Source organism: Halictus rubicundus, chromosome 13 (assembly GCF_050948215.1).
Source record: "Halictus rubicundus isolate RS-2024b chromosome 13, iyHalRubi1_principal, whole genome shotgun sequence".
Taxonomy (NCBI): domain Eukaryota; kingdom Metazoa; phylum Arthropoda; class Insecta; order Hymenoptera; family Halictidae; genus Halictus; species Halictus rubicundus.
Window position 1 is genome coordinate 10,429,698 of NC_135161.1, and position 576,716 is coordinate 11,006,413.

General features: G+C 42.8%; 17 protein-coding genes and 2 long non-coding RNA genes across 29 annotated transcripts; 5 read left to right on the forward strand and 14 right to left on the reverse strand.

Annotated features, from left to right (window-relative positions):
* The first annotated feature begins 924 nt into the window (after positions 1-924).
* On the forward strand, positions 925-3,553 carry LOC143360509 (tubulin beta-1 chain-like). Its single transcript, XM_076799442.1, has 5 exons — positions 925-981; positions 1,035-1,148; positions 1,190-1,436; positions 2,007-2,584; positions 3,239-3,553. The coding sequence occupies exons 1-5, from the start codon at positions 925-927 to the stop codon at positions 3,551-3,553; spliced, it is 1,311 nt and encodes a 436-aa protein (XP_076655557.1).
* Positions 3,554-4,246: 693 nt separating this feature from the next.
* Positions 4,247-12,285, reverse strand: LOC143360186 (tubulin beta-3 chain). Its single transcript, XM_076798797.1, has 3 exons — positions 11,682-12,285; positions 6,895-7,003; positions 4,247-6,053 (listed from the first exon to the last, which is right to left on the reverse strand). The coding sequence occupies exons 1-3, from the start codon at positions 11,736-11,738 to the stop codon at positions 4,852-4,854; spliced, it is 1,368 nt and encodes a 455-aa protein (XP_076654912.1). The 5' UTR covers positions 11,739-12,285; the 3' UTR covers positions 4,247-4,851.
* A 4,133-nt stretch (positions 12,286-16,418) lies between these two features.
* On the reverse strand, positions 16,419-23,142 carry LOC143360579 (tubulin beta-1 chain). Its single transcript, XM_076799570.1, has 2 exons — positions 22,954-23,142; positions 16,419-18,111 (listed from the first exon to the last, which is right to left on the reverse strand). The coding sequence occupies exons 1-2, from the start codon at positions 23,008-23,010 to the stop codon at positions 16,825-16,827; spliced, it is 1,344 nt and encodes a 447-aa protein (XP_076655685.1). The 5' UTR covers positions 23,011-23,142; the 3' UTR covers positions 16,419-16,824.
* A 5,898-nt stretch (positions 23,143-29,040) lies between these two features.
* LOC143360512 (serine hydrolase BPHL-like) lies at positions 29,041-31,100 on the reverse strand. The gene is made up of 5 exons (XM_076799443.1): positions 30,981-31,100; positions 30,825-30,915; positions 29,765-30,085; positions 29,419-29,674; positions 29,041-29,159 (listed from the first exon to the last, which is right to left on the reverse strand). The coding sequence occupies exons 1-5, from the start codon at positions 31,098-31,100 to the stop codon at positions 29,069-29,071; spliced, it is 879 nt and encodes a 292-aa protein (XP_076655558.1). The 3' UTR covers positions 29,041-29,068.
* A 4,844-nt stretch (positions 31,101-35,944) lies between these two features.
* Positions 35,945-38,670, reverse strand: LOC143360232 (serine hydrolase BPHL-like). Its single transcript, XM_076798894.1, has 6 exons — positions 38,457-38,670; positions 38,301-38,391; positions 36,997-37,317; positions 36,659-36,914; positions 36,307-36,393; positions 35,945-36,222 (listed from the first exon to the last, which is right to left on the reverse strand). Exons 1-6 carry the CDS (start codon positions 38,580-38,582, stop codon positions 36,195-36,197), a joined length of 909 nt encoding a protein of 302 aa, XP_076655009.1. The 5' UTR covers positions 38,583-38,670; the 3' UTR covers positions 35,945-36,194.
* Positions 38,671-40,721: 2,051 nt separating this feature from the next.
* Positions 40,722-42,733, reverse strand: Vih (ubiquitin conjugating enzyme vih). 2 transcript variants are annotated; one of them, XM_076798899.1, is made up of 5 exons: positions 42,609-42,733; positions 42,198-42,430; positions 41,701-41,815; positions 41,416-41,620; positions 40,722-41,330 (listed from the first exon to the last, which is right to left on the reverse strand). In XM_076798899.1, exons 2-5 carry the CDS (start codon positions 42,299-42,301, stop codon positions 41,203-41,205), a joined length of 552 nt encoding a protein of 183 aa, XP_076655014.1. In that variant the 5' UTR covers positions 42,302-42,430; positions 42,609-42,733; the 3' UTR covers positions 40,722-41,202. The 2 variants fall into 2 exon arrangements, with proteins under 2 accessions (XP_076655014.1, XP_076655015.1); XM_076798900.1 differs by having other exon boundaries at positions 42,198-42,427; positions 42,609-42,724.
* Positions 42,734-43,012: 279 nt separating this feature from the next.
* Positions 43,013-45,235, forward strand: LOC143360235 (kxDL motif-containing protein CG10681). Of its 2 annotated transcripts, XM_076798898.1 has the most exons (5): positions 43,013-43,106; positions 43,194-43,431; positions 43,504-43,703; positions 43,779-43,913; positions 44,844-45,235. In XM_076798898.1, the coding sequence occupies exons 2-5, from the start codon at positions 43,283-43,285 to the stop codon at positions 44,972-44,974; spliced, it is 615 nt and encodes a 204-aa protein (XP_076655013.1). In that variant the 5' UTR covers positions 43,013-43,106; positions 43,194-43,282; the 3' UTR covers positions 44,975-45,235. The 2 variants fall into 2 exon arrangements, with proteins under 2 accessions (XP_076655013.1, XP_076655012.1); XM_076798897.1 differs by having other exon boundaries at positions 43,028-43,431.
* Positions 45,236-47,606: 2,371 nt separating this feature from the next.
* Positions 47,607-51,215, reverse strand: LOC143360238 (uncharacterized). Its single transcript, XR_013083235.1, has 4 exons — positions 51,115-51,215; positions 50,915-51,021; positions 50,733-50,821; positions 47,607-47,637 (listed from the first exon to the last, which is right to left on the reverse strand). It is a non-coding gene; the product is annotated as an uncharacterized LOC143360238 (long non-coding RNA).
* A 412-nt stretch (positions 51,216-51,627) lies between these two features.
* Positions 51,628-78,537, forward strand: Nvy (CBFA2/RUNX1 partner transcriptional co-repressor nervy). The gene is made up of 8 exons (XM_076798885.1): positions 51,628-51,813; positions 61,640-62,041; positions 70,585-71,051; positions 71,924-72,070; positions 74,393-74,646; positions 76,224-76,873; positions 77,110-77,390; positions 77,589-78,537. The coding sequence occupies exons 2-8, from the start codon at positions 61,660-61,662 to the stop codon at positions 77,841-77,843; spliced, it is 2,436 nt and encodes an 811-aa protein (XP_076655000.1). The 5' UTR covers positions 51,628-51,813; positions 61,640-61,659; the 3' UTR covers positions 77,844-78,537.
* On the reverse strand, positions 61,927-66,597 carry LOC143360237 (uncharacterized). Its single transcript, XR_013083234.1, has 3 exons — positions 66,552-66,597; positions 63,087-63,216; positions 61,927-62,022 (listed from the first exon to the last, which is right to left on the reverse strand). It is a non-coding gene; the product is annotated as an uncharacterized LOC143360237 (long non-coding RNA).
* Positions 78,538-78,863: 326 nt separating the features above from the next.
* LOC143360420 (nucleolar protein 9) lies at positions 78,864-82,945 on the reverse strand. The gene is made up of 2 exons (XM_076799230.1): positions 82,557-82,945; positions 78,864-82,437 (listed from the first exon to the last, which is right to left on the reverse strand). The coding sequence occupies exon 2, from the start codon at positions 82,355-82,357 to the stop codon at positions 80,558-80,560; it is 1,800 nt and encodes a 599-aa protein (XP_076655345.1). The 5' UTR covers positions 82,358-82,437; positions 82,557-82,945; the 3' UTR covers positions 78,864-80,557.
* Positions 82,946-83,081: 136 nt separating this feature from the next.
* On the reverse strand, positions 83,082-98,358 carry LOC143360421 (anaphase-promoting complex subunit 11-like). 4 transcript variants are annotated; one of them, XM_076799233.1, is made up of 4 exons: positions 98,172-98,351; positions 97,875-97,994; positions 96,219-96,382; positions 86,962-87,100 (listed from the first exon to the last, which is right to left on the reverse strand). In XM_076799233.1, the coding sequence occupies exons 1-3, from the start codon at positions 98,188-98,190 to the stop codon at positions 96,267-96,269; spliced, it is 255 nt and encodes an 84-aa protein (XP_076655348.1). In that variant the 5' UTR covers positions 98,191-98,351; the 3' UTR covers positions 86,962-87,100; positions 96,219-96,266. The 4 variants fall into 4 exon arrangements, with proteins under 4 accessions (XP_076655347.1, XP_076655346.1, XP_076655348.1 ...); XM_076799234.1 differs by lacking the exon at positions 86,962-87,100 and adding an exon at positions 92,084-93,617 and having other exon boundaries at positions 98,172-98,358; XM_076799232.1 differs by lacking the exons at positions 97,875-97,994; positions 98,172-98,351 and adding an exon at positions 83,082-84,463 and having other exon boundaries at positions 86,851-87,100; positions 96,219-96,714.
* Positions 98,359-98,679: 321 nt separating this feature from the next.
* Mnn1 (menin 1) lies at positions 98,680-110,922 on the forward strand. Of its 3 annotated transcripts, none has more exons than XM_076799226.1 (5): positions 98,680-98,815; positions 100,202-101,097; positions 101,452-101,762; positions 101,821-101,960; positions 102,226-110,922. In XM_076799226.1, exons 2-5 carry the CDS (start codon positions 100,533-100,535, stop codon positions 103,028-103,030), a joined length of 1,821 nt encoding a protein of 606 aa, XP_076655341.1. In that variant the 5' UTR covers positions 98,680-98,815; positions 100,202-100,532; the 3' UTR covers positions 103,031-110,922. The 3 variants fall into 3 exon arrangements, with proteins under 3 accessions (XP_076655341.1, XP_076655340.1, XP_076655342.1); XM_076799225.1 differs by having other exon boundaries at positions 98,711-98,815; positions 100,135-101,097; XM_076799227.1 differs by lacking the exon at positions 98,680-98,815 and adding an exon at positions 99,383-99,585 and having other exon boundaries at positions 100,182-101,097.
* A 969-nt stretch (positions 110,923-111,891) lies between these two features.
* Positions 111,892-160,772, reverse strand: LOC143360138 (signal-induced proliferation-associated 1-like protein 2). Of its 2 annotated transcripts, XM_076798706.1 has the most exons (14): positions 160,056-160,772; positions 120,833-121,010; positions 119,888-120,361; positions 119,553-119,801; positions 119,071-119,469; positions 118,620-118,831; positions 117,751-117,992; positions 117,559-117,665; positions 116,967-117,201; positions 116,444-116,818; positions 116,081-116,353; positions 114,507-115,997; positions 114,065-114,262; positions 111,892-113,360 (listed from the first exon to the last, which is right to left on the reverse strand). In XM_076798706.1, exons 2-14 carry the CDS (start codon positions 120,999-121,001, stop codon positions 113,159-113,161), a joined length of 4,626 nt encoding a protein of 1,541 aa, XP_076654821.1. In that variant the 5' UTR covers positions 121,002-121,010; positions 160,056-160,772; the 3' UTR covers positions 111,892-113,158. The 2 variants fall into 2 exon arrangements, with proteins under 2 accessions (XP_076654821.1, XP_076654822.1); XM_076798707.1 differs by lacking the exon at positions 114,065-114,262.
* Positions 160,773-163,053: 2,281 nt separating this feature from the next.
* Positions 163,054-165,503, reverse strand: Dbp21e2 (putative ATP-dependent RNA helicase Dbp21E2). Its single transcript, XM_076798888.1, has 7 exons — positions 165,352-165,503; positions 165,049-165,270; positions 164,671-164,979; positions 164,264-164,521; positions 164,085-164,195; positions 163,634-164,025; positions 163,054-163,353 (listed from the first exon to the last, which is right to left on the reverse strand). Exons 1-7 carry the CDS (start codon positions 165,421-165,423, stop codon positions 163,107-163,109), a joined length of 1,611 nt encoding a protein of 536 aa, XP_076655003.1. The 5' UTR covers positions 165,424-165,503; the 3' UTR covers positions 163,054-163,106.
* Positions 165,504-167,467: 1,964 nt separating this feature from the next.
* Timeout (circadian regulator timeout) lies at positions 167,468-452,235 on the reverse strand. 3 transcript variants are annotated; one of them, XM_076798881.1, is made up of 26 exons: positions 452,102-452,235; positions 451,671-451,852; positions 451,400-451,553; positions 451,064-451,244; positions 450,755-450,886; positions 450,591-450,686; positions 450,277-450,440; positions 447,879-447,996; positions 446,270-446,529; positions 445,233-445,365; positions 444,982-445,136; positions 442,401-442,534; positions 442,171-442,321; positions 441,686-441,766; positions 431,899-431,996; positions 190,427-190,498; positions 190,258-190,345; positions 189,639-189,837; positions 188,441-188,678; positions 186,409-186,506; positions 175,324-175,423; positions 173,929-174,063; positions 169,656-169,865; positions 168,519-168,803; positions 167,976-168,087; positions 167,468-167,623 (listed from the first exon to the last, which is right to left on the reverse strand). In XM_076798881.1, the coding sequence occupies exons 2-26, from the start codon at positions 451,762-451,764 to the stop codon at positions 167,584-167,586; spliced, it is 3,528 nt and encodes a 1,175-aa protein (XP_076654996.1). In that variant the 5' UTR covers positions 451,765-451,852; positions 452,102-452,235; the 3' UTR covers positions 167,468-167,583. The 3 variants fall into 3 exon arrangements, with proteins under 3 accessions (XP_076654996.1, XP_076654998.1, XP_076654997.1); XM_076798882.1 differs by lacking the exons at positions 167,468-167,623; positions 167,976-168,087 and having other exon boundaries at positions 168,725-168,792; positions 169,644-169,865; XM_076798883.1 differs by lacking the exons at positions 450,591-450,686; positions 450,755-450,886; positions 451,064-451,244; positions 451,400-451,553; positions 451,671-451,852.
* Positions 373,312-376,048, forward strand: LOC143360223 (uncharacterized). The gene has a single exon (XM_076798884.1). The coding sequence runs from the start codon at positions 373,358-373,360 to the stop codon at positions 376,037-376,039; it is 2,682 nt and encodes an 893-aa protein (XP_076654999.1). The 5' UTR covers positions 373,312-373,357; the 3' UTR covers positions 376,040-376,048.
* A 44,843-nt stretch (positions 452,236-497,078) lies between the features above and the next one.
* On the reverse strand, positions 497,079-508,749 carry LOC143360513 (mitochondrial sodium/calcium exchanger protein). The gene is made up of 11 exons (XM_076799444.1): positions 508,698-508,749; positions 508,464-508,482; positions 507,880-508,045; positions 507,764-507,793; positions 507,364-507,577; positions 505,209-505,550; positions 502,234-502,314; positions 500,001-500,120; positions 499,092-499,421; positions 497,959-498,077; positions 497,079-497,240 (listed from the first exon to the last, which is right to left on the reverse strand). Exons 1-11 carry the CDS (start codon positions 508,747-508,749, stop codon positions 497,079-497,081), a joined length of 1,635 nt encoding a protein of 544 aa, XP_076655559.1.
* A 1,412-nt stretch (positions 508,750-510,161) lies between these two features.
* LOC143360580 (UDP-glucosyltransferase 2) lies at positions 510,162-518,537 on the reverse strand. The gene is made up of 4 exons (XM_076799571.1): positions 517,769-518,537; positions 516,150-516,580; positions 513,137-513,356; positions 510,162-511,133 (listed from the first exon to the last, which is right to left on the reverse strand). The coding sequence occupies exons 1-4, from the start codon at positions 518,392-518,394 to the stop codon at positions 510,740-510,742; spliced, it is 1,671 nt and encodes a 556-aa protein (XP_076655686.1). The 5' UTR covers positions 518,395-518,537; the 3' UTR covers positions 510,162-510,739.
* Positions 518,538-576,716: the final 58,179 nt, after the last annotated feature.

Here is a 576,716-nt window from a genome sequence, read left to right on the forward strand (position 1 = left end):
AGCGGACCGTACTCAAGAGGTTAAAGATCAGTCAAAAACAATGTCCACACCGAGCCAACAACATTAAAAAGCAACAACTATTTAAAAAAGTCGCCGCTTTTACCGAATAAAAGAAAAAGGCACCAAAGAGTGTCAAAAAGTCGCCGACGTTTCAGTATGGCCATAAGAAATTTTGCGCACCCTCTACTGAAAGCTATACCAAAGAACGCTTTACAAATTAACGAAAATGATGCTGCGACTGAAAGAGCGAGAGTTGAGAAGCCTGTAGAATTCGCGCGAGACGATTACGGTGATTTCTCTATATACGTCGTCAAGACCCGTGCGATAAATGTCGCGGAATTATCCCCGGGGTATAACACAGCTCGGGCACGTCTCCTGGACGATACATGTCGCTGGTAAGACCCGTGTCGATGACATGTATCGAAAATTCACTGTATATTGACGAGAGTAGGCGAGTTTCCTCGAGCGCAGAAATGTCGTGCGAGCATGTGTCGCGTGCCGCGTCATCGAACTCATGCTCTCGTCCTTCTGGTCAACTGGGGGATTGATGAAGCCAAGACCTTGGTAAAAATTGGCGATCACGTATTATCTCATCGGTGCCCCGAGGACAAACACTTTATTATTGCGTGCCGTTGCGAATCGCTCGGAATGAACGTTAATGCGGGCTCCGTGGCCGCGTCGATCGTTCATTCCGTATCGTTCGTTTATTTTTTTTTTTTTTCTTCTTTTTTCTTCAACCAAACACCACCCCCGAACGTGATCCTTCAACCAAAAAAAATCGAAGCAGACCAAGAGATCTCCAGAAGGAGATCCTCCTCGCTTCTGTCCCCGAAGCATCGCCATGAAGTCGACGCGAGAGATCCCATAATTTTTCCAGGACAAGTTTCTAAATTCTAGTCTTCGGCGGCACGGTATTCTAGAAGAATGAGGGAGATCGTGCACGTGCAGCTGGGTCAGTGCGGGAACAATGTCGGCCGAAAGGTAGTCCAGGTGTCTGTCAGTTTTCTTTCCGGTTCGAAAATTCTCGTTTCCAGTTTTGGGAGTTGATCACGGACGAGCACGGTTTGGACAAAGATGGCGTCTACCGCGGGGAGTCTGACATGCAGTTGAATAACATGGAAGTTTATTTCAACGAAGGGCCAGGTACTGTGAGAAGGGCTGGAACTATAATTTTTAGCCGATCGAAAAGCGACACGCTATCCTCAAAGCCTGTAGGTTCGTTCCGAGAGCGGTGTTGATCGATCTCGATCCTTGCACCTTGCCCCCCGCGCTGTCCACGAACTGCGGAGGACTGTTCAATCCTGAAAACTTCGTGATCGGATGCAAAAGTGCCGGGAACAATTGGGCGAAGGGTTATTACAGCGAGGGCGCGGAGTTGGTGGAAAATGCCCTGGAGATCATCCGCAGGGAAGCCGAAGTCTGCGACATGTTGCAAGGTGACGAAGGATAAAGAGTTCTTTAAAACACGTTGTCCTTGAAAAGCAGAGAAACATTCGTTCAGATCAGACATGGCCGGAGCCCTGGCTCGTTTAGAGAGCAAGACAGCCACGCCCACTCAAGGTTTCCCACGTGGAGCTAGGCTTCTATGGTCTCTGAAACTAGATTTTTCAGGTCTTCAAAGCTATATTTTTAGGAGATGCAAAATAGAAAAGCTAGTCAGAATATCGTTAAAACCGAGAGCAACGAAGCCACGCCCATTCGGAGCAGTAGAATCCCGGCTGGGCGGAGCTTTGTTGAAATTGAGAGCATCGAGGACACGCCCACTCAAAACATTCTATACGCAGTTTTTAGGATCTTTAGAGTTAAATGTCCAGGGGATACAACATCTAGAGTAGGCAGGATTGAAATCAATGGCAGCAAAGCCACGCCCACTAAGAGTAATCTTGTCAAGCCTTTTAAGGTCTTCAGAGCTAAATTTTTCAGGGATATAGAATCTAGACTAAATATAAGAAAGCTGTCGATAATTGGTTAAACAATCTAAGTTTTGGGAGTCTCTATGGACACAGGTATCCAGATGGTCCGCTCCCTGGGCGGTGGTACGGGGTCAGGGGTCGGCGCACTGCTGATGACCAAGCTGAGGGACGAGTATCCCGACAGGATCGTGAAATGCTACAGCGTGATGCCCTCCTCAAAGATGTCGGACGTCGTGGTCGAACCCTACAACGCTGTTCTAGGTCTCTGCACTTCGATCGACTGCGCGAACCTAAGTTTCTGCATGGACAACCACGCGCTGCATCGAATCTGCACAAGGCTTTTGCGAATCACCACGCCTAATTACGCCGACACGAATCACCTGATCTCCGCCTGCATGTCCGGCGTCACCTGCTGCTTCAGGTTCCCCGGACAGCCGACCACCGATCTGCGAAAGATGCACGTCAACCTGGTCCCGTTCCCCAGGTTGCACTTCTTCGTCGCAGGATACGCTCCCCTCACCTCGAGGAGCGCGGCCCAGTACAAAGTCGCGTCCGTGGTCGACTTATCGAGACAGCTGTTCGATCCGAAAAACGCGTTTTTCGATTACGATCCGATGCTGGGGAAAATGATCGCCGTTGCCGCTATCTTCCGCGGCGAGGCGTCCAGCAAGGTTCGGAAACCGCAGTTCTGCTAACACAGCTTTTGAAGTCGAAAATAGTCTTTTAAAGTTGAAAACGCCGTAATCTAAAAATTTTGTTTGGGATTATTATATGAAAGATTTCTTCCCGGTAGATAAAGTGTTGAGTAGACTCCTCATAGTACGCGTCCCGTAAGCAGACGCCTCATTAGTGCGCGCCTTATAAGTGCGCGCCTCATAAGTGCGCGCTTTATAAGTATGCGCCTCATATGTGCACGCCTTATAAGTATGCGTCTCATAAGTGCGCGCTTTATAAGTACGCGCCTCATATGTGCACGCCTTATAAGTATGCGCCTCATAAATGCGCGCCTCTTAAGTACGCGCCTCATAAGTGCGCGCTTTATAAGTATGCGCCTCATAAGTGCGCGCCTCGTAAGTATGCGCCTCATAAGTGCGCGCCCCGTAAGCAGACGCCTCATAAGTAGGCGGTGGATTTTATGCATTCGTGGGAAAAACGAATTCGCGAAATATAAAACGGTGTGAAGATTAAAAGAATTTGGAAGAATATAAAAATACAGTATTTTTGTTCAGCCCCCGTTTCTCGCAATAAATGCAGAAAATGTTGATCTTGCAAAAAATCCACAATCTACTGGAGGATGCCTCGCTGAAAAGATCGTTTCGTTCCAGCGCGTGGAGGAGCAAATGAGCAATCTACGGAGCAGGGACAGCTCGAGTTTCGTCGAGTGGATCGCGAATAACGTGCAAACTGCGATCTGCAAGGTTTCTCCGCGCGGAGCCTCGATGAACGCCACCCTGATATCGAACACGACAGCGTTTCAAGAGCCTCTCAAGAGGCTGATGTCCGGGTTCGACGAAATGCTGAAGAAGAAGGCTTACACCCATTGGTACACGGCGGAGGGGATGGACGAGGCGGAGTTCGAGGAGGCGCGGGGGAAAATGCGCGACCTGATCGCCGAGTACCAACAGCAAGCTAATCGTTAAACGGCTGATCTGTCTGCGAAACAATGCGTCGATCACAGGGAACGAAACACAAAATACTTTTTAATGAAAGTTGCGCTAACATATTCGCGACACTTTTCCGATTAAAATGAGTCCAAACACGACACAATTCAGTGCGCGTGTACTTGTTTGATTCGCGATAAAGTGGAACCTCTATTATCCGAACTGATAATAGAAGTTGCAGTGCTGGAGCAACCTAGCTACACTGCTGGATTAAACCTTTAGTGATTTAATATTGTATCTGGATCGACTGAACCGTTTATGTATTTTAACAATTAAATAATTTCTAAATCTAATAGTCAATTAAATGAACAAATATGATCCGAATGGTGTCGTGTTTGGTCTCATTTCAAAAGGAGCAACGCCACCAATGTGCGAGTACGAGTTTCACGAGAGGATAATTAAAAACAGATTAGTTACACGTCTCGAGTACCGAGCTTCCGGGTTCTCGGGTACGCACATCTCTTTCACACTCGACGAGACTAGACTGCGGATCTATATGCAAAATTGTGCAAGATTTTTCAGGAACTGGAGCTAAGTGAAAATATAGTTATCTTGCAACGATATTAACAAGCCGTACATTTTTCTATTTCAGCAATTCCCTGTTCTCCTAAGTGCACAAAATCCGCAGTCTAATTACCCCACCAGTTTTCCAGTTAAACGCACGCAAAAACCGAGGTTCAAGGATCGTTCGGAACTGGTGTACTCGAAAAAATTCTTATATTTTCGTTAAGGAACAAACTTGCGCTACCGTAAAACGCGTGCCACGATTAATACGCTTATATATGAATAATGTTGCGGGTATAACAGAGAAGGCAGATTTTTGGTTGCGGTGCTTTGGCGTTTGGTCATCAAGGATTGTCTCTTTGTCTACCCGCGTCCTCTCTATCCTCCTCCGGGTCCCAAACACGTTTCCGAAGGCCAGCCAGTAGTCTTGAAAAACCTTCGTCAAGCGGAAAAAGACGCTCTACCGCGTATAAAAGTACAAAAAAGCGAACTACAGTGATTTCTCCATATATGTCGCCAGGACCTGGATGATAAATATCGCGGAATTATCCCCACTACCGCGGGATATACCCGGTGAGGGGCTACGAAGCTCGAGAGGTCTCGGACACCAAGCAGTGTGAATACAACACAGGGCGTGTCTCCTGAACGATACATGACATTGACATATATCGAGAATTCACTGTAGCTGGGCCTCGGTACCGAACCACTTCTAAAATACAGAAAAGAGAGACGGAGAGGGTTGATTGCCCGACGTCCGGACGGTACCGGCTGGTCTACTCCGGGTCGCAGGTCTCGAAGTCGTCCGCGCACTCCTCGGCTTCGAAGTCCTCTTCAGCGGTGGCCTCCTGGTACTGCTGGTACTCGGACACCAGGTCGTTCATGTTCGATTCCGCCTCGGTGAACTCCATCTCGTCCATACCCTCGCCGGTGTACCAGTGCAGGAACGCCTTCCTTCTGAACATGGCGGTGAACTGTTCGGAGATCCTCTTGAACAGCTCCTGGATGGCGGTGGTGTTCCCGATGAACGTCGAGGACATCTTCAGCCCCTTCGGCGGGATGTCGCAGACGGCGGTCTTCACGTTGTTCGGGATCCATTCGACGAAGTACGAGCTGTTCTTGTTCTGCACGCTCAGCATCTGCTCGTCGACCTCCTTCATCGACATTCTGCCGCGGAAGACGGCGGCCACCGTCAGGTACCTGCCGTGTCTAGGGTCGCACGCGGCCATCATGTTCTTCGCGTCGAACATCTGCTGGGTCAGCTCCGGCACGGACAGCGCGGAGTACTGTTGCATGGACCTGGAGGTCAGAGGAGCGAACCCGGGCATGAAGAAGTGGAGACGCGGGAACGGGACCATGTTCACCGCGAGCTTCCTCAGGTCGGCGTTCAGTTGCCCGGGGAACCTGAGGCAGGTGGTCACTCCGGACATGGTCAGCGAGACCAGGTGGTTCAGGTCCCCGTAGCTGGGGTTCGACACCTTCAGCGTGCGGAAACAGATATCGTAGAGGGCCTCGTTGTCGATGCAGTACGTCTCGTCCGTGTTCTCGACCAGCTGGTGAACCGACAAGGTAGCGTTGTACGGTTCGACCACGGTGTCCGACACCTTCGGCGACGGCATCACCGAGTAGGTGTTCATGATCCTGTCGGGATACTCTTCGCGGATCTTCGAAATCAACAAGGTTCCCATTCCCGACCCGGTGCCGCCGCCCAGGGAGTGAGTCAGCTGGAAACCTTGAAGACAGTCGCAGTTCTCGCATTCTTTTCGCACCACGTCCAGCACGGAGTCGACCAGCTCAGCGCCCTCGGTGTAATGGCCCTTCGCCCAGTTGTTGCCCGCTCCCGATTGACCGAACACGAAGTTGTCGGGCCTGAACAGCTTCCCATAGTCCCCGGAACGTACCGCGTCCATGGTCCCGGGCTCCAGGTCCAGTAGGATCGCTCTGGGCACATACTTGCCCCCGTTCGTCGACGTGGCGACTGCAACAACGGTACAATGTGAGATCCACCAAAATAGCTAGCAATGTCATTTACTGGATAGGGATTAGGGCAGCTGGTACACAGCCTGGCTAGCAAGGTCTCGTCTATCTGTTTCGAGGCTCCGGAAAGACGATAGTTGTCGCGTGGTTGCGGTGTGGCCGTAAAAATTAGGAAATTAGGGGACGACCGAGGGTTACAAACGACTGGAAAGAAGGCACGCGCTGGTCTCGGCTTGCCCATATTAATCGGGTTTCGGAGCTATTGTCATTCCGGCTGAAAACTCGCCGCGACAATGGGCTACGCGCCGACGGAAACGCGTGTCTTATACGGCTTCGGGTGACGCGCGTTCCCGGCGCGGCGTGTGCCTGTACGGCTTGCAAATTAGCTGCTGGCTGGCCAATTTCGTTTCGGAAACCGGCGAGACGCCGAAACCGTGCAAAATCGTCGCGCGAACGGGGACACACGAGGCACCGGGCGAAAACCGGACGGATTCGCGTCGTCCATCGGCCGCGCTCGGATGAAAGCCAGGGGTGAACACCGCCGTTGCTATTTCCAGCCTAAACGCGGTCCTTGCTGTCGCTCGATTTGCTCCTTTTTCCTGGCGTTCCTCCTATCGCGACGGGGACCACGGAGAAAGAGAAACACTCTCGGAGAAGGAGAGAGAGAGAGACCGAGAGTGAAAGAGAGAGAGAGAGAGAGAGTTAGCAAGCTTCTATTTTGGAGCGCGAGAGGAATTCGCGAGAGAGCGCTCGACGACAAACGCTCCATGATAAAGTCGACGAACCTCCGCAGCAGCTCGTCTCGCGTTTTTCGAACGTTCTCGAGAATCTCGTTCGCTTACCGGAAGCCTCGTTGTAGTAGACCGAGATCCGTTCCAATTGTAGATCGCTGTCCCCGTGATAGATCCCGGACTGATCGATCCCGTGCTCCTCGGAGATCACCTCCCAGAACTGCAATCAAACGAGAAACGTTCGAAATGATCTCTCGACAGCTTAAAATAGCAACTTATTGTTCGCCGATCCGAAAGGATAAAAAGGAAGTACAGAGGAGAAGGGGAGAAAGAGAGAGAGAGAGAGGGGGGGATAAGGCGATGAAGCTAAAAATAGAGCTGCACGAAATTAACGCGGCCTCTGCCCCCTGGCTTGAGGAGACCACCCTCTCTCTACCTCGACCTGTGTGTCGTTCGTCTTCCACATTCGTCGCGCTTTCACTATTTTCTCGGACGCTATTAATAGCCCGTGTCGGTGTTCGAGACGGTTCTGGATTGCCCCCTCGTTCGAGGACCTCTCGGGACCTCCGGGAACCTCTGCTAACCTCCAGGAACCTCCAGGAAACTCTGGGAGCTTGTGGGGACCTCTTGAGTACTCTTGAGAACTCTTGAGAATTTTTGAGAATTTTTGAGAGCTCTTGAAAACTCTCGAGAACTCTTGAGAATTTTTGCGAGCTCTTAGGGAACTCTTGGGAACTCTTGGGAACTCTTGGGGACTCTTGGGAACTCTTGGGAACTCTTGGGAACTCTTGGGAACTCTTGAGAACTCTTGGGAACTCTTGGGAACTCTTGGGAACTCTTGGGAACTTTTGAGAGCTCTTAAGGACATCTAGGCACTTTTAGGGACCTCTTAAGGACTTCTAGGAGCTCTTAGGAACTCTGAGGAATTATGAGAAACCGCTAGGAACTCTTGGGAATTCTTAGGAATTCTAAGGAACTGTGAGGAAATCTGAAGAACGCTGAGGAACTCTGAGGAACTCTGAGGAACTCTGAGGAACTCTGAGGAACTCTAACGAACTCTAAGGAACTCTAACGAACTCTAAGGAACTGTAAGAAAGTTCTCCGCAGCTCTCGGGACTCTTGGGAACTCTTGGGACATCTAGGAATCTCTATAGACCTCTATAAGTGCTTCTAGAAACTCTTAGGAACTCTTACGAACTCTTTGGAATTCTTTGGAACTTTTTGGAACTCTTTGCAACTGTAAGGAATTCTTAAGAGCGCCTACGAACTCCTAAGAACTCTGGGGAGCTCTGAAAAACTGTATAGACGCCCTAGAAACTCTTTGGAACTCTGAGGATCTCTTAAGAAGTCCTAGGAACTCTCAGAAACTCTGAAGAACTCTTCCGGTGGACATCCGATCATGAATAAACTGTCGATTTCAGTATAAAATCGAGAAGTTTCAAGTGAACTTTAAGCTAAAAATATGACCCCTGAATTAATAAAATGGGGCTCCCCGTAAACCTATAGCCGAGACCTCGTAAAAATTGTTCATACAACTATTCCATGTACTGCACGTTCACATTGATTCATAGTCCTCGAAGTTAATTAATTTTATCTTTGTTTTCTATCACCCTTTCACTAGGTTCGTCAATCACCTGTAAAATGATGTACGGCTATAGAAAACGAAGAATACTTTCATACCTCAACTACGTTTTCATTGTGTGCAGATGAACCGACACACAAAGACGAGACCGCGAATTAATTCGTACGCCTAGCATCCCGGACAACAAATAGAATAGCCCAATTAAACAGCCGAAAGAACTAATCAGCAGATGCTGAATACGGTGCTCGACTATCCTACATCGATACAGATCTGCTCCACAATGCAGAAACCGCGCGCGGCAATCCTCCGTGGACTATCTCTCGCAAGTAGAAGAGGATCCTTCGCTTCGGCAGATTTCGAAATTCACAAACAATCGGAGCGTCGCCAGAGTAATTACTCGTTCTCTCTCCCGGGGTCCAATTAGCCGGAGGGTCCACCAATCCGTTCTTCCCCGAAGAAAACCGGGGGCCCCCTTTGTGTTCGATTCACGCTCGGCTGGATCGGCCGGTCGTTTTCCGCATGGCAGAGCTTCGGGATCGGTAACATCAGGAACCGATCGCGTAGAGTCTGCGAGAGAATCCGGCCGCGGTATCTTGATCGCGATTCGCGAAAAATCGGCGAGCGTTCCTCTTGTTGCGTGATGCCGTCGCCGCCACCATCGTCGTCGCCACCCCGCGCCGTGCATGATTCACGAGCTGGTTCCGAAAGCAGCCGCGCGAAACGACGAGAACAATGACTGGCTTCCCTTTACGACCGGCGCGCGTTTTACTTTCGTACGAATTTCCGTCCGGCGACAGAGACTCTCTCTCTCTCTCTCTCTCTCTCTCTCTCTCTCTCTTTATCTCTGACCGCATGCGAATATTCCGCGGCGTTAAGTGGAGAAAATTCCCGATAGCGATCGCGAATAATTTCCCCGGCTCGCGAGCCGACATTAACGATGGCGACGATCGACCGGACACGCGGCAGCCTCTCTCTCTCCTCTCTCTCTCTTCAAATTGCTCCTCATTGCCGAGCACCGTCTTATCTTTAATTCGATTAGGAGCTCGAATTCTTCAGAGACTATCGCTCCATCTCGGCCCACGAAACTACGGCTTTCCTAAAGCTGTGTACACACTGGAGCAACCGATTGCCTTCTTCTTCTTCTTCTTTTATTAAAAGAAGCTTCAGATATGCTTTAGAGACGCTTCAACTCTCGCTGATCCTCGGATAATGTTACTCGGGTCTGTCCTGACCCTTCCGGCTGGCAATTCCATCTTCCATTTCTGGTAATTATTAGACTGGGGAGCTTCAGGCTATCTTCTAATTTTATGGCTTATTTTTAATAAAATTTGAAACATTATCTCGCTGATTATGAAATTGTAGCATAACTACGCTAAAAATGTTGTTTAGTTTCTTGTAATGCAAGTGCAATATTTCCAACAGACTAGTAATTATTGCAGCGAAGTGGTTCGACTAAGTACTACAATAGAATTCGATTTCTTTTTTGTCAAGAAACATTTTTTTACCACGCTCGAATTTTTAGTACAGCTTTGATTAGGATCAACGAGGTGTCAGAATGTTGCAAAAGTGATTGCTAATCTAATGGCTAAATTTTTGAAACAGTAGACATTTGAGGAACTTAAAAACACTTTTGCGTTATTATCGACTCCTCAAAATTATTGATATAAGAACTGCGTGTGGCTTTAATATCTTGGAATTAAACAATTTTTATTTTAATAATTGCAATTTGCAATTAACGTCCGCATAATAATTGCAATTTGCACTGTAGTATAGTATTCGTTTGAAGCCATCGGGTGTAAGTTCTTTTAACATTGTTACTGCAAAAATTTCGCGAGCATCGCAGCCTGGTATCGGTGACAGTATCAGTGTCTATCTTCTGACCCCTGAAGAAGCTGACCCCTAGCCACAATGCTCGCGAAACGTCGGAAAAACAATTGCAAAAGAACACGGAACTGCAGCACCCGAAAGGCTCGACGGTATAGTTCGAGTTAAAAGAGGGCGAGCTACCCCTTATCGACTAGAACCGATGCTCCCATAAAAATTTCAAAACCCCATTGAACTATCCTCCACGGAACGCGGTGGGTCGAGTCTGTATCTTACCAGGAACCGTTTTACGCAAAACAGCAACAATTTTATAGGAAAAGCTCAGAATTTTTACAATAAATGTCAACGAAAAATACTTTCTATCAGTTCACTGGAAGATTGAAAGACCTACAGTGAAAAGAAGCTGACACGTTCGCTGTCCTGTGCAGCATACGTGATTGACAATTACAATAAGTATTAAATAACGTCAATAACCGGGTACTAGAGTACTTTCAATTTCTTTAACCCTCAGCACTCGAAGGCGTCGCCAAAAATTGCCGTATCATTACTCAAAATATCTTTCACATTACTAAATTGGTAATTTAATAAATTACTAAACATTTCAGTATTGTTACAGTAAATTTCACCATTTTCGTGTGTATAACTCGAAAAAAAGTATATACAAGGTTCTAGGTCGGAAGAAATGTTTCGTTTTGGAGTTAAAATAATTTTCGAAAAATTATTTTAGACTCCTACATTCTTGGATGATCGCTAGACTGCGGATCTTATGCATTTGTGACAGAAATGAGTACGTATCATTCGGAACAGTAAACAGATTAAAAGAGTTTAACAATGTCGATATACTACTTTTAACATATAAAAATGATTAATGATCGAAATCAATTTTTACTTAGCTCTTATAGATTGCAATTGACGTATAAAAATTTCATTTCGCATAAAGATCCACAGTCTAACGTGTAATTAAACACCGTAGAAAATGTTGATTATTGCCACAAGGGTTGAGGCAGAAAAGGGTTAAAGCAGACGTAATAAGCAAAACCGTACAGTCGATAAATAAATGTGCAAAGGGAGAATGGCGACAAAGAATAATCAAGAAAAGTGGACACTTAAACCGAGCGTTTGGAAGCTGCATGGGATGCTAAGAGGACAGAGAACAGCCCAGAATTTGTTAACACTAGGTTTACGGGACCCGTCAAAATGACGGGTTCTAATACTTTTAATTTACAATTATTAATATTCTAAAGATACATCCACGAGGAATGATTCAACAAATTTATTTCTTTGGGTATATGTTATTTTTTAAAAATGGCTAAAAATTTGGCCAGCACATGTTCTTGTTATTTTTATTAAGTAATGTAAAATAGTCACTTTCAGTGCTCCGTAAACCTAGTGTTAAAGGACCTAACACGCAAGCTATTCCACATCGAATCTCCCATAAAAATTGACAACCCCCGAAGAAACTATTGTCAATAAAAGTGCAAGCAGGGCCTACCTTGGCGCCGATTTGGTTCCCGCATTGTCCAGCCTGCAGATGCACAATCTCCCTCATCCTGGTGTCCTAGTGCCTCCTGCGAGCCGAGAAATAAACAGCTGATCCCTGGATGGTGTCCGGTTAGGCGAGAGGCGCGGGTAGAGAAGCGGCGGGTAGCGAAGCAGCGGGTAGAGTGCAGCGAAGCGGGTGCTACTGTCGTGTCGCGCAGGAGTGGACTGAAGCGGAGCGGTGTTGAGCCTGCGGAGCAATGCTGACGAGCTGAACCACGCTCGTGTCGGTGTCCTCAGGGCGACTCTCGTCTCGTCTCGACTCGACTCGACTCGTTCCGTTTCGTATCGTCCCGCCTCGATTATCCCGTGAAAGCAGAGGGGAGAGGACTACGACTCCGACACGTCGGCTCAGGAAAGCACACAACGAGACTCTTTCGAGGCACTATCATCCTCGACCACCGGATACATCGGTACCGGGAAAGGAAAATTCGACGAACACATTCTTTCCCGAACCACCACACTCGCCTGACTGCCGCTCCTTGTTTTCGAAGAGCCAGCGCCCCTCCGATGCCACCCCCAAAAATACTGATTTTTGCATTGCACGTTTCTTTAACCGGTAGCATTCGGACCATTTACAAACTTCCATGTAAACATACCGATTGCCTGTGTTGACCCACAGGTTGATTTATCTGGGTCCCCCGAAGGGACCGACCGACCCCGTGCATGGTTCCTTTTACCGTGCATATGCCAAGTCGTAAACGGAAATAAAAACTGTTTAGCCATGTAATACAATAGCCATTTAGACGGTATTGAAGACGGGAAACTTATTCCTTGGAACATATGTTATGGCAAAAACCGCTAAAACTCTGATTAAATGTGTTCTTATCATTTTTGTAAAATAATTCAAAACAGCCAGCTTTAGCGCTCCGTAAACCTATTCTTACCAAGTTGAAAATAATACATTCTTAAATTCTTTCAATCCTTCTCCTTACATATAAATTATTATTCATTTCCTCAACAATATTTAAGTTAAAATAGCTCCTAAAGTTAAACTTTTTGGTGAGAGCAATACACGATGCCCGACCAAAATGTATCAACTAATTAGCACACACTCTTCGTCGATGACAAAGAAAACTATAAAATGGACACGGTAATCTTCTAAAGGAAGAACGTGAAGAAATTCCATTTTAACTTCCAATTCATTGAGAGAATACTTTTAATTACATGCTTGCTTTGATCCGAAAGTTTGTTTAACGTTACACCGTTAAAACAATCGGACATTTCATCAGGCAACCTAACAAAATCTTGTCATTTACAAGACATGCCAACCACTCGTAGGCATAGTGTTAACTTCGCTGTAACAAAAAGGAAATGCCAACAGGATTTCCTGTTCGATGGACTCGAGGAGCACTCGACGGAAGTGCCACTCGAGCATGAACGTCTTTCGGGACGACCTTGCGGTTCCAGAAATCGTTCAGTCGATCTGCGAGGAACAGTTCTACGGATTCCTGTATGCTCTGCGAGCTGTTCGAAACAGGTCTGGCGCCTGTGTCGCGGCTGACTCATTTCTGGACGATAACCGAGACGAAGTTTCGTCTCCAGCTGCGCGGCCACGATCCCCTGCCGCTGTAAAAACCCTTCTTCTATTATTGTAAACCCGTCCCTATCTCTCGGCCACCCCCGTTACTCTTTCCGACCGGGTGCTTCTCGTTTTCCTCGCCAGAAAACGAGTATCGCGACTAACGGCAGTTTTGTTATCATCCGCCCGCATTTCTTCTAATCCTGGTGTGCATTGCCGTTTCCATGACAAGCGTTCGTGTTGCACTTTGTCTAGACACGAGCCGAGCACCTTTCGCAGCCATCAATTAACTTCAGGTTCGAAGCCGCGGGCAACGAAGGGTAATTAACCCTGTTGCGTGCTCCTGGTCCTTCTGATTCATCGAGATTTCCATTTTCCTCGACCTAGCATTACAAGTATAACGATTAGGGTACGTTATCTTACAATGTTGAGAAGATTGAGCACATTTAGACTTCTTACGGTTTTTATTATGATGCCTATGCTTCGCTAACTCCTCTTACTCGTAATTGATGGACATCATTTTCAGTTTGCATGAAGACCCGCAGTCTGGTAATTAAGCGCAGCCTAGTTTGGACCAGCATCTAGGTTGAACCATCTGTAAAAAAAAAAGGTGGCGATGTTAGTAAAGTGGTTTTAATTGATTACGAATCTTTGAGACATTCTTTTCGATTTGTGAATTTGTAGATTTGTAAATTTGTAAATTTCTAGATTAGGAAATTTGGAGATTTGGAAATTTATAGATTTGGAAATTTGGAAATTTGGAAATTTCTAGATTAGGAAATTTGTAGATTTGGAAATTTATAGATTTGGAAATTTGTAGATTTGGAAATTTGTAAATTTCTAGATTAGGAAATTTGGAGATTTGGAAATTTGTAAATTTGTAGATTTGGAAATTTGGAAATTTGGAAATTTCTAGATTAGGAAATTTGTAGATTTGTAAATTTATAGATTTGGAAATTTATAGATTTGGAAATTTGTAGATTTGGAAATTTGTAAATTTCTAGATTAGGAAATTTGGAGATTTGGAAATTTGTAAATTTGTAGATTTGGAAATTTGGAAATTTGGAAATTTCTAGATTAGGAAATTTATAGATTTGGAAATTTGTAGATTTGGAAATTTGTAAATTTGTAGATTTGGAAATTTGGAAATTTGTAGCTCTGTAAATTTGTAAATTTGTAAATTGGTAAATTTTTCCGCTCTCTCCAATTTTAAATTAAAACGTGGCAAAATTGTTGCTGAGATATTCGCTCTGTTTTTGTGGACAATGAAATGTATAGTTGTGCCGAGGACCAGTTTAATGGGAGGTCTGACGCGCCTCAAAGTACAATACACTTTGCAATTAGTATGTGGCGTCTCGGAGTGGATCGAATTTGCGGAGCGAGACGACGAGCCGCACGCAGCCACGTATAGCCGGACGATGAGTCATGCTGATGACTCCTTGTCCGAGACTTTGTCAAACAGAAACCGCCCCAACTCATTCCATTTATTTATCCAGCGATTTATTTATCCAACGAGACATCTAGAACACGCGGCTCACGAACTTTTCCGTATCGCAGTCAGACAGGATTTAATCACAATCTTAATTACAATTCTGTGTAATCTGAGTTCTAATCTTGCTATGAGTTTCGTCTTATTCCACCCCATTGTTTATTGCAATTTTTTTTTCTTCATTAAATACGCTTTTTGAAGCATGTTCTCAACATGTATGAATTTAAATGCCATGGAAAAACATTAGAACATTCTTTCACTGCTTCGAACAACAGGGGTTGGTTTTAGGGGTGGTTCAACCCTCGAATCGATTTCGAGATTTCTCGTACCGTGCCTTCTATACAACGACTATAGTCGCTTTTGATATACCATACGCAGCTTTCTCTCTGCTCTTACCGTTAATGAAAATATTCTCCACGTAATATACACGATTAATTGCATTAACTTCGTTTGGTTACTTTTTAGGGTTGTATTAAATTGGCTAAAATGCTCGTTACGGGGAATTCTAAAATGGGAAGGAATTTGAGAAAGTAATTAGGTTAATGTAAGTAATTTCATCGAGGCAGTTGCTACCCCGATTGTTATCTGCTCTGGGGTTAAAAAGCTAATCTTGAGAGGTTAATCATGCTTTTAGATTAATGATAATTAGACTACAGATTTTACACCTGTATAATCGAAATTGGTAGCTCAAACGTAGAATAGAAGAAACATTTAATGAACTCAGAAATGCTGTTGTATTATTTTCATCTGATTATATAATTATTAAGAGAAGAAATAAATCTCTATGCAACTTTTTGCAATTCATGCAGACAATTTTTGTTTCGCATAAAAATCAAAAAATACAGATATTTAGTATTCGATAAGTTTTCTTGCTGTATCAAAGAGTACGCGTTTTTGCGGATGTCTTCTATAGAGAGACTTTAAAACGGAGGAAGTTTTTATTAAAGGAACAATAAGGATGCTTGGAAGGGATTGTCAGCCATTCTAATTTGCGGATCGGCGAGCGACTTTGTCCATCCAAATCGATGCCACGGACTTAACTGTACCACATTAGTCCGTTATTTGGTCAACTGATAGGCTGCGGTTTAAATTCCAACGAAACCTCTAAACATCGTGCAATCTACGCTAAACCGCAAACATGCATCCGTTTGCATCCTGCTGCAAGTGTTCCGACTTTGAAACGAGATAGTCTTATCATCGGATACTTCGACAACTACAATATGCACGCGAGTTCGATTTACCATAATGTAGCGTGTAATTGAAAAAGCCAATGGTTTTTTGCAATGGTCAATAAACCCGGTATCTACAGAAAATTCGTACCCGTAAAGCGGATAATTTATTAACTGTTCGACAGATGGCGACACGATCCAAATTGCATTAACAATTCTCTTGCTGGGACTCTACACGAACTATCCCGTTATTTTCAAAATATTCTAGGTTACCCTTTGCAAGCTCCCGACTCGATTGTTTAAATAATTCCGTGATTGTCAAGTCTGAACGATCCTCCTCTAATAGCAACCGAGAGACCAGACACAGAACAACGTTTCAATGGCATTCGTGGTATTGAATGATCCAGTTTATTCAGATCTACAATGGTACTTTCATAAATACAAAACCAATCGTCTGATGCGTTCACTTATAAGGCTAGTATAAATTGGGGGTTCTTATAAAACATACGCTTATATCATAATAATTTATTTATAAACGGTGGTGACCGCGAACAGCGGTTATACACTGGATACAGAGAAGACGCACCTCGCAAACAGTAAACTCGAAAGAGAAACATAGAAAGTGACCAAAAAAGGGGGGGGAGTTTGAGGACACGAGGGGGGCTGCATAGAACGACAATAATTAATCTCTCCAATTGTTCAGCGAGCACTGAAAGTAATCGATCGGGGTAGAGGTATAAGGTGCGCCTTGAAATTGCCTTATAGTGGAAAGAACAGTCTGTAAAAAAGAAATAAAAAATACTGGGGAGGGGGGAGGGCTCGGGTAAAACGCAGAGTTAAGAAGCAGCATGAGTGTAGAGAGAGAAGATAACGAGGGGGGGCGGTGGCAGCAAGTCGTTTCGAATCTTAGGTCTGTTTAGTTCTCGTCGACCTCGGCTTCCTGTTCCTCGTCGAACTCTGCGTCCTCGTCCGCGGTGGCTTCCTGGTATTGCTGGTATTCGGAGACCAGATCGTTCATGTTGGATTCGGCCTCGGTGAATTCCATCTCGTCCATGCCCTCGCCGGTGTACCAATGGAGGAAAGCCTTTCTCCTGAACATGGCGGTGAACTGCTCGGAGATTCGCTTGAACAGTTCCTGGATGGCGGTCGAGTTGCCGATGAACGTCGCGGACATCTTCAAACCGCGTGGTGGAATGTCGCAGACGGCTGTCTTCACGTTGTTCGGGATCCACTCGACGAAGTACGAGCTGTTCTTGTTCTGGATGTTGAGCATCTGCTCGTCGACCTCCTTCATCGACATCCTGCCGCGGAAGATTGCGGCGACGGTGAGGTACCTTCCGTGTCTGGGGTCGCAGGCGGCCATCATGTTCTTCGCGTCGAACATTTGTTGGGTGAGCTCGGGTACAGAGAGGGCTCTGTATTGTTGGCTGCCGCGGGACGTCAGAGGAGCGAATCCTGGCATGAAGAAGTGGAGACGGGGGAACGGTACCATGTTGACGGCGAGTTTCCTCAAGTCAGCGTTCAGCTGACCGGGGAACCTGAGGCAGGTGGTCACGCCGGACATTGTGAGGGATACGAGATGGTTCAGGTCGCCGTAGGTGGGTGTCGACAGTTTCAGAGTGCGGAAGCAAATATCGTAGAGGGCCTCGTTGTCAATGCAGTAGGTTTCGTCCGTGTTCTCGACGAGCTGGTGAACGGAGAGGGTGGCGTTGTACGGTTCGACGACGGTGTCCGATACTTTTGGAGACGGGACGACCGAGTATGTGTTCATGATTCTGTCGGGGTATTCCTCGCGGATCTTCGAGATCAGCAGGGTACCCATACCGGACCCGGTACCACCGCCAAGGGAGTGGGTCAGCTGGAATCCTTGCAGACAGTCGCAGCTCTCCGCCTCCTTTCTCACCACGTCGAGCACGGAATCGACCAATTCCGCGCCCTCGGTGTAGTGACCCTTTGCCCAGTTGTTGCCAGCGCCGGACTGGCCGAACACGAAGTTGTCGGGTCTGAAGATCTGTCCGAAAGGTCCCGATCGAACAGAGTCCATGGTGCCTGGCTCCAAGTCGACGAGGATGGCGCGTGGCACGTATTTGCCGCCGGAGGCCTCATTGTAGTACACGTTGATGCGCTCCAATTGCAGGTCCGAGTCACCGTGGTAGGTGCCGGTCGGGTCGATGCCATGCTCGTCGCTGATTATTTCCCAAAACTGCAAAACAATTTCATCATTAATATCATAGAACTCGAAAAAAGCATACTATATTAACGCTTCGAGTGTGCTCGGGTGGGGGAATATATTGATTTCAAACTACTAATAGGAAAATCAAAGGCTATCAGCTATGCAAATTGATTCTCGAATCGATGTTTGCACATTGTCGGATAAGCGAATGACATCAGGTTGGAAGGAATGATTCTGGTTGACCCTGTGGAGCCCCACCCGTGCACCGGAGTGTTAATGATAATTACCCATGGGAGGAGCGAGGCAACGATCCTCGCAAAGTGTCCATTTTATAACGGTAGCGGGCCACGGGATAATTCAGTTGGCATTGGGATCGGGAACGTGCAGGGAAGAAGAACGATGGATATGATGATTCCCGTGTGTCGACGCGACGCTTTCTCTTCGCGATTATCCTCGCATCCGTTTCCAGTCTTCCGTGGTATCGACCGAGGAACGCGGTTCGTCGACCTCGCGCATTGAATAGCTCGCGTGTAATTACTCGTAATACGCGCACGTTCATTAAGACCTCTCTACCTCGCGCGCGCGCACGCGGCTACGAACAAGAGAGCCTGTTCCTTCCTCTTTCCTGACCAGGTTTTGCGTTTAGTCGGCATTCTTTCTCTGTGATGCGCGAGACGGCGGCGACCATGCTCGAACGAAAATTAATTATATCAAACACGCGCGCGTTTCGTTTCACCACGGTACACCTCCTCCCGCGTGGTTTATATTTCGACGCGAACGAATGCATAGCACGAAAATGCAGCGAAGCAGCGCGATGCACCGAGACAGCGCGCTGGTCTTCTCCGTTCTGCCTAGAGTATACTCTCTTCCCTATAGTTCAAAGACCCGTCCCGCCGTGTATTTCTGGATATCGCGCCGACGAATGCCGCGTACATGCACAGCCCTATCAGCCAGGTAGCCGCCTAAGCGCGCGCGAGCGAGCGCTCAGGCTCGTTCACGCTTAATTATTTTTATTCGGAGAACCACGGCCGTTGCGAGATTTGATTAAACGGAAGAGACCGAACAGCTGTTAGTTAAGTTCGCATCCGGCTCAATTATTTTTAGTCGGGGAACCGGCCGAGACGGATCCGATTGAATGCAAGCTGGATCCTCTGTCTTCTAGTTAGCCTGCTAATTGCGGATCCGAATTAATTAATTCTGTACTGCCCGGCGAATTTTACCGAATGTAACGTCCCCGGTTGGTTGTACTTGGCGAACTAGTTCGCGAAGGATTTAATTAGATGTCTCATCTATTTCCGACTCGGGTAGCTAACTATGCACTGGGTCCAATTATTCGGAGGATCTGATTGATCGCAAGGTCTCGAACAGCTGGATCTGATCTTTCATCCAGGCAGCCTAAGTGCTCGTTAATTATTTTCAGGAAACAGCCGAGTCTGTTCGGAACAGCTGGAACTGTTATCTAATTACATCTTGATTACTCAACGAGCGCGACGTTATCATAGGTCGAAACGTCGACAAGCGTTGAAACGGTCTGTTATCGAGCGACAGACGACAGCATCGGCCGAGGCGACATATTCTACTGGCTCGACGACTATCGTTGGGTAATTACTCGATCCAGTGAATTTGGCCGAACGCGATCGCGATCGCGAACGCCTACGTGATCCACCGCGACGTCCTACATGGAAACGACGCCTGTATCGAGCGGTGTGACCATATATGAATATCGTTAGTGGGAAGCTAAGATCGCCCAGCCCTGTTACCTCCCACCAGTCCCCCTACCTGTACACGCAATGTACATGTATTGCTGTAGCGAGATATGAGTCACCAATGTCATCGCTATATATAGAAGTGAGGACTGTAACACACCGAACCCGGCGCAATTAGCATAACACAATTTGGACCGATTCATGCGCTTTCCTGCCCTTGTTTACCACCGGGAGAAATTGCACATCTTGGACACTTATTCGGTTGTTCCCTTTCGAAGTGATCAGAAATTTTGGAACGTATCGAAACGATGCGTTAGAAAGAAATAGCTAATAATTTGGAGGGACTATTATTTTCATAGAGTGATCGGAATAGTCAGTTTTAGTGCCCGGTAAATCTGGTGTCGATGCGTTAGAAAGAGATAGCTAATAATTTGGATAGACTATTATTTTCATAGAGTGATCGGAATAGTCAGTTTTAGTGCCCGGTAAATCTGGTGTCGATGCGTTAGAAAGAAATAGCTAATAATTTGGATAGACTATTATTTTCATAGAGTGATCGGAATAGTCAGTTTTAGTACCCGGTAAATCTGGTGTCGATGCGTTAGAAAGAAATAGCTAATAATTTGGATAGACTATTATTTTCATAAAGTGATCGGAATAGTCAGTTTTAGTGCCCGGTAAATCTGGTGTCGATGCGTTAGAAAGAAATAGCTAAAAATTAGGATAGACTATTATTTTCATAAGTACTTTGAAAAAATGATACTGCAATTTTGAAAAAGAGAGAGAAATTGAGAATTAGTGTGCCCTGGCACCGCGGCGCATAGCGACGTTGGGCGACGACGAGCAGGACGAATCTTCTGGAAAAGCAACAAAATGGCGGCGCCGCTAGTTAGTAACGGAACTACAATTTGCTTTCCCCCTAGCAGCTGCTCTACGACTCTTTTCTTTGCGACCCTCCGGAACGATCTATCTGGCAGATGGCTCTCCGAACAGATGGACGCTACACGACCATCTATAAGACACCGTCGACATATATATATATTGCATGAATCTTCGGAACGCAGAGCAATGTTCGCGACCAATTCGAAAACTCTAGCAACTGCAACGCGATCGATACCCTGAATCAGGCCGAAAGGGAAGAGAGACGAAGAGGATATATCGGATTTCTTTATTTGGATGCGTTTCTCGCTGTGCCACGCAAGACCCGATGTCCTTGGACCCCAGGATCCCTGAATGGACAGAGCTGTAATCGTTACACAACTCGAGCTCTCTTTCCAGACCTGACGCCAATGGACAGAGATCAGAGTACAGGCTCGTGAGAAATATTTCGCCTCGGATTGAAAATCGATATCGCGACAATAGACGGAGAAGCAGCCAGCCAGAGAAGCGGACGTTGACTCAATGAAGCAACCTTGAAAACTACGAGAGCGTGACTGCAGACGGTAGATCGTACCCCAATCTCCCGAGCCAGTTCCCGTGATAATTGTCTATATTATATAATATCGCGGTATGACCACGAGCTGGAAGATACTAGTGCATACTGCAATAAGTACTGCAATGGTGCACCGGACACGCGAATTTACAGCATTTTCTCCGAGCTAAAATATTTCAAACGGTCGAATTTTAGAAGATTTTTTCAATCCCAACAGGGAGAACAATTTTCATTAACCCCCTGTACCCAAATTTATTTGAAGACAATGCCTAGGTATACAATTTTTCGGAATTTTACAGACCCGAAGAGTAAATTGAAATTTAGCCTACCCGGTAGTTAGCCTTAATAACGGTCGAATTTTAGAAAATTTTTTCAACCCCAATTTCACAATTTTCTAGCACCCAATTTTGATTTCCCCCCTGTACTGCGATTTATTTGAAGACAATGTCTAGGTATACAATTTTTCAGAATTTTACAGACCCGAAGAGTAAATTGAAATTTAGCCTACCCGGTAGTTAGCCTTGGTGCTCGGCAGCTGCTTAAAATTAATAAAAAATCAATCAACTCCTGTAGTTTTATGACCTCGCAGAAAAACTTCAGAAAATGTATTAATAATAACAACATCGCTCAAGATGGCCGACTACAGGCCTCAAATGGCCGCCGACTGGACCAATTAATCTATATAATTACAATTTAATTACGATTACTCCTCCATCGATCGCCGACGACCATTTCTATTTGAACATTGCGATCTAGAAAACTATTTCTGCTATTTTCAGAAGCGAATAGAAAGAATGCACCGTTGATGATTCATCGACTGTAATATCATTTTTCCATCATGCCGAGCCATTCGTAAACGTCAATCTCCGTCGGGAAAACAAGAAAAAAACGGTCGTTTCGAATAGCGAGTGAATAATGGCGCATGTCTGCGAGTCTCGGCAAGAAAAACGCAGAATGACGGGAGCGACCGAAAGAGAGGACAAGAGATCGGGCCTGCGAGAGAAAGAGAGAGAGAGAAAGAGAGAGAAGAGCACCGAATGCGCGCGCAGTCGTTCGATTCCAGTGCCGCATCAACCCGGTGTATTTCGACGCCCGGAGACAGCCACACCCAGCAGTCGCGGATCGCTCGATGAAAATAATTTTCCGGATTTTCCCATGGAAACGCGCCGCGGAACGTTCTCGTTCGAATTTCGAAAAAAAAATTCGAACGAGCAGGACGGAAACAAGGGCGCAACGTACGCTTGACGACAACGCCACGTCCGTGTATACGGCGCCTCACCGGAAAAAACCGTTAGCATGTATACTCGCCGGCCGGCGTAGTTCTGTCGCCATGACAGGTCTTCGACCGTACACGACTTTTTTTTCCCGGTGCCGACTCGATCCTCGAGCTCTTTGTGTCGCGATCCCACACCCCTTTCCCTCCGGCGAACCCTACAGTCTCGCGAGATAACAAACGTCCGCTAAACGTTCTCGGGAAGGTCTCGTTCGAACGGTTCGGAAAGATGGCGTACCCGCGATCCAACAATATCTCCCGATATTTCTCGACCACCCCCCTCCGGCCCCTTTGTTCTCTAAACACGTTAATCGACAGACTCTCGGACGGAACGTTGGGAATAAATGGAATTATCACCGGTACGAGGAACATGGTTGCGAGGGGTATCTCGTGGAAATTGTCGTTCAGGTTACACGAGGTCTCGGGGGCGACGTAGGTCTTTCGGATGATTTCGCACTCACCTTTGCGCCAATTTGGTTTCCGCACTGGCCGGCTTGGATGTGGACAATTTCCCTCATGTTGCTGTTGTCGGTTTGACGGGGGGGACCGTTTCTCGAAAAACTCGTTGGTGAATGTACTGAACGAACAACGGGACGCACGCTAACTCGTCACGAGAGCCCAGAAACGAATATGCCTCGGCAACGGCGTCCGTTACAGATTTTCAAGCTTCGACCGGAGCACGGCGACCCGTGGAGGGGAGAGGACACCGAGGAATCCGATTGGCCGAGACACCACCACCGTTCCGTCGGGCCGGCGCGTCGCGGCGCCCGCAGCGTTGCCAACTGCTCCGACGGTGCCCCGGCCAATCGACAATGGTGATATCGTTGAAAATTTTCGATTCGCCAAAAGCCCGAGAGGACCGCCGGTCCTCGGCCCACGAACGCCGACCTCTTTTTTTTCGGCACCATGTAACCGGGCACGACGAAAACATTGATTTAAACGGCCCGGCCGGCATCGGCACCGTTGCTTCGCATGATCGTTTCAGCGAATATGTACACGCCGCGATGCCCGAATAATTAAGATTCTACCGACAGTCTATTGTTGCTGGACTAGTAGGAGCAAACCGTAGGCGAACGGTCATCGATTTCCGGGCGTGGTTGCACCGGCGACTTTTTAGTACCCTGTTTGCGGAAGAAATCATCGCTGGCTGGAGCGGTTTCGGAATCTCGATGATTCCGGAGGTGTGGCGACGATGCTGCCGAGAAATCGATGCGACTGGGTTTTGCTGCTGAGACTGCGGAACCTTTGTTACACAGTAGCCAATGAATTCCTCTGGAAGCGGTCCTAGCAGTTTGGGATTATGTTGCTAGGGCAAATTCGGACTATAACGAGTAGCAGCATTCTTGGAAATAAATTGCTTGAATATGAGAGATGTATGCTAACTCATGTAGATTTGAACGAGTAAAATGGTTAGGTTATTCCTCGCTTCCAATTGTGTAGCTTATTCGTGCGTCCATATTAGACATTTGGAAAATAGTGTATTACTAATAGCAATAAGATGACTGAAATGGCTAAGTACTGGAATAACGACTGGACTGGATTTTATGCATTTATGACAAAAATGAAATGAAATGAAAATAGATGAATTTAATATTACTGGTACAGTATTTAGAGCTTATTAGAATTATTGAGAGAAGAAATCAATTTTGATGTAACCCCCCTTTCGTGTAATCGATGCAGACAATTTTTGTTTTGCATCAAAATCCGCAGTCTAGTGATTACCCTAGATTGAGAACTTCGGGGCATTTGTATTGGAAAAGGGTGGATGGAATTCTATTTTTCCAGTTAAATAGATCAATTGAGCTAACAGCATGGAAAATTGGTGGAGGAAACGTGGCAAATGCGCGTGTCCGGTGTCTACGCGAGGGTTAACAACACATTAATGACTATTTTACGTATTCGAGTCGAGAACGAGAATAAAACGATTAAGAGGCATGTTTAATGTTTCTCTCTGAAATTAAGGATTTAATGTTTTGCAAACATTTTGTAGGATTACAAAAAGGGCAGTACGATTGGGGTTCGCGAAATATTTGCGACTTGCGTGCGTTGTACGAATGGTTACCTCATTGCGGTCTTTTCCTCCCTTACCTATGGCTCGCCTTAAACCCACCCCCGCCTATCCCTACCTGTCCGGAAGAAAAGTCGATACGTGAGTCACTGTCGTACACGCCCACCCAAATATTGCGGCTTTAATCGAGAGCATCTTACAGCAGACGAGACACGAACTTCTTTGCGAAACCAACCCTCGTCTTATAAATTTACAAACTACATAAATAAAAATAGCCAAATAAATTCAGACTTATATAAAATAACGTGTACTAGTTACATTTTGTATTAGTGCCAATAAACGGGGGGTGTTCTGCACTCGAGTTTCCATTTTCCAAAATTTTTTCTGGACAATCAGAGCAAGTGTAGTATGCAGATCTTTTTCTGGGAATTAAATTACACTTTTAACAATCTTTATACATTTTTTCATGTCACGATGGAAGCTCGTTTAACAGAGACTTTAACCAACATTAAACCATAACAATTTTACATTGCTTTCAACGGAACAAAAATTATTCCATTTTCGATCAGTGACTATTTAACAAAGAAAGGAGGCCTTGATCAAACCACTGAAGAAACGGTTGCGCAAAGCTATCGACTAAAACAATTGCCCAACTTCGTCGATTATTTAACACTAAACCTACCACGGTCAAAATGGCCGGTTTTCTGTTTTACAATTACTGAAACTGTACAAATTTATTTATGGAAAATAGTGGTATGTCGAAGCATCTATTGTATTAAAAATTACAGACAATAAATTTAGGGTTGCCATTTTTATAAGGCAATGTTATACCGTTAATGCTTGTTATGTTTAGTGTTAGTACCATGGTTAAATAGGAGATTTCGGGGTCAGGTGGTTTAAAAACCACAGGATTTCCCGTGGCCAGTGATCTGGCTGCGAAACTGCACTTATGTTAACCGGCAGTCGGGACGGATACAGATGCAGCCTGTGCGCAGAGAGGTGTGTGCATGCATGCGGTTGAACACGAGCCTCGCAGGACGTGTTCGGGCAAGCGAGCGAGTCGGGGACAAGAGTGCACAGGTAGGGTGGATTACGGATTGCAACGTGTAAGCCAGTCTTCTCGCCGTTACCATGTATGGATCACTCACTCTTCGTCCCGAAAAGAAAAAAACCGACACACGAGGAAAAAGAAAAAAAAAAGAGCCGGTCGCGATCGTGTGCGACGACGCCCGCGCGCTCATCTACGCTTATGGTCGCGCACCTACACACACAGGCGAGCACCAGTCTCGGGCTGATAGACACAAGGTAGGTGCACCGGGTAACGGGCCCGCCGTAACCGGGGATCAGGATTATTATCGACATGAATTACATTTCAGAGAAGAACAGAGAGTACTCGGCCCGGAGGTGAACACTCCCGGTCAGTCCCGCGATCGAATAGTATGCGGCTGTTTCGCTCGCTATACACCGGAACCGGCTCGCATTCTTTTGGGGACACCGTGCCCCATTTTCTTCTCCAAGTACACTCACACTGTACTCTACTGAATTTTTGGTAGAACCGTTGTCGCTGAAACTTCTGCGAGAGATATGCATTTTTGAGGATCCTCGGAGATTTTCAACCTTTTCAACGTGGTTGCCTTGTCCGAAAAATCTGGGACTGTCATAATAATACGAACGTGGTCATCTGAAGAATACAAAATCAACTGTTTTAACGCGAGACGTATGTGTGACCGGGTCTCGATTTTGCAATGTCACATGAGGAAATGAATTAATTTTACTCGTGTCATTATTTATAATTCTAACGCATGGTATGACGTTCCGAGAACTTGTAACTTCTCTGTGACAATATCTTCTTGCATAGAAGTCACCGCTCTGACGGCTGCTGCTGTCAGCAGCATTTCTAAAAAATTTGTTAAAAATCGATTTTGCGGTCGAAAATTCGGAAAAAATTCACAGTCGTGTGTGCCATTGGGTAGAATATTCGTGAATTTTTTCGTAATTTTACATTGAGCAGAACGGGAGAAATAATTCATTAAATCGTTCTCACCCTATGCTACCCTCGTGGTAGGGATAGCGACTTGAAACTTGTCACGGAGGGTTTTGAGTGGTGCGAAGAAAGATCAATTAGGTTTGAGGGCACGTTTGACCAGCTTACCCGGTGGCTTTGACGGCATTACTAGCTGTATCTGTGAATTTTCATCGAGCAGCGGATAATCCTTTCGAGTCCTTGATGTTTCAAACGAATCTATTTGTGTTTGATAATATTACAACAGAGGCTGCACGGTCAACGCCGTATTTCAAGTTTGCCGTGGTTCGCGGCCCATGCGGATCGGTTTCAACGACGAATGAAGGATAGAGGCCTCTACGTGGCACGGTATCGATTCAAGAGGACACGCTCGACTAGATTAGCTCTACTCTCATTGTCCTTCGTTGGCAGTGCCATTAAACGACTCCGCGAGTGTATAAACGCTCGGTGACATCACGGCCAATTTAGACGGAGACGTCGAGCGTGTACCTAAAGAAAAAAAGAGGCACGTCTCGTTGTCATCTAGCACGATTCTGATCGACGATCGATCTAGAATTCTACGGGATCGTTAGATGATCGTTAGACTGCCGATCTGCGAAATTTCTTTCCCACTGTAATAACTTTGCATTTATGTCAAAAATGGTCAAACACGAAACAGCAGAGATATTAGAATAATTACATAACACCGTCGTAGATGGCTTAATTAGAATTATTAAATTACATTTTCGTTTAACTTCTGTTTAGGAAAGTTCGGTTGGCCGATTTTTATTTTGCATGCAAAAATCTTTCTATTCTTTCCAATTCCGCCCACTCATTTTTACCATAAATGCATAAATTCCGCTTTCTAGTGATCGTGAAAGTACCCTAGATCTTTAAACAGTCGGCTGTATCAGAATTTCCAGTGAGAAATTGATGCAAATGGCACTGTACGCTGGATCGCGATATTCGCTCTGGACAAATAACGTGAATCATTCCAGTGGGATTCGAGATTAGGTGGTTATCGATCAGAGTACCTTGTAAATCGGAGATCTACACAGTGGGACTCTTTGAAGTGCTATTCTTTCCGTCGTAGCATCGCCACGGTGCATATCAGTTTTGTTGTCCCTCGCAACCGATAAAAATCAATTTTGAATTAACACTAGGTTCACGGAGCACTGAAAGCGACTGTTTTGCATTAAAAATAGTAAAGAAATAAATTTGCTAAATAATTCCTCACGAATGCATCTTTACAATCTCAATATTCGTAGATTAAAAATATTGGATTCCGCCATTTTGACGGGTCCCGTGAATCTATTGTTAATCGTCTGTTTCCTAATAATGCTGTGCCAAGAAGAAGTTTGAATATTCTTGAACATTCCTAAATTAAATTATCAACGTTATCGAGGCTGAGTTGTTACGATTAAAGTTCAAGGATCTATGAAAAAGTCCTAGCTCATAGACTTGTCAAAATTACCGGAATCATCGCCGGTGGACGATGCGTTAATCTTTCGGTATAACAACAAACGAGGAAATTCCTGCGATCGCCTACCGGGAAATTGAATAACGTCGTCGGCACCGCGGCGGTATCTTGTAAATCGTTCGCTATCAGCGTTGTTGTAGCGATAAGGGTGAGTGTCGTCGTGACCGATCGAATTTCTGCAGCTCTATAGCCGCACTCGAGGATTCCGCTGGCGTCGACGCGGCTCGGCACGTCGACGTCGACGTCGACGTCGACGTCGACGGACAGGGGGAATATTTAACATCGTCTTCGTGCTTCCGATACGGAATTCGCGACACCCTGTCAATTACCGCGATCGACGGTGGGCGTTGGCCGCACCGGAAACAAACGCAACATAGTCTACGCATGTCAGCACGGGGTGGCAAAGTCGCGATGCTATCGACCTTCACGAGGAACACGGTGATTTTCGACGAGCCGAATCGCGCGTCGGACACGATCGGGAAACCCGGACGTTTACACCGCTGTGAAACCGCGTCCGATCGTCGTTCGCAGGGTAAATCGGGGGATCGATACGGAGAATCCGACTGGGGGGGAAACGTTCCCGGTGCGAGGCGGTCCCCGTTGAATCGATCGCGCGCGCGTATCGATCGCGAGGGCGAAGGAAAGTGGTGTGTGTGTGTGCAGATCGTTCGAGCGTTTTGAAGCTGGCCAACGCAACGTCAACGTCGAGCCGGGAGAACCGAGTCGGAACGACGAGCCAGGCCTTGCCCCGCCTCAACTTTTATTGATCCCGGGGATGTCGTGCCGGCCGGATACGTCTAAATATTTTCGCGAGCGTGTGTACACCGTCTCGACGGCGGAAACCTGGCCCCGAGACGGCTGGTCCCACGCGATCAGCTTTCCTGTGCCCATTTAATGGCACACTCAATGCCAGTCGAAAAATCGAAGACGTACGTCGAATGCGTGCTAATATTTTTGTGCCAGTGTGGCTCTATGTATAGTGTAACGGATTAAGAGTAAATTCATCTTGTATACATGTATCTCGGTGAGATCAATAATTGACTACTCCTAAAACCCCCTATATATACATTTCTCGTAGATCAATGATTACTCGGTTAAAAATTCGGCGACGAAATCGTTGAACTCCTTGGGATAACGCAGGTGCAAATTGTGCGCTCCTTTCTCGAAGATCTTCAACCTGGAAACAAATAATAATAATACTGGAAATAATTATACTGTAGTAAAAGAAAGCTCAGCAATCATCTTCTGTATAATCTCAAACGATTAGATCACGTTACTAAGTTGTTGTTCGCGATTGGAATTGCTGTTTCTGTTTGAGGATCTTCTAAAAAAATTCTCAGCCATGGATCATAGACTTTAAAAAATTACAGAACGATTGCCGGCAGATTATGCGTTACGTGATCGATCAGATTAGGTAGGGATGATAAAGCACGTACTTTGCACCGGCGATGTGCTCCTTCAGGTAAAGAGGATGCTCCGCGGGAACCACCGAGTCCTTGCTCCCATGAACGATCAAGGTAGGGCATCGAATTTTGGGGAGCAGGTCCTTGCACAAATCGCCATTTTGTTTCTTCGCGATTCTGACGACTGCGTCCACGCAGCCAGTCCATATCTTCCGGAAATAGTCCACGCCATAAATTTCTATGAATGACTCCCGCATCCTCTCCGACCAAGCATTGATGTCCCGGATGTCTGTAAAACATTTTTCGGTTTAGATGCAATTTTTATTTGGCATAGAGCACTGCAATCGAGTGACCAGGCTAGCAAGCAAAGGATCTTTACTGTTGTAACTCTCGATGTCCTGCGACGTCATGTAGGAGTTCGCCGCGACGGACACCAATTTTCGAACATTCTCGGGGAACGTCCCGGCGAGGATCAACGACATTAAGCCACCGTTGCTCCATCCCACTAACGAGAACTTCGGGAATCCGAGGACCTTCATCAAGTTGCGAGCATGGACCGCGTCGCGTTTGAGATAGTCATCGGGGTAGGTTCTGTCCGGAGGTCTCGATCTCCCAGAGCCCGCCGGGTCGTATGCCACTACGGTGAACTTCTTCCGGTCGAGACCCTCCACCTGGGGCCTCATGTGGGTCCAGATCGAACCTGCGACACCATAACTTCCATATTTATCTCGGAACTTGCGTTCATCTCGGTTGCTCACAATCTCTCCGGAAGCTACAATTAGACTGTGGATGTCTATACAGAATAAAAATTTGTTGCCCCAATTGCAAGGTACCGGAACCACATAAACATTAACCCTTCGCACTCGGCGCTATATTCATTCTAAAACTAAATTTTTCTTCCGTCTTAGAATATTTTCATTTTATTCATACGAAACTGATCCGACTTCCACATATAACATTTGAATATTTAGTAATCTATTAAATACAAATTTTGTAATGTAACAAACATTTTGTAAAATTTCTCGTAATTTCTTTGAAATAATCCCACAATAATTTCTAGTGGTGCTTCAGAGTCACCACTCGAGTGCAAAGGGTTAATTCCTTCCTGCGATAATTTTAATAAGTTCATGGTTCATGGTAACCTTTCAATGTTCTAACATTATTCTAATTCTGCAATTGTAATCAATTTTCCCTGAACAGTTTCATCATAAATGCTAAAAACCCGCGGTCTACTTAGGATTAATATCAATATCGAAGTCTAATTACTGTGACAAAAATAGAACGATTAGAGTATTTATAGAGTAGTTTTACGCATACTCTAGTTGAACATGATTCTGTTTATCATCAACCTAGACGGTCGAATGATAACGTGAGGTCGAGCCCCGTCGTTCGACCGCACGTGGCCGATGTTTCCGGCCCTGTTTCGCGATTTATCTCACCTGCTCCACCAGGTACAAGTAAAACGGGATGATCACCGGTTCCAACCTTTAGATAATTGGTATCGACACCGTCAACGTTGACCTTCCGCTCCTGTTGGACAGTATACAGGTTTCTGTAGTGTCTGTTAGTCTCGCCACCCGATATATGATACGTACCTGTTCATTTCGACCACCGGACATCGACGACAATCGTTTCCGTCCGTTCAAGGATGCTGCGAGAGGATCAACGGGTCGAAGGATCGATACCCTCTGCGTGCTGCACAGTTTCGCTAACATGACTGACGGCTTTCTTTCCAATGCATTACTGGCAACGACTTAAACCCCTTCCTGTCTTCCGGTAGTGGGATTACCATATATATAAAAGTTACCATGTACAAAGTTTCTGATAGCAACGCAGTTGAGTAATCGAACCTGCAGGGTCATTTAAACAATTCTTGATGCGTATTTGCATGATGCGAACAGAACTGATGTCGAGGGTGCCACGCGCGTTGGATGCGAGCAAATATTTTTGCAAGCGCGTGTACGTCCTTGTTGACGTGTCTTAATTGCGGAGAACTGGAGCCAGCACACAAGCCTGCACGCTGGTCCAATCTGTCAGGATTTAATGGCCACCCCTGCAGTATACTGTATACATATAGGGGCTATTGTGTGCTGAACACATGGCTAAACGATGCTGAATTCGGACCACAAGCCGGGTCTTCTTGTTCTGCAATGATTCCTCTTGTTCTAGATACCTGAGGCCACACTCCTCTTCTTGTATGACCACTGAGACTGCAGTTCTCTTGGTCTATGACGACTCGGGAAGAATTCTCTTCTTCTATGACGACTGAGGATAGGGTACTCTTCTTCTATAATGACTGAGGATACGGTACTCTTGTTCTATAATGACTGAGGCTAGACTCCTCTTCTTCTATGACGACTGAGACTACAGTTTTCTTTTTCTATGACGACTCGGGAAGAATTCTCTTCTTCTATGGCAACTGAGGCTAGGGTCCTCTTCTTCCATGATGACTGCGGCTAGAGTCCTCTTCTTCTATGATGACTGAGGCTAGGGTCTTCTCGTTCTTTGACGACTGAGACTAGGATCCCTTTGTTCTACGACGACTCAGATACAATTCTCTTGTTCTATGGAAGAATTCTCTTCTTCTATGACGACTGAGGATAGGGCACTCTTCTTCTATAATGACTGAGGATAGGGTACTCTTGTTCTATAATGACTGAGGCTAGACTCCTCTTCTTCTATGACGACTGAGACTACAGTTTTCTTTTTCTATGACGACTCGGGAAGAATTCTCTTCTTCTATGGCAACTGAGGCTAGGGTCCTCTTCTTCCATGATGACTGAGGCTAGGATCCTCTTGTTCTATGACGTCTGAGACTAGGATCCCTTTGTTCTACGACGACTCAGATACAATTCTCTTCTTCTATGGAAGAATTCTCTTCTTCTATGACGACTGAGGATAGGGTACTCTTCTTCTATAATGACTGAGGATACGGTACTCTTGTTCTATAATGACTGAGGCTAGACTCCTCTTCTTCTATGACGACTGAGACTACAGTTTTCTGTCTCTATGACGACTCGGGAAGAATTCTCTTCTTCTATGGCAACTGAGGCTAGGGTCCTCTTCTTCCATGATGACTGCGGCTAGAGTCCTCTTGTTCTATGACGTCTGAGACTAGGATCCCTTTGTTCTACGACGACTCAGATACAATTCTCTTCTTCTATGACGACTGAGGATAGGGCACTCTTCTTCTATAATGACTGAGGATACGGTACTCTTGTTCTATAATGACTGAGGCCACACTCCTCTTCTTCTATGACGACTGAGACTACAGTTTTCTTTCTCTATGACGACTCGGGAAGAATTCTCTTCTTCTATGGCAACTGAGGCTAGGGTCCTCTTCTTCCATGATGACTGCGGCTAGAGTCCTCTTTTTCTATGACGTCTGAGGCTAGGATCCTCTTGTTCTGTGACGTCTGAGACCAGAACCATCTTCTTCTATGACGATCAAGGCCACAATCTTGTCCCCTAACCACCAAGGTTAGAATTCTCTTCTGCTACGAGATTCGCAACTAGAATCCTCTAGTTCTGCGACGACTAAACGGTAGAATCCGCTTGTTCCACGACGATTGGCGCTACGATCCCCTTGTTCCGCAACGTAATGCGCTTTAGGGGATCCGGACGACCGGCTCTCGCTCTCCGGCGAGCAAGGGCTGTGGTATCGAGGCCAAGATTTTGACGCGCGTCCACTTTCTCGAACGATCTCGGGCGATACAGAATCGAAAACGATCAACAACGGTGGCCGCAAGCTACCGTAAATGGTGTCGTTTTCTACTCGAGAGGACAACGGGCGGGATACGTCGTCGCCGTCGCCGAGCCGTGGCCAAAGAGGATCGAGTCGATAACGGTTGGCTCGAAATCTGATTGTGACTCATCGCGCTCCTTCTTCTCCTCTGGTTCTCGATCGTTCTCCGTGCTTCTTCTATCGATCCTCGATCATCTGAACAAAATAATACAAATCTTTGATGATTTCAGAAAACGAGAGAACGGTCGCCTCGACGAATTTCGCAGTCTCGATATTAAGTAACGTCTCGGGAATGATGTCATCGCGCACACGGGCCTCGTGCAGCTCCATAACGGGACGAGCATTTGCATACCGGTGTCGCGTTTGACCGAAAGAAAATCCGCGGATCGCTGGTTACGGGAGGACGACGACGACGACGACGGCGTAAGTTTGTTTGGGGAAATTGTCCGCGTAGGCCCCCGATGGTACTGGTACTGGGTCAGCCGATGATGGAGAAAGGATCCTCGTCCTCTTCGCCGAGGGTACGCACGCTTGTCACGTACGATCGCGTATGTGGGTACACGTATATAAATATGTATTTCTTCGATGGCGGCTTTCGCGTCGCTCCGGATTTTCGATCCGCCTCATTGAACGCGGTCGCGATGCTCTTGTTTCTCGAACAATTCGTCGTCGGCTTTCTACAGGGACTCTCCTGCAGGGATAAAGGTTACCCGGTGTCGCAAAACGGCTCCGGACGCATCCCGCGGTACGAGAAAGCGAAAGAGCCGACGCTATCGTGGAAAGAACGGAAAGAATAAGGACAGGTTTACGCGATCGAATCGCGAAGTAGTCTGGCCATATTTGGCCACACCCGACGCATTATATACGTTATCCTTCTTTCTCAGTCTCGGGCCGTTCGCGACGGATGTATTAGCCAATTCCCCGTAAAATTTCGCAGATATCCTCTCTCTCTCTCTGTCCGCAGACAATTCGGAACTGATAACGCCAGCGGGACGGACCGGTTCCTTATTTGCGCAACTATCCGTCGTTATCTGACAGAGACACGCGTCCCGAGGGTTAGACGGGGTTACACAGGCTGTCGCAGTTTATTCTACGTTTCGTCGATGACGCAATCTCGCTCGGTTCGCATTCGAAACGATGATCTCGTACCGAGAACCCGAGGAACGCTCGCTGTACCGCTCGGAGATTTAAAGATGCTCGCATAACAAGTGGCACAAGACAACTTTCTATCTGCTAACGTCTCCGTGCGGGCTCTCGCTCCTTTCGTCGGCGTATTCCTTACACGTTCACCCTCGGCACGCCGGTATTGATCCGACCGATTCATCCCGTACTAATTCGAAACCGGCGCTGCTATCTCGGTGCCCCTTTAGTTAGCGTCTCACCAAAAGTTACACTTTAGAGACTAAAGTGGCCGACTGTTCGACTGTGTAGAAAGCTGTAAATCGCTTTTCCTCTCGTCACGTATTTAAGTTAACCCTTCGCGGACGAGAATGACCTCTACCGTGCTTTTCAAAAATAATAAATGGAAACAATGAAAATATGAAGGAATGGAAAAAGAGGTGTTTTAGAGAAATTTGTATGGTATTATTTAAGGATAATCTCCATTTTAAAGACCTTCCGAGTGGACACCAATTCATTCTGATCTCACTTGGAAGAGTACAGCCTCCTCTTTAATGTACAATAAAGATTTGCTGCTACTGAGATAATTACAGCGATTTCTTATTATTATTTCTATATGTGTGTCTATATGTGTGACAAACAAATCTTAGCGACTATTATACGTCAGTAAGGTCATAAATATATGCCCCAACAGTCAACAGTCAATTTCCGCTACTATTTTTCAGCCACTTCCGATAATCTAGCAAAACAATTTTTCGGACGAAACTTAATCAGTATTGAGACGATTACAAACTCTGTCTAGCGTCAGCGCGTCTTTTTAGAAGATGTTTAAACTCCGTATCTGTCTTGATTCTTTAACACGATGCTACCGACTGTTCGAAATATTAAAATGGAGCCAATTAAACAGCGATACGTCGACGTTTTTCGAATCGATTTACAGTTTTCGAAGAGCTGTCTCGTCTGGAGGTTTACGAGCGAAATATATAGGGTTTTATTGCGCGTTCTTTCGTGTCCTGGCAAAGCTCTCGGGGCGTAGCCGGCGCCGGGGCAGAGGATCGATTTTCGTTCGAAGCGCATTGCGGATATTTCGGATGGGCGGTCCTTGACGTCCGCGTAGATCGCGCTATTTCACAGCCGAGTCGCCGTTTCCCCTAATCAGCCTGAAACAGGACTATCCGCATCGGCGTGGCCAGTTTCCCGGACGCACTCCGTGTAGAATCAGTGTGACCGCTGTGTGTCGAGGAAGAACGCATGCGTTTATTGCCGAGTTGGAACATTTTCGGAAGAGGTGTCGCCGAGCAAAGCGAAGAGACTCGATCTCGCCCACGTGGCTCCTTTCTCCGGCTTGATTCCGGTATCTTTAGCCCACGTGTGTCCTCCACGCTGCGTCATGCATTCTTGCAAACATGGAACGCTTGTTGTTTTCCTGACGGAGAATCCTACAGCTGTCTCTTACCCCGGTTTACGAAACGAACGCGCAGTACCAGCGAATTTATTTCATATTTATTTCTCGTAGATCAACGATTATACGGCGAAGAGACCGTTGAACTCCTCATGGTAGCGCAAATGTGACTTTTCCCAAGGAAAATCCTCGGCTGATTAATCGTTAACCCGTTCCACTACGATTTATTTTACGGTTCCAGTGAGTAGAACTTCTTTATCGTTCATAATCTCGTAGAAGAAAAAGAAAGCTTATGGTTATTGTATGCGTGTGTATTCTTCAATTGTTGCGTACATATCGACGATAACAAAATGGAATTTTATTCCAGTTTAAAGGAAATTAAACATATTTATCGCATTCTGTTTGAAAAGCAAGTGTGGCTCTATCTTATAGTGTAACGGATTAAGTTAATCCCGTATACAAATATCTCCGTGAGATCAATAATTGTATTCTTATATACTAATATAGTATATATACAAGTGTATTCTTCATACTGCAGTATTCTTACAAACGAGCTCTGCTTGGACTTCTCCTAAAATCCCCAGTTGATTAATCGTTACGAGCAAATTAACCCCATATACATATATACATATATTTCTCGTAGATCAATGATTACTCGGTTAAAAATTCGGTGACGAGATCGTTGAACTCCTTGGGGTAACGCAGGTGCAAATTGTGCGCTCCGTTCTCGAAGATCTTCAACCTGGAAACAAATAATAATAATACTGTAAATAATACTGGAAATAATTATGCTGCAGTAAAAGGAAGCTCAGCAATCATCTTCTATATAATCTCAAACGATTAGATTACGTTACTAAGTTGTTGTTCGCGATTGGAATTGCTGTTTCCGTTTGAGAATCTTCTAAAAAATTCTCAGCCATGGATCATAGACTTTAAAAAATTACAGAACGATTGCCGGTTGCCGTTACGTGATCGATCAGATTAGATAGGGATGATAAAGCACGTACTTTGCACCGGAGATGTGCTCCTTCAGGTAAAGAGGATGCTCCGGGAGAACCATTGGGTCCTTGCTCCCTTGAATGATCAAGGTAGGGCATCGAATTTTGGGGAGCAGGTCCTTGCACAAATCGCCATTTTGTTTCTTCGCGATTCTGACGATTGCGTCCACCCAGCCAGTCCATATCTCTCGGAAATAGTCCACACCGTAAATTTCTATCAATGGCGCCCGCATCTTCTCCGACCAACTATCGATGTCCCGGAACTCTGTAAAATATTTCTCGGTTTAGATACAATTTTTATTCGGAATAGAGCACTGCAATCAGGCTAACGAGCAAAGGATCTTTACTGTTGTAAATCTCGACTTCCTGCGGCGTCACGTAGGCGTTCGCCGCGACCGACACCAACTTTCGAACATCCTCGGGGAACGTCCCGGCGATGATCAACGAAATTATGCCACCGTCGCTCCATCCCACTAACGAGAACTTCGGGAATCCGAGGACCTTCATCAAGTTGCGAGCATGGACCGCGTCGCGTTTGAAAAAGTCATCTGGGAAGGTTCTGTGCGGGGGTCTCGATTTCCCATAGCCCGCCGGGTCGCATGCCACTACGGTGAACTTTTTTCGGTCGAGACCCTCTATCTGGGGCTTGAAGTCGGTCCAGACCGAACCTGCGAAACCATAACTCACATATTTATTTCGGAATTTGCGTTCATCCTGGTTGCTCATAATTTTTCCGAAAGCTACAATTAGACCGTGGATTTCTATGCAGAATAAAAATTTGTTGCCTCAATTGCAAGGTACCGGAACCACATAAACATTAACCCTTCGCACTCGGCGCTATATTCATTCTAAAACTAAATTTTTCTTCCGTCTTAGAATATTTTCATTTTATTCGTACGAAACTGATCCGATTTCCACATATAATATTTGAATATTTAGTAATCTATTAACCCTTAGCACTCGAATGGCGACTGTAAGGCGCCACTAAAAATTGCTGTATCATTATTCAAAATATTTTTTACATTATTAAATTTGTTTGTAGTTAATAAATTACTAAACACTTCAATATTGTACGAGTAAATTGCACCATTTTCGTATGTATAACATGAAAGAATATATATAGAAGGAAAATATTCTAGGTCGGAAGAAATGTTTCATTTTGTAGTTAAAATAGCTTCGAGTGCAAAGGGTTAAATACAAATTTTGTAATGTAACAAATATTTTGCAAAATTTCTCGTAATTTCTTTGAAATAATCCCACAATAATTTCTAGTGGTGCTTCAGAGTCACCACTCGAGTGCAAAGTGTTAATTCCCTCCTGTGATAATTTTAATAAGTTCATGGTTCATGGTAACCTTTCGATGTTCCAACATTATTCTAATTCTGTAATTGTAATCAATTTTCCCTAAACAGTTTCACCATAAATGCTAAAAACCCGTAGTCTACTTAGAATTAATATCAATATCAAAGTCTAATTACTGTGGCAAGTATAAAACGATTGGAATATTCGTATATTAATTGTACGCATATTCTAGCTGAACATGATTCTGTTTATCATCAACCTAGACGGTCGAATGATAACGTGAGGTCGAGTCTCGTCGTTCGACCGCACGTGGCCGATGTTTCCGGCCCTGTTTCGCGATTTGTCTCACCTGCTGCACCAGGTAGAAGTAAAACGGGGTGATCACCGGCTCCAACCTTTACATAATTGATATCGACGCCGTCAACGTTGACCTTCCGCTCCTGTTGGACAGTATACAGGTTTCTGTAGTGTCTGTTAGTCTCGCCACCCGATATATGATACGTACCTGTTCATTTCGATCACCGGACATCGACGACAATCGTTTCCGTCCGTTCAAGGATGCTGCGAGAGGATCAACGGGTCGAATGATCGATACCTTCTGCGTGAAATTTCTGCACAGTTTCGCTAGCATGGCTGACGGCTTTCTTACCAATACAATACTGGCAACGACTTATCCCCCCTCCTGTCTTGCGATAGCGGATTACCAGATGTGCACGGATGCAGTATCGCGAAATTATTCGAATTGCTTTCAAAGTTCCCGATAGCAACGCGGTTGAATAATCGAAACGGCACGGTAATTATTTAAACAATTGCTGATGCTTATTTGCACGATGCCTAGCGTGGCTCTGAAGCGTCTATATGTATCGCGTGCACTTTATTTCTCGCGAGACTTTGATCGCACGTCACGGGAGCTTCTTTCGGACTAAATGTTTAACGGTCTCTCTCTTGCCTTCGGGTTTACGGAGCTTTTAATCTAATCCCCGAATCGTCCTGATTGGCCGGGGCTGAATTAGCCTGTTTAGCCAATCGGGCACTTCTTCGGGGACTCTTGCGCCCTTGGCGCGCTTTCCCTAAAAGGGGGGCGGTATCGTAAATTTGGTTTTCCTACGGGCCCACGGTGCATGACGTGGCCGGCTGGGGCCTACCTGCCTATAGTAACGAGCAAAACTGAGTCTGCACTATTTGAAGCAACATAACTTTTTAAAAATTAGATCAAATGACTTGAATTTTATTGAGAAGTTAGAAGGATTAGTTTATTAGGCGAGGTGTAAAAAATTTGAATTGGTCGGAATCGCAAAAGAAATAGTAAAAGTTGCATTGAAAAGTTGTATTGAAAATTTAAAGAATGTATTTTATTCGCTCGAATGAATTATATCCGTGCTGAACATTTCACCGATACTGGTTAATTCGTTTACGAGTTATAAACGATTAGAAGTGCGATTATAAGTCGAAAATCGTGAAAAACGGCAATTTTTCCACTTTTAAGCGTTTACAACTCGTAAATGAATTAACCAGTATCAGTGAAATTTTCAGCATGGATATAATTTATTCAAGCGAATAAGAAAGCTAAAAAAACCAACTTTTACTATTTCTTTTGCGATTCCGAGCAATTCAAACCTTTTTCAAACATTTTCTACACCTCGTCTAATAAACTAATCCTTCTAACTTCTCGATAAAATTCAAGTCGTTTGATCTAATTTTTAAAAAGTTATGTTGCTTCAAATAGTGTAGACTCAGTTTTGCTCGTTACGCTAAGCTTCCGGGTCCCTTCGGAAAACCCGAGGTTTATGGTAGCCGAACGAGCTGTTGAGGCCGAAGGTAAGAATCTAATGGCCAATACCTGCCATAATAAAAACTATTAAGACGAGTAACGGCTTTCTCAAAAACAGCTGTGGGACAACGGATTCCATAAACTCGATCGACCATTTGCACGCCAAATGTTGGTGATTGTAAGTGCCGATGGCCGCTACAGCTCGTACAGGTAACCCTCCTATAACAGGGTATATAGGTTCCTAAGAAAATGCCGTGTTGCATGAGACCCAGAGCCAGTACAAAAAGGGGGGTTACGTACAGGTATCGAAACCGTGTTGTATGAGGGTTACCTGTACTTAATTTTAACAATTTTCAGATACCTAGCGGATAACATTGATAAATCGTTGAAAGAGTGAATTAGGGGGAGAACGAATTTTTCAGCATTCTACAATTGTATTAAAACCTTGGGAATTGATTTAGTAAGCTAGAAATGCGCGTGGATTTTTAAAAAGACAGTTACATTTTAATATGTCAATGAATTTGCATATTTCTGATAACAAAATATGCTAATACATCGATAACAAAGGTGAGGTAAAAAATAGTTGTTCGAATAATTACGAGCGATACCGTACAGTGAGAGTTCAATGTAAACGCGAATTCAATAAACATCGATGACTCTGCTGTCCATGAACCTTGAATTAATCATCTGTTTGTACGCTTTTACTTTATAAGATAGCTATCGCACATTGTCGAGATACTAGAAGATTAATCGATGGAAGAAAAAGCACCGTGTTCAACTTATCGGGTAAATTCTATCGTTAATTTGGCAACGAATGATTTGGTCTGATTTCGCTTTGTTATAATGATGAGATGGCGGTATTAAATTTGCCAACTCGATGCGAATACTGACTAGTTACGGCGAACGGTATGGCATTTAAAATAAAGGAGCTTTTCGTGGTGGTTGAGACCGACTAACAGGGACGAATCGAACATTTCGATAATTGAATGTAGGAGCGTGAATGTTTAAAATATTTATTTTCGAATTATACAATAATGATAAATGACGCAATATCGAGTGTAGCTAATACGTATGAAATACTCTAAAATGTATAGAAAAGTCAAAATATATTACTAAAAGTAAATAATAAATAAAAGTTTCTGATACAAATTGATGATGTAAAAGTGTTTAATCCGCATATACAGTCTTAAAATCATGATACAAATTTCTAACCGCCCGCCGGACGATCCTAATGAAACCAAGCAACAAAAGAGAATGGCGTATAATGAACGATATAAAAATGGTTTTAGTCCCTCACTTTGCGCGATACAATCACATCGACGTGAAAACAAAAGGAGAAAAGGAAATAAAAGACTGAACTGTTTTATAATATAAGTTCATAAGTTTGGTGCAGCAGGTCATTGTATGCCTTAAACCTAATAATAACGCTGACGGAAATCGAAATGTTAACTCAGCCAAGATGATTATAAGATTGGACTTATCATGAGTCTTGTTGGTCACGAATCAAAGCTCTACTGTTGTACTCTTCCGTCAAGTGTTTCTTGTACTTTGTCTGATCGCTCCACAGCTTGGCTGCTTGGGAATTAAGTGGGCTTTCATTGTTAGGTTCTATAAAAGGAGAAACAACCGATGTTTTCAGAAGCTCATCGACACCTTCAGATACAAAACTAAAATCTCTTAGAATTTTGCTTACCGCTAAGAAGAGACTGTATAGATAACAATATTGTACGAACATCGTATAAAGCGCTCCATTTATCTTTCAGTATGTCCAAACAAATGTTACCTACTGCGTCTACGTTTGGATGAAAACATGGTGTTGCGAAACGCACTATCGGAGCACTGTACGGATAACTGTGAGGAAATTCCAATGTCAACTTGTATGTAAGGCCTGCGTAAACCTACAACAACAGAGATACAGTGACCAAAGAATCCCTGAAATATTCGTCGATACTCCAATTACGCAAGAAGAAGATATTACTGTGTCCCTTGGTCCTGTGATTGTTCCAATCCATTTGAACAAATTTTCTCCGTCAGGAAAAGCTGAGACCCCTTTCTCCGTACACATCATCAAAACCATGAGTTCCTTCTGCAGCCTGGGGCAGGGAGCAAAGATTATATTTCAAGTAATCCTACGTATTAAAGCATCTGCGAATACAGTCGAACCTTGGTAACTCGAGTCTAAAAGTCTGAGAGGTTTTGTCAGCCAAAATACGAATTACAGGGGCTTTGTACAATGCTCAACACGAATAAACAGCATTGTTATTTCGTGGAGGTACGACTGTATCTGCTAGGGACGATCCAATTTCACAATTTTCGCCCAAAACGGTAGGTTATAGTCGAGGGATGTGATGTTTGGAAAATACTCATCACACGACGTCGTAACGAAAGGATCCGATAGGAACGAAAAGCAGCGTTCATGCGGGACTGGATTCGCTTAATAATTGCAACGGCAAACCGTGGATAGAGTTTACGTACCGTTTACTAACTGCATGGTTATCTTTCGGTATACTCTGTTTTTCCTCGGTCGCTTTGTTCGGCGCGTTCTGAGACGAATAAAACGGATTTATGTTCTGCGCCATTCTGGCCTGGAAAACTATGCTCGCTGGGCCCTCGGGGTTTCCTTTTCCTCACGCGAAATTTTCAAAGCTTCGTCTCGAGGCACAACAGTCACTGTAGAAATTTGAATGCTGGTACTGCTATAAACCCTGCTGAAAACATTCGACTTCAAACAGCTGTTGAAGGTGAAGCTGTGCTTGTTTATTCGAGCGGACCGCGGGCAAAGTATGAACCCGACTTCAATGTCGAGTAAATAACAGGAAGAAACGTTACGGTTGCAGGTTGCAAAACATTTTCGTGTTTGACATTACACACGCTCGACAGCCTTACCATTGATTTAGGATCGTGTAGCCCCACCGGCGAGCAAATCGTCGGTAACTGACAGTTGCGTCACGAGAAACGGGAACAGATCCGCCATCTTGTGCGCTTTCCTATCTCCGACTTCTGCGTTATCAACCGACTGTAAAATGGTCGAATGTCAACTTTCAGAATTATTATTTCTACAAACGATGGGAAAATCCAGTACTCTCCAGAACTCCAGTCCAGAGAGAATAAATTCGGGTATTTTATGCGACTGTTCAGAACAATTCGAGGATATATTCTCGTCGACATCACGACAAATGATTTTAATCTTCGGAATTGCACAAATTTTATGTTTCAAGGTGCTGTAATTAATTCTAGAATTTCAGATCGGTAAAGCAGTTGACAATGCCGCGAAGATTGTAGAGCGCACGATCTATGCTTGTACTTCGTGGCAATGTTTGGTTTGCTCGGTTTTATGGATTGGATTCTGCTCGACGGTTGATGTTAATTTTATTATGACGTCGCGTTAGTATAAGTGTCGTTTATTGATGATCAGTACCATGCTCGTGATGAACGTAACGAATGCTTATCGGAAAATTGTGGTCACTTTAGAATGGAGGACAATGATAGAAGCTGACAACAATGACATCACGCGAGGATAAGTAATTGTTAAATCACGAGGGTAATCAAGATTTAAGAGAATGGCAACCGCACAAGGCACACCGGAATCGGATACGGGGAGCTTCGAATGTTTCCAAAATTATACTGCACCGGAAGTATTTATACAGGGTTTGGCTGGTATCGTCGATCAACAGGATGTAGAATCCATGATTAGAGCTCAGAAGCAGATGTAAGAATATTTTATTATTCGTTAATTCTTTAATCAATTAACTTGTTCATTTCTTTTTTAATTAAACTACAGGCTGCAGAGATTCGAAAAGACCAACGAGATGCTGACCAACTGCAACCAGTTGTCCATAAACAGACTAAAGACCGCTGGATTGGAGTTTAAAAAGCACACAGCCCTGTTGGTCGAGATGAAGAAGGATCTGGATTATATTTTCAAAAGGATTCGCATCGTGAAGAACAAACTGAGTCAGCAGTATCCTCAAGCATTCAACGGTAGATAAATAAATATCTCTTGTTGTTGGTATAGTAACACTGTTGGTTTATATGTATTTTATGGTTCGCGCGCAGAGGCTGTAAGAAGCAGCTTGGCAGAAGAAGTAATAGTCGAGGACGTGGACTGCCCTGTAAAACCGCTGGAACCCGAAATAGTTCCATTACCGACCACACCTCAAAACGTAACCGATCGAGATCCAGATTCTGATGGTAACCAAACTTGATCTACAAGTAATCGTACTACCATACGATAAACGTGCTTGAATCGCGGACAGATCGTTCGTCGTTGAACTATTCACGTTTCTTTAACTGCCTCTACCGTTACCGATTGTTCCGTTGTTCCGAGAACCATTTTACAAATAGGATCGTTTTGTCGAGCATAACGAGATGTTACTGAGATTTCTATATTTTTATAGTAACGGGTTTTTCTCCTCCTTGTTTAACTGAAGTACCTGCTGATGTAATTACGAACGGACCGAGTGGTTGTTAATAGTCAATTTCTCTCTCTATCTATCTCTCTTTCTCGAGTCTACTTATTTCTCACGCGCAAGCTGACGAGGAGCCTTTCTTTCACCGTAAGAAACAATGATAAATATAAACACGGTTGTGCGTACCGCGCAGCGTTGATCGAGAATCATGTACAGAGATCTTAGCCCAGCTCAGAAGCGAGCGCCAGAAGAGTTTTAAGAAACTGTTATGACAACGATGATCCGTTCGATACGCTTGCGTATCGCCCGAGAGAGAGCAGAGCTATAGTTACGTTGCTGCGCGTCGTTTTACGTTAGAAACTAAGAGTAACCTCATGTACATGTTACAGCCATGGTACGCGATCCGATAGAGATCCATCAGATTCAGACTGTCGTACAGTACGGTTCACCTACCGTGGCTGGAACGTAAGGAGTCACACTGTAATGGAATGAAAAAAAAAACAAGCTTCGGTACAGCTCAATGAAATATAGATGTTTATCGTTCTGATCCCGCTAGACGCAGTTGCTTCGTTTTATTTCTCGATCGTTTCGGGAGATGCGATCGTCCCCTGTCCCCCCTTTACCCCCCCCCCCAGAAATCGAAACGAACAAACAAAAAACCGATGCATTAGGTGAGAAAAAACTAATGACCACTTCAATTGTTGGTATACAGTGCCGGTCGAGGAGTTTCAGTTTGCAAAGCTGCGGAAGCGACGAATAAAGAGCAACGATAGTTCGTCGACGGAGAGCAACAACGATCACAGTAACGGCGAAACGTCCTCCTGCACGTCCGACACCGGTTAGAGTACTCGATCTCCCGGGACGTACTGAAAATCTGAGATCAACGAAGAAAACGGGGGAGATCGTCGAAGAAAGTCTGAGTAATCGATGCTTTGATACCGCCGCGAGTATAATAATCGTTAACGATGTTCCTCTCGTTCGGACGACCCCCGAAAGTCCAAAGCCAGAGCAAAACGAGCTGTAATCGTATTGCGCTGTACACACCGCGAGCCTGTGAATGATATCATTGTCGAATAACGAATAAAGCTGTTTATACACCACGTAGAGCAGAGTTGATCATTCCGTAGCGGTAAGTACGGTCGGATGGATCGCGCTAGATCGTTCCGCGAGTAAGACTGATCGTCAGAGGGTGGAGCTAGAATTTTCATACATGAAAGATCGATTCGAGCGCGAGGCATACGTTCAATCTATCAAGTCCCCGTCAAATTTCAAATATTCTTCGGCGAGGAGCGCGAGAATTTAAATTTAAAATCACAGCTGGGAGGAACCTCCAACGCCATCTAGCGGAGTATCGACGAAGAGTAGCAGCGCCTGACGGTATGCAACCAACTTGCTTTTCTGTTGAGAGTGTTACTGCTTGGTCTATAAATCTAATAAATATAAACGTCTAGAGGACTACAATAATATTAATTTGAGGCTGCAATCGTTCTAGGCATGGTGGTTAACTTAAACTGAGGAAAAGACTCATTTAGACTAATGGGATGCCTCGTTTAGACTAGGATGCCTTTCATTTAGACTCAAGATCGATAGTTTTCGCCTTAGATGGTGCTATTAATATTGTTTAATATTCTGAATGTAGTAATCAGTGACAAATTAAGTCACAATTAATTCATTAATTTGTGTCTCTTCTGGATGCAGATGACAAGAACCCTCATGGTCATGCGGAGGAGTGGGAACTTGAAATATCGCCTGAAGGTATGCAACCCCGAAGCTTCCGTGTTCACCGTGTTGCTGGCTAGCAGTTCATCCGGCTGCATATCATTTGCAGATAGAGCGGAAATCGTTGAAATCATTTGAATCGATTTCCAAGCCTTCCAGTCCGATCGATTGATGCGAAATTGAAGTATGCGGTCACTTCGACTAGCATGATCGCGTGTCCAGATACTATTGGACATCGGAAAGCACGCGGGTAGCGTTTCAACGGAGTTTCTCGGCGCGCTGCAAGCGGTCCGGGAGGATTCGTCCGTCGCGTTTGTTATTCTCTCTCTTCTAAAAACGTTTTTTAAGAATCGATCTCGATTCTGCTTTCTACCACGGGCTGTACTGTACACACACGTCAGCTGCGCGCATGTATACACGTGTCCCGCGTGGAAGACGCCAGCCGTCGCGGTGCCAGAAACCAGCTGCGCCTCAGCTGTTTTCTATCCGTTCCATCCTGTTCGGCGTTCCTTCGCCTCCGGGAGATAAAGTTTCGAAATAAAACCGTGGATCAACTGCGAATCGTCTTCTTCTGGCTGTGATTTCACCGATCCGAAGATCTCAGGCGTCCGTGGCGCGTTCGGGCCGGGAGTAGTTTAGCCTAACCGTAAACGTTCGCGCGGATACGCTCCGAGGAGAATCGTTCCGGGAGGATTTCAGGAAGACCCGCGACAATACCGGAAGCGACGGCTAAACCGGACTCACGGTAACACGCGGAAACAGCTGTTTAATCTTATCCGGCTCACCTGTTCTATTCGATGGGCAGTCGTATGGTTGTTTTGCGGCTGCACTTGCGGTCGTACGATAGGCTGCACGATCCTCGAACAACGAATTCTTTTGTCGCGCACAAGAGAAACCAGTTCCCGACCAACCGCAGCTCTCGCTTGCTGCATTAGCCCTCGTTCAGGAAATTGGGACACTTCGAGGATCACCCTGGATCACAGACTGGATCGGTCGGCGCTCGATTCTGGAAAAGATCAAGCTCTTAGCATGTTCACTGTAGAATCATAATCCTAAAAATCGCCCTCAGAATCAATATAATTTAATTAACACTGGAACTACCGAACCAGTCAAAATGACTGGCGGATGATTGATTCTTTCACGATTAGTGAAACTATGAAAACGTTTTCACGAGAAATTTTTTGGAGTACATGTTACCATAAAAATCGTATGAAACCGGAGTAAATTCAATATTACTGTTATCATAAAGAGATAAGTCTAGGTCACGTTTAGGGCTCGGTAGTTCTAGTGTTAATCAAACCGAAACTGAAAAGAGTAAATTTATCATACTCCTTTAACACGTTCGTCGCCGCGTCACTCATATGTGGGTGACGGAATTATTTGTGCAGGTTTTAAAATGAATTTTTACGTTGGTATATTCATTGTACTAAACCTGATTAGGAACTGTAACATGCACGAAAGTTGGAGGATTAGTCGGTATCATACATTGAATTTTTGGCAATTTTTATTTCATTAAATAACTTACTTTGATTTTACGGAATTTTTCGGGTTTCTAGTTGGGCGTTCAAAGTGTTAACTCTTTGATATCTGTACCACGATAAAAATTAATTTGTTTGACTCGGTCAAAGCATAGTGTCGCCCATATATGACCGAAGTATTTTATACAGGGTGTTTAAAATTTTCAGCGCGTGAGTCGCAACGAGCAATTGTCGTTCGATATGCACCTGCGTGTTGTACAACATGTACAGCATCTTTCGGTCCAACTTCCGAGGAACTCATCGTGGTCGCTGGAAAAAATTCGAGTACATTCTCCGCGCGTTGGTCAACAAACGCCCAAAGTTTGGGAACGACGGTGCTCGAGGAGGTTTTTCAAAAAATTTCGGAACGGTCGTTCGGCCCGGTAAGAGGAAGGAAATGATAAAACGGTGGCCGCGCGCTCGAGTAATCCAGCAATATGAAACGTTGCGAGAGAAGGTTTCTGGCGAACGGTAACGTTCTCGCGATCCCGCAGGGGTCCAGGATCGATGGCGTGTGCGTTTTCGCGAGCGTTGATCGCGGGCGCTCGCTCGAAAAAGCATTGATCGAGGGGAAAGGGTGTTTCGCGTTTTTCCAGGTCGGTCTCGCGGGAGAGAGCGCTGTAAAATCGGCTGACGCGGTTTCTCCCTTGCGAGAGGAGTGACTTCGTGCTATTGACATCCGCTCCTCGTGGTATCGACATCCCGGTACAAGCCAGCCCACGCCGAGAGCACGATTTTGCGTCGCTTCCACACAGCGGGGCGAGAGCGGAGAGGATAAAGAGGACAGAGGATGGGTTGATAGAGAAAGAGCGAGGGTACGAAGGCGAGAGGGTGGAGGACGATGGGAAGGAGAGACCGCCGAGTCTCTCACTCTCTCTCTCTCTTTCTCTTGTTGGACGAGGAGAGACGGAATTTCGTTGGACGAGCACGGGCCGCGTCGGTATAATTTTCACAAGCGCGAAAATTACCCCGAGAGCATGGGCCGATAAGTCGTAAATTACGAGTGCGCGCGAAAGTACGCGCCGCTCTATCATCGCCGTGTAAAACGTGCCATCGGATCTCGTCTGCCGGTGACGCATGACGGCGTCATCCGTCGGAGCTGGTCCTCCCGCGAGCTCCCCCTCCCCACCGTCGAATTTCGCGTGCGAATAATTACGGGATCCTCTGACATTATTTTCTGGACAAACAATGCCGGACTGAATCCTTTGAGGACGAATATCGACGTACTGACGACGCGTGTACAATTACCGTATAATTGAATTATCTACCCAACAAAGGGCATTTCACCTGAAATAAAATTTTTCCCATTATTAAACGCTTTTCGCAAAAGTGTCTCAATGAAAATCCGAGGGGTTTGCGATGAAAGCGGTTCTGGGAGGCGACGTGGCTGATTTCCGGAGGGTCCAGAGTGACCCATCGATGCGCAGACGGCCGTGTCTTGATCACCGAAGAATCGAAGGCGGATTATCGGGGAATCCCGGAACGTGGATGCGCTTGCCAACACACAGAGAGGAGTGTGCGTGGCGTTGACAGGCCCGTGACGGAGTGCTAATAATACCTATAATAGGCCGGTGGGCCGGCTCGCGTGCGTTCGCGTGGTCGCCCGTGAATTTGTGCCAATAAGCAGAGACACTGCGAAAACGGAGGCGAGGGGAGGAGGATAGACGGGTAACTAGAACAGAGCGGAGAAATTCCCGCGTGTTTCGGCACCTCGTGTTCTCGATGACGGAAGAGCTATCGCCGCGTTTCCGTCGACTCGGCTCGCTACGGTCCGAGAAACTATTGTTAGCGCGTGCGAGGACCTAGATGCTGCGTGCATCCTCCGATGAATCGATACAGAACTTCGAACCGGTTAGCATCCCTCTGCTCGCTTGGAACGAGCGCACTTTGCTTTGGGGACGCTTGGATTCCACTTGGTAGCAAATTCTGTTGGAGAAAGATGGGATTCTTGGTCGTGTGACAGAGGAGTACCTTGGCGTTTTCATCCGGGGGCGTTTCTGTTCCGAGTAGGCGTGGCTTCGGTGCTCCGGATTCTGTCCCAAAGAAGCAATCTCTGTCCCTTAACAATTTAATTCTGGAGACCACAATGACCCTCTACTTTAAGGGGGCCGGCAGGCATTTGGCCTTGACTGTCACGCTATGTTATCCTGTGCCTTTTTTCTAGACATTTTACGTCTTAAATAAGTAAGTAATCAATTAAAAATGCATACCACCGTGTTTGTACATGTCTTCGCTATGTCTGTATAGAGCCCTTTTTTCGATACGAACACTAAATCTCGCGAAATTAAGAGAATCTCTCAGCGGCAGCCATCTTGTGACGTCATACTTGCTTCAGAATTCGAATTTTCTGCCGAATATTGTTAATTACTCCGCGATGAGGTAGAAATTCGAAATTTGGGCTCTATACAGACATAAATTGGACTTTTAGGAAACACAAGTGACCACTTTTAAACTGCTCATTGCAATATTGAAGCGATAGTTTGAAAAGGTTTTGACCCATGCATAAGCATATGGATTTCAAACCCTGCCGGCCCCCTTAAGTTCCGGATCTATGGTGAAGACTAGCTGCCCTGTGCGTGGAGTGCTCCGAGTAGGCGTGGCTTCGGTGCTCTGATCGCTGTCTCACGGAGCAATCTCTGTCCCTTAAGAATTTAATTCTGGAGACCACAATGACCCTCTACTTTAAGTTCCGGATCTATGGTGAAGACTAGCTGCCCTGTGCGTGGAGTGCTCCGCGTAGGCGTGGCTTCGATGCACCGAACGCTAAGTAGGCGTGGCTTCCTGGCCCCAGGCGCCGCTGCCTGACCTAGACACCGCGAAACTGTGTCGTCCGTCCGCGTTTTCCAGTCATCTTTCTCCCGAAATCAACTCGAACTAGTCCATTCCTGCGAGCAACGATCCCCACAGTCTGGGAATTCGAAATCGTTTGGAGGGACAAGGCCGCGCGGGTTGTACACGTCGCGGGGCCGAGAGAGGAGGGTACAGGATTGGTGGGTAAAAGGTGGCAAGCTATTTCTCAGCTTCAGCGGCAGAGGCTTTCTTCGCGGGAATATATCGACGCGTCAAAAGCACACCGGCCCGTTTACAATATCCCCGCAGAGCCCGGCGCGTCCGCGTTTGTCTATATTTCGGCCTTGTCGCGTTTCGTTGACGCGCGAATCCTTGCCGGGTCCATCCTACCGACATCCATCGTTCAGATCCTCCAGCAGGATCACGCTGGAGGATCCTGGAAATCCTTGGGATTCCAGTCTCTTCGATTTCCTATCGATTCGTATAATTTCGCGACTATCTTTACTAAAAAAAATCTGCCATTTCTAGAAACGATTGAACTTCTTCAAAATGCTATGATACACTTTGGATGGTACCTTCCAGTTTCAGTAATGGCCGCCGTCCATCGATGTACCAGGCAGTTTCAATAACAGCGAGTAACTCTGCCATTCTTTGATATTTTGTTCTGGAAAAAATTGAGAATACAGTTAAGAGATATGTAAATATAACTGTAAAAGAGCGGAATTTTTCAGTTATCAGTTATCCTGAAAAAAATTACCGTGAAGAGCACATTTTCAGATAATCTGTCTATCTAGTCCATCGATGCGCCGACGAAAGGCCGTTCCAAAAACTACGAATAACTCTGCCATCGTTTGATATTTTGTTCTGGAAAAAATTGAGATTACAGCCAACAACTATGTTAATATCACTGTAAAAAACCGGAATTTTTTACTTAGTAGTTGTCGCTAAAAAAATTACCTTCAAGAGCACATTTTCAGATATAGTCAATTTGTCTATCTAGTCCATCGATGCGCCGACGGAAAGCCGTTCCAAAAACAGCGAATAACTCAGCCATTTTTCAACATTTTGTTCTGTAAAAAATTGAGAATACAGTTAAGAGTTGTGTAAATATCGGTGTAAAAGACCGGAATTATTCAGTTATTATTTCTCGTTAAAAAAATTTCCGAAAAGAGCACGTTTCGAGATAATCAAGGTGTCGTACCCTCTCGATCCGATTCGAAATAAACGGTATGCAAGAACGGTGCGGGTCGCGAAGCTAGGGTTGCGTGGTGGAGGTTGCGAACCACCACCTCCCGTCCTCATCCTCCACCGGCTGATATCGTTCTTCCCATTCTCCGGCGAGACGTTCAGTCGGCTGCCGACAGCCGTCCGTGCCACGCGGTTGTTCGTGTCGCTCGGCCCGAGTCAGTCAGTACATCGTCGGCTCTTCTTGGATCTGTTCCCCACGGTCCCTTATCCCCGGATACGTACTCTTCGTGATCCATCCGCTTCGATCCTCGGATCCGAGATCGCGTTTCCCGCGCAGGGGCATCGAGCGTGTTCTCGCGAGTGAATCATGAGACGCGTCGTCCAGAAACAGTTCCCGTAGGATCGTCCAGCAGCTTTGGATTTTTCTCGCTTGGGAGATTGAATCGCCGAGGATTCGTCGAGTAGGAGGTAGGAGATCGATCTTCGATCATTCAAATAAAAAAAAAAATCTCTGCGCTGTCCCCTTGTTTGGATTGAAAAATTGGGGAGACTCGAGTTAGTATACAGGGAAACACGATGGTTTCCCAAGAGCGATTTTGGTTTGGTTTGATTGAGCAGTGGGTCGTTCTTCAGGTCTCAATGCGGGGTTTGAATTCGCTTCGCCCGTAGCACTTGTTAGGTTCAATTATACTTGGTAACTTTCTAGATGGGATACGTGTTCTGGGACACTAGGTAGTCCTACTGTTAACTGACGGGAAATACTGCTGGGTCTGTTGAATTGGGTCTATCTGAAAGAATTCTCCCAGTTATTTGGATGTTCAAGGTGCCTACATTCTATCAGGTGCAAGAAGAAACAATAATACCTTTCCTGTGACACTCTAACACTCTGATGATAGTCCACGCTAGACTCCAAATTGGAGTATAAAAATAGGTAGCCCGTTAGCAGAAGCGGCACAACCGGTACCAGTTAACCATGCACTCGCTGCGTCGAACCCTAATGAGAAAGCAAAGGAAAATTTGCTTCACGTTCCGAAAAAATTCCCAAAGGATGCCCAATTCGCGATGAGTGCTGCATCATAGACGAACCGACTGCTAGATCTAATAACAAAATCAAATGGTAGATTCGATGGTGGCCCTCTACTGAATGAAACACTGTTAAATCGCGTTCCTTTCGGATCCGTAACGATCGAGGTGCTTTGATCGAGGCGATTGACGTTCGCGAACGCACGTGTGCCGAACGCGAGCGAAAAGCAGCGCGAAAACGACTGAACAACCGCTCGTCGGAAACCAGTTGTGTTTTGAGATGTCGGGAAAAATGAACCCTTCAACGCAGAACAAGATAGCTATAGGTAACAATAGCTTTGCATTAGGCATTGTCTCTTTCTCTGTTAACTTGCACCGGGGCTTTTCATCCAAGATGAAGAGCAGTTTGCTCATGACTATGTAGACATACAGGCATATAGGTGTGCGGCGAATTTAAGCTTCTTTGGAATTTGAGTACACTCTGATTCGGATCAACCCTTCAGGAGAAACCAAAAGAGGTAGCTCCTTGTTGGACAGTACAGTCTCTTTCTCTGTTAATTTGCATTGAAGCGTTACATCAAAGGTGCAGCTCAATTCTCTTATAATTAGTGCATAAGGATGCGTTTCGAATTTGTCTCTTTCCCTGTTAATTTGCTCTGTACTCGTAATACACATAATACGTAATGCACGTGACAGAACAGAGAACGTGCTACTGTAGAATTTAAATGCGCTATCAGTTCAGTATCATCTCAGTATTGTTCAGTAGTCGATTAAAGATTGAATCCTTATCTGAGCAACCAGCAGCCACTTCGCTGTGGACGCTTAAAAAGAGTTTACTGTCCACGTCTGACACATAGAAGAGTTGTTCTAAAATTCGAGTAGATCCTCTTTTAGCTTGAGGGGATTCCCTCCGACTCAATATTTTTATTTCCTCATCATGATTGTGTAATATTTTTCTAACTAGTCTACCTATGTAAATAATTTTATTAGGCCAGTGTAAAAGTTCGTGTCCAAATCCTTGTACTTCACTGACTGTTCTATTGTCCACAATCTATTGTAGATAATTCCACGAGAATTGTAGCCCACGTACTCGGTCCCGCGATAACTTGAATAGCTCGATGCATAGCTGGACCAGGTTTGAGTACGGTACTTTTCGACATGCGAACAGCGCGATCGGCACTCGAACGGTTAAGGAGCAGAGCACGGAAAACCGTCAGGTGTTCTATTTCGCACGGTATTCGCCGATAACCTTGTTCCCTGGAAAGATGGGCCCCCATTCGCGATTAGCCATCGGCTTCTTCCTCTTCTGCTTCTTTCTCTCCTCCGTTGGTCGCCGTTTAATCGATCTCCCGTTGTAACGAGATTCCGGGTTCGAGTGCTCGCTGTCCGCTGATTTTCGCGATCGAACGATCGCAGATCGGCGCGGCCCGGCTTCGTTTACATCGAACGGCGCGTACGCAAATATTAGTCCGACAGCTAACCGGCGCAAATATTGGCTCGCCGATGCTCGAAAACTCTGGACGAGGCTCCGAGGGAGTGTGAGAAAACAGCAGGTGGCACCAGACGAGGATGAAATAATGCCTTTCTACGAACCCGCTGTTCTTTCCTCGCGGAAATCGCGGCTGGTGACGCAGAACGTTCGCGAATCACGCGGCCCTCCGAACTGACCCGGTCATCGTTGTCCAACGATTCATCCTCTGAATCCATGATTCTTGTATAATACATTTTTTCGCTCCATTTGTTCATGAAACGTTTTCAAAATTCTCTGCACTTCAGAGCGCGAAGGACAAAGCTACAGACAGCGGGATCATGGTTAGTGAGAAGGAAAAATCATTGAACAACGCAGGAGCACGCAATAGTGATCGCCAGGACCGCGTCGACCGCGTGCCAGTTCTTGCGGTGTTATGCGAACGCATCCAACGAGTATGCGTGCATGCACGCCGCCACCGTTGCTTCGCTCAATCCGAGTATTATATCGATTAACTGTTGGCAACAGAAGAGTTCCAGAGCATAGCTGGTCGGAGGGTAGCGCGGCTTCGGCTTTCCTATATTATTAATCTTTCTATCTCTCCTCCGCCCGATTTCCATCCGTCTTCGTCTCCTCCCGTTCTCTTCAGCTCGTTAGCCCTCGGAGCTGAGGGTTAACAGACGCGGGTTCGTCGCTCGTTGTCTCCTCGATCGTCGAAAACAGTGACGAAGATCGAGAACGATCGCGAGAAGCCTGTGCACAGCTGACACATGGCCACGGTCGTTGTTCTTCAGGATAATTCGTCCAAATGCTCGACTATCCAATCTTCAAATCGTTCGATGACCTCCCCGCTGTTAATTGCTAATATCCTCTTGCCTAATTGTTTCTTTTCGACGATTTTTCTGCTCCTCGGGTTGCTTTGTCGAAACACCAAGGTCATCCAGTTGACCCAGAGAACGAAGACGGTCATATTCCACTGCTCAGGTTCTGAGGGACTGCGGATCTGCAAAAATTGTCTGCATTAACGTCAAAGCAATCTTGAAATAATACAAGTACAATGTTTACTTCGTACAGGGCGTTAAATACCATTCAATATTTATATGGTATATAGAACACATTATGCTGAGTAAGAGGTCAACCGTTTCTGAGATATAAACATTTTTGTTTGTCGAGGTTTTTCTTTGTGAGATCGCGTGGATCAAGGAATAATATCTCCTCGCCGATACATGTCCGTGGTTAGACCCGTGTTTCGGACGTATATCGAGTAAACGCAGTACATATTAAAATTCTGCAAAAGTTTTTGCGGTCTTGTATTTGACTGCATTTTTGTTATGAAGTCTACGGTCTACTGATAAATAATCGCCAGCTGTTCTACCGATTCTAATAGAAAGACTGACTAGGGGATGGCGTTGGAATGGCCGGTAAATGATCACGAGAAATATCAAGTACGCAGCTACGGGATTAGTCCTCCATCCGAGGATCAGGATCAAGGAAGATCGGACGCTAACAGCTCGGATGGAAGCTGGCCACGTGGACGCTTAGCGACACAAATCGCACAGAGGACGAGCACACCTGCATTCGGTGTCTCGGGCCAGATTGACCGCCGATCGATTGGCTGGAAAGTCGAAACATGGTGAACGCGAGAGATTATCGAGCGGATAGGTAGCTAAGCTACCGATAAAGTTTTCCCAGTGTGTTCGAGTGTCGCGATCGAGTCGAGATTTTCCGCGGCGAGTAGAGGAGGATCGAGGGGACAGAGAAAGAGAAAAAGAGAGAGAGAGAGAGAGAGAGAGAGAGAGAGAGAGAGAGAGAGAGAGAGAGAGAGACAAAGAGAGGGCGGTCGCGTCGTCAAAGGCCGGTGCGAGCAAGAAGACACACACGGTGGCTGTGCGTGACATTTTTGTAATGAAAGCAAGCTAAACGTACGTCGCGCTCTCTCGCCAGTCAGTACGGCAGACATCTGGTCCGGCTTGCCTGGTTGGCTTGCCTGGCTTGCTGCCTCTCTCGCCTGGCCGTTCTAATATTGGAAATTGCGTCTCCACCCGCGCAACCTCCTGTCCGACAGGCACCGTACCATGTGCAGGACATATGTATAAACATAAGCTCACAGTCTGGCACGATGGCGAAGCCGTTTCCTTCGAAACGTGCCCGCGATCGATCCATACGTTGCTCGAGGCTTTTTTGTCCTCGCGCGGTTCGTTCGCACCGTTCCCTTCGCCCGTACGATCGCGAATCTGATCCCATCCGATCCAGAAATCCTCTGAAAGGTCACGAGTTCGACGCGTTCCCGCCCTCGACCCTTCCCGTACGAACGGCGAGCGCTACCCTCGCGGAACAACCTAAATCGCCTGACGCAGGCAACCTGCTCAGTTTGCCCCGGAGCCCCTGGGAGCTCGCCCCCCCCCCCCGGGCCAAACGTAGTTACAGACCGAGTTCACGATGTCACGACGGGATGTTTAGTTTGCTGTAGTTTTGTTACTTTCTTCCCGTTTTGATCCCTTGGTTGTCCGTGTGTTGCGAGCAGGTGAGTGGGTAGTGCTCCCTGGGGCAAACTTTGCTCCAGGCTCTGTAGCCTTTAAAAATCTAGCCATGCAGATCATTATGATTCCGAATTCGTTCGGAGGCAGAAGACTGTCTTGATGTATATTTTAAAGAGTAGGCGTGGCTTCTCTGGATTCTGACGGCGCCTGGGCACTGCCCCATAGGGCAACCCATGTCTACAGTTCATCTAGATTCTGTGTTCCCTAAAAATCTAGTTCTGGAGCTCCAAATTCGTACTAGGTAATGCCACCAAAGTCGAACTCTCAAAACAGCTGATAGTAGGCGTGGCTTCTCTCGATTCTGACGGATCCAGGGCACTGCCCCATAGGGCAACCCATGTCTACAGTTCATCTAGATTATGTGTTCCCTAAAAATCTAGTCCTGGAGCTCCAAATTCGTACTAAGTAGCGCCAGCAAATTTAAACTTTCAAAGCTACTGAAAGTAGGCGTGGCTTCTCTCGATACTGACGGCGCCTGGGCACTGCCCCATAGGGCAACCCATGTCTACAGTTCATCTAGATTTTGTGTTCCCTAAAAATCTAGTCCTGGAGCTCCAAATTCGTACTAAGTAGCGCCAGCAAATTCAAACTTTCAAAGCTACTGAAAGTAGGCGTGGCTTCTCTCGATACTGACGGCGCCAGGGCACTGCCCCATAGGGCAACCCATGTCTACAGTTCATCTAGTTATGTATTCCCTAAAAATCTAGTTCTGGACCTCCAAATTCGTACTAAGGAACGCCACCAAAGTCGAACTCTCAAAACAGCTGCTAGTAGGCGTGGCTTCTCTCGATTCTGACGGCACCAGGGCACTGCCCCATAGGGCAACCCAAGTCTACAGTTGACCTAGATTATGTATTCCCCAAATTCTAGTTCTGGACCTCCAAATTCGTACTAAGTAACGCCAGCAAATTCAAACTTTCAAAGCTACTGAAAGTAGGCGTGGCTTCTCTCGATACTGACGGCGCCAGGGTACTGCCCCATAGGGCAACCCAAGTCTACAGTTCATCTAGATTATGTATTCCCCAAAAATCTAGTTCTGGACTTCCAAACTCGCACTAAGTGACACCGCCAAATTCAAACTTTCAAAGCTACTGAAAGTAGGCGTGGCTTCTCTCGATACTGACGGCGCCAGGGCACTGCCCTATAGGGCAACCCAAGTCTACAGTTGACCTAGATTATGTATTCCCCAAAAATCTAGTTCTGGACCTCCAAATTCGTACTAAGTCACACCGCCAAATTCAAACTTTCAAAGCTACTGAAAGTAGGCGTGGCGTGGTCGCTCCGGAGAGCGGCCCGCGGAGCAATCCTCGCCGTTCTATCCGCCGCGTGATCCAAAAAAAAGGCGCGCGTGAGCTCGCGTTTATATCCGTGCGCGTTTCACAGCTGCGCGCAATTACCGGCTCGAGAGCCGTGGATTTTCTGCCGTGGCACGTATTATATCGTTTGCCAACAACTCCGCTCTTGTTTGCTTAACTAAGCATCTTAACGAATTGCCGCGGACGCGCGTCTGCCGCCCCCACCCGGCTCCCCGACCGAATCGATCCTGAAGAGCGTGGAAGTCGCGTTCGCTGTCGCTTCACACAATCAACACGCGACGTTCAATCATCTTTCCTGGCTGTCGTAACGGTCAGAAACGTACATACATATTGTCCAACGAATCGAGTCGGTGTGCGAGTTACATTTCTCAGTCAACACGTTTACTACCGCTGTGTACACCTGTTGGCAGAGCTTATTTTCTCAGAGGGACCACGGTGGTCGCGCGGATTTCGTTTATCTATTCTAAAAATGAGTGAGCACGATTCCAACCAGTGGACAAATTAAAATAATCGAAGACCATCGATACTTTCAACTCGATCAAATAATTAACCCTCTGACCACGGCGGACGTCGTTGTGCTCATTGACCAATATGCACATTTCGCATAGGTGCGCAATAACGTTCACGAAGGAAATATTAGTGCAAAATTCCTGCCCGATTCCTCGTCGCATTTTAATACGGAAACGCAGACAACTCTCGCGCGCGCTGTGAACGGTGCTGGGGAATGTTGCTGTTCCGTTTATCTGTCGCGACTCGCCTCGTCGGGCGCGTACAGAGCCACGTCGTCGCACTTGCGAGACAAACTGGGTCGCGCGAATTCCAGACATGTGTAACAACGCGGCCAGAAGAAAACGAGGCGGGTGACGGCAATTAAAACGATCGCGGGCATCCGTTATAATAAAACGCGGCCGGTGGTCCGCCGGTGTCGCTCGCAAACCCGTGTAAACCTGACGTTTTTATCGCTCCGCGTCGAGATTCGGCGAGGGGATTGATCGATGGCCGATCATCGTTGCGCACGGAGAGCGATGGGAACTGACGTGCCTGACCGGCAGGAATTGTTTCAACGTGTCCCCTCTCGCGACAAGAGAGAGCGAGAGAGGGAGAGAGAGAGAGAGAGAGAGAGAGAGGAGAGAGAGTTCGCAGTGTACAGGTTGACGGGCCGCTCTAATTGGAAATTCGTTTCCGAAGGAGCACCCGGTTCGGGTTTAGGACTGGCTGCGGTATCTACAATTATCCGCGCGTAAAGCTGTACACGGGGCCCGCCTCGTTCCCATTAACGCAAATTAATCCGGATAATTGGTTTCCTTGGACGTCTGGCAAGTCGGGAACCCGCCTAGCTCGCTCCCTCCCTCTCTCTCTCCCTCCCTCTCGTCGTCCGCGTTAATTCCGATGAAATTATGTGTCGTTAAAGCCGCGCTCGCCGGGGGCAATCGACGACGGATTCCTATAATTTATCGAGCCGTCCACGGGGCTCGCTTTGTTCAACGCGGACCAGGTAAATATACCGTTTTTACAGTGGCACCGTAAGAGCGGGGGCGAGCGCGCGACGTTACTGTACACGTTTATCGGGGCCGTTAAAATACGACGGCGTTTGGCGATGCAATTTTGCAGTAAAAATTATGGCGAGACCGTCCGTCGACGTTCGCCGTTTCTTGGACGAAACGAAGGGCTCGTTTGCATTTCACGTTAATAACGAGACCATGTGGCACCCCGAGGAGAGGCGGAGAGGCCGGCACGGCGACGGCGACGGCGGCGGCTGCGCGTCAATAAAATAAAATTCTGCCAGCAGAAGCTGTGCGCGCCACGTGGATCTCGAAGATTACTTCCCGCTTTCGTTCCATTTAATTCTCTTTCCAGTGGCGCGACGCGCCCCCGCGCCACGATATTGCCTGTTTCCAATGTTTTCCGACAACCGAGATCCAGAAGGAGAAGCGGGACTCGATCGAACGCTCGTTCCCAGAAATCTCGAGATTCCGTGGACGCTCGATCAACTGATTACCCGCTCGGTTACCCCCTGTACCCGCCTCTCTCTCTCTCTCTCTCACTCTTTTAGGATCGTTCGCTAACAATGTTTTCGACGCTCGTTTCGCCTAATAACACTGTGCCCAGCACTGGACTGCGGATGTTTATGCGAATTAAAAATTGTCTTCAAGTAGAAATGTCCTTCTTGAATAACTTCAGTGAGTCGGAGGAGATTAATTTTTGTGTTTAACTCCTCTGATCTTTCTACTGTTTCAGATTTGATCTACCAATTTTTATTACAAACGCATAAAACTCCGCAGTGTATTTATCACGGTCAAGCGACCGGCGTTTTACTTTACAATCGATACGGTGTTATAATCTTGCAAGGTGTTGCTCCCTCGCGTCCCGTATAAATACTGAAGAGGCACACGAGGCAGCGGCGAGGCAGCATTAACACTATGTTTACGGGCCGCGTCAAAATGACGTGTTCTAGTATTTTTAATTTACAATTATTAATATTCTAAAGATACATCCGTGAGGAATTATTCAACAAATTTATTTCTTTGGGTATATGTTATTTTAAAAAATGGCTAAACATTTGGGCAGCACATGTTCTTGTTATTTTTATAAAGTAATGTAAAATAGTCACTTTCAGTGCTCCGTAAACCTACTGTTAACACTATGTTTACGGGCCGCGTCAAAATGACGTGTTCTAATATTTTCAAGTTACGAGACATCCGCGAGAAGTTACTAGACAAATTTATTTCTTCGCGTGTATATTGTAAACAAACTCTCGTTACTTTCATAAACTAATGCATGTCAGCTTCAGCGCTCCGTAAAGCGTTAAAGAATATGACTCGCAAAGTTTGAACATAGCTTGAGAAAATTCTGTTCGATTGGGAGCGGCTCGTTCGTTTCGCTGATCAATCGGCGAGGCTGGTCGCGGCGCGGACATTATTCGAAACCGTTCGGTTATTTACGTATTCGAAGCGAGTAGTCGAACCACCGAGACGCGTCCTTGTTGGTTTGTAAAATTGCCGCAGGCTCGTCCCATTAAAATCAGTCATCGGTATGCACGCCGGGATGCTGCACGCCGAGCACGTAGACGAAACGCAGGAGCCGCGGTGCAATACCGCGAACTGCAATCCGTCGCGATCGAATCGATCAAACGAGGGAACGATAACGCGCACGCAGGACGCCGCTGTTAACCCTCCGTCAACGCCGCCAATAGTCGATTTCCCGGGGAACGTGGACGTGTTTGAGAAAAACGTGCCTTCTGCTCGCTGCAATCTAATTAATCTCATTAGCAGACCGCGCGTTCGTTTCATTTCGGACGCGTTGAAATTATTCAGAGTCAATTTTTATGCACAGCGGAACTTCGGCTATCCGAGCCTCCTGTATCTGAATTCTTTATTATCCAAACATGTTCAAAGGATCTTCCAAGATCTACGCACAACACGATCACTACACTGCGGATTTTTGAATAAACATTTTCTGCCTTAATAAAAAGACACAGAATCGTACAATACAACAGTATTTTTGAATTTTTTAAATGTGTTTGCATTTGATCCGATTATTTCTATCGCGAATGCATAAAATCCGCAGCTTATTTATTATGGAATCATGGACCCCTTATTTTATGATTAGAACTTAGATGCCTATAATCCACTAGGAAAAATAGAAAATTTATATTTATTGTACAACCACGTGTTCTGCAATGGCGAAATATTGACTACGATAAAATAGCTTTTAAAGGGAATTAATAATTATTTAGAAAATTCTGTTGGAACTCTTCATCTCGACTCGGTATTATAGTACAAGGGGTTAATGATTTGATATTGTTTTACTATTCGAACGTCTAGAGTCTAGTTTGGATAATCGAGGCTCCACTGTGTCCTCTATTTCTAGGACCTCCCTTACCAGCCATTCATTCTTAGCTGTACGTTTACGATGCAACTCTGAAACGATGGAAATCTGTTGAACAGGGAAGAAGTGGTAGCCGAGCATGAAAGTGGAGGGCGGAGTGGCGACCACGACGATCCTCCACAAGGTCAAGGTGAAGGAAGAGGCGAAGGAATGCTGCGGTTATCAGCAGTTGTCGTCGGCGACGTCGACGCCGACGGTCACCGCGACCGTCGCAACGGCGGCGACTGCACCGAGCACGAGCATCGTGACCACCGTCGACGGGAACGCCAGCAACAATGTCAATGCCAACGGCAACGGGAATGGTGTCCCGGTCTCGACCACCGCTCCATCCACGAATGATAGCCCCGCAACCGCCGCTATTATCTGCCATCCGTCGACCCCAGCATCCTCCGTCACCGTCACCGTCACCGCGAACGCCGAGCCCTTCCCCGTCGATCTCGACCTGAAAGCCAAGGCAAAGGGTGCGTTCAATTTTTCTCACTGTCATTCTTTCTCGATCCCGCTTGATTCGATCGCACGCTCCGCCGTTTGCTCGCAGAAACTCACAGAATTCAATTTTCTTCTACACTGATAAATGCTGTTCGAGTTTCTTGAATATTAGACGGTTGCAAAAATTAGAATACAAGCTTCGTTGATCGGACATAGTCGTTACCACTTCCGATAATCGTCTCTCAATGTTTTGTAATCTTCTTCAAAGGTCTCTTCAGGGCTTTGAAAATCGCGCAGGAACTGTTGCAAGCATGCTATATCGGTTGCTGAGACATGGGCCACCGATTGAGCGCAGATTTGATGGACTCTGTATTACATTCATTCGTTGACACAAGTGCATGAAATCCTCCTGGATTGATAATCACTAGACCGCGGATCTTGACGCGTAAAGAAGATTTCCTGCTTCAAGTGCATTCTTAACACTAGGTTTACGGGACCCGTCAAAACGACGGGTTCTAATATTTTTAATTTACGATTATTGAGATTGTGAAGACCCATCTACGTGGAATTACTGAACAAACTTACTTCCTTAGGTATATATTATTTAAAAAATGGCTGAAAACTTGGATAGACACATTCTTCGTATTTTTATAAAGTAATGTAAAATATTCACTTTTCATGCTCCGTAAACCTAGTGTTAAATGACTCTGACCTCTCTGTTTTAAATTTCGCTGGCTTAATTGTGCGACGAATGCGTAAGCTCCTCAGTCTGATAATTATCAATCCTACCCATTTTTGAGAATACCGGGACCTCGTTCGGGTTCCACAGAATCAAAATGCCGTGTAATTGCGGGCGTTTTTGAGGGAGGGGAGGGAGGAAGAAAAGTTTCCACGTGAAAAGAAGAGTGTTCCCGAGTCGTGAACGGTGCGGCGGGTTCGGCTGTGGGCACGTCGCGCATTAGTTTGGAATATTGCATAGGGGTACCCGTATAACCATCGCGCGGGTACGCTCTCTCGTCCGAAACGTACATTTAGACCTCTCCCCGGTTATCTAGACGGGCAGGAGCCCGCAGCTACCTTGGAAATGGCTCAGGAAAAAAGACCGTCTCTCTCGTCAAAGCCCCGTCATCGTGTCCGAGCGGCGCACCAACGTTTCTCGTCCGATCGATTGGTTTTCGTTAACGCGACGCCGCACAGCGCTCCGAACCTGGAAAAAACAATTTTTTTTTCAAATTTTATATCGCATCCCACCATCGCGATTTCATACGGGAATAGTCAAAGACCGATCAATCGTCATGGACAATAACAATTTTCCGTGAAAACCTGTTAACCCTTTGTTAAAACCTCCGACCTAGAATATTTTCATTCTGTACGATTCTTTTTTTTTTGGTCATTTTACGTTGTTTTTAACTTTTAGTGGCGACTCGAAATCGGATGTCAGCTGCTGGTATCTAAAACATTAAACAAACGTATAATTTTGTAGTTTAATTGTGTTCAGAATGGACAATTATTTGGCAAGGAAAAGTTAACGCCAACATCATTCGTTTCGGTGGACAAGTTAAACGAACGCATGCTCTCTGAAGTGGAACATGCTGAATCGCTCGATTGTTCGCACGGTAGATGAAAATATTCTTTTCCTTAATTCCCTCGGATTTTCAGGACCGTAGACATTTCGAAATTGCGCAGGTCGAACCGGTGGGCTTGTCGGTAAATTCCCCGATGAGAATTGTCGCGGAGAATAGCGTTTCTCGCGCGGATTACGCTCTCCCGCGACGACTTTCGAGCTGCGCCGTGAGCGAGAACGGTTTTTATCGGTTCGGACGGGGTTTGGGAAATTTAGCCAAAGGCTCGTAAAAAATTTACGCGGGCTGCTCGCGAGCAGAGGTTCCCGTGGACAGATGGCTGGGCCATCAGAGACACGCGGCTTTCTTTCAAAGTCCCTCGTAAGTCGCCTTATCGCGCGGCGCGCGCTCTATCCGGCGTGTCCCGTTTCGATGCGTACACGCGATTATTACACCGAAGTATCAAAATTCCCAAGAAATCTTTACGATCAGCTCGAAGAGCGAAGAAAACAGTTCGTTTTGCCATTAGAGCCATCCCTCTAGCTTGTACGGTCTCCGAGATATTCCAATAAATATAATTGGTATCTCAATCGGTTCGGATAATCGAGGTTCTACTGTATCGCGAAATTAAACGAGTATACATGATTCGAAGTGGGTCGTGTTTGGTATCGTTTCAATCGGAAAAATGTCGCGGATATACCGGGGAACGTTTCACGAAGAAATAATGAAAATTGAAACAGTTTTATCGTTAAATAAGTATCGTCTTATCGATATGTCAAGGTTCGAGGCACCTGAAAGTGCGCGTTCCGAGGAAATGAAGCTGAATATCAGCTGGACTATCCATCGGGATCTTAAATAATCAATCAGAGGTTGAAGGGATCTCCGCTGGTTGGAGAAGTAATCGTTTAAATCGCGTACACACAGTGGCCGGCGATCTGTTTCGTTCCAAGGGACCCCGGGCCGGGGAAAATGGAAAGAGACTAGGACATGGGGGAGATGGGGAGGGAAAGTGCATAGTGCACGGGTACACACGGGTACCCGGGCACCCGTTAGCAGGAAACGCGTTCGCGGAACGTTCTCTCCATGGGCGGAGGGGAGGGATGGGGCGAGTGAAACTCCTGCGAGCAGTCAGTCAAGCTGGTTGGTTGGCCTCGGTTCTGTGTTGGTTAGGTCGGTTCGTGCTCTGGCTGACTGCCTGGACCAGACGCGATAAGGCACGTCCAACGCTTCCACCGGGATTCTGCTCGAGGCTGATATCATATCCGGTACACCGTCGGCATCCCCGACGTTGCCGTTCGAGGTATTTTGCGATAGTCGCGTCCGTGTTGCTCGCTCGCTCGCTCTCCGCTCTTCGCCCGCTTGCTCTCGCGCACATGCACTACCCACCTTCTTCTCAGGATATGCTTACGACGTAGAACGGGAATGAGCTCGACGGGAAACACCATCCGTCCTCCTTTCCGTCGCGGCCGCCTCCAATTTAACCGCGGCCGAGTTTTAAACGCCCCCGATCCCTTGAAAGGTGGGCCCCGACCACCCCGAAACTTTATTAGGATCACCGCCGACTGCAATTCCAAGGAATGGGTCTTAGACCGACGACGCGACGGGATATTAAACCGCCCCGACCGCAAATCCCACCGAATCGCGCGGTATCTGCGGTTCGACTGCGTGCGGCTGATATTTTACACGTTCGCCGAGGGCCACTGGCTGGGAAAAAGCTGCCGTAAAATTGGCAAATCGTGTCGCGGACATTCCGAACGCTTCCCAGTCGTTAGAAAAGCCTCTGAAATATCCATTTTCTTTTCAATCGAGATGCGCACAGGGCTGTTGTGCACGATAGTGGTCCAACTGCACGCGCGAGGACGTCTTCTTTTGCAGTCAAATCGAATCCTCCTCTGCTGTAACCGAGATTTTACATTCAGAAGGCGGACAGTTCAGCCGATTATACAGATAGAAATGTTTAACTCGATTTACAACATATTTTCGATGGTACTTTACCCAGATCCAGATCTTCTTATTGGATCAACTTTCAATCGAGAGTGCCGAGCAGTCAGATCCTGAAATGCTGGGTCAGAATAGACCCGGCCCTCGTCGTCCAAGTGCTGAGCGTTCTCTGTAGCGGAAGAAACGTCGTTCGGAGAAGGTTAATTGACTCTCGTTCAAGAGCCACCACCGGCCACGGTTCGATCGCGGAAGCTATACGCAACGCGACATGTGTTTCTACATTTGTGCCATTAAACCGTGCTGAATAGGCAAGCTGAACTTTTATAGTGCGTCGCACGTGCGAGTACAATGTTCCTTACCGTAGGCTGCCCCGTTATGCATACATGGCTCTCAAGCATGCTCCCGGGGGAGGGGACGAGGACGAAAACACTTCTCGAAATGACAATTTCTGACGGGACCGAAGCTGCAAAGTAAGCAGAACTGTTGATTTTCAACGATTTTTTAAATAAAACTTGCGCCGACACATTCGTGACATTCTCCCGATTAGAACGAGTACAAACACGACATAGTTCGGAGGTAATCGGTGGCGGGCGTTCGGATAACAGAGGTTTTACTTAATCGTGGATAAAACAAATACACGTGCTGCGAATCGTGTCATGTTTGGGCTCATCTTCATCGGAAAAAGATCAGGAATATTTCGCGGAAGGTTTCGTCCATAAACCGCGACGTTCGCTCGAGGGGGCATCGAGAATCGACCGGAAGCTGTCCAATCAGAAATCGTGGAGGAGTCGGCGAAGGTTGAATAAAAAATGATCGTGACATCGCGCGACGAAGAGGGATGAAAGGAGGAGACGGCAGCGGGAAGAAGAAGTACGCTGAAGAGAGAGAGAGAGAGAGGGAGAACCGTGGAGAAGGGCGAAGAGTGGAGAGAAAGGAAACGAAGGGAGGAAGAGGATGGCTGGGAAGGGATTGCGATCAAAGCCATCTGTTGCATTGTCCCGGCAATTAGGAGGCGACAGCTGAGTCCCAGCGTACTTACTTCCACCCAGGGACTCTCAGCCGAGTGGAGCACGTGCGCTTTATCGATCTCTGTTCGCGCTCGGTGGAACGTCGTCTACGAGGACAACGAGCCGCTTCTACGTTGCTCCTGGTGTGCTCCAGGTGCGCGTCAAAACCACCGGCGCAGCATCGCGATTCACGGACCCGGATCTCTCTCTCTCTCTTTCCCTCTCTCTCTCTGTGTGTGTCGCTCGCTCTCGGAAATTCGCCGAGGCAACGGCCGGGGCCGCAGCTAATCGAGTTCCCGTCGAATATTTCCTGCCGGCGAACTAATCGTTTTTCAATCTCGCCGGGCTCGCCGCTCCCCCCGATCCGCGAGCCGATCCAGCGTTCCCTCCTTAACGTCGCGACGCTCGCGAAACGGGTCCGCGAGACGCGCTTAATACCTTCAAAAAATTTTGAAATTCAATTTTTCTGCCACTCAATAATTCCATTAAATGAAAAATATTTCCGCCACTACTGTACCAGCGGAAAGTATCAATCTTTCCGTTCTCGTGTCTTCTAAATAATCGTCCCATCCAGCTGGACATCAAAATTGCAAATGACGACTGGGCTGATCAGGAAGAGCGAAGAATGCAGGTCATTTTGCCGCGAGAATCATCTCTCTAGCTCGCACGGTTCCCGAGATATTCGATGAAACGTGAGATCCATCTGAAACAGTTCGGATAAGCGATATAAGTCACTTGCGCGGTTCTGGCCGGTGACATTTAGACGAAACCTGTGGTTCTCGCCGAACGTTGCATTTGAAATACACAGTGCACACTGGAAATGTAAAAGTCACTATCCGTGGTGGTGTGGGTAGTTCCAGTGACCATTAAACGCGAGCATCATCTCTCTAGCCCGTACAGTTCCCGAGATATTCGATGAAACGTGAGATCCATCTGAAACAGTTCGGATAAGCGATATAAGTCACTTGCGCGGTTCTGGCCGGTGACATTTAGACGAAACCTGTGGTTCTCGCCGAACGTTGCATTTGAAATACACAGTGCACACTGGAAATGTAAAAGTCACTATCCGTGGTGATGTGGGTAGTTCCAGTGACCGTTAAACGCGAGGCTCGCAGTGACTTATATCGGGAATTCGCTGTATACATGATCGTGAACTGGGTCGTGTTTGGTATCGTTTTAATCGGAAAAATGTCGCGGATATATCGGCGAACGTTTCACGAAGAGACGATTAAAATTGAAACTGTTCTGCCGTTGAATTAGCATTGACATTTGTCGAAGAATGAAACGCGTTAAAGGAATTACAGCAATCGGGCGCCAAGATGAGCTCCAAACGAGAGATGCTTGATCGAGAGGTTGAGAATCGTGGTCCGCGATGACAGGAGCAACAACGCTTGCCAGCAGTGCTCGATCAGGCAGTCGCCAGGCGACGAGTAGATTCGCTGAAAAAGCGCGAACGTCTGTTCGCGCGGAGATAAATCGCGGCCGATTCGACGCGCGTTTCTTCGCGGGTCCGTGTGAAAAAGGCTTGATAACGAGGTTGCTGGGCGGGGCAGCGCGCGGCGAACTTGATTCTCAATCGGAGCGCGAGCTGGGGAGCGTAAGTTGCGTTCAAGGTAGTTTAGTTTGCCGAGAGTTCAGGTACAGGTAATTACCTCTTGGCTACCGGCGTCAGGTGGCAGTGACACGGCAGCGCCGACCCTGCCTCCTCCGCCTCCACCTCATGCTGCTGCTGCTGCCGCTGCCGCCGTTGCCTCTCGGCTCCTTCTATGCCCAGCTATGTTGCGAATTTAACGCGCCATCTCGCGAAAACACTCGTTCCCACGAGCCTGTCCGATCGACTCCTCCTCGTTTTCTTCCCGCTCCGAATCGACGATCCCCTATCTCGATCCACTGCTCGATGACAGGACCTGGAAGGATGATTGAGTTAGTATTTCTGATAAACCTTTCACGACGATACGCCACAAAGGTTACGCCTTGAACTGTTTTGAATAGTGCACATCTCGATGAGGGAAACCGTGTTATGAAGACAATAAAATTCTGAACATAGACGAAGAGTTGTGTCACTCATGTGTGACTCGATTTGGAGAGTTACTGTAACAATTGAACGGTGCCTAACAGTGGAATTCCTCGACAAATGCTTCTGAACCTGAATGATGCAGTAAAACAAAACGGTGATCCTTCAAGAGCAATAGTAATTTCAATCGAGAATCAATTACCGAAGTATAACTACCGTGGAGTGTTAGCATAGCGGAAGCGGAGGGAATAAAAATGTCGCATCGCTCGCCACCGAAAAGCTGAAGAGACTGGGGCGAATAGGAGAGACGAGACGCATGATTAATCGGGACCGGTGGCACGTGAAAGGAACGAGACGAAACTTGTCGTCTGTCGGCGGGCTCGCGGACGAATCGCGGCGTGTAACGTTTCGTTATCGACACACACATACTCCCATGACGTCGTTTCGCCACGCACGCCATCGCGCTGGAGGCATTCCGCGAGATAACGCGCGGAACACACAGAACGGGAACAAGACAAGGTGGATGACACGGCCCGTAATTGCATGTTATCCGCTGCACCCACGCACCCGGAGTACACGGCCGACGCGCATCCGTGTGCTCGTGTGCCTTTATCAGCGTGTTTGTAAACGAGTGGCCGATTCGCCTGCCCGTTTCACGTGCCCCGTGGTTGACGGCTCCCCGGATGTGCCGAGCACAAAGGACGTTTGCGGCGACGTTGTCCTTTGTGCGTTGTGAAACGCTCTTTCGACTCTTGCCGAGATAAATCGTATATTTTTACATTGACGCGTATCTCGGCTTCAATGTTGTTCGCTCCTGTCGCTTCCGGAACAACGGGAAGCGTGTCGGTTTCCCCCCGTAACGTCGCGGCCATCGAAGGTCAGATCCAGTAGAACCATACGTCTCAACATCAAACCTGAAAACCGTATGGTCGTTTATATCGTACATTCACACTATTCCTAGACCTCTTACTGATAGCGTCGCTGATAGCTCACATCCTCTCGATGAGATAATGTTAACCCAGTGACTCAACTTATTTGTCCATAATTATTTCGTTGCAGAACCTTTCGCATCGTGTTCGTGACATTTTTCTGCTTGAAACGAGTACAAACATGACATAATTCCGAGCACATTTACGCGTTTCATTCATGTTACAACAGAATCTCGGACTACTCAGTAGTGACTGTTCGCATAATAGAGGTTTGAATATGTCGTGGATTAAACGTGTAACTACGGTCCGAATGGTGTCGTGTTCGGGCTCGTTTTAATCAGAGAATTGCCACGAGCATGTTGGTAATAGTTTTACGAATTAACTAATCGATGGAACACGATCCGAACAGGATACAAACTACGTCATGTTTGGACTCATTTCAATCAGAAAAATGTCGCGAATGCGTTTGCAAAAACCTGCTCAGGGAGGTGTACCCGCACTTAGGCGAACAATGTACACTGTCCTTAACCCATTTGCATCATTCGCGTATATATACGCTCAACTTTGTTGGTCGCTATCATTATTCGTTAGCCAAAAAATAGAAATGAACGGTGTTGTTGGAGATGAAAGTAGTAATTCTGATTTTTCCTTATAATGCTAAAACATGAAGTTCTTTTACTTGTAGTCAGTTTCGTACTTAACCCCTTGACATACAAATAAAATGCGCGTCGACGCGTCCGTAGGATACCATTTAAAATTTAATTTGGCTCAATTCTGAACACAGTTCGAAGACAGTTCTTGACGTCTCGGAGACGTCAAAGTCTCCAATGACACATGAAATGAATGACATCTCCGAGACGTCACTGTATGTCAAGGGGTTAAATATAATAGAAAGGAGTTTGGTGATAAAGGCCTTCTTTTCATACTTCCTTATGATGCAAATGGGTTAATAGTCAGCAACTAGATCCAATCGATCCTACGTTTCTCCCAAGTTCCCAGAAGAAGCGATTGGACGAGCAACGAGTCTTCTGGCGTGCCTCTACAGCAGCCTATCCTCTCCCCAGACGTTGCGCGGGCAGCTAACCCTAGAAACGAAAAGAAAAGTGTGTAATTTGATTGCAGTGGGCTCGGCAACGCGGGAGAAGTCTTCGCGGGAAGACGGCCAGCCGGAGGTGCACTCGCCGAGCTCTCATCATCAAAGGGTCTCGGTGCCGGCCGGTCAACAAAAGCAGAGCAATGGTCCGCGAGCCGAGTACAAAGGGGCAACCGGTTGCTCTGGATCTTCGGACAACGACAGTCCTTTATCCTCGCTCATCCTGAAGCCGGAATTCGAGGATGGAATTGGTTCTGGCGGAGGTGGTAGCGGCGGTAGCGGTGGCGGCAGCGGTCCAGCTCCTGCCAACTGCAGAACGGAAGAGCAGAACGATGCACCCCCGTTGTCGAATGGCACCGCCGGCACCAGATGCATCGCCGGTGTTTTCGCCGGCCACGGCATGTTCAAGAGGCTGCTCGGCACTCTCGTGCAATTCGCTACGGACATCTCCCCGGACACCGGTGACACCGTGCGAACGCTGGTCCTGGCGCTTCTGGTAAATCCGTCATGTTACATTTTTCTCTTGCTCCTTTCTCTTCTCGCTGGCTCTCTCGTTAGTGGCCCGGCCCAGCCCGGCGCGACGCTAACCAGGCAGGCTGCATGCTAGCTTGATCTTAGAGTCACACTCGTCCACGCGGTCGAAGCATTTTACTGGATACCTAGGGTGTACGAGGCCAGGCCGCCCGTTGTCATGCTTACACGTTCAAACTAGCCGATCCCTAATTTCCTGGGTTTTCCCAAGATTCGGTGCGAGCCTGGCTCTCGTAGGTTCCCACATCTGGTGGCCAGATTCGCGCGGCCCCGGCAGTTTTCCTTCGGCAAAAACGGAACTTTTTCCGTGCCCGTTTTCCCCCCTTCCGGGACGTTCTCTGTGTCTCTCCTTCTAAGGCCCTATATATAGCCTTTAGAAAATAGTGGCCGGTTTCTTTACCTTTCTGTCCAGCGACTTGACGACTCGTCAGTCGTCTTCGCGCACCTTCGGTGTACGATTGCTGGCGGAGTCGATTCGTGTTCCCGTTTGTATATGACGTGTATGCAAACAGGGCAGGATCAGTGCCGGGCCGATTAACGAAGAATTTCGCGTGTTGAAGTATTCGAGTTACGTCGTCGCGCGTGCACCGACGTTGCATGCGTCCCGTGACATCTGGCAGCCGCCGTTAACCGTAAAACGATCGCGGCACGTGACAGAGAACCGAGATCGAGTTCTCGCGCACGCGTTCGCCTGACCGTTCCCGAAGGGGGTCGAAACCGAATCCGTCCGGAGTTATCTCCGGTGACTTTCCGCCAGGCACAAAGAGGTAACCGGGACAGGTAGGAACCGAATGCCGTGCCGTTAATCGAGCGGAATCCTCTCGTTTGTCGTTGCAGAGCGGGAGCATGGCCGCGGAGGAGTTCCACCAGGCGCTGCAGGAAGCTACCAACTACCGTCTCCGTGGTTTCGTGTTACCGTACCTGAAGCACACGCTGCCGTCCCTGCAGAGGGACCTGAGCAACGCCGCCAGAGCGAACAACCAGGTGAGATCCCCGGATACGATCGATCGGAGTCCCGGCCCCCGATGGAGATCGGCGAACAACGACTATCGAGGAAAGAAAACAATCGTGTCCAGGGGTTGGGGGGTGAGGGGGTTAACGAGTAAAATCAACAGAGGTTCAACTGGACCGGCTGCCGGTTTGTTTTAATTTCCCAGGCTACTTCGCGATCGTGGGCGAGAGCGCGACAGACAGGCGGTTCAGGAATTAATCGAATCGCAGAAGCTTCTTCGACAACGCGGACAACGTTTTACCCTAAACGGCTTTCCCCGGGAATCATTCTGTTTTTTAACCTTTTAACGGTCGCACCTCGACGTATGTATTCCCTTCTCCGTTCCAACGTGGCGACGAATCTTGCTGTCTCTCTTCCGGCTACCAGCATCCTCACGTCCTCGAGATGCTGGTCCGTGGATCCGAGAAACGGAGCTAGGGAACACGAAGAAGAATTAGAAACTCATTGTCTACTTGCTTAACACTAGGTTTACGGGAACCGTCAAAATGACGGGTTCTAATATTTTTAATTTACGATTATTGAGATTTTGAAGATCCATCTTACATGGAATTACTCAACGAACTTATTTCCTCAGGTATAAATTACTTGAAAAATGACTGAAAACTTGGATGGACACATTCCTATTATTTTGACAAAGTAATGTAAAATACTGACTTTTAATGCTCCGTAAACCTAGTGTTAATATAAAGACGCTACATTTTTTAATAGAATCACCAGTGGGCTCCAGAAAATTTCAGCTTCCTACGTGAAGCGCACAGTTCCGTACAAAGATTTTAGTATCTTTTCCGTTGTGTTAAATGTTATCGATAATGTCATGTGGGAATAGGGGGTGCGCAGTGCAGTACGCGAGCCGCCACTGGGAATGACACCAAGGTCGTGCAAGGTCAACTGCACGTGAACCACGAGACCGATATAATCGTGCCTCGATTGATCATTTAGAATAGGGAGTATGGACCGGGGAGAAGGTTCGAGGATTGTCGCGTCGAGAGCGTTGATCATCGGGGCAACGGTGTCTGTCGTCGGGGAATTCGTAATGGCGTCGAGAACGAACAAAGTCGTAGCTCCCGGAATTAATAGAGACTTTCCGGTTACGACACAGCTTCCAGCTGCCGCCGCCTGTCTCGGAAAAGAACGGGAAGGAAGACAGACGAAAGAACGGGCCCCCGGAACCGACGAGGAGCGCGAGACCTAGGAAAGGCAAACGCAGGAAAAGCAGAAAGTAGAGAGCGAGAGAGAGAGAGAGAGAGAGAGAGTGAGACAAAGAGGTGGAGGGGCGAGGAGGGGGAGGAGCCGGGCGACGGAAGCGAATTGCAAATTAATTGCAACGATTTACATTTCTCGAGGCAGCCAACGGCGGTACGATCGGCGTAGAGAAAGAGAGGGCGGAAATTCTTTCTGTTTCGTTCTTATTCGAATTCAGAGGCGAAAGACGAATTCTTCGCACCGGTGAAACGGAATGAATGAGAGAGGGAGAGAATCGATCGGAGGTGGTACGCGTACACGCCTGACCCGCCGATCGATGAGATCGTTAATTGGGAATTGCGAGCGCGGTAAGGCGTGAAAACGTTGCCAACCGCGGCGAAACGAAGACGGGGAGGGGAAGGGAGGGAGAGAGATCCCGATATTGAATTAGAAGCGATAAATCCCACTCTGCCAAGCAGACTGCGGCAGCCGAGGGGTATGAGTTCGAAAGTTTCGTCGAAAGGTGGCCCGGCCGTAAAGAAGCCGACGTGCGAATATTAAAAATCGAAGCTGATTGGGAGCTGTCGGGCTGACCTGACCCGCGGGACTGCCTGCCTCGCGCTAACTGTACGACCTTCCTCGAGAAACGAGACGCTACGGGGGCGTGGGAGAGAATTTGAGAACTGTTTTGCCTGGGGGATGCTCGCGATCGAGACAACGGAAGCTCCTTCGAGCGCATCATTCTCTGGTTCCGCGATCAAGTAACTACAGATACATCCGTAAGATACATCGTGGCGCTGTATCCGACTCGCTAATAAATCCCGAAGATAACCAGAAAATCATCGGAGAGGCAGGCCAAATAAACTCTCCAAACCAGACGCTTGAGAGATAAAGATACGGATAAATGCTTCATCCGACTTCGAATAAAAGACAAAAGATACAGATAAATGCTTCATCCGACTTCGAATAAAAGGCAAAAGATACAGTGCACCTTATCTAAAACTTATTTGATTAATTTTTTGTTTCGATACTGCCTATCTCCGGTCCGTGGAGACCATCCCCCTGTACGGTACGCCACTATAGTGATATGTGGTAATGTTTGAATTCGACAGAGTGCGGCGCAGTTCTTGCGATCGAACGAGACAGCGGTCTTAGAGGCTGTAGGCTTGGTGTCCTCGGGCGAACCAGTGGAAATCTTCGGGGAGCAAGCTGGCAACGGATCAGGAGGCTCCGCTCATTATGGCATGCGGTCCAATTCGAATCCCAGCGTTGGGGGCATTCAGCACACGGGCAACGCCACGGCCGGTCTGCATCATTACTCCAGGAACGAGGCGCACGCACCGAAACGGCGCGCATCCGACACCCCGTAAGTGAACATACGCTTTGGAACATCCGCCTTGCATTGTCTACCTTTCGACATTTTGCTCTAGCTGAAAATGTCAGTCAGGAGAGTCAATTAACTCCATAACGTCGACTCATTAATTTAAAAAATTAATTTTCCCGACTTTAAACCCGATGAAAAAACAGTGTCACCTAATGCTAATCGTTTCAATTTGGAAGAACCATTGTCCCAAGTCTAATAACTTTCCCTGTTTCTTCCGACCGCGACTGCGTATAAATTGCGGACAAGGGGCGGATTCTTCCTTGATAATAATTCAAGCAACGAGAGCCACGCACCTGCGAGTACACGCCGTGTATAGTACATTTGCCAAGCCGCAAATGCGGCCGCATCGTCGTTGCGGAAAAATTCTTGACCGCAGGCCCTCGCGTCTCTCGACATTTATCGTGATCTACGGTTCTAGTTCGACACTATGCGAATTAAAAGATTACTCAGGACGAGCTTGACATATTAAAAAATCGTGTTCAACTCTTGGTTCAACTCTAAGAACAGTCGATGACCTGGTTTAACCTCATCGCTCGAATTCCAACTAGTGGAAGACGATAGATAGCCAGAGAGACGAATTGAAACGAAGACGAAATGATCCAGATTGGCGACATGCGCGTGCACGTGGAACGCGAAGGGGCGCCGAAGCGGATTCGAAGGCGACGAAACGAGGCGGTCGTGCGCGCGCGCGCGTTGCCAATGCTGGCGATGCTGGCAGGTCAGGCCTCCTCTCGATATGTCTGCCGGTGACGTTTCCATATATCATCGGGGTACCACCTTTCCCGAACACCCCTGACCGTTCTTCCACCCCCGGGACCCCTCCGCTCTGAACCCTCTACCCTCCCAGTAAACTTGCCTCGAGTGCCTATCGGTATCCCGCCGCTAGGGATTGCGTGCATTCCGCCCTCGAGGGACGGAACTGGCCCGGATCGCGAAATTCCTCTCTCGATCCCACCACGTCGTGGCGAACTAACCAGTTCGTGGGATTCGTAGGATTTGTGGGACAGTTCTTTGTCGAGCGCGGTATCGATGATACTGTCTCTCTGCTGGAATCGTTGGATCCTCAACGTTGAAATTGCCGTTGAGCTTTGAGCGCGACGGACGTAGGGTAGCGGCGGCCCTGTTCTCTGATAAGTCGAAACGTGGACTCGTTCGTCCCTTATTTGTACAGCTTGAGCCTCGGAAGGGGCCCATTTTGGAACTCCATTTTTCTCCATGAGTAGAAACGTGTCCCACCTAACTTATAATTTTCTATTAGCCCAATGTGGACTCGTTCATACCCCATTTTTGCAGCTTGAGCCTCAAACGTGGTCCATTTTGGTCTACGAGTTCAAACGTTTCATTTAAATTCTGCATATACTGTTCAATGAGGAGATCAATTTTAGGAGATTAATCTCGTAGAAGTAGACTCAGAAATATGATACCTGTTTTAAGTCGTTATATCATTGAGATGATTGTTACCCTTGGGAGAAGCCAGTGGCCCCCAACACTGCTCTAAATGGCAAATGGTACCAACTCGTTACAGCTCTCACATAAAGCCATTCTTCCTGCATCCGCAGGTACTACGAGAACGGTGTTCTGTTCGACGACATGCCGGTATACGGGAAGAGATTATCAACCCCGTGGAGCCATCACCATGCGCAACAACAGCAGCAACAGACGTCCACCGATAGCTCAGGCTCTTATTGCTGGTATCATCCTCTTCATTCGTCGAACGGATCGATGCAAGGCCACGGGCATCGTCACGGTCATGGTCCCAGTCCAGTTCCGCCTAGTCTCGTGCAGATTAATCAGATCAACGCGTTCTCCGGAACGCATCATCTGACTCAGCAGCAGCAGCAACAGCAACAGCCGCCCAGTCACGCGCAGATGCAGAATGGCAGTCTGGACGACGAGTGGAAGAACATCCACGTGATGCTGAACTGCATTTTAGGCATGGTCGAGAAGACGAAGAGGGCTTTGGCCATTCTTCAGACTCGCGGATGCTCGAGCCCAGCCGCGGCGCCTCCGTTGGCAACGACGTCGACTGCCACGCAAAATGGCAATGGGAACAGCGTTGTCAGCAACAATCCCTCGTCGACGAACGGTTCCCAAGTGGAATCCTCTACCGGGGATCGAGAGGGTAGCTTGAAACGGTTGTCCGGCGAGATCGTTGCTCAGACTATCAAGGCCACCGAGGACAAGGTCGCCGAGGTGAAACGGAAGGCTGGTCAGTACAGCAGTTGTTCGTAGTCTGTTAGATTATGCGAAATAAGAATTGTCTGCATCATTTTCAAGCTACAGTAGCTACATAGTCATTTGTGCCGGTGATTCCAAACGAATTAATCGTTTTGCATATTATCGGCGCGTTTGTTTCTTTTCTCAATAACAGTAAAAATCTGCAGTCTGTACACGGTGCACCTCTCTTCAGCGTCTCGCTATAAACTCTTGGAATGTTCGTTGCAGAGGAAGCAGTACTTGAAGTGAAAAGAGCGGCCGTTGCCGAAGTGCAGCGAGCGGTTGCAGCTGCGGTGGCTGAATCTAGAGCCAGCGAACGCCTCCGGGTGCATCGAATGCTGGACCTTCCGATGTCACAGAGGAGCCACGTCCGGCAGGGGCCGTTTCTTCGGGTTCATGGCAACCCGAACGACACCAATGGCAGAACGGTGCCGACCACCACGTCGAGCTGTACGCCGTCGACCACCGAGGAAGAGAAAGACTCGCATGTGCAGACGGTCTCGGGATCGGTGAGCACTTCTTTTCCTTTTAGCCCTTCGAGGACGAACGTCGACGTATCCGACATCGGGGCCGTGCGTTCAATTCCTGAAGTTACAAACAATTTAGTTAATATTCAAGACTTTCGATGCATGATCTCGTACTCCAAAGAAATTATTCTTAATCCCCTAGCGTCATCTTCCTCGGTACTTCGAATTCCTGATTTTCAGAGCTGTTGGAACTGCGGTAGACCCGCCTTGGAGACCTGCGGCGGCTGCGGAATCGCTCGATATTGCGGATCCTTCTGCCAGCATCGGGACTGGGAGGCTGGAGGACACCATGCTACCTGCAACAACCCTCCAACTCGAGAAACCAGCAGATCGACATCGCGCAGCCCTCCGAGGATCGTTTCCGGAAGCCTCGCGACGAACGAAGCGGAAGTAACCGCGCCGGCGACGGTCACCACCCCCGCGAAAGGGAAGTGACGTCACGATGTAAAATACAATCATACCCGACGATTCGCTAAACCGATCCACTACGATCCGCGTTGATCGTGCACGCGATCTACGGTAATGCCTCGGTCACGCAACAACTTCTGTTCTCAGAGAGCTACAGGGTGTTTCAGTGACATTTATTTTGGACCAACTATTGAAGCTGAGACGGCCAATTGGATTACTATGCTTGTCGTTCAAAGACCTATTACAGAATCCTCAGCCATGACACTTTAGAAAATGGAGAAATAGTTACCGGTATATAACGTGTTAATGGAGAATTCAGACAGATCGGTTCGGATAATCGAGGTTCCACTAAATCGTCCATTGCACGAGCACCTATGCTTCGAATCGTATCATGTTTGGTCTCGTTTTAATCGGAAAAATGTTGCGAATATACACGGTGTCCCAAAAATGTATTTCCTTGGAGGGGGTGACTACACGATTTGTAATAACTTTTTCTCCGCGGCACTGTTCAGGAGTTGTTAGCGAAAAACACAGACCAATCAGAGCGCGGATACAGCAGGCGGATTCTGACTCAGCCAATCCCAACGCCACGCTCCCTCTGCTATAGCTACCCTCTGATGGGTCCGTCTTTTTCGTTAATAACTCCTTGACAAAGCCCCGGAGAACATTTTCGCAAAGGAGAAAAAAGTTGCTTCGAATGATCTCAAGATTTATCCTTTCGAGAAAATACAATATTTTTGGGGCTCCCTGTATAAATTTTAAACTGGAAGCAAAACAGTTGTGTCAACGGATCGGTATTGTCTTCACAGACGAGGTATAAAGATAGACCTATCATCTTATGGGACTTCATGCCTCATGTTCTGAAATATCGACTGTTCAAAAAATCAGAGCTTCTTCGAATTATTCGTTTATTTTCTTGTATTCGCGAGACTGCAATGACTATATATAGCTATTCTTGATTTTAATTCACTGAGGATGCTGTCAGCAAATTCTAGTTCCAATTGTATACAAGATGTGACACGAAAATGGTAACGGGGTTACGTGACCACAAAAATACATTGGATGATAGGTCTATCCTATACCTCGTCTGTGTTGTCTTACCGACACTTTCAGCTCCGTGGCTCCTCAAGTTGTGCCATTTTTCGCAAAAATCGTGCACATCTTTGCAGCACCCACCGAGGCGTTACTGTACACCCTCTCGTTTCTCAAGTCATACATCTTCTGCGTACTTAGTCCCGAGTTTCGTTCCGTTCAACTTCCTCGGAGTCCCGCGACCGACAGAGCAAGCCCGAAAATCGTTCCCGTTTTCGCGGGAGAAAATGGGTGGTAAAGTTTGCACAGCGAAGAAATCGTCTGCCCTCTATCATCGCGTCGTTCGTCCAATTTCTGCCTAGCGTAGTATACGATGTATATAAGTCACGACACTCTGTTCTTGCTGGTAACGAAACCGTAGAGAACTACTCGATATCTCTGTCTATCTCTCTCTCTGTTATGGTGCACATAACTTGCACCATTTCGTGCGTCTCTGGATCGCAGGGGGGGGGGGGGGGGGAGAGGTCGAATCAGCAATAAACGCGGCTAAACAGAACGATTACACGTCCTCTTGTTGTCGTCGTCTCTTCGCATAATAACGATGCATAATGCTTCCTACGCGTTTCATGCAAATTTCAAGTCCTCCGCAATCGTCGCTACGCAAACGAAACTCCTGCCGGATTTCTGGCGAAAGACGTCATCCAATATTAATCACACCGTCCTTGGATTTTTAACATTTTGCGTTTCGATAACCAGCACGCTGTACGAACAATTCTGCAGACTCTTGATATAGTATATTAAAGTGAGACGCTTTTAAACATTGTTCAAATATTCATATATCATCGGGAGAGTCTACAGAATCGAGTAAATTCGTGTAGCTTTCGCGGTCGAAGCAGACGAAATGTTTGAAGTTGGAAATTTTATTGTTTCCTCATACTTGAATGTCCCCGGATGTAATACGAGAGTCGTCTGTCGGTTATCGAGACGGAAAATTGGACAGTGTTATCGCAGCCGGTTACTTTGCCAGATTTCTTCGTTTCAGCGTGTTCGAGATACCGCGAACGGTGTTGAGTTTGTGCTGCCGTGTAGGAAAGCACGGTACGTCGACGTTTTCCTAGTCAATTGATAGATTTAACGATTGCAACGAGAGCCGCCTACAACTTTTTACTTTGTACGCGTCGAAACGTAATCATCGTATAAATTTGTAAGTCTAGTCACCGTCGAAGGAGGAGGAGGAGGAGGAGGAGGTAATACGAATTTATCGATCGTACGCATTAGGAACACTTTGCTCAAGTATAGATTACGAATCGTTATATGTTTTCCTAGCTGCATTCTGTTGCAGGGATGTATGATGGATTCTAAAAAATTGTATTTACAAATTCACGAAATACATCATTATTCTATGTCATAACGCATTGGGAATCGTCCCCTCCCTGGAACATTTATTTACAGCAACATTTTATAAAACATTACTTAACAGTAGTCCCTGAAATATTTTACAGACTCTAATCACTGGACTGCGGATCTTGGATTTGAGAGAAGTACTGAGTCTGGGTAGAAAGTGTGCTACGATTTTTCTCTTATTCTAAAGCTACGTCCACACTGCAGCAACATCCAACAACATTTTGTCGCCCCTTTTGTTTACTGAAAGAAATAGCGCGACTCGATGTTTATAGAAGTCTATGGAGATGTGACCAACAGTCCAGTAATTATTTATTTTTGCGCGCTGATCCACCGAGGATGTCCGCGAACAGCGTCTTAGTCTTGTCTTCCTTGCCCAACGCTTCAGTCCAGTCGTTCCTGTTCCTCGCAAACAGGGGAACGTTCAATTTACTGGAAATGATCTGCCCTGATTTCGTGGACCTCAGAGATTCCCCAACGGCCGCCAACTCCTCCATGATCATAGTCCTCTGATTCATACCCGCCCACTGCCATACTTGCTCCAGACTCCTCGAGCCGTGCGTGCTGGTCGCCAATTGCGCCCAGCAACCTCTCAGCTTCTTCGCAAGCTTTTCCCTGCTTTTCTCCCCGATATATTTGCTGCTCATGAAAGCGTCCACTATGCGACTGCCTTTCGGATCGCTGAATAAATTCAACAGGTCCTCCCCGTTCGTTTCCAGCAAGGAATTGACGAGCTTGATCGGTTTGTTGAAATTGAGAACAGCCTGCACGGTCAAGCTTCCGTGCAAATTGATAAAAAGCTTTGGGGTATTTTGCTTCTGCAAATCGTTCAGTTGCTCCCACGTTTTCAGAGACGCTATGCATAAGACAACTTTTTGTTGTCTCTCGTTTGTTTCGCAATGGAGTGCTTTTAACAGAGCAGTGACGAACGCGCCTTGTTTAGTTTGCAACCTCAAGCAAGCGTTCGCTAGGCTAGCGAGAACGCCGTTGTAACCTTTGCTGAGAATCTCAGGAACGCAAGCTGAGATCTCTTCGAATACCCCCTCGAAAACTTCCTTCGAGCTGCAGTGGTCGAGCAGCCTCTGCACACTGAAGTTCGTACTCTCTGTCAAGGACAGTTCCTTTAAGTTTTTAGAGAAGTATTGTTCGTAGATTTCATCGAACGAATTCGTATCTGCTACCGCGAGGCAAGCCTCCAGTAACCTGGAGGAGCATTCCGCGTCGAAGACATTGGATCGCTGACCCTCTCCTGGTTTGAAGCATTCGTTTGTGATCTTTTTTATATAAGCCTCGAGCAGTGCAGGATAGGTGTCTTTCAGAGAGTACAGAATACTTTGCACCAATCCAGAAGTCAGTTCGTCTCTGCCGAACTCTAAAAACTGGGGCCATTGCTGCAGCCTACTGCAAGCCTGAAACAGCAGATTCTTGTACTCTGGAATTACCTTGCGCCTGGAACCGTACGTCATTTTCTTTCTGTCATTGCTCTCGGTCTTGTCTATCAAACCAGCCAGGCATTCCACGACGGTTCTCAACAAGTGATTTGCATACGTATCGGAAACAAATTCCTCTATGTTGTTTATGAGGTATTTACTCAGTTTGAATACAATATCGTTGTACAGTTTTGCCTCCGATTCGTCAACCTGTATAGCAGAATCTGCACTCGAATCGGCAGTTTGCTGCTTGGATGGATCCTTGTTTCCCCTGTCAGCGCATACGATTATGATCTTCTGGAGCACGTGGCTGGCGAACCTGTCGCTGCTGAGCGGTCGCAACGAGGACCCAAAAGCCTCGACTAACCTCTGAATCGTGCTCAGATTCGCGTAATTCAGAAGCGAGTCCATCACCCGCGATCCAATCTGATTTTGTGCGTACTCGACCTCGTGGCCAACGGTTTGCTCGTACACATTATTTACGAATATTAATTTCTCCTCGAACGTTGGGAACTCACCTCGCATTAGCTCCAGAATTCGCACCATGTACTGGTAAGTGTCTGAGTCAATGTCGGACCCGTGGTTCCTCCGTCTCGCGAACTTCTTTGCCATCTGCATTTGCGACCGCTTCTTCTTCCTCTTTTTACCCTTTTCGCTCGTCTCGTGTTCATTTGCCATTTCGTCTCTCGAATAATTCCTTCGCGTTTGGTGTACAAACAACAGTCGACACAACGACCATAACCTCTCGACAGCGACTTCTACAATCAACACAAGAGGGCCGATCAAACGGATATCTTTTTCGTAATTCATTGCAGGAAGATGTTTTTAAATACAAAATTAATATACTAAATGTTAAAGCGTTTAGTACGAGATTTACCTTAGAAATATACGCTGACGAGTTCAACAGCAGACTTCCCCTTCCGAAGAACGAAACTCCTTTCCCGCCGAAAATTTGAGACGAAACACCCGCCATTTTGGCGCGATGGTCGCTTCGATAATATTCGCGGAAAAACTACGAAAAATAAATTGAAACATTACCGCAAGAATTAAAAATTTAATTGTAACGGTGTTCTGGGCAGGTCTGCTTTCTATACTTGCTACTGGGTTGAATTATTGAAGCAGGAATAAAATTCTTCGTTTCCCGCTGAATATTTGAAATGAAAAGCCCGCCATATTACCGTGACAGTAATTTCTACAATTACGAGGGAATGACTAAACATTAATGAATTATATACCGCAAAAATAAAAAATTCAAATATGCTGGCATTTAAGGCAAGATCTGTTTTCTATTCTTGCTAATCAGTTGAATTAACTGGGTCAGAACGAAGCGTTTCCTTTCCCGCCAAATCCGCCATATTGGTAATTTGAAAGTAAGGATTTCAAAAAAGAAAATATAATAGCGTTTAGAACAGGATCTACTCTAGTTGATAAAATAAATTCAAATGAACCACACTAACCCCATCCAATAACGAAAGTAAGAATTTCTCTGGCGAAACAGAAAATCTTGTAAACATAACTTGCGCTTCCTCGAAAACAGAATAGGAACGAGCAGTTCAGGCGCAGTGCAACCAACTCGCCTTTCATCTTACAGCTCGTTTATTTGTACCTCACGTCCTATCCTTTATTTTACACACTCGAATTAATCTACAGAACTCGTCGGCGACGTTGTACAGCTCGACGACACCTTGTTGATTTGTATCAGCGCGTTTCTATTCGTATTTAACAAAGAAAGAAATCTCTGCAATGGACGTTAATGGAACAGCGGTGAAAAACGTGGAAGAGAGACAGAGAGAGAAAGAGAGGGAGAAACAGAAGGACTTTCGAACGCAGTTCTTTGGAACTCACTAGCAGTTTGTCGACTCGCAGGCTCGGATCCGTGGCTTGGTCATCGTTCAACAAATCGTCACGGGAATGCTCAGGTTCGCACAAACTTGTAGTCTCTATCAATAATTAATTAAAGGCCCCTTCGACTGCTATCACAAATAGAGGAAAGAGCACGCGTGCAACTAAAGTAACAACCCCTATCGAGAATAAATCCTTCCTCACCAATTACAGTACGAATTATGCACAAAGAAAGAGGGAGAGTGTCGTTGTATCATATTTGGGTCGACATCGTCATCTTTTTGGTTGAACCGAACGTTTTAAGTTCTACGTGGTTAAGGATCAAACACAATCATCTCGCAGGGACTCGGCTGATCAAAAGAACACCAACGAAACTAAACGAACAAATATTGCGATGGCTCTGTCGTGGAATTTGTTCTCACAGGTACCTTCGAACAGCAACAGCAAGCTCCTCGTACTAATACAATTCGACGCGTTTCATCGCATCGTTCACCGATCCGTTAAGGACGTCATCGATTTACCCTAACTGTCCAATTTTTTCCTAAACGTTAGACAAGTCGCGTGGTCATTTCAGGTTCGTTGAAACTGTGATATATTCCGGCATGCGAACGCTTCTGTGTTCAACAGCTCGAGGCGGTGCTCGAGGGTCTAGAAGGTTCAAACGGCTCCGTATTCTTCGCTGGACGGTGAATCGTCGCTGGGAGGTGGCCTCGCGGGTCTCGGTGGTCTAGGTGGTCTGTGATGGTGAGCAACGGGTGCCGCTCTTCTTGGAGGTGGCGGAGGATGGGTCCCGTAAGAGGTGTCGTCCCCTTCTTCGCTGCTCGGCGACGGCGATGGCGCTCGGTCCTCTTGCTCCTGCAGAAGCTGACGGAATTCCTGGATAGACTCGTTCAGGGACCATAGTTGGGAGAGCAGCGAGAGGTCCAGCTGCCGGAGTCCGAACTGCAAAAGAATGATAAAAATAAAATAACTACTTTGTTAAAAACAAACCTAGGTCGATAACCAGCCAACTTTTGGGGTATGTACACTGGATCGAACATGTTGCAACATATTTTTGGACTATAAAGTTTCAAGCTGTAAAATATCCTGCGCTGTACGCCCGTTGTTTCACTTTGCAGAGTGTACAGGCTCAAAGTGTACAAAGACTAATGTGTCCACAAGAAGTACCGCCGAAGGTATGTTTAAAAAGAATAGTTCTAAGCATCGTCAATTATAAGATTGTAAAAATGGTGCGCCGTCCAAGGGTCAGAAGCCTCCTGATTTGATACCAAGAGAACGATCGAGGCCTCACACGAGTCAACCGTTCATACAGCGTTTGTCCCCGTTGAAAGGAGGGTATTGAGTGTTAACGTCTCCCCGAATGAGAGAAGCGTTACATCGTTTTGTTTAGGCGAATGTTGATCCGAGGTTTACGGGCTGAGACGATGTTATTTCCACGCAAGCAAACAGGTAAGCAACTGCTCGGAGTCCGTGGGAACGAAGAAAGGGGGAGTTGCATAGGAGGCGTAAAATGAGAATGGAAATGAGAGGTGTCGGCGTACACCGGTGTGCCGAGAAGGAAGGTGAAGAAGACGAAGAAGTGGAGGAGGAGGAGGAGTAGGAGGAGGAGGAGGAAGGACAGCGTAGAGGTAGAAGCAACGAAGGTGAAAGAGAACGGCCAGAAAAAGGTGGCAAAGGGGGGAGTCACGCCTGAGGGAATGCAGCGTGGGAGCGGCTGTGCCAGTTCGCTTCGTGTCTGGATTGACTATTAAACTATTAGCCCCGCTAGCAGCCGAACCATGCATGTTTCTCTCTCTCTCTCTCTCTCTGTCCATCGATCGATATATATCACATGCTTTTCGAGTGCTCGTCATACGCTCGGAACTCCCCCTTCCCGTCGCACAGTGGGCCGTGTATAAGATCGATGGAATTGAAAAATTTTCATGTCACCTCTATTCACTTAAAATTCGCCAATACATCAGTTGCATAAAATCACTGTAGTAAATAATACCAGAGATTCTGGTATTACCGGAGATGGAAAACCCCCCCGAAACCGTTCTGTTTGTAATTAATAATGTATAATTAACAGAGACACGAATTTTATCGAGCTTACTGCGATGCTGGCCGACCGTGCGTCGGCTCTAATGAAAAAGGTAACGCGTCGACCGAACGGGTGATGATATAAACGCTTATACCTGCCGTTTCTTCCGCATATTATCCCACGCTACGAATACATATTCATCGTGATTCGTAGTTTACCCACGCGCTCGGCTGGCCCCGAGATAGCGGATCGGTTCGGTTCGGTTCGGATCGGCGAGAAAAGCGAGAGAACAGTTGAAAACGAATTGAGGACGCCACGGTTGAAACACACTCGAGACAGAATTTTTTTCCCCCGATAAGGAAGATCTTGAGTGAATCTTATCAACGAGACGATTCCCGATAACGTTCACCAGTATCTCCGAGTCGGACGGGTATCACAAAACTCGTGGAATTATGTGGTAACGGTGCTTAACGCGACTAATATCTGGCTGGAGGAAAATTTCGAATTTCTTCTTCGACGATGACCATCCTTCGCTACCGCGTCCGAACGGTCGAAAGCGTTTTACGTAACGCGAAGGAGAAAATTGTTGTTTCCACCGCGCATAGCTGTGTCGTAACAAGGCAATCACCGGATTCCAGGGAAAAACGTAATCGTTTCCTAATATCGATCGGTGTTCCGCGATCCAGTGATCGCGGGGACATTTACCAGACGACAAGACGATCTATGGCGGTTCACATTGAACAACAGACCACTACTCTAAAATGCTATTCTCTGTAACTGCAGCTCCGTAGTTGACATTAGAATTTAGACGGGACGTTTATAACTCTGAAATGGACACAACTCCCGCTGTCCTAGAGATAAATGCAAAAATAAACTATCATATTTTAACGTTTCAATAAGCATGTTCATAGTGGACGTAGGGCAGTCCCGAGCAACATGAATTTAGTGCCAACGGAGCCTAACAAATGCCATAAAGTCAAAGTAATGCTTCCAACCATATTGCATTCAGCAGACCTTAAGAAAATTTGCTGCACTCGATGCAGTAAAACTGAAAAATATTTCTTTCCCCCATTTCTGGGAGATGCGGCACTAAATGCGTTATCGAGAACGAAGCTTTCATAAAATTCTGACTGAATCAGTTGCAGGTTTCGAGGTAGCAATGAACGATTTAAATGAAATGCCACTCGGTGTAACAGACGAAGAGCGGTCTCCTGGTCAGCGAGTATTTTGGAAAAGTGGAATGGAGTGGACAGGTGAGTTTGAGTCTCCCCTTTTGAAAGACAGGGTGCAACAAGGTATCGGCAATCACCATTTCCCTTCTGAGTATGGCCAGCTGGGTGTCCAGAGTGGTCAGCTGCCTGGCAGGTGGCGACGGCCTCGAGGACGATTGAATCGAGGCTTTGCCGCCCCTCTGAGTTTTGCTGGACGATCTCGTAGGCGGGGGTGGCGGTTCACAACCCTCGCCTCTGCCACCGCCGCCGCTTAGGTTGAAGCCGCTGAGACTCCTCGGTAATGGTGGTAAACCTTGCAGGGAAGACATCGCGATCCTCTCTTGTAGACTGTAACAGGAAAAGCATTCGTCAGACAAACGAGTCCCGGAGGCGAGCGTTTCTCGAAACGGTGAAGAAAACGACTGTTCAAAAATCGAGCAATGACCCAGTCCCAAGGAACGGAACAAGACAATTACAAATGTAGAAAAATTGCACCTTCCGTGCCAGTAATCGTACAGTCTTTTTGAACAGTGGTTTTGAAAATCTGCAGTTTACATAAAATAACGTGAAATGAAATGTATCATTTTCCTCCGAATAAAAATATATTGCCTGGAAAATCTATAAGAATCAACTCTCATGGGTTGAGACATATTTTACATTCTGAAAACTATCGAGCAACCGAAGCTAACATTGGAAAGATGGAACAAAGTGACGGGGGTCCTCGCGAGGATACTGAACGAGTATAATAGACAGGGAGGAAGAAAGGCATTGAACGCATCCGGTAGCCAGCGTTTTGACACCTAATTAATCACGCGGAGTATCTGTCTCGATTGCATCGTGTTACTTGAGAAAGTCGACCGACGAACCCAAGTGCATTCCGATATCTATCTTCTAATTGGTTCACACCTAACCGCGATGTTCGTATCCTATCGGTATCAGGATATCACGATTATGTTTCGCGCGCACGGACACGCGAGGCTACTTCGACCACTAGAACAGATTTTTCCTCGTTCTTCATACTCGAAATAATAGCGAGTGCACGAAACGGGGTCCTAATTTCTTAAAAAAAAAAAAAGGAAAAATACTCTAAATACCGTACTCCAGATACTAGATCAGAATACCGCTTCGATCATTATCTTTGATATAACATATTGATCTGTATTTTATTCTCTTTCTGAGATTTTCTCCTTCACAATTCGTGAAGTTATAGAAACTTTTTATTATTACTATACAGTAGTAGTTTCAGTGTTAACCCTTAGGACTCGAGTGGCGGCTCCGAGGCGTAAAAATTACTATATCAAAAAATATTTTTTGACATGAATGAATGAAATAAAGTTATCTAGGTAGGTAGAGATGTACGGTTTCCGAGTGCAAAATGCAGAGAATCTTCAATAAAAATCCGTAGTCTAATAGCAAAGATCCAGGCTATACGGGGTGACACCGAACAAAAAGTCGTAATGAATCTCTAAGAGCTCGTTAACGGCGCAAAGGGGGCTGGGTGGTTACCTCATGAGATTAAGGTCACCGATTTTCTCGTTTTCGCAGCGATCGAGCCCGTTGACTCGGTCACTGTCGTCGCCGCCGGACAGCGTGATTTGCGTGGACGAGTATTGGACACCGGCGTCCAGCCAATCTTGCCGATGAATGTTGTCGTTCTCGTTCTCGTTCTCGTTCTCATTCGCGGTCCCATTCTGCTCGTCCACGTCACCGACGACGGCGTCCGACGCAGCTTTACGCTCTGGTTCGTCGATAACGACTATCGTGGCACGGTCAACGTTCGAGGCGGGCTCGATGTTATCATTCACGCTCGGCCCGTCCTCGCGCGGGTTCGCGTTCGTCGTGGGTTTCCTCGGTGGATCGCGATTTTTCGCCAGACAAGATCTCCGCGTGGGAGTCGGACGACCCTCGGCGTCGCTCTTCTCCGATCCAGCGATCCTCTCCTTCGCTCTATCGATCCTCGACTCGGCCGATCCGAAGCGGCCCTCGTCGTTACACTTGGCGAGCACCGTCGGCTTGTACGAGACCGCGGGCTCGCTCCTCTCGTGGTTCTCCAGCCATTTGTTGTTCCTCTCGACAGGGGATCTTCGACTTTGATCGGCATTTTGATCCTTCGATTCCCGAGGCTTGATCTTCTTCGAGTCCGGATCTTCGTTGTTCTCGCGACCGTGAGCTCGAACTTGACGATCGGCCGCGTTCTCGCAGCTCTTCGAGCCGTATTGTTGTTCGATGGACCTTCCAGGATGCTCCCTGTCGACCGGACGGTACTTCTCCGGCGGGTTTCGATGTTGACGATGTTGTTGCTCCTCCTTCTCCTCCTTCTCCTCCTCCTCCACCTCCTCCTCGGCGTTCCTTTCACTCGCGTTTCGAGCAGCTACGCTGCCTCGATCCTTGTCGGTGACCCGAGCAACCGCCTCGGTAGTCTCTTGCTGATCTTTGCTCGATTCCTTGCTCGTCGACTCGTAAACGACCGTTCGGCCAGCGTTGCTGCTCCCGCACACCTGTTGCTGGCCCGTCGGTTGCTGGATCGACTGTTGTTGTTGTTGTTGTTGTTGTTCCTGGTCCGATCTCCAGGGTTTGGTATTCGGAGGCGGCGGGGCCTGTCTGGTCGGACAGGGCGGCCTTGGGGATCTTTTAAGGGCCTCTGCCACCACCTGCCGGCTCGGTCGCGGCGGGACCGGCGGTGGGTGAGGTCTCTGCGTCGCCGCCAGCTGCATTCTTCGAGATCGCGATCCTTATCTCGATCCGTTATGCTCTAGCCGAACGGGTCCCGCGAGCATGTCCCCTGGAGGGGTCTCGGACGCTGATCGAAGTCGTCCGTGATAGCCAAGAAAATCGTAGGCTTCCACGCTGAATCTTGTAAGATCCTAGATCGATTCCGGTGAACGCTCCATGCTAGTCCTGGACTAGGCTTGAAGTAATTCGCGATGACCTGGGAAAATGCAAGCTTATGAAGGTCTCAAGTATTTTTCAGATGGGTGCTTGTTGCAGGAAGAAGAAGAAGCGCCGTGAGGATACTTCGGAGGTGGCATAAACTGGCCTTGGCGCGGCTCTGTTCAACATCATCCGCTACAGCCAAGACAATCGCAGGTTTCCGAAGATACCCAGGCTTTTCGAAGATAGATCCTTGCTGCGGGAAAAGGAAAAACCGATGTGGTCCCTCGGCGGTGTCACGAACTACCCCCGGACGCGGCTCTGGTCAAAATCGTTCAAGGGAAATGCAAGCTACCGAACGTCCCAGAATTTTCCCTAGGTCCAGCTCACAGGTCCTTGCCGCTGGAGAAAGAGATCGTGGTAAACCAGTCCTGGACCAGGTTCCGGAAGATGTCCAGGCTTTTCCCAAGATAGATCCTTGTTGCAGAAAGGAGAAAAACCGATATGGACACTGGGGACGTGTCGAAAACTCGTCCTTGACGCGGTTCCGATCGAAGTGATCCGCAACGTAGGGTAGCCAGGCTTTTCTAAGATGGATCCTGGATAGATCCCAGTCGCTGAGGGAAGAGAAAGCGACGTGGACACTCGGAGCGGCAATAAACTAGCCCTTCCCGATGCAGCGTCGACCCAGCGGGGACTGTCCTGCGAGGACCGCGCGGGAAACAGGCATGGCCCGCATCGTCGTTGTTTATAAATAAAACTGTTTACTCATTTCCGTTTCACTGGAGAAACGATCGTCGTCGATCGTCGTCGTCGGTGCTCCCACTTGCACGATTATTTATCGGCGGCGTTGAGTCACACAGCCTCGGGAGCGTGAGCGCGCGCGCGCGAGCGCGAGCTGATCGACAATAGTACCGTTTCACCAGGCTCTCGCGATTCCAGCAGCCAGTTCTGCGGCGCGGCGCGCGTTTTTACCGCGACTTCCGGCAACGCGCGCGGACCAGGTTTGTTCACTTCGTTCACTCGCGATCAGGAAAGGAACGAGCCGAGGTCCCAGAACACGCGAGCGATACGCTCTCGCGTTTTTCCCGAGTTTCAGCCGCTTTATCATTCGGTTTCCCCTCCGGGAGCCTACTTTCTCGCTTTTAACGCGCTTCGGTATCGCTCGCAGAGCAGAGAGGATTCTTCGTGACCGGGAATCCACCGAAAATAACCGATGATCGAGCAGAGATGACCGCACGGAAACGTAAGCTGTCGCTACGCGGGGAACGCGCGTTCCATCGACGAGGACACGCTCGTTATCCTCGATCCACTGCCGCCTTCTATCCTCTCTATCCACGTATCTCCCCCCTCTTGTCTCTATTCCTGTTTGTCCCTGTTCCTGTCCCGCTGGTCCACCAGGTCCGTGTATCTTCCTCCTCCTCCTCCTCCTCCTCCTCCTCCTCTTCGTCTTCTTCCACTTCCTTCTCCTTCTTTTTCACCTTGACGTCTCGCGAACAACGTTTCTCTCTCTCTGTTGCCCGCCGAGCGAACCGTCGCGAACTGACTTCGCGATCCCACAAACATCCTTCGCGTTCGAGAGACCACGTGACTGCCTCGAGAGCCCGAGTTCTCGTGGCATCAGGTAGGCAGTAGACGCGGTACGTAGAGGCTTTGTGCCTACCTCTCTTCGTGGACGAGGTGTCTGTCCGTGTGCGTGTACGCGGGACCGATTGCACGCGATTGTGTGCGAGGGAGTAAGAGAACGCGAAGAGGGGCACGGTCAGAGAAAGAGAGAGAAAGAGAAAGAGAGAGAGAGGGGGGGACTGTTGGAAAAGAGAGGGAGAGATAGAATGGAATGGATAACGAAGAGGGCCGACAGCCGAGGAACCGAGCGAGCGGGCACAACATAGGCGTACCGAGCGAAGATGATCCTCTCCTATCGCGGGTCCCCTGATAAATCCGCCGTGTCGCTAATTACCGGGCGAATAGAGCCGGATAAATGGCCCTCGCGTGTTACAAGCCGGAGAAAACAGCGTGAAAAGGAGGCCGGGAGCGGGCAAACGCGAGGCCCGCTGCGACCCGCTGAATGAGAAGAAAGATCGTGGCGAAATGAATGCGCGCTAAGAGAAACGGAGCGGCAGGTCGGGGGGGTACAAGCGGGGACCAGAAATCGGATGATAATGCAGTAGCGCTCGGATATGTGTAACAGTAAACCTACCCGAGCACTGAAAGTAGTATGCCGCGTGGAAAACGCGCGATTCGATTTTCTTTGATACCGTACGATCTTTGGTATAGTATTGCAGTCCGCTAGGCGATCGATGGCACTCGCTTCACGGAATTATTTTTAATAAATTGACGAGCTCTTCTGCCAAGCTAGGTGGATCAGTTTGCTGAAAAAATAGAAGTCGTAAATTACACGTAAACTGTGATACAGAAAGATATGGAAAAATGGTTGAAACGGAAGTTGTACAGCACGCAATGTAGTAATTAGTTTCCTTTTTTCTAGTTAGCTTCTCTACCGAGATATAAGAGTCGCTTTGAGTTTCCTTATTGTAAATTTTAATTTTGTGCTTGAAGAGAGAATTGAACCCTGACTAGAAAAGCATACTCGATAGAAAATTAATAGTTACCGAAATGTTCTGATTTTTAAGCAAGGCGACCTCCAAGTATATAGAAAGAGCGTAAAGAAGGGAAACTAAAATGTTCTGTTCGCGAGAATCGAACTGCTGATGGAAATTTAACCAAGCACTACTGTTGCAGAGAGATTTTTAGGGCCGGCAAGTAATTCTGGGAGCGTATCGTCGTGATATCGCGTGAGAGAGTAACCCAGGGACGACCGAGTACATAATGCGGAACAGAGAAGAAGAAGAAGGAGAAGAAGAAAGAACTCGGCGAGAAGGAGAAGGAGGAAAAAGGGAAGGGGCCCATTAGGTCTCCCTGTCTTCGTTCAGCGCGAACTGCATCGGCCGAGGAGCGCTCGAATCCGCTCGAATCCGCTCGCTATGCGCTCGTGCCCGCTTCCCAGCACTCGAAACCTTTCCTGACCCGTACCATTTATCTCCGCCACGCAACGCGTGCTCGCGAAAAACCCGGCGATCCTATAAAATGCACCTCGATGCACCAGAAACGCAACGACAACGCGTACGGAATAGAAAACGATCTCGAACTTTGATAGAACGCTGACAAATTAATTTTATACAGTTCGTTGCTTCGAGTCAAATTAATTTTATACAGTCCGTTCTTTCAAGTCAAATTGATTTTATACAGTCCGTTCTTTCAAGTCAAATTAATTTTATACAGTCCGTTCTTTCAAGTCAAATTGATTTTATACAGTCCGTTCTTTCAAGTCAAATTGATTTTATACAGTCCGTTCTTTCAAGTCAAATTAATTTCATACAGTCCGTTCTTTCAAGTAAAATTCATTTTATACAGTTCGTTGTTTCGAGTCAAATTAATTCTATACAGTCCGTTCTTTCAAGTCAAATTGATTTTATACAGTCCGTTCTTTCAAGTCAAAGTAATTTTATACAGTCGGTTCTTTCAAGTCAAATTGATTTTATACAGTCCGTTCTTTCAAGTCAAATTAATTCTATACAGTTCGCTGTTTCAAGTGATAGTACACAGCACAGTATTCTCAGAGAATTTGTAACTTTCTATCCCTAAATAATTCTGATCTTTTTTAAAGGAGGCACCTTGCATTTGATTTACATTTTCACAATTTTAATCATTTTTCTAAAAATCAATTTGTGTGAAAGCGACAATTGCATTTGTTGGTCAGCAAATTTTTGGAATTAATATAACGTATTTTGAGATTATTGTCCAAAAGAAAATTATCGAGCCTCTGTTGCATACATTTCAGAGATTTCAGTGACAGTCTTCCAGTAGACCAAAGGTCACACCAAAGCTGAGGAATGAAACAAGTGGTGGTAGCTAGCGTGTTAACGACCCTCGTTCATCCCTCCTTCCGTTGAAATCGTGCAAAACAACTCGTACGCAGTGTGTTAGTGAATCCCTTATGAAACATAAAACGAGAGTTTAATCTTCCATCTAGGGACGGCGAGTTAGCCCGTCGTTCGAGCTCGCTGTACATCTTTCTGTTCTTTCTTATATTTTCTAATAAACCGTGACCTCATCTCTCGTTAATATTCATGGATTATTTTAATCCGCGCCGATATAAGAAAACTAGAGTCATTTATTTACGGTAAGACGCAAATGACGAATATGCTAATGTTGATCGCCCAGTGGTCGGTTAGTGCCGGTGAAATGATTAATTCTAATCGTGTAGTCGGATACGTGTTAACTTGACGAATAAATCTTTCACCTCGTTGTGTCACTGTCTCCACATTGGCATAAACAACTTGATTATTACAAGAATTTTTTTGCTTGTCCCTCGTTACGTCTTCACGAGTAAACTGCATATCTCTGTGCTACATAAAAATTCTATAAATTGTACAAAACGGGAGTCAAATGAAAATTTGACATAAACTGACTCACTGATCGTGACGTACGAGGGTTAAAGAATCGGGCTGCAACGCTTTTACGAAGGAATGCTGAGAGAGTCTCCAAAGGTCCATCGGAGGCTCAGACTCTAAGCTGACCACGCTACAGAAAATGGCCAAAAATGGCCTCCGCTGAGCTCGCACAACTATCGAGCACCCCGAACCCTCTGAACAGGGGCTCGTCTATGCTCCCTCGAGTGTTTCGTGCTCTCTCCTCGTTTCTAGCGCTCGAATTCTCGCGTTATCTTACGCTCGATCGCTTTTCCAACGCGACAATTTTCCGGTGGGACGAGCGGCCCCGGAAAAATTGGGAACTCGTTCCCCCCGATGACGATCGAACGGATGAATCGGGGTGAAAGTAGAACAACCGGCGTCGGGAAATAGAGTGTGAATGAAACTCGAACGAAATAGTCGTGCGATATGACCCAACGAGAGCCGAGGCTTGGAACGAGCTGCTCTTCGCGGCTGGGAAGATGTCACCTGGAAGCAATGAGTACATCACTTTGCTGTTCGTCGAAACAACAATCGCACTCTTAATAGGCAGTTTCCCCCTGTCCCTGGGACTTCTCAAAGAAAATTTCTATCCAGCCACACACGTTGTGAACATCTTACAAACTGTATGAACACTTTGATCGCCAAACTAGAAACCCCAAAAATTCCATACAATCAAATTAAGTCATTTAATGAAATAAAAATTGAAAAAAATTAAATGTATGATACTGAGTAGTCCCCCAACTTTCTTGCATGTTACAGATCCTAATCAAGTTCGGTACAATGAATATATAAACGTAAAAATTCATTTGAAAACCTGCACAAATAATTCCGTCACCCACATGTGGGTGACGTGGCATTCAACGTGTTAAACCTACCGAGTATCTGGTAAATGTTGCCTCATGAAAATGGCAACACTAATTTGGACAAGGAAATTCCCTTATCTTCCATAAACGAATTTTCATAATTTCAACAGTCGGCGAATATCAAAACGGTCGTTTGTGCGAAATAAAAATTGTCCAAGTCAATTGCGTCAGTGTCTGCGAGTCTATCGCCGTCTCCTTTTGCGACACGCGTCGACGCAAGAACCGGTGAATCGGTTGCAAGTCGTTTCGTCCCCTATTTTGTTGTCTCCGGTTCTCAGCAGCGTCGGCGTCGGCGTCGCCCCACGCGAAGACAGTGCAGAAAAGTTGCGTCAGATAAACGGATTCCTCGATGTAGGAAGCGGGCCCCGGTGAAAATGGTGTTGGATAACGCACACCCGACGAGCTCCGTTCACGGCATCGCGCTCCCGCGATGAACAAAACCGTCGAGGAAACACGTTACGTAAGCTGGCGAGCGATCGCTGCCAATACTCGCATGAATCACAGAGCGTCGAGGGGAATGAGCACCGCGACGGCGAAAAACAATTGGATGCCTCGCGTGTTTTTCAAGTGCAGCGTGGAATCGCCGCTTGAAATAGCTGTTTAACGCATTATCTACCGGCGATTATTTCCTAATTTTTGAAAGCTTATCGTCCTTCAACGGCAACTTCAATCGTGAGCGTACAACTCACCCCCAGCTACGTGATCTAATAGTTTCTGTTAGAATGATCATTGGACAGTGCAATTTTGCTTCCAATGCCCTTTGGAAGCTACAAGCATCTTCCAGCGACTCTACTTGAATCATTTCTGATCTTTCCGAATCGTCAACAGCTCCCTCGCGTTTAATATTATCTACACCGTCTTCGTCCTTTCGGAGGATCGCTCGACTCGGTATACAGCCGGGGATCTAGAAAATTTAACAAGATAACTGAAGTTCCAATCGCGCTAAGGAGCCTCCGGTGAATTTCCTTAGCTAATTTCTCGAGTAGCAGCCGCAGTTTCCAACGATTTCTCTTGGAATTGCGTATCGCGTAATACGAGCCGATTTATCTGTAAAGAAAAACGTGGGCCCGCCGGTCGAAACGCCATAAGGGTTTCCCCGGTCCATGGGGAAAGCGATTGAAGACAACGGTGGCGGTCTTCGAAGTGTGCGAGAGTGCACGGTCGCGCGCCAAAGCTGCAACTTTGTGCATCGAGGGTATTCGGTGGAAGGACAATGGGGCATTGTCGCCGGTGGGCAGGTGGTGCGTTTACCTTTACCTGATTATTCGTTGCGTGCTGACACCTGCGGGACCATCGTGAAACCAGTTACTCCTTGAACTTCCATTCCTGACGGCACATCGGGCATAGGTGACTGGTTTGCTGGGAGTGCAGCCACTTCATGATGCAGTGTATGTGGAAGCAATGCGAGCATTGTCCCCAAACTGGAACAACATCGGGGAACGTGTTTTAGAGTTTCGTTCGTTCGTTCGTTCCGTCACGGACCGCACGCGCGCCTCTCCGTTCTCTGGCTCTCTCGCGACCACTGTGTGTTGTTTCCCGACCGGCGTACGTTACACGTTTACATCGGCACGACACGCGAGAGTACGCGTGTGCCACCCGAACACGCTACGTATTGCGTGGCCCTCTCTGTTTCGAGTGGTGTGTGCGAGGGATCCGGCTCGCTCCCCGTGCCAACACCGATCGATATTTGCCACCCGCAACTGCGCAGACATCGCGGCGGCAATTTTCGAGCGATCCCCGTGCCCCACAATCCTCGAAACAGAGCCTTCCCGCTGGCACAAAGCTGCTCCTCGTGCCGCCGAGCTGAATGACTGCCATACGTTCGTTCGACACGGGGTAAACAGAAATCAACATCTGTTCGACGCTCGAAAGTATTCCGCGTCCCGCCTAGCTTCTGCCCTCTACTGTAATTGGTAGACTGCTTTGTGCAGAAATAAAAATTGTCCGCGTCGATCACAGTGAACAGCCACACAGAACATTGTTTCCTCCTTTAACAATTCAGTGGAATTTTTTTTTCTATTTTTAATAACTTCCATTAATACCGTGACCTTCGGTTGACCTTGGGTGCGAAACACTCGTAACAGTAAGGTAATGATAATAATGATAATACTGAAGCAGTAACTGTGATTACAAGGTTCCCGAAGAGAAAGTTTTGTTATTGTAATAAATATTAACGTAATGTGCTCGCTGATGTTGGCGCAAGCAGTTCTGATATGTTCTTCCAATTTTTACGGGAATTTATGTCATAAATCGATTACGGAAATGTATTTGAGTTAATGCAAGCGAATCTGCATTTAAAAATAAGCTGAAAGCGTGGAATACAATTTTGTTGTTCGCGGTTTCGTTTTCGAGATAATCGAGTTTGAAGAACGCGTGATACCGAATAGGAAACGGCTGGCACGTCTGACCACTACCCGCTGAATCTACTTCGTGCAATACTATATTACATAATATCTTCGCTACAATTGTACGGTTATTAATATCGTAGATCATTAATAGAAGCTAGCAAAAACCAACTAAATATCTTTATTAGGAATAAAGCACATAGTTGAATTTACAATCGCAAATCAAATGAAAACCAAGTGACAAATTGCCGGTAAAATTATGACGATTCGCCGGTACAGCGCATGAAAGACAGTAACATTACCGTGGCGATAGTCAAAGGCAGTCATCCGTTGTCATCAGTCGACTTAAATTGTAATTAATTCCAACGCGAAATCGAGATCAACATTGTTTTGCTTTCAATGTTTGTTGATTTCTATCGTAGAACCGAAAGTACAAGTGTAATCTTCGCGCGTAAAGTAAGAAAAATGGCGGACGAGAACGTTCGGCTTAACTTCGCTAACGAGAGGCGTAACGATTGTTTCTCGACGAAAACTGGTAATTAAATGAAAGGAATTATGTATTACATACCTAAAGGGCAATCGTCTCCTGGGATTTTGCAATCAGGGCAACTGGCATCGAAGGGCATTCTGCATATGCCGCAATTGTCATCGTTCGCTATCCAGCGCCAGGTGGCAACACCGGTCCAACCTAAAAAACATATTTTTGTTAATTACATATTTACAAGAAAATGTGAGCGTGCGAGCGTACGGGAGAATAATGCGTTAGCAACTGCAGACGAATGGTCATTGAAGTCACTTTCTTTCTTCAAATCATCGAACGAAAACAGTAACCATAAACAAACAGTAACTCCGTTAGCATACTTACTCTTTATCGTAACTTTCATGTTGTATTCGTCACTGTACGATGGAATAATGTGCACGGTATTAAACGACAACGTTATTCAACAAATGTATACTGATCCCGCGTGAATTGTGCGAATAATAATACTTTCGAGCTGATGAAAACAGTGGACCGACGTCCAAATAAATATGATTCGTACCTGCGCCTAAAGCGCCATCTTGATCTTTTCAAATGGTAAACCGCCCATTCAAAACATTTTTTTATCGCAAACTCGTGAAGGTCTAGTACCTAATTACCATTTTTCTTATGGATAATTAATTCTCTACGAACCGTGAATATTTTTTGCCGTTTTGAATGGTGTCCAGATTTTTTCTTATTTCAATGTGCGTCGAGCCAGAGTAATTTGAACTTAAGGCGACATCTACGGTAAAATTGCAAACCACGACTACGAAGTATTATCGTTAGGTGGCGCAACAATTTCCTCTAATGTCGCAATTTCGTTTAAATTAGAAATTTCGAAGAGAAGGAAGCGGCTCATTTGCGTATCTGACTCACTAAGTGACCAATATTCGAATCAATGAATGATTAAGCATTTATGAAGTCGGAAATCGTTGTCAAGAAAGGATGTACAGGGTCATCTTCCGATGGTCTTGAATTAAGAAGTTCAGGTGAGATTATGAAGTTTATTGTTTTCCGAATATTATTATTATCCACAATTTTCATTTTTTTACTATCGTTTAGACAGTCTTAGTCTAGTTTCCAATATACAGATCGATTCAAATCGTTTTCCACCTTTTAATCGTCAATTCCGAATCGAAGGTCATCTGAATCATACTTCGTAAGTTAGCATCATAACTGCATGGCTAAGAAGATTTAGGAAAATGTACTGAACACGTACGTCATTCTAAACTGCAATAAAGTTCTATTTCTTTGCTATCGATAGTCAGCCATTAGCAAAATTATAAACGCCAAAAAAGATGTAATCGTTATAAGTTCAAAAATATATAATAACTGCAAAGGTTCTAACTCTAATTTTCTATGAGACAGATGCGTCAAAATAACGCGTCCCAATATTTTTAATAATTTAAAATTATCGAGATCGTAAAGATGCATCCACGAGGAATTATTCAAAAAATTGATTTCTTTTATTACAAAAAAAAAATGGCTAAAAATTTGGACAGACACCTACAGTAAATTAACTTGCAATTGGTGGACATACTTATTTAGAATATAAGCTGCATGAATAAAACATAATCGAGTTCCCGTATGAATGGAGAATTACAGAAATGACGAAACTGTCTGCGAGGAGCGGTTGAATAATTCGATCGAATTAAAAAAATATTAATCGATTAATGCGCATCTCCGCGATAGCTGTGGAAAATTCTGGAACGTAAAACGGTGACGCGCGCGCGCGCGCGCGAGTGTCATGTCGAGCTTGGTTGGTTGGTTGGTTTATTCTTTACTCTATTATACATAGAGGTGGCGTTGGAGAGCCGGAGCTCTATTTGCCCAATACAAAAAACGGTCCTTACATATTATTGTTAATCTAATTACTTACATATTATAAATGTAAATACATGTACAATATATTCTTTTCACCTTATTTTATCCATTATATAATCAATATTCAACACTAATAAACTGCGCATCTACCTAAACATATATAAAATCTATAGAGATATAACAAATGCTCTGAACTAAGAAATAATACTTGTACTCCAATTTTCGTCTTCCTTCTCTAGAGGTACGTTTAGATTGATCTGTCTATTTGTATTGAAAATACTGCTATTGCCCTCAAAATGGAATCGTCTTTCTTTTTTAATATACTGATAACTTCCTCTTCTAGTTCTATATCCTTTTTAGCAAAGGTTCTCGTTAACTTTCCTCTTTTCCCTGTGTAAATAAGGACAACTCCATATGATATGATCTATATCTTCATTATCGTGGCCACATTCACATGTTGTTTAATTTATATAATTTTTTCTAGCTAGAAAACTTGCCAAGTTGTAATGATTGGGTCTGATCCTGTGCGAGCTTAATGTGGTCGTTCACAGGGAAACGCGCCTTCTGGTTGCGTCGGGCCGAGTGCGACGTTACGGAGCCGAGCTTAATGGAAATACGGTCCTAGTGGCGGCGCGCCGCTAGATGAGTTACGGCGGTTGTGATACATTTTATGGTGCGGAAATGTGATAGTTCCGCGTCCGCCAGCGAGGGAATCAACGTTGTCTAGGATGCGACGTTAGTCGCTCGAGAGGATACCGAACTGGTCGCGGTGCCTCGCCGAGGGTTTCTGTCAAGATTAACAGAACGCAGGATGACACTCGTGGCTTCAGAGTGACGACGGTCGAGGCTCGATCTCGTGCGTGCTAGCCTGCCGTTCGCGACATGGCGGGTTTTCGGGACGAGGACAAGGCTCTCTTTCCGATACGGAGCATCTCGTCGATCGTCCAGATCTTCCAGAACCAGCTGGAAAACAGCTCGGAGCCGGACCTGGCGTTGCTCTCGATCCTCGTCGGCGCCGTCGAGAATTCCCTAACCTGCAACCGTACGTTCGCGTCGCAGGAGGCCACTGTTTACGATGAGACGAAGCTGCCGGCGGTCGAGTTCCACATCGCCGAGGCTCTCTACACCAAGTTCCACGCGGTGATCAAGGGGGCGGTCGACCTGACGGTATACGACACCAAATACGCGACCAGGGAGCTCGTCAAGAAGGTCTCCGACGTGATATGGAACTCCCTGACCAGAAGCTACTACAAGGATCGCGCGCATCTGCAGAGTCTATACAGCTACCTCACGGCGAACAAACTCGACTGTTTCGGAGTGGCATTCGCGGTCGTGGCCGGTTGCCAGGTCTTAGGGTTCAAGGATGTACACCTGGCCATGTCCGAGGATCACGCTTGGGTCGTCTACGGAGAGAACGGCACTGATACGGCTGAGGTCACATGGCACGGTACGCACATCCTTTCTAAGTACTTCGCCAAAATGTCTTGGGTTTTTCTTAACGTAAACATTCAACTCGTTGCATGAAAATAGGACTGAAATTTCTCTTATAACTCCCTTGTTATTGGAGCGAAGCTGCAGTCAATGCGTACATGTAACAATATAAGAAACAGTTGTAACGCAACTCGCAACAACTCCGCTAAATTACTATTTTCACTAAGCTACTGTACTCTTAAGTCATAAGTTGCATAACTGGAAGCTAGTTGTGCCGATACTTCTGCTAACAACCGAACATAGTCCCGGTATATCGATCAAGATGTAATTGTTGTTTACTCTACCTACAATAATGTTTGTATGCTTTCAGGAAAAGGAAACGAGGACAAGCGTGGTCAGCCGGTGGAGCCCGGGGTAGCCTCTAGGTCGTGGCTGTACGTAAACGGCCAGGCTGTGGTATGCTCGAGAGCAATGGAGGTAGCCACCATAGTTTCGGCTATAAATCCGAGTCTAAGCGCAACGGCGGACGCAGCGGAAGTGGCACTGCTGCAGCAGGAGTTGTTGTGGCTGCTGTACGATCTAGGCCACTTGGCAAAGTATCCTATGGCTTTGGGGAATCTGGGGGACTTGGAAGAAGCGGCGTCGACGCCCGGCAGACCGCCAGCCATAGACCTGTTTCAGGTACGTATAGGGTGTTTTGTTAGTTTGCTTCCAATGGACGATGTCCCACCTCTTTCAGGAAGCCATACGGTCCGCGAGAAAGTATTATGGAAATGCTCATGTGTATCCGTACACCTATCAAGGTGGCTATTTGTACAGACACGGGCTACACGCGAATGCTCTAGCGTCGTGGGCAGACGCAGCGGATGTTCTGAGGAAGTAAGTAGACCATGGTGGCAGTAGTAGCAATCGTGGCTGATGAAAATATTAGATTGCTACATATGAAATGTTCTAAATCTTTCTAAACAAATCTTGCTCGCCAAAGCAAGCAAATGCTTCGTAGCATTTGCATTCTAAAACCAGACATTTCATACGTAACAATACAATAAGCGACTACTGCTATATAAACAGTGATCCCTTATTTTCGTCAACCACTGTGCATCGGTGAGCCGGTGTTCATTATGTTGTTGAATGTGAACGGCAGATACGACTACTCGAGGGACGACGGTGAGATCTACAAGGAGCTGTTGGAGATAGCGAACGAGCTGATACCGCACACGGTGCGCGCGGACGAGCGTCTGCTGCGGCAGCCACGATGTTTCGCGTACCTGCTGAGGTTCTACGACGGCATATGCCAGTGGGAGGAGGGCGCGAACACGCCGGTGCTGCACATCGGCTGGGCACGGCCTCTGGTGAACACGATCTCGAAGTTCGACGCCGGTATCCGTGCCCAGGTGATCATCGACTGCTACGACGCGGAGGCGAAGCAGGAGGAGGAACGGGCGCAGAAGCGCGAGACCAGCCCGGAGGAGACGTTGAACAACAACAACAACAACTACTGCAAGACGAAGGAGAGGGGCAACGCGGCACGCGATCTGATCAAATCGTTGGAGTCGAAGGTGCCGTCGAACCCGGCTCCGATGCACCCGAGCATCCAAGCTTTAACGGCGGCGTGCAGCGAGAAAATACTTAACAGAGATTACCTCTTGCAAGGCGGCGGTGAGCCGTTCGTCGCCCCACCGGACGGCGCTCTACCACCAGCGCCTTCCACCTCTCAGGAGAGCCTCGACCCCGAGGTAGAGACTGACTCGGAGAACGAGAAACCGAGGATAACGTTGTACAGTCAAAAGATGAAGGGTCTGAAAGACCTGCTGTTGGCCGAGAAGTTGAACACTCACGCGATCTCGTTGCAGTTAACCGCACAGAGTCAGGTACAAATCGGTAAAAAGTCGCGCGGCACCGACGAGGTCGGGGTCAATCAACGCCCGAAAAGGACGCGTCGGGAATAGTACAGGTTTCTCGACCGCCGTTTCGGCATCGTAAAGTATTGACACAGTGTGCCACTAGATTCGTTTCTGTCGTTTTGGGAAATAGGTCCGGTGGCGGGAGGAGCACAGGAAAAATATAAAAGAGCGTACACACGGAGGAGTGAAGGATGTGTGTACGGTGCGCGCGCGCGCACGCGCCTCCGTGCTCTGTCGCGTTCGTTAGAATCTCAAGTCTTCGCTCACGGTCTCGTTTTTTGTTTCCGATTGAGTTTCCCGGTTCGAGGTTCTCGCGGCCTGAAACGATCGAGGGCGACCGCTCTCTCGATGGTGATACATTTTGTGCCGTTTCGTTCAAGTCCTTCGCATCGCCCAAACGGCGTGCTCGCGCGCTGTTCTCGAATTCGCAGTTGAAAAAGAGAGAGAATAAGAAAAAGAAAGAGACGCGCCCGAGATTTTCTGGGGACGACCCCGCGTCACGTAGGACGTAGGGTAATATAGAGTTTGACGAGCGAGAGTTTGTAGAAGAGTACAAAAAAAAAAAACGGAAAAGTTGACTCGATTTTTAAGTTTAGATATCGGGGGTATCGTGAGTGCTTGCGTTTTTCGTATATATTTCGCGATGGGAGAAATACACGTATCGCGCGTGTAGAACGTCTTCTTTCTTCCACAGCGTAGAAAGCTGTGACTGAACAAGGGATGGGGGGTTGGGTCTTCGGGGATGGTTAATCGTGGGTTGGTCGGGGAGGGGGTGTGTTTTGTGCGTGTGTGTGTGAAGACGCGAAGAAAGAAAGAGAGAAAGAGAGAGAGAGAGAGTGAAAGATGATTAATCGAACAATTATTATACCGGGGTAATCTTCGCGGAGATATACCAGAATTTTCTCAGCACAGTTATTTATTACTGCGAGTACCGGCGATCTAATCGATGGGTCGATCGATATCGATCCCGTCCTTTTATCCTATTTCTAATCTCTTGTTGCACTCTTATTTATTGAACCACGTGTTTTATTTTTTTTTTCTTTTATTATTATATTTTTTTTTTTTTAATTATTGAACTCTGTCGCACTACGAGTAATTAACGTGTAAAGATATATAGGCGAAGTTGTCGTTGGATGTTTTTTACACGGTAGTTGAAACGATTTTGTTAGAATTACGCTTTTTACGATCTAGTATAATAGAGAGACCACACATTCCACTCCGTAATGTGGTGCAAATTAATTAAGTTTTTTACCTAAGGTATTTTAAGCATAAAATGCTCGCTTATTTTTGTAACTATTTATTTTCAGAGTAATTATAAGTGTCTATTTCTAGAACTCATTTTTTCGCTGACTTTACAGATAGATCGGAACGAAAACGTAGACAGTCCGCCAAAAGCTAGTAGACGCGAACCATTGAACACGTTGTTACGATGCGTCGACCCATTAACCAGCTAGTCCTAGAGGGCCTACGTACGGGGGGGTTTACAAGATGAACGTTAACGATCATCGTGGACAGGAGGGACCACCGTGAGCTATATCACCGAGAACGTTCTTCGAACGAGTGAATCCTGAAAACGCGTCGAAACGGTCTGCGAAGCTCGAGTCACTTTAACCTGGTTTCTCGTCTCCACCAAACCGAGACCGTTCATTCAACGGACACCGATTCACCCGTTGTACTTAACAGGATAATCTCGAGTTCGACCCTTCTGTCCGCGGCTCGTCTAAAACCGGGTCTATCGAAGGTTGTGTCTTTCAAAGACTTCAGTTCCTCCTTTGAATCCACGTTAATTAGCATCGAGCTCGAGTGAGAGGAAAAAAGGGGACAGTGTTTAATCGGTTTCTATCAGATATTTATTAACCTCGTTTACTGGTCGGCCTCCTGTGTCTAAATCAGCGCCTGAAAGCCGGTTGCGAAACAGTAGACTGCGGATTTTATGCATCTACGACAATACTGAGCAGATACAATTCAAAGGAGTACATACGACCAAACCGTTTTTACTAATCTCGAAAATCAATTTTTGATACAATCTATCAAGTAAACCTTAATTTTATTAGGATCTACGAGATCTTACAAAAAAATCATTACGATGAATTTTATCTATTCTATTCTTGTAAATAAGAATAAGTTGTTCGAATTTTCTGCGATTTTTGTATTGTTCACGGGTTAAAACAGTTCGATGCACTAGCTAATTAAAATTATAAAAGGACGACGCGAATCAGGCGCTTCTGTTTGTTGCAAACGATGCAAATAATTTTTGTTTTGCATACAGATTCGCAGTCGAATTGCCAGCGATAATTAAAGTGACTTTCTAAACTTCATTTTAGAAGAAGACTCTCGTTGTTCTCGTTCTTGGAAGAAGCGTTTTAATCGGAGGCTTTGTGTAACTGTTCCGAGTGATTGTTTCAAGCCCTGGTCTAGACAGAGGGAGAGCGAGACGACTCGTTTCCGAACCTATCGTACAAATAGTTTCTTCCCTTCGAGCGTTCCGCTCGTGTTGTTGCTCGTTCGAGAGTCTCATACCGGAGGACTATCGGTGATACTTTTTCTCCGTTTCGTTCGCGGGCTCTGCGCGTCCGTTTTCTCGTTTGATTCGCGTTCGCACATTGCTATACTGCTGCGAGCAGCCCAACGGGGATGTCGTCGGTATCATAACGAGCGCCTGTGTCGAGCCCTCGTGTTATCGATCGTTTGTTACGGATAATCTGTGCCCGGCGCGCGGCATATCGTTTTATCGTACGGTTCTCGTTTCCACCGACTCCGTTTCTGGTTGATTTGCGTCTACGAACACGATAATACCAATCATGCGTGTTCGATGGCATCCGACGTCGGCATGACATTATTCGACGATGTTCAGACGTGTTGTTAGTACAGTATGTTGTTGAGAGAGAGAGAGAAAGCGAAAAAGAGAGAGAGAGAAAGGAATGAATATAAAAATGGTCCGAGCTGATCGACGATCACTTAATAATGAAGGGCGCTATCTTACTGTGATGCTGAATATATTTAAAGAAAAAAGGAAAGAAAACGACAAGAAGAAAACAAAAAACACAAAATATATAAACTATACAATTAATAATCGTAGCGAATAAACGAAGGGCCGGGAGTCTCTGCTCCCGTGTGCCCGTTTACAATTAAATCGAACGATCACGCAAACGAAAGGAAAGAGAAAGCAAAGAATGGAAGAATCCGGAGAATCGGCGACAAAATGGCGAGGGGAAAAACTGTAGCAAACTTGGCCCGTGTCGTTCGCATATCATGACTGGTATACTCTTTGAGATTTCCGCGGAAAATGGTGTTCTCTCTCTCTCTCTCTCTGTCTCACCTTCGTCTTTCATTCCGATTATCGTCGAAGGAGAGACAGAGAGAGAGAGTGAGAGAAAGAGAAAGAGAGGACACACCGCGCGCCGTCGAACGAGTATACGTAATCTTTCGCACGACATTTGACACGCGCACGCGGTGCACTCGAGAGCGATTTCCTGGTTTCATTTTCGTTGAAGCATCGTTCTCAAACCGATTAGGATCGACGGAGAATAGAAAAAAGAAAAAGCGAAACACAAGAAGAGAAACCGAACGAAAAAGAGAGGAAAAACAAATGGAACATTCTCGATCGAGAAAAAGGAACGAGATCCGGTGAATTTTCTCGACACTCCTCGTTCAGTATTTTTCTTTCCTCCTTTCCTCGACAGGCGATCGAAGGAGCGTTTTAAAAAAGAACTACAGGGATTATTATGCATAATGATACTAGGGATAGTAGAAAGAGATATGGTGCAACAGAACAGTATTTTTGTATTAGCTATCGGCGCGGAGGGTAGTATTCCCTCCGCTAATTAATTATTATTCGTACTATTCGAGCATTTAGGGATCAAGGTTCGCAGTGTCATGTTTCAGTCTCACGATGTCGGTGATCGCGTGCTCGAAAACAGGGAAACGAGTGAATATAGAGTGGTTCAGACGAAACGTGATCCCGAGGGGATCCCAGAATATGGCGCAGGAACGCGCAGGAAACGGTCGAGAGAGAGAGAGAAAGAGAGAGAGAGAGAGAGCGCTGAATCAGCGTCGGAGGGCGTGGCCTCGCGCGGTAGGCGTGGCCTCGTGGCCCCGGCGAGACGGTTCACACACTCCGGGCCTCGCGTTCGCTCGCTTGCTTTCCGATTCTGCGCTGGTTGCGTTAGTCCTCTTCGAGGTGTCCTTTCCCCTTTCCTCTTCTTTCGAGCCCGAGAGGCTTCTTCCCCGTCGTTTCCTCGAGGTCACAGGTTCTCCAGCGAGAAGACTATGCGCGCTAGATTCGACGACGAGCTCCAGGGGTTCTCATTCGGTTCGCGGAGAGTCGAGATTCGAATTGCCAAGGCAATCGCAGCTTTATTCTTCTCAAGAGCGACGTGTACGGTCGCTTCCCGTGCCATAATATCTCGGTTGGTTTCGATACGCCGCGATCTACGCCGACCTAAAACAGCTGATCGTCGCTTAAACAGCGGCCTCCTCCTCTTCGTGGCTTCGCCTTGTGCTCGAACCCGTTTTCACTGGCCCGCGGAACGAACGTCTCTTCCGGTTTCTTTTCGCCGTCCGATCCAGCGCCGATTCGTTCAACATACCACACGTTGTTGCATACGAAATGTACGATTTTCACATGCAAATTGTTACTGAGCGTCTCGAGAAATAATCTCGTGGGTTTATGATGCCCCGGTCAAAAATCCCAAATTGCTAATTTTAACAATTACTTTCAAGCGAAATTGTCTGCACAAACTGCATGGCACAAGAGCTACATACGTATTTCTCTTACGTAATAATTTTTATGTAATCCTTGATAACCCAACGGTATTTTTAAATTTGTTAAATATGTTCGTTTTGTTCAGAAATGCTTAGCAATCTAAATGATACTTTTACAGAACAGAAATAATTGCGATCAGAGGCGGAAAGGATTATTTAAAGTAACAAATTGTCATGTGTCAGGGGCGTCTGATATTCTATGCTTCACTATACTGTCAATAATAATCATTTCATATGCACCAACCTGATACGAGTTACACAGGCAGCACGAAAACCTGTGTTTCGATCAGAGGGCGCTGTTTCGCGTGCTTTGACCCCTTGCCCTACAATTTCGTTCACACCTGCGCCCATCGGGCCCCCTTTATCGCCTAACCCTTCCGAGCGTTTTGTTTCTCGGAACGTGGTAAAATATGTAATTCCTTTTATCAAAATTTGCTAAAATTGCCGAGGATAAAACGGGACGAATAAATTGCTCGGCAAAATTCGGAAATCGCGCTGACAGGCGAGAAGGAGTCGGACCGGAGACGTTCGCGTTAATTTTTCGTTTGCAGATCGCACGCTGTCTGTTCGCATCCGGTAACGTTAACCTGGGATCGGTTTCCGGTTCCGAATCTGAGATCCGAGCGAATCTTTTTTCGCGACGAAGGAGAAAGAGAAACGTAGAGGGTACAGCGTCGTGGATCGCGTTCGCTCGAACGAGGCGAAATCAGGGGGAACCGTAACGGATTGGAACGAATCTTCGATGATTTACTATTGTTGTACGGGTTTTGCAAAAGGGATTGGCGAGGGGTGCCGTTTACCGTCGAGCCGCGACAAAATCGGAGCGACGATGAGAGAGGATTATGCTCCGTTGTTTTAGAGTGGAGGCGTTTGCATAGGTGACTGATTGTTGTTTTCGATTATTTCTCTACGAAACCTTTACCATTGCGTTCGTCGCGTTTTTCTGATTTATAGGACCCCGAACACGACACCGTTTGGATCTACTCCTCCGCGACATGCTGCAACCTCGATTATCCGAGTGTTCGGATAACAGAGAAGATTCTTAACCTGGTGAAACGTACACCAACGTAACCGTGACATTTTTCCGATTGAAATGAGTCCAAACATGACACTGTTCGGAGCTTATTTGCCCGAGCCTCCATTATCCGAACTGTTAGATGGCGCACGAGCGTCTGGACAAGTGACAGGTATTAAACTGGTAAATGCGATCCGAATGGTGTCGTGTTTGGGCTCGTTCCAATCAGCAAAATGCGACGAATGGGCCGGTAAAGGTTTCATAGAGAAATGATTGAAATTTTTGTCATTGCGACGTTGATTTGCAAATTGATTGAACGAAGCTGTATTATAAGAGCGTATTGACATATTTTGGAGGTCTCTTATCGCCGCTTTTCCGAGGCTTCCGTCGCAGCGGCAACGTGGACAGCAACCCTAACTCGCGCGGGATCGTTTTTCAAGAAGATCTATCTTCCACAGGGCATATTTCATTAGACAAGTAACGCGAGAGAGAAAGAGAGAGAGAGAGAGAGTGAGAGAGAGTTGGAGAGAGCACGCTACGTTACTAACCGTGAACTTACATCGAATCGTAAGAACACGATACGCTCCTACAATCGATAATTCTATAGATTCACATGTACTTAAGGAACGAGGCCGACGACAATCGGCCTCGGAATCTCGCGATCTCGGCGATTAGGCGAAACGCGAAACGAGCGTCGTTTCCGCGGCGAATCGCGTGCCGCAGCTCCGCATTCCTTCCGTTCCTGCATTGGTTAAAAAGGAGACGCAAAGGAGCAAAGAAGCTTTTGTCGCATTCTGGCCGAAAATAAAATTAGAAAAATATTGATATATCGGTACAGTGTTTACTCGATACATGTCCAAAACACGGGTCCAGCCACGGACATATATCGTCCAGGAGATACTATTCTTTGATCCACGCGACCTTACACTCCTCGGCGAGTCTATACACAGGGCATACCCCGCGGCAGTGGGGATAGTTTCGGGGCTTTTATACTCTAAGCATTTGCGACATATATAGAGTAAACACTGTAGACTGCGGATATTCATGCAAGACAAAACGTTACGTGACGCAGGAGCCACACAGACGACTTCTTTTCTTGATTTCGAATGTTTTCACTATTCTGCATTAATAATTTCTGACGCATGAGATCCGCAGTCTATACGTTAGCATGTGACTTCAACGTTACACTGAGCTATAGAGGGTCAGAATAGTTGTCATCCACCGTAGGAAATATCGAATATTATTCAACGAATAGGAGAGTATCGAACGGATGCAATGTGCTGTTGCAACATTTCTTGCAACGCCTTCGGTTGTTAATCTTTAGACAAGGCGTTGAATTCTGTTAGTAGCGAGTAAAGTGCAACTGTACGAAGTTCTATAGTGATTCTCAGTGTTCCTCTGAAGGCTTCCGGGGCTGTCGAAGGTTCGCCAATCGGCGCGAGCGATTCGCGAATGGAAACGATGCTCGGGATGATGAAAAAATGATCGGGTTCGTGACTCGTATTGTCAGAGATCGTACGAGCTTCGTATACGGGACGGAGTGCTTTGCGGGCGTTGTTCCACGGTCATGGGGCGCAACGATGATCCGGATGATCCTGACGATCGCTGACCGACGATCATCGTTCGCGCCTCGACGTCGTGGCCGGTGTGGTATTGTGTGAGAGCGGTTCCAGGTTTTTCCGTTCAGACGGGTATTCCGATATACATAATTCATATACATATAACATATACATATACATAAAAAAAAAAATATATATTGTATATATATATTTATTTATATATCTATCGGTGCGCACGCGCCAGCGCGGGCACGGATAGATACATAAATACAGAATCTGTTACGCGCTATTTAAAAAGCGGATTATCGTAAAGAAATAACAAAAAAAAAAATAAATAAATAAATAAAAGGAAGAAACTTTCTTTCGTAGTCTAACATGATCGAGTATACACTGTATTGCTCACCTCGACGTTCTGACATAAACACGAATTCGTTGGTCTTGAACAGGAAGAGAGAGAATGATAGAGAGAGACGATGTAATCACAGCTATTGTTAACCGACACACACACACACACAAACACAAACACAGCGGCGAGTCTTCGGACGTCATGGAAATGTCTTGTTTTTTTTCTGTGGATTATAATAAACTATTTTATTCTACGCGTTGCTAATTGCCGCAGCCGTTGCCTCCGACGTCCGCATCCTGTCCGCATTCCCCGCAGCACTCTGTCATACTTTGGCAATCAATTTAGCATAATTCCAGAAAATGTTGTTTACCTCTTCCGTTGATTCTTCTGCCAGTCGTGGTTGTTCAAACTCTCTGACCTCGAAATTGGAAATTTACAGTAGAGTATAACGCGATCGAAAGATTGTTCACGAAGACTGTATTTTATTATGTGCATTTACCGCTACATGGAATACACACACGCAGTCTTTTTAAATTAAATGTTTGGTCGCGTTACGCGGGAGCGCACTGTACTTGCAAATGGCGCGGACAATTTTTATTCTGAGAGGCCCACGGTCTAATGTTCTATCATCGGTAATTGAAAACATTTCGATCACTATCACTAGACCGCGTTTGTGACAAAACTGAATCGATAAGATGCGGAACTCTGAAAACAGGAATTAAAGAATTTATTCATTTAATTAATCCCTCGCAATCGGCTTAGGAGATTGTTCGTTAGCACTCTAGTTCGCAGTGTATCCCTAACGAACCTAACGAATGAAAGTGAAAACGGCCGTTCTCATGTGTGCATTTCTTCTCTCTTTATTTTTCAGGCTACAGAGCTTCTCTTCGACGGACAACGTCTTCGTACTTGCTAGCGTAAATCGCGACCGGGATCGCGTCGGGGACTTCAAACCGCGAACATAACAGAGTTTCCGTGCCGCGACGGCCCGGCGGACGATTATACAAAAAGTTTGTAATAAATTACAGTCGAACCCGAAGTGACTCTTACGCAACTAGTAATAATATTTGGTCGTTTCGAAGTGTAGACGGCATATTTATATATATATATTTATATTTATATATATATATTTATAGATTCTATTTAACGTGCACTCGTCGACGGAGCGAGGTACCATCAGCTGAAAACCATCGTCCGTCGAACACAGGTATCTCGGTTACCATTTTTCTTCTGAACATATTCGAACGGAACACGGCAAGGTGGTAACTTCCATTGTACGCTAAACGATCCCAGGACCGATTCCCCTTTCTCTGGGCCCTTCAAAGGGTACGACAACCAGGAGAAGGTCGGCTCGCGCACATCTTTCGGCGGGCTCGCGAGAATCGTTCGCTGTTACGTTAAATTACCTTTGATTCGTGACTTAATCCCTAGGCGGACGATTTTCGAGGAAACGCGCGAAACTAATACTGCTCTTATTACAACACGATCGTGCAACTTTGATCGGGAAACGAAGCCGCACACTGTGGCCCGGAACAACGGCCGTACACCCGAGTCGAATTTATTTATTTATTTAATCGTTCAAAGCTCTTTTTGAATCCTTCAGACCAGTCCCGTTCAGCTATCGCCCGTGCGGGCAGAGAATTTGGTTCCCCGGGCATCGGCGACTCGGCGGGCAACTAACCACGCCCCCTTTCGACGGTTCTGCCTACGACAATATTTTTCCCGCTGACGTCACGCTGCCCTCAGCTATGCCCGCGGGCATCGGCGGGCGCCCTTGCCCGCCGTAATGCTTGCTGAACGGGACTGCTTTCGACTGTCTTCTTTTCGCCATTTTCTATGCCACACAGCAAGTTCCGAAATTAAAAGAAAACTGTTTGAACAGCGAAAGGTAAAGCTCCCACAAACCCTCAATTATCAAATTAAAGACTGCGGATCTTTGCGCAGTTATTAACTTTTGCTATCCAATTTTTCGAGACTAGAGTAACATAGTTCTCTGTTCGAGGTAAAATAAAATTGGTGGATAAACCGAATATTATTTTACAGCAAGTTCTAGGCAATCGTGGTTGCCACAACTGCGTAAAGTCCACAGTCTGTTTATGTCAATATCCTATACATACAATATGAAAACCATAGAATACCTATAATTGAAGGGTCTCGAATCTCTGATCAGTAGATTGCGGATTTTAGGCAATATTTTATACAATATTTTATGGAACGCAAAACAGGTGACGCGTTAGAGGAATTTAATATTACATTATTTACAACCTATTGAAATGATTGAAATCAATTTTCACGTAACTCCTTCCGTTCGCGATCGATGCAATTTCTATTTCGCACAATGATACGCAATCTACTGATCTCCGGTAGCTAAAATTGTTCTTCGAACGATCACGAGAAATAAATTCGGCTCTGCTGTTCGATCGTCTGGACCGGTGTATGTAGTACGAATCGATGTGGAATCAAAATGAAAGATCGAACAAGGGTGCAGGTCACTGATGATCTATCGTTTGGAAGAACCACTCGGTGAATCGTCGAAGCTGTTGAGCAGCTGCGTGGCTCTCATCCTGCAGTCGACGGTTTTCCCCTCTCAAACGACGAACCTCATCTTCTAACGAGAGCCTGCGTCTGGTCTCTCTGGCTACCCTAAGTTCCAGGGTGGACAGATGCGACTGCAGGTCCGTCACCGAGTTTCTGAAAAGAAGAATCGAATTGTCATTAGTCGAATTGTCTTTTGCAGATCGAGCGAGCTATTCTCGATATATGTCAGCAACACGGGTCTCGATGTCGTTTATCCTCCAGGAGTGGAGGATTCGAACGTAGGAAAAGACAGCGAGAAGTGCAAACTCATTCGTCCTATATTTTATATGTCAAAGTCACTGTCCACGAGATTCTACTATTCTTTGAGGCAATGCCGAAACATAGTACGGGTTAGGTATATCGGTGTGAGACTAGGAGACCACCACTAATCCAATAACAAATCTTCTTTATTATTAATTAATTTTTTTAGGAGACGTCCACCAATATTTTCTGATTAAAATGATTCCAAACACGATGTTACACTCCTCGGCGACCGAGGTCTCTCGAGGTTCTTGCGATTCCGCGACACTTATCATCCAGGCCTCGGCGACATATATCGAGAATGCTGTGTACACGCATTTTAAAAATCTGAGCTGGGGAAACAGAAAGGTGTTAGAAGCATCTAAGAATATTATTACCGTTTTCAACTCATTAAAATAAAAATGAGTCCAGAAAATGTTTCTTTCGCATTCGAAACGAGGATCAAAAGAATCGGGACGTGTATAAATTGTTAAAGAAGGCAGGACTCCTAAGCAGCTGCTGCGATGCAGGCAATTTTCATTTTGCATAAAGATCCGCAGTCCGTCGATCAAACTTACGCGATCGCGCCGCATCTGTCGATCAGCCTCTCGTCGGGCCAATCTTGCGGATGTTGCGAGATCGATCTGGAGTCCACATGGTGGCTCTTCCAGCAGTCGATGTCCGCGTCGTTCAGGCTCTTCGGGTCCTTCATCGACGTCAAATTGTTCGGCGACTTCGACATCGCGTGGGAGGGCTTCGTGACTCGCGGCGACAGTCTGAAAATCATTCGGAACGTTAGGCGACTCGAAATGTTCATCGAACTGGTTTCTGAAGGAAGAGGGTCCGCTTCATCGCGCGGCTGGATAGAATTTTTCGAGGATAAATTTGTGCGAATGTCTGGGACGATGTGACATTTTGGGGGCGTCTAATCATTCTCATCGGTCGACTGCGACTCTTTATGCAAAATAAAAAGAGCGAAGTATGGTGTCGAAAATCAACGTGAACGAAAAACAATCGTACCTCTCCTCCTTGGACAGTTTATTCTCGCTAGGCGCAGGGCTGGAGGCAGTGCTGGCGTTCGAGATCACTGTAGCCGGTCTGGCCATGGTCAGAATCACCTCGGACCCGTTCCCATTCTGACCGCCATTGGCATTCCCATTGGTGTTCCCACCTCCGTTCCCATTCCCATTCCCGTTCTCCTGTCCGTTCGCCGGCAGAACGGTCAAAGTGGTCGCGCTGTTCCCGCACAAGTTCTCCCTGGACCTGCATTTATTCTGAAACTCCAGCATGTTGTTGTTCAAGGTCTTCGCGCCGGGGTTCTGAGCCATCAGCGCGTTCACGTTGTTGTTGGTCAGCTGGCTGTCGTCGGAAATGTAATCCGGATTGATCAGCTTCATCAGATCCTCTTGCAGAGTGCTGGAGGTCAGGTTCGCCGAGTTCCTGTGGGAATTCCTGATCCCTGGTTTCGGTCGGGGACTTTGATTCCTGGAGCTGCCGCTGGAGGGAGTGAGATTGCCAGCCCGGTGTTTGCTGGCTCTCCTCAGTCTGGGCGAGAGGCTTCCGGAACCAGTGGACAACTCGTCCTCGCTCTGCAAGGTGCTGGCGTCGGGACAGTTAGGGTCCGCGATGCGAACCTCCGGTGGGAGACTTGCAGCGAAGTCCTTGGTCTGCCGGTACTCCACGTTGATCTTATGGGGGACCGGTCGCTCGGACATGGTGGTCTTCAGACAGGTAACCTTCTCGCCCACCTTGAACTCGTGCGGGATCTCGTACCTGATCGAGTCGCAGCTGTCTCTTTGCTCTTCCAGGTGCTTCCTCTCGCTGTTGCTGTGCTGGCACTCGATCATGTCGTACTTGCCGCCGGCCAGGTCGATGTCGTACTTGCTGTTCCGCCTCTCGTAAACGTCCTCGTACTTCCTGGTCTCCTCCTGCGTCTCGTACTTCGAACACCGGTCCCCCAGCTTGCCCTCGTACTCGAACTTGCCGGGTTGCTCGTAATCGCCGTACCTGCCGAGGTTGTTGTTGCTGCTCGACTTCGGTAGACTGTAAGTGGCGTTCTGCGCCAACGGCAGCGAGTTCGAGGCGCTCAGCTTCTGGTGGGGCACTCGATGATGAGCCTCGTTCTTGTGCAACTCCCTCTGCGAGGCGTACAGGTTCTCCTGCTTGATCTCGTACTTCTCCTTTTGCAGTTTCACGTAGTTCGAGGGGACGTGGTGATGCTCCTGACCACGGTGAGCATGGTCCAACTGTTTCTGATAGGTCTCGTGCCTCAGGCTTTCCTGCAGAGCCCTCGTCGACGCGTAGTTCCCTTCCTTCGAGTAGCCCTCCAGACCATGGTGTTTTTGGGTCTCCGAGAACTGCTTGGTGCTGGCGTACAGTGACTCTTTCTCCCTTTTTTGAGCTGATTTCCCTGCCACTACTTGGTAGTTCTGTCGAGCTGGCAGAGGAGGGGGTGGAGTCCCGTCCGTTCGGAGACCGTTCTCCTGATCCTGCGGCTCTAGGAGCTCGTACCTGCGGAAGGACAGAAAGGTCAGAGGTTGGAAGGTGATTCTGATGAACTGGGAAAGGAATTTCGTTGAGTAAGGGAATCGTACCATCGGTCGTCGGTGCTACTGTGCCCACTGCTGCTGCTGGTCATCGTTCCCTCCAATGGGAACCTGGGATCGTTGAACGACCTCGAGCTGGACCCAGTCCCGTAGCCAGAACTGTTGCTAGACCTTGGCGGGCTGAACGAACGCGGCTCGTACCGCCTCTGATGAGCAGACATGGCTGTCTGCTGAGTAGGCGTGTTGTCCGGGCTGGTCACGTTCTCGTAATCTCCTTCATAGTTGCTCGACAGGTATTGGCAGTTCTGCAGCGAGCAACCTCTGCGATCAAGAAACAAGTTAACTTCCTCTAACTAAAGGGTGGACGATCCTAATTAATCCTGGGGTCCTATCTAAACCCTGTTGGCTCACCTTCTGGGATTGCCATCATTGTTGGCTGGTATCACGGTGACAGTGACCTGCGCGCTGGTCTTCAGCAGGTCCACCATCTGATCATGGCTCAATGTAGAGACAGCTACCTTGCAGATTTCCACAAGCCTCGAGCCCTGTCTCAATCCCGCCTGCCACGAGAGTCCCATGCTCTCCACCTGTGTCACCACCCCGTCGGGTTGCACGTGAAAACCCAGCTGACCCAGACTGTTTCTCTTCAGGGACAGCTCAGTAGCTGGTGCACCTTGAGTCACAGCCCTCAGTCGTGCCACTATCTCCATCAACTCGTCCCTTTCGCCATAATCGCCGCGCACGTGGATGGTGATACACTCTCCCTGATGATAGTAGAGTCTCAAGCTGCGAACAACAGAACTGGTTAGAGAAACGACCGTATTAAATTTTATTACCGCGGATACGCTCATTAATTCACGAAGTGACTGCGAATTTTATGCGGTTGATGAATCCTTGATTTTTAGACGTTCAGCGTTAATCATTGGTCTCGTACCTGTTGGTTTGCGCGTGCCAGCCGAGCACACTCGCGCACGGCGCGACGAACACGACCTGCCTGGAATGTTCTTCGATCAGGACGATGGTGTCTACGCTTATACCCAGGTAGCAATCGGTGTTCTGATTGCTATCCTCCAATATCACCTGCCAGCAGATCGCCCCGCGTTGCGAAGCGTCGCAGGACAGTCTCGGCCTCACCGCTGCCTTCTTCTTGCTGCTGAACGACAGCATTGCTGTTCCCAATCGAACAATTTCATCAGTATCAAGAGGAATTATTTATTCGCAAGCTCAGGACTTGGACACGCGATCCTGATAAGGCTAACAAGTCGATAGTCACTCTCAAAAGATCAAATAATTATTATAAACCCGTATGGGTCTGAAGACGAAAACGAAAAAGGACAGGTAAAGAGAGCTCAACAATTTCAAAATTTCTAGGCTCATAAAATTGATGGCACACACTTGAAAGTTTACTAGATGTGCAACGAAAATTCTGGAACAATTGCTTATACGTGTATACATGTTACAGTGTTCCTCAAGGAGTCGAGCAATTATCCAAATGGGCTCGTTTAATGGCAAAAGAGGATACTCACAGAACTTCTGTCCAGTGTCGACGACCGTCGTGGAGGAGTAATTGGTCGCGAGGTCCTTCAGGTACTCCTGCCTCGTCCTGGTGGCCATTGTGGCGAATTTCTCCGACCTACGGCAGAACCATGACAGTCCGTTGTACTCTACCATTATCTTTCACCGGAAACAAAAGGGGGAGTCGGTTCGGGGCGACTAACCTGTGCGCCGCGTTTTCAGCGTTGATCACTTTCGCCAGTATGAAATCGGCGAACACTTTTCCTTTGGGGAAGGTGGCACCAGTCGGCACCGGGGGTCCGAAAATTGGCACTTCCTTGCTCCTGGAAACGGCCACGCTGTACTGCGTGTTCTCGGAGCACGGATTGATGGCCTTCACGATGATGAACACGTGCTGGAACTGCGAGCGTATCCTGCGCGGGCTGAAAGGCAGCGCACCCGGTTCCTGCGAAGTTGAACACAGAGTTGCAATCTTTGGAAAAGAAAGAAACCAGCAGATCAGGCCGGATAAGGTGGTCAAATGTGCCCTCAAACCAAATTGATCTTTCTTTGCTAGCATTCAGGAGACCCTCTGCGGCAAGTACAGTGATTTCTCTATATATGTCGCCAAGGCCTGGATGTATAAACATAACACGGCTCGGGTTATGTCTCCTGGACGATATACGTCGGCGGCAGGACCCGTGTTGTTGACATATATCGAGAATCCACTGTATTAAGTCGGTACCCCTACCACAAGGGTAATTATACAGCTAGGAGGACGGTTTAATGAATTATGTTCTATTTCTTCCGGTCTGCTTGATAAAAAATGACGGCAAAATGCATGCAGGTTGTACCTAATAACAGCTCACACGACTTTTTCAAATTTTTCACTGGAAAATCAACAATTCCAGAAATTTAGAATTGCTGATTTGGTACCGAAGTGATCCACGTTTATATTGTTATGTTAGTTGATCGGATACCGTTGCAAGCAAAATTGACAGTTTCTTTTTGATGGTGGCATCGTATATCGGAATCGAGGAAACGGGTAGCCGGACCGTGACTGAAATCATCGCGTGCCCCATTGTCCGCTTACCTGGAACACAATCGTGACGATGTCGTTTCCGATGTGCCTCTTCCTGAGCAGCTGTTGCCTGTTATTCGGCGTGAACGGTAACATAGTGGACACGTGGAACGTCACTTCCGCTCCTCGATGGGTTGCAGCGACCGCGTGCGTGCCCGTCGAGTCCGTTCTCGTGTCCAAACCAGCCTTGTACCCCTCGAACCCTCGCAGTCTTATTCTTTGGCCTGTGGTGGGATCCGCTCGTTAGACTCTTACAACCAACCTCGCGAGAGATTTATTCAAACAACGTTGCAATCACAGGCAATCCACTCGCCGAACAATTTTCTTTACGTACGTGCTGAACGTTGCTGAACATTTCACTATTTAATTTTACTATTTCAGCTGAGAAGGTGAAGAGGTCTTAGGTAGAGAGTGAATCGAAGCACGTGGATTGCCAGTGTTGTCGAGGGTTGTGGAGGCTCACCGATAGCGTCGAGGAACTCGAGGAAAGCAGGACCAGCGTGTTGGTTGTTGTACATCTCCTCCTCCGTTCTCTGGCCAGACCTGCAGTACAACACTCCGACTTTGTACCTGCTGGACAGCCCCTGCTCGTCCAATCTGGCGACAGGCTCTTCAGCAACGGTGGTGCCCAGCCTCAAACAGCCTAATTGCACTTCCGGTGCGACCAGCTCCAGAAGCTCCCTGGTTGGCAACCGATTTCCCTGAGGCCTGATTCCCAGAGCCTCCTCTGGCACAGAACCCCGGAGCGTCAACAACTCCGACGTGCGAACGATTATCCTATACTGATTCACGTCCTTCCGGATGCTGATAGCCACTGGACCCAGCTGCTCGTCCATTCCGAACCAGTTCTGGTGCTCCCGACCTGCGATCGAACGAATTCGAAATTGATTGGCGGGGACTGGCTACCGCATTTTCGTACAGTCTTTGCAGAAAGCGACAGCTTACCCAGAAAGTATCTTCGGTAGTAATGAGCTCCCTCGTCGACGCTCTCGATGGGCAACGGCCTTTTCTGCAGGGGGCAAGAGTGTTTCCATAACGTCTCCCCGGACGGTGGCTCCAAAACCGCGATGCCATAAGAGAGGGGCGGTCTATGGACCCCATTGCCCAGCGAGCAACGCGTCAGACTCACTTCTCGTTCACCCTCGCCGCCGATCTCATTCCGGAAGAAGGGACACGACTCCAGAAGGTCGTTACCTGCGATCAAACGAAACGTCTCCAATATACCACTAAAACTAATAACTGATAACTAATTTTTTTCAATTTTAGAAACGGCACAGTACCTTTCCCATCGCCAGCGTCCTCTTCAGGTGTCTCGTCAGGGGTGGACGCCCTGAAGGAGCTCGCAGCGGAAGCTCCGGTCGCAGTGTTCCTCCTGCGAGCTAGCAGAATGCCCCTGAGCTTGGCCGCGTAGCCGAGGTTCGCTGTCAACGATTGGCAGTCGTAGTGAGCGAACGCCCGCCTCCTGTGCCTCTCTTCAACGTCCGCGGAGACCACCGGGCTGGTGCAGGTCTCCTCCATGGCTCTCGGCGGTTTCGCGCCCCACAATCTGTTCAACTTGAGCCGCAACTTCGGGCTGGAGCCGCCGGTCGGCCCGCAGACCTCGTCAGCGTCCATCGTCTGTCCATCCGGCACGCGTCTCAAATAGTCCACGCCGACGGAGTTCCGCTGATCCGACGAGGACGGTCTCAGCTCCTGCAGCATCGCGAACAGGTTCTCGCCGACCGTCACGGACTGGGCCACTGCGTCGATGCTGCCTGCGAAACGTCCAAGAAAAATGCGCCATTAACTATCAAGAAACTTGGGTATCGCTGCTGTTAGTAATTTATATCTTGCATAAGGGTCCGCATGATTATTAGAAATCCCATTAATAGGCCTCCGGTAGATGAAGTGCTAACATCTGTTCTGCGAGAACCTTTCACTAGCTTTAGAACCGATTTCCGGTTTGGAAATCATCGGAACAATTAAAAATATATTAATTCTGCGAACCAGGCGCCCCATATATGGTACAGTGGTCTCATGTATATTCAAAAGTTGAGCGGGCACGTCGATAAATTTTTTTAACGATGTGTACCGTACGTACGGTTTGTTCAAATGGGTTGAGCAAATTGCACGGCAACATGAATGAAAGCTTAGGAAATGATCAAACGCTGGCAGAACGATAATTGGCCTAGTTGTGTGGCTATAAAATCGTGTGCTGTGCCGCGTCGTTTGTGCGTTTCACTTACCGTGCGATCCATACTCCCTTCTCAGGGGTGCTTCTGCCACTCGAGATCCAGGATCAGGACTATGCGGAAGTTCCAGGCTGGAGTTCGACCTGTGAAGGGCCAGTCCGCGACCTACGCGGCTGCTCGGCCCGCCGCTGGCGCCACTGTGTATCGGCAGGCTCGCGATCATCTCTTCATTCTGCAACGGAAATCAGAAAATACTTTCTTTACTGGCTGTGCAGATGTCTGCTGCCACGCGATCCAGCTCCGATTGCCCCCTGGAGCACTTTAGCTCCGCCCCGAGCAACGAAACCACGCCCACTGCGGTAACTAGCCAATGACTTCTCACTAGAATCTGTTCTGACGAAAAGAGAAAATTCAAATGGGTTTCAGAGCCAGGTTGTTACGGGATATAGAACTTAGGTTTTGCATCTGGTCATACATCGCACCCGGCTCCGTCGAAAGTAAGCCACGCCTACTCGGGAAACAAAATTGATACCCTTCTATTTCACACTCTTTCTCCCTCTGACGTCGTTTGCACAGAACGTTGCCCCCAGGGCAATCCCGGCGCTCCCAGGGCAACGAGCGTGTGTCGTCCAAGCTGGCTGTACAGTGTCTACGTAGTTAGCGGCTAGACTAATCGTTCGCACCGCATGATAAGTAGAAACGAACTCACGCCGACACATGGGCGCGAAGTAGGGCATCTAATTAGAATCACGCAGCCCTTCCCAGTCGAATGTACAGGGTGGCCCCACACAAACGTAACCGAACAAACACCCCCTCGGTTGTATTAATACAAACAATAGTTTGCCTGCAATGTATTAGAAACGAACTATTTGGAGCAACGGTACGAAAAATTAATTCGTCTATGGAAATAATAAAAATTGCACTCGAGTGGCTACTCTCCGGTGCCATTAAAAATGTCATTATTCAAAATATTTTTCTCATTATTAAACTCGTTCGTGTTTAATAAATTACTGAACATTTAATTGCATACGCATAAAATGAAAATATAAATAGTTTCAAGTTAGATTAAAATAGTTCCGACTGTAAAGATTAATCGTCCTAATATAGGTTTGTTAACTTATGCAAGTGTCACCGAAAATTTCCTGGCCCAGAGATACCGTTCAAGATTACTACTAAAATATTTTTATCACGACCGAAGGACACGCTCCGGTCGGTTTCGAGTGGACCACCCTGTACGTTATCTTGGTTCGCGATCACACACCTACGCAGGCAGCACGCGTCCCCGGGGCTTTGGCAGCCCGCCGCTTGTTCATTCATTTGACAGAGTGACTCTCGTCGTCGCGACGACGACGACGACGACGATGACGACGCTCTCGCTTTTCCCGCACGCGCGCGTCCGACCAGCGCGAGACGAAAACACTGTTGTTTTCGCGATTTTAGCCAGTCCACTCGGCGAGCGGTGTCTTTCGCGAGCACGCACGGCTCTCGAGGAGCGCAGGCTCTGCCAATTAACTCGGCCGCGATCCAGCTCGCGAAACACGAAGCGTTTATTGTTGTTTGAAACGCGATACGCGTGCCGAGGCGCGCGTACTCTCGCCTCGACGACGAAACCGGGACAGGCGCTACGCACCTGCCTGCCTTACCTGACTGCCTTTGCGATTGACCGACCGGCACTTAGGCTACCCTCACATCGCCTGGTCCTGCGCCCCAAATCGGAGAATCGCGAGTCGAGCGAATCCTAATCGCGGTTCTCGCGATTTAGAACGGTGAAACGTAACGTTACCGGAGAAGAGGCTCCATTTTTGGAAATTCTGGCCAAAATAATGGCACTGCATTTAAAAGAACGGCAATTGTATGGAAGAGCTTGTGAAGATGAATCGGAACACAAAAATGTTGCAATTGAAATTGCATTTTCAATAACATATTCGAACTCAGCAGCCTCAAAAACGTAAGAATACCAATTTCCGCGAAAATCGTACGAATTTTATCGTGCGCATGAACGCGTCACGCCCCATGGGCGGAGCCAAGCGTGCGCACTGGCCGCCAGACGCCGAAGGGCGGGGCTAAAGCGCGCCGCTAACGAGGGAAAACTGATATCGCGGAATAATCGACGAGCAGAATCGGTGTTCATGTTCTACGTCGGCCGATCAGGATAACATCGAGCGAGTGCACCGATGACTACCACTGCTCGGCGTGGATCGGCCTTTAACGTTGTACCGTTGCCCGATCCTCGAAATGTGCCCGGTGAATGGGCGATTCCATTGTTAACTCGGAACCGGTATTCGCGTTCGCATACTGGCCGGAGGATCGAGCCGGGTTCCGAGATTAATTAGCAGTCCACGTAATCCCAGCCGCGTGATTTCAGCGAGAAACGATCTCGAGTCCCCGGCAAAGAAAAAAATAAATAAAACAAAAATTTGCTGGCGCAAATGTGCCGCTCACTTTGGAAAAAAAATTCGTACACGACCTACTCTCCTGAGAAAAATGTGTCGAGCATGCGTCGATGAAGCTTTTGCAAATAAACGGTTGAAGGCAACAAACGTTTTGTCAATTTTCTATGTTCGATGACAGTTTTCTCCATTTTTGCAGCTACGGACGCAGACTAGTAGAAATGTCGAGCGTTTCGCGTATTTTCGGCGGCGACGAGCCTCGAATGCCGAGCCAGCGAAGACGGACGATCGGAAGGATCCAACAACGAAGGTATTTGGCACGATCGACGGCTCACCATGCCCACGGGACCCCGTTGCATTCCACGCGTTCCACGCGTCACTTTGCAGCTTCTACGCGACGAGGAGGACACGACTCCTCGGCTGCTGGGCCAGCTATTCTATTAGGCACTTATCCTCCACGATTTTACCAAATGAGCCCCCCGCATAACCCTTAGGGTTACCGACATCCACCGTTAGATCACAATAGACTAATCAATAAATAAATGCATACAAATGCATACAACCCATGTAGTGATCTCTGTATAATACGTAATTTCTTAGTACAGTACATTATATTAAGTTTATAGTATTGTATAGTACTCTGATATAGTATATTACTGTATGGTATAGCATAGTACAGTATAGTACATTATAGTACAGTATAGTACAGTGTAGCACAGTGTAGTACAGTACAGCACAGTATAGTACAGTATAGTACAGTATAGTACAGTCTAGCACAGTATAGCACAGTATAGTACAGTGTAGCACAGTATAGCACAATATAGTACAGTATAGTACAGTATAGTACAGTATAGTACAGTGTAGCACGGTATAGTACAGTATAGTACAGTGTAGTACAGTGTAGTACAGTACAGCACAGTATAGTACAGTATAGTACAGTATAGTACAGTATAGTACAGTATAGTATAGTACAGTATAGTACAGTATAGTACAGCATACTATAGCATACTACAGCATAGTACAGTATATTATATTAACACGTTCACTGTCACGTCAGTCACATACGACTGACAGTGATTTTTGACTAAGTTTAGACATTCATTTTTACTGTGACATATCCAGATAAACCGAATTTTATTAAGATCATTAAAATTCAAAAGGGTTAAAAGAGCATCGCCCATGATACATTTAAAATTTCTAGTTTCGCTTTCATTAATTAAATTACTCTGATTTTGTAAGAATCTCTGGAAATGACACGTGGCAGTTAACTTGTTAAGAGTTTAATGTATTGAATAACGTACAATTTCCGAAGAAATGCCAAGGAAAAATTCTCTCGAGACCATTGTCCAAGCGTTCGCCTGGACACATCACAAGCAGAAGCTCCGTCTCTAACGAGTGCTGTCTGTTTCAGGGAAGAAGAAGAAGAAGAAGCACCAGCCCGCGGGAGATACCGACGAGAGAAGAAGAAGACATTGTCCGCGGCGTTCCGCGGATTTTTCTCAATAACGGTGCGCGTCCTTGCGTTTACACCGTCGATTTACGTAACGACCAGCGAACCGTTCAAGCAAGCAGGAAATCCGGGCTAATTAACGAATCCAATTAAAGCGTTCGGCCGATCGCCGAGACGTTCGGCCGTTCGATAAAGCCACCTCGAGGTATCGTCGCGGGACAGCGACCGGTCGAATCGCCCGTGTGTTTCCACCACGGTGAGCCATGGTAAAAGTGATCATTTTAATAGCCGATACACGTTCTCGGGGAATGCAAATGGTTCCTTTGTAAACGGGAATACTTTATTCTAGAACGAGAACGTTCCGCGGCCGAGCTGACCCCGAGTTGAAGAAGCAGTCGTCCAGTTACGACAGTCATCAACGGATGCTATGACTCTTACAGTCTTTCTCTCTTCGGGAAGATAACAGGCCACCCTCGAAGTACCGAGAAGCTTTCAGTGTCCCGATAAGTGGCCGCTGCACGCCGACGCGACGCAACCGAGGTGAACTCTACGAAATCCGAATTCTTTCGAAATCTTCTACACACAGCGAATTCTCGATATATGTCAACAACACGGCTCTTGTCAGCGTCGCGTATCGTCCAGGAGCCACACCGACACCCCTGGGTATACCCCGCGGTAGTGGGGATAATTCCGCGACGTTTATCATACAGACCTTGTCGACATATATGGAGAAATCACTGTATCGTCATAGATTTTATCTGACGAAAAATCGTCTAAGAAAGAGAGTCCCAGTTGGCTCCCGAGCCTTGCAACAGTTGCAAACAATTTTTATTTTCCATAAAGATCTATATTATCCTTCTAAATAGGTTTCTAAAGGGTTTCAGCTTGCAAGTGACGCCCGTCGAGGGTCTGGTCACTGCCAAAAAGCGATAGTCCTGGTAATTTTTCGCGCAAGGCCGAGAGGATGGCACTGCGGTCACATCGTGGATGCCCAGAGGGGGACACGTTTTCTCGCGTACATTCTTCGGTGTCCAGTGTATCGGGTTCTCCGATCCCCGATCGGCGAGCGTGTCGTCGCGTAGCTCCGGGCCTCTGCTAACTCGCACGACGACTTTTCCAATAGGTTCCCGGTCGCGTATTGTGGGAACGCTCGAGGTGCGTGCAACCGCAGATCCATCTCGTTCCCTCTCTCTCTCTCTCTCTCTCTCTCTCTCTCTCTCTCTTCCTTTCTGGAACCGACAGAGAGTCGGCAGATGGATCCATCAACGGTCGTGCGCCACGGAATCGGTACACGGCTTTCGAAATGTTCTGGTCTAGCCGCGAACACACCGTGCGAACGTTGCGCGAGCAGAAAATCGCGCAGCGTTCGAGGATCCGCGGAGATCTGCTTCGATAAGTTTCACGGATGGCCTGTTGCGCGCGTGTGGGTCGTCGTTGCCGTCAACGGGAGAGTTCGCCGACTGCCTTTTGTTCGCCTGCGTTCGAATCATTGTACTACTACTCCTCTCACAGAGTCGTTCTGTCCGGGCGAAATCAGTCGCGACCCTCTCTGTTAATCGTTACTTCGTTTCTAACTAAAATCTCCAGACTGGCGATATGTACTCCAAGAAATCAGAAAATCGTGTAACAGTATGGTACGATAACGTCAAGTGGAAGAATTGGTGGTTGAAAGCTGACGAAGGGCACCGATGACGAATTAACTCGTCCTTTTCAGTCCTTCGAATTCGTCTAATCGGACTCAATATAAATAGCTAATCATTTAAACCCGTTGCCGAAAGATTAGAACTCAAAAGCTTACAACTAGACTGCAGATTTTGCGCGTTCGAATGATTTTTGCATGTAATTCAAAAGATAAGAGCGCAGCTCATGCTCCCTAGAACGTGGGAGCCCATAGCCCCGCCCACTCTGGGCAGTCCCTACGCGGTAGGCGTGGCCGCGTCGCTCTTCGGCCGCTCTGGCGCCGCCTGGCCTGGTAGGCGTGGTCTCCTTGCTCTCGAATTGAACTGGAACGGTGCCCCAGAGGGCAATCGGTGCCCCTGGTCTAGATTACGTTGCCCCGCGATTTCACACCGTCCGCATCGACTCTGTAACGCGTTTGTACAACGTGGAACGCTGTAAAACACCGATCATCCGAACTAGTTATGTAAATGCCTTTGCATTCTCGACGCGATCTACGAGCGTATCGCGGCGTTGTTGCGCGTCGATTCTTTCCACGTCCTCTTCTTTCTCGCATTCCTCTTGTCGGCGCTATTCTTTCAGCAGAACGCGCCGAGAAAAATCTCGACGCGGCCCGGATTTTCACCGCGAACGTGGAATTCCTCCGCTGGATCGTTCCTGGATCTGTTCTATCACCGTGAAGGTCTCAACTGGGCGAATTCGATCGAATGAAAGATCAGTGTCGCGTGACCGTGGCCTTTTCTGGAAATTCAATATTTTTCAGATCGAAAATCTAATCGAGTCGGACTCGTGATCCAACGACTTCCAACAGGTATATTCGTTCTTTTAAAAAAAGATTCGATTCTTTCGAATTACGATGAATATCAGAGAAGTGATGGTGGACAAACAGTAAATACGAATTGTCTGTTTCTCTTAGGAAATTAGTGAGGACGTGCCGACATCGTTCAGTCGTGAAAACCTGGGAGATCGCACGACGCGCAATACCAGCCAAAGCGATTCCTTCGGCGATGGCGGCCACGATTCCGATCGAGGATACTTTTCGCCGAGTATTTTAGTCTTATTTTAATTGCACGGCGGATTGTTCAAGTCTCCCCCGCCGCGATATCTTCCGGCAGGTTGGTTCGCGCGTCGGAAAATGTTAATTAACGGCGTAGTTGTAAGAATATTTAACCGAGAGCTGCGTGCATGCGCGCTCGCGCTTTGACGGTGTTTCTCTCCTCTGGGAACTAAGCGCGCGCAGGAGAACAATTCCTTTTTGCCACGGCGATTACCATTCAGCGAGTTTTCCGGCGCCGCGTGGTAGGGGAGCGCGCATTTTTTCTCTTTTTTTTCGCGGGGATCCCTCGAGCGTGAACCCGTTGCCATATAAAGCCACACAGGCGCAGATAGAGAATATTATTTCGCCCCTTTCTGGGATCGTAAACGAGGCTCGCCTCGTGCAAAAGAGATCGTAATAGCATCGAGCGGAGCATTTATCGTGGTAAAAATTCCGACGCGTTCTTTTTTTCTCCTTCTCTCTCTCTCTCTCTCTCTCTCTCTCTCTCTCTCTCTCTCTCTACCGGCTTCCGTTGATCGCGGCCACGATCCACGGATCCCGCTCTAACTTCTACGCAACGAACGTACGATTATCTTTTAATTGCGCGAATTCAACGGCGAAAAGAAAGTCCCGCGAACCAGATTGCGAGCTCCCGTTTCCTGCTACGGGGCCCGAGGCTTTTCCCGCCGTGGAAAATCGTTCACGAAACAGCGACTTTACGACTGGTAAAGAGACTGACCCTTTTCGTTAGAACGTTTCGTGAATCGGCGAAGCTGTTCGTCGACGGTGACGCCCCCTGGGCGGAGCCAGTGCGCGGTGGTGGGGATAGAGCGCGACAATAACGGGGAAATCGTTCAGAAAACGTCGATGAAAGACGGATCTTCCTTGTCTATGCGATTGACGAAACGGCGCAGTATTATTAGCAAACGCTGCTTTCTGTAGTCGCGCCCCCTGGGCGGAGCCAGTGCGCGGTGGTGGGGATAGAGCGCGACAATAACGGGGAAATCGTTCAGAAAACGTCGATGAAAGACGGATCTTCCTTGTCTATGCGATTGACGAAACGGCGCAGTATTATTAGCAAACGCTGTTTTCTGTAGTCGCGCCCCCTGGGCGGAGCCAGTGCGCGGTGGTGGGGATAGAGCGCGACAATAACGGGGAAATCGTTCAGAAAACGTCGATGAAAGACGGTTCTTCCTTGTCAATGCGATTGACGAATCGGCGCAGTATTATTAGCAAACGCTGCTTTCTGTAGTCACGCCTTCTGGGCGGAGTCAACGTTGGATAGTGAAGATAAAGAGGCAACACCAACGAGGAAATCGTCCATCGAACACAGATAACAGGCAATTCTCCCTCGTCAACGCGTCTCAGAAAACAGGACGACGCTATGGAATAGTGACCTCCACTTTCCATAGTCGGTAACGCCTTGTGGGCGGAGCCACGGTAAAATGGGAGGGGACAAGAACGCTGACCAGAGAATTGATCGGCAAACATCGACTTCCCGACCGATAAAGCACAATTCTACCTCAGAAGACAATGCGACGCTATCAAATAGCAAATGGTGTTTTCTATCGACAAGGGGTTAACAAGGAACCTAAGGCATCTTCCCTCCACCGAGGTCACCGACTACAACCTGCACCCTTCGTCAGTTTACCATGCTCAGCTATTCTCGAGACGCCTGGGAACCGAGCGCGAGCGATCATTGTCGATTGTTGTCGAGCCCGGTTCGCTCATAATCGGCCAGGTAAATAATTGCCGAGCAATTAGCGGGGTCGACGATACGGCTTCGAAAGGCTGAAGAAACCGCGGCGTTCGACAAGGGAAATGTGCTTGGTCGAAGGCGGGGGCGAGGATCTCCTTTTGCTTGCGCGACGGAGGTCCGACGTATCTCTCCAACCGCGCGAATCGTCTTCTCTTTTTTGCAACGCTCGAACACGCTGCTATCCTCGGCAGAGGAGAAGGAGGAGGAGAAGAGGAGAGACAGCGGAACACACGGAGAGTAGTATAGCTACCGTGCGCGCATGGTAGCCACATGTTGCTGCTGCGAATTCGCGCACGAGGATCGTTAAGTCGAGGGAAAAGGGCCGTCTCACGCGGCGCGGATGCGAAATATTGGCGCCGTGCCCGCACTCCGCAAGGCAGTCCGGCCACGATCAATTCTATCGGCGATATTATTACCGGCGATAAGCGTCGCCTTGGCAGCTTCGCGGCTCGCCAATTTATTGCCGCGAGCCGGTATCGCGATCAGCCTGAAATATCATTTCAAATAGGCAGCCGTGAACGCTCGATCTTCGTTCAACGCCGAGCACGATCGACCGGCAAAAATCGTCCGGATCTTCTACAGTTAACCGCTCGACTGCAAAAGTTCACCCTGGATAACCGAATCTTTCGTAAAGAATTCGATCTTCGTATTTCACTTCACGTATCGCTTCTCTCTTCATCAGGTAAAATATTTTTGTCGCTCAATAGAAACCGTGTGACTCTATTCGCGACTAGTTCTCTGGAGTTGACAATTTTATCGAGCGGATTTTCCGAGGTATCTTTTCGATTGATCCTAGCGGAGCGAATGCCAGTGAAAATTGGTATGATTTACTAGAAACTAGTAAAATTGCCGGGTCGGGACGGATCCAAGCTCCGCTGTCCAAGGGTTAGACGACACCTTTACAACACTTTTACCTTACATCTCTTGTCAACAATATCTAATTTAATCGATTCAGAAAATTGTTGTAGTCTTCGGAGCTCGATTTTCAGAGAGATTGCTCCCCAGGGCATTGTAGGCGTGGCCAAGGACCCGAACGCCCCGCCCACGGGGAAAATTGTCTACAGAGTGAAACAACGCGGTTAGTAATTAATTGACCAGATCATCCTGCGTCTGGAAAAATATATTTCGTTGCGAAGAAGAAAGAGAGAGAGAGAGAGAGGAGAGAGAGAGACGACGAAAACTGCTCGCTCGGCTGTCGTATACTGGTAAGCTTTCAGGAATGTGTTCCCTCAAATTGGGACAATTGAAGAGGAATGCGGGTCCCGGCCGACCGGCCAGTTGGATGGGATAGACGATCAGCCGAGCAGAGAGTCGGCCAGCATCGAGAGAGTCTTTCTTTTCCATCCTCGAGACCTCCTACGGGCATGCACCATACCTAAACGTTTACCCATCCGCAAAGTCGAGTCCCATGGTGATCTCGACGCACCGTGCTCTTCTCGGGAGCTCGCTGGAAACTCATTTTTTCATCCAACTGGCGACGGCGATCAGAATTTGTGCCATCTTTATTTTTCGCACTTCGAACCACCAAGGTTTATTAAATTTGTCCGAACGCAAATTATCCTCTCAGAAAATAGGAGGAGATTAATTGACTCGGGAAATTGTCATCGGACTTTGTAACATTTGATTAAGTGCAAAGCAACCACTTAGAAAATGCAAATTATCCTCTCAGAAAGTAGGAGGAGATTAATTGACTCGGGAAATTGTCATCGGACTTTGTAATATTTGATTAAGTGCAAAACAACCTCTTAGAAGATACGAGAAAATTAATTGTGTCGGGAAAAATTGATTTTTAGAAAAGCAGTGGGTGAGACCGGAAAACGTTGGGAACGTTAGAGGAGTTTAAGGAGACTGGTGCATTATGGTCAATTTATCAAAATTATCGAAAATGGAAGCGACTCTGTGTAACTCTTCTTTATAGATTTTTCGAAATCTTAAAAATTGTTTTTACAGACGCATACTGATGTCAGCTTATTCAAATTATTGACACTAGAACTGCCAAACAGTAAAATTGCTGGATTCTGATTCCTCCTTTTACAATCGTTAAAATTATAAAAATAATTTCACCAGAAGTTTTTGAATGAATTTCTCTATTGAAACACGCCTATTATAATAACATTTATAAAAAATCTGCATAAATGCAATCTTTTCCTTATAAAACAATATTACAATAAAAATTGTACATAATCTAAATACAGCAATATTTGGAATAATCGCCGCGGCATAAAGGAATCAATCAGAAGTCACTGGAAGCGAGTATAAATTAGTTCCTTCCTCCAATAATTTTAACAAATTGAATTTAATAAATTCCTGTTATCCTCCCACTGTTTCACGTTCCTCCTACTAATTTTTCTCATAAATGCATAAAATCCGCAGTTTACTTATCAGTGGAGCGTACTCCACAGTTCTAGTGTTAAAGCACAAAGTGTTAATTCTAGTGTCAAACGTCAAAATTCGTTGCATAAAGTTTGCCCAAAGATTCGCAGTCTGGTGAGAATTAATTGAAAAAGAAAGACACAAATTTGCGCACCAGGAAAATCATTCTAGCGCGGCAATAAATTGAATTCGCAGAAAATCTTGCGAGAAAACCTGGAAATTTTAAACGATTAGCGTACCTGTTGGCAGCTGGAGGAACTTCGTCGTCTATGCGCTGTTTTCACAGGTGTCCCCCCGACGGATTTCCTAGTTTCTTTCAATTTCGCACATTTGTTCTTGTGTTTCCGCGGGGAGGGTGTGAGACGTTTCACAACGTCCAGAAGATCGCCGACCACCTTCATCGACATCGATATTCGCGGGTTCGCTATTCGCACGACACTACGCGAGCTCCGTCACTCTGTGACTGATCGAGACGACGGCAAACAAGAGAACATCTACCGGTTGACAATAGCGAAATTGCGAACGAGCTGGTAGCCGGTACGTGCCTGTTCCGACACGTTTCCAGCCAGCTACCCTAACAGGGTAGCGAACTGCCATATATGCGGACTACCCGTTCCTTCGCTTCGAGGGGGAAGATGAAGATGCGCGCTCGGATCTATTGTAGATAGGCACGGGATGCTCGCCGGTGCTTATCTCCGGACGATTTCACCGACAATTTACAATAGATTTGCAATAGATTTGCAATAGATTTGCAATAGATTTGCACAGTACACTGAATCTACCACCGCCGGTCAAAATGACCGGTTCCAGATTTTGATTTCACAGTTACCGAAGCTATGAAGAAGCTTCCGTGGGAAATAATGAAATAGAATATATTTAGCAGAGCATATATTATAATACGAACTGTACAAGATTAAAATAAATTCAATCTCGTCATTTTTATCAGAAGAACGACTTTGCAAAATTATTTCAGTTATAATTAAACTGCGGATTTTCATGGAAAATAACAATGGAATTAATTGCAAGGTACAGGGGGCTAGGCAAGCGTCTACTCAACAATTTTAATAGCAGTAATGCAACAGTGTCTTTAAACGTTTTAAATATTTTCTCTGTGTTGTGTTTGATCTACTCACTTTTATCACAAGTGGTAGTGCAAAACTATTGTTTTTCGAAAGGTTCTATTCGAACCTTTACGTTTTTTTTAAGGAGGTATATTCTTATGGAACTTGTATGGAGAAGGTGAGGAAGTTCTCCGAACAGTGATCTTATGGGACAGTTATTTTAGAATCTGTATAATAAGAGCTCCATGCGAATGAGCTATTTTAGATCGCTTATTAATACGTTGAGCGCCCCATTATCCATAAAAATCACACGAGATCAAAACAACTTGTCTAATAATATATTATATATTTGTCTAAGAATAACAAAGACCAAATTTATCGCAACAATGATTTTTGTGACGTTGTTCACGCCCCGTAAATAATGTTCGATTTTCTTGGTGGATTGTAAGTTGATTTTCAAGTTTGGTGAAAAGGTTAAATTGATGTTCAAGTTTGGTAGAAAGGTCAAATTGATTTTCAAGTTTGGTAGAAAGGTCAAATTGATTTTCAAGTTTGGTAGAAAGGTCAAATTGATTTTCAAGTTTGGTAGAAAGGTCAAATTGACTTTCAAGTTTGGCAGAAAGGTCAAATTGATTTTCAAGTTTGGTAGAAAGGTCAAATTGATTTTCAAGTTTGGTAGAAAGGTCAAATTGATTTTCAAGTTTGGTAGAAAGGTCAAATTGACTTTCAAGTTTGGCAGAAAGGTCAAATTGATTTTCAAGTTTGGCAGAAAGGTCAAATTGATTTTCAAGATTGGTAGAAAAATCGTTTTTTGAAATTACTGAAGAAACTTTTACGTGGCTTCTGTTCCTCGCAAGGCAATTTTTATTTCACCTATGAGGACGTTGTTTAAAAAAGTTCTGCGGCCGGTTAAAACCTATTATTTAAGAACAGAAGAATGGGACCCGTTCGAACGTTGTTTTCTAATAGAAAAATGTCCTGAATCTTTCCTAGAGCTACCTAATGCCCGATCGTGAATAACACCGTTGTGCGGCCGAGTAAGATCCAATCGATTTTCTCGACAGTCGTGCGATTCAAGAGGAATCGGAGCTGGCGGGTCTCGTTCCATCGGTAAATATTTAATAGGCAGAGCACAGCGATAAGCCGTGATCATTTCTCGATCCGGTCGTCGTTTATCGTTTGAAACCCTTTCGACGTACGCGGCGATCGTTCACAACACACGTCCACCATTTAACAATCTATTGGGCGCACAACTTAACCCTTAGCCCTCGAATTAACACTAAAAATTACTATATCATTCAAAATATTTTTCACGTTATTAAATTTGTTCGTAGTTAATAAATTACTAAACTTTTCAGTATTGTACGAGCAAATTCCACGATTTCCATATGCATAACATGAAAAGAAAAAGAAGTGAAATTTTATAGTTTTATAGTTAAAATAGCTTCGAGTGCAAAGGGTTAATGGCTAATTAATAGCACAACGTGGCCACTAGACTGTGAATATTTATAACAAAAATTTAGAACACTGGACAGACTAAAATAACTGTAGAATATCAAAGAGATTTGTATCTGCCTCCTGGTTTTTCCTATTAACTCAAACAATTTTTATTTTACATAAAGACCTGTTAAATGTTCACGAGACGACTTGCACACCTAATATTTATTACAAGAACAACAATTCGTCTAGTTTCCACTATTGTCAATATGGTCAACTTGCTCTTTCTCAGAAAATCTCAGAAAACTTTCTCTTTCGCGAAAATGTTGTGGGCGTGAAAATTTTATTCAAAGGATTTTGTAAATCGGTTCGTTTCATTGCAGTTGGGACCGTCGAGCTCGACACAGCGTGTGCACCAGCTCCAGGCAGAAGGGTCACGAGTTTCTCCGGTTGCTCGAGCTCCTGGGAGATCGAGATCCTAAGCCAACTCGACGATTCGCCTCCTGCCACGTTCCACGGACCGAAACGAGGCCGGGCAACGATAACGTTAATGGAATTCCGAACGCGTCCCCTCGCCATTATCCGAAGCCTCGTTTTTCGTAATCGATTCGTCGCGTATGCACCCGCGATGCGCTCGCCGCGGTTTCCCTCGACTGGCGACAAAACGAAGCTAGACGCTCCGATTTCTCCGGATCGAGAGGTTCGCTGGATCGTCGATCAGGCACGAGGGATCTCTAATTTTTAGGTAATCCCTCCGCGTCCCCGTTTATCGTTCGACCGAACTTCTTTGTCCCGATACGCGTACATGCGATTAGCTTACGGGTCACGTGTGTAAAACGCTTGTTACGCAAGACCGACGTATCGGGTCAACGACTTCCTTTTTCTTCGTGTTCGACCCGGAGAAGAGAAACGGAGCAATTAATCGACTGACGCGTTAACCCTTCGGGGATGACACTGTACCGACTCTGAGGAGGCGTCCCAAATTAATCCCACGAGGCCAAATCGTTCGGTGCAGTATTTCATCCATTGTTTGCTTCCTCAAACTGTAAACGTGGGTCCTTAGCACACTTCGAACGTCCCAGATTGAGATTATCACAATGATTTTGACGAATAGTTTGCTGTACGAAGCAAAATACAGCGATTTCTCGATATATGTCGCCAACGCCTGGACGATAAACGTCGCTGAATTGTCCCTACTACCGCGGAGTATACCTGCGTCGATACCGACGCTGGCAGGGCCCGTATTGTCGACATATATCGAGAATTCACTGTATGTGAATTTTATTTTAAATTAAAATTTTATTTTAATTTTAGTTTAAAAACAGTCTAATTAATCGACGCATTATGGTAACAAAACACGTGCCTGAAGAGTTAACACTAGGTTTACGGAGCATTGAAAGTAAGTGTACTTTATAAAAATAAGAAGAATGTGTCTATCCAAGTTTTCAGCCATTTTTTAAATAATATATACCTAAGGAAATAAGTTTGTTGAGTAATTCCACGTAGATGGATCTTCACAATCTCAATAATCGTAAATTAAATATATTAGAACCCGTCATTTTGACGGGTCCCGTAAACCTAGTGTTAAATGTCTCATACCAGAATCTTCAAACTAAAGTCTTCGAGCTAAAGTCTTCGAACGAGATGAAATTCTACTTTATCATTGAAGTTTCTTCGTCGAAGAAATTACGAACGACAAAGAGAAATTGTGATCTCAGTAAAATAAATCGCAGCGGTTGAATGTGTTGCGAGCGACGATCGTGACGTTGCAGGGGGCCCTGTGTTCACGTGTCCGCCTCACAGACGAGCCGAAAACGTTTCTTCCTCGAGCGTCTTGGAAGAGGAAGTCGGTTCGAGAGGGCTGTCGAAAGTGGAGTGGGCGAAGATAACGAATAAACAGCCGTCTTGTTCGTTATCTGCTCGCGTTTCCCGAATTTTGCCGGTCGAAACACCGATCGAGATAGATCGCGGCGCAAACATCGACAGGTCCTGGGCCGGAACTCCGCAGATTATCGCGGAAGATTGCCGAAACAGGTGGCCACCGATCGCGCAAAACAACATTTCAACAGTGAAATTCGCTGGACCGAGTTACCTTGCGACAAATGATTACAGTACCACCACGAGTTGTTAGAGGTTCTGGAACTTGCATAATGAATAGCTTAGGGCAGAGCTGTTCAGCGTCTGCCCGTACGGGCCAGTTTCGCCAGATGAGGGGAGGAAGCAAAAACCAAGGAGAAAAAGTTACTCCCTCTCTGCCAGTATCGGAGTATCCGCGACAAGCCACGCCTCTACGGGCACGGAGCCACGCCCTAGTAGGAACGAAGCCACGCCCCTGTGGGCACAAAGCCACGCCCATGTGGGCACGAAGCCACACCCCTGCGTACGCAGTTACGAGTAAAACGAGGAGATAAAATTTAAAACGCTGATGAGAATATTTTAGGAATATTGCTTTCGACTGACCAAGATTATTAAAAGGCAGAAAAAATTTTTTTGGCTGCAGTATCTTGCAACAAACGCAGACAGGTTTTACATTGCACACAGATCCTATTAATCGCACTGAAGCCGCCTAGACTTTCTTTAGGATCCAGAAGGGTGGTCGAGGATCATGAAAATAGAGAAACGAGCTGCGTGTCGCTAATCATCGATGAGATTTCGATAATTGGTCGCGATGACGCGGTCGCACCAGAAGAAACTCGCGTGGTCGCCTAACAAACGGCAGAATGGAAGCCAGAGAGACAAAAGACCTCGAAAATCGACGGTCTCGCAGCATCTGTTGCCGGGCCCTTTTGTGAAGAGAAAGAAAGGGGTGGGGGGGGGGGGGAGAAAGGCGAGGAGTACATATGCATCGCCGGATCGACATATGCTCTCTCGTTCGCAGTTGTTTGATTAACAAGCGCTGCTATGCTAATCGCGGCGGAGTGTTAATCGTTCCTCGTGGCTCGTCGGAACGGTAAAAGGGAATTTGTCGGCGCTGGAATCGGTCGCGTTGGTGCGCGCTCGCAAGATAAGCGAGATCCCGGATAAAAGATACGGGAGGTAACGCGAGCGCACCTCATCCAAACAACGATACGCGATAACACACTTCCGCCGAGAAACGTCCTCGGCTATTGTCGCGTTTCAGATTAGCCGTGGTGTTTTATCTCTCTCTCGTTCAGCCGAGAATCACGCCCGGATTCTAATTAATCCGTAACAGCCCGAGGAGCCTCCCACGCGCGGGCTAACTGTTCTTTCGGAACGGTGAAGCGCGCGCGAAAAGCTCTGTGAGAATCCTCCGTTCGAACCGGTTCATTTTGAACCATTCGACGCCGAAACGCCTCGCAGAAACCGAACAAATATTTGTTTAACCCGTTGCCGTATTATGTTGTTCGCAGCCACGATGATTAGAGGCGGAGTCGCCGAATCAGGGGAAAAAGTTATCCCCTCTCCGCCACTACCGGATTAGTCACGTGACGGCGTGGCACACGCGCGACAGAGACGAAACGCGTCACGTGACTGGAGGCGTGGGGGTATAGCGTCGTGGAAGGGGAAGAGGAAGGCAGAGTGGGGAGGTAAGTCTCGATCTGGCAACTGTGATTAGAAGCACGGTAGAGTCTCGCTCGTTGCACAAAACAGGGCCGAAAATGAGAGGAAAAATCGAGGTCGTGTGACGAAAGAGATAGCCGATCACAGTGATCTATAGTGATCGTACAATCCCCACCACGAGCTCCAGAATTTCTAACAACTCGTGGTGGGGATCGCTAATGTGCAACGAGCGAGGTTCTACTGTACTTCGTCCTTGAGTCATCAAGTATATTTCGTCTGAAATACAGTGTTTACTCGATATATGTCCAAAACACGGGTCTAGCCAGAGACAAATATCGGCCAGGAGATACTATTCTTCGATTTCATGGCCACTCACGGGATATGCCCCACGGCGATGAGGATAGTTCTGGGACTTTTATCGACTAGGCATTCGGGACATATACAGAGTGAACAGTGCAGTAAGCATTTTCGGAATCCACTTTACAATACTGATCGCGCAGAGCTAATATTTCCCCGTGAACTGTATGGCGACCCATTTCCGACAGGAATCTTTCGATGACGAAGCTCGCGGCTCCGAGGGCGTTTATTTCGAGAAAAGATTAAGAGTCCGGTCGAACCCGTGCCCCCGTACCCGAGCCCGTACCCGTATCGGCGACCCTGTTTTGTTCGCGGCCACCGCCGCGACTCGGTTACGCAGTTTTTAACGGTCCAACTATAAATACTTTCGAACTCGAGCACCATGCTCGCTCCAACGACGCGAGAACCCGTACAGAAACCCTCGACGATGGTTTCACAGTTGTCACTATCAATTTATTAAACGGGGCCGAGAGCGCATTAGACACGCGGGAAAAAAACAATGTTGAACGCTCCGTCCGAATGACTGTGGCGATCGACGTGGCTATGAATCGAACCGTCATACTTCGGTACTATGCGATACGTGGCCAGATTTAGTGTTGACCCTAAACCTACCGAGCAGTAAAAGCAACCGTTGCCTCATAAAAATGACACAGTTGAACTCATTTTATTACTGCGATCTTTATTATGACATATACCGTGATTTCTGTATATATGTCGCCAAGGCCTGGATGATAAACGTCGCGGAATTATCCCTACTAAGCTCGAGAGACCTCGGACGCCGAGGAGTGTACACATAACACGGCTCAGGTATGTCTCCTGGACGATATATGTCGCTGGCCGTGTTGTTGACAGATATCGAGAATTCACTGTAGTTGAGAAATGTGCGTACTCATCTCCAGTGGAAGCATATTTATAATTTAATAATTGAAAAATGAAAAATTTGGGAACGGATATCTGACCGGAGGCGCGTAGTGCTGAAGAAGATGCATAATCGATTCGAAGAAACTGTGGATAGCGGATCGTGAGGTCTTCAGCTAGCAGCAGCTAGCCAACGTTATCGCTTCGGGGTCGCTCTCCCCGAAATCGGTCCGCCCGCGCAACATGGCCGCCATTGTATTCTGGTTGCAAAAGTTGGAAAACGAAGACTGACACAGCCGACTCCATTATTACGGAGACCGTGAGACTCAAGGTTCCCTTGTGCACCCACGGCAACCTTCCCTGAACGATTTTCTTTTCTCGCGTCACTCGATGCGCGCTCGTTCCTCGAAGAGCCTCATCGAAATGCTCCGAAGAAGCCTGTGCAATTTTTGTCTGAAGACACTAGGTCTTGTAGTTCACGACAATCTTCCTCTGGATATACTCTGTGTTCCTGAAGATCTAGAGTTGTAGTAGATAAAGACATATGAACTCGACACCCCCTAAAAATTTAGCTCCCTAAAATCTTAGACTCGATACCCCCTAGAAATTTAGCTCCCTAAAATCTTAGACTCGATACTCCCTAAAATCTTAGACTCTAAACCCTCTAGAAATTTAGCTCCCTAAAATCTTAAACTCTAAACCCCCTAAAAATTTAGCTCCCCAAAATCTTAGACTAGATACCCCCTAGAAATTTAGCTCCCTAAAATCTTAGACTCGATACCCCCTAGAAATTTAGCTCCCTAAAATCTTAGACTCTAAACCCCCTAAAACTTTAGCTCTCCAAAATCTTGGACTCTAAACCCCCTAGAAATTTAGCTCCCTAAAATCTTGGACTCTAAACCCCCTAGAAATTTAGCTCCCAAAAATCTTAGACTAGATACCCCTAGAATTTTAGCTCCCTAAAATCTTAGACTCGATACCCCCTAAAATCTTAGACTCTAAACCCTCTAGAAATTTAGCTCCCTAAAATCTTAGACTCTAAACCCCTAGAAATTTAGCTCTCCAAAATCTTGGACTCTAAACCCCCTAAAAATTTAGCTCCCTATAATTTTAGACTAGATACCTCCTAGAAATTTAGCTCCCTAAAATCTTAGACTCTAAACCCCTAGAAATTTAGCTCTCCAAAATCTTGGACTCTAAACCCCCTAAAAATTTAGCTCCCTATAATTTTAGACTAGATACCTCCTAGAAATTTAGCTCCCTAAAATCTTAGACTCTAAACCCCTAGAAATTTAGCTCTCCAAAATCTTGGACTCTAAACCCCCTAAGAATTTAGCTCCCTATAAGTTTAGACTAGATACCTCCTAGAAATTTAGCTCCCTAAAATCTTAGACTCTAAACCCCTAGAAATTTAGCTCTCCAAAATCTTGGACTCTAAACCCCCTAAAAATTTAGCTCCCTATAATTTTAGACTAGATACCTCCTAGAAATTTAGCTCCCTAAAATCTTAGACTCTAAACTCCCTAAAAATTTAGCTCTCCAAAATCTTGCACTCCAAACCCCCTAGAAATTTAGCTCCCTAAAATCTTAGACTCGATACCCCCTAAAATCTTAGACTCTAAACCCTCTAGAAATTTAGCTCCCTAAAATCTTAGACTCTAAACCCCTAGAAATTTAGCTCTCCAAAATCTTGGACTCTAAACCCCCTAAAAATTTAGCTCCCTATAAGTTTAGACTAGATACCTCCTAGAAATTTAGCTCCCTAAAATCTTAGACTCTAAACCCCTAGAAATTTAGCTCTCCAAAATCTTGGACTCTAAACCCCCTAAAAATTTAGCTCCCTATAATTTTAGACTAGATACCTCCTAGAAATTTAGCTCCCTAAAATCTTAGACTCTAAACTCCCTAAAAATTTAGCTCTCCAAAATCTTGCACTCTAAACCCCCTAGAAATTTAGCTCCCTAAAATCTTAGACTCGATACCCCCTAAAAATTTAGCTCCTTAAAATCTTGGACTCGATACCCCCCAAACATTTAGCACTGAAAGCACTAGGCTCTACATTGCCTAAAACTCCAGCCCTCTGAGGGTCCCACAGCTTTGCATTGTCCAAGAATCTAGCTCTGAAAGATCCCACATTCTACATCCCCTAAAACCTCTAGCTGTGAAAAAAGTCTGAAATTCTACATCCCCCAAAAATTCCACATCCCCCGAAACTCAAATTCCACGAACCCTAAAACTATCTCCAAAAAATGCATCAGCAGCTCCAGGAAGACAGCAGCTGCTAACTACCAAATGGCAGTACACGCACAGTGAACGCAGATCAGCCATGTGTGCAACATGTCTGTGCAAACGACACCAGTTAAAGCAAGTCCTCGCCAACTAGCTTATCTATCTGACTGCGCCGAGATTGCGGTGAGTAGGCGTGGCCTGGTTGCTCTCGATTTCGACGGAGTCGGGCCAGTGCCCCACAGGGCAATCCTTGCGCACCGCGCAGAAGAAGAAGAAGAGGTACAAGAAGAACAAGAAGAGGAGGAGGAAGAAGAAGAAGAAGAAGAAGAAGAAGAAGAAGAAGAAGAAAGGAAACATTCTCGACAGGAATCGTCCGATCGGTTTCCCTGCTCGCGACGAAACGAAACGAAACACAGCGGCGACGCATTCGATCGTTGACCCTTTCGCGATGGGATCGAGGATCGCTCGGAGAAGAGTTGGCAGCCGTCCACGGCAACGAGCCGAGCCGAGCCGAGCTGAGCCGGGAGCAGCAGAGTGCACCGAGTATGTTACTCGACTGTGAACACTGCTACGGTCGGTCGTTACCCTCGTTTCGCCGGTTGATCATTTTTTTCTCTCCGTGCCATGCTCGTGGAAACCACCATGTGCATCTTCCGGCGCGTGTAGCATACGCGATTCCGCGCGCGCGCGCGCGCTCGTGTCCCTGGGTCGCGAACCAGTTTCCAAACACAGAGATACACGCCGATAAGATCGCTTACGGTAAACGATGAATGAACGTCCAGAGAGATTCGACCGCTTTTCTGCGTGTACACGACCGCCATTCGCGAATCGGCCGAGGCGAATGTCGGTGAACCGGGACAAACACGGTGCCCGCCGGCGACGGGAAACGACGACCAACGGATACGATTAAATCCAAGAGAAAATAAATGGAAAGCACCGGCGATGCGCTCCCGCCTCTCTCTCTCTCTCTCTCTCTCTCTCTCTCTCTCTCTCTCTCTCTCTTCGTTTCTCGGCTCCTCTTCATTCCCCTCGACGAACGCAGAGGAGGGTTTGCTGGCTCCCGCTGGGAACTAAGATGCCCTCCTCGCCGTGCAACCGACCATCGTTGCGCGCCTCGTTTCGACGCCGTTCAAGTTATTTTGATATCGTTCCTCGTCCGATCGGAACCATCCCGTCCGACACTCTCTCTTCCTTCCTCCTTCTCTGTTTTTGTTCCGACGCAATCGCCCGATCTCGCTCGACCTCTTCCACGCTAATGAGACCACTCCAACTCCGATAATCTTCTCAAAAAAGAAAAACGACAGTTGACAGTTTCCTGTCAAGCCTTTACCAACGCATTTGTCACGTTCCTCTGATTAGAATGAGTCCAAACACGACGTAGTTTGGATCCTGTTTCATGATTCCAATGGAAGCTCGATTACTGATCGCGTTCCATCGTTTAGTTTCTTCACGAAGCTATTACCGACATGTTCGTGGCAATTTTCTGATTAAAACGAGCCCAAACACGACACCATTCGGACCGTACTCGCCAGTTTAATCACGGTTACTAATTCGGACACTTATGCTCCACCGGACAGTTCGGATAACGGGGGTGCCACTCTATCGTGGATTACAGGAGCAGATCAGCTCCGAACCATGTCGTGTTTGGACTCGTTTTAATCGGGAGAATGTCACGAATACGCTGGTATATGTTCACAAGAAAATAATCAACCCAGCCTGCAATTTAATTAACAATGGCTAATCAACAATGGTTGGAAATAATTCTCGGATGCTTATCGAAGTCTCCGATTGAATGTGCTAGTGATATCTCAACCTTTCTGCAATAAACATTTGCTTCGGCTGAAACAAGAGGGTTTCGTCACTCTGACGTGCAGCGGGGAGCAACGTCTCGATGCACGTGTGACATACGCATAATTTCACGGTGAAGATGAAAGACGAGGCGCGACGCATCTTTCATGAAACGCAAGAACCTGTTCAAATCGAAGAAATTGATTTTTTTTTCGTTCTAGCCACTTGTGCGGCGCGCACTCGTCGCTCCCCAGGAAGATCGGAGGATCCTTTGTGTTGCCCGGAGAAAGGGAGTCGAGGGCTACGGCCCTGAGCACCGGAAGTCCTGCCCCTTGCCCCGCGCACGTCCCTCGCCGGTCTCTTCTCTTCTATCTATCGCACGTAACCCCCTCGCTTAATCGACGGTGCATCCAGTCGGGTTCGATTTTCGTTTCGAGCCAAGATTTCCATACAAAAAAAAACACACCGGAAACAAAAGATCCACGACCGGCTGTAATTAGGGGAAAAAGAGACGGTCGCTGCTCGAGGATAGGCCTCGGGGCCCTCGGATCGTGATATGTCGGCGCTTTTCAACCGCAATTGATGCTCTAGATGCTGGGAAATTACGCACGCACACGCACGCCCGGCACACGTTTACACGCATTCATAGTTTACTAGTTACACGACCGGTCCCCGCTGTCCGAGGGTTAATCTGTCCCACGGAACAGCGAAAAAAAGAAATTAAAAACCGTGGAAAGATAAATAATTTCGTGATCTTCCCACTGAGACGACAGCGCATCTCGGCGATTTTTTATTTCTCGCGTCTTCCCACGCACTGCGCATTGCGACGCAAGGCTTCGCCGGTCTTCCTTTCCCATGGGACGCGCGCAGGGAGCAGGAAGAACGGACCACGGATCACGGCCATTCGATACGGGATCCTCGAGAATTTCGGAGCGTAAGATTTCACGTGTGTGCGATCTCGCGCGATTTGCAAGACCAGTGGCTCGCGTTTCCGCGACAGGACGATCGAATCCAGCGAGCAGGAAACCAAAGACAGGATGATCGAGAGAGGGAGAGAGAGAGACTCGCTCGATCCGATCGACGAGGAACACAGTCCCGGAAAAAATGGAGGAAGACGCGCGCGCGTGTGCGTGAGCGAGTATGTGGATGGTTGTTGCGCAAGGAAAACGACTTCGAAGGCGTTCCGGTGGCAGCGTTCCCGCTTGTTCGTTATCGGCTCGCAACGATCTTCCGGAGCACCGCTGGAACGACGAAAGGTTCGACGTAACGATTCGTGTCCGGTGCTACTCGACGCAATAAAGATCGCATAACATCCTCCCGTTTCGTGCAATTTGTAGCAAGGCACGCCGCCGGCTTTCGGAATCTTTCCGATCGGCTAGCCGCTCCACAATATCGTCGCGACTCGCTGAGCCTTTCCCGACTTTCTATCCCGATCGTTACCGAAATCGATCGGGCCACTTTTACGATCGCGGAGTGCCCGGCTCTTCCGGTTTCGAACGATACGCGGTTCGCCGAATTCTCGGTTTAACGCGCTCCCCGCGATGCTCTCCGTCCCTCCTGAATTCAGAGTTGCTTGCAATCGTGTCTTTATGGAACTTTTGCCGAGAAATTCCGGACAATTTTCTGTTTGAAACGAGCCCAAACACGGTACAGTTCGAATCACTATTACCTATTTAATACACGATACAGTGGGGCCTCTATTATCCGAACTGCCGCAGCGATCCGTGTACAACACGATTCGTTGCACAAATCAGTGAAGATCTAACGCTGCAACGAAAAAACTGTAACCCATTATCCGAAGGATCGTAGTACAGTTTTGCGTTATTTATCACGTCTTCAATTAATAACTGATAAACAATTAATTATTTCTTTAGGGGACTTGCACCGGTATATTCGTGACAATTTTCTGATTAAAACGAGTCCAAACACGACACCATTCGGACCGTATTCGACAGTTTAATCCCGGGTATTAATTCGGACACTCATGCGCCACCGGTCAGTTCGGATAATGGAGGTTCCACTCTATCGTGGATTACAGGAGCAAATCAGCTCCGAACCATGTCATGTTTGGACTCATTTTAATCAGGAAAATGTGACGCAGCTGCCAGTAGATGTTTCATAAGTGTGTCATTGCGTGTATCCTCTTCAGCATTTCGGTGGCGAGGTTTTAGCATCGTATCGAGATATTACTGTGTTCCTTTCTGCGAAGAAGGGTGCACACCTGCACGGGCGGACTGCTGAATCTCTCGAAATAGAGCGGCATTATGCCCGCGCGGCCAGCTGTGCGCGTTTTTCGCAGAGCGCAGCGTTTCGCCGTCTTTCCTGCCCCGTTCGTTCGGTCACGTACGGGGAGGAACAAAGCGAAACGCAAAATTGTTTTGCCGTTGACTCACCCGGCGAACCATCGATTATGGTAGCGGACACACAGTCGCTGCGACCCTAACGCGACGAATCGCTGCCATCGGCTGGACCCTTTGTCACGATTCTTGTTGTTTCCCGTAGAAAAAGGACAGCCGAAGTTTCGTTACGCTGTCATTCCGTTCTTCGGGAATTAATTTCCAGAAAACGATCGAACCTAGCGAGCCGAAATTTTGCAGGTGTGTTTGCAGAGGCTTCGAGCAGTAGCAGGAATTTTGACACCAGATTTTGTTAAAAATTGTGGGAGTTATTAACAAAAGTGCCGGTCTCAAAAGCTGACGAATTACGTAGGGTTTAATAACTCTTACAATTTCGAGTAGAACTCGCTATAAAAATTTGTATTGTTGCTCGAAGCATGTATAAATATGCGTGGCAAATGTGAGCTTGGTGGGTTCGATCATTTACCTGATATTAATTCTGAAAATAATTTTCTTTATCGTTGTTGTTGTTACCGACGCTGCGAATACGGTAAATATAAGATAATAGGGGTAACGTAAGAAAATAAGAAACGCAAGATAACGATGCGTACGGGGAAAGAAAAATAAGAAGTGTCGAGAGACACGACCATAAAGTGCAAGTTGATTAACGATAAGATAAAGCGGTTAGGGCTAGAAAAGGGAGAAGAGTAAATAACCTTGGGATAGACACAATGGGGAGGGAATAATGAAAATAAATGAGATGCACATGCGAAGTAAAGGCACTAAGAGCGCATATCTAAATTAGAACTGGAGTTCGAGTTGCCATGGAATTAATGATGCTACGTTTAGCTTACAATGTGCAATATTTCACAATGTGTACTGTAATACGCGACTACTATTGAATCACACTACTCGAGACGTGAAGTAAATCCTTACAATTTAACGAACAATCAGGCCACTCTAAAAGATTATTCAGTTTCAACCGTAAATGGAAAATCCAAAGTGATTTTCCGAAATTGCTACAGCAACGTGACGCAAGTGTTTGAAAGAGTTGTTGCACCCGAAAAGCGATTGTTTCCGGGGCATAAAATTGAAAGTGTCTTCTCGTAAGAAAGAAACAAATTGGCAATTGTTCCAACAGAGATTCGTGCGAAAATCAGCACCGTGTCGGTTTTCGCAGACGCAAGGTGCGAAATCTCGATCTCGTTCGAACGATTACCAGCGCTATCTTCGACGCGTCCTACACGATTAATTTTTTCGCCGGTAATTACTCGGGGAGATAACGATCGAGAGCGACACGGTCGAACGTACTGTGCATTGAGTCACGATCGTTCGATATTAATCGCGAGATAAGGCAGCGGCGATAACGTAATCGCTCGGAATCGGCGAACAATAACGCGTCCGTTGGTAGCTCGTCGGATCGGTGCGCGATTTTCATGGAACCGGTGAAAGTGGGAAAGGGGTACCGATTACGGGGCCTGGCAGCAACGTCAACTATGGAAAGTTGGGATTGTTCACGTTTCCACGACCCTCTTTCGCCGCATTCTACAACGATCGACGCTCGTCGCTCGACGAGTTTTCTTTTTCGCAAAACGTCGCTCGCTCGGAGACAGAACAGGCTGTTGCTTTCCAATTTTTCTTAATGAAACTCCTATCGACATGTTCGCGAGATTTTTCCGATTAAAATGAGTCCAAACACGACGTGGTTCGGAGCTCATTTGCTTCTGTAATCCACGATCTAGCGGAACCTCCATTATCCGAACTAGTCGGTGTAATCGCTAGTAAACGTGCATTAAACTGCTAAAGAGAATCCGAATGGTGTCGTGTTTGGATTCATTTTAATCAGAAAATTGTCGTCGACACGTTGCCGAATGTTTCACAAAGAAATAATGCAAAACAACCATGTTTCGTTGTTGGATCGACATTGCCTCGCATAGGAGAGCCGGTGAACGATCAGCTTTGATTTCGGTGTTCGGTTTTCGAGCCTGTGGACGAACAGGAAGCGGAACACGGGAGGAGAGAATGATAGAAAGCCGCGATTCCACGAGAGGAACGCGTAAGGCCGAGTCGGAAGGCTCCGTGACCCAGAAAATCGAAGCGCGAGGCGAAACAGGCCGCAAACGTTTCTACGACTTCATCGGTGCCGGGAGATTTCGAGCGACGGATTGGGATCGCCGCGGAACCAACCGCGTAATTGTCGCGACTATACAGCTTCCCTGGAGAAAATTGTCCGAGGGCCAATGGGCGCTGCCCTACTCCCGTCCAAAATCCCATCAACACCTGGGCAAGGTCGGTCCTTCGATCTACTTCGGAAAACATCGACGAAAACCGTATCGAATCGACACAGGGGCGGGTTAACCGTGCAGCGAGCCGAGTGGGCGTGGCTTGGTGGCCCCCGATGCGCAGCCGAGTGCCCCAGAGAGGAGGCTGTACAATTTCGAATTTATACTGTTTTCACTTCGTTTTGAGTCGTTGGAAGAACTGTATCAAATTTATAAAAGGGTTAACGAATCGTGGAGGGGATTAACCCTTTGCACTCGAAGCCATTTTAACTTTAAAACGAAACATTTCTTCCGACCTAGAATATTTCCCTATATATTTTTTCATGCTATACGTACGAAATGTTGTACATTACTGAAATGTTTAGTAATTTATTAAATACAAACAAATTTAATAATGTAAAATATATTTTGAATAATGATACAGGAATTTTTAGTGGCGCCTTACAGTCGCCATTCGAGTGCTAAGGGTTAAGTGGGCGTGACTTGGTGGCCCCGACGTACAGCCCAGTGCCCCAGAGGGCAAGCTTCGCGCAGTATCGTGGGTGCATGTCGGTAGAATCTCGGAGCGTATGCACCGGTGTACCTGGCGCGCACACCCGCATTGCATATGCAATGAACACGGAGAAAGAGGAGGAGTATCTGTTGTCTGCCGAGAGAGCTCGACACGGCGCGACCAAGTGTACCGGGGAAATGAGTTCGAGGCAGTCGAAGGGGCCCGACGGGGCCAGAAGGGGGCCCGAGATGCCGTTATACTCCGGAGAGTCACTCGGGGCAAGCCTAACCCAACCAAGGAGGCCCCGAGAAGAGAAAGAGAGAGAGAGAGAGAGAGAGAGAGAGGTAGCTGGATTCTTTGTATTATCGTCGTTCCTCTTTTTTTCGACGAGGTGACCACCCGAATATGCTACTGACCCAATGCGGGGGCCTCTGGCCCGCGACCTGATCCTAGAACGATCGAACCCGAGCCCTCGTTGGAAAACAAACATCGAAACGTGAGAACGAGTCCCACCGCCACTGGGCCCGCTTTAACGGCCCACCGGGACTGCGTTTTCTCGCCAGTTCGGTCGCCGATGATCTGTCCTCGCTAGCTGCGTGAACCTAATTTTTTCGGGGCCCGTTCTGCACATGGAAACTCGAGGACATTGATAGATGGTTCTTTCAGGGGGTACTCTGGTTCTCGAGGCTGGTCTTTAGGAATTTTTTTTAGGAAAATTATAGAACCTTTTGCGTTGGGATTTTACACACGTATTCATTGGTATTTGAACTGCGTGTATGATTTTTCTCAAGTAAAAATAATCAAAGTTACACGAGTTATGTATTCTTTTATAGAGTATGTTCTGGAACACATGGATCGGCTTTAGGAATTATTTTCAGAAAAAGTGTCGAACCTTTGGGGGGTTGGGATTTTACACACATATTCACCGGTATTTGAAGTAGACGTGTGATTTTTTTCAAGTAAGAATAACCAAAATTACACTAGTTACATATTTTTCAAGACCCACCAGTTATTAAAATTCCATCCTTCCTGATTCCATTAAATTGCTACCAGTATTAAATTGTTCCGAAAGTACATTCCGTTTTCAATCGATGCAATCGATGCGAAATTCATGCTATTCTTGTAAAAAAGCCGAACGGCATGGCCAGGTAAGAAGTTCGGAAAAAATAAAACATCAACACACCCATGACCAAGTTTTTCGTACGTACTCGTGTTATGAAACAATATTAAACGGACACGTTGCGAAAGACACTTCGGGGACAATCCGATACGTCGAATACACGCCGAGAGTGCCATCGTTCCAATTCGTTCGAATTCAATTAGGTGTCGGAAAATCGTAAAAGTACAAGGTTCCTCCTCTCAGTTGTACCACTTCACCCAATTCAATTTGGAATCGGAGAACACAAGAGACTATACATACATAGAGCGTGTCGTTAGGCTCTGTCGGAACATTACGCGCCTCCGTAAAAGCGCAGGCAAAACGCTCGCTTGCCATTCGATTTTCGCAACGAGCCGTCTCGCGAGAAATGCAACAGCCGCGCCGCGTCGCGTCGCGTCGCGTCGCGTCGTGCCGCGCCGCGGCGCTTGTCCCTGGGAACGACGAACGCTTTGCGAAACCGAACGAGGCAAACGGATGCGTAACACGCGATCCCGAGCTTGTTGCTCTCTCCAGGAATACTCTGACGCCCTCATGGTGTCTCATCGTTCGATCATGCTGATCGAGCCCGACCGACCACCGCTTGCGCGAGCACGCGCGAAATTGAAACAAACTTCCGCGCAGGCTGTCTCGACAACCGAGCGTCCCCGCTGCGACACGTAAGACTACCTAAAAGACTTTAAACAGTACATTCTCGATATATGTCGCCGAGGCATGGCCGACAAATGTCGCGGAATTATCCCCACTACCTCGCTGTTTATGCGAGTGCATCACCTGGAGAGTCGCACGTTACGATAAGCACGACGCGACGTTATAACAGTTGTAGCAAGCCTTCTCGATTTTAACAGTCGTAAAGAGCACAGTGAATTCTCGATATATGTCAACAGCACGAGTCTTGACAGCGTCGTGTGTATCGTCCAGGAGACATAACCGTGTTATGTTTACACTCCTCGGTACATACGGTGTATACCCCGCGGTAGTGGGGATAATCCCGCGACGTTTATCATCCAGGCCTTGGCGACATATGCAGAGAAATCACTGTACTCGGGTGTCAGGGTGCTGATGTAAAGACATAAATTGACAACACTTTAACACTAGAACTTCCTAATTTTTTCTTTCACGATTATTGAAATTATAAAAATGTTTTCATCAGAACTTCTTTGTTGAAGCAGACGTTAGAATGAAAATGGTATGAGGTTTGACTAGATACAGTCTTGTCATTATTTCAAAGCAATACATATCAGTCGTATTTATTACTCGGTGGTTCTAGTCTTAACGTCATCAATAGACTGTGGATGTTTATGCAATTTGCAATTTTTGCAGACGAATTTGAAGAAAGTGGAATCTAGAAAGTGGAAAAGAAATTGGGAATGGTAGTAGTTCTTGCATGTCTGAAATAAATAAAAATTTTGTCAAATTTCATACTCAACAATTTTTTTTAAATTTTCAGAAAATGCGCAAAGATCCAGTCACCAGACAAGCGCGGCAAGGTGTTCGTAAAAGGAGAACTCTCGCAAGGTGAAAATGAGGACTCGACGAGTTTCATTGCTGATGGAACGCCGTCCGACGTCGTTCGGGCTGCCCAAAATCATTGTCAGGCCTAACAGCATCGCCTAATTAATCGTATTCTTCGGACGCAGCAGCTAGTTTCGGTTTGCGGCTCGCAGTAGCCGTTCGCACATCCAGTCGGCCGAAGAGGATGTTTTTACAGTTAGCGTACAGGCTGCGCCGTAACAGTACCTCTGTATTCGCGAGCTCTCTCTCGAGGTAGGTCTAGCGATTCGTGTAATCGAGCACTCCGCGTTCCGATTCTTCCGGATCCACCTTGATCCATGGATCCTTCCCCCGAGAATCGGGGAATCACTCGAGACCCGGCGTCGTCCTGCAATTCCGGGCGCAACGCAGAGTTTACGCGAAGCGATGGATCCCGTAATCTTACGGCACAAGCTGTCGGGAGGTTCCCTAATCGGTCGCGACCTGCTTGCATTTTTAACTGGCTGGATCACTCTTATTTTTACAAGCGTTAAAGCGTGAAAGTAAATAAACACGGTTTATTTACGCGGCACGTCCGAGCGAGCGGAACAAACGCGTGGATTGTTGCTCCCCGTTGTTGACAATTAACATCGCGTCGCTCGTTTTCGAGGGCGAGACGGAGTAACGAGGAACACGGCGAACACACGAAACGGACACACGAAACGGACACACGAAAGGGCTAATCCCCCAAGCGGCCGGGACCCTGACGAACTTATGCCAGAGGTCAATCAACGCATCCGGCCCTAATTAATTGACTTTCCTAGCATTTAAAGAACCTGTATCCTGCCAACCCGACGCCGCCAATCATCGCCACCAATAATTCCATGACACGGGGAAGGGTTATCGCCGCAGGAAATAGTCTAGTCGATCGACCATGCGCTCTCGACTCCGTGCCTAAACAGAAACGAGGAAACGAGTTCACTGGAGAAACCCGATCCGTCGGCGTCTACCTTCTCTTTTGTCGAGCCGAAGGTCTCTCGACACTGCTCCCCGAAAACCTAGTCTCGGTAACTATAGTCTTCCGAGAATCTAGCTCCGAGGTGTCTTTCGATTCAGCATTACTTCAAAATCTAGTTCCACACTCTGTTGTCACCACGTCATTCCGGTGTAGAGGTTCTCGACTCTATAAGCTCACAAAAATCTAGTTTACTTCTAGTGATATCTCTATATATGTCGCCAAGACCTGGATGATAAATGTCGCGGGATATACCCCGTGAGGAGCCAGGGAGCTCGAGACGCCGAGGACGACGAGGAGTGTAAACATAACACGGCTCCTGGACGATACATGACGCTGGCAAGACCCGTGTACTTGACATGTATCGAGAAGTCACTGTATCCCCTAACAGTTCAACTGTGTGGGTCCTACGTATGTACAAAAAGATAGTTCTAAAGGTCGATCTTTCGAAGTCTAGTGTCGGAAGTCCTAGAGTCTATATTCCCCCAAAAATCTAGTTCTGGAAGACCCAGAACTTATGATCCCCCAAAAATCTAGTTTGGAAGGTCCTATAGGCCCTATATCCCCCAGAAATCTAGCTTTGCAGGTCCCAAATCTTCAAAGTCCTAGTCCTGAAGGTCCCCCACTCCAAACTATCCCAAACAACTAATTCTGAATGTCTCAAATTCTAGATACCCAAAAATCGAGCTCGGAGGACCACAATAAATCAGAATAATCAAATTCCGGTCTCCAATGCTGCTCCCTTGAACGAATGATCCATCCAGACCACCGTAAATCAACCACAAGTAAGAACAAGCGCTCTTCGTTCAATTTCCGCGCGGGTGGGCGTGGCTTGTGTGCCCCGGGGCCAGAGCAGTGGCCCGCGGAGCAATCCTTGCCAGACTCTGACTCGAGGGTAACATTCTAAACTATCGTAGGATATCGTATAGTCGTTCAGGACGGTTTCTAGAAGCGTCTGGCAGGTCTCGAATCGACAAGTGGTACTTTTTTAATATGCGTGGCATAGCGTTTAAGCGGAACTCGGCGTGTCTCGCAGCCGAGAACGAGGGAGGAGGGTTCTCTGCGTCGAGGAGGAGGCACCCAGGCAAATTAATTCCGCGACAACGACGCGGTCCCGACCCGGGGCTGTTCTCTCGAAAACCGTGGAAAAGTGTGCACTTCGGTTGCACTCGCGGCCCCCGAGAGCAGAGAAGAGCCGCTCGATCCGTTTACAGTTTACAGCGATCCGTCGCAGACAAGGGAAACGTTTCGAACACAACGCGCAGATTTCACGAGTCATTCCGGGCCGACTCGGGCCCCGAGCGCTGCACCGATGGAGGCACAGTTGTCCGACAAACAAAACGACCACGGTTCGACCATATGCTCCCGTCTACAATACGGCCTTTCTAGCCATTAGGCCGCTTGAAACTCTATCGCGCCAGCGAGAGGATTAGCTGTATCGACTATTCATACCGCTACTCGTGTCACGCTGCCCTATTCGCGACGCTATAGTCTGTTCCTCGAAAGGGGGGACACTACGATTACTCTAGATCGCGCATTCGATCGCTTGGATCTTATGTGCAGGGAGAAAAGTTGCTCTGCGGGATACTGTTTTTGCTGTGGTGTGGAGAGCGACGAAGCCACGCCCACTCGGAGCACTCTCTATCGATAATTCGTGTCGCCATAGTCCGTTCCTCGAAAGAGGGGAATTACTTATTAGATTTTGTTGGTATGGGACCTTAAATTGGTATAGTATTGGTCTAGTTTCACAACGGGGAGCAACGAAGCCACGCCCACTCAGACCACTCTGTATGAGTAATTCGTGTCGCCGTAGTCTGTTCCTCGAAAGGGGGGAATTTACCTCTTAGGGTTAAATTAATTAGGTATTACACCTTAAGTACAGGGAGAAATTGCCCTGGGGGCATTGGTACACGGAGAACAACGGAAGCCACGCCTACTCGGAGCACTCTGTATCTGCTTTTCGAAAAAGGAGGCTCGATTCCACTATACAGAAGCTTCAAACTCAACCCCAGCTATTCCAAACAGCATGCTAACGGTTTTAAAAATTAAATACACGAAGGGATTGCCCCATGGAGCACTGGTCTAGCTCCACAACGCAGAGCAACGAAGCCACGCCTACTTAGAACAATATATCAATAATCTATAATGTTCCTCGAAAGAGAGGAGCACAATTACTCCAGACAGTACATTGTATTTCTTCGACGTTAATTACAGGGAGAGGTTGCTCTATGGGGCAGTGCACTGGCTCCGTAGAAATTCAAAGAAGCCACGCCTACTTCTCAGACATAGAGTGGCTGTCAGAAAATAAAATGACGAACGAAGTGTGAACACTAAGGTAACACTTGCTTAACCTATTTTCCATTTCTTGTTCAAACTTGTTGAATATTTTCGTTGTCAAACAGCAAAATTATTGTAAATTAATTCACAATTCGCGACCGTAGAAAAATTCGTTGGACCTGCAACGTCAATGAATGTCGTAGAAAATGTTGTCTGTCGATACGAGAGGCACACGAGCGAGCTCGAGGGAAGAAAATGAAAAGAGAAATTGCTTGTTTAGTGGAAGCAGAGTTTAGGCGGACGCTTCTCGCAGAAAATCGCGATTTCGCGGGAAGATCGGCGGTCCGCTGACAAGAATATTGCCGGGTGACAACATCGAATTTGAAAGGAGAGTCACGGCGGAGACGAGTGGGCCGAGTAAAGTCAAGCCGAGTCGAGCGAATCCTGGTCGAGTTTACGAGCGGTCTTTTCTGTAGACCTGGGGCTGGTCTGTGGAGACGGGTATCGCTTAGGTATGCGCCTGCAGCTGTTCAAAAATTCCAGCCGGGCTGGCATGGCGCGCGGTCCCATCCACGGTATTTTCGAGTATCGGGTCTCTCGCCTACCCGAACGATACCCGTGATCTCACTTTCTGGAATCACGAGATCCATCAACGGAGAGCTAGTTCCGTTAATAAATATCGCGATTACAGTTACGCGTGCGCGTGCTCCGTTTCTGCTGGTCGACGAAACCGTTGTCATTGCACCAGAGTCGAAAACAATCTAAATACACAGCCATGAACAGTTCCAACGAAACCGCAAACGTTATCGGATTTTTATGCGGTAGGAAAATTATCTGTATTTAATTCCAAGACGAGCAAGCTACGCAGGCCTTGAATAATAATCGGAATAATTCCTCCACAAAAAAAGAAGAAGTAAAAGAATTCTTCCTTAAAAAGAGGGGAATAAAAAATAATTCCTTCTCAAAAAAGAAGGAATAAAAAATAAATCCTTCTCAAAAAAGGAGGAATAAAACAATTCCTCAAAAAGGGGGGAATAAAATAATTCCTCCTCACAAGGAGGGAAATAAAATAATTCCTCCTCACACGGAGGGAAATAAAATAATTTCTCAAAAAAGAAAGGAACAAAATAATTCCTCCTTAAAAAAGGGGAGAATACTTAAAATTCCTCCACAAAAAAGGCGAAATAAAATAATTCCTCCTCAAAAAAGGAGGAAAAAAATAATTCCTCCACAAAAAAGGAGAAATAAAATAATTCTTCCTCAAAAGGAGGGAAATAAAATAATTCCTCCTTAAAAAAGGAAGGAATAAAATAATTCCTCCTTAAAAAAGAAAGGAATAAAATAATTCCTCCTTAAAAAAGGGGAGAATAAAATAATTCCTCCACAAAAAAGGCGAAATAAAATAATTCCTCCTCAAAAAAGGAGGAATAAAATAATTCCTTCACAAAGAAGGAGAAATAAAATAATTCCTTCTCAAAAAAGGAGGAATAATTCCTCCTCTTCATCCCCTTAATTCCTCCTTTCTGGATAATTGCAATCAGACGAGAACGATACAGCTGCATTTTTAAGTAATGTTTCCTCTACCATGCAGTTGATTTCATTTCGATCATAAATGCTTAATAGTCATCGCATCGGGGACAGTCGCCGTCAAAGGGTTAACTAATTCCGAAAGGACATTGCACTCAAAGACTCGAGAACCGCATAATTGAGAGCCTCGAAGTGACCCCGTGATATTCGACGAATTTCCTCTGGCGAAGTGTGTCGGTGCACTATAGTTTTCCGAACGATTAGGTCTCCGACAAGAAATTCGTCCGGAAAATCGGGCCTCGAGGTGCTCCGAGCCTCGTGTTGAGCCTCGAAGAGAGACGATCCGGCAACCGGAAGTAGGCGTAATAACGAACTCCCATTGCCTATACGTGCCCGGAATACAATAACATTGTACGCGAGACACAAAGGCTTGTCCCTCTCCTTTTCTCTTTCTCTCCCTCTCCCCCTTTCTCTCTCCTTGTAACGGTCAGTCTTGGGATACCCAGAAATTCCTAGTAGCTTCTTTCAAACGAGAGGGACCATCGTCGACGGCCATTCTTTTTTAAAGACCGTTCGGAAAATCCCAACTGCGTCCGCGGCTGGCGTCAATAACTATTTACGAAATCGAGTCAATAACCGAAATATGTATATGTATGTATATGTATATCTATATATATATATATATATATATAGACACGCACGCATATATTATCGCACGTTATTGCCCAAGGGCAACGGAGCTTCGACGAGTACGCTGAAGTCGTTTGAAAATGGTGCGAGTCAAAACAATGAATCGGTGGACAATGAAACAGTCTAACTTTTGAATAGAAGTTTCATAATGGCTAAGGACGTTTTCTTATACAGGTCACGCTAAAAAATTGTATGCCATAGGCGCATAAAATCCACAATGTCCAACCACTAGACCGCGGATCTTGCAAAATAAAAAATGTTTGCACCGATTGCAAGACGCAGGAGCGATATAAAAATTTATTCCTTATTTTAATTATTTTGTTACGTTCAAACCGGTACGCTGATATCCTTAAATCTTTTTAATATGTCCACTGCTTAATATTGTGATGACCAATGTTTCTCATAAACGCATAAAATCCCCAATATCTAATTACTAGACTGCGGATCTCGCAAAATAAAAAATGTTTGCACCGATTGCAAGACGCAGGAGCGATATAAAAATTTATTCCTTATTTTAATTATTTTGTTACGTTGAAACCGGTACGCTGATATCCTTAAATCTTTTTAATATGTCCACTGCTTAATATTGTGATGACCAATTTTTCTCAATAAATTCATAAAATCCACAATGTCTAATTGTGATAGTGTCGCACGGAAAACACAGCCACGGTGCATCGAGTGCATCGAGTGCATCCCTCCGCGAGACGAGCGTCGTCCGAGGCCTTTGTTGGTCGGCGAGTATTATTATGTGGGTGGTAGGAATTCGCAGCCCACGCGGCCGCTTATCGGAAATTACGAGCGAACGTAATTGCGAATTAGTTGAGAGCCACGAAACGTTGAATTACATCGTGTCAACCGGACAGAAGACGAGCCCGACGGGCGATTTCAACGATTCGAGGTTCCCCCACGTGTGAAAAGGTGATCGCGCGCGATCTGCGCAGCTCCGAAAGGATTAAAAGGCTGTTCGATCGCGAATAGATCGCGGGAAAGGTCAATCGACGAGACTCGCGCATTACGGGAAGCCAGAAGAAACTTGGCTCGGTTAATCTGCACGGTACCAGGAAACTCCGAAAAAATATATTTCTCTTTATTACGCACGTCATTGGCCGCATTCTTTGTGAACATTTTGAAAAAAGTTTCGTTCGAATATTCGCATAATTGCGGAAATTGTACGACTTCTTGTGACTCGGGTCGTTATTTCGAAGTTTAGCTACGACTTTAATTAATAACTGATAAACAATTAATTATTTCTTTAGGGGACTTTCACCGGCATATTCGTGACAATTTTCCGATTAAAACGAGCCCAAACATGGCACCATTCGGATCATTGCTCCCTGTTTAATACACGATACAACGGAACCTCGATTATGCGAACGAATCAAGAGACCTGCGGGTCTTCGTGTATTAAACGGGGAAACGTGCTCCGAATTGTGCCGTGTTTGGACTCGTTTTAATCGGAAAATTGTCAGGAATGTGCTGGTAAACTTTTCGCAAAGAAATAATCTGAAACAAGAAAAAAAGTAATTTTGCTATTTTCAAAAATCAAAGAACGACATAAGTGACATTTCGGTTTTCAATATCGCAAGCGTTGTCGCACTCGTTTCGAGTTCCGACAGCTTTCGATTACCCGCGCTCGTCTCGAGTCGCGAGTAATTGTAGGTAATTGGCGCGCGGTTCGGTTAACAGCTGGAAACTCCGAGTCGAATCGTGCGGCGGTAATACGCGTACAGAAACGCGGATTATGTGTACAAACATAAGCGAGAATCCGGCTTTTAACCGTCTCGTGGAAGCGGCCAGAGAAGAAACGAAACGTAACGGACCGTGACGCGTTGCGAAGGTGATCGTAACGCGAGTACTAGGACGAGGATTCTCTTGCCTCTGCCATAACGCCGTGGCGTCGTATATGTACAGTGGCCCACAAAAGCGTTCGCATACAGGTCCACTGATTCATCCCACTCTTACAGCGCTCTCCGCGCAAGATGCGCAATTAAAACAGGGACACCGCGAAATCTCGCAAAAGTGCACTCTCAATTTTCGAATCAGCTTGCTGCGAAACTCAAAATCAATTTTACCCCATCCGCAGCGATATTAACCCTTAGCACTCGAATGGCGACTGTACACTAAGAATTGCTGTACCATTATTCAAAATATTTTTTACATTATCAAATTAGTTAAAAAAATATATATAGAAGGGAAATATTCTAGATTTCGTTTTGGAGTTAAAATAGCTCCGAGTGGAGCTCGACAAAATTATTATCTTAGAATTAATTCTGTACAAATTTATCCTCCATAGATGTCCACAACACGATTCTGGCGAGCGTCATATATCGGATAGGAGAAACTATTCTTTGATTCGAAAAGGAAGCTCCAGAGGCCTCCGGTTGCCCAGGAAGTGTCGAATTTTATGTACAAATTTGTTCGATATTTCTGCACACTGGAAAACGTTTATTGTGAAAACTGACAAAACGCTATAAGGTAGAAGCTTGATGCATGACTATCGATGGTTCAGGAAGGCGCAAGTTTCTGTGTCAACGAAGTTATTGCACTCGGCGGCGCGTCCCATTGAACGTAACTGCATGTAACGCATGATTCACCTTTGACTCACCCGTAGGAATCGACGATAATCTTAATCTTTGCGATTGTGTGGTTATCGATCGTAATAACACGAAGCCGGGAAACGTATTCTCGAGGAGATCGCGTCGACGTTGTTCGAGTGAACTGAACGAGTTGGACGCCGTCGAGCGAACTCGTTGACGGACGTTGAAAATGCAAGCGTTGCAACTCCGTCAATTCTCGAGACGGAACAACAATGCAATTTACAGGGTATCCGCAGAAGGAACGTGGAATCTGCGGACCAGCAAGGGTCTGAACGCCCTGACGGTTCCGCACCCTTTCTCGCAGTCAATAGCACAATGCACGCAGTTCTCGATCGTCAAAGAGCACAATGAAACACAATGTCTCTCTTCAGCAGCGAAAACGAATTTTTCTACGCCGTGCCCCGCATCCAATATTTCGCAACATGTTTTCGCTCGGTTCCGATCAATCTTATTTCCCTAACGAAAAATATTTCACCGGGCACTGAACGCGCAGCGATTTTCCCTGTCGATTGAAATTTTCCAAGCTCGTGCGACACGATCGTAATTACCGTCGCAGCGAAAGTTGTAATTACCAGAAATCCCCGGGGGCTCCGGGACTTTCAGAATTCTCCTTGCGAGCACAGTTTTGCTCGTTACAAGTTCGCGAAATGGTTTACAACCCCTGGGACAAACACGGGACCCGTTCGGTTCCCATCGGGTCGAAATAAAATGTACGCGTTCCTCCGTCTTCGACTGTTTAACCTTCGCAGGCTGACAAAAGAGCTAACGAGGGGCTCGCCGCTCCACTTTAATTGCGTGTAACCGTGCCGCATGAAAGTGCCATTAACCCTGCACGAACGGAGTACGGTCCGTGGGATCCAGAAAATCGTTGCTACTCTCCTTAATCGCTGCCCCTTTAACCTTTGATTAGCCAGCCTTCCGGCAGTGTCGCCTCTTACCTGGCCAGCAACAGTTTGGCGCATGTTCGTGGACATTAACATTAACTCTACTTATTTCCGAGGGGTAGAGATATTCATTGTTTAACACCAGTTCCAGATTTTCTATTTTACGATTACCGAAATAATAGAGACGCTTTGAAATGATTGAATGGATATATTCAGTAATCAAAAGTTTTATTTTCTTAGATCGAAATATGCCCGAGAAGGGTAGTTTTATGGCCGGACACGAAACAGGTATAAACTATTGTTTATACACCCAAAGCGTCTGACCTAGTGTAATCTGACCCTTACGAAGGACAATGTCTCGAAAGCAAATAATAGTAGGATTAGACAGTACGACCCTAAAAACCGTTTCAGGGTGTGATTAACATAAGCAGAAATGTTGCCCGGGGATTTAGCGATTCCGCATTGTCTCGCGTGCATAGTAAACGTGTTCTGAATGAACGCATCGGTGACCTTCGGCTATCGGTATTCCTCGGTAGAGGAGGGGAGGTTTCGTAGCGTGCCGGATCGGTCGTAAAACGATAATATCGATAGATCAATTCGGAGCACTTACATTTTCCGGCTGCGACGATCGCCTCTGCCTCGGTACACAGAAGAGCGGCACGCCGCTTTCCCGCTTCCTCTCCAATATAACGGCTTCCGGTCCCCTCTGGCCACCACTAAATAAACCGAATCGGCGAGTAGCACCACTCGTGGACACCGTGCATTCCTTCGTCGATCTCGTCTCGCCGCGATCTCTCTTCCCACAACCGCACTGGACACGCGAGATCTATGGCGCGCGATCTATGAATCACCGGGGCCCGACGCACTCGTGTTTCCTCGGCTGCAGCTCGGATCGCGGGCAACCGCATAAGATCCACAACTCCGCCGGACGCGTTTTCTGTTCTCTCGATCCTCTCGGTCTCGGTCTCGGCTCGATCGCACCACCCGTGGATCCTTCCCCCCGCAGATCGATCCTCCTTCCGCTAGAGGCGTAACGCGATTTCCGCTCGCTCTTCACCTCCCCCTCGAGACCACTGGATCCTCCTGGATCGCTCTGGATCTATCCCTGGATCGATCGAGCCACCTCTCCGAGCGAACGCGTTCTTCTCTCTGGTAACCGGAGCACTTCCACGAGGATCCCGACGATAGATCCTGTCAGACGGATCACTATGACGCAGCTGAACCGACGACGGGAAAAGTCGACGACAAGCGGGACCCGAGACGGGACACGATGAAACGACGCTAACAGGTTGCGCGCCGCCACTATACTGAGTTCCCTTCTACCAGCCCGGTCCTCGGATCCCCTCCAGCATGATGCAAAGCGCGTGCCTTTCGGAACTATAGCTGACTATAGCCGTTCTACCGGCTGTTCCACGGATGATGGTCGGATGGATCGTGGTGGGGATGATTCCACCCGGGGACAAATACCAAAGGATAATTCGCGCACGGTGATTATCGATATAGTGTAAGTCATGCATATTTTGTTCATAGATATTTCGCATTCGAATGTATTGGTACATATATTTTTGCATTATGCAGGAAAATGTTTCACCAGTCATTTTCGAATGTGACTCACGACGAACAAAAATAATGCTTCTGGTTCGGCAAACAAGTTATGTAAAAGCAAACAGATTTATTTACTTGTGTTGCTATTTCGTGTAAATGTAATTATTCAGTTTTTAAAGTGTACTTTTAAGGCTACTGTTTTTTTGTATTTTTCGTTACATTTCCGAATGCTATTCATTTAGTTTAATTGCCAGCAGGCGGGTGCGTAAATCGGTATGATTAGACTGCGGGTATCGTGCGTTTATGACAAAACTGAATATGTCAAACACAAAAATGGAAAAGTATTAGATGCATTTAAGGATATATTTGTTATATTGCCTTTTTAAGAAGATTGACAATTTTTATTTTGAATGAAAATCCACAGTCTACTTATGATACTTTCTTTATGATTACTTTTTTTGAAATAAGAGAAATATTCATTTTGTTCGCAGACCTGGAGTGATCGTGATAGAAACTGCTTCTGGATGCTGATGGGAATCACTTCTGCGTTTGAAGATTCAGGTAATTGTCATTTTCAAATTCTAAGAATCGTGATTGGTCTATATTTTAGTAAAAAAATTGAAAAGGTTTCAAAATTTTCGAAACGCAATGTTCCCCTAATTGGGAATCTCGATTGCCGACAGTTTCCGCTGGAAATGGCATGGCCGTTTGCACGAGCACTCGATCGTACAGCTCTTTTCGACCGAAAGTTCATCGGTACTCGTACTTGACACGATTTAACCTCTTACAATGGATGCTCTGATCCGATTCTCTTTGTTCGTGATTCGATCAATTCATTTTCTTCGGTATACTGGTCGCGTGTGTCCGACATCATCGTCGAATCTCCCGTTACCCCATTAATAAAAGGGGACCTCATAAAATATCAGAAACACTCTTTATATTGAATTTATAAAAAAGATTTATTTGAGAGAAAATTTTTGAATTTTTATAGTACAAATTATTAGGGAGATTTTTATTCATAGAAAATTTTAAAGTCTCGAATATAATAAGGCGAAAGAGAAAAATCTGTGCCAATCGATTATCTATCTTGAAGATGAGGTTCGAATGAGATCCTTATAGAAAACGGACAATAGAAAACATTTTTATAATTTAAGGAGAAAAATATTAGGAACCGGTCATTTTGACTGGTCCGGTAGTTCTAGTGTTAAATACATAGAGCAGTGCATGCGTTTATAACACGTGTGTGTGTGTGTGTGTGGGTCACTGTCTCTGGCCTATCCCTTTCTCCAAAGTTAGTCTTTCGATCTACCGCGTATGAACAGTCAAGGATGACATCTAGAGTTTCATTGTAAAGAAATGTTGGCCGCGCAAACAATGATTAAATTGTCACGAATTATACCGTGCTCCAGAGGACTCGGGCGTAGAGTCGTCGACACGCCCTAATCAAGGGAGCACGAAATGTTTCATTCGTGCGTTTCATTTCGCTAAAACACAATGCGATTAATAAACTGGTCTAGACGCACGGTCTGCCTTCAGGCAGTTCTATTTGCTAGGCGTAGGCGGCGAGCGTGGGAGTGTCGCCGGACATGACGGAACATTGGATCGACGGATGTACGTGTGGGTCGTGATCGTTTCCTTCCTCCAAACCATAACTTTGAAATTCGAAAATCCTCAATCTTTAAATCGCAGCTCTCAAACTACTTCTTTGAGATCGACGCAGACCACTTTTCCATAAAGACCCACCGGTATAAGAAGAAAATTAGGACTGGACTAGCTAATGGGAAAGTGGAAGGTGGCAAGGTCTTCTCTCAGCTCGCTTCGTCTCTCAAGAAGCATCGAAGTACTGTCCACGTGAAATTAGGGGAACCCCGAGAAGGATAGCGATGAAACGCAACTGGCAGATTGGGTTTTCGTGGAAACGGCTAGAAGGGCAACGACACTCGGTCGATTCTTTGATCCCATCGGGGGTCACTCCAAAGGTTTCATCCAAGACGTCTTTTTTCTCGAGTGACTTCGAACACGCTCGACGAAGACACTGGGAGGGGGCTAACGAAGATCAGCGATCAATCGCGACGATTCTTTCCTTTATTCAAAGCATACAAGAGCCCTACACGCTTCAATATGGAAAATCCTGCGCATTGTCCAAGCTTTCGATTATTCGTTCTTCGTATTCTTCATCTGGTAGCGTCTCCTCTTCCGCGGCTGGTCGTTCCTCTGGATGCTGAAGATCGACAATGGGTATCGGCTTCATCCTCCTGGTGGCCCATTCGATCTTCTGGGTTAGAACGATTTCCGATGGTCTGCATATGAAATTCGTCACACGGCAATCACCAATTGTGCCTACTCGGCCTGTTCTGCCACATCTGTGTGAAATATTATACTTTAATTTGGTGTACAACACCCGGCGAGTTCCAGAAATTAATTAGATCTGTTCCATTGATCCGTGTTTACTTTCACGGTGTAAACAGATACCACCCTAAATTTCTTATTGGTTAACACTTTGTGTGCCAGTTCATTAACCTCAAAGATTCCATAAAATGAAAGTAATTTATTCGATGAAATAAGGATAAGAAAGTTAAGTATTCTTTTCTCTGTCATTAAAATCAAGCGAGATATTTAGAGTGGTCAAGTTAGGACACCTACCTGTGAATGTACGAAGCCGTGTCCAACGGGAAATCGTAATTCAGAATGTGATTGACCATCACCGTGTCCAGACCTCTGGATCCCGCGTTCGTCGTTGATAAAACGTGCGTATGACCGTTAATGAACTCTCCGTATTTCCCTATCCGCACTTTCAAAGACATACTGCCGTGCAAAGTGGTAGTGGGCACGCCGCATTCGTCTAGGAACAGCTTCATCCAGTAAGAAGTGGTGTTAGAATTGCTAAATACAATGACGGACTCTCTTCTCGCGACTTTCGGCTTTATATACTTTAAGAGCAGGACTGGTTTCTCGCTGGGCATCGTCCGAACGAATTTCTGCGGGACCAGTATCCTGTGCAGCTTCCCCGTGGTGACGTGGTCCAACGAGTCCACCTACGTATCGTCAATCATTAAAACCCTGTATCATATCTTCCAAATCCTGCTTCGCTTACGTTTATAATATTGCCTAAAACATTCTCCATGCGCGAGGGAATCGTGGCAGAAGCTAGAATGAGTTGCACAGTCTCCGGGAACTCTTCGTCCGAGTACTGATGGTATCCTATCTGCATAAACGAAGGCTCGTTGTAACATCTGTTTTGTTAAAATATCTTTTCTGATCGTGATTACACACAGGCAGTTTTCGTAGGAATACTTTCAGCGACTCCTCGAAGGTATAGTGGAACAAGGCATCCACTTCGTCCAGAACCACGCATCGTATTAATTCCCTATTGTAGACGCCAACCGTGAACAATTTACTGATAACACCGTAACTACCGACTAGTACATCAACTCTGTCAACTGGAGGATCCAACATTTTTTTTTTCGTCCTTCCACCAGTAAGCAGCTTTACATTAATACCCAACGGTTTGCACCATTTGATTGATTCTATCTGAAAAATAGAAATGACATTGCGTCATACGGTAATAGAAGACTTTGATGCAGAAACCTGCCAATTTCTTGATGCAAGAGCAGTCTCCAATATCTGGATTCACCCAGTTTTTGCACCAAGGTGTACAATACTAATTATTGAATACCTACTCCGATTTGTACTGCCAGCTCTCTAGTAGGAGTCACAATTACGACAAAGGGACTGTTCATAGGATTTATCTGGACTATTTTCCATTGTAATATCCGGGACATCAGTGGCAACAGGTAAGCCAATGTTTTGCCACAGCCTGTTTCCGCTGTTAACAATGTATGGTGGCCAGAGAGTACTTTTGGGATTCCTAGTTGTTGAATTTCTAAGGGTTCCTTGATGTTGAATTTTTCTAATTGATTATGTACAGCAAGATTTAGATTAAGATCATCGAATGTAGGAGACTCTTCGTTGGATTCTTCTATATTGTCCTGAAAAAAGCAGAATGAAGTGAGTTATAATTTCATAACAAAATTGTATGGTAATGGATAACAAGGTACCTCGTAGAAAGGATATATAGTGAAGTAGTCGCCTTTAGATTTTCGGTGGTTCCATTTCTGGCTAGCTAATGGTATAATTTCTTTCTTTTTATAAGCCATACCCTTATAAAAATTGAAAGTCTTACGTTTACATTCTATTATCTTAATCTTCCCCTTCTCTTTTTCCGGCGAGACATCGGGCAATAGTTCTTCATTTTTACTTGCTTTAGCGGCTGCTTTTGCCTAAACAAAAATTTTACAGAGTTAACCCAATCTAATAACCTAATCTAAGATATATAACTTAAGAAATAAAAAATCATTTACATAATGCCTTGAAAATTTCACGAATGGCGAGTCCGCACTCTTGTAGCATAGGTTGCAAAATCGGAATAACATTTTCTACGTGAACCGAATTTGTGTATGTCTCGTGAGCCGCAAAACAGACATACAACCTTTTTACGCCGCCATTTTGGTACACGTGTGGCGACCTCATCAGCAAACAAAGGAACCCAACATTGTCCATCAGGTAATGCAGAAAATGATTCTTTCTTTCGTCGGCACATAAATTGGCTCCCTCTGCAGTGTTCTTCAAGTATTCAAATCTTTATTTTAAATTTAGGGGTTTTGGCACCATGGGTTACTCGGTGTCATGGGTTACTTCGATTCAATTTTAGGATATATTCCCGTGAAAATTTTCGAACATTTGAAAGCTCGAATTAAAGCTGAGAGAATGTACTTTATGATAGGCCCATGTCAGTTTCTAGAAAAAAATCTAGATCCCGACGAAAAATCGATAAATCCCATCCGATAGCCCTGTCGGTAATGTTTGTCTAACAGTTTGAGCGCATTTCCGCTACAAAGAATGGCGCTGAATTCATATTTTATGCCACTTGTTATTTTATTATATATATTACTGTGTTTAATCTTCTTCTTCTAATCTTCAAAAAGACCCTGTGTTATCTAATGGACACCAGCTTTTATTGCAAAATTTAATTTCCCCGATGCAAAAGTAAGCTCTCATCATCATTAATTGTATCCCTAAGAAACACAGCATAAAACTCTGAAGAAAAACTAATAACACAGTTATTATTATAGAAAATTGTTTATTTATCAAAGGAGTACATAAGGATAATTAAGCGTCACACGAAAATAGATTAAAAAATGCTCTGTTAAGAAAATAATGGCATATAAAATGGGTTTGAAGAGGGGCAACGGTCGCCGGCTTTCGTTAATCGTCGTCGTCGCTAATAATTGCCCGAGATGAGCTTGGTTGATCACGTTGTTTTTCGCCCGTTTCATCCTCGTCGTCGCTAATTATCAACCTAGCGTGTTTCACCTTGGCGTTCTGAGACATTAATGGGTCGTCTTCCTCCTCGCTGTCCAGTAGACGACGTTTTTTCGTTGTTCCACGTTCGTCCACCGAACTGTGCGGCCGATTTCTTTTCCCGTCGTCTAACAGAAATGTTCGTTTAATGAGCAAGAACAAAATAGTGTCGCTTCTTCTATGCTAGTTCGCTCGTTTGACTCTAGTCTCTTTACCTGTGTTCTCGGCGTCTGCACCGTGATCCTCCAGCTCCGAATCGGAAGAGTCTGCCAGAAACATTACCGGTCTCCCTCTTCTTTTTATTACTGGCTTCTCCGCAGATTCTGGTAATTAATCGATTCAAATTTACTTATACAAATCCCAGAAGCACCTTGGGAATTCTTAACACGCTCACTGGTTCGTTGACTGTCGCAATACCAAGATCAAAGGTTAAACTTCACCTTGGCAACCCAGAAATTTTGAATTTTTTACTATACAGTCCTGTTCATCTTGGCGAGAAAATGCCTGAAATTGAAGTTTCAAGGCGAGGAATTCACTGGTTCACAAATTATGCGTGTTTAATCTCGAGTGATTACACTTTGTTCTGGAACAAGCTATCCTCGAACAGTAATTAAAATACAGAGAATCCTATACGGGATCACGAGTCCAAGGTGAAGTTAAGCCAGATCAAATGCACAACATTTTTATTTTGCAATATAGATCCGCAGTCTACTGGTAATTGCCAACCTTTCAGTGCCTATCTTTCTGTGATTTTATACAATTTTTTGGGGGGTTTTAATTCGACAGTCAACGCGTTAAGCAGTTAATAAACAGCATCACCGAGGCGGTGAAGCTGTTTTTCTAGAATAGTTTGATACATACCGAGTGTCTGAGGGGTTGCAACCCTTTCTTCATCGCTTACTACGATCACCTTTTTCCTCGATTTTGCTGGCAACTTGGAGCTCTTAGGTGGTTTTGATTTCTTGTTCATTTCGACGTCGGAATCGGAGTCAAGAGGTATAGATGCCATTACTTCTGCCTTCGGCACTGTTGCAAAGTATAAAAACAATTGAACAATGAGAAATCTTTTTTTTTCTTTAGAAGCGTACCCGTTCCTAGAACAATACATACCGATTGTCTCAGTGGTAGATACACTTTCTTCATCGCTTTCTATGACCATCCTTTTCTTTGATTTTGCAGGCATCTTGGACCTTTTTGTTGGCTTTGGTTTTTCCTTCACTTCGACATCGGAATCAGAATCCAGAGGAATAGGTGGCCCTGCTTCTTCTTGTTCTGTTGCAAAATATGCAATAAACTAATTGGTTAAACTTTACCTCAGGAAACCACGAATTTTTAACTTTTTTTTCATGTAGTCCTGTAGATTTTGGCGAGAAAATGCCGAAAATCCAAGTTTTAATGTTAGGAACCCACTGGTGCCTGACCCCGTCAAAAACGCTGGAAATCGCACATCTTTACACACGCATAACTTTCGATCTACTGATCTCCTATGATTAAAACTTGGATTTTCAGCATTCACCCGCCGAAATCGACTGGGTTCCATAAAAAGAAGTTAAAAATTTCTGGTTTCCTGAAGTAGAGTTCAGCCAACTAATTTTGTAGACGGCTGATTCGGAAAATTAGGAACGTACCTTTCGAGGCAAAGTATTTTTTAATGGTCTCCAATGCGTCAACTTCGTCCTCACTTTCGCTGGCTCTGGCCATTTCGGATTTGGTCTTGCGTGGGGATGGTACTGGTTCTGTTCAAGTCGATTAAAAAATTGAATGGTTTCACAAATTTCAAGTTCAACAAGATTGAAAAATTCGTATTATTCGGCTTGAAATAGTTCGAGGAACAAAATTCCTACGGATTCGATAATTGTTGTGACATCTGGCCAGCTTTTTACTTATTTACAAATCATTACATTCAGTTACAAATCATATAAATGCATCACGTTAAGTAAGAGTTGAATGAAATCTATGAAAACTTTCGGTAACTCTTCCAACTTCCCGATTCACTTTATCATTCTGTCACCATTGATTTTATGTTATTGCAGCAATTCGACACCGAGGGAAAAACTAAGTTGCGAGAACGAGGAGCGAAAGGAGAACAGCTTAAGAACGGCATTGAGAATCATTTGTAGGAACAAGTTGAGAAACAGCGTGAGAAATACAAAGGGGACTTATATACCTTCAGCAACGAAATTCCCGGCCAATGCGGCGCCGATAAGATTGCAACGCTTTTGAATGGTGGTCGTAAGCATATTAGCCGGTATACGCCAATAAGATTCCTGTTCATCAAACGGAGGCGTGAATCCCATAGACCGAAGAAGCTTTTGAAAGCTCGGCGAATCCATCGCGGCCGACGAATAATCTGTCAGCGGGACTAAGGGAATACCTTCGGTGCTTTCCTCGTCTCGATCGTCCAGGATATCCTGCAGGGATTCCTTGATCCATTCCAAAGCCTCGCTCATATCTGATTTACGGGGGAGAAAAAAAAATTTGTTATTACATCTCCCGGAAAAATTACATTGATCCAGGGTTTACCATATTTTTGCCAAAATTCGCAACAAGGCGACCTTGGTACTCTTGCCCTCGGCTCTTAGATCAGCTAATTTTTAAATTTCTTTTTCAAGCTCCGCTTAGAATTCCGTCGAGCAATTTTTCGCATAAATAGACGAGCCGAGGAATCCATCAAAACATTTCCCGGACGAAACTATGTCATACCCTAAATTTCACCGCCCACGCGCCCGGAATTCGCAATTCCGTGCGTTAGTTAATATTGGCGAAGGAGCGTGCGGCATCGTTCTCGAAAAAAAAAAAAAAAATAGGAAACTACCATGTCCATGACGCGGCGAAACCGAATTTCAAGAACACTCTGGGAGAGAACGCGCGTTCCCTCTTTGACACGTTAGCGCCGGGACCAAAGGATCTTCCTTCTGATAGGTGACAAGCGCATTGGCTTGACACAAAGGGGGTGCGGAGATCGTTTTTTAAGGATATCCTTTTGAAAATCCGTTCGGGGGATGAACTCACCCCAGCGCGAGGCTACATTTGTACCGCAACCAGGAGTCTGACATGTCATTACTTTTTCCGGTTGGGTTTTTCTTTTTGTTCAAAATGATCGCTATTGGCCTCTCCCGTTTTCCATCGCGGTCCTATCCTATGTATCTCTGTCTTTCTAAAAGGACATTTGTCCTCCACGCAAGAAGGGACTGCGCGCAATATTCGAAGTTGTTGCCGGGAATTTTCTTCCCATAAATCACCGGGCGCTGCTCCGGGAAAGCTGACAAAAGTAAAGGGAAAGGGGACACACGGTGTTACTCACTTTTTTCGATGACGTCCCTCAAGAGTCCAGATAATTGTGCATCCGTGTAGACTACCGCCGGCTCTTTCTTCTTCCTGCTCGTCTTCGTTTTCCTGTTTGCCGGTTTATTGGGAGCCTGGCTGCCGCGTCTCGAGGATTTTCCAGCTTCTTCGTCGCTGCTTTCATTCTCGTCTGAATTACTAACAGACCGTGTTTCCCACGACGATTTCCCTTTTTGCAGAGCACGTGGAAATGGATATAAATTTCGCCGGGTATCGCTTCTTTCGATATCAGCCAAGCCGCACCGGTGCACACCGAATTCCGGGGAAATGTTCTCGCGAATATCTCGATCGTACGGCTCTCGAAATTTCTAATTATCGGACCGCGTTTATGTTAAAAATCATGGCACAGATCATGCCTCTCAAGTGATTCGCGAAAATTAGTTCGAAAAGTCGATATTGGTGATACTGTTGTCCTAAACTTTTGATCCAGTGAATTCCTCGTTTTGAAACTTCGATTTTTCACATTTTCTCGCCAAGATGTACAGGTTTATATAGAGAAAAAATTAAAAATTTCTGGGTTGCCAAGGTGAAGTTTAACCATCCGCTGGATTACGTGAAAATATCTTAGAAGAGAATGGAGGAACAGAGCCGAAATTTATTCGACTTTTTCTAGAATTGGAAGTTTTTGTGTTGAAATAGTTTCGAGATCCGCCGTTGGTTGGTCGAGGCAGCGGAAATTTCGCGTCGCGAAACCGCATTCCGGCCACGAGCAGGAACGCGCGTGGAAACGTTATTTCAATACGGCACGTAAGCCGAGACAAAGCTTCGCCTTTTATACTTCATCTCTTAACCTTGTATATATTGTGCAGGGGCACAATGCGATCTATCGTAACGTATTGAATGAAAATAAGTCGACGGTGAACGCCGGGGATGGTACGCGCGGGTAGGAGTACACAGAAGGACAATGCGACCATAATAAATATGGAATTCGTGGAACCGCGCGCGTAATAGCGTAGCGGGGGAGGGGATCAGTCGTATCGGTACCCGGGCCTTGAAAACTACGAGCAGAATTCGAGTCCTCCGATATTAAATAACCAAATTTGTATTCCGTGACGAGATCCGACCGAGACGGGGCTCCCGTTCGTGCGCAATGTCGAGCTAGAAATGCAAACGTTATTTCAATAGTGTTGTCTATATTCATAACATTCGATGCGCTGCACAATGTTACTGGCAATCCAGCTGGACCGATACCAAAATGAACGACTCTGCCGCATTCATTAACTGATATCGCGTTCCGAATATGTGAGTCATACTTTTGTCGAAATTAATCTGTTTTTGATAATCGAACGATTTATTTGAAGCTATTCGTAATTGAATGTACAGTCAGTCTCTTAATCGACGGCACACGCTTTAAATCAGAGTCACTTTTCTGACGAATAGAAAAATTGCGTTTTGTCGAAATTACGAAAAAAATAGTAAAGTTCGATTTTTGGAACTTCCTCATTTCAGCTTGCAACGAAAATTTAAAAAATGCGGTTCGTAGACTCGCGTAGATGTCGAAAATTTTATTGTAATTTGTCGATCGATTTACGAGTTATAAACGATTAAAAACTGTAAATGTCACCAATTGTTTATGACGCATAAAACAATTAATCAATTTCGATGAAAGCCATTTCTTAAATTTTTATTACAGACTCGTATAAAAAAGTTGGGAAGTCAGTAAATTAAATCAGTCGATTACAATTTTTTGTGAAATTTTCTTTACACATAATGTAGTAAACTAATTCTTCCAAAATGTTGGCGAAGCTCGAGTCATGTGGTCCCCTTTTAAAAAAAGTAATGATTTCAAAGGTTGTAGGGAGATTTTTCGATTGACTGTACGTAGTGTGTATTCGTTGTATACACTTTTCCGAGGGTAAATAATTGAAAATAAGGGAAGGACTTTGGGCGATTCAATAACTCAGTATAATGAAACGCGATAACAGAAGTAAACACAACGTTGAACCGAGAGCGGGAGTCGTGTCCGCGATTCTACCTGGAGAATGGGTTATTGTCGAAATAATAATGCAATCTAAGGACAGTTCAGTTGTTGTGCGAACGTTAACCGGCACGTGTTGGATCTCGTTTAGTCGCGACAGTGTGGGTGAAATGGTCTGCGAAAGTGCTGGTTTTTCTTGGACGGCGAGTGTGTTTGAGGTTTTATCGAAGTGGAGGAGTTTCTTACGAACGGACAACTATGGCGGTGTAATTTTCGTGCTGTTATGCGATGGAGACGATGCGGCGAGAATATCGAATGGGATCATTGCGATATTGTAAGTTGACAGCAGATTGATTTAACACTGAACGAGACTATTGGTGTATAGAAATATTAGGATTTGTTAAATTATTAAAACTTCTTTTTACACAGTGAAAATGATTAAAAACTATGACATACCTTTGTGATAAATTAGTAAATGAATTACAGATGTTAGAATCTCCTTTTACGCAGTGGGAAGCATTAGAAACGATATTATATCATTAAAATATTTAAACTTAATTATGGATAAATAAAAGCGTTTAGCTGCCACTCTTTCTTGTAAAAATATTAGGTTCTCTTTTTACAAGGTTAAAGAACGCGTTAAAAAACCGCGCAAAAGTGCGCAAACTACTTACAAAAAACCCGCGTGAAAGTAAACAGAGGATCTTAAAGGACTGTAAAAATAAACAAAACGCGTTACGAAAGCTGAGCGAAAGTTAGTTGCGTAAAAACGTGCAATGTAAAAAGAGACTCAGGTGCGCTAAGACTGCATCTATTCAGGTGTTGCGCGGTTCTTGTTACGCTACACGCTTCAGTAAATAAATTTATTCAGCAGTTTCGCGGACAAACATGACATCCCGTCATCTTGTCTTATTCGATATTTCCAGACATAAACAATTTCAACCGTCATTTGATAGCCCTTAAAAATCTTTGACTCGCCATTATGATATTCCTTCACAAAATTGTTCAGTTGTCATAACAGTTTCAATAGCGAACCGCTTAATACAATTAACCTAAACAAAAACTCTAACAATCAATTTTTAATACAAAATACAAAGCAGTAATGCAATGACATAAAGAGTTCATAAATACTGTTGATTCAGTTCTGACTGATTAAAATGACCGGGAAACGAAATAACGGTTAAACTTCACCTTGGCAACCCAGAAATTTTCAACTTTTCACTAATACAATTCTGTACGTCTCGACGAGAAAATGCGAAAAATCGAAGTTTCAATGCGAGGAATTCACCGGTTCAAAAGTTACGCGTAATTCTCTGCCTAATTCGTTTCGGCTTAACTTCACCTTGGGAACCGAGAAATTACCATTTCTCGTCCACATCCGCAAACACGCGACGTCACGTTTAAAAGCGAATATCCGCAAATGTTCTCAAACGAAAATTCCCAAAAATCCCGTCGTTTTCTAAATCGTTATCCCAGCGGTGTCCCCACGAATTGCATGCTGTGTAACAATTTCGCGCAAATAAACTGCGAGGGGGTTGGTTGGAGTCGTTCGATCATACGCGTGACGTTACGGTACGTCGAAGCGGGAGAAATTGGATGAACAAAATGGAGTATTAACGCTCAAGCATTTCCGTGTGGCACAGTCATCGACGACAACACCGAGCACCGGCATTTTTCTATTAAATTATCTCCGGGGGTCGATCTCCTGGGTATACCCAATTAATTCGGCCGATTGTGTGTGCTCGATCGTGGGACAGAGGGCCGAGGAGAAAACAAAGTCTATATAACCTGATCTCTGACGATATAGGCGAAACGTTTTTTTTTTTCCTCCTGGCCTGGATCATAAAGAACGAGGTAGGAGGGTTCTACAAGAAGATTCGGTACAAATTGATCTCCCCTTTCATTTCCTCCCCGGGGCCAGAGATTTCTTCCCATCTCTCTCTCTCTCTCTCTGTCTCTCCCACTCTCTCTCTCCGCCGATGCTTTTATTCCCCTCCGGTCTATGCAGTCGCTGGCAATCGTATTAGCAGAAGACTGATCGAATGGGAATAGTCGCAGAATCTGAGGATAGTAAGAAAGACAGATGCGAATGGAATGGGATAGGATTGGGCAGAACAAGGAGTGCTTCAGAGCCGCTTCAGACCCGGGGAGAAAGGGCTGGGAAAAGAGAGAGGAGTAAAGAGAGCCAAACGGCCATAGATTGAGAAGACTGTCGGCAGATGCGGGGGGGGGGGAAAGGCGAAGGGGTGGATTTCCAGAGGGGAACGGGGTGGTGCGGCGAATGAAAGACAGAAAGGGAGAGTGGAACACTTACCTTGGTTGCTTTTGCTGGACCGCTTCTTGCGCAGCGCCTTCGGATCCGCGGCCAATCCTAATTCCAAAAGCTTCTCCTTGATCTTTGGCTTCGACCGCTTTATTGTGAGCCCATTGAAGATCATATCCACCGGATCTGTGTTGTATACAACCGTAAAATCGTATCGGCATTAATTCGACGGCGAACGGAACGAAACGTTGATTCAATCCGATCCATCCCCTCCCGCCCCCCCCAACCCCACCAGGGGCGTTCTCGGTGTAATAAGCAGCGCCCACCCGGAATTAAATTAGTGAAAAGAGGAAATCCATTTTCTGATAAGCGGCGGGGGACGAGCTTTGCTCCTGACGGCCGATTCGCATCGGGCTACGACAACACAGAGGGAACTCGTCTCCTTTCTCAATTAAAAAATTATGATGGGTGAAAGACGCTTCTTTCAGAGGTCACTCTCTTCGAATCTGTTTCTCTTTCGCACCGGTGTGTGTGTGTGTGTGTGTGTGTGTCTAGACCGCGGATTTTTGCGCATTCGCTGATGCACACATTCGTAGAACCATGGTTATTAAAGGATCGAGTTAAACTTCACCTTGAAAACCCAGAAAATTTTCAATTTTTACTATACCGTCCTGCACATCTTGAAGAGAACATGCCGAAAATCGAAGTTTCAAGGCGAGGAATTTATTGGTTCAAAAGTTATGCGAAGTTGTGTGCGATTGTACTTTGTTCTGCGGCAAGCTGTCACAGAGATTAAGGTATAGGGAATCGACAAAACCAGAATCGAATACTATTTTACCCTCGGGGGTTGCCTTCATATATTTTTTTTCCAAAAGTTTATGTCACTCGGCAAGAACACGAAATAATTTTTTCGAAATGATTTTCTCCAGAAGGTCTAACGTTAACAGTAGCCCTCTTCTTACAATGTAATGTCTAATACAGCGAATTTGCGCAAAAATCTGCAGTCTAGTTAACTCGCCGAATGATTCTCTGCTATTTGTTTATAACAACAGTCGGCTCAAAGGAGAATTAAAATGTGGAATAGAAGAGCTAGCGAACACGTTCGCGGAACTTTCGCGGGGTCAACGAGAAAACGATTTGCAAGGGGCGCGACCCCCGCGCGGAAATGAAGCAAGTTTTACAAGACCCCTGAACAATTCGATCGGCAAACGGTATTATTCTTCGTTCGTTTCGACCGGGTCCGAATTATTGCTATAAGATGCCAAGCCAGCCGTTACCCGATGCCCGGGGCGCTTAATTAAATCTCGTGAATCGGTCGCGGGCGCTAATGAATTCCCCGGGCGAGCAAATTCGTAAAATTCCTCGACTGATTCAAGGCACGGTCATGCTAGCCCTGGAAGATGTTCATCGCTTGTGGGACTCGTCTGATTAAAGTTCAAAAATTACCGTCATCATCTTTACGTAGCTCCCAGAGCTCCGCGAGCTGAGCAACCTCCTCCTCGGACCACTCTTTAGGGAGCCTCTTCTGTATGTCGCCTCGTACCGCCTGCAACAATTTTCGTGGAGTTTAACAGAACAATAACGCATAACCGCGTTGTTCGTCGTGAGACTGTAATTCTCAACAGGTTGCACAATCTCTCTTTTTTCGCATTCTCACCTGCCAATTTTTATTTGCGTATATCTGATTTTAAAAAGTTTTTGAAATTTGATATTTTTATTAACCCATTTGCATCATCAGGAAATGTGAAAAGAAGGCATTCATCGCCAAACTTTTTTCCTTTAATTATATTCGAGTACAAAAATTACTACAAGTAAAAGCATATTTCAGCATTATAAGAAAAAATAAATTGAGCGTATATATACGCTGCGGTTATAGTGACTGGGACGTCTAATATGACAATTAAATGACAATCAAATGAAAATTCGTATTAGAATTAAAATTGCTTAATTTGTAGAGTAGTAGTGTTTACTCGATATATGTCCAAAACGCTGGTCCAGTCAGTGACATATATCGGGCAGGAGATATTCTTTGACAGCGAAGCTCCAGAGGTTCATGGCCGCTCACGGTATACACCCCGCGGCAGTGGGGATAGTTCTGGGACTCTTATCCTCTAGGCATTTGCGTCATATATAGAGTGAACACTGTACTACCATAACTAGACAGAAGATGTTTGCGTACTTACGGTGCATAAAAGTTCTCGTTAAAATGTGTTTCGCGGGCAATTTCATTCGAACCCGCGTGTTCGTCCGGAAAATAAAATGTCGCCTCTATTGACCGTAAAAATTGAATTCCCCACGAAAGTCCGTAATCAACGCCTTCGCATTATGATCAACATCGAATTCTAATTACACGGGGGTCGCAATTATAAATTTGCAGCACGCGGAAGTGCTAACAAACGCGTCGCGAGACGGAAAAGTTTAATGGCACCCACCGGCGTGCCCGACCGGTCGAAATTTTTAATTTCTCGTTATATTATAAATCCCGGCGAGCCGCAATTTCTTGTCCACAAGCTGCATGCTGCAATTAAATTCATCCCTTTCTGAAGTGCCTTGCAGCTTGCGTGTTCTACGCATTCAGCAACAACCCCCTAGTTAAGGGTCGGGGGTGTGGGGGGGGGGGGTCTGACAGCAATTTATTGCGCAAATAAGTCTCGCGTGGGGAGGGGGAAAAGCAAGAAAAAGGAAAACAGTAGAAGAGTGTAAAATCTAATTCCCACAGGTTTGGAGCCCTCGTTTCTCCTAATAGAGATAGGGGAAGGGGGAAAAAATAAGACGCTTGTTTTCCGATGATTACGTTTCAACCTACCCCGAGAGGATTTCGCTCGGTTGTCCTAAATGGCTGTCGCGTAGCGTCGCGCGACTTCACCGACTAAATGAATGTCGAATGAACACCCCTCATCCCCCACCACCCCCGGCCAAGGGTAGACTCTCTCTCCGGCGGCATTCAGTTTAGAGGAATGAAAGGTACCCACGCATGAAATTATTTAAATGAAACGCTTCCGCCGACTAAGACCCAGTTTCATGGATTTTCCCTCGGCGAATCGATAATACTTATCCCCTTTCTCGCTTTCCTCGTCTTCTTCTTCTTCTTCTTCTCTTGTCTCTCTCTCTCACTCTCTCTTTCTCTCTGTCTCTCGGTCGCTCGCTTTATCCGTGTGTTCCGTGCCGTTCATTTGCGTAGCTAAATCTTTAGACGACCGGGAGGAGCTATTCCATCCCTTCACGGTTCAATAGATTTTCCCCGAGCATTGTCAAACCCGACAGACTTAGGGCATCGGGCGCAAACACAGCTTAGAAGTTTGTTCCATTGTTTCTCGAGCTGCGCAAACAGACGTCGGGTCACCAATAGTCCGGGGCGAACTGTTTTATCCTGCGAGCGGAATTTCGAGAGCGACCCCTGAAGAACTCGACTAGGCGAGCTAGGGGCGATATAAAATTACACCCCTCGAAATGTGCACCCTTTACTTTTTAATTAACTGTGATTTCATCTTGTCCCTAGATTATTTCCACTCGTTTCCGCTCGAAGAAGCTTGAAGTATTTTTCTGTTTTTCACTTCTTCGTATCGTCATTATGGTTTTGGGAGGGGAGCTTGATGGGGGTGATGAGGTGTAAAATGGTTTATTACAGAAGAAAAAGAATTGCGGGGGTTGATGAAAATAATTTAGAACAAACTCATATTTTGAATCCGTGAATTCCTCACAACTTTCGAACTCGTGAATTCCTCGCCTTAAAACTTCGATTTTTGGCACACTCTGGTCAAGATGTACAGGATTGTATGGAGAAAAAATAAAAAATTTCCGGGTTGCCAAGGTGAAGTTTAGCTCGGAAATATTCAGAGCAACCATAGTGCCCCATTACTTCATACCGTCATTACAGATTCGGGTATTAAAAGCTTCTTCTTCGCTCCAAATATTCGAGATTCGGCAAACACGCTGTGAAATTTGAAGCAATTATGGTTCAAATAACCTCTCGCAAGATGTTTTATTATCCCAGCTGCTTTAACGAGATAAGCGTTAATCCTTTAAGTCTTGTACGAGGATTATTCGGAACCGTGAAACTTAAATACCCGGTGGGTTAACATTTCTCTTCTGGGGGGGGGGGGGGGGTTCAAATATTTTCGCAAGCCATTGTAGTAAGAAGAGTCACGAAAGAAAGGGTAAAGAGACGTAACTCTGTTTCCCGGTGACGCAGTTTTCGTTAAGTACCGTGGAAAACGCGTCGCGAGTACACCTCGAACGAAAAATCGAGTTCGTCCATTGTGTTCGCAAACGGGGGGTTTGAATGCTTGCGGTTGGTATAAGTGAACGGGTGCGCATCGGTTCGTTTCCAAGTGTCCCGACAATGAGCGCAGAAAAGATTATTACGGGCGGAAAGGTTGCCAGAGAATTAACGCAGCGGTTGGCGCGCACGGTAACCGAGAATCCAACGAGTTTTGTTGCGCTGATACTTGTTCCCCTCTTTCCGCTTGTCCGACTAGCTTTTGAATAATCCTTTATGCGACAACTTTCGAAACAAAACCTTTCGAAACAAGTGACTGTGTCGCGTTCCATGTATTATGTATTACATAGCTCTCGGAAAACCAGAATTCACCGAGACCCAAAAAGTGCGAAATGCCCGGCGACGGAACTTCGAGGAACATTTACATGAAAATGCACGCCGAAATGAGATCGACCATTTGCATACGCGCGTTCAATCCGTCCGCGTTACAGCCTCGGGAACGTGTCACTTGTTAATTAATCGAAAGACGGCCGGGAAACGATTTTGCACCGCTGCTCGAAACGCTGTGGCGCTACCATTTTTTTCTTCTAATTTTTCCCGGAAGCAAAATCATTTGTAGACTTTTTTAAATTGATAATTCGCGAAAACAATGATTTTCTGGGACTTCTGTTAAGGGGGGCCATCTTAACCTCACTTTTCCAGTCCAAAAACCTTCAAATTAAGGATTTTGGGAAATTATTCCCTGGGAAATTATAAAACGTGAATGTTGGGAAATTATTCCCAACGAAATTATTTTTCTTTTACCCTTTTATCGCGTGGTAACATCCTTGGTGGACTGCGCATCTTTATTACAGTATTTACTCGATATTTGTCCAAAACACGGGTCTAGCCAGTGACATATATCGGCCAGGAGGTATTATTCTTTGACCATGTTCATGGCCCATCACGGTATATACCCCGCGGCGGTGGGAAGAGTTCTGGGACTTTTATCCTCTAGGCATTTGCGACATATATAGAGTGAACACTGTAGTTCGATTGGAACCAATCCATATGCTTCGCGATTCATTCCACAACAGGGATTCTGAAAGGATGTTGTACTTGCAGCATCTCACGGGGTATACCCAGTGGGGATAATTCAGGGACTTTCATCGGGTAGGCATTTGCGACATATATAGAGTAAACACTGTATCTTATTCAGATGAAGTACACTGGTGTCCCAAAATCTTTTTGATACGTCCACTGCTTTGTACATCGGTCCAGGGTACGGTTATGGTAATGGCGCTGACTGGAGGGGGGCACTGGGCGCTGTGGTGGGGATGGTTTCGTCTCAATTGAGGCACTCGTACCCCGGCACTGGTTTGCATCATAAGATTCTACTTATTAGTTTATCTTCATTTGAAGCAAAAATTCGAATGAACACGAAAGAAATATAAAACTGGGCGCCCCCCGTAACCTCTAATTTGCATAATTCTGTTAACAAGGTTCATTGGAGCAGCAGCGATTGAAGACGACGGTGGCTGCAGTGCCTGGGAAACGGATTGTTTCACGAAACTGAGCAATCGGAATGGTTGTTGGAACGGGTAGGCGTTTATTAGTCGATGCATCATGCCAGCCAGCGGAACATTCGCTTAGATCCCCGAAAGGGTTGGAGATTCGGGGGTGTAAGAATCCGTCAAGGAATCAATAACACGGGGTAACAGCCGACTTCGCCCCTCGAATCAGTGGTGTGAGAGCAATCAGCTCCCTTTCCTGGGCGGGCGCAGCGGGTGCACACCTATGATTAATCGTCAATTTCGAAGTGGGGTAATACCGTTTTAACGGTAGTCAGATATATCGTCGCCTTACCCCCCCTCCCCATCCATCCCTCTTACTTTCCCTCTATTTCTCTTTGGCGCGCACGTGCTCACAGCCACCCTAGCCGCCTTAGACCAGGTAATGTCTCAAGATTATCGTTACAAGGTGTCCCACCACGATGTTGTCCGACCGGGTTTTCGACAAACGGGAAGGAAGGACGCCTCGCTAGAGGGATAGAGTTAAATTGCCTAGATTCCACGGCCCGACGAAGATAACCATGAATCTCGCCGCCATCGACGTTGCTGATTTTCGTCAGCGAAATTTTTAAACCCCCTGACTTATGGCACCGCCTCGTAGAACACGCCGGGGAAGGCTATTCGGTAAGTCGGTCGTATTTTTTAATCCTTCAGCGGCCGCATCTTCGGGATTTCATAATTCTACGGTTGGGCGCCCGGAGTCCGGGTCCGTTTAGACCCGGTATTTCATCGCCTGGCCGTTAGTTTCCTGGTGATCGATTTCAATCGAATGTGCAATTGGGTGCAATCGGGACACCGATGGCTCTAAATAAAATATTATTAAAAATATATGGTAAAGAATTGACGAACGATTGGCAGATACTTTTAATGGCTGGCAGGTTTTGTGTCGTGGGAGGGCTTTTGTAATTTCAACGAATACGAAATTATAATCCTGAATTTAATCCTGAATTTTTAGCGGCTATAACTTTTGAACGAGGGAACTCCGCGCTTTGAAACTTACATTTTTGGAATTGTCTCGACAAAATCTACAGACGATTGTGTAAGGAGAAGTGCAAAATTTTTGGTCCCAGAAGGTGAAGTTCAGCCGATTATAGAATGAAAAGTATTAAAGGTCGCTGATCGTAGGATAATTTATTTGTGATTGTTATAGAAGGACGTTAAAGCGAAAGATAGGGGAACGAAAGCAACGATTTTTCCACGGAATTGTCGGGAAGTGTGTGATCGAATACGGAGGGAGTGTCTGTGTGTTTATTTGAGCGACTGATTTGTCTCGTAGCGTCGCGTTCCTTCGGGGAGCTTCAATGGGAGAAAAAATGAGGGAAATTATTTCCCGACTGGTGTACATTTTCACATTCTTACAGCCGGGGCTCTGCCTTTGTACGGTTTCGAGAGAGAGAGAAAGGGTGAGAGGGTGAGGGAGAGGGTAGGAGAGACCGGTTAAGCTCGCCCGGCGCGTACCGCTCTTTACTTTCACGCTCGATACAAATGTTTATACGTGTTTCGTAGGGCAAGAGGCAAACAAAGCGATAGCTTCTCAGAGCTTGTGAAAAGGAGGAGGTGCGGGAAGAGAAATAACGCGCTCAAGCGAATAAGCCGGCCTGGAAACTCGTGAACGGAAATTTTAATATTACCGCCACGATTCCAGGTGAGCACCGAAGGAAATGTATCGTTGCGTTTTTAAAACGCCAAACGGGCGCGTTCGCGTCTCGCCAATGAACAGCCCGACGCGCGTTTCTCTCTTTGCACCAGCCTTGTCACCGGAATTTATTCCAACAATCTATAACAAACACGTTCAGTCGTAAACATGCAATCAGCCAAAACTGAAAAAGTGGACCTCGCGAGGAGGTTCTTCAACAATTTAGAAGAGTTAACTAAACGATGTGAAAGAAATTGTGATCACAAGTGGACCTTCATTTTACCTTCGATTTTATGGAAAAGAATAATACAAAGAAAACAGTGGATCTCGCGAGGAGTTTCTTCAACAATTTAGAAGAGTTAACTAAACGATGTGAAAGAAATTGTGATCACAAGTGGACCTTCATTTTACCTTCGATTTTATGGAAAAGAATAATACAAAGAAAACAGTGGATCTCGCGAGGAGTTTCTTCAACAATTTAGAAGAATTAACTAAACGATGTGAAAGAAATTGTGATCACAAGTGGACCTTCATTTTACCTTCGATTTTATGGAAAAGAATAATACAAAGAAAACAGTGGATCTCGCGAGGAGTTTCTTCAACAATTTAGAAGAATTAACTAAAAGATGTGAAAGAAATTGTGATCACAAGAGGACCTTCATTTTACCTTCGATTTTATGGAAAAGAATAATACAAAGAAAAAGGTGGAACTCGCGAGGAGTTTCTTCAACAATTTAGAAGAGTTAACTAAACGATGTGAAAGAAATTGTGATCACAAGTGGACCTTCATTTTACCTTCGATTTTATGGAAAAGAATAATACAAAGAAAACAGTGGATCTCGCGAGGAGTTTCTTCAACAATTTAGAAGAGTTAACTAAACGATGTGAAAGAAATTGTGATCACAAGTGGACCTTCATTTTACCTTCGATTTTATGGAAAAGAATAATACAAAGAAAACAGTGGATCTCGCGAGGAGTTTCTTCAACAATTTAGAAGAGTTAACTAAACGATGTGAAAGAAATTGTGATCACAAGTGGACCTTCATTTTACCTTCGATTTTATGGAAAAGAATAATACAAAGAAAACAGTGGATCTCGCGAGGAGTTTCTTCAACAATTTAGAAGAGTTAACTAAACGATGTGAAAGAAATTGTGATCACAAGTGGACCTTCATTTTACCTTCGATTTTATGGAAAAGAATAATACAAAGAAAACAGTGGATCTCGCGAGGAGTTTCTTCAACAATTTAGAAGAGTTAACTAAACGATGTGAAAGAAATTGTGATCACAAGTGGACCTTCATTTTACCTTCGATTTTATGGAAAAGAATAATACAAAGAAAACAGTGGATCTCGCGAGGAGTTTCTTCAACAATTTAGAAGAATTAACTAAACGATGTGAAAGAAATTGTGATCACAAGTGGACCTTCATTTTACCTTCGATTTTATGGAAAAGAATAATACAAAGAAAACAGTGGATCTCGCGAGGAGTTTCTTCAACAATTTAGAAGAGTTAACTAAACGATGTGAAAGAAATTGTGATCACAAGTGGACCTTCATTTTACCTTCGATTTTATGGAAAAGATTAATACAAAGAAAACAGTGGATCTCGCGAGGAGTTTCTTCAACAATTTAGAGGAATTAACCCATTTGCATCATAAGGAAATATGAAAAGGAGGCCTTTATCACAAAACTTTTTTTAAATTATATTTAAGTACAAAAATGACTACAAGTAAAAGAACTTCATATTTCAGCATTGTATTGTAAGAAACATGTCGAGAAAATTAATAATTGCGACCATTAGCTCGCGGGCATTTGATTCAATTTTTGGGGGGACATTTAACCTGACTTTGGAATGTGTTCCCGTTGAAATTTTTTAACTTTTCACGGCTTAAATTAAAGCTGGAAGATTGTACTATAGGATAGGGTTAGTTAGGTGCAAAGGAAAATTCGGTAACATGTCGAGAAAATTACTAACTGCGACCATTAACTCGAGGAAAATTAATACAATTTTTGGGGGACATTGTAAGAAAAAATCAGAATTACTACTTTCATCTCCAAGGACACCCCCTTCATTTTTATTTTTTAACTAACGAATAGTGATAGTGACTAGGAAAATCGAGCGTACATTTACGGCTCTGGTGATAGTGACCAGGAAAATTGAGCGTATGTGTACGCTAATGTTGCAAATGGGTTAACTAAACGATGTGAAAAGAAAAAAAGAATGGACGTGCATTTCGTTTTCGATAATATGGAAAACAATAATACAGAGAATAGACAATTGGAACCGAACGCTGAAATTACAGCTGACTGTAAATAAAATCGCCACGAATAACTAGAATAACTAAAATCGAATTGAATAAACCGAACTCCCCCCACCCCCGTCTGGTAATCGAATATTTCACGTACGACTGTGCGAACAATCCACAGCTCGTCGATTTTTGTCACGGTTCCAATAACTGAGAAATCGAAAGGTCGATGACAGACAATCGCAGCGCGCACACGCGCGAGCGCGCGCGCGCGCACGAACGCATATCCGCGTGTATGGAAAACCGAGGACGTCTAGCTTCCTGTCCAAAATCTTCATACGCTCTCCTTTGAAAGGAAAACGCAAACAAAGCGATAGCGTTCCACGGGGGGTCGGAGGGGCGTCCGGAAAGGAACACTTGACAGGAGAAAATCTTGAGATACTTTCATCCCTGCGCGAACCAGAAGCGGCAGAAGCAGAAGCAGAAGCAGAAGCAAAAGAGGGACGAACTCTTGCTGGCACAGCGGAAGTCGTGATCCACGCAGGGACACAGACCTCCGTCTCTCTCGAAACTTTTTCTCTCTCTCTCTCTCTCTCTCTCTCTCTCTCTTTCTCTGTGTAGGTATAGGAGAGCACACGCTACAGAAAGCACCTCCAGAAATTGTCTCTCGAGAATTTACAGTTCCTACAGCAATTCTCTGGCTACGGTTTTCTTTCTTTTTTGCATACGTTCATCCCGTCAGTGACGCCAATCCGAAACCTTATTTTTGGGGGCTGCCGCCGCTCGCGCACCCTCCGCGTTTCTCGCGCTTCCTCTAAATCATTGATTCCCTCATGGTTTCGGTGACGGTAGGCCAGAGCTGGTTCTAGGGGATGCTCCGATGTACAGGGTGAGCCTCGTAACACCACGACTTCAAAGAACTCGTGAGCTAACTCGTTGCACGAAACAATTTTTCCAACAATTGTCATTTGCTCTTCGGACACTTTTCTTTTTATCGAGACATATTAGGGTCACTTTCAGTTTTTCGGAAAAGAAAAATAAAAATAAAATTAAAGTAAAGAATTTCGGCGACTACTGAGGAATGAATTATTTTTTCCCCCCCTGAAATCGGCGAGCTAAAATTTGGAAAAAATTGGGCGAAGTAGAGTCGAGGTGCAGTTATTATTTGCTTTTGGATTCGTTCGAATCTCTCGAACGGTCAGCGAGAAACACGCTTTTGAAGTTGGGGGTTGCAAATTTTGATTCTCAAGGAACTAGTTGCTAGATGTTAAAATAAATTATGTTCTTTCTGTCTTAAAAGAGTGGGCCAAAATTTTTTAAATAATTACACAAACTAGACTTTTTGGGAATGAAGTCTGGAATAAAAAATTTGGTGTGTTTCATACTTAATTTCGCATATGTAATTATCCACTCGAACTCTATATTGCATTCTACCTCTGGTCAATTTATTTCTCCAGTATCGAGTACTTCAATTTCAGTATTGATCGGGGATTTTAGGTACACCCTGTACATCTGAAAACGCAAATGGTGGCTGCGCGACTCGCGATTTGGTTGATCGCTGATAAAAGAATGAAATCTCGTGTCACATTTTGCTGGCACGAATTGCTCGATGAAGTGTTCGGGCATCATATTTATTGCGGAGTAACTTTATGAAACAGAAAATTTATCGTTCATCGAGAGAATTTCTGTTTCGGCAAAATTCGAACTGCTTTAAATAGAATAATATTTCGTGTATTCTGATTTACTCGAGCAATCGATAACAGTCGAAAAATTCACTGAAAAATAATTCGAAATGAATCGGGATGCGTGTTATGTGGAACTTTGAAAAAAAATTAAGAAAACTAGTTTAATGTTTGTTTTGGGAACGTTCGAATTAGAACTTAAGATAGAAAAAAGCAATCTCGCGTTTGTCGGTTATAAATAATTTATATCATCTTTGATATACTACAAGGTTCGCAAAAACAGGAAATTTAATAAATACAGTCATATCTCTTAGAAGACTCGGGTATTACACAGTCTCGGGGTGTGTCAGCTTCAGACGCCACATAGATCAGGGCAGGGAATAATCTTGAGCAGATATAGTTACTATATTTTCCTAGGTTCACATTCTTGCCTGACTCCACAATTTCCGGCCATTTTCCAGGCTAATTCAAATAAATATACGACACAGGCTATATCGCGAGAGGGAACACGTACACAAAATGAATAAAATATTAACTGTATGTAGAATATCCGACCTGTCTATTTAGTACGATTAATATTCTCGCAGAGTATTAATAATGAAACCTCCACCAACATTTGATTCACCTTTAAAATGTATTTACATATTTATAGAATTTTTTAGCTCGCTATAATGGAATTTGAATATTGTATTTAGGAAATTGGATTCGTTCTTACCAATCCTCGGAGCATAGTGTTCACAAATTTTCAAAATTTGTTTCTTTAATATACTAGCTAGTAAAACGAATTCGAACAAACACATCAAGCGCTATTATAACTATTATAATTGCTATTCACCACCAATACTACTACTATAATTATTTCTGTATTTGATATGGAAATTATTTCCATTAATGACAAGCTCTAATATAACTACTATAATTACTATTCACTACCATTACTATCTATTATTATCACTATTATAATTATTTCTGTGTTTGATGTAGAAAATATTTCCATTAATGACAAGCACCAATATAATTTGTCATATCGAGAAGATATTGTTAATTCTTCTAGCATATTTATTTAATATTTTATTGCTTTTCAACAAGCATATTCACGATTTTTATCGAGTATATTTCCAGGGGTAGCAGTTTCGAGTAATAAATTAAAAGAATTAATTTTTGGGTTAAAATGTATATAATAAAAAATGTACTAACCTTGGAGTTGACAATTAGGCACAAATCTTTCAGTTTCTTGATGACACCACGTCGAGTTCTCTCTTGATTAATATTTTCCAATATCCAATCGACAAGATCTGAAAAGATAGAATGTCAAATTTGTTAATAACAATTTCCACTTCAATTAAATATAACTTCACGGGATTCGTATCAGCAGAGATTCAAACGTACATCATTCTTATGCATCATAATAAGAGACACATAGATCTCTGAATACTTTTAAGAGCAAAGAAGTAATTGTTTGTTTATTTTGATCGGTGGTGTGAAGCGCTTTGTTGCTAATTGGAAGTGCAAGTCGGAAATCTCAGCCATTTGTTTCTCCATTAATGTAAATGGGATTCGAATGGGATGGTGGTTCGGGGTTAATAGTGTTTGTACTATTTATAGTCAATCAATATTGTCCGTGAATTGATTCGAAGAAGGGGTGGCCTAACCGGATCATCGCTGGGGTACGTGATTCGGTTAGGCGATAAACGAAGACGTTGTTATCAGTAACCTAATATTATCGGTAACTGCTCAGCAGCATCTAACAATCTTGATGTTAAGGATTTCTCGGCTACAAATAATAAGATCCCTATCGACGAGCCAAAACTCATTATCGAAACTCTTATCACAGGATACCTTCTTCGCCATCCCATTGTTACAAAATTTTCCATCACCCGTCAATCCCTACGAAATTGATTCCTACAAATATTCTTACAAATGGCTGGATACTCAAAACCAGAAACGTAAAATTTCTCATCGAAATAATCAAAAGTCATAATAATTCCACACAATAAATAAAGAAACAAAATTGAACACCTCCTCGATACAATTACTATATCAATTTCTAATTTCCAATCATCGTGGGAATAAAAAGCAAATTAGTTCGTCCGAGTTCTCGTAAAATCGAAGTACCACCACGGGGAAACTTTTTAATTGGAACATTATCAAACTATTTGGATTCGATTATAATTGGGTAGCCTGCAGCAACAAAACGAAACGCGTTCACCGTCTGTTTTAATTTAATTATGCCAGCCGGGAATTTTTTCTCGATTATTATTTCTCTTCAAACATTTCCCATCGATTGTCATTAACGAGTGTAATGCACGTACAGGGTGTTGCCGAAATCGCGGAGCTAGTGACCCGAGCAGTACAGTCTTCACTCGATATATGTCCAGAACACGTCAGGGACATATATCGGACAGGAGATATACTACTCTTTGGTCCACACCGAACAGAAAAGCCGAGTAGAAAAGGGCAGGGGGACTTTTATCGGTAGCTTGGACTTTTATTGGCTAGGCATTTGAGACTTTTATTGGCTCGGAATTTGGGACTTTCATCGGCTCGGCATTTGAGACTTTTATCGGCTCGGTATTTGGGAGTTTTATCGGCTAGGAATTTGGGACTTTTACCGGGTAGGCATTTGGGAGTTTTATCGGCTATGAATTTGGGACTTTTATCGGCTCGGAATTTGGGACTTTTACCGGCTAGGCATTTGGGACTTTTATCGGCTCGGAATTTGGGACTTCTATCGGACAGGTATTTGGGACTTTTATTGGCTCGGCATTTGGGACTTTTACCGGCTAGGAATTTGGGACTTTTATCGGCTCGGCATTTGGGACTTTTACCGGCTATGCATTTGGGACTTTTATCGGCTCGGCATTTGGGACTTTTCTCGTCATTGGGACTTTTACTGGCTAGGCATTTGGGACTCTTATCGGCTAGGCATTAGGGGCATACGTAGAGTAAACACGGTATCTTGTAAAAATAATTGAACAAAAATAACAACCTTTTGTTTGACATCTCCCTTCTCAAGAAAGAGTCGAACGGATATTACATCTAATTTAATTGAACCATAGGATTTTTCAAGTGCATTCTCAGGATCCCACTTAGGGGTTTGAAGAGAAGGGCACGCGAGCGAAACGCGAGGGAGCCAGCGGCCCCTGGAAAAAAGAAAATTATCCGGGGATAGCTACCCCGTTGAAGAAGACTCGTAAATCATAGGATTTTGCGAACACGAGGAACGTACCCTGGGAATACTTGTTAGTCTGATGTTCCATAAAGAGCGTGCGTAACTCGTCCTCTTGGGCCTCGGTCCAGAGGCTGCGCGAAACTTTCTTGTTATCCGTTTCCGCGTTGTAACCCTCGACGACCTCGGTCGCGTCACGAGTGGTCTTCCAGAAGAGCAGCTCCATGTATGCCTTCCGGTTCTTCTGCGCGACTTCGATGAAACGACGGATTATGAAGACGGCGAACTTTTGAAGTTCCTGCAACGCAACCAGAGGGGAAGGGCGGAAGGGGGGTGTAAGAGACTCGGTTTTCATGCCTCGGAGAAAAGAGAGAGAGAGAGAGAGAGAGAGAGAGAGACCGCACTTCCGGCAGCCATTAAGCGGACTGCAGAAATGTAAATTCCTCGCTAAAGTACCCGAAGTTAATAGAAAAACAGAGAGTACACAGGGACGACGCGGGGGCCAGACTTATTCCCGCGCAACCGAGGGCGAAGATAAACATTTTCAGAATGTTAATAGTGTCTAAACGAACGGTTACGCCCGTCCGCTTTATCAAATCATACGGATTTCGCGGGCCATAATCGCTGCGAAGTGGGCAATAAGCTCCGCGTTTTGTTTCGGTTGTTGTGGGCTTGCTATCTCCGGAGAAAAGCATTTGTTGTTAAGCGAAATTGTTGCACTATTACAGTATTAATTTTTGGAAATTGTTGCAATGACCAACCGATGTTGTTACATTGTGATAGTACATACCGTTATTATTATTGATATAGATATACTGGGGATCTTTATAGAAAATATACTAATAACACAAGAAATAAAAAAAGAAGGATAGATATACAGTTTTAAATTGTTTTAATCTGTTTACTGTTTCAAATTTTGCCTACTTATTTTTGTCATAAATGTATAAAATTTTCCCAGCCTAATTGTAAGTTATTATGGTGTGTTAATTGACACGATGGCAGCTACACATTGGTAAATTATTTAATTATTGTAGTTAGTATGTATTCAGTGATGTAATCACGATGGTTATAATTTGTTACTGGATATTACTAAAATAAAATTGGTGTATTTCGCAAAAATTGAAACTACACGGAAATTTGTCTGTGGCACTGTAATGAAAAATTTTATGAAATTTTCGAACTTCCGAAAGAACTTTTTTGACAAAATTAATTGAGAAATAACTGAAATAGTTGGTAAATTGGCTCGTATAGAAATTACCTTGTGACCAGGATAGTTGGAGTGGAGAATTCTTTGGAAAACTCTGAACATGGACGCCTGGAACATCATTCCGGGCATTTTGCACTCCCACGCTATCCGATGCAACATCTTGTTAACGTAATGATTCACTTCATCCGTATTCTTATCGAATTGACGTAGTAGAATCGCCATCGTTTTCACAACTTTCACATTGGCGAATCTTTCAAAGAAACAACCAAAAATTTGTTGATCATTTTCCCAATACGGTAAAGTTAATATTTTTCTAATTTATACTTGCGCAAACTTCAATTTTTATAATTGGCACTCTAAAAATTAAAAGCGGGGAAAAAATTTCATTTGTCGAGTAAAAGATTGCTTGTGGTAAAAATTGCAAAAATATTAATATGTTTTTACATTTCTTATTATTTTCAAAACTTGCACTTGTCATAAGTTTATAAGAATCCATGGTTCATTAGTTCTGTCAAATTTTAATTATTACGAAATTTGATCTAATATTATGTTAACATTTTGGTTCTCAGAAGCCTAATAGCAACCTTTTTGATTACTATATAAATGATAGTAAACAAAGTATTAATAGGTAGGTAAATTAATATCAAAGAATTTACGGTTCCTCTCATACCTGTGGATAAAATCAGAAAAATTGAAATCAGATTCAATCTTCGCCGTTCTCTCTTCGGCTTCCTCCTCCTCGTCTTCCTCCTCATCTTCTGAAACAATATTTTTTCGCGTAACATGTTTAATGAATTTTCTTTTTCATTGTACACCCGATATTCTGTTTTATAACTTACCTTTTTCATTAAAAGCATTCTCTGCATTTTCAGCTTGGTTCGTTTGGCTTTGTGTAACGGGATCGTCTTCGACTGTAACAAACAAACAAACAAATAATTTATTATTTTCTTTTATTCCCTTCACGGGGTACTGGTATTAACGATCAACAATTTCACATTTTTGAAACAGTGAAAATACTCGCATATTTAATCATTAAATCTTAATATTAATTATCAATCAGTTGTAATATTTTATCAATCAATCTTCCATTTATAGCAATATTTTAAAATGTAATATCAAAGGGTGCAGCCGGATAAGGAGATGAAGAGCTTATCCAAAGAAAATGCTTCATACAAAATTCCAACCCCATATGTCGACATGGGGGGTAGTAATGGGGTGACGAAGAAAATCAGGTTTTTCCGTAATTTCTCTTATCCTCGTCAACTGAAAATTCTGAAAAAAATCAGGCATATTTTTGCTATTAAAATGCACATCTACGATTTTTTTCAGAATTTTCAATTGAAGGGGATAGGAGAAATTCCCGGAAAACCTGATTTTCTTTGTCACCCCGTTACTACCCCCCATGTGGACATAGGGGGTTGAAAATTGGCACAAAGTATTTTCTTTGGATAATCTATCGAACAGCCTATTGCAAATTCGCTTTCGACTGTCGTAAATGTCGCGTAATCAACTATGGCATCGCAATTTGAAAACCGAATTATTCTCCACCGAAAAACACGGTAAAAATCGCAAGGATCGAGCGATTCGAACAAAAAACGCTGGAATAAAATGGAGAATCTGTCGACTGCAAGAATGCGTTTCTAATTCTTCGTTCGGCGGTCGACAAAAGCCCGGGGAACGACGCAGACGAAATATCGGGAATGCTCGTCACCGTTCCTTCGTCGGCCGAATACGAAAATGCCTGCAAACAATCGCAAGGCTCGTTTCAATGCAGAAAACGAATTCGAGGGAATACAAGCACTCCATTGAAATCCGGTTAGGGAAGAGAATCAATGAATCTCGACTGTCGGTTTGGTGCATCGTCGGGCCACGGCGAAATCGTACGTCGGAGGTCCGGTCTCTCCCTCTCCCTTCCTCTCACCACCGCATTTTCTCCCTCTCTCTCTCTCTCTCTCGATTCGGATTCGGAATCGGCGACCTCCGAAAATCGCTCGTTGAAATCCGCCGCCTACGCTGCGAAAAACCGGGCCACCGGTAAAAAAGATCGCGGTCGGATTAATTTGCGAATTTCCGGAAATCGGCGACGCCCGATGGAGATCCGCGCGCGTACACTATCCGTCAAAAATATCTCGACGTTCGCCGATCGAATCGTTCAATGGATCACTGCGAGGACACCAAATCGTAATTCGAGCCATTCGATTTTTCTCCAAATTAACGCCTTAACGCTTCGAACGCCAAACTAGAAACCCCAAAAATTCCATAAAATCAAAGTAAGTTATCGAATGAAATAAAAATTGTAAAAAATTAAATGTACGATACTGAGCAATCCTCCAACTTTCTTGCATGTTACAGATCCTAATTAAGTTCAGTACAATGAATGTATCAACGTAGAAATTCATTTTAAAACCTGCACGAATAATTCCGTCAGCCACGTATGGCTGACGTGGCGTTCAACGTGTTAAAACGTAGAGTCGAGAAAATGGACGAAATGATGGTAAACAATCATTCTTAACAGTTTTTGAAATTTTTTTTATTGCGTGTGTAAGATCACGTGCAGCTAACAAGGTTATTCCGAATAACTCTCAGCTTAGAACGTGTTTATAATTACTGAGGATTGCACATTTTCAATTTTTATTTCATTAAATAGATTATTTTGATTTCACGAACTTCGTGCAGCTGCTGTTTCGACAGTCGCGGGATTAAATGGCGACATTCGTCCTCGAAGGGTTAACAAACCGCGTCGGGAAAGTCGGAGGGGGGAAAAATGTCGTGCATAAGTTTGAAAAGGCTGGGAAAGGGGGATCGCGGAAAAGGGATAGGTTTCGAAGCCTTAGAAAATGTGCGGCCGTAACGAGGCTTTGTGCCGATCCAATCGCCGGGTTCCGGCGGGCGCAATTTTTCTCTGGCCATCGGCCCCCTCTGTGTGCCACCCCCTCCCACCCCTCTCGTCCACACACGTCGAAAATGTAATCGTCTTTCCACGGCCGCTTAATTCGCTGCTCGTCGGATCGTCCGTCCGCGAGCCGCAGAGAAAAAAAAAACAACGGTAACGCGAAACCTACGGAATCGAATTCGATCGGATTCGACGCTGCCGAGCGTGCGCGCGTACACTGCGATCCATAAGTATCGGGTCGCTGCGAAACTTTTCACGAAAACCCCAATTTTCTTTTTTAATACTTTGTCGTAGCCGCGAAATCGGCTGCTAGGTTCGGACGAAATTTATTGGGCACTTGTATCATAAGTTTTCGGCCATTTTGTCGGTAAGTAGAAGCGCAGTGTTTTCTCGCCAGACGAGGGGAATTGACTCGAATCGGGGGGGGGGGGGATGTTACCCCCTCTCTGACAGTACCGGATTAGTCACGTGACGCGTCACGTGATCGGCCCGTGGCGGAAGCGTGGGGGAAAGCGTCGTGGAAGGGGAAGGTAGAGTGGGGGAAAGCGTCGCAGAAGGGGAAGGTAGAGTGGGGAGGCAAGTCTTAGTTTGAATAGAAAAATAGGGAATATTTTATTCAAAGTACTTTCCATCGTAATAGAATAAATTCGTAAAAGGCAATCATAACTGAACTGTGTATCTGTGTGCAAAATAAACATTGTTTGCATGAATTTTAAGATACTAGAATCAAATAAATATTTGTTTCTTCCTCTAAAAATTTTCATATATTGATGTTAACATGATGTTTCACTTACTGATGTTTATCGTACATGCATAAAATCCGCAGTCTAGTTATATTTTTTCCTTAAAATAATTGTTGAGCGTTCGTCAAATAATTTTATAAGTTGAATGTATATGTATATTTTTTTTTTGGTGCTTGCGCGAGAACTCCATCGAAATATCAGCACGCTGTAGGACTAAACGTCCTTTAAAAGTAGCCGGGCAAAGTATTTTAAATCATCACATAAAGTTCCGTTTTAAACCGCTGTGTTGCTACGACCAAAGAAAACTTTCCCCGCTGTCCGAGGAATCCAGTTTGCCCAAGTGACGTTGACGACGATACTATTTCAACTGAAAGTTTTAATTGTTCCTTTCCGCGGTCCCCTGAACTCGCCGCGAAACTTTCAGATAAAACAGAGAGCGCGCTGAAAGATCCGACGTTTCTTAAATTTCCGAATTTCACCGGCACCGAAATTCCTCGAATCAGCCGGAACCGTTGAAGCAACTGTCGTGCTATTGCGCGAACTTTCGTCGACGTCAGAAAAATTTGCGGAACATTTATAAACGAAACAAGCATTGCGAGCCATAATAATTTCTAACGATAAATTCCTTCGGAAAAAATTTTAATAATTTTATTCTAAATATTTTGCAGTACGGTTGAAAACACGAAAAATTATTTCCAATATTTCTTTCGTTAAATAGTAGCCAAAAAAATATGCTTCAGAGATATAAGCTACTTTTTCTTCTTATACTCTTCAACGTTTTCTCAATTATTTACTATAATTACATTCATAATATTTCTGTCGTTGTTCTCGCTGGATGACCTAAAAATGTCGTTAAAATTCGCGTATCTGAAATTTTATATTCGAAGCGCGCTTCGCTAATTGAATCATTTATTATTCCAATTATAATTACATTTTTAATATTCCGCGCGCTCATGACGAATTGTTATTATGATTACAATATACAATTTCCACGAAACTGTCGAATTTCGAACACAATTTTCTACGTCCATTTTCGTCGTTACGATTGATTATTATTATCAAAACAAAACAGTTGTAGTTTCGCGGCTAACAGATCCCGAAAATGTCTGTAACGTCAAAGTTAACAAACCCGGGGTCTTTCGAAGCGAAACTTGATTCATTGTCGTGCAAATTGTCAAACAAATTTTGCGGAAAATTACAACGAGTGTTTTCATCGCAAAGGCATTAGCCATCTTGTTCCCGCAATCGGGTCAAGCATTAATTACGAACTGCATTCATTAGATTACTCGCAGAACCGTGAACTTAATAAACTCCCTTCGCCTCTCCCGGATTTCATTTCCGAGAAAGCTCTCCGGTTCGTTCGAAATTAATGATGTACACAGAGGCAACGCGCTGAAAAATGTATTCGAATCGAACATGTACGGATCCGCCCGTACGTTAAACGCGATTTCTATTACGCGAACATTTGCTCGCGAGGATTAGCCCCGGCGCGGCGCGGACTGAATTAGCTCGGTTTCCCGAGCCCTCCGTGTGATTTACGCAAACGTTGCTCCGTAGGTTCGAGTTCGGGAATTAATACCTTAAAAAATTGATCGGTTCCGTTTCCCAGCGACTTTACGACTTTACGAAGCGCGAGGTCCAGTCGATTAAAAAATGGAACACAAGCATTATTTAAAAAGTGTAGCCGGAAGCTCAAAAGAAGCTCAAAAGTGCCCCCAAACCAAAGTGTAACTGGAAGCTCAAAAGAAGGTCAAAAGTGTCCCCAAACCAAAGTGCATCCAAACCAAAGTATAACTGGAAGCTCAAAAGAAGCTCAAAAGTGCCCCCAAATCAAAGTGCCCCCAAATCAAAGTGCCCCCAAACCAAAGTCTAGCTGGAAGCTCAAAAGTGCCCCCAAACCAAAGTGCCCCCAAACCAAAGTGTAGTTGGAAGCTCAAAAGAAGCTCAAAAGTGCCCCCAAATCAAAGTGCCCCAAACCAAAGTCTAGCTGGAAGCTCAAAAGTGCCCCCAAACCAAAGTGCCCCCAAACCAAAGTGCCCCCAAACCAAAGTGCCCCCAAACCAAATTGTAGTTGGGAGCTCAAAAGTGCCCCCAAACCAAAGTGTAGTTGGAAGCTCAAAAGAAGCTCAAAAGTGCCCCCAAACCAAAGTGTAGTTGGAAGCTCAAAACGAGCTCAAAAGTGCCCCCAAACCAAATTAAATTAGCAATAGGCCATTCGATAGCATATCCAAAAAAAAAATACAGTGATTCTCTACATATGTCGCCAAGGCCAGTAGGAACTTGTTTTGCACGTAAGCGGAAATAAATGTTGTTTGACAAATTTTTCCTGGGCCATGTAGCACGTGAATTTTATAATGTTTATAAATATCATCGGAACATAATGTAGTTAGTTTTCTATAGTTACCCGATGTAAATTGATGAATGGGGACGCGTTAAGATCGATGGGAAACTGATAACAGCTTGGCATAGTCTGCAGCCCGGTCGTAAGTAGAACTAGTAAGCGATGGTCAGACAAGTTAGCTCGGTATAATAGACAGCACATATGTTACACAACGTCCAAATTTGATTTTCTCTAACACGTAATATCGTTCAAAAGTAACTTTTATGCGATATAGTTTGTTGACACTACCGTATTATTATTAAAATTATTAAATTTATTTGAACATATTTTAGTTGTATCAGTTTCTTTTTATATTGAATTCTTTCGTGTTCAACTGAAATAATAGCGATGCACCGCTCTGTACACGTGTACGCAGCTGCCATAAACGTTTCTGTATGTGGACAGCCATTATTTTATTCACTTTAGGTAAACATTTCTCGGATGGTCCTCCAGATCGATGATAGGTAAACATTTAGGATTGCTTTCCTGTTTTCGTTCGATCTTACCAAATACTGTTTCGCATATGCAAAGCCAACACAGAATAATAGATTCTCCTTTCGTTTAAATAATATTTAAATAATATAGTATTGGCATAGTGCAATTTTTACTGTACAAATATCCATAACCACGAGAAAGATTGAGCTCAATATCCATTTTTCATAATACATGTATTCTGTACATTCTAATTGTATAACAAAAAATAGTAATATAAACAAAAAATTATACCGAAAGTAATAATAAACATATGAAAAATGTATCGACTGTACAAAATGTATTTAGTTCATTCAATTTATTATTCGGAGGACATACTTAAAAGAAAAGCTGTCAAGAGAATATTAACATGTTATTTTTAATAATGTACGAATTTAATTAATATTCGGATGTGCCGGTACATTTGTGCTTCTATTAAAAGCTGAAAATATATATTTTTGTTATTACTTTCGATACAATTTGATGAATACACAATGCATGTTAGACTGTGTAAGATACGCCCATTTTAAAAAATGAATATTTAATCCAATGTTTCTCGTACTAATGAATATTTATAATGTGAAAATAACATTAAGCCAATAATTTTGTCCATCACTCCGCGTTAATGTATTAACATCGAGCGTATCGAGGAATCGGAAAATTGTTAAGTAACCTCAACGTCATTAACAGGGACGATATAATTAGTAGATTACGTGGAAAATGAAATTAATTTTCATTTATCAGGGCGACGCGAAAATATCATACAACTTTTCGTGTGATTTTCAAATTGATGAAACATATTTGCTGCATTGTCGACTAAATTTTCCAGTTTCAGTGAATTTATTTATAAACCACTCCCACGATATTCTTAAATGTAATGTAAACAGGGCATTGTTTAAGCGTTGAATATTAACAAAACGGGTACGGGAGTTTAATATTTATTGCCAATCATTACAGACCGTACAACCATATTTTACGGGGTTTGTACGTACACGATATAGTACGATTTTGTTAAATGAGAAAAATAATTATTCGAAATTAATCTACAATGTGTGACTGCATCGTTATTTACTGCTTCTTCCCTTTTTTTGTCATAATCTTTGATTCTCACACTCGAAAAACTTCATAATTTCTTATTTAAAAACTTGACTCGAGAATCCATATATGTTTAAACATTTATCGCTTTATTATTTTTTTTTTATAAAATCGCTGTCAACGTATTTGTGACATTTTTGCGATTAAAATGAGTCCGAACATGACATAATTCGGTGCATATTCACTTGTTTAATTCACGATGCAGTGGGACCTCGATTATCCGAACTGATGTATATATTCACCATTATCTGAATATAAGTAATTCAATGTAAAGAGATCTCTATACTCCATGATTCATTGCACAAACCAGTAAAGATTTAATCCAATCTTCAATCTTATCCAAAAATACTCGTGATCACTGATTCGTTCGGATAATCGAGGTTCTACTTTATCGCGTATTAAACACGTAAATATAATCGGAACTGTATCGTGTTTGGTATCATTTTAATCAGAAAAGTGTCGCGGATATGCCAGCAAAACTTTCGTATAGCTACGATTGGAGGCAGAAAAGTTATGTCACCGAATCAGTATAGTCTCGCGTGAGAGATCAAAGAATTAACGTCTGCACACGATATAAATGATATTTCGGACCCGAAATTTGCACAACGCAACTATATATGGAAAATTGAAAAACCACACAGCAGTTTATGGGTTTAATAAAACATTTTACGGCCAGGTCCCGTGATCTCCTACTCCGTTCGATTTCAATCCCGAATTTAGAGATGTAATTTGTTAACGTCTAATAGCTCGGTTTGCGATTCTCTTAAGGGAGCTGTTGTACCATCAGATATAATCCCGGAAATGTAATCTTGTCAAGGAACGGGCGAGATATAACGTAATTCGTAGATACCGGGAAACTGTAAGGCCCTTGAACTGTATCCTGGGATTGCGTATCTATACCGAAGTTTCGGAACCGGGCGTGATCGAAGATGTTCTATCAAAGCTTTTAGACATGTTCGAGCTAAGGTACAGACTTCGAATTCAGATTCTCCTCCTGCACACCGACTAAACCAATAAACATTACTGCCCGAACATAGTTTCAAGAATTGTTGATTGCAAACTCGATCAATGTTAATTAACATGTCCACCCCTTCCCCCCTGACGAATTTTGCACGCTGTTCGCCGGATCCTTCGAACTAACTAAAAATGCTTTTGCCTAATTTAAAAAAGAAATTTTTATCCCAGAGATTTGCGATTTAAGAAGAAAGTAAAAGAAAATTTTTTTTTGGTAATTGAAGGAAATATTGAGCATAAAGAATTGCAATTTAGAGAGAGAAAAAGAACGTTTTTGAAAATTGTAGTTGCATAAAATATGTGTATTATGTTAATTCCATATTTTTTATTGTCGTTTAGTAATGATTAAATTACGAAGGAGAAGGAAAAAGGTACAACCTACAAAATTCTATAATGAAATGAATGCGATTAACTGCGTAATACTCGTAAATATATTAAATTACAATGTAAAATGAACGAACGAACATCATTATCTTTATCCGATTAATTCGACCGAATAGAAATTAATTTACGCCTCGCGCACACTTCATTTTCTGTTTCGAAACACTACGGAACATTTAATTTCTCTCCGCCCGTGCACTTTGAAGTATTCGCTTAAAGTATGCTGCACCGAATAATGTACAATTATTAAATCACATCCTTAAAGGGACAATGCCACGCGAGGATTTACAGTATTGTTGTGAAATAATGAACCATTAGAGTCCGGAAAACAAAACACGGGATTGAAAATATGTGGTCTCAATTAACATTCGGACACTCTACAATAAAATAACTTTTTTAAAATCGAACCGAACGACTCGAGTTCGTTTTAGGAGTTAGAAGGATTAGCGTAGTAGATGACATACTAAAGAAATTTGGACAAAAATCGTAATTTCTCAGAATCGTGAAAAAAATAGTAACGGTTGCCTTTTACAAGTTTCTGGCCGGGACTTATATTGAAAATTTAAAACATCCAATCGTTAGATTTGTGTCGGTTATATATATTTTGAAAATTTTATTGATTAAACTTTGGAGGAAAACCTTCCTGAGGTCATTTGAAGTAACTGTTTCCTTAGCAAAAATTTCCGCCTCGGCTTCGTTTTCGAGTTATTAACGAAAAACGTGGACCAATCAGAGCAACACCACGCCCAGCGGTCCACGCCCTCTTGTCACGCGCTCCTGGTAGCCGCGCTCTGATTGGTCGGTGTTTTTCGCGAATAACTCGTTAACAAAGTCACGGAGAAAATTTTCGCAAAGGAAAAAGTTACGTCAAATCACCCCAGGAACCAGCCCTTTTAAGCTTTTCCGAGATTTTCGCGACACCCTGAAATAGTCACTTTCAGTGAGTTACCCCCTACTGTAAGGGGTGTCGCGAATATTACTTCCGGCCGATGTAGCTGCGGGACGACGTTTTGTATTTTATTATAGAGGTAATTTGTTACGTACACGCCGTTTCCATGGAACAAGGAATATTGCTCCGCAGCGTAGAAGCATTACGTTACCAAAGCTCGGTTCATCTAATGGATTAACCACTTATGTACATGGTACGTAGGTAGGTTCTCTCGGATCAACGATTACCAACGGTGCACGGCCAAAGTCTCCCGATAACTCAGGTTATGTCACATTACAGGCTTATCGATCGACTCTAGAACTCTATGGCGACATATAATAGCACACCTGCGTGTGCACAGGTGTGTGTGGGCACGCTGATACACGTGTACCGGCGATACAAAGGCGATTTGCACGCGATCACAGTGTCGCTCCTAACACGTTCATGGTTATAGGGTTTCAACGCTTGATTGGTTTACCTATGTAGACAGCTAATTTTCTTTCGGTCCGTTTCCAATGTGCTGCAGAGTGTCACATCACGTTACAAATTGACTACGTCGTGAACCGCTCTACCATCCTAATTGTTATTAACAGTATATCGTACAGCGGGGGCCCAAATTATTTTCAAAAAATCTTTTGTGCAGAAATTTATATCATTCCCCAAAAAGGGGAATGATCTCTGTTCAAGTACGAGGAGGTGAACAATTTGTGATAAACTATATGTTATACAGGGTGTTCCAGAAAGGGTGTTCTCTTCCCTTCGAAGGGAAGATTCCTCGGATCATTTGAAGCAACTATTTCCTTTGCGAAAATGTCCTCCGAGGCTTCGTTAAGAAGCTATCAACGAAAAACACGGACCAATCAGAGCACAGGAGGGCGTGTCAGGTGGGCGTGGAGCGCTGAGCGTGGCGTTGCTCTGATTGGTCCACGTTTTTCGTTAATAACTCGTTAACAAAGCCGCGGAGAACGTTTTCACAAAGGAAAAAGTTGCTTCAAATGATCCGAGGAATCTTCCCAATCAAGGAAGCACATTTTCGGGACAACCAATTTTGTTATCTAATATCAGAAGTGTCTACTAAATTTTCACAAGGGTAAAAGAAATGCCATTGGCACCGCGCTGAATCAGACGAAAGGGAGGGCCATTTGTCTTGGCGCAATCGGAAATTATCGCATGCATTTACAAAGGGAACTCTACGAGGTGCCATCGCGAGGATATTACGTCCCCTTAAGGTTCATTTATACACGAGTGAAACGCGCACGCGATGATATTTTTCCCAGCTCGCCGCGCGGTCGTTATGGGCTTGTCATGAGCCCGACACGGTCCCGTGGCGTCTTACGTATAAATGGGGCCATTATGGTTCCGCAAATGCGTTCCCGTTGCAGCGTGTTGGTTCGAACAAAATTATGTCCAATCCCGCGTGGACATTTTGGCGTCACCGATACGTTGCACGGTTCACACTTTCGAGAAAAAGGACGATCGTTGTTTTGCATTGTTTCGCAAGGGGGTGGGGGAGGGTGAGGGGGTGGCAAGCGGGCTGCAATTAACACGTGCACGGGCGCGCTTCGATCCACTGTAAGTCACGTCAGGACTCGTGGAACAATTCTGTCATGATTCCAGACGCCTGCGAGACAGGGTCAGCAATCAACGGGGATTATGCTTGAATTGTTTAAGCGCAGATGATCGCACACAGGATTGCACGTCAGGACCGTGTCGAGTTCGCAATCTCATATATTTCATGCTCGTGACGAATTATTATTAAAGTACTTCTCGCGTGTTTTCGGGTTCTATTTGTTGCGACTGTTGGACCTGTGGACCGTGATGCGAGGTAAAAATTGCATTCGTTAACTGTAACATGCCAGGGTCTTTGGGCAGTTGATAAACAATGTTTTTTTATTAACTATGTTAATTGGCGTTAAATAACGGAATGCATCGGAATGCATGGAATGCATGGAATGCATGGAACGCACGCGGAAATCGTATAGAAATTAGTTGATATTTAAATTGTTGTAACTTTGAGACTATTGGCGCTATTTTAGTAAAAATTGCGCTGTTAGGGAGCACGAAGCCGGCGCTTTAAAACGGTTTTTGTTGCATTCGGACATGTCATTTGGTTTCCGAGATAAAATTTGTTAGTATCTCTGTGATGAAAAACGAGAAAAGTTAATTTATAATACTGCGTCGCTAAAGTTTTACAGTTGGATGCTGTTTCAGGTATTATTATATTTGTTCACGGTGAAAATAATATTGTTGTTGTATGCATTCAAAATTATTGTCAAAGCACGCAGTACCGTTAATATTTTCATATTTTACTCTCTGCCATTTTGGCATTTTTCACTGTTACAACAATTACTACATGCTTGCTGCTTTGTTCGTGGTAAAAAAAATTACTGTTGTCGCTGTACGCATTAAAATTGCTACGTACAGTGCCGTTAAAATTTTATATTTCGAGCGCGCAGTTAGCTGCTTGAATTTTTATTATCTTAATCATCATTACATTTTTAATATATTGCTTCTGGCCGGTAGATTACTATCAATCCTGTTTGCGTTGTAACAGTTATCAAAACGGTACTATATCGTTAAAACTTGACATCTGAAACATATTTCTCTGCTTCAATTATTTCTACAATAATTATTATTCCAATGTCCTGTGTATAAAAAAAAATGTTATTTCTACACGTATTCGAACTGTTGTCACGGTGTACGATAAAGGTTAAACAATTTGGGATTCAATTTTCTATTTCAGTTTTCATATGTTTCATATTATAATTATCATTATGAATAATACAACCTGTTCTTTTAATTACCATGCAGTTACTGTGTCATGACAATAACGGAATCATGTTTTCGGTGAAATAGTTATCGCATTTGTGGACCGCTTTATTCGATCTGAAATTAAAATATGCATTCAAAATCATTGCTCAGGTTGTGTAATAAGAACGCATCTACAATAATAGTGAGCATACTATAATAATGGGTGAGCATACTATTTTATCAGAAATATATGTATTGTAGAAAATGTTGTGAACGTGTCCTTCTAATATAGAAAATGTTATAGAAAATATTATAAATGATATAAATATATTTCTATGATACAGGAAATATCATAAATATATTTCTATAATATTGAAGACATTATAGATAATATTATAAATATATTTCTGTGTACATACAATGTTTATTTTATCAGGAGTTAATTAATATTCAAATAATGGAATAATAATGTTTCAAAAATATTATTTATCATTCGTTTCATTTTATACTATGATTGCATATATCGTGCTCAATTTTGACGAGCGATTCGCTCGGCTTTGTACGTTTTCAATCGTTTCCAAACATTCGCAATTAGGACCGGAGCAATAAAAGTGATGTTGCCCAGAGGAACGCGGGGTGGTAACCACTAAAATGTATTACGAATAAAATTTCGCAACAAGGGTTTCCAGAATGCGTGCTATATCTGAGAAAGTAAGCTAATTTATACAACGCACGGGCAGATGCGCAACACAGGCACAATCTGTAACTTCGCCCCCGAGAATTATTACGCAAATTAAATATACTGCGCCGCTCTGTGTGTCTGTGTGGTTTACGGGCGAAGCAGAAATTGTGCGAATCGTTTTTCACGTGCAACTAGAGGAGTATTACAGAATTTAAAACGGCACGCGTGTTTCATTTAAAGTTTTTCTCTTTGACGTGCCGAACAACCGCCGCGTGCAATTATTATTAATTGGAAAAGATCGTCGAACACTTTTTCATCCCACCGAGATCGCGATTAATTGCTATGCATGAGCGATGTACGGTTTGCCTTTTATTGTAGTTCGGTAAACGGTAAAGAACTTCTACCTCGATTAACATCAATTAACATGTACTTTGTAAACGGAATGCTTCGTATTCTGTTTGCTACACATCGCAAGATTCTGTTTGAACTGGTGTAGTTTCCCTTCAAATGAATTATGCAAATTGTAAAAATGATGTTGGGAGAAGGAATTATGTAGAAGAGAAGATTATTTACAAAATTTGCTTTAAATGACGAGGGAGGTCTTTCGGGGAGACTGAAGTTTTAATTAGCTTTTTAAATTTTTAATTTGTAGGAAGATTAAATCAGTCTGACCTCGGATTAGTAAAAATAAAGATCCTTAAAGGGAGATAATGAGCGTTGATAAGACGAATTTAAACGATCCCATTTGCACTGTATCTCGGAAGTACGAGAAGTAAGCTTAAAATATGATCGCGAAGTAATTCGGTAAATCCGTCCCCCCTTTAATAGCATTAGTTTTATATAATGGGATTTCATTATTTAATTTTAACAATTGCCGTGTAAGCTGCATTACATCGTCTACCACACAGTCCTAAAATTACGTTATATTTCATTCACTCTACAGAAAGATCTTCAATTAACAAATTAAACAGAAACTTAAAATGTCTCAATTCCAATAAAAATTGTGTATACTTATTATAAATAATATTTATGGTATTACTCGTACGAGATATTAATTTTATGACGTTGGAAGCAATTATTTGAATTTCACAAAAAAAAAAAAAAAATGAAGTTACTTTTACTTCTGGTCATTTATAAATTAAGAATAATAATAAATTGGTCGAAGTAATCCGTTACCAGAAATTGTTCTTTCACATTTAAATGGTAAACGCAAAGCATAAAAGCGGTTTGACGTTCAAATGAAATTCCTTCAAATGTTTCGACACTTAATAGAACGGGCAACAGTAATTGAAATGTAAAGCGTTCGCGGAAGTTTCGTTTCCTTCGAAAACATGTTTTATAAATACGTTTTGAAAATGTATGGAACAGTTTGCGGGCTGCACAGTTTCTCCCGCGGTTGCGGCCGCGCATCAATACCTACCGCGAAAATTTAAATTTTAATGCGCGTCCTCCGACATTTCTTTTCATTTTATCGCCGATAAATCTCGACAACGCAATCTGCTCTAATGGCTGTGAAAATATTCAAGAGAATACAGGACAAGCATTCGCCGGAAATTCGGTCGCGATTTAAAACTAATACGGAAATGGAAAACGGATTTAAACGTAACGGTAAATTTTAGAGTCCAGTCGCCGCGCACGGACTCCGTTAAATTCTAAACAGAAGTCTCAACGAAAAATACTGTTAGTCGATGAATATTCGTTACCGGTTACTGTCCATTGTTAAACAACGAAAGTCGAAACATTGTTCACGATTAAACTATTCAGACACTTTCTATAGGGGGCGGTTCTGGAAATATTTACATTATTTTTAAAACAAAGCGTTCTTTACTCTCGTAGCAAAAATTATTCTAGAACACAATTTTAATAACAACACTATGAATATCCGGTTAATATATTCACATTCAAATAATTCAGATACTTTTTGATACGTGTGCAGTGTAAAAGGCATTTAGTAAATTATTTTTAAAACGGACAGAGCATTCTTTACATTCACAATAAAATGACGTACTTTCTAAGAACATAATTTTAACAATAACAAAATGGAAATCTGGTTGATATAGTCAAAATTATAAAATTTGACAGCCTCGAGAGTTCCATAAAAATCAAAGTGACTTTTTCAATAGAATAAAAATTGGAACAATGAGTACTTTCAACTCAAATAATAAAGAATAATATTTCCTGGTCGATACATGTCTCTGACCAGACCTGTGTTTCGGACACGTATCGAGTAGACGCTGTACCTAACTTGTGTTTCGTCGATTCAACCAGTCTTGAAGAGTGTGAGATATTCGTACCCCTGTCGAAAAACAACGGCAGGATCTTTTAACATGTTTAATAGACGACGACAGGGCCCCGGCGCAATAATACATTCTAATTAGCATACCGGTTGCTGCTACGGCAGTATCCGATACGAATCTCTGGTTACGCTGGCAATCTTGATCCCCGAAACGGTAAATTAACCGGTATCGCGAGCGCGAACACGAGGGTGGCATTATGCGATTACGTTACTCGGGTAATAAGTGTTGTCTAACGAGTATACAGTGGCTAGGTAAATAGGCTCGGCAGAGAGTGCAGCCTATCAGAATTTCCGCGCTCCGAAAATAAGAGACGCGGAACGAGGGGACGAGTGGGTGGGGGGTGGGGACGAGGGGTGGGGGATAGGCGAGGGTGAAAATAGATGGGGGAGGACACGAAAACTCTGGTGTAATTTGTGAGGAGATAATAACCGGAGTCTATGGACACCGGTATCGAGAGAGAGAGAGAGAGAGAGAGAGAGAGAGAGAGAGAGAGAGAGAGAGAGAGAGGGAGGGAGAGGGAGAGAGAGAGGGAGAGACACGGCAAAGCCTCCCTCGCTCGTCTTTTTTATTCGCGCCATGTATTGCATTTAAAGCAGGCAATCTCTGAAATAATTTTTGCCCGCGCAGCCCGGCCGTTTTGCGTTTTTTCCCCGCGATACCGTGATGTAACGCGGTTTCGGCAAGTAACAGGAGATTTAAAAAAACAAAAAATACAAAAAAGAAGAGAGTCTCGGTTCGGCCTCCTGCAACGGCCAAAAAAAAAAAAAACAGGCGAGAACGTAACCGCGCGCGCGGTCTCGCGAGCAATACCGTACCGCGAAACGGCCCGAGCTCTTTTTTGCAGTTCTCCATTTTACTTTCTCTTTTTAATTTCCTGTTACCGATCGATTGAGCTATCGGTAATGGTCGACGAATCCGCGGGAGCACACGAGCAACGATGCATCTTGGTACAGGTGATTTCGGAGAAGGTTGTGACTTTTGTTCAGGGTTGGGGGATTTTTTCGGAAATTAATTATTTTTTTACGACCGTCTCGCTGGTGGTGCATTCGCGACATTCTTCTCGGGAAAATGACACCAAACACGATACGATTCGCATTATCTTTGCTCGTTTAATCCACGATTTAGTGCGACCTCGATTATCCGAACTGTACTAATATATTAACGTCTAATATGGCAATGTACACCGGAAACGATACAGTGGTCAATGGACTTCATGCGTGACATTTGAAACAGTAGAAAAATTAAAAAGAATTTAATACTCAGTCATATAAATACAGTGATTATTCTGTATATGTCCCAAATGCTTAGCCGATAAAAGTCGCAGAACTGCCGCGGGGTATACCCTCTGAGGGGCCGCGAACCTCTAGAGCTTCGCTGTCAGAGAACAGTATCTCCTGCCCGATATATGTCCCTGGCCAGACCCGTGTTTTGGACATATATCGAGTATGTATTTAGAGTTTTCAAGCACTCACTATAGAAGTCTGTACGGTATTGTCAGGCTGAATAACAGTGGAGGTTTCGCATGTTCCTCGGCGGGAGGCGTGTTTCTTTCTCGGAACCGCGTAATACGTTTCTATCCTCCGTTGAAGGGAACTTATCCTCATTATTATAATGGTAACGTCGTATCTGGTCGGGCACAGTTAACCAGCTTATTAACGTAATTAACGCGGAGAGGAGGGCCCTCGAAAGGGTGGCTCCCCGGCCTCGTTGGACGGAAGAAAAGAGGCTTCGCGCCGCCCTGGCAATTTGATCCGCGCCACAAAGCGGCCGAGCAAGATGACATCCTCGGTGTACATCTTCCACGAGACGTCCTCGGAGGCCTTTTAAAAATCTGCTCTGCCCGTCGCTGCTCTGCCTCTTTGTCTGCGCGACGCGAGGGTTACAGTTGAAAAAAAAAGGGCTTCGATGTTCACTGTCCGCCGACCTTTAAATGGAACACCCCCCACCCCCGCTCCCCGAAGCTTATTCATAACGATCAAACACGTGATACGAACCACTTTCGGATTTCTTCAGAATGCTAGATGCATTTTTAATGCACTGGGTAAAAGTTAAATGAGACGTGGGTACATTTTGAGATAAAGGCGAAAAATTATATTGTATTACACAGGGTGTGGCCGGACGGGTGGTACAACCGGTAGGGGATGAGTCTACATGTAAAAATAAGTCGGCAAAAAGGAATAACAATTTTTCGTACGACGCCTCGTTTTTGAGAAAACCGATATTGAAAATGCAGCAAATACGCATGCTATTAGTTAGGAGTCGTCTGACGCGTCTGACCATGGCTAAACAATTCTACTTGCTTACATCTTTAAACTCGATTTTCTCGAAAACCAGGCGTCAAACGAAAAAATGTTATTCCTTTCTTTCGACTTAGTTTTAGGTGTAGAATCATCCCCTGCCCGGTTGTACCACCCGTCCGGCCCCGTATAATTAATAGACAGCGGATCTTTATTCGAAATAAAAATTTTCTATCTAAATTGTAACAGTCTCATCAGACTTCGTCACATCTGCATACCATTTCAACAGTTTTCTTAAGTCCCTCGAAACACTCTAGCGGCTGGTGATTTCATCAGCCTGATAACAGCTGAAGAATCGCCAGTAATTTCGCTGCGAAATTTTTAACCATCCACTCTAAAGTCCTGATCTCGCACCCCGAGATTATCACCTTCTTCTGCATTTAAAATAATGACTTGCATAGCGTAGCTTCGGGAATGGCAAAGAATCGGGGAAAGACGTTATCGGATAATTTAAACCACAGGCAGGGTAGAATTCTATTCTAATCGAAAAATTCTAAAATTCAATTTTAGAAATTTTAAAATACTATTCTAAAAATACTGTACACATGCAAAAATTGTTTACGCCTTGTGCATTTTATTTTTATTTTTAAATGGACGTTATATAGAAAGATATAGGTCATTATTTAAGATTAATGAGAATAATAAAACCTCATTCTGGTATATTAATGTCTCCGGATATTTTTATGACAATGTGTATCTGAACGAATAAATTTATTCAATAAATACTTATAGGGAGTACCTTCATTATTTCGATAATTGTAAAACAGAAAGGATCACCGAAAGGACTGAGAAATGTTGCGAATTATTTATATAATGATCGCACGAGAATGTATAATTTATATCAGGCTTTGTAACAAACGCATTGCATCGGTGCCCTGTATTGTTATTTGTATTATTGTCCTTTATTATGACGTGCCATTTATATAATGTTATTTTCAGAAAATCAAAATTATTACTGAAAGAAAGAATGCAATTTAATTTAACTTTGCAATTTAGAAAATTTTTATGTTACACAAAGTTTTACAGTCTGAAGTACATTAATTCGAATACCCTAAAAAAACAATACAATATATTCAATCATGTATTTTGTTGGTACAACACCGCACGAAACCGAATGAAATTAGTATTCCGTTGATGCAACAATTTTTTCCCCCCTTCCAATTGCCAAAAACAAACACGGTGCGTTGTTGATATTTTCCGAACAATTTTTACTTCGACCTTTTAATGAACGTTGCCGCGAGAAATATTCATGCAGATGGAAAAAAATTGAATCTCTCAGGTGTCAGCAACCGATTTTGATGAAGTACGAGATTGAACTACCGGGCGACAAACCATTAAACAAATAAAATAATTTTCCGGTAAACGCGCATACAGAATAAATCGTGACAAGTTCTCGAAATCATGGAAAACATATTTTACCGAACATACTTGAAAAATTAACAGATCAAATATTTAAACATTCATGATCGAATAATCAAATTTGAAATATTTATATCAAGAGGTAACATTTTTCGCAAAATGTTCGACCAATCTCGCGAAATGTTATAGTCGCAATGAATCAGATTAATGATACTCCATAATGTAATAAAATAATGGTTACATGATGGCAATTCGTTTCAATTTGTTTTTCCGTGCAGTCAATCTTCGTTGACAATTCAACGAGAGGTACAGTAAAAAATCAAACAAATAATCATCGTCCGTCTAATCCCAATTAATAATCATTGATCATTCTATCAATCGTAATAATATATTGCAATCTTATAATGTCACTTTCGTGTCACATTGATGCAGAAATAATTAATATTACAACAAAAGTAAAAAGTTGGTAATATTTTAAAATACGAAAGTTGTACTAAACTTTACAGAACATAAGTTGGGACATATATAGAGTAATAAAAAACTGGAATAAAAAAAAAGGTACAATACAGATAAGTGCAAAGAATCATCATTAAAACAAGATTAAAACAGTTGAAAAATGTCTCCATATTATTCCGTATTGGGAATACTAATGGAAGAAATTTTCGCTCCCAATATTGATTAACACGTAAATGTGTTGTTTCGGGTAAAAATTCGCAATCTAATAACGGTAAATCACGACAGCCAATCAAACGAAACACATGGTGCGATCGTTAGCGAGCTAACAACCCCGGAATCGGCATGGGATAAATAAATTAAAAAGAAGCGACCGGCCGGCGATTGCGGTATAATCGCTCGTCGAGATTTTATTCGAATAACTTATCGGGGTTCTGGGGCTCGATAACAAAAGCTGGCACAGAAAACGTGACGTGTGGGTAACCAGTATCGGAGCGGTTATCCGTTCGAAAAACCGTCGACCGACCCGCATGTGAAAATCGTGTACTCTGCACTTTTGGCGCTCTTTCATCGTGTCCATTCCCGAAAACGACGGTCGGCGAATAATCGATTCGACCCCGGTATTAACCAACAATGGGGTTTCATCGAAAACTCGATAACGACGACTTCTTCTGCTCCGGCGATGAAGCGGCTACGTGAGGGTTTAACACGCCGCTGGATAAGATCAGCCTGCTTTAATCCGGCCTCGGCAGTTCACCGAAGATCGCAAAGGGATCAAAGCCACCTGCAGAACCTTTTGTGATTCCAGAAATTGTTACGAAATCGATCAATTTTAAAGCGAATTTATTTTAACTGGAAAACCCCCCAACCCCTCCGCGCGTCGCACCCCGCTGCCAATCACGTCCGCTTTATCTGCTGCGAGTTTTCTATTAAAACTGGCCTTTGCGATACCGTGACCTTATTACCCTTTTCACGTAATCAATTAATTTGTGGATGATTGCGTTTTGCTTCGTGCTTTGTTCTACCTATTCAAGACTTTTTTGTCCCATACGAAAATTGTCAGTATCGATTGCAAGGTGTATTATGCAATTTTCAGTTTGTTAATAATTTTTAGTGAAATCCAATTTCGAGTGGAAGCTTCATTCTCCTTCAGTCCTCTACACGGATGATTTTTTAAAGATGTATTAGATATTTTTTGTAATTTATTTGTAATTAGATTTTTGTGCAAAAGAAAAATTGTCAATTGTTAAAGCTTCTCGCAAAAAATTGTGACTTCGGAATTTAACTTTAAGTATTTTCTACTTTGCTGATTACTGCGAGTGGACAATTTCAGAATGGAAATTCAGTGGTGTCACTGTTTGCGGACAAATAATACGAAACAAAGTCTTGTAAATGCATAAATTTTTCATGTCGTGAATTGAAAATGTGAACAGAGTGTTCCGAACGTCTTAAACTAAATAAACGGAATAGGTTCTTTTATCTGGCAAGTCGAAACTTCGGCGATTTGTGAACCCCGAGACATCATAGAAACGGTGCAAGTAGTACAAACTGTCATATGTCAGACGTCATGTAATTTACGAACGTGTTGGACGGTGTCTTAAAAATTTCTACCTTTCACAATCGGCTCATTTTGTCATCGGAAGCCTCATTTCTCTATGTTGGAGGTAAAAACATTTTTGTGAATAAATTTTCACATAATGTGCTAAAATTGTTCAAACTCCCGAGAACGAAATAATTCTTCTGATACAGACATGCGTTTAAGAGAACCGGTGTGTGTTTCCTCGCAGAACAATTTAATATATCGTTAATGTTTATAAAAAATAATCAATTAACCGATACCCTTAAGCTTATTAAATGCTCTAAGTGATGTATTGATACTAATTAGGTTAATTAATACTAATTATTCTGATACACAGAGCATACCAAAGTACTGTACGCGCCTAATGAAATACCTCTATTATGATTAAATCGTTTAATTGCTTCGAAATGACCAAATTATCACTTGAAAGAAGAATATCAATTAAACAAAGTCCTCCCGGGAAATTCTAGAAATTTGTGATTTAGTATTTTCAGAATTATTTAGCACTCGAACTCGACTGTGCTTCTTTATTTTCAGTTTTAAAAAATTTAGAGGGATACTAGAAATTGTAGAAATTTGTGATTCAATATTTTTAGAATTCTGTAGCGCTCAAACTCGACTTTGCTTCTTAATATCAGTTTTAAAAAATTTAGAGGAATACCAGAAATTTCTGATTCAATATTTTTAGAATTCGCAAAACTGTAACAATATGAACTGGCTCGCGTAATGCTTAGCAGTTGCAACATTTCCAAAATCTTCTTTGCACGCCACTTTGCTGCCAATTACATTAACCCTCGCACATCGTACAGTCGCGCCAGGCACTCAAGAACACAACAGCCTAACAAACCCCCCCCCAAAGTCTCGCATAAACCATAAAACGCGATCCAACGTTCACGGGAGATTTCGCCTTCTCGAGATGACTATAGACTCCTGTCTTAGCTTAGCTGCCATGGGTGTTCGAGCGTTGACGATGTTTGCGGACGGTTGTTTGACGGTGCACGGGTCAACAAAAAGACATTGGGCGGACAGGGTGGACGACCGGTTAAGGGTCGAAAACGCTTTATAACCTCGGGGCTGCATACGAGATAAAGCGGAAAAAGAGAGGGGGGCTCTTCTGGGGAGCAGGGCGACGCTGAAGAAAGACCAGAGGTGTTTATGGCCGTTTGACTCGCTGCGAGCAGTCGTCGAGGCCGAGGGCGTGGGAGGCCGTTCGTTTTCCCTCAGGACTCTACCCCCCCTCTCTCTCTCTCTCTCTCTCTCTCTGGTTGGGAACAATCTGCTCATTCCGCGGCGAGCTGAAAATTCGGTATTCAACGGGCGTCGCGGTCCGGCACTACTATTAGACCGGTAACTACTTATTCAAACCGGATCGCTGGAAACGTCCCCCTTTCTCGGGGGTGCTAGTTGTCAACGCGAGCACGTTCCCGTTGCCCAGGGTCCCCACACTACCTTTTCACCAAGACCAGATGCGGTACTTCCACTGGCATCTCCGCTATCGCCGCTGCCACAGGTATCAGTACAGTCAGGATTACACAGTCCCTCTTCCTCTCGCTATCGTTATCGAAGCAAGGAGCGAGGGGGTTGAGGGGCAACTGGCTGGCTAACAATAAGACTAATGTGACTAACGTAACCCCCGACCGACGCTAACGACATCATTATCGAACTATCGTTGCGGGCATTGTTGACGCTAAGTTTATTAGCGTGTCGCGGAGAACGGTCGCGCGCGTTTCCCAAGGATCGTCGACGACGACGGGATTATACTAACCGATCGCAGGAGATTATCTTCGGGGCATTCTGTACCCCGTGAAAAATAAGGGGTGTTGCGGAATTTGTTTCGGAGGCCGAAGTTAGGGTTCTTCGGGAGAGCTATGCGTGTGCTATGCTCGAGTTGCGATCGAGGAAACATTGGGGCTCGGTAAATTCTACTGGGAGCTACTTCTTCCGTGAACGTGGTGAATATTATCGATGTTCGAGCTGTTACAAGTTAGTGAAATTATGCTTGTTTGGATATGGACAATGTCCATGGATACAGGAAATTGAAATTTTAACAATGACAGTGTAACGGATGTGTAAGTTGGACTAAAAATAATAGATTTTCACCATCAAATTTTTCCTATCACAGTAGGGGTACGGGGTGAAAAAGGTGGTACTTGTGCTTTCTTGGCCTTTCAGTAATTTTTGAATCAGGCTGCTACATACGTGTACCGCTCGGGACGAAAGGGTTAAACACGCACGACCTTCGAACCAGTGAACTCCTCGCCGTGAAACTTCGATTTTCGGCAGTCCCTCGTCAAGATGTACAGGATTCTATACTAAAAAGTTAAAAATTTCTGGGTTGACAAGGTGAAGTTTAACCTACGTTTCTTCCATTTTGTACACGAAATCTCCGCAGTCTCCCGATGATCATCGCCGTTGAAGAGACACATTTGCGAGGTTCGGTATCGCGTTCGTGCGAGCATCGACGCCGATAGAACCGGAATTATGCGAGTGTCCGGCCCACCGGGTCTCTAATCTTAACATGGCTCGTTACCGTGGCGATCATAGAACGGAATATTATCAAAAACATCTGTGACCGGCGCGGTTATTATCGCGACGATGAACTCTCGCGATGCTATCGGCGTCGCTGCCACCGCCGCCGCGGCTATAGCAATCCCCGGTACTATCACCAGCCAAGACCCTCCCCACGGAGCGCACCGGTGTCCCGCCGGCTACGAGAACTGTTACTGTCATTGGCGCAACTACCATTGTCACGGCGACCACACCTGACCTAGCCTTCCGTAGCAACGACGGCAGCTTCGACGTCCTTGTTCCCGAGTTTCTTCGTTCTCTCTCGTCCTCGACCGTTCTTTCCTCTTCTTGCCTCCGACCCCGTTGTTTAGGTGCAGTTTTATTGCCCTGGCCCGGAGTCTCCCGGTGCATCCTCGCCGCAGCGCAGGATGCACGACGTACTTCGGGCAATTCCTCTGGCCGAGGAATGGACAACGAGATCGCAAACATGACTTCGGTCCACGTGTCCCCAGCGGGTATCGGACGGAGGACCGTACACGTTATTTCTCCTCGTTTGCTCAACTACCGGATTCGACGGATACGAGATGCAGCTCGGGAGATCAGAATTCGGCTCCATCCCACGCCTGCATTTCCCTGCGATGTACAAAAGCCCGTTTTCTCGAGAAAATTCCATTACTCGGAAATTAGACGAAAAATGTCTCGGACGGAAGTTGTGGGTGCGTATGAAACAATTTTGTAAAGCGCTTTTATCAATAAATACTATTATTATAATCTACAGGTTTGTATAGGGTTTACCGAAAATGTACTTCCTCGAAAGGCCTGATTCCTGAGGTGATTTGAAGCAACTTTTTCCTTTGCGAAAATCCTCTACGAGGCTTCGTTAAGGAGTTATTAAGGAAAAACGCGGACCAATCAGAGCGCGGCTACCAGGTGGGCGTGACAGGTGGGCGTGGAGTACTGAGCGCGCGGTGTTGCCGTTGGCCGAGCCAGAGTCCGTCCGCTGTAGCCGCGCTCTGGTTGGTCCGTGTTTTTCGTTGATAACTCCTTAACGGAGTTAAGGAGAAGATTTTCGTAAAGGAAAAAGTTGCTTCAAATGACCCCGGGAATCATCCCCTCCAAGGTATTACATTTTTGGAATACTTGGGAGTCCTCCAGCTTTTCTTTATTTTTACTGTTTACAAGTTTGCTTCTGAATTAAGTTTATCTCAACATCAGTCCTACATGATCGTTCTATTACTGTTTGCCATTATTGAGATAACTTATCATTAGACTGCGGATGTTTATGCAAAATAAAAATTTTCTAAATTGCAACAAACTGCAGTGAAATAATTTTCTTTCTTAAAACATTATTTACCGGCGATTATTTCATAGTTTTTGAAAGTCTATGGTCCATGACTAAAGATTTGTTTTGTAAACTAACACGCCAACCTAAATAACGTAGTGTAATTATTTCGTTCGAGATTATTACGTAAGAGATGATATTTAAACTTCCTTTTAGTACAGCACAATTATTGAAAGCTATTATCGAAATGCCTATTAATAGGCTTCCGGTAGATATAGTGTTAATATGTTTACCAGGTAGGGAATAATATAACAGTATTTTAAAATTCTTTCAATGTTTTTACTGTCGTAAACTATACCTACTCAATTTTTGCAATAATTGCATAAAATCCGCAGTCTACTTTATCACGCTATTGAACAACCCTATGAATATATATTTTATCGTTGAATTTTAATTTAGAAACTCTACGTACCTTCGTTGCAATCCAAAATAGAATAATGCGTCCAGAGTGCAGCAATTAGTAATTAAAGAAGTGTTTCTCCCGGTAAACAGTAAACTTTTAGAATTGTTTAATCCGATGGGTTCGAGGACCGTTCAGATATTCGACGTGCTTGGGAAAATGGCGTGGACCGGTCGCGTCTCGAATTTCCGCGACAGGAAAGAATTCCATTGTCGAAAGTTTCCCCGCGGGAAAATGGGATTACGATATAATTGCTTCGTGGCAGCTGACAATTCAATTCTAATTGTTCCAGTCCGCCACGAAATACGAGATATTAAAGCCGCTGGGATTCATCTTGTCGCCGAGACCGCTCGCCGGAAGATAAAGTCCTCTTATCCGCTAACTCGATTCGAAGACGTCTCGTGGCCGCTGCGAAATGGTCGCGAAATCTCGCGAGCGTAATTTTGCATGCCGCGCGAATGCACACCGCGGCTCGAGTCCGACGGATTACGCGAGTTTTTCGCTTTTCCTCCCCCTGCCACACCCCTCCCCCACCCCTCTGCTCCGATGTTCACCGTGGCTCATTGACAGTGACCGGTCGGGGAAATTTACGATTTCTAGAAAACATTCGTAAGTTAATAAAACTTTTCCCATTTGAACTCCGTTGCCACTCCGACGGGGAATTAGTAATTTCGTTCGACTTCAATTTAAACTTGAACCCATTGCTTCCGATGCGCCGGTATTAATTAATCGATTGTTTATACCGTCGGATTTGTTCGTTTCATATTTCCTTCGTTGGTTACTTTTTCAATGTTTTATTACCGGCTCGTCTTTCGGACGATAAAAATCATTATAGGCGACCTGCTGTTCGTTTGTATACAGAACCCGTGCGCAGTAGTTGTAAATTATTTTAGTGTAAATATTTATCGGTGCAAATATCCTGCGGCGAATTATTTTTTGCAATAGGCACTGCAAACAGCGTTTCGTAGAAACGGTTTTGGAAAAATGGCTGCCACGGCCTTCCGGTTCAAGATAATGAACTCAAATTTTTTGCAAAATACTTTTTAAACATCGCATAATAAAATGTATATATTGATTTTTCGAACAAACATAATTTTATATACGAAAAAAATTGTTCAATTTCTCCAATCTGTTACTACAAATTCTTTGACGAAATGACTCTAGGAAAATGGCTGCCACATCCTTCCGGTTCAAGATAGTGAACTCAATTTTTTTGCAAATAGTATTTAAACATCGCATAATAAAATGTGTATATTGATTTTTCGAACGAACACAATTTCATATATTTAAAAAATTGTTGAACTTTTCCAATCTGTTACTACAAATGGTCTTCTGGAGAAATGGCCCTAGGAAAATGGGTGCCACATCCTTCCGGTTCAAGATAACGAACTCAAATCTTTTGCAAAATACTATTTAAACATCACGTAACAAGACGTACATATTGATTTTTCGACCAAACATAATTTCATATATTAAAAAAATTGTTGAATTTCTCCAATCTGCTACCACAAAAATGGTCTTCTGGAGAAATGGCTGCCACGTCCTTGAAGTTCAAGATAGTGATCTGAATTTTTCAGTAAATACTGATTAAACGTCAACAACACGTATACATTGATTTTTCGTACCAACATAATTTTACATATAAAAGAATTGTTCAATTTCTCAGATTGCTTGTTTTCGTGAAACATGATTACGAGCAAATTGGACGAAGGAGGGTAGGGGGTAGGGGGTGGAGGGGTGTTTTGAGATGGTCTCGTTAGGCTTCCAGGCGATGTCAGGAGACCGAGGGTATCGATAGTCAAGCGGGCGATCCGTTCTTAACAGCGGTGAGTTTCGGTTACCGCGATCGATTCGCCGTTATTGGCACATAGTTCGTGGTTGTCGGAGTCCCTAACGCAGTAATTAGCGCGTGCATCCGGAAGATATTATGGATGGTATCGTATCGTCCCCGATACGCGTTGATCAAGGATTCCATGGTTTATACTTTTAAATCCTGGATATTAACTAGCGCCGATCGTGCGCGGGAAGAGCCGCACGCATACAACGCGCGCGAGCTATACCGATCCGTCCCCGTATGTTTTCGACATCTAATTAGGTAATGAATAGGCAATTCCGCTTATAATACAGCGCGAGAGCGATGACCGTGTTTCGCTGACAGTAATTATCGACGTGCAAAATTTATAACGAATTACACGTTGCCCTACGATCGCCACCGTCGACGCGCGCGCGCCCATTGAAATTTCATGAAGCGGCGCAAAGCCATAAGTTCCACAATCTCGCTGAATTATTGTGCATTAACGTCGGTGTTTTTCAAACAATGCGATCCATTCGTGTCGCGGCTGCCGGGGAATTTCCGATTCCCCGGAAACAACAGCGAAATTCGCAGTGTTTCAATTATTTCGGATTGTTGAAGACCTCGCCGGGAGCAATTATTCGTAATTGTGCCGCAAAATCAATGATAGGAATCCGTGGTGCTTGAGGAATAGTTGATTGGACGAAAAAACGAAAAAGAATAACGCGTGTTCTTCCGGTTTTTATCAACTGTAGTTGCTTCTTTGTTTCCGCAGCTCACTGTGAATATTGGGGAACTACAAAGCACCATTCTGCATTTTTTAACATTAGTTTAAATAAAAATGAATACATACTTTTTACAAGCTTACTGGAAATAATTTTTCGACAACAAAACTCCGGCTTTCGAATATTTAAAGTCCCTCGAGTGTGTTCGTAAAAAGTTATACATTCAACTTGTTTACCCCTTTGCAATATATTTCGTGGTTAAACTTTACCTCCGGAAACCAGAAATTTTTAACCTTTTTTTAATGTAATCCTGTGGATTTTAGCGAGACAATTCCGAAAATCCGTATCAGTATCAATATCGGTATTTGATCAGTTTTTGACAGGTAAGGGCGACGCCCTTGCTTTGCCCTTCTTCGCGGAAAGATATTATATTTGTTTGTTGTTTAAATTGTATAGAGAACTCGAAATTTTGTGTTAAATTGATCTAAATACATCACCCTTCGAAACCCTTTGAAAATAGTAACAATTCGATTGCTTTGGATGTGGTTATCGGATCGAGAGACACTGCACGGACTTTGTTAAACTACTTTCTTTCTTTTTTCAAGGTAATACCGAACAATATTAGCCGAGCAGAGCTGCAAACCCTTTCTTTCGTGCAACTCATTCTGCATACGGATTGCGGTCAACATTTACACTTGCGGTCATGCTTCGCGCGGTCCAGGGAAAAAGACGAAAAGGAATATTAGGGAAAAGGAGAACAACTGAAATTCTGAATTCATGAAAAACTGTATCGCGGAGGATTTAATTACTACGTGCACCGCGTGTTTTAAAGTGGACGCATTAATTGGAAATTCGACGCGCAATTTCCAAATATTATTCCTGGTAAGAATTTTTCTTGATTTTTTGGGTACATTTTTACATTTATTGGTTCAATCTGGCAACAAAAAAATTGGTATTTTCATTTCCAAAAACTTTAGTTTTATTATTTTTATGCGTGTGTCTACATTTCAACAAATTGGAGAACAATTTTCAAAATAATTTAAGACGAAATTATTAGCTTTGCAAAAGAAATGATTGTTTGACCATTTGTAAGAAATGAGGAAGTAAATTATTTTAAGAATCATTGTTAAAAATAATTTTATAACGCATAAGTGGTGTAAGTGCATAGACATGTTTACGAATATAATATTCATATTTTTAGCTTGAGGGGGGAGCTATTAATAATTTCTCTCCATTCGCAGTGTGGCATCAAGAATCTCATGTAAGCTAAAATTAATTACCTCCGCGTAATTACCAGACGTTATTCCCATAGGAAGCCAGTACTTTATGAACCCCTTGGAGTTCATTCATAGGATACCAAGGGATCTATAGATCCGAGGTTGTTGAAAGCCTCTCCGGTGATCCAGCACATTTCCTCGAGGACTAGCAAAAACGGTACGAAAGCTATGACATAAAATATCGCCCGGAATATAATAGTGTCTCTCTCTCTCTATTTCCTGGCAGTCTACACATCTAATATTTTTTAAAAATTATCGGCAAAAGCAAAGTTTGCAATCACCTATTTTCTAAAGTAATATATCACTTCCTTCATTCATAAAAATGCAACACGTGTGCCTTTTTCATTTGCGATATTGTCAATTTTCTTTTATACATTCTCGTATATTTTATTCTTTGATGTTCACAAAATTTAATAATGTAGACTACACTTTACAATATATATTTTAGTGTGTGTAATTTATTCGTTACAGTACTGCAGACTACACTTCGAAGTGGAAAGCGAAGCTTTAAAGGCCTCGGTTCCTGACAGGCACCATGTAAGAATGGAAATAGACATAATTTTTAAATTAAAAAGATTTTGTACAAGATTTGTCATTACTTTAATTATAGGAAGGTCCTGCTAGTAAATTCTATCTGGAAGCCTTCGAGGAATCGCCAGTAACACCCGAGGGGCCCCAGACTGCGTCGTTTTTAAAACGAAAAAGCTCGTTTTTAAATTAACATTATACACGTTATATTCACTATGTTTCTGTATGACATCTTCATCTTTGTAATAAACTTTTCTACAACAATTATTGCGTAGTAAAAATATTATTTTCCCTTCCTCATCCCCGAGTTGTACTTCTGCTTTGAAATAGCGAAAACTTCGAAAAATTTTCGGTCGTCTGACTTTTCGTTGAGTTGTACTACTGAAATTCGTGCCACCTCCTTTGCTATCATATTCTCCTAATACAAAATTAAATTTTCGAGATTTCCGAAAAATTCCCGAAATTTTCGACCGGCTGACTTGCCGTTGACTTGTACTACTGAAATCCGTGCCACCTCCTTCGACCTTATGTTCCCCTAATAGAAATCGAAAATTTCTAAAACTTCGGAAATTTTGCGAAAATTTAATTTTGTATTAGGAGAATATGATAGTGAAGGAGGTGGCACAAATTTCAGTAGTACAACTCAACGACAAGTCAGACGGTCGAAAATTTCGGAAATTTTTCGAAAATCTCGAAAATTAGATTTTGTATTAGGAGAACATGATAGTGAAGGAGGTGGCACAAATTTCAGTAGTACAACTCAACGACAAGTCAGACGGTCGAAAAATTCGGAAATTTTTCGAAAATCTCGAAAATTTTATTTTGTATTAGGAGAACATGATGGTGAAGGAGGTGGCACAAATTTCAGTAGTACAACTCAACGACAAGTCAGACGGTCGAAAATTTCTGAGATTTTTCGGTGTTTTCCGTAATTCTTCGAATATTACTAATTTAATTCTAATATCGAATATTCATAGACAGGGTGGAAAGAAAGAACGCATTATCTATTGTAATAAATATTCTTTATTTCTCATCAAATACATTACAATATTAAACGTATAAATATACAAAATATAATAAAATAGAACCAAACTCCGAGTGGCAGTGTCAGGTGATAGTAGCTGATAGACATCCTTGTTGATAGTAGTTGTAGTAGTAGTAGTAGTAGTATCTTGGCAAAAATGATGTTGTAATTTTTGCTGCATTTTCGTTCCCACGAATTTTCCTGTGAAAATATTATATCTCAGACCCAATTGTAAAAATTGCAATTTCCTTTTTCAACGAAAACCGATTTTGTTGATGTATTTAGTCGATGAACGGGCCCCCGATCGCGATGATAGATTTCCGTCGCTACGAATTTGCGCGTATATTCGTTTTCTCGGCGTGACACGCAATTAACATTACCGTGCCGGTGCGAATTTAACAGTGCAGAAAATTGAAATAGCTAGGAAGTACACAGTACGCGTAGGATCGGACGTGCCTATTAATTATTTATAGTAATGTGATATTGATCCGTCTGGCTACCTTCCACCGGGCTGACCGCCCCGTAAACCCCATGCGTATAATTCCACCATCTCTGAAATACATGTATGAATCGCCGTCATTAGTACCGCTCCGTTACGTTGGGTCATTCGTCGTTAAATTGCACCAGCCCCCGTCCGATGGATACTGCAATTTTTCCGGGGCCTATCAAATATTTCGGTGCACAACCATAATAGCAACACCGTCCCATAAGTTTCTCGAACTTCGAACACGAAATATTAAATACTTCGTACTTTTAATTCACTCTTTATTATTGAAGAATTAACCAATTTATGAAATCCACTTTTAAGCAATCTCTGACGTTTCAATTTTAAAAATTCTCTTGCCTCCATTGGTGCTCTTACTCCTTCGTTACATTTTTCATATTTTTTTACACATTCAGAGTTACTGTTAATTAAGTCCAACTGTCAGTCTAAATTAATTAACGTTTGCTGTATTTATTATATTATTTTATTCTATTATTATGTCTGTATTGTTATTAGCTTTCTCTTTATTAAAATATGGATTTGATTAACTGAAATGTACACATTGTATCGTTATCGTAAATTTTGTTCTAATTATAAAAGTCCAATGAATCGAAAAGCAAAATGAAACTACACGCAACGAAATACAATAAAATTAATGATAAAAATACAGCGGACAAAATATTTTCCGAGCTCGGTCGAAAATTATCAACAGGCATAATTATGGAAATAATTGGCGATAATTACCCTCTTCCAGCTGAGAAGATCAAAAGGGATTTAAAGTCGTTAGGGACGCGTGATACGTAGCAGAATATGATCTATTGTTCCACACGCAGGCGTAACGATGTATTGGGTTGTGCAACATTTAATTGCTCGTTATTATTAAATAAAGATAATTGACATGACGCACAACGAAACCGCGGAATTAAACGGCCGATAATATGCGAAACTGATAGCCGCGCGCGTGTTGAACTATCAACGGGCTTGCGAACCTTTCGGCAAAACACATTCCGCGCGAACACATTTCCAAATTCATTAATTCGGTGTCATCGGAGTTATATAAACGTTAGTTCGATTCGAAACGTTTCTGAACGGCTTAATGAATTAAATGCGCGCGACGGTTGTGCCGATTCTGTCGAAACTTCCGGCCAGCTTCCGAGGCGAACATTGTCAAAACATGAATGAGAAAGTTATTAAAAGTACTCGCAAGGTGTCAACTACCAATAAGGGTTGCGTGCCAAAAGTCACGCGAGAATAAGTTCAACAATTTGCTTCTAGGCAGTTTCGGTTTAACGGACATATTGGGATCTTTCAAGTCCAATATTTTAATATTTTATTATGACAAAAATTTATAGGAAAATTGTCAAAATTGTCAGCTGCGACAAAACTGTCGACATTATCTAAATTATCAGCTATGACAAACTGTCAATTGCAACAAAATTGCCATTTATGACAAACTGTCAATTTAAAGCAGTAAACAGTTTAAAAGAATTTGAAAATACGTGTTAGTTAGAACGGATAAAGATTATTAAATTGTTATTTTGCACGTAGATCAGCAGTTTAATTGTGCCGGTAATTTTGCAACTACGTCTCACAGTGAGACTGGGTCTGTGACGTTTATAGTAAATTGAGTAAGTCACACAGTATTTTCTCGATGGTGGAACTTTCAGTGGAGCTTCGCCATAAGAAGCGGATAATAAATTATAAATAAAGGAGAACAGGAGTGATGAAAATTTATCGAGCTTTCCCCGAGATCAATGGCTCGGGGAAAAAATAGCTGAAAATTAGAGCGAGTGATTTTTGCTAGACCGCGGTCGGTGTTTTATCACGGCCGAACTATAAGTTGCGTTTTATCGTCGCGTCGCGTTTTGCTTTTATCTGAAATTAAAACGTCGTCCTATGTGTCACAAGCCCAACGCGGCCGAGCTCAATATCTCTGATCTTCATGACGGTTTTCACCCGTTACCACGCGAGATATTCGGCCGAAAATGAACGGCGGCCAAAGCACGGGAAAAATGAACAAATGAATACAATCGTTTCTTGGATTTCATTTCCTATCCTTTTTCAGTACACTGCCGAACTGTTTCGCTTCACGAAATTACAATAATTTCTAGAAATTATATCAATGTCGCGTGGACAACACAGTTGTGCATAATTTATGACAAATACTGTTTAACACTAGAACTACCGGACCAGTCAAAATGACTGGTTCCTAATTTATTCTTTTACAATTACTGAAATTGTAAAAATGTTACAATAAAAGTTGCATGAAGTCTGAATGGGCACAGTCTTGTCACTGTTACAAAGCAATATACGTCATTTATTGCTGGGTAGTTCTAGTGTTAACTAAGAAAACTTTATTGAAACAGCCACTCTATTATAATTCCGTATTTTAATAAATCACTCTTATACAATTTTTCTTGTAGACTATTACAATTATTCTTCTTCAAACTTTCACATATTTATAATAAACTCCCACCCTTGCATCGCCGAACGTAGTATTTCTACAAAACTCGAACGCGTCATTTAAAAATTTCATAAAATTAAAAAAAAAAAAATATCGGTAACAATAAAAAGGCGGCAGCAATAAATGCGCCGATAAAATATTCTATTTCAGCCGTTGTTTCCCATCCCCCCTCTTCGTCGATTGCGCAGCAAGCCGCGCTACTTGCAGTTTATTGCGCGGCGGCCGTCCGTTCAAAATATAAAATATTAAAAAATGACAACATCGAAACCGGTCGCTATCAGTGGCGATTCGAAAAACGGACAGGGGGAGGAGGAGGAGTCATATGTGACAATTTGCTTTCGCGTTGCCGGCCGGTGGGGGATCGTACAGCTTTATCTGTCCGCGGGGAGTTATTTCACTTTTATCTAAAATTAAAACGTCGGTTCGAAATTTTCGAGGGGCGGGGGAAGGGGGCTCGGAATTATCTGCGATCTACGCGGGGCGGGTTTTGCCCATTAGCAGAACGGTACCATAAGCGCCCGAAAACTAGCCAAAAAAATGACACCGCCCCCAATGGGGAAATCAGAGTTAAACGCGTGGCGGGAACTCGATTGCTCGGGCTAATTACCCGACGAACTAATTCCGGCGATTTCATACGCAACAAGTAATTTCGGACACTTTCGTTCGAAGCGATCGTATTCCGGAATCAATTGGGTGGGGGCTCGTTTAATCGATTCTTTTGCATCAGGTTTATTAATACAATCGCTACGTACCCGCTGCGGATTTTTATGCGCTCGGGGAATCCCGTCACTCTCCGAACGAACGAGCATAACGCGTTCGACGCTGGTTCATTAACGTTCCCAACCATGTTTGTACTGTGGGAGACCTTTTCAATTAGAGGAATCAATTTTGTCTGTGCTTTCGAGTCTTGCGAAACATGGGAATTTGCATTAAGACTCTCATTTTCCCAAAAATTGCTATATAAAAAAAAAAGAATTATTAAATTTCTTTCACGACTAATCGTCGAATAAAACAGTATCAAAATTTTGCGATAACATTCTCGGGACTGTTATCCGGTGCTCTCAACATACTATTTTTTTTTTTGTCAACAGGAAGAGTTAAGAAAAAAGTAAATTGAAAATGACTGTGGAACCGGCTGGTATTTCGGAAAAAATTTGTTCTTTTCGAGGGCGCACCCGGTGATCGAACGAAAAAAAGCTTGACTTTTCGCTCGAGAAAAGCCGAGGCGCGATCTAATATTTTCGCGAGCCGGTTTGTCTGAATTAAATGGAATCCTGTATTATCATGAATCAGGCCGAGCCGTTCTACGCTGAAGGAAAATCTGCAGGGTTCGAACTCTGCTCGAGATGTTCATCTTGAGCCGGGCTGCTCGAAGAATTTCGACTGAACAGTTATCGGAAATGAGATAACAGGCGAGCGAGTTTCCCTACGGGCGCGTCCCAAAGGGAAATGAAAGTAGTTTGAGAGTCGGGCCGCGCTCGGGGCACAGATCAACGCAGGAAATCTGCGAACGCGTTCCTTTCCGATCTACACGTCGCCGCAGACGTTGTCCGGGACCTGTTCTCAGCGTGCTGAGGCTCTCTGTACACGGTTCCCAAGTTTCACGGCGAATGCCGCAACGTTCACCCCCTTGTCCGTCGATTGTGGAACAGTTGATATTCAAATTATCATAACTTCGTGGAAAACAATCCTACCACAATCTAATTTGGCTTGTTTTGAAGCGTGAAATCTCTACTTTCTGATACTATTTTTTGTATTTTTTTACAATATTTGTGCATCGCGCGATAGGGGGGAGAAAGAGTATGATTCACCGAAAGTTTCGAAAATTCAAACGATCGCACACCACCGGACACTTGACATTCAAATAATTATAACTTCGTGAAAAACAATCCTACCACAATCTAATTAGGCTTGTTTTGAAGCGCGAAACCTCTACTTTCACACAATATTTTTTGTATTTTTTTACAATAGTTGTGCATCGCGCGACAGAGGGGAGAAAGAGTATGCTGCATCGAAAGTTTCGAAAATCCAAACATCCACGCATCACCGGACACTTGACATTCAAATAATTATAACTTCGTGACAAACAATCCTACAACGATCTAATTTGGCTTGTTTTAAAGCGCGAAACATCTACTTTCAGACACTATTTTTTGTATTTTTTTACAATATTTGTGCATCGCGCGATAGGGGGGAGAAAGAGTATGCTTCATCGAATGTTTCGAAAATCCAAACATCCACACACTACCGGACACTTGACATACAAATTATTATAACTTCGTGAAAAACAATCCTACCACAATCTAATTAGGCTTGTTTTGAAGCGCGAAACCTCTACTTTCACACAATATTTTTTGTATTTTTTTACAATATTTGTGCATCGCGCGATAGGGGGGAGAAAGAGTATGATTCACCGAAAGCTTCGGAAATCCAAACATCCACGCATCACCGGACACTTGACATTCAAATAATTATAACTTCGTGACAAACAATCCTACAACGATCTAATTTGGCTCATTTTGAAGCGCGAAAGCTCTACTTTCTGATACTATTTTTTTTATTTTTGTGTAACGCCTGTACGTTACGTAGAAAAATGGAGAAGGGGCACAGGTATTTTTCGTAGAGAAAAACTTACGAAAAATCGGTAGTGTGTAGTTCTCGTGAAGCCTAGGTGCGCGCAAGGTTTTTTTGAGGGTGTGTAGGAGGCTTAAGATCGAAACGAAATACAAGGCACCAAGCAGCTCGTCTGTTTTTCCTGGTTCCGTTGGCGCACCGTAAAGGAGCCAGTTATCGGGAGGAAACGATTCCATTTTTCCTGCCGCATCAGTTCCGATCGGCCGACCTTTGCCGCCTTCTACTGCACGCCGTCTCTCTGTCTCAAAGGAACACCTCTAAATTTCCTAAATTGGACAACCGGCGGTTTCCACGAGCGAACTTATTGTTAGTTGCTTTGAGAGACGCGTACGTCCAACCGTCGACCCAATCGGGTTGCCGGATTGCTACACGAGACTTGGATTTCGCTGTGTGCGCTTGTTGTCGTTGCATTTGCCGTCCCGGGACTACCGACGAGATTTCTGCCATTAACCTCGAACTGAACTTCTTTTTCGTTGCCGATTTTATTGGAGATTCCGGAAATAATTCTCTACTGCGACCCTCGGTTCTGGTATTTACATTCCCGACAAATTTTGAGAATAAACGTGACTCAAGATTTGTGAAAAGAAAGCTGCGATAATAAAATATTTTGTAATTTCGTTTCGTAAAAAAAAAATTAGAAGGTAATAAAAGAATTTCGGATTTCAGACTAAAGTGCCTTTCAGACGCTTTACGACGAGGTCAGTTTTAATTTTTTCTGTGCACAAAAATTTGTGGATACGTTTGAAATATTAATAGGAATGTGAATGAGAGTTTAATTAGTATAGGTTTTATAGTTTCGATGCAGAAAAATTGCAAAATGAATCTAAAACACCCGGCTTTACAGTCGCTTGCAATAATTTTGATTTCTGATCTGCTGAAAAATTTATGGGTACTCTTCAAACTCGACTGAAACTACTAATCAACTAATTTTCGTTAATTTTGAAATGAATTTTTGAGCATGAAAGAACCTTAAAGTAGAGAAAATAATGATTGAGTTTCAGTGATCCGATCTCGTCGTGTTTCGAGGAGCAAAAGCTAAAGAGAGGTCACGAACCGACGGAACTTTATGTGTACGCGGAAAGAGACGTAAATCGAATCTATCAAGATGCGACAACCTGCGACTTCAATCTGTTTCGGTCGGCGAGCTTTCCTTCCCCGCGGAAAAGAATTCATTTCGCGTAGCTTGTAACACGCTTAGAGGATGTCGACTACAGGGGGTAATTAATTCTCCAATTTAAGCTCTCGTGATTTATATTAGCCCGTTTTATCTGTCCGGGACGCATTCCTCTTCTCGTAAATCACAAGCGCGCCTTGGACGGTAACAGACATTTCCGAAGGAATAGTTATCTCGCCCGAAAACGCCGAATCTCTTGCGAGAAGCCTGCGACACCTGCACTCTCCTAGCAAGTCCGTTCCTCGTGGCAGAAAATATTCGATCACTGTAGTCACCGTGACCAGTGACCATTCGACACACACTTTACTCGTAAACTTTCGTTTAAAGGACGAGCGAAATTTTTGAAACTTGCGATATTACGTCGAATGTTTCAATTAATGACCTCAAACATTTTTAATATTGGGCCATACGACTTAATTATCTTTTTTAGGAGTTGTAACAATTAGTTTACCACTTTTTTGTTAGGAAAAAAGAAATTTTGAAGAAATTGCACAGGAAATAGTAAGTCGTTTACAATTTTTTTTAGGAGTTACAGCAATTAGTTTACCACGTGTTACGAAAAAGAAATTTTGAAGAAATTGCAGAGGAAATACTAAGAGTCGTTTACCATTTTTTTTACGTGGGCCCAGTTTGTGAATTTTCAAAATACTTTTTGTAGACCTCGATTATATAAATTCTGAAAATATCGATATTAATTACTCAAAAGAAAGAGAGAGACTAGCAAGATAATTACCAGTAAAGTAAATGCGTTGAATTGTGTTGAACCTTTTTTTGGTAGTTTCTGTTAACAACAATTTCCCAGAATAGAACGGTGTCTTTATTCGCGGTTCGAACGGGACGTCCATTGTCCGGCAGCAAATCGCATAGTAACGCCGTTAATTGTCGTAAAGATTATCCGTGTAGCAAGTGGTACGTGTTTTGGTCGAATGCATACCTCTGCTTGCTTTGCATGCGTGCCAGCCTGAAATTCAGCTTGTGTGTCCTGTCCACCTGAAGATATGTGCTGTCAATTAGTAACTGATGGAAGCTGGACGTTCCCGCTGTACCTAGACACATCTACAGCCATTCTTGATGCACGCCCCCTTTCACGGTATCGCCAAACGAATCGGATTTCGCATGATGGTGCCAGCGAATGATCCTCCTCCATTGCTCCAGTCAGGAATGTTTACCTCATTACTCACAATCAGACGAAAATCCATTTAGCGGGTCATTGACATTCGCAGACGCCGATTTCAGACGGTTCACGCGATAGCGTGTATTTCGGATTATTATTAGACTGCTGCGTGTTTAGGTAATTTTCGACTTCCGGAAACTGCTTTTTTGCGACTGCAATTTTAAAATGATCTCGGCTGATGATAAGAAGATTCGTTATAGGCAAAATTAGATTAGACTGCTTATTTTAGACTGCAATTTTTGAATTTTGGAAATTGCCTTTCTGGGATTGTAATTTTGGAATAATAAAGGAATAAAATTCTCACTACTTTGAGAATCATTTAAATAAAATTCTCACTACTTTGATACTCCTTCAAGCACAATTCTTACTACTTTGAGAATCCTCCAAACAAAATTCTTACTACTTTGAGAATCCCTCAAATACAATTCTCACTATTTTAAGAATTCTCCAAATTAAGTTCTTACTACTTTGAGAATCCTTCAAATAAAATTCTAACTATTTTGAGAATCCTCAAACAAAATCCACACTCCTTTGAGAATCCTCCAAATAAAGGTCTTGCTACTTTGAGAATCCTTCAAATAAAATTGTTACTACTTTGAGAATCCTCCAAATAAAGGTCTTACTACTTTGAGAATCCTTCAAATAAAATTCTCATTATTTTGAGAATCCCTCAAATACAATTCTCACTACTTTGATACTCCTCCAAGCACAATTCTTACTACTTTGAGAATCCTCCAAACAAAATTCTTACTAATTTGAGAATCCCTCAAATACAATTCTCACTATTTTAAGAATTCTCCAAATTAAGTTCTTACTACTTTGAGAATCCTCCAAATAAAATTCTTATAATTTTGAGAATCCCTCAAATACAATTCTCACTACTCTGAGAGTCCCTTAAGTACATTTCTCAAATACAGTTCTCACTACTTTGAGAATCCTTCAAATAGAATTCTCATTATTTTGAGCACCCTTCAAACACAATTCTCACTACTTTGAGAGTCTGTCAAGTACAATTCTTACTCTACTTTGACAATCCTTTATTTGGAGAATTCTCACTACTTTGAGAATTTTCCAAATAAATTTCTCACTACTTTGAGAATGCTTCAAATATCATTCTCATTATTTTGGGAATCCCTGAAACAAAATTCTCACTACTTTGAGAGTCCCTTGAGTATAATTCTCAAATACAGTTCTCACTACTTTGAGAACCCTCCAAATAAAATACTCACTACTTTGACAATCCTTAAAATAAAGTTCTCACTACTTTGAGAATCCGTCAAACAAAATTCTCACTACTTTGCGCACCCTCCCAATAAAACACCGCTTAAAACCTTTCCAACGAACAAAATATTTGATCTTCCAAAGTGCAAGTACAATTTCAAATAAAATCGAGCATCCACTATTTTCCACTAGAAACAGTACTATACCCAGCCCTAACTAATACTCCCCGGATCGCAATGCAAAATTGATTACCGCCGTTCGAACTGCAGCGTGCTTGCTAGAAAAGGGATCACGGTTGGCGTACGAATCGAGACATCGATCGAGGCTAGTATTCAGATGAAACGTATTTCGAGCACAAGTCCATAGGCAGGATCGAACGGTTGTTATCAGTCCTGGTGTACCTGTGTGCAGACAGAACTTTCGCATTATGAGCTCTGAGAATGGGTGCAATATTTCCCGCGAGTGGTCGGCGTGCTCGCGGAAACCGTGAAAGAGAGAAAAAGAGAGAGAGAGAGAGAGAGAGAGAGAGAACAAGGGGGCGAGATCATTACGTAGTCGGCCGTGTTAAAAAATGCTTATTCAACCATGTTCTTTTTGCGATTGCAGCGGGTCGGAACGGCTGCAAAACCTCGGCAGCCGGCCGAGTTCGAATAAACAGCCATAAATCACGGCGGAGCCGGTAAACAGGAACGTTCTCGCGCATTCCCCGTCGCAAAAATGGCGACGTTTCGACGATGGGTGTTGGACGAAAAGAAAGAAACAAAAAGGAAAAAGGTAGGAAGAAGAGAAAAGCGAAACGAAATAGACGCGGGACGGACGCGGCCGCGCCCGAAAAATTCGTGTCGTCGTTCGCGATACTCCAAAAGTATCGGGGGGACTCCGGCGGATACACGTAGCAGAATCGGGCGCTCGCGCGACTCGGAATCCGCGAATGGAATGCGGAGAAAACGGCGAAAATTTTTGGTTTCAACGCCGTTCGCGGGATCCAGGTCAAACGTATAAAAAGATAGTAAGCTCTCGGGCCGATGCCGCGTTCCCGAATAGACCGGCGGAATTGTCGCTGGGATAGTCGTAATTTACATCAACCGTCTGAAACTCCGAACTGGGTCGCTGGCGAAGCACACATACAAAAAAAAAAAAAAAAAAAAGAAAAGAAAAGAAAGAAAAAAATAAAAGAAAGCACCCCGAGACAAAGGGAATCGGTGTTAATGGGTATTTGTTGAAAGCGAACCGAAGCGTTTCCGGCGAACGTGAAATTCCGCGGGAGAACACTCTCCCTGCTTGCCCCCACCCTCCTCCACACCCACGGAATTCAAATTTTTCAGACGAATTTAGCATTCGAGTTTCTGACAACACAAAGAACGACCTTGGACACAAAGCGCTTTCTCGACCATTTCAAGTCACACTAATTCTCGTGCCAAATGGACAGTTTATGCCCACATGAGAATCCTGTAAATTTGCAAGTCGAGTTGACAAATTAATCTCCGAGGTATAATATAGCAGAGGTTAAAGTGAAAATTTTGAATTTTAAGGAAAAATAATTTTCCCTCGATATTTGTACCATTTTAAATTTAATTTTTTCTTGTACAAATGCGCGCAAAGTCCGCCATCTAAAAGTATTTGCATCTATGGTGACAAAGGAAAATATGCAGAAGCTGAGGTACACCCTTAGAAAACAGTAGGACATTGATTATTCTCTTCGGAGAATCATGTATCACTTATCACAGACTTGACTACTGCGAAAAATGAAAAGTGTGTATAATTGTGATGTCATTGGAAGCTGGACACACAGTTCTGATATCATATCGACAAATATAACAATAATATACTATAATACTTTATCAATTACAATTACTCCGATTTTCGTACATTTTAAAAAATTTTATCATATTTTTTACCTCGTAAACGCACAAATCACAGAGCGTTGTTTCCTCAAAAATTAAATCTATGCCGTAGCATCCGGATTTGCAATATCGCGTTAATTTCGCCGTGAAACGCACGCGTACGAGAATATCAGCAAGATTGCAGTCGGATTGCGAAACAGTATTTACAAGAGAGCATAAAACGTATGAAAGTACTTAGCGGGGCGTGTCAACGGTACGGGGGCGATCGCGGAATTATCGGAAGCGATCGAAAGGGATTCCGAGAATTGCGAAATGCAGAAGGAAAAGAGCGAGAGGGCGGGAGAGGTTAATTGCAGAAAAATTCATTAAGAACGACAAGTCTCGAACGGTTAGAAATGCGTTCACGAGCCGTCCGGTGTGAAGGGAGACCCGCGTAAATTTCATTAAATCGAACGGTTGCTTTCGTTATTAAACTATACTCACCTTTCATTTCTGCGAAGTGTCTTACGGGCGTTGCTCTAATTCGCGACACCGTTCGGGACATTGTGAGCAGCGTGCTCCGCTATTGGCGAGCTTGTACTTTTACTCGGGCGTCCCATATTCGGAGCATGGATGTTTCAGCTCCATTTCCATTTAAAACATTGCGTCGGCGGAGCCCTACGATATCTTGCCGCCATTCAGACTTCTTCGCGCGAAAGCGCGCTCTTATCTGCCTGTAGTTCCGAAACCCCGGTAAGTGACTTTTCATTTAAGGAGTATTCTAGGTACGGACCGTGATACCTTTTAGTACTTTTGCGACCTCCTTACAAGCAACTGTAAAATCTTTTTCTTATTAGACTATTGTCCGAGTTTCTTGTTACGGTTTCAAGAATGTTCACCGAACTTTTCGACAAACGGAGAATAAAAATTCAAATCCCCCCCCCCCCCGTAAGCGATTAAAGCGCAAAGAGAACGCTGTTCTCTTTCATACGTTTGTGATCTTGCAGATACAAAATTTTTCGTCGTTGCACTTTCCTCTACGCTTTTATTTACATTTCAAGAATACTCGCAAATTTTTCAACACACGAAAAATCAAAATTCAGCTTTCCGTTAACGTGTAAAAGCTATTGTCACAGATCTCGAATTCTTGATCGACTTTGCAAATTTTTTACGGCGGAACTAGAAAATATTTTGTTATAGGATATTTTTAGAAATTTTTAGTCATATTTCAAGAACATTTCCAAATTTTTGTAACGAGAAAAAATGAAGATTGAGTTTGTTATAAATTATTAGAGACTCAAGTCGAAGGTATTGTAGTCTCAAACCTGATACATGTATTAATTTTGCAATTTTTTTGCAACGAAACTAGAGAAAATTTTGATACAGGACATTTTTCTATATTTTGGCTCATATTTCAAGAACATTTCCAAATTTTTGTACCGAGAAAAAATGAAGATTGAGCTTGTTACAAATTATTAGAGAGTGAAGTCAAAGGTATTGTAGTCTCAAACCAGATGTATATATTAATTTTGCAATTTTTTGCAACGAAACTAGAGAAAATTTTGATACAGGACATTTTTCTAAATTTTGACTCATATTTCAAGAACATTTCCAAATTTTTGTACCGAGAAAAAATGAAGATTGAGCTTGTCATAAATTATTAGAGACTGAAGTCAAAGGTATTGGTAGTCTCAAACCTGATATATATTAATTTTGCCATTTTTTGCAATGAAATTGGGGAACATTTTGTTACAGGACCTTTTTTCTAAATTTTGACTCATATTTCAAGAACATTTCCAAATTTTTGTACCGAGAAAAAATGAAGATTGAGCTTGTTCTAAATTATTAGAGACTGAAGTCAAAGGTATTGTAGTCTCAAACCATATGTATATATTAATTTTGCAATTTTTTGCACCGAAACTAGACAAAATTTTGATACAGGATATTTTTCTAAATTTTGACTCGTATTTCAAGACTATTTTCAAATTTTTATACCAAGAAAAAACGAAGGCCGAGATTGTTATAAATTATTAGAGACTCAAGTCGAAGGTATTGTAGTCTCAAACCATATGTATATATTAATTTTGCAATTTTTTTGCACCGAAACTAGACAAAATTTTGATACAGGACATTTTTCTATATTTTGGCTCATATTTCAAGAACATTTCCAAATTTTTGTACCAAGAAAAAACGAATACCGTGCTTGCCATAAATTATTAGAGAAGTATAGTTCCATATGTCCAACAGGTCAGACAAAAATTTCGTAAAAATTGCACAAAATCTCCAGACGAGTCTCGGCAAATACATTGACAAATACCTTTGCATTTCCAACGGAGACAAACTCGTAAACAAATTCGCTTGTGGAAAGGGTTAAACCGGCTTTGCGAAGGACACGGAGGATTCCATGGCAGCTAATGGATTCGGCGCGGGCAGATCGGAGGCGGAAGAAAACTGTAGCCGGTCGGGAAAGCCGGTTGGGTCCTGGGTTTCTTCGATCACTCGCGATCGTAGGGTCGCCGAAATTCGGACGTACCCCTCGTGTTCAGCATAATCCCCGGCAAATCCTGGTACTCTATGCCCGAGAGCGCAAAAGGGGTCTCTGCGGTGTCGCGGTTCCGGGGGCGAGGGGTGCGTGGGCGTGCGCGGGGGATGAAATTGACCGCCGTCGTTGCCACTTGAGGACCAGCCGGCAATTACGAGGTATCCCCATGGCCCATTGCCATTGCCGGTTGGCAGCTTGGATATCACTGGTTGGCCGAACAGTCGGCCGGTTGTCTGCCTCTGGATATACATACCACTCAGCATTGTTCCTGCCGGGAACGCGCATTTACCCGTTTCGTCCTGGCCGTTTCTGCTGCCGACCGGTGTGTGTCCTGCCTCTCTGTACGAGGAAACCCCCTTCTGGCTTCTCCATCCTCCTCCCTCCCCGTACCCCCTCCCCTCCCCCGGCTGTCCTACGTCCAAGTTCTAAATCACGACTATCTCCCGGCTTAACCAACAACAATGTAGCCGACGCGACGCCCGCCGTCTCTCCGTCCCCTCTCTCCCTGGTCTTTCGTCCTTATTATCGCCTCGCTTTGTTTCAGCTGCGACGCCTAAACCCTCTTCACCCCCCACCCGTTAATAAAAGATTGCTCGTTGCGCTCTCTCTCTCTCTCTTTGCCACCCCTGTCGACGAACACCTTGCCCGCGATCAAGTTCACCTGCTATTGAACGCGACTTCCTGCTACTTCTTTCCTCCACAGTCACGGAAACACAGACAGGACTTTCTCCCCCGAGTGTCCTTTTTGTGTTCTTTTTTTCCCTCCGACGACAATGTACATTCCAGTGAATCGAAGTCAATTTTCTCGGAGCTGGGAAAAAATTGTTGAACGTTTAGAGAGTAGGTTCTGCGTGTTTTATGGAAAGCGAGGATTTACCGTAACAATCCGCGGTACGGTTGTACTTACAGTGCGCGCATGCGTAGCTTCGCGAACCTCGACGAACATTGCACAGACAGAATTTAAATAGAGAACTGCTCTACCTTATATCTCGGCGTTTTTTAACCTGTTGAAACCATTAACATAAGACAAACATTCCACTTCACGGCGATTCGTGCTGCTTCACTATAAAAATGTAGATTTGCATAAACATATCCACGCTCCGTGCGGGCGGCTATTAATTTTTTTGCTGGCTGCGTAATGCTTCGTTGAAGCTTGTTGTGTGCTGCACGGTGCGTTCGTATTTTAGCAATTTAACGGGGCAAAATTGTTGCATTATGGGAACACGAATATCTGCCGACAAATGGTATTCAATTTAACGCTGACGTTGTTGCGCGCGATTCAAGTCGCTGCTCGAAACATAGGAGCAAAATCGTTGTAAATCATTTTTATTCGCTTTTTAAAACACTGACAATCGACGTGCCATTTAACCTCTATTTTAAACTGTAATTATTGTAATAGCAAAACGTATTATTATCCTGCAATTTTATCACATTTTTGCCACTCGAGGTCACCCGTAGGTCACGACTTAAGTATCTTTTCAGGTGCTACAAGATGGAAGAAAAAAAAAATATAAATATTTCTGATAAGAAAAATGATGATTACTTCGGGAAAAACTATGAAAAAATAACCGGACAAAAAAGTTTTTCTTCCATGGTATTCGTTCTTCGATAAATGATGCCATAAATATTTTTTGTGCCATCAAAAATGAAGGAGACATTTAGGTGGTACATCCTTCAGCTGGGACATCCTGTATATAGCATTGCAAATCGTGGAAAATCATTTGCCACAATGTGCAAACTAAAAATTGTCCCGATTGATGAAAATGTCTTTTCTTCAAAAACTCTAATAAACTGGCGACAATATATTAACATTCTTATCTCTGATACAGTCTTTACTCGATATATGTCCCAAACATCTAGCCGATAAAAGTCCCAGAACTATCCCCGCACGATGTACCAAAGAATAATATCTTCTAGCCGATATATGCCCCTGGGTCGAGTTGCGGACATGTATCGAGAAAACGTATTTCAAATTTCGTTGACTCAGTTTTGTCGTCAACGGATAAAATCAACCGTCTAATAAATAAATCACGTTCGTACGTACACAGTTAATTATTGAAATTCAATATATCACCCGGCAGCAGTGTGTTGCAAAAATGTTACCGGATGCACGTCGGAGACAGACACGACCATGAAGAACTAAATCCCGGATCTGTGCATACGTTTTTACATTCGTCGGCGTTATCGTTTTACGAGGATCCTCTTAAATATTCTAGCCCGGGAGCGTGTAGTAGTACGGCCGGGCCGATGTGCCGTGTATTTACGGATTACGACATCTGGTTTTTCGTAAAAATTCGCGCGACGCGAATCAAGATGGACGCCTTCTACGTGAGACATGTACATATCGCGCCGTCAGGATTTGCGAAGGATTACCAGCGACACCGTAAGTCTCGTTTTCTACGGTATCCCCGATCGATCGGACACGAACAACGGCCAGGCCAGGCCAGACCCACCTACTTTCCTCGTGGCAAGGACTACCGGGAAACCAGACGTTCAAAGTTCAAGGACGTGCCTACTTAGTCCGTTAAATCTTGATTGATGGCCGAGTCTTTAACGTGGTGCCGCTTTCTTCGCCCAGAGACCGTCGCCTCGGCTTCCCTTGCCAAGAAGACCGGACCAACCACCGTTCTCTCTCATCAGCTTACACTAGACTCGGAAATTAGCTTCCAGACAACATTGGAACACAGGGCGAACACCACGAAACAAAAAAAAATTTCTCTTCGTAACTGTCGAAACGACCTCTACCGTAACTGTCGACGTTTCATCCCCACCTCCCCATTCTGGGGAGACCCCCTCCGAGCCAGTCGAGCGGTGAACACGCTCGAGCGAGTAGCGATCATTATATTTTCCTAGTATGAAAATATAACAAAGAGGTAGGTGTCCTCTTTCCCTTTAGAGAAACCAAGGTGACCTTGAATACTCCAGAAAAATATTTACACCGCAAAGTATTTTCTGCTCTACGCAATGCGAGCTCCGCGTGTATCATTCTGTTCATTTAGTATTAAAAGTAAGAATCTTATTATTAACCCTTTGCACTCGAAGCTATTTCAACCCCAAAACAAAACATTTCTTTCGACCTAGAATATTTCCCTTCTATATATTTTTTTTCATGTTATACATACGAGAATGGTGCAATTTACTCGTACAATACTACAATGTTTAGTAACTTATTAGATACAAACAAATTTAATAACAGTCACCATTCGAGTGGTAAGGGAAGTGAAAGAAGTGAAAAGTTCACTCGAATATTAACTCTTTCGTATTCGGTTGAAATGTTGAGAAGAAATTATACGATCTAATTGGAAGGGTGCTGGGGTATTGACGTGCAAGGGTTTAAATAAACATTGAAGTCTCGGAAAGAGAAGGTAGTAATAAGACCGAGCTCATAGGGAATATTCGATTTCCAAGTCGAAGGGGCCACGAAGAACAAGATTTGACCTCGGGATGTGCTTCAGCCTCGGAGAGGAGAGGGTAATTAATGCAATGAAAACCGTGTTCATGGTTTTTGCGGGCTCGCGAGAGTCAAGTGAATCGTGTCCCGGTAATGTTTCCGCGGCGGCATTATGCGTTACGAAGGTAATTTCATCGGGCGACACTCATCCTGACCGGTTTTGGAGCGTTTCCAACGGGGAGGGACGGGCCAGGGCCGATAATATCGCTTTAGTGACACAAAATGTCCCCATTATCATGCGAAATGAACTTCGGGCCGATTCCAAATGGTATAATAAAGAGGCGGAACTTTGGCACGGCTCGTTTTTTACTCCTTCACCCTAGAGCGAGCATCTCTTCATCCAGAAGCCGGGCACCCTCGCCTCGCCTCGCCTTGCCTCGCCTTGCCTCGCCTCGCCTCGCGGAGAGACCGAGCGAAAGTGGACTTTCGAGAGAGACCGCCCACGCCGAGCCAACGATTTCACCGTAGCCGTCGCCACCGAGCAGAAAATTGCGGAAAGTGCGCAACTCTGTGGACTATAGGCGACGACATAACCGTACAATTTAGGGGTCAAGCGAACATGCTTGCATCATCGCTGTTGAACAAACTGCGCGCGGTCCCCTTTCTTTTTCCCTTTATCCAACCCCAGACCATGTTTGCGCCATTTTCTGGTGACCCTCCTGGCCGAGATGATAGCTCCCCCGTAAGTTTCTAATGGAAATGACGGACCATTTCGGAGAATATTCAGCGAGCGTAATCTATTAGGTTGCTGCGGGAACAATTGAAGCTTTGGAACGGCAATTTTAACCCTTGTTTCCTACTGCTTCACTCCTACACCCCATACATAACAATAAACAACATTCGCAAATAATGTAGCACCTTAAGGGATCCATTGAACGAGTACAATTTCAGTTTTTATAATCCCATTTTTTCTGTGATATCAAGGTGACCTTGAGAGTTTTCCGAGGTCAACTTAAAGTGATCACAAGTCTCTGAATTCTTTCTCCCGTCGTCGACCACAACGCGGTATTGAAAATGGGGTATTGACCTTGAAAAAACTCAAGGTCTCTGCAAGGTCACCTTTTAGAAGAAACGAAACTTCTCAGAAAAATCCTGCAATATTAAAAGAGCCGTATGCTTCTTAACCTTTAAGTGCATAGGTAAACTAAATATTAGGAACATGAATGCATACATGGGGTCAATTGAGGACCTCACTTACCTAATTGCTTGCTAACTTTGATTACAGCGACAATTTATTTCTGTAAACTTTCTGTAAAACTGTAAAATGTCTGTGAACTAAAAATGGCGCGGCTAAAAATGTTAACACAAAATCCAACACTGGGGTCCTTTGCGGACCCCACTCATGCATTTAAGGGTTAAGAGTGTTCGAATATTGATAAGAGTAACGGGTTATAAATAAGTGACTTTTTGACCTTGAACGACCGAAGCTATTTTCGCGTATCGACGAACGATATTTTTAAGCTCGCCCAGCAGCAAGATGGCCTAACGGCGGCGGGTTTAATTATTCAGTCGGACCGATATCCGTGTTCGTGGGGGGGGGGGGCGTTTGCGAGTTGCAAGTGTTTTAATGCACCTGTTACGGGTGAAAGTCTAATTACACGGTTCCGGTTGCACGTCGTATTGCGGGCCGTAAATCTTCGGCTAATAGAGAAAAATGATGGGAACACGGAGCGGGTTAATCTGCGACGGCGTTGTCGGCCATTGGCTGGTGTCGTTGACATCATAGTAAACGCGCCGAAAAAAGTCGTAAACAGGCTTCCAGAAAATACGTACGACGTACGACAAACGCCTGCCATAATGGACCTAAAACGGGCCCGTATGAGATTAAAATGGTTTGACTTAAATATCTCTTCTTTTATATCTGATTTTTATTATTTTATTATTAGATCTTGAATATTAGAAGAAATTTTTATACTCGAGGTTTTGTTTGTTGAGAAAATTTCCACTGTTATTATTATTATTATATATTTATAAAGGACATTGGCACTGTGTCAAATTTGTTAATAAAATATAGTACAACACTTGGTGCTCACGCCTAACACTAGCCAGCGTTTTTCGTGCAAATAGTAAACACTAGGAAAAAATGATAGAGAAAAAGTAATGTTTCTTAATCTGCATTATTTTTGTGGAAATGAAGGTGACACCTTCAATTGTTTAGATGGAATACTATGTATTTTTGTTATATCATAAGAAAGCGCGCGTCAAAGCGAATAATGACCGTCAAGGTCACACAAGGTCAGAAGAAATGTATACCTGGACTGCTTTTGCTATCTGTCGTTAATTCTATTGCGAAACACGACTGTAAATATAACAAATTTACTACACTAGAAAATTAAAATATTTCTCGCAACAACATTGTTATAAATTATAACTTATCCGCAGCACTTAAATGACACATAAATCGACCTCTCGTTAAACTGGAAACGGTCGAACCGGGTTTATCAAGTAAGATCAATTCGGTTTGGCAAAACTGCGAGCAATTATGCGACCGATAAAACGATTAAACATTTCTTATCGACCGATCGGACGCGCAGTCGAGAGATAATAAGCGTTCGCGAATTTATGAGCGAACGAGGGAAATTATCATTCGACGGCGATGGATTCTACAGGTGTCGGATCGTTCTCAATTAATTAATTAACTAATTAACACGTTCGGATCGGCGAAATCGTATCGCGCCGAGCCAGCCAGCGAAATTCATTCTCACCGTTCGAACGCGTGCGAACTTTTTTCCTGCGAATCGGAAAGACGGACCCGATTACGTTTATTATGCGGACCGCGCGGAGCTAAGCACTTGATCTGCGGAATGACTGTTCTCGATCGGCGGAATGACTATTCGATCGGCGGAGCCATCCCATTTTATAGGAAGTCATTATAACTATTGGCTCCGAGGAGGGTTGACGATCTAATAACGTGAATAATATAAGTGTCGTGTAATTTTATTAAAATGTAATCCTATTACGGTCGAGTATGTTTCCATTTTTCGTTCCTAATCGAGGTGGGAGAATCGCTATGGGTCGAACATTATAGCTGGCATATAATGTCTATCGGATTCCATACACCCTGCGTTAAAAAAGTATTGCCTGTATGATAATTTTTATATCAATTTTACAGAAAGAAAGCAGCACGTTGAGAGACTCTAAATAATTTATTTGCGGCTCAGGAAAAGAAAATATGTAGTAAAAGAATTATTTATGTCGGACAATGTTTCTTTTTGCCTATATCAATGTGCCTATATTAATTATACTTATTTTTAGGACATAATGCATATTAAAGAAGAGATATTCAATCTTTTTCTTTAAAATCTTCGTTAAAATTTTCTTTAAAATATATCTTATATATCTCTTTTTCGGCTTTAAAAATAAGAAAATAATCGGTACCCCCACAGTAATTGGGGACTGAACTAGTGGACTGAACTCGGAGAAAATCAATTTTACTCGGCAATCGCGGAATTCCTTGGAGCAATATCGAATGCGTGGCTCGATATCCGCGCGGACTCGTAAATGTAATCCTAAATTTCACGGGAAAATCTAAAAAGCGTAATTCAACACCTGACTTGATATTACCTGCTGGGATTTCGCGCCAACGGATTTCGATATGGAGACCCGTTACATATATATATGTTATAGATGCATATATAACGCAGGATTATCGAATAGCTTCAGCGAATCATCAGTATACGTGGTAGGTAAATGATCGCAGAAAGATATGAAAATCGTACCTATGAATCCGAACATTACCGTGGATCTGCTGGCGTTCCATAAGTAGTGGAATATCAACTGCTAACACCCCCAGTAATAGCTTAAATCGTGGCAGACATTTTCCAATATGCATTCACGAAGTTACATACCTTTTCTAACAAATTCAACAATTTTTTTATATGTCAAAGTATTTTTCGCTAAAACGTCAAGATATGTGTGTTGTTTAAATAGTATTTACCAAACCAAATTAAATTTTCAATAGGCCGTTCGATAGCTTGTTCAAACAAAATACTCTGTGCCAATTTTCAACCCTGTATGTCGACAGGGGGGTAGTAATGGGGTGATTTCTCCTATCCTCTTCAACTGAAAATTATGAAAAAAATCAGGCATATTTTAGCTATTGGAGTGCACATCTACGAATTTTTTCAGAATTTTCACCTTCGAAACCGAATTTTAAAAAATAAAAGCATTTTGAAATGCCGATTTTCCTTACTAGATGGACTAGGTGGTAATGGGGTGACAAAGAAAATCATTTCACGTGTCCTCTTCAACTGAAAATTATGAAAAAATCAGGCATATTTTAGCGATTGGAGTGCACATCTACGAATTTTTTCAGAATTTTCACCTTCGAAACCGAATATTAAAAAATAAAAGCATTTTGAAATGCCGATTTTCCTTACTAGATGGACTAGGTGGCAATGGGGTGACAAAGAAAATCATTTCACGTGTCCTCTTCAACTGAAAATTATGAAAAAAATCAGGCATATTTTAGCGATTGGAGTGCACATCTACGAATTTTTTCAGAATTTTTACCTTCGAAACCGAATTTTAAAAAATAAAAGCATTTTGAAATGCCGATTTTCCTTACTAGGTGGACTAGGTGGTAATGGGGTGACAAAGAAAATCATTTCACCTGTCCTCTTCAACTGAAAATTATGAAAAAAATCAGGCATATTTTAGCTATTGGAGTGCACATCTACGAATTTTTTCAGAATTTTTACCTTCGAAACCGAATTTTAAAAAATAAAAGCATTTTGAAATGCCGATTTTCCTTACTAGATGGACTAGGTGGTAATGGGGTGACAAAGAAAATCATTTCACGTGTCCTCTTCAACTGAAAATTATGAAAAAAATCAGGCATATTTTAGCTATTGGAGTGCACATCTACGAATTTTTTCAGAATTTTTACCTTCGAAACCGAATTGTCAAAAATAAAGAAAATGTTGAAATGCCGATTTCTTGTAGAAGTTCTGAGATACTAAGTTCATGTTTTTACAGTTGTAGCATCTCGTTATGTTTCTTAACATATAATTTTTCAACATTTCCAGAGAAATATGTTTATAATTTTAATTAGCTATCTGCTGCTTCAATGATGAATCCAGCAGTTGTAGTTATCAATAAAAATACTGAAAAGTGTAGAATTGCTGTTTTAAAGTACCACGAGCGGCTAATATGCATTAACAAGTTCCGCTAATTCGGATGAAGAACTCGCGAGGAAATTTCCCAAGACATTTGAAATTCAAAGTTTGTTTTTCCCGCAGTCGGAGAAATGTGACCTGCATCATCGCTCTGGTCCCAGGTGTCCCACACAATGCAGAGGCGCCCGAAGAAGCCCGGTGAACCTCTGCAACACGAACATTAGCGAAAATCCCGTCGAAAATCGGATTTAGGTCGTGAATGACCCACGTCAAGACCCTGCGGTGAGAACAAATAACGACGATTCCATCTTCTCGAGCTCGAGTCAAGCGAGGTTTACCGTGTCAGTAAATGGCTGATGGATAAGACTACTTAGGCCGGCATCATACATCAGGAAGACATTTCGAAGTGGGACCTGGATAAAAGGTTCGAGATCAACGATTCAGACATTGGTCACCTCCGCCTTTGACAAAAGCCCGTTTTCGACGCTTCGATTCGTCCCGGACACCATTTTCACAAATTCCCTTTCGAAATCTCGGCCGAGTTCTACGTGCCACGGTGACGAATGGCGATCGCATCGTTTCCGGTTACGCTCGCTAACCGAAAATTCTGTTAGACTCGCAGCTCTCGCGTCTAAACTTTATTTCGTCCTCTAATTTACTTGTCCTTGCGTTCGTCTCTACTCAATTCATTTCTTATGTATTTTTCTCTAATTAATACAACACGCCTGGCAAGTAAATAAATAAATATCAGATCGGAATTATATCATATTTGGTACCATTTTCATTAGAAAAATTCCACGAATATGTTGGTGAAAGTCCGATAAAAAAATAATGAAAAATAAAGAAGTTTCGTCGTTGGATTAGTAGTGGTCTCACACCGACACACTCGAATTGTGTTCACACTCCTCGGAGGCCTCGAGATCGGCAGTGGATCAAAGAAAAGTATCTTCTACACGATAATTGTCTCTGGCCAGACCCGTGTTTTGGACAATTATCGAGTAGACTACTGTATTACATAGCAAATGTGTATTTAATACAGATAGTTATGTACATGCATGTAGATTTGTCCAAAATGTTGTCTACAAGTGACCTAAATTCTTGTTATTTATTTGTGCGTATAGAAACATCGTACGGACAATATTTAATAACGGAAAATATTTTTTCGCTGGTTCGATACGAAAATTGTGAAGCTGTTCCTGCTCTCACTTTTCTAACTAAAGAGAGTCTCTAACAAAAAAGTTTCTAACTAAAGAGAGTTGTAATACGAGAGAATAATGTTGGTGGTAAAACAAAAATTCGTCCGGAGAAGTCAATCGTTCTCAAATGCGATAAAAGACAACGAGTTTCGAAGTACTAACAGCGCGGAAGATAAAACTAAAATTTTACAATCCGTTTTTACGGTAGCGAATGAAAACAGCGTATTCCGTCATACGGAAATTTCGGAAAAAACACGAATGGTACAAACTGATAACTTAAACCGGGCCATACTCTTCGTATCTGCTGCGCCATACTTCAATTCCATGAAATTCCGTGACGTCGCGTCCCCAAAAAGTGATTCATTCGACGTGGAATTTTCTGTGGAATCTTACATTTGGATGAAACTGTCGGTGACAATTTATTGGTACCGTTATATTCTTTGAACTACACCGAACAGTCATTTGCTATAATAATAATCTGCGACGTGAAATCATTTTCAATATGTGTCAATTAAATATTTATCGCAGGGGAGATTCATCTTCATAAATCGAAACGAGAATGGCCAGGGTTAAACGAGCTCGCCAGAAACTTTGCTCGTATCAATTAAAATCTCATTGGCCCGCAACAGTAGTAAAAAGATCACGCTTCTGGCAATTTTTACGATGGAAACTTTAGCTTCTCATTTTGTCTTATAGCGAGCTCAAAGTCCGTACATCAGGACACCGGAGCCGAGCAAATTTCGTCGATGAGAAAATGTTCTCATAACCTTGCTTTGTACGCGGACAACTTTTCCTAGATCCACCGTGGTCGCGGCAATTAATTTGAAAAATTTCAAGTTTTTATTCGAGAAAGAGGCGAACGTGCAACCGTTAAATTCTATCATTAAAATTATTTCTGTTCGTTATACATTTCTTCCCTTTCGTATTTTCTGAATCGAAACGTGTACCCATTAATTCATATTAATAATTACAAGAATATTACCATTTTTACGTTCCCTTACTAACTACGAATTTTTCAAATAGAAAATTCTAAAAACAAAATGTAAGATTGGTTATACTATTTTCGACTTTTCAAGATGACGAAAAAGGAAAAATAAACTTTTCAAAAATTTCAAATAAATTAATTTTTATCCATGGAATCATCTTGGAAAATTGACTTAAATATGTGAGGAACTGAAAATTTGCAAATATTTTACCGGGCTGCACCAACGGACGCTATTAATTAATAAATTATTGTGGGCGACCAGCTGTGATGGATGAAATGAACAAAAACGGGGCCAACCATGATTTTCAGCTGTGCCGGTTTGAATTCCGCTTCTGCTAGCCCGGATTCAAACGAATCGCTATTAATTGTCACGATTGATCGGCGACGAACCGCAGCGGCCGACACGTCACGCAAACGTAACGAACTATCGATATTCCACAATAGGTAATGGGCTTCGAGGTTATCGTTACTTTTTATAGTGTCCTGAGCTGCGACACACGGTTACACGGCCGACCCATTTCCCGCCACAAAATTGATTCCTCCATCTTCCTCCTTTCTGTCCAAATTCTGAAACAATCGGAAACTCCGCTCTCGCCGCCGCAAATTTTCTAATCACTGTGCAAATTGATCGAAACAGAGCTCTGCAAGATAAACAATATTGCAAGCAGAAAATGGGCATCAAATATAAAACAGTGAAAATATTTAAAAAATATAAAGATCTCGTATTATTTTTAATTGATGATGAAAATTCTATCTTTGCCATTTGACTTCGTGAATTTTAAGTATAGTCTCTACTCGATATATGTCACCAATATCTAGCCTATAATTGTCCCAGAAGTATCCCCACTACCGTGGAGTGAGTGGCCTCTCGAGCTTCGAAAAGAATAGTGTCTCCTGGTCGATATATGTCCTTGGCAAGACCCATGTTTTGGACATGTATCGAGTGAACACTGTACTCAGTTCGAAAAATGAAATAATTTACTGTCGGAAAAGTTCTGAATCTTTTGAAGAATAGAAGTGGAATATCTTCTAGCCGATTATTGTCCCGGGCCAGACCCGTGCCCTGGACAATTATCGAGTAGACCCTGTGCTCGCCATTTAAAATTATAAGATGACAGCATTCGTCTGCACCGAATGATCCAAACGTTATCCCATCAACGCTGACGATAAGAACTTCGAATGTGATAACAGAAAATATGCTGCGTTCGGTTCGAGAACCTCTCGAAATTGCATGGTACCAGGAACGAAGCGTGTTATTCGCGGAACACAAATAGAAGGGAATATCTCAGGCAGAGAAGTTTTAGTTTTCCCGGTGCTAAAGTTTTATGAGAAAGGGATCATAAAAAATAGAAAAGCTGTAAGTGAAAAAGATTACGGGTGAAACGTCGCATCTTTAAACTTTCATGCTGCATCGTCTGTTTATCACTGTACCGAAAGAACTTTTCCCAGGGTGCCATGGGAATAAATATTTCTCATACACAATTCTCACGGAGTCTGAGCCGCGCAACAAAACTTTTCGCAAGGACGCGGATATAGTCCTGGACATAATCATCCTGGCGTAACTATACCGATTGTTTTATTACCAATTTTTAAAAAATTATTTCCTTACACAACTGTGTGCACGCGACAATGTCCTTAATTAATTTCCACTTCGGCTTTAACAGAATATCAGGCTTCACATTTTCATTAGTTTTTCACATTAACAATTATTCAAACAGGTTTCTGTGCTCGTGTGACAATATCCAACACCATGCAAATAGGATGTACGAATTGATTAAAAAAAAAACATAATTTTATATTTTTAAAGAGTGGTTAAATTTCTCCTATCTGCAATCACAGTGTTTTCGGAAAAATGGCCTTGGGAAAATGGCTGCCACGTTCGCCTAATTCAAGATAACTATCTGAAATTTTCAGTGAGTACTATTTAAACATCATGCAACAGGATGTACGAATTGATTTTTCAAACAGATATAATTTTCCATCTGGAAAAAATTGTTGAATATACTTTCCGTACCATTAAACGTCACAAAATCACTTTGCGATGAAAAAATGTCTGTCTATAATAATCTCTGACGATGATGTCGCCTCGCCCTACATTCCCGTGCGTAATGGAGTGTTCTGATAAATAGAGGTACCCAGCAATCCCGCAAAAGATGATAAATAACGGTACGGATCTAAAGTTGCTATTTTGCATCGGTCCCGGTTGGCAACCTTCGGAAAAGTGTGCCAATAAATTTTTATTGCTGCTTTACGATGATAACGTTGCTACCAGCGAGCCGATCCGTTGTCGTATAATGGCGTCATAAATCACATTGCGCGATAACTATGCCGTATTATCGGAGGCCGCGTCCCCCACCTCTCCACCCCCTCCCCCCGATGTAACTGAGAATCTAGCGTTGATAAATTTTTCGCTAAAACCATTTCCTTAAACCGTCCTTAATCGAAATCGTGAAAACCCCGCCGCCATAATCTATAACAGCATCCTAACGCCCGTTTACGAGACGTAATTGCTAGACACGGAATCACCGGGAAAAGTGAAATAACGAGATCAGAACTTCCCTGCCGATTTTAATCTTTGTTCATCCCCCTCCCAACGTTGCTCCTTTCAAGTTTCCGAACGAACATAACTTCCTCTTGCAAGTTACAAGATGTTTACGTTGTTGCTTCACGCGGGGAGAGTCCGGGCAGGAAATTTGCGGAAATGGATTTTGCGAAACGAGGCGATTTTGTTGATTCGAAAGTCACTGATTCTCCCGAATGGGAAATGATATTTTCAGAAAGAAAAATTCGATGTCTTTGCATTTTATAAATTAATACGTTTGTTGCAGTTTAAATAAATATTGACCCGTGTTTAAACATTTAGCGGGTCCAAAAATGACTCGGACAATTTTTCTGTATCGACAAATTGTCGATACTTAAACCGTGATCATTTTTTAAACCGAAATACAGAGTCTACTCGATAATTGTCCAAAAACACGGACCTGTCCAGGGACAATTATCGTCTAGAAGATACTAGTATTATGTGAACTTCGTGCCCCTCACGTATACCCCGTATGGTATACCCCGCGGTAGTGGGGATGGTTCTGCGACAATTATAGTCTAGATATTTGTGACATTTATCGAGCAGAGACTGTGGTACATAAGCGTGGGCTCGTTTGAAAGCTTGAAGCCTCTACTATCACATCCGTTGGTTCATTTGTAATGTTTCACTGTTTGCGGACACATTATTAAACATTGTTTCGCGCGGACACTTGCCGAATTACAACATTCGCGCCAGTGCAACAATTTTTGACGCTAAAAAAATTAGGAAATTACTCGGCGCACCTAGCTTCGAAATTTCCGGGGTCTCGAGGGAAATTCTGAGCGGAAAATGGAGGAAAAGTGTGGCGGTAATTTCCACGGATATGAAAATCATGCGGAACGCCGGTGCAAAGGACGGCCAGATAAGCGAAATAGTCCGCGAATTAAAGAAAGTGTTTAGAAGGCTGGCCTCGCCCCCTACTCCCATTCCCGTTCCGCGATTATGGTTTCCACCTTCATTTTCTACAGGTTTCCAGGGTAATTAGCAGCTACGGATCCACAGCCCTCCCGAGACGAATTTTCCAACGTCTGCTGTTGAAGGCGAGGAGCCATAGGTAACGCTCCAAGGGGCAAAGGGATACCTGCTACATTCAAATGTAAAACTTGTAATTAACGGGTGAAATTAGTCGAACCACGGAATGATCAAACTTCGTTGGATCGACTTGGTTACATGTCGGAATAACCGGTTTCCTCGTTGCTCCCGTGAATTATGTAACTCCGATCCCGATGGCGGCGACCAACAACCATTCGCCCACTTATGCAAACCCCCTGCCACCACGTGACCGTATTTTAACTAATTCTTGAATCTTCCGAATATTTTATGTTCAATATTATTCTGATTAAAAACTGGCATTTATTATAAAGTTAATAGAATAGGAGTTGGTTTATGTACCATATTATTATTAAAAACTGTTTTACTAATGAAATGTGGGGATTTTATTAAAGTTACCACAGATGATGATTCATTAATAAATAAATTCTCAGAGTTTGAAAATGTTAGGAAAAAGTTATCATTAGTACTAAAAATTCAGGAACGTAAAATATGAGACGACAAATAATTAATTTTTAATCTTATTTTCTTTTAATTTTAATTGTTTTTCTAGTTATATTTCTGTTCCAGTTTTCTGCAACCAGGAACTTAAAACTTGCTACAGTCACCCTAGGTAGACCCTTGGTGACCCTTGGTGACCCTTAGTTAGAGAACCTAATTCTTTCGAATTCGAATGAACTTTTATTTACGTTATAATAAAAAATTTACCATTGTAGATAAACGAAAAATCGTAAACACGGTCTATCGACGTGTTAATTCATTTCCAGAATTTCGAGGACCGCAAGAAAAATTATTAGAATGTTTTTCTCGTGTAACCAGCTTGATTGTGACGTCACTGAATTGATTAAAATATCGTTAGAGCAAGAAATGTAATTAAAAGCGAAGGTTCGGTGTTTGCTGAAACCCGGCAGAACGTTGAGCAATGGTTAACAGTTGAAGAAAATTGCGGGTAAATTATTTCTCACGCTGTTGCGTATAGAACCGGGCGGGTATCAATTTATCAAATGAAGCAATTAGTACTTGTACATTCGCGTTATCTCGCAAAGTTTGTTCAACTAGATTCCTCAGCGCGCGGAAGCTGTTTTTATTACCTTTTCCCCGTGTAACGATAGGAAGTTCCGACATTTTACCGCGGAAGTTTCTACGGGGCACTGCCTAAGCTACTCGTTCTTTTTTTCTTTTTTTTTTTTATCAGAAAGCGGTACGGCGAATAGTTGTAAATATTCACGTTATCCAATATTAGTATTACAAACTCACCTGCGCAACGCTGTTCCGCTTGTTATTTAATTTTCGCGAATGCTAACACCGGAGATAACGAGGGAGATTAGCCATTGGAAAATTACCCGTTCGTCGAACGTCCTCGTATGGTCGGATCAAATTTTAATAGTCATTCAAACCATGTGGAATATAACCTTGTATAGTCAAATTTCAAGTTTAGTCGCGGTACATTGGAGAAAATTTAAAATTCACGCGACAGGACAATATTTACAAAAATTGTGCTCATTTATTCGAATTTTTAATGTCATTTTTATAATCAACTTAATGGGATTGTCGAATTGATTTTTGCATACGAGACAACAACATTGCAGCTTCGTTTCGACACGCGAAGATTGTCCCTCAGGAAATTTTTAAACTTTATCTCACGATGTAATATTCCCAAAAAAAGATCTTCTCTATTGAAATTTTAAAAAAGAAAATATTTTATTTGCAGTGTATTCCGCCATGGGCCGGTCACGTGACGCGTTCCGTCATGCGTGCGTCACGACGTCACGTGACTAACCGGTGCCGCCAGAGAGGGGGTAACTCTATTTCCCCTCGATCCGAGTCAATTCCCCTGATGCGGCGATTCCGCGTGCGTCATCTCACTATAATTTTTGTTTCGCAAGATAATTAGTGTCGCGACGGTTTCCCAGTGGCGTGGGGAGGGATTACAGCATCTCCCAGGAGCAACGGAAACTTGTAACAGCAAAGGAACGAAGCTGTCGGGAACAGGAATCGGATCTTCGCGTGAATGCAGAAAATGCTATGTTCGTTGATCATGGTCGGCAGATTATTGGGGCAGACGGAAGATCACGGGGCAACAACCTCGGTTACCGGAAACTCTCTTGGAGCACTCTGGAAGCACGCTGGAACAGACAGAAGCTGATCCCAGGAATAGACGGGGGAGCGAACTGAAGTTTCAAGGATACACGGAAAATGTTGTGTCTATTAATTATTGTTAGAAAATTCCTATCGAGGATCGGCGAGCGGGAAGCCTTTCGCGAAAAGCCATAGCTCTTAGAAGCTTCCGGGAGTATCCTGGAGGATTGTCAAGCACCCTGGAGCGGATAGGGGGATTCGGAGAGTAGACGACGAGAGTTTCGAGGATATGTGCGAAATTGTGTACGCGTTAGTTATTGTTGGGAAAATCGTGAATTAAGGGGTTACTCGTTGCACAGGATGCTGAAGCATGTGGCGGTTTTTCGAAGCGGATAGAATCACAAATTCTAAGCAAAGACGAAAAATTCCAGAGATAGACGACTGGGACTTCTAAAAATGGCCCTTTCAATAATAGAAAGGGACAGGACATTCCAATAATAGACAGTTACCTCTGTAAAATAGACAGGACCTCTCAATAATACACGGATCCTTCTACAAAATAGACAGAAACGTCTAAGAGTAGACAGAACCTTCTAAAAGTAGATAAAAGCTTCGAAAAGTAGGAGGAAACTTTTCAAGGTAGACGAGCTTCCTAAAAGTGCACCGGAGCTTGCGAAAGAAAGCACTATCTTATGAAACTGCACAGGAAAGTAGATTACAATAACAATCCCAAGTAATGATCAGCTAATCTAATTGAACATAATAATTTATTCTATCATTTTGGAATTATTTGAAACGAGTCAATTCATCGCAAAACCCGATCCCACAGACACATGCACCCTTCTCCCCTCTGTGTCCGGAGCTCTCTCGAAAAATTCTGGCCAACCTACGACAACTCGCACGCGAAAATGTGGCCCGAACGTTTAGGCGTGTATACCTTAAATATTGACTTTGAACGAGGTTGAAAATTCGACTTTTTTTTTTGTTCGTTGCCGCGTTTCGACCGCCGCGCAGCTCGCGAAAGGATACCAGACGGGATTCGAATCGCCGCACGCGTGGAATTGCTGCGAAATAAATTCCATCCTGGCCAACGCCCGCGCTCGGCTTAACTTTATTGGGAAATACGTCGATGCGCCATGATTGCCTGGATTATTTTAAAATTCGCGTCCTACCCGCCGAATTGAAAAACGCAGAACGCGAACGACGCACGACACAGAAATTACACGGCCTACTGTGTCCGCCCTTCCCCCTCCCTCTCCCCTCATCCCACCACTGTAATATTTGCCATTAGTTTAACGGCACCCGGCCTCTGTCCTAGAGCAATTATTCAACAAGTAACGAGATTATCGGCAGTTTCCACGGGGGATTTACAAGTGGTTACTTGTAAATGGAAATAAAACGATCGACGCTGTTCTCCTCTCGATCCGGCGCGAAATTCCCCTGGGATTTTTTTTTTTTTGCCCCCTCCGAAAAACCGTGCGCCATTTTGTACACTATTTTCGGAGAATTTTTGAACGTCGCACGGTAATCGGGTGGAAATTGATGACAAAAGAAGTACAGTCTTCTCTCGATATATGTCGGGAATACCTGGGTGACGAAAGTCGCACATCTCCTGGACGATCTATGTCGCTGGCAAGACCCGTGTTGCTGACAAGTATCGGGAAACCACTGTAGTCCACGGACGTTTATGGCAAAAATGGATGCAACTTGAAAGAATACGATTAATTAGGAGAGTTCACAGTTATTAGAGGAAAGAACTTGGCACTTTATTATTATAACTTTATTATTTTGCACAGGGGTACCGACCGGGCCTACCGATTTTTGAATTCTGAGATCAGAACACGCTCAGAAAAATTCTGGGCAACCTATGGACACTTATCCGTAGCCGAAATGCCGAAATGCAGTCCGAACATTTAGAAACGCATACAATAAATATTGACTTTGAGCGAAATTGAACATTTTACTATTTTCTTTTTTTTTTTCTATTCGCGTTCCAACGATTTCGGAGCACCGTGGACACAGCGCGGCGCATCGAGCATGATGCACCGGTGCAGTCTCGTGACGGCTGTTTCGATATTTGTAATCGGGAGGCGGCAAAGTGTGCGCGGCCGCCGATCTTTTTCAATCCAATTTGTTTACGATATCGCCGTTGCGAGGGACTTTGACTGTCATCCTCTCTATTTTCCCGTGCCAGTTAACCCGACCGGCCTCCACGGTGGATCTCTCTCTCTTGATCCTTTTTTCTTTGTTTGTTTTTTCGGGGTTTGTTTTTTATTGACCGAACCCGGGGGAAAATAAAAACGCCGAGAACATTAAAAAAGTATTTAAACCGCGAAAGAGAAGCGCGAGCACGCGCCCCACCGCGCCGGTATATCGCCGAACGATTTTTCCGTTACAATGAAGCGGATTTACACGACGACGAGCAAACCTTCCCGCTGATTTATTCAGATAACAGCCGTGGGTAATCAGTTTTTGTTCCGAGCGCCGCGCGCCGCCGGAACAATACGCCGCGGTTATTTACTTTCATCAACCTTTTCGGAAGTTTTTCACCGCGAAAAAAGAGCGGACACAACGCACGCGCGCGCGCGCGCACCGTGTCGAACCTCATTCTTCGCGCACCTGCGGGAATTAGATTTTATTTAGAAACAATGGAGCGTGCATGTGCGCGATCCGTTTGTAACCGGTCGATCGATTCCCGGACCGTTCCAGAGATGAGAATAAAATCGCGGCGATATTGTTTTATTTGCTCACGGTGATCTGATTATCGGCGGTTAAACGACCGCTCGCGGATTTTTTTTATTTCGCGCGAAATGGAACAGGTACGTCTATTTATATTGTAATTAGAAAATAAAAATTTTATTTCTACTCTTAATAATTGTAATAGATTCTTGAATAACGTACCAGTAGGCTTAACGTCACCCTGGCGACTTTACTATATATGATTCTGTGCACCTTTAACACAAGGTTTACGGAGCATTAAAAGTGAGTATTTTGCATTACTTTATAAATATAAGAAGAATGTGTCTACCCAAGTTTTCAGCCATTTTTTAAATGATATGTACCTAAGGAAATAAGTTTGTTGAGTAATTCCACGTAGATGGATCTTCATAATCTCAATAATCGTAAATTAAAAATATTAAAACCCGTCATTTTGACGGGTCCCGTAAACCTAGTGTTAAACACGCCTAACTTGTGAACCAGTGAATTCCTCGCCCTAAAACTTCGATTTTTGGCATTTTCTCGTCGAGACGTACAGGATTGTGTAGTAGAGTGTTAAAAAATTTCTGGGTTCCCAAGGTGAAGTTTAGCCTACCAGTAATATCTGTGCGAAAATGTCCATTTCGAAACAATTCAAAGCTTCTAACTCTCTCGTATCCGATTGCACTACTGTGCATTCTTTGGACAACAGGTAGGACTCGCGAACTTTGCCAACATTCGACGCTTTAATACCAATATTGATTGGCAGCCTGTTATTTTCTTTAAACAGATTATACAAGCCGCGCAAACAAAGTTTGACAGCGTGCGCCGCGACGCGCCGGACGTCGGTTCCCGATAAATGAAGTGCACACATTTTATCAATATTTCATGACTGTTGAACTGAGAAGCAACATGCTCGTTAACGACCTGTGCATATTTCAAGGGTCTCGCTCCGGACTAGAAGAGAAATTGCAAATGCCTCGCGATTGGCGGAATATTAACCGCAACCGGGTAGTCCGCGGAAAAACAATTTTCTTCTCGGTTTTTCCGAAACTTTTTCAGCTAGTTCAAACACATTTTCCTGTGTAATTGATCGCTCGAGGATCTTCGTGCGAAATTGTCCGCGTTTTCCTTGCTTTTCTCTCTCTCCTCAGTCAATGAATTTTAAGTCGAACTAAAATTTTTTAAAAATATTTTCACTCATATTCTGAACAGAAGAAATAATAAATAAAAACAGTAACGAGGTTGTTACGTCCGTCAATGAATATTCAATATTCTGAGAAACATATATGGCGGAACATGTTAATTATAAATTCTTAAAATTCTATTTTTGCCCTCGCTTGAAAAAAACTTCCTTGTTCCAGCGCGATTATTCTAGACGCGATAATCGCTCCGATTATTTCGCAAAGAATCGAGCAAACAGTATCGATTCGTCGAAGTTTGACTAAGTAAATTATGAAAACTTGAAATACGATTTTTACCTCGGAAATCTCTTCTTCGTATCGTTTCTTTTTTTTTCCCAAACGATAGCTCGAAAATTCTCGGTTGGAATTTTTTTTTCCAGCCATTCGTTCGTTTCCCGATTAACTCGGGCGGCCCGCGCGCGGCGATAACAACTAATGAAATAACGGGTGAAATTTGCAATTACTAACCGGGCCGACCCGGCGTTACGACGGCCGATGTTTATTGTAACATTACGCACGCGTTATCACTCCATCGAGCGCGTTAATTTCCGCTATAATTCTGGGTAATCGAGCCGGAAATTCCGCAGAAATATCGCAGGCTGGGGATGTCGGGCATCGATGCGCTCCCCTTCCGTAATCATATGCACAAACTTCCATGTCATTCATGTGCATGCATGTCCGATCGTGCGTGCGAACGCACGGGGGCTTGCGGAAACAATCTCAACGTTTGACTTCGACGCGCAAGAATGATTTCTACACCGCGTTCAAACTACAACGGAGAACATGTATCCTACAGCACGTTCGCCGCTCATAAAGACCATACAAAATCGTTGCAATTTATTTGTCCTTACTATCTGTTAAAGGTCCAAAATGTCCCCCTCACTTTAGAACTTGCCATAAAATTATAAATTATATTCCCATTGCTGTTAACTTATCTACAACTGGGCTCCGAATTTTATGCATTTACGATAAAAAGGAGTAGGTGCAATCTGAAACATTGAAAAGATTGAAAGAATTTAAATTATATAGTATATTAAAATTATCAGTGAAAATATATATATTCAGCTCTTGTGTTTTGCAATTGATGCACAATCTCTTGCATAGAGGGAGGCTATGTATGGAAAATAAGAAACGCTAGAATTTTCATTAGGCACCATGTAATTATGACATTATTGATCAATTTAATGGGAATACAGCGTCGCAAGAGAGGGGAAATCGAGGGGAATACAGTTACCCTCTCTCTGTCATTATCGGATTGGTCACGTGACGTGGACACGTGCGTTGTAGAAGGGGGAGGGTAGAGTGGGAGACAAGTCTTAAATGGAAATGGCGCGATGGTCAATGCATATCACATAGGATTTCCTTTAGGTGGTTCATGCTCCTCATTTAGACTAATCTATCATGTTCATGTACTCCACACTCGGTCACATAATCGATGGCGCACACTTCAAACCGGAGAATAATTTCTCCATAAATGCACCAATCGACTCGAGTATTTTTTGAGACGTTGCAGGGATTAGTTTACCGGACAACAAATATTTCGTTGGAATCGGTACCGACGGGAAAATCGAAGGAAAAAAGTGCAGGGTCACGGTTTTGAACGTTTTCGAAAATACCTTCTGTCGTGTTCTCTCGAACTCAGTCGCGTACCGTGTTCTCCTCGCGTAGGTGCAGCCAACTACTATTTTACGAAACAACAAGCACTTAATCCGCGTCGAAACGCTGAAACAATTTTGGTTATTCCGTAATTGTACGAGAGTTATTAGCCGAGAGAATTCGAACAGAGGGGGCGGGGGGTCAGTAGTTAAAAATAACGATGCTATTTTACAACGAGTATTCCGTCGATCGTGTAGCATTTGCATAGACCGACGGGAAAATATGAAATGATGGCCGGGATCGTGGCGTACACAGTGAAAAACCTCATGGTTGGCATGCGCTCGGCAGGGCAGGCGCGGACGGAGCCGCACGGACACGCAATTAATATGCGCCAAGTGACACGCGAATCCTGTTCGGTATGCGGGACATCAACGCCTCTATGATAGTATGATTGTCGGGCCACTCGTGGCTCAATCTAGTCACGGGGTCTCTTCTCTCCTCTCTCTTCCACCATTCTTTCGTTTCAGACCCGTCCCGTCCCTTTCCGCAACGTTCGAACGCATCCGACTAATCCCCCGAGGATGCTCTCCTTCCTGGCACTCTAACTCTCCTCTCTCTCTCTCTCTCTCTCTCTCTCTCTCTCTCTCTCTCTCTCTCTCTCTCACTCATCAGTATTCAACGCCTTTAAACTGCTTTTTGACACGGCCCGGCCACGACCTCCGGAATTCTATTTCGTAACTTGATTTAGGAATCGCCACTCCGCAAAACGCATTCTGCTGATGCGGTTGAAGGCCGACCGCCCCGGGAACATGATCTTTGATTTTCATACGATCCAAACGCGAAACTCGACGCGCAATATTTTACGCTAATTTGACCGCCACAGGGCGCTCTGCTCCGAGGGAATTCGTTGACCGGGCTGCAGACACCAAGGGATTACGAATTTTGCGCGTTCGCACCTACTGAAAATCGAGTTAAGGTTTTTTAAGAATTCGTGGATTTTTGCGTCGATCTTCTTGCTTTTGATCGTTTATCGTCTCAGGCTATTGTGTCAGTAGAATGTGTGTTTAGCAGAGTTGCAATTTTTTAGTGGAATGTGCGTTTAGTAGAATTAAAATTGTTCTAGTGGAAGTATAATTATTTTGGAGGAATTGCAATTTTTTAGTGGAATGTGTGTCCAGTGGATTTACAATTATTTTAGTGGAATGTGTGTTTACTAGAATTGTAATTATTTTAGTACAATGTGTGTTTAGTAGAGTTGCAGTTTTTTAGTAGAATGTGCGTTTAGTGGAACCACAATAGTTTTACTAGAATGTGTGTTTAGAGGAAGAACAATTATTTTAGTAGAACTAAAATTATTTTACTAGAACGTGTGTTTAGTGGAAGTATAATTATTTTGGAGGAATTGCAATTTTTTAGTGGAATGTGTGTCCAGTGGACTTACAATTATTTTAGTAGAATGTGTGTTTACTAGAGTTGTAATTATTTTAGTACAATGTATGTTTAGTAGAGTTGCAGTTTTTTAGTAGAATGTGCGTTTAGTGGAACCACAATAGTTTTACTAGAATGTGTGTGTAGAGGAAGAACAATTATTTTAGTAGAATTACAATTATTTTAGAAGAATTGCAATTTTTTAGTAGACTGTGTGTTCAGTGGAATTACAATTATTTTAGTAGAATTGCAATTTTTTAGTGGAATGTGCGTCCAGTGGAATTGCAATTATTTTAGTGGAACGCGTGTTTACTAGAATTGCAATTTTTTAGAACAATGTACGTTTAGTAGAGTTGCAATTTTTTGGTACGTGTGCTCAGTGGAATTAGAATTATTTTAGTAGAACGTGTGTTCAGTACAATTATTTCAGTAGGATGTGTGTTTATTAGAATTGCAATGTTTTTAGTAAAGAGTGTATTCGGTGGAATTGCAATTATTCTAATAGAATTGCATTTTTTTAGTGGAATGTGCGTCCAGTGGAATTGCAATTATTTCAGTGGAACGCAGGTTTAGTAGAATTGGAATTTTTTAGTAGAATCGCAATTATTTCAGTAGAACGGACGGATCAATATTTTCTTTCTCGAAAGAAATTTTTCATTATGTTCACGAGAAGGGATCTCTCCCCTTACGTTCATGTTACTGGGCGCACACGGAAGGGAAGTTGTGCCTTCATTGTCCATACACGTGAAACGAGCATCGAATGACTCGAGAGTCACTATAGCCGAGTCAGCGGAGCTATTGTTACCCGGGGAGGGAAAGAGAGCTAACATGATTTATTGTAGACGGATGTTTTGCACAACGTCTTTTTGTGATCGAGACCGGGAGAGATTTTATAGTACACGAGATTGGGGATAAAGGAACGAACGTAAGCGACGTGAAAGCTGCCGGCTGTGTCGTTCGCATTCCGTTTCAATGGCAAAACTGTATCACAAAACGCTGAATGGAACAATATTCAAGCGTTCCAATCACTACACGATGTGAACGCACTATCTCCTAACTGCTGGATCCTCATTTAACATACCTTTTCATTTCTCAGATTTTCAAAACTGCGCACTTGTCGTTCTTGCCAAATGCGCTACCACGAAATATTCAAAATGTCTCTTCGAAATATAATACACAAAAATATATAGCGTTCCATTTACAAAATTGAAGGTCACCTTCGTTCCGAAACAAATTTCTAAAATACAGTATTACCTTTTCATTTTTTAAATATTTCATAATAGGCCCACGTAAACAAGTCGTAAAAAACAACTTTCAATATTTTCTCTGCAATTCCGCTAAATTCAATTTTCAAGTGAAAAATTACCAATTTTGCAATCGTTTCTAAGTTTCGGTTTCCCGTGGTAAACTGATTGTCCCAACTTCTAAAAAAAAAAAAACAATCGGAGTCGTATGGTGCAATATTAAAAAAATTGCGAGCAACAGTATGACGTTTTGAAACAGTGCAAAATTGCAAGCATGGCGGCCGAGCGAGCGTGGCATTACAAGCGAACACTTTTCGCGCACCGATCGGGTAATTGATCGAGCACCGGGCGTATTACAATGTAATCCCGTGAGCGCAGACCAATCGAAGGATACTTAGCAGCAATTTTACAATTTAATAGAACCGGGGGAATTTAATCAGATTACGTAATTTCGCAATGTCCGGCGCGGCGAGTCGTTTCCGCCGATTTTATCACCGCGGGTTCACCGTTGCTTTTTTTTTTTTTTTGTTTCACGTGAATTTCCAGTTTATGTCTTTACACGGATCTTCATTACGAATCGTCATTCGCCATCAGCATGTAGCGCGTGTAGCAACACGGCACAGAGGTTTCGGAATTGGTCGCAGAGTAACTGAACCATGGGATGGCGTGGAATGAGCCATCGCGGTCTGCGGAATAAATGACCCGGTTTGTCAGCCGCCATACTGCGCAGAATATTCGGCCCAATAGAGCATTTAAGTGAATTAGAGTAACGTAATATCGGGACCATGCGTGGTGGTCTCAGTTGTTTAGTTAGCCATCCACTATCCAACAATTTTTTTTCCCCCCGTTCGAGCTCCACCATCCTACCCCACGCTTCGATTGTTTGGAACCATTTGCAATTTAGTTGCAATATTTGCAAACGATTTGATTTCCGAACTCCTAATTTCCTAATTAAAAATCGGAATCCAATAGAACTGTGTTTCAGGCAATAATATAATTTTAATAAATGTTGAACTTTATATTTCACCATTTCGAAAATCGTTTACGAGCTTTACATGCCACATGGTTTTCAAGTTTTCTACATTGCTGCCGACAAGTGGCACAAAAATGAAATGAAATTAGAATTGTGTTCCACGCAGCAGTCATTTTTTAAACAGAGGACAATTTAATATTTCAGCGCATTGTATTCGCCTTTATATTTCCGACCGTTTTTTTAATTTTTTACGAGCTTTACACACACCTCATCGTTTCGAGTTTCCTGCATACCGTGTGGGTAAATTAAAAATGAATGTAAATTAGAATACTGTTTCGCGCGGAAATAATTTTTTAAACGCGGGACAATTTAATATTTTATCGCGATGCGTTCTGCTTTGTCGGCTTTTCAAAATTATTTTAATAACTGTACTGCGAATACTTTGTGCACTGATTTTTGTACTCAGACTAAAAACTACGGAAGATTAGTGTATTATTTAGTTTAAAGCAAAAATAGAAGTATAGTAGAAATAAAAAAAAATGAAAATAAAATGGGCTCTACAAAATCTTCCAAAATATAAGGAAAGAAAATTTATATGAACAGATAATGGCATTCCTTCACTATTTTCAGCAGAAGAAATTTTCGAAATGGCAAAATTAATGTCCCTTCTTATTTTAAATTTAATAAAATGGCGGAGATTCTACTCCACTTTTACTGTAAGAAATTTTTCAGTTGACGAAATAAATGTCTCCTTTACTTAACTCTTTTTACGAAATAACTTATGGCAGCAGGAATTTGCATGAAGGTCCTACCACTACTATAAGAAATCCTTTGTATTATAAGAAATTTCCTAGTCGACGGAATAAATCGCCTCCGCACTCTAAATTTAATAAAATAATTTATGAAAGAAGAAATCCGCATGAAGATTCTACTGTGTCCGCGCAAAAAGGAATTTTTTAGTTACCAAAATTAATTTTTCATATATCTCCATTTTTTTAAAGTAATCCACGAGAGCGGAAATTTGCATAAAAATGTTACAGTATTTTTAAGATAAGAAATTTTCTAAATCACGAAATAAATTTCTCCTTCGGTCTGGTACTCGTGTATAAAATAATCTACAAAAATGAGAGTTTGCATCAAGATTCTACTCCATTTCTACCAGAAGTAATTTTCTAGTTTGCAGAATAACATTCTCTTCCGTTCAAAATTTTATAAAATCATCCATAAACGTGAAAATTCTACTATAACGTAATTTTATGAAGAATTCTCCAGCCAAGACGATAATAAAAATTGGCATCGAGTGAAATTAGTATTATTTATACCGTGAAGAATTTTCTAAATGGCAAATTAAATCCCGTTTCACACTACAAATATAAAATAAGTGGTCTAATTAAAGTAGCTATAAAAATAGAAACAGAAAAATTCTGTAAGTTACAAATAAACTGAAATATACTCCTCCCCTTCCCAATATATAAAACAATCTTTAAAACTGGGAACATCCATCAAAATTCTATCCAATCTTCACAATAACAAATCCTTCCTCCCAATAAACATAAAATAATCCTCGCGCCGAGGGAATTCTGAATTTGCATAGAAATTCTAGCCAATTTCCACCATAATAAATTTCTCGGCAATCCATAAAAACGGGAATAAAGGTACAAAAACTCCACTGCATCATCCTCGCAATAAATCTTCTAACTCGCCTAAATTGCCTAAAATTGGCTACTTCGATTTCCCCGGAAAACAAGGATCACAAAAACTTCCTCGGCCTGCTGTACGAGAAGTGCAGGGGCCCCGGTGGTGCGGCGCCGTCCCTGCCGCTCCGAGGTTAGGTTATCCAGCGTCGGCCATTACATAGTTGGCTGGTCTCACGTCCGCGTGAGTTCAGGCTGGCAGTCTTTGCACGCCGCTGCCACGTGTTCGTCGGTACACAGTATCGAGCCCAGGAGCCCCGGCTAAATCCAATCAATCTCTTGATCCCAGTGCCGTGCTTTCGCCTTTGCGATCACCTGTGCAACACCGGGGTCGCCCGGAACAACCTTATTCTCATAAATCCGCGACCGTTGTTCGATGGTGCGCGGCCCGCGAACGCGTATGCAATGTCTGCCGCGTCCGATAACTTCTATCTCCTAGCGAGCAGCGAGGAGGACAGCTCATCGGGGAGCGATAGCGACATAACTTCGCGACACTTCACGAAGTACCGGTTGCCGATCTACAGCGACTCCGACGAGGACAACGACGACGGCCACAACGGCTCCGATTGGCTGGAGACGGACGCGCCACCGGAAGTCCACTCTTTTCGAGGGCAACCCGGTCCCAAGGTCGCGGAGGACATCGGGACCGTCAAGCAGACGGTGCAGTTGTTCATCGGCGACGATTTGATTCGGTCGTTCGTCGACGAGACCAACAGCCACTTCCGGCAGACCTGCTGCAACCCAACGACCTCGAAGACCGCCACCTGGACCGACGTCACCGTCACCGAGATGAAGAAGTTCCTGGCCCTGATCGTCATCATGGGCCAGGTGGAGAAGGACGATCGGAACGACTACTGGTCCGCGGATCCCCTAATCGTCACCCCCATATTCTCGCAGACCATGACCAGGAACAGGTTCCGTCAGATCTGGCAGGGTTGGAGCTTCGACGAGACGAAACAGGAGAACGGCTCGGTCACCGTGGCGAGCGTTTTCGAGTACTTCGTCCAGAGGTTCCGCGGGGTCTACAAGCCTGCCAGGGACCTTCGTCTGAGCGAGGGTGTGATCCCCTGGAGGGGGAAGCTGCCGTTAGGTTCGCACAGCTCGGCGAGGAGCGAGAAGCATCGGATTTTGGTGCGCACCGTTTCCGAGGCCCTGACCGGGTACATTTGCAACTTGAAGGTGTACTACGAGGATCGGAAGCTGAACGAGAGCATCCTGAACATCCTGGCGCCGTGTTTGAACCTCTGGCATCATGTCTACGTGGAGAATTATTACGACAATATAAGGACCATCGAGAAATTGTTGGAACGAGGAACGAGAGTCTGCGGGATCGTAAACAGAAACGATTGCATCCCGGATTGTCTGAAGCATTCTAATTTGCAGAAGCACGAGAGCCGATTCAGGAGGAAGGGCGACGTGCTGATCCAAGCCTGGAAGCCTAAGCACAAAACCGTTTATATCATTTCGACCATCCATTCGGCAGAGCTAATTAGCACCGGGAAATCGTGCAAGAGGAGTAACGAGGAGATTAAGAAACCCACTTGCGTGGTGGAGTTTAATAAATTGTTGAAGGGCGCGAGCAGAGCGGACCAGTACTCGTGCTTCTCGATCCTGAGGAGGTCGAAGAGGTGGCAGAAGAAGGTTGTCCTGTATCTGATCAATTGTGCCTTGTTCAACGCGTTCGTCGTTCACGCGCACACCAACAAAACTGATGTTCACTTCAAGAAGTTCTTGCTCTCCGTCGCTCGTGACTGGATCACCGACGAGGAAGTGCCGGGCAACATGGCGGCCGGCGATCAGCAACCGAGTATGCTTTCACTGGTGCACTGTGGGAAGAGTTCTCGCGGTCTTTTAGGCTTCCAATTTTTGCTATCCCAAAAGATTCAGAACCTTTCCGACAGTCAATTATTTTTCCGAGCACAGTGTTTACTCGATATATGTCCAAAACACGGGTCTAGGACATATATCGCCAAGGAGATATTGTGACAGCGAAGCTCTAGAGGCCTAGGATCATGGCTCCTCACGGAGTGTACCCCGCCGAAGTGGGGATAGTTCCGTGACTTTTATCGACTAGGCATTTGTGACATATATAGAGTAAACGCTGTATTGAATTTCTTTTTTACTGATCGAATGATTTAACGAGCAGGTACGTCGGTGCCGAACAAACGAGCCCCGAAATACGACCCTCCGTCGAGGCTGTCGTTGGACATGAGGGAGCACACAATTACGAAAATCATTGGCAGCGGGAAAATCGAAAATCCTCGGAGGCCGTGCAGAGTGTGCACCGCTGCGAAAAAACGCAGCTCGACGGTGTTCATGTGTTCGACCTGCGGAGTTGCTTTGCACGTCGGCAAATGTTTCGAGAAGTATCACACCTTGGAGAAGTATTAGCACCGGCCGACGCGCGTCGGAGATATACTAATTACCGTGTAACGCGCGGAACGCAAAGGAATCGTCGTGCCGCTGACTCTGCGACGACAGATGAACAATATGAAATAGAATATTTTGTGTACAGAGATATACATTAGACTGCGGATTTTATATATTTATAACGAAATTGGGCCGGTGCAATTTCACACGAGAGAAAAGAATAAATAATTGAGGAACAACGATATACCATTTTCAGTGACTTAAAATTATTAAAGAGAAAATTAAGTGTGTAGGCTCCCATATGATTTGTTTTATAAGCAATGTTTCGTACGGAAAATTATTTTTGCACTTGTTTCGCATATTAGGCCAACTGCACTTTAAATGTCACACGTACTCATTAGAATATGAAGTTTTCAAAAAGTGATGAGCAAAAGCTGTGATTTCAATTTTTCGAAAGTATTTTTAAACTGCACAGAATTTTCGGAAAAATAATGCGTTTTAAGGCACGAGGAAGATAAATTAGCGAGGTTTCCAAGTTGTGGTTGATCTGGATTTTTGGAAGTAATTTGTGCGAGCGGAACAGGAGGAGTATTTCGGGCTCCAGGAAAATGAAATTTTCGCGCCATTAGCGTAGCAGGATCGGAAGTTAGGGCAATCGTGGTAGTCACGAGCGACGAGCAACGCGCGGCATTTCGGGTCGAAACCGATCACGATCGAAACACACGGGGCGAGGTTTTATCTTCCCGGAGTTGGATTGTCAAAACGAGTTCGTACTGCTGACTGAACTTTCCACCGGGCCGGAATTGCCACGCAACCACGGAACGTTGTCGCAGCAATTCCGAACGGTCGCCAGTAATGCTGCTGCCCATTCGGCTCGATTACGACATACGATACTGCTCGGCAAATTGTTCAACCAAAGGGCTACGCTGTTCGTTTGATTTCGAATTGTTTAAAAACCTCCGCCCATGAGTCGTTCCTCTTCGCCCGTACCTGCAAACTCCCCTAAATGCGACGACAATTTCTCCGCTAATAAAACTTCATTCTCGAAAACAATTTAGCCCTATTTTACAGATTTTATCATTCTTATTTCAATTTTATTAACTTTATTAATTTCCTCTTTGAGATTTCATTCATTCCCTTTTTTATCTCAATTTTATTAATTTTATGAATTTTCTCTTTGAGATTTTATTCGTTCCATTTTTATTTCAATTTTATTAATTTTATCAATTTCATTTTTGAGGTTTTATTAATTTCAAGAATTTCAATTTTGAGATTTTGTTAATCTCGATTTTTCTCAATTTTAATAATTTCGTGAATTTAAGTTTTTCAGATTATATTAATTGCAATTTTAGTTCAATTTGTCAAGGATTTGTTTTCTGTTGAGAGGATAATATTTATTTATTGAATGCTTGAAACCAAGTTTGTGTATCAAGAACAGTATTGTTACTGTATTGGTTAGTGTCTCTAGTAAATTTAATGTTAGTCTGGTTCATTGTCTTCATCATGAAATTGGAAGGAAATATAGTTAAAAAATAAGAAACATAATTTAAATCAGAATTAATTTTTTAAATATTGATACGTCTGCTCCGGATAATTTTGTATTTTTAAATTATTCATGTTTTTAGCTGGCAGAGTAATCGACATGCATGAAACGTTCGAAATCCTTTGTCTTCTCTTTAATATTTAAAGTTTGATTGGAGTGTGTAGACTTTCGAGACTGAGTATATGTATTTTAAAAAATGTAATCTCTTCTATTCGAAGCTTTGGAAAGTTTAATTAGCTATTTAAAACTTTGAAAAAACCTTTTCAGCATTGCAATGTATATGTAAAATATATCCTACATATTTATATTATTATTTCTAAAATTTTCTGCATAATTTTTGCATTCTTAAAATTCGGAATGAACATTTTTTTACGAGTTGTATGTAATATTACATTAATAAATGAATTTTATAAGGAGTATCTGTACCACACAAAGTTGTGGTTATTTTGTAAGCAGCGTTATTTATTAAAATATACGAATATTTTCATTGAATATTAATTATCAATATCGTTAACGCTTTCATAATCTCTTTCGCGGTTCATCGAAATTGTAAATACACATTTTCATTGAAAATTTATAATACAAATTATAACACTTTTAAGCCGTGTTTTTGAACTGCGTTAATAAAAATACACTGTCTTCGTTCGACCTAATTGCTAATCAAAACTTTCTCGTTGTTCAGCACATATTGTTATAAAATGTACAAAATGTGAATTGTTATAAAATGAAATTTCAAGAATGTTTATCTCCTTTAGTAGTATCCATGCAAATTACTGTTTAGCGGTGCAATTGAAAAATTATATTAAATATGACTCATCGGTGCGAAGTTAATTAATAATTTCGATTCCATTAAAAATCGTATAACGTCACGAATTTCCTTATATGGTTTAAAAAAATAAATAAATAGTAATAACATCACGAATTTCTTCTTCGATTCGTTTTCACCGCGTTGACTGCATTACGCATTTTTTGCACTAATTCCCGACCGGTATTGATTTTTGCCCGGTAAACTTTTTGTTTAAAGTTAGTGATCGATGGGGTTAGTAAACACGGTTTACAGCGACCTGAATGGGTAAACGCGGTCCGAGCAAACAGATTAGGTAAATATCGCCAATCTGTTTCTGCGTTTCGTCGAACGAAAAACCACCAGTCTTTTGTTGGCCCGAACTTTTGTTACAACTTTTTCACACGGCGGCATTTACAAGTCTATCCTCATAAAACACGGCGCTCTTGTTGCCTGCGGAACACGCTCTGCTCGGTCTACCAAACAATTTCTCCATAGCAACGAGAAGACAATTTAAACAATAATTTTAAAATAAATAATAATTTTAGAAATAATCATTTTCCGAACAAACAGTTCCACCGATTCAATCTTACTCCCCCGAAACAGGGAAGTACACTGTCTACTCGATAATTGTCCAAAATCCGGGTCTAGTCAGTGACGATTATCGGCTAGAAGATACTATTCTTTGATCCACTGCTAAACGGACATAGGCCTCACGGGATAACAACCGCAGTATTGGATATAGTTCTGTGACAATTATAAGCTAGACATTTGGGACATATATCGAGTAGTCTCCGAAAAATCCTACGAATTACAAAAGTTCTAAATGCATGAAATTCCGACACCTACGTGCATCATCTCGAGGAACATTCGGACGGGTGTCGAGCGGCTCGTATTTCCGAGATTGTTTAATAATAAAAAATTGTGACAGACGCGCTAGCAACATAAACGGGGGTGGGGGGGGGGGGGGGATTGTACGGCGTGTTTCATTCGTTTGTTCGTCTGCGAGCTCACGATTGTCCCTTTCCTCATTCCCTATTCATTTCGCCTACTTTCTTCGTTCTTATTTCCGCGGCGCTTCCTCTCGTTGTTTGCGCTGTAGAAAGTTGCAAGTACAGGGCGGCCGTGTTTCTACGAGCGTGACGTAAATAAATAATTGCGATACGGAGCTGTGTCTCTAGCCCGGGATAGGGGAGAGAGGGAGGGAGAGAGGGAGAGAGAGAGAGAGAGGGTGTTCTTGGCGCGGACGGTGTCGTTCAGCTTCGAATTTCGTGTTGCGCTTCTAAATATTTCACGACGCAGCTGGCGCAACCCCTCGGTACCGGAAACCTTATGGCCAGTTGCCTACCAAAACCATCTTTAAGCGACTCGCTAGACGAACGCGCGAATACGAGACTGTTTCGAGAGGGAGACGCCTACGGTGACTGGCTCGAAAAAGAAAAAAATCGATTTCATTCGGCTGCATACATCGAGACTCCTACGATTTATTGCATGCTCTCCGCTAGCATGTACAGGGTGTAAACAAAGTGTATCTCGCGGACATTCATAGTGCACCCTCAATTTGCTGGAAATTGATGTCAAGAAAGGTCCTATAAAATTAATTTCTTTTTTTGTAAGGTTAACCTTGACTTTGAATTTCAAGGTCAAAAGGTCACCAATTGTTTTCTCATTGCATCGTATTCTACCCGCCACAGGGATAAAAAGTGCGAAGGGCAACGATAGGTCAAAACTCGACCGTTCTCTTAAGAAAAAAAAAAAACTATGGTAAATTATTTTTTATTATCAAACCGATTTTATTTATCTCCCTATTACTTGTACAACTCCCGGATAAATTGGAGAAGTCAGGTGGCATAAAATTGACTGTTGGAATGATTTTGTTCGTGGACACCCGGTATATATCTGCCTCAACCTACCAGCCTCTTCATCTTTTGGCTTATACTCTATCGAATTTCCGCGATATTGCTTTTCATTAAACTGCGCTCAGACACACACGGGCCGGTAATTACGATAACTTTTCTTCCGTCTGTCCGTGAGCGATCACCGGCGTCCGTTAAAAGCTCATTATCGGATGCGTGAACTTGTGCATGTCGACCGTGTTCGGCAACGATCAAGGGATGTTTCCGGTCCTCGACTCTGTCCCTCGCAGCTTTGCGAAACGACGCGTCGCGAGCCCTGAAAACCGTTGAAATCCCGTGGTCCAGAGAAAATTCGCAAAATTCTCAGGAACCCCCGGTGTTATGCTCGTTGCGCACCGAGCACGTTTGAGGATTCTCGTTTCAGCGTAATAGGCACTCACCCGCTTCTTGCCGCCTTCGCTCGTTCTATCCCCACGTGGCTCTGATTCTCTTATCTCGGGGCCGGCTAACGTGCACGAGTTTCATCTTTTCGAATCGATCCAGTCCGCCCGGCCAGGTAGGTAATCGTTCCCGGTTCGTGACAATGGAAACCGGCCATTTCCCGGGCACCGCTGCGCCGAGCCGCGCCGGCCCCACGAATTCAAATGCCCGGACCGTTCCGTGTGATCGAACCTTCGAATTTTACCGAAGATCGCTATCTAATCGTTCCGTTCCCCACTATTTTTTTCGCAGGACTTCCACGACGAATATTCTTTCGAATCTAACACGAGTGAAATATAAAAAATCGTAATTTTTTAAAATGTTATTTGCACTTTACCGCACAATCCTTGCAACGAAACACTCAAACTGTTGGGCCGAATTTTTACAAAGCTGAAGGGTGCGTTAAGAAGGGTCTTTTCAAAAATATTCTCCGAAGTGTATTGGTCCGACTCTGTATACATACTATATCCACACGTTTATACGATTATGTGTTTCCAGTATGCAGAGACGCAAGGCAGACTTGTCTCCCCATTCTTACCTTCCCCTTCCACGACGCTATTCCCCCACTCTTCCGCCACGGCTCGGTCACGTGACCGATCCGGTATTGGCAGAGAGGGGTTAACTCTTTCTAATCCGACTCTGCCAGGGTGCCATAATTTTGGGAACTCTTTGTAAAAAAAGGGCACCTCAAGAGAGATCTCAAGAGCAGAATGCTGGAAGAGATCTGGATTTGCAGCGAGATTACGGCGCTTCGTGGACGCCAGATTTTCGGGACACCCGGTAAAGAGAGCGATGGAGGGAAAGGGAGGGGGGATAGGACGGTGCTTCTTATAAGAAGCGAAGCAGGAGAAATATTAATGAAGGGCGGGCTACTGAAAGGATTCGTGGAGATGGTTATCAGTTCCGCGAGTGCCGCTCGTAATTAATAGAGAGCTTCTGTGATCACGAAGAACCCGTTAGCCCGTGGAAGGGGTAACGGGGTATTTATACGTATAGAAAAGTTCGTCGGCGCAACTCGAGTTTCAATCGCGCCACAAACATGCAAATACGTCGTCGGAACCTAAAGCTGTGTGCATGTCGCTTTCGCAAGCGCCTGGGGGAGGGGGGTTGGGGAGGAGGAGCGGGGGGACAGGAGGATCGTTAAAGTTTGGTAAACCGCGCGTGATCGATACCCCGGCGTAAATAAATACGGGCCGCATCACAGAAAATGTTGTACGATTCCGGGCGGCCGAGGCGCCGATTTATGAGCGACGAATTACTTACCGAAAACTTCTTGTTATCTCGACGGCAGAACGCGCGCGAACCTTCGGTCTCTCTGTTTTATTCAAGATCCGCGGCGTTGTCTCAAAGTTTTCTGCGACGAACAGTTTTTCGGAGCGAACGACGACGATTTCCGGTTTCCGATGAGACACAGTCGGAAACGATACGATAGGACGATTAATTTGTTAATTTTTATTCGGTAGATAACGGAAATGAAATTTTGTTGCACACGCCGACGTTTTACACCGTTTCTGTTTTCACTTGGCTCGGTCGGCAAAACTAGAATGATGCCTCGCACGAATTTATTTGGAAAATTGTAGGAGATGTATTGGTCCGGAGAAGGTAGTCAAAAGTGCCCCCAAACGAAATTTAACTTGCAATTGGCCATTCGATAATCTATCCAAAGAAAATACTTTTTGCCAACTTTCAACCCTGTATGTCGACATGGGGGGTAGTATTGGGGTGACAAAGAAAATCAGGTTTTTCCCTAATTTCTCCTGTCCTCTTCAACAGAAAATTCCGAAAAAAATCAGGCATATTTCAGGTATTAGACTGCACACCTGTGAATTTTTCCAGAATATTTAGCTTCGAAACTGAATTTTAAAAAATAAAGAAGTTAAAAATTTGCGCTTTTAAATTGACTTTTCCATAAAATAGAAAATGGGATATACCATGATCTATTAAAAAAAAATGCTTAAAGTGTATCTACGACTAAAAACTGTCAGCAGGGGCGCGTAAATTAGACGCTGCGCTATGCGTTGCAGAGTGTTATTTGCTAGACGACGAAGTTATTCGACCCTCATCGCGAGGCTGATTAAGGGCTTCATTTTTAGCGAAGGTCACCCCCGCAAAAGGGTCCTGTGTACACCTCTTTTTTTTCCAAGGGAGACGGGGGTCGGGAGCGGCGATGGCGATAGAAGGGAAAAAAGTCCGCGTCTCTCGCCAAGGGGAAGCAGAGAACCGGCGTTTATTATGCAGTAAGATGAAGTTCTGTGAAAATAGAATACATAATGAAAGGTACGCCCGGCATCGCATCTCTTTACATTAATGCGGATTGTTAGGTCGTTATTGAAATCCTGTAAGAGGAGAACTGATTCCCTTCGAAATCTCGGCGAACACAATCCCGAGATAATTGGCGTGCGTCGCAATTAAATCTATTAAACGTTATCACAAAAGGATAGGCGATAGAGGTAAAAAGGAAAGTGGATTTCCGAAAAACGGCGAAAACGCAACGGAAAAGAGTCCAAGTATATTGTTCTTACGATTTTGTTTTCACCGAAATACAGTACCTGTTCGATATATGTCCACAATACGGGTCTATCCAACGACATAGATCGTCCAGGAGATACTATTACAGCCATACGGCCATGGGGATAGTTCTGGGACTTTTATCGGCTAGGCGTTTGGAACGTATATAGAGCAAACACTGTATAACAATTTAAAATATTTAAAATATCAAAATAGAACTATTTGCGACCAGCATTAACGAAGGGACCGTGTCTTTTGAAGTACATTTTAAATGAAATACTTTGCTTTTTGAACGTGGAATTAATGTTTGTCGAGCCGAGGAAAAGGGAACGACTGATTAAACATAAGCAGAAATTCGCGAACCCTTTCCTATTTTCACCACGGTCCCTTTTCCACCATCTTTTTTCCCGTTTCAACAAATAAGTCCTCCCCACGCTCGGCATTCACATCACCGCCACGTTTCCCCGTAAGGCTTTGTGAAATGAAGAAGAGACAGCGCCGCGCGGGAGTGACGAGATTGAAAAATTCTAATAAAAACGATTTCGCCCGGGCCGTCCGACTCTCGAAGCACATCGAAATCGATTTCTTCTGCGAGACCGACTGCCGAGGGAGAAGTCACGAAAGTTTGGTAATGGCAATGTACGATTTTGTTTTCTATTCGACGTCCGCCTCCACCCCCACCCCTGGCCCCCGCGATTTGCATCAAAATCGAAACTTGAGGGAGGCAGATTATTGGCTGGGACCTACATTCTCCGCTGTGCCTGTTATCCCGCCAAATTGTATTATATTGTCTAGCGAAACCACTACCTTAGGCAGTACGGTATCCCCGTACCGTCGATGAATAAAAAGCACGGGGCTGTGCGCAAAGCTTCCTTTTTCAAAAACCGATTTAAGGAAATTGCTCGAGTATCGCATTTATTTAACATATATCGAGCTTTAACGAAATCACTAGTTTCCAGTTTCTTTTCAGGGAACGAAAGATACCATAAATTTTAATATTTTGCGCAAAGATTAACCTCTCGCTCCTCTATTGTAAATGCAAAATATAAAACTCGCTCGAGTATCATATTTATTTAACATTTATTGAAGTTTCATGGAGCTACTGCTTCGCAATTCCATTGACAGGAAGATTGCGACTGTATTAGTAGTATAATAATACAGTACAATATAGTATAGTATAATATGGTACAGTATGGCATAGTATAATATAACATAGTATGGTATAATGTACCATAGTATAATACAGTATAGTATAATATACCATAGTATAGTATACTACACCATAATGCAATAATATAGTATAATATATTATGGTATAATATAGTATAGTATGATATAGTATAGTATAATATACCGTAGTATAGTATACCACACCATAATGCAATAATATAGTATAATATAGTATGGTATAATATAACAGTATGGTACTATAGTATAGTATGATATAGTATAGTATCATATAGTATAGTATGATATAGTATAGTATCATATAGTATAGTATAATATACCGTAGTATAGTATACTACACCATAATGCAATAATATAGTATAATATAGTATGGTATAATATAGTATAGTATGATATAGTATAGTATGATATACCACAGTGTAGTATAGTACACCATAATATAGTAATATGGCATAGTGTAGTATAGTACACCATAATATAGTAATATGGCATAATATAGTACAGTACAATATACTATAATATAATATGACATGATAGAGAGTGTAGTGCAGTATAGTATAGCGTAGTATAATAATACGCAAATAAAAATGTTCATCTGTCAGGTCCGAAATGTTCGCGCCAGGCGTAGGAAAAAATTCGGATAATGCAGTCTAAACAATTCGCTGAATGACGTAACCGAATTCCGCGGGAACTTTTCAAAAAGTTCGCCGGCCACGATTAATTCCTGAACGAAAAGTTGCAGACCAAAATGGAGTAGTGCTGCTGCGCGTTGCTACGGCGACTGCGATAAAACGAGAGCCACGGCGCCAAAGTAATCAGTGAATAAGTAATAGAGTTCATGCGGCGCGAACAAAAGTAAGAAACATAAAGATACACGGGAACAGAAGTTCCGCGGCGCGCGGGACGTTAAGTTATATCACTTTTGAGCCAACACATTACTCAGAAAGATAACCGCCGTAAATTATTTGTTGCCGCGTACTAACCGCGCAAATGTCGAGCAACAACAAACGCGAGAACTGCTGTTATAAACCTGGAGAGCAGTACGAATCTTATCGCTGGATTGCGTGTGTTCCTTCGTACGGTTACTGTTATTCATATACTCCACGATGTCATGCTGTTTCCAAAAATATAAATTCGAAGGAAACAACTCAACGATTAAAGATGGAATTTTACTCTTTTCGGAATAATTCTCTTCAATTAAAATTACTGAAGCGAGAAGAAAAATATACTTCTCCATGGCCTACATAAAAATTTGCAAAAATTTTGGTAAGGAAAAACTCGTTTGTTTGGTTTCATAGATGGCATAATCTCTCGTGTCAATAGTTTTCTCTTACTCGGACGCGTAGCGGACATACGAAGGTCAATTCCGTGTTTTCGAATGGTATACTTTTCTATGTACTGTGTACACGGAGATGACCTTCATATGTCCTTCACACCTACCAGAATATGACGTTCTACGTACAGTGTTGATCTACGACTCAATGTCATTCAAGCTAGTTGAAGGTCGACTGCGATGGAAAATATTTATCTTTCAGTCGACCTTCGCGTGTCCTCCAGGCACATAATAGGTACACTTCCGAATCTGTAGCCAAAATTTCCTACATATAGGAAGCGGTTGAGAATTTGAATTCAGTCCCGGGTTTTTCCGATTCCAGCCGAGCGTGGCGACGAGTGTGTAAGTGCATCAAGGGAGCAGCATCAGCATCAGCTGGAGCACCGGGAGCAGGTATCCAGCGGTCGATATGAAACCGAAGAGACCGCTGCACCTTTCCCGACGCGGAAATACCGGGAATACCTTGCATTCCACTCGTATACCTAGGAGGGTAACAGGATCGCTGGCTGCTGGGTTCTTCCGGCGCCGATTCTTCGATGCTTCTACAGGGGGATGAATGGGGAGGGTGAGGGGGATAGTAAGAAGCACCCTCCTCTCTTACGGAAGCGAGGTCCTCTTCTCTCGGCCAACCGATTATATTCCACAGGAACGATAAAGCGATTAGGATGCTCGGTTGTACGCGGCAGCGGCTTAAGGAGAGAAATGAGGACGGGCAGACAGGCCCGTTGCTATCAATAGATTGCCCTAGCCGGAGCCTGAAAGGGAGGGAATGCATAGAGGCTCTCCTTATAATACGCGAAATGCCTTTAAATACGGAATGCCGACTCATCGATTATTCCAGATATGCCGCTAATACGCATTCTATACGTGCCGACGCCGACACGCGCGCAACTTTATGATTATGGTTACGTTTATGCCGACCACCAACGACCCGTTTCTTTCGGTTACTCGACATCGATCTCTCCTCGGACCCTTGTCTCAGAGATCGCGTCAGGTCCTTCGCCGTTTACACCGGCCATTAGGGTGAAACTTTGCTATAGTACACAAACCGTGTAGCCGGACAAGCAGGACAAAAGCGTCTCCAAAACAAATTGAATTGAATGAAACTGCTTTGTGCCGATTTTCAACCCTATACGTCGACATGGAGGGGTAGTAATGGGGTGACGAAGAAAATCGGCATTTCAAAAGGTTTTTATTTTTTGAGATTCGGTTTCGAGGGTAAAAATTCTGAAAAAATTCACAGACGTGCTTTCTGATAGCTAAAATGGGCCTGATTATTTTCAGAATTTTCAGTCGAAGAGGATAAGTGAAATGATTTTCTTTGTAACCCCATTACTAGGTAGACAATCGGCATTTCAAAATGTCATGTTTTAAAATTCGGTTTCGAAGCTGAAGATTCTGAAAAAATTCATAGACGTGCAGTCTAGTAGCTAAAACATGCCTGATTTTTTTCTGAATTTTCAATCGAACAGGATGAGAGAAATTACGAAAAAACCTGATTTTCGTTGTCACCCCGTTACTACCCCCCAGGTGGACATATAGGGTTGGAAATTGGCACGAAGCAATTTCTTTGGATAAGCTATCGAATGGCCTATTGCATTGTCACCCCCTCGCCCCTTACAATTTTAGTAAAAATTTCAACGATCAGTACTAAATTAAATACTATGGTTTTTCATCAGCGGAAAAACCAACAAGGACGGTGGAAAATTAATATTCCTACGGGCACGATCATTTCGTGCCGCTAGATTGCAAAGATATCGGGGGCTCGTGAAAAGGGGGGAGGGGGACAACTTCGCGGAAAAAGCGTTTATTTGCTAGGGCATCGGCAGTCTTCCGGTTTAATAGGCTACGCGCGTTTAAGGGTACTGTGCGAAATAGAGGGTGGATCGTTCTGGGGTCGTCTGCTTCGATATTTTTATCGCCCGGCGACACTGCTTGCTAGCCTCCCCATAGCTAATGGGGAAAGTTAATTGGAAACGCAACTTCGGTGTTTAATTGTTTGACGGTGTGTTGTGGATTGTTAGCGGGGCTATAAATTGTCTCGTTTATTGCTGCAGGGCCGACCACTCTGCATAAGTGTCTATACTGTGTACTGTATAGGCTCAGCGAGAGTCAGATTGAAAAAAAAAGTGACTTATAGTGACAGTCCTTCAATCATCGGATGGTGTGTACTTTCGAAACGTTTCGTCTCTGAGAAAAAGCTTCTGAAACAATATTTTATCTGAACGAGAAAAACGCACGGTGGCTGTAAAATATTTGATTGATTTTAATCTATTCTGTCCATTATTTTAGTGGCCAAATATTGTTTCAGGAAAAATTGATGTACCCTCGACATATTTGGTTTGTGTAAATTGTTATTTCCATTTGCCTCTCTTGATACTACGATTGACGATATTGTGGTCACACGATAAATAAAACACAGGATACGGAAATAGAGATTTTTTAACATTTACAACGGACAAAAAAAGGTTAATAGCTACGTAAACGTGATAAATGTCCATTTCACGCTCTGTAAAAATGAGATTTCGAATTTTATGTTAATAACAAGCGATTATGCAGGACGCTTCCGGTTTCTTAAGATGAAGTTTGTTAGCGCTACCGCGGCGTGCCAGAACGCGGGGAACAACTCTCAACTGTAACATGCTAGAATGAACTAATTGGTTCTAGGAGCCTGTTATAGCAACTGTTCGTTCTAGCATACGTTGAGATATATACGTGTATGTTTAGAGGTAATTCATTCCAGATCGGCAATCTGGAATCTAGAGTCTAGACTGCTCTATCAAAGTAATTCGCGTAATGAAAGAGGGACTGAGAAGTCAAATTGCATCACATCGTGCACAGGCAAATCATCACAAGTCGCTCTCACTATCGTCACAAGTCATTTCAAAACAATGGGATAGAAATAATTTAATTAAATACTGTATGCATGATCCTCTATAGAATTTTATTTGAACAGTATACCTACCGAAAAGCTATTAACAGACCTCTAATATAACCCTGTTTATTATGAAATGAAGCTCAATAATTTTCTCTCACAAAATAACAATGTCAGAAGGAATAATTTAATTATGTTACCAGAAATTGACACCTTCATTGAAAAATTTTTCGGCCAAGCTCCACGAATTACAGATTTCGGGAAACTATGAATTTTCCGTCGACGATACATTAAAAATCGAAGTATTTTTCTTGCAACCTGTTCTTTTTTTCGAAGGAAGACACCTGAAATACGTTCATAGTCATAATAGCTGTCCCCTCCAGCAGCACGCTATAAATCTCAAGTAATAGGAATGGGTCGGACAGCTATTATGACTATGAGCGTGCTTCAGATGTCTTCGGTAAAGCAGATCATGCCCGACTGAAGCTAGTTTTAACGGAATCGATAAAAATAAATCGATTGCACCGTTTAATCCATAGATTGTCCAACGCAATCAAATTTGTTCGTCAGAAAATTCATGAAACATTTAACCATCCAAGCGAGAGCATCGTGAACAAGTTGCAGGGGAGTAAAAACTCTCCAACTGATAAAATCGAATAACTGAAAATTATCATCGGTTCGGATAATCGAGGCTTCGCTAAATACGGACAAATATGCTCCGAATTGCGTCGTGTTTGGGCTCGTTTCGAACGTCGCGAATATGTTGGTAAAAGTTCCGTTTAAAAAATAATTAAAAAACAGGAAAGTTCTTTCGTTGAATTAATATTGTCTCGTATTAATATTACGTATTAACCCTTAGCACTCGAGTGGCGACTCTGTGAAGCACCACTAGAAATTGTTGTGGCAATATTTCAAGGAAATTACAAAAAATATTACAAAACATTTGTTAATAAAATATGAGAATATTCTAAGACGGAAGAAAAATTTAGTTTTAGAATGAAAATAGCGCCGAGTGCAGAAGGGTTAAGTATTTCGTATTATTAATATTGGCTCGTTGGAGTTTCCAGATCTGTTAAGGGTTGCGGCCGGTGGTAAATTTTCCACGAATCTCATGCACGCGTGTGTCGATCGACGTCGGTGTAATTTCTGAAAGGCGATAGGCTACTAAAACGAGGCAACTAGGTTTAGAAGGCGATTGATCGCCTGAACGGTCGCGTGGACAGCAGTTGAAACCGGAGGAAATCCTTTCCGGTGACTTCCGGTCAACTGAGCCCGCGGAATCAGTGTCCAGGGGACTAAATGGAATGATGCGGTATAAAGTTTGCTCTGTAAACACGCGGCCAGCGGGGATAACTTTCGTGAAATTCGGCGGAGCCGGGGGTATATTTTCTAAAAGCGGACGACGGGCCAGCGTTATAGATAGGCCAGGGGGTGGGAGAAGGGGGTGGGCCACCGGGGAAATACGGGGATATCCTACTCTCGTACGTCCCCCGGCGCAATCAAATATAAAGCATGGGATTCTGATGAAAGCGGAATCGCAATAACGCGTTTCGATTGACAGCGCGCTACCCGGCCCAGAAACCATAACTTTATCGACAATGCCGAGACCCCCGGCTGAAGTTACCGGCAACCCCCGAGACACCACCACCCCCGCCGATAGGAGCAAACATGTCGATTTGAGGTATCATTTCATTTGTAACGCGATGCGCAGGAACAAACTTTCCCGGAATTGCGCATGTCACCGCGAATCACACGACAGCAGCTGACATTTTGGCCAAGGACATGACATCACCGAAACATCGGTGATCCCGAGCCATGGGACCTGGACAAGATGGCGACATTGGGGCGGCTATGGCTCGGCCGCCGGTGTCCTTGACGAGTATGTCCTTGTGCTGCGACGTTAACTGACAGCTTACTCAGATTTTCGAAATTACCTTAACACATTCACCCGGACATTATTTCATAATTTTTCGAAGTCCGCGGCACATGGCTACGGATTTTTTCCAATGTAAAATTAAGGTAAAATGAATTTCAAGTTATGTGAAAGAAGAAGATTTTCAAGCTTTCCTTATTACAATTATTGAAAAGCCCTATTAATAAGCTTTCTGGTAGATAAAGTGTTAGGGGGACGCCTATTTTGGTATTTCATTTTTCAATAAATCAATTTTCTTTTTTATGTATAGCATCTCAAAGATTGCGAATAAGTCATATTTCACCTAAAATACCTGTCAGCAAATACTAAAAAATATATACAGTGATTTCTCTATATATGTCGCCAAGGCCTGGACGATAAACGTCGCGGAATTATCCCCACTACCGCGGAGTACACTCCGTAAGGGATAATGAAGCTCGAGAAACCTCCGACGCCAAGGAGTGTAAACATAACACGCGGCTCGGTTATGTCTCCTGCACGATACTTGACGCTAGCAAGACCCGTGTTGCTGACATATATCGAGAATTCACTGTATCACGTGATTATATAAATATATATAGAAATATTGAGATAGATAATGATGTACAATCTCCCTGACCTACCAATTCATTAATATAGTTACTGAGACATGTGAATTATTTTTTTTTCTGGCTAGATTTACAATAACCACGATGCCAATTGTAGAGATCGTATGCTCTTAAGTGAGTAAATAGCATTTGAAAAATCCCGCTCTACGACCTTCAGGAAGTTGGTAATATCTCGTTACGCTCACTTTGCTTTCGATAAGTGCCCTAATACGTACGAATGGGGGGATGTGCCGCGCAGGTTTATGATACTTATACATTGCAGAGCAGCGACCGCGTCTTCGCTCGCACATCGCATCGGCAAATTGCCAACGCATTTCCATGTAATCCTAACATAACGGCCAGAAGATTTGGCGATTCCCGTCGAAGATGGTGAAACAAGAAACCACGATGTCTGCCCGGACGACCATAACAATAATGTTAACTAAGAACCGAGCAGTAAAATATGCTTCTGCACGTTAACATGAACAATATCTGGTAATGCTTTACTTTTAACATTCGCTAGACTCTAATATATTCTTAATTTATCGGATTAATATTTTATTTACGTTTTAAGACATTTCTACGATACAATTGTTATTAGCGGATTTTATCTCTTTAGGAAAAAGATCGACTTGGTGCAATTTGTAAAACAGTAGAAACATTAAAAAGAATTTGAGAATGCAAACAATATATCTTCTTCAGCTCATTTCTTGAAGAGGAAAAATTGCAGAAGAAAAGGAAGATATAGATATATCTATACGATTACTATTTTTTGTAATCGATGCCGACAATTTTTATTTTGTACAAAGATCCGATAAAAATAAAATTGCTAGTAGGCGTTACTAAAAAATTGCTCGAGCAATCACTTGACAGAAATATGGATTATATGCGTAGAGTAAATGAAATGGTTGTAAAGAGGATTTTTCTGGAAAAATTTGGAGAACCTTCCGTGATGTATGAATGGAAACTAGTTTTCCCGATGAGAATTTGCCGAGAGACTGTGTGTGCCTGATGAAGGATTTCCAGAACGGCTGCTAAAGCAGCAATTTGATTGACGAGTTTCCGTGGAGCGTGGGTTTTCTAATTTCCAAAATCGAATTCGTTCAACCTCGAAAGAAAAAAGATGCCATCGGTCTCACCCGGTCTACGGCGGGAAAGAAAAACGGCTTTTGCAACGGGAACCGCACGCGAAAGTTAATTAAAGGGATAGTCAAGGGTACGACTTGACTGAATCGAGTTTGCACTACACTACAAACACGAGAAACGAGAGGAAGTGCATCCTGTTTGAAAGGATAGTCTCTCAGAAAATGTTTTAGAAGTCCAAAACTGTCTGGAAAATTTGAAACACAACTGCGAAAACGCCATTTTCCAATGAATAGTATAATTTTTTTATTTCACGATCCTATACTTCTTTATTCAAAGGTTAGAATTGTTGCCGACAAACGGCCACTTTCACTTTCTCATTTTTTTTGTTAGTACAGTGTTTACTCTATATATGTCGCAAATGCCTAGAGGATAAAAGTCCCAGAACTATCCCCACTGCCGCGGAGTATAGCCTTGTAAGGGGCCATGAACCGAGGCCTATAGAGCTTCGCTGTCAAGGCATAACATCTCCTGGCCGATACATGTCCCTGGCTAGACCCGTGTTTTGGACATATATCGAGTAGGCACTGTACATACAACACCGAAATACCTGAATTCAATAAGTATAGTCCTGTGACCCAGTGCACCTTTTTTGAGCACGTAGTTACCGATGGAGGGACGAATTGATGACCTTGAGTTGACCTTGGAAAAACCTTCGAGAATACTCAAGGTCACTTTGACATCTCGGTAAAACGTGTGATACAAGAAACTCAAAAAACAGTGGCATCTTTCAAATTGTCACTACAGGCGCAGCTAGAAAAAGTTAAAAATCCTGACCTCCACTTAATAACAATTAAAAAGAAATTCTTCACAGGTTACCTGGCAAACCTTCTGTCATCTCAAAGAAATCCAAGTCGTCGCGAATTCGGACTCACCCTGTACAATAGGAATGGGTCTGAACGAGTTAAGAGTTAAAGTATAGTTCGACTCTTTTGCGTCTCGGGCTCGAGGAAAAATTGCACCGCCATTTCGAAAAGGATGCGATCGACGTTTGCAGCAGCGAGGCGGCGGCAATCCCAACCGCGCGCAAAAGTGCTCAACGCCGCCATGATTCTCTTTGGCTGGCAGCGTTCCCTTTCATTTCGATTGGCACCCTTGAGGACTCGGTCGGTTCGTCAGAGTAGAATCGGCGCCGGTTTTTAACGCTTTTAGAGTGTTAATTAGAACGCGGCGAAAAGGGTGTGGAAAAAGTGCGGGAATGGAGAGAAGACCCATCGGACAATCGTGCTCCATCGCGCTTGTCGAGGATTCTCGGGCTATTCTACACATTCCTTCTTTGCGTTCACTTAATTCTTGCCTCGGAAAACGGCGAGCTCATTCTCCTCGAAAATAGGTTGCCGTACACACACACACACACACGGTCTCGATCTCACCTTTAAAGCGAAACGCTAATGAGCGCCCCCACCACCCGAATGTGCCTCGTGCACGAGGAATAAACGTGTCTCTTGAAAACAATCCGGCCGAATACGATGCTAACTTAGGAACCTTCTGGCCCTTCAATTTAATTCACTGCCTGAGCAATTACTCTCCGACCGAGTGGATTTCTTTAATAGCTTTTTAAGCACTCCGGCGCCAAGGGATCATGCGAATACCCCGGCACCGGCGAGATGATCGCGCCCGGCAAACGAATGTTAATGTCTTCACGCTGGAACGGGCACTTAGGCTACACGGCATGGACGATAAGCGATTCTAAGTCGCTTCTTACAGACCTGGGGCAAAGAGTGTAGCGCCGCCGCATAAGGAGGTCAAAAGTGCCCCCAAAACAAATTGAATTTGCAACAGGCCATTCGATAGCCTATCCGAAGAAAACACTTTGAGCCAATTTTCAACCCTTTATGTCGACATGGGGGGTAGTAACGGGGTGACGAAGAAAATCAGGTTTTTTCGGAATTTCTCTTCATCTCTTCAATTGAAAATTCTGAAATATATCAGGCATACTTTAGCTATTATACTGCACGTCTATGAATTTTTTCAGAATTTTCAGCTTCGAAACCGAATTTTAAAACATGAAATTTTGAAATGCCGATTTTCTGCCTAGTAATGGGGTTACAAAGAAAATTATTTCACTTATCCTCTTCAACTGAAAATTCTGAAAAAAATCAGGCCCATTTTAGCTATCAGAAAGCACATCTGTGAACTTTTTTCAGAATTTTTAGCCTGGAAACCGAATTTTAAAAAATAAAAACACTTTGAAATGCCGATTTTCTTTGTCACCCCATTACTACCCCTCCATGACGACATATAGGGTTGAAAATCGGCACAAAGCATCTTCTTTGGATAAACTATCGAATAGGTTATTGCAAATTCAATTTGGTTTGGGGGCACTTTTGACCACCTTGTCCGGCTACACCCTTTGACAAAAGAAATAATCCCCGGAATAATATGCAACTAACCTTATAATTGCTTCGAAGAGCAATTTTATAATTATTAAATGATATTTTGAAGATGGTATTCGGAGTTTATATTGTAAATGTTTTTGTCTTTTCTGCTACACGGAAAATGTTGGCAGAATTCTTAACTGGTTCGAATGGTACACGGCGCGAACAGCTATCAGTCATTTTGCTTTTCCGTCCGGTGACAAGGAATGGCACAAAAGCGACACAAAGGCGGTTGCGATAGCGCGTATATGCACATACGGTCGCGTATCGATTTTTGCTGGTGTTCGATCGGAATGAAATTTCACGCGAGAACACAAACGTCGATATTTAATTGGCCGAGGGGTTCTAATGCGAATTTCATTGATCGCGGCGAAGCCAGTTGCCGACCTGTACCCTGTAAATTGAGAAACTTTGGATGGACCGGTATCTGCCTGTTACGTGGTTGACAGACGGCGTGAATATTTAGCGAACTCTCGAGATTCTATCAAACTTCAATTGATATTTTCAGATCGAGTCTATTTCGGCGTGGCTCCGCTCCCCAAGCATCTCTCAACTTCCACACAAAGCCACTTTTCGTCTACCCTCCGAACGTAGAATCGAAAATCCAACAAATTAGAGTGTAATTATTTCCCTTTACTTTGAATTCTAGCAGTTTTTTTATAAATGAATTTTTTTTCCTAATTATTTTTTAATGACACCCTTATCAACACACTGGTGACATTTTTCCGATTGAAATGATACCAAACACGACACAATTCGGATCAATATTTACTTGTTTAATCCACGATACACTGGAACCTCGACTATCCGAACCGAATGGAACTGCAAATTGCACACGCGAACAAGCTCCGAATGATGTCATGTTGGTGCTCATTTTAATCAGAAAAATGTCACAAATACGGTGACCGAAGTTACGTAAAATAGTTCGACATTCGAAACAAAACAGTTCTGTCTCTGGATTAGTATTGTGCCGGTACATCTAGCGGAAATAAAGTTTTAACAGAGTATTAGTTACCTACCTTCAGCGTTCGACTAAATCTATACTGATATGTTCACCGAATCGTACAATTATAACAATACATAAAATTCTTTGCATAATTCGGATATCATCGGTTCGGATAATCGAGGTTCCACTAAACCGTGAATTAAACAAGTAAATATACTCGGAACCGCATCGTGTTTGGACTCATTTTAATCAGGAAAACGTCCGGCACACATTGATAACAGTTTCACGAAAAAAATAATGAAAAACGAAACGGTCTTTTTCACTGAATTAGTATCGTCTCGTCTCCGAGCCTCTCGAAGGGCACGCCCTGCGATAGTGGAAAGAAATTTTTCACGGTTACCATTTTTCCTGTACATTACGAACCGGCGAGTCACAAGGTGAGGGGTCAAACAGCATATTCTGTAAAACCAGTGGAAGTTTCGTTGCTTTTTAACGACGATGTACGTAGTTGTGTTGGCAGCCGAACTCCTAACTGCGGTTCTTCATTCGTCGAACTTTCCGATCTAAGTGCACCTCGGCCGAAGAGTATGTCCAAGTTCCAGCAACGACCGGAAGTCAAGTAGGTTTATGGGAAATAATTCGAGGTCTCCTCCCCCGACGCAGGCGAATTACGACGACTATCACGAGCGTCCGCACGCATCCCGGCGTGCAACGATCCGAAACTGATCTCGCCTCGTCGACAACAACACTATCGAAAGAAGAGTTTTCGTCGACGACGACGGAAGAAGAAGCATTTCTATACAATCGATACGGCGCATTAGATATTCGATAAGTTGTTTATGTATACCATCGGGGTCACCGGCAGCGAAAGATCCGCCAATTTAATCGGAGCTAACGTTTCCTGTTTATTGCGCAACCGTAAACGTTTCGGAATTTTATCGGCATTCTAATTTCGCCGTTATAGGAAATCGAGTCGAGCTTTTTATTTACGACGGCCTTGCGCAGGACCGGGAGTGCACTTCTGCTAATGCAATACCTTATCCGGAACGCGAGGATCCCGACAAAGATTATTTATACGGCCCGGAAGACCGGCCGGAAATGCGCCATCGCGAAAATCAAAACTGCACGGGATTATACTTTCGACCGGTCTGGGAGTTGTCGGCTAATTGCTGCGGAGAATGATGACTTTCGTAAACTGTGCGGGTTATAAACTTCACTTTGGAAACCCAGAAATTAAAAAATTTTTTAATATACAATCCTGTACGTCTTGACGAGAAAATGCCAAAAATTCAAGTTTCAACGCGAGGAATTCACTGGTTGAAAAGTTTACGCGAGATTTTCATAGGAATCGACTGCAGCGGACGTTTCTGTTTGAAGTTTTATCAGTTTCGCTGCGGAAATACAAAAATTAGCTGGCTTACAACCAGAAGTTCGAATTTTGCACATAGTTCTGAGAGAGGGAGGGAGATATATTCGAATATTTCAATAAAGAATGAAAGTCGGAAGAACGCTACCGGGACGATATTCGCAGGCGATCCGCGGAGCGCGGCAGGTAAAAATACAAAAGCCAAGCAGCTATATAGAAAATGGTTCCCATGGGGGATAGGAAAAGCATAGTGAAGAGAAAAGGAGAGAGAGAGAGGGGAGGAGGGCAGAGACCGAGCTTATTTGGAGATCGCACGCCGCAACGGTATCCACGAGGACGGCTGTTTTTCTTTTGAAACAAAACGAAAGGGAAACGCGGCACCGAAGAAATATGCAGTTATACGACCCGTCCGGGAGGACACTTTATCGGTAGCCGATTTTACATCGGTCAGCCGATATTTTCTTGACAGGAATAGCAAGCTTAAACTGCCTTGGGGTACATGGCTGCATGAAAGGCAGAAAGAACTGAAAGGAATAGAACCGAAATACCCGAGGCCGCGGAGACCCGTAACGTGTTTTCGAACCGGTCCTTCTCTCTCTGTGTGTGTATACGTGCGTGCATCCCCCTATTCGAGTTTTACGTCCACCACCGTCATCCCCCAACTGCCGTTTCGCTGTGTTCGTGCCATTGTTCAGGGGGGCGGTTAAGTATTACGTACCGGAGCCTATTTATATACCCGATGAGAAATTGCTGTCGCGAAAATTCCAAGATGTTACTTACAGCCAGCAGCAAAATCGAAACGATTTTCCGAAAAAATTATTTACACCCGATAGAAAAAGACACCGAATTCTTGTGATACTCGAGAAATTGTCACTGTCACATTTTATTTACCAGTTACCATATTTTCCACCAGTCCGCAATACTAAGAAGTATACGGGGTGTAAAAATATTCAGTCAAATATTTTCCATCGCGGTTGACCTTCATCGACCTCGAGTAACCTTGAGTCTGAGGTAACTGTACGCGTCTTGAAACGCCCTATCAGATGGCACGTAGAAAAGTATGTCGTTCTAATTGAAAACCGGAGTTGACCTTCATACGACCTTCATACAAACACAACCGTGAAATAGAAAAGTAGAGCTGCGTCCCTTGACTGCAGTAAGATCTCCACGTCCTGAATAGATCGCACACAGGTACCGTGAAAAATTTCGAACAATTTTCTGCCGATCAATGATCAGCCCATTCCAGAAAATCATACTTCTCCCGAAAATTCCACGAGTAAATTACAGAGTCCGAGTAGTGCCTGGGGCGTTCCGTCTAGCACGTGACGCATCCGCGAAGGATCTCCCAACTACGAAGGGAAAGGAAAGAAAGTCATAAAAAAGAAAGAAGAAGAGGAGGAGGAGGAGGAGGAGGGGAGAAAAACCCGAAGAATCTCGGCGAGAGTTTTGGCATACGCGAAATTTTCCCGAAAATCTTCCGGGGCAAATTTCAAGTGCTCCCCGGGAAAGTTCTCCGGGAGCACGTCGTCTCAGAACTTCGGAACACTGTCGCGTTACCTGCGAGTATTCGCGATACTCGGACGACGCGCCGATGCACCGATGCAGCTGCACTCGCGAGCGCGTGGGCGGAGGACAGCGGCACGGATCGAAGAATCTGCAGACGTTCCCCTGTAACTTTAGAACTACGAAGAACCATTGAAATGAAATTTTCGAAACGGGAAAATATCCAAAAATAATTGCTCCTGTCTTCTTAAACATATTTTTGATAGTACTTCTTCCAGATACTTGGCTCCAGAGTACTTTTTTCGAAGCCTAGAAGTTTTTACCAGACATTTGTTCCCACTTGTCCCACATTTTTACATTAGCTCCGAAATATTTTATCAAGCTGTACTACTTTTTCTAGACCTCTAGCACTCTCTTTTGTGAGTCCAACAATTTTTTACCAAACATTGTTCCCACTTGTCCCACATTTTTACATCAGCTCTGAAATATTTTATCAAGCTGTACTACTTTTTCTAGACCTCTAGCACTCTCTCTTGTGGGTCCAACAATTTTTTCGTCGACTCTAGAGTACTTTTGGGATCCCTACGATTTATTACAAGCCTCAACTATTTTTTTTCGCGACCTAAAATTTTTGTGTTGGCCCTAGAGTACTCCTTCGAACACTTCAATTCTTGCAAAGATTTTAATATTGTTCCTATATTTTCCACAATTTTTTATTGGCTCCGAAATATTTTTTCCAAACCTGAAACTTACTCTAGAGCTCTAGCATTTCTGGTTGAGTGTCTCGCAATATTTTATGACGGTTTCTGCGAGCTCTATAATTTATTACAAGGCTCTACTATTTTCTAGGGTGCTCTAGAATTTCTGTATTGGCTCCGAAATATTTTTTCCAAACCGGAAACTTAATCTAGAGCTCTAACATTTCTTGTTGAGTGTCTCGCAATATTTTATGACGGTTTCTGGGAGCTCTACAATTTATTACAAAGCTCTACTATTATCTAGGATGCTCTAGAATTTCTGTATTGGCTCTAGAGTACTCTTGTGGACCCTAAAATTTTCGGCTGATGGATTCTACAGTCTCTAAGCAGACTCTAACATTGTTACGGTGTCTCCCAAAATTTTTCTATCGATTCTAGAGCAGTTTCTCATACTCTATGATTTTTAACAATCTTCCAATGTTGCTCCTGCGTGTCCCACTTTTCTCCCAAGCCCTGCAAACTTACTCCCACGAGTCTTTCAGCACTCTTTTACTACTTGCCAGAATTTTCTTTACCTGTTCCCATCAAAACTTATAAGGAACATGTTCCGAAAACATTCCACGATTCGCGTCCCCGGAATGAAGCAACCAAGAACTTCCACAAACATCTTCGATTCCAACTTTTTGACCGGACCGGAACGCAACAGAGGGTGCAACCGGGTGGTGCAAGCAGCGCATCTCGCGGCGGTCGGACGTGACGTGGAAATTCACCTCTCCATTTCGGCAGCGGATTGATGGTTTTCATTGTTCAGCGGTGATGAGCGGTTTTCAGTGAGGCGTAGGTAACGCGGCATCGCCGAATGCGCTTCTCGCGTCGCGCACAGGAGCCCTTTGACCATCTTGCATTCAGGATTTCGAAATGGAGGAAGCGGAGCGACGTAATACCGCGATACCGGCAGCGTTATACGTCGACGGTGGTCGTTAACGCAAAATAGCGGGCGCATGCATGCATGGTCCCCAACCCCCACCCCACCCTCACACACCACCGGTCCCACCACCTATACCAAGAATTTTAACAGCCGCTTGCTGGTATAATGTCGGATGCGGAACTCGAAACACGTGTTAGGTATTCGAAATTCAAACCGTGACGAGAAATTCTTCCAGCCCAACCTTTCGCTCCAACGTCCATCCGCGGAGCCGGAAGCGACGCGGCTCGATTTAATTGTTTAATAGTCCCCTACCCCCTCGATGATTTATTTTCTTCTTTTTTTTTTGGATGGATAACGTGCTGTGAATTTTATTCGGCTGCCTCTCTGGAGATTCAAGTTTGAAAATACACTGTTCACTCGATTTATGTCCAAAACACTGGTCCAGCCAGTGACATATATCGTCAAGGAGATATTATTAAACCACGTCGAACGTATAATGGAAAAGGACAGCTGATGGCCTTTTATCGGCTAGGCATTCGAGACATATATGGAGTAAACACTGTGTATGGTGTCACGTGAGAAATCACGGTTGACCTTCACGAGTCCTTGACGCGTTCATCCACAGGAAGGACTAATAATATGTTAATGAAAGCATTTAGTGAAACGTTTCTCGTTGGGAGTAATAATAATGACTGTAAATCAAGGTGGTATCTGGTGACCCATCCTGATTGTGTTTTTTAACACTAAACGTACCACGGTCAAAATGACCGGTTTTCTATTGCACAATTATTGAAATTATAAAAACGTTTTCATAGGAAATTACCGAACCGACTTCTTTATTTAACACTAGGTTTACGGAGCACTAAAAGTGACTATTTTACATTACTTTACAAAAATAACACGATTGTATCTATCAAAATTTGTGGCCATCTTTTTAATAATATATATCCAAAGAAATCAATTTGTTAAATAATTCCTCATGGATGCAGCTTTACAACCTCAATATTCGTAAATTAAAAATATTAGAATCCGTCGTTTTGACGGGTCCCGTAAATCTAGTGTTAAGCACATATTATAATAAAGATAGTACAAAATTTAACTAAATTCCCACAATCATATCTTCTCCTTTCTATGAGTCGTTTCACTTTTATATGTTTTGTGCTTGGTAGGTTTATTATGGAATTTTCGATGCAGGTAGTTTTAGATATTATTTGCATCCACTAGTATCTTTTACTTCAGTGAAAATTCTGTTTTTAGGAATTACAGTTTCGAAAAAATTCTTGCTGGCCAGTGCGGTTGAGGTAGAACGAAAAACTATTCGAAATAAGTCACATGCTATCGTCCTTCGATAGTTCCGACTCGCATGCATCGCCCGGGGATAAGAATAGCGTCGTTATTCAACACGGTAACCGAGCACCCTCGCGAGTAAATAATCGTACTGCGAACTTACTGCTATTTACCCCATTTATTACACAATATTGAGTTGACGCAAAGGGAAAACGGCTGGCCCCATTCGAGACAACGGGAGCTCGCAGCGAACAAAGATTGAACGAACACTCTTGTCACTGTCCAGATACAGCGTCTTAAACATACTGTTGCAGCGTATTTGAATTATTCGACGAGCATACGTGTTATCGGGTCCTCGTTCTGCGCGGTGGATATCGATCCTCGGAACATACCGACATTTTCACACGTTTTCTAATTAATCCTGCCACGAAATTAATCGAGCTATTCCAACGAAAAATTTTTACAAGTCCTGCACCTTCATCTGAGAAAATTCTTCCAACATATTCTGTTCATTTTAATTCCTGTAACATAAATGTACTCATTTGCAAACATTTTTCTACTTTTACCGTGAGATTAAATTTTTGACAGACCTACGGTCTTAATTGTTGTAAAAAGGAGGGAGAGAAGAAATTTTTTTTTTTGGAAAATCTCGGGAGCTCGAACGATTACGAACGGCACTGTTCTCGACGATGCAATCAATGCAGTCGTTGTCGTCTTCAGGAAGTCGCGGACGGGCGTGGAGGATCTCCGGTGTGCTCTTGCTGCTTGTATACTTGAGAGCACATGCATCACGGCTGTACACGTTTGCGCAATCTACATTCGCGACTCCATAAAATAGGATTACAGCCATCCGAGATGGAAAACAACGAGTTCGCTAACGTTATTAGATCTCCCCTCATCCGTGAAGACGGAAGGCGTGGCTAGACAACAGACGGAGGCTCGATAAAGACAGACATGAACAATCTTTTTCAATAAATAGTCGGAAAATACTTTTCCGGAGTTTTTAAATAAATCGGACTCCTACCACGTTTCATTTCCTTTCGCGTGATCAGACTGCGGATTCTTATGCGAAATAAAAATTGTCTGTTAAAGTCTATATAGCAAATTTTGTTTGAAGTGTTCTTCACGTGGAAAGAGGCCGAAGTACGCGCTCGAAAAATTGTAAAGTTGTTTCGCGAAAGGAATAGATATAGAAATATAATTTTTTTCGTTTTTGAGATCGTTTTGCAGACGACGCTTTAATTATAGAAATGGGGGTTGCCACGAAATGCCGATGCGATAACGTTGGATAACGTGCGAGCTGTAAAATCGATCCATCAGAATTCACGGAAGCGATTAAATGAACTTTCGCTAGATTAATGCTTTTCCATCGGATGCAGTCGGTCTAAACGCTTTTTTTTTATATCATCGCTTTGGTAATAATTGCTGAACTGGCGATTTCCCGGTGTTTGTGGCTTACGCAATTTGTCAGATACAATGCAATTTTTTGAAGAGATTTTGATACAGAACTCGGTTATTTTGCAATTCCAAAAATTATTCTCGCTGAAAATAACATTTTGTACGATACTCTGGTGAATTATTCTAGTGTGGATGTGCTTGTAGGACTTACGTAATTTTTTGTGGAATAAAACTCGATTTTTAAAAGAATTCTCTGGAGCCTTCGTGTTTATTTAATCATTCCAGCTTTCATTGTTACTAAAAATGAAATTCTTACAGATTATAGATTAATATTTATTATACCTCAAACTGTCGCATACAATATGAATTTGACGAGGCCGGAAACAAGGATTCTTAGAATGACATTAAAACGATTTTTAATTGTATTATTTTAAATTATATTTAAATTATTTTTAAAACTGTGCTACGTGTTTCGTAACACGTCATAAAGGAGCGGAAAAGATTGGAACTCTCCCGCCGAAATTAGCTGTTCAAAGCAAAGATCCGGAAGAGGTTGGTGCTCCATAAATGAGGAAGAGCTCATATTCCCTTTGATGACTATGCACGGAACTATTTCTTATCCGAGAATAATTAAGTTTTCCGTGGATTTACGAGGCGGCTCTGAAGCATTCATTATTTTCGTAAGTTACGTGCTTATTTAATCCCGTAGACCACGCATAAACGCTGTCGTAAACAGCCAGTAACTTCGGTAAATATCTTCCGAAAAGTTTCGTAATATACTGCTCAGGGTGAGCACGTCGCATGCAAGAGATTTTCCGAAATCGAGTAGTTTAAAATTCCTAAAAACTCTGAATCACTTTAAGTTCGTGCGGCTGCCTCGAATCCTGACTAAATCGGCGTTCACTCAATAAATTATTACGTTACAACAAAAGTCTATTTTGCAGAAATTCACAAATGAAGACTGCGAGTCTTTAGAATTGGAAATTTTCTGGAACGATTGCAAAGGATAAAACTATATTTCCGTGTTGATCAGCAAAATGTTAACCAGCTTTACAAACACAAGAACGTGACACGCTGGGATCGTCACCGGTGACAATTGCATGTCAAAATTTCCCGAAAACGCACGGCACCGTCGACCTGTGATATTTACGTGGCGAAGCACGCTGAAAAATAAACAGCGTGACGTGTGATATCAGCTGATGAAAATGCAACACAGATTCGAAATACGGAGCAATCGGACGCAGTTTCGGTGGCAACGCGAGGGGTGATAATCGTGTCGGTTGCGTTACTCGGCTATCGATCCGCGGAACGTAATCTGTACATCCCCTTGGCTCGAGAGTTAACCCCCTTGATATGTGACAGACATTTGTTTCTCTTCCGAATACAGGCATAACAGTCTTAGCGCGTCTTTACGAGATGCTATAAATACTCAAGAAATTGTTGTTACGTGATACGTTGCCGGAGGCGCGCGCGCGCCCTGGTTTTCCACCGTGGAGAAAATAGTCACGTCCCTGGACCTCCCGGAAACAAAAATCCATTTATAGAACCGTCATTGATTTCCCCCGCTCGTTTGACCCTCGTGTTAAACGTGGGAGACGATAAAGAACTTCAGGGACTCGGATCAAGAGACACCTTTTCACATCTTTTGTTTCAGTTGTTTCATGGAAGATATGTATTAAACATTATCGATTTTGGCTGAGAACATTTTTATTAGAATATTTTTATTAGGGGGTTGGGATTTGACTAATACAGGATCCCTTTCTTAAACATCAATTTTGACTTAGAACATTTTTATTACAATATATTTATTAGGGGGTTGTGTTGCCCAATACAGGATTGATCTTTTTTTAAACATAAATTTTTACCGAGAACATTTTTATTAGAATATTTTTATTAGGGGGTTGGGATTTGACTAATACAGGATCCCTTTTTTAAACATCAATTTTGACTTAGAACATTTTTATTACAATATTTTTATTAGGGGGTTGTGTTGTCCAATACAGGATTGATCTTTTTCTCAACATAAATTTTTACCGAGAACATTTTTATTAGAATATTTTTACTAGGGAGTTGTGTTTTCACTAATATAGGATCCATTTTTTTTAAAAATAAATTTTTACCGAGAACATTTTTGTTAGAGTATTTTTATTAGGGGGTTGCGTTGCCTAATACAGGATCCATTTCTTTGAGACATAAATGATGACTGAGAAAACTTTCATCAAGGAGTTATGTTGTTGCCTAATATAAGATCCACTTTTGTTGAAACACAAATTTTGACTGAGAACATTTTTATTAGAATATTTTCATTAGGGGGTTGCGTTGCCCAATACAGGATCCATATTTTTCCTAAACATAAAGTTCGACTGAGAAAATTTTTGTTAGGGGGCTGTGTTGCCTAATACAAGATTCATTTCCTTGAAATATTGTAAGTTTCGAAAAACTGATTATTCTAGAATTTTTTTTTGGAAGAGTTAGTGAACCATTCTTTTAAACAAGAACTTGATTTAAAAGTGTATATATTGTACAACTTGTAGCCATTTCTACAGAAAATGACTGAACGGCAGGCTTCTTGTTAAGTCTAGTTATTAAATATTAAATGAGCCTGTAATGAGCACAAAATCCAGTCTAGCAATAAATGTAAAATTTCAGGAATAATGGTGTTAGGCATTGGACGCTAGCATAACCACGGTAGTCTCTAGTCGTGTAAATTTCGAACCTCGCCGAGCCGTCTGCACGCGGAGCTTTTACATTTTCGTTACTCTCGGGAAAGTCAGCCACCATTGAGATTCTTTAGGGGGGAAAGCCGTTGAAAGGCACTCATCGCTGTACCCGAATCATGAGCATCTTTCGAGACACTACTTGTCAGAACTTCTCCACGGGCGGGTTTTATGATGCAGACGTCTAAAGTGCCGCCATTTTTTTTTTAAACGAAGGGGGACAACGTGAGCGTGAATCAATTAGTTAAAAACGCTTTAAGGTTGGCGAACTTTGCCACCGGCGTGCGCCCCTTCGCGGCTCTACCAGATATTTACATACTTCTTAATAGACTACGAGCCCCTCGTGTACATCCCTATTTTTATACCTAATTTCATGCAATCTCTAAAATCGACGAAAAACTCATCGCAAAATATTTTACATTATTATTAATACTCTATCAGGAATTTTTCTGTCTTATCACCATATTTTATTTTATTATTGTATTATTCAAGGAATGTTTCACTTTTTTTGTTTTTCTCGTATTTTAGGAGAAAAAGGCACAATTGTTAATTGTATATTCTTCTTTTAACTGAAGATACTATTTAAACTATGTGTAGCATACCTACACTAATGGACCTATATTTTATGTAATAGTTCTAAAAAGGGCAGGATAAAGATTGCGTCGGGGAAATGTTATTTAGCAAAGATGGGATGTACGCCGGGCAATAAATTTTGGAATTTGTTCTCCGAAATACATAAAAGAGAGAGCAGCCACCGCAAGAAGAAATTCGAGAACGCGATCATTTTGGATGGCGCCGGGAAAATAGCTTGCGATATTTCACGTGGGATTTCCTTTTGCGATACCGAGCTTGCCGTTGTAGATTGCTGTAATTGCGACGTAACCGGTAATTGCGGTGATACATCACAAAATTTTTATTGCTTAATTATTTTATGGAGCCCCCGGGCAGGATTACGAAGAACAACAGCACGCGGACGATGCGAGTGATTAATTCAAGTCGACAAGACCGAAAAAGTATTGTAACCTCTACAAAATGCCGGGCGACAGAAAACTTGCGTGATTAATACATCATATTATCCAGCGAACCAATTAATGTCTACAGAAACTTCGCATTCACGAAGCTTCGATGTCTACCGGGCACGGGAAAATTGAAATTGGGTCTTGGAATAACAATGAAACATGAGATGAACGAAACATTAAATTCTGCTTAATTTGGCCTTTCAACTTGTCAACAAATTACACGTCGAATATGTTGTAACCAAGTGTAAACCATGCTAATGACTTAGCTGTCAATGCGACCACGTTAAAACGAACTGAAAAAACCTGAGAAAAAAGTTAAATAAACTGGAAAGTTGGAAACAAAAATTGATATTTAAATCCGATTTCCAAAAATTTGAGAAACACTCAAATTAGTGGATGCAAACTACAAATGATCGAAGTTATAAAATATTTGTTACGTAAACCAGCAGATTCAACCCTTAGCACTCGAATGGCGACTCTAAGGCACCACTAAAAATTGCTGTATCATTAATGAAAATATTTTTTACGTTAATAAATTAATAACATTTACAACATGAGAAAAAATGTATAGAAGGGAAATATTCTGGGTCGGAAGAAACGTTTCGTTTTGGAGTTAAAACAGCCTCAAAGGGTTAAAGCCAAATAATAAATAAGAAAAAAAGATAATAATCGTATCTCACGGTTCGTCTAAGATCGGAAGACCTCCGCGATCTTTTCTCTGCTCTCGAAGCCAATAGAATCGGCGCGAAGTTCTTCGAATCGATCGTCGGAAGAAAGTGTCGCGAATGCAAAGGGGGCCCCCCCACGAATCTCGGAGCCAGTCGAAATAAACGTACGAATTTTCGAGTGGCGCGAACGTTCGGCCGACAAACTTTCATCCCCTGTGCAGTCTGAAAATGAAGAAGGACATCGGGGCACACGCGGCGAACACGTATAAAAAAATAAAAAATAAAGAAAAGAAAAAGGAAGATTTACTCGTGAAATCAAGCAGCCATTCTAGCTGCGATCCCCGGTACCTGGCTCTACGAAATAAGAAAGTTAGGGGTGGTCGCGTGGACTACCCCGAAAAGGAAGGGAAGCGAAGGATACGCGGGCGGACGAAGAAAAGCTAGAGACCAGGAGGAGACGAAGAGGAAGAGGAAGAGGAAGTGGAAGGGTGCGGAGAATCGTCGGGGGGTTGGACGGGGGTGCACGGGGGTGCACGGGGGGTGGGGAGACGACATTGCACGGGCCAAACTTTTCCCAAAGCAATGAAGACTCGAGACCGGCCCCGTAAATCGGGCGATAAATTTGAAAGTTCTGCATTCGCGTGCTCTCGAAAAACCATCGAAATCGACGTTCCATGGACGCAATTCGCGGGGATCGGGGCTTCCGACTCTCTTCGAGAGGGGAAACTGCGGCGGGGTTAGAGGGCGGGCTAGAGAAACCTAGAATCAATATAAGAGTCGACAAGCCCTTTCTAACCAAGTATTTACGGCGAGTAAATACTAAGGGTTGCCCTCTCGCGAATCCACCCATCCCCTCCCCACACCCCGGTCCCGTTCTTTCATCCCTGCGCCCGTCGATCTGACAGTGGGATCGAGACGCGCTTTCAAATGCAAATCCATCGAGATACCGCGAACCCGACGATACCCCCCCCCTACCATCCCCCGCTTCTTACCAACGGATAGACAAAAAATAAGAACTTCGGGTTTGGCCCTACGGTTGCGAGGCATCCGTCGGACGGACAAAAACCCGAAACTTCGGCCTTCGAGGGGTCAGACGCCGCGCTCGAGCCCTTTTCCGATGCGCCCGTAAAGTGGTTCTGGCGGAAATTTTGCTAACGGTGGCCCAGCAATCGCAAAAATTGCGTGAAATCGAACGAATTTGTACGTACAATAGTCGTAAGCGTGATTCTGCAACTCTGGATCGTTGGAAGCCTCTTTAAAAAAATGGATCGCTCAAATGACCTTCACTCTTTTCTCAAGGTCAAACATGTTTTTTGATTGCATCGTATAGTGCTCATCGCGAGGAACAGAAGTCTCGAAGGGACCATGGGTCTCGGGGCAACCGTTCCCTCGGAAAACGACTTTAAAGTTTCACAAATTAATTTATTTCATAGGTCTAGAGGGTGCGTCTCAAAATGGTAGAAAAGTGGAGGGGATGGAGACCCATGGCTCCTTCGAGACATGTGTTCGTCGCTTTGAACTAAGCAAACCAGCATTTTGACCTTGAGATTTAAGACCAAAATTTAAGACAGAGGTCAACATTGCGGTCCACTATTTTTCAACAGATCTCCGCCAATCCGAAGGTGCAGAATCACAAGCTATAGTGAAACATCCTGTGCTTTTGTGAGCGTACTGTCACACTCGAACCGTCCGGCAGTTTCCGCGCGTAGACTATAGTGCTAATGCGTTAAAATCGACGATTCAAGTAGGTCACTTTACCAGGTTGGAAAACGACGATATGCATATGCGAGGAGTATTTAAACGGGAATCGAACACGCTGATAGGACAATGTGCGTCAAGAGTCGAGTAAGTACCGCGGGCATTCGTGTATGTGTACGTGTAATAGTCCCGCCGGTGATTTTTTATTCAAACCCCGGGAAATTCTCTTTTCGCCGTTCGGGTGATTTCGTTTTCCCCGCGAGCATTTCTCAAATGAGTTTGCCATCCAGCGTGTTCGAGCGGAGGCCATCGCCGGGATTTGAATAATCCCGTTCCGGCCGGGCTTTAAGTGTTTTTCAAGATTAGGCGAATATCGTCTTATAGGCCAGCGCCGGGAGTCAGGGAGTAATTTATCTTCGTTCGAGTGTGTCCCGTGTACTCCCGGGGACGAACGATCTCCCGAATGAAAGGCTATGTTAATCATTATCCGTTTAACGTTATATTTTTTGTGTCACTCGAGAGCCCCGAAGTCGATTCCGCCGCTGTCCCTGTAACGATTATAAATGGCCCCTCCTTCGATGATCATCTGTCACTCCAGTTAATTAGCCTGCATTGTTTTCTTTTCGAGAAGATTAATCGAACCCTGCACGTTATACCCGCGAGCCGGGTTTCAATTAAGATTAAAATATTAAATAGAAAAGCTTCGCTGTTGCGTTAATAATTTCACCGGATGAAGTCTAGTCGTAGTATTTTTCATGTTTTCGCCATATTTAAAATTCATTGTTAGGGATTACCGTTTGGTATGGTTATTGGACTGTTTCCTACAAAAATTGTTAGCTAATGAACCGTTAGACCACCCTAAGCTTAGACAATAGTTTTTTTAAAAGTCTTTATCCAACAGTTTGTAGCTTCAAGTATACTCAACTAGTCAGAATTGGAAATTCCAACTGTCTCGTAGGTTTCAAACCGATTTTCGCCTAGTCGCGAAGCATTACTTCAACCAGTTAACAAATCTTTCTCGACTTTAATTATTTTCTTACGACACCTTTACCAACACATCCGCGACACTTTTCTGAGTAAAATGAGCCCAAACACGATACAATTTCGATCACATTTACTCGGATCAATCCTCGACGCACTAGATCCTCGATTATCCGAACAGAATGGAACCGCCAACTGCATACGCGAACATGCTCCGAACAATGTCATGTTGGTACTCGTTTTAATCGGAAAAGCGTCACGAACACGGTGTTCCAAGTTGCGTAAACTAATAATATGCCACAAAAAAAGTTCTGTCTCCGTATCGTCTCACCGATAAATTCGGCGGGAATAAATTTCGCACAAATACCGTGCGCATCTTATTCAAATATATCGAGACGGTACAGTGTCTGTGAAAGGTGGAGCTGTCTCCTTATTGCTGGGAACCCTTCGATTTCCCTTCACACCGATTCGAACCGGTTCGATCCCTTCGAGAAGCGATGAAAACACTGAGGCCCAGACTCGGGCCGGTAATTCAAAGATGGCCGGCCAATAGAGAAAAATCTAACGCGCGACGCGCAGGGGTGCGAAATAACATTGGACCGGTCGCGCATAACGCCAGACGTATCGATACGGAAAAACGGGACTTGGTCGTGCGAAATAAAAATACGCGCGCGGGAAAATTTCGAAGCGAGGTTTGCGTCGGGGATCGTGGAAAAGATTAATTCGCCGGCGGGATGACGAATTTCCGAGCTGTCATCGGCGGCGGTGTGTCGCATTATTAACTTGACGATTTTCAACGGGACCTCGGCGAGGTCATTTATCAAGCGGCGGATAATTATTTATGAAACGTGGATAAACATAATCTCGTGAGACGTGCTCGATGCAACGGTGCTCGGGCGAATTTACGGAGTCGAACGCGTGCTGCTCGTTTGTCAGGTTCATTACATTGACGCAACGGTTTCATGCCCCGCGAATGATGCATCGACACCGGGAGCGAGAGACAGAGAGAGAGAGAGAGAGAGAGAGAGAGAGAGAGAGAGAGAAAGAGAGAGCCACCCTATTTCCCTGCAATTAACAATAACAGTCGACACGCCGACGAGAGTGTACGATTTCGAACGCGGTTCGAATTTATCATTATCAACGTCTCGTCCCCCACCATCATTTCCTTTTTTTTCCCCCCGAGCAGAGAATTCCACCTTCACGGAATTTTTCGTCCATTTCCCGCTTTCGACGAAATTAACAGCGTAAATTTACGGCATTAACTTCCCCGCGGCACCGACGGAATTTTATAAAACAAAATTCACGCGAGCAAATAAAAATTACAATCTTTCATTCCCCGTCGACAAAACAAAAAAGAACTCCGCGCCCAGGGCACGACAGAGTGTGTCCATTCGACCTGCAGTTTTTCAAGCCTCGCAGATCCTGGATATGCACGTGCACGGATGCTGTACAGATGCAGCCGTGCACGGGCTGTCCCCCTCCCCCTTCCCCGCGTGGAAGTGTCCATTTGAATTTACAGGTACATTCGCGACGGAAGAGTAACCGGTATAATTGAATTAGCCCCGTTTAGCCAGCGGCAGCTCGTTTAGCTCGTTTAATCCGTCTTCCGGAGAATTTCGAATACGTCCGTGCCGAAAATTTGTTTTCATCAGCCCCCGACGGTCGCTCAAGAACCCTGGCGTCCGAAACATGCGCGAAAACTCGCCCATGATTGGACGGAATTAGAAAAAAAAAACGGCGAAGAAGGTGCCCCGGGTGTCACCGATTTAAAGTATTTTACGATACTGAAAAATATATTTTTATCTCGATTATCAGCAGATTGGTGATATTTTTACGATTAAAATGAGTCCAAACATGACACAATTCGGAGCACATATGCTCGTTCGTATGAATCCATAAGCGTAGCTAGATCATTTTTCTATTGTCTGAACCAATGGTGGGGGCACGGTGGGGCCCCTCGAACGCTTGCTTCCCCCACCAACTAACCTTTCTTTCATGGCAGCGCGCAGCTCCGTTTACACGCGCCCCATTGTATAGTAGGTTCGTAGCAATACATCTCGGGCGAAACGCGTCCTATCTCCATGGTAACGACGCTTACTGGGCGGGGCTCATTGAGGTTTCCCCTCAATTTTAAACACTCGCGTTCCCCTGATCAGGATAATCGAGGTCCCATCGTAACGTGTGTCAAAAAAGTAAATACTAAGTTATTGCGTACGAAATGAGAACGAAATTGTGAATTTCGCAATTTCGAACGAAAATTTTATAAAAACGTCCTGTTCGAGAGGAAACCGGGCACCACGGTGTTCAACATTGTCCGCCTTGCAGTAACCAATCCTACGAAAATGTAAAAATACTGTCGAACATACTGGATGATGTCATGAACATATGTATACTAAAATTTTGAAATTTCAACTTTGAAATTTCGTCTGAATGTCCAACGAGTATTTGAACAAATTGCACGAACACGAAAACGAACAGGACGCGCGCTTGTCGAACGGCGCGTTTCTTGTGCATCTTGTGGAACCGGGTCTGCAGACTTCGCAAACCAGGACGAAGGTTCTTCCGTCCAGCAAATTACGAAGAAAAACGGCGCATAGATTCTCCCACGGCCGAGGAGGAGTATCGATATCGACTGTCTGCCATTCGCGCCCCGGTTGGTAAGGGGCAGATAGTGCCATTCCAACGATAAATAAAGAGTCGGGTGGCAAGTAGAGAACCGAGCAAAAGGATAGACGGGGTATTGGCACGGCCAGGACGAAACGGAAGGGAAACAGGGCGAGACGAGAGAGCAGAAAGACAGACGCGAGAGAGCCGAGGCCGAAGAGTTGATGAGGATGCGGGCGTCGTGTCGGTTGCCATCGATCCTGACTGCGAGCTAAATCCTTCCGTTTAAAGCGAAACCTTCCGATCCTGACACGAACCCGCGGCTAATGCCAGAGAGAGACAGAGAGAGAGAGAGAGAGAGAGATTCGTAGAAAAATCGCGAAGCTCGCGGAAGAGACTGCCGGGGATCAGCGGAGGATGACAGAGAAGGGGGTTAATCGGGCTTTAGGAGACTGCGCGAGAGTCACCGTGTCGCAATATTTGCGATTAGGTGACGTTATTGAAAGGGATGACGGATTTTATAGCGTTTGATCACACGGTTCGGGATCGGCGAATTTACCGGAACGGGGAAACTGCTCCAACACCGACGCAGCTTCGCAGGGACACCGCTCCCGACGTTGACAGTCTGCTAACTTTACGACTTGATCATACACTGCCGTGATCCACCGGAGCTCCTCCTCGTAAAATTCCGACCGGCTACTAACTCTGAAGGGCTCTACTCGCGGCGGCCATTTTAAAAGTCGGATTGGCTCAGCGGGGCGCTGCACAGTGCTTCGACAGTGGGCAAAAATCAACTTTCGTGTTGCAATTTGTAACCTCTTACAAAGCTACGTAACGATGTTAAAACCAATAAACGAGTATTAACTATAAACTAGCCCCTACTTTCAAAAATTTATATGCTAATGACCACAGCGAGATGCTAAAACTGTAAAAATATAATGTAATTTCTGCAAGAAATCGGCGTTTCAAAAGTTTTATGATTTTTTAAAATTCGGTTTCGAAGCTAAAAATTTTGAAAAAATTCGCAGATGTGCTTTCTGATAGCTAAAATGGACCTGATTTTTTTCAGAATTTTCAGTTGAAGAGGATAAGTGAAATGATTTTCTTTGTAACCCCATTACTAGGTAGAAAATCGGCATTTCAAAATTTCATGTTTTAAAATTCGGTTTCGAAGCTGAAAATTCTGAAAAAATTCATAGACGTACAGTCTAATAGCTACAATATGCCTGATTTTTTTCAGAATTTTCAATTGAAGAGGCCAGGAGAAATTCCGGAAAAACCTGATTTTCTTTGTCACCCCATTACAACCCCCCGTGTCGACATACAGGGTTGAAAATTGGTACAAAGTATTTTCTTTGGATAAGCTATCGAATGGCCTATTGCAAATTCAATTTGGTTTCGGGGCACTTTTGAGCTGCTCATCCGGCCACAACTTTTTATTGCTCACTATAGCATAGCCACAATAATCCTACATTAAAAATTTTCCAGTGTTAATATGAATTGTCTGTCGCGTTAATTCCAAAATATCTCTGTGGAACCAAAAGTAATTTCAGTAATAATGCTTAATAATTTGATATAGACTATGGATCGAGGAAAGTTTAGATGAATTTTCAATGACTGATAAAATAATCTAATTACCATTCCTCTATGGTAGTTAACCACCGCAACATCATGCTAATCTGTGGAATAGTTCATTTCGAACGGGCATACCGACGTTATTAACGTTATTATCTAAATTATGAGGAATGAAGTAGCACTCTAGCGTTGAAGTTGTTCTTGTATTCAACGTTCGTTTTAAAATCAGGTCAACGAGCTATTATCTAGACGCAGTTTCGTTTGATCCCGTATGAGTGATAAAATTCGTGTATTATGATAATATAGTGGTCAGGGAACACTTTGGGCAGATTGTAATTACTCGGGCACAATTATTCCGTGCCGGAGCTCGATTCCGCTTTCGAAACAGTATTACGTTTATTAGAATTTTGTTGGGGCCGATTAAACTGCAAAAATATTGTCGTATACAGGATTTCTAGTGTATCATGCAACTATAAAATTAGTGAAGAATTAATCGAGACGTGATTAGAAATTAAATAAACTATGCACAGCTGTATAAATATCACTTATTGTTAGAAATTCAGACGAAGTTTCAATAGAAAATAAAATCTCTAAAAATATATGTAATCGGTCGCAACAAATTTGTTTACGAAAACAAATCAAATTTGATTGCTTCGTTCTAAATTTATAATTATAGTCGGATGCAGCTGCAGTGAAAACGTACATCAACTATTACGAGAAAAATCAAATTCAATTGCTTTATTCCATTTTTATAACTATTGCAGCTGTACAAAAACGTACACCAAGTTGATGAAAAAATTTAATTGCTGCATTTCAAATTTACAATCTACAGTTATACGCCGAATAAAATTTTGATTGATAGGGGTATCGAGTTCAGCGAATTTTAAAAAATCATTAGGACAGACTGCGAATTTTTACTATAAATCGAATTGTTTTTCATCAATTGCAAGAAACAAAAGCCAAACAGAAATATTGTTTCTTTCGATACGATTTTAGTAAGTTTAAAATAATACAGTGGTATATTAAAACTCTTTTGATCTTCCTACTGTTTAGATGTTTCTCTGATCTGCGTATTTTTACTGTAAGTTTATAAAATCTGAGCTGAAATTCTATTTTTATCTGTAGAGTTTCTAAACATTCGCTCCTCATTTTATCGGAAATCCATGGAGAACAAATATACACCGTAAAATTAGAGGGGCAACCGAGGATCCCATATTTCGTTCTCGATCAGCCAATTGCTGCAACCGCAATTGATTATTCGAACAGTTTAAATACGTTACAATCACCACGTTATCAACCGGCCCATAAGTCAGCGGACGTCGAAACCTTCGCCCCGTTTTAGCACCAGCGAAAATACGCGAGGAAAGTGTGGTCGGAAAATTTGCACTGTTCGGCGAAAGAAGTGAAACTAGAAATTGAAATAATTGAAATTAAAATAATTTCAACATTCCAATCCCTTCACATCGAAACATTACACTAAAAATATTACGTCCAATTACTATTATTTTATAGTTACTAAAAATTAAATTTTTTCAATTTTTCTCACTCTTATTATCATTGCTATCGAAGCAACAAATCTTTTTCTGCTACGAAAAGAAATATTGATTTGCCAAAAATTAATTTCTTCCTACATCCTACTTGCAGCACGAGTAATGATTAAAAATGCAAAAGTAGGCGGAGGGTAACTAATTTCACCGTGATACTTTGCGAGGGTATACCTACAAAATTCTTCAACCCAGATTACGGGAAAGCTTCGAGGATTACTTTAGAAAAACTTCACCGAAGTTAGCAAAAATGGACCACTTCGAATTCCTAATAGAACTTTCGGAAAGCGCGAAGAGAAAGAAAGAGTTCCATCGAAACGAGAAGAACCGTCATTGTGGTTCAACACGTGTGTCGCAAAAACAAAATTATCTAATAATTAGAAAAATAATGTTAAAAAGATATATTTTAATATAAATAAGTTAATCTCAATTCCTTTCTTTTTTAAAAGTTGTTCCAATAATTAGAAAAATAATCTTACAAAGACACATTTTAATATAATTTAATTTTAATTCTTTACTTTTTCAAAAATTTCTTTCAGGAATTAGAAAAATAATGTTATAAAGATATATTTTAATACAAATAATTTAATTTTAATTCTTTTCTTTTTTCAAATTTTTTCTAATAATTAGAAAAATAATCTCAAAGATATATTTTAATATAATTTAATTTTAATTCCTTACTGTTTTCATTTTTTCTAATAATTGGAAAAATAATGTTATGAAGCTACATTTTAATATGAATAAACTACAGTATATTAATAAAAACACCAGACATGAAAAATGCGATTAAATGTACAGATTATCAAATTATTGGAAAGATAATGTTAAAAAGATGAATGAAAAGTTGCAGTGTGGCGATAAAGAAATCAGTCGTGAAAATTGACGCGATCGCCACTCTAATCCGCGATATCGATCACCAGGTTCGCGACCGATGTTTTATCGCCGTCAACAGTGTTGCATGTTTGAAGATTGCATCGGAAGCTGCCGGGAACAAGGACGGGTAGACGGTGTAACGCAAACTATCTCGAGGAATCGATCTATACTCTGTCGACGAGCAAGTTTACAGACGAAACTACGTCTTGCGCACTATTTACGAGTATCGATAGCCGGGAATTCTCGACGTACGATGCTGCAAAGTGATTCACCGGGGCCTGGGACCACCGTGAGGCACTGTTTCCCCCGATCGAACAACCAAGCTTTCCTAATGAAATTCTGAGCTGCACCGTTATAAAAGCGTTCCGCAGCTTCATCCGATCCCCTGCTCATACGAAATCGGCTCCGATATACAGGGTGGTTGGTAACTGGTGGTACAAGCGGAAAGGGGGTGATTCTACGCGAAAAAACAAGTCGAAAATATAGAATAAAATGTTTTCATCCGAAGCTTCGTCTTCGAGAACATTGAGTTTGAAAATGCAGCCAATGCGCGTGTTATTCGATAGGAATTGTCTGCTGCGTCTGATCATGACCTACCAATTCTACTTCCTGCGCATACTAAAGCACGCGAACCCGACGGATCTTTAAATTCGATTTTCTCGAAAACAAAACCTCAAACGAAAAATTTTTATTCTATATTTTCGACTCCTTTTTTCGCGTAGAATCACCCCCTTTCCGCTTGTACCACCAGTTACCAACCACCCTGTATATTAACCGATATTTTAATAAAAACTCCCTTTCGATCCTCCGATTTTCTAGAAAAGTAACTGAAGCTCGGTTCCGTTCGAATCCTCAAAATTTCTTGGGATCTTGGACAAAAAACCTGCTGAAAATCGAACGCATAACTTTTCAACTACTGATCTCCTAAGATTAATCCTTGGATTTTCAATATTTGCTCGCCAAAATCTACAGGATCACGTAAAGAAAAGTGAAAAATTTCGGGTTTTCCCAGGTGAAGTTTAACCGGAATTTATTTGATTTCTCTTATTTTTTGGTTCGTTTAAAAAATGTCCGTGTAAAAGTTCGAGGCCGAAGGATGAAATTCACGTTCGCTCTCCGAGCGCATTTGAATATTTGAAAAATGAGCGCTGCACGTACACACACACCCGTTAAAAGTATTTCAAACGAGACACGTTTTGCCTCCGAAGGTGTTAAGCCAAGTTAGTAACTCAAGACGACTAAAATATCCTTTGGTAGACGAACAAGAGTAGGTTTTGCAATTAAGTCCCGTCCCATGGCCGGTCTCTGAAATATAAACCTTGCTTTAGCGTATACATATTTATGAGCTAAAGCCGAGGCCTGGCTTAGGACTTAATTGAAAAACTGGATGTAATTGTGAGTAATGGTTATGCCGACGTGGCTTTGTTTCGGTAGGCTCATTTTCCACATAGAATTTAATCAAGCCTTTCAACCGAACCCTCCGCCGGAAAAACGTAAAAATAATACTAAATCTCAAACGACCTAACAGCGACGCAACACGTTATCGATTCAACCAAAAAAAAAAAAAAAAAAAAAAATTCAACAAATTCTTCGTTGAACTCAGCTTTTTGTTGTACTTCAATTTCGATTTTTTTTTACTAGAATTTATTTCGGACCTTCATTTTACTTCAAATATTTTTTTATTCTTATTTTAAAAATTGTGCAAGATTCAAATAAACGTAGAGTAAAGACTACATGAATTAGTTTCAGTAATCGATAACTCTAGTGTCAGATTATAAAATTTTAGGATTAGGCGAATTTTGTAATCTTTATTATCTTAATTTTAATCCCTGATAAGTTAAAAATAAAATTCTAAAAGCCCACGATTATGATAATTTTTTAGTTTCTACGATTTCAGAATTAACGATCTCGCTTAATCGAATAAAAAATTTTAGATTTGCACAAATTCTTTTTGGTACGAATTCGCAGGTGCGAAACAATGCTATAATTTTTACCGTTCCGCGTGTGTGGAGGCATAAATCAGAATTTGCAGTATGTATTCATTCAAACCAGACTCTGCCTCGTGGTACATAATTAAACGGTTCCCCGAGTATGTTGGCCAAGTCATTAATTTTTAATCTACACTGTCCCAGTAGCTACTTAATTACGGTTATTTATGAACCATCCGAAGTGCAATTACGGAAGATCAGTAAATTAAATGGAAGTAAGTCGCGGTACACGGCTAAACTAGTTACGAGTGATTTACCGATCAACTAATGGTCTGACACTTCTACCCAAACTTTTCCATAGCTCACGGATAACTACAACTGTTGCTGCATTTTCAGAGTTCCCTATGTCGAATTCTACTTCTGCGTCAGAGTTCCCCATTTCCAAATAATACTCCCGAAAAAAACTTTTACCAATTTTTACTCATCAAAAAATAAAGTGGGGAAACTGAAATTTGGAAAATACGTACTCCCTTCAAATTTCACTGAATATAAATCATGCAATCACGAAATTCAATGTCAACGTTACAATTGAAAAAATCCTATTTGTTCTTTTACCACGAAAACCATTAATAATATATTCATGAGAACTATCGAAACGAGCGGTGTAAATTCTTTATTTCACAATTATGGATATTGCATAGATTTGTTTCTAGAAAATTACTGATTAAATTTATTCACTGTATGACATATCTGTTGTTTTTTCACTGAATCAGTTTTTCTACTACTACTACAAAAATCAAGCTGCAAATAATTTTCACGAATTACGCGACAAGATATCGTTTTCAAAATGTTCCAATATATTTCCTCATAAATTAATTAATTCACATTACCTGTTCCTCGAGAAGAAGCTTCGATCTTACGACGATTGAATCACTTAAGCGTCACAAAAATTGGTCCACATATTTCCCTTTTTATTCACCACTTGGCACACACACTCGAGTCCTCGCGGAAAAATATATTTAACGGTTTATAAAAATTCTTCTTCCTCGAAGGGTTAATGCTCTCGGTAGGTCTAGCGTGAAATCAGTATAAAGCTCGAGATAATCGTCGCTAACGATCCGTAGGAAACGAGGTCTCGCGAGGTTGTGCATAAAACTGATCGAATTCGAGCCGTCATTTCCTAACAGGCGAGAGCCATGCCTTTGAAGATAGTAGAGCGTCGTCGTCGCGGCGCTACCTTCGGTTATAGATAGGAAAAAAATGTTCTTCGCCGGCAGAATAAAGGCAGCGAGAGAAGAGAAAAAAAAAAAGGTACTGTAAAGAGAATCTAAGGACGGCCGGGATTGTTACGGGTCGGATCCTATATCGTCCATTGTTACGAAGCGACGTTTCAATACCGAGGTGAACCACCCTTGATCCCCATGATACCGTGCAGGCCCTTCCAGGACCCTTACGGTGTTCAAGGACGCGTCTATCGGATCCTCTGGAAAAAAACGCTTGCCTCTCTACGTCTATTAGCTTGTTAGCAAAAACAGTAAACAAAGCGCGTTCGCTATGCGATTAATGTCCACAATGCTCGCACACAGTGTACCGTTTCCTGGAAGTCTATTGACCTTTTGTGGTCCAACGTGCCCCCCTTTTTGTTGACTTCAGAACTTGCTCTTTTGATCAATATTAATTTTGTCTTTTTAATGTATTATTAAGAATTAGAATTCCATATGCGAGAGCATAATATTTACTGTTCCTAGGACAAATGGGTTCAACACTTTGACTGGCAAACCAGAAACCTCAAAAATTCCATAAAATCAAAGCAAGTTATTTAACACTAGGTTTCACGGAGCACTGAAAATGACTATTTTACATTTCCTTATAAAAATACCACGAATATAACAATCAAAATCTGTAGGCATTTTTTAATTAATATATACCTAGAGAAATCAATTTGTTAAATAATTCCTCATGGATCCATGTTTGCAATCTCAATATTCGTGAATTAAAAATACTAGAGTCCGTCATTTTGACGGGTCCCGTAAATCTAGTGTTAATGAAATAAAAATTGAAAAAAGTTAAATGTATGATATTGAGCAGTCCTCCAACTTTCTTGCATTTCAAAGATCCTAATAAAATTTGTTACGGTGAATATGTTAACGTAAAAATTCATTTCAAAACCTGGCCAAATAATTCCGTCACCCACATATGGGTGACATGGCAGTCAAAGTGTTAATAAGAAAAGATGAATATTTACGGGCCGCGAGAAAACGCACGGCTGATTCGCGACACGGAGAGACAATCGCGCTTTTCTTTTCAGGTAATTCACGCGGCGCGGCGGCGTCAGCGCTCGAGGCCGTCGACCCGGAAGGAAATAAGATCGGATAGATTCAAACTAGATCTACTCTGCCGTGATTCCCGCCGATGACACGTCCTTTTTGCTCGCGCCGCGCCGAGCCGCGCCGCGCCGCGTCGCGCGGCGTCCGCCGAGCCGAATTGAATTATAACTCTTCGCCGACGTCGATCAGGTTTCACAGCTTCCATCAAGTTTTTCGATCGAGAGACGTGTCAGAACGAGGAAGAATAGGCGACGGCCGGGCAACCGCGACCCACCACCTCCGGTTTACCGTCATAAATCAACCCCCGCGAGTACTTCTACAACGCCACCGTCAAACCCCGGAGACAACCAGAAACTTAAACAATCCCAGCGTAGAAGAAGAACTATTAGCTACGGATAGAAATTCTTGTCGATTCTTCGATGAGAACTCTTTAAAAAAAAAATTTATTGTAGAAAATATTGCCCTGCATTGGGAACAGTGTCGACAGTTAACCCGATACTCGACAAGAGCTGGGTAAAATATTGTTTCAAATAGTAGACGGTAAACAATTCTATTTGAAATCGTGCGAGCAACATTATTTGAAAATAATATGTTTTATTTGTTACGAGAAGTTTTTGAAATAGTACATTAGAATAGGGCATTTGAAGTAGTACTTCAAGAAGCAAAAATTAGCAAAAATAGGATTAGTATTAGTATTAGCAAAAAAAGCTTTATTAGTAAAAAAGGATAATGATTAACCTTTTTTTTTTTTGTATTCCAAGGATTCTCAAAATAGTATTCTATTACAAATTTACATTTATCTTATTCTTTTTTCTCTTATTCGTAACAATCAAATATTACTTCTGAGAACAGTACTGCACAGGGCACAGTTTTCTCTCGATATAAGACGCGCTGCTCGATACAGTGAATTTCCGATATATGTCAACAACACGGGTCTTGCCAGCGTCGTGTATCGTCCAGTATACCCCGTGTACACCGCGCGGTAGTGGGGATAATTCCGCGACGTTTATCATCCAGGCCTTGGCGACATATACCGAGAATTCACTGTACAAGAATGTTTGTTTTCACAGCAAGAAAAGATCTCTATCCCCTGTTCTTCTTTTTAGATTTTACAAATTTATTTTCGGAGACTTCTTCGAATATTTTTTGGATCCCCTATGAATACTATTCCAGCCAGAACATTTACTTTCAAGAACTTCGGATTCCAGCCGTTTCCGGCGGAGCTGATGGAAGAGAATATTTTTGAAAATGTTCCCGGGCCGATTGTTTAAACAGAACCTACCGGGAAACAAGTTCCGAAAACACCTTCGATCTCCGGTAGAAACAGAATAGACAGGGAGAAATTGTTCGTTTCACAGCCTAAGGGGGGTTCGCTTTAATAGGTACACCGGGGCATGCAGAATGCAAAAGCATTCTCCGGCTGCAATTTCTTCGGGAAGTTCTTCCGCAACGCGTCTCACTCGGCCTCGCAGGGAGGCCAGGAATATTTCGCCGGCGTGGCCTTGCCAGGAGTCGCGCGACGCAGCATATAAATCTCGCGATGAGAAATAATTTAACGTGGCTGCGGAACGATATCATCTGATACACCATCGTAATGCCGTCGCCTCATATATCCGCCGACGTTTATACGTCTCGCGAATAAAAAGCAAAAATATTATTCAGCCGCCGACGCCGACGCCGACGCTGCCGCCGCCGACGACAACGACGACGACGCCACGCCCCAGACACACAGAGAAAGACCACGTCTCCCGTGGCTACCTGGCAGAAAACGCATTACCTTTGCAGCTTTACGACTTTCCTGAAAAAGTGTCGCGTAACTGTTCCATAAAAGTTACGGGGAACCGGTTGTCATACACCGTGAAATTGGTGGAGTTTCGGAAAGGACTGTTACCGGGGGGGAGGGAGGGGGTATCGGCCGGCCGACAAAGCCGGGGGGCCCAGGCCAAGCGCAATTTGTCCACCAACCAACGATCAATTTCGGGATGCAATCGACCGTGGAAAAAATTACGCTACCTTCATCTGCGTTACCCTTAAATGGCCCGGAGTGACGGCCGACGAGCACTCCCGCTCGCTCGCTCGCTCGCTCGCACGTCGGTACCGCGAGCCTGCTGCCAATTGCCTAACGAGACTAATCCCGCGATGGATAATCGCGGCGACTGGGACGCGATTATGGCTGGAATTTAACCCGTTGCGGTACAGTGATTTCACTGGATAATCACCGCTTTGGTCGCTGTCCATCCACGCTTCTTTGACGGTCCAACTATGCACAGCGTGGAAAGAAATTGTATTCCGTGAATAATACGGTGGCATTAGTATAGTACCTCAAGCTTGTGACACGTCATCGTTGCATCTGACTCGGCCAGGGGCGCCAGTTCAGGGGAATCTACTGGAATTGAGGGGAATACACACTCTGTGCCAGTACTGGATTAGGCACGTGACATTGTGGCACAGGCACTACGAAACGCGTCACGTGACCGGGCCGTGGTAGAAGCGTGGGGGAATGACGTCATGGAAGGGGAAGGGGAAGAGTACAGTGGGAGGCGAACAGTGTCGCCAGATCAGGGGAATTTACTGGAATTGAGGGGAATACACACTCTGTGCCAATACTAGTTGAGGCTCGTGTCATTGTGGCACAGGTGCAACGAAAAGCGTCACGTGACCGTGCCGTGGTAGAAGCGTGGGGGAATAACTTCATGGAAGGGGAAGGGGAAGAGTACAGTGGGAGACGAACAGTGGCGCCAGTTCAGGGGAATCGGCTCGAATCGAGGGGAATACATACTCTGTGCCAATACTGGAATCAGCACATGACATTGTGGCACAGTAGGCAACGAAATGCGTCACGTGACCGGTGCCGTGGTAGAAGCGAGGGGGAATAACTTCATGGAAGGGGAAGGGGAAGGGTAGAGTGGGAGACGAACAGTGGCGCCAGTTCAGGGGAATTTACTGGAATTGAGGGGAAGACACACTCTGTGCCAATACTGGATTAGGCACGTGACATTGTGGCACAGGCACTACCAAACGCGTCACGTGACCGGGCCGTGGTAGAAGCGTGGGGGAATAACGTCGTGAAAGGGGAAGGGGAAGGGTAGAGTGGGAGGCGAACAGTGTCGCCAGATCAGGGGAATTTACTGGAATTGAGGGGAAGACACACTCTGTGCCAATACTGGATTAGGCACGTGACATTGTGGCACAGGCACTACGAAACGCGTCACGTGACCGGGCCGTGGTAGAAGCGTGGGGGAATGACGTCATGGAAGGGGAAGGGGAAGAGTACAGTGGGAGGCGAACAGTGTCGCCAGATCAGGGGAATTTACTGGAATTGAGGGGAATACACACTCTGTGCCAATACTAGTTGAGGCTCGTGTCATTGTGGCACAGGTGCAACGAAAAGCGTCACGTGACTGTGCCGTGGTAGAAGCGTGGGGGAATAACGTCATGGAAGGGGAAGGGGAAGAGTACAGTGGGAGACGAACAGTGGCGCCAGTTCAGGGGAATCGGCTCGAATCGAGGGGAATACATACTCTGTGCCAATACTGGAATCAGCACATGACATTGTGGCACAGTAGGCAACGAAATGCGTCACGTGACCGGTGCCGTGGTAGAAGCGAGGGGGAATAACTTCATGGAAGGGGAAGGGGAAGGGTAGAGTGGGAGACGAACAGTGGCGCCAGTTCAGGGGAATTTACTGGAATTGAGGGGAAGACACACTCTGTGCCAATACTGGATTAGGCACGTGACATTGTGGCACAGGCACTACGAAACGCGTCACGTGACCGGGCCGTGGTAGAAGCGTGGGGGAATAACGTCGTGAAAGGGGAAGGGGAAGGGTAGAGTGGGAGGCGAACAGTGTCGCCAGATCAGGGGAATTTACTGGAATTGAGGGGAAGACACACTCTGTGCCAATACTGGATTAGGCACGTGACATTGTGGCACAGGCACTACGAAACGCGTCACGTGACCGGGCCGTGGTAGAAGCGTGGGGGAATAACGTCGTGAAAGGGGAAGGGGTAGGCTAGAGTGGGAGACGAACAGTGGCGCCAGTTCAGGGGAATTTACTGGAATTGAGGGGAAGACACACTCTGTGCCAATACTGGATTAGGCTAGTGACATTGTGGCACAGGCACAACGAAACGTGCGGGAACGGTGTCATAGAAGGGGGAGGGTAGAGTTGACAAGTCTGGCAACACTGCACTCGGTCTCGATACAACCGCTGTTCGTTATCGGTCTTCGGCCCATAGCGACACTGTGTGCGATGGCAGGGGAATCAGGATTGACAGTGGGAACGTAAACACTTTGCCCAGCCGTCATCCAACGAGCACACAGTACGCGGACGTTCATTCATGGTCGGACGGCCTTGACCCCGTCGCATCTTTGCGCTCGATATGGGACAGAAAGAACCTGTGCAACGTGGTGCTTTTCGCGGTGCAACGTTGCAACGCACGATCTGAACAAGCTTTACGTCCCGGTCTGATAACGGTTGATAAGGCCGGGTCTGTCGAATGGCCGGCGGCATTTATTAAATTACCCGTTCCTTTACGACGCCGGCTTTCGGTCGGTGTTTCGATCGAGGTGCCGGTCGTTTCGCGTGCTCAAATGGACACCATGAAACAGCGCGTCCAACGGAAACCAGCCACGCGGCATCGAATTTACGAAGGTAGCGTGCATCAGAGGGAGGATCGCAAGGTCGTATTTATACTATAAGTCCACCGTGTCGTGCATCGCGCCGGACGATGCTCCTTTCGAAAATAGCTCCTATCCAATTTCCGAGGAAAATGCAGCCTGGCGAGCGCGTGCCCGGCATATAGTCTCTTTCGCGATGTACAGTCGGGGATAAAAAGATGGGGCACCCTGTTAATTCGTTCGTTCCTATCCGGTAGATAACCGAAACGTTTTTATTCGATGGATGAAATTTCTTGCGGGCACATCGTTTTACACGATTCTTTCGTCGATCACTATGAAAGTTTTGTTCGACTTCGTTGTGATCTTTACGAATAATTTTTATTTGACAAAACTCAATTTTTTTTTAAGGAGTCCAAACAGTTTCAATTTGGCATCCCACGTTCCAACGAGAAGAGTTATATCTAGAAAACAGTTGAACATTCGGAGAACCATTTTGTCAGCATCAGCATCCACGCCATAGTTCCATTTGACAAAACTCGATTTTTATTTTTTAAGGAGTCCAAACAGTTTCAATTTGGCATCCCACGTTCCAAGGAGAAGAGTTATATCTAGAAAACAGTTGAACATTCGGAGAACCATTTTGTCAGCATCAGCATCCACGCCATAGTTCCATTTGACAAAACTCGATTTTTTTTTAAGGAGTCCAAACAGTTTCAATTTGGCATCCCACGTTCCAACGAGAAGAGTTATATGTAGAAAACAGTTGAACATTCGGAGAACCATTTTGTCAGCAACAGCATCCACGCCATAGTTCCATTTGATAAAACTCGATTTTTTTTTAAGGAGTCCAAACAGTTTCAATTTGGCATCCCACGTTCCAAGGAGAAGAGTTATATCTAGAAAACAGTTGAACATTCGGAGAACCATTTTGTCAGCAACAGCATCCACACGCCATAGTTCCATTGGAAAAGAAGAACTTGGGCGGCAAACCACCACCACCACCGCCAGGTGTCGACGTCCCAGATAAATTACACCATCGTCTTTTAATTAGTTCACTCGGTTGAAATGATTAATGAAGAACTCATGCTGGGCTCTTGTTTTGTCGGCTGGGAGGATATTAATTCTTGGGTATTCGTTCCACGCGATGCGCTCCTCGAAAAGTCAAATTTTTCGCGAAATTTCTTTTCGATTCCACCGATCTCCACAATATATGTTTATACCACATTTTCTTGCACGGTTTATTGAGTGACTTTATTTGGAAAGAAGCATGCTAAAAATCCGCTGTGACGTACAGCTCAAGTTTAACGGTTGTTTCGAATTCTTCGCCAGTGTGGTTCATACACTCAAAAAGGAAGACTATTCCGAAGGACACGAGTTCTCTTGTAAACTTCGCGACCACAACATTCCGCAGCCCTGAGCTGGCTTCTTACGCCCGCAACCCACATGCCAACTCTCAAAAGCCGGGTCTTCTTAGTTTTCATCAGACGGAACAGTCTCACGAGTTTAGGGTTAACGACGCAGCATCGCGAACGCGTCACGTGACTCGTCCGCCAGCATCGTCAATTATAGAACACGGCACGTAACAGCGTAATCGTTTCTCTAGAATTTACACCAAACCTGAATAAACCGAAATTACTGAAATTATTAGAGGCACTCTTAAGCAATCAATTATTTGCAAAGAATTTCATTTGCCTTTAATTCTGTACCGATCGTTGAAGAGGAAACACGTATTCTTTCTGTGTTCAAAATATTCTAAAAAGTATAATTTTTTTACAACCCTCTAACAGAATGGCGGCGTCCGTACCTTCCGAGGATCATATTCGTCAATGCATACTTTTCCATTTTCATGCGCGATTTAACGCAACGGTAAGAACAAAGAAAATTTGCGACGTTTATGGAGATGTATCGAAGGTCGACAAGTGTCAACGTTGGTTCAGAAGGTTTGCTGCTGGTGATTATGATCTCTCTGACAGGCCTCGAAGTGGACGACCAGTTGAATTTGATAACGACACCCTAAGATCTCTAGTGGAAGCTGATCCAAAATTAAGTATACAAGAATTATTGAGAAGCCTTGGGTCAACTATACAAAGGCACCTACACGAAATGGGAAAGGCATGTAGGCGAGAAATATGGGTACCGCGTCAATTATCCGAGACCAACGAGAATATTCATCGATCAATTTGCACTTGATTGCTATCCAGATTTCGCAGAGATCCATCTCTTAGCAGAATCGTTAGCGGAGATGAAAAATGGATTCTTTGTGACAACATAAAGCGTTTCAAGCAATGGCTTTCTGCACATCAAACCGCAATATCAATCCCCTAAACCTAGCTTATCACTTAGGAAGGTGTTACTGTGCATTTGGTGGGACTGTCGAGGCATAATTCACTTTGAGTTTGTTGAAACCTGGAGAAACAGTTACTGCTGTATTGTCAGCAATCACAACGGCTGTATTCAGGACTGTTGAAGAAGAGGGCATCTTTAGTCCACGGAAGAGGTGTAATACTGCAAATTGACAATGCCCGGCCCCATACAGCGAAACTCCCTCGGGAAAAAATCAAAGAATTGCAATGGGAAGTTTCACCGCACCCCCGTACTCACCGAGTATTGCTCCCTCTGACCTTTTCAGATCTCTGGAGCATTATTTAAGAAATAAAACATTCTGTAGAAGATGTTAGGAGGCACCTCGAGTCATATTTTGCTGGACGAACCCTGGATTTCTATAAGAGGGGGACTGAAAATTTGCAGGAAAGATGGCAAACTGTCCTTGATAACGATGGAGATTGTATAATAAATTAAGAAATAAAGAATTTACTACAAAATTTGTTTTAGATTTCAAAATAATTGATTACACTGTCCAACACCAAAAAAATTTTTGTAGTATTCAAGTATTCAATTTTCTTTATTAAGCATCTCCACAATGAAATGTGAGTATAATTCGTATTTTTATAATTTTTTATAATGATTGGCACCCAAAAAGACAAAAAAAAAATGTATGTAATTAAGCATAGTAAGCAAAGACATACTTCAGTGGTACCAACGTCGACTACGCATAGCGACGGCCCTGGCGAGTCGAGAAAAGGCGGCAATGGTCGTCTGGCGCGAACGCGTCGCGCACAAGCTGTCGATGAATATTTTCCGATCCTTCTCGTATATTAATGGAACCAAATACTTTTCGTGAACGGTTTCTGTACCAGAAATGTCCGTAGAATGCATTCCTGTATAGTAAATTCCTGCTGGATAAAGGATTTTTCACATAAATACAAAAATAGAGCGTACAAAGTACCCGCGTCGGCACATTTTCGAACTTTAACAACCATTTGCAACTATTAGGGAGTACGTAAAAATATAATTGGCCACATGGATGTGTAGAGGAGAGTCCCCTCTATCCTTTGAATCAAATTTGAACTTTCTCGCGTGTTTAGTTTTTGCGTAACACGCGTCATATTTGATCAAAATCGTGCATTTTTAGAAATATCAAAATTTTTCGAAAACGTTGCGCGATAGAGCAATTCCGCTTTCGGATTTGGTTTTAGAATGACAAAGTGTATAAGAATCACCCAACAGGTGTTGGAAAACTCGAAAAAAAGTTTTATTTTGTTGGACAGTGTTATATATGGGTCCCCAAAAGTTTGGGGCAATTGGAAATTAAATTATTCAAGGAAAAACCGCGGCAATCGTTGCACACCCAGCAGACGCGATCTACAGGTCTGAATCGGGTCGTTCCCCGAGCAACCGGCAGCGTCGGATCTTCTCCGAGGCAAAAATTAGCGAGGTAACTTCGCCGAGGGAAGCCCCGTGGACGGAATACCGGGGCACGTTTCGGTAATTCGAAAAATCCCGAACAAATATCGCCGGTGAAAGGAGAATGCAGGTCCGCTCGCACGTGAGAGGAGCGTCGGCGTCGGCCGGGTGCAAGAAAAGAGCACGAGCTTTTCACTTAAAAAGTTTCCCTTAAGCAGGGTCTGGGGACGGGGGGGGGGGGGGGGGGGGGGGGGCGAGCGGAACGGAGGGCGTCAGAATTAGATTTTACATGAGACACCGTTTTCCTGAGGGAGGAAGAGGCTTCCCAGAGAGTGAAATAGTGTTACCGAAGACGGACGAACGAACCGGGGGAGCGCAGGACGCGCGTTTCTGAGGGATTTCAACGTACCAATGCCGCCTCGCTCGGACACACGCACGAAACCCGTCCTCGCGTAAGCCGGCTTCCATTCGAAGAAAAATCGACAAGCAATACGCGAACAACGAGCGCGAAATACCGACGAACCAATAGAAACGCGTCGAATGGGTGTCGCACGACTTTCGCCAAAAATGCCAAACGTTTACGGAGACGTACCGCCTCGATGGTTGGTGAACACAATAAACTTCCTCTTGGCAACCCAGAAATTGTTCACTTATTTTTATACGGTCCTGTAGATCTTGACGAGAAAATGCGAAAAATCCAAGTTTCGATGACAGGAATTCGCTGGTCGAAAAGTTATGCGTGTTTAAAGTCGAGCGATTTTAATCTACGGAATGGGAGCGCGCCCCACTTCGTCCCATCGCGAATCTCCACCAGGTGAGACAAACTCTTCGATGTTTTAACCATCACCTATATTTTGATTTCCGATATGAACAGTTTTTGAGCTGCAACACGAAACTGTATCCTCCGATTTCGGTACCATCGGATTTTCTGTTATGCTCCCGGTTAAAGAGTTCCCAGTACATAAAATATAACAAACTATTCGTGAAAATGAATTCGGAGCAACTTTTTCATTCGGTGCAGCACTTGCAGGGGACACGGGCATTTTAAGATTCTTTTAATTAATCCTCGGGTATTGGTATACCACCCCGTGTGTATAAAACGAAGCTTCCCCCCACCTATGTTTTCCTGCAGCTTTTCCGCCGGTGTATTGGTTCGTCCGTATTTTTCAGTGAATGCGTTTCTGTTTACTTGGCAGAACTCATAACGGGCGCATACGCCTTCATTCGTAACCACGCGCACGCTTCTCTCTCTCCCCCCCCCCCCCCAATTGCTTTGCCGGTATTCATCTACATATCGCCGTATTGTCGGCGTCTAGATTCGCGAATATAGTATAGCTACGTGCACGCACAGCGAGTCACCGCGAATTCGTACTTTAAATTGTTGCTCCAGTTGCAGGTACAAGTAATCGGTTAAATTGGAGCGAGTTCCACCCGGCAGAATTATATTCGGTTTTGGAAATGTACCATGAGCGTGTATATCATTTGTGTACTAACTTCCCTCAAGTTTGACATTTTTAACCGCCAGTCAGCGTTCCGATAATTGTTATGTCCGTGTCGACAAACTAAACTCGATGGAAATCGATTGCAAACACGTACTGTTTCCATTAAATTAATTTTCTGTTTAACACGCGCTAAATGCGCAGCGCAAACAAACGACTTGTTAAGTTGATGCTCATCGAAAATGCATCAATAAAATTTACTCGAAAAGTGTAGACACGCTTTCTAATACTGCGAGCATCACGAATGACAGAAACATAATTGGTCGGAATAAAGTGTAGGACGAAACTAGGTAAATATTAATCGAGAATCTTTTTTGCAATTATCACGGTAGTCGATCGCTTTAATTTTTTCGATACATTGAACAAGCGCATACGGTCTTTCAAAAACTGATTGTACTAACTGTGACAATTCGATCGAACAAGGCGTTTTGTTACAGTAATAATTTTGTGAAACTCTTTTGTTTCGAATTATCATTTTGTCATATTCGTTACCTTCTTCTGATTCAAATGAGTCCAAACACGATGCCATTCGGATCACATTTGCCTGTTTAATGCACGATGTAGCAAAACCTCGATTATCCGAACGAATATCTCCTTTTTTAATTCTACCTTACTATCTCCACACAGCGGTCCGTATACAACACAATGTATTGTGTAAATTAGTAAAGATTGAATCGAACGTTCCCGAATGTATTACTGGCTCGTTCGGATAACAGAGGTTCCACTGTATCGTGGATTAAGCGCGCAAATGTGATCCGAACTGTATCGTGTTTGGTGTCATTTTAATCAGAAAAGTGTCACGAATACACTGACAAACCTTCCATAAAGAAATAGTTAAAAGCAAAAGACTTATGTCACTGAATGAGCATCATGTCACCGTCACGCCGATATAGATGTTTCATCTTCTCGCTACGAACGCGACATTTCGGTCCCGGAATTTCTACGTGTCTCACAATTCCGTGAAAGAATTGCGTGCCTGGTTGCTGCGAAACGAAACTAAGTAAAAAATTAGTCAAATAACGGTGTAGTTGGAGAATTTGCAAGAGCATAAAAATTGGCGAAACGTCGCGGCATCGAACAATTTTGTCGGCCAGGGCAGTACACTTTAAGGGTGCAGAACGAGCGTGGCCCACGAGCACGTGAACAGACTCGGAAGGGATAAACCGATGGCGAAAACCTCGCGGTAGCTGTTAAGCTTCTGATCTCCTTTTCGCCCGACTAAGTGGATACACCTGCGCGAATGGGCTCGTTTCGGATACGGTGGACCTTTTAAGTTAAGCTCTGGCCCGGGAGTGGCCGGATTCATTGTGCCGAGGAGCCGAGGACCGAGACTTGGGAAAAGCGCGGGGAGCGGAAGGATACCGAAAGGCGAGCTACACGAAAATCTACTATGTCGACAAAAAGCTGTGCGCGCACGGCCTTTCCGCAGTCATGACAGTACAAAGAGCCGGCCGACTGAAAGACCTGAAATATTCAGCAACAAAACACTTTTACCGGAGACCGCGAGACCAACGTTCCGGCGCGGCGCGGAACCCTTTCGAACGCTCGAAATGTCACCGGCGATTAACCCCCGAACTCGATTCTTCCTCGCGGCGATGGAACAGCTTTTTGATCATGCTCTCCTGCTCCTTCTCCTTTCCTTTCTCTTCCTCTTTGCTTCGTGACACGGTGGCCGAACGATCTTCCGCCGCGGAACTCCGCAGTTGCGGTTTTAGAAAAATATCGATCGGATTTTTAGCGCCCAGTAGCCATTTTTAAGAAATACAGCGTTTACTCCATATACGTCCCAAATTCCTAGCCGATAAAAGCCTCAGAATTATCCCCACTGCCACGGGGTATACCCCCCGTGAGGTGCCATGAACTATAGAGCTTCGCTGTCAAAGCATAATAGCTCCTACGCGATTTATGTCCCTGGCTAGACCCGTGTTTTGGACATACATCGAGTAGACAGTGTATTTTGGAACAGGAACGCGTCAGAGCTGGGTAAAATTTTGCAGGAAAAATATTTCGAATAATCATTGTGCTACGATTAGAACAAAATAATATTTTAAACGAATATTTCCCGGGAATGAAATATTTTTATTTTGACAATCACGATTACAGCGTTGCAACGATTCCTATAAAATACGTGAAATCAGAAAACCAAGTTTTAACTCCAGGATAATTTTTTTTCGGTCTGCGGGGGGTTTTTATTTTTGAATAAAGTAAAGCCAGATAACTAAACTCGCGCACTATATGCAGCAAACGATCCTAACTTCTTCGTAGGAAATGTGGTATCCACCGCTCCAGATAAGAGTGTCTCTTATCAGGGCATTCGAGTTTTGGGCTGCTGTTGTAGAAACCATGAGTTGAGAATAATACATGAATGGAATTAGGTCAATCCTGCTGAAACGTATCTTGTAACGTTCATGTCAAAGGACACTGCCCCTTACACGTTGTTGCAACAATAAATTTATTTGGAAATGAAAATTTGACTTCAAATTTCATCCGCGAGCGAACAGGTATTTTCGAACTTTATGCGAATTTAGAACAGGTAACTTTAATAAATCAAGTAAGAATTGAAAAATTGCTCACTCGATCGACTTTAATCGTTAAGAAATATTTTAAATACTATTTAACGCGAATATTGTACTTCGAGTTTTCGATTATTCCAATAAAAATATTTTATTTTATGTCTTACCATTAGATCATCGAAATAAATACATTTTATTTGCCCAAATTTCACCGTCTATTTAAAACAGTGTTTTATTTGGTCATTACTTAATAATAGTATTTGAAATCAATTTCCAACAAGATTTTACCCAGCTCTGACTGCACACTCTCATTAGATTGCGGATCAGTATGCAAAATGAAAATGGATCAATATTGGAACCAAATAAAAATTTGCATCTTCTTTTAACCCTTATCACTCGAATGGCGACTGTAAGGCGCCACTAAAAATTGCTGTATCATTGTTCAAAATATTTTTTACATTATTAAATTTGTATTTAATAAATTACTAAACATTTCAGTATTGCACGAGTGAATTGTGCCATTTTCGTATGTATCACAAAAAAAAATATATATAGAAGGGTAATTTTCTAGGTTGGAAGAAATCTTTTGTTTTGAAGTTAAAATAGCTTCGAGTGCAAAGGGTTAATACTGTTAGCAGGACAACAATGCGTTGTATCCCTTCTCGATTTCGCGAATGTTTCTACCGTTTAGAATCGCAACTGGTCATTGTTGCCAGGACTGCATTAAAATCCGCAGTCTACCTCATCATCGATATACCGACCATAAAACCGAATCACTCTCGGTCCACCGCCATAGTGAAATACGTTCTTGTCGTGCAAGCGCGGGCAACAATTTGCGAGCCGCGTTACCCAGCTGGCTCGGCCACGAATTTTTTTCGACCGTTCATCCGCGCACCGGCGCGCATAGACATTGCATGCAATTGTTTTTTTCTTTTTTATCCCCCCCCCCCGCCGAGTGAAAAACCGGCACGCTTTAGGGAACAGCGCCGACTTAATGACCGCGAGACGAGAAAAAGAGTGGGTACGCGTGAAGCAAAGCGCATCCTAATTAGCTGTAACCGCAAACGCCGGCAAGAGTTGACCGTAATGAAATTCCTCGCTCGTTAATTAAAGCCGGACCGCAAATCAGTAACGCGATACACCGGAAGTGCGGCCCACTAAAACGCGAACGTGGAGATCGACACAGCGACGGGGGCGCGATTCATTTATCAACCGGATTCCATTGCACCCTGCCAAGGACAGTTCTCGCGTGCAGTTCCAGTGCATGACCGGCGTGACATACCACGGCGGAATGACTGCCCGCGAAACGGTCGGTATCGCCCTGATCATTCTTCCACCGGAAGTCTTTCAACCCCCGTTAATCGCCGTTCTACCGAAAACTGCGATAATTTCAAAAAATCACACCGTATTCCGTAAACGACCTTGAGTTACCATGTCAAGGTCAATGTTCCGAATAATTTTTCTGCATCTGTCGGCATCGTTTGACTACGGTTTTCTAGATATTTGCAATCATACAGGGTGAAGAATGTGAACTGAGATCGCTAAGGGGTTTCAGGACCTTGAAAGTTCAACTATTTTTTTTTTTTTTATTAATATTGTGAGATGACTCGAAGATTTAGAAATTCAGTTGGATCATTTATAAGTAGACTGCGGACATTATGCATTTATGACAAAAATGAGTAATTTAGAACTAACAACATTAGAAGAATTTAAAGGTACTGTTATATTATTTTCAATCTACCGAAGACAATCAAAAAGAAATTAAATTTTTATTTCAACCCAGTTTTATTTTCTATTTTGCATAAAGATCCGCAGTCTATGTGTAAGATTTATAAAATTAGATTGCTTTAGAAAGTCGTCGATGTTCGCACGTCTTGTTACGTGACATTTAATTAAATTATATTAAATTCGTCGAACCGCTTTTTCGACTCTACTAAATTTCTCGAACTCATGTTCGCCATGAACGGCATCAGATCCGCAGTCCGCTAATCGCCGACAGCGGTTGACGCGGTTTCAAATTAAAATCGGTAAAAGGAAAAATGGCGCCCGCCCCCCACAGAGGTACAAACGCTTCGAAACGCGTGGACCGCCACGAACCCGTCGCTGGGAGAGGAGAGGAGACAGCAGCGTTCGAGTGTCCCAAAAATTGTCTTGTCCCGGCTAATCGCGTTCCATTAGCGGCGCGGAGGGAATTCAGCGAGCGGAATCTCGCGGAACGCGGGCACCGCCAGCTAAACGCCAGAATATTCCGAGCGAGCGCCGTTGGCGGTCCCTTGTTAAAAGTTATCAGAGCGCCCAATCAGAAGTAGAATTAGTAGAACATCGGTTGAACCGGCGGCGTTAATGAACAACAATCCCGACGAACAATATTCCTCATGAGCCCTAGGGGAGAGAGGAAGAAGGGAGGGGGTGTTGCCTGGAAAAAAAAGAGAAGAAAGGACATCGACAAGAACGACGACTGTGGAAAAAAAAAAAGAAAGAGAGGAAACGGAAGATACGCGCGCGAGCGCGCGATGATCCGGCTGAAGTGTGCGAGAGCAGTCTCGGCGTGGGTTCATTAAAAGCTTCATTGTTCGTTGTAGACACGGCGGGAAAAAAAGGAGCGGGTGTCGCACAGGCGGTTTTTGCACACGGATGGAGAGGGAGGGGGCGTTGGTGAACGCGTGTTCCGCGTAGGCGCATAGTGGGAAAAGTGCGGTTGTGTCGTGACTGTGGGACAATGGTAAAGCGATGCACACGATACTCAGGGGTTGGGAGTTCCGTCGCCCGAAGGTCGAAAGAGAGAATAGAAACGAATCGGCGGGTATTGCCGATATCGGGCGTGGCGTACGCGCATTGTCTGGCTGCTCCTGGCTGCTGCGAACTCGTCCTATTACGCATCTGATGTCAGGACAAAGGCACTAACTGGATAGTGGAAACTCCATGCACACCGAGAGCGCCGACCATCTCCATTTTCTGTTTGGCCAGACGGTATTCCAGCCAGAGCCATCCGTTCTCTCTCTCTCTCTCTCTCTCTCTCTCTCTCTCTCTCTCTCTCTCTCTCTCACGGCTGGATTATGAAAATATTGCTGGGATATCGGAGAGTCTAGCGCCCGCGTTTAATCCCTGACGTCTGCCGCTGGGATTATTATCGATAGCGTTAGAACACCGATATATCTGTATAGCCGGGAATTTGCGGATTTTATTTACGCTCGGTCGTATAGTGCTCGTGCGAATCCGCGCGTTGATCCTAGCGATACTAAGCTGGTGGGTCTCCTCGAACCCACAGCTTGAAAAATGTTTAATTCTGACTTGTGTATTTAGTTTCTTATGGGTCGTTGAACTCGTCTTTCTAAGCACTACAATGTAGCAACGGAAAAAAATACGGTGTCATTTGTGAAGCGGAGAGCGACCCGAGGTCACCTTGACATCTCAGAAAAGATAGGGCTACCCGAAGGTCACCTTGATATCTCGGAAAATACAGGGGGGTCACCTCAAGGTAACCTTGATATCTCGGAAAATATAAGGCCATCGTAGGGTCACCTTGATCTCTCGGAAAATGTAAGGCCACCTGAAGGTCACCTTGATATCTCGGAAAATACGGGGGGCCACCTCAATGTAACCGTGATATCTCGGAAAATATAAGGCCACCTGAGGGTCACCTTGATCTCTCGGAAAATATAAGGCCACCTGGAGGTCACCTTGATCTCTCGGAAAATACAGGGGGGCCACCAAGGTAACCTCGATATCTCGGAAAATATAAGGCCACCTGAGGGTCACCTTGATCTCTCGGAAAATATAAGGCCTCCTGAGGGTCACCTTGATATCTCGGAAAATATAAGGCCACCCGAGGGTCACCTTGATCTCTCGGAACATATAAGGCCACCTGGAGGTCACCTTGATATCTCAGGAAATACAGGAGGGCCACCTCAAAGTAACCTTGATATCTCGGAAAATGTAAGGCAACCTGAAATTCACCTCTCGGACACAATAAATTTCGTTTCAAACATATTTTGATAAAAATAAACATCGACTTATTTCTGGTGGTAATTTTCACCGAATCACCCTGTACATATCAATCCACAAAATTTTCATTAGAATCTGAAAATTCCAGTGCTCAAGTGTCACACTATGACCAAATTATTAGAGCCTAGGAAAAGTTTTTAACGATATAATTTAAACCTCATTCACTCTTTTTTTTTAATGAAACTTTTGCTGTTTCCGCAAAGTATTGATTTCTCAAAAAATTGGACATTTAGGAGTACTTTTCGGATCCGCCCCGCGCGTGTACACTGTTATTGTTTACGTTCCGCTATTATCATTCGCCTGCATAAGTAATGATTTCGATAATGATGAAAACACCCAGTTGCCTCCCCAGTCAATGGATACGTTCGTCGATCGAGTTAGCCTTGATATGTTTACTGAAAGCACTGGAAACTAGGTTGTTGATCGAGTGAATAATGCAGGAGCCGGTGTCTGCGTAAATTGCCCGGTTATATATGATCGTTCGAAATTGTTATTATCGTTTAACGGTTACCTCCAAGGTACAGGGTGTTCATATTTCAAGCGGCCAGCGGTAACGTTTCGCCTTGGCAAATGCAACATTTCGGGGCTGGCCAATGATTGATGAGCGCTGAATTATTCGAAGAATCTCCAGGGGCATTGTTGTCGGAAAACTTTCGAATAACCGAATAATTGCTGCTGCTCGTCTTGAACAGGGCGGCCGGGAATCGGAGTGCACCCTCGACAGTTTCGAACAGTTCTTCTAATATTAGCTTCAAATATTAAATTCGTGCGAGCTCTCTCTCTCTCTCTCTCTCTGCTCGTTTCATTGTTCGCGTTCGAATCCGAGACTATTCTTACGTCTGCCATAACATAAACTCATCAATTGCGGATTTTACGGTTTCACGGAAAAAATTAGAGGGCGTAATTTAAAGCAGTAGACAGATCAAAATTATTTAAGAGTAACTACGTATAATTTTCAAATTTTTTCAATTATTAGAGAAAGAGTGCAAATCTGGCTTCTGTCCATAGCAACAGATAATTTTTATTTTACATTAAGATCCGCAAATCTAGGTTAAGGGTATTTTTCTGAAATTTTTTCAAGGCGCATCAGTTTCATTATAACAGCAACCTATTGCTGGAAAATTGGCATATTTTATTGCGGAGCTTTAGTGCCGTAGCTTTATAACAAAATAATTACCAAAAAAAAAATTTCTTCACATTTCAAAATTTGTCTAACAAAGACCCATAAATAGATTTCTTTATTGAAAGTTGAAAAGAAATTTTGCATAAAAATCCGCAGTTCACTTATAAGAAATAGAAGATATTGAAAGGCCCGCTTCTCGTCTCAGGCGAGCAAGATGGCCGGCCATTTCCTCCTCGGATGAACCGGGTAGGATTTATTATCGTCAACTGTTAAAACGGTTCTCGGCGAGCAGACAAAATTCTGCCATCTTCGGTATCGGTTGTCGCGCGTATCTTTCGCAGATTTTTCACGATGAATCACGCATTGATCGTGATTTACCTCCGCCGCTCTGCCGAACCACGGGAAAACTGAGACATTGTGACACGTCGCTATCCATTAACGTCACGTTTCGTTCCCGAGTTTCTGCTCACGTAAACCGAGAGCCCCCGGAGCCGCCACCTGTGCAGTATCTATCATTACGTTCTTTTTTTTTTCCACCGTCGAACATCTCGGCGAACAATAAACCGTTTAATGAAGTGCTCGGCGACAAGACACCGCGGCCATATTGGGTAACCATCGTTGTACACGGTGCCCGGAGTATGGTCGATTCAGGCGAACGCGTCGGATATTACACCCGCCGCTGATTCACTGATCTGTCTTCATCCCCCGCGTCAATAATGCTATTCTTATACTACGCGAACGATATACAGTGAATACTCTCCGGAATTGATCATTCTTCGCGTGATTCCCATTAACGCTAAGCCTGCCAGAAGACCGGTTTTCTGTTTCACGATTGTCGAAATTATGGGAAAGTCACAGTTGCAATTTTCTGGGAAAAATTTTTGCCGAAAAACGTTCGTAAAATACAAAGCTTCATATTTTAACCCTTTGCACTCGAAACTATTTTAACTCCAAAACAAAACATTTTTTCCGACGTAGAATATTTCCCTTCTATACAATTTTTGTTTCATGTTATACATACGAAAATGGTGCAATTTACTCGTGCAATACTGAAATGTTTAGTAATCTATTAAATAGAAACAAATTTAACAATGTGAAAAATATTTGTAATAATAATACAGCAATTTTTAGTGGCGTCTTACGGTCGCCATTCGAGTGCTAAGGGTTAACCCTTTGCACTCGAAGCTATTTTAACCCTTAGCACTCGAGTGGTGACTCCGAAGCACCACTAGAAATTGTTGTGGCAATATTTCAAGGAAATTACAAAAAATATTACAAAATATTTGTTACATTACAAAATTTCTATTCAATAGATTACTAAACATTTAAACATTATATGTGGAAATCGAATCAGTTTCGTATGAATAAAATGAGAATATTCTAAGACGGAAGAAAAATTTAGTTTTAGAATGAAAATAGCGCCGAGTGCAAAGGGTTAACTTCAAAACGAAACATTTCTTCCGACGTAGAATATTTCCCTTTTATATATATATATATTTTTTCATGTTATACGTACGAATTTACTCGTGCAATACGGAGATGTTTAGTAATTTATTAAATGCAAACGAATTTAATAATGTAAAAGATATTTTGAATAATGATACAGCAATTTTTAGCGGTGCCTTACTCATTCGAGTGCTAAGGGTTGAAAAGAAGGTCTAGGTCCAAAAAAGAGTATTAGGTTCCGTAGGTCGCCATTTTGGGTCGAAAAATAACAAAGAAAAATTGTTTCAGGTAGCTTAAGATATGTCGTAAACAATTTTATATTAGACAATTCTTTTATAGTGAGAGAAATGGTATTCAGGTTCGTTACTGTGGCTACACAAAAAGAAAATGAAAGATCCATAATCGCGACTGTTAAAACGCAACATCTTATCCGCGAGGGAAAGTCTCGTCGACGAGGAAACAGTCCGATAAATCAGAGCTGCAGTCGGGCGATCATGGGGAGGGAAAAAAAAGGGTAAGATCATGCTCGAAGCTATCCGGGCATTAAGGGCTCGTTATTGCTCGAGCGTTTCGAGTCAGCGCGTCGCGTCAGCGGCCCGTAATTCCTGGTGTTATTGGAAATAAAGGTAAAAACGATAGCGCGGGGGTAGGGGGTGGGGATGGGGCAGGGGATGGGGGGATATTACATAAGAGCAGCGATCTATTAAGTCGCTGTTCCTCGGGAGTTGGATCTACTTGGTCGCCGAACGCCCTTTTTCCACCCACACGCCGAAACGCGATGGCGGCTCCCATGGCCGGGCCCTTCCCGCAGGGGTATAAATTAAATTTTACAAAGGAGGCCAAGAAACCAATTCTTTCCACGGAAATGGAAACCTCCACGCCCGCAAAAAAACAAAGGAGAACGTGTCTCTGTGTATGTGTGTGTGTGTCGTGCAGTAGACGTTAAGATCGTCGGACCACTGCGCGAGACCGAGCCCCGTAAAAACGAACGTTTCGCTACGACAGCGTCCGGGAATCGTAAACAACCCCCTTGTTCGACTGCATAGTAAAACTATCGACCCGGCTGAAAATTTAAAGTAAAGAAAAAAATTTTAGTTGAACCTGGTAGTCGAATTTTTCGTTTCCCCCGTCACGGTTCTTTCCTCGAACCTCCTCTTTGAGATCCCCTACACGATTCTCCATATTCCAATTACTGTTCGATGACAGCTCGTGCCAGAACAAAGCGTAATCGCTCAACTTTGAGCTCGCATAACAATCGAACCGGTGAATTCCTCGCGTTAAAACGTCGATTTCTGGCATTCCCGCCGCGAGATGTACAGGATTATATATGAAAAATATTAAAAATTTCTGGGTTGCCAAGGTGAAGTTTAACCACCATTCTTCCGAAAGAACACTTTTCATTCGAAGTAACAGCAGATCGAGTTTCAAGACGTCATCGCGAAGCGGAGAACTTCCTTTGCGAGACCAGGTAGAAAGGAAGCTCGAGAAAAATTTATTTAACTCCGGAGAATTGTTTGCATTTGTGCAATTTCGCATGAAAAGGTTCGCGTGAGAATACGTAGGGTCTTTGGAAAAAGTTTGAAGGCGGTGCAACCAGAGAGAGTTCATCCTTTAATAGAAGCACGGTATCTGAATGTTATAGGCTCTGGATTTTTGTGCAAAATAAACATTTTCGTACTTTTACAAGGAACCGGATATTTTCCAACATAAATTTCGGATCTTCTGGATAAAAGTGTGACAACACGGTAGGGTGGCTCTTATTCACTCTCTACGAAAATTTTTCCCAAAATTTTGTTCATGCCACCCCCCTAGGTTTATTCCAATTAATAAAAGTAGAGATCTCCGCAATTTTTGAGCTCGATCGGATAACGGAAAAACGTGCCCTCCGGCCCTTGAACATCAAAATAATTAAAACACGATTTTACGAGCATCCAATTAAGTATTTTAATGTGTAGGGGTCCGGGGGCACGTTCTCCCGGTTATTAAATCGAGCTCAAACTTTACACAGATTTTTTTTTATTGATTGGAAAAATCCTGGGAAGATGAGGCTGGTGCGTGAAAAATTTCAAACTCGAAAATAGGAGCCACCCTAGCGACCACAACTTACGTGCTGAATGTGTTTCTCGAAATCCCCCCTGAAACGACCCTTTTCGTATGGAAGGACAAAGAAACGTAGGGTGTGCTTTCCGTCGGTGACTGTGCTCAGCTTGCTATGCGGCGCAAAGGATGCTTTCCGCAGAGGAGCATAGATCATACGGAAGCGCAGGAAGGGTGCTGGTCAGGGAACAAATTCGGCGGGCGCATGTACACACATCGATGGTTCCAGGACCTACGTGAGAAGGTTTTAAGTGGGGCAATATGGTCGCGCGAAGGATGTACCCGTGGCGAGTGGCGATAGCAGCGACAGAGAGAGAGAGCGAGAGAGAGAGAGAGGGAGAGACCGGAATGAATATGTATGACGAGCCACAAATGAGTCGCGTTATTCGTGTACGACGGCGGGGCGGCCAACTAGGGCACAAAATGAATTAATTTCAACTTTGCGCCGGCACTAAAGACAGCCGAGCGGAGCTGCGGACCGTCGCGGAAAGTTATACGGTTCGCCGGGCCCGTTATTTATGCATACCGGCTGCGTTAAGTACCGAGCCCCGCGCTTTGGGACCACTCCACGTGGACGGTTCCACACCTTTGAGTGAAACCCGTGCGTGAGCTTTCGGGGATTTCCGCGTCGCACAGAGCCCGGAGGACGGGCTCTACGAGCTACGGCAGACGGCGGTTTCCTGTAATCCTCCCCACCCCCACTGGTCTGCGGACTTTACGGCTTCGGCTGAGAACGTCGACGTCGACGTCGACGTCGTCGTCGTCGTCGTCGTCGTCGACGCTTTGAAATTATTATTGAGACCGGTTTAAAGCGAGTAATCATTCAACGAACCATCGCGTCGGACGCCGGCCGAGCAGCCGCTTTAACTCGGCGGAGCCTCGCTCATTTCCTTTTTTATCCGTGGATCATCATTTTCTAAGGGAACGGACGATCAATAACGAATAAAGAACTATATCAGCCCCGCGATTCCACGGTTTGAAACGCCGCTTTTAACGGGAATCGGATATTTTCTTTTTCCCCCCCCCCCCGGATCAAGATTTTTAAACGCCGTTTCATGGTGTTTGTTGGTCAACGTTCCACCTTTGCTCCCGTGATATTCTTGAGGGCACAACACCCAGGAAAATGGTCCCCGATAAATGGCCTCGATGCTAACCCTTTTAGGATGCGTTGCATATTTTCTTTTCTGCCACCGCGGAATCGAGATCTCGAAACCAGGTGTTGTTTTTAACTTGAGCCTCGGTGTTTTATTCCGTCCCGAGAAATGTGGACATTTTTTCTGATGAACGGCTTCGAAAGTACAGTCATTTATCTGTATATGTCGCCGAGGCCTGGATGATAAACGTCGCGGGATTATCCCCACTACCGCGGGGTATACCCCATGAGGGACCGCGAAGCTCGAGAGTGCTCGCCGTGGAGTGTAAACATAACACGGGTATGTCCACTGTACGATACACGTCGCTGATAAGACCCGTGTTATTGACATATATCGAGAATTCACGGTAAGTAGTTTTTCTTCTGCATTCCAGATTTTGGGTGCTGTTCTCAGGCTCATATTTTCGATTTTTGGCGATCGATGAAGACTGAAAAATATATTAATACATTTATGTGTGTATGCATATGAAATTGAAAGGATGTAATTACACAATTTTTATAGAAAAATGAATGCAGCGATATAATAACGTTTCACCGACCATACGTTTTTAACGTGTGCGGTCTATGCTCGTGAATGGACCTCATTGTTAACGTCAACAATTTCTCCATATAATTCGATAAATCGAAGTTGTTCTCTCCATCACGTTTTCTCTAAAAGTCAATTTCGATATAATTTCGATACAATTTCGTTATTCAACAATAAAATGATTCTATTCTGAAATCTGTTTGATGCGCATCGACTATGGTTGAATGTGTTTCACTATTAATAGTTTCTGTATGATTCGATAGATTTTCATCAAGGTTGTTTTCAGATAGTGATGCAATTTCACTATTCCACTTTCGACGATTATGAAATCTGTTCGATGCAATCAAGTATGGTTAAGACTCCGTCGTCGACGGGAGGATCGCACTTTTGTTTATGAAAGGAAAGAAAGACGCACAGGCGCGGACGTTATTTGAGGAATTAATATGTTCTCGTCGCCGGCTTACATTCAAGTTCACACATAAGCTCGACGGGATTTGCATAAGGACGATCGCGCTAAGCAGGAATCTTCGTTTGATCCCCCCGGTGTTTGTGAATTCCGTGGCTTTCCCAAGGAATCCCCTTCGTTCTAGCAAATAACTGCGTCGTCTTTGAAATTATCTGTAGCATATCCGAATCCCCGAAACGTGCTTCGCCTGCCAAGCGAATAAAAATTAACGCTTCGGTCCCGGGATCTCGCGGCGGCCACGTTGAAAAAGTAATTACAAGGATTATGTGGATAGCCGGATTTGATCAAGCAAAATTTTATGGGAAAAAAAAGAACTGCGCGATCCGGCTCGTTTATTCCGCGCGAAAATTCAATATTTCTGACGGTACCAGCCATTTACTCGCAAGTGAGCTTCCGCAAATTTTATTCAAATGCTATCCGACGTAAAAGAGATAACAGCAAACCAGACGATTATTTTTGTAACAGGCGAACGTTCAAACGATAGAAAAATTTCAAAATTACAAGATAGCCTAAAATAGGGGACACTTTTTTCGAATTGATAATCCTGGAAGAATTTTTGAAGATGAAAAAACAGTTTAGAGAGAATGAAAAAATAGAAGGGACAATATATATAGGACGCATTTTAAATCATTTTCTGCGATAAACTTCACCTCGAGAAGCCAGAAATTTTTAACTTCTGTTTATTTAATACCGTACATTTTGACGAGACAATACTGAAAATCCAAGGTTGAATCTCAGCGGATCAGTAAGTCAAAAGTTATACATATTTAAAGTTTAACGATTTCGAGCGTTTCTTTGCAGGTAAGGGCGCCACCATATTGGTATGTACTGAGACAAATCGTCCAATGGTTCCTGTATTTTACAGTTGCAAAGAATTTTGAAAATGGTTCGTGAATTGCAATAGTTGCAGTGTTAATAATGCTAAAGACAGACGAACGTTTCACGCTTCCGATCATCACGGAATCTAGTTATTCTTCAATGCCTCACGTCAGAGTGATTAGGAGTCGCATTATAAGGCAAATTTAGCATAATCTATTTCCGCACGGTTTACCAGCGCTGATCTTATGCGCCATCCATCGGACAGCCTAACCTGATAATCGTCTATTCAGTCCTAGTAATAGCTGGGTTTGCTGGCACATATGTCGATTGAGTAACTCCGAATATATTTACCGAAAACAGCCGGGAACTGGGTTGGCAGTCGCATAGGTAATAAACGGGTTTCTACCTGTGTAAACTGTCCAACTATCTAACCGTATGAAATTGTTATTACCGTCTGGGGACGCAACTATACAGTTGATACAGTGGCAATGCCTGAAAGTCGACGACGTCACCCCATTAAGGAAAATGCGGCGATGCGGGTGCCATGTTCGGGAAAATACGACCCCGTTTCGTCACACCCCGAGACAATTGGCTGCTCTAAAAATAGCGGTTTTTGATTTTTCAACTATGTGAAACAACACATGACTACAATGAGATACTGAAACTGTAAAAATATAAACTTAATATATCTCACAATTTCTAGGAGAAATCGGGATTTTACACTGTGTTTCATTTTTTAAAATTCGATTTCGAAGCTAAAAATTCTGAAAAAATTCACAGATGTGCATCCTGATAGCTAAAATATGCCTGATTTTTTTCAGAATTTTCACTTGAAGAGGATAAGTGAAACGATTTTCTTTGCCACCCCATTACTAGGTAGAAAATCGGCATTTCGGAATATTATTTTTTTTAAATTCGGTTTCGAACCTAAAAATTCTGAAAAAATTCACAGATGTGCATTCTGATAGCTAAAATATACCTGATTTTTTTCCGAATTTTCTTCGTCACCCCATTTACTACCCCCCATGTCGACATATAGTGTAGAGAGTGAAATGCTTCTTTTACTAACGAAATAATCTCACAGCAAAAATAAGAAGAAGTCGAATCACAGGTTCCAAAAACAGAAAATAATTTTCAAAATTGCACAATTTCTAGTCGGTCCGGCAGATGCATCACCTCCTCTCCGATGCGTTTCCGCGTTACCTGTTGTCCCAAGTATCTTTTGCACACTTTGTTCGTTAGGTAACCCGAGCAGAGCATGTTTTGAGGGCTGAAATTTCCTGGTCGAAGTAGCACAGCTATTTTTTGTCGATTTTGAAACATCGAACGCGACACAATAGAAGTACACTTCGCGCCGGTTCTCTTTCGATTCCATCCCTCCCCCTCCCGCCCCAATGAAAAATGAGTACAGGGCTTGTAACTTACATGGACGACAAGCTTGAAACGTTTCTGGAAGACTGCTCTCGCCCAGGAAGACTTTATTTCTCGAGTAAAAAGGATAATAGATACTCCGCGAGCAGGAAACGGCGGGAAGTTTCCCCGACAACCTAATACCTTGGAAGCACAATATTACATTTTGTTATAGCTTCTTTTTTTTTTCTTTGCGTCAACGTTTTTATACTGACGTTGGCCCGGGTTACGTCAATTTACATAGGTAAGCCGACAATATGTTCTGAATTTTTACTTGCTGCTGTTTTAATAAGTGACTCGTGCTCGTGACAAAGAAAATCATTTCACTTATCCCCTTCAACTGAAAAATCTGAAAAAAATCAGGCATATTTTAGCTATCAGTATGCGCATATGTGAATTTTGTCAGAATTTTTAGCTTCGAAACGGAATTCCAAAAAGTAAAAAAAGTTTTGAAATGCCGATTTCTTATAGTAGTTATGAGATACTAAATTTATATTTTTCACAGTTCCAGTATCTCGTTATGATTGTTAACATATAATTTTTTCAGATTTTTCAAAGTGGGGGCATATAGTTAAAAAAAATCAAAAACCGCTATTTTTTACCTTTTCCATGCCCGTACAAGTATTAATTTCAAATCCTGGATAGTATTAAAATTCCAATGTTACAATTCATATTTCAAATTGCACAGAAGTAAATAAGAATAAAAAGAGAATAAAACAATCGGCGTGCGATTTAGGAGATCAATAATTTCGGGCAACAAAATTGGTGAACGATTTTGGACAGCGAGGGATATTATACTTGAGGTAATGGGAAATACGTTTCATACACAGGATAATCTTAAAATGGGTCACCAAATATTAGCATTCATGTAGGAGACGAGGAAAGATTCTATCATATAAAAGTGCATTACGTCAGAGAATATAGCACAGTCTGTTTGCTACAAGTTTTTGCATAAACGTTCGTCAAGCGCATAAGGGGATTTGCTAATGAAATGGGTATCCATTCGGACTTCGAGTTAAAAGAATTTAAAAATAAATCCACTTTAATATCTCCCCGTTGTCGTGTTCTCATTTCCTTGCATGTGCAGTAAATTATATTAGAAGAACTGCAAGCAACTCTACCCGTTTCTGTATTTCGTGAAATTGGATTTTAATCTTCGCTCATTTTAATATTCGAAGGGCGACAAAAATCTTTCCACTAACAAAGATTAATTTAAGTGTTCGCAATAGGGTCCATTTTTAATCTTTTATATTCATCCCATTCTCTATATTAAATATTCTAGTATCTGTTCTTTAAAATAATCTCTTACATCAAATGCTTAGCGTTAACGTTTGTATTGTTATATTTATTATACATTCTGTCGCGTCGAATATTCAAATAACTGTAATTTTAAGTAATTCTTTTTATATCAAATGTTGGAAATAATGCTGATTTCCAATTTAAATAATTTGTTATATTAAATGTGGAAGATATTTTCAATATGTTTAAATTAAATAATCCGCCACGTGTTATTTTAAATAAAATCAACAACTGTTTCAGGATATTGAAATTTTAGTATGGAATGCAAACTAAAATATGATATTTTAAATATTTTTCTCGTCTGCCACGTTTATCGTATATACATGTCGCGTTGGATTAATTTTATTATACCCTCGAGATAAAGTGGATTCCATTCTCATTCGTTCGAGACAACACTCGGCGGCGGCGGCTATGCATTAAAAATTCGTTTTCGAAAAACTCGAACCGAGCACGAATGACTCGGAGGAAATTCCTGATACGGGCACACGGGGAGGACTTTATCAGCTTCCCGTATGCAAACATCGCATAACCATCCATCTTCTCGATACACTTGTATCCATTCTTAAATTTTCATCCCCTCAGTAACCGTGCTTCGTTTTCATTTATTGCGGAGCGCATAAACTGCGAGACCCTGTAATAACAACGGATACATTCATCATAGTTTCATTTGGCCAGCCCGGACTTCGCTCATTTGAATTATTAATCTATATCCCCGCTTATAAATAAATATGAACTCCGCGAGAAAACAATAACACCCTTATTTTCCAAGAGTTGCTTTCCATTCGTTTCCACAGTTCTTCGGTCGAGGCTTTTTCAATCCTAAAATCTCCGTATCGCTGAATAAACAATTTTCTAGAGAAAACAATAATAATAACCAACTTATTTATTTAACTTAATTATTCACGTTCTCCATTTTTTCTAAATTTTGAAGATTTATATATCCACGGTCAAGTAATATATCTCGAAAGAATAATTCCGTCTTGCTAAAATTAAATTCCCCATTCTCTTCTTCAGAAATGTGAATTTTCCAGGTGAACAAAGGCTCCTTTTATTTTACAATGTATGACGCTGGATAATTAACAGAATGGCCAGACTGCGGATTGTACGCGTTTATCACAGAAACGTAAAATTAAAAACATTAAAAAGGACTGAAGTCACGAACACCTATGTAATAATTTTTGCTAAAATGATCAACGAAAGAAATAATTATTGTAAATAAGATAGTCAATAAACGAATGATCGAATAATTACTGTAAATAAGATAGTCAATATAATTTTGCGCATTTCTGAGAAAAAAACTATTCTCAAGCAATTAACTTAAGTAATCGAAGTGTGTCGTATCCGACAACAAAAAGGGGTTGAAAATAAAAATTGAAAGGACCGACGAATCTACAGTGCTAAAATAAATTGGAATAGCTACTGCGAAACGTTCAATTAATCGGCAGCAGTACGATGTGTAACGGCGAAGAAGTGTCCGCGACTATTCGTGGCGGATAGTATCGAAATTTTTAATTAAAAACTGGTTCGTCTCGGGTATGAGTTAGGTTGAATGCACGGGGGTATCCGTATCAATTAATTACTGGAGTAGCGGGGAAAAAGCGTATGCATCGGACATCGGTGCGTTAGGCAAGGGAAAAAGGTAATATATCGCGAACGATGGCTCAAAACTGACAGGAAGAAGGAAAACTGAGTACGTGGAAATTAATGGTTGTCAGAACTTCGTACTCTGTAGCCATGCAGGAAAGAGTGAATAATGAGATCAGGTAGCCATCGGTCTTTTCAAACCCTGTTTACCTGCCGGCCGTTTCATGGTTGGTCGTCAGACTCGTGCTACTGTTTAACAAGACATTTAATTTCACATTAATGCATTTTACACAATAAATATATACACGACGAAGCACACAATTTTATTCGTTTGCAGTAGAGTGTTGCATCTACCTTGATTTTCAAAATCTTCTGTTCACGAAGAATGCATCAGAAATGAATTTTCGAATAAAAGATTGTAGATTTATTTGGCAAATAAATCCATTTTCGAGGTAGTGTATAATTGCATTAAAAATATGCATCTGTATTTCCTGGATGCATAGTTGCATCAAAAAAATTAAAGTAGCAGGAAAAAAGATTTCTATCACCCTATCACTGTATCTATATGCAACTTTTTCCTCTAATATTTTTTATATCCAACTACACACGAAGTGATATAAAATATTTGTAAACCCTAATTCTCCCTTTTAGCAAAATTGCTTTGCAGGTGATTCCAATTTACTATGATTCAGAAAAATTTCATTTCTGTTCCGAACGGTTTTTAACTAACATTGTTGCAACAGCAGAAAATAGAAAAATCTGCACGAGCAATTTTGAAAAATATTTCCCTCCGATATAAAGTTCGCAGGGTTCATATTTGTGACGGAAACGTCACTTTTATCGTTGTGTTATTCACACTAATTTCAGCCTCGAAAACGCACTATAGATAGACATCCCCAGCAATAGAATATTGGTACACGTTACAACATTATCTCGCGTGCAACACGTTCAATAAAATGTCTATTAGTTTGACGTTCAGCGCGATACTTGTTCACCCCTCGTGAGACTGCATTTTATGATAATATTTTACGAGAATGTTGGGGGAACATTTCTCTTCACGCATGCAGTATAGCATCATAGTGAGCGACAACGTCACAAATGTTTCTAAACGTCGAAGTTATGGTAGATGAGTGTTTTTAAAGCGAAGTGACTTGCAATCGTTCAAGAGCAACACCGAAAGAAAAGCTCTACAGGAAATATACTTCAGAAAACAAAGGCACAAAATTCTGTTGTTTAAACAAAATGTCAAATACTACCGGAATATTAGTTCCAACTACCTACTGTTCAAATTGTTATATTAACATCTTGGTAATTCGATTGTAGGGTAGATAAATTCGTTATTAAGTTAATTTATGTACTTCTATAATTCTAATTGTTATTGTTAACATGATACAGGATTAATTATGAAACTATCATATTAGTGACACTTTTTTTCTGATTGAAACGACTCCAAACACGACACAATTTCGATTATAATTGCTCGTTTAATACACGATATAGTAGAGCCTCGATTATCCGAACCGATGACGTCTTCCGAATTCTCTGCTATAGAGAATACTAATCATTGCATTAAATCATTAAACATTTAATTAATCACTGTAGCTAGATAACTTCTCTATTATCTAAACTTCCCTCTTTCCTTCATCAGTTCGGATAATCGAGGCTCCACTATATCGTGTATTAAACGAGCAAATGTGATCCAAATTGTGTCGTGTTTGGAGTCATTTGAATCGGAAAAGTGTGACGGATATGCTGACAAAAGTTTCACACATAAATAATTAAAAACGGCAATGTTTTGTCATTGACAACGATGTGAGTGACGTTTCATATTTTCGTATTTCTGTGCACAGAACGTGTTCAGCCGTTTTTCCAGATAGGACCAACAGGTAAGAAAATGATTTCGGATGCTGTTGATTCTTGTGGATTCGTGGCGCACGGTGGGCGATCGTGGGCAAAGCGATGGGACAATTTGGTACTTGAAATCTCGACGGGCGGCGCGGCGCCTAATTCGGCAAGTCTAATGGAAAATTCATCCGAATCCAGCGCGTCTTGGATCGGTGGTTCGAACGGGGAACAAACGTGCGCGAGACAGACGGCGATGGTTGGATTACAATTACGAGTGAACCGCGTGTTACGACGCCTGGTTACAGCATTCCGGACGTGAGCCGGGTTCACTATCTGTGCATTTCCGGCAAGCCACCGATAGACCCCGGGCCTCCCTCTCGCAATGCATTCCTCGGCGAACGCGGCCAAACCGTTACGTTTATGTTATAATTCCAGCATCTTCCGTGTGCCCGCCGGGCAATACGACCCTGATTCCGAAACTGATTGCATTATTGTGCCTAGCCTTAATGGCAAATAAGCCAAGTGTACGGGAAAATTGGGATCGGAGATACCGGGCCACTTACTCATGCCGCCGAATGAATTCTAATTGTACCATTCGCTCGGAAAGTTCGTTGCTGCTGCAAGTAAAACATTGAACTCCTGCACCAATTATTTACACACTTCTCCTAGAACTTCAACAAATCCCCCTTATCCCCTTCAAAGAAGTACAACATTTTTGGGACACCCTGTATATGTCGCCATACTTGTAAATAATTTTATCGCCCTGTATATTCGAAATCATTCTGTAATCAATGATTGATTATGTAATTAATAAATGATTACATTCTGTAATCAGTGCCACGGCATTTACCAATTTCAAACTAATTCTTGACAATGCAGTAATTGGTTGTAACGAGTTATAATACCTGCTAATAATTCAATAACAGCATCATCGGCGTATGAACATGAATATTGGCTGTCGCGATTACGCTTATGTATAATTCAGCGCGGAATGTGCAACGTGGCGCGTGATCAAAAATCTACTGAAAACGTAAGCAAACAAAATTAATCTAGTCGATTAAAAAAATAATTTTAATTTGTTAATGTGGAAGACAAGATCTCCGAAGGATTAAACTTCATCTTAGAAAATATTGAAAAACAAAAAATTTTTAAACAAAAAAATTCCTGGCCTGACAGGCTTCGGCCAATAAAATTATTTATTAATTAATCGACTTTTGCCAGCAAAATAAATCGTAATGGAATCTTTTGTAAAAATGACGTTATCGAGTTACTTTACTTCCGTCAAATTAAACCTAGAAAAATTATTCGAAAAAATAACAAGAGTTTGCTCGCACAATTAGTCGCAAAGTACGATTTAGAAAAATAATTACAGATCAGATTATCGATCCACATTGCTGGAGAAATGAACGATGCAACGGGGTCGCTTACTGAAAATTACAGATCGCATTTCCGACCGACTTTTGTCAGCGAAATTATCTCGTTTTCCAGTACGACCGCGAGTTCGACCGCACCTCGTATGTTCGCGTCTCATGGTCAAATAGTTTCGAGAAATCGGTATGGCGACATCTGCCACGCATACGCGTGCCACCGACGGCGAATTCGAAATTACAACGTGAATGGAACGGTTCGTCGATGTGCAAACATTTATTGGTTAAACCGCATTCGCGTGTACTTTGACAAAGCGCTATCTGCGGTCGTATGGAAACTTGTCGACAATCAACTCTGGGTCACGCCGAATAACACCCCCCCGTTATCATTCTACACGCAGCCGGCCGGCGCGAATTTTGCGCAGCTCACAATTACGCGTAATTGGATACGATTTTCGAGTGTAACTGTCACGTTATGAACAATTCCCGATCCCCCCGCCAGTCTGGCCCGTCTCGATCTCGAAACTTATAATACCGACAAAAAACAAAAAAATTCGGAATCATTCGGCAGATCACGTTCCTACTCCACGTTAAATGTCCCGCGATTATACTGATCTTTTTGCAGAATTCACATTTTCCATCTAAACGGCAACTGGAGTGAATTAAACGTTTATTTTCCGTCTTAATAAATTGGAAATAATGCAACAGTATTATCAAATTTGTCTACTGTTTTTACCGTTTTAATTTACTGCGAATTTTCTTTGTTGAAACGATGAAACTCTCTTACACAAGACGAACCACTGTTTAGTTCCAATTTCTTAGTTCAAGGTCAACTCAAGGTCACAGTACAGTAGGTCACCGAATTCGCCTTGAAATCGCTTACGAAACGTGGTATGCATAGTGTCATTTAAAAAGGTCAAGGTGACATTGAATTTTCATTAAAATGGAATTTATTTATAAAATTCCTAGCGGTGCAATTTGTAGACAATTAGACACCGATTACCTTTCGCTGGATTAAATTTGTAGATCACCCTGTATAGCTTGGAGAAAAATCTTAAAAATTAATTGAACATATTTCGGAGAAAATATGTCTAGCAGTTATACATTTGTTCAAATGTTTTAACAGTTTTCTGTGTCATCTATTCATTTTCATCATAAAAGCATAAAATCCGGTTAGAACGGTTGCAGCGTATTTTAATTTTGCATAAACATCCGCCAGCCCATTCATCGGGGCACCTATTAATAGCCTCGCAGTGGGTAAATTGTTAACAGCAATAGTACGGGAATACTATACTCGGGCGGTTCGGCTCAACTGCCAAGAGCCACGTATGCTCTTGACATAACAGTTTCTGTAAACTGTAACGGTGGAGATAGTGTATTTCCCTCGTAACATGGAAAACACAGAAGATGGCGTATATACGTTTTATAGAGACGACTTGGCGTGTTCAGGTGCAACGATGGGGCAAGTATTGTTTCTAGGAGTGCATTCGACGTATCGTAACGGGGGGACGCAGTTGCAGAAGCGATAGGAGGTAACAACAAAAAAATCTCGACGTAAAATAGCGAAAATGGAGGATCGTTTTACCCCGGTGTTTTTCATTGATTTTTCTCGTTTTTCTCTGTTGCTCGCCGCGACGCCCTCGCGGGCTGTTCTATTCGCGACGCGTTTCAAGTGCGGCGAACAAAACTGAACGCGGCGTGTGACGCGCGACTATTAATCATGCGTTGGTCACACAAATCATCTGACAGATGTGTGTAAAACAATTTTGAAAAAACGATAAAGATTCTAATTTCTCTTGCTGTGCTAGAATATCCCACTCTTCACAATTTCTAAATATTTAAATAAAGTTGGACATCACTCATCCATACGTGTATCTATTGAAAATTGATACCATAGCCAGTAAAATGTGTAAACAAAAATGTAAAAATGTCAGAACAATAGAAGTGCCCTGCAGTAAAAGTAGGATCTGATTTTATTGTACGAATTGGAAAATTTTATTGAGATTGCAATTAAATTTTATCACTAACAAATTTATATATAGGATCTTCTACGTCTTTAATTATTAGGCTGCAACTGCTTAGAGTGCACTTGTTACACAAATCAGTGGATGCAATTTCAGTGTATTATTTTCATCCCATTGAGATTGTTAAAGGAGGAATAACTATTTCGTTTGTTTCATGTCTCTTACAGTTTTTGATTTTGCATGGGGAACCGCAGTCTAATAATTATGAAACTGCAAATTAAAAATTTATTTTATTATTATTATTTATTTTCAGCCCTCTTCTAGTTCTAGTGACATAATGAATGTAATTTACCTCGAATGAATTCTAGCCTATCTGAAAACAATGTTCGAGTTCAAGCATTAAAGTGGATAGAAATGTTTCTAGATTTGTTTTGCTGACGATGACGATCTCGTTCAGGACAAAGGCCGCACGCAAATTGATTAAACATAATGGCCATTATATCACTTGACCGAGATGAGTTTCCGAGTATCTCGGAACGTTAAGGGTTCGTGACTATACTGTTGAGGAAGTCCGTAGAACTGGTGCATAAGGGTCTGTCTTTTGGCTCGGAATCGTATGCTGCAATGACTGCAGAACAATATAGTCGAACACTATTGTCTACAGTCGCAGATTCCGAACACGTCTTCAACATTCTTCGAAACAGTACCTAGCTGGAAAGTGATCAAGTTTTTTTACGTTAATGTCTTTCACACTTGTTTTTACATATTTTTATTTCTGTGGTACAGTATTTTTTCAAACAACATCTTTCGGTGGTAGGATGTCGTCGAAGAAATTGTTTATAGTGAGCATAAAAAATATAATTAAATTGAAAATTCATGGTACAATAGTAATTGGAGCAATTTTTATAAATCCTTTTTGACAAAGATCAAATTGTCAACAATTGTATATTAACTGTTGCATTAATATACACATTATATAATTCTGATATATTTTAATATTCTTGTCTAATACAATGTGTTAATTTCACCCTATAATTTAGTAACGTTAAACGGCTGGCATGTGTTAATTTTTCCCGCGTAAACTTTTTCTGCTAGTAATCGTTGAAATGAAAAAAGAAAAGTGGTTGTAGAGGTGCGTATTGATTGTTCACCAATTTTGCGTAATTATCGAACGTCAATAATAATTTTATCACGCACGTTTCAGATCGGTGAGAGTCAATTGAGTTGGTTACGGTGATGACAGTCGTCACTCTATACAGGAAACTTGCAAATGAACCGAAGTTTGTATTGGTGAAGTTTACTGCCATAGTCGTGCATGTATGTGGAACAGCTCGATAGATTTGTACAAACTTTGCGAACAAGTGTACAGTTCTCATTACGGACTTGACAAGACGATATACATTTAGATTTAATTTCTTCTCGTCTGAATCTAAACACCATAGTTCCACATTTCGAAAATTTTAGACAAAAATATCTGTTATCATAAAATTTGGAGTGATTTGATTTCACAAATATTTCAGATTCGCTTCAACTACTAACGAAGAAAATTAAATTTCACTGTGATCTTCATCTTTCCAATTTTTCATTTCTCCCAATACCATATTCAAAGTTCCTAAAAATCCCGAAGAGAGCTTGTAAAAATGAATATTGAATAAATTCGATAAAGTTGAAAATTGTCTCGGATTTACCGGAACCGGTCTCGAAGAGAGTAAAATTTTACTATGATTTTTATCCTCATAATTCTTAGCGTTTCCGAAGTCTTTAATCAAACGGTGCACCCTGGTGCACTCGCAGCGCATAAAACGCATCAAGAATCTTGTAAAAAGGAAGTCCAATAAAATCCAATGAAGTCTAAACTTCTCTTGGGCTCGACGAAGCCAGTGACGGAAGCAAATCAAATTTAATCATGATTATTTTTCCCTAAAAACTTGTTGTTTAAAAAAGCAAAAAAAATCTTTAATTAAACCTCGCGCATCTTTGTGCGGAAAAGTCTTCAGAAACTAATAAACGGACAGCTCGAATGAAATCCAACGCGGTCTGAACTCTCTTTTCGATTCACTGCAGAGCGAGCAGTGTATAAAAAGAAAAGAAAAATAAAATTTGATTACGCTTTTTATGGCGGCATTATATGGCCCCGTTATACTGCACGGATAATGAATATATCTCGTCGACTCCACTGAACGGACGAATTAAAAAAGTCGCCGGAAATACGGCATTAAACTAAACAGACGCGCGGCAACGAAATAAAAAAAAAAAAAAACAAGCAAAAGGATAGAAAAATTGCTCGACACGTTGCGTGACGTGAAAACCTGAAAAACACGATTTTTTATACACTCGGAGCGCGCCGCGAGCGTTCGCAGCGCCACAAATCACGCTCCTAGGACCGCGTTTTGCTCAGTTGCGCGAGAGAAAACGTTCAAGCCTCGGTGGACATTATATTTACATTGTAATCTCCTCTTTTTTTCGCGTGGTCGGATCCAACTGATGCGTTGCCAACCACTCCAATTTATTGAAACAATTGTCGCAAACCCGGGCTCCCGCTATCGCTCCCCACCCCCCGATCGACACAGAACGTGTATTATTTTCGAACTGCAAATGAGTAATGCCTCGAACTGAACTGATAAGCTTTTCGGAACGTTTATCAGTGTTTTCAAAACCTATTTCTATCATTATAAGGAGGTCAAAAATGCCCCGAAACCAAACTGAATTTCCCATAGGCCACTCGATACTATATTCAAAGAAACTACTTTGTACCAATTTTCAACCCCATATGTCGACGTGGGGGGTAGTAATGGGGTTATGAACACAAAATCCGGTTTTTCCGTAATTTCTCTTTCCCTCTTCAATTGAAAATTCGGAAAAAAATCAGGAATATTTTAGCTATTAGAACGCACATCCATGAATTTTTTCAGAATTTCTGGTTTCGAAACCGAATTTTAAAAAATAAAAGAAGTTTCGGAATACCGATTTCTTGTACAAATTATGAGATACTAAGTTGATGTTTTTACAGTTTTACATGACACTGTGGAATACAACGCAATAAATGATATTTCACCTGGAAACTGAAGGTCAAGGACAATTTTTACAGATCTTCATCGTTCCAAAGAAGTAGACCACCCCCGTGGCAGCCATGACCAGACAGTTCTTTACACCCCGTACACTTAATACTAAAGCCTCCCTCCATAATGAAGCAAATTGCTTTGATTTTTCAGATTTAAAAAAATAATATATAGTACAGTTCCGAAGTACCATAGAATGATCTCGTAAATCCTCGTCCCAATCAAGTCGGCAGCGCGAATGATCAGCGCGAGCACCCCTTGTCAGCGGCGCCGGTGGTTTTCGCGAAACTTTCGGCCGGAGCACGGGGGGTCTATCCGGCGTTTCATGTCAGCAAAGTTTCTCTCGACCCTTAGGTAAACGCAATAAAAAGAAGGAGAACGTCGTTACCCAGCCCGTAAACAAGCATGAACGGCAAGTTTATGGCAACGGACTCGTTAACCTAGGCAAAAAAAAAAGGAAAAAATAGCGGCGACGACGACGACGGGAGTCGCGAGCATTAGTTACCGGGACACTCGAGGCAGGAAGTCGGCGAGGAAGCGCCATCCCCCGGATTCAGGGGATGCCGATTTTTATTGGCAAGCCAGATCTTCGAAGAGGTCAGCGATCGTGCGTGGAGAAAGTATGCTCGCGGTGGCGTTCAGCCAATATACAGGGTGATCGGTGGTACAAGAAGGGGATGATTCTACGTGCACGAATATCAGTTGACAATGTAGGATAAAATTTATTCGCACGAGGCTTTACGTTCCGAGAAAATCGAGTCCGAAAACTCAGCGAATCGGCTGGTGCGTCTGATCATTACCTACCGATTCTACTTCCTCCAATGTACAGTAGCCTCTCCGTAACTGTCGCATCGTCGGGTCTGCTGTGCGACAGTTCTGGCAGAGGTCATTCGTAGAGAAGGATAGCAATTGAACAAGAAAAAGTAGTATCTCCGTAATTGTCTAAAAAATTCTTTATTTTTAGATTTTCGTCGATGAAAATTTTGCCATCGTGTTCGTCTCGTTTTTCCGATTAAAATGACACCAAACACGATACAACTACTATACTCGCCAGATTGATACTTGTCTCCCCACTCTACCTTCCCCTTCCACGACGCTGTTCCCCCACGCTTCCGCCACGGGCCGGTCACGTGACTGATCCGGCACTAGCCGGAGAGAGAGAGAGGGTAACCGTACTCCCCTCATTCGATTCCCCTGATTAGGCGGCGAGTACTATTCAAACTCGATTTTCTCGAAAACGAGGCGTCAAGCGAAAAAATGTTATTCCTCCTTTTCGACTCGATTTTGCGTGCAGAATTAGTTCCCGATCGGTTGCAGGCGGGACACCCTGTACAAAGTAGAGGGAGAGCGGCGTCGCTGCGTATACGCTTGAAAACGAATGAGCGAACCAAATGAAAAAAGCCGAGACGACGGGAAAGAATGCCCGTTTCCTCCGATCATGACGACGAGAAAAACCGGAGCCGAGGGATGCTTTCCTTTCCGGGTTCGAGTGTTTTCGCTCGAGAGGAAAAGCTTCGAGTGTTTCGCTTATTTCAGCCGAGCGACGCGAGGCGTGGCGAGGCGGGCTCCGGTTGTCTTTCAACTTTTCAGATTTTACTTTCTCGCCCGAACACGCTGTTTCCTTGATCGGTAACGAGACGTCCTCCCACTTATTAGGAAAACGACGGAGAAGCGTAGCCACGCCCTCGCGACAACGCTATGGCACTCTAAATTTTTTCAAAGTTTTCTATCCAACAGAAAATGCCTTTAACTGAGAAGATTGAATTTGCTTGAACTTTGTATTATATTCTGAATTTATACGATCATCGAGATTTATTTGTTTGGGTGATGGGTTCAGTGTTAACGTGTTGATAAATATTTAGACAAAATTGTGCAAGTACTTTTATAATTGATTGTACCGCGTCGAGGGTGCCCTCGTGCAAAGCGCAGGCTTCAAAACAATTAAAAAAGGAAATATAAAACATTTCAATATCGAAATACCTGCACCACAACTATAGAATATAATGAAGAAAATTCAATTTTCAATTGCACGTTACGTTATCAACTCTCCTCGCGAGTCCGTATGCGTAGGTCGTATACAAAGTTCCAATTGTAACATTGTATAACAATATATGTATGTATGTATATATATATATATTCCAAGACCAACAGTTTCAGTTTTTAATCAATAGCCCGGAGCCGAACTGCATTTGTTGGAGATCACACAAAGCGGTATTGCACAAAACCACTCGGAATGGTAGTCGTTCAACTGAACAGAAGTTTTCGAATGTTCCGCCATGAATTTTGTATACAGTCGGAATTGATACGCTATAGCTCCTCGGAATATAAGTCATCGTACAGCGCGCACGGTTCCATGCAAACGGATCTGTCAAAAGTACACGGAACTAATAAAAACTGACGTCACTGTGGAAATAAATACGATGGGAAATAAACCACAACAATCCACGATAATCGCAGGCTCGCAGAAACAAAACATATTGTGAGAAATACGAGAGCTTCTCAGTGAAATTTTTCTATTATCTTTTTGCAATTTGTCAACGCTTCGTACAGTGTCTCAGTGAAATTTCTCTATTAGCTTTTCCCAATTTTTCACTGCAGCGCAGTGTTTCCTTGTCAACCCTTTGCTTAAGGGAGAAATACGTTCTGTTAATAGAACGAGTTAAACGAGATTAAAAAGTGAATTTGATAAATTCTGTTAAAGGGTGTAGCCGGGAAAGGAGGTCAAAAGTTTTCCCAAACCAAATTGAATTTCCCATAGGCTATTCGACAGTCCCTCCAAAGAAAATGCTTTGTGCCAATTTTCAACCCCATATGTCGACATGGGGGGTAGTAATGGGGTTATGAAGAAAATCAGGTTTTTCCGTAATTTCTCTTACCCTCTTCAACAGAAAATTCTGAAAAAAATCGGGGATATTTTAGCTACTAGAACGCACATCTACGAATTTTTCAGAATTTTTAGCTTCGAAAGAGAATTTTAAAAAATAAAAATACTTTTGAAATGCCGATTTCTTGTAGAAGTTATGAGATGATAAATTTATATTTTTACAGTTTTAGCACCTCCTCATGGTTAACACATAATATTTTTCAGATTTTTCAAAGTGGTGGCACACAGTTAAAAAGATCCTATTTTTCTCGAAAATCTTTCTGCAGCAAGAAACAAGTCGACTGATTTCGGCCAGCTTTCATTTCCGCAGATTTCCGTGCATTTCCCGTCAAATAAACATTTCAGAGATCAAAAATATTCGCCGACCTGAAACTTTCGTGATTCTTTGTCGTTCCCGGCCAAACAACAATTTCGTGCGGACTATTTTTGTATCGGGGAAAAATAACAAAGCTGGTACAGAGCGGGAGCGGGAGAAACAAAACGCCCTGTATAAGGAGGAGCGGGGCGGGACATTTTGGCCTATTTTTAACTGGGCGATCGATCCGCGGGAGACTCGGAAAAATTGAAAACTGGAAAACCGTAACGTATTGCCACGCTACAATAGATCTTGTCGCGCTCGAGCTTTTCAATCGATTCGCCTCTTGACCCCGGCCGCGCGCACCGTTCGACCGTCGTGAAACTTCATCTTACCGACATTAGGTTCGCCGCTGGTGATACTGTGCTGGTAGAGTGGATACTGTGGCCGTTGTAATACGTCGAAGCTTCGTTTCGAGAGCGACCGGAGATAGGCGTTGTTTCTTTGTTACCCTCCTCGTTCACGATTTCCTGATTTTAGCGGTAGATTGGTCGAGAGCCATTTCGCGGTTGTTGGGTACTTGATGGATCTTGCGGGACGCGTTCACGGTAATTCGGATGTGTGCGCACGTGTGCGTGAGCCCACCACCGAGTCGCGAGCCGTGCCCGTTTCACAGATTGCGTTCCGTTCGCGTAGAACGCCGCGCCACGCCGCGCCTGTAATTTTTCCCGGGAAGTTGCCAGTTACCGTGCCACCGCGAAACTTTTATGCCCCATAAAACCTTTAGCCTTCGTGCATTTTCAACGGTTACAACAATAACCGGCCGATTCGACACGCAGCTGACCCCCTCGACGATCGCGATGGACGAACGTTCGATTCTTTCCAAGTTTATTCGACGGCTGGTTACGCCACGACTAATTCATCATTTTTTTTAGACGGGTCAGAGTGCTATGATGGAGTAGACGCGGAATTAGGGGGAGTTTAAGTCATCGTTTTGTCGGCGCCCATTTTGTTTATGAGATACAGATCCTTAAATGTCGGAATTTTTGACTATTCATGTGAGAATCCGAGGCAGGACTGCGACAAATTGATCATTACTTGTGGCTAACGTGAGAGAAAGTTGTTTAAAATATTATGTAATATAGTACGTGCGAAATTAGGGGGAGTTTAAGTCATCGTTTTGTCGGTGCCCAATTTGTTTATGAGATACAGAACCTTAAAAGTCGGAATTGTTTACTATTCATGTGAGAATCTGAAGCAGGACTGCGACAAATTGATAATTACTTATGGTTAACGTGAGAGAAAATTGTTTGAAATATTATGTAATATATTACGTGCGAAATTAGGGGGAGTTTAAGTCATCGTTTTGTCGGCGCCCAATTTGTTTATGAGATACAGGTCCTTAAAAGTCGGAATTTTTGACTATTCATGTGAGAATCTGAAGCAGGACTACGACAAATTGATAATTACTTATGGTTAACGTGAGAGAAAATTGTTTATAATGTAATGTAATGTGGTACGTGTGAAATTAGGGGTAGTTTAAGTCATCATCTTCGTCGTTCCCAATTTGTTTATAAAATACAGAACCTGAAAAGTAACGATTTACTTTCGTGAAAATTTCCTGCAAATTGCAATGTACGACGTAAAATGAATGAAGTTAAAAAGAATTTCAGTTATTGTTTTGCCGGACCTGAAATTGTTTATAAAGTAAAACCCTTTGAGGTCAGTAATTGTAACTCGCTTTCGTGAAAACAGGCTGTACTGATTAAAATACAACCTAAAAAAGCCATAAATTGTAATACCTTTCTATTGCTTCACGATTCTAAAGCATAATAAACGTATGCGTAAAGTTAGAAACTTCGCAGGTCTCGGAACAAGCACATTTTCATACATTTTACAACAGCGCGCGTCAAGCTTTAAATATGTTCTTCTCGAAATAACATTTTTGTAATTGACTGACAGAATATTTGAAAATCCAGCCGTCCAATTTCTCCGTAACATTAAAAATACATCGAGCACATGTCGCTTCCATCCAGAATTCAATTAACCTTTTAAAGACCTTAAAAACAAACATCCTTCTCAACGAAAATTAAAACGTTTCCCGTCAACCGTGTGAAACAATCGTTTCAATTTAGCCACGAGTAACTGTTATTCCAATCTGCTCCAATAAAAATACTACAACTTCGGAATAAATAAACATTTCTGCACGAAAAAAATCCTGGACATCCTCCGAACCTCCATTAACGAATACACAAAGTTTGAAATCCATATGTCGAATAGTTTTTCTTAAAAAAATTCCAGAACTCGACCTGAATTTCAAAATGATTCGAAGGCATTTCCGGCGAACGATATAAATTTAAAATTCATAAAGAAATTTAAAAAATTTATAAATCGGAACCGAGCAAGGGGGATCGTTCGTCTAATTAAAATATGACAGTTTGAACACTCGCAATTTTTATTCTGCACGAAGATCTGTAGTCTCGCTAATGTCCGAACTGTTAATGCGATGTTACGGAACAAAAGAAGAAGAAGAAGAAGAAGAAGAAGAAGATGTAACTCAAGATAGTGAGAGCACAGACTTGAAATCAGTAGCCAACCGGAAATAAATAGCCCGGCCAGCGTAAGCTAGCATGAAAGTGCAGGCTCGTAGTTGTTAAGGTTGAACTCGGCGCAGAGGTTTCGTTCGGGGCTGGTTAAGGATATCGTCCCGGTAGCAAATACGCGCATTCTATTCCGAGGAGAAAATAGATTCGCGGCGTATGTGGGACGTAGGTGAGCATCCAATATGTAAGTATTCCATTCAACCCCCTCCACCGTCCCCTTGCCTCGTTACGATTTTCGATCGCATAAACAAAAAAATATTCCCCACCGGTAGCAAATATGCACACGGCTGGCACGAGGAAATAATGCCGAGCCCTGGGAATTCGATACGAGCCGCATGGCCATATTCAATAGCACGATTCACCCCCGACTTGCGGCGTTCTCAATTCTGCGGATTCCTCCGCCGGTTGCATCGGGATGCAAAACTGCAAAATACCGGAAGCTACAGTATCCGCGGAAGCCCCGGGAAAGAGGAAAATCGTGGACCGAGCCAAGAAAAAGGCCAAACCGAGCCACGCCACCATCGAAAACTCTGTCCCTTTACGCGCTCTGCTGGCCCCGCCATTTTTCCCACAGAGATTTTATGCTTTAAACGCGACTGCCGCAACACGGTGGCCCGTGAATTTGATTTTCAATACGGTTCCATTGTTTCCCAGAGACGACAATTATCACTGAAAAAGCAATTCCATTTAAATCACGAAACTATTTATTTCCCCTGAAATGCCATGGGACCTTAAGGGGGGAGTCAACTTCGTGATTTAATTGGACTAACCCCCGATTTGGGACTCGAAGATTTTGGGTTTTAACGTACTGTCGATATTATGTAGTCTTAATTGTGATCGAAAATATTTTAGTAGAAAAAATAATCCTACCACTTCTTCCATTTTCATTTTCAACCCTCGAATAAGATTTTGAAGATTTCATGGCAGCCATGACTAAATCCTTTGAAATCCTCGCGTATCAATTTCCGGTAACATCAGGAGCAGAAAAATGAAGGTGGTCCTTCTTCCGGAAGACTTTTCGTATTCAAACACATCTCCACGGAAGGTTGAAAAATTTTTTTCCGGGATTCACCCTGCGACGGATTTGAAAATCGAAGCGTTCTCTTTACTGTGGCACCCATAAAATTTTATGTACGACTTTTTTTCTATTGCAGTTTGAATAAATTGTGTACCGTGAATCTGTAGAATTTTCAGTCGAAAATCCACCCTCACTATTCTACTCGTTTTATTCGCGAAAATAATAACAACGTGGGAAAATGGAAGTACAGACTTTGAAAATTTTCATCCCGGTGCGTTTCGATTCCATTTTGATCGTTAATGTATTTCATTGTTACCAGAAAAATGTTGGCGATTGTTCGACGCTGATTTGATCTATGTGAACGGACTTTCGAGAACGTAATTTGTTTCAACAATAATTTGGGTGTAGATTATTTTCTAGATGAAACGTAGAAGAATTAGGGAAATTAAAAGAACTTTATTTTCACAATTTTACAACTCCTCTGTAGTTAATCATTTTCGTTTTAGGCTTCACTAACTCCGACTGACCTTATCAACGTCAATTATGCGAGTGGCATTGTCAATCTCTGAATACGAATAATGGCTACCATTTTTATTGATTTTCAATCATTTCTTCAGCTTGATATCACACGGTAGTTTAATTTTGTTTTCTCTTTCTAAACCCATGGATGTGCTCGTAATTTATTAAAGCTATGCGATTTAAAATTTCTATACCTATCCAATTGACACATATTGTAGCAGTAGGGTACCTATGTTCCCGAATGTATCGAAGCATTGGTACTTACAAATTTTTATAAAAAAGTGCGACTATCTAGGCTCGAGATAAAGTTAAACGCAATTTTGAAAAAAAGGGAATCCAAGTATATCAGCTCTGCAGTGTCATTTTAATGAAAGCGGTGCTTTAAAGTACCTTCGAGGCACAAAGGGTTGAAATTCGATGAGTTCCTTTTAACTGTTGAAGAGCATCAAATCGAATTGTCCGCACTAAACCCCACCTGCGACATAGTAAGATTTCCCTCATGTTCCCGTTTTATCAGACACTGTGAAACGACTCTTGCTACCAACACCCTCCCCCCGCACCGCCCACCCCTAACCTTTGTACATTTTGGCTGATCTCAGTGCAAACCTGTACAAATGCTGCTCGCACCTGTCTCCCGTCGTAGCAACCTTTACAAACACGAAGCCTGCGGGTGCACCTGCAGCCGACCCGGCGTTAAACAATATTTGTTAGCTGCGACGGCGCTGTAACCTCAGGATCATTCACTAGACTGATCCTCGGATACGCTCGAGCGAGAGATGATATCTTCGAACAACTGTCTCACAGTCGAAACCCTGATTCTGAGCTACCGAGCAATTAGCTGCGAAACGAACCCTTTCCAACTGCCAACGCAACCAAAAATTTAAGGAAAACCTCGGCGCTATAATATCGGCTGTTCAGTAGAAAAGCGATCAATTTTTATTGCGAACGATCACTGGTAATCTTTGATATACTAATTCTTTGTTTCGCCGAATTACCTTATTAGGATTCACATTGGAAAAATCTTTTTCCAGCTGACAGGATATATTCCAGTAACAATAAAAATATAGAAACATCAAAAATTCAAAATTGTATGCGAGGAACGAGCGAATGGTCAGAGTTCGTGTCATTTCGGTTTCAAATGTTTCAAATTGTATGTAAATTTTATGACCGTATATACGTGCGTGTGTGTAATACTATTTTTCGTTTTTCATATATGCGCAAATATTTCCTTCAACAATGACATTCGCGATTTTGATCGAATATTTGCTGCTGGAGTATAGTGCATTTCAAAAAGTGGTAGCAAGAAAGAAACGGAATATACTGTAGAATCAAAAGTGTATATATGATTCTTGAAAGAATTATTTTATCATTATTACTGGTCTGTGAATTTGTATGCGTGGAAAAATCAAAAGAATTCGAGAATATCGACGTGTTATTTTTCAAGTAATAAAATTACTAAGAAATTAACCAAGCGGCTCCTATTTCTAGCAACAGATGCCGATCATATTTATTTTGCATAAAGATCTCGCGGTCTACTTATCGCCTAATAAAAAATAAACAGATCCTGTCGAAAGTATGAGACCGTCTAGACTCGAAATCCTTTTAGGGGGGTTCATAAATCGTACGCGTCTACCCGTAAAAATCTACGAGCTACACAGATGTCTACCCCTCGCAGTGTGTGTAAATAGTATATCAACATTTAGTTCGCTGGGAAAACTAAATCACTATTAAGCCACTTACAATGCTCTTTTTAAGGACATTTTCGTTCTATCTGCTATCTTGCTTTTAAATTTTAAAAGTAAATTCCTGTTGAACTATATTGATCCCATCTGTTACATGTTCCATATTGAATTAGTCGGTGATTCAATTATGAAATGATTTCAAACTGGTATAATAAATAAATGCTAACATATAAAACTTTGGAATCAGTGAATTCCTAAAGTAATTGGATTTTTGGAATTTTCTCGTCAAAGTCTACAGACTTGTATAAAAAAGAGTCCAAAATTTCTGGTCCCCTAAGTTAAAACTGGTGAAATAAATAAATACTAACATATATAACTTTGGAACTGGTGAATTCCTAACGTTAAAACTTGGGTTTTTAGAATTTTCTCGTCAAAGTCTACAGGATTGTATAAATAAAAGTCCAAAATTTCTGGTCCCCTAAGTTAAAACTGGTAAAATAAATAAATGCTAACATATATAACTTTGGAACCGGTGAATTCCTAATGTTAAAACTTGGATTTTTGGAATTTTCTCGTCAAAGTCTATAGGATTATATGAAAAAGCGTCCAAAATTTCTGGTCCCCTAAGTGAAAGTTTAACCTCTCTATTCGCTCCACTGTCTATAGAGTGCAACAAGAATTTTACCCTCCGAACTATATATCGATGGTGCATGACAGGAAAGTTGGAATTGCTTTCGGTCGGCGAAACTAAACCTTTGGGACTTACAAAACATTATTTTATACCGCCGCGAACGAACGGCGAGTTCGTAAAGCAAACGGACGCGCAGCTCTTTATGCCTCTGCGCGTCTCACTCGAGGGAAATGTCCTGTACCTAAGGGCGTCTGCCAGATGATGGCAGTTGCTTTGCCTTGGCCAGAGGAGTAATTAACCGCGGAAATTTAATCAATAACGCACACTGCGCTGTTCTTTTTTCTCTGTTTTTTTTTCTCTTTTTTTTCAATGTCGCAGACTGAGCCACGCGCCGCCACCGACGCACGGAATTTAAAAAATTTCAAAGCGACGCGGACCGAATATTTTTCTGTGTAACAATTTTATCAAAGCTATGCTACCTCCAATCTGATGTTATTTTTCCGCGTGACTACACTACTATCGTGATACACGGTTAGACATCAAATTTCAACGAAAATATCCGAAATTTATCCAAAAAGAAATTCTTCTTAGAAACTCAGTGTTCAAACAATTTTTTTTCGGATGTAAACTATCCGCTTCAACTTTCTCGAAAACATCAAAAACTTTTCCAACTACCTCCACCAACTAGACTGAAGTTTTCACGCATTCACAGCATTTTTAATGAACCAAAACTTGCCCCAGAAAAATGTTTGGGAGAGTTTAATGAGATGTTGATCTTCTGCAGAAGCTTCCTTAAGATCCGCAATCTATTGATAACAACCACAGATACAGTCGGTCCACAAAAGTCCCCGTACACCCTTCAAAATGATGTAACTTTTTGAAAAGTGTACCACATGACTTGAGCTCTCTCCAAGAATCTAGAATTAGTTTACTAAATGGTGTGTAACAATTTCGAGAAAATCGTAATTGACGGGAATTTTTTTATTGTACATCGACTACAGTAACGTCTCGATCTAAGCCAAACGGAGCTACACGATCTTAGTCGGTTCGCCTATCCCCTCCACTGGGGGAGGGGACTCCCACTACCATCATTAAATCAATTACAAAACTTCTTTATTTTTCATTATTTTTTCACGGCACTTTCGCCAATTTATTCGTGGCATTTTTCTGATTAAAATGACACTGAACAAGATATGTCTCCTGGACCCACATTGTTGACATATATCGCGAAAACACTATATGTCACAGCAGTGACCCGATTGGGCTTGGATCGAGACTTTACTGTAGTACACTTCTAATATCTCAAAAAGAAATCTGTTTCAATTGCAATTTGGAAAAGTTATTCCGTTCTAAAGTGAGTACGGTGATTCTTTTAAGTAAGTCAAAATAATGGCGTCAAGTGTCAGGGAATCGATTAATGCGATACTTGTTCGAAACCTTTGATTCCTTCGAGCAGCGGTATCACGGTGCGATTAAATTCGATTATGATAAATCCCGTCCGTTCCAATTTCTCCGCGGACGGAAGTTTCGATTGTAAATGATTGTGCAAACGGAGAAAAACCGTTGAATATCTTGTCGACGTCGAATCTGCTTCATTAGAATCCCGGGCGCCATTGAACGTTGCGAGGTAAGAACCACCGTTACAGGATTCCTTATATCTCATTGGCGAAGTCGATCTCTAGAACTGGGTCGTTTCAATAATTGTCTTCGTACTTAAACTGAAAAAATATCGAGTTCCGCGACGGTAACGGTAATGGTTCACCGAACTTTTCTCTTCGCCTCTTTGTTTATATAAACATTCTTCCTTTCATATAGAATTCTCTCTGTCTCTCTTTTTCTCCCTCTTTCGCTTCCCCTTTCCCCTTCCCCTCCCCACTCTTCCACTCTTCTATTCATAATAATACTCTTTCACGCTGTGCCGAACAAAGAATACATTTTCGAAGAATAAAACTATCTTGGCCGACAGTCTCAAGTAATTACCATAGTTATTTCCGTGGCTATCCCCGGACGCCATTAAAAGATTTTACGAACCGCGGATGTGAAAAATACTAAATAATTCATAAGATAACTGCATAATACAGTTCGAAAGTTGTTAGACGCTTCGGCCAGTCTGGTTTCTCTTAGTAGAGGATGGAAATTCTGTGAACGATGCATGTCGAAAATACTTAATAATTCGTGATAATTAAATGCTTAATATTTCGATCGATTTCCCTTCAGGGGAAACAAAATTAATATCCTATCCACGACGGATGTCAAAAATATTTAATCGGTCGTACATCAAAAATGGCTAAATTTATTTGAGTTTCCTTATAATAATTCATAGATCAAACGTATTCAGTTGATTGATCTAAATCTACATAAATTCATTGACGTAATTTTGACCAGCTAAAATTTTTACAAAATCTTTTCTACTCATCTCTGTAAGTCTAGGAAATTGCAATTCTTAGAAAATCTTTTTGATCGTCATTTAATAAGGTAACCTTTGTAATTCTAGGAAATTCCAATTTTTAGAAAATCTTTTTAATCACAATTTGACAAAGTAACCTTTGTAATTCTAGGAAATTACAATTCTTAGAAAATCTCTGGTAAACTAATCTCTGTGATTTTAGGCAATTACAATTTTTATGAAAACTCCTTTGTTCCTCATCCAGTAAGTGAGCCCAAAATGAAGAAATTCGAGGACTTTGTCTAGTAAATTTTACTGAGGTTTAGGTGGTGCTAGTGCGTCGTTTGCGAGATTCGCGAATTCATCGTCCGGCTCGGTGAACGTTTCCTTTTCCTTAATTGCTTAATCCCTTTCTCGGATCACCCGATGTATCAGGAGTCTATTTCTCGGTTTCGCGGGATAAAACAGGGTGCTCCATTGTTGTCGAAACTGAAGGTGGGGAGGGGCTCAGGCCAGTCGCTCTTTTCTGCGTCGGAAATGGATTCGTTTCGCGTACCCTTCGTTGAAACAGCCTCCATTTCGCTCGGGCGCTGTGCGTACACCGAAGTCTTACAGTCGGCACTGAGGTATCCCATTTAATCTTCATTCCGTGGCCAAGATTAATGCTTTACCGTCCTCGCTAATACGCGGGTCCATGACTTGAAAGGAAAACGTTATGAAATACAAGAAATATTCCCGAGAATATTGCTTCGCCCGTCTCTCTCTCTCTCTCTCTCTCTCTCGCAATACAATTCTTTTGTAAATCTTTTTCAATTAATTCCATTAGTCGATTTATTCGCGTTCTATTTACACGAGAATTCTATAAACAACTTCATAAATTCGTCCCCTTTATAATTCCATAAATGCGTCATCAGCAGGCTAGGGAATTTATGTATTTCAAACGCAGAAAAGTTAACCACACTGCAGACGAATTTTACAATATTGTATTATTCTCAATTTGTTAATCGCGTTAAAAAAATTTCCATTTATATCTATATTCTGTTTGTTGCAATTCAGGTAGACAATTTCTAATGTTTTTAAATTTATTTACCAAAGAAAATGGTATAAGTAAAATCATCTAAATCTTTTATAATTGAATAAAATATAAATCTTTTTTTCAATTAAAAGTTTGCTCAGTTGGCACAATTATCAAGTGAATCTTTGTTCGACACCTTTTCTATAATTTAGAGTCTCGTTTAATTAACCCTGAAACTAAATTGATTTTAATTCCACATTTCTAAAGAAATTTTTCAAATATCTTCATGAATTTATACATTATAGAAAAATGTTTATGAAATTACTGGAAACGGAGCGTTTCATTCTCAAAAATTTTATAAGCGTTATTGCTATTGTTTGGAAACGGGTAAAAAAAAGTCCATTGAAACGTATTTTACTTTTTTTATGGAAAATATTCGCGGTAGTGTAATGAGACAGATTTCGCCTAAGGTTTCCTCGTCCACCTGATTCAGTCGATCGTTATATTCTCAGACACAACCGGTCTGGCGTTAGTGTAATGTGCATCCTCCAGAAATGCAGCCTCTGCTTGTAATGATCCGCGAATCTGAAGTTCAAAGGGTTGCGGATACACTATACGCCGCGATTGTGAACCAACTCGCGCCGTGAATTCCGCGAGTTTGAGAATTCCAGCTGCCTAATAGACTTTGAGCACACAGTCTATACGATGCCAGTTGAATCTAATAGGTTCTCATCTATTGTTGTAAACATTTGACTTATAGAACTGACCCGAGCATAATCTTGTCCCACTTCGAAACAGTTAATCCACTTCATTGCTGTGACAACCATTTTGTGCACAAATTGTGCGCAACAGGAGCTTGGTAAAATATTCATTGTTTCTTAAATAACAATAGCAAGGTAGAAACAATACATCGACGTTTCGAGATAACGAGATGCTAGAACTGTGGAAATATAAATTAAGCATCTCATAACCTCTACAAGAAATCGGCATCTCGAAACTTTTTTTATTTTTTAAAATTCCGTTTCGAAGCCAAAAATTCTGAAAAAATTCATGGATGTGCATTCTAATAGCTAAAATATGCCTGATTTTTTTCAGAATTTTCTATTGAAGAGGGTAAGAGAAATTACGGAAAACCCTGATTTTCTTCATAACCCCATTACTACCCCCCATGTCGACATAAGGGGTTGAAAATTGGCAAAAAGCATTTTCTTTGGATAGATTATCGAATGGCCAATTGCAAGTTAAATTTGGTTCGGGTGCACTTTTGACCTCCTTATCCGGCTACACCCTTTGCGGTCTAATCACTGTCACGTAGTATGTTAAGCAATCCACGAAACATCGAGTTCCAATAAATGTACGTGTTCGTGCGAGGTTTTTCGAAATATAAATTTTGGGGTCGCTCGAATAGATCAGAGTTAGCAGTACAGATCCCGCGACATCGATAGTGAAATATTAAAGTTCGACAAGGGTTCCCTATTTCTGCGGACCTACGGTGCAAGTTTTCGGTGGCTTGGCACAAGAACATTATCGTCCAAGATCGCGTATTGCCCCGCTACACATCCACCACGATAGCACTTGACACGAATTTTGAAAGATTGTGCTCCGCACATCCCACACCCCCTTCCTAGTTCAGAGTTAAAAGGCTGGCTTCGCCGGATCATGCGAGTATCGCCGAACACCCTTAAAACTGTCATCGACGCGTATCACGGTATCTTCAAATCAAATTGTCAATTTAGTATCTTCCCAACCGAACCGCGCACCGACACTCGACACACTTTTGAGCACCATTCGTTCCCGATTTTTTACAAGGTTCGACCATCAGAAAAATCCTAGAATTTTTGAAATTCTACGTCGAAAACACAATCCTAGTTTCTGTCGGCGCCATGATGCGATTTTAACAGGTGAAGTCATTTCTAGAATTTTCTACAACAGAAAAATTGCCAGAACATTATTTCAATTATTTTCATGTATTTCTCGTCAATTTTCATTGTTCGGTTCTCTAAAAATTCGTGAACGTGGTCTAAACATGTGTAAAGCTGTGTGCAAAGTTTCATGATCAGAGGTATCCTAGTTTCGCAATGAAAAATTCAGAGAGCCCAGAAAAATCAATTTTCCATAGTAATGGGCAAAGTAATACACAATAGACTGTAGATGTTATGCATGTATGGTTAAACTTCACCTCGGAAACCCGGAAATTTTTGACTTTTTATTATATAATCCTCTGCATCTCGACGAGAAAATACCAAAAATCGAAGTTCTAAGGCGAGGAATTCGCCTGATCAAAAGTGAAGATTTGTGTTCCTGTGAAAACCGTAAAGACGATTGCAATTTGGCATGCAAGGTCATCGATTATACCACTATAGACGGCAGAGCAGAACGCTTTCGTATTCAATCGGGCCGATTGAAACGCACTGTCACGTGAATCTTTGATGCCAAGGCCGAAGATGAACGCTATCACCAATCCCTGTATAAATCTATAGTTTGTGTACCGCTCGAATAAACATTTATGGATAAAATCCCTTCCGCCCATGTCCCGATTGTATCACGGTGCGCGAATACCGACGAAGAGAATAAAAATATTGAGAATATTAACAAGCTTAAGCAGAAGGTTCTTGCGTATCCGAGAGCGAATTGCTCGCGGAACAAGTGCTCGTGAGAAATAGCACTGAGCTTTTTTCTCTACGCCGACTCTACTCGCAGGTAAATATACTACACTTCGCCCGAGAGTACATTTTTTTTCCCCAAGTCAGAGGAGTGCCGCGTCGTTTAAGTATTTCAACGTCGAGTGCCCGTCGTTTATTCAGTGGGAGATACTTATGCGAGCCATTAATCGAATGCATTGCTCCCCGGGAATACGAACAGGTGTAACGCGTCGATTTTAGGAGCACGATTTTTTTTTTTTTTTTTAAATTGACAGTACCCAGCACGTCATTTCTAGTATTTTTTTCTCGCCGTTTGGAACAATGACGTAAATTTTTCCAATGTTTATACTGTTATATTTACCCACTTTTTGGTTATAAATGCATGAAATCCACGGTTTAGTTATTACAATAATATTTACGACATTATATGCAGGAAGATTATTTCATACGTGTTATCTTATTTTATCACGGTATATTCGAGTTTTGGGAAATTGACAAAAATGGTGAAAAATTTTCCTGTTTATAATAGAATGAATTTTTTAAAACAAAATTTTTAACGAAAGCATCAATTGTAACAGTTCGACCGACTGATCGAGGTGTGTATATAAAATATAAAATCCCTATGAACTGGCTAGAGAATCGTGTGTGCAAGCTCGCGGAGGAGGATGATTTCAATTAACCGCCACGGTGTTGTCTGCAAATTGGAATACCCAAACAATGGCCGTGTAATGAAGCATCTGTTCATCTCGAGCGCATAATAATAAGCGAGCAACTGAAAATTTCGATACACTGGCGTAGTACATTTCGAAAGCACTTCGATCATTGTAAAAAGGGAAACGTTGAAAATTAAACGATCTATACAGGTCGAAATCGCAATACGAGGATGACAAGCTTTCCAACAAACATGATTTTTGAAAAAGAGAAAATAATTATAAAAAAGAACACACCATTGAAAAGTTAAACCAAAATATTTTCCATCATTTGCCGACATTTCTATACGTGGAAAGAGTTGAACGAAATAACATAAAAAGTATGTAAAGTTTTTATACGACAAAATAATATATATTTAACAATTTTGATTCGACGACTGTTTAGAATTTTTAGAATCTCTTTGCGTAGCGGAGACTCGAAAACGTATTCAGATATATTCCGTACATCAGAATTATAATATTAATTATTCGGGTGTATTCAAAATGTTGCACAGCTAAGCTGAACTAAATTTTCGTAGTAAATTCAAATATTTGTACTGTCTACTAAGTTGTGTGTATGTATGTACGCCTGTGGTTATTTGGCAAAGGATACTGATACCAGCTACGAAATGTTCATGGACACAGGGTTGACAAATGTCAGACGTTTAAAAATCCATCATTCATATTGAAAAACCGCTTTGTAAAACTGTCACCACTCCGGTGATAAGATTTATGACACGGGAATTTGGTGAAGCATGACCCTTAAAAATTGGTCACCGTTACTACTGGAAAATTTTGTTAAATTAATTTATAATGCGTATATTACTCATATAATTATACGGGGAATTAATCTTGCGGCATCCATACATACTCAAATTTCAAAGTGAAAAATGGTGTGTCAATTTATTCGAATATACGCTTCCAAACAATTCGGAACAAAAACCTAACTCAAACACATAAAAAATAGCCGAATTGCGCTGATTTCAACCGTAGTGTTTTGATCGAATCAGAGAAGCAGAAAAATAGCAAAAATAAAATTTCTCGAACGTCCCAAAATATTTTAAAACAGACCTATCTCAAATATTTCGAGCAACAGCAAAATAAAGATTGTTTAAATTTAGTACATACAGTCTCACATAATTTAGAACATATGTTAAATACAAAAAATTATCAAAATAGCAGAATTAAAATTCTTTTGACTTAGAGTACACTTCTCCAAACAGTTTAAAAAGCAAATCCCGGAAAATAAAAGAATAACAAACCCCTCTAAATTTGGAGTATCCAAGCAATTTGAAATCCAGATCAAACGAGAAATTAAAATTGTTTAAATTTAGAGTTTAAACATTGAAAAATAGCAGTCTCTCGATAGTATTAAATCTGCAAAAAATTCTCTCACTTACCAAAATCACCAACCCAGTTCCTCGCTGCTTACGAAAAACCGAGCATCTTCGCCAGGACCATTTCACCAACACTATATCCACTCAACAAGATCAACACGTACTGGTTAACGTTCCTGGAGCAACTGACCTGTTCTTAGATCGTGTTATTTAGGTGACGGCCCATTTCCCAGGTACAACTCCCACTCCCGGTCTCTCGCCATTGTTGTCGATTTCCGGTCCGTATCTTACAAACAATTTGCACCGTGCCGTTTCAATGGAACCGGCTGGCAGAAAAATTCCACCGAATCGAAAGCACTTGAATCAATTTAATTAACCTCCATTTACTCCCCCTCAATTCTAACGGTGTCCCGAGCAACCATTTCAATCACCAAAAAAAAAAAAAAAAAGAAAAGAAGAAATCATTAATAAAAATAAAAATTGAAAAGATCCCGCGTTACATGGGGCAACAATAATTCCTCGACGATGAACGCATTAGGCGAGACAAGCGACGACCGTCGGGCAAAACGCTCTCCGGCGCTTTGAATTCTCCGGTTGCGCTCGGCGAGGAGTCCGCGTCCTCATTTCACTGTTTACCCGATTAGAAGCATGGTTGCGCCGGCAGTGACCTGTGCCCTAATCGGGGCCCGCGAGAAGCGGCGAAGAAACATATTGGTCGATGTCAACAGCTGTGACACGAGAGGGGGTGGGGGATGGGGGTGGCAAGGAACGATTCAAGAGCCAAGGCGAGAGCAGCCAGGGGTCCGCAAGAAGGAAAGACGATGAATCCATGTGGCTCTCTTGTTCGGTGTCTTCTCGAATACCGTTTCCCCGTCCCTTCAAGTTCCTCTCGGCGTCTCCGCTCTCTAGCAAGAAGAGACATTTGGTGCAGACCATTACCCCAGTCCCGGGTGCCATCGGCCATCAGCAGCGCGTTAAAGCCGCTGCAATTACAAACTCCGACGGTCTCATCCCCTTTACTTCCACCTCTTGCCTTTCTCTCTCTCTCTCTCTCTGCCTCCCTCTCCCTCTCGTCCCGGATCCACCGTCACCGAGCATTTCTTCTCTCCCTTCAATTTCTGCGTCCTCCTGGTTCACCGACGGGCACGTCCTCTCTTCTTCCACCCACGCCTCCATCCCACCAGACATCGGCCACTCTCTCTTTTCCGTCGTTCCGGTTTTCTCCTTCGGTCTTTCTGACACTGTTCCCATTTACATTCGGCCGGCACTATCGTAAAAGTAACTTCGTAACCGGTACGGCCGGCACCCGGCAGGATTCCATCCTCTATTTCGGTGAAATTACATGTCGGTTGGCACCGCAAGCTCGAAAGATTTCCCTTATCAACCGGCACTACCCGAAATCCTGTTTCTTTTTCTCCCCGTCTGTCTGTCCGTTCGTTCTTTCGTCCCCGTCGCTTCTAACCAAACCCACGTCTCCCTACACTCTGTGACAAAATTATACCCGGGTCAAGAAACATGTACACGGTATGCTCGAACAGTTTCTAGACGGATCTTCTCGCAAACTTCCTGTTAGGTTGTGGCAAATGTCCGATTTTATTATGTCTCCGAAGCTTTGGCCCATGTTGCGCTCGTGTTTTATCGGCTCAACTTTGCCTGAGCAAACCAGAAGTTTTTAACTTATTTTTACGCGATCCTGTAGATTTTAGCGAGGAGATGACGAAAGTCCAAGTTTCAATCCCAGGGGATCACTGGTTCAAAAGTTATGCCTGCGTAAAGATGTGCGATTTTCAGTGCCTTTGACAGGTAAGGGCGCCGCCATGTTGGTGTTCAGCGACCGTCGCGCGCCGCTTAACTAGCGGAGCCGCTAGATGGCATCACAAGAACGCGGTAATGCCGGTAACACAGAGCACCGATCTTTGAGAGGAAATGTCTTTTTTGCACCCACGAATAAAAGAAACGTTGTAAATATAACTTGCAATTCTTAATCGCCAATTCATAATATTCCTCATATTTTGTCACAAAATTGGAAACGATTTTTCAACTGAATTCTTGCTCCTACCTGGACGATTCAGCTACGTGAATTATCTTGTAAACTGGACAAAAGGTACTCACCTGAAACAAAGAAACATCTCGATTAGATTTCGGTTTTATACAGAAAGATTGTTCAATAAGAACCTATGTAGAAAAATGAATTTCAGGACCATTGCGAATGATCATTGATAAGACGCTTTGTGTATGTACAGGGTGTCCCGGTATTGGTGTAATCGAGGAGGGGGTGATCCTACATGGGAAAATAAGTCGAAAGTATACAGTGAAAAATTTTCATGCGAAGCTTTGTTTCCGAGAAAATCGAGTTCGAACGAAGTCGGAATTGTCTGACGCGTCTGATCATGACCGGCCAATTCTACTTCCTGCATATACTAAAGTTAAACTCGATTTTCTCGAAAACAAAGGCTCTAACGAGAAAAATTTATTCCCTATTTTCGACTCATTTTCTCATGTAGAATCACCCCCTACAGGGTTGCATCATCAATAATGGGACACCCTGTATAGAGGCCGGAAATCGTGAAAAACTGTTATTTTCACCGTCTCCAAACGTTAACCGACTTCGATGGAATTGATTTTTATTAACGTTATATTTAGATTATACAATTTTCAAGTATAATATGATTATTATGTTTAATTAAGAGCGCATATAGCTCTTGCAGCATGCACCGTCAAAGAGTAATTGCACCCCATTGTTTCTGATGCAACTGTTACCTACGTTCGCCCTATTATACGAGAGAATTTCTGTTTGCTGTGCACTAACAATAATTGTTACTGTTTACTCGAGAAAACGTTCATTCACTGCGTTCATTCATTCGTGTTGTAATTAACATCCCTAAGAATCCCATAGCTACACAAGCATAACTCACAACCGATCTATAAGACGGTCCCCATTTAAACAAGTGAACAAAAATTGCCGATATTCAAACGGCAATAACTTCTTTAAAAAAAATCGTGCAAAATTCAATTTGGACTCATTCCAAAGCTACAGGACTCTATAAAGCTACAGTCTCACGATTTTTGTCGCGTTGTGTTATCCAGGACCATGAATAATAAATTAAAAAAAAAAATGTTTAGAAATATATGAAATACTTGAAGTACTGTTGGAATACTTTTCGTATCCACTGTATCCCTTTAATTTCGCGAAGTAGAGTAGTTTTGTCGCGGAGTGTAGCTACCCACCTGGCTACCAACCCCCAGCCACCCCCGAAGGGTACAACGGAACCGCGGAACTCTGAGCTCCCAGCGACGAAATTGTTAATTTTATATACCCCACCAGCAAACGGAATCGCTGCGGGGGTGGGGGTGGGGGTGGGGAGGGATTTCGTGCGGGCGATGGTTTTTGAGGGACGCTGCTGATGCCGCGGCTGATGAACCTCGGTTAATTGGGTACGATTCGCCGCGATGAATCGTTACTAATTTACAATAATGTCCATAGAAATCCGCGATACCGGGAAACGCGTTTAAGAGAATGCCGAATTCCACGAACGGCCGCTCGAACTTCGAATCGTTGCGCGCTCAGCAATCAACCTACGGACCATAATGCGCTCCAATCGAAATCCAAATAAACCGGTTTCGTTTTTTGCGATCGCTATACCAGACCATTCTACAAATAGGAATTTGTTTCTGATAGAACTGTAATAATGCATTTGAAAAACGCCTTCTTCATGAAGGGTCCAGCCGGATTAAGGTAATAAAAAATGTCCTTCGTTCGATTTTGACCGGAAACGGCTCGTTCGATACCTTACCAAGAAAGAACCCTTTATACCAATTTTCAGCCCTGTACCTCACCCGTAAGGGTAGTTAAGGGGAGAAAAGAAAAATCCAGTTCTTACCCCACTTTCCCCATTGAATCGCGTCTGAAAATTCTAAAAAAAATCTGACACATTTACCACATCTCACCACACATTCCAGAATTTTTTCCGATTTTTTAGTTGTACACTGTGGCTGTGAGAAATGAAAAACCAGACAAAATTCGCTAAAACACAGATTCCTTATCGAAGCTTAAGAACGACCACCCTGGAAATTAATTTAATAATACGGTACTGTCGTCGACACTATCTCCAATTTTTTTTCATGTTTTTAGCTAGGCTGCGTCATAGTTAAAAAAAAAAATAGATAAATACAAATTTCACCGATAATAACTCAAATTGACATTGTTTCAAATTGACATTGCACACCTTCTAAACGAAAGGACAAGAAGTTTCCAGTTTCACGGAAAACGCAACGCAAAACGGGTGCGTAAGAAAAATTTCGATAAATGTCGCGTTCGTGGTATACCTCGGCGGGACTTCCGTGTCAACGGGACACGGTTGTATTTTGTTTCAATAAACTTCGAGTTTTCCCGGAGAACCGGCATATTTCAATCACGGCCATTCCCACCGAACCAATTTCGAATTTTCCGCAGCTCCGACTTTCGCTCTGGCGAAATCCGACGGAGTTTCGCAACGATAAATCGCCGGATAGAATTAGCGTCCATCGAAGTTCGCATTTCGCCCGTCGAAATCAACGCCTCATTTATGGTTTCCCCCGTGATTGACAAGCGGGAGCTTGTTTAAGTTGCAGAAGTCCCCCCTCTTCTTCCCGAAGGTTCCTTCGAAGGTAGTCGGCGAAACAGCTCCGCTAACGAAGTCCCCGATCGAGGAGAGAGAGAGAGAGAGAGAGAGAGAGAGAGAGAGAGAGAGAGATCCATCCTTTAAGTCTGCTGGATCAAGTATTTAACCGTGGCCGGCGCGCTAACTTGCCGCGGCGATCGTTTCCCTTAATCGAATAGAAATATCGAGGAGTATTGGAAACGTTCCAAGATCACGTCCGATCGTCCGGCAAGTCCGGCAAGTTGCGCAGTAATTCTCAGTAGATTAGAGACAGGGGGCAACTAATTTATGGGGGTCGAAATGCTGCTTGCTTGCCGGAGTGCTGAATATACATACACACGGAGAGAGAGAAAGAGAGAGAGAGAGGAAGAGGCTGGTCACTCCGAAGTCATTTAAACCGGGTCGCTGAACTCGTCTTCGAATCGTCTAGGCTTTGGACAAATAGCAGAAACGCTAGGAGAGACCGGGGCAAGTTGATGCATTTCTCAGTTTCCCTAATTTTCGTTTGAATCAGTTTCCTGAAGAAAAAGTTGCCCCGAAATTTTCTCTGACCCTTCCTTTTTACACTTTGGGACCAATTATTGGTATATTGTGGAGACAGTGTTTAACGCATTTGCGGCATTTTTCTGATTAAAACGATACCAAACACGACATAGTTCGGATCACGTTTGCGTGTTTAATACGCGATATAGTAGAACCTCGCTTATCCGAACTGATCAGGAAAACGTCGGATAACAGTCTCAGATTAAATCCTCATTGATTTCTACAGTAAATCGTGTTCTATATAGATCACCTTATAAGAAAAATAATAGATATTGGAAAATTCAAGTGTCAGTTCGTATAATAGAGGTTCTGCTATATCGCGTATTAAACACGCAAATGTGATCCGAACTATGTCGTGTTTGGGCTCATTTTGATCGGAAAAATGTCACAAATATACCGATAAAAGTTTGATAAATAAAATGAAAACAACGAAGTTTTATTAACTGTAAAATGATCTGAAATCGTTTCGACAAGTCTGGCAGTTCCAATGATGCTATTTTATTTCGAACTCGACGGACCGTTTAATTGTACGAAAAAAATTCTATGCAATACCATTTTCCAGAGAGTAGCGTAAGTAATATGGTATTTGCAGTATGATCCGCTGATTGGTGAAAAGATTGAGCGAAAAACAAACTCGTCATTTTTTAAACGGTATTTCCGCATCGCCAGATAATAAAACAGCGGTAGCAACAAAAATTCGTTTGGACAAAAACGAGTGGAGGAGACCCAGCAGAAATGCGGTGCAGTGACGTACGAGCCCGAAAATGCGAAATTAATTGGCAGTTGATTCCTTGGCTTTCATTTGGAGAGCTCCGACGAAGCATTCTATTCAAAATAGGAATGTATTAGCACAACCCAGCACAATGGCATCTTAGGCATACAGATCGGATTGAAGCGGCTTATGTTCGGGTTACACAAGCGAAATATAATCTCGGCCGGATATGTATACATTTATTTAACGGGAAGTTAACTGCTAACAATATAATAATTGATGGAAACATTCGGCGATGTTTGTACTCGATATATCTGTGCGTGTGTGTTTGTGTCGCAGTTTCAACGATTCACGAAGAATTCAGTGAAAACAAAAACACGTTCGTTTTTCAATGATTGATTTTTCCACTGCTACCCCCCTCCCACCCCCCGCCCCCAGGGAACCACTGTAACAAAAATATCGTATTACTCGTTAAAATAACGAACACATTCTCGAATATCGTTCTGCCGAAAATCAAATACTGTTTTCATTTGTCTGCAGGTCTTGTAAACTGGGGCTGATAATCATTTCCAATCAAGTATCGTATTAATAATTAACCGATTTGCAAGTAGATTATTTTTTCCGCATTTTGTGCTTTCGCCGGAAATGTAGACATTTGTACGAAAACGAACGGATGCAAGTTTCGATGATAACCGAAAATTTGCGAAAGTAGAAGAATTTTTAGTCTCTTGAAATTTTGATTACGCGTACGTTAGTTTCCCAATTAATTCCTGAGTAATGGCAGATAATACGTTTTATCGAATTTTATCATGTCACGGTAGGATGTCATTGTAAAAATGCTTTTCGTTAATATTCAGATACTCAGATGACAAAAGTGAACGATTAATTTAAATAAACGTAGATATTCAAACGAGAATTCCGGCAATGTCCACGTGATGAATTAATTCAAAGAAATTATCAAGATTATATGAACGAACGGAAGACCGTAATATTCAATCATAAATTAAGTCCAGTTTAATCACGTGGCTCGAGAAAGAGAAATATTTTCAATTACTGCTATTGATTTCCCTATTATCCAGGATCTTTTGTCGCATATCAATTGTGATCGGAATTTTCAATAATGTGTGCTTCAAACAAGCATATTAAAATGATCATTGAACGAATCACAACAGAAATGATATCAGCCTTGCTTTATATTATCAACATTTACAAATGCGTATAAATTCGTGTATCGTTTACAAGAAATTAAAGACTGAAAAATCTGCCTCTAATTTCTTCCAATTATTATTCATTAACATTCTTATTCTACACTCACTATGAGTCAATTTTTATTAGTTTCACCGAATTGCTGTATTAGCATTCGCGTCTGAAAAATCTTCTAGCCGATAGGTTGCGTTCTAATAACATCGAATAACAATAAAAATATGAAAACATCGAAAACATAAAATTGTACGTGGGAACCATTGTTAGTTTCACAGAATTTGTTTCATTCTACGCATGAAACGGGCGAACGTTCCGAGTTCGTGTCATCCCGGTTTCAAATATTTCAAATTCAATGCATGTATGTAAATTTCATGACCGCATATGTAATACTATTTTTTGTGAATGACGTATGGGCAAATATTTCCTTCAACAATGACATTCACGATTTCGATCAAATATTTCCTATTAAACTAGTGCATTTAAAAGCATTATAATATTGTTTAACGTAACAAAATCATTAATGCATGATATCATTTTTCTCCTGCTTCCCACAATCGATGCAGAACATTTTTATACTGTCGTATTGTTAACCCTTTGCACTCGAGAAGCGCCACTAGATATTGTTGTGGCATTATTTCAAAGAAATTACAAAAAATATTACTAAATTACTAAAATATTAAATTAATAAAATATTACTAAATATTACTAGATTACTAAACATTTAAATATTACATGTGGAAATCGGATCAGCTGATCAAAATGAAAATATTCTAAGACGGAAGAAATATGTAGTTTTAGAATGAAAATGGCGCCGAGTGCAAAGGGTTAATACTTGATTCCTCATTGTCCAACGATTAAGTGATATTTGACTCGCAATAATTTTGCACTAAAAGGCTCGTATGGTGTATCGTAGGCGCGCATCGCATTCGAAAAATAATTGGCTCGGGAAAATCGAGAAAGGCCCACGGAGATAGGAGCTTTCACGAGACGTTCGGAAAAGCTTTATGCGAATTAATTGCATCGAATTGACCGCCCTAACAAGATAGGAAGGCGTGCGTGCCTCGAAACCAGCTAACCCACCTCCGTGCGAACGGCAGCTCAGCGCCTTTGTAATCCCAGCACGCGAATCGAATTTAAGAAAGCCGATGGCGGGAAGTTCGCGAGCCAGGCAGTAAACTTTCCGTCGGATTAGCGGATACACTACGTGATTATTACGCGGCCGGATCCGGGGCGCGCGCGCGCGCGATTCTCGAAACCACCCTGAACCGACCAGAAAGCTATCACATTGATCCGCAATGATCACTTTGATCGTGTCCTAAAATTGCTTCCTCGTCGCGATCCACTCGCGAACCTCGCTTCCTATGCATACGCATATTCGCTGTACCACCTACGATCGGAAAAGTCGACGAAAGTGCACGCTTAATGGTCTATTCGAATTCAATGCGGAACTAATACGCGAATATACTATATAATATACTATACATAATATATTGAAAGCCCTAAGCGTGTAAAAGTCTACGAAATACCCTCAGAACTTGGAAAGTTCCAAGCACTAAACACTTGGAGAAACACAGCGTTCCTATCCTAGTCCCACACAAAGAATATCGAATATAGGTTATACTTCGCCAGAGGAAACCAGAAATTTTCAGCTGTTTTTAACCTAGTCCTGTAGATTTCGACGAGAAAATGCCGAAAATCCAAGTATCGATCCTAGGAGATCACCGGTTCAAAAGTTGTGCGTGTGTAAGGGGATTTTCATCGTTCCTGATATTCGTTTACTGCTTCGCAAGACTTTGACCAGTATTGGTGTTCTTTTCGGTCTATCTAGCCTTAGAACTAGGAAAGTTCTATGCACTAAACGCTCGGAAAAATTACACAGCATTCCAATCCTAGTCCCACACAAAGAATATCGAATGTAAGTTAAACTTCGCCAGAGGAAACCAGAAATTTTCAGCTGTTTTTAACCTAGTCCTGTAGATTTCGACGAGAAAATGCCGAAAATCCCAGTATCGATCCTAGGAGATCACCGGTTCAAAAGTTGTGCGTGTGTAGAGCGATTTTCAGCGTTTCTGATATTCATTTACTGCTTCGCAAGACTTTGACCAGTATTGGTGTTCTTTTCGGTCTATCTAGCCTTAGAACTAGGAAAGTTCTATGCACTAAACGCTCGGAAAAATTACACAGCATTCCAATCCTAGTCCCACACAAAGAATATCGAATACAGGTTAAACTTCGCCAGAGGAAACCAGAAATTTTCAGCTGTTTTTAACCTAGTCCTGTAGATTTCGACGAGAAAATGCCGAAAATCCAAGTATTGATTCTAGGAGATCACCGGATCAAAAGTTGTGCGTGTGTAGAGCGATTTTCAGCGTTTCTGATATTCGTTTACTGCTTCGTAAGACTTGAATTTGACCGTTATTGGCGTCCTTTTCGGTCTATCTAGCCTTAGAACTTGGAGAGTTCTAAGCACTAAACGCTCGGAAAAATTACACAGCATTCCAATCCTAGTCCCACACGAAGAATACCGAATATAGGTTAAACTTCGCCAGAGGAAACCAGAAATTTTCAACTGTTTTTAACCTAGTCCTGTGGATTTCGACCAGAAAATACCGAAAATCCAAGTATCGATCCTAGGAGATCACCGGATCAAAAGTTGTGCGTGTGCAGAGCGATTTCCATCGTTTCTGATACTAGTTTACTGCTTCGCAAGACTTTGGCCAGTATTGGCGTCCTTTTCGGGCTATCTCGATCGAGGTTACCAAAAAGACGTAGCCTTACTTCGCGAATAAGTTCCACCTGTTTTCTAGAAACCTAGTGCCGCGGTGCAGGAGTAGGAACAGGTACGTCCCCTCGGCAGTCTCTCTGGCTGTTGTTGGTGTTCAAGGGCCTCGGTCTGGCAAGACGCGCGAAGCCTGGGGTCTCGGCCGGCACGCGAGTCTGAGGCTTAAGAAAGCCGGTCGGAATCGGACAGACAGTCGGTGAACCGTGCAGTCAAGTCAGTCAGCCAGTCGTCAGTGGCAGTAGTTCGTGAAATCGTGGTGTACTGGCTGTACGCGTTGCCACGGTCCGTCTACGAGGACGCAAGCGCACTGGCGCCCCTTATCCAGTTCGAGAGGAAAAGCGACGGCTGCCGTTGGTTGCGTTGGTGTGCCACGGTCCCACACCCACGCAGGTTGCATAGGAATGGTACAGCGAGGGGGGGGGGGTCTAGGGGATGGTTGAAGCAGGACAGAAGACACGGTCGGAAGGGGTGGAGGGTTATATGGGGATAGCGGACGGAGCCTCCGACTTGGGGGGGTTTCGTCGACGAGAGAGACAGTGGGGATCGGCGGGGAAGAGAGGAGCGAGGGGACGGGAGACGGAGGAGCGGCGGGTGCAGCTACGAGTCGGCCGCCGCAGTGTTTGTCAGTCCTTCGTATGGACATCACGTCTGACGCGCGGCTGATAGTCTTGCCCCCGCGCTCCTGGCATTCGTGCATAACGCGCAAGTTTTGGCGGCATCCATCATAGGAGAAGAGCATTTGCGGGCCAACCACCGCGGACGTGTTACCGAATGAACGGCGACCGGACGGTGCGCGGCAGTCACGGGATGCGATCATCCTCGACCGGTACTACCGTTGTCAGTTCCGTTGCATCGGCGAGCCGTTGTTTCGTGATCGCACGGCGCCGCCGGTTCGAAATGTGAAAAAGATCGTGCGGGAAGCGATGTGGCTTCCGTTGATGCTGCTCGCCTTGATGGCGACCGGCTCCGCGTGCCCGGATCTGTGCGAGTGTCGTCCCAGTGTGACCGCCCCGGTTCAAACAGACTCGTCGCCGGCCGTTGGTTTCGTGGTTGTCAAGTGTCGCGGACGTGTGCCGCCGCTCGCCGAGCTGCCCCCGAAGACGCGGGGTTTGTTGGTTGAGGGGGCCGAGGATTACGAGGTGATCAGCTTCTTCGACGAGCTCGAGCTGGCCGATCCGACGCCGGACGATTTCGGGCTGATCGGCGCGTTGAACGAGCTCGCGATCGACGGTAACGATACCGTCGAACAATCGGCCGGGGACAATTCGACGACCTCCGGTCTGGCTTGTCTGGGCGAGCTGTCGTTCACGAACTGTTCGTTGGTGTTCTTGAACGCGACGTGGCGCGGCCTCGAGCGGGTTCGATCGCTGAACCTGTCATGCAACAGCCTGGCGAGGCTGGACGATCTCCTGGCGGTACGCGCGATCAACATGACCGGGCTCGCGCGGCTCGACCTGTCCGGCAACGCGATCACCGGCCTGAGTGCCGGCGCGTTTAGGACGCTTACGGGATTGGTGAGGTTGAGTTTGAGGAGGAACGCGATCGCTCTGGTGCACGAGGACGCGTTTCACGGGCTCGACCGTTTGGAGTTCTTCGATCTGTCGGACAACCGGCTGGCCAAGCTGCCGGACAACGCTCTGACGTCGCTCTATTCCCTGCAGAAGCTCGATCTCAGCGGGAACCAGCTGCAGGTGTTGGGTACCAGGTGGTTCGAGAATCTGTACAGACTGAGGGAACTGGACGTCTCGAGGAACGGGCTGGCAAGAGCCGCCTCGGGAACTTTGCAACCGCTGCCGGGTCTGTCCGTGTTGAAACTGTCCGGGAATCCTCTGAAGGAGAGGGACGTGTCTCTGTTGTTGGGCACCGGCAGACGCTTGGAAACGGTGGACGCGTCTCGCACAGGCCTCGCCAGAGTTCCGGCCGCGCTAACGAGATCCGTGAGAGCGCTCCGACTGGCCGGCAACAAATTGACCACGATCCGCGGCGGGGACCTCGACAGCTATCCCCTGTTGCGGATATTGGACATCTCGGAGAATCGATTGACAGATATCGAGGACGACGCACTGGGCCGTTTAGAGGTGCTCGAGGAATTGGATATTTCGGGGAACGTTCTCGTTCGGGTGCCACGCAGCCTGCCGAGCAGCCTGACCAAGCTCGATCTGCGACGGAACAGGATCGTTCTATTGAAGCTGAACGATCTCCAAGGCTTGTGCAATCTGAGATCGCTGTCCCTCGACGAGAACCGGATCGCCGAGATCGAGATGGGCTCGCTCGGTCAATTGCCGTTGCTCGAGACGCTCGATCTCTCCAATAATCCCATTAAAACGCTTCCGGCTAATACCTTGAGCGGGCCGAGCAATCTCGCGAAGCTCCGTCTGTCGAGATTGAGCTCGCTCGAGCGACGTCAGGAGGAGCAAAGCGACATGGCGTTCCCGGTACCGACGCCCGAAAGGCTTGTGTCGCTCGACGTGTCGGAGAGCCCGGTTCTCGCCAGGCAACTGTTAGCCGACGACGCCGCGCTGTCCGCCTGCAAGAGTCTGCAACATCTGAACCTGTCCGGCACGGACATCACCGGGCTGCGGTTCGATCTGCCGTACATGCTGCCGCAGCTCAAGGTCCTGGATCTCGGCCGGAACGATTGGATCTGTACGGAGGACCTGTACTGGGTGGCCGAGTGGTTGCAGCAACACGAACAGCTGAACAAAGACCTGGAGCCGGGTCGATGCGCCGGCCCGCTGGAATGGTCGGGATCGCTTCTCCGCGAGCTACCTTCGCCGCCGACCCCGATGATCCCGACGGTGATGACCACCGTCGAACTCCCGTCTTCCTCCATCGGCAAGCGAAATCTGTCTTCCAACGCCGGCGACGCTGATCTTTCCGGCTATCGATCGCTCCGCGGCGGCTCGTACAACGTCTCCGGGGTCGATCGCGGCCGAGCGGGAGCATCGACGCTGCCAGTCACCGCTGACGAGACCCGTTTCTACGGGGCGCCGACGTCCTTCAGGAACGCGAGCGGCCGAACGAAGACGCGCCGCCGCCCGACCGAGGAAACGATCAAAGTCGATCAGACGTCGTCGGAGATTAAGAATTTAATTAGAGACGTCGACGGGCCGTCGTATCGGCGGACGGACGGGGGTAGACCGTCGATTAACGAGGACGTTCTCGACAACCGGGTGGAGGGGGAGAAGGAAGGTCGACCGAAGGGCAAACCGACCACCGACTCGTTCGCGACGACGAGACCGCCGGCACGGAAACGGAACGAGCAGAAGATCGCGAAAGAGACGCCAGCCGGTGACGAGGAGAAGTACGCGAGGAGGACGAACAACCTGACGAAGGAGATGCCGATGGGCGAGAACGGTCTCGACGGGAACACGATGGAGGACGAACTGAACGGCCGGGCGACCAATTCGGACGCTCGGGTGTCCGAGGCTCTGTCCGCCGGTGCCCATCCGGGCATGTTGGTGCTGGTCGGCGCGATTTTAGGCGCCGCAGCTGCGCTGACGGTGGTGTTGTCGCGGCGAGCCACTCTCCGCCGCAGGGACAGGTATCATCGGCACGAGAACATCGAGGTGCACACGCTCACCCCGACCACGGAGCTCTGGTGACCGGAGTCGGATCACGCGAGATTGTTCGAGAGGGAGAGCCGACAGAAGGGACGAGCCGTCGGCCGCCGGGCCTCGTCCCTGTTCACCGGGTATCGGGTGCTGCTCGACAGATGCTTCGGGAGAACCGAGCCAACCGGCGCTCTTCACTGAGACCACGGTGGTGACGCTCTGCTCCTCGCGGAAGGACGATCGAGCTCGACCTGACACCGATTCGCGGCGTATGTTATATTCTACAATGTATCTTGGAAGACTGTGCCGATCGGGTCTCGAAGGTTCCCCCCTCCCCGGTCGTCGACGGACGACACAGTACAAAACGAAAACAAAGATAAATAAATAAAAAGAGACATCTCCGGATCGCGTCCGACTGTTTTCCACAAGGCAGATCAAGGACCAGCACCCCGCGTCGGATCCGGTCCGTCGGGAGAGCTAACAGGCTCCGAAACGATCAACTCGTTAGAGTGCTCGATTACATTCAGCGGGGAATCGATACGCTTCACAGCCGGGGGAAAGAGAGAGAGAGAGAGAGAGAGAGAGAGAGAGTGGTTTGAACGGGGTATATTCGTTCCGAATTAAAATTAAACACGGCTCGCGTACGAGCGAGGTGTACGCCGGGGTCTCTTGATCGATCGTCAAACATCCGGATGCTTCGTGCTGGAACGAGGAGGATAAAAGAAGAAGAAGATAGAAGAAGAAGAAGAAGAAGAAGAAGAGGAAGGTAAATTGCTGGTGGCAATAATCACAGGGGGCAGCCTCTGGCCGCGACGATTTTCCGATCGATCTCTCCGATCGAGGGGCCGACGTTGAATAGCACACATAGTGACAATAATAACTGTAACGTGCCGCGTCTCTCCGTGGACGCGGACCTCTCGTCGCGCGTATCGCTGGACGTTTGCTTCCTGTTCGCCGGTGCACCAGTGCGGGCACAAACGGGTACACGCGTCGGCCAGTCTGGCCCGAGAAGAAGAAAACCGGTGGCGTGAAATTCGCGATCGCGAATTGTACGCTCGAATGACGGCGCGAGAAGCTGCGGAACGTGGGAGTAAGAGCGAGAGCGAGAGCGAGAGAGAGAGAGAGAGGGAGAGAGAGAGAGAGAGCGTGCGTGTGTGTTTGTGTGTGAGAGAGAGAGAGAAAGATTCCTGAGGAACTTTTATCGAACGCTGAGGGACAGAAGAGGAGAAAGTGCGCGAGAGTGTGCCGGTGAATGGAGGATGCGAGTAACGGAGCGAAGAGAGCAAGTAACCGAGAGAGAGATAGAGAGAGAATGTGTTTGTGTGAGAATGTAAGAGAGAGAGAGAGAGAGAGAGAGAGAGAGAGAGAGAGAGAAGAGAAAGAGAAATGATCGCGAGTTGGAAACCGCTCTCGACGGCGGGCAACACCGAGTGTACAGAAACATAGCTTCCGAACTTAATTCTAGCGACTTGGAGAGTTGCCAAGAACTCCTCGACAAACAGAGAGAAAAAAAGGGAGAGAGAGAGAGAGAGAGAGAGAGAGAGAGAGAGAGAGGGAAACGGAGGATAAGAGCGGGAGAGAGAGCAGATAAGAAATAACGAAGAGGCTAGACATTATCTTTCTTAAAATAACCAGTGTCAAAGTACTGCTATGATAATAAACCGACGTACAAAGATGCACAAGTCTCTGGATTATTTCTTCTGATCGCCTTCCAATGCGAGAGCAAGTTCTATTTTCTATAAGGGACACGAGTAGCTGTAGCTGTAGGAGCGAGAGTAGTCGGTCATCAAAGTTTGCTTCCAACCGGTCCATTCAATTATCTTTCCAGATCGGAGATTAGTCGCGTTCTCTGTAGACGTTGATCAACGCTTCACCCGCCGGGGAAGCCTGATAATAGACTTTTCAGTAGCTTTGTGTGAAAAAGGACAGACTTTCCTTTGACCCGCCGACGGAGGAGGCCGGGTCTATCGGGACCCAGATTATCAAAATCGTCGTTTAATTGTTCAGCTCCTGAGGCGAATCAACACCCTCGGACTCGTGCGAGTTTTCAGGCCTGTTCCTCGAGTCGTTTCTCACCCACGCGGATGTTTCAGTTTTCTTTCGATACAAGGCGACGCCTCGGGACCGGCTTTCGTCTTATATCGGAATCTTGTCCCCACCGCGACGGGGATATAACGATTTTCTTATTTCGAAGTAAAAAGCGTCGTCTTATATCGGAATGTAATTTTGCATATTGACGGTCGCTCGAGCCTGTCCCCACCGCGACGGGTCATGAGTGACCCCGGCAAGGGAGGGTTGATCGAGTGAACTGAACTGTTGCACTTGAAATAATAGAGAGATTAGAAATGTTTTAAAAAATTGATAAACCAAGCAGTGAACGATCCCCTAAACGTCGTCAGATCTATAGTTATAAAAATGGTCCGCGGTCCGAGGGTTAAATGAGAATTTCCGGAGAAGTGTGTCAATTTGAAAAATTTGTTGAACATCGAATGAAATTATTAGCGGATTTTTAGGCGAAATAAAAGTTGTCTGCAAAGCTACGTAGACATTTGTTTCATTTCTTAAGCGTCTTAAAGAAAATGATACGACAGGGGTTTTAAATTGTTTAAATTGTCTTCCGGTTTCAAGTTTGATCCACTTTTTGCCATAAATGAATAAAATCCACAGGCTGGAAATTACTATCGTTTTTGAACAGTTTATCGAGAAATTTCTATTGGAAAACTTCCGGTAAGCAAAGTGTTGACTTGTTTAATTAACACGTTCGTTAGCAGCATTTATTTCTAGAAGGATATTGTCGCAGACAAACTGCAAATTCTCTCAGTCATGATAGTGAAATGTTTATGTTTAAATAAACTAATAAATAGACTGCGGATTTTTTATATTTATGACAAAACTGAATCGGTGAAATGCAAAACTGTGAAGACAGAAAAATTTTAGAGCACTCTTACGCTATTGTTGGCTTATTAGATTTATGAAGGGAATATGTTTATTTTTATTTAATTTTTTGTTTCTTACAGTTGACTTCGAAAATGTTCGTTTCGCATAAAAATCCGCAGTAACAAATGATTGTATCAGGCTGTTCCAAAAGTTCTTTTCGCAACGTGCGTGCTAGATGTTGTTAAACAATACGAACTTGTACAAATTGCGTGCTTTTTTGTTGATGTTCAGTCATTTCTTAAAATCTCACTTGTTATAAAAAACCGTTCTGAATTCATACTGTGCACGAGAATCGTCTGATTTCATTGACTGGGAGTTAATGACGATGAGTTTTGAGGTTGTATAGGTCGAATTGTGGTTATTATGTTTATCCATTTGGGCATGTTGTGTTTCTGATTAACTTAAATTATTTTAAAAACGACACGAGACTTTGTATGTTTTATGGAAGTTGATTAACTCGTTGGCTACAATTCCATTTCATTTCATTTCGTTCTATTTTAATTTTAACATAATTAATTTGCTGGAAGAGCCCTCTCATTCTGGCGAATATAATTATGTGCGTACAAATTAGGTTAGCGTGGAGATAAAACCAATTATGTTGAGTGTGCAACACGATACAGTAAAAATTATATTTTTACAGGGAGTTCTGACTCTGGAAAAATGGCAATGTTCTTTGTTTAATTAATTTAGGTTGTATCGGAGTTTCTATCAATCATTGGCGACCACATAACAGTTGTGAAATTAACTAGAATTTCGAATTTAAGTCGATCATTGTAATTTGGAAAGTAGGGTTACTTCTTGACATTTTTCAATTTTGTGCAAAATGTTATAACATTTTCTAAGGGGTTTGTGTTGTCCAGTGCTTCTCATACATCATTTCGAATTCAGTGTTTCAGTGAAGACTATGCAATCGTGTAGTCAAGTAGGACACTTAGAAATTTTACTTTTTAATATTTTGGCTTTTCATTCATCCTGTAAACAAGTATGGAAAATATTTTATTCTGAACTAAGACGAATCAACACCTACACGAAATTAAAAATATTTCTTCTGCGTTCCAAATATTGAAAATTTGATGAACACATACGAGGTCTAACTGTTCTAATGTATTTATCATTTGTTTTATTTATAATATATTTAATTGCATAATGTATTCAATATATGAACGAATATACACAAATATATACTTTGATGACTGACTACAACATTGCGATCTCACTAATCATCTAATTGTAGAAAATAGGAAGAGTAATTGTAGGAGAACTGTATCGACGTTTCCGAAGAAGATCACATTATTTCGATTTCGAAAGTTTGCAGGTAAGTGAATCATATTTTATTCGAAAAACCCGGTGTAGTTTTTCTTCGCCCGCGCCGCGGACAGTTTTATCATTTATCAAATGGAATTGCTTGTTGTCAGAAATTCAAGCCCAATGCCTGACACGATAAAATAAAAAAAAAAAAGTTCGCAATTTTGCTTTTCCGCTTGCATGAATTGCACCATAGTTTATGCCGTGCAGTTGATATTTTTCAACCTCCAATACCGCTCCTCTGCAAAAGATACATTGTACGATTTGCTGTTCGTTCCTGTGCGCACAGTTTTCCGGATAAATTTCTATTTTCAGTTCGGTTCCTATTACACTGACAGCATATAAATTGGCACAGCTGATAGCGAGGTACAATGTCGCTGAAAACGGTTGGACACTAAATTGTTTGTTTCTGGCATTGAATATAGGGTATAGATACGTATATATTTCCCGTAGTTTTAATGTTCTCCTCAGTACTGAATGCTCTTATCAAAAATTAACAATCCCAGCATAATTACAGCCGATTATATGAATATTTTACTATCAAACAATATAACATGTTAAACTGTGCATTTTCATAGAAATTAATTTATTTATTTGTATTTCATACGAACATTTAACCCTGATTGAATAATTAATACTTGCTTCTGTGTTGAAATATTCGTATCTGTTCAAAAAATAAGCAATTAATTTGCGGTACGGATGTTATTGTGCTTGTAATAACACAAAAGCAATTATTGAATTGTATACAATAGGGTTGAATATTCCGTATCCGTTTGTATAAATTAATAATAGTTTTAATGTGATTCCTATCGTAATAAAATCCACATAAAAGTATAAAAATTCACAGTTTAATTCGTGCAATACAAACATTTTATACCATTTCGTGATAAATGATTTGTGCGTTAGGTGCTGTAATTGTTCTACGACAACAAACCGCCTGAATTAATATTAGCTTTGTTAGAAAGCAGTTGTATTATTATAACGTTAACGTGCGTGGGAATATTTTACGGACATCGGTGTACATAGAAATTAAACAGAATAACTATAATAACCGTTTACTGCGTGATCCGCGTGCGAAATTAATCGAATTGCAAAAAACAACAGGAAGGAAAGTTGTTTTTATTTTCCAAGCGAACGTATTTCACGACAGAAATAAAATTGTCAATTGAAAATCGGATACGGTGACTTGATGAACTCGCATTTGCGGGTGGCGTCATAACATCGTCCTCGAGTGTTAACAATTAATTCGGTTTGTCAACAAGCTCCGCTGCCGCTGTTTATAAATATACAAAACCGTTCCCGATTGTTTGCAGGGCGAGAAAGTGGAACAATTATTCCGCTGTCACTTCATTTGCGTGATGTTCCGTGTTTAAAACAATCGTGTCTAATAAATATGCGCGTTTACGGGTAGGGGGGGGGGGTCCGTACGCAATCAACGTGAAAAATCGTTGCACACCCGACGTTTCAACAATTTTTATGTTTTTCCGACGAATCATTTTGTAAAATAAATTGCGACCCGACGCCGAGACGCGACGAATCGTAGCAATCGCTGCACGTTACGAAAAATAGTATTAACGGGGATTGTTCTGAACAATGAAAAACTGATTTATGGAATATTTTCACCGGCGAATTTAATCCAATAATGCATAAATTACATGTCGCGCTTCCCCCTCCCCTCCCTCCTACCTCCTTCGGCCACCGCGGCGATTCGTTGAAAATTCATTGTTACGTGATTGATGTAAGAATTATTTATGAGGGCCAAATTGTTCGCGCAAATCCGTAGAATAAATATCTCGTTCATCAATGGATAACAAATACACGGTGTATCGCAATGTGCAACAATTTACCGTCCCGCCGGTATAAATTTCCGTTTAGAATGCATTATCGCGCGCCGCCGATGCGCGTTAACTAATGAACGAACGATTACCGGTTACACCAATTCAATATTCTTTCATTATTTTTCGCGAAATATGCTTTCACCGTTTCGCGGAAGGAAATCGTATTTTTCGGTTTTTATGACGATCCGCTGTATTATACTGTCGCGAAACTAATTACGCTCGACGCGACCGGCTCGGCTCGGCCGGTGATTTAATTAACAAAATTTTATTCTCACCCGTGCGTTATAGCAACGTTCCTCAGTTACCGAGAGAGAGAGAGAGAGAGGGAGAGTAGTAAAACCGAGATCATTCGATGATCACGTTACAGATAATTTCCACTGATTGAAAATGTTCGTGTAAAAATATCACGTCAAAGATAGCAATCGATACCATCAATTACTTTCGCTTGCTTTTAACGCCGGTAATGGACCGTTCATGTCGCGTACGTGCGAAACAATGAAGTTAGCCTTTTTAAGCTAATAATTACTTGAGAAATTTAATAACAGCACGACGGTACAATTATAATAATCAGTCGGGCGAGATTTTTCAGGAAATTATGGTCTTCAGGTCATAAATATTGAAAAATGTAAAGTAACGATACAACGGGGTGTGATTGTGACAATTAGTAGATGTTTTAAATGCAACTCGCGTCAAATTCGTGTTTTCATACTTAATTGCCTTTTTAATATGTAAAATAAAATTTTTTATTTCACGCCTAAGAATTTTGACGATAGCCAAAATGGTTCCATCCTTTCCCCTAGAAAAGTTATCGCTACAGGACAAGTATTACACATTGATTTCTCTGTATATGTCGTCAAGGCCTGCATGATAAGCGTCGCGGAACTATCCCCACTACCTCGGGGCATACCCAGTGAGGGGAACGCCAAAACATAACACAACTCGGGCATGTCTTCTGGACGACACACGACGCTGACAAGACCCGTGTAACTGACAATTATCGAGAACTCACTGTATATGGGACCCATGAACTCCCGGCCCGCTCAGGAACAAAGTCAAGCTATAATAAGTACCTCCGTTCGTAACACGGCGAAATTGGTCCCGAGCCGTCGTCTTATATCGAAAGCAAAGAAAAATTGACATAAAATTGATTTTCTAAAAATGCATGTATGGTGGAACGTACGGTGTCCTATCCCCTTGTCCCGGCTGTAGTCGAATCGGTCGACCAACGGGGGTAGGTGGAGTGGGGATGGTTAGGGATAACGAACTTCTGGAAGATGTTACTGAATTTGCTAGTTTCGTAGCCCGGGGTGAACCGAGAGCTGCTATACGGTGATTAAATTTTCTAGTTGCACTCCCCGCGAAGGGTTATTCTATAGGAAATTTAAACAAGGGCTTAAGGAACCCGTTCTCCTCCGCCTTTCCGGCGGATCGTTACCCGCACCCCGCCAACCCCCTCCCCCGTCCGCCCCGGTTTTCCGGCCCTCCTAAATATCGTTTTTCCTTGTTGCGGTCTCGTTACCATGTTCCGCGGGAAACGGCAGAGCGCCCCGCGGGCTACGAGACCGGGAAACGCTCGCCGCGAATTATTCATCCAGTAATATTTACACTGCTTCAAAGTCCCGTGATTTTATAACACAAGAGGGCCCTGGGAAGTTCTCGCATCCCCGCGCCATAGTCGTCGCCATAGTCGTCCTCTAGCGAACGCATCGCGCGTGCACCATCCTTCCCGTCGACCTTTAATATTCACCGACGTGACGTTATCTGATTCTTCACCAGGGACCGACGATATTTGCCGTCGGGACAGGCCGGGTTTTAAATGGGTGGGGGAGTGGAGTGGGGGTCAGGGGGCGGTAAGGTAAGCATGTTTTCTGCTTATCGCTTTTGTGGGGCGGAGCCGCGAATAACCCGATTAACATTCGTTGCGGGACGGAACTTCTAAGGCACCCGGATCAAATTACTGAGATTAAGACTGGGGAAAATGAAACTTTTCCGCGCGGCACCCTCCGCCTACGTTACTGTCTCTGATTTTCTTGCAAATCGGTATTTATGGGGACGGTGCAGCGACCCGGGGGGAGGGGAGCCTTGGATTCGATGCGACTTAGGCTTTGATCCGGGTTTTTCTTCGAGATGAGCGGAATTAATCGGAGAAATCACGAGGTACACCCTCCGACAACGCTATAACACATACACCCCCGCTCAATGGTATGCGGACACTTGTAATTTTCATAATTTATTTGATTATTTCTCTCCCTCGTACGTTCAGATCACAAGCGACGCTATGTCTGACCATTGCTGGCTGTTTCTACTTACCGAGAAGGTAAGCATCGGTCCTGGAAATTGAAATTGTTTTATTCCGTGTCGGGACAATTTTAATCGATTTTTGTTTTTCGCGGTATCATATCGTACATCGTTATATATTTTTCATTCGATATTTCGGACAAACATTCTCGACAGCTTGTTCGTTTCGCGTCACGAACAGAAGGCTTTGCTGATTTTAATGGAGACAAAACGAGCCGACGTTATTGCCTTTGAAGTATAACAAAATCATCTGTTAAATTCCCGGACCCGTGACACACCTCGCAGAATTATTGGTCATTTTCGAACGTCAGTGATAACCGATACGAAAATACAGGTGATAAGCAAGCAGGCAACGATTATTGAAAAATAAAGATCACTGATAACTGAAACTGTCAGAAAACAAGGAAAAAACAAAGAACGAAATTTTCTCATCCGAAGCTTCGTTTCCGAGAAAATCGAGTACGCGTCTGACTATGGCCGACCAATTCTACTTGCTGCGTACACTGCAGCACGAGAGCTCGACTTGAACTCGATTTTCTCGAGAACGAGGCGTCGAACGAAAAAATGTTACTCCTTTTTTTCGGCGTGTATTTAAACGTAGAATCACCCCCTGCTTGCGTATTCCTGGAAAAAAGCCTATGACAATCGGGACGGGCATAAAGATTCGCGGGGGTTCGAAAATACAGGCGATAAGCAAGCAGGCAACGATTATTGAAAAATAAAGATCACTGATAATTGAAACTGTCAGAAAACAAGGAAAAAACAAAGAACGAAATTTTCGCATCCGAAGCTTCGTTTCCGAGAAAATCGAATACGCGTCTGACCATGGTCGACCAATTCTACTTGCTGCGTACACTGCAGCACGAGAGCTCGACTTGAACTCGATTTTCTCGAGAACGAGGCGTCGAACGAAAAAATGTTACTCCTTTTTTTCGGCGTGTATTTAAACGTAGAATCACCCCCTGCTTGCATATTAGTCGAAAAAAGCCTATGAGAATCGGGACGGGCATAAAGATTCGCGGGGGTTCGATAATTGTCAACGGTACCCGGCAGCGTCGGATTTATTTGCGTTGCTAGGTTGGCGGCAGCGATTGCTCGTTTCGCGAATATTGCGGCCGCGGATTGGATTTAGTTGTTCCGGACGGGGCACAATGCGAGACGTTTAGGGGAACGGTTTGATTCCGGTTCTCGAACGCGTCGTTAAAACGGTAATTGGTTAGGGAAGTGCTAGCGGAAATTTGCCGGAGTTACGGCGCCATAATCTTGATCCGACGGTTTTCTTCTTTGAAAATTTACCGCGGGATGCCGTTTTACGTGATCTCCGCCCGGCGTAGAATTCTGATTAAGGCGCCGAAAAAACTTGATGAAATTCTGCCGCCGAGAAGTTCAAGTAGACCGCCGCTCCGGCGAACGTTTTTAGCCGACCGCTATTGTGGAACCATTCGGAGATTTAATTGGGGAACAATGTTGAAATTTGGAGCGAGGGCGGCTTTTTCGATGGGTTCATTTTAGCGAGGTGAACAGCTTTGGAAATTCGTTTCCATTCGACTGGTTTGCGGGGTATTTAACGACAATGCTTTTGAACCATTTTTCTATTATACTGTGAGTCTCATGTTCCTTCACGTAAAGCTTGCATATTTGAACTACTGGATGCAAATCACTTGAGTTTAGAAAAATGCAGGGAATATAATAAAAATGTATAGTTGCATTGTTAAAGACTTACACTCAAAACAAAGACGCCATCAAATTTTTAAGCTACAGAAGACAGATATAAAGAAATAGGTGAAGTGTAACAATTTGTTTACTTAATTTTCACCGTGCAATTATACCAACAATTGCACACCGCACAATTTTTCACTTCCTCGTGATTGTGTGCTGCAACGTGATGCGTTCGTATGAAATATGAGATTGTGAATAAAATATAATTGGTGGAATGGAAGTGTAAAATGAAAATGGATGAATTTTAACCGAGTATCTTTTGCACAATTATTTTTAATTTGTACATGAGGGTTGTAAGACACGTTTCCGATTTTTTTTTCTCTGTTAAAAAGACTCGGTTAGAAAAATAAAAAAATTAGCAAAATATTTAGCAAACATTTTGCTTCGTGACTGTACCTTTTGTTGTAGAATTAATAAAATAAAAAAATTAAAGTTGTTGGGCGTGAGAGAATTTCCGGTCCACGGAAAAATTGCTTTTATACCAGCAAGTATTCTACGTATATTTAGGTAAAAATAGTGAAGATTGACACTGCCGTTTAAATATATTATATGGTTTCATATATTCTCGGCTGACAGGTCGCATGAATTTTTCATGACACTGTAGACTTCTAGAATAGACTTCTAGTATTGCTAGAATCTGTTGTACTTGGATAAGAAAAGTTTATTGAATGTAACAACGGATGTTCGAATGTAGGAAATTCTGCTGTAACATAAATTTCTTCAATTAAGGACCGGAAGCTCGAAACTCATGATTCATTTAAAGACAGTGTGATACTAGAAGCTCGTCATTCATTCAGAGACACTGAAATTGGAAATTTATAACTTATCAGTCCTGCATCCTGCACATCCAATTAAAATTTCTTTTATCAAACTGAAAATCTATTTCTAGATCTCATCAAAGAATAATGTTTATTATCTTGGTAACATCATTTATTCCACTTTCTTGACAATCTTTTCACGTGAAAAATTTATTTGTACAATATCTATCTCTTTGTGATTTAATAAAATAAGTAAAAGAAATGTTAGTGCAAAAAGTGTAGTGATCATATGCTTCACAGTTTAATAAAAATGTTCAATTGTTAACCGAGAAAATAATCTGTTCAATAAAGGTTTCTTTTGGGATTACGATCGAAAAGAAAATGATCAAGAACCCTTTTGATAGATACTAGATTTTCAATAGAGATTAATACAAATGTAATGTACTTCATGCAATGATCACATGCAAAGTAAAATTCGTTTGCAAAACTTCTGAAAAGATTTCCGAAATCATTTCCCGACTATTTAATCAACGAAACGTGGTTTCGTATTAACTTTTGAAAAGTTGCATTTGAGGAAGATCACAGAGGATCACAGTGTCGACTATTCCGTCACTGTGCCGAACGATTTAAAAGTTGCATTACAGATTATTGCGGATTACAGTGTCGCGTCACAAAATTTATTTGATACATCTGACATTGCAAAGCGTCGGGGAAAGAATGGAAAAGTATAGAGAAAGGTATTCAGAGGAAAATGGGGGGTTGAACGTGCGGGAAGTCTCGTTCAAGAAAAATCCGACGAGCAACAAAGGATTTGATCGATGACTAGCGAGCACCTGTTCCGTCTCGGCTTTCTTCCCGTTTAATGAGCTATTTTCGCGTCGGCGGATCAAACATCGGGCATCGATGAAATCGAAAACAGAAACCCGGCTCGGCTAGTTATCCAATTAGCTGCTGTTTCAACGGCCGATTCATCCGGCGATATTTCATTAGCCAATTACACGCCGGATGTCAGGAAAATTAACAAAGAGAACCGGCGCGGCGGCTCGCTCACGTCCCGCAAAAAAAAAAAAACATATTAAAACTCGAACGAAGAGATGGCCGAAAGTGATTGGACTCTTTCGGATTTCCGATTCGGGCAAAAAATCACATTTTATCAATCGTCGAGCCTTTTTCTCGCGACCAGGACGCATCAACCGATGAACAACCTCGATAACCGTCAGGATTGCGAGTAATTGACACCGGCCCGGCAGTCTTTCAATAGAAATCAGCCCGGAAAACAACGGAACTGCGGGATAATTATAGGATATCGGCCGCCATTTGCAAACTGCATGCACACGGACTCGTTACACGTGCGGCCGGATCAAAATTCCTGGTACAACGAGGGGAGAGCGATGCCAAAATAAATCAAAACGTGAAATTGAGTTTCATATTAAACTTCGTTTCGCGGAAAATCGTATGGGAAAACCGTCGGGCTACGAGTATCCGCGGCGCACGATTGTCTCGCAATTTCGTGTAACCGGCAGCATAATTAAAGAAGTCCAATTAGAGGATTCCTTCAAATGAGGATAAAGTAAAAGAACACATATTGACTTTTGAAATATACACGGTATAAGTTAATTAACAGAGTTTTTATATTAATTCTCACTTTTATAGACTATTCGGTTAAACTTCAACTTAGGAACCCAGAAATTTTGAACTTTTTTTGTATATAATCCTGTAAATCTTGACGAAAGAATGCGAGAAATCGAGGTTTTAATGCGAGGAATTCTTTGGTTCAAAAGTTATGCGTGTTTAAAGTTGAGCGATTTTAAGCAGCATCAGCATACACAGTCTAGTCGCAACCATACTCGATGCAGATTTCGAAAACCAATTGTTTCGTGACGTCGTTGTATTTACACGATCAGCCTCAACAGCTCAAAATAAATTAATTGAACGTGAAACGAGGTCATCGTTGCCTTCTATATTTGCCACAATTTCTTCGTGTACCGTTTACGATGTAACATTTGTGTGACACTTTTTACTTTATTTTTACTCCTAAAATATGCTGGCACAGTTTTGCGGAAAATATCTCCTGTATACCAGCTCGGGGACAGGAGAGAATTTGTCTCGCGATATACAGTGAGTCGGAAAAGTATTTATGCGCTCGTTTTTTTTCGTAATAACTTGTGCATGAAAAAATGGCACACTCGAACAGCCTGAATTTTTCAGCGCAGCGTTAATGAGAACAATATGCTCGTTATTAGAATTTCACGGGAAATTCAGAGCTGAGACAAAGCCGTTTGCTACGACGCGGCTCAAGAAAGACAATTCTTGGAAATTATTAAAAAATTCATTCGATTTATAAAAGATCGTATACATCTACAGTCCATCAACTACAATCAATCACAATTAATTTGCAACGAGCCACAAATCAAAATCATAAAAATTAGAGAATCAGAATCATTAAAATTAAAGCATATGTACAACCAAATGAATTTATGTGAAAATTTAATAGACTCTAGCATACAGTCACGTATAACTTTCGAACCAGTGAATTCCTCGCCTTGAAACTTCGATTTTTGGCACTTTCTCGGCAAGATGTACAGGATTGTCTATTAAAAAGTGAAAAATCTCTGGGTTGCCAAGGTGAAGTTTAACCTGAAAATCTATTCGAAAGAAGTTTCTAAAGTGTGTCCACCGAATTTTGCTCTCGACTGATTCTCAGTTGACCTGACGCTACTTCTCTGCGAGGGACCGGTTCCCAATAAAATCGGTATACTTCACCGGAATTTCATAATTGTCCGGAGCTCGGAGCGCAACGTGTCTCGCAGTTCGCGCGCGACTTCGCGTCTCGTCTCGTCTCGTCGCGTCGGTGTTCGATAAATCAGTTGGACGCAATATATCCGAAATTGAATTTCCGTAAAAGCCTGGGGAACGGTCGGCCGATAGGTCCGTGTGTTAGATCTGCCGATTATGGGAGAACCGAAGGTAAATAAAAAGAGGGTAAAGCCCGGAAGGTTTCTGAAACTGGCCGGGGCTGAAGCGACGAAGGCGCCGCGGCGAAGCCGGTTTGCGGACATCGGAGACGAGATGAAGAGGAGATCTAGACTCCTCTACTACTGTGCATGCAAACCTAGTTCACCTCACGGTTTTGGTGTCCGTGGGTAGCAGCACCGTCTCACTTCGAGAGGGTATCGTGGAAACTGTCCCCCCGATCAATGTCACCGTCGTCGTCGTCGTCGTCCTTCTCGCCTATCCTTACGTTTTCACGCTAACGGCCGCTCTAGAAGAGCAACGGCCAACGGTGTTTCCCTGTTGCCCGGGAAAGTGTCAACACGGCCGATTCTCACGGCACTTTCAGATAATTGATCGAGATTACGCGAGACACGTGATCAGATTAACTGCACGACCCCCCGCGCCTCGGGTATCAGACTTCCACCGTGCTTTAAACCCTCATAATTCGCAGAGTACACACGACGCCCGGTATCGAACCGATTTTAATCTCTCCACTGTTTTTAGTATTAATTAAACATCAATTTATCGTGTCCCCGATTCTTTCACGATTTCACGAGCCTCCGACTGGAATGAAACGTTCGATCGAAGAAAACGAGCATTTGTGGTAAATTCTTTTGTAAAATGATTTTACGTGACGGTTCAATTTTCCACTAAAATGTTGCTTTTACTAAAAAACCAACGAAAACGTCAGCGCATCGGCGAAACAATGCCGAATTTGTTGATATAACTTTCTCGTTTTTCATTGTATTTCGATGAAACTTTCACCGCCGTATTCGCGACATTCTCCCGCGTGAAACGATACCGAACGCGACACGGTTTGAATCATTCGTGCTCGTTTAATACACGATATAGTAGAACCTCGATTATCCGAACGACTATCATCTAGTTACAGTGTTACATGAAATCTTTGCCAATTTTTACAACGAATCGGTTCAATATTTGCAGAATACGTGTTGTGCAATCTTGTGGAAATTTTTGTTGAGAAGCTCGAATAATATTCCCACGTACGATAATTATATATTTTTTTAAATAAAACTGTGAACAGGCTGTTCCCATGTGAAACGTTAACATAATCTTTACTTACCCCGCAGTAAGTCCGCCTCCGTCATAAAAGATCCCTTTGAAAGCAGGGCGAGCTGTGCTCGAACCCTTTCCCGAATAACGAATAGTTTGGGAGATAATTACGTGGGTTCATTAAAACGAGACACTCCCGTACACGGAGGTACTTGTGTAGACAGAGGCAAACAGAACATCGAAATCCATCCCGAAATAGGCGCGCGCGAGCAAGAACACGAAGACGTAATGCACTGTCCTTGCAAATAGGGAGCACAAGCGCGGCACGTTTAAATAATTGCGTCATGAGTAATTAGCAGCGAAAAAACGTGTAAGCTAACAAATCGCTGGGCTGGCCGGGACGGAAGGAAAAAGAGGAGAATAAAGTACCGTTGTAGTTAAGTGTTCATTAAACCTATCCGTATGTGCCGGTTCCGCGTAGAAAAAAAAAAGAAAAGGAATCAGGTGAAACGAGGACTGCGCCGACTGAACGTTATAATCCCTTATACTTGTATTTCTCGCTGCTGCTAATCTCCACCAGCACACCTAACCGGCATACGCGTTCAATTGCGACGCTATCTTCTAACAAAATTCTTGTTCCTCCAGCAGAGAGCCGCGAAGCAAATAATTAGCGAACTAATCTTAAGCATATGTAAGCCGATTGTCGCGAAACTATTGCCGATAACAGCGAACTGACATAACGTGAAATCTAATCGAGAGATACCCGGTATTGTTGTTATTAGACGGCGGATTTCTACGCAAAGTAAAAATTTTCTGCATCCACTGCAACCCGGAAAAGCCAAATAGAACTTTTCCCTCTTTCATTAATAATTTTAGCGAGTTGAAAATAATATAGAAATACCTATTAGATTTATGAGATTGTATTTGAATCTGCTGTATGAACATATTGTACTGACAGGAAATATTCGTGGATATAACTGTTGGAAAAATTGAGCCAGTTTATTATACGAAGAAAAATATTATTATATTGGACAAACACGTTAGAAGAGTTAAGAAATACTAATGAGGTAGGAAACACTTTTGTCCTTTTACCAAATGTTAAACAATCGACTGTGAGAATTGTAGAAAAATTTGACGAGTCAATATTTTGAATAAAAAAGATTTTCTTCGAGTTTTCTTATTTTCTACCTCAGTGGTATTATTTTATATTAGTATGTTCTCCATAGGTGACGTTTTTAATGATTATTTTAGAATTCTTAAAAAATGCTGGTATTGCAATAAAAATTGCACAAAGTCTGCCTGAAAATTGAATCATTTTTACAAGGCAACGCGCGCCAGTTACTATTTTGAATAAAAATGATTTTCTTCGAATTTTCTTACTTTCTACCTCAGTGGTATTATTTTATATCAGTATGATCTGCATAGGTTTTAATGGTTAATTTAGAATTCTTGAAAAATGCTGATATTGCCATAAAAATTGCACAAAGTTTACTTGAAAATTGTATCATTTTTACAAGGCAACGCGCGCCAGTTATTTTTTAACGGTTGATTTAGCGCTAAGAAGTGGAACCTAATATTTATTGATAAACAATTACGTTAGTCGCTGGTCGGCAAAAGCGTTCGCGGAAATTCGCCGTTGGAACGTTTCGCATACACGCCATGCACCCGTGTCACCGTTCGCATGTCAAAGCTAAATCGCGTGCAAAACGCGCGGCAGTGAAGTAAATGTAAAATTTCTTTCTTCGTGAATATGGAACGTTTAAAAATCTCCTGACAGTCAACAAACGTTCGCTCTCCGCGCGCCTCTTTTTCATAAATATGATTGACACGCCTGGAAGCCGGCGGCCAATGGAAAACAATTATCCCGGTTAATTAGCGGCACTATTTATACCGATATAATTCGAGCCAGTTTTAATAACAGCCCGCACGGTGTATCGAGACACCATAGAACTCCCCAAACCGTATTAATTATCTTCTTAATGGACAGAATCGAGTGTCGCGATCACGAATACGCTGTACCCTCGCTGGAGACACAATGTGCTACGTCCAATTTTCGTTAATATTTCAAATACATTGCTGCCCACTGTAATTAGAGGGTTTACTCTTTACCCCAGCTTTTGAAAGGGGGCCACGAATGTCCCATGATTAGGGTAAATGAGTCTCCATTAAACTTATCAATTCGTCAGTTGTTCTACTGTGTCCCAATGGCCCGTGGAAATTAAGTTCTACATTTCAGATACTGATTAATTTATCTGATTTTATCCCAGCCGTGACTCTTCCACATAATTTTAAACCAAATTGTTCGAGATTAAATTTGATCTTGTCTAAAGTAAATAATAATTTGAACTAGCTGCTAGAAAATTAAGATTTTCATGGGACATTTGTAACCCTGGGTCAAGGTGGACCCAAGTCACGCCATCCAAGGTTTACACTGCAAAAATACGGCCGAATAAATTTGAAAAGAACTCTGTGCTCTCGTGGGAATTATCTCTGTGTAATTAAGAAATTGTGACATGCATTTTGCAAGTCGACGCGGAAAATAATTCGAGTTGCGGAGACGAAGAAAGTGTAGATGCTGAAATTTCTAACCCGTGCTTCTTCGGAGATGTGCGCGCAACAACATCACGCGAATTTAGTGCAACAAGTTTTCGCAACAAATGCTTGTCCTCGCCCGAGGTAGTATACCAGAATCAACTCACAAATTCCTTTACAACGGCTCGGAGCACGTACTGTGGCATACTTAGAACTCACAGCTTTATAACGATCGGAAAAATTCCTTTCTTTCTGGCCGAAGCGTTCGAGTGCGTTCGTACAAAAATATTTAGCAACATTCCCTTTCTACACTCAGTCTCATTCTGTTCAAATTTAATACAAATCAATTACTTAATCAATACTTATTTTCTTACATTTAAGAAATGCCCATCTTCCACAGATCACGTACACAAAGCCACGTAAATAAGGACGAACAATTAGTAAGAAATATGGGCAGCAAAAAATATGAATTTTTTAAATATTGTTTCAACAAATTTTAGGCATTACTTGGTCGAAAACACACAAGCTAAAAGAACGGCGATTGTCCTCTCTCTGAGATATTTGCAAAAGTAGGGTTTCCACCCCCAACTTGGAGGGCTGTTTTCAACCCCTCGGATCACTGCAGTAAAAAAATCTACGTGACAAATATTTTCGATAAAACTATATCGTGTATAAATTTAGTTAAAATCCCTTCCGTTCTTCAGTTAAAGCCCCTCGTTAATTAAAAAGAGAAATATAAATATGGAGAGAAGAGTGGGGCACAATTTCGCGGGAAATTCGAAAACGAAGCGGACCGCGTCCCGGTGACAAGTATCGCGGGGCGGATTTAAATAGCAGCAGCGCGCCTAGGTCGAAGCGAAAATGTTTTAGAGTACCCTCGTCATCATCGGCGAGGAAAATGTTGACGGGGCCGCTAACGATGAAATAATAAGGGTCGAATGAAACCGCGCGACTCGACTCGTATATCAATCAGCCGGTGTGAAGACGGTCAAGCGTATTTTCCCGCGATCTGACCGGCGACGCGACGCTGCAATAATTGAAACCGATGGCGCCCGTAAAATTCTGCTCCCTCGTGATGTATTTTCTCTCTCTCTCTCTCTCTCTCTCTCTCTCTCTCTCTCCCTCTCTCTCTCTTTCACTTCCTCGTGGTCTCTTATCACGGGACCCCGAAGATCGATTCAGATTAGATGGGAACGCCGACACCGGGACCGGCACCGAGCCCCGGCCACCGGGAAATTGATTCCGATATGAGTCTGAGAATGATTCCGCGGCAGCGGCAAAGCGAGAGGTCAAAAAGAATGCCGCGACCCTCGCCGATGCAGCCCGAACGCTATGCACCCGTTTAATCTGTCCGCCGAAGCGCGACGAGTGCACTGTAGACGACGCTCTTGCGTTTCTGACGAGCACGAATCCCCGGGCCGAATAAAATATAAAGCCCGATTTAATTATAATCGCCCCTCGAGCCCTTTGCCCTTGTTTATTGCGGATTGCGGGGGCTCTTTGTCGAATATTATTATTTCGTGGCGGGCAGAAATTGTTTAAAATAATTTCCCAGGTATAACAGCTTGATTTTCCTCACCGGGAATTTCATTCGATCGGCTCAGAGTTCTTTCTGCAATATTATTATTTAAAGAAGTTTTTTTAAAAAATTGGCAGAATTGAGTGCAGTTTGGCTGAATTTTTCACGATTTTTATGGCCTTCCTAATTCCTTAGAGGCACAGTGGTTACTCTATATATGTCCTGAAAGCCTAACAGATAAATGTCCCGGAACCATTCCCACTAATCGTGGATCAAAGAATAGTATCTTCCAGCCGATATATGTCCCTGGCTAATTGCAGGTAATGTAGTATTTCATTTACAAACATTTATAGACACTACTGGTGGTTCACTAGCATTGTCCTTTCTTTGAAGGACTTGTTCCGCGAACATGCGAAGGAAAGAAATGTTTTATCCGCAACTGTGCCGCGTAAAACCGTAATTGGAAAAAGCGTGACGTCGTGGTTCGGCGTAATAAATTAGTTCGAACGAGAATGGCCGCCGTAAGGTTACATTTATCGAACTGCAAGCGGCAGCGAAATTACGTACGTGAAATCTCATTATTGCATTAGTATCGCGTCCGCGTGGAGTGAATAAAAGAAAAAAAAAAAGAAAAGGAAACAAGACACGAAACAAGTTGCCAGCCATTTCTGCGATTCCGCGCATACCAGCGATTTAAATGGCGGTGCGTGTGCAACGGTGATTCCGCTGACCACGGATTTACTGTCACGCGAACTATATTTCCGTCCGGCTGACTATTCGAAACCACCTATTTGATTTCGAGAAATACTTTCCCCCTCCACTGTTCACCCGCGCACGGATCCTCCTATCGTAGCGCGAATTTTTCTGCTCGATTTCCCAGGGACTCGACCATAGAATTAATGCCGGAAATTTTAACGAGACGCGTCGGACCTTGCGGCGAAAATTGGTAGAGACAAACTCAATTTATGGTCGATATCATGTGTCAAATTGTTTTAACAGTTTCGACGGTTTATCGCGCTGATCGGCCGTTTAAACACCACCAAAATTCGGCAAAATCGAGGCAATTTGTTCGGTTAAACAGGAACTGAGAGGTGCATGTTTATTATTGCTGTCCAATCTTCTTCGATTTTACGGACCATACGCAAAAGCGAACACTATCTGTCGCTGTAGAAGTTAATTTTCGAGGCTAAAAAAGTAATTCCGACACTCATTTATAATATTTATAGTGTTATTGTCTTTGTTCCAAATGAATGGTGTTTCGATTAGTTTACTGGTGACAGATAAGGACGATACGAAAGTATTTACATTCCAATCTATTCTTGTCAAAATCTTTATACACGCATAACTTCTGAAATGGTGATCCCCTAGGATTGAAACTTGGATTTTTGCTATTTCCTCGGCAAAGTCTGCAGGATTACATAAAAAGCGGTTAAAAATTTCTGGTTTCCCGAGGTAAAGTTTAACTCAAGAAAATACTAAAATTCACTGTATCAGCCCCTCGAAGTTGATCCTTCGAGATGTTAATAAATTAAAGAGTAATAAATGAAAGAGAAATTTGTGTTGATCGATCGTAGCGAGTTTGTTCAAGAATTATGTTTGTTGAAAAATTTCCTCACCTAAAAGTCGAAGGATCTTTGCGAGCTAAATGGAATAAAATCGCAATTAATTTCGTTTAATGCACAGGGTGCTATAGTTTCCGCGCTTATCGATCTACAAGCACTGGCTCCGCGCGTGTGTTAGTGGCACGGCCGAAAAATATTTCCCGAGGTTTTGGTTACACCGCGGATCTCTATTTTTTCTCCCCCCCCCCCCCTAAGTTAACCCGAAACGTACGGTTTGCACCGAAAATTGTCGTGATTCATCCCCGACCGCAATCTATATTTGCGTTCGAGGATTGTGCTCGATATTAAAAGAGATTGATTCGTTTGGCTTTATCACTTGATGTATCGTACGTCAGGTCGTAAATATTCCTGGAGATTTCGACCTCGGACTTTCGTAATCCTGAAATATACGAGCGAATAAATCGATTGGTCGTTCGTATTTTTCGGCGGTTCTCTACGATTTAACAGTCGCTAGGAGTTGCACTTTCCGCGATAAAAATAAAAAAAAGGAAATCCCGCTCGGCCACTCGAAAGTGAAAATGCACCGTGTTCCCGACTGCTCGTGTGTTCATATTTTATGGAATTTTCGAATATTTCAACTGGTTTTGCCCCTTTCTTTTTGAAAAACCATAGCATACTTAACGCGGAGATAAATAACATGTCACCGATCGTCACAAATCAACGTTAAAAATTAAATTATGATAAAAATTATTCCACAATTCTGGGGACAAAAATTGAATATTTAACAGTGGATGCTTGAGTGCGAATTGAAATTGCGACGAATTCAAATTGTTAGCAAAAGGAATAATTGTCTATGCAGCTCTGATGGCTTGCAGTTGCAATTTTTTCTTTTCCGTAAAAATCCGCAGATTACTGACGGAGCCGGTTGGCATTTAATTGCCCGGTCCCGATACGAAGATTATGTCCTTCGATTCGCATGCTAATCTTCGCCATCGCATCGGGATTTCAAGGGAACGGTGTCCAGAGAGCTGAAGCTGACAAACAGCATCGGGCGAAGAGGGAAAAACAGTGTTCAGCCTCGGCGGAATAATAAGAAATGCATGGAAGCGAAATTGGAAAAATCAGAAAGATGAAATTACGCGACGCGTGCTCGTGAAAGAAACATCGGTCTGCGAGCTCGCCTCTAAAAACGCGGCCCTTTTATGGGCGTATATTTAAGACGAGCGGTATAATAATTACGCGGCGCGGTCCCGGGAGAAATTCGTGCAATGGAATCGGAGGAAGCTGCAACGCTTTTTGAAGAAAATAATCTCGGACGATTGTGCGTGCCAACGGATGAAATTAAACGCGACTGATAAGTAGATTTTATGACAGAAACGAACCCTTTGAGTGGACCTTGAAAATGTACGTTAAAAATGCAACGACTCGACTAAATTATTGACAAATTATTGCTGATACACTGGATTGACATTTAGAATTTCGTTCTGTTGCTAACGTTGAAAAGGCACTGTGCGCAGTCGAGTATCATATTAAAGCGAACCCTAATTTCAGTCAGGACTTTATTAATCAATACATTCCACGTTTTCGGAATATGACAAAGTTTTAAAACACAGACAAATATAGTGAACAATTTCGATTAATACGTAGAATTCAGCGGAATATGGAATAAAAGTCCAGATAAAATGATTGAACAAAGGAAACTCTCATTTCATCCGTACAGTTATCAATAAATATTTTCTATGCTGTTGAGGCATGAAAGAGTTTTAAAACACGGTAAAAAATTGCGGACAAAGTGCATTAATATGTGCAGTTTGCAGTGCGTGCAGTCGAATATCGAATTAGAACCCACGTAAAATCGGGAAACAAAGGAAACTTTAATACAACCGTACAGTTGTTAATGGATACGTATCCCACGGCTTTTGAAATATAAGAAAGTTTTAAAATATATTCGAAACTTTCCGGCAATCTGGATTAATTCGGTAAATTTTATTCGTCTGCCAATGGTAAATGTATTTCGTGCAGTCGAGTAGCAAACTGAAGTCCAGATGTAATTAACGAACGAAGTAAATCCAAATTTTGATCGCGGAATTAATCAACAGTATATTTTGATAAGCTCCGAAAATATAAATCAGTTTTAAAATGCAGTGAAAGTTACAAATGAAATTAACTTGGCACTCGTAAAATATAAAAGCTAAAGAACGAAGTGAATTCAAATTTTGATCGCGAAATTAGCAGACAGTACATTTTGATAAGCTCTGAAAATATAAATCAATTTCAAAGTGCAGTGAAAGGTTGCAAAGGTAGGAATATAATTAGTATTATTCTAGGGTTACAAATTTAAACATAACATAATATTTTAAATAATCAGCTTTCTATGATTTAAATTTCTTCCGAGCGAAATGAAACTAATAAGAAAAATAGTGCAATGAATTACATAGTCACTAAAGACCAAGAATTTGTAAAAGAAATATTTATGTTTAACTGGAATTTTTTCCCACCTCGAAGAAAATAAAAGTTTCTCACTTACAGACACATTTATGGACTCAAAGTTGTTTCAGTTGATACTTTAGTGATATGTGTTCATACATTTTTGGGACACCCCGTAGACATATGCGCTAAAATAGTTTAGGAAACTTTAAAGTTGTTTTTTAAGAGAACGGTTGTCCTGAGATCTGTAGTTCCTTCGAGACAATTGTCCTTCGCGACGAGTACTATAGGATGCAATGGAAAACAATGTTTGACCTTGAAAGAAGGATCAAGGTCAAATGTACGGTTTACTTTTTTTTAACAGATTTCCACCGATCCAGGGGAGCAGAATCACGCTACAGTGGCCGCGATATATAATTTTGAGACAGAAATAGCGTATAGCAACAAATTGCAGTTGCGATGTGAAAATAGATGGAAATCGTGTAGATCTTGAGGTGTAAGATTTTGTGGCACGGTGTAACACAGATCCGGAATAAAATTCCGAGGGATCTCGATGGACGCGCCGACACGGGGCGGAACGATAATTTTAAGAATGCAAACTGGATGCAAACGAGAGGTAACGCCGTGGTATCCCACTTGATTCCGGATTTCTACGTTTATTACCGGACCAATAGGGGCCATGGAGTTTCAATTATTACCATAACGTTCGGGGCCAAGAAAGTTCGCCGCTGTGGAAAACGCGGAAACGGTTTGCCGATACAAGTGTCCGAGATTACTTGAAACGACTTTCATTGGAGCTTTCGCGGCGCGGCACCGAAACTGGATTTGCATTCGGGAAAAATCTCTCATTTATTCGGCCGGCGGAACGGGGAAAGATCATGCAAATTACCGAGCCGGGAGAAAAAGTACAAGAAACCCGCGGCTGAAATAAAGTTGATGAAACGAAATTTCGTTAATTAAAATTTTCCCTCGAGCCGGAACCGGCCCGCTTAAAGTGTCCGGCCCGGCGAAACCGTTCCATTCTTGCCAACTTATATCTCTCCTATTGAGTTTCCAATTATTCTTTTAAGACGTATGCATGCTCAAACCCCGGGCCCGGCAATCTGATTACGCCGGAAACCGGGAAAGAGGCATTAGCCGACTGCCGGGATCTTTATGCAGTTATAGCGAGCTCTCGGGATCCTTAAAAAGTTGTAAAATACAGGGGATCGATCGGAACTTCATCCGAGCTTCGGCTTTACGTTTCATCCGATACGGTCCCGCCGTCGAACGAAAAATTTTACGCTAATTTTTGCCGGCCGCCGCCGCCGAGACAGCGCCCATAAAAATTCCATAAAGTCCCGGTGATTTATTTAATGAAACAAAGACTGAAACGCCCCGATTTATGGCCACGATCGCTATACTGCAGGTCTTTATGCGCTAGCGGTGTCCCGGCTCCTTTTCCGGCGAAACTGCACTTTCTGGATGGAAATTGAGCTCCCCGGATTTATAGCAATTCAGTCTAGAATTAGATAAATTTTTATTTCATTTTTACGGGACGAAACTCGTGGGATGTGTGATGCTACAAATTGTAACTATCGTGACTTTGCAGCACTTGGAAATATTTAGTAAGAATTCTTTCAATCACGTAATTTTTCCTTTTTTAGTGAAACTAAAGCAGCGAAATTCTGCATTTGAAAATTGTCAAAATGTATAAACGTACTTTTGCTATCTAGATTAAAATGATTATCGACTTTATTCTTCACACAGAGAATTTTTTAAAGAATTTTTCACGGAACGTTTAAGTGATGCCGCCGTTTATAGAATTTTTAGTTTTCAATATACATCGAAATAATTCTTTAGAAAAATTAAACTGCCAACATCGAACATTTTCAAGGCCAGGATCGTGGAAATCCGTCTTGACTGGAATGATCTACGGCGTTAGGTATGTAATATTGCTCGACGGGAATTACTACGGTGCTACGCAGGGGCGTACTACGCTGACAAAAGAAAGGGCGGGCTTTAAATTTTCCATGGATCGCAGTCGCAGTCAGTTACTACGTTCATTCAATCGCAGCCGCTCGGCAAACTCCCGAAATTTTGAATAATTAATCACGCGAGACAATGAGCGTCCAGAAATCCCGAAGAGCCTTTGAAATAACAACGGGGCCTGTCGTTCGAGGAGCCGGCAAATATTAATGCCGGCTTATTATTCGCGGGGCAAAGAGTTCGTCCTTTGTTTGCCACGCACTTTGCGCACCGGGGGCTTAAAGGGAAAGCGAAAGTGTTTCGTAATCAGACAATGCTAACCCGAGCCACCGGGCAGCCCGCCCAAGCCCGCCCCAGCCCGCGTGCAGACGCAGCGAGATCCGCGATTGTGTGATTAACCCCGCATTAAATAATTAACGATTAATTAGCCGCGGCATCGATGCCCTCGAAGGAACCTTTTATGCGGTCCACTTTGGGATGGTACAACGGTCCAGCAATGATAGTCCGTTGGATTATGGATTATTTGTTGACAATTGTTTTTTGAAAATACAAACGAATTTTTACTTTTTTAGAAACTGATTTTTTTCAATTTATCTTTTTCTTTTTTGGTTCAGAAATGTAAAGGGGGACATTGATATTCGTACGATTTACTTATGCTATGGAAATGGAAAGGGTGAATTACTTTTCTACATTGAAAGCATTTTAAAAACGTTTTTACCGTTTCCAATCCAAAAAGAGAAAAAAGAAAATGGATATTTATATAAAGGGTCAATTACCTCTTCACGTCAAAAGAGTTCTGAAAACCGGTTCTGCATTTCTTTAATTAAATGTGAGGAAAAATTGGTCATTCAGTAATGCACTTATTTAATGACTGAAATACAAGAGTTCAAAGGGAATGATATTTTTCTGCGTTAGAAATATATTAAATAGGAGTTCAATTAAAAAAAAGTATAGAAATTCAAATGGTTAGTGAACTTAAGTTGAAAACATTTTGAAAGACCGATGTCTATTTTGTTTTAATATTCTAGCTTTATAGATTCAGATTAAAAATACAAGAAAAATTGTGTTCTTATGAGAACGATTTTAATATCAAGAAAAAAAAAACGGTTTCCGCACGAAAAATTTAACAGTTCAATCTATTACGGTTAACATTGTCCAATAAAGAATTAGAAAAAAATTTTCTATGATTGCGATATTTACAATGTGTTGGACACATTTTCAGAATCACTGAAGTTGTTTATAAGTAAGAAAAGGTAATTTCATTGCGACACATTTTCTGCTCTCTTCTAAAAGCACAAAGGAATAATGAAAACGGTAAATTGTATTTAAAATTTAAATTGCTACGAAATTTATATTTCAAGTGGAAATCGCTATGAAAAGACCTTTTATGCGCAGCACGTTCGCGTTAACCGAAACCGATATCATCTCATTTCTGATAGAAAATTATTCTACTTACAAAACCCCAATTTTCCCTGTCTACAAAACAACATTAAAAAACCGAAAATTCCCCGAAAATAATACAAATTAATCACGCTAGCCCAAACACAATTAAAAAACCCGGTATCAAAAAATGTAGAAACCAATTTGAAATGCCGTTTCAACAATTCGCGACCATCGTGTGATAATTGCGGAAGCCCGGTGCATCGGGCGGGATCGAAATGATGAAAATTCCGCCATCTTTGGCCGAATTAATGGCGATAAATGTGACAGGACGTAAAAACGCATTACGACCATGCAAATTCCCATCGCGGCCGTGGACAATGTTTCAAACGCGGACGTCAAAGGGAAACCCATTTTCCCGGATCAAGGTTTTATGAAGCTGAACGGGAGCTAAGAACTTCATAAAATTTTATTACAATTCACATTTCGTCGTGTTTAACAGACTCGCATACGTCATAAACGCGTAAAACTCCGCCACCACCTCCGACTACGACGTCGCCGCGACGCGACGCGACGCGACGCTTTTCATCCTCGTTCCGATCATTTTTTATTTGGCCGGGGCTGTCTTTGTAAACGGAACGAGAGATTTATTAATAATCCGCGGCGGGCAATGTAGGAGAGGAAGAAGCGGCGAGAATAGAGGAACGGGGGGAGGGAACCGGCGGCATCAATTAAATTTACGGGCGGGAGAGATAGGTGGTGCGCATCTTCGGTGCGAGGGAAACTCTCTCTCCCTCTCTCTCTCTCTCTCTCTCTCTCTCTTTACCCGGGGCCGTTGAACGCCGCGGGATCCACGAAGCCGTTCGCGAAATTTTATGTCTATTTTATTGTACAACCGTTTCGGGACAGTTCGAGCGTTATTGTCGCCGCGATGCTCAATTATGGCTACTTAACTTCCGCAGCCCGGCCCGGCCGAAAGCGGGCATTCGAACGGGCCATTCTCGCCCCGGTCCGCCCGCTGAATGCGAGCTTTACGAGCTGCGAAAAATCTGTTTGGTAATTACCTGCACGCCGCGCTCTACCATCCTCTCGCCTAACTGGCCGTAAAGCGTCGTTTAACGCGAGCGCTCCTTCCCCGCTTCTAGAATTAATCGATCCCGCGATCATTCATTTCCGATCTTATGCGTTTGCGGGGCCGATCAACGGCCCTCGACAACGCTGGAAATCATTTTACACACCACTTTTGATCTCCTAGGATCGAAACCTGGACTTTCGGTCTTCTCCCGCCAAAATCTACGGGACTACATAAAAAGAAGCTAAAAATCTCTGGTTTCCCGAAGCAGAGTTTCGCCAAATACGCTATTTTAACGCTAGGTTTACGGAGCACTGAAAGTGACTATTTTACATTACTTTATGAAAATAACGTGAACGTATCTATCGAAATTTGTAGCCACTTTTTTAAATGACATATACCCAAAGAAATCAATTTGTTAAATAATTCCTCGTGGACGGATCTTTGCAATCGCAATATTCGTAAATTAAAAATATTAGAATCCGTCATTTTGACGGGTCCCGTGAATCTAGTGTTAACACTAGGACTACCGAACCAGTCAAAATGACTGGTGGATGATTTCTTCTTTCACGATCAGTGAAACTATGAAAACGTTTTCACGAGAAATTGTTTAATATATCCCTTCTTTGGAGTACATGTTACCATAAAAATCGTACGAAACCTGAGCATATTCAATCTTGCTGTTATTATAAAGCGATAAGTCTAAGTCGCGTGTAGGGCTCGGTAGTTCTAGTGTAAAGTTTTCAGATATCTTATTCTTAAAAGTGCACGTATGATTTCAAATGAAATAAACCGGCGAAATGGTTCTTCTCTCTGTCTGATATCCGTCGGCTCGAGTGGTTCAAAAGCCATTTCCCGGGTGCAGTGAAAATTGACGAAACCCCGTTAACTGCATAACGTCGCATCCGATCTGATCCTCTGTGCTGCTACCCGATGAAAGTGTGCTACTTGAAAAGTTGTATAATGGAAAGGTAGCGAAACCGTGGGTGCGGGGGAGGGGAGGGGGTGGGGGTGTGGTGGTGGTGGTACCGGAAGCACAGAGGAGCGCTGCAAAACTGTTGCGGGGCTTTACTTTAATCTGATCCACGGTTCGGGAAATCGTAAAGACCGTTCGCCACGAAGATGGCTTAAAACAGGGACGTGAGAGAGTTACGAAGTCTCGGATGAGACTCACCGCGGCTTTCCGTTAGCACCCGTTGCGGAAAATTCTTCTTGACAAGATTTCATCTCGTATTTCTCAATTTTTACGGTATTCCTCATTCTGTGTCGGCCGTAAATTCTGACGGGCCGTGGAGAAAGAGAGAAGGAGAATGAAAGAGAGAGAGAGAAAGAGAAGATTTAAGTGCGGAAGTAGTTGCGAAGTGAAATCGTCGGAACCCCTGCGAGCTATCGACTTTGATATTATCTCCCTGCTTCGACGAATTTGTTGTCCCGCGCTTTTTTTATCGCGCTTTATTTATCGACACACGTGTCCGCGTGTGCGCCGCCGCTCGACCGTATTTTATATCTGTGTTTCAGTCTCGGGGAACAAAATCAAATAAAAGACGTGGCACGGATGGCTCGATTTTTGTGATCGATAATACGAGTTGTCTTTCGATAAATTGGGTGCAGGGGAAAGTTTTCCGATTGTAGAATGCACATTTTGTAACGCGTCTCGATGAAGAAATTTACTCTTGCAGCCGCCGAGCTCGGTACACATCCGTTTAAGGTGCAGAGCTGGCTGGTCCTCAAGATTCCATCTTCAGTTTTCATTGGGACGCCTAATTTGACTTTTACAGGCGAACAACGCGAACGGGAAAAAATTATAGTGATTAGGTCGTCCCATGACCTCGTGCCGTGGATATGTTTATATTATTCACCATTGAAAAGTATTTTAATGAGAAAAAGGTCAGAAGAGGTTGTGGAATGAAAGGGCGATTACACATTTTATTTTCAGAATTTAAATGGTACAAGAGTAAACGGCACGAACTTCTGCGACGACCTAATATAATTATATTGTCAAGGGATGAAATCGATTTTTACGAACAGTGGAGATTGCAACCGATTCGGTGGTGTCTCGTTCGAAATCCACACACGTTCCGGCGGTCGGCAAGCAAATAAAATGGCGGAGACTCGGGAATAATTTGCTGATGAAACACGTTCGAAACAGAAAAGAAACTCCGTCGCGCTCGCGAACAGCGAATTTAGCTACCCGCGAATCCATTCGCTCTTTGCAAATATCAAATTTCAACTGAAAAGAATCTATTTCCGGCGGCGGGAACACAGAGTAAAAGGGGATCCTCGACAGCTTCGCGGAATATAATTTACGTCGCAAGTAAACAACAAGCGCGCGCACGAAATCCGAATCGAATTATTCCGAGCGGGATCGGCGATTCGACGAATTCTTTAAATCAAAGAAGTCTTCTTCGAGTCAAACGCCCCCCGTATTTGAATTCAAAAGGAATGCGAACTACGGCCTTTGAAGCGTTCCCTCTCTTTCTCTCCGTCGGAAGCCGAGGGAAAGAAACAGTTACCATTTCTGTTCGATATTTACCCAGCAGCTACGTCGCGAACAGGAACAAGCCCTCTACTATTAATTGATCCTCCCGCGCAAACACGTTCGAAACGTGTTACACTCTGCTTAATCGAAGGTTCATTTCTCCAGATGGAGAAAACTTCGACTCGTCTTTGTGGACTACCTTCCCACGGAAAAGTCCGTGTACTGAACGTCGGTCTAATTAGTCGCACCCGAAATTACGAGGGAAACACGTAAGAACATTTTTTTGTACAATTGTTTCTATAATTATAGCGCAATGGTCTAATATGCCTGAGAATCTATAGCAACTAGACTGCGAATTTTAGTCATTGTGCCATTATTGTGTGCCATTACTTTATGCATTGTGTCATTACCAGGTGCCATTATTTTATGCATTGTGTCATTACTATGTGCCATTATTTTATGCATTGCGTCATTATTGCGTGCCTTGTGTCAACATTATGTGTCATTATTTGATGCCACTAATAGTATACGTTGTGCCATTATTTTATTGTTAGCTTTATGCCATTGTTATGCATTGTGTCACAATTATTTGCCACTACTTTATGCATTGTGTCATTATTGTGTGCCTTGTGTCAGCATTATGTGTCATTATTTGATGCCACTAATAGTATACGTTGTGCCATTATTTTATTGTTAGCTTTATGCCATTGTTATGCATTGTGTCACAATTATTTGCCACTACTTTATGCATTGTGTCATTATTGTGTGCCTTGTGTCAGCATTATGTGTCATTATTTGATGCCACTAATAGTATACGTTGTGCCATTATTTTATTGTTAGCTTTATGCCATTGTTATGCATTGTGTCACAATTATTTGCCACTACTTTATGCATTGTGTCATTATTATGTGCCATTACTTTACGCATTGTGTCATTATTATGTGCATTGTGCCATTACTCTGTGCCATTATTTTATGCATTGTGTCAGTATTATGTGCCACTATTTTATGCCACTAACGGACGTTGTGCCAGTATTTTATGCCACTGATAGAAATTGTGCCATTATTTTATGCCACTAATATACAATGTGCCATTACTTTGTGCCACTAATATACGAATTAGAAACGAAGAAGTCCAATCACTAATAAATTATTTCTTCTCTACGTTGGACGCAAATTGACAGGAAAAAAATAGTGAATAGTGGATTAAGAAATAGTGTCGAAATAGTGCGACATTTCTGTCGCGAATTTTTCACCCGTGTCGAGACAATCTTGAATCGATTCGATATAAAAAAAAAAAAAATAAAATTTTGCAGGGGTGAGAGGTTATGATTCTCGTCTCGGGAGCCGATATTACAGACTCGAGTACACTGTGCGGTGGTTTGGAAAGCAAGAATCAATTCTGAGCTGACGTTTGCGATCGAGTTAGCCGGCGAGGTGGGAGCGGGCACGCAGTTTTCCTGTATTTACAGTATGTCCTCCTTTGTCGAGAAGGGGCTCTCGTTGTTTACAGCAAACACCTATGGAAGGTGGGCGACATCAAAGGTAACACAGATAATTGGGTCAAGCGATACCGGAGCCCCGCCAGGCGACAGGTGAAGATTGCTGGATTACATAGGCGCGCACCACTGGCAAATGTAATCACGAACGTGGGATCTCGTGATATAAGTTTCCCTGTGCACGGTCTACACCGTGCGCGGTTCTTAATGTCGGCACACACACACATACACCTGGATCCACCTGGATTCAGCTAAGGTGGAAAGCAATTAGGACACTCGGCAACTCGGGAGAAAAGATTCCGCTTTGATCTGCGATCCGATAGTTTTAATTGATAAATTTAATTGGAAATAGCGAAAAGCAGAGAATTTATAAATACCATTAATACTTTATGCCATAAGCACCATTTTCGACTTAAAATGACTAAGAATCGAGTGTCTATGTGGCTCCTGGCAATTAATGCAAACAATTTTTATTTTACATAAACGAGACGAAGAAAAAAACTTTTGAAATGATGGACTAAAGTAAAACTATTATTTTTTAATGTGCATATGGGGCAAGGGGCCCAATTACTGTGGCGGTGCCCATTACTGTGCCTATATTCATAATACTTATTTTTATAGCATAATGAATACTAAAAAAGAGAACTGATTTTAATGAAAAGAATTTAATATCTGTTTTTTAAATGTCCATTATGCTTTAAAACATTTGTTCGATGTATTTGACATAGTGTTTGAAAATCACTTGAAACACAAGGCACCATCCCAGAAAGGTGATTAACGAAGAACACTATTATGGGTAAACTTTAGCATCCTGAATTAGCATAAATTTCATTACTTATGCAGAGATCTAATATTATTCAGGTATCGCTTATAAATGTTTTATGGGTCTAAGCGACACAGATGCCATGCTCCGAATGTTGAAAATTTTATTTGCATAGCAGGCTCTTTATTAAAATAAGTAAAACTTTTTTTATTGTCGAACGGTGGAGACTGTGCACATCCGAAATCTCAGGCGGCTGGGTCTTAATTTTATCAAACTTTTATGGGGCGAGTTAGGCCGTAAAAACTATTCTTGCGGGAGGTGGAGGGGGAGAGCGTGGAACGAACTACAAAAAGCGTGTGATGAAATGTCAGTAAAAACTTTGATGAAGTTACTTCATTTGAATTGGTATGTTGTACGTGAGATTTTTGATTAAAGCGTCGGTTGTCATAAAATTAATATCGCTGAATAGAAATTATGTTGGCATTGCAATTAAATAGATTACACTGTAAAGTTCAAACTTCAGTACCGAGTAAGTAATAATTATTATCTATGAGACTGCTATGAATAAAATAACTAACAGCTTCCACTGAGACACAATTTCTTTTCTAAACAATATAAAAAATTTTATGTTTCCATAGTTACTGAGAAATGAGAATTTTATTTCCATAGAGAATTCAAATAAAATAACTACATATTGTATTAAATTGTGAAATGATTCTTAGACTTTCGAATTTTAGAGATTTTTATGAGATACAAATCCACGGAGAATGGAGACGTCGACATTTTCGCATAAAATTATCTGGACTCGGTGAAACTAAAATCAAAGAGAATTTTATCTCTGAATTTTCCGTTTTTACAGGTATTTTTTAATAAGCTACGAATACACAGAGATTGTGCGTGGTTAAACTTCCACAAACTTTCATGGAATCAGAGAAGATGGAATCAAAGAGAATTTTGTCTTCTTCGTTGGGGATTTTAGTAGAAAAAAAAAAATAAATAACAAATATTTCATTTCATTTTATAATCGTTTGAAGTTTAGTAGATTCAGACGAACTCGAATCAAAGAGAATTCTATCCCTTCCATTAAAAATTTTGGTACAGCGAAAATAAAATGATATTTCATTCGAGTTTATTATGATCCTAAAATTTTAGAGTTCTTAAGACTTCTACGAACTATGGATGCATTGAAATTGCGAACGTTGAAATTCATCGTGAATAATTCTAACACAGTGAAGATTAAATAACATTATATTTTATAACAGTCCTAGAATTTATAGGTTTTAAAATTTGCCTACGGTAATGCATGGAAACAGTAAATATTAAAATTCCTACAAATTTTTATAGACTCGAGGAAAATGTTGTAAAAACTGTGAATAGAATGAGAATAAAATGCTGTAAATTCCTAACGTTCGACAATTTTTAGAACCTACAAACGCACAGAAATGTACAGTATAATCGTGATTATATTTTCTGTGTTTAATCACCGTGATTATATTTTCTGACGAAAGCGGGACCCGCTTTTGAAAATTTCGCGGATCAACGAATATTCCGGGCTACAAGCACGAAATTATTATTCCCGACAATCCCGCGTCTCCTCTGACGAACCGTCTCCCCCATTCAGTAAGCGGGGATTATTTAACCAAATCTAGCCGAAACGAGTCCCTTCTCCTTCGCTCGTTCACCATCCTTGACTCCTAACAGACTCCCTAAGCTCGCTCGTTCAATCTTAAGCGGCCGTCGCCGATCCTTCTTATCGCTTCCCCCTCGAAAACCACAGTGACATTTTTTACAGCGGCCCCCTTTTCTTTTAATTTACATACTATTTCGTCGTGCTCGGATTCCCGGCAACATTCACCCCGGGGGACGTAATCAGCAACTTCGATAAGCAATATCCTTTACAGTGATTTTCTGAATGACGACGCCCAGGGACCGAAACAACTCTTATAGCAGCCGAGGGCACGAAATTATAGCGACACATTTCTTAAAAAGAGTCATTTCACACGTGGGAACCCAATTACTGTGCCTATATTAATTATACTTATCTTTATAGCGTAATATTGGAAAAGAGAACATTTTTTCCCTTGAAAACAGTTAATGTATGTGTTATACCGGATGTCCCAAAAATGCACTTCCTTGAGAGGAGAGATTCCTTAGATCGTTTGCAGTAATTTTTTCCTTTACGAAAATGTTCTCCGTGGCTTTGTTCAGGAGTTATTAACGAAAAACACGGACCAATCAGAGCGCGGCTATGGCAGAGGGGACCCGCCCCGGCGACGGGTCCCGCTGAGTGTAGCGTTGGCATTGGCCGAGCCGGAATCCGTCTGCTGTAACCGCGCTGCGATTGGTCCGTGTTTTTCGTCAATAACTCGAAAACGGAGCCTCGGAGAACATTTTCGCAAAGGAAAAAATTATTTCAAATCACCTCGGTAACCTCCTCTTTCAAGGTTTTCCGTGTTTAGGACACCCTGTATATCTCCTTTTTAATATTCTTTGTCGAAGTCGTTTTTCTTTTGTCCATCCAGTGCTTTTCAACTTTACGAACAAAACCGTGTATCACTTTTACACGCTTCGTTGTTGAACTGATTTTGAGAATTTTCAAAAATCGTTGTCGAGACTAAAATGCATTTGAGTTAATACTGAATAAACTGATGAACGTCATATTTTCAACACTCCAACAGGAAACAAACAGTAATTGTGAAACTCTCGGTTTGCTAAAACCGAGGCTGGCAAAAAAAAACATATTTCCACGAAGCGGAAATGATTATTTTGCAACGGAACAATATTCCGGGCAATTTCGCGGCAACAAAGAGACGCGCGTTGTAATAGGTTCCATGAAATTTGTAATCGTAGAAAAGCAGAAATTTCGCTGCACGTAGAACGGAATCGTTGGAAACGCGGATGCAACGGTTCATCCGATCAATCTTCAAATTGAATTTCTCCTCGATGCTCGGTGAAAAAAGAAAATAAAATAAAATCAAAACGAATTTTATTCTACGCTCGCGATACATTATTGTCGGAGTAGAATCGCTTAATTATCGATTTCGGCGCCAGGAATCGTGCCCTCGGCTTCTCTGTGCACGAGTGGCAAACAATATCGTATGCGCGCAACATCGAATAATAGGACAAGCTATTGATCGATGCAAACTTCTCTCTCGGTTCGGCCAACTTTAATGCACTGTCAATTTTCCTTATTAATTTCGCGAACCGCCGCCGCGTTTGCATCCGAACGCTTTATTCCCCTGTTTCGCGGAAGTTTACGAGGCTCGTCTAATAAAATTCATATTAACTGCGCCATGTGTTGCACCGCTCAATCGACCTAAACGCCGTCAGCGCGGAGCAGTCTCGTGCTCAGAAATCTGTGTGTCGTCATAGGAAAAGTATCAAGCCTCGGATATTCTGTATCGAAGTTTCATCGAGACTCGATTTGCTCGCCCAGTGAACGAAAATGCGAAAGTTGTCTCTCGTTCTTCGAAGAGTATGCTCGAACACCATGCTACTCTCGAACGATTAATTGCACGCGTGAAATGTGTGTCGATTTCGGTTAAACTTTGCCTGAGGAAACCAGACATTTTTAACTGTTTTTAATGCAGTCCTGTAGATTCTTTCGAGGAAATGCCAAAAACCCAAATTTTAATGTCAGGAATTCACTGGTTCGGAAGTTACGCGTGTACAGAGGTATGTAGAATGCGACGCATCGACGATCACTACGGAACTATAGTTTCTATAAATAAAACGATAAAAGTATTTTACAATGCGGATCCATTCGAATCGCCCGGACCGAGAATAACGATAAAAGAATTCCCGAAGAATTCTGCCGGGGTGTTCCCTCCCCCCCCCCCCCGATATCGCATGCATTTAATCAAAGTGATAAAAGTATTATACCGGCCAATGAAACGTGGCTAGGAAAAGAAAACGAAAGCCTATCAGAGATTTCTTACTTTATGGATCAGATCGCGTCCTTTGCGGAAATTTATTCGAGGCAGTAAAACCACCCCCCTCTAGCTACTAAGCCAAGCCGCGTTATGGCAAGTATCCAAGATCAGAAAGTCGTTACTCAACCCATAAATTAACATCAGCGGTTACTTATATTGGACGTAAAATATTTCCTCCCCAAAGTCAAATCTTTCAACAAATATTAAGCTGCGACGGGCGTTATCGTGTTCACTAATTCTATAATGATCTGGCACAATGCAGAGAGAGAGAGAGAGAGAGAGGATAGTGCATCTTCAATCACCATTTAGGATAGAGATTTAGATGAGTCGACAATATGTTTAAATTATTTTCGAATATTTATCGTCTCCTCGTTTTCACTGTAAATGCATAAAACCTGCAATCCATTTAATAGTATTATGATTTTAAAAAGATTTCCTTCTGAAATTAAAAATATATTCCTTCACAAATATATTGTATTCCCTGTTTTGAAATATAATCACCAACATTTTGTAGCACCTTTACATTTATTATATTAGATTTAGCTTGATAATAGAATTGAGAGAAGAAGAAAGATTTGTGTTCGGCTCCCGTATCTTGCAATCGATGCAACCGTTATTGTACCTGCCAATTGTTACTATAATATAGATTAAAGTGTCCGCGCACTGTGGCCACGTTCAGATATGATATAGAGGCACGGAGGAACGAAAGCGGCCGTAAGCAGTAACGGCCGCGTATTTCTAAACAATGATAAAAATCCGTTAACAATGCCGTAAACTATAACAAGTTCGCCGGGGGTAATAAAAAAAATGGGTTTGTCGGGCAGCGAGCTCGACGCTCCCCGGAGATGTCATTAACCTGCGTAAATGTCTTTCGAAAGTGACGTTAGTGGCCCTTCGTGCTCGGGAGGCGTGCATTATCTCTCTGCAACGTAATTTCGTTTCAATGTAGATCATCGAGGACGCTACCCAACGCCACTCAGAGAGCCCACCTATCTAGCCTTACCCTTTTGCTTTTATTACGAGACGGCGGATCGTGATAAAAAAATAAAAAACCCGACGAGCTATTTCGTTCCCCCGTATCAAGGGAACTTCCTGCTCGCCCTTGCCTTGGTTTCCGGTTGGCCCTCCAGCTACTCGCGGGTACACATTTAAATTTATCTCACGTCGTTTCGCGAGAACCTAATTGTGTCGTCAAGAAGTCATTAAGGCTTGCTTGTCACTTGCACTCCCTTTGAGCACCGACGCCCGGACTACAACCGCCGACCCAGGGGACTTAAACAATGCGACCCGCCGAACCCCGCGACACGTATCGCGTATCGTTAACTAACAAACGTTGTGTCTCTGATGTTAATTCGCGCCTCGAATTTTTTCGCCCGTTTTCTTACCCGAGACGTCTCGAACGTTTCATTTACTTATCACTGCTTCGAACGAAGCGGTTTATTCTGTAAGTACAATATTTTTAGATGTATACGTATATTTTAGATGTATATGTATGTATCAGGTAAGTGTTACATTCTGAATTTATGTGTCTCATTCGGAGCTGAATAGTTCAATCAAATACTGTATTCGAAATCGTACGAGCACTTTTGGAGAGAAAATATTTTACTTAGAAAATTTTTTTAAAATAGTATTTCATTTTATGGGTTCCCAAAATAGTGAGAATTTTTATTTATTTTAATTTAGTTTTCTCTTATTCGTGACGACTGAATATTATCTCTGAGAATATTAATATACAGAGTGTATGAAAAATAAGAGTGAAGCCGGTGGTGTGAGAAAAGTCGGTGCAAAAATTTCGACCTTGATTTTCGAGGTCAACCTTTTTTGTCTTCATCGCATCGTATAGCAATATAGCATTCCCGTGAAAAACGAGAGGTTTCGTTGCGTAGCTACAATTGAGAGCCATGTTACTTGGTATATTTTTGCGCTCATTTTGTTTCTATCGTTCTCGATTTCCGCAAGACTTATTTTCCATTATTCCCCGCACCGAATTAGCTCCGGGAAGAGCGATTGTCCCGAGAGTTGTAACGACAATAGGCACCCCGGGTGCGCTGGTGCAGGCCCAAACAGCCATAAACTGGGGTTGTTGGACATCCGCGCATCACAGTGCAAATGAATTTCTCATTTATTATTCAGCGGTCGAAGTCCAGGAATCCCTGAATAATACGTGGAAACTTCTGGCCGGAGAGTTTCATCTCCAATCACACAACCGCATCCCATACACTTCGGAATGGGAACACCGGCCGACATCTCGAAACTAACGCATACGCGCATCACCGACAGACAGAAACATGACCATCCTTTAAGCAGTCGACGCCTCGGCGCATAAATCACACGTCACGTGTTACACATAAGTATCCGAGCTCGTTCATACGTCGCGTCTACCGCCGGCGAGCGATATTAAATTATCACCAGCAGGAGATTAACCGAACAACAGCTAACGCCTCACTATGGCCAATGCATTCTAATCGACAGCGTGTCGGCATAGTAAAGCAACTTTTATTAAGTGACGGCTCGACTTTACATTTACCTAACTGTACCTCTAGCCTTATCATACTACCAGTAGACTGCGGATGTTTATGCAATTTCCCATTTTATAGACAAATTTTTCAGAAAGTGGAATGAAATAAAATTCTATTTTTAACGGGAACAGCCTTTGTTCAAAAACATATAAAAATCGTACTAAACTCTCTCGTATTTTATATTAAGCAATTTATATATTTTAGATTGTTAAAACTCATATTTTTCTTTTTATTTACTCCAATGCTTAAATACCTATTACAAAAGAATACAATTTCGTCTAAAAAGGAAGGCATAACATTCATATATTTGTTATAGTCGGTTAAAATGTTCATCGCGAGTCTGACTCGTTATAATGCAACAATTAAGGGTTGAAAATAAGCAATTTATTCCTCAATGCTCTTGCAACCTCTTGACTGACACTTATCAAGAGCATCACGAGTAATACTGAAGTACAGTTGGTTACTCGATATATGTCCAAAACAAGGGTCTAGCCAGAGACATATATCGGCCAGGAGATACTATTATTTGATCCACGTGAGCTTGCACTCCTCGGCGATCGATATCTCTATAGCTTCTTGGCATGGGGTATGCCTCGCGGCAGTGGGGGTAGTTCTGGGACTTTTATCTGCTAGGACATATACAGAGTAAACAGTGTACTGCAGTTTCCTCTTCTTCTTTCGAAGTCCACTCAAATGAGAGGGTCACATTCTCTCCATTTCCAACAAAAGATATCTCTCGGGCCACTGAAGGACAATATCAAGGTACCCTGATCCGTAATACGCCGAAAGCCGTCCGGACTCGTCGCCTTATATCGAAGGAAAACTGTATTTTCGAAACTGTCAAGAATGCCAAGTACAACGTTATTCAAGTATAATAAATTCTCTACGAACTCTCTCTCTCTCTCTCTCTCTCTCACTAGCTGACAAAGACAATTGAAAAGCCCAATTGGAAATCGAAGTGGGCATCGGTCGAGCCCGGAATCGATCGTGATTTCTCGTCGGGACTAGCTGTACCCTTTTCGAGCGCATGCATTCGTTATGCGCAATTTCCTTGCATCCCCGTGGCCTATAATATTCAACGGTCCGCCGGATATACTTTAATAACTGGTTAACGGCATATCCGGTGTAAAATATTCAGCCGGCAGTTTCCCGTAAACTCGAGGATGGATATCACGGCTAAAAATATTTCTCGGCTCGTGGATCCCGGCTGCGCAGCCATCTTTCTTTCAATACGGTCTCGGGAAGAGGAGAGGAGAACCTCCGGGTACTTTGATCACCGTGCGATCCTATCCTCTCTCTCTCTCTCCTCTCCGAAACTCCGCATGAAACTTTCGGTGGAAAATTGAATTCGAATTGATGCCGCGGCGAATTGAATACGCCCCCGGTTATTTATTTCGCCGCGAGACTTTCGCGCTCTTCAGGAGAACCGAGAACGAAGAGCGAACGGGTCTAGGATAGAGAACGAGCCCTCTCGGAGAGGATTTTCATTCTTCGCAGTCGACGACCGACGACTCAATAACCAATTACCCCCGTCCTTATGGTGCCCTGGGTAAAGCTAACGTTTTATTGCGGGCACCGGGCCGGATGCGTCGTCGTCGCAATATTTATGCAAATTACCGGCGGGCTTTCTCGGAGCCAATGAACTGCAAAATACGACTGGCAATTCGGTTACATTTTCTCGTTACGCGCAACCCGCACACCACTTTCGGCCCGCGCACTCGCTGCGTATATCGGGGATTTCCCTTTCATCCGGGCCGCGGCTATAGTCACCGCGCCACGGATAACCGATCGCCATGCAAATTTTCTCTTTATGCCGCCAAGATGAGATTTCGAGAGCGAATTACGTTTGACGAGGTGTTGCACCGCTGACGGTCGTCCCTGTTCATTAAACCTTGTACAGTCCCGCCCGAAAGGACAGGTCACCGCACCGGTTTCTTCGCGATCCCGTACGCCACCGTAAGAAAGATGTACAGGGTGCAAAGAAATGATTGCACCCTCGGTTTCGGGGACATCGATGCAAGGAAGCTGTCGCGAAATTAATCTCGAGGTCAGAAGGTCGACAATTTTATTGCGTCTTGTTCTACTCGTCGCGAGGATAAAGATGGCGAAAGGAAAACCATGGGTCGAAACTCACCGTTTCCTTAAACAAAATTATAATTTTTTCGTTATCAAACGGATTTTATTCATATTCTCGATACATTTCGCGCGCGAAGAAATCATTTCCAACGACTTCGTTCAATAGCGCGTGTAAACTCTGCGTGACTGAGAAATGACAATATAAATAAAGTCAGTTTGGCAATGAAAAAACTTTATACACCATAATTTTTTAAGAGAACGATCTAGTTTCGACCGATGGTTCTTTCTTAACTTTTTGTCCTTGCGATGAGTAGAGTACGATGGGATGAAAAACAAATGTTTGACCTTTTGACCTTGAGGTTCGAGGTGGAAGTTGACAGCTAAACTATAACGGAATTTTGAAGACTGCGAATGCGACATTTTGTGAAACGGTAATTATAGAACAAACGTCCTTTAAACGTCCTTTTAACGTCCTTTTAACGTCCGATTAAAATTGCAACGAAATTGTAATAAGCTAATCGAGAGTGTGATGCAACAATTGAGAGATGTTTGGCCGGAGGGTGGGCGAATTATAGTGTTTCAAACTTATCGATCGTACACGAAGGCACGACACGTACCAGCGGAGACTAAAATGATTCGCCAATATATATTGCGCCGGCACTCCTTGTAGCGAATTAAACTTTGTAGTTCATTTCGGAACCCTGCCAAAACCGCAACGACCGTGTCGATTTGGACATTTAGGGCGTGCGATTTGGGCATTCCGCGATCAATGAGCTACAAAATAGCGCTGGTGGCGACGTTACAAATGCGAACGTAACCGAGCTGCAAGCAGTTACGTATCTAGTACCTACTAATGCGCGGCGTCCCTTATTTTGCAATTTACAAATTCGATCTTCGATTCCGCTCGGTCCCGCTTTGTCATTCATTGAACAATACATTTCGATTTTCTCCTCTCGCCAACGGGTAATTAATTTTTCTCCGCGTCTAGTAATCATCAAAATTTGTCAACAATTTAAATAAACGAACTCTCGCCCCCGGAAACAGGTAATGAACTTTTTTCCAATCAACGCTGACGAACATCGAAATGAATTCTCATTTCTGGACACCAAAATTAACTTTTTTTTCGTTTAGTATAGGCCCGCTTGAAATTAGAATGGTGCAGATGTGAGGCGAATTTAATCAAATTGGGAAAATTAGGACAATGTGAAAAATTGGAGAACCTGTTGTAAAAGAGATTGGCGTCGTCTCTACGATAATAAATCGATCAATTATTGTTAATATTATTAACACTAGATTTGTAGAGAAGTGATCACTAATTTACATTGCTTATAAACAGTAGTTATTAAGATATTTATTATAATGCCTAAAGAAATAAATTTGGAAGATTAAAAAATTAACAAATTTGGTAGTCCTCGTGAATAATGATATTATTTCAGTATTGATTTGGCCGAATTTGTTAGATATTGTTTTGCTACCAGTGTAATCGTGCAGGTACCAGTCGGTGAGGTGAACTTTTCATAGTCTGAGCAAAACGAATCGAACTGCCAGAATCCAGCAGGCCATACATCCACATTCGCTGGCAAAACAAGAAGATCCACCGCAAAAGAATCAGTAAGTCTCTATTACCTGGACAAACCTGTTATTTGAACCACCATCTTTCCCCGACAGATTCAGACAAATGAACTTCCACCGTACACCAATGTTCTCGTTTCTCATCGGGTGTCTTCAAACTGTGAACTAGAGGAACGCTGCTTCCGTTCGTAAATCGTAACAAATGATAATTACAACGCACGCCCTATTATTTAGTTTCCAAGTTGCCAGCGAGCTGTATCTTGGTCTATTCAAGACCCGAGCCAAAATTTGCCAATGTTTTCTCACTCTTTCATCATATTAAATTCCGTAAAATATTTTTTAAAGAATTTGTAATACTCATATTAATAAATAACTTCATTTCTCTGTTTCCGATCAGTAGAATCGTGGCTCCCCAAAACCTGCTGTACACAAAAATACAGCTGAACTTCACCTCGGCGACCCAGAAATGTTCAAATTTTTGCTATAAAATCTTCTACATCTTGACAAGGAAATGCCAAAAGATCGAAGATTTGAGGCGAGGAATTCACCGGTTCAAAAGTTATGCGTGTTTAAAGATAAGACAACGCATAACTTTTGAACCGGTGAATTCCTCGAGTGGAAGCCTCGATTTTTGGAATTTTCTCGTCAAGGTGTACAGGATAGTGCAGCGAAAAGTGGAAAATCTCCGGGTTGTCGTGGCGAAGGTTGTCACCGTGAGATTAAACCGTAGAAAATCAAGAAGGGGTTCGACGGCAAAGAGAATCGGCAGGAGGCCGGGAACGCTTGACGAAAGGGCCTGAAAGGAGCATCGTCGGACAAGATAAGGTCGACGGTGGATCCGAAGACGCGAATCGAGACAATACCGAGGGGGGAGGAGGAGCAGGAGGAGGAGGTGGTTGGATGAAGAGGGAATCGCGAAGAAAAACAGGATAGGAGGATCGCGTAGGTCGGCGACGGGTTCGAAAGCGTTCGTCGACGGAGATAGGAGAGAAGACGACGGGCTCGGATACAATATAAATGATCCCGTCTGCGCTGTGCGCTGCGCCGCGCCACCTCGCGCCGACCCCGGGCCAACCTCCATTTACATACCTGTATTATTCAAGCATGACTGTTATTCAATTTCTACGGTACTCGCAAATGCATTATTATCTTAGCCTGTGCCGCGTGTGCGCGCGCAGCCCCGAGGGTTGAACGAAAAGAAACCGGCCGAGAGTTCGGAATAACGGCCAAGAAAAACAGAAACGCTGCTCGATGGTCCGAGTGCTATATCGAGGATTGACCTTGGCTCTCCCCACCCCCCGGAAAGATTTCTGCTATTTGCACGAGCGATCCCCCTCCCGGAGCACTCTTCCATTCTTTTCTCTTTCCTCTCTCGCCTTTGGATTCCGGCGAGAAAACGGAGGATCTAGGATTCCGCACGGTTGCGCACGTGAAATACATTTTGATACCGGAAGGAATTCTCCGTTGGTTCCGCCAACGGTGCGGCGCCTCCCAGAATTTTGTTAACGCTCCTATCGGCACCGGGAGACGTTAATTTGTTGGTTTATGGCGGAACGGCGCGCTAACGAAAACGTGTCGCGAACGGTGACGCGGCCGCGCGCCGCACACCGGTGCATCGGAAACATGCACTCTTCATGCAAATGCAACGACGCGACCCCGTGCTACCGTCGCGGAATTTGTGCTCTCGAAAAAGGGAGAGAAGGTTGCGACGTTGTAATTTTTTGGGGGAAAATGTCCGGGTGACGGAACGCGTGAATGGCGTCTGATTATGGCTGCGAGTGGTTTGCGCGCTGATGGGAACGTCTTTCGCCTGAACGGTACGAATTAATCATGCTTCCAGCACTGCTGGGATTGCGGAAAAACGTACTTGCGATGTTTTGTTGAGATTTTTCGGGCGCAGCTCGAATTGTGTTGAATTGTATCGCGTCCTGGTTGCGTTGTTTCAATGCGCTTTGATTTTAGCGTGTTTTGATTTGTCTTGTGCGTTGCGAATTATGAATTACAGAAATTTGATTACGACCCACCACTGAGATTTTTTTGTTTCGTTTAACTTTATTGTACTCTAATGAAAGAAAATCGATTTGTAATGAAAGAAATTGCTTGCCAACGGTTGAACAACATGAGCGCTTATATCGCAATTTGTGCTAACGAGGAGGGAGCCTGTAATACTTTGATTTATGGGGAGTGGAAATGAAATACTGTCGTCCACACCAATATGCTGCAGTTGTCAGACGTAGCCTGGAAGAGGGTCCTGTAAGTAACAACCTGAACACGGTCTCTTTTGATATTTTTTGCAATTTCTCATCGCACCTTAAAAGACATTCAAAATCGTCGTGAAATCTCAGAGTCCTCTCAAACTTCGCGTAAAACTTTTAGAAATTTTCACGCGAAATAAAAATTATCTGCATTAACTACAACACACTGAGTGTGAACACAGTTTTGATGTACGAGTTTCTATAAAAATCGATTAAACAATTCGAATGTTTAAGATATCGTTTAAACAAATAGCGATATTTAAAATCCGTCTCCACAGATCAATTCCAAATAAAAAACTACACAACTCTGCCGTTTAAACAATTCCTCTAGCTCTAATAGTTATCCAGATATTCGATAAAATCAATTTTCAACCCCTAACTTCGAGGACTGTTTTCACCCCTTCAAGAATAAGATGCCCGATAAAAAAGGGTCACATGTCGAACATCTTTCTAAAAACTATCTCTCGCAAATCTGTCATTAAAATCGGCTTCTGTAACTTGACGCTCCCTTCCCAATGAAATCAAAAAATCATCCCCCATTAGGATTAAACAAAATCCGCATCGTTTTCCGCTGTAACGCAAGTGCTCGCGTCGCGTCTGATTTCGATACTAATCCCCACCGAAGTCTCGGACGCTCTATCGGAAAGTCCCGGCGCAAGGTGTACAATAGCTTTTTATCGGGTCTCGTCAGTATAATCACGGATGACGTGCAGAGAATGAGCGCCGCGTCTCCGTAACAGCAGATAATACTTCAAGTTGCTTCGAGGGCTTTTCAAATCGATATTAACCGTTGTTGAAGCGCGAGCCGGAGGGGGTGGGTCGCCGAGGGGCCAATTGTACCGTTAATGTTTCTCTTCCAGACACTTGGAGCGGCGCGCGGGTGTGGGTGGGCACGACAACTGTTCCGATAACGATCTATACCATTAACTTTTCTCGGATTTTTTATCGCTCGTTACACCCCCGCCGCCATTTCTCTCGCGGAGAGCTTTCCCGGCCGTGTTTTTACACTTCATGCGGAAACCCCTGGCTCGCGGCGAGGCTTACACGCGCGAAGGAGCTTGCCGATATTTTGCAAAGCGGGAACAACTTCAAAGAAAGGGAGAGAGAGAGAGAGAGAGAGAGAGAGAGAGATTTCTCTCGCGATCCCCTTCCGACTGTCGTTTCGAGCATGTTCGAGGGCGAATCGGCCACTTAAAAACAGGAAAAAGAGGAACACGGGGGGCGAATGGTTCCTCGCTATCTGAGCCTATTATGAGCCATACAAATGGCATACCAGAGGATGCGCGGGGGTGTGGGAACCACGAGAGCCCTTCAACCCCCTGTCCCCTAAACTGCAACGCATCGTCTCCGCTCCCTCTTTCATCCCCTCTCTCTTTTTTCCTCCTTCCCCCCTACCCCTTCATGCCAGTTAATGAAGTTATGATTGAAGGTTAAATTCCATGAAATTGCCTTGGTTAATAGCCACCGGCGCACGGCCATGAATGCAAATCAATGTTAAAAATTCGGCCGGGACCATCCCCGTTTATCCCTAAATAACGATTTTTTTTCTTTCCTTTTTTGGGGGGACCGCAACCACGGGAACAACCCCCGGCCGCGATTAAATCAGGGGAATTCGGACTCTCGCGCGCACGCCTCGAGATAATTAACGGCGGCGTGACGAGATTTCCGGGCAGCCTGTCCGATGATACAATTTTCAATTATCCGGGTGACTCACTTATACGAGGGAGAGGCTAACACGTCACGCCGATTGACGGGATTCGAGTGACTTCTCGCGAAACTTTTTTTTTTTGCGTCCCCGGTTCTGGAGAAACTCGATTTTGATAGAAGCTGTGCGGATCATTCTCGCATGCGAAATGATTCTGTGCTCTGTGAAATGCGACAGAAAATTCTTTTCTAATGTCAGACCAAACAGGTTTAACCACTGATTATTTTGAACTAACCACCATTAAATTCGAAGAAATCGCAATAACACGTACCGAATTCCCCAAATTACCGCCTGAGCCAATAGCTAATCCGTGCGATATACTATAGCGTGGACATTGGTTAAACTTCAGCTTGGCAACCCAGAAATTTTTGACTTTTCACTAAATAATCCTGCACATCTTGACAAGAAAATGCCAAAAAGTGCAAGTTTCAAGGCGAGGAGTTCACCGGTTCAGAAGTTATGCGTGTTTAAAGATAAGATAACGCATAACTGTAGAACCAGTGCATTCCTCGCCTTGAAACTTGGATTTTTCAACATTTTCACGCCAAGACGTACAGGATTCCATAATAACCACATAAACATTTCTGGTTCGCCAAGGTGAAGTTAAGCCGAGAGGTTATTTAGTCGAAATGCTGAAACTCATCGTTCAGAACGACATGCGGTTCCAGAAAGACGAGGTAAACCTCGGCCAAAAACAGGTTACCGGTGGCCGTGTATGAAGTACTATGGAGAGAACTATTACCGTTCGGAACGGCCTTGGCGGTGATGCCCGTGTCGTTACCAAAGTCGTCTGCTGTCGGAGGATTAATCAGAGGAAGGCGGACGTGGAACGGTGATTCTAGGTAAATTGGTGCAAGTGTCGTTGTGTCTAGGTGTGCGGTAGCAGGCGGCATAGTGATGCAGAGATGTAGACACACGGTAGCGATCATCCGGCCGAATGGAGGATGTAAATTTCCACTCGGGGAGCGCCTCAAACCGACTATTCGATCCGGTCATTGTTCCTTGAACGGTGCGCCGGATAGGCAAACATGGTCGCATCACCAAAAGTGCCGTCGCTTTTCCCATTGTATAATGTTTGGGGGGCCGGAACCCCGACCTACCGGGGCCCCGGGGGGTTCGGGGGCTGATTATTTTCGCGAACACTGTCGACGAACACGGCACGACGGCTGTGAATGATAGCTTATAATTTATTGAAAATGCGACAGCTCGTCGATATCGATCCCCGATGCGAAACGAAATAAAACGACTACATCAGCTCCCCGTCATAAATAAACCGAAACAAGCCCGGCTAATAAATAATAGTCGACAGAGAAATGTGCGAATGACATTAGTGGACTGCGGATCTGCTCGCAAAATAAATATTTTCCAATTATGGAATATCAGGCCGAGATGAAATCCTCCTTGCGTCGACAGCGTTGGTCGACGTCAATATGAAGGAATAATAGTAATCGTTTAATCAGAAAAATAATTTCAAACCGGGGGAACAATATTCACGATATTTAGAATAACAAGTTATGAACAGCGGATTTTTATGCGAAATAAAAATTGCTGGCGAAGATTGCAATGAACAGGGGCGAAAGAGACATTTCTTTTCTTCTTTAGGGATTTTTATAGGCTGCGATTGACAGTTTTAAATTCTTCGGTTAAACTTTGCCTCGGGAAACCAGAAATTTTTCACTTTTTCTTATGTAATCCTATAGATTTTTTAGAGAAAATGCCGAAAATCCAAGTATTAATCCTAGGAGATCACTAGTTCAAAAGTTATGTGTGTGTAAAGGTATCGGAGGAAATTTTCTGCATACAGGATTACATAAAAAAATGTAAAAAATTTTTGGTTTCTGCTGTTTCTTTTTCTGTGCGTGGCGTTCTGAAAAAGCTATCGTTCGTTCGCGAATTGTTTATTAAAAGGATGAAACGTTCGGATTTCTGTTATCGGACGTCCATATTTTCTAAGCAATTCATGAAAACTCGGCGCGGCTTTATATTTCGTGAAAGCACTCTCGGAACCACTTTTCCACCTCACTAACGTACCACACTGATCTCGTTTCTTCGGAGTACCATACTTTCATGCAACCGGAAATGCTCTTTGGGGTTATGATTCTCGAGACGATTGTGCGCCGAGAACGGTAGCAATACTAATCGGAAGACGAAATGCTTTCTACTTAAGTGGAAAAGAAATTCTATCGACGACGCGCGTACATGCTCAGCTAGAAATAACAAAATCATTCCTTATTTTCGAGTGTGTTCAATCATGAGAGTATCGAAATACGATCTACCCGTATTTTTCAAACCGTTCTTAAAGGTACCTATTTCTGAAACTCTGCTGTAATGTCAAAAACAATCAATGTTAATACCACAAGAGTGTACGTATAGGCAACTATATTCAATTACATTATTAAAAATTACGTTCTTATCTAACTTCTGTTTTCCACGACTGACCCGAGAAATTTCAAAACATGGGTGAAAATTTTTCAAAATTATTTGTAGTGGTGGCAAAAGAAAAAGAAATACAGTAAAGTCTCGATTTCAGCCCAATCCTCGGGTCTGTGACATATATCGTGTAGAGCTATTTAACCGTTAATTTTACCGTCAATTAAACCGCTAAATACAGTTCAAATTATATCGTGTTTAGTGTCGTTTTAATCAGAAAAATGCGACAAATAAGTTGGCGAAAGTCCCACAAAAAAAAAAAAATTATGAAAAATAAAGAAGTTTTGTAATTGGATTAGTTCGCATACCCGACCGGGATTACACAGCATGTTCACACTACCTTGTATGCCCTCTATTGGAGGGGATAGGCGAACCGACTAAGATCGTGCAGCTCCGTGCGGCTTAGATCGAGACATTACTGTACAAGGTTGCTCTCAAATTGAGTGGCCTAAATATGACAGAATAAATCACTTATATCTTGCGATTGATTTTCCACTTACTAAATACGAACTGATCTTGCACATTCGACTATTTTCCTGAAGAAAGTAGGAAGACGAGTGCAGGGTGGATACTTCGAGGTGCCAGTTCTATTAAAGCGAATTTTCCAGGTGCGGCGGCACTCTATCAGCATGAAGAGGCGATTTGTAGGACGCGCGCGCGCCGTTATTCCATACACGTAGATATCCTATTCGGGAATGCTGACCAAAGGTGATTCCGGGGGGGACGGGAATCCGACAGAGAGAGAGAGAGAGAGAGAGAGAGAGAGAGAGAGAGAGAGCGACACAGGTAAACAAACTTATTTCGGAATCGGTCGCTCCTTTGGTCTGCATGCCGAGGAAATCCGAATCAAAGGGTAATATATATCGCGCGTCCCTCAACCTGGCAGCAGCAAAGACAGAAACAGACACGAATGGGAAACAGAAAGGAGAGCCCGAGAGAAAGAAGGAATAAAATGCACGGGAAAAAGGAGATCGCGGGGAATATCATTCCGGAAGACACTAAGTTATGGACCATAAAACCCGGCAAGAATGAAAACAGGATGAATAGCAATGGCGGACATATGGCAGGGATCGTTTCTAACGGGGCACGATGTAAATTTTACGCGGAGCCGTTCGTTCCGAGGCACAGACGAGACTCCGGGATCGGTCTTCATTCATCAAACCTTCGACCTCGGCCCCCGGGAAAAACTGATGGCTCTTCTATTCTGACGCATCCATCAAGTATTCAGACCAACAAGTTAGAATCGTACGAGACCGAGAGAAAAATTGGACTGCAGTCTGCCGCATACCCTTTTTCTTCCGCGCGCTATACTTCGCGAAACGCTCGGCTCCGCTCCGCCGAACCTATACATCCTGTGGACGCTAAGCATTGATGCTGCGACGACAGGAGCCTGTTTAGGCGAATTTGCATTTTTATGGGGGCAAGGCTGCCGTCGAGTAACAGGGTCAAGCTGCCCTTGAATTATTCTCGGCTCAAGGGGACACGAAGCCGTGTAAGTCCGAATTAAGCTGAAGTAAACACACGTAAAGTTAAATTGCTTAAACTCAACATTTTCTCCCCAGTAATTGTGATATCTATTTGGGGGGTTAGGTTCAGCAACACCTTGACTTTACCCTCAAATTTTCGTGTTCTTTCAAATTTCAAAATGGCGGCGTTCTACAATCTCTCGGACGACTCCGTTCAAATACTTTTCAACGTAAAGTTCCCAAGAGGATCCAAACAGAATCTGCGGAATACGTGTGTTACCGATTCCCTTTTAAATTTAAATAAAATCCTGCTTCATCGTAGTGAATATTTAGCCACCGGAGTACGCAATAAATAGTTTCTTTTTGTCCCGGTAAATTATAAACGCGAAGGAAGCTCTGGTCATTGTAATCGCAACATAGATCGTGGTGGAAGGGGCTAAGGAGACCATTTGTTTTATAAACAGCAAAAATTTGATTCGCAAAATCAGCGATAATCCCAGTCGCTGATCGCATCCGCTAGGTTAAAGAGCCTCTGCTCTCGGCGTCTGCGCCCGACAAAAACTAGAAAAATAGATCGGCTGTGCGGAACAGGTTGAGAAATAGCAACAGGCTGCGTTTAAACCAGCGATCGTTGTATCCGAACCGGAAGCGGCGCCGTGGTTTCGCCGGGGCAACGGAAACGGAATCAGCTAATTTTTGTGCGGCGTTCGCGCGTTTCGTGTTGTTTCGCTGTTCCGGCGAACAGCGGATTCTTATGTGTTCCGGCACGCGGCCGGTTGTATCTGGCAACTCGGCTGCATAGTCGATGCTCGGCAGAAGCGGACGCGCGCATAATGGAGCGTCTGTTCCGCGTTGATAAAACGGCCCGCAAAAATCGGAGTATATTTCAGACGATATAGACCCGACCTTTCTGTTTTTTCTTGTTTTTTTTTTTTTTGCGGGTTTTCGCGCGAGATAAATGCCCCGCTTACCTGGAGAAAAATTAGGCGTTGCTTCGGTATCTTTCTCCGGGAACCGCCGGCCACCGTGTTCGCGGTTTCGAGTGCGAAATGTCGCAGTTTGTACCTAATACAATATAATCGCCGGAATGCCGAGTTTTATGGCAATCGGAGGCAAATGGAACATTTCTTTCTTGCTCTACTGATTTTTAAATTGAAAATACGTACGCAATCGCGTCGGTCGTGCAATCAAATATTTATACAGTAATCGCTAGATTCCCGTGAATCCGCTGCCCTACAAATTGATCAAAAAATTTGTCGAGGAAATAATTTTCAAGCGCGGCGGAGCGCAGTACAGAAGAAACTCAAAAATGATTTTTGCGTCGCGTGCGCTGTGGTACACGGTGGAACGAATGGCAAGAGTAAGGAGAACGGCTCTTCATCAACATAATGACACCCCGCGTTCGTTAAGTGGTTCAAGCCGCGAGGTGCAGTGCACATGAACATCATCGCCGCGCGTGACGATACATAACGCTCGGCGTCTTTTAATAATGAAAGTGGTAGCGTATCAGGTAACGTTATAAACACATAACGCCGGGAACATGTAAAGAAAGTAATATTCTCCTGTTCCAGTTTCGGAGGCGGAACATCCTTTCTTTTACCACTTGATTAGTGAACACCTCTTTTTGCAGAAAGTTTACGTGACCGAAGACGCGAAACGCGGACGGAACGTTCGTGATCGTGCATCGAAGTCGGGAAAAAGATGAACGTCTTGTCAGCGAGACCCAATTTCAGGGGAATTTAATGTTATTATACCCGCATATACTGTCCCGTTTATGTCAATCACTCTTATATGCATTTACGGGACTGAACTGCGGGAAAACGAGGACAACGCTTCCGGAACGCAAAATTTTTGAACCGACGAATTCCTCGCCTCGAAACTTCGATTTTTCGCATTCTCTCGTCGAGTTGTACAGGATTATATAGCGAAAAGTGGAAAATTTCTGGGTTGCCAAGGTGAAGTTTAACAGTTAAAAAAAGACAGCTATCAATATATAACCCTGGCTGGTTCAAGTCCCCAGGTTGGCAGCTAAAAATTGCCAGAAAATGTACACTACCAAAATAATCTCGTATAATCGTAGACGTTATCTAACGGGAAAACGTTTCGGCGCTCATTTTTCATATAATAATCCGCGGCGAATCAGTTTTGCTCGCAACGCGCCACCAGTTTGGTGACACTCTGTGTATTAATCTATGCACATGACGTTTCGGTCGAAAATATTCGATGCCTGCAGCACCAGCGTACAGGCAAGCCATACAATTAACGTCAATCAATCTGCGAGGACGATATACGTCGCACTCGTAACATAAAACGCATATATTCGCCGGCCCAGTAAAATATACAGAACCATTACCACTGTAACGTTAACAGATGAACAGAAAGCTGCAGGGACATTTTTAAAAACGCCTCATTATTACAGCGAACACATTTTGAAATATTAACCTGCAGTAAGACTGGAGAACTTGGTTTATTTATGAGGCGGGTGTGTGTTGTGCAATTGCTTTCATCGTGTGCGTCACAGACCGATATTTATCGCGTTATTAATCATTTGATAAAATCGAGTTTTCAGGTATCTTCCATTACATGTTAAACATTCGATTATGATGCAATATCACTGTCGTACTTCATTAATCTACGTGTGTCGTTTATCCTTTCGGGTCCTGTTCTTCTGTTTAGCTTTTTATGTAATATTTTGTTGCAATATTGTTGAATTATTATATTATTGCATGAGTATATTATATATTATTGTTTGAGTTAATAAAATCAATTTTTGTAGCTATCTGCTATATAATTGTGGAACCCACTTTTCTCGTGTCAATACAGTTCGAATATTGAAAGATCCTTGTTGTAAACTAATAAAGTGGGATGGAAAATGGACCGGAATAATTCTATTCGCATACTCGCACGAACAAAAACTCCCTCGGCACTCGAAACACGGGAAACGCAGGATATCTTCGATTTTCCAATGAAATTCAGGTCAATTTTTATATCGTTAGAACAATTTCGATTGTTCATGCGAACGTATAAAATCGCGCGAGTCTGTTATAACTTCTGATACGAGCGGAATTTTTGAAAAATATTTCAAGCACAATGTTGCTGGGTTCGATGCCGAACACAAGAATGTTTGGAGATTTAATTGACATTTTAGAAAATCTCACAATGCCGTACAAGCATGCACTTCGAGACAAAATTATTGCGACGCCGTTAACGCGTTAGTGAATATTGGTGTATAACATTTAGGGCGAAATATCCGGCGAAATCCGATTTAATAAAATATTTAATAAAGTCGAACGGGGGCTTTTACTTTATTTGAAGTACAATATGTCAATAACCTTATATCAATAACCAATATTCTGTACGATGCTCCATAAAAGCTCGGAGCTTTGAAATGTGCGGCAAATATTTTCTTAACAAATAGCATAATATTATCCGACGAAGAGAAATTTAATGATCAAGTAAGCGACCCTTTAACAAGAATATTTGTACATTTAAATGTACAAATATACATCGAAAGACGTTCTTTTTATGTACAAAATCTGGGCTCTACCCAGTGACATATATCGTGTAGAAGACACTAACCGAACGTAGAAAAGGACAGCGGAGCTCTAGAGGTCTCGGTTCGTGACCCCTCACGGGGTATACCCCGGAGTAGTGGGGGTAGTCGTGGGACTTTTATCGCGTAGACATTTGGGACATATATCGAGTGAAGACTGTACATAGTCCACCAAATCCACGTGTCATCGCAACATTCCTATTACGAAAGATCGCTCCTAATCTCGGCGAGACCGCGTTTATAGTTATTAAACGAATCGCGTCGAGGAACAAAAGGGCAAGTGAACAGCTGCAACACGCCATTGGAACCGTTCGGAACAGCGGCGGCGCGGCTATTGTTAAGCCGTTAATAAACATAGATAAATACATACCGGAAGCTGGAACGTCATGGAAATCTCGGCTCTCTGCGTGCACCGTAGTTATTCATACATAAATTAGAAGCGCGAAATGAATACCGACGTAGTGTTTAATTAAATTTGTGTCGTGATGTACGTGCCAGTTATTACAAACCGCTCCCGCGGGGGATTCCCCTTCACTGGGATTACGTGTTTATAAGTTTTTCCTCATTTTTAGATCTTCTCTTTCCCCCTATCTCTCCCTTTCTTTCTCTTCTCGGAAGCAGCATCTGGCGGCGTGTTAATTTATTTTTACGGAAATTTAAGCAGCGAGGGGAGGGGGAGGGGCAACGAGTATCGACGTCGGACGCCTGCTGCGGGTTTAAACGTACGTCATTACATATTTAATTACGCGCGAGTTTGTCGCTGGAAACCGTCCACGGTAATTCACCATGCCGATTCCCCGTACAGCGACGTTCTACGAAATTATTCACGGGGAAACGCGCTTTACCTATGGGAAAAAATTCTGGCGACGAGAAATTATTCAACCGAGAAGAAAAAGAGGCGAATCAGAAAAAAATTATATGTTAACAACCACGACGAGATGCTTAAACCGTAAAAATATCAACTTACTATCTCATAGCATCTGCAAGAAATCGGCATTTAAAAAGTTTTATGTTTTCTAAAATTCCTGTTTCGAAGCTCAAAATTCTGAAAAAATCACAGATGTGCATTCTGAGAGCTAAAATATGCCTGATTTTTTTCAGAATTTTCAGTTGAAGAGGATAAGTGAAATGATTATTTTGGTCACCCCACTACCAGGTGGTAATGGGGGGCAAAGAAAATCGGCATTTCAAAATGTTTTTATTTGTTAAAATTCGGTTTCGATGCTAAAAATTCTGAAAAAATTCATAGATGCGCATTCTACTAGCTAACACATGCTTGATTTATTTCAGAATTTTCAATTGAAGAGGATAAGAGAAAATGCGGAAAAACTTGATTTTCTTTGTCACCCCATTACTACCCCCCATGTCGACATATGGGGTTGAAAATTGGCACAGAGTATTTTCTTTGGATAAGTTATCAAATGACACGTTCAATTTGGTTTGGGGCGCTTTTGACCTCCATATCCGGCTACACTCTTTGTCAGAGGGGGTCGTTGAAAATGGCAAAATTGGTTGTGGTTCAATTATAAATCGATGCAAATTCGAAATATAAAAAGTTAATTCTACAATGCTATGGAACGTCATAGAAAAAGACTGGTATCGACATCCCAGGGTGAATCGTGAAAACAGAAATGTGCAAATTCGCAAACCGATGGGAACGGGTTAAGGTAATCGTGGCCAAGCCAGGGTAACTCGATCCCGCGACTAATACAACGGACAGTTAATCAACGGGACGGCCTTGTATTAAATTAGGCGGCTTATTACTTTCGGGTCTGCCATGTAATAAGGGAGTTTCTACTTCGTAATCGCGCGGGTCGCCAAAAGTATCGTCCGGGAGTTTCTCACCGGGGCTGTGTGTACAGTGAATATAATTTTCTCGATAAATCCAAGTTCTACGGGAGGGTGGGGGCAATCCCCCATGGGGATTGGTGGAGGATGGGGTCGGGCAAAAAGTAGTAACGACCAGTGCTTTGAAAGTACCAAGTTTTAACTTTATCTCAAGCTGTCTGCCGGAGATTGCAAATATATGTCGTCTCGTTTCCGAGAATCTCGTTAGCGCGATGTTTTCCAGAATTTCATTTAAAACGATCTTCCGAGGCAGCTTGGCACTAGCCGGAGGAATTAAGGATCCGTTTTTTTTTTTTCTTTCTTTTTGAGAAAGCTACCGATTTTCCTTCGAGTTCGGTGTAGCGTGCGAAGAATTCGGCGCCGGAACACAATGCGCCGCGAATTATACGCGGATTCATGCGAGTGTTCCCGAGACCGAGACGCCGCCGGTTCGCCTTTGATTCGCGAAATGCTCATTCCGCACCAGTTACAATAAGTTTCGAGCTACTCACCGCCCAAATCGGCGAAGAAGATCTCGCGAAGCGCCAGGAACTCCTCCTCAGACGTGATGTCCGCTCTTCCGAAGCAGTCGTTCTCGGGCCAAACGTCTCTGGAAATTCAGTAGCCGCGTTAGGATGTCTAACCCTTCAGTGAAAATAGCATCGAGCTCGAAAATACTGCGTCTACTCGATATATGTCCAAAACACGGGTCTACCCAGTGACAAGTATCGTCTAGAAGTTACTAGCCGAAAGTAGAAAAGGACAGCTGGAGACCTCGGTTCATGACCCCTCACGGGGTATACCCCGGAGCAGTGGGGGTAGTTCTGGGACTTTTATCGCATAGGCATTTCGGACATATATACAGTAAACACTGTATTAGGTTGCTGCGTGTTCGGGTTTAACGTCCCACTAGTACAATCTTATTTCTAAACTTATTCGTCAAAAAGGAGAGAGTATTGTAAGCAACATATTCTGTTAATGAATTGCAAGTTTGTTGACTCTGTTACTGCAGAAATTTAATTTTTCCACCCGTGGGCACAGCCCGGGGCAAGTGGGGCTTGGAGGAGTGGGGGTAGGCCTTAGCTGGCCACGTGACTGCGACAGTGGGACAAATACATGCAGCGTTGCCCGCAGGGGCGTGGCCTCGTACCCGCAGGGGCGTGGCTTCATGCCCGCCGTTCCGTGTACGCCCAGGGCAAGAGAATCGCTGCACGTACGGGCAGACGCCGAGCACCCCTGATTTATGAGATTGTCCTTCTATTTTGTGGTTCGTCGACACATTTTTCTCCCAATTAATTATTCCACAATATCCAAATTAGAACACTGTTGTTTACAACCTGACAGTCACCGAAGGACTAAACAACAATTGTCTACGGGTCCGATCGGATTGGGTAGAACAGATGAAAGAAATTAACATATCTTCTCGGCAAATTGCAGAAATTAAGGTTTACATTAGATTTGCATTAGAAGCGTCGACGAGGAACGGCGTCCCCGAAGGCGCTGACATCGGAAATAAATTCGATGAAATTCAAGTGGATTGGGAAGCAGCTGTACCCTCGGCTTCCCGGGAATCTTTCTTCTCGCGCGCTTTCCATCCGTTCCCTTCAGGCTGCAAGGGTGACTTCTCTGCCCTCGGATACAGCCGGGACTCCGTTTATCCGAACCGGGGAACTTCATTGTCGGGATGACCAATTTACCGAATCCGTTGACAATTTTAATAGCCCCCAACACGCCGTCATCCAATTACTATTATCATCGAATTGCGTTCAATCTGAATCACGGGAAAGAGAAAACAGTAAAAGTGGCTTTTCCCAAATTTATTATACATGCCTGAACATTTTCTGGAAAGCGATCTCAAGTGGTTAAAATATGAAAAATAGTGAAAATTGTTTTTCTGAAAAGCAACTACTCTTTTTTTTTTTCTTAATTCAAACTCAACATAATTTTTCACTAAATTTCCGTTACACGTTATCAGGCAATTTTCATAATTATCAAATTGTGGGACCGACTGTAGAAGAAACGATAATTGAAGGGATAGTTGATGGTTTCTCTGTTATCCGAACGACTAGTGATCCGCGAATCTTCTGGACGCCTGTTTGGATAGATTCAGCCCGACTGCGTGTGTGTGCTGGAACGACGTGTGTGTGCGTTGATGATTAGGGGTAGTCAAGATAAAGCTGGATGGAAGAATGGAGGGTCGGGCTTGAACACTTGACGCAAGCAGCTGGATGTTGGTGTAGATCGTGGTGAGACTCTCGTGCCCAAGGGAGTGCCTTCTGCGAGACCCATTCAGATTGCCACTCGGACTCTTCTCTCTTCTCTTCTCATCTCTTCTCATCTCTTCTCGTCCCTTCTCTCCTCTTCGCCCCTCACCTCTCTCTTTCCGTCTCTCCGTCTACCCGTCCGCTGGCCCTCTCACAGTCTTCTTGTCTTATTATGGATGTATACGCCCCGCTCAAGACAGCGGAACGCATCATTAACCTGTGTATCGTCACTCTAATCGTGTTCTGCACAGCACGTGACCCACTTTTCCAAGCGCAATTTCGCCGGGACACTCGGCCGTCCTAAATTGATGAATATTGTCAATGTCTAGTGTCTGAGCCATTAATTACGCGAACTTGCAGGTCTTGGAACTATTTCGGGGGCCATTGTTTCCCTTTCTTCGGGCTGCCATTATATGCTTCTTCGTTACGAGGCACTGCTTACGAGAAAACGTCTCGTTACGAATGAAAGATTCCAATGTGTTCGAACTGTTTTTGTGTTGGATTATTGTTAAACTGCGAATTTTATACTTAGAATATACTCGTTTGTTAAACCGCGCATGAACAGCATATTTTTTTTTCCTGATGTCAGCTGTGTTTATCAAGGTGTTGATTAAATTAGAGTATAAGGCGAGAGTGTCTATAAAATTTATAAAATCAGTGGCGAAAAAAAGAACCTGATGCGTTGTCAATTTTTTTGCCGGATACATCGAAATTATTCTTCAATGTCCGTGCTCCGAACGAGAAGCGGTATTTGCATGCTCCTCATGCATATTTAAATTTCATTCATTACGATACTGATTAAAATTTAATTGCTTGTGACCCGCCGGATAGGGATCCGTCTATGCATTTTTTCCCATGACACGCCACAGCCGCAATTATTGATGCATAGTCTTTTAAATCCTATGAAATTAATGCGAATAGAGATAAACGAGTTTTAATATTATACGGTCGTGTTTATTTTCGCCGACATAAATGTAGAGTTATTTTTCAATATTATATCAACCGTGTAACGACGGTGGGGGGTTTTTTTCTCCAGGATCAATAATCATTTGCACACATTTCCGAAGAAACACCTCCGCGTGTGTAGTTTTCACTCGCTTCGTATTAAAAAATCGTATTTATAAAAAAAAATGAATTTTTCAACAAAGAAAATGTTACTCGATCTTTCATGAAGATTCAACCCTCTTTGGAGACACATAAATTACCGCAAAAAATTACCGAAAAATAAATAAAAAATTCCAACAATTATCCACATCTAAAGATTAAATTTTGGACCAAGAAAACTTTACTGGTCGCATAAATTATTCCTGCAGAAGGAGTGCGAGTCTCCAAGGAAAAATAAATCGAGAATTTCGACAATTACAGTGAATTCTCGATATATGTCAACAACACGGGTCTTGCCAGCGTCTTGCATCGTGCAGGAGCCGTGTTATGTTTACACTCCTCGGCGTCCGAGGCCTCTCGAGCTTCGGAGTATGCCCCGCGGTAGTGGGGATAATTCCGCGACGTATATCACCCAGGTCTCGGCGACATATAAAGAGAAATCACTGTATTCGCATTTAAAGATTAAATTTTGACCCAGAAAAATTGTTCTCATCAGAGAATGTGACACAGCAAGGAAAAATAAATCAAAAATCTAAAAAATAATCCTTCGGTAACTGTCCTCGCATTGAAAGATTGAATTTTGACCGAAGAGAATGTTACTTGTATTTTCGGAACAAGATTCGGCTACAGATCACCCGCTGTCAAAAAGTTATAAACTATTTAGAGGTTCGTGGATCACTGTTGGAGAGCACGCGGTGGTTGTCGTTGAAAATTATATTCCGGTTGGAGGACCGCGGAACTATTGATTGGCCGGGGGCAGGAACGTTGTCCTTCCGTAAAACCTTTTGCAATTTCATAAGGTCCGGAAAGAACCGGCTCGTTTCGCGAAACTTTTATTCCCTGTGAGAATCCAAAAGCGTCGAGGAAAGGCGAAAGTCGATGTACGTGACCAGAGGACAAAGGTAAAATCACGCCTTCACCTTGGCGTTGGCACTCATGAAAAAGAGTGTAGTTAATGGCGGAGGATTCCTAACACTGTGCTAGATGGCGGGCTAGCGTTTCAGGAAGTCGCCGTCTGCCTTGAATTTTCATTAAAAAACTGCTGCACGTAGAAATATTCTGAAAGGTGGGAATCTTCAAAGGGAACCGTCAGGACAGAGAAACGTGATTGAACACGGAGACGACGTTACCTACATACAGAGGATCTTCGGTTGCTAGATGAACTTGGATTTCCATATATTCAACCTTGATTTTCTCTATCAACGTTGCCACGGAGACTAAGTGCCACCGATATCGGCACAAAAGAGAATCCACGGAGAAAATAAGCTCAAGTTCAACTAAATTAGAATCAAAATTTCAGTGAGCAGAACTGTCTAAATTATGACAATTGTCCGCGTACTTTTCTCTCTCGTGCCCCAGTTGAACGAATTCGACGACAAAACTTTCTTGTACTCGATTATTTTTTTATGAAATTCCCATCAACACATTCGAGACATTTCTACGATTAAAACGAGTACAAACACGACACAGTACCGAGTGCGTATGCTCGTTCAAATCGCAATTTAGTGGAACCTCTATTATCCGAACTAATTCGAGCGTCTGTATTTTCGATTGATATTCTGGGACATGATTCATTATACGGATCAGAAAAGATTTAATCGATAGCTAAGCCTATTTTATTATCCGAACATTAATAATTCCACTATCGAATGGAAACAATTATGAACTTACTTTATCCTGAGTTAAACGAGTAAACGCGATCCATACCGTGTGGTACCATTTTGTTCCGGAGAAAACGTGAAGAATATTCCGGTGAGAGTGTCGCAGGGAAATAACTAACAAATACGATAAAATAGTTTTAAAAAATCGCGTTTGCAAATAGGCAGGAGTTACCGAGTTTCGAACATTTGGAAGAAAGGCTAGGAGAAGCGGCTAGGATTCTGGTGTTGCGTTTACAATTTTTACGAGGTACAAGATTTATGAGTGGAAGATCGCGTTACCATGAAAAATATAATAAGAGGACGTGGAATAGGGTACGAAATCCGTATACATCGTTTTCCGGGTCGCGGGTCAGAAAAGTCTATCTGCCGAAGTTTCGCGGAAAAGTGCGAAATGCCCAAGTTGAAGGAAGAATCCAATAAGCGGATGGCAGAAGGGCGAAGACGCGGACGAAGAGACTGAAGGGTAATGGGAGGGGGTACGCGCGTTGGTGTCCTGTCCCCGGGCAGAAGAAGTGGCTCGTGCGGGGGGTTGGGGCGGAGAGGGGAGGGGGGTCGCCGCTGGTGGCTGTCTGAATAGAAATCCAGCACCATACAATCCCCATTATCCCTCGATTTGAAGTCCCGCGACAATGGAATCTCTCAGACGCGCCACAACCAACCTCTCCCTATCCAGACCCCTCGAACTAGCTCTTTTGCCAGACACGGAACGAATAATTTCGACGCGTCGGTTCTCGCCCCTTGACACTCCTAAGACATCCGGAAGGACCGGGTTCCCATCGTTTACCAGATGAGCTGGCTCGACTCATTAAATGCGTGATTGCGCCTCCGACTAAAATATCGAAATTATTTGCTGTTCCCTTGTTGAGCCACAACGAACGCGCAGCGGGACATTTTTATACCGTGCCATTGTGGACGGGGCTGCGTGTATTTGTCACAGCTACGCTAAGTCACTTGCCCGTAGCTGTGCCCCCAAGGGCATCGGCGGGCGCCCCTAAGGCAGTGTGCCCCTCTACAACGGTATTCCCCCACTTTCCCAGTCGTCCATGCGTCACAACGTCACGTGACTAATCCGGCGCTGGCAGAGAGGGGGCGTTCCCCTCGATTCGAGTCAATTCCCCTGATCCGGCGACACTGGTCTGAAGGGTCCTCCAACGGACCTAGGACGAAACGCTCCCTTTTCCTTCCCATCTCTCTCACCCTACCTCAGCCGCCGCCAAAGACCGTTACACTTGAACACCGAAGTCCAACGTGCGCTTCGGCTATGTGTAACAGGATCCCCGCCCCGAAAACGACGCGCCGAGAATTCCTGGCGAAAGAAGCCAGGAACTCTCGCAGCCACTTCTCCGCGTCGATTTCTAATTAGTAATTTCCATTCACTTTTAATTAAGTGAATAGATCTTGCGCTGCAGCACGGAGGGGGAGAGGGGGGTGGAGGGGTGCGCGACTGCGCGGCTGGAACCGATTTTTCGAGCAGGAATAGGACACTCTTGATCAAGAGCTGCGCTCCTCGTTTGACTCAAAAAGGGACGCGAAAGCTGCGCTTCTTCTCCTTAATTATCCCGCGACTTTGAGTTATCCAACCCCCTGTGCCGAAGTCGGCGCGCTTTGCCCGCGAACCGGGATGCGGAGGAGTATAAGTAGAAAATTAGAGGGTTCGAGTCGGTATCCAAACGATGGGGAGTATTTGCTGAGCAAACGAAACACGATCACCAGAGGATTCCTCCTCTCCCTCTTCAAGGGCAGGCTGAGCATTAAGCATGCACAGCAGAGTCGGGGAGACTCGCGGAAAAAGGATATCCGGGAGCGTTAAAAATGTTTATCGCAATATTACCGGCATTACCGTACGCGTGTTATTAATATCCCTGCGAGTTTGAGCCTACGTCTATACAGGGCACAGTCAACAATCCGCCGGGCTCCTTTTATCCTGTTATGTGCACAAGGTCGGCAAGATGCAGATCCATTCCATTGTATACCACGGCCACGGCGAAGCTTACCCCATGAAATGGACGGCGCAATATTACGAACAATCTCCTAAAGTACCCCGTGGAAGCACTGTGATGAGGATACCGCCTAAAGAAAAATCTGTAAGGGCTGTACACCCCCTGTAGTCCCCCACCCCTCCTGCCGGAGCTTTGCGGGAAAGACTGGCCGGGGATCAGACCGTTTTTTGCTTAGGATAGTCTCCCGGAAAACGGCGACAACATTCACAGAAGTTCGTTAGCGCCGAACACAACATTCACATGTACAGCGAATTCTCGATATATGTCAACAGCACGGGTCTTACCAGCGTCTTGTATCGTGCAGGAGGCCTTCTCATGCTTCGTGACCCCTCCCGGGATATATCCCGCGGTAGTGGGGACAATCACGCGACGTTTATCTTACACACCTCGGCGACATATACGGAGAAAACGCTGTACTAACATCTCAATTTTTTCTATTTTCCAAACGGAGTCAATGACCCAGCCGATGCAACAGTTAACGCGGAGAAGGGAGTATAGTATGCAGTGCAGAGCACCATCGAGAGAACGCGGAAATTTGCATAGTTATTGAAAGAAGCGGCGAGGTTCGAAGGCACCCGTCGGCAATTAACATTCCACCGCGAGGTTCACTTTTAACATGCAATTCGGTGCACCGGGTATAATCGGGCTCGGGCTCGGGCACGGGCTAGGGCTGCGAGCGCAAGGTAAATCCTTTGACAGTAAAGCGAGTACAAAGAAATTGTTTTCACATCGACGGGTTCATCTCCAAAGAATACTCCCCTCCCCCGCCCCTCCTGCGAAACCATTGAAGTGACGATTAAGGCTACCGGCTAGAAGGATCGATGAGGCAGAATGGAGAAACAACTTGGCGAAGGGACTAGAGAGCTCATGGGTATATTTAACAGCCGGGGCAACTTCAAAGGGACACAGAGTTCAGCGGCGCTGGGTAGTCCAGGACTCGCAGATGAATTAACGCATATAGACGCCCCGCAGCGCCGCGACGCGACGCGACGCGCCGCGCCGCGCTGCGCACCGGTTACAAGAAGGAGGTGTGCCTTTCGGTTTTAATGTAATGCAAATACAGCCGAGCGCAAACACGCGGGGCTTGTTGGTCAATTAATTGGCACGGGGCCGCGCGGAGGAAATGAACGTTTAAGTTAAATGAACGCGATTTCGGCGAAACCCAACGGCCGTGAACAGCCGAAATCAACGGACGAGAGATTTCACTTGTGCGCGGTGGACGTTCGAAACGTCGACCGTTAATATTTTATCGAAAGTTGGCGCGCGACTGCTGCTTCGCGGTACGTTATCCTTATCGATCGCCGGGTTTCATTCAGCTGCTTGAATGGAGACGCAACGTGTGAATGATCGCCGTCGCGTTCACCCCCGTGCTACAACCCCCCAATTTACTGAGATGCTCGTGCTTCCTGTATTGTAGGGTTCCATTAATTCAGTCGTTGCGACACTGTCTTTTTATGCAGTACCGCGTTGAAATCCCTCGACGATAATTTTGTTGCTTTTGCAAACAAATCATAACTGAAAAATTCGAATTGTACAACGTGGTCCTTTCCGCAATTACAAACCCCAGCAAAATTTAGTTTGCTCGAACGCTTTAGAGATAAAAATTTCACTTACGCCAAAGGGAAAATAAAAGTTTTCTGAATTGCAACGAACTGGAGTGAAATGGAACAGTTATTTTCTTTTTGGGAAATACTTTTAGTGTCTTTAAATTACACCTGATTTTTCTCACAAATGCTAAACGATCTGAAAGAAAGAAATTTTTTCTGCAACAAGCTACGGTGTCGGACGCGTTCGTTGGAAAAATGAGGAGCTTATCGTACCACTTGCGACTCCTATTGATTTATTGTAACATTTTTACCAGCAACTAGTGGACACAGACGAGTTTCCTGGTGTACGGTGGATGTGGAGCGACAATACATCGGCTGTCTGCTTACTTTCTAGTACCATTGAAATATGTTTCATTGTTTGGGAAAACAATGCTTTCACAAACCATCCATCTAGTACAGCATTTACTCTCTCTCTCTCTCTCAACTGCGCACCTTTTATCGTCGTTTAAGCGTGCACAACTCGACCGCGAAAGAGACAAGGGTCAGCACGTGAATGAAGAAGAAGACAATGTCGTTTCACGGTGCCGAGTCAAAAGTAATAACGCTAGAACTAATTAAGCCCGAGTTACTCTAATTATTCTGCATCTATAAACACGAAATGTTATGAGAATTCATTGTCAGTACCGAGCAACAGGGAATAAATAACATTCAAAAACCGTAGAAAAGATTATCTTCGAAGCTGAGCTTCTCAATAGAATTACATTTTCACTGCGTTATGAAAAGACAAGGGCTCGGCAAATCGAGCCAAGAAACAATTTTTAATTAAACCTTGCCTTGAAACTATCTTGAAAATTCCTCTATTTTTAAAAATACTACAGTGCTGCGAATAATGTAATCTAATATATATATATACACATGCATTTTCAACTAATTGTAAAAATATTGAACAGTTCAGCCAGCAAACAATTTTTTCATTTAATTTTGCTGAAACAATCTTGAAAATTCCTGCTTTCATAAATACTACAGTGCTTCGAATGCAGCTGGATAATGTTGCATAATTCTACGTAAGTTTAATTAATGAAGGAAATATGAGAATGCAGTTATAATGCTGCTTAGAATTCTCTTTAAAAGAAGCCTTATCTGTTAATTACTACAGCTGAACAAATTTTACATTCGACCAGCTTTCCAGACGTGTACAGAATTAGTGTTAAGAATTGTCTTTCAATAAGTTTCAAAAAGATGGTGATGTTTTTAGAAACTGTAAAATATTTTCTTTTCGAATCTTAACAGAAGGACATATTCCGATAATATAGAATTTTGTTACACTGCGTTACGTTCCCATCAACTAACTATTTATCACAAAATATAATCCTCTACCCAAGAATTAAAAATTTATTCCGCCACGTTCCCGGATCAAATAAATATTTCACCCGTGACGGTGTCTGAAAGACGTTCGATAATTAAAGCAAATGCGACACTGTGAAAGACAAAGGCGGGTGACAACTGACATATCAAACGAGGCAAGGCACAAAGGAGAGTGGAACTAGTCGTTAACTATGCTATTCCTGCACGTGTCGCGTTCAGCATAGAATGAAACTTGCAAATAAAACATCTCGCAGTCCTCGTTGGCAAGAACGCGATCTCGCCGAGGGATTTCAAATAACGAGCAGCTGGCCCGCTCGGAGGAATTGATTTTCGAAAAAAGAAGCGAAGTGTATCTTACCTTGCAGCTCGAATAAGGCCGATGGATTGCTCGAGAAACTTGGTGCGCAACAGTTTCTGAATTTTCTTCATAGCTTCGACTCTGCAAATAGAAGAACAACGGAGCGTAGATTGGTAGAACGAAGATCGATGTGCCGGGAGTAATTTTTTATTCCTCCATTTGGCGAAACTGTATATCGATACACCGTATCGCTTTCGATAGGCTTCTCGCGAATATAGAGACTAAGCGAGACCGCGACGCAAAGGAAAAATTCTCGATATATGTCAACAACGCGTCAACAACGAGCCGTGTTAGGTTTACACTCCTCGGAGGCCTCTCGAGCTTCGTGGCCCCTCAGGAGTATAACCCGGTAGTGGGGATTACTCCGCGACGTTTACCATCCAGGCCTCGGCGACATATATAGAGAGATCAGCGTATTGATTCTTACACATCCAAAAATCATAGGAATCGAGGGGTTGTTCTGCAGTTTCGCAATTTAGGCTTACTTTTGATCCTCGATCGGCACGTCCAATGTCGCGTCGAACGGCACCACTTCCGGTATCGTCCCTTCCCGCATTACCACGGACAACTCGGGGCCAATCTCGTCCCAGCGTTCCTCCATGCTCCGCGGCGCCGGTTGTTCTTTCTGCACAGTTTCTGTCCGGGGCTCCCCCCCACCCCCGACGTGAACAAATTTATTCGAACTTTTAACTAAAAGCAACGAACCGGCTCTTACTTTTCTTGCCGGAGCTCTTCTGCCGTTTCCGCTTCAACTGTTGCACTATCATCCCGCGACTACTCTTCCCGCAGTAATTGCTCAGCATCTTCAGGAAGATGTGCGCCGTCGTGACAAGGTCGATCAAGTATTGGCTGCGGAGGCAACGAAATGTTTCTTGGAAAATTGCTGAACACCCGCTTCAAACGAGGTTCATTTCGACGAAACAATACGACAAAAACGTTCAATTGGATACAAGTAGTCAATCGAATTACATTGTGCAGTCGAACCTACTGTTTACTGTACATATATTCAGTGAGTTTTCAGTATTTGAACTATTTTTAAATCATTTGCCTCGTACCAATGAATATCATGAAAGCAACAAGACATTTTCCAATGAAATATAGATGTTACTACCTCTTGCGTAATTACTGTTCCGACTCTGAATAAACACTGAAATAATTCTGATCACAATTCAAGAAATTACTAAACTGTTTGGTTGAAACACTGATGCGTTTAATTTCGTTCCAGTATGTCTCAATATGCTAAACCCATAACAGTATTCATAAATAACATATTCGTAAATTACACGCTCATTGACAGAAATAATGCAAATTTCATTTCGTATTTTGCAAGCTGAATTGAGAAGGTATTGGCGACCCTCGTACATATTGTTTTACAGATTGTAGGAAATACGGGAAAATAGGAAAAATGAGCCAATAATTCTGCTCGTGTTTTCCCATTTCAAGAACCGTAAACACCATAAACGAAAAAATTGTATTTCTCAGAGAATAACCTGATACTGGACTCACATTGTCGGAAAAACCGACAGAATGCATGGGCACGTTGAATGTAGTATACAAAAAGATTTTCACGAGTCGGCGAGTTCGTAAAATTCTTAAACGTCAGCCTCGAACCCGAACAATACTTGTCACCGAATTAATACGGTTCCGCGGTGCGTAGAGTTTCAAAGTGGTAACATTACCAACGAAGTTTAGTGCAGCCGTCAAGTCTTGTTTTCATCACTGTCAGCAGGATGTCACAGTAGCGACGATACCGCCGGGTAAGGCGCATCGGCCTTACATTTCCGCCAGTGGAAATCCTCGGAAAACCCGTCAAACTCGCGGAAACTTGAACGCCCGTCGCCTTTTCCCATTTCGCCAGCCGGAAGGTCGATAAAAGTTGTTTATTCCACCAAGAAGCGCGAAAGAAGAAGAAGAAGGGGAGAAGAACCAGACAATAGCATGGGGGAAGGGAGAGAGAGAGAGAGAGAGAGAGAGAGAGAGAGCCGGCTTGGGGAAGGCGGAAGAGCATTAAAGAACCAAGGAAGTGGGTGCGGGAGTAGCTCCCTCGTTGTTCGACCCGATTGATTTGAAAGTGAATCAATCTGTCTGCCTAGATAAAAACCTTTTTGGCAAACCAGTTTTTTTTCGTTTTGCGCTTTTATCCGACCCGATAAACCGATGCCAGAAACATGGACCGATATACAAGCATCAATCTTCGAACATTCCACTTATTCCATCTCATCTGCGCTTACGAATTCTGATCCCTCGGAAGTATAGTGACTCACGGCGATATACAGCTGCCACTTAATGGAGAACAACTTTTTACAAAATCTACAGGACTGCATACATTTGTCATGTACCCGCAAATTACAAGAATATTAAAAATATACAGAAGTACTCTCGCGAATTTAGTTTGCCATTAAAATGTAGAGTTTGTAAATGAATTCGTTTGAATTTTAACCAAGACGAAGTAAGACAGTCGATTTTTTAATAAAATGAGAAATAGTTGCTAATATTTATGACAGTTACGGTAAAAATTAGGGACCACGCTTTCGCAACTCGTTAACAATCTTGAAACCGCTCTAGAAAAAGCTGATGGAAGTTATTAATCACTTTCGCCGAAGTGCGACTTGCAATTTTAATTACTATAAGTTGCGTCTTTGATTAATGACAACTTGCGCTAATGCACGCGCCGGAATGGCGGCCGGCGAAGTTCCCTGAAAAACTTGGCTGTTTAATCAGAAAACCAATTTCTATTAATTAGTGGGCCGTTTGAACACTAATGCTGATTAAAGAACTTTTATAACAAAAGTTTTGTGTACCGCTTGATTGTACCGTAATGCACTGAATTTGTTGTCGCCTTGTCTTGCTATTCCTGTACAGCTGTTGTTAAAATTCGTGAGAAGCATATCCAAATAAGATGGAAATAATCCAATAATCACGATGAAATATTCTTAATAATTTACTGGTGCTCTGTTGTGGTCAAATATTCGAAGACTTTGGTTCTATGTGTGTATTAACGTATTAAAATTAATTTTGATTTGATAACTTATAAATTAAGACTTACTAAAATTATTTAGACAATTTTTGTATATGTATGTATATTAAATATATAGAATAGTATGAGGTAGTATAAAGGTTTCCTGGTTGGTGGAAATTCTTGTTCAAGTAAATTCTCTGGCACCCCGGAGTTCAATGATTTTTCCGAGGTCAAATGATTCCTGACTGCACAATGCGATTCCTTGACGGAAAACTATGTGTGTCAAGCATACGCTTTCACACTGAAAAGTAATGTTTCCTTTTGTTTTGATACGAACCGTGACATTTTAGCCTCCTCGTAGCACAGAAGCTGGGAAAGAATCGTTTCCCGATATTCCGGAACATAAAATATGTTACTCTTAATAACTCTGCTGGATTCTCGAACACCACGGTCCGCGCTTTGATCCATTGCCATTAAGGTGTGCAGAAGTTCCTAAAACGAGGGCCGGAGGGGGGAACAAAAACGTATTTCCTTTCACGAATCGCGTCAAAGCGAATATATACGTGTACCGGTGATCTTGTTTCTCACCTGATATGCCTTTAATCCCAAATGTAATCTACGGGACCAAACCGGTATCTTTTCTTTGTCGAGGACCATCATCTCGTAATATTGCTCCATTTGCCTTTGCACGAAATGAAATATTTCCGTCGATATTGTCTCGCTGCGAAGAAATATTTCGCCACAATGGTCAAAGAGAATCAGTTCGCGAAATGTTCGTACAGAATTCGCGACAAATCATTCATAGAAAATACCTCGTTATATACCGCGTGCAATAAACAACCTTTCTAATCGTAGAAAATAATACTACATTCATTCTATGGACCACCTCTCGCAGTACCTATTCCTGATCTAAATTATTTATACTCGTTTAATGTCTCACATTCACTAACTCTCATTCCTGCTTAAATCTTTATCTAAAATACTGTCTAAATAATATAGACGCCCTGAAGGAACTATAGCACCCCACACTATAGCACGTTATCAAAAATATTTCAAATAAAACTTACACTGTTATGGTGGTCACAAATCTTCTCTAGGCGGACGTGCTTCCGAGGTTTCAAGGTGACCTCTGTCTTTTCATACGTATGTTTTTATTTAGGTAAGCTCTCACCTTCAAGGTCATTCAAGATCATTCAGTGCCGTTCAAGAAGATCTGTGACTAGCATAAGAGTCTCCTCAGAAATAGAGAAAGTTTTCTTTGAAATATTTTTTCCAACGAGCTATAGTTTGGAAAACGATTGCGTGCGAACCTTCAAATGGGACAGCCTGTATATGGGTCAAAGAGATTAAACAAAATCGAAATTATTAATTCATGGACAACCTTTGTCGACAACTTATTCAGAGACATTTGTCTTCATCGGTGTTATACATTAACGTGTCCCGTATTTCTAGGGAAAATTGGAATTGAATTTTATGACACGTAGAATATAGTTAAAGAATGATGTCAGGAAGGTAAGGAGATCGACGATGCATAAAACGAGTTCCGAAACTACCCTCCGTAGAAGGTATTCAGCGACGATATGCCTCCTTCCATCAGAGAACAGAAAAGTTGGCCGCCGACTTACCTCACATATTTCACCTCGAACTTGTAATGGCGATTGAACTCCATGAAGAAACGCAACGCCCAAAGATAGCAGACCGTTTCCGAGTGTTCGCCTTGATTTCCCATGATGCACGATCTGGCGTACCTCATTACGGGGTTGTAAGCTGCGTTCAAAAATTCGACGCAGAATTCTTTCAGGAACAATCGCACGTTCAGAGCGGATGTACGTTCGCCTCTCGGATCGGTCATCGGACGTCGATTTTTTGGTTTCACCAATTTCGTCTACGTTTTAGTGTAAAAGAAACAAAAAAATGTATTACTGTGTAGCACATAGTACAAATGTGATCGGACATGGAACATTGCATTTGCCATAAAGCCTCCTCGTCCAGTTCAACGATTACACATAAATTCCATATCGTTAAATCGAACTCATTAAAGCATAAGCGTTGTCCTATACTAAAACCTTCAGTCATTCCCCACTGTCTTTATATTTAACATCCGAACTCGGAAATATAAAAATGAGAAAACTTTATGGTCTCTTCCCGCAGTGCTATATAATTTTATTTCTCGAATTTAGGGTTTCGCTATGTTCGTAAAAATATCCACCCCGTGCCATAAACAATACCGACAATCCTTGATTTCCTTGAGTTCCTCTATTCCGCTATGGATAAAATCTATGTTTATGAGCAAATTGATTTGGAAAAATTCATGTAGCTCGACGGAACTACAATAAAAGCCTGCGCAGAGTTTCGGATTGTTAGCGGGCGTCGTTCCGCTGAGAAAAATACAAAATGAAGTCAGCAGTTCCGCCAAAAAGGAGAAACTCCCTTCAAGGGAATCTGAGGAAAAAAGGAGCACGGCTGCGTGACGCGCGCGGTACTCGTAAAAGCCCCTTGTAACGGACTCGGATAAATATCCGGCATATTACAACGCTGCTGTAAAGGGGACGACTGGTCTTATTTTTTATGTGACAATTCCGCGAAAAGCCAGTGGAGGAAACAAAGAGGGGGGAGGGGCGGAGGGGAGGCGGAGAAGGGCGGATCTAGAGTAGGTAGATCGAGGCGGGCGGAATTTCATAAAAGATATGACGGTAGTCAGTAATCACTTCAATTCGGCTAGCCGACAGGCATGTGACCTACTGGATTTATGACAGTTCATAATGAAACGAGCTATGTAGAGAAGCCCCGGCTAGGAAAAGTTTCTCTGTGCACGAATGCGGATGTTCTTCGCGGGAGAAGACCGGGGTAATAACAGTATAAGGGAGAAAAAAGGATCTCTCTCTCTCTCTCTCTCTCTCTTTCTCTTCGGGGTGGGGGAACACAGGAGGCAGAAGAAAAGGAGGAGGAACGGTTCGCGAAAAGAGTGGTGACCCAGTTTTAAATGCTTCAGCGCCATTAAGCAAGGAGCCGGTTCTAATTACGCGAGAATAGCCCTAATTAACAGCCGTATTTTCATTCAAATCCAGCCAGCCTCATTTCCACTTACTCATTAACGAGGACTACCGCCGCCTGGAAACCAAAGATTAATTGAACGGATCGCTTTCTGGCCTGACACTTCGTTTCCGTCGGCCGTATCGAACGCACAGATAGAAGAGACGTTGCATAATTTTGTAGGCGCACGGGTGGCATTACCTTATCCTTGCCGAAATTCAACGCTTCGATCTTCTGGAACGGTTTGTGACACAACAGCTGGTTCTCGCCGATCGCTTTCATGTTCTGCACCATGTAGGTTCCGCCGAAATGCGAGTGCCTGAATGCGGTAATAAATCGTTTTAGGGATTAACTTCACCTTGGCAATCCAGAAATTTTTAACTTTTTGTTATACGATCCTGTACATCTCGGCGAGAAAATGCCAAAATCGAAGTTCTAAGACGAGGAATTCACTGGTTCAGAAGTTATGCGTTAGCTCAACTGTAAACACGCATTACTTTCGAACCAGTCAATTCCTCGCCTTGAAACTTCGATTTTTGGCATTTTCTTGTCAAGATGTACAAAATTATATAGTAAAAAGTTAAACATTTCTGGGCTGCCGAGGTGAAGTTTAACTCGATTTTAAGAATCGTGTGGACTATTTGTAAATTAATCTTTTCGGATGAAATATTAGCACATTATTATACATTAAGTATGAAATTCATTTCCAGGAAATTACAAATAAAATATTTTTGAACTCTTTGTAGAAGTATGTAACATTGTTTGAGATCATAATGTCAGAATTGATATGATAATTGGCTTGTTTCGAGGAATCGAATACGCAAGAAAGATACGGTTGAGAATGCAATTTTCCATCCGCATGACTCTCAGAAAGTGAAGTTCTTGATAAATGACGTCCAATTTCAAGATGAAGAGATCAAATTCAGTATTCCAACGTATACATCCGCGTATATGAATCAGCATGCATAAGAATGTGCTTGGTAGTAATTGAAAAAGAACTGATCATTCAAATCCAATTTCATCCATGACTTCTGAAAATCCAATCAGTGGAATAGAAGGAGGATGTCACTAGCAGACAGTTTACTAAACGACGAGGGCGTATTTTCTTCCTCTGCATTTTTCAGCGCGAGCTGCGCGTTTTCAACGCCTTCTTCGTATTATTTTTAAACAGCTGACAGTGCTATTACAGGCGCGACTGGTCGATAATAAATTCAGTGCAAAACATTAACATGGTAAGGAGAATTCGTGCCAAAAAATCCCTGGACTGTTTACACAAAAGAATTACAGCTTACACAAAAGGCATATCTACACTTTTCAATGCCAGTACTACTCATTTTTTCTTAAATTATTTAACTCTATTTGTCTAATAGGAATATCCATCAGTCTAAATTATTACTATTTATTTATTTCTTTAAACCATACAAGGTTATAGTCTAAACTACTTGTATTTTACTGCTACCTGTAATTATTAGATCCTTGAATATCTCGAACATTGTGACAAATGGAAGTATATTCTTAAAACCAAGAAAACATTTTCTTGGAGATTATACTATTGTCTTGTACTATATTGAAATTAGAATGTTTCTAAAACATTGCATTTAAAATTGCGATCTTTAAAACATTGCATTTAAAATCTCGGATTGGTCTGTGCCCGGTCGTTTTCCGATCGAGTTGTTTATGGACTGGTTTGCGAGGCGAGCGCAAAAAGCTCGATCTTTTTAGTGCTTTTGATCCTCTTTCGGGGCGCAAAAAGCTTTCCGGTGGAAGTGTACTGCAGCCGGGACAGGGAACGTAACAAAAAGATTCGAATAATGCATGACAGAAGAATGAAACACGCGTTCTTCGGCGGAAGCGGGTGAAAGCATTTTCTCTCTACCGGTGCGGCGGGTGCGTGGACTTACTTAAAATCCAGGTCACATTCATTACGCATCTAATGCCGCCAACCACCACCCGCGTACATTATTGTTACTTCCGCAAAGGATACGACTCCTGTTGTAGTACCATTTGTTTCTCCTTTTGCGAGCACGCACTCCTATTTACATTCCCGCATTAAAATGGAAATTACTTGTTGACCCGGTGTAAATTTACCCGCGCGTTCTATCATATGCACCGAAAGAAATGTGCGCGCACGCATACGTATTCGCCGTACAATTGACACATATGCGATCGTGAGATTCAGAATAGGAATTCTTGATCTAAGCGTCGAATTGTACTATAGTATAGTAACATGCTACGTACCTTTAGGTCGAAACAGAGAAATGTATTTTGAGAACAATAATTAGTTCATTCAATAATAAGAAGAAACTATAGCTATTTTTATGAAATTAAAACTCAGGGAACTATAATTGCTAAGAGCGTGAATTACGCACATCGTTTAACTCTGCAAAGTATACCGAACGTGTAAATTGTTTTTGAGTCAGTTGTAACGGTCTTGTAATAATAAACGGTTCGATGTCTAAAAAGTTGTGTAGTATTTTCATTAAGCGCGTAAAATGCGAAAACTATTTTTAATACGTCGAAATACCCGGGAAACTGCCTGCAATAAATGCGCCAAGCAAAAAAACGCGCAAGAAGGTATCGCAAGAAAGATAAAACTCACCTAGCAGCGGCATACTTTCTCATTTTCTGAATTTTTTCCATCTTCTCTCTCTGTCGTGCAGCCAAGAGCAACGCTTCATCTCTCTCTTTCTCGGATGTGCTACGTTGCAAACCGGAAGTTGCTAATTCATTGGCACTTTGATCGCCCAGCATTAATGATACAACCTAATATTTGCAGTGATGTACGAGCATATATTTATAAAATTTATGTATATATATATATATATATATATATATATATATATATGTATCAAATTCAATGAACTACAGTTGTTGAAAAGTAAACAGTGAAATCAATTTTGAATGGCCACATACCTCAAGCGTTTGTAAATGGTACTGTTGTTCGCTGCTATTACTAGCAATGAATAATAATAAATCAACAACCCCCGAAGCATTAAGAGCAAACAACACCTACAGAAAGATATACATATAATGTTTAAGGGTGAATAAATTACAGAACATTGCATTTAATGTTGTACCTCATCATGGACAGTGGCATCAGTATGAGCAGATCTTTCATTTAGATCGGGAGGAATTTGTAATACATTTCTAATAAAAATGAGGATTCTTTCAATCATCATTTCTTTTTCCTCTGTTCTTTCTGCGCTATCCTATAGTAATGAAGAATAGATAAATGAATCTTTTCTATACATATGTATGTATTAATAATTCTGAAAGTGACCTAACTACAAATCAAAAGTTTACGTTTCTATATGAATATAAAACCCTTAGATCACTTTCATAATCTATTGATACATACTTTTTAGCTACATGCGCTAAATACTTACTACTTTTAGAATTCTACTCATACGCTCGCTTAGTGTTGTCCATATGCGATCATCAGTTAATGCTGCCTTATACTTTTGTGTGTAAAAAACTAGTTTCTGATATATACTGCGTTCCATTTTGTCTGTAGGTATTTTTTCGTTGTAAATTAGAAATACTGGACTGGTCAAATTTATGATCAACCTAATTAAATAAATACAAAATAAGGATGCTCTGAATCTTTATGACTTGTGATTATGAACAGATTGATACCGGAGGTACCAGAAAATCATCAAATAAATAGAACTCTAGTAGAGTCATAAAGAGAATCCTAAACAGAACCATAATCTATTACTTGCCTCAACAGTACATCCCAAAGTTCAGTCTTATCGCTATGGTCAATGAAAATTTTCATAAGATCAGTCTGAAGTAACATTGTTTGACCAAGAAACTGACGCACAACATGATTGTCGTCGTCCCTTCTCAAATATTTAATCAAATCCTTTATAACATCTATAATTAAAATAATAAAAATAATACAGAAGAAAATTAAATAAATCATTCTGAATTGAATGACTCATAACTGCACTCGAAAATAATCTTAAATCGTACAATAATCAACAGTCTCACCTAAACAATGTTTATCTAAGTGATACTTATGCCCATCATAATAGCCAAGCGCACCGCAAGTAGCAGTCAGCTCGGAGGAAAGGTAATCTGACATTGTAACTTTGTTTATATAGCAAACAATAATCTAATTTCCTTTGAAAACATCAAAACAGCATTGTTATGATGAATTTCAATGCAGTTGCCTGTAAAAATCAGGATAAACACGATATTAAAACAATATGATTTCACAAACATATGCCATTTTATAAATATTTACACCCTACTTCAGTATTAAATACTAAATGTTTTGAGTTACTATTGACCTTTACACACATTTTTCACAAAATGCAAACCGTGCGTGCACTGTGCATCGCACCGGCATGTGCAACATTTGAGGTTAGGACGATTTAAAGGGAAACTATATTTATAATAACATGTATAACCGTACTTACATTTGCAGCAGCGGAGTGGATCGAGAACTGAACAAAAATTTGTTGTTACCACTGAAAACACACAACACTTACGAATAAATTCTAATTAAACGGCACACGGTACACAAACGTCAAACGCAACAGGTGACGATTCAAGCGCGGGAAACGGTCCCCGGTGTCGTTACGCTTTTCAAATTGCCCGACAGAGTGCTATCGATTTACGTTGAAGAATCGAATATCAGTTGGCATTCGATTATTGCGACTTTGTCAAATGTACAACGTGGAGTGTGCAGCGTGCAGTGTTTATTGTGTTAAAATTAAGTCTGTAGATTGATTAAAATGTGTTTAAATTGCTTCAGTGTCTCAAAAACTTCCATTTACATCCACGATTCGGAGGCAAGGTAGTATGTCAAATATCTTGAATTATAAAATAGATATTAATACAAATTTCACGTCTTAATGGTATAGTCATAATATATAGTTGTACAACAAACACAATTGTCTTTTGAATAGTAATATAAATGCTCCATAATTATTTGTTTCATAACGTTAAATGTAATTTTGTAATTTTAGGTATTTTTAGGTGTTCAGCAGCTAGTTTTAAGGTATAAACACAGTAAAATGACTCCTAACGCATTGTTTAAAATTTGCATTTTCCTGTCGCGCTTAATTGCTTCGATGTTTCTCTCAGGCACAGCACGTAAAGCAATTTACAATGCCTTTACGGTGGTTTAATAAAGAGCGAAATCGATTCTTAATCAACTTTAAAGCAATCCTACTCGCAACGAATGCATTTGATCGAACTGCGAATTTATTCGAGTTTAATTATTTCCTCTGTCGAGTTTCGCCGAGCTACACGAAACGTTCTTAATCACTTTTTATCGCTAACTGGCATAAATCTGATTAGTACAATCCTGCCCATTTCGTGCAAACTAATGAAACTTTTCCTGGTGACCCAATCTGCACTGTTCGTCCCAGATGCAGGGAAAAATATTCTTAAAATTGTTGATAGCATCTGCAAAATAGTCATATTGATACTTGTAAAGAGATTGTTTAAAAATACATAATCTGCACTTTCGTTTGAAACTTTTAGTTATATCGCATTTTGGAGAAGTTATAGCGATATAAAAAGCGAAATAAAAACTATTGCTTTGCACAAGCGAACAAAATTTTATTACAAATGAACAAACTTTTTTAGACAAATCACATTTATACTAGTCGAAAGAAAATACTCACCCGCTTAGAATCAGTGTAATTTGATCATTGTACGATGTTCTTTCGCCGAGTTATTCAACTTCAAAGCAAAAATGGCCCTTTTGTAACAGTTGTAACATCAATTGTAAATTATTCAACAAAAAGCAGTAGAAAGATCAGATTTCCACATTTTCCACATTTCCGATCCGATTAACATTTCTGTGTGTCAGATCATTTCATAAACATGAATCAAAATGGCACAAACCTCATCGCGGACGTAACCTCATTTTAAAACGGATGTTTCCCCGAGGTGAAAAATATTAATTGGTTTGCGAATACCATTTTTAGCCAAACTGTGTCACCATTCTCGTCACCCCTGATTCTTTTATCTCATCCTGCTCGTGGCAATGTTTCCGGAATAATTCAACGTTGAAAAATTGAATGAATCACCGCGGGGAATGAATATTTTACCCTTAATCAATTCAGAGGGTTGTTGAACTTGCCGATTCTAAATTTGCTCGGTCTCGGTTCCTTTCGTCCCGGCAGACAGGGGTTCCATGTATTTTTTGTTTCGGGTTGATTGGATGACTCGAATGACCTTCCTTAGGGGTTCGGAGCAGCCTGGTACCCTAAGAAATATGACAATAGGGTGGCGAACTGCTAAAACCTTCGTAATACGAGGACCGGCCAGTTCATAAATCTATGTGACAAATGTTTCGATACACGGGGGTGGGACAGTAATTTTCTCCACCTGGAATATTTCTGTTAGTTTCATGGAGAAGAAGAAATATGTTGCCAGTATTATACACCTTGTCTTTATTGGAACAATGAAAATATAACCCTCACGGTAGACGTCTCTTATACCCAGTCTATTTTAATAGAACCTAAAATATAAGGTGTACAAATTGATTGATCGTAATTTTGTTTTATATTGAAACCTTTTGCTGAGTTCATCAGGCACATAATGTATAGAGAGGCTTTTCGGGTCCACTGTAGTGTACCTGGAGCAGCAAATGAAAGATCAGCGGTCGACTAACATTCAAAGTGTATTAAGCCTCCGACCGGGAGAGTGGTCCCGTAGGCTTTCTCTATTTTCCACATGGCGGAAATCCGTGGACGACATGAAAGGGACGCGAGGGGTCCATTATTTTACTATAATACCGAGAGCTGCGCTCCACGTCGCGCAATCTGTGGTAGATATTGTCCATGAAGGGGGAAAATAGAGCCATAAATCCAATTCCGTTGGCAGACTAGACGAAAAAGAGCCGTGGGGATGGTTGTGACCGAAGTCTCCGCGGTAAGAATACACAAGAGAAAATAAAAACCGGCCACGTGAAGTTTGCACACAGGAGATCCTGCTGGAACAAAGACGGATGAACTATTAGAAAGATTGAACCGAAAGGGGAGGGGAGGGGGACAGAGATCTCACTGTTATTGTGCAAGGGAGAATACTATGCAGGGAAAGGGTTCTGCTCGAGCGCTGCAGGGGGACAAACATGCACGGCGACTAATCAATATCACCGGTCCTATCCGGGTCAATAGGTTATCGGACATTTATTACTGGATCCCCATCGCCACTTGCCTGTCCATTTCGTTACTTTGCTCTTCTATCTTTTTTCCTTTGTCACTTGTCATTCCTTGGTCGAGTGCAGTTCAAACACAGCTGTCGATCATGCTCAAGGGACCATGCGTGTACCATTGCGCGAACGCTTCTGCTTTGTTTTCCTGATTTTTCGAAATCTTCTGTCAAGCATACTGGCTTTGGTCGAATACACAAAATCGACATTTTCAAAACGGTACTGGTTTTGGAATTTGGGAAGTACAGTTTGTCTTCGACATTCTTAACGGGTTCTAACCCTTAGCACTCGAATGGCGACTGTAAGGCGCCACTAAAAATCGCTGTATCATTATTCAAAATATTTTTTACATTATTAAATTTGTTTGTATTTAAAAAAATTACTGAACATTTCAGTACTCTACGAGTAAATTGCACCATTTTCGTATGTATAGCATGAAAAAATATATATAAAAGGGAAATATTCTAGGTCGGAAGAAATGTTTCGTTTTAGAGTTAAAATGGCTTCGAGTGCAAAGGGCTAATATTTTTTATTTTCGAACATTGAGAATTTATTTCTTTGGGTACATATTATTCAAAAATGGCTACAACTTCGAACCGACACATTCTCGTCATTTTGACAAAGTAATGGAAAATAGTCTCGTTTAATGCTCCGTAAACCTAATGTTGAATCTCGTGCGTTGCGTTGCGTTGCTTTCCAGTTTCGCTTGAAATGGAGTACAGTAGTTTTGAGGTATCAGGACAACAGTCGGAAATTGAGAGAACACTTGGTGCCGTCTCGTACGAGAAAGTCAAATGGTGGAAAAATACACCGGCGAGTGTACGGTTCGGTAATAAAAAAGACAAATACCCGGTTCGGAAGCACCGAAGTTGGTCTACACGCGAAAGAATTTGTAGTCGTAACAGATTTCCTAGAACTGTCCTTTCGTTCTACAAGATAAAGTTAAAAGTTACCGGCACTTTGATTCTACGATGAAACCCCCGGAAGTTTCCCTCGAAAGAATATTACGTGAATCAACGAGATTGGCCATTTAACGGTGAAATGCTTACCGGGGAATGGTAACTGCTGCGAATAGTGCCAAGGATTCCCTAACACGAACGAATGGGTTGTTAATGACATTGTTTCACGAGTTCCTCCACCCTTAAACCTCGAATGAACTAACACTAAAAAAGAGTGTCCTATCGTTTTAGTCAGGATTGTGGGGGGAACTGAAGAAATTAAATAATGAAACGGTAAAAGCAACGTGAATGCTATTAACCGTTTTCTGTATACGACTAAGCAAGGGATGCTGTATATAGAGGTTGCGTATACAGGGTGTTCAAAATGTTACTAGTCAGTGTTTTCAAAATGTAAGCGAAAAAATAAAAATAAATCATGCGATTTACTTTTGCTTCCGGTTGCAGTACGTAATCGCGAATAACGTAAGTGTTAATTAAAGATTCTCTCACAATGCATGGTGGCGGGACGAAGTTGGAAATATTCGGTAGTTGTCACGGTGTAGAAGGAGCTGTAAACTCGTTTCGGCGATCATCCCTCATCTAGGCTTAGCATTAAACCAAGGCAACGGCGTATAACCCTATATTTGAGCTGAAAAGAACGCACTCCGGGGCTACTTTGTAGTTTCGCCGATGGAAAACTCTTAAGACTAGTCTTGCCTTCCAGCGAACTTGCCAGTTAAATGTCGTGTGTATAATCTATTCGTTAACTAGTTCATTTAGTTAAGTTTCCGCGAAGCTCCGCCGCGCGTAAACATAACTGTCTCGGCGAACGAGTGAGCGAGTCGGAAGCGGCGAGAATTTAGTCAAGCTGAAATAAAGCGATTGTATTCAGCCCCGTGAACTATAGCGGCGCAAACTCTTCCCGATCTCCTAGGGCGCCGGGAATCGTACCAGTTTATTACACGGAATTCGTTGCGCCGGATTGTTAATTATACGTGTACAACTTCCATAATGCACGATCAAACTGTTTCACAGCGACCGCCGACGCCGTCGCCACGCCAACGGCCGAAACTACCCGTATTAACACCGTCATACTAATTCCTAGAGGACTCGGTACATAAATATAGAATGCCCGGCGGGCATCCGGTGCCCCATAGGGCAGCCCGTAGGGATTGCTTCGCAAAGAAAATGTTTGGGGGAGATCATTCGCTGATGAATCAATAGACGACACAGGAGTCAGACACACACACACACACACACTAGCCTGATTTTCCGTCAACGCTTTCAATTACTAATGAGACCTTCAATTACAGGGATTTATACCTGTGAAATCGGCTTAAGGACGTCTACATGGAGATATCGATTGTTTGCTGACAGGGGATTTTAACTGTTCCCTCTGGAGCCTCTACTCCATCGAGTTTTCTTGGTTCACATAGTAATGGGAACGCACTTGATAAATAGCACTTTCGTTACTGTGCCAATTTGACCCGGGAATCGGCATCTGAAAATTTTGTTTGTTCTGGAAAATTCGGTTTCGAAGGTAAAAATTCTGAAAAATTCATAGACGCTATAATGTGGCTTATTTTTCAGAATTTTTAATTGAAGAGAATAAGAGAAATTACGGAGAAACCTGATTGTCTTTGTCACCCCATTACTACCTCCCACGTCGGTGTATAGAGTTGAAAATTGACACAGAGTATGTATTTGTATACCGAATGGCCTATAACGAATCGAATTTAGTTTTGGGGGCACATTTGACCTCCGGCAACACCTTTTGTCAAAAAACGGGACGAATCTGTAAACTTTGTCGCTATGCCAACCTCGAGAAATAAATTAAATTGATAAAATCGCGAACGAAGACGAAGCTTTGAAAAGATTATTCTGCCGTAAATTAATATTGAACGTGATATACTACGAGGGCTCTGTGTTATTGACTTTCCGCGCGGGCTTCGTCGCAGCATACTAGCAGGGTTGAACGAGGTGACTGATTTTCAATGGTCCAAGTCTAGAACTACTCAAAAGACCGCGTTCTCTTAGGAGGTTGAACATTAAACCTGCATTCAAATTTCATCAGTCATGCGGTTATATTTCAGTCTTACGTCCGTGCAGCTGAAACCTCGCTAAGCGAGAAAGCCATTTTCATTTCATTAATGTCTGAATCAATTATGACGTAAGAAACTCGACGGAGGACGTGTCATGTGTTGGAGGTCATTAATGCGTTGTAAAAGCGTACGCTAAAAATAGAGTTTCCTCGCAGCACTTACCGACGTCACTAAATCATAAGAGAGATCATGTTCAAAATATTCTAACGATTCAAACGAAATCACCACTTTCTGAGACAATTAACTGAGAAATGAGAATATAATACAAATAAAATCAGTTGGACAATGAAAAAACATATATACATATATAAACATATATACTTTTATTTTGCCTCCCCTAAGGGTTACAATTTCTTTTTCCTTACATCACCTTCTCCTTCTATCGCCGTCTTTCCATCTTCGCTTAACCTAACTTAATCCTTACCTATCTTAACCTAACTTAACCTAACTTATACTTATACTTAGCTTATACTAGACTTATATACTATATAGCGAGAAAGAGAGAGAGTTTATATACAATAGACCTTATCTTTATGACTTAACCTAGCTTATACACAACTTAAACGACAATGAAAAAACATTATACCATAATTTTTTAAGAGAACGACCGAGTTTTGACCGATGGTTCCTTCTGCACATTTTACCCTTGCGACGAATAGAATACGATGCGACGGAAAAAAATGGTTGACCTTTTGACCTTGAGATTCAAGGTCACCAGAATTGCACACTGAAACCACCGAGCGAGTCAAAGTGCCTTTATTCAATCTGGTATTATTATAAAGTGACATATATCTACCGAACGCGTTTAGCGCTCGGTAATTCCGCCATTGTTGAAAGCACTTGCACCTGGGTGGGGGAAAAAGAATAACCGAGGAAACAGTTGACGATCGATTGTGCCGAATCCGTGGGATATCACCGATGAGACGGTTCGAACATGTCAGGAAACGAGCGGATCCAAGATGCCGCGTAATAGGATATTGTAATTCCATTGCCTGCGTAGACAATGCTATTGTCACGATACGGATATGTGTGCGTAAACAGAACATTACCTACGCCGTAGATTTGTTTGATGTTCGGCGCTCCACGCCGAAATACATTTCTAAATGTTTGTCCGCTTTTCTTGGCGAGTCTGCCGCGAGTTCGGAGCCGCGGCAAATAATCTTAAATTGATTTTGCTGGATGCGACATGCACGTAACTTGTGGCAGCGATACGATGTTTCGGTATTGCGTTTGCCTGGGAGAATCCAAAAGTCAATGTTACCTTAACGAGCAAACAGTGGGAGACTATCTGTGGTTGCTAAGCAGGATTATGCGTGTCCATTTTGCCGAAAAGCTCGGGTTCGTGATTTGATTGGGATCTCGGAGATTGCATTTGTGTCTTGTGGATCAAGAAAATGCAGCGTCACAGCTATTTTTGTCATTGTTATTCGGTTGAAGTTTATTCATATTATAATAATAGATATTCTAGTAGGTTAAACTTTACCTCGGGAAACCAGAAATTCTTCAGCTTTCTTTATGCAATCCTGTAGATTTTCCCGAGAAAATGCCGAAAATCCGAGTTTGAATCCTAGGAGATCAGTAGTTCGGATGTTATGAGTCGTTTATATTATAATATTCTATATTCTAGTATGAAAGTATTTACAGAAATGTTCGTTTGCATTGTTGTACGTTTCTTCGACCTCCAGTTTTATTTTCGACGCCAGTTTACGAAGTGTTGTGAAACGAGGGTTTCAGAGTTATTATTGCAACGAAGTAATTGAATAAATCTTTATCAGGCTTCCTCTACGTTTGTATGTATAAAAATGTCGATTTATAAACATTGGGGGGCACTTCGATCTTCGGTTTTACGCGGAAGGTATAGCAAAGCGATATTTGCAGAGTTACTATTGCAATAAAAGCAAGGGAAGCCGAATAAACCATCAAACAATCTCCATGATTCGGTTTTGTCGGAAGGGATGGCATCGACAGGAGGGCGAGCTTGTTCGTAATAAAAATTGTGCCGGCTACTTTCGAAGGGAATAAATGGCTGCAAAGTACAGTGTCTCTTTCGCGCGTAAATGCTATCGATCAGTCGTACTTTTGTAGCCGCCCTGAAGAAGGTATAGTACTGTGAAACGTCGTGCCCCGGGTGGAATGTAAGAACATTTTTTTATAGCCGCGGCAAATGAGGCGTTGCATTTACACGGTACGGTGGCTCGATTATAAAATACGCTTCTTTGAAGACCCCGGGCACCCCCTGTTAAGTATAATGCACGGAAATACACCGTGCTTCGCTAAGCTTGCGTTCCACTTTTTCAGAGACGATAATTTACCGTCACGGCTTATTGAGCTCTAACGAGAGCGAAAGTTCTAATCTTCTGTCGCGTTAATCAGCTTTCGAATCACTTGTTCTCCCCGGGACCGGAGAACGAAATTGATTAAACACGGAAAATCATTTGCACACCGTCGACTAGAAAATCGAAATTAGTGAAACTACACCGACCTTGCGATAATCTCGGTTCTGTGACTTCGGTTGTGATTTCTCGGTTCTTCAAATTTCTTGAAAAATAATTGCATAAAATAGACTAGGATAACAAATTTTAGAATGTCAAATTTGAATGTGGATATAATAAAAGAGTGAATTCTCACCCTGAGGGTTAAATGATTCTTTACAGAAAAATTTCCCATTTCTATATCAAGTGTTTCCTACAAAGTAGTTGACAAAATGGAGAATAAAGACTGCTGGGCGCCTTTGAAAGAGATGTCTTTTCTTGTGAAAAGGAAGATTCGGGAGTTCACATTTGTACAATTTATTATCAGGCAACAGCCACCGGCGGGATGGCGGCGAAGGGGCGCGTATGCTTATTACCCAGCGTCGAATGGATAATACTGTAAAAAGGTACGCGAAGGGCTCCCCGCGATCGTAATTTTGTATTCAGGCTTTGCCGTATCAGGATCAGCGTGCACGCCAGTGATAGATGCTTCATAAAATATCGGAGCATTTTTCGAACTGAAAGTGCGCCGTACGGGTATGTGTGTACCTGTCATGGCAGAAAGATCGTCTGCTGCTTGGTCGCCGGCAAATCGATATCTAATATTCGAAATGAAGCCAGCCCGCGGAGATGATGGCACGTATTACAATAATGACAGTCGCTGGAGCGAAGCTGGTAACACAATGGCGTCGGGCCTAGCAAGTGTCCGGCCATGAGGGAATGTCGGGACACAAATGCGATGGACCGTGAAATGGTTAGTTAGTTTCTAACAACGACACAGGACGGCCGCAGGTGCTGCAATCCGAACTTAAACGCACTTAGACAAGCGAGACAACGGGCCTCGAGGAATTGAATAGCTGCGCGAATAACTGATTATGGGGTTATAGGTACGCTGCAGACGTTCATGGAATTTTCAATTTTTGAGGTGGTCGAAAGTGCACCCAAACCAAATTGAATTTGCTGTTCGATAGCTTATCCAAAGAAAATATTTTGTGCCAAGTTTCAACCCTATACGTCCACACGGGGGGTGGTAATGGGGTTACGAAGAAAATCAGGTTTTCCGGTAATTTCTCTTATCCTCTTCAATTGAAAATTCTGAAATAAATCAGGCATATTTTAGCTATCAGAATACACATCTGTGAATTTTTTCAGAATTTTTAGCATGGAAACCGAATTTTAAGAAAGAAACCAAATTTTGAAATGCCGATTTCTTGATACCTCGAATATTTTTTTAATTAGAACGGTATAAAACATGGTTAATTGTTAATTGAAAGAATAGCTAAATCAATTGCAAAAAGAAATTACAACGTAAGACGTACCATTGCTGTGGAAAAAATTAATGAAAATTGAGACACCCCCCTTAAGAAGTACTTTGAAAAGAAAATTAAATCTTTTAAGACATTTGAAAATGCCTGTTAAATAAGTCATTGTCTGCAGGTCAAATTACTGACGTCGGAGATTTCCACAAATGTTTGTTCAAACTTTCTGCCACGGCGCCAGTTCTCTTCGTTTCAGTATTATCTGTGCCGGTGACTATGAAAGTGATTAAGTCGTATATTTTACACTCCAATTCTTTCACAATTTTGCCTTTGAAACGTCAGTTAACTTGTTCATCGGATGGCTTTAGAATTAACTTGAGTATAATAAATTTACAATGTCCTGTTAACCGATGGAACGTATAATAAATGATAAACGTTTTTACATATTTTTGTCAAAGAACAAATTTTCTCTTTCGTGCACCGCTTTCTGCATCATTTATTGATTCTGTAGTAACGAGCAATATTGCACTCATGTAAAATTAAATTCAATTAAACATAAATTATTGGTATGAAGTTAAAAGCAACTGAATTAAATCAAATTGAATGAAAATAATTTATTAGCAATAACGAACGTACTTGTTCCGATGAAAGTAAATCATACGAACGCAAAAATATCTATTCGATTTGATTTTAAACGGATATTTTCATTAAAAGTTTATTCCCGTGTGATTAATGGGGAAAATAAAGTAAACAGGGAGGACAATGAAAGTCAAAAATCACTGCAGACTTAATTTACTTATTTGAAAAGTATACGCAATAAAAATCGTCAAAAAGTGACAATATCTGTTGACTTTGTACTGAAGTTTTAATTAAAAGTTTACTCTCGCGTGATTAATGGAAAAATAAAGTATACGAAGCGGACAATGAATGAAAAAAAAAAAGAAAAAGAAAGACTGTAACTGTTCAAAATAGTTACGTCCGTTATAATTATTTTATGTTTATCGTCCGTCTCTCTGGGCGAACATTCTCGAGTTCTATACGTATGATAATGTGAACGAAGCCCGAGGATATTCGGCCATTTCCCGTACCTACTAAATACAGAGATGAAAAATATTTTTATGTTTCACTGGAGTTAAATTTATAAAATTTTACGTTTCGCATGAAACGCTCGTACAGTATCTCGTGTTTCTACTCGAACGAATTTGCAAGCACCGTGAACCGCAACGATCGTTCATTCTTTACAAAAGTGTTTCGTACGAGCAAATGAAGCGTGAAACATCTTCCTCCTCGAAGGGAACGTGCACTTACTTGTTCCTTCGGGAAACCGGGAAACGCCATCGAGATACAACCTATGAAATATTTCGACCAGCAGCGATTAATCGCGACTAACGGATCGTTCAGCCAGAAATAACAGTCTCGAACCAGTCAAATAATTTATAAAACGCGTTTGTTCTTACGAATCCGTCTCCTCCGCGAAATATCTTTAACCAACGTTACGTCGCACTGTTATAATAAAAGTATACTCGATCATTTTCTTGAAAACGTCGATACTTTATAACTGAACTGCGGCTCTTCATGGTATTTATAATATTTAGACATTTATAGAATTGTCTATTTTGTCTAATTCTTTTATTATTCTCATTTTCCTAAAATAATGTATGATATTTCGCACGTAGAATATGCGAGTCGGTTATAACAATTTCTGATCTACATTTGCCCGATGGAGTGCGAACAATAGCATCATAAAAATTTAGAGCAATGAATTCTCGAAACGCTCGCCGTCACCAAAGATACTATACCGCAATCGATTCCTTTATCGTGCGGTATTCGAAACTATATAACGACTTGTAGAATTTGTTTCGATACAGACGGTATATATTTTAAATTATATAAAAATGTAGTTGAAAACCATTGCTTGTCCGTGGTGGTTAAGAAAAGTACAAAATACATTTTTGTAAATTTATATTTGTATGATTGTGTAGCTGCAACAATGAGAAATGAGGAAATGTTAATTGGAATGCCATCAGCTGACTAAAATTGTTCATGCTCATCAAACTTCGTGCTTGTTTAGATTGCATAATTTTCATAAAGCTTTCTCGTTTTTATTAACGGTTTTACGACACTGTTGCCAACGTGACAAAATTAAAATTCCACTTACTTCTTCAATTCACAATATATTAGAACTTCTATTATCTAATAATCGACATGAACATAGACATCATCGAGTTAATCCGAACTGTACCGTGCTTGGTGTCATTAAAAGTGACTATGTTACATTACGTTATAAAATAAGCAAGAATGTGCTGCCCAAATTTTTAGCCATCTTTTTTTTAATAACATACCCAAAGAAAGAAATTTCTTGAATAATTTCTCATGGATGTATCTTTAGAGTCTTAACAACTGTAAATTAAAAATGTCACGAATAAGTTGCCGAAATTTCCACGAGCAGATAAAACAAAATCAATTATATCTAATCCCGTATCACGTTACGCTTCGTGCGTGGAGACAGTGGTCCCGGAAATAGCCGCAAACCTAATCGCGCTCGGCCGTCTCTGGATATTTTAAAACCGCCTAGATATTCGTTTTTCCTTCCGGAAATACAGAGACCTGCGTGGACGCGCGTAACGGTAGCATCGAGGTTTAGCATAATTCCGACGAAAGTTTAATACGGGTGAAATTAGGTTTAATCCACGGGCGAAGTTGGCCTGGCGGGGCTCGGCCATGAAAGACACGTCTCACTTGAGGACGTTAGGCTGCTCGCGAACAATAAAATGCACCGGTTATCCACTGGTTTACAAGCCGATGCAATCGCTCGGGGCTGTTTCCGTAACATCAACCGGGGGAAGGGGACATCCGAGAGCTTAGCTCTGGCCCCGTGGCGAGGCTCGCGCCCGCATGTAAATTCCCGCATTATTCGAGATTATGCGCGCACGCAGCCTCGTTTCGGCATTTCCCCTAGCTCCTCTCTCTCTCTCTCTCCTCTTTCTTTCTCCTCGGCTTTTATTTTTTATTATTCCGCGCAACACCTCCGACGAGCACGAACGACACGACCGCCTCGCCGGTTCCCATCAATTCTATTCGCGGGAACTTCGGAGTCGTAAGCCACGCGGTGACGAAACCCCCGGCAATTTCGCCGGGGTAAAAATGTGTACCGCGGTGTCTCCGGGGGAATCCGAACACGGTGGTTATTTGTGGTGATCCACCGTGCGCTCCCGTTCCCCTAACTCCCAGGACTCGCCTTTTGGGACACCGGCGCGTCTACGTTTCTTCTTTTTGAATGCCGATCGCAGAAAGGGCCGAGAGACATTACGCCCTTTATCGGCCGCGTTATCTCCCCCGGATTCCTAATGCGCAGGCATCGTGCCCTAATTCGGTTTCCTGTGTACCAGCTTGTTCCCCTGTTCACTGGCGCCAATATTCGAACAAGTAAATACTACAGTACGTTTGGAGGTTAAACTTTGCCTCGGGAAACCAGAAATTTTTAGCTTTTTTTCGCGCGATCCTGTAGATTTTGGCAAGAAAATCCTGAAAATCCAAGTTTCGATCCTAGGAGATCACAAGTTCGAAAGTTATGCAGAGTCTCGCGTTCGACCTCGACGTTTTCGTCGGAAATAAAATGCACGATCTGCTTGCAATTTCGCGCGGCAGCGTGGGACAGTACTGGACAGGCTGTCGCGATCGATTTTCGTAATTGTTGCAAGGAGGACGAGGGAATAATTGTACAATGGAAGACGTGTGAAATCGTAACGCGGCACGTGTTGACATGACATACTTGTCGTTCCGTTCACGTAACAAGAGATCGTCCGGCTATTAACGGCTATACGCGCGCAATGCGTGCCAGTGATGGACACTGATTCAATATGAGATTGACGTGGATCGAATGATTCAATGACAGTAAACCTGCCTCCCGAAATTCCGCGTCGGTGACGCCCTGTGTCGGTGAGTAGGGTATGAAAATTGAATTAAAAGCCGGCAGGAATAGAACGCCGCGGCGCCGCCGGCCGTTGATTGCATCGAACAATAAGTTTGCGTGAAATTATTATTACGGCGATCGGCTTTTAAATACCAGAATCATCGAACAACGGTGCCGTCGCCGCGAGATCAACTCTGCGGCCACAGATAATATCTGCTACTCATTATTACGCGATCGACGGTGTATTTATTAGGTTGGCGCGAAACGATAGTACTTTTGATTCCTCGGTTTTGTTCATAATTGTTGCAGTTACTTGGATCGGTTGATCGCTTTACTTGCATTATGACTGTACCGTGGATTTTGATGCAGAATGAAAATTGTCTAAATTGATTCTAAGAAATGTATGATAAAATCGGGTTAAACTTCATTTTGACAACCCAAAAATTTTTAACTTTTTACTATATAATTCTGTACGTCTCGGCTAGAATATGCCGAAAATCGAAGTACCAAGGCGAGGAATTTACTGGTTCAAAAGTTATGCGTGTTTACACAAGACCAGCCTGATCGTTTCAATACAATTGGGAGAGCAATAAACATGGTTATGAAAACCGGTTGCGTTGTATAGATAACAGATTGTGGATTCTATATTTATAGCTAGCTATTACATACGTATAATAAACAATAGCGAATTAATTCCCCGAGTACGATACAGGTGACAGCATTTGGCAACTTTCCCGTATTATCTCCTATTATTTCAACAAATTAATTACATCGAGTGTTCTAAATCAATGTAATCCTATATCCACAGTTACTGTTTAACGTAAATTTCGTTAATCACAATTACTATTTTTTGACTGGAAGAGGATTCGCGACGCGTTTTTCGTCAGATTAGTATTAAATAGTAGCGGACATTCATCGGAGTTCGATCTAAATTTAATAGTATAATAACGATCTCATGCGAAATTAATTGAAATATTGTATTCCATTCCGCGCGTTCGCGAACCCCACGAACGCATAATATTGGTAAATCGAACAATAGAATATGTTCCGCATGCACCGTCGGTATTCAGAGGTTATATTACATGCGAAAACAATGGCTGTGCAAACGCATTAGTTTTCGGTTTAATCTGTAACGTTCTGGTGGGACTAAGGTGAACCAATTTTGTCATTCGTACTTCTACAACGACGTCGTGCAGTGCGTCTAATGCGAGCGTCGAATGCAGTTGTGAGAGGTTGCACTTACGGGTGCATTAGAAATTCCAGCTAGGTTTGATACAATATCAACTATTCTAAATACAGAAATATTTGCAATCGTCAAATTACTTTTAATTATTCTAACAAGTCTGTTCATCAAGGAAAATTAGTTTCAAATAATAAAAAGAATTGAACATGAAAGTTACAATTAAGTACATTTTGTCCGAGATAAAACAAAAAATTAACGAATAGATTTTGAAGTAATGGATTGTTTTAACTAAATTATTCGTCTTCGAGATATGATATAGCAATTTGGGTGGATCTCATTAACTTCGATCCTTAAGTGAATCATTGAGACTGAACTGAAATTTAGGTTAAGAGTAATTTAACGTGCATTAATAATACATTTCTGGATTTATATTAAACGCAAATATAATTTAATCGAGTCTTCGCATTTTCAAAGTACATTCCGAAGGTCCGCTTCAGGGTTGAAAATTTGGGAAAAATTGGTCTCGGCCGAAAATATATATTGCCCAACCGAAGGGGATATTTAAACGAACCGCGCGGTACAATAAATTTTTGCTTTATTTTTCGACAGTTGCGTGTCCCAGAGGGAATGGTTGCCCCCCGAAAAGTTTGCGAAAGTAATTTGAATATAATTTGAAATTCGGCCCGGCCCGAGTACCAAGGTAATATTGACAAAAATAGTATTCAAAGACAACGAATTTTATTCCGTGATTCAAATTATAATAAAGTGCGAGAGAGAGGGAGAGAGAGGGAGAGAGAGAGAGAGAGAAAGAGAGGCCGGCCGCAGCTGCAACCGGGAATCTCTGAAATTCTGCCAAAACACATTTCTTTTCACAACGCTCCTGAAACACGAATGTGGCGCAAAGGACTGGGAAAATTGCCTGTCTAACTGGCATGAACTCCCACGGGATTCACCGAATTCGTTCAAAGCTTTCCACGTTACGTTTATCACTAATGTCAATAGACACGTTGCGGAATACGAGACCCAGCAGTGGGTGGATATTGATTCTTTCACGCATGCACACGTACGCCGTCCGTTCCGCGTAGTGAATTGTTACATCATGCTTAGTGTCGGCTCCGATACGTTAGTTGCACTCGAAAAAAAAAAAAACAATATTTAGAACATTCATAGTTTTGTCGGAAAACATTTCGATTATAGCAATACATTTATTCGAGGGATTTTACATTATCCCTAAGCTGTCTAACAAATTCAGGAAAAATGCTCAAAATCTGGTCGATTTTTTAACAATTTTTACTGTGCTTCTATATCAATTAAACCTCCTCTGTTTTATTATTATACCTAGGCACTCCGTGCGTAGTGCATTCATTTTGAGGTTAACATGTTTAAAATTAATTTTTGAATATAAAACTGAAAAGTACAATTTAATAGCTTTGTTCTTTCGAAAGAAGAGTTTTATTATCTTTAAATCGAATTTCATTATTACAGAAGAGTGGACGCGAAAATTATGTTTTTTTAGACAGTTTAAAAATGTAAAATAATATGCAAGTAACAAGTCATTGGAAATATTTTCTTGTAATATTGAAACAAAATTTTCAGCTTATATATTTTCTTAACAAAAGAATACATCTCTCTCTCTCCCTCTCTCTCTCTCTGAGGACCCGAAATTTCTTAGGTGACACGACAATGATATCTTTACCATTTTTATTAAAAAAATTCGCGAAGACGTGCCTGAGCGTCGAACAACAAATTGCTAACAGACATCTTTGGTGGTTAACGCGTTACCATACGACGGGAATTAGGATTTAGTTATACTCGCGTAAGTGGAAAGTTATTTTCAATTAGTCTGGCGACTCTTTCGCCAGGGGAAGACGCACGAAACATGCAAATCCGGATAATTAATTATCCTTGGTCTAGCCCCGACGTCTACACGTATGCACGCTCGTATGGTTGTTGCCTACTGAAGCTTATGTGCCCGTTCTAAGACGCATACTTACATATGTGTGGATGTGACTACACGAAACCGGTGGAAACCGAAATAATGGGACATAAAGCAATAACGCATAACTGAGGTATGCAAACAGAAAACGTACATATGTCAGCATCGCAGAACGCAGAGGGAATTGTATTAATGGCGATGTTTGAATGCAGATTAGCTTCCAGGCAATAAAGAGAAATTGTCAAAGGCGGTGCAGAAATTTTCTGTTTAAATACTGTCTCTTATGCGACCGTGGAAACAATAGTAACTTCACCGTTAAACATCAGAATACCCTACAATGTGTATTTTGTATGGGTAGACTGTGGATCTTTGTTGTAAAATAAAAATTTCCTGGTCGAATTGACTTACAGCGAGTGAATTATAAAAAGCGAATTATAAAAAGACAATGTTACATATATTAAAATGAACAATTTTTGCAATGGAAACCTATCTCTACAAAAAATGGAAAATTTAATATTTTTTGTATGCTGACAACGTTGCACATGGAAATCCACAGTTTATTTATGAACTTTCTGAATCGTTGAGTAGCTTTTCGATGGGTACGTGAAATTATTGAATCGAGTTCAATTAGTCATACTTTCGAGTTTCTATTAATAATACTCGTCTTTCGTAGGACGGTGTAGAGACGTTTAATTTGAGATAGTTAAATTGTAGAATTCGTAGATTGTTATGTCAAGAGGAATCCTTAGGATATCGGAAGAGAAAATTACTTTCGCTTTTATCTCGTTCCCCGAGAAAGCTCTGATGATAGCGAGCCCGCAGATCAGACCATGCTCTGTTCACAGAAAGGTCAAAGATACTGGAAAGAGAAATGTACCACAAAAGAGGAACGGCATCTCCTGCCGGGGGGTGACCTTTAATCATATTGGGCCAGCTATACCTTTATTGAGAAGATATATCCAAGAAAATCGGTTTCCCCTCTTCAAAGCAGGAAATTATCTTTGTAGACGGCGAAGGGGAGAAAACGGAACGAACTTTTATATTCGGTCCTCGAGTATAACAAATTATTGCGTAAGACAGTTTACTCTATCTGGGAGACCTGTTTCGTGATACCGAAATTGAAAATAACTCGATTTCTGTTTTCCAATATTCGAACGTAAATATTTTCATTCAGAGAATCGAAAGCTTTCACAAAGGCAAATACCCTTTCATCCTGATCCACGCAACTCGAACACCCCTACAACTTCCGAAGTATGCGTTGTACGAAAAAGTTATTTCAACAAAAGTTGCATAGTTTAAAGAGGTACATTACGTGGTGTATTTATTATTTTTATCGACGAAAGCGTTTCGGTGACGTGAATATTTTTTTACACCATAATATCATCGACCTTCATTACTCCTGAACCCAGTAATTAACGAGCGATTTCACTTTGCCTCCTGAAAATTTCTAGTTAGAGGTTCGATCTTATCACAAATTTCCCCAACTGTGGAAAAATCTATAGCTCGTGTAATTTCGGCTATTTCTACTTGAAAAAAATCACACGTGTGCTCCAAACACCAATAAATACGTGTGTCAAATCACGATGCAGAAGCTTCGCTAATTTTTCTGAAGAAGATTCCTAAAAGCTTCTTTGCAGAGACAGCTTCAGACTGGGTGCCAAAAGTCTCAAGAAACAGATAGTTTTACATTTATTTGAGAAATTACGAATAGTTCTGTCAATGGTTACACATGTATTGTTTAAAATGTTTCAAAACAGGTTTATTTCGATGCCCGGTGAAAAGAGATAAAAATTCGCGTCGCGAGAAACGACCGTGTAGTATCAAAGAATTGAAAATATGTTTTATTAGGTGCAGATGAAAAGATAATAGGTTCGGCGGTGTTGGGTGATTCGATCAATCATCCGTTGTCACCGGACGGATTACCCTGGTCATCTGTTGGTCTTGGGGGAAAAAATGATCTTCCCCTAAAGAGGGGCAGCGTATAGCTTGACAGATACGGCTCTTGACGAGCCATGATTAAAGATGGTCTAGCCTGGTGAGCTGTGCGGGAGGGTGACATATATTTTGAAGTTACCCCCCGCTATCTAATGTCCCCTGTCGGATGTCTGTCCCAGGCTCCCTTCGCTAATGTCTTTCGATCTCGATAACCAGTCCTTCAGGAACCTGCATGTACGCGTCTATGTATCTATGCGTGTGCTTTCGTCTATGTAAATCACCAAATCACGATTAACGTCGTCATATTCGAACATCCTCGAGCGATGCTTCAGATCTTGCGGACTAATTAATTACGTCGACGAAGATCGGTTGTAGAAGGTTATTGTGCATGTTGCGCCGCGTCTCGAAGGGAGTTGGACCTCGCATCCTCCGTTCGTATAAATTTCCCAATATTCAATATTCCTCTTCCGAGGAACTGCAAGCGTTTCCGAAAAATATTTTTTTTCTCAAAAAATTATTTACCTGTAAGTGCAATTTTCGTGAAAACTTCTTGGGACCGAACTTTGAAACTTTGTCAAACAACAAAGTTAAGGGAGTTGGACCTTGCATCCTCCGTTCGTGTAAATTTCCCAATATTCAATATTCCTCTTCCGAGGAACTGCAAGCGTTTCCGAAAAATATTTTTTTTCTCAAAAAATTATTTACCTGTAAGTGCAATTTTCGTGAAAACTTCTTGGGACCGAACTTTGAAACTTTGTCAAACAACAAAGTTAAGAGAGTTGGACTTTGCATCCTCCGTTCGTGTAAATTTCCCAATATTCAATATTCCTCTTCCGAGGAACTGCAAGCGTTTCCGAAAAATATTCTTTTTCTCAAAAAATTATTTACCTGTAAGTGCAATTTTCGTGAAAACTTCTTGGGACCGAACTTTGAAACTTTGTCAAACAACAAAGTTAGGGGAGTTGGACTTTGCATCCTCCGTTCGTGTAAATTTCCCAATATTCAATATTCCTCTTCCGAGGAACTGCAAGCGTTTCCGAAAAATATTTTTTTTCTCAAAAAATTATTTACCTGTAAGTGCAATTTTCGTGAAAACTTCTTGGGACCGAACTTTGAAACTTTGTCAAACAACAAAGTTAAGGGAGTTGGACCTTGCATCCTCCGTTCGTGTAAATTTCCCAATATTCAATATTCCTCTTCCGAGGAACTGCAAGGATTTTCGAAAAATATTTTTTTCTCAAAAAATTGTAAGTGCAATTTTCGTGAAAACTTCTTGGGACCGAACTTTGATACTTTGTCAAATATATAATTAAAAAAAAGAAAGGTCGTCTTGTAAAAGCATGAAGGTTTTCCTCTGTTCTGAAATTCCGTTTGGCTTTCTGGTGTTTCGCGGTTCGTGTTTTCGCATAAAAGCCGCGAGGTCCGGATGGCAGAATTTTAATCTTGAGAAGGCTCGAGACTTTCCGGGGTTTTGCAGGGCGAGATGGTGCAGCGTTTAGGCGTGCACCATTAGATTTCGATAATGTCGGTGTGTGGGTAACGTCGGCCGCGTCGTTAGATAGCCGTATCTGATGTCTAGGGCTTCGTCGGGGCTCTATCTCGCACGCATGTGTCTCCGGTTCTCGTATCCTCGATCATATCTCACGCGAACAACGGCCGCGCCAGGTATCCACCTACTAATTAACAGCCGCTATTAGCCGAGCTGGTCAATTATACCGGAATTATTCTGCCGTTGATGCTGTTGCCGATGACGGGAACGCACGCCGACGGCGGGTAACCTATGCCTCCGACAAATCACTGCGATTCAATATTTGCCGAAACGACTCGATTCATCTGCCTCCGAACTGCGAGGCTCGCGAATCGAAACGGTTCCCGGTTACGTTCCCCGATTTTCAACGGGAATACCCGCTAATGCGAAATCAGGACCCGCCCTGTGTGTTACGCCCATAGCGACAAACAATAGGGTACACCGCGCGCAGTTCCGTAATTATTACGTTCGCGATCTTTATGATAAATATTCGTTCTCCGCGTCGACGAGAAATCCGACGCGCGGAGTATCGGCTTCGAACTTGCTCATCCTACATGGAACTTTGAAAATTCGTCAGGTTCTCGTTAGTCGAACCCAAGAAGTAGAATAGGTTGGTCGTGATCAGACACGTCTAGAAATTCGATTTTTTCCTTGATATAGTAGTTCCTTGATATAGGCGATTCCTGAGATCATTTGAAGTAACTTTTTCCTTTGCGAAAATGTTCTACGCGGTTTTGTTGAGGAGTTATTAACGAAAAACACGGACCAATCGGAGCGCGGCTACGATAGGCTCCGCTGAGCGCGATGTTGGCATTGGTCGAGCCGGAATCGGTCCGCTGTAGCCGCGCTCTGATTGGTCCGTGTTTTTCGTTAATAACTCCTTAACAAAGCTGCGTAGAACATTTCCGCAAAGAAAAAAGCCATTTCAAATGACATCAGGAATCATCCCTTTCAAGGAGGTACGACATTTTTGGGTCACCCTGTACATTGACATGTCTATATCGTAATTTGATTATTTTTTCGGTAATAAGGTCCTACTCAAATGTTTGTAAATATATATATTAATTTCCGACGTATAATTCTTAACAAGAACATCCGTATGTATTCTTCGAATATGAGATAAATTAACCGAAAAGATTCAAAAAGAACCGTTTCACGATCTCTTAAACAACAAATTGCAAAAGTCCTGCATTCTCAGCGTTCTAAACCGAGATCTCGTTCTAATGCATTTTATTATTCTGATGATCGCTTTAGGAATCCCAATTACATTGCTATTTTAATTTACAGCAAATATCCGCATTAATAGATTAGTAATTGTATTTACCATAGTGTGTAATGTGATTATTAGCATGTACTATTATTACTAATGAATATGATTCGTTAGCTATCCGACCGCGTTGAATGCGGATGTACATAGTGCTCGTAGAAATCAAACGGTGACATACTATTGCACAAATGTTTATTCATAAATTTTGATATTTAGAATAATCATATTTGGTATAATGAATGATTAAACAACACATTCCTCTGTTTTTTCCATTTATTTGCTTTCCTACGAATGTTGAATAACTGAAAATAGACATTAATTAATTAGTTAATTATTTATGTCATTAATTAATGTGACAGAGACTATATTATTAACTATCGTTTCGAAGGTTACTAAACAGCAAGCTACACTATGAACGTATAATTCTGAATATTATAAACATATGAATATTATAATATCAATTATGTCACTCAATTATCGGAAAAAAAGTATTCCTTTGTTGCTCATGGCATTATATTTGATCATATACAGGCAATTATGTTACTTATTAGCAAGACAGAGAATATATTCCTTCGACGTATTGATTTTTAATTTTAATACTTTGTAGCTATCAAATAATTTTGTGTCTGTTAGAAATATAAATTTTAAGTTCGATCAATATGCTATGCATACACACACAAATATACTAGATATTAATTTCTTGCTGATGTAATTATTTGAAATAAGATGGTCACATGTTACCTTTATTAATATTACCATTTAATTAATTATTTCAACCAAAACTGAACGACTGATTGAACTTTTACCTGTTGTCGAATGAAAGTATTGAGAGCACATAACGAAATTAATTTACAAACCCTGTGAGCATAATCAATAATAGTTTGAATGCGTACCGCTTGAATAACACGTACATTCAAAACTAAGGAAGCAGCTTTTCATGCAGAAAATCCTTTTTGCCATTTCGCTTTCAGATTTTCCTTTCGCGCATACGTTGGCTGTAAAATGAGTTGCACCGGCGAAATATTTGGAATAATACTCGGATCTCTAGATACGTCTTTTATTTCGTTGTCCTTTCCTCGTTTTATAAGCTTTGATCTGTTTTTTTGTCTTCTATAAAAGCGTTTTATTGCATTCCCTGTATGAAAGATTCCGTTCGATTCTCCTTGCGAGTCTCTTTTTATACAAGAGATAAACCTATAAAACCGTTATAAAAACGGAAGAAAAATTCCGTCCTTCCGAACGGATTCTTCGAGAACATTGATCCGTTCGATAAGAACACGTCAAGAAATCGAACAATACCCTGCATAACAAATGACATTTTAGAAATCAAACGTTTGTCCGAACAATGATAAGGAAAAGTGTTTAACACTAGGTTTACGGAGCACTAAAAGCGACTATTTTTCATTACTTCATAAAAATAACAACAACGTGCTACCCACATTTTTAGCAATATTTTTAAAATAATATATACCCAAAGAAATAAATTTGCTAAATAATTTCTTATGTATGTATCCTTAGAATCTTAACAATATTAAATTAAAAATATTAGAACCCGTCATTTTGACGGGTTCCGTAAATCTAGTGTTAAACATTGGGAAACGATCAGAAATTATTTGCTACACCAGTAAAAGAAAATCCAGTGATTATATATGTCTGAAATGCCTAGCCGACAAAAGTCCCATAACTATCCCCGTGAAAGTCCCAAAGAATAGTATCTTCTGCCCGATAATTGTCCCTGGCCAAGTCCGCGTTTTGGACAATTATCGAGTAGACACTGTATTCTTAATTGACGTTTCCCATTTCGAAATAAGAACATCGTTATCCCCTCTTCGTCGTCTTCATCCGAAATACGACGAAAGCCGGTCCCGAGTAATCGCCTTGTATCGAAAGAAAACAGTAGCGAAATATCGGCGTGGGTCAGAAATGACTCCGGCATAGGAGTCCGAGGGTTAGAGGGGGAGGTTTCGCAGAATGAATAATCCATTCATTTCGACGTCGGTCGTCGGCTGGTATTTTCTAGCCGGCTTGGCGTTATAGGCGATTCGTGATTGTTCTGCGTAGATTGGCAAACGGAAGCTAATTAAAAAATTCATCAGGCAGCCCTTTTGTCGCAGCAGTGTTTCTTGGCGCGCCTCGTGGCCAGCAGTTCTTTCGCGGCTTTCGTTCCCTTTCTTCGTATTCCACGTGGCTCTCCTTTTTCTTCTCCCCTCGCGGTCCCCATGGTCCCGAACGGCCCCCATGGCGTTACGCAGGAAAATGCCACCGGCGAACAAGACGTCAGGGGCCAAAGCACAATCGTCGGCGTTAACAAGTCACACGTCAGCCCCAGGGAATTTATTCGTTTCGCGCCTGTACAGATATACAATTTAATTAAAAGCGGCACGTCGAGCGGAAACGATATTCACGGCCGTCGGCGCTGTATTTTGCCGGAATAAATCCTGCTTGCCACCGGACGCTTGTACCGACGCGACGCGACGCGACGCCTTCCGAGCCAGCCCACATTATAATCCCCTAACAACCAACGATTTTTCAACGACCCTCGGTCTGCCGAATCGCCGATCTAGCGAGCCGATGCGCACCACCACCGACAAAATTATAAAAGCCTCCCAAACACCTCCACTTACAAAGAAGCCATGCACACGTGATGTTCCCTTTGATAACATCTGTGCAAAAATAATTTTTGGTAAAATAATTTAGGAAAAATTAAAATTTCAAAATTCAATTAAAATTGGTGTCGAGGGGCACATCATTTTTACATAAGGGGTACATAATTTTTAGGAAATAATTTCGGAAGAATTTTAATTTAATTTTGTAATTTTCAGTATTTGTAAATTATTTTACTGAAAATTCTTTGGTACATGGGTATGTACACATGATGCCCCCCTCGATACCATGTACCGTCTGTACGAATAATTTTAATTTAATTTTGTGATTTTCATTATTTATAAATTATTTTACTGGAAATTATTCGGTACATGGGTATGTACGCATGATGTCCCCCTCGATACCATCTGTACGAATAATTTTTAGTAAAACAATTTCGAAGAAATTAAAATTGAAAATGATATTAAAATTTTTCACAAGATGAGCGTGTATAGTGATTTTTCGCTGAAAAATGTTAAAGAATGCCAGAACAACAGCCCCATTCCCAGAAGTTGTTTTTCCCTAGAGGCGTTGTTTGTTCGTAAACAAAATTTCTCGGCCCAGAATCATTTCGAATGAAAAATTCACGAAGCCTCTGTTGTTATAAGATTTTATCTGGTAGACGAACGACTGGATTTTATAGTTTCATGGAAGCTCCTTTTTAATTAACAGAAAGTGTATAAGTCGAACGCTGAAGAATATTTTCAGGTTACAGGGGTGTCGTTTCGTCAACAATTTTGTCGTTTATCTGCTGCGTGAATCGTTAACAGGATATTATTGAATATTATTATTAAAAACAGACAGATCCGTTATTCTTCTGAAATAACCGTCTCAATCGGAATGGCCGTGCTTTCAGCTTTGAGATAGTACCGGCGACTTTCTTGAAATTCAAATGACATTCGAAGTGCACTGCAAATAGTCGGAGAACGTAGAAAATCGGTCATCCCTAAGTCAATTGTATAAAAGATTCATGAAGAATTAAGACCTGTCATCGCGGCTCGATACCGGCTCCGAAAGTATGAAACTTTTCCCACCATTCTTATTATTTTCCCACTGAAACGCTAATCGCTTGAAATACTGAACAACCCTTAACTGGAATTCCAAGAATAAATCCACAAATTATTTTTCTTATTTCGATTGGTGTCGATAATTTCCTTCTAACTAATGCAACGGGTTTTAAATATAATAATATACGTAATACAATATATTTTTAACATTTTCTTTAACATTTTTCAAATTATTCGAGAGATAATTGTCTTTCATATTGTACGATTTTGAACATTTTCTTCTGATCAGTGTATTTTCGGTAGGATAAACGGCAAATTGGATAACACAATTTAAAAATCAACTAGACATCTTTTAATATTTGCAAATGCTCGACAGATATAATTTTTCTGATTGTTTAAATTCTTGTCTGCCGAACGCGGCCGTGTATCAAGCGACTTTATCTGAAAATTGTAACAATGTATTGGAGAGGTTCCTATCGGCAATCATTGACAGGATTGGAAGATCTAATTAGCTTTAGTACACCGAAATATCTACGGCTCCGTGACGTCCTAGGGAAATTCGATTAGAACCGGTTCAATTCCGAGTCGGTTCCTGCGCGTTCTATAATCTTGTTCGCCTTAAAATCGAGGCGAATAGAAGTCGCGATGTCCAATATCGTAGGCCGATCGTAAAAGTTAGCGAGTTTGATAGCAGTCAGCTTTTGCAAAGCTCCTTCCAATTCGATCCCCGTCGCTTTTACGACAACGCATTCGCAAATGCTGCTTCAATTCCCAGCGTCACAGCAGGACTCGTGTCGTCACAAACCTGCAGCCGTTCCGCTCTTTTATGAATATCGTTAATTACATTAATTGCGGCCCTCGAACCCTCCTGCTAGTTCGCGGAATTATACCAGCACTCTTCGGTCGAACAAAATAAAATCCGAATATTTTTCATTAATGCTGTCTGAGCTGAGAATTTTAATCCTACTGACGGTTGCATATTGTAATAGTTTGCTGAACTTCAAGTACTTAACAGGGCAACAAGGATTATGCGCATGTAATATTTTTAGGTTCAAAAAGGAACGTAAAGTCCCTTTACGTGAGGTCACAAAAACTAAAAAGGTCGTAAAAACTAAAAAAGAGCACTATATTTGACAACTTTTAAAAAAAATAAATTACGAAACTTCGATCTTAATATTAACTGTATGCTCTGTTCATTTATAACTTACCACACCACCTCGAAGCTTACAATAAGCACAAATGCGTCGAATAAATTTTCAGAGTTGTTTCTCTTAAAAATGATACATCAACACGCGAAGACTATACTCTGAACCACGGTTGTGGCCAGTCTGTCGCCAGTTCCCCTTCTACAACGGTGTTCCCCCATTTTCCGGCGGCGAGCATCCCCACTCTCCGGCCACGGACCGGTCACGTGACGCGGTGCGCGCACCGGATTCGCGTTGCGTCTGCGTCTGCGCCGTGGGTAACCCAGTGACGGCAGAGAGGGGGTAACTGTATTCCCCTGATCTGGCGACCGCTCGAGCTCCCTAAATTCTAAAACGCCGACGCAAAGCAAATCGTTGCGAATATCCTCGACGCCAGTTGCAAAATCGGATCGCTCGCGATTTTCTTTTTTCGAATAATCTTTGCCTGTGGTCAGGGAAACCGTGCTGCAAAGACTTTTTCACTTTTTCTGCCAGGGTTTCGCCTTCCCGCCATGCCCCTGAATGTCGACGGCAATTAATATATCCCGGTCGTTTGGCCGCAACTGTCGACTCCCCGCGCCGTATCGACTTTTCTCGTTTATGTCCCATGAAGCTACAAAAGCCCTGCTCTCCCCGTGGCAGTGAAAATTCCATTTCCCGACAGAAAACACGATCGAACCCGAACTACCGTTGCCCCCTTAGCTGACGTTGCAACGGGAACGGCCATCGGCGAATCGAATCGGTAGTTCTGAGGGGTACCGGCGTTAAATCGGAATACCGTGTTGATGGTGTAAGGAAAACAAACCTGTAACAAAAATTATTCTGCAACGTTCGCGGAATTTTGCCAATTTTCGTCGGGTTACTTTTTCTTCTTTTATCTTGACGCGTTACACGCCCGCTCGATCTGTAGAGCGATGTCTCTCCTCCTCCTGTCCCCCCACTCCGCAAAATTGCAAACTCACAATAATTAAAAGAAAGATCTCCTCCGGGAATGAGAAAAATTCGGCAAAATATCTGAGGTACTACATGAAAAAAATACGACATTACCAGAAAGAAGAAAACAATAATTCCCAGCCGCTTTTTGGATCCTTCGAGTTCTAGGCCCACGCCGATATTTCAATTTTCTTTCGATACAAGGCGACGGCTTGGGACCGGCTTTCGCCTTATTTCGGACGAAAAAGAAAAAGAAGTGGAGACAGTGATTTTCTAATTTAAAATCTTTCTTAAGTAAAGTGCGTCGTCTTATATAATTGTACTTAACATGGTACTATGTAATTGTAGCTTATCCCCACCGCTACGGGTCACGAATGACTCCGGCGCAGCGTGCGAAGGGTTAATCGCGGCCCTTACACTCACGCCGCATTTTTCGCTCAAGAATAGCTGTGAAACGGTATCTTCTGAAATTCATTTACCCAGGAAGGGATTGCCGAGATCAGGGATTACCGTCGGGGGGAGGGGTTGGGGGGTGAAAGAGGAAGTTTCAAGTAACGTTTGAACAACGTTCATTCTATTTACCGCGAGCTGCATGAGCGCGGCAGCCGCATTCCCAGGGAGAAGTTGCTTGTAACGACAGAGCTATGAATTCCGCGAGCATGGTCGCCGCGCGCGTTGCCGGCGTAAATCATTCTCGATCCGTAAAACCGAAAAACCCCGGCTGGTATCGAGCTATCGCGATCGAAATCGCTCGTAAGTGTGCAGTTTATCATTGTCGGGCTGTTTCTCATTTTACCGAAGCAAATGATACAATAGTAGTATCCTCGTCGGAGCACGATCTCCCAACGTGTATACGCTCACGTGTACGTGTACGCGTATGTATGCATGTGTATGTATTCTATCTAGCCCGGGACACCGGCTCCACCGACAGAATATCAAAGTTCGCGCACTCCTAGAAGAAAATGGAAGAACACGAGGGTGCAACCGGGATTGCAAAGTTCGAGTGTGAATGGGGGGGAAAAAACGTGTAGCGCGACAGCGTTCCGCTGCATCATATTGGCATACTTGTTTCGAAGCGCGGCCTCGCGCGAGTTCCTCCCTGAAACGCGCGTCGTATCGAAATGTATCGACGAAACGAGACTAGTCCCGTAGTAGTTCGCAGCTATCTTTTTACTTTGCATCTCGCCGCACGCTCGAGCGACCGACACCTGAGAGAGATAGATCGCCCACTAATTTTGTTTTTAATCCACCGTCCCGAGTGATTTAGGGTTGCACAAAGAGCGCCGATTGCTGTGAAAGCGCCCCCGGTTTTTCCCCAGATGCATCGATGAATACTCGGTTTCTGATATTTTAATGCTATACTATATTCTAATACTTACTTACTTTAATACTACACTATACTATATTCCAGTATATTATATTCTATATTCTAGTACAGTGTACTATACTATAGTCTATATTCTATGTTCTATATACTATGTTCTAGTATATATAGTATATTCTAGTATAGTATACTATATTTTAATATATTATATTCTATATTCTAGTATAGTATACTATATTTTAATATATTATATTCTATATTCTAGTATAGTATACTATACTACATTCTATATTCTTCTATATTCTATATTCTAGTATATATACTATACTATATTTTAATATATTATATTCCATATTCTAGTATAGGAATACTATACTATATTCTAGTATATTCTAGTATATTATAGTTTACTACACTATATTGTAATATATTATAGTTTACTATACTATACTGTAATATATTCTAGTGTACTCTACTATATTCTAGTATATTGTGGTATACTATACTATATTGTAGTATATTCTAGTATATTATAGTATACTACACTATATTCTAATATATTCTAGTGTACTATACTATATTCTAGTATATTCTAGTATACTATACTATATTGTAGGATATTCTAGTGTACTATACTATATTCTAGTATATTCTAGTGTACTATACTATATTCTAGTATATTCCAGTGTACTATACTATATTCTAGTATATTCTGGTATACTATACTATATTCTAGTACATTCTAGTATATTATACTATATTGTAGGATATTCTAGTGTACTATACTATATTCTAGTATATTCTAGTATATTCTAGTATATTATACTATATTGTAGGATATTCTAGTGTACTATACTATATTCTAGTATATTCCAGTGTACTATACTATATTATATTATATTCTGGTATACTATACCAAATTCTAGTATATTATGGTACATATTACACACAAGATTGAGGTTGAGCATCGACGGTAGCAATATTTGAAATAAATAAATAAAGTTCGGGAAGAAAACTGGGAATTTATTGTGTGTCGAGAGAACTCTGTGTAAGACAAGCTTTTTCTTGTGGACGAGGGTTACTTTAACAACTGTACGGAAGTTCGATAGGATGGTTTACGGGAATCTGTTGCACACAGGATCTCACACGGTCCGTTTCAAGACAGATATTGCTTTCATGGTTTCTTTTAAAGTTCACCGAATTAATGACGGAAGTTCAGCGAAAGTAATATCGGCGCACCGAGCCAATACAGTTTACTTAGTTCTGGCATCGGACGTCGACTCCAAGTATTGGACGCTTAATAACGCCGCCCGTAAGAAACAAGCAAACTAACATCTTTCTTATCGCGCTTCTTCTTCTTCTTTTTTTTTTTGTTTATTACTGCCTAAGAATGCAGCCGGGATAATTTACTAATAATTGCTGGCAACGGAACTTCCCCCTCCGAACTTTGACGAATCCGACGAGAATAAGCTTCGTGATAACTATGGAAATTGTCCAGATGATTTTTAGTTTTGCAATTGAAACATTTAACGGGAGAATGTAATTCGCTTATTTTCGACTTGTTTTTCATAAAAATCCGCAGTCTAGTGATAATACGAATTGTATGCATTCGTGCCAAAGCATTTAAAGAATTTACTGTTACTGTAGTATTATTTTCAATTCCAATAAAATTATTACAAACAAAACCGTCACAAGACACTAGATAAAATCCAAAAATGTTTATTTCTCACAAAGGTCCGCAGTGTAGCGACGATAAATAATGACGGGGAAATCGCGTGTTCGATTAATGAACACAGAAGCGGGACTTGTAACGGTCTCGATAAGTGACCGTGCAAACCGGGCGAGAAACGAGAATTTATTCTCGCGGACTGTCAGTCGCGAGCGTTGTCAATCGCAGCCGCCCCCGTGTTAAACGTTTTGAAAAACGCGGCGGCAAACATCGCGAAGCTGAATAATGCATTTCGGGTTTGTTTAAGCGATCTCGCCGAGTCGCCGCGCCGCACCGGCCGAAATGTTCCTAGTCCGAAATATGAACATTAAAATTTCCGTATTAATAATGGCTCGTTCCATTACTCGCGTCGTTGTTTTATAATTCGCTACGTTTCAATGAAATCTGATTTCATTTCGTTACGCGACGACGGTGGTACACGATCGACATTCTGTCGACTGTTTAGCGCAGGTGTGCTCTCGGCCGGACAAAACGCGCACACGTGCACCACTCTTCCCGGCCACGGCTGACGGAAATATAATGTGAAAACGTTAATGACGTTTTGTTTATCTTCGACTGTGAACGGCCGTGTTCCGGCGGAGCGGGCCGCAGCGTCGTTGATTAAAATTAAAACGGAACTTACGTTCAACACTATCCAAATTATTTTAGCGTTCTGCCGCTCCGCCCCAATCGTATTTCCTTCGCGAATTATTTTCATCCGCGCATTTAAATTGCAAATTATTTGATGTAACCGGCGGCGGCGGCAGCGGCGGCGGCGGCGGCGGCGGCGGCTGACTTTTAGTAATGATACACGAAACGATTTGCAATTCTAATTTCGCGGACAACCCTTAAACACAAATTCTTTCGCGATAATAAACGTGTCCGATAAGTGTTCCACCGAGTCGGTCGGACAATTGTCACGTTTCTCCGTTGATGGCAGAATTAATGTGGTACATGTAAATGCGAGACTTGTTCCTATTTCGATCCGTGATTAATTAATTTCAACACTTAACTGTTGCCTTTCCGATACCAAAAGACGATGAAATAGTAAGAGAAATAGAACAAAATTGAGGACAATGGTTGTAAAATTGGTATCTCCAAGACTTCCTTCCAACTTTTCGAGATTTCCAATTTTTTTAAACATGTTCGCATAATTCGCAAAGTCTGAAATAATACACACTAATAATCACGATGTGACACGACCAACATAATAATGTGAACATGATACTCTGAAGAGTTCAAGACAGAAGTCGGCAATTTTATGCTACCGGATTTTTTAAAAAATCAGTTTTGCAACCAAAAATTCTGAAATAATTCTGTGTCGTGTGTGCCATTGGGTAGAATGTTCATGAATTTTTTCGTAATTTTTTATTGAGCCGAACAGAAGGAATAGTTCATTAAACACTGCTCACCCTAGAACTACCCTTGTGGTAGGGGTACCGGATTGAAACTTGTCACAAAAGGGCTTCTTTGGGAGCCCTATCGGATGACCAAAAATAAAATTGGTTTGGGGCAATTTTTATCCGGCTATGCCCTTTATTATTGTACTGTCTTTTTTAGCGAAATTATCAAATTTTTCGAAAAATCAATTTCTGCGATACTTTTCGGATCCGCCGCGAATTTCTTTGCAGACTGCGCAGTGTAATAAAGTTAGAGACTGTTTCGTACCGTCGAACGCAAACGAACGCGAACCGTTAACTGCGCACATTCGTCAAAGAGACGAACGCGGGGGGATACTCGTCGGTTGCTAAATACACATTACAGAGTTTAGTTTGTCTCATTGTCCGACAGCTTTACTCTTTCATTTGTCCTGTTAATATAGCTGGTTACTGGCGCAGCAAACATAAGTCGCGAACCTCCTTGACAGCCATTGCAAAATTAGTTTGGCGTTCAAGTTGGCAAGCACACTTAGGGATTTCAGCCGGGTGTGCTTGAAAATTATGAACTCGTACGTAATATCTGGAATTTCATGCAAGAATTCGCTGGCTGTTTAATTAGTTACGCGGGAAGCTTCAAAACTCGTACCACGGAGATTATTAATATTACTTCTGGTATGCTACCCTTTCCTATAATAATAACTTTGTACGACAAGAACGATTCAAAAGAATAATACCAGCATCGCTTAGGTACTAATCAGACGTGTCGAAACAATCTGTTTCAAATGATCGAATAAATTATTTCTCTGTAAATAATATCTATGACCAGATTCACGCCGATTCGTGTCGATGTGCTCGCGTTTCTTAATGGGCTACATAAACCTGGTTTTAATAAAAATGGGAATAATGGCACGTGTAGCGCACATATTGTCCGCGTGCATCGTACTTCCGGCGCAACGTGTTTCCGATCGTGCCGGTGCACACCGGAACCAGCAACGGGGAGAACGTACGCATGCGTTTTCTTTTATCGTCAGCGCACGTGTAGGGAAAAGTCGAAGAAAGAGGCAATGTGCATAAGCATTTCCGAGTTTTCCATGTGAATACGCTGAATGACCGTTAGAATAGAGGGCAATATCGGAGCTCGCTGACGCGGCGCGGCGCGGCGCGGCCAAAAGGCTCTACTCTTTCCGCTTTCTTCAGCCTCCGCCGCCCACACCACTCTCATCCGCTTCCCAGTGACGCCAGACTCGCCCCCACACTCGCACGGCTTGTTAATGTTCAATATCTTCGATTCTCGCTCCTCTCAAAGGTTGTACAGACTCGAACTCCTGAAACAAATCGCTCGAATAACTCCTCCCACGCTTCTCAACTCCCACGCCTCACGGTGCGCGGTACGATGGACAAAAATAAAAAAACAATCGACTTTTACGCGGACACCCCCAGGAGCCTCGCAGGATCTATTTCGAAGCGCCGTTATCATGAGCATACAGCGAACCTGTACGGAAAATAACAATTTTCCACCTGAATTGCAACAAATTGAAATTGAAAATTATTCTTAATATGTACGCCATAACGCAAACCAAACCCCTTAAATTACAGTGATAAAATTTTAACAGCTTCCAACGAATAGTTTCTGAGATAAATATCCCGCAGCATAGCTCGTTTCAAAATAGGTAAAATTCAATGTTGCGCATTTCATAGACGAATTTAAATCGAGCAAAATGATGACTTAAACCCCCCCTAATTTCGTAAGCATTACAAGATATTTGAATTTGAACAAAATCCGACAATGGGAAATTGTTAAATTAGCCTAATTGGAACAGCCCTTGAAATGCGGGGTAAGAAGCACGTTTGCGAATCTGCTGAAGTTATAAAAATATTACACATGAAAAGCTTGCATATTTTTTTTTTTGATGATTTATTCAGGGGTGCAGTTCAGGGGAACAGAAAAAGCTGCATCCGTTTGGATACGTACTACTATTTTACAAAGCCTGTAATCAACTAGAGATTCACTAATCCGCTAAATGTACTCCGGAGTTTCGTGCACAATACGAACCTGCTCGAACTTTATTCAACTTTTTGCTGCGCTCACTTTTAGGGCAACCTTATGCGCAATAATCTTATAAATACCTGCAGCTTACGCATGATTTATCACGCTTGTACTCGGTTATCACCTGAGACTACGCTACGCAGCCTATAGCACGTTTCTGTATTAGCATTGCACGACAACGCTGCGAGGCATGTATCAGGATTAAATTCTGTATGTGTGCGCGTAAACAGAATTTCTGTTTTCTGACCGGTATATTAGGTATACCAATTAGTACAACTGCCTGGTTTTTTTTTCAGGTGAGACTCCATTTTTCGAAAGGTATCGTGCACTTGTTTTTTGAAAAAACAAATCCTAAAAATCCTTTAACGAAATTACACATTTTATAGACGGGAGCCGTGAAACTTTTACAAAAATAAAATTTTCACCATGCTCCAAAAATGGCGTCGCGCTGGATCCGATTGCCCGAGCTAATCCGGCTTCCTATTTCATTTACGGTCGAATAGTTTTTCGAAAAAAAGATCAAAAGGGATAAAAAAAATAGTAGCGTTGCAAGTTCTCTTAATTCTCCGTTTACATGGTAGATTGGCTTCAGAAGCCCTGTGTAAATAAAAACAGTGCTAATGGAAAAATAGAGGAGTGGGTGAAAAATCACTTCCTCCACGTTTATGATATTTTGGGACACCCTGTAGACATATGGAATAAGAGAAGGGCTGATTTGAGATCCATCGCTGCTTTGAGGCTTATGTTCGTCGCGATGAGTATTATGGAATGCAACGAGAAAAATATTTGACCTTGAGAAAAGGGTCAAGGTCAATGTTACGGTCTACTTTTTTTTTTAACTGATCTCCACAGTTTAATTTTGAAACATCCCGTACGATATGATTGATTTGCTGAATTGTCCATTGCCTTTCGATGTCACATGGAAAGACAAATATGGAGACTGGACTATTATATTGTCCTATATGTTCTTGTACCCGAAAGTACGCAGAACCGGTGGCCGCGATATGATCTGTGACAAGAGGGTGACGCGAAGGAATAATAAACCGTACAAATCCGCCGGGAGATAGTGAGAAATGAAGGGTGCCATTGCTGTTGCGTTTTCTTTTTTCCTGTTCAGGCGGAAGATACGTGTCAGCCTTATCGGCGGTTTGAATAAATTCCGAGAAGCACTCCTCAGAAGTTATTGCGTTTCAACGGAAAAGCACGGGGGCGGTCTCGTAAATGGAACAGAAACGCGGGGGCGACAGCATGTTGGCTGCTGGCAGATAAGGGCTCGCAGCGGCGAGATGACACGTCCGCGATATCGTTTGTTTATTCCTTGTCTTTTTAATAACAAGTCCGCGATAACAAACTTGTTTTCTCAGGCGTATCGTGTCCTCCGTCGACGAAACAGTTCACCCCGTTTCTCTCTTTTTTTTTACGACATTTTTATAAAATTTCTCTCCCGCCTTTTTACGGTGTTCCTCGCGAGAGAAAATGGCACCGGGGTGAAATAGTACGACACATTCACTGATGGTCGAAAGTTGCCAAATGTGTACTGGCAACCAACACTATTCTATTTATGCGAAATGAACATTTTCCGAATCGATCGTGGAGAACAGGAGACAGATATACTTTTGTATAAATTAGGAAATTAAATATTGCATAAAAAAGAAATAATTCACGCTACATTCCTGCAGAGTGGTCAGATCAGGGGAATTGACTAAGAATTAAGGGGAAACAATTACGCCCCTCTCCCGCACCGTCACGTGATATCGCGACGCATGCGCGACAGAGACGACACGCGTCACGTGACCGGGCCGCGACAGAAGTGGGGGAATAGCGCGGTAGAAGGGGAAGGTAGAGTGGGGAGACTCAATCTGGCGACTCTGTATTCGCGTTAAATGTCATTTCATTCGCATGCGTTTGAAAACTCAAGTTCAAAACAATTCAAATAGAATTTCTATTTAATCACCGAAGTTAATAGACTGCTTAATGGGTCGAGCGAATTTCTATGCGATTTTACGGGTGTCGGCGAACTGTTTCGTCACGTTTTAACAGTGTTTCGAGTGTCGGAGCGATAAAAAATAATGCCGGTATAAGATTTCTTGTGTTGGCCCGTGCGTAGAGTCCCGGTTCCATTCCGTCCGGAATAAACGGCAGGAATAAAAAGAGATTTTGGCTGGCACGAGGGAAAAACGGGGATTTTTCTATGGAGTTCGGCCCCGTACGTACGGGCAACAGTCCAGTATTTGCTTTCGAGTGTTCGGTACAACGAAGCTATCGATTCGAACTCCGGGGATCTCGCCCCCGTGGCTTTTGGTCGCTCTCGAAATTGGCAATTCGAGCGGTTAGGAAAATACGGTGCTCCGCCGTGTCAGATTCTGGTGTAACCTGCCGCGAATAACATTCGATATGTAATTAAGTTAGACTCGTCGTAACCGATTGACTTCGCGTCAATGATACCGCCATGCCCGCTCCGCAGCTACACGGTTACAATTAATTACGGCTAATGAACTGCCGCTTCGCGAACTATCGGAATAAAATTACGCTAGTTCGAGGTCTGTGTCCGTGCGATATTCACGCCGGAAGAAGCGCCCGAATTGCGGTTGTGCATTACATTATGGGAACTATTCCTTCGCGGTAATTATCTCGCCGGAAAGTATTGGCGTTTCGCTGGTTTTTTAATTAAACTTTCATACGCTCACCGATGGGAACATTCGTACACTAAAATTCGTACAGTTTTTTTACAATTCATTTTCTCAAATTTTGTATTTCGGATGATCGAAATCTTGGAAAATTAATTGTGAAGAAAAATTGACCACTGAGCAGCGAGCAAAAATAATCGATTTTTTTTTTACATTCAACGGGTTCAAATTAAAGGGGTTATTGAAGATTTTGGATCGGAGAGTACATTAATATTAACAATTATACGGTGGACTTTTATGGCAAACAACAATTTTCTAAGTCGAGTCAGAAAGAGAAATCAAGTTAATTTCTAGCTTTTCTTTTGATAATTTTAGCAAGTCTAAAACTGTGCAATAATATCGTGCAATCGTATTAATCTTTTCGTCCATTCATTTTTGTCATACATGCCTAAAACGATCTATCTTCAATCAATTTATGTGTTATTTATGATGTGATGATTATATGTATACGTTTCTTGTTATTTATTCAGTACGTATATCGAATTGGTTTATCTCGAAATTCGATCTAACCAATTATTAATTTACTAAAACTAGCACATATGAATATGTCCAATAGCTTATGATATTATTGGTGTACACAGATGAAATTTAGGCAATTTAATTTCGCGGATTATCTAGTAGTTCCTATAATATTATTTGAAGCAAAATGTCATATTAACCAAATTGTAATTATTCTACATAAAAAAGTCTATTAAGAGAGCGGGAAAATTTAAATGAATAAATATCAGTCTCGTCTATGGACAATATTTTAGGTCGCTGCATGTTAATTAATATAGAAACGTGCTCATAAATAAACTAATATACTATTAAGATTAATATTAATATATATTAGCTACTAATGTAGTAATAGTAATATATGTTAATTACTAATGTAGTAATATTAATGTTAACATAATTTTCGTCGCGTACAAATGTTACTCGAGATTAGATAGATACATAAAATTTCATATAAATGTTTCAGTTATGGATGTTCACACAAAAATTTCGGATTAGACAATTGAGATCAATTTTTGATCAGTTTATAAATTATTTAGAATTCTGAAATTGAACTTAGTGTGTTATCCTCGAGAAATTCCGTTTATGGGGCGGCCTTCGTTCAGGATTTTTGAAATTTTTATTTCTCTCAACAGCAGAGAATAAAGTGTGGCTATCATTTAAAATGCTGAGTAGAAGGGGGCGCAGAGACTGTTGGGAGCATGCACATGGGGATCGTGTGTTCTGAATGTAATAGATTATAGTAATAATTTATTGCAATAAATTCTTAGTAATACAAAGAAGGAAATATTATCTTGGACGCAAAGGATGTCGTTCCTCAGGATGCATTCTGGGAATAAAGATATTCTGGAAATATTCCAGGAAATACGCTGGCACGTTTTTAAAATTCCATCGGTGAAAAAACAATAAAAATTTAAATTAAAAATTTTTCTCATTGTGCTATCTTTTCCTTGAGATTACTTTCATTTGGTTAAATCGTTGGTTCATCCCAATAAGCTGACAACAATATCATTAAAAAACTGTTCACGAATCGATTTTTTAGAAAAAAAGTCCAGAAGAGCTCATTTAAATAAAATTATTTTCAAAACATTAAATTAAATTACGTTGACATCATACACTGTAATGTTTCCGTTTCAATTTATACGGCTCTTACTTAATGACCCTTCGCTTGAAATTAGCTGCCAAAAAAGTAGAATTACGACGTAATCCTAACTCAGCAGCATGTATAAAATTACCTTCCACGAGTAACATTTCCATTTCTTCCCGTGCTTCATCAAGATCCCGAGAGAATGCATGAAAAATGCCCGCAACGAGGACAGCAATCGTTGAAAGGGCTCGAGTTTTCGTTTTTCCTTTTTTGTTTTTTTCGGTCGAAATTAATTTCAACAAAGAACTGCTCTCGCACACACACACACACACACGGGCACAAGCCAGCAGCGGCCGCTAAGGAGAATTACAACCTGTGAACCACGACGAGACGGTCGCAAAGAGAAGCGAAGTTGAAAATCCAGCGGTAACGAAACTTTTCTCCGGAGTAGTCATCTACGTTCATTGTTCCGGCCGCATTCTGGCAGCTCGAAAGAATGGTATGGATGGTCGCGGTGGCTTGAAATTAAACATTTGGCCGGGGACAATGAACGGCTCCCTTGGCACATGCGCCGAGGAACAATGCCTTGGCAATACTTGTACAAGTCGAGAGCTAAATGGCCGAACCCCCGGTATAGGTTCAAAGTTAATGTTGCTCCGCGCTTTCATATTTTCTGGCAACGAGAGGCTGCTTTACGCGCGCCCTTTTCCACGTGTCAACGACCGTGTTCACCTTTTATCTCGAAAGTGTTCACCTTTTACGGAGGCTTTTACCTCGATCTCTCTGACACCAGAGTCTGTTCTGCGTTGACATGAGTCTCTTTATGCTTAACCCCTCATCCGTACGATCTTCCTGACGACCACAATGATTAGGACTTCCTTAACACCCGGGTAAACGTGGGAGAGACGCCGCGTCACAAGAAATCGGCGTTTCGAAATTTCTTAAAATTCGGTTTCGAAGCTAAAAATTCTGAAAAAATTCATAGACGTGCAGTATAACAGCTGAAATATGCCTGATTTTTTTCGGAATTTTCAATCGAAGAGTATGAGACAAATTTCTGGAAAACTTGATACACACGGGTAAACGTGGGAGACACGCCGCGCCACAAGAAATCGGCGTTTAGAAATTTCTTAAAATTCGGTTTCGAAGCTAAAAATTCTGAAAAAATTCATAGACGTGCAGTATAACAGCTGAATTATGCCTGATTTTTTTCGGAATTTTCAATCGAAGAGTATAAGAGAAATTTCTGGAAAACTTGATACACCCGGGTAAACGTGGGAGACACGCCGCGTCACAAGACATCGGCGTTTCGAAATTTCTTAAAATTCGGTTTCGAAGCTAAAAATTCTGAAAAAATTCATAGACGTGCAGTATAACAGCTGAAATATGCCTGATTTTTTTCGAAATTTTCAATCGAAGATTATGAGAGAAATTACGGAAAAACCTGATTTTCGATGCCACCCCGTTACTACCCCCCACGTCGACGTATAGGGTTGAAAATTGGCATAAGGTGTTTCCTTTGGATAAGCCATCGAATGGCCTGTTGCAAATTCAGTTTGGTTTCGGGTCACTGTTGACCCTCCTTATTCGGCCACACCCTTTGACAAATAAGTGTACACACTGTTTCACATTTTAGTTAGTCGAAAGATTTTCGATTTTCGATCCGATTGATGGAAGCTTCTCGTATCGCGCGGTGGGTTTAAATAATTTCGATTTGAATCGCGAACGAAGCCGGGCACGTGCGCTGGACGTTTCGAACAGGATTGCGATGAGGTAGATAAAAGTAGTACGGGTCCGTTTTAAAGCAGACGGGCATTACAAAACGGGTAGACACGCAGTGCGGGTCGCATCTCCCCGGTCCTATCGAAACCGTGGAACGAAGGGTGAGTTCGGCGTGAAAGCTAATGGATCTGGTGGCGCGATGTTATCGCAGGAACTAAGATTGAATGAACGACAAACACGGTGGCAGGGTCTTGACCGATAAGGGTCAAAGTACGAAACTCGAAATCCGGCGGGATCTGTCGGTAAAACTGTTTGCGAAGGAAAGCGAGATAACGATAACACCGGTCCCGTGAATATTCATGATTAAACGAATGCAAATTACGAACATTTAATGTTTCCTAGTGCGAGCAATATTTAATTAAACGATATATTTTACGCTCGAGCATCGTAAAACAAACGTTACGGTTTAATTAAAGTTACCGCGGCCGGCCATATCGTCCCGTCCTTCCCGATCATCCGCAGGAATTGTAATTCTATCGCCCTTTCTATGTGAAGCGAGCATTTCGCCTTTGCCAGTTTTAACTGTGCAACAAATTAGCATACAAACATCTGCTCAATAAAGAAGGGAACCATGCAAATGCGGCATCTGTGGTGTCCGGGGTTCGTCGCGGAGCTCGTGCTTGTTTACTCGGTAATGAAAAATTGTACTGTGCAATTTAATACAAATGATTTAATACTGAATTCACCGCCGCAGGCCGAACGTCCGGACCGGCGAATTTTATTTTATCATTGTAGAAGTTATAACGATCTTTCGGTGCGGATCTATGACGAAAACGAGTAGGTGCAATTTGAAACAGGAAACCTAAAAGACTGTAACAGAATATTATTTTCTCTACATAATTTTTATTTATTTCACTACAGAATGCTCCAGATTAAAATTGCAGAAATGGTCAACGAATTCTCGCTATCCGTGATTATTTATTACTTTTGGAAAAGTAATGTGCACAATTACCTGTAGAATATTCTATCGAGCCCGAATTTACCCCGAAGAGACCCCGTATATTTACCAGCCCGCTTCATCCCCTCAAATATTAAAATTGCAAAAATGGATCAGCGGTCAACGAATACTGGCTATCTGTTGGCATGATTATTTATTACTTTTGGAAAAATAATGTACACTATTACCTTTAGAATATTCTATCGAGCCCGAATTTACCCTAGCCGGACACCCTGTGTATTTACCAACCGGCTTCATCCCCTCGAATATTAAAATTGCAAAAATGGATCAGTGATCAACGAATCGTCTGTCTCGCCATTATTGAATCATTTATTTTCAATGCTGGCTATCTGCTCGATTGTTGGCACAATTATTTATCGTTTCTGCAAAACATTATACCCGCAATTGCCTTCAGAATTTTCTATCGAGCCAGAAATTACTATATATATGGACATCCTGCATATTTCACCGGCCAGCAGTTTCGTCCCCTCAAATATTAAAATTGCAGAAACAGGACAATGGTCAACGGATCGTCCTCCTCGCTATCTTGAAGAGCCAGTCATTTGCGGAATCGCAGCCGCCGCGCCGCGTCGCGTCGCCCAGCATGACGCGCATGGGGGTGAAAATCCGCTACGGAAAGAGGCCCGTTACGGGAAGTGTCATGGGGTAGAGAAGGTTACCACCGGAAAGCCGCAGGGGGAAGCAGGCCTAAGGGCTCGCCCACCGGGCAGACCGGTAATTAACACGACGCGTCTGCAGATTTGCGACGCGACTACAATCGCTATTGTGAACGGAAACCGGATCGCTGGCGGCGTACGTGTTTACCGAAAATGCGCGGGCAACTCGTCTGGTCCAAAAACTGAATTATTGCCGGGAGAGACTAGCATAGGACGCTGGCCAAATATGGAATTCCATTCTGTTTTGTGAAACTCAAAAATCACGATTTTCCGAAAGAAAAAAACGAATTCGAACCGACTTGTCACCATTTCGTAACAACGTTACATTGAAATGCAGAAATTCTCTTTTCTTATTCAGTGTTATAATTGGACGGATTTTTTAAAAAGACCTTCAGAGTACAGTGATTGCTCGATGTATGTCCAAAACTCGGGTCTGGCCACGGACATGTATCGGAAAGGAGATACTATTCTTTGCGACCTTACATATTGTTGCAAAAATTGCTACTGCTATTGCGAAATTTGTCAAGATATCTCTAGCTCTGAATTTTAAATTTTGAGACATTATGAGATAATTGTCGAAAAGATAAATTTAGGTAGTTCAATCAATTTAATTAATTTCCTTCTCGTCGCTTCCCCTCGTCGAATAAGTATACCGAAAAAATTCTAACACTTCTAGCCCAACTTCAGCAATATCAATCACCGAGAGGAGAGTTAAGACTGTGAATAATCATTTCGAGATTAGCAAAGTGATTTGCCAGGACAATTTTCCTTTTTCGTGGCGCGAAGCTTAATGAAGCACGGCTAACGCAGAGATTGGCTGAATCATTAGCGTCTAATCTCTGGGTCCGTCTTATCTGGCATCCGGGTGGATTTTCGTCGTTAGCCGAAGAGAAAAAAAGGAAAATAAAAAAATAGGCAGCCAGCTATAGCCTGTGCCGGTGGTGGATGGAACTGGCAACCGAAATGACGGCCAATTTGTAAGTGCGCGAGTTAACGAGCCCATTCACCGAAACGGCTATTCGTCTTTCTGGTAATGCAATCAGCACATTTCGCGGCGCACTTTTGCATTCGTTTCTGCCGGCGCAAGCAGTCGAACGCCTCTGTTCCACTAATTACCTACAAAATTAACGGGCACGTCACCGTGCTCGAGTCGGTGTCAGCCTTGCTTCCCACCGGATAATTAACCATAACGTCATTGTGGATAGGTTCAACCAGGCACCTATTGTTCTGTCGTTAACCATTTCATTTCCGTCACTACCAAGAACATCCCCCCTCCCCTCCCCCGCCACGAAATATTTCCGTCCTTTGGCACCGCTGCGAGTCCTAATTGCTAATTGACGTGCTTGGGAATCGAACCGATCCCACTTTTTCAAATTTTATTTCGAAATATAAAATCAACTGAATCGTCACTAAATTCAATAGCAATTATGACTTTCCCATCTCGCTTATTCTATTTATTTAGTAATTAAAGTATTTTTGTCCACAAAAATTTTGTGTAGACTTCGTTCATACCGCTGTCATTTTTATTAGCGGCAGAAGCCAGTGATATTTTTTATGTTAGTATCGGCGTACGTGTGTGCGTACACGACGCCATAAAGAAACTACATCAACACCCCGTATTACGGTATCCTCCGCAGCCATGTTGTTTCAGTTAGGAGACGAAACATCTCAACTTGTTCGCAGGGAAATATCGAAAGAGGAATATAACCTTGTCGAACTCCTTTCTCGCATTCTCCGATAATGCTAGTATACGGTTCTCGGATGTATCTGCGCGCCAGACGTCCCTCTGGCTCATAAGAATTGAATGTCGACCCTGTTGTTACGTTGTTGACTCATTTCTAGGCATCGTTCGGCGAAGGAACCTTCGTTCGTCTTCCCTGTGCCCTACACTCTTCGAAAACTCAATTTTGCTAGAATTATAGATAAGCACACCCTGGATTTTAATATATTTATCAAAAATGTTCCCGTTGGTTTCTCACACTTTCATAAAAATTTCTTATCCTGTCACTTCTTGTTCTACTATTTTTATGAAATATTAAAACAAATTTAAAAGTCCCTAAATGAATTTAAAAATTAATTATAAATTTTGTATACTAGTTTAATTACGTACCTACCATTAGATTACAGATTTTGTTACGTTTATATTTTCATAAAAATTCCCCTTCTACTGTATACTATTTTAGCAAAATATGAAAGCAGCTTCAAACTTGACGAGCAATTGCTCCAAACCTTATTGTACAATATGTAGGCGAATTAAATTTTAGTTATCATACTATACAATTTTGTTAAGGATTTTTATGTTCTATACACGCATACACTTCTCCATAAATGTACATTCCATAAGTCTTGTATGTACGTTTCGTAAGTGTTCACTTTATAAGATTGAACTCCAGTGTCTGACCACATGAAGGTCTCTACTACTAGCTACATATTTACCTCTCGGTAGACGTACATTTTTCTGCCTGTAAGTAAGTGAAAATTAGGCAACATTGTACTCACTTCTAGTTCGAAATTCTTCAATGTTCTCAGTAATTATGTTCACTGTGGATAATTAAAATTCAGAGAAACAAAAATTATAATTTAACAACCGTTCTATTTCTATTACCTGCCACCAGCTTGCAGATTGAAAATGCATTTGTACCGTTTCAAGAATCTTCAGAATATAATAAGTTATTCAACACCTAAATATTATATTTTCAAGTAAAAAAAAAATTCACTTTTGTTTATATTATTATCAAGAATAATTGAAGTGAATTTAATCATCTTCGTATCGGTATCAACGTGTTGAAATTGTTGTGTAATTGTTTGCATAAATAAAAAGGGGTTCAATGTTGGCTGATCCATGGTATATTTACAATTTTTTAATAAAACAATTCTACTAGGAAAATACACCACATTTTATTGTAAATGTTACTCTATATTATCCTCCGGCCGATGATCAGTGCCGAGGGGATGGATTATTTTTAATTCGCTGAGGAACTGGATCAGTATGAACGCGAAGTATAACGAGTACAAAAGGTATCCGTAGGATTGACGAGCGATCGAGCCAGTGATGTTCAAGTAAATAATGGTCGTCAGTAATGAGCAGAGGAGGAAAGCGAAGCAGCCGGGCGCCATGTCGCTCATTCTCATACGCGTGACGTGATTGGTATGCTTCGCGGCGTCGATGGCATAAGTTAACCCTAATCCCAAAAGTGTATTAAACATCGGTCCGCCGAAACAGGCCGCGTATCCCATCCGTGGATATCCCTGTTTAGCTATGGCGATGTTTGATATCATATCTGTAAGCAGATTCCGCCGCCGTATTAATTGCCAGTTAACGCCCGAATGAAGCGTTGTTCGGACACTCGCGTGCACGCCGAGTTACTATCCACGTAATTTCTCTCTAAATATTTAATGAATTCACGATCACTGTTATCGCGTCATTCGGTACGCGTGATTATGGTATCGGGTATGCGCGCGCGCGATGGCAACAGAACGATTCGGGTGTGTTCTAATTTTGTTCGTGTATACCGAAAGAACGATATTTCAATATATTAAATTAATTTGATCATTGTATCAGAGAATATTTAAGAGTACAACAGAAAAATCAAAATTTAAATATAAACTTGAAAATTAATGCTAAAACTATTTAGAATTAGATTGATTCAGTCATCTGTTAAGATATGAGTTCGATTGTGTAAATTCTTTTTTTAATAGGTGAATCAGAAATAAATCGTACGATGAAGTATCTCGTCCGAATCATGGTGCGGTAGTGAAACGTTTGAAATTACGTGAATTTGCGAACCCGTAACATAAATTTGTGCTACTTACCCCCTATACTGTTACCCCACGCGAGGAACGTGATACCGAGCATGGCGTCTGATATACTGAAAGCGTAACCCACACACTGTAGAACCGCCATCACCTCGCCGGCTACCAAATACACCGTCAGCATGGCAGCAAAAAATCCAAAAAACGCGAAAGCCTGCAATTAATTCGTCGTCCGTCATTAAGATCCCGTGGTCACGCTAGGGTAACGATTTAAAAGAGGGATTTCCTCTCTTTTCGGTGAGAAATATCGATTTTTCGAAAAATAGAGAGACGTCGCCAATTAATCTCGAACTATATATAAATTTTGAGTACTTACATTGAGTTCTATAAATTTAAAAAAAAAATTTAAATCCGCTATTCAAGTTCAAATTTTCCCGGGAAAGTTGTGCATAATTTTTCTTCCGGTAGCCATGAATTTATAAAATATTGTGAATTCTAACTTAGAACTTTGCAAAGGCGTTTCTGAATAGTTGAACTCCAAGATAAATTTTTTAAAAAATTTTCAAATCCGCTATTCAAGTTCCCCGGGAAAGTTGTGCATAATTTTTCCTCCGGTAGCCATGAATTTATAAAATATTGTGAATTCTAACTTAGGACTTTGCAAAGGCGTTTCTAAATAGTTGAACTCCAAGATAAATTTTTTAAAAAATTTTCAAATCCGCTATTCAAGTTCAAATTTTCCTGGGAAAGTTGTGCATAATTTTTCTTCCGGTAGCCATGAATTTATAAAATATTGTGAATTCTAACTTAGGACTTCGCAAAAGCGTTTGTGAATAGTTGAACTTCAAGACTTCGAGTGAACCGATTATTCTCACCGAAAAGAAGAAATTCGAAAAAAGTCGCTGGGAATCGTGAGAAGGCAAAGTACTCGCATTATGATACTTAGGTACACGGTCTTCCTCGGTTTTAAGGAATACAATTACACCAATTACCGTGCCGGCAGGGGGGAATATCGCCAGAATTGGAACGGGGCCAATATGGCCGTGCCAGACTGCAAAAGAACGGTGAAAATGAGACGACAGTTAAATTGACTAATCGGATCGTTTCGCCACTGTATTTGCCATATAATGGCACAGAGAAATAGCATAAATTTCACATTTCCATACTCGATAAACTAGAACGTAATATTAATGATTAAACAACGAACGACAGATTTCGTTGAACACTGTCAATGTTATTTTACTATTTCTCCTTCTAACATTTCGCAAATATGAAAAATATTTCAAAAACTCGGAGAAGATATTTTTTTATAAAAATTGTAACACGAACATTGTTTCCCTCGCAGTAGAGAATACTGAAGCCCGAAACAATAGGTGCGCTAGAAGTCGTACTGCTGTTAACAAAAGAAACGAAAACAATATTTTTATTCGTATAATAAAGAAGTCGTGCTGCTGTTTTAAAAACGTAACAGTACACTTTTGTTTGTATAGTAAAATATAACGTCTGGAATTTTTTAGTCAATTTCTAAATGATGACACTACTTACGATTTACTTATGTGTAATTACTTGTCATGTAGTACATACAATTCTATTTGGATTAAATAAATGTTGCAAAATTAGATGAGTGAAACTTGAAATTAAATTATACTTCCAAATTTAATTAAATTAAGTTATAGTTCCAAATTAAATTAAAGTAACTGTATAGTTCCAAATTAAATTAAAGTAATGTAGCTTAAAATTGAGTTGAGTTTAAAAAATTATGGATTCTTGTAGTTTGAAGGTATTCTTTTAAAAAATGAACATAAAGGTAACATGAAAAAGAAGTTTCTGAGAAAATAATGGCTTCATTATATTTCATTGTTTCAGTCGTTGAAACGCGAGTGTCGAACGATTTATTAAGCGTTCAGCTAAACACCAACGATTTGCAAAATGGAGAGAAGGAAAAAAGCGGTCGCTCGTATTTCATCGCGCCTGAAAATAAGTCTGGGAGAGGAACCTGAGCTTTTATTAGCGGCGGCGATTTATAACAGCAGCGGCACAAGTCGCAACAATTAATACGACTAACCGTTTAATAGAAACAATGCCAACGTCGGTGTCACACACAGCTGGAAGCAATTTAGCAGTTTGGACCAGCCTTTCTTTGCGGCAGTCGTGTTCACAACTGGGATAAATAATTGTAACAGGAACATTAGAGGTGCGCGGATAATTAAAACGAATTTCACAATCGGATTCGCGCTTGTCCAGTCCTCCTCGACTATAGGTGTAATGTCATACAAGAACTCTTTGAACAACCCTTTCGGCCTGCCAGTGTCCTCCTCGGTTAACGACAGTCTATCCTCTGATTTAGGTGACTTTCTCAGCATTTCCCTTCTTTGTTCAGTGGCGATTGCCACGTCTGAAAAATGTATTTGCAATTCTAATCAATATTAGATGCAAAGAAAACTTTGCAATATTCACTTTCATTGCGAGTAAATTCAAGATTTAGTAGTACACATTTCTTTTAAAAAATTTGACTTTAGAGAGAAAAGTCTTTTTTTCTATTCTCTCGACTTTTCACAAATTTTCGACAAACCGACAAAAAAATTATTCGAATCAAAATTACTCTAAAAAGAAAGTCATAGTAAACTTGTTATTTGGTAAAAAAATGAAATTTCCTTAATACGCTCTTTAGAAAAAGGGGTGTTCGACTTTAATTTCGTAACTTCGAATTTAAAAACGTCGATATATTAATTTTCAACATACATGAAGTGACGAATAAAAAAATTCTTTATCAAGCTCCTGTATTTTTTAATAGACGTGGAGAAATTTTTTTACTCTGCATAGAGAGTCGCAGTTATAAATTTCCGTCCCGAAATCCCTTGCAGCGTGGAGCACAGAGCGAGGCGCGTGCAAGATGCATGGGTACGAGATGTTGGATTCTAATTGAATGAATTTTTAGGGAGCAGGTGATCAATCGTGGAGACAGCATTCGTACCGAGCTTGGTACGTAGACCGAACGCGCGTGACCTCACGGGAATCCTCGGAATCGTGGCCACGTCCTCGTTCTCCAAGTAAGTGCGCAGGACGTCTGGATCCGATACACTTGGGATCCTGCCTGCAAAAGTACGTAAGGAAGTCTTCGAGGGTAAGGATCGATAGCTGCAGCCGGCGCAGGAGGCAACTCTTTTGTCCTTTAGCCCCAGCCGCTCGCTCTGCGCCGCGCCGCGACGGATCGCCTCGAAATACTTCTACTCTTTCCGCGAACCAGACGCCTAATGATTGACTTCTCTTGCATACTAACTATGCAAAAGGAGGAACAAAAAAAAATATAAAAGAACGAGCACGGAGGAAAAAAAGGAAACAGAAAAGGGCGGGCAACAGAAAAACCGGCCGCGTTCTGCATGTCAAACAGACGCTCGAAGCATTCGAACGTAAGTACTTTACTCTTTGTCGTTTTATCGACGCAAAAAGAGAGAGAGAGAGAGAGAGAGAGAGAGAGAGAGAGAGAGAGCTTCTGCCCCTAATGAACTGCAGTTACTGCTGCTTTCGACTCACAGGCGGAACGTCACGTTGCCCACGTTCGTATCGTTGAACAATGAAGCCGTAAATGCAGTCGCAAACGTAACCGAAGTGAATGTCACACGTTTGTCTAATGCTTGCGCCACTGAAATTTCACGGATTGCTAAGCGCTGCTTCGTGAGGTACGTCCTGTCCGTGGTGTCGTCCATTCTATGCGTGGACAACACGTATTTCGAAACGTTTAAGACAATTACCGTAATGGTATGTGCGAAAGAAATCTGCACGATGTTTGTCGGAAAATTCCTGCTACATACGGTGTGCATTTCCATGGCCACCAGTGCCTCCCTAATATCATACGGGATCGCTTGTCTTAAATAATTGATTCGTGAAACATTTACCAGCATACTCGCGACATTTTTCTGATTAAAATGAGTACCAACATGACATTATTCGGAGCATATTTGATCGTACAATCCACGATTTAGTGGAACCTCCATTATCCGAATTATCCATTATCCATTGTCTAAATGAAGGGATCCGTATAGAACACGATTTGTTGTACCGATCGTTAACCCAACACTGTAACTACATAAAAAACTGTAGTGCTAGTTCGACTAGTTCGGATAATCGAGGTTCTACCGAGTCGTCAATTGAACGTGTAAATATGATCCGAACTGTGCCGTGTTTGAGGTCGTTTTATTCAGAAAAATGTCACGAATGTGCCAGTAAAAGTTTTGTGAAAGAATCTTCGGAACAGAGAAGTTTCCAGATTAGTATGGTCTACGCTCGATGATAGCAAAGGGTATAGCCGGATAAAATGGTGAAAAATGACCTCGGGTCAAATTGAATAGGCTAATGGATTATTCGATAGGGCATTAAGGGAAACCATGATGTGTAAAATTTTAACCCTATATCTCGACCGGGAGGGTAGTTACGGGGTAAAATGAAAAATTTTGCCTATTTCCCGTGTTTATTCTCTTGCTAAAATTCTGAAAAAAATCTAGCAGAAGTCGAAGACTCGGATACGCATACTATAATTGATTCAGATTTTTAAATAGAACATTCTGGTTGCAAAAGATCAAAAACCTCAGAAAAATTGGAAAAATGCTTTTTTATTGATTTTTTCAGTGAAGCGAGTGGTGGTAAAAAAATGATTATGACCGCTCTTTTCGACCTTTCGTCGAATTAATTAAAGTTTTTACATTTCACGTATTCTGTGTGCGTATTAGCACCGGCTATACCATTTGCTCTGTCGAGAGCCGTTGGCAGTAACGAGGTAAGCTTCCATTAACAGTGATTGGCATATCCGAACACATTGATAAATCAATCCCACAACTAATCTGTCGAAGAAGTGGCAATCAGTAGATTTACTCTTCCGTTGATACCGCATAACTCCCACCAAACGAACAGAGACTTTCTAATTAAAGCATAACTATCCGTTGCTGTTACCGTTCGAAATTCTCTATCCAATTTCATACCCTCATTTCCAAGAATAATATTACATCGTAGCCGCGTTAAAGCTCCGCAATTAAATTAGGGGTCAAAGTTATTCTTTCAAATGAATTTCCCGGGAAAAATTGGTATAAAGCATTTTTATCGTGCAGAAACCCGGAGAGCCTTTCGTTCCTTCCGGTTAAGATTCAACCACGCCGTTCGACCGAGCACTAACCCTTTTCCACCCCCGAAAACCCCTGAAAAACGAAACGCACTTTTCAGCCTTGCCTCTCTGTTCTCGTACATTTGCATTAATACCACCACCACGATGAAGATTACGTAGCATAGCACGAAACCTGCAACAGAAAACCATATAAAAAGCTCCTTTTTAAATTTTCCTTCGCGTTCAATGTTTAATCCCCCTGCGCTACGATTTCTTTTTTCGGGTCGCAGTGATTAGAACTTGTTCATAATTTCCAGGAGGAAAAATAAAATTCACGGGATAAAAAGCAAAACTATTTTGAAAGCTATTTTTTTTTATTTATTTTCTTTTATGGCAAGGGTGTTTGTAATCATTTTTTCTCAAAATCCTTCGACATGCAATGAATCCCAACATGTCAAGAAATATTCCGGAACTCTTGCAAATAATTCTATTGAAAATTCGCGGAGCCGACTTATCAATTCCGCTTGTCCGTTACGATGCGCATAAAACGCATTTTAAATTTCATACCGTTGAAATGAACGTCCATTCATCAACCGCATATCGCCCTAACAATTTAGCTCCGTTCCGCGTTCCTTTCCTTCGAGCGGACCACTTGCGCTCGAAAGTCGAGTTTTTAATTGATCGCTTTCGAATGGATTTTAATTGTTTTCCGAGACGGTTCAATTGTTTTCCCACGGTCGATTTGAAATGTTCTCTCGTCGATCCCGTCGCTGGCTCCGATGACAATGATCTCATTTTTCCCCCCTGCTGTTTTATCTTTCTTTTTTTCTTTTTTTAAGGTTATTCGGCAGAAATTCGTCGGCCAGATTGCGAGAAAACCAACGCCAGAAAGATCGCCGTGGCTACGCTTAATTTAATTCGCCCCGGAGTTATTGTTATTGCCGAATTAAACCGCGTGCTTATGGCTCCGGGCGAATAAAAGTTTCCATTTTCGTCATGCGCAACGTATTCGATTCCCGTAGGTGCATTATGCATCCCCCTTCGCGGGCATTTTTCGCGTAATTTCGGCCGAACGCGGGACCTCCGTTCCGCATAGTATTCTGATGAAATGAATTTCGTTTAAACGTCCGAATGTTTCAAAAGGTTCGAATTTATCTTTGAAGCTGTGTTGTTCCGTTCCGAATGCTTCCGTCCGGAAAATTGTTAGTGCAAATTCTTCGCCGAGTTGTTCTGCGTTGAACGGGAAAAGTTTGCAAAATTTATGGTGCCGGAGAACGATCATGTAATTATTTTTATCAAATTAACAAGGAAACATGACAGTCTCGAGACCGTGATTATTGGCAGAAAATATTCATAGACTAAGCGATTTCTTACCGAATTTATGAGGAAACAATTGTGATTATTGAAATTGTAGGAATCTTTCTGGTGGAAATTATGAAACAAGAATAGTTATTCGAGCACATAAAAACACTGCTTTAATGATACAGATTTTTCTTGTTATAATTGTGCACCGAAAAGCTAAACCTCAAAGTTTTGCCTCAGAGAATGGGAAACTTCCACCCTAGTCAGGTCTAGAGGGACCTATGCATCCTGGGCTTTTAATCCTTGGACACAGGATGCGCCATTAGGGTACTGGATGTGGGCCAAAATTACCGGCAATACACACTTCCGCTCTTGAATTTCGAACATTTCGCGCGATTCAAACGAGATGAACTTTTTAAAATTGCAATTACCATAGAGCGCTCCCTGCGGCTTTGACGGAAGACACTCCCGAACACGCGGGGGTCGTTAGAGGATCTTCATTGTTCAAAGGATTCCAATTAAAACAGAGGACAACGTTTCGCGAGATAGCACAAAATTTTTTAAAATAGTTTCTTTATTTCCAACTCGAAAAATTATTAACGACGATCTCTTCTTACGATAAAAGAATTTAGAAATTAGCCGAAAATATCACGGTGTGAATTATAATCATCTCTAGCTTCAAAGGACCATGTCAAAGAAGAAAAATAATATTCTAAAATTATGTCATCTCGATTCAGGAGAGAAAATAGATCAGAGTAACTTAACCCATTAGCTGCCACGATCCCCATTTGGGGATTTTAGAATTTTACGTACACCACTCGGCGCCAGAAATATATTTGGTACGCCTGACAGTTTAGTTTCATTCTTTCATTCTAAAATTCGACAGTTAATGTGCATTAGTGTCTGTGCATTATTCGAACAAAAGCCTAATAGTCTCCGCGTCTGAACGGCATACTACACAGAGCTAAAGTGGCGACAAGAGTCCTGACAAGAGTGTTTTTCCAAACAGAGATTTCGTTGAGGAAAACTAAATTTTCCCTCCAAGTTCTCCTTGGGCCACTTTGCTGCACGAGAGCTACACCTTCTAATTCCAGGAACCTTTCCAAAGCCCGGAGCCTTCACTTCCGCCGTGCACAAGGGTTTATGATACTCCAATTGCTATTAAGGCGTGGAAGGAACTCGGAGCTCTCTTTTTCTGAAATTAGGATTTGGAGTTCCCCTGACAATAAATGCGAGGGACAAACTGAACGAAACGACGAGATACGGTGTAGCTGAAACTCGCGTGGGATAATGGATAAAATCTGTTCATTTTTTTAAATTCGATTTCGAAAATTCTGAAAAATTCATAGACGTGCGTTCTAATAGCTGAAATATGCCTGATTTTTTTCGAAATTTTCAATTGAAACGGATAAGAGAAATTACGGAAAGACCTGATTTTCCTTGTCACCCCATTGCTACCCCCCGTGTCGACATACGGGGTTGAAAATTGGCATAAGGTGTTTTCTTTGGACAAGCTATTGAATGGCCTGTTACAAATTCAATTTGGTTTCGGGGGCACTTTTGACCTCCTTAACCTGCTACACCCTCAGGTCTCACAATTTAGGCGAGGAGGGGTGTGGTGGTGAAACGAGAAAAAGGTCGAAAAATATGGACCACCCCACTCATCCTGCACGTTGTATTTGAGATGGTCCCATTTCGGAGAGTGATCGCAGAAATCCCGGGATTTTATGGTTCCGTCAGAAATCCCCGGCCATAGCAAAACCATATACGGGCTCGGATACGCACTTATAGCTTCCCAGAGATGGATGGTCTCGTCCCGGACGACATAGCTGATCCAGCATACGGACAGCATGTAAAAACAGGCGTCCCTCATGAGAGGCTTCAGGTCGGCCCGGAATGGTTTGACGACTGCCACGGAACCGGCGATGATGGCCGTGACGAAAACCCCGGCGCCGATTAGTTCCGTGAACATGATTATCCCTTCGTCGGTGCCCGATACGAGGGACGTGAAGATGTCAGGAGCACCGTTGCCGAATGCCAGTATCGTCACCCCGGCTATACTTTCCGACAATTTCAGGATCTCAGCTATCACTGCCAACGATGGGCAAAAGCTGCGTGGACAGAAAGAATCGCAACAGGTCAGCAACGTTTACCAGATCGGGGGAGTGGGAGGAACATTAGTGGAGAAAATGCTATACAGTAGGTCAGAGCTGTTCAGCGTGTGCCCGTACGGGCAACGATTATCTTGCCCTGGGCATACAGCACGGCGGGCACGAAGCCACGCCCCTACACGCACGAAGCCACGCCCCTGAGGGTAACGCTGCGTGTTTTGTCACTCGCATTGTCATAGCTATTGTGCTGCTGGGTCTATGACCTGAACGACCCTGAAGAAGTGTCGCCAGATCAAGACTTGTGGCCCTACTCTAACTTCCCCCTCTACCGCGCTATTCTCTACGTTTTCGCCACGGCCTGGCAGAGAGAGGGTAACTTTTTCCCCTGAATTCGTGCTCCCTCCCCTCATCTGACGACCCTGTCCCGAAATGACTTCACCAGATCGCAATGAGCTTTGGGAGGACGTAATTCTTGCAAAAATATTGGAATCATATTTTTTTTAGCTGTTATCATTCATACTCGGTGGTTGAAAACAGCCCTCAAAGTTTGGGGTGCGAACCATATATGGTGGAATATCTCGGGAATTATTACAGCTAGAGGGGTCGTACAAATGGCAAAGTTATGTACTTTTTAGTAAGAAATCTAACCGCCCAAGCCGATTTTAGATATATTAATTTGTTTAAACAATATCTTAAAAAGTATCGTGCTCCGAAAGTTCGGGTGATGTCACTTCGAGTGAGATGGGTAGCAGATGCTTAAATTACGTGGAACGGCGAACGCTGTGTAACCGTGGTATTATTATCGCCAATATGCTCGAATTTTATTGGGGTAGGAAGCGTCTATCCACCGCGTTGCGGACGGGAAACGTTTCTTTTTAATGGCGGGCATAAAGCTTCTCGGGCAGTCTGGATTAAACTCGAATCGCTACCCACGTGAGAATACGTCGATTCCCACGCACAGGATGAACCATCATTCACCCTTTACCGAACACAATGTGCCGTAAAAGACTTTACGCGAGGTGTCGCAAGTCGCACCACCCCCCTTTTTTTATGGGAAATCATAGACATTTGATTCCAGCAATAGCGATATTATTAACAAGCACCCTCCGATTCTCTTCACCCTTTCTCTTCGCGCGGGAATCGCCAATATCGTTTTACAACACGTTCATGTCGTGATTCTCTGGATAGGAATGGCACTGACATTTTTCTGTGACAAGTGGTTAGGCTACCTCTAAGTAGTTAAGAAGAAGTAAGAATTAACACGGTTTTTGTTATACAATAAGTGTATTTTTCTTATTCTTTCCTATTACAAAATTTAAACCTCTTAAAATTTAAAAATGAGAAATCTGAAGTATGATAGGAATTGGAAAATTTGGTTGTATTAGCTGGAATGTCTTAAAAGAGAGGGTTAAAGTTCACCTCGGCAACCCAGAAATTTTTTACTTTTTACCATATAACCCTGTACATCTTGACGAGAAAATACCAAAAATCGAAGTTTTAAGGCGAGGAATTTGCTGGTTCAAAAGTTATGCGTGTTCAATTTGAGAATTATTGAGAGAAGAGGTGAATTTATATGTAGCTCCTGTCTCTTGAAATTGGTGTAAATAATTTAAATTTTGCAAAACGAATCGCGGTTTGCTTTATGAATATTCAAAGTGCTTAGGAAGTAGTAAAGGTAAATATATGGATCGACATGCAATTGTAAGTGTTAAAACGTTTTAAAAGCCGCAGTGTGTTGTATAGTTTAGGCAAATAAATATGGAATTTTTTGCATAAATATCTGCCGAGCAAATATTTGCTTTTCATATGAAAAATAACAACTTACAAGTTGTCAGCTGTGGTTCCCAATATCAAGAACATGTACATGAGCCACAGCACCATCAGTATCAAGCCAAACGCGAACACAAGTGTATTTTCAGAGTTGAAATTGCAAAAGAGGATCTCGGTATATTGAAACACAGAGTCCGTGTAGCAGTCGTGGGTTGTGTGCACCCACTGACACCGATCCGGGCCAGGTATTTGCCAAACGTATGAACAGTCATCCTGCAAAAATTTACAAACGAAATTAAATGGCTAATTACAAATCCTGTGATTCCTTCTAGCACATTTTGGCAAGCCACCTAACGCTAATGCAAATCATAGAATTTTTATCTGTGAATCAATATTTTGTGTTTTATTTTGTCATTTAAATATTTTCTGTTTTGACTTTTGGTTCTGAAAAGAAATTACTTCTTCTTTCATAATTAATAAATTAAACTCCTAAACACATACGATATAAAGTGTATTTAACTGTTAGATAATTAACTGTTAGAAGAGCATAAAATTAGAAAAGCATAACGAAATACAAATGTGAAGAAGAAATAGTTAGTATACGTTAATAATTTATAAATGAACAGTACCTCGCGTATCGGTAGATGCCCACGTCTCATAAAATACTCTGACCATTTTGCACGCATGTAACCTCTTCGTGATCTATCACGATCGGGATCAGACGATAACCTAATTGATAACCTAATGACGCAGATTTCAAGTCAATGGACCCATTGTTTTATTATCGATCACCGGCAAAGATATTTGTAGTGAGCACAATGAACTTCAGACGATTTCAAGATAGTAGCAATTAATCAATCGCTAATAAAAATTCATAATTCACAGCTAATCTTTTGATAGCAATAGCAATATTCACTTGAGAATCCAAAATTTTCTAATCTTCTTCTTTAATATTTTTTTTTCGTGAAATGTTATTTGTTGTACTTTGCAAAAATATATATATACAGTTAGTATAAATATCAGTTTGGTGATTAAATAATAGCAGAGTTATTATCACAGATCGCGTCTGCTATTCTTAAAATAAAAAAACTATTCCGATCGTGTTAGAATTAAATAATTACACCAAAATAAATAATAGCTTCGTGTTTACTTTTTCTACTGAAAGGTGCCGAGGAACCCTGTAAATTTTTTTGTCGAGTACCTCTTATCACTTTAACAATTCCCACGAGAAAATCATCGACGTGTGTAATCGATCGACCGACGAGGAAACATGTCTCCAGGGTGTCGAAGTTTTCCACCCCGCACTATTAATTGTAGTTGCGCGCTTAGGGTACGCTCCCCCCCCCCCCTGTTTAAAGTCCGTGGACTGCGACAACCTCGGTTGTCATAATACCTGCGGCTACCTGACCGCACGTGGATTCAGTTCTCGTTTCGCTCTTGAACATTTAACAACGATATTTTCTGGTCTGCAAAGTTTCGAGAGTTTCACGGAGAAGCATGGCTTCCGCGATCGAATTGCACGTGCACGTGTACCTTAATCAAATCGAAGCCATGTTCGTATATCAACCGAGACAATGACGATACTATTCACCACGGATGCTACACGTTACTTCAAACGACGCAGGAACGATAGAACACGATTTCAGTAAGTAAATTCTTTTATCTTCCCTTGTCACTATTTAAACTCGGAGAAATCATTCTGACACGGAGTATTCTACAACATAGTGAACGATTTTTCCGATGCCTCAATTATTTACGGTTCTATATACATTTGAAGTAGGTAGTTGACTTTGCAGCAGCCAGCCGCAATCGCTACAATAATTAATTCGTATTCGAACACATTTCTATTGCGAAAAGTTTACAGTTTTAACGAAAGTTCCAAAAAGTGAGGTTACGAAACGAACGAATAACTCCGCTATTTCAAAACGAATGGATTTAAACAAAAAATTGCAACGCGAAGCTGAAAGTTGCATTATTGTACTCTAAAAATATTGGCATTTTTCATTTAGTAATTGTCTCTGAAAAAATTCTGAAATATCGCGTATGCACTTCGGTTGACGTAAGTGATACTCGTGTGACAAAATTTGTTTTCGTTTTTTTCTTTGTTTAAGCTTACCCAGACCTCCACGTGAGGTTTGTAGCACACGACATGGTTAGGCAGTGCTTGTTACAATTGTGCCGGCGGTCCTATTGTAATCCTTCTGCTATATTTTTGGTACTCCCGGTATAGTTATTGCGTTCGAAGTCGCAAAGGGGCCGCGATTTGTCCCCTAATTTATAACCGCGCTTTTATTCCCCGAATGAGAGACGCGGCCGGCTTTTCCGGCTTCCTGTTTTTGCGACTCCGTGCCTGTGCATTCATAATAAAGCGCGAGTGATATAACGTCGAAATATGCAAAAGCTTCTTTCCCCCCATGTAAGGCGACCCTTATAACTAATAAAACGACGCTTCTACTTTTTTCTTGGCCCTGCACAGTGGTGGGGGGAGGGGGGGGGGGGTTGTTCGGCCAGAAAAGCGCGAAAGAAGCCAATTTTTAAAATTTAGACGAAGAATTTGTATTATCTAAGACATCTCATTCTTCCGGAAACACGTCATTTGCTTAGTAGTGATTTCTGAACGTTTTAAGGGAATTTTGCAAATTTTTGCATCACAGCAGCTTTTCAGGTATGCATGTGCTCCACTCGTCAGGTTTTGCTTTTCCATCACAAATATTTGCATGGTTATTAATATTCGAAAATGAGAAAAAATTCACGTTAAATTATCTCGACACAATGAACTGAGGAATATTGGCATCTGTGAATAAAATGACCATTTGTTGGCAAAGTGGAATTATGAATGAGACACAGTTTATTGATTCAAATGAGCAATTTTTATTGTTGATAAACGTTGCACGAGTCTGATTAGGGTTGCAGATGTATCAGTAGGAAAGGTGGTAATATTCGAAATTTATTTGATGCATAACAACGTTGTTTGTGAACACATAATTAAAGTCTTAATCTTAAGATGATGTTGGAACATTTGTTATGCTTAAGCTTAGGATCTTTATGCAAGTTCTCGTTCTCCTGAATTACACTATGAACACTAGAATAAAGGTAAATGTTTTTTCATAAAACGAAAGATTTAAATGATGATAATAATGGTTTGCGAGTATTTAATATCACGAGTGCATAAAGATCCGCGATCCACTTATGATAAACAAAAGGTAATTGTTCGATTGGCAGGAATGTTCTTTCTCATCACGATTATTGTATTTTCAATATAAAATTAATAGTAACGTATAAAATATCGAACGTGGATGACAATACATGATTACAATACTTTTAAACAGATTGGAAATTAGTTTTACATGTGGCATTAAATTATTTCTCACAACAGACTGATGAAAATTGTTTGGAGACAATGTCGCCGTAAAATGACGAAGATGATTTTCACAATTATTTTTCCAATTTTTTCTGTGATATCGTGTCAATCGTAGATTCGTACAAAACCATATATGAAGTCTTAGACAATTCATAAAGAAGCCTAACAAGTTTTAAGGTCGCAGTTATTAAACAGAGTACGATGTAAAAAGCGTACATCAATAGATGGCGGAACCATGTTGTTTTCAAAATAGCCCGAACAGCTACGAGAATCATAATGATCGCGAACGCTATAATCGAAATAGCATCGAGCAATAGATATTGGTACCATGATAGGTTTACTGCCTCGGTCTTCAACGAGTCTGGTCCATGACGAATTAAATACTCTACCCAGTATGCACCTTCCTCTGCCGGCGGGATTGGTCGATCTTTGAACCGCAGTGAAGCTTTCTGTGCGACTTCTTTGTAGCTGAGAATCCATAAAGCATCAAACAAATAATGTTATTTGCAGAAAAGGAATTTATAAAAATGAGAGAAATCGGAGGGAGTTCGTACAGTGCCTGCCAAAGATATTTTTACTTCTCTTAATAGTTAACACTAGAACGATAATAATTCACTATAATCTGCACTGGTTAATGTGCACTAGAACTTGTCGAAACGACGGGTTCCAAATTATTTAATTATTCAGATTAGAATAGAAGACTCATTTATATTTCTTTGGACACACATTAAAAATCGTTAGAAATTATATTACGTTATAATATTTAGTAGATTCTATGATTTAATTTTATTTTTGCATCGCATCGCATTAGCTTTGCATTGCAGATGCAGATAACTGTGATGAAATAAGGACCACTGCAAAAATTTTATAGTTTTTTCAAATTTGATTTTCATAGTCCAAGATATACGCATATAAAAGCTTAGAGTGGCATCGCACGACTCGATCCTAATTCTTCAAATTTCCCTAAGAGGTTCCCAAATAGTAGACGGTAAGTTCCGGAATGACTTTTCGCCCAACCGGTAAGATACGTGAACACGGGAAGCATCGAGTTAATGGAATCTATTCAAAACTTATAGTTAGTTCAACGCAGTACGATTAAACTAACCAAGCAAGTACCTCCGGTTCGAAGCAGAGTCTACACACAGGCCACGGTACGTGTAACACGTGTCGTAATTTCATTACATACTCTCCGGCCAGAGTTTGAACGTACACAGGGCAGAAGGATATTTTTGATGAACTTAATCGATCATGCAGATGTACGGGGAAATTCTAATTAAACTACGTTCCCGCGATAACAATGGCGAGACTAACAATCTACGTACAACGACATACGAACAGTCGAAAAAGTCTTTCACAATCACTTCAACGCTTTCCTCGTGTCTACACTGAATATGCTTGTTAAAAAATCAAATTTTCAAATGAAATTCCTCGCCTCGAAACTTCGATTTTTGGCATTTTCTCGTCAAGATGTACAGGATTATATGGTAAAAAGTTAAAAATTTCTGGTTCGCCGAAGTGAAGTTTCAACCAAATTGTAAATCCAGATCGTGGATTTTTCTGCAAACTAAGAATTGCCATGATGAAACACGACTGTTGGAATTCGCGGTCTGTGGAAGCGAAGGACATTCGCACTTGACAATAATCGTGATCGGTCACAATGATGACTTGTAACAGGGTGAATGGTTAATGAGAGCGGGAACGAATGCGCGATCAAATCAAAAGTCAACAATAGAATTCCACGCGCGCTACATACATACACTTATCTCGTGAAACAATTGTCATTCGCCGGGTGCACGTTGCCGAATACGATTGTAACCCGGGATCGATTTCGATGGTGTTAATGTCATCGTAACGAGCGATAACATTCAACCCTTTGCGGTCAAAATAATTCCTTATTTTATCGACTCCCATCACATTCATCAATAACGTCCGAATTAATAAGTAAAACTGTAGTGGTTCCTATTTGTTCTAAACAGGCTAACAGAGCTACCGATGGGAATACAAATGAACCATATAATTTTGTAACAAAATTAGCAAAAGAGAGAAAACGCGTTGGACCGCAAAGGGTTAATCGACGTGTTTATTGCGATTGTAGTAAGTTAACATGAAAAATTGACGGGGCCATAATAGAATGTTCTGAACCAAAAAAAAAAAAAAAAAATAAATTTCTTTTACTATTTTCACTGTCACGTAACCTATGAATTTGCAATAGTCCCCGTGGCGAGAGGATATTATGATGCACCCCCTACGTGGTATTAATTACAGACTGCCAGGAATATTCAGTCAGCGCAGGTCAGAAGATATAATAATGGATTGTTCGAGCGCGCGCCACTACGAAAGCGTTGTGCCATTCTTTATTTCTGCAAACGTGCCCGGGCATGTTCTGGGTTATTAATTTTCATTGGATTATTATCCGAAGCCCGTGAAAAATAATTTCGCATATGACCGGCTAGTACGGCGCCTCTGATTACCTCTGGTTGGTGAGCAGCTCGTTCAGGGCGGCCGATATCGCCTCGTGCGAGAGTTCGCCGTAATTCAGCTGCAAGCCCAGACCTTTTTTCACGAAGTAGGCCATGTTCAAGTGCTGGTCGCCGAATAAGGGCATCCCAAGAATCGGAACTCCGCAATAAACCGCCTCTTGGGACCCAAGCAGTCCAGCGTGTGTGATAAACAGCCGCACGTTCGGGTGACCTGCGGATAGTAATAAGTTTATGTGACTCGAACATTACCCTTACTTATTTACTTTGGCACATTCTACCAGCGATCACCCCGCGCGCTTCCGATTCATTAGCTCTGCCGGAAAGTATTAGCCTACTTGAACAATATGCCGACATTTGCCGAATGCCGATATTTTGCCAAGTAAAAACTCAGTCGATTCGATCGGGAAAATAGGGAATATTCGAATATTTTATTCGGTGGCTCTGAAAATGATATGTTGAACGAGGGTTTGAAACGGTTCTGAAAATTTTTAATTTTTTGTGAGGCTGCCTCGGGGTGAGGCACCTATTCTTTGAGACGCATTACTATTTTAACCCTTGGCACTCGAATCGCGACTGTAAGGCGCCACTAGAAACTCCTGTATCATTATTCAAAATATTTTTTGCATTATTAAATTTGTTTGTATTTAATAAATCACTAAACATTTGAGTACTGTACGAGTAGATCGCACCATTTTCGTATGTATAGCTCGAAAAAATATATATAGTAGGGAAATATTCTAGGTCGGAAAAAATGTTTCATTTTAGAGTTAAAATGGCTTCGAGTGCAAAGGGTTGAAACAAAAGATAAATTCATACGGTTTTTAATTCAGCTGGTACCCGTGAATCGGGATTGAATCGAACGATAGAAATTGCAAAGAGAAATCGATGAGTCAACAACATTATGAATTGATTCGAAAACGAATTTTAAGAAATGAACAAAATTTTCGATTTCAGAACAAAATGAACAAAACGCCAATTTCTTGTATAAGTTATGAGATACTAGGTTCATATTTCTCACAGTTTCAGCATCTTTTTGTGGTTGTTGAAATGTAATTTTTTCGTATTTTCCAAAGTGAGGGCACATAGTTAGAAAAATCATCGAATATCCATCTGATGCAATAGGTTGTGCCGGAATCAATTTTAAAAAGAAACTGCGAAGATGCGTGGAGCAATAGTTTCGTCATAGTAATAATTAATGGTACTTTGGTGCGCGCGATGTCGTCTCGAATCAGTTACTTCGATTGCGATCATTTGCATGCAAAGTGATCAGACTGCTAACAGCATACGAAATGACACGTTCAAGTAACGCACGAGCAAATTTGGATCTGCTCCAAGATTTAACTCAAACTACCCTGAATCTTGCCCGCCCCTAATTCACACTTCATAATCTGGCATATATATATAACGAGATGCTAAAACTGTGAGAAATATAAACGTAGAATTTCATAACTACTACAAGAAATCGGCACTTCAAAATTTTTTTATTTTAGAAAATTCGGTTTCGAAGCAGAAAATTCTGAAAAAAATCAGAGACTTGCATTCTAATAGCTAAAATATGCCTGATTTTTTTCAGAATTTTCAATTAAAGAAGATAGGAGAAATTATACGGAAAACCCTCATTTTCTTCGTCACCCCATTACTACCGAACGATTTAACTTTGCCTAAATATTTAAATTTTGTTGACGCACATGAAATATTCACATACTTCGTTTTATTTTTGATTGTTGTTGTTACGAAACGTGAAACACTGAAAATTAGTGGGAATATACTATCCAGGAATGCGTAATTGTTATCCTTCTTGTGCAGCTATATTTAACTTACGCGTAAATATTCAGATCGTACTTAAATACATGAAATATTCATATAAATTCGTTTTTTCTTTGTTATCGAACGTTTGAAACGCCGAAGCTCATTATACGAAATGAATATATTACAGAGGAACACATAATAATTTTAGCTCGTGATTATTAATATATTCTTGAAAAGTAGGACGAACTTAACTAAGCCCGATAATTCGATACTGCGGTGTTCAATCGTATTGTTCTCACAAGGTTATTATCAATGCGTGTGTAAAACCTGAAAGCGGACGAGAATGAAATTTTTATCGAATTCTGTTCGAATTCACTGCGCGGTAATATTATCTCATTTAACTGCTATCTCTGTGTTCTACGTACGCGTCATATTAATCGCAAAAACGTATTTCTTTGTCGCTGGTGTGACGTATCCAATTCGTAGTAAACTATATTTTAGGATTTTTATTTTTTTGTTATTCGCTATTGTTATATGATTTGTAATTTAATACAATTTTTCATTATTACCTTTTTCCAATAGGAAGAGATACATTCATTTAATTTTAAATGCCTATTATCAAATTTTAAACTATATTCCGCCTTGAAGAAATTTTTGATCAACTACTTCTGAACGGTTCCGGAACAAACATACTTTAATTTGAGCTTGAACAATTTTTTTTATCACATAACAGTGATATACTCTGTATTCAATTGAAAACAAAATATGTCTGACCTGAAAAAAGTTGGAGAGAAAGGTCAATATTTGCAAAAACAAGGTCCGCAAAATCTAGCTCTTAATACCATTTAAATGACCTACATACGTGTTTCCACAATTACGGAATATATCCAGGAGAAGTGACACGTAAACGAGACACGCATTTTTGTTCTCAAGAACATTGAATTTTTGTTGTACCTTTGTTCACCAGTATCTATTGCCAGCCGATCAATTTTCCGATCAAAAATGTCTACCGTGTAATTGCGTGCAATTAATTGCAATGCCATTCGCAATTTAATGAAACGTCCCTTCAGACTTTGAATAACTTGGATTCCCGTGATCCGGTGGTTCTACTTTAACTTATTGACAGCACGAAACGCTTAGGGCAAACGTATCGTCCCTGCGAGTCAAAGATGGTTCCTCGAGATGGTCGGTTGGGGAGAGATAAAAGTGAAAAAAGTGGGGGGGGGGGGGGAGATGTATATATGTATGCACGTACAGAGTATGGAGAGTTGGGGCGCCCATTCGATGCACTTAACGTTCCTGGGCAGCTTCGGCATTTTCTCTTTGGTGCACTTCCACAGTATTTGCTGCGGTAGTTGTTCGAATGCTTTGTAAAAGGCTGCGACCGCTTGCTCGGACATCGTCGACGGGTTCAGTTGCGACCCGAGGCTAAAGTAAATAACGCCATCTTTGCCCTGGCCGTCCAGGTAATCCTCGAGGTCTTTTGGCAGCGGCGACGGACCCGACGGAGGAATGTGAATGCCACCGAGCTCCTTGAACGCCGGAGTTTGGGCTCGGGGCGTGCTGACAACCGGATGTCCGTTCGTCAGGACCAAGGACACCCTTGATCGCAACCTGTCCAAGTCCGGTAGATCGTCGCCGAGGTATCTCTTTGCCACTTGGTAGCTCGCCGCGTCCGAGTGGTATCTGCAACAGAATCATTTTTCATATTTACTCAAAAGTGGCAACAGCGAAAGAAATAGTGAAAACAAAAGTGAATGACCCCCAAGAAGCTATTTCTAAACAATTATTGACGAAGGAATATTATGTCTAAAAATTCAAACTTCCGATTGGTCAACAATATGTTTGGTCATTTTTCTCTTCTGTTCACAGATTTTTTGTGAATCACCATTCCAAAAAATCAAACATTTATAAGCAATTGTTATCAGAAGATTTTTGTTGATTTTTTTTTTTGTGAAGACTCATTGTTTGATAATTATTACGTGAATGTATACACGCTTACGATAAGACAATCGAGGAACATCGTTATGGTTGTTATCGATACCATTATCTTTAGAGATCCGATGGAAGTAGAGCGACTCACTCAATTTAGGCTGTTGGTGTATTAATCTCATAAGTGATCCGAACGACTACGATTGATCCAAAAACTGTTTGAACAATAAATTTCCCCTTCTCGAAAAATTGTCGATATTCGGACTGTGGTGATTTCGCTGGAAAAAAATAGTGCAACAATTTACGTATTTTCGAGCTTGAAGCCTCTACTTTCGCCATACTTTTGCGATAATTATATAATTAATATATTTCCAGACTAGTATATAACGTAACAGAGTAATAGAACACTTGTTAACCCTTTGCACTCGGCACTATTTTAATTCTAAAACTAAATTTTTCTCCTGTCTTAGAATATTTTCATTTTATTCATACGAAACTGATCCGATTTCCACGTATAATATTTGAATGTTTAGTAATCTATCAAATACAAATTTTGTAATGTAACAAATATTTTGTAATATTTCTTGTGATTTTTTTAAAATAATGCCGCAACAATTTCTGGTGGCGCTTCAGAGTCACCACTCGAGTGCAAAGGGTTAATATGTTTAAAGATACTCTGAATGCTTGGGGGGTGATTAAACCCTCCCTTAAATCAATCTCTAATTACAAGAACTAACGATTTCTGTGTATTAATAGTATATTTTTCACATTGAGAATATAAAATAATTTTTACCGTAATACTTCCCCTCAAAAATTGTTTCAACATCGTCAACAAATATAAATGACTCTTATTTTGTAATGGATTGTTACTAATAATTCACCTACTGTTCCACATTATACTTCGGCCAATGACCCCACGAACGGTTCAAAAGCAGTGCTCACCTGTAAGTGTACTTGGTATAAAGAAAGTGGAACAGGTTCTGGATCCTCTCGTAGAGATCCATTCGATCGGTGAATCTGCCGAAGATATTTGGAACGTAGCTGGGGTTCTCAGGGTTCCCTATGAAGTCGTTAGTCCAAGGTAGAGTTACACTGCTGATCGTAGCAACGGTGAGAGGTATGCCCAATGTGTGACCGATGCCTAGAAAACAATCAGTGGCGAACATCTCGACGAGAAAGACGTCGAACCTCTCCTTCGATTTGATGATCCTCTGCATCTCCGGGTGCAGGAATATGGGCTCGCATATTCGAAAGCCGCAGAAGTACAAAAACCGTTTGATATCGTAGACCGTCGTGGTCATTTCTTTGAACCTTTCGAAGGACACCGTGCTAACTAGGCTCGGCAGGCTAGAAGAGATGTCCACGTCCGTGAAGTTCGCCAGGGGCTTCTTCTGCGGAAAATGCGACACTGACACGACCTCGTGACCCTTCTCTGCTAATTTCTTCATCAGTGTCTCGTACACGATGTAGTGACTTTTCCCTGGGTACGGGAACACTCCCAATATCCTTGCCCCGTTGCCACCCGCGATCACGCATTGCAGCACCGTCAACGCGAGCAGCAAATTCATCTCGGCCCTCAGGTCCGCTCTACAGATGTGCTATTTTTCGGTTAAACTTTCACTTGGGGGACCAGAAATTTTGGACTCTTTTTTGTAGAATCCCGTAGACTTCGACGAGAGAATGCCAAAAATCGGAGTTTTAACGTTAGGAATTCACTGGTTCAAAAGTTACACGTGCTTACAGGCTCACCCGAACGAGACAGAAACTCTCGGAACGATGATACGTTAATGACTGTTACGATGGCAGTTCCTCGAGCAAAACTGAACGATGATGACAGATGCGTCTTATCTTACGATTGTTGCCTGCTCGTTCTAATGTACAGTCTTCAATACGAATCTTCCTTCGACGAGAATTGAAAATCTGATACCGACACATTTGTGCAAACAAATGCTAAATTAAAAACTGTACAGTCTACGATCCATAAAATGAATAATCTCTCGCGTGAGTCCTTCGCGTGTTTTATTGCCGTCTAATAATTAGAACGACACGTTAGATTTCATGAAAAACACGAAGATAACGAAACACCGTTACATTGTAAATTCTTCTGAAATATTTGATCAACTTGGATCGATAATTTTGCCGAGTCATCAGCGTCACAAAAAGAAAGGGGAATAAACTTTTTATTACCAAAATGAAAAACGAGCCGGATATAAAATTCGTTTAGAAGTTTCTGTGCGCGCGCGCTGGATGATAAATTAAATTTGTAGTCTGGCGGTGTACGTTTTCATAAATTCGTAGAAGCAAGAATTGTGTAGCAGAGTTCCTTATCGCGAGACTTATCGCGGGAAGTACGTAATTTTTTCGCCCCGGGCAGTACAAACAACTGTAGAATCAACGATGTGACGTGACGACACATCTAATAAAAATCGACAACAGCGTTCTTAAAAAGAGCCGACGGAGCTTATCGAATTATTTCACGGTCGTGGTGCTGATTAATTGCCTCGTTTCATAGAAGAAGTTCGGAACGCGAGTTACGAGAGAACCGACTATTTTTTTCGCGCGCCAGATGAAAGCGGTGCATTATTAAGAAATTCGCCGGGGAATAGGAGCGCGCTATAGCGGCAAGGTTAAAAGCAAAGGATTGTAAGGAACCGTCCGGCGGAAGAGAATTCGAAAAAGAATTTTCGTGTCGAATCCGGTTAGAGAGCTCTCTCGATACCGGATTGCATTCACGATTCCGCTTGGAGATTATTGTCCACCAAATCTAATTACATTTTTATCTGTACATTGTGTTTCGGACAATCGATGGACTGTCGCGGAATTTTTCGCATTGCAATGGTTCGGTTCAATTTTTAACAGAAAATTCATTAGGAATTAAATAGGAATTGATTTGCTAATTTAATGGGATTGTAAAGTTGTAAAGAATATTATGGAATTCTAAAGTTTTCTGGAATCGATTTTGATGAGTTAATTGACACAGATACCTGCGTTTTTAAAATTTGTATTACACGCTCAGTTAAAGAAAGTTGTGAAATCAACACTTTTTCTCGCAGTTCCTGTCGACTACAATTATCCAGAAATTTTCTGTACACGTTTAGCAAACGATTTCTTCGAAATTCGTGAAAATTCACGTGGTCCACTTTTCAAAAAGTTACACAATTTCGTATTACGAAACTCGGTCCAAGAGTTCTTCTCGTCATAAATCAAATCGGCTAGCAAAACGACTCCAGCAAGCAAAATAGCAGCAGCTAATTTCCGCACAAGAAACGCATTTATAATGCAGCTTAACATTAAAGCTGCGAAAGTGTGCACAAGCGTACAATCTCCAATTTCTCTGTTCCGCGGCTGGCTGGCTTCGGTTACATCAGTTTTCCATTATTTTCGTGGCATGTCGTTCGTCAGTCGTTCCCATTAAAAACCGTCGGAAGTTCCGTTCGGAAATGTAGGGTCAGAAATGGCACCGGGACACGGCAGTAAAGCAGAATGTTAAGATGGTCTGAGCTGGAACGTCACTTTGCATGAACTTTTGCAAGGAAATCGGACGAAAGTCACATATTCAAATTTTTTACCTATTTTCTACTATCCGGACTATACAATCGAATGCTTTGAAGGCAAAATACTTGAAATTGTAGGAGTTATGATCCCTTGAAGGGGGGACATTTAAAAAACAAAACACGACTCCAGCTGCTCTATTGGTCTGAAATTGAAGGAGGAGGTACCATTTTAATTCAAACATCTCATTATTTAACAAAATAATTCTGAATTTCTAATTTCGATTTTTACCATTTCTCTTCCCATTTGGCTCTTTTTAGGGTGTCACTGTAAATTCATTCATTGGACAGGGGTCATGCTATTTCTTTGGGTATACTGTGATTCCTCTGTATATGTCGCCAAGGCCTTTATGATAAACGTCGCGGAACTATCCCCACTCACTAGGGGAACGCCGAGGAGTGTGAACATAACACGGGTCGAGCATATCTCTTGGACGATACACGACGCTGGCAAGGCTCGCGTTTTTGACATATATCGAGAGAATTCACTGTATACTGATTAAAAAAAAAAAATGGCCAAAAAAATGCGGATAGAGAACACTCTTGTTACATTTAGAAGGTAATGTGAAATAGTGACTTTTAGCGGTCGGTAAAGCTGGAGTTAAAAACCGGCAGGAGTTCCGTACGGACATGTAGGGTCATGAACGGCACTGGGACACGGTGGAGCAAAACGGTAACGCAAGTACAGCGCGACGGCGCGTTGGAACAATGACGGAAGAGGAACGCGACGCTGTTACGAGGACACGGGTTGGGCGTGGAGGTGGAGAAGGAAAAAAGGAAAAAAAGAAAAAAAAAAGAAAAAGCAGGACGAAAGGCGCAGCAGCGGGGCCAAGGTGCGGCGAGCAGCAGCGAAGATGACGGTGGAGAGAAGCTTTTCTTATCTGAATTTCAAGTGCTAGCTTGTAAGAAGAATGTTGTGCTCCTTGTCTGGCCGGGTTCCTCGCGCCAACCGTTGCCGGGAAACTTTCGCGATATCGTCGACGACTAATTAAAGCGCGGAATAAGAGAGGGAGCAATTACCAGGGCGGTTCCATTTAATTTCGTGGACCGATTTAAGGCACAACCGTGGAAGGAAGTGGGTCGTGAAACCACATTATGTATTTGCATACCGCTTTATACACGATGTCCTGGCACGTTTATGCGATATCGTCGTCGTGCCCCGCTGCATCGTGAATCTTACCGCCGTTGCGCTCGCGAGACCCGGAGCGTTCGCTCGTGAAGTCGATGAATTTAACCGTGCGGTTATCGGGAGGAGACTTGTTTGTGGGAGTTTCGATGATTGGGCCGTATCGAAACCCTGTTTTGGAATTTTATCTTCAGTTCCCATGAAGCTCTGCGATCCACGGAAGCACCGGTCGCCAAAAATGATTAACCGAAATTGATCATTTCGCCTACGATATCGCGCGAGAGACGTGGCACGTCAAACGTAAACAACGCGGTACGAGAGACGCAGTGTCGCCGGTGGAGGGGAAGTGGTGGGAATTAAGGGGGAAAAGTTGCCCCCCCTCTCTCTCTCTCTCGAAGTTAGAGTGGGGAGGCGAGTCCTAATCTGGCGATACTGAAGAGACGTAAACGTAAACAACGCGTGTCAGAGGACGCTCGGTCGAACCTTGAAACGACTCTACGTGTGACCGACCTTGTTGTTGTTTATGGCACCGGCCATCGGGACTTAAATTGCAAGTTAAAGGATTTTCTTTTAAATAATAATCCTAGAAAATTAAATTATGCTGATCCACTTGGTTCCCGACTGAAATTGCTACTGCCGTTGAAGTAGACTATAATGAACAATCATTATTTACTTATGAATCACCGTGTACAGAACAGCGTGGCTCGCTGTGTCTGAACACTCGTAAATATTATCTTTATTGCACGGACTTGTTCCCGCGGAGGAATAATAAATCTCCCGCGGAGACATTCGATTACGCCATTAAACTCTACGGTGGTTGCTTGTCTCGTTGGTCATATCGCCTAGCCTCTTTGTCACCCTAATCAAATAATCTTTTCTCCCGAGGTGCGCGCTATTACGCAAACCGGCGTTAAAGATTTTAAGAACCGATCCGGCGATAACGAATCTATCCGAGTCGATTTTATAACCGGTGCTCTCTTCCCGTGGAGCACGATCCCCTTCCATTTCGAGAGTTGTAAAATGAATTACGCTTTTAACGGCGCGCCGCTTAACCGCTGCTTTGGTAAAAATACAGAGGTGAAATTGTCGCGTTACCTCTGCGCGATTATGAACGTTTCGTACCTCCGTTCGGCGATTAAAATTCGAGCATAAAGTCGGATTTAGGTGACAGACGCGCTATTATGCGGTCGGTATTACAAGAATAGATTCGAATAATGATAAAACGTTCATGCAAAATGTATACGGCCGGTGGGGGAGTAAGTATGACTTTCAAGTGACTACCTTTTCCGTGTTCTTAAAATTTATGCAATGCATTATCTGCAATTTCGCGTCGCTTTTTCTGGGTCACGCTATTCTCAACTCTCCGACATGCAGATACGTGCGTGTGCGTGCACACGTGTGTGCTTGTGTGTTTGTGTACGGAAAACAGTCTCTATGCTCTTTAAAATAAATTCGAAGCATTTTCCGAGAAGTTTCCGGGCGGTCGGTTTTTCGCGTGTTTAAACGTTCCGTTCTGGACGGACGAGATACTCGAAACGAAATCCTCCCGCGATTCCCCAGAATTTCTGAACGTTAGTTCGAAGCGAAGTGATTTCGAAGTCCGATGGCAGACAAAGCCCGAGGATCCTGAGAATGAAATTCGTCTGCCGGGAACGGGGAAACGCAAGTTATATCGGTTTACAAAGTTCGAGCCGTTAATGTGGCTCTCCTTTAGCCTCGCGCTCCGGCTGTAGGTACACATTCAGCACACTTCCACCCGCATAACTTAAGACTCCGGCAATGAAAATTATGTCTTTCAATGCCGATCCCCGTCCGCCAGATTTCGACGAGTTCTCCGTGGTTTCGTCGCTCTCTCACAGATTGTTGGATCAACCTTTACCTAAACGTTCCCTCGATCGAAAAAGTATTTGAACACTGGATCTCCCATTCCCGAAAAACTGTCGGTATTTGAACTGCGATAATTTCGTTTAGAAAAATTGCACAGCGATCTACCTGAACTCACTTTCAAGACTGGAGCCTCTACTTTCGCCACAAATCGTTCATTTTCGTCTAAAATATTTTTGCGCGACATAGTGACGGGAAAACTGAAAACGCTTTTACTTCCCCCTAAATGTTACAAATTCAAACGCTCGTAGAAACATTGCAAAATTTTTCTCGTCATTGAAACTACGGTAGAATTGAAGATCGTAGCTTTCCCTTTACAATGAACGCTCAAACCTTGATCTACGATTTTTTCTAGCCGATCTACTGATCTTTGAACGAAGGGTGTATCTTTACAGTCATTTTCGCAAGAAACACGTCATTCTACATTTTTGTTCCTTGTCGTATTCTTATTGTTGGACAAGAATGAAAAAGAGAAATATTTTATTTATTCTGTAGTATTTTCTTATGTTGAAATATTTTCGTTAAACCGCATCAAGGAATTTCTTTCGTTAAAGTTTCGTATTAATGCTGTGACGAAATTTGCTTTATGGTTTCCCGTTCGGCACCGCATAGCGATCTCAATTTTGTTCGTTTATAATCCAAGAGGACCGTAATGACGGCTATAACGTGAAGCCACAACATCAGATTTCGGATCAGTCTTTGACTGAGGGATTTCGGGTCGCTTTTCGCAAATTAAGGGCGTCTCCTGCATACCCGCATTGCATACCTGAGCTTCCCGTGCTGCACACCAACCTTCAGCGAAAGTTTGTAAAATTCAAGAAGCTCGCGGGGAAATCCGTATTAGTGTACTCGTGCTTCGGCCGGGCTGCGCAACGTTCCGTGAAACGGTTTGTTTAATATTGAATTGATTTTTCGAACCGGAGCTTATTTTCCGACCTAATTATCCATTCTTGAACCGAACATAGTACACGCTGGGGGAAGATGCGTAAATCCTCTCGATTATGTTCCTAAGGCGCTTCTATCTCGAAAGTAAGGATTTGTTGTGCGCAGCGTGCGAAAAGCTGCAAATACAAATTATGCACATACAGAAAAAAAAACAGATATTGTTCATTCTCCTCGTTATTCAACCACCTTGAAACATAATTCTTTAAGGAGAATTTTAGAAAAGGGTCGTCCTCAAAAAGTCAAAACGTGTGAAGATTTTATACTAAAAACAGAATTTCACTTTTAGATAAATTTCAAACACAAATGAACTCAAATTAAGCACAATCTGAGAAACGATGATTCCATGTACAGAAATAAGGGAATAACACAAAAATCATGAAACACTTGCTACGGGTACTTGGAAGCGAATAAAACTTCCGGTTACAAGAAAATGGTCCTGCTGCCGGGACCCGTTTAATTTCGACTAACAAGTTTATCAACCGGCATAAAATATGCAAGATCTTGGTCTTCCTTGCACATTTGAAATTTAGCGAGTGCATATAAACTTTCGTAACCGACTATACACTCGTAGAACAGATCTTTGAGATGTCTCGAGTCCGCCGGTGGAAGTTCCGCAAAGTAGAACGCCGAGTCGCCGGAAGAATTTAATGTTTTCCAGGGAAGCGCAGGGAACTTTGAACGAAAAGAAATGCGTGTGCTGAGATACTCTCGTGTACCGGTGCTCGCGTCTTTCAAACGTTTTACTCCGTCTTCGCTGCGAACAATTATTTCATTGTCGTTAAATTTCACAATTTTATAGTTGCACAATGTTCACAAAGACATAAAACCGTCGGAACTTATTCAGCCAACTGATTAATTCATAATAAAATAATTTCTCGACGTTTCAAATATTAAAACGACTGCATACCACGCGAAACACTAATAAATAAACCACACGTACAGACCCAACAACGCGAGGGAAGGTATTTCATAATTCGAAAAAATAGTGCAACGTTAGAAAACAAAATGATTAAAAATCGAGTCCTTTTCGAATTCAGCGTCGGTCGACTTTCCGAAAGGAAACTTCCGTGAAAGACAAGCCCGGTGGAACCGTGTTCTTCGTGGGGAAGCTCGGAGCAATGTTGCAAAATGTAGAACAAAGTGGAACGCCAATAAGAACTTTTCGAAAAGTAATAATTGAGCAAACATCTCGCGACTCGGAATTACGCACGGAATAAAGAGTTACATCTCTTTGCCTTGGGGAAAGAGAGGGAGAGAGAGAGAGAGAGAGAGAGAGAGAGAGAGAGAGAGAGAGAGAGAGAGAGAGAGAGAGAGAGAGAGAGGCCAAGCCAAGAGAACAATGATTCATCTGAATCTGGCAAAAGTATTTCCTGCCCCTTTGTGTTCATGCGCCCGTAAACATCTCGCGGCGGGAATGATAACTTCGCTTCCGTTATTTTATTTTCCGGGGCTGGTGGGGTGGGGTGGGGAGACAAGAAACAAATCTTACGCGTTTCCTTCTGCTTGTGTAAAACAGCCAGTTACAAAGGAAATGTTTACCATGCTCATTATGAAGAAGAGAGGCGGCTACCTCGCGGGCCGGGCCAGCCGGGCTGCAGTAGTAAACTGTCTTTCCAAAAAGTTAACCTGCGTTAGAAACAAGCGAGCCCCCGCCTTGTGCGCCGCGCAAACGTGAAGGGCGAATTTACATCCCCCCCCCCCCCCGGTTTGTATAACGAACGCCAGCCGAGGAAAAGTTTTTTTCAGCTGGTAACACTGGAAAACACACAGGACTGCCGCGTCACGAAAATGTTCAGATTAACACCAGGCTCCGACGCTGTTCGCGTAACCTGTACCGTGCTGCACCACGTCGCCGCATACCAAAACGCTGAAAATCGCACATCTTTGGGCACGCATAACTTTCGAAGTAGTGACCTCCTAGAATCGAAACTAGGATCTTCGGCGATTTCTCGTCGAAATCGACAGGATTACATAAAAAGAAGTGAGAAATTTCTGGTTTCCCGAGGTGAAGTTTCACCGGTAAAGTCATTGCGAACGATTGCGAAAGACTTGAAGAAAAACTTGGGCGTACGGCCGACATTTTCCGACACGTCGATCAAAGCAGAGAACTCCGGGAACGTCCATAATCTGCTTATTAACTATGCGTTTCAGCGGCAACAAACACTGCGGAACCGAATCCGCAGAGTTAATTAAAAAACGCCGTGCGAATAAAGGACTCTTTGTCTCTCGCTTTTCGTGGATCCTTCAATTACCGGGTGGCTATTAATTACCGCGAGCCTTTCCGCGGGAACAAAATGAAAGTTTCAGGCGGTAAAGCTATCAAGCAAACTTTCCGGAAGCTTACAACAATCCGGCAGACAGCGGGCCTCTTGTTGCGATTGAAAAGGGAACAAAGGGAATCAGTTGTACAGTTTCAGCAGCGACCATGATCGGCGCAAAATCTTCGCATCGCAGGCGGCGGCGGCTCCCGGCTCCCTCGACAAAAGAATGCTCGAAAACGGCTCGGCTGTAACGCGTGCTCTAATTGCTTTGTTCGAATTACTACGAATACAAGTGGCCGGCAATGTTTTCGCTCCGAATCGCCTGACGGTTTAACGCCTAAACGGGAACGGGCCCGGTGACAAGGCGAGGTGTGTATTAACTTTAATGAAAGCCAACCCCCCGCCTAGTTTCGAGTTGTCGCTTCATCTCATTGTGACGGGATTCCAGTTAATTTCCGTGTAACGGAATAGCAATTAAACCAGCCACTCATTTGTAAAGCTCAATTACCAGTGGAGAGAGAGGGAGGGACTCTTCAGGACACCTGACCAAAAAAGTATTGGCACGCTCCGGGGTTTTTGCAACAATGTAATCGAGCGTTCGATCGATACACGTATCCGGTGTTTCGAGATTCTCGACATTCTAACGTGCGAGACACTTAAGTGATCAATACCTGACCTATCCGGTGAACGAACATAATTTGTCTCCAACTTTCAGCACTTGGACAATTTTTATTTTCCGTAAATGTTCACGATCTAGTAATCAACACACAAGTTCATATTAATAGTTAATATAATTAGTTCTCTCCTCCAGTTAATATGAAAGTTATTATGATCAACCGACCGGATTTCTATTTCATAATTATTGAAATTATAATGACTGAATTGACTTCTTCGCTTGAGCACATAGTATAGTGAAACTTTGGCAAAGTTTTGGGCTTTGTAGGTTTGCTATTAAACAATCATTTCTTTCAGTCTTTCTAACAATTTCTAACAATTCCGAATTGAAAACGTTTCGTTGCTCTGTGTGCAACACGTCGATCCCAAATAAGCAATTAGCAGGTACACAGGCATGTCGGCAATGCATAAACTGGCACAATATTTGCGCGTATAATAAAATGCTGACACAACTAAATCGTCTCGATGCGACAGGTAATCGCAGCTCGCGTTATTTCGAAAAATTGGGAGTGCCGCGGAAAAGTGAGTTCCCCGTTTATTGGAATTTGTATCGTGAAAAAAAGTACATGAAAATATTTAATATTTTTCATTTTCTCCCTCGCAGGGTGAACGATCGACCGATCGATGAAGTTACATGACAGCCAGTTTTCGCTAACTCGTTTTAAACGTTAGCATTCGCGCTATGGCGGATGCACTTCGACGCAGTGTGTATATATACTCAATCGAGCGAGCACATTCTATCGAGACAATCTTCGAGCGTCGCGTCGTTGAACGCGAGACCCACATATTACAAATAGCCTAGCCGCGGTGTCAAAAGGAGTGTTTTCAATTACACTTCCCTCGGCTTTTTCCGTGATTTAGCTTTATAGCCGGCGCGGAAATTGATAAAACTGTGACTCATGGCGGATCTGACTCGCAAGACTGAACGCGCGTGTTTCCTATCAGTGGAAAGCTCCGAAATTATTCCGCCCTGCCTCCAGCTGGATCAAAGCGATTTTAAAATCGTTTATTTGCTCGTTAATTTATTCGTTAATTTATTCGCATTTGTCATTTGACTGGTGGTGTATTGTGTCTCTCTTTCCCATTTATTTCAGTTTAATTATTGCATTATTTGCATCTTTCAGCCACTTATTTACACCGCTTTGTCCATTTCGTTCCCCCTACTCTTCAGCTTCGGTTAAATTAGCTATAATATTGTTTACTTTTGTTCATTCGTGTAATTGTTAATGCTCTCCCGACCTGCTGTTGTAACTACATTATTTTTATGCAAATTTTGTCCATCAATTGAAAAATACCGGAGCTAAACTGTCTTCGTTAATCATTTCAATATGTTCAAAATAGTATATCGACATTTTTGAAATCTTTTTACTGTTATCACATTGCAACTACTAGTTCGTGTCGTAAATGCACCATAGTTATAAACATTGATTCGTAGTTTGGTCCGCGTTTCTTTCTTTCTCATTTATTTCTATTCAGGTATCACGGTATTGTTACTCGTATTATTTACACGTTTTAGTTACGCATTCACGCTCCTGTTTACCTTTCCTTCCCCTTATTTGTTTACCCGCTTGTCCGTCCACTTGCGCGCATTCATTCCTTTATTTTCGACAATTGAAATCGCCGAAACGCGAGTACAACAAGTGTGGAAATTATTTAGTTCACAAACCACCAACACTAGACAAATATAGATTTCGTATTGTTACGCACACACACACACACACACACACACACACACACACACATTGCAATTGCCCTCGTAGAAAATTTGCATAATGTCAAATGAAATTCTTCTTTTGTCCAGTTGCTCGCAAAGAACCCTCTCCCCTTTTGTTTCGAAACGGACGAAACCGTTTTTCGTTTGGTCAAAATGATCTCCGTTTTCGTCGATAAATTTCGCGGTCGCATACGTAATTAAAAGATTAGTTTTCCGAACGCATATTAGAAAAAGATGCGTGTCAAGATTAGTGGACTTTGTCGCTTGTTTGCGAAGCAACGATGGAAAAAACCTGGGCAAAATGAAGAGAAAAGATAATAGCGTAGCTGCATGCTAGCGTTGTAGCGTCAGGATGCTGTGAATGGCTGCATGTACCAATTTTGGTTTGCGAAGTTTCAGGCTGGTAATTTCTCCATTAAAGGCGACCTACATTCTGGAAGACCGAGTACGATCAATGACCATCAAATAAAGGCCTTGATCTATAATAGCCTTCGTCGTACGACTCCAGATAACACGTGAACGCTTAAAATATCTCGATCGAGCGTGTTTCAATCGCTTGAACGAATTAAGAGAATCGCTAACCATCGAATTTAACGCATGCCACATTTTTATCTGGAATCGTGCGGTTAAAAGCGTCGAAGCTAAAAGCATCTTTTAAAAGAGCGACAATTGCAGACGTAAAATAGATTGTTCGTCACGACGTAGAGGAAAAAGAATGAAGAAAATAAGAGAGAAGAATGACAATTGAATTTCCTGGAAAGAATTCTAGGAAACACTGAATAATATATAATAAATTCATGGTTATAATTAATATAGCTGATTCGTCTATTATTGTGCTGACATTGCCTTTGAACAAACTTGATCCTCGAATGGCACTGTTTGCGACCATTTTCACCCGGAATTATGAGCGTTCCATTTATACTCGAATTATTTAACGGTAAATTTAAATTATAAGCTACTTGTATTAAGCGTTATAGGTAGACAGCGGATTTGATGCGCCTATGATAAATTCGTTTCTCTCGTAAATGCATGAAATGTCCGCGGTCTAATCATAAGCGTCCATCATTCAGAGGTTAAATAACAATCCATACTTCGGTTTTAATATGAAATTAATAATACGGCCTATTCTCTGAAAAATTGATAGCGCTGAGACGCATGCTCCGCTTCCTCGCACAGCCTATAACCCAGATTGATCGATCTTCTTATAATAGGATCACCATCCCTAACATAATATGGAGCTACTTGACTGTAGATGAATCTTGCTGACGGCAAGAAACGGAGACAACAAGGCGCCATCGACGTCGTCTATCGCTAATGAAACAATAGCAAAACCACTTCCGCTGTCTCGTACAGTGTGTCAAGATTTGTCTGAAAAAATACTACGAGAAATATTGATATCTATGATCCAAGATATAAACGAAACATACTTGCCGGAAAATTTTGAGAACCTGGGTCCAAATAGACCCAGCTATCGGGGGGCTAAAAACGATATTTCCATCGAACTCAATAGGCTGCAAAATTCTTTGTGCGAAATAAAACTAATTGCAATCGACAAGAACCAAATAGAAACTTCTTTCTACCTTTAATAAGTTGAATCTAATACGACATAATTATTTTGTTGTCAATAACATTTTTATAATACTATCAGGAACGTATTCGTGACATTTTTCTGTTCAAATTGAGTCCAAACACGACATACTTCGGGTCATATTTACTTGTTCAAATCCACGGTAAAATTTCCGAACAACACAGTTCGGATAATCGAGGTTCTACAGTATCGCGAATTAATCGAGCAAATGTGCACCGAAGAATGTCGTGTTTGGACTCGTTTTAACCAGAAAAATGTCGCAAACACGTTGAGAAACGTTTCGTAACTAATTTTCTAATTAAATCAGTATCGTCTCATCGATACAGCTAACCTCCTACGTTACACTCTTGAGCTATCTAACTTCTGTGGTACAGATAACCAAGAGAGCGCTATTAAACACAACCTGCCTAACGAATCCTCGCGAAAGCGTGTCCGTATCGGCGTGCCGAAATCGAACACACGTGGTAGCCAATCAGGCAGGATCCATCGGACAAAGCCCCGTCGGCGTATCGTTATCGAGTGACTCAATCCAGGAAAAATCACGGATGATTCCCGGAGTCGTCCTCCCTATTAACCGAATCGTGGAGCCGAGGGTCGGGACACATCCGCGGCAAATTAACCGGGGAAACCTGAATACATAGTGGCGCGTACCATGCAAGACTGTTTGCGACGAAACGCGAGAGTCATGGGCAAGGGCTCGTTAGAGTTTCATCGGCCGCTCGTTACGGTGGGCCGTCACGGAGAATTGCAAAAGGGCTTCCGAGGAAAAGGCTCGCTCGTTTTTCTTCCTTTTCGTGGACCAACAACGGCCACCAGGCATCGGGGGCGCCGGAAACGTCCGATCTGTCCATTTCCAACCGGTCCGGTTTCATCCCTCTCGAGTGTCGTGCGTCGCTCATTACCACCAGTCGAGCAAAGGCTCTTCTCGCTTCTGGCCCTCCAGCAGATCCTTCCGACCCCCGAGGGACATCTAAAAATACACGGGCAAACACGACGACAACCTTGATTCCGCGTCTATGCGACCGCAACGTGCCGACGCCGGGCTTGTCCTTGGCTACAGTATCGGACCCGTTACATCCTATCCCACCTTACTTTATAATTATCATATTGCCACCACCGTTATTGTTATCATTACTGCTATTATTCACCCTATTCTCATCGTATCGCCGTTGCTAATGCTCTTGTTAACATTGCGACAGCGTCCAAGACAGACCTGGGCAACTCGCGGCTCGCGAGCGCAGCAGTGTCGCCAGATGAGCGGAGGGAAAATGTTCTCTCCGCCCCAGCACCGGAGCATGCGCGGTAGAAGGGAAATTAGAGTGGGGGAACAAGTCTTGATCTGGCTTCAGGATCGTTCAGCTCGTAGACCGTAGCACTGCCGTACCTCTGACAATGCGTGTGACGAAACATGCAGCGTTGCTCGCAGGGGCGTGGCTCCGTCCCCGCAGGGCGTGGCTTCGACCCTGCAGGGGCGTGGCTTCGTGCCCGCCGTTCTGTGTATGCCCAGGGCGAGTATTGAAGCGGCAGCGAGGAAGAAGTTGCCCGTGTCTGATCTGAGGATAACAATTATTTATATCGAAATCTTCTGTTAATTTTGTATCATTCGTGTTGATGAATGTAAAAGTTAATAGATTCGTGACGTGAACATTTTCAAACTTTAACTCGAGTGCGGCACGTTGTCCAATCACACATTCTTGTCTCTGCAAGGGTTACAATTCGAGGGGTGGGGGAGTGGGGGCAAGAAAAGTGTCAAAAGAAATTGTTTAGCTCTGTAGTTAAAGACCACATTAGCGAGCATGCTATGTCCGTACAAGAATTTACCGCGAGCAAGAATTTCCGTTGCACGCGCAGAATGTCCTTCCTAATTACTGTTCGTGCTAGGAATCTTGGGAATGTATTAGTACTCTTTGTCCATATCGCCTAGCGCGCCCCCGAGTCAATTAGCGGTAATGAGCGATATTAGAATGGCATGCGTCCTTCCGCAGAGATTCACTGTCTCTGATCTAAGTGCGCTGCCGAAGATCCGCCGCGAAAAAACATTATCCATGGAACCTGTAGCTCGTTGAAACCCTAATTGCAATTTCGGTGTCGGTTGAAAAAAAAATGTGAATTTGTAGTTTTAGCTTTCTCGAGTGAGATTATAATTTCGGGAATACGTGTCTGATTTGTGCGATAAATGATGGAAAGAGAGATAAATATTGTTGTTCGTTACACGGAAATATTGTTAATTAGGTTCGTTTAACGGAGTCGGTCCCTCGAGAAGCAAATCGAACAAACGAAAGTTCAAATTATTAAGGTAAATTGGAATCTCGCGTCGACTTAGAGAGTTGTCGCGAGCTCCGTGCGCCGGAGTTTCGTTGGAAATTTTTAATTGCCGTGATTTTCTTCAAACGAAGAGGCAAAAATTTTTCAACAACTTCAAAGCGAATTTTTTGATCGCCCCGACACGTTCTAATTACCGTCGCGCCGCCGGGGCCAATAACTTTTATTCTATAACAGACTGCAACGAGGCATTCGTTCCACCGTAGAATTACTTGCCGAGGGGTGGGGGAGGGGGTGGTGGAGAGGCTCAATTAAACTGAACACCTGGCTCCTTGAGGGGTCGCAGACGTAACTGTGCCGGCTATATTACCGATTCTAAAGTGCAAAATGAATTATTATTTCATCGAATCAGCACTGTACCATTCTTCCCCATTTTCTGGTCGAGGTGCATTATCTATCACTCAACGAAGTTGTCACCTGGTATTAATGGGAAATTTATCTGAACCTGCGGAGAACTTTGAAGAAGCGCTCACCTTAAAGCTTGAGTTGATTTTTTCGGAATTTTTATCGTTTTTTAAATCGAACAAAAATTTTATTCGTGTTCTACCTAAAATAATTTCCAACAACAATTTTGTCTGTGACTTGCATAACGTAATTTCGAACAGAAATTTTACTGGAATTTAGAATAATTTTGTACAAAAATTCTATGGAACTTTTATTGAAAATCACTCTGGAAGATAATTTTAGTTGAATTTTACTTCGGATAATTTCAAAGGAGAATCCCGATCGAATTTTACAGCAAACTTGCCGAAAACAAAATTTCTTTTTCAATTCTTCTTAAATTAATCATGGAGCAAGATTCACATGCGAATTCTGCTTAAGTCAATCATCGAACATGGAACTGTGTATGAACTCTCCATAAATCAATCGCGCGGACATTCAAAATGCTGTTGAAGTCCATCAGGATTAATTCGAAGTAGTTTAGCAGAAAGAGAGTGTCCGCATTGAAGCATGATTCGCAACGCGAAAAATCTCGGAGCGCAGCAGCAGCGTTATCCGATTGACAAATCGCTTCGCCATAGCTCACAGGTCGGATGCAAATAATGTATCCACCCCCGCCAGCCCCTCGCCACCCGCCGCCTACCGATTTTTCATTCACAGATTTCATTCAATCTGGCCGATGTCAGAGTTTGCTTCTATTGTTGTCGTTCCCGGAAGTCGCTTAGTATGGTAATTTCGTAATTTGTTTCCTATTGTGTAGCGGCGTATGATGTTGCATCGGTCGATCGATCTCTCGTCAGATGCAGCTGCGTGAAATTACCGGGCTGCCGGCAGACGCTACGAATCGCCTAACACAATATTCGTGAATTTGCATCGGTGCTCCTTTTATTTTATCGGTGTCGCCGCTTTCCCCCGTCGAAAGGGGGGGGGGGGGGATTAATCTCCGTTGGTACGTCTCTGTTCTTGCTCTTTTTCCGCTAATGAGTCATACATTTATGGAACTTTATGCGCCTGCCTAACGCGAACGTCTTCTGGATCGCGTAGGGTTGATCGAACCGAGTGTCGCCACTTCAAAATGAAATTCAACGCGACGAATTCGAGCTTTATCTGGTTTTTTCATTTTAATGTATAGCACAGTGATTTCTCGATATATGTCGCCAAGACCTAGACGATAAACGTCGCGGAATTATCCCCACTACCGCAGGGTATACTCCACGAGTGGCCACGAAGCTCGAGAGGCCTTGGACGCCGAGGAGTGTAAACGTAACGTGGCTCGAATTTTTATTGGTTTCTATTTATTTTATATAAATTATTCGAGTTTTGACTGGTTTTCTCAATTTTTTGCTCAACGAGGAAATTACTGATTATACGTGGCCCGAGATAATTTGTTTGTTTCCGCATGCAATTGCTGTCGCCTTTACAAGATTGATTAACACGTTGCTAGCCGAACTACCACTCCGAAAAGCCCCGCGAAATTAAAGTAATTTAGCTAATGAGATCGAAACTGCAGAGTTAAAGTTTATCAGGCTGATTACTCTTCGGCTCTTTTAAATCCTACAAATGCTAATGTAAATAAATCTCTCGACCTCTTTGGGGAACAAATGTTTCGAAATAAACAAAAATTATTTACTCGTTCGTTGCATGAAAATGTTATCATTGCCAACAGAAAACAAACAGTATTGATATAAGATTTTGTAGTGAACAGTTCTCCAGTGGACTTTAATTACTTTTTGCTTAAAGCAATTTTGGCTTGGGGATTTAGAAACTTTTCTGATAAATTTATTTGATGGATTTTTAAGGGATTTTAGGGATTTATAAATATACAGATGTGTGGCAGTGATTCTGAGGAGAGTAAATATATGTTGAGTAGCCTGCAATTGTTAATCTTTGATTTTTAATTAAAGGCTTGAAAACTTAAACTGAAAATAAAGTGACTGATATTATACTGAGCGACAAAGCACACAGGTGTGGGAATACTATGATTTAGATTAAGTATAATGGGTCGATTGTCCACGGAAAATAAACGAGAAATTGAGACGTAGAATTTAATGGTCTGTACAATGATATCTTTATCGTACCAGTAGCATGATAAAACGAAGTAATTGGAACGAGGTGTTCGTTAACTTTAAGCGGCAGTAAAGTAGCGTCTACGAGACTGTGAAAATTAATTAACTCTTTTCTACGGACACCGTTCATCGTCGTCGAATTTTCTGTTTCGCGCGACTTTAAAACTGAACCCCCACCATTATTCTAACACTAATGCATTTTACGGGCATGCAAAAGGTAAAAAGTAGCGGTTTTTTATTTTTTAACTACATGCGTCCAACTTTCAAAAATCTGAAAAAATTATATGGTAACAACCATAACGGGATGCTAAAACTGTGAAAATATAAACTTAGTGTCTCATAACTTCTGCAAGAAATCGGCAGTTGAGAATTTGTTTTATTTCTTAAAATTCGGTTTCGAAGCTAAAAATTCTGAAAAAATTCATAGATGTGCATTCGAATAGCTAAAATATGCCCGATTTTTTTCAGAATTTTCAATTGAACAGGATAAGAGAAATTACGGAAAAACCTGATTTTCTCCATCACCCCGTTACTACCCCCCATGTGGACATAGGGGGTTGAAAATTGGCACAAAGTATTTCCTTCGGATAAGTTATCGAGTAGCAAATTCAATTTGGTTTGGGTGCACTTTTGACCTCCTTATCCCTCTACACCCTTTAATACAGTTCACGTTTAATTCCGTGGAAAGCATGAACGCAGGAACCGCACGTTTCACTTAATATCGCTGCTCGAAATTCACCGGGAATAACACCGCATTTTTTGCTAATGCGACCCGTCCGCCTAATCCCTCGTCACAATAAAAGAAAACCAACAGGTGATCGCCGAGGGATCTGTAGAACTCCATTATCTCTCACGAATAGGACCAAGAAGATGGAAGCTTCGTTTATAACTGGTGATAAAACGAAAAAAGAGAGGAAAAAATGGAAGCGTAAGTATCTTAGTGGCCTTCATTAAATTTCATGAGGAAATTAACCTACTTCGTTAAGAAGTTCCAGAAAAGCCTCAATCACCGTAGACAAATTATACAAAGAGGACAAGTTTTCTGTCCGCGGTGGACTTCCCTTAAACTGACGTTCTTGAATTAAAGAACAATTTCGATCCTCCTTCCTCCGTTCCGTAGGTACGGCCCTCTCGCGGAAAAGGGTGACAAAACGCGCGAGAAGAAGGGATCCTATTCAGCGATCTCATTCCAGGTGAAATACCACGCTGGAAACTCGTTTCGCTTCGCTGGAAAAAAAAACCGGAGCGCGCCTAACAATTTTCTAACATCTCCCTCGGCGGTCTCTTGCGAGCGTCTGATTTAAATACGTCGCGGCCGCATAATAGGCGGAAAGATTTTTATTCTGCAATTTATCCCGAACGAAATTCTAATCTCCGACCTGATATCAGCCAAAGGGAGAGCTCGCGCGCAAGAGAGAGAGAGAGAGAGAGAGAGAGAGAGGGAGAGACGAGGGTACCAAAGATCTTTTAAGCTTCACCTAATTGGATATTCCGACCGTTTTAATGCCACCGAAGGATTTTACTTTCTTCCCGCCTTTTCTTTCCCTATCTCGAGAACCGGTCGACTGCGAGCCGGGAATGCCAATTTTGTGCGCCGCCGACTTATCTGCACTTTAATTTAACTCGATTATTTGCGCCAGCACATTGTTGCTAACTTTCCATAAAGCTGGCCGGGTTGTCATGTAGGGCCCATTGTTCTCTTGAAGTTTGCTCGACATCGTTCAGTGCCAGAACGAGAGGTTATGTCATATCCCATCCTTTCCCAAGGGAAGATATCGCTGCTCGGCCGAGTAGCATGCCTGATTCGATATAGGGCGAAGCCCGGTCCCGAGCATTCGCCTTATATCGGAACAAGACTTTACAGAAGACTGTAAATTGCATTTACGTGTATAATTGATTTGCTAAAGCATACACTTTCTTTCGATATACAGGGTCGTCCGTTTTTAAACGGCCAAACGTCAACCAGCTATAGAGGACCCCAAATGGAACGACTTTCACCCCTAACACTTTTTTTGATTCGGTCTTGATTTTTAGATAATTGGAAAACACTTAAAACACTTTTTACGTTCACTTAAGATTAAATATATTAGGACTGCAATTATGTATCTTGATGATTTTTCCTCTGTTTGGTTTAAAATAAATAGGGGCATCTTTTTTATTAAGTCAACTTTTTTGTATGACCTTTGGATCTTGGTTTTTTTGACATGGGGCACGCCGTGGAGACTGAACGAAATAACTTCGAATCAAAAAAAGTGTTAGGGGTGAAAGTTGTTCCATTTGGGGTCCTCTATAGCTGGTTGACGTTCGGCCGTTTAAAAACGGATGACCCTGTATACAGCGTTTTCTCGATACATGTCAACGACACGGGTCCTGCCAGCGACATGTATCGTCCAGGAGATATTCTTTGCGTCCGAGACTTGCATTACACGTGTAAATATCATCGGAATTATTCAATATCATTCTGATCACAAAAATACCGCGAGTATGTTGCTGAAAGTCCCATAAAAAAATTGTTTTTGGGTTAGTAGTGGTCTCACACGGATATACCCGACCCGTGTTTGTACACCTCGGCGTCGGAGGCTTCTCTTCGTGGTCCTTCAGGGGGTATAACCCCGCGGTAGTGGGGATAGTTGTGCGACTTTTATCAGCCAGGTATTTGCGACACATATCGAGAGAAGGCTGTGTACGGAAGTGCAAGGAAACCTAGGTGTCCTATCTCGTTGTTCCTGACAAACTGTAGCCTTGAATGACTACTGGAACGATTACCGAACGGTAGATGGGAAAAAAAGATAAACACTGAGATGTTTTAGCATTCGAGTCGCGTCGCTTCCGATGCAATATTTACACACCGATTAGAGCGAGACGTCAGCTGACGGGAGGGGTGTCCCAGTTGTAATGGGCCTCTTCTAAACTCCGCGACGTCAAGGCGCCGCAAGTAAATTGTCCATTAAAGTGGAGAACTATGGGGGTGAGGAAGAGAGAGAGAGAGAGAGAGAGAGAGAGAGACTGGGTGACGGGGTTTCCCCAAGCAGCGTCACCCGAAAGCAAGGAGGATTGGGCGATAGGACCACGGGGTGGGAAGCGTAAAAGTTTCGGCTAATCAAAGGAAACGGCAGGTGATTACTAAATGGACGTGGAACTAATTTCACAGGCAAGAAGCAACGCACACGCGCTTGTACGGCGAAGCCTTACCCGATAACGAGTCTGATTACAGAAGCCTCTCAATTTCTTCCCGAGGCTGCTGCGCCCGGCTCCCTGTTTAACTTTGTCTTTCGGTCGGCAAACGACCCCGGGGCCGGGCAATTAATGAAAAACATCGGCCGCGCGTCAGAATTCCTCTTTTCTCTTCCCTCTTCTCCCTTCTCTCTTCCTTTTCGCTTCCTTTTTACACGCTGCACCACGGAACCACGCTCCGAACAGTCAATCCTGTGATTGATCGCACCGGTGAATGGTGCAGCTTCTCTCTCTCTCTCTCTCTCTCTCTCTCTCTCTCTCCCTCTCTCTTTCTCGTGCTTTTCTGCTCAGCGTAAGATTCCTAATTAAAAGAACATTTTTCCGGTCTGCCGGCTGGAAAGCAAGCAGCCGTGCAGACATCTGACAACTCGAGGCGGAATCGTACACCGTGATTTTCACCGTTCACGTTCCTTCGCCTTAGTTGGATTGATAATTAAGTGTCCCGGACGGGAATTGCTTCTTTTCTACTGTGCCAGCACGCCCCGGCGAAATTATCAACTGTAATTACGGAATTTTTCATTTTAGCGGCGCGGCCGCTCGCATAGTTGCCGCGCCTTTACGGAAAACGGGATATTGTGATGTTCTTTTCAGATTAGCCTCGTTAAGATCCAACCTGTGTATCCGAATCGACGTCGAGGAGGTGAATTATATTAGGAACGACTTTATTAGACATTCTTGAGACACAATTGATCCGAGGCGCTTTGATCTTTGCCGCCGGCACGAAATGACCTTGAATCACCTTGGAAGACATCGTGTTATAGGTCTGTGAAATCGTCACGGGACAGGCTACACGCTAACCTAAATGAAAATATACAGTATCAATAGACAGAGGTCACCTTGAAATCGCGGAAACACGTCCACCCAGAGGAGATTAGATTCATAAGATGTCCCTCGTCGAAACAGAGTCAGTTTTCTTTGAAATAGGTTTACAGAGCTATAGTTTTGGAAATAATTGCGCGTGGTATTTCAAACGAGACAACCTTATGAAAATGGAACTTGAAATTGATCTGTAACACTGTTGTCCTCCAAGGTCGTTCAAGGTCATTTAAAAATTTTGGCCGTTCAAAATTTCGTTTAGCTGGACCACCGTTTAGGTGTTCCACGCCGAAACGGAGTGAGTTTTGTTTGAAATATTTTTCACACGGAGTTTGGGAAATCATTGCGCGGCGAAACTTCAGCAGATGGGACAACCAGTATGAAAATGGGACTTGAACGTTCCGCGGGGTTAAACGGGGGTGGATCAAGCTATCCCAGCGCTGGCGAAAGAGCTAAACTCCTGCAGGTTTGTCCCGGTTTTCTAACAATTGATACAAATGTGTGGATGTAATACCCGAGATGTACACTTGGGTGCAACGATGCGCACGATGTGCACTCGCACAGCCCGGAACGATGTAAATCGATTTCGCCACAGTGCACGTGTATAATATCAAGGTAATTGCGTTGTTTTGATAATACAGAAGTCTATTCCGGCTGGCTGAACCGGCCGTATCAGGCGCAAATGAGTCGACCGTGAGATTACCCCGGAAAAGGGCGGGGCGGGGCGGGGCGGAGGAGGAGATGGAGGGGGGATTGTCGGTGAGGTAGTGGGGAATGATAGAGTTTCATATTCAAGTGTTGTCCCAACGAATTCCCGAGAAATTAATTCCTAGCCCCGTGACGCAATTTTACATGTTGCAAGCGTGATATAATTAATGCAACGGAACACCGAGGCGGTATTAATACGGGACGGCGTATATAATTTCAAACGAGACCAAACTCCGCGGCCGTAATGATTATTAGAGTGGAAACGGACGGATCCGCGCGTGGATCGTGAACGGCCCGGATAAGCTTTACAAAAATATTTGTATAAATCATCGAGCCAGCTCTCGGGCCACCTAACTATAAACGCAGGCTGTCGCAGTTCGGTTGCGTGCTAGCTAGTGGCTATTTGGTAGAAATTACAAGTTGCGTTGGTCTTGTGAATGGCTAAGTGCGGTTTAACGTGTTCGTGCAGTGTGTGTGTGTGTGCACTGTACTACTATCGCCCAGAGAGTAGAAATTGTGTAAAAAAATTGTTGAAACATGTAAGATAAAAGTAGAAATATATGCAGGGTGTCCCAGTTCAACCAAAAAATATGACACTTTTTCTATTTTCTGTTTCAAGGTCACCTGTGAAGGTCAATTTTGTTGAATCATATATTTGTTCATACACTACTCGATGCATCTTGGCATCTTCTGAGTAGAAATGTATTTACCTATTTATGTCGACAAACTATTGGAAGATATTTTAATTTTAATAAAATGTAAATGTTCACGACCTTCTCAAGAGATAAAGGAGAAACATCGCTAACAATAATATAATATATAAGTCGTCGTTACGAGCCGGGCACTTCATTATGCAGCGAGTGGTCACAAATTAAAATTGGTGTTCACTTCGTACTTTCAGACATTTATATAAAATTTGCATTTTTTCGATTTTTCTCGTTTCAAACAGTTCGAACTAGTAACGGGAAAATCGGAGAAAGTTCTACAGTATTGTGATTTGTTACCGGAAGTGTGTCAGATTCTCCGGGAATTTTTCATTGTTATGGTAAAAAGAAAGGGGGGAAAATTGATTTCTCGATTCTCCCCTGTGACCACCCTTACGTGTCGGTACCCCGAAACTAGGCGGAAAGGTTCCTTTCTTAACAGGCTATCTCCGATTAAAATCGAGCGGGGGGCTCACGAAGACCCGGCCACAGGGTTCGAACAATTATCGGTCTTCGAGATAATATTTCTCTTTCGCTCGGCAGAATTTCAATGCGCGCCGAGGCCGAACGAGAGAATGTTTCACTTCGACCCTGTTTCGGCGTGCGGGAGGCGAGGGAAAATTCTTTCGCGGATCACAACAATTTTCGAATTAGCAATTAAACGATTCCCACGGACGTTCTACCGGCGAACTCGGCAGCGGCGGCGGCGGCGGCGGAAAGTTTTCCGTGAGCGTATTAATTAAACGGTTCCTTGGAGAGAGAGAGAGAGAGAGCGGCGCGAGCGGATAGCCGGTCGAAACGAAGAATAGGAGCACGTATCTGTAACAAGAATTCCGCGAACGTCGGTTCCCAATCGAACTTCCGCCCTTGGAAACCGGGGATAAGCCGTAGATGACCGGAACGTTTAGCGGAATTCGTTCGTGCCGATCGATGGTTTCCATCGTCGCCGTTGCGGTCGGGGTATAAACTCCCTGTGACCCTCGCTACGTGACTCGAATTAACGATCACAATTAACGCAATAGGTATGTAGCGACGGGGCCGGGTCCCGTCCTAGGAGCAGGCCGCAAATCATTCGAGCTGTCGTTCACTGTTATCCGGAGCAAAAACCGGAAGTACTCGCTCAACATGCCCGGCATTCGATGGCCGCGTCAATTTTTCATGGACGTGTCGCGTTCGATTGGATAATCGACATCAAACAAGCTCTACAAAGTTCTACCGGCGTATCCCGGGCATACACGCGCACGGGAAGAAACTGTGTCGGTGTTTTCGTTCCGATCGCGTTGTGCTCAAAACTGTTTTTTTATTTTTTTTATTTTTTTTTTTCGTTCAAATTTAATAACCGAACGCGATTTTATTGCAGCCTGTCAGGAAGACGTATATCGTGCAGCGTGCGAAGGCACGATTACGCTCGCAAGACGACCAGATGCACCGTAATGCGCGAAATACGACAGTGCAACGCAGAAAAAAATTAATCCAACGACGAAATATTTTTGTAGACTAATCGTTCCTCTGTGAAACTATTGACAACGTATTCGCGACACTTTTCCGTTTGAAACGATACCAAACACGGTGCAATTTGGACCACGTTGACTCGTTCGATTTGAAACCTCCAGTATCCGAACTGACACCTGAAACATTTATTCCCACTCACTGTAAATCGATCCATTTACTGTGAAAATCAGTAACGATCAAACCTGTACCTAGGCACAACAACAATCACCCAAGCATCTCCTAACAATCTCGTTCCACTGTCCAGTTCGGATAATCGAGGTTCCAAGGAATCGTGGTTTTGAACAGGTAAATATAATCATAATCGTGTCGTGTTTGGTGTCATTTTGGCCGGAGCAACGTCACGAATGTGCCAGTGAATGTTTCGTAAAAGAATCTTCAGAAGCAAAGAGGTTATGTCACTGGATTAGTATTGTCTATATAGGAGGGCTGAAAGAACAGCGTCTATAGACAATCCGAGTAATATTTCCATTCTCGACTGACATTTCGAAGCACAGTGGGGGACAAAAAACGAAGTAGACAACGTTTAAAAATTGGACTTGAGTTTTCATTTCTTTTTTTAGGTGTTGGAAGCATTCTCGCAGAATTGGGGATGCGAAACAATTGCGTGAAGCCGAGCGGAAGGAGGATATTTCTTCGAGATGGTTCAGCTCGGGGAGGGTTTTATTTGGTAAATCCGTGTTCCGAAAAGCGAGGTAACAGCTCGCACGATAATCGGCGCGGCCCGAAGTAGCAATTTTCTCCGGCGCGGAGATGGGGAACGAGGGATCTTCCCGCGCTGTGCAGAGTGTCGCGGAAAGTTCTCGCCCTGTGGAAAGTTAATCGGCGTAACTGGTTCGAGCGTGGCGCGACTTAAGTCCCGTTACCCTTCTACTCGGTTCTGCCAAATACTGCGCGCGGCTTGTTCATGCAAATCGGTCGACGGATGCGCGAGAACGGGAGAGTACACGCGTCCCGGGCATCCTTTAATTAAATCCGCGACCGCTGATTCAATTCGACGCCGCTAATCCGTGTCCCTTGTCATTGAGTGGCTTGATTACAAGACCGGTCCTAATAACTGGCGATGTCGTTCTAATAACTACATCCGGCACGCTCGTAATTGCGGCTAACTCCTAAAATCGAACCCGAACGGGCCTCGCGAGCACGCTCGTTTTCTGCTAATACGCTCCCAATCAGCTCGTGACACCTACGCTCTGTTCCTCTCTCCACGGTCATTACCAGACTCCCGGATCCTTGTGCGAATTAAACAGTTTGGGCATCAATCGCAAGAGCTAAATAGAAATTTATATTTTTCTCAGTTAATCGTTTCATAGTCCTCCACCATTTTCACTGTTTTCAATTGCACTCAGTTTTGTCAGAAATCCATAGAATCCGGAGCCCAGTAATTTTTAATGAAATTTTTTAAATTTTCGATACAGGCCGACATAGAACAATAGAGTAATAAATGTAACGAAAATGAAAAGTAATCATGTAATGAAAAGTAGATTAGGTTCGTTAATTTATTCACCGCGGCACGCCCGTTGCGCGTAAAGGTAGCTCCGTTTTAAACATTGTTGCACGAACAATGGTACCCCTAAAGCTACAAAAGCTACAGTCAATCCATTCTACGCCGTCCTTTCTCTCTGCGTCTTCATTGTGGCTTTTCACACAAGATCCATAAAAACCAATCCTTTCTGCTTCCCCCGCTTTAATAAGACAAACAGTTTTCAAATACAAAAGCAAACATTTCCTGCTTTTGTTAAGGGAAAAGTGTGACTGCTCTCTCTCTCTCTCTCTCTCTGTATTTTATGTTCTCTTTTGAAGTGCATAAAATGTACACATGTCGTCTACAGGTGGCTTAACTTGGCTCGATTTACGTATACAATGTTTACTCGATACATGTCCACAACGCGGGCCTACCCGGGACATATATCGGCGAGGAGATACTATTCTTCGATACAGTAAAGACTCTTCGTTCCTTTAATATTATTTTCGTATAATTATTCAGTTTCGTAAAAATTATATTTTATATGTCACTTTATTTCCTTTATTATTTTGTATTGCCGCAAACGCACCTGCATAGTGGATTAACCGAGAGTTAATCATTGAACAATAGTAGATCATTTTAACCGTCGAAATTCTTGCCGAACGTATTATTTTTGCGAGGCACGGTGAAAATTAAAACAAGAGAAAACAGCATTTTTTGTTCGGTAGATCGTGTAACAGACATTCGAGTCAATTGATTTTCCGCGTAAAAAATCACTGGTACGATCCGTTAATTTGAATAAATGTAGTCCGGGTTTCGTGGTAACTCTGGCGCGGGGGATGTGTGCCGAATTTATTTTCCCGTGAAAATAATAAAACGAGTTTCATGGAGTTTTTAACAAACGGCGGCCGACTGGTATCCGACCCCCTCCCCCGAAAAAACTGTTATGGTCGAATATATAGAATACTTATGCTTTAATACAATCAACTTTTCTACGCAAAAACGGTTTTCGGTTCGGAGGCCACGCTTTTGCTTTTGTCCTCGTTTCACGATCCCTGCCCTCGCTTCCACGGACCCGTAAAATAGCTATGCCGTGCTGTATCGTGCATTAATATCCGAACTCGCGTCAGAGCAATTTGTTCCCGGTTTCCCTTGCATCGGCGCCGTTCCCTCGCAATTGCCAATTGCACACACAAAGCGTATGTTAACTATAAATGTAATAACGCATTGTTACAATGCGCGGGGAACCCGCCGGAGCTCCTAGAATATATATCGCGAAACCCTGTTATCTGCTCGTTAACTTTCGTTTCAAAAAATAATTTATGCGATCACAACACTTACAATCAATTTCTGCTTCAGCTGCCGCGCTCTGTCGCCAACGATTCGCGTTAGAACGTTCGCGCAATTATGTCACGTACATTGGAAATTATATAAAATATTTGCGACCGTGCAAACATCGCTTAGAAATTTGGGCAAGCTCAACACGAAGTCAAACATCCCCTAAATTTAGAGTGTTAGAATATTCATTTATTGAAATTTAGAATATTAATCCTGCCAGGACGAGTGTCGACGTATGGACCACGAGTGTGCATTTAATTCTCTTTAATGTATATATTAATGATCTAATTTTCTGAGTAAAGTATTCACAGTATTTCGCAAAATGTAAAAGCATGTATCTTTCCTTTTTTGTTTTACATTGGACAGTGCAGAGTGGTGCAGAGTTTCGAAACTGACGCAAAGTCTAGTTCGTTGGATGTCGGTTTGGTTTTTGTTTTTGCATATGCAAACACGTTTGATTGAGCCAGGAGTAACCTCGCTTTTCGGACAAAGCTATTTAGATTTGCTGAGCGGACTCCATAATGGCGTTGGTTTCAGTCGCTTGCCACCTTGTTTCCCTTTCTCTCATTGTCAGAGAGCATGCCACTTCTACACCCCCCCCCCCGGCCCCAAGAAACGTGACCCAAAAGGTCATTCAATCAAACGAAAATGCACAAACACGCTAACTTCCTTCGACCCACAGGACGTGCACAGAAAGAGCAAATTTGCGGACAAGTCAGTCATCCTCTATTAGTCAATCCCTAGATCACTCACGTGCTGGCCTCTGTCAATAGATTCGTCAGCACTTGTGCCCAAGTTCGCAGACACACGTACAGACACGCGACTTATGGCTTCGGCAAGGCTACGAGGGGGTTCCAGATTAAATGCAAATAATTGTTTCGCCGCTATCAATATTTTGTAATCCGTTTCGGTTTCCGTGCAATTTTACTTTATCGTACAAATTAACTCATACCTCTTCGGGAATTTGTTCGTCACTCACAAACAATTAGTTATCGAAGATAATCTTCATCGCTTCTACCGCGTTCAAACTGCTACCATTTCTACAAATGATCAATATTTCTTAGAAATTCTGCGCCACAATTTAGACGGTACCTTCTGGTTCGAAAATAAAAAAAAATTGTTCATCTCAGACGTTTCAATTTTTGGTCAACAGTTGCGGCCATCCGTCGATGCACCGATAAAAAGCTATTCCAAAAACGGCGAATAACTCTGACATTTGTTAATATTTTGTCCTGAAAAAAATGGAGAATATAGTTCAGAGATCTGTTAATATCGCCGTATAAAACCGGAATTTTTCAATTAATAATTGTCCTTAAAAAAATTCCAGAAGATGGCACATTTCAGATAGTCAAGGTGGTCTACCCCCCGAAGACCGTTTCGAAAATAGCGAATAACTCTGGGATTTTTTAATATTTTGTTCTAAAAAAAATGGAGTATATAGTTCAGAGTTATGTTAATATCACTGTATAAAACCGTAATTTTTCAATTAATAATTGTCCTTAAAAAAATTCCAGAAGATGGCACATTTCAGATAATCAAGGTGGTCTACCCCCCGAAGGTCGTTTCGAAAATAGCGAATAACTCTGGGATTTTTTAATATTTTGTTCTAAAAAAATGGAGTATATAGTTCAGAGTTGTGTTAATATCGCCGTATTAAACCGGAATTTTTCACTTATTAATTGTCCTTAAAAAAATTCCAGAAGGCAGCACATTTTTAGACCTACCCCCTTAGAAGATTGACGATTTGAGAGTTCAAATCCAGAATACGAACATAAAGTGTGCGCGATCAATTATGCGAGTCACTGTATATTCCATAATACAGTAATAATTCTTGCTTATCGAAAGCAATCCTGAGGCAGCATCCAACTGATGTTTGGGGAACGCGAACTTTCGCGGCGCTCTGCGGCGTGTTGATCTTAACCCTATGTTCAACTCAGCCATGTAAAATCTAAATTGCATGCAAGTTCCCAGAATTCGCTGTTGCTCACTAACGAGCCAAGAATCCACGAAACTATTCTGTTGTTCTTTCATTAACGGGGTAGTGGAATTATAACTGCGCTTATGTCAGTGGAAACAGGCCGGCAACTTCGCGTGAACACGAAAAACACGGACTTCAGCACGGACACTATCGAACACGTTCGAACGGTTATTTAGGCTGAACTGTTTCACGATTAATCACCTATCGCGAATCGAGAGACCTGTAAGTGGTACGAGACCGCGTATAGCCGGACAACGTTTCGATGACTGTTTTGTACGACTACTGATGCTGCATTCGATGCTCCATGATTCGATTCGGTACTTACAATACGTTCAATCAACAGTATCAAAGTAACAGTAGTAAAATCAAGAACCTCGGCACTATCCTGAAATTTATCTTTTGTCTTTGATTCCACACTTATTCCAAGAATGGAAATAATAGTAATTCAAGAGATCTGCTCTTTTATAGTGTACAGAATTAATTAGTATACTCCTTGTTGTGTATTTGATAAAAATCTTTTTAATGCATGAAATGTCCACGGAACCTATTCAGAGAAGAAATCATTTTACACCAGTTTGTTCGAATTGCTGTAGAAAATTTTGCACTAATATCCACAGTCCAATAACGATTAATACTCCGATTAAAGAAACGCGTTGTAACACTATTTGTTAGAGAATTGCGCTTTATTCCGCGTGCCAATCGGTTCGCAAAGTGTTTGAGTGAATTTCTGAAGGAAGCTATAACGCTCCGGCGGTAGTTAAGAGCAATTAGCGAGGAAAACTAGAACCCGATTTGCCACAGTGAGATTCGCACTGTTTCCAGGTCAGTTAGAGAGAAATCGATGGAAAATTTAGAGGTGTCCGGCGATTCGCACAGGACGGACCTAATGAAATTGACCATGATACCGTGCGAGCGGGGATGTTCCTTTGATTTTAGGGCGGCCGTCCAGGGAAGTGCTGGCCGAAGGGTCCTGGTGATTCTCTAAACGAGGGTGAATCTCCGCAGCGAAAGAATGGAATCGCTGTTTCCTTCATTCCGTAATACTTTGCTTCGCACGTCAATGTTTTAGGAATTTCTCCAAATTGTTAAAGGGAGCAGCAAAAATCTATTAGACTGCATACAGTACAAATCACATAAATTACGAACACAAAAAAGTTGTTTTCACTCAGCTTTTAATGTAGCTACTAGCCACCGGAAACAAACGGACAGTAATTAAAAGATAGAAAATAAAGTAGAAAATATAGAAAATAAAATTACAGAAAATAATTGAATAGAATTTTGTTTGCTTTTTGAGTCACCAAACAAATCACGAGTATACCAAAAAATGTCGGGTGCCAAGAGGTAGAGGGAATCATTTCGAAAGAGTTATCGAAAGCTTCGAACAGGTTCAGCGGCACAGGTCGAATACCAAACAGCGAAATCATGCTTGTGGAACATAAAACATTTCATTATTCTGTTGCCGGAGGATGAAGCACAAAGTTTCGATTCTGCATGAACAATCGCACACAATCCGCTCTGAACTTTCATTTCTCTATAGCCGGTAAATAAACTTTTCTGGTTCGGCCATTGTATTTTGGGGGATGCATCGGTGTTCCGCGGAACCTTTGAAACTGCTTCTACAACCCCGTTCGAAAATATCTATCGGCGTGGTCGCACAGCCTCGACTCGAACGGTGAACTTCGGCGATTTTTTATTAATAAACTCGTCCCCGGTTGCGCAAGCGCTACACTTTTCCTTTTCCCCTCGAACTTTCCGCATGATTTTTACAAGACCCACGAACACCAAATGCGCCGCGCATTAGGTCTCCCTTCCGGCGTACTTTGCTTTTCAGGAAAATATATGCTGCACGCGACGCGGAAACAGAGTTCTTCCGCGCGTTTCCTGTTTCAATTCCGGACGCTAAAAATGTTTAGCGTTTCGATTATTCTGACCTTGGAAATACGTATTTTCTGACGCGAAATTCAAGAAACGGAAAATAAAATTCTGCTCTTCTAACGCTGCATCTGCCAAGCATTCTGGTTCACAAAAATGAGAAAAAGAATTTCTATAATTTCAATAATTGTAGGCAATTCAGATCATTTTGAATCGTGCTACAATTTATTTTTCGCGAAAGCAGAAATTGTGCGCGTTAGAACTGCATAAAATTCTATGATCATCGATTAAATTCGAATTAGAGTAAGTATGTAACGTTTCGATAATTTTATCTCGATTTTGATCATTCTACAAGCACAGACTATAGTGGGACATTTTTACACGAAGTTACACTGGCTCGAAGAATGTTTCATTTCCATTTTAGCGGTCCCCTAACTCGCCGGAGTATTTTAGGAAATATTCCGAGAGCCGAACTAATTACTTACGAAATTCGCGGGGAAGCTCCGGTATAAATAGCACGCTAATTTAAAAAGATTACGGTCGGAAAAAATTGCGTGCTCTTACAAAACGTCATGATACTTGGAGGGGTGGGACGCGCAATGGGTCTGGGTTTCGCACGGTCGATTAACGAAATTAATGATTAAATTTTACTTAAATTCCAGCGGTATTAAAACGGCTCCCCTCGTTATTTCACGTCGGTGGCGCTCGGCATTAAGGATAATGACGGGGAATGGTTAATGTAAGCAGTCGTACTGCGAGGCCACCCCTCCGCGACAGGATGAATGACGTCGCGTAGGGTTACGCGAATTTCGTTTTTTTTTTTTTAATATATATATATTCTTTCCCAGCGTCGGGCGTGCGAAATTATTAATTCGCTAAAGATTGCTTAATGGTGGCCGGTGTGCAGCTCCCAGGGCCGTCGTCGACCGAGAAATTAATTAGACTAATTAAAAGAAAATTAAAAGTGCCAGGCGCGGGCCGAAGATTGGCAAAGTCGTAAGGGGGTTGTAAAACTGACGTCAATTTAAATCCTGTTGTCAGCTGGCGGAAGAGTTCCTCTCGAAACGATCCCGGTCGGTACCGTACACCATGCCAATGCGAACTAATTTTAAGAACTTCCCCTCGAGGACCTAGCCGGGGAACAAGGAAGGAAAAAGCAACTCTGGAAAGGAAACTTTCCTCGAGATCCACCCCCCACCCCCCACCCTCACCTTCTTTCCTAGAGAACAATACTAATTGAATTCAATTGCGGCGGTGGCGAACGGCCATGTGAAACGTGCCCCTAACTGCGCCGGACCCGGGAAATCGGTAATCTTCGGTGACACACGAGCGCGTTACCGATTCCATGAATATGAAATCGCGGTAGCTGTTACCGCCGCGACACGCTGTCATTATCGCGTCCGAGGATTTTGTTCCGTCATGAATTCGATCCGAGAGAAACGAGAAGCTCGTCACCTCGCGCCTTGCATTTTATAAACATTCTACGGTTCTCCATTAAATCTGCACGTTTCCAAGTAGATTGCACGACTGAAGCAATTCATTGTTTATTCAACGGTGATTTTTACCGAATCAGGAATCGTGCTTTTCCATATGAGAGACGAGCAGAGGTAACACAGTATCGCCTGAATGTTTAAATAGTTGCACCAAGAGACGTTAAATAATTATTGGTTCAACGATCCACAGCGCCGCAGGCACCACAACAGTCCGCTCAACCCTGAAACGTGCCTGATCCTACATGTTTGATTACTAGACCGCGGATCTTTGTGCGATTAAACATTTTCATCTTTATACACGCATATCTTTCGAGCTGGCGATCTCCTGTGATCGAAACCTGGATTTTCGGCACTTCCTCGCCAAAATCTACAGGATTACGTAAAAAACAGTTAAAAATTTCTGGCTTCCCGAGGTAAAGTTTGGCCCACATATATGCTGTACTGCTCGAACGAATGCTTCAGAACGACCGGAGTTGCTACAGTTCTGTTTTGTGTCAGCATCCCCCACGCTACCTACAGTGCATATGGTACACTGTTCGAATTAGTAACATTAGTGAACAATGATATTTATGTCGGAATTTCTTCCTCGTCGGACTTTTAAGCCCGCTCGGTACAAATTGAACAGATATCAATTCGAAGCGCGTCGACTTCTCCCCGAAGTGTTCGATCAGTATGATGGCGCGCCGTACCAATACGCCCGGCGTAGAGTATCGCGATATTTTCGGAAACGGATTGGAATCGTCGCTCGACAAGCAATCGTTCTATCTGTTCGGCGAATCTCGAGGATCGTTCGTCGCGTTTCGGGGGGGGGGGGTCCTTCCGCGGAACTTGCTCATCGGAAGATTGGTCGTGCGTGCGACGCCGAGACGTCTCTAATAACTGGGGCCGCAACTTCGGCTGAAACTCTCGCGGAATCGTCGTTGAATGTATGAGGGGAAGAGATGGCAAGACGGGGGTGAGGTGGACTGGGGGCGGGGGGTTGTTCCCTCGGAAATTCCCAAAGATTATATCGAGATGGTTCGGCTTCCGAGTGAACGGGATTTATTGCTCGCGGGGTGGGGGTCTGGGGATTTAGCGAAGCGACGTTTTCAAAACGTCTACAGTCAGCAACGACTGGTACCCAGGGTTCCGCGGGAGCATCTTCAACCGAGTGGAAGCCTCCTACGTGGTTATCGGCATTTCCCCAGCGTCGGCCGGGCCCGGATTGGGTGTCATTAATGCTTGCTTAACAAGAGTTATCTGAAGTGGGCACGCGTAGAGCCGCGAGAGAGAATGCCGGGAACCGGGGTCCGAAAACTCTGTCTCCCTTTCTCCCTCTCTTTCTCCCTCTCGACGTGATCTTTCTTTTCGTTTCCCCATTCGTCGGCGACCAACCACCACCATCTCACCCCGCGGCCGTCTCTTCCTCTCCACCACGGAATTCACCCTCGTCCGCCGAGTTATCCGAGGGTTCCTTTCATCCTGACGCTTCCCTCGTTCAGTCCTGAAATCAAAGGGACACCCCGTTGTTGGTTTCTCGTCCGGCCAATTTCATTATATAGGTCCCGCCGTTGGACCGGACACCTACCACCCACGCCCACGCGAATGGAAAACGAACGCAGTCGTGCACGGCCTTCGCCCGCACCCGTTCACACCAGACCTACCGGACCCGTCAAAACGACGGATTTCAGATTCTTCATTTTAGCCGTTGCGCGACGAAACGAACGGCCATTCTAGCTGGGGAGAAGTCGTGTCAGAAGATGGACGCACCATTCATTCTCCCTTTGGAATGTTCACTGGTACCCGTAACAATTCATTTAGTTGGGAAGAGTATCAAACATATTTTTAGAGACACCTGTACAGGAAAAAGTTGTTCAGAACGATAACCTTGGCAATATATTTCAAGGTCATTGAAATGGCAGAGCTCGCTTCTACTGTAAATAATTACTGAAAATTTTTATAACGATTAAGAAGTGACTCCTCGATTGTCACGGTGCGATTTTTTGTTTTTAATGTGATGATTCCTCCGTTTCTGATCTTGCATGACCTTGAACGCCATTGGCGTCGTATACGAACGAATTCGTCTTGACGACGCGCTTTCATATGGCATAAAAAATGGACACGATTAAATTAAAAAAATTGAAGTTCACCTTCGTTTCTAAAAAAAAAAAAATAGTGCAAACACCAAAACAATTACAGACGCCGTTAAGTTGCTTCCGGGAAAGACTTGATTTCTTCTCTTCCATTTTTGCTAATATCTCTAATTTATGAAAAAAGAAAACGCTGGCTACTACTAGCGTGAACACATATATAATCTTTTCATATTAGTACAAATAACGGAAAGGTGGTCGAGGACACTGAACCACCCAGGTATAATAAATCTGTAGACTACGATTGTTCGAAGAGCATTCGCGACATTAGCACTCAAAAATCGGAGAATTAACCCTTAGCACTCGAATGGTAACTGTAAGGCACCACTAAAAATTGCTATACCATTATTCAAAATATTCTTTAAATTATTAAATTTGTTTGTATGTAACAAATGACTAAACGTTTCAGTATTGTAGGAGTAAATTGCACCGTTTTCGTATGTATAACATGAAAAATATATATGCAGGGTGGTTGGTAACTGGTGGTACAAGCGGAAAGGGGGTGATTCTACGCGAAAAAAGAAGTCGAAAATATAGAATAAAAATTTTTCGTTTGAGGTTTTGTTTTCGGGAAAATCGAATTTGAAGATCCGTCGGGTTCGCGTGCTTTAGTATGCGCAGGAAGTAGAATTGGTAGGTCATGATCAGACGCAGCAGACAATTCCTATCGAATAACACCCGCATTGGCTGCATTTTCAAACTCAATGTTCTCGAAAACTAAGCTTCGGATGAAAACACATTATTCTATATTTTCGACTTCTTTTTTCGCGTAGAATCATCCCCTTTCCGCTTGTACCACCAGTTACCAACCACCCTGTATATATAGAAGGGAAATACTCTAGGTCGGAAGAAATGTTTCGTTTTCGGGTTAAAATAGCTTCGAGTGCAAAGGATGAAGTGACACGTAACCCCGGTTCGTTTCGTTTGGAAATTCTGCGCGGTCTCCGGAGGAATTAAAAGACGGCACGTGACCATCGTTTCTTCGTTACGCTCGCGTAAAAATGTTGCCGATCGCGTAAACGCGGCGCGTGCAACAGGGGATGCAGGCGGGGCGGGGGTGGTAGGAGGCGTATGTATGCCGGCGGATGGGCTCGACGCATTGAATCAATTTTGCGTTTCAGCGAATGAAGCTCGAAACCGGTTGCCGGAGCCGCCGCCGGTGCGACGGCAATGGCGTGTTGCAATTGGCATGTTTCTTTCTTTTTCGTTGTGCGTGACCGACCGTCATAGAGCATATCGGACGCCCGACAATGGCGACAATTTTGCCCCGATGGACAGGAGTGGGGGGCGTACGAGAGAGAGAGAGAGAGAGAGAGAGAACGGAGGGGAAAGAGGAGGGAGGAACAAAAAAAAAGGTGAGAGGAGCTGCAAAAAAAAAGGCCAAATTGCAGCAATGCCTCGCCGAGATAAATCTCCGTTGCGAAATGTCGAATGGCTGATAAAAGCAGTTTTCGGGCCGCGGAAAGCCCGGGCAGCAGCCCGCGCGTATTGTTTCACGATTGATCGTTTACCCCTGGCCTCCGATTGTTTCGTTGCGATAGGCGCGATCCACGATGAGCTCAATCCCTCTTCTCCCCCTCTCCCTCCCCTCCCGTCCCGTACCCAGCTGACTTCGCAACTGGAAACCAGACGAGCGAGCAATTCTAAATTGCCGTTGTCCCTTGTTTTTCCTGTCCATCGAAGGGTGCCCGGTCAACAACAGCACCCTCCCCTCACAGCCCGCTGATACTCACGCAGACATTACCAGAGATAGAGAGCCCGGTCTCTAACCGGCTCGCGTAGATACGCGATCGCACGCATCTCTCCTACCAATGGTTTCCGGCCACGGGAAATTAACGAGATATATATATATATTGGCCAGCCACGATGAATTTCGGTCACGTCTCGGAAAAATTGCAGATCGCGAACGGTCCCGGGACGGAAAGCGACAGCGTGTTGTACGTGCACACGTTGTTGCAGGCGTGTCCATATTTTTTTACAGTCATTGTTGCTCGCGGGCTCATTGTTCTCGCGCCTTTCTAGGTTCGGTGATTTTTTTCGGACCCCATGCCCGCAGTTTTTGAATAGTGTTCGTACACTGGTCGATGAGGCTGTTCAGGCGTCCTCTTTGAACGGACTTCCACGGTCCCGGAAGATCGTGTTTGTTTAACCTGTTGCGCTACAATTTATTTTATAGTTGCAGCGATGCGATCAGAACTTCTTCTTTGTCGGTCGATAGTTTCTTGGATGGAGGAAGTTAGTATTTATCGTATGGGGACGTATAGGGTGTCCCAATAATGTGCTTCCTTGTAGGAGACGATTCCTGAGGTCATTTGCAGTAACTTTTTCCTTTGCGAAAATACGCTCCGAGTCTTCGTTGAGGAGTTATCAACGAAAAACACGGACCAATCAGAGCGCGGCTGCAGCGGACCGATTCCGGCTCGACCAATGCCAGCAGCGCGCTCAGCGGGGCCCGACGAAGCGGCGCTCCGATTGGTCCGTGTTTTTCGTTGATATCTCCTCAACGACGGCTCGGAGAAGATTTTCGCAAAGGGAAAAGTTACTCGAAACGACCTCAGGAATCGCCCGTTTCGAGGAGGTATATTATTTTGGGGATAGATGGAGAATAAAATAGATTCTCGATATTGCTGAATCTCGAGAGTTTCAGCATTCCGGTTATTCTTGAAGAACTCCCGATTCCGCAGACGAGACGAGTCGAGAGGGTCTTTAGCATTCGCTTCAGACCGAGAGTAAAACTTCTTTCGGGCGAGTCAGAACCGGAGAAAGTTGTCGCTTTTCGAGTTCGGCAGCCGTGAGCGGAGTCATTAAACGCGTGAAATGAGCGTGAGCACATTGTCAGGAGCGGGACCCGTTCAGATACGGTTTAATAAATGGTACATGCAGACAATTCGGAGATTGCCAGCGAGGAAAGTTGCGTTCCGTCGACGATGAGAGATCCCGGGACCTTTCGGGCTGGATTGAAATGCTTGGGGGAGGAAAAGACGAAAGTTCAGAAGCCGAGGGGGTTGCGAATACAAGGGAGATGATATCGTTGCCTGAGACAATTAGCCCGGATTTACTAGACGTTAGCCAGCCAGCACACAATCTTTCCTTTTTTCCCCCTCTCTCCTCAATCCCACTTTCTTCTTCTTTCTCTCTTGGCCTCTCTCTCTCTCTCTCTTTCTCTCTCTCCCTCTCTCTCTTTCGCCGACACTTTTGACTGCTCCTGAAAACAATCCCGAAAATCGCTTCGAAGTCCCGGCCGAAAGTTTCGCAACTCACTGAGCTTCGTAATGGCGGCGAGATCGGTCCCCTTTGATTCGATTTTACCCTCGGACTTTCTTTCGCTTTACGACATCCCATTACTTGAAACCTTTCCGCCTTGGGGATTCAATTTCGAGCCTCGATTATATTGTATAGCGGATCCAAAGAAGCGTTTGAACACTAAATACACGATTCCCGAAAAGTTAAATTTAAATATCGACGATTTTTCGAGAACGCGATATTATGAGAAATCTTTTTGGATCCGCTCTGTAATTAAGGTTATCAAAAAATTCATGAAATCATTTCCTTAGAAGAAAACAACCACTACCCCTCGTCTGTGTCCCAAAAACATTTTTTTTTCAACCGGTATGCAAAGTTTGAAACGCTGCGCTATACTGCGGTCATCAAAAATCAAGAAACACAAAATATCTTTGCCGGACAGAGGATTTCCTGCGTATAATTGTGCAAGAAAAAATGACTAACGAACAATACAAAACATTGGAAGCATCCGATTAATTTAATCGATTACTGGCATGTTGTTCGCAACCTACTAAAATTATTAAGAGAAGAAATCAATTTTCATGCAACTCCCTATTTTTCTGATGCAGACAATTTTGCATAAAGATCCGCCAGTGGAGGCGTTGTAAAATAAAATGAAAAATAAGTCTGTCCAAGGACAATTGTATCGTAGTTGAGCTTCGCGTAAGAACGCGAACTTAACAATTACAAAATACCATTTAAAGCCAGCGAAGTCGCTAAAAAGTCGGTCTTCGTGGTAAATCCTGTCGCAGCCGGGTTCGTCCTCGAGACCGATTCCGCAGGATTAATAGAGTGAATTTGACGATGGTGCTCGTCGGGTAGTCCAGGAGAGAAAAGTCGCGTGTTTTGTCGGCGAATTTATACGCGTTCCCGGGCTTTTGATCAAGCCGAACAACAAGTGCCCATGGAGAATCCCTCCTTAACAAGTGGCTCGGACATTTAATCCCCGGTCCGTTTAAAAGCGTAAAATAAAGAAGCACGTTTCGGGCTTACGCTCTTTGTCTCGGCAGTGCCATTCTAGCTCTATTATGTGCCTAGTTGCGCGCCCCATTCCCGCGTCCGTACAATCACACTAGAACTCTGTTTCTTGACACCAGCTCTCTCTTTCTCTCTCTCCCTCTCTCTCTCTCTCTTTCTCTTTTCCCCACCGGTTACTCGCTTCCTTTTTCCTGGTTTTTTTTTTTACCATTTTCTACCATTTAAGTCTCCAACTGCGGGACACTGGCGAGCGAGCGCGTACACTACGAAAGTTTAGGCATCTCTTCGAGATGTCTCTTGTCTTTTTCTTCCCTTCCACTTTATTTTTCGTTTTCTCTTTTTTTTTTCGTCTTATTGCAAATGACTTTTAAATGGCCTTTAATACGCCATTACCTCTGAAAGCGGGTTACGAGCGAGCGCTTGTTACCGAGCCACGGGGTATAACCATATCTTCGAGTCTTTATAAAAGCTCCTCGCAAAATCGTCCTAATTACCGGGCCACGGCAAAAACATTCTCCACTTCATCCCAGACACGTCTCCCTGCAGCTAATGGACGTCCCGGCTGTAGCAATTTGCTCGATTTTCGAATTAATGCGCAGATATTTCAACAAGTGCGACGAGGAGTGGGGGGAACAGGGTAATCGAGGTCGGCGAGAGCAGCGATGATCAGTGCTATTGTTGTAAAATGACGCGCCTTAATTTTCCAATTTTTCTTGTTCGCTACTGGACCGTTCGCCGAAGAAAAGTAAGCTTCGTTTAGTTTTTCAAGCGTGATATCCTCTCTTCGTGTTTTATATTGCATAAAAATCCACGGTTCAGTAATTTGTTGAAAGTATTAAGCGAACACTGGTCTGCGAATATTTTCTTTTCTTTTTTACATTCAGAGCGATCTACACATTTTTGTAAAAGAATCTCGAGTTTTCCACTCCAACGTGAAGATTTTGCTTTTTCCTTTAAACAATACCTTCGACTGCGGAACAATGCTAATTCATTCACCGCATTTTGATAAAACGCTGCGTTAATGTTTCGCGCAGCTGCGGCGGCATTATGTCCGCCATTTTACTCATAAAGAAAAGTACAGGAAAATTACGTTGATTTATAAAGACATAAACTCTGAATATATATATAAAACGAGCGTAAAGTCTGAAAGTATGGTTAGCTCGCATAAATGAAAGAGATGAAAATCGAATCTCATCAGCATACCTGGCGAAAACTGTATGAGATCGATGAGAGCTCTTTATACGATCGAGATCATGATCAAACATTTCTTCCAAATAACAATTTACGTACAATCTGGGGTGGGGAACCTAATTATTGTGCCTATATTAATTAATACTTATTTTTAAAGCACAAAGAATATTAAATTCTTTTCATTGAAATCAGTTAATATATATGTTACATATCTCGTTATTAATATTTATTATGTTTTAAAAATAAGTACAACTAATATAGGCACAGCGATTGGTCCAGCAATTGGGTCCCTCACTAGAATTGTGAAAGTCAGAGAAAAATATTAACAAATGTGTAACTGTGACATAATGGAAACTATTTTAAAAAACACCAAAAAATATAGATTTTACTAATAAACGAGATCCACTCAAGATAATCCACTCAAAAAGATTTGTGTTCCATGGAATGTTCGATTATGTTCGCACGGATTCCAATGACAGAACAGCCCACGTGGATGACCAGAAAATTTGACGCTTCGTTTGCCTAGAGAATTACGATAATTAAGGTTTCAGTAAATTATTTTGCGCGGAGTAAATTGCGGCCAGCAGAAATTATTACCGCATTACACTGCGCGCTTCGCTTATTTATTAATGTAAGCTCTTCCCAACTCCCCTAAAACGTGAAATACGAATTATACTTGTTTCGTTGCATACCCGGAATCCCTCAGCATTGTTACGTAAGAATGCGCGAGTACGTTATGCGCGAATATGGCATCTGTCTGCTGCCTTGAAACAGAACCCATCGTGAATAGAATCTCCTGGACTTTACATGTCGCTGGCAAGACCCGCGTTGTCGACATATATCGAGTAAACACTTATTTTCAACTTACTCGGATCATTTTCAATTTTTATTCTGCATCCGCAGTTCAATTGCTAAATTACTAATTAATATTACACATAACATCGTATTAACCCACATCCGAATAAATTCGGCATAATTTTCTTTGCTCGTTAGAAATATAATGTCCACATCATTTCCTTAATTGCGAACACTGCAGAATAATTTCAATTTCAATTCTAACAAATTCCAAACAATATAATTGTGCTTCTAAATTGTTTTAGTTTACTATTCCGTGTTTCATCCGGTCATTATCGCAACTGCACAAAATCCGCAATCTAATTACAATAAATATTCTGCTTCGAGCAACGCACCAACAGATTTATCGTATTCAAATGAGACGCTAACTAATCTAGGTTACCAGATTTCCAGGATTGGCCCGGGTACAGCAGTCTCGAATTGTTAAGTACGCCAAGGATTTCGTCCGACATTTACAACTGTCCGAGAGATTTTTATTTCAGTTCAAAAAGAATACGTTAGCGACGCGTAAAGATAGAGATGAAAAGTACACACGGAAACTCGGTTATGGTTTCAGGTGGGGTGGCACGATATGTTCTGGTTTAAAATTCGCATTCCCTTAACATTGACATTACTTTTCCACGAAGTGTCCCGGATTATCTTTCGTAAAATATGGTAGGCCCCACGTAACCTACGGATACGTGTCACAGATGGAGGAGATTTCGAAGCCTCGTTCGCCCGGGGAAGACGGATATTCCTGTGACGTGTGAGCGAGATCCTCTGGGTCAGAGTTCGTGTATTAGGACGGTATACTTTTGGCGTCTCGTCGTGGACCCCTAGAATGTTCGAACCGGTGCGATATCGAGGGGACCGAACGACCGGAAAAAAAAGAGAACCAGATAGTTCGGTATAAATCAATAACGCGGATTGGATACCGTGATTCAAGACCTTGAAAAATGTATGGAAAAATTTTATTCTATATTTTTTACTCGTTTCTTCTCTTACATAGAATCGCCTCCTTTAGGCTGTTCTCCCTGTATATAGAAATATTTTCGGAAAGTGTACTGCAATTTTTGTTATTGCAATGATTTATTTATAAAATCTGTGATCGACCCCTTTTTAAATATTGAAAACGTATCGTATTTAATTTTGAACTTTTTTCCTCCTAATTGATCGATTGGGACCACCGTGTACCGCGTAGACAGCAGATAATTAATAATCACACGAACGCATAAAACATTAAAATTCCTTTGCCATGTTCCATTCTCAAACAACATTCTGTCGCGTTCGTTTTTTAATTTCCCTCACGCATCAGATCGGCTGATCCCCTCGCAACCGAGTGAAATTAAACTGCAGCGAAATCGACTGTTCTCTCTTTATTAATTGGGTTAATTGGTTTCATAAAGCGCGCGTTTTCCCCGCGCCGTTCGAAAACAAACTTATATTCGTGGGTTCGAATCGCAGCTTTCATAAACAATTACCCGCCGACAGCAGTCGCAAAAATGAACAACCGTTTCGTTATGTTGATCGCGTGCGTGGATCGCTTCACGTTTCGATAACGGCAACTCGCGGATCTTTGTGCAGAACGAAACGATTTTCCAAATCGAAGGGACAGAAGTTAAAATGATAAATACGTTTCTATTCGACTTCTGCCACTTACGATCGATTTGGAAGATCGTTAAAATTGTTAACGGAACACACACAATTTTATTTAACAATTTCAATTCTCACATCGTCCATGTATGCCATAATCCCGCGATATCCACAACGAGCGACACGCGCAGACGTCCGCGCGCGTGCCTATTAACCCTTTCCTCCCTGAATATAGAAATTGAAATTTTAACCCTTAGCACTCGAATGGCGACTATGAGGCGCCACTAAAATTTGCAATATCATTATTCAAAATATTTTTTACAGTATTAAATGTGTTTGTATGTAATAAATTACTAAACATTTCAGTATTGTACGAGTAAATTCCACCATTTTCGTAATGTATAACATGAAAAAAAATATATAGAGGGGAAATATTCTAGGTTGGAAGCAATATTTCGTTTTGGTGTCGAAATAGCTTCGAGTGCGAAGGGTTAACAATTACAGTGTAATGGATGCGCAAGTTGGACTAAAAATAATAGGTTTTCACCCTCAAATTTTTCCTATCACAGTAGGGGGAGGGGGTGAAAGGTGGTACACACGTGTACCACCAGGGTATTTACGTGTTGTGTGGCCCGGTGTGGTACAAACTTTCTTGGCCTTCCAGTAATTTTTTAATCAGGCTGGTACATATATGTACCGCTCGGGACGAAAGGGTTAAAAATCGCAGCGACGCGCCGCATTCCAAACAAAAAGAGTGCCTCGGCCGAATCATCGCGGCGCTGCAGGAACTCGGAAAAACGTAAACTATCTGCATATTCATTGGGGACGGGAAATTGAAAAATTCACCGTCGAATCCCCGGATTATGGGAGTTCAATTGTCGCGCATTATTGGAGCACCGGATCTCACCCGGTCCCATCGGGTTCCCGTCGGGCGTGCCGCCATTTTGGAAAAATCCCGCCGCGCCGCACCGGTGAATCCGACTGTGTTCAGGTAATGTCACCGGGTTCGCGCGCGCTGCGCCGCCTCGCCGGGGTCGAGTTATTTTACTTCTTTCGCACGGTGGCTGGCGTCGGGACGCTGCGATGCAATAAATCAGTTTTTCCACTCCAGACGACGACGTACGCCTTGTCGCTGATGCCTTCCTCCGCGCGTTGCGTTATCAGCCATGTCCTCCAGGGACACGGGGGAACGGGGAAAGAAATGCCTGAGGAGACGAGCGGAGAAACGAGGGTAAAGGGAAAAGGGAAAAGGGAAAAGGGAAAAGAGCAAGGGACACATTATTCGCGCCGCGCCGTCCTTAAGCATTTTCCGTGCCTCTTTCTTCCGCCGGGCTCCGCGCTTTCCGTGGACCAATTACAACCTTTTAGCGCTGGCCTGGCCTGGTCTGGCCCCGTCTGCTTTCCTCTACTTCTTCTTTTTCTTCTTCCTCTGCTTCTTCTTCTTCTTCTTCTTCTCCTTAATACATCCGTATTTGCCGGTCTTTTTATTGATGCTCCACTCTCCCGCTGCTCGCTACATGGCTGTTTGCTTCTTGTTAGTTGCCTACACGCCTCGCCGCGAACGCCATTGCATCGCGATTCAGGCTTAACTGCTTGTAATTCTGCTTCTCGCGTCAAGCGGAATTGCTGCTAATATTTCGCGGCGAAAGGATCCACTGTTTTTGCTTTTTTCTTTCATGTATTCGACTTTGCCGTCGACGTGTGATATTCTCTTAGAATTGTATGGGGTGCGTTTAACATTCTACACATAGTTTGCGCAGGAGGGTGTAAAGAAATTACACAGGGTGAGTGGTAACTGGTGGTACAAGCGGAAAGGGTGTGATTCTACGCGAAAAAACAAGTCGAAAATATAGAATAAAAATTTTTCGTTTGAGGTTTTGTTTTCGAGAAAATCGAATTTAACGATCCGTCGGGTTCGCGTGCTTTAGTACGCGCAGGAAGTAGAATTGGTAGGTCATGATCAGACGCAGCAGACAATTCCTATCGAATAACACGCGCATCGGCTGCATTTTCAAACTCTATGTTCTCGAAAACGAAGCTTCGGATGAAAAAATTTGATTCTATATTTTCGACTTCTTTTTCCGCGTAGAATCACCCCCTTTCCGCTTGTACCACCAGTTACCAACCACCCTGTATATCGCGACTATCATGATTCGCGACCGTGATTCTAGACCCTCGGTTCGGTGGAAATCCATGTATTTCATGTTCCGTGAGATCAACCTTGACCTTGACTCTCAAGGTCAAAAGGTCATCCATTTGTTATTCATTGCATCGTGTTCTGCTCGTCACAAGAACAGAAAATGCCGAGAGAACCATGGGTCGAAGCCGAATCGTTCTCTTGGAAAACTGTGGTAAAGGTTTCTGGTTGTCCGACTAATTATCGAGGAGTGTCTAATTGATTCGTCAGATCGTACGAGGGGCGGAATAGTCAAGAGAAGACGATGATTAACGGCGACAATTATCAGGGTTTTCAGCTCGCCGTTGAGAAAACGTGGGTTCGAGGGGCAACCATAAATTCCTAGGCCGGAATCTGAACGCAGGACAAGATTGCTTCCATTACGCAGGACGGAGGGAGAGGATGAAGGTGAATCGACTGCCGAATGAATGAACACGCCGATCCTGTCGCGCGAGAATAGGACAATCTCGATGGCGGAGCAATCTTGATAAAGCAAAAGCTGCTTCGCGTGTTTCCGTCGAATAGAAGAATACCGGTGGAAGGGGGAAGACAAGGCGCGCGGGAAACGGTTGCTCCCTCGGTGCTCCCTGGATCCTGGAGGACGCGAACGGGGATAGAAATAGAAATGCTGTTCCTCGCGTCTACGTGCCCTCTGAAATCCGCTACTCCGAGCATACACCGGGTTTCTTACCTGGCCACTGTTGCGAAATGAAACGTCGCTCGCGACGAGATTCTGCGTACAAAACTGGGAATTTAATTTATTTTTTCCGGTAAGCACGGGGATGTCGCCGGCTCCCACGGATTTGGTTCAATCTCGCGGGAAAGTGAGCAAACGTAGTCTCGAAGGGCTCAAAAATTTATTGTAAACCACGGGCTGAAATGGCTCCGGGAATTAATTTTCACTTCGTAGCATACCAAGGTACTATCCCCAGGTACCCGTTGCATTCTCCCGTCACAACTCGACTACGGATTTTATGGAATTTTCACTAAAATCAGTTAAACGGGCTAAACTTTGCCTCGGGAAACCAGAAATTTTTCATTTTTCTTTGCGCAATCCTGTAGATTTTGGCGAGAAAATTCCGAAAATCCAAGTTTTCATCCCAGGAGATCGCTAGCTCGAAAGTTATGTGTAAAGATGTGCGACAAGTAAGGGCGCCGTGTTATTGTTGGACCAGCGATCTCCTGGAATTGAGACTTGCATTTTCGACAAAATACAGGCAGTTTCCCGAGAATTATAGCGTTGAATCTCTTCCGGGGTCCACGGTGAACGTTAACTGTGTCCGGACAACTGTAGATGATCGGTAGGCGGCGTCAAGTCTGTTCGTTTCCGGTGTTGATGTTAATGGCGGCTCCGCGGAGCGTTCTAATCGGAGGGAAATTCTAGACGAGCAAGCAGGAGGAACCGCGGAATATAATCTTTAGCGGGTCTAATTAACTCGCGTTCCGCTGGTCCTCTTACTCCCTACCTCATCGTATTTTCTTTTGCAGCGGCAATTATACAAACTTTGGATTTCCATTGGAACGCGTTCCGGGTAGTCTGCCCGATCCGCCCTTCTCCCGCTTCATCCCTTCCCCACCCGATTTGGCAACAATCGCAAGGTAAGCGGATTATTTAAGGACTTTCCGTAGTGCACACTACGTAGAAACCTCCGTCGCCACTATTCACCAACACAGGTCGACAATCGCGCCGGTTTTCTGTGAGAAAACCCTCCCCGGTGATGGTATGCAGGCTCGCCGAGAGAAAGAGAGAAAGTGTGTGCTTGTGTGTGTGTGCGCGCGCGCCTATGTTTCTGTGGGTTTGTGTGAAAGAGAGAGAGGGGGGGGGGGGACCGGCACTTTTAGCAAAGTTCCAGATAAATCGCATTTCGTCGAATCGAGAGAAAGGGAACAAAATAAAACGCGGCTTTTATCGGCATTTTAATTACGCTCCTTCCCCGAAGCGACTTTACTCACTTTCCATAAGGAGTTGCTCAAACATGAATTTTCTCCCACCGCTGGTTGCGCTAGTGGCACTTACAGTCATTCGCAGAATTATGCGCGGAGGTGCAATCACATTGTCGCGCTTCCCGGCGATGTATAGTCGGGCAGGTTACGTCGATTGTTTTAGGGGAGTGTGCGCAGGGGAAGTTCGCTCTGCGTCGAATGGGAGATTTCGGTGAACGTTGATGAAATAAGGAATATGAATTTCTAAAGTACAGTGAGTAAGATTTCGCTGTAGCACAAATAATTTTTGATACATAAACAATTTAAAAATTAGCGTTCTTTGGTGTTCGAATATTTTTCCGGAACACACGGAATTTAATCAAGTTTGGAATTGTTTTAGCCTGCCTCGATGATGATGGTTCTAGCAATGCAAAGCATGGCCGGATGTACAAAGGACAAAGGGTGTCAAAGCACGAAGTGCATGAAATGCATAATATAAGGTAAGTGCGTAAAAATCGGTCACTGTGTTGCGAATGTTGTATGCAAATTTCTACTTTTCTATGATAAATTTAACGATCTAATTTTTCATGCACTGTACATTAAACACGTCTACGTTAAAAAATATCTAAGTTGGTTAAATAATTTTATAATCTATTCTACGCTGAAATAATAATAAATTGTATGATCTGCACTAAAAATCTATATTACATTCCATCGAATTTTGTACTTGATTGTCTTTTGAGAAATGGGTTATATGTGTGTAAAAATCCACAATTTGTTAATTAAGCTAGAAAATACAGGGACTTATTTTCACTATTGTGGTCGCAGCTTATCTTTCACTTCTTCTATTATGAACGGCTTCTGATACTTTATTGATAGATACCACGTTTTATCTACACCCTCCTTTAGGGCTCTGTCATACGATAAGATTGAGACTTTGTGATTGAGAAGGTGTCGATAAAATATGAGGCATGTCGTGTAAGCCCTTTTCCGGTAGGGGATGATTTTTGTTAAAGCGAGTGTTTCGACGTGTAAAACGAAGTAACTTACACGACGTGAAATATTACAGCCAGTAAAATAATCATTAAATGTTCTCTAGTCATTTCTTTCGCCTCCCTCATTTAACGATAAAAGAAAAAATTATGATTAAACTAGTTTCACAGAAAAGAAAAAAGAAGAGAAAAAAGAAATAAACGATAAAATGATAATTAAACTAGTTTCAAATGAAAGAAAAAATTATGATAAACTAGTTTCAAATATAAAATAAAATAAAACTACACAAAATTTTGTAAATCCTTTAATAAGAATGATAAATATATAATTGGCAATGTACGTATGAATAAAACAACCAGCGCAGGGTAAATCGGTACGAAAGCACTTTTGGATTTTCGATGATTGTGGAGTCGAGAATTCGAAATGGATCATTTTGACCTGTAGCAGGTCCCCGTGACGAACAATCATCGATAGGTTCGAGCGGAATACTAATTAACAGGGGCAGTTAGCGGACGGGAACGTGAATTTTCAGTTTTATTTTGCAGAATTATTTTTTAATTGCTTTCTGTGCGTACAATGTCTGGTAAATTTACTCGGTGACCGATGTACATAGGGTCTGCTTCAATTTGACTGTTCAAAAATGAATAATCAATATTTCACGACGGCCTGAATAGGAGACTCACACATGAATTCTGCTGCACCGTTTACAATTAACTGTTCTGTTTTCATAAAAAGGGAAATTGGGAAAATTGAATTCGTCTGCATGTTACACACACACAGAAGCACCACGTACACGTTTGTCTGTGATTTAAATAGATTCATTTATCGACCCATGTGACGTTGAATTACAAATGGAAAATGTTACTGTGCCTTTTCGTTATTGATCAAAAATATATTACGTTGTAACTAAAATTCGTTCGATTGCAAATATAAATATAAATTGTAATTTTAACGATTCAGCTAATGCAGTGCATTAAATAAATACTACTTATAGCTAACGATTTTATAATTTGTCGATTGCAATTTTGTACTTTGTTAATACACGAGAAAAAGATATTAAAAATAACCGAACAAATTCGTACTATATGATCGAATATTTCAGTTTTACTGTGCAACAAATTTGAAGACTACCAACGCCAGTCGTTGTGTGTCCAATGTTAGCATATAATAAACTACGCGAGCACAGTAAACTATTTAAGATAGAACTGTTAACGGCAACACAATTCAGCATAAGCTCCAGGATTTGTAACGCGTTCTCTACTTCTAACCTCCATTAATTTTCCCGCTGTACGCTCCCATGTTGTGCAAACATAAATGTGAAACAGCGAGCAAAGAAAGATGAAGGCATATAAAGTTGAAGATGTGCGCTATTATTTGTACGTGATGTCACAGATAAAATTTTATTATATTCTCTATTATTTGCTATTATTTAATTGGACTTAGATATTGATTATTATTTAAATACATTTCGTCTCCACTGTATAAACAAATGAAAGAACTAGTGTACGTGATGATAGTGTAAATGAACACATTGATGGCAAAAAAAAGTGACGATGGCATTCTCATAAATCAAGAACACGAATGACTGAACAATTCAATTTTTTACCATAACACAATCGAAACACTTGCTCGCCAAAAATCGACTATTTCATATTTAACAAGTTTCCATGTTTGTAGCAATAACTGTGCGTTGAAAATAAATCGAACGGCCAGCAGTGTTGTGGTCTTAAAATTGAATTTCGATCCGACGTGTATTGTCCGGAGAACGGTATTTTCTTCTTCGCGGATATTAATACGAGAAGGACGCACGGCGGACAGCTGGGCAATTATGGTTCATTCAACATTTGTCACGAGCCACGATGCGTGCTATGATTTATGACGATCTTCAGCCGCATCCCGTTTCGGTTACATCTCGGCAATATGTCGGTATCAATGGTGTACCGGTTGCGCGAAAGCGATGACAACGTTTAGGCAGAGAAGACAAATCGCGTCACGCGAGAACAATGATCGTAATTATAGCGATCGCTGTATCATGCTCGCGAACCTAGCGCAACTGGTATACTGCCGAACAATAGTAAACGTATTCATGCGGACATCTTTGTACGCGTGTTAATAATTCATCGTGTCGATAGCCCAAATTTCCTACGATTTGTTCAATATAGCGATCGCAACCAATGTAAAATTGAGCAAGCATTGTACACGCCAAACAGTATTGAACACATTTATTTGAATATACCAAGGTGAGACCTATTTAAAAAAAAATCATTCAACAATTCTGCATCCGAGATAAGTAGAAGCCCCATGTTAGAAGAGGTCTTCCACTGCAGCATTATGTAACTGTCGCAAAGGTTTCTACCGTAACTGTCACACTTTTCTCCCCACCAGGGGAGGGGGATCCTCTTGGAATCAGTCAAGCGGTGAGACTCACACTAATGCAGGCGAAGCACAGGATCGCAACTTTTCTAATCTTTTATTATTATTTTGTGAAACTTTTACCATAATATTCGTCTCATTTTTCTGATTAAGACGACACCGAACACGGTACAATTAACCCTTAGCACTCGAGTGGTGACTCTGAAGCACCGCTAGAAATCGTTGTGGCATTATTTCAAAGAAATTACAAAAAATATTACAAAATATTTGTTACATTACAAAATTTGTATTTAATAGATTGCTAAACATTTAAATATTACATGTGGAAATCGGATCAGTTTCCTATGAACAAAATGAAAATATTCTAAGACGGAAGAGAGATTGAGCTTTCGAATGAAAATAGCGCCGAGTGCAAAGGGTTAAGATTATAATTACTCGTGTGACACAATGGATTGAAGTTTCGGGAACAGATAGAGGAGGCAGGGAGTCGAAGCGTAATACGTTCGTCACAGTTGCGAAGAATAGTATCACCTCTACTGGAACTGTCTGCAGACGCGACAGTTACGGGAATGCGAATGGAAAAGATCGGCGAAGTTCGAGAACCGGCGCAATTATTTTTCCAGCTAGCTGATAATTAACGTTCCGGCCTATTGTCCGAGGCGTGTGCTCGATAAGCCGATCGCTTGCGGAAGTTGGTCCACGCCGGAGCGCTTAACCGCGCGAGTCCGTCGAACGGATCATGCCGGTATGATTATCGAATTATGCGAGGCTGGGTGCGCGTGGCCACGTTTGCCGAACCGCGGGGCTACATAACCAATATTTAACGCCTATTAGTGCCAAAGAGAATTTATCTTACGGCGCCGCAGGGGGTCGCAACTCGTCGAGGGGGGCCGGAAATAGGGGGGGCGCCCGAGGACCGTGGACAGCCTAGGGTTAACCGGTTAAGGGTAGTGGGGGGCAGGAGGCGTACACGGAGGACAGGGGTTAACGCATACAAGCCGGCACGCGCGGAAATTACGCGACAGCGGGTATCTGCTATTGATTTACCGGTAGCAGGTGCACACGGACCGAATGAATCCTCGCCGGCCATATTATTAGGATGGATGCCTGTGCTGCCCGCCTGTCGCACACGCGTCTTCCTCGTGATCGCCCAATCGTTACAGCCCCCGTTCAACCCTTAACACTTACGGCGGAGGAGGATGCTAAAATCTGTAGACATTTTTCGGTAGCTCAGACACCTGAAAACTTAGTCACCTCTTCGACGATAATTGCGTACAATCTAGGGTAAGGAGTCTAATTACTGTGGAGGTACTGTGGGGGGATTACTTATTTTTAAAGCATAACGAATATGAAAACAGAGATATGCATAAAAAATTAAAAAAGCATGAATATGCTTCCATATTTTAGTTTTATACGTTTTCTCTGTCCTTGACCTTGAATGACCTTGGAATAATATAGTCACTGAATTCCTAATGAAAGGGACTATCATTGTACTTGTTCAAAAAAGGGTGGTTCCATTTAAAAAAGTCAAGGTGACCTTGATACCTCTACAAAAATGATATCAAAAGGAAATTTTTTTAAGGCATCGTGTCAACCCCATTGTACCATTCAATGTTGTCCTTACCATATTTTACGTATCTTTGGAAACAACAAAGATATTTGAGTGGGAAACATTAGGTGACTCACCCTGTATATTAACTGATTTTAATGGAAAAAATGTAATATCTCTTTTTTAATATTCGTTATGCTTTAAAAATAAGTGTAACTATTATAGACACAGTAATTGGGTCCCTTACTGAAAGTGAACCGACAAACCATGTGAAAACGAACCGATAAAAATATAATTGACATTCGTGGAAAGGAGAAAGATCATTTGTTCAATCTTGTTATTATTATACAGCACAAACGAGACAATTTTTCCCAGAACGTTTATGTGATTATTAAAACGAGATCACGAAAAAATGTAATATCGACTCGATTTTACATCTCACATTGAATGTAAGAAACGATTAATATTTTGATTCTGTTACGTTCATGGTAAAAATGGACCCCGATAGTTGCGAAAGGGTTAATTTATTGAACCGGTCATGCAGCGACAAGACCTCGCCGAAAAATCGCCGCTAAAACCGGGAACGGATTAGCGGACGATATGCGCGCCGAAATTTTTAGAATGAAATATTTGTCGGTTTTTTCGTTTAGAGGTTTAAATCGGATTAACTGATTCGGAATAAAGCTGCTTTAAATACCATTTTTGTCCGGCGCAGTGTACGCCACGCGCGACACGCGATCCGAAATGTTCGCGTGACGGTGTGCGGGTTCGTTTCGACTATGAAAATGGAACATTATACGTGTGAAACGTGATTAGTGTAATTTTCGCGTGCCCCTCTTAACCGAGTACCTAATCCTAACTCTATGGTACATGTTGTTGATTCGGAATGAAGTTGGTGCAAACCTTTTGATTTCAAACAATTTCATTTGATTTTCAAGTTCGGTGGCATATAAATTATATCCTCCACAATTTTCAATCAGACTTTTTGGTCCACATTTTCTCTCTTTACATATTGTCGAAAAAACAGGCACTCTTTTTGCGGAATATTCCGAACCTTTTTTGCCGCAGACATTTTTTTGATTGATTTTTGCGTGAAGTATGAAGCTTCTTATTGAAAAAACGAACAATTTACGCGAAATTCAACTTTTTTTTTCAACGAATCATCCGTGTTTCGCTTGTAAATTACAGACACTGAAAATATTTGATTTTCAGATAAACCCCCGGAAGGGGTTGTAAAAAATTGATGATGCGTCAGGATGATCCTACCAACAGCCATTTTGTGAAAAAGAGAGAAAAATAGAACAGCAAAATGTGATCTCTGGTGAGCATGAAAAATTGAAAAGTTAAATTAAAAAAAAAAGAGAAACAAAAAGAAATGTTGTATTTTAAGTATAATTTAAAATCGTGATATTAATCAAATTCAATGCTACACACATTCGCTCGAGAACGAACTCTCCGCGACACAATTATAATTATACTTTTGATTGCGAATTCACAGCCGTTCCTATTTTAATCAACAATTCAACGACGCTTAATTGCGTGTGTAGCGACATAATCGCATAGTTTGCAACCGAATATATATATATATATATATATATATATATATATATATATATATATATATTATCACGAGCATAGTAAAGGTTCTAGCAGCGCGCGAATTTAAATTCTATTTAATTCCGGCCGTTGCAGAAAACCGTATCGAGCATTCATAGTTATGGAACCACGGGGTTGATCAAATTATTATGAATTTTTAACGTTCCCCTGTTCATGCGATACGCGTTGAACCACGGAAAATTGAGATCAATATGGCACCCGAAACGCAGCAAAAAGGGGCCACACTTGCGGGGACGATCCTTTAATTCGCTAATCCCCTCTTTGCAATTTTTATTCCCAGGCAATTACCAATTTGTCAATTCGCGAATATCAAATCCGAGAAGAGAAGGCGCATCGATTCTAATATATAGGGGGACGAACACAGTCAAAGAGCAAATTTTCTATCGCGTCTGTTCGATCATGATTTGAATGCTCCCGAGCGAAATTTTCCAAATTAAAAGCGGAGGCCGGCGAGCAGTATGGTCTGCGTTTCGCTCATTCAAGCAGCATAAGCTAAAAGCTTGTGCATGTATAAAAGGCAACAGTTTCGCCGCCGTTCAAAGACGAAACCAGCGAGGAACGTTGAATTCGCGTACCCCCTCCCCTCCAACCCTCGAAAGTGTTCGTGCATCTTTCCGTCTGCGTCTTTCCCCCCACCCCCCGTCTACTTCAATGAAGCTATTTACTTAGGGCAAACAATTATATCGATTGATACGCAACGGAACACCCCCCCCCCCCCCGCCGGAAACAGCTCTCAAAATATTTCTGATCGGAACAATTTTGTTTGCTCCTAATAAAGAATATTGCTGGAGCACCGAGCTTCATTACTCTAATTGGGGCAATTATGCCTGACGCTTTCTTGAAGTGAGCGCGGCAAGTGGACGAGGTCTGTAAACTAAATCGCTGCGATTTTGATATCGATAGAAATACAGTGTCTACTCGATATATGTCAAAACACGGGTCCATATTCGGACATGTATCGTCCAGGAGATACTATTCTTTCTAGTCTCTCGAGCTTCTTGGCCCTTTGCAAGGGTATATCCCGCGTCAGTGGGGGGGATAATTCTGGGACTTTTATCGGAAAGGCATCCGGGACATATATAGAGTAAACACTGTATCGTGTTTCTTTGAAATAAATAGAAGCTAAATAAAAAGCTTCCTAAAAATCTATTTTTCCGCTAGAATTTTTCTAATCACTGAAAACAATTTTCCCCAAATATTGACATTTCATAATTAATATTTAATCCTGCTGTAGCACTCGAGAAACGTGAAACATTTTTCCGATACAATGTGCTGGCAGAGTAAACATTTTCTTTTTTCGACCGTATAAAATTCAAGAGTACAACTAATCCCCGCAGATTTGCAAATGGTCAAGGTGGGGGGAGGGGGGAACCGGAGGCGGTATCATGCAATCAATTCGACGGAAATGAAAAGACAGATATTCGTGCATTTCGGCAGCGTCGTCGATATTCCGGCAATTCGACGAGATGAAATATACATACATCCTTCCGCCAAAGAGTTCGCTCGAAATCGACGTCTAAAAGTGATCGCATTTAATTATTTTTCTACACGGTTTGATTCGCCGATGGAGTGCTGACCGTATTTGTCGAGCGTCTGCACGCACACGCGCGAGCGCGCGCGCGCGCACGCACGGGGAGACACACACAGGCAGAGCCACCGATGATGCAGGAACGCAGCCGATGGAGGGTGGGGTGAGGGGGGTTTATTCGAAAATATATTACGCGGACGTTGCGTAAGTCGAAAGCTTTGAAACAGGGCCGAACCCTTTGAAAACGCGCGATCATGCTACGCCGCGGCCAAACAAAATTCTACGGGACTCATTAATCGAAAATCTCATTCGGCGCACCCCTCCCAACCCCCTCCCCACCCTTGATCAATTGATTGCGACATTTTCGAATTTCATGACCGTGTTATATTTTCTGTTTACGATGATCGCGATCCATTTTTCCCCGGGACGTTCATCGAGGATTTTCGATGAATTTTCCCCCCACCCCGTCCGGAGAACAATGAGCCTTTGAGCGACGCGACGCGTTCGTTGCTGTCAGGTTTTTCGCTTGTAAAATAACCTTTTTTCGAATGCCGATTCGTTTGAAAAATATTATACTTGGACCATTTGTTCGACAACCCTCTGATCAATATTTCATATCATCGGCCAGCAGCGCGACGCGACGGCCTGCTGTGTTTTTGCGGCGAAACAACGAAAATTGCACCGGGGAAAAAACGACGCGAAATTTCCGACAAAACTGATTAGCCGTCCGCGATAATGAGATATTTGTGGTCTTCGATTCTTGCATTCCCTTTAACCCCATTTCGATTCATTCGACGGCCGCAGTGATTGGAACTTCTTTGTAGTCTCTTAGAAAGCTTAAACTTCACCTTGGCAACCCAAAAATTGTTAACTATTTCATATACAATCCTGTACATCTGGGCGAGAAAATGTCAAAAGTCGAAGTTTCAAGGCGAGGAATTCAAAGGTTCAATAGTTATGCATGTTTAAAGTAAAACTCCGCTGACGAAATCACTTATCTATTATATTACTGAAATATAAAAATTGCATTATAATACCGCGAAATTGTCCACAATAGGATTTCAGAGAGTTAGAGATTAATTTTTTAATGAATTCTACGTACTCAATTGGAAACAGGCGACTGTGCGTCGTTTCGGCACCGGTCTGCGAGCGTATTGTATTTGCTTTTGTCTGTGAACAAATGATCTCGATTCGCATTGAAAATGGCGAGTTTTATTTGGAGAATAAAGCAACGGAACGAGCACGCGCGCGGAACCGTTAAACAGTCTAGGAAAAAGTTCTATTGAAATATCGAAAATAAAGGAAACGATTTAAGTGATAAAGTTAGGCGAGGCGCATTGTATATTTTCCCCCCGCTCCCGAACACGCTCCGCGATCGGGTCATTTTCCCGGGAAATGCATTTATCATGCACGGCTAACGGAATATTGAATAACTCGCGGCACGCAAATGGAAAATATTTGCAACAGTTAAAAAATTACTTCGGCACGAGCGTGGAACTTCCTTGATCGCGGAAAGCATATTCGCCCCGAAATTGCCTTATGAAATATTCAACGATATAAATTCGATAAAACAGTGCGCATTAACAGCGCGGAGTTTCAAAGATACGTGCATTATATTTGCTCTATGCTATTGTCCGGACACCGGGTCATCGCGATTGCATTTTTAACGAGTTATGCGAGTAAGAAGCTCGATTATATGAAATTAAACGTCCATTCAACTAAATCGTTTCAACGCGTGTGCGTTACTTTGACACGGTGATTCGAAATCGATTGTTATATATTGTTGATCCGGTGACAAAACTTTTTTTATTTTTCAGTATTCCTTCGTGAAATTTTTAGCTATATATTCGGGACGTTTTTCTGATTGAAACGACTCCAAACTCGGCGCGATTTCGATCGTAAATTCGATTGAACGCTTCGGATGTCATCGGTTCGGATAATCGAGGTTCTACCTAATCGCGAATTAAACAGGTAAATGTCAATCAAATTGCATCGTGTTTGGGCTCATTTTAATCAGAAAAATGTCGCAAATATATCGATGAAATAGTCGTAAAGAAATAATTGAAAATACATTTTTTTGTTTTTTACATAATATTGAGAACTGTACTTGGAACGAATAAAACAGCTTCGTCGGTAACTTTTCGGACTCGAATCTTTTTCGAGGAAGCTCGCGAATATAACCTTCCGTAGCCGTAATGTTTCGCGTTCATTTTCATAATGCTTCATATTCATGACATTATGTGCCGAAAACACGTAATAATATTCGCAATACGTCGTAAATATACATAAATATGTACGAACGGGAAGGGAACTGCAAACAAAAAGACATCCTCCAAAGGCCCCGTTTTTTGTTTAAATTATTCATCAACGCGTTTTGTCGTACTTTTTGCGGACAGTACGAAAAGCCATTACAGTATTTTAATTTCGTGCTTTTTATTAGTTCAGGGCTGTGGTGTTTGGAAAACACGAATGTTATTTGGCATAATACAAAATTTCTCGATGTCAGCTCTCTTTGGAATTAAAAATCAATAACATTTTGCTACACAAAAACGGTTGTCTGTCCGATCAGACTCCAAAACTATGCGATTTTGTCAAACGAACATCTGACTCGTGCTATTGGTCGAAACGGGGTTACTGCCCTCTTGAAAAGTGTGGTGTGGGTGAGTCGCATGGGAGTATGTTTTGAGGAGCAGCAGGATATACTTCCTTGAAGACACTCATGGGTTTTCCCGATAAAAAACCCATAGCTACACGGGCGGTCACAAATTTTCCACTTGGAATTCTCGATCGCTCTATAACCGGAAAATATACCGCTGACAATTGGCCCCCCAGGGCCATTATTACCATTTTATTTTTACACAATAATACTCTCTTACCTACAATACCATTTGGCGACGCTTTATAATATCCATCACATCTGCCTTAGCTTCATAAATACGTTTCTCGATTACTATGCAAGATATTGGAACGAACCAAAACGCAAGTGGTAAGTACACTTTTGCACTACTTCGCCCATTTTTTCCAAAATTTTAAGTCCCACATTGGGGGCTGAAGAAAATAACTTATGGTACCTGGAAATATTTTCTTACAAAGATTCCAGTTTGCAACCCTTAGCTTTGCAAGCACTTTCCTCGATAACTGCGCAAGATATCGAAACGAGACAAAATGGAAATACTAAATACACGCTTCCTCTGCTTCGTCAAATTTTTCCAAAATTTTTGGTCGCTCGTTAAGGGTAGAAAAATTAGCTCACTATGATATACTGGTAATATCTCATTCGAAGATTCCAGTTCACAACCCTTAGCTTTGCAAGCACTTTTCTCGATGACTACGCAAGACATCGAAACGAAACAAAATGGAAACGGTAAGTACACACTTGCTCTGCTTCGTAAATTTTTTCCAAAATTTTCGGTCGCTCGTTAAGGGTAGAAAAATTAGCTCACTATGACATACTGGTAATATCTCATTCGAAGATTCAAGTTGGCAACCCTTAGCTTCGCAAGCATTTTTCTCGATGACTACGCAAGACATCGAAACGAAACAAAATGGAAACGGTAAGTACACACTTGCTCTGCTTCGTCAATTTTTTCCAAAATTTTTGGTCGCTCGTTAAGGGTAGAAAAATTAGCTCACTATGACATACTGGTAATATCTCATTCGAAGATTCAAGTTGGCAACCCTTAGCTTCGCAAGCACTTTTCTCGATGACTACGCAAGACATCGAAACGAAACAAAATGGAAACGGTAAGTACACACTTGCTCTGCTTCGTGAATTTTTTCCAAAATTTTCGGTCGCTCGTTAAGGGTAGAAAAATTAGCTCACTATGATATACTGGTAATATCTCATTCGAAGATTCAAGTTGGCAACCCTTAGCTTCGCAAGCACTTTTCTCGATGACTACGCAAGACATCGAAACGAAACAAAATGGAAACGGTAAGTTCACACTTGCTCTGCTTCGTGAAATTTTTCCAAAATTTTCGGTCGCGAATAGCTTTTGTGAAAATTAAAAAATTTCGGGTGTAATCCCAGCTAT

Bases quoted from the DNA above. Each gene is read 5' to 3' on its own strand.
- LOC143360509 (XM_076799442.1), top strand. From the start codon at position 925: ATGAGGGAGATCGTGCACGTGCAGCTGGGTCAGTGCGGGAACAATGTC. The intron at 982-1,034 runs GTAGTCCAGGTG...TCTCGTTTCCAG, and splicing joins GGAACAATGTCGGCCGAAAG to TTTTGGGAGTTGATCACGGA. The intron at 1,149-1,189 runs GTGAGAAGGGCT...CCGATCGAAAAG, and splicing joins TCAACGAAGGGCCAGGTACT to CGACACGCTATCCTCAAAGC.
- LOC143360186 (XM_076798797.1), bottom strand. From the start codon at position 11,738: ATGAGGGAGATTGTGCATCTGCAGGCTGGACAATGCGGGAACCAAATC. The intron at 7,004-11,681 runs GTAGGCCCTGCT...GTTTGATTGCAG, and splicing joins GGAACCAAATCGGCGCCAAG to TTCTGGGAGGTGATCTCCGA. The intron at 6,054-6,894 runs GTAAGCGAACGA...CCGTTGTTGCAG, and splicing joins CTACTACAACGAGGCTTCCG to TCGCCACGTCGACGAACGGG.
- LOC143360579 (XM_076799570.1), bottom strand. From the start codon at position 23,010: ATGAGGGAAATTGTCCACATCCAAGCCGGCCAGTGCGGAAACCAAATT. The intron at 18,112-22,953 runs GTGAGTGCGAAA...ATTGTTTTGCAG, and splicing joins GAAACCAAATTGGCGCAAAG to TTTTGGGAAATAATCAGCGA.
- LOC143360512 (XM_076799443.1), bottom strand. From the start codon at position 31,100: ATGTTAGCGAAACTGTGCAGCACGCAGAGGGTATCGATCCTTCGACCC. The intron at 30,916-30,980 runs GTACGTATCATA...ACTGTCCAACAG, and splicing joins CCGGTGGTCGAAATGAACAG to GAGCGGAAGGTCAACGTTGA. The intron at 29,675-29,764 runs GTAAAGATCCTT...AATGTTTTACAG, and splicing joins GGACATCGAGAGTTACAACA to ACATCCGGGACATCAATGCT.
- LOC143360232 (XM_076798894.1), bottom strand. From the start codon at position 38,582: ATGCTAGCGAAACTGTGCAGAAATTTCACGCAGAAGGTATCGATCATT. The intron at 38,392-38,456 runs GTACGTATCATA...ACTGTCCAACAG, and splicing joins CCGGTGATCGAAATGAACAG to GAGCGGAAGGTCAACGTTGA. The intron at 36,915-36,996 runs GTAAAGATCCTT...AATATTTTACAG, and splicing joins GGAAGTCGAGATTTACAACA to AGTTCCGGGACATCGATAGT.
- Vih (XM_076798899.1), bottom strand. From the start codon at position 42,301: ATGGCGCAGAACATAAATCCGTTTTATTCGTCTCAGAACGCGCCGAAC. The intron at 41,816-42,197 runs GTACGTAAACTC...TCCCTGCCCCAG, and splicing joins AACCATGCAGTTAGTAAACG to GCTGCAGAAGGAACTCATGG. The intron at 41,621-41,700 runs GTAATATCTTCT...CTGTTGTTGTAG, and splicing joins TCACAGGACCAAGGGACACA to GTTTACGCAGGCCTTACATA.
- LOC143360235 (XM_076798898.1), top strand. From the start codon at position 43,283: ATGGCAACCGCACAAGGCACACCGGAATCGGATACGGGGAGCTTCGAA. The intron at 43,432-43,503 runs GTAAGAATATTT...ATTAAACTACAG, and splicing joins ATTAGAGCTCAGAAGCAGAT to GCTGCAGAGATTCGAAAAGA. The intron at 43,914-44,843 runs GTAACCAAACTT...GTTGGTATACAG, and splicing joins TCGAGATCCAGATTCTGATG to TGCCGGTCGAGGAGTTTCAG.
- Nvy (XM_076798885.1), top strand. From the start codon at position 61,660: ATGAAAGTGGAGGGCGGAGTGGCGACCACGACGATCCTCCACAAGGTC. The intron at 62,042-70,584 runs GTGCGTTCAATT...ATTTGATTGCAG, and splicing joins CCTGAAAGCCAAGGCAAAGG to TGGGCTCGGCAACGCGGGAG. The intron at 72,071-74,392 runs GTGAGATCCCCG...TGAATTCGACAG, and splicing joins CCGCCAGAGCGAACAACCAG to AGTGCGGCGCAGTTCTTGCG.
- LOC143360420 (XM_076799230.1), bottom strand. From the start codon at position 82,357: ATGGCAAATGAACACGAGACGAGCGAAAAGGGTAAAAAGAGGAAGAAG.
- LOC143360421 (XM_076799231.1), bottom strand. From the start codon at position 89,466: ATGCAGCTGGCGGCGACGCAGAGACCTCACCCACCGCCGGTCCCGCCG. The intron at 87,101-88,258 runs GTAACCACCCAG...TTCCTGTTACAG, and splicing joins GGTGACCTTAATCTCATGAG to TCTACAAGAGAGGATCGCGA. The intron at 84,464-86,850 runs GTGATTGCCGAT...ATTCTTTTGCAG, and splicing joins CCATACTCAGAAGGGAAATG to TTCGGACTCCGGCAGCTGGA.
- Mnn1 (XM_076799226.1), top strand. From the start codon at position 100,533: ATGGCGGGTTTTCGGGACGAGGACAAGGCTCTCTTTCCGATACGGAGC. The intron at 101,098-101,451 runs GTACGCACATCC...GTATGCTTTCAG, and splicing joins GGCTGAGGTCACATGGCACG to GAAAAGGAAACGAGGACAAG. The intron at 101,763-101,820 runs GTACGTATAGGG...CACCTCTTTCAG, and splicing joins CAGCCATAGACCTGTTTCAG to GAAGCCATACGGTCCGCGAG.
- LOC143360138 (XM_076798706.1), bottom strand. From the start codon at position 121,001: ATGATCGCGAGCCTGCCGATACACAGTGGCGCCAGCGGCGGGCCGAGC. The intron at 120,362-120,832 runs GTAAGTGAAACG...GACGTTTCGCAG, and splicing joins AAGGGAGTATGGATCGCACG to GCAGCATCGACGCAGTGGCC. The intron at 116,354-116,443 runs GTGAGCCAACAG...TCTTGATCGCAG, and splicing joins AATGATGGCAATCCCAGAAG to AGGTTGCTCGCTGCAGAACT.
- Dbp21e2 (XM_076798888.1), bottom strand. From the start codon at position 165,423: ATGTTATTCCGATTTTGCAACCTATGCTACAAGAGTGCGGACTCGCCA. The intron at 164,196-164,263 runs GTGTGTAATCAC...TCGTTTATGCAG, and splicing joins TATTCCTACGAAAACTGCCT to ATAGGATACCATCAGTACTC. The intron at 164,026-164,084 runs GTAAGCGAAGCA...GACGATACGTAG, and splicing joins TTTTAGGCAATATTATAAAC to GTGGACTCGTTGGACCACGT.
- LOC143360223 (XM_076798884.1), top strand. From the start codon at position 373,358: ATGTGGCTTCCGTTGATGCTGCTCGCCTTGATGGCGACCGGCTCCGCG.
- Timeout (XM_076798881.1), bottom strand. From the start codon at position 451,764: ATGTCAGATTACCTTTCCTCCGAGCTGACTGCTACTTGCGGTGCGCTT. The intron at 446,530-447,878 runs GTAATGCCACCC...ACTAAAACGTAG, and splicing joins TGAATTTCGGCAAGGATAAG to ACGAAATTGGTGAAACCAAA. The intron at 431,997-441,685 runs GTAAGATACACT...CTGAATTTCCAG, and splicing joins GGCCTTATTCGAGCTGCAAG to AGACGTTTGGCCCGAGAACG.
- LOC143360513 (XM_076799444.1), bottom strand. From the start codon at position 508,749: ATGTTCAAGAGCGAAACGAGAACTGAATCCACGTGCGGTCAGGTAGCC. The intron at 507,794-507,879 runs GTATTTCGTTAT...GTATGTGTTTAG, and splicing joins ACTATTTCTTCTTCACATTT to GAGTTTAATTTATTAATTAT. The intron at 502,315-505,208 runs GTGCGTATCCGA...TTTCTGTTGCAG, and splicing joins CCATCTCTGGGAAGCTATAA to GTTTCGTGCTATGCTACGTA.
- LOC143360580 (XM_076799571.1), bottom strand. From the start codon at position 518,394: ATGAATTTGCTGCTCGCGTTGACGGTGCTGCAATGCGTGATCGCGGGT. The intron at 513,357-516,149 runs GTACGTGCATAC...TACTATCCGCAG, and splicing joins GCCCCAACTCTCCATACTCT to GTCACCCGAACGTGCGGCTG. The intron at 511,134-513,136 runs GTAATCAGAGGC...ATGGATTCTCAG, and splicing joins GAGCTGCTCACCAACCAGAG to CTACAAAGAAGTCGCACAGA.